General features: G+C 33.2%; 10 protein-coding genes across 12 annotated transcripts; 5 read left to right on the forward strand and 5 right to left on the reverse strand.

Moving 5' to 3' along the window:
• The first annotated feature begins 7,921 nt into the window (after positions 1 to 7,921).
• On the forward strand, positions 7,922 to 10,679 carry LOC126777704 (uncharacterized). The gene is made up of 4 exons (XM_050500857.1): positions 7,922 to 8,393; positions 8,657 to 8,685; positions 8,724 to 8,935; positions 10,345 to 10,679. The coding sequence occupies exons 1-4, from the start codon at positions 8,177 to 8,179 to the stop codon at positions 10,490 to 10,492; spliced, it is 606 nt and encodes a 201-aa protein (XP_050356814.1). The 5' UTR covers positions 7,922 to 8,176; the 3' UTR covers positions 10,493 to 10,679.
• Positions 10,680 to 12,269: 1,590 nt separating this feature from the next.
• On the forward strand, positions 12,270 to 422,464 carry LOC126777663 (UBX domain-containing protein 6). Of its 2 annotated transcripts, XR_007670074.1 has the most exons (10): positions 12,270 to 12,666; positions 12,918 to 13,252; positions 14,029 to 14,156; positions 15,237 to 15,378; positions 16,282 to 16,376; positions 18,007 to 18,160; positions 19,231 to 19,388; positions 20,215 to 20,344; positions 21,911 to 26,529; positions 422,452 to 422,464. XR_007670074.1 is itself a non-coding variant. In XM_050500784.1 (9 exons), the coding sequence occupies exons 2-9, from the start codon at positions 13,001 to 13,003 to the stop codon at positions 22,184 to 22,186; spliced, it is 1,335 nt and encodes a 444-aa protein (XP_050356741.1). In that variant the 5' UTR covers positions 12,270 to 12,666; positions 12,918 to 13,000; the 3' UTR covers positions 22,187 to 26,597. The 2 variants fall into 2 exon arrangements, 1 of the variants encoding a protein (XP_050356741.1); XM_050500784.1 differs by lacking the exon at positions 422,452 to 422,464 and having other exon boundaries at positions 21,911 to 26,597.
• On the reverse strand, positions 27,905 to 58,013 carry LOC126777617 (structural maintenance of chromosomes protein 4). The gene is made up of 24 exons (XM_050500699.1): positions 57,589 to 58,013; positions 57,092 to 57,283; positions 55,712 to 55,888; positions 55,211 to 55,315; positions 54,931 to 55,118; positions 53,804 to 53,944; positions 52,900 to 53,068; positions 52,252 to 52,364; positions 51,119 to 51,331; positions 50,102 to 50,224; positions 49,181 to 49,298; positions 47,922 to 48,124; positions 46,987 to 47,171; positions 46,312 to 46,435; positions 44,217 to 44,358; positions 43,061 to 43,189; positions 40,488 to 40,645; positions 39,209 to 39,347; positions 38,497 to 38,676; positions 37,662 to 37,844; positions 32,880 to 33,009; positions 31,331 to 31,448; positions 29,497 to 29,680; positions 27,905 to 28,932 (listed from the first exon to the last, which is right to left on the reverse strand). The coding sequence occupies exons 1-24, from the start codon at positions 57,874 to 57,876 to the stop codon at positions 28,771 to 28,773; spliced, it is 3,864 nt and encodes a 1,287-aa protein (XP_050356656.1). The 5' UTR covers positions 57,877 to 58,013; the 3' UTR covers positions 27,905 to 28,770.
• LOC126777689 (pre-mRNA-splicing factor 38) lies at positions 58,411 to 59,521 on the forward strand. The gene is made up of 2 exons (XM_050500827.1): positions 58,411 to 59,097; positions 59,302 to 59,521. Exons 1-2 carry the CDS (start codon positions 58,436 to 58,438, stop codon positions 59,495 to 59,497), a joined length of 858 nt encoding a protein of 285 aa, XP_050356784.1. The 5' UTR covers positions 58,411 to 58,435; the 3' UTR covers positions 59,498 to 59,521.
• Positions 62,428 to 67,209, reverse strand: LOC126777640 (protein SAND). The gene is made up of 6 exons (XM_050500753.1): positions 66,842 to 67,209; positions 66,395 to 66,549; positions 65,921 to 66,121; positions 64,469 to 64,888; positions 63,643 to 64,117; positions 62,428 to 62,836 (listed from the first exon to the last, which is right to left on the reverse strand). The coding sequence occupies exons 1-6, from the start codon at positions 67,121 to 67,123 to the stop codon at positions 62,696 to 62,698; spliced, it is 1,674 nt and encodes a 557-aa protein (XP_050356710.1). The 5' UTR covers positions 67,124 to 67,209; the 3' UTR covers positions 62,428 to 62,695.
• On the reverse strand, positions 76,820 to 82,609 carry LOC126777654 (acidic mammalian chitinase-like). Of its 2 annotated transcripts, XM_050500772.1 has the most exons (9): positions 82,474 to 82,609; positions 80,401 to 80,583; positions 80,188 to 80,288; positions 79,757 to 80,022; positions 79,282 to 79,442; positions 78,841 to 78,995; positions 77,917 to 78,182; positions 77,861 to 77,877; positions 76,820 to 77,772 (listed from the first exon to the last, which is right to left on the reverse strand). In XM_050500772.1, the coding sequence occupies exons 1-9, from the start codon at positions 82,538 to 82,540 to the stop codon at positions 77,579 to 77,581; spliced, it is 1,410 nt and encodes a 469-aa protein (XP_050356729.1). In that variant the 5' UTR covers positions 82,541 to 82,609; the 3' UTR covers positions 76,820 to 77,578. The 2 variants fall into 2 exon arrangements, with proteins under 2 accessions (XP_050356729.1, XP_050356728.1); XM_050500771.1 differs by having other exon boundaries at positions 77,861 to 78,182.
• Positions 126,547 to 131,987, reverse strand: LOC126777646 (chitinase-3-like protein 1). The gene is made up of 8 exons (XM_050500760.1): positions 131,821 to 131,987; positions 131,390 to 131,572; positions 130,829 to 130,929; positions 129,742 to 130,007; positions 128,305 to 128,465; positions 127,789 to 127,943; positions 126,875 to 127,301; positions 126,547 to 126,777 (listed from the first exon to the last, which is right to left on the reverse strand). The coding sequence occupies exons 1-8, from the start codon at positions 131,885 to 131,887 to the stop codon at positions 126,578 to 126,580; spliced, it is 1,560 nt and encodes a 519-aa protein (XP_050356717.1). The 5' UTR covers positions 131,888 to 131,987; the 3' UTR covers positions 126,547 to 126,577.
• Positions 157,525 to 168,844, forward strand: LOC126777636 (acetylcholine receptor subunit beta-like 2). Its single transcript, XM_050500746.1, has 12 exons — positions 157,525 to 157,712; positions 161,030 to 161,236; positions 161,700 to 161,831; positions 162,483 to 162,644; positions 162,943 to 163,133; positions 163,834 to 163,940; positions 164,178 to 164,309; positions 164,926 to 165,031; positions 165,135 to 165,330; positions 165,534 to 165,680; positions 168,301 to 168,461; positions 168,602 to 168,844. Exons 1-12 carry the CDS (start codon positions 157,625 to 157,627, stop codon positions 168,812 to 168,814), a joined length of 1,842 nt encoding a protein of 613 aa, XP_050356703.1. The 5' UTR covers positions 157,525 to 157,624; the 3' UTR covers positions 168,815 to 168,844.
• LOC126777448 (uncharacterized) lies at positions 214,559 to 221,292 on the forward strand. The gene is made up of 4 exons (XM_050500457.1): positions 214,559 to 214,775; positions 215,250 to 215,332; positions 220,059 to 220,215; positions 221,123 to 221,292. Exons 1-4 carry the CDS (start codon positions 214,559 to 214,561, stop codon positions 221,290 to 221,292), a joined length of 627 nt encoding a protein of 208 aa, XP_050356414.1.
• Positions 301,988 to 391,557, reverse strand: LOC126777687 (uncharacterized). The gene is made up of 7 exons (XM_050500825.1): positions 391,452 to 391,557; positions 318,490 to 318,698; positions 317,958 to 318,093; positions 308,208 to 308,341; positions 304,695 to 304,810; positions 302,810 to 302,913; positions 301,988 to 302,088 (listed from the first exon to the last, which is right to left on the reverse strand). The coding sequence occupies exons 1-7, from the start codon at positions 391,519 to 391,521 to the stop codon at positions 301,988 to 301,990; spliced, it is 870 nt and encodes a 289-aa protein (XP_050356782.1). The 5' UTR covers positions 391,522 to 391,557.
• Positions 422,465 to 477,592: the final 55,128 nt, after the last annotated feature.

The raw sequence follows: 477,592 nt of genomic DNA on the forward strand, positions 1-477,592 counted from the left end.
GAATATTCTAATCCAACACTACACATTTTATTGAAACGTTAAACAATTACGCGTATATTAATCTATTTCTAAAATACAAATAGTAAAAAATAATTTATTTAATTATGATAATATAAATTAATGATTTAAAAATAATCAAATACATTATTTGCAATTAATTTCAAGTATATTGTCATGTACGAGTACTTACGCCATTAAAAGTACATGCTCAGCTCTGTTGCATAATGTATGTATTAGCTAATAATAACTAACAAGAATATAAAATATGGTGTTTGCTACATTATAATAATATAAAGTTTAGCTTTATAATATATAATTACTAATTTTATGGTACGTGGTAAGAACACGTGAATCTTAACCGATGATCTTGGGTTCAAGCCCGGGCAAGCACCACTGAATTTTCATATGCTTAATTTGTGATTATAATTCATCTCGTGCTTTACGGTGAAGGAAAACATCGCGAGGAAACCTGCATGTGTCTAATTTCATTGAAATTCTGCCATATGTGTATTCCACGAACCCACACTGGAGCAGAGTGATGGAATAAGCTCCAAACCTTCTCCTCAAAAAAAAGGGAGAGGAGGCCTTTAGTCCAGCAGTGGGACATTCACAGGCTGTTACGGACTTATTTTATTTACTATTATGCTTATAATAAGGCGAACGCCATAGTTTTTACTACTACTTTAAATTCTGGGAAAAGTAATTATAATGTACAGCGTTTCAAGTTTATTATTTTACAAAATTATCTATTCTATTCTACTGGTGGTAGGGCTTTGTGCAAGCTCGTCTGGGTAGGTACCACCCACTCATCAGATATTCTACTGCAAAACAGCAGTAGTTGTCATTGTTGTGTTCCGGTTTGAAGGGTGAGTGAGCCAGTGTAATTACAGGCACAAGGGATATAACATCTTAGTTTCCAAGGTTGGTGGCGCATTGGCTATGTAAGCGATGTTTGAAATTTCTTACAATGCCACAGTTTGGTGACCACTTATCATCAGGTTGCACATGTGCTCATCCGCCTTCCTATTCTATATAAAAAAAAGATATTTAAATATATGATATTTTGAGCATCTGGATGAAATTTTATGCTCAGTTAATTCCATTCACATTTTACGAAGATTCGTCTCACTTTTACAGCCTCTAACTATCTATTTTATTGCCTACTCAACCTGCCAGTTCTAGTCTTTCTATTAGGAGTATATTTTTATCTAATGTATTCTTTCTTCAAACTTCTGTACACCTTTGGAGTAACTGGCGGAAGAGGTTGTATGTGCATATGGCAACAGAGTATACATATATAATCTATATATTTAAAATTGGAAATGAAAACAGATTTACATCATAATTTTTATGTATTTCATAATTTTTATAATATCGTCTACCGCTTTTATGATCGATATTATTGTTTAAGATGAGATTAGATTTAAAAGTATATTTCCTATGTCTTTATCTTATAGTTGCTCAGTGTTAAGGGCAGATAAAAATGTTCAGATCTTTTATCTATTGATAGAATTGAAGTGTCAACCACCTGCTGTGCGGTATGTAAATTCTAGATTTGTTAGGATTAAAAAAAAAAAAAGTGAAAGTTTAAAAAGTTAAACGACAAAAAGGACCTAATCAGTGAATTCAAAATATCTAATAAAACTGATATGATTTAAAATTAAATTTAAAATTATCATTATCTAAGACTGTCTACATTATCTTGTAATGTTTTTAAGTAGCATAGGAGGTCAGATGAACTTACTAACGACTGACTAAGCCAATGATAGATTGTGAATGGAATATAAAAAGACATTTTATATATTTTTAAATCAAACTTTATTTATTTTGTTTTTTTTTTTTTATATAAATAGGAAGAATAATAATATTAGCAGTAACAGACATTTCATTAACAATCAAACTAACGTTTGACAATTTTCTAAATCTGAAATTGGCTTGAGCGTATTTGTTAAATTCATTTTACAAAAAAGATACAATAATAACTGTTAAACAAATATAATGTAATAAAACTTCAGAATATCTATATATAATTTCTTCGTAAGCTTCACACATTTTGGCGAACAGAAAACAGAAGAAAAATGGCGGGAAACAGTTTTACTTTTTTTTTTTTTAAATGTCATCTATTTAATGGCATCAAAACAATCCAGACACAAACACTACAACCAAAGAGATTTTACTGCAGTCTTTTACTTATAAAATACGAAAAAACTTTTAGCGCGACCTTATATGTTTTAAAAATGTTTTTGAACTTAACTCTCAAGTCCAAACGTTTAAAATGCAGAGGATACTAAGCGATAGATTACTTCACCAGAAATAATCAACCCAATATTTATAATAAATGAAAACAGAATAATCACTCGCCCACGCTAATAAAAATTAAAATTTAATTTAATTTTAGTAATTATTATTTTATTACAACAATTATTTTATTACCAAACGTTCCTTTTTAAATATTTAGTGAGCAAGTGGCATAAGATCTTAGTCTCTATGGTCCAACACATTGGCGACCAATGAAATAATTGGTGACCACTTACGACGCCCACAACGGCTCATTGATAATGTAAGATATATTTTTAATTGACTGGTACCAGCGACTTTGTCCCCGTGAAAGTCGGTTTATTAGGATATTTTAAAAAAATTAAGACAGATTCATTTTCGTGTTCTATTCGATATCTTTTATCGCTTAAACTTGTTTTTTGAAAAATTAATTCAATGTACAGACACACAGTTTCTACTGTTTTATTATAAGTATAGATAATAAACGAAAAGAAAATATATAGAATTTACAAAATTCAAATCTAGCATTAAAAATAAATAATACATTCAGATTCTTGTAATAATAAAAGTAATTTGTTAATCGTTAAAGATGATTAAAAAAACACGAACAAATAATATATATATTTCTTATTGTTTCAGATTTGAAACAATAAGAAAGATTTTCAATTGTATAATAATTCTAATGGAGATAAAAAATTTATGAAAACAATCAAACAAAAAGCCGCCTTATGTTTTTTTTACTTTTTATATGAATCAGACTTGAGACAATACGATTCTTTAATTTTGACAATATCGATTTATCAATTTCTAATTGAAATTGATCATTTGATATTACTTGGTACTAACCTTATAAATTTTAGAGATTAGTTAAGCAATAATGTGTCTTCTTTTTTTAAATCAAATCAGAAAGAGACAAATATATGTTTATCAAAACACCTTAAAGGTAAGGTAAGGTAAGCCGTATATTTTTAATTTATTTTAAAAAAGAACAAAATGAAATTATGTTTTAGTTACGTTTTGTCCTTTCCCTTAATTAAGAAAGCCCTTATGTAAGACAAGTTAACGACGGCTCACGCTAACGTCAACTGACAAAGCAATGAATTATCTTATTGTCTCGCTCTTCTTATTGTTGAGTAAATATATGAATATATATATATATATATATATATATATATATATATATATAACTAATTAAAAGTCCAATTAAAGATAAGCTAGATGTCAGCGAGTCAGATTTCTCAATAAAAAACTAGTGACACTTCGAAATTTTCAATATAACTATTATATATCATATAATAAATAGTATAGTATATTTATTTATTAACTCTTTATCACTTTCTCTCTCTCTCCAGGTATCCTCTATAAAAAGAAACATATTTTTATTTTTTAGCAAGGAACATTAATCGGGTATTACACATTTTAAGTACCAAGCTTAATATCGAGGATTATGAGGAACTTGTAAATATAAATTAAAATGTTTAAAGTTTCCATATCAAAATAATATATTTAACGAGCGAAAGGCTAGCAACATTTATCCAAATGTAAAAAAAAAAAACTAGGCTAAAGTACAATACAAAATTGACATAGTGACCACGCTTAGCAATTTTCTTCTTCTTTATCTTTATCAACAATAATAATCTTAAGTGGGTACAGTGTTTACGCTTTATACATTTTAAGGGTTACTAGATACAAAAATTAAAAACAACTGAGTGTAAATTTCCGCTTGTCTGACTTCATGTCACTGTGCACGCAGATAGAAATACATTCGAATATGTTTTTAAAATGTTCATATTACAAATGAAAAGTCAGAAAAGCGTAAATACAATACCGTTTCAATATTTAAATTTTTTTTATTGTAAAATAGTAAGTAGGTACTATTTTATAGTCAAAAATAATCGTGAAAATTTTTTTTAAAAGGAAAAAGCGAACATATTTTCATAACTCTGAGATTAAAATAATCCCGGCAATGTCAGAAAACATTACAAATGTTTGCACACGTAGTTCATCAGTCCACTGTTAACACGCTTTGCACGTGAGCAAATCCTTTCCAATCTGGAACAATGTGACAATTATTTTAAAAAAGTTACTCAACTTTTTAAAGGTAACAATTTTTTTTTTGCAATGACATAGTATTTCCTCGTGAATTCCAATTGAAGATCATGGGTTTGAATTCGCACAAATGATTTTTCATGAACTTAATTTGTCCATGCCTTCTGTGTCTCATTAAATTTGTTTTAACGACATTTAAATGTGTCTGTATCCCAATGTACGTTTTAAGATTAAAGATCAGACTCTCTCATTCTAAGAAACGTTTTCTAAGAAGAGTTATGCAAATTGCTTCATCAGATCCCACTTTTACAGTGGCCAAAACAATATGCAGTATGATGTCTGTTTGTCAATATGTATCGTTATTATAAAACCTGTAAGATAAAATTTGATATGTAAGATAGCTTTAGATACGATGAGTTGGACATGCCGCAAGGATAAAAAACACCTTAAAAAAAACAACGTTTTACGCCGCCCACACAATATCGAACACTACTGTGTAGCGGAAACATTTTTATACATTAAGCTTAATCAAACCTAATTATTATCAAAAGGATGATGTCATCGCGATTTAGAATTTTCAATAGCGATATCTAACGACAAATAGAACCATTACTATTTTTAATGAAATTTCACATATGATTTTTGTATATTAAGTATGAGTTATACGTAAAAGCGTGGTCGTCATGGGACGTCCGGCTAGTGTGAAACATAAAAATATAATTGTAATTAAAGAAAACGAATAAATACATATTGGACTACTATAAATAAAAACTTAGTGTTTCATATATTTAATAGTATTTTATTATTATAATATTATATAACAACGAAGTATATAGCTTATAAAAAGGAGAGCGATGGCGGAGTGAGGGCACGGCATATGAGAGCGTCATGCCGTTTGCCGTCACGTCATACGAGTCTTCATAAAAAAAGTAAAAGTAGTACTAAAATATATAAATATAAAACGGAGAAACGGAATAATCTTTTAACAAATGCATTAAGATAATCCGCTTCTCAAGTACTAACTCAGTGAACAGATATCCTTAGAATTGAAATGAACTTGCTAAAATTTTGTCAGTGATATTAAATACACAAAAGATAGACAGAAGTTTATAATGAAGCTTCGTCGTTGAATGGTTGAACGACTCTTCGAGAATATTCAATACCCAGATGAATTGTAAGACATTTTTTATAGTGATTTCAAAACATCGTTATAAAAGCTTTATTAAAATATTTAAAAAGTATATATTACCTATTTTGTTTTAACAATATATTGGTATGTTAAGTCATCCATGAATGAGTGTGTATATTATACGTATATGTGTGTATATATAAATACGTAGGTATAAGGCTAAACAATATCCAAGTCAAAATAATACACTTTATTCAAGTAGTCTATCACAAGCCCTTTAGACTCGTCATTTTACCATTAAAATGTGAACCAACCAGCATTGAAGCAGTATGGTGAAAAAAGCTCCAAACCAACCAGCAGTGGGACATCTGTCAAGCTTTTACTTTACTTTATGTTAATGTAAAACTTACTTTTTAATAAACACAGACTCAAATTGTTACGGTATAAAACTATGCAATCTGAGCCTCTTCGAATTCCTTGGTTTGAAAATTCAAAATTAAAAAGAAAATATGTCAAATTAGCAGTATGGATTCGATCTGGACACTACCCATGCAACAAGTTTGCATATTTAATGAAAAAACTGATTTACCAAATTGCGATGTCTGTAATGTGTTAGAAGATGTGTATCATCTGATTATGGAATGTAGTAAGAATAAAGCACAAAGGGAGTCCCTAATGGCAACATACAATGTTAATTGTATGAATGGTGCTGCGCAAAGTATTCTCTGTTTTCCAAATTCGGAAGCTGCGGTAGCCATATATGATTTAATAGCTTCTGCTCGTTAGTGACTCTCTTTATACTTTAATGAATGATTTGGGTATTGCATAGATTAAGATATGATGACTAACATGTCCAAATGTCAAAATGACAAAAGTCTCAAAAAATGAAGATAAGAAAAAACCTAAATATATCTCATATCTCAATTTGCCGCCAAAATGTGTCAAGTTTACAATGATCGAATTAACACTTTCCTTCGTCATAGATAAACAGTAAATTATATTTAATAAAAAATAAAAAACAAATAAAATTCAAACAAAAATTTTATATCGGTAGTATTAACAGTAATGGTTTATGGCAAAATCGCGTGCTTCAATTCATCAGACCACAGATGCTTTTCAATATAAAAGATATATATTAATTTTTTAAATACACCGTACTAATGAACTTGTGCAACGGCATTACTAGAATCGTAGGTATTTTATTTAATCAAGGTCATTTCTATAAAACTAAGATTATTGTCATATAGAGATAACGTTTTAATAATAAGTAGGATTAAATTAGTCAATTGACATTTATTTCCTTACAAATTATTACTAACAGTCATTTTCAGTTCAAAATAATAAATAGCCTTTGATTTAAACTTGAATACTTTTGATTGAACCTTAACTTCATTGTATTGACCATAAAATATAGTTGTAAATATTAATTTTGTCGAAAGCTGTTTGTAATGAACTGTATCTATCAATATGTGTGTTGAAATTCGTTTCTGCTACTCTGAATTATACCCTTTCGAGAGATAACAGCTCAATGTACGTAAATATATTGAGTGTATTTTCTATACAATTTTACTAAAGATTATTTAAATTTTGAATGAAACCACTATTTTTCTTAGGTTGGTATCATTTATTAGGAATTATAAATATTATAAGGCTCAATATAATAAAAAAATATGTTCTCATATCGAATATTATGTAATCAGAAAAAATATAATAAAATTTAGAGGGTAGTTTTTAAACAAATCGCGTCAAAGTAGTTTACAAAGCGTTACTACTTATATTTATATTTTAAAAATAAAAGTTTCTTAAAGTCTTAAGAACTTTGCTCAGTGCCATTGAAATGTAATGCTCCAATAACTTTTAATCTAGCAAACTCATCTTTATTCCCAGAAGAACAAAAGCAAGACCTTATAAAAATATGTTCAAATAAAAATAATATTTCTAAGTATTTTGTTATCAATTAATACTTCCGGTCCTGCATATACGGCTAGTTCGGGTACATCTTGATGATTATGTATAAGTATAGATTAAAACTTCTGTTTAACAATTTAATTAGTAATTTCATAATCAAATAAATAGTTGATTCATATTTGTTTATACTTGGAACATTTTATTATATATTATTCTATTTATTAATGGCGCCTTCTGCTTGTCAGCTTCCGGCGCAATTAATAAATAGTGCTTATTGTTTATTTATATTTTCTCAAATTATGTCGATTAATCAACGCTGTAATAATTTTGTTTTATTATGTATAATGTAAGGATTAAGCTACTAGAATCTTATTTTACTGATCTGGCTAGGTTATCTGCTGCTTATCAACTTCCGGTGTAATATATTAATCTTTAATATTTAATGTTACATAACCCTGTATTATTAAATAATAGTTGTCCGTAAATAATCATTAGAATAATTAAGATAAACAATGTTTAATATTATCTTTTAAGTTTGTAAATTTAGTATTAAATTAGGTCAAGATGTTTTTGTATAAATACCGCCAGTTTAAATATATCGGGCATTGGTATTGTAACCGTTGTAACGAGCATTACAAGTGTTTTCTTATATAACGTCATTTTCACCGCCACCCTGGTAATCCACCTTCTATACTTCAGAAGTGGGATAATGTCTGGCCCATATATCGACGGACTTGGTACGAAGAAACGGAGACGCTGCGAGAACGCTGTACTCGACAGCGACGAATCATCAAGTTTTTTTTTCTTCATCCGATGACGAAGAGATCTTGGAGAAACACAGGCGATATAAGAAGCGGCGTGTCACCCAAACCGATGCGTAGGTTATTCCAACGTTCCGACCGGATGAAAAATCTAGCAACGTCAAGGGATGGTTGCATAAGATCGACCAATTGGGCGACGTGTACGGATGGGACAACAAAGATCGACAGTTCATCATGCAGATACGTCTTCGAGGGTCGGCTAGAGACTGGTATGACGATCTGGATGACTATGACCTCACATGGATGGAGTGGAAGGACGCTTTAGGGACCGCGTTCCCACGTTCTACTGACTTTGTGGATCTACTTGAATCTATGCTTGCTAGAAAGAAAACGAATACGGAAACTATGACAAAATATTTCCACGAGAAGGTTTCCTTATTAAAAAAAATGCAATATCATTGGCGAGTCTGCAATTTCGTGCATAATTCGTGGTCTACCCATGGAAATAAGAGCCAACGCGAAAGCTTTCCAATGCAGTACACCACAGCAACTATACTACGGGTATTTGTCGTCATTGGAAAACTACAGACAAATTGAAGCCAGCCATCCGCGACCGACTACCACGTGGCGAAGAGCGGACGCCGTTGCTACAATTGCAAGAGGGAGTGACTTTCAACCGAAGAAATGTTACGCCTGTCGAAGAGAAGGTCATGAAGCAAAGGACTGCAAGGTGCCACGCTGCGAGGTGTTCCATCGCCCGGGTCACACGTCTGCCAGCTGCTGGCATGCGGCCAGCTTTTCACACCAAAAAGTAAGTGATGTTTTATTTACAACATACAACATATACATAGATTTGTATAAAAAGGTAGTAGCAATTAATGGTTGTAGTCTCATCGCATACATAGATACGGGCAGCAAATTAAATATTCTCACTATGGCATATGCTGATAAGCTAAAATTAAAAATTCAGCCGTCCGTTGTTACAATGAGAGGTTTTGGAGGTGCACATTCGACCTCTTTGGGAACATCCCACGTGGATGTTCACATAGACAATGTTGTTCTAAGTGGATTCGTAGAATTAACCAATTACGATATAGCTGATATAGATTTAATAATCGGACAATCAATGATAAATCAACCTAATATCAGTTTAATTATATCACAAAATTCTGTTAAATTTATTGGTGGTAGTGATACTTTTAATAGTACTCTTAGTGATATAAAACTATGTGATACACACTTTATAACAAAATTTCCAGTGTATTTGAGACACAGTTGTATAATACCACAACAAAGTGCTGCTTTGGTGCAAGTTTATCTCGATACTAATAGTAATGAAACATATCTTGTGAGTTCTGTATATGTTGAGTTAGGCTGTATGTCCTATGTAATTTTAGGGGGACTTGTAAGGTCGAAAGATAGCTTTTTAAAAATAATTAATATCGGAAACGAAGTTATTGAATGGGAACCGAATAGACTAATAGCACGCGCGGAAATTGTTACTGATAAACATGACAGTTTACAAAGTTATGAGATTTATAGAACAAAACTTGTGCAGAACAAATATTGTATTGAGAAAAATAAACTGTTATACAAAATATTTATCCATTCTTTCTATCAATTATCCGATAAAAAAAAAATCGAACTACTTTAGGATAGAGGTTGTATAAATTACATTAAATAAAAGCCGGGTGCTGTGTAATAAAAAAAAAAAAGAGATATAGGATAAATTGAAGCTGTGTGATGTAGAACAAATAAAAGCTGTGTGATGTAGAACAAATAAAAGCTGTGTGATGTAGAACAAATAAAAGCTGTGTGATGTAGGACAAATAAAAGCTGTGTGATGTAGGACAAATAAAAGCTGTGTGATGTAGGACAAATAAAAGCTGTGTGATGTAGGACAAATAAAAGCTGTGTGATGTAGGACAAATAAAAGCTGTGTGATGTAGGACAAATAAAAGCTGTGTGATGTAGGACAAATAAAATCTGTGTGATGTAGGACAAATAAAAGCTGTGTGATGTAGGATAAATTGAAGCTGTGTGATGTAGATCAAATAAAAGCTGTGTGATGTAGATCAAATAAAAGCTGTGTGATATAGGATAAATAAAAACTGTGTGAAGGAGGACCAATAAAAGTTGTGTTATCTAGGATAAATAAAAGTTGTATACTTAAATTAGATAATACAAGATTTAATTACGGCTTAGACATCTCAACTTCAGGTGCCGTACAGCAGCGACAAACCAGGCGCCAATAGCAGCGCTGATCGCCGTGGGACACGGCATACACAGGATGGCCGAATGTTATCAATTAATACTTCCGGTCCTGCATATACGGCTAGTTCGGGTACATCTTGATGATTATTTATAAGTATAGATTAAAACTTCTGTTTAACAATTTAATTAGTAATTTCATAATCAAATAAATAGTTGATTCATATTTGTTTATACTTGGAACATTTTATTATATATTATTCTATTTATTAATGGCGCCTTCTGCTTGTCAGCTTCCGGCGCAATTAATAAATAGTGCTTATTGTTTATTTATATTTTCTCAAATTATGTCGATTAATCAACGCTGTAATAATTTTGTTTTATTATGTATAATGTAAGGATTAAGCTACTAGAATCTTATTTTACTGATCTGGCTAGGTTATCTGCTGCTTATCAACTTCCGGTGTAATATATTAATCTTTAATATTTAATGTTACATAACCCTGTATTATTAAATAATAGTTGTCCGTAAATAATCATTAGAATAATTAAGATAAACAATGTTTAATATTATCTTTTAAGTTTGTAAATTTAGTATTAAATTAGGTCAAGATGTTTTTGTATAAATACCGCCAGTTTAAATATATCGGGCATTGGTATTGTAACCGTTGTAACGAGCATTACAAGTGTTTTCTTATATAACGTATCGTCATTTTCGCCGCCACCCTGGTAATCCACCTTCTATAATTTACATAACCTTTAACCCAACAATTGGTCATTTCACAGATCTGGATACTATATATTTTAAAATCAAGTCTAGTCTAGTCTAGTCTCTATAATTAAAAATCTAGTAACTCTTTTGGGAATATTAACTATTGAGATAAATTGTAAAAGGACCGTTTGTAGGCATATATATCATGTATTAAAAAAAAGTTACTTCGCTTGAGTTGTATTTCTGTATTACAGAATACAATATTACCTATGATATATTAGAACCATATATTATTCAGTACCAAGTTTTTAAGTTAAAAAAGAAACACTTCGTGCTATATTTTATCATTATGTTCCGAAGAATTGTTAAACTTTTTTTTTATATAGAATAGGAAGGCAAACGAGCATACGGGCCACCTGATGGTAAGTAGTCACCAAACGCCCTTAGACATTGACATTGTAAGAAATGTCAACCATCGCTTACATAGCCAAGGCGCCACCAACCTTGGGGACTAAGATTTTATGTCCCTTGTGCCTGTAATTACACTGGCTCACTCACCCTTCAAACCGGAACACAACAATATCAAGTATTGAGGTAGAATATCTGATGAGTGATACTACCCAGGCGAGCTTGCACAAAGCCCTACCACCAGTGCTAGTGCTAACATAGTGCCAGTGTCATATTTCCGCCATAGCACATTTCGCCGCTGCAGTAAATTTCATCCACACCATGTCAATGGCATCACCTGTGTTCATCATGTATTTTTCAACAGTACTGTTCGCCACGAACGTGCAATTTATGAAATGATCTACCTCGTGAAGTTTTCCCGGAGCGCTATATGTATAATATAGGAGGTTTTAACATCGAGGATAAACTATCGAGTAACGAGGTGTCAATGACAGTGACCACTTACTATCAGGTGAATAGACTGCTATTAGTTTTCCCCCTATTATATTTAAAAAAAAAATACTTGCTTGTTAAAGAAAGATCATCATATGGTCCTAATATCTAGATCACTCATTCAGAATGACATTTTTTAAAAGGTACGTAATCAAAATGTAAAAATAACTATGAAAATTGATTGTCCCATACCTAAATAAATAACAGTGGTAACCAGTTTACTATAAATGTATAATTATAAGTTTTGTTATCTGTAAAATATGCCTATTAACTAATAACTGTAATAACAGTTGGCAACATTGATTGCCAATCATTGGTGCTGTCAAAAAATGCGTGACATATTATGCGATGTTGATTTTATTTTCTTAAATTTTGTTAAAACTCTTAAAAATTACATGTAATGTCTTTGTTTGATAACGCTGTTTTCAATTCGACCCTTTACGAAGCTCTGTATCTTCAGATCGAGGATACTTTGGGCTTCGCAAAAGACTTTTTTGAATCGTGCGTGTCATCTTTGCCGATCGAAAATTTACCGAAAACTTTCGTGAATTTCAGTGATTTATCATTTTACGAAGAAATAGCAGAGGTTTTTTATTTCAATGAATTTCAACTTTTGCTGCTAAAGACTTTTTTACTAATTTTATTATTCACTTTGTTATTAATATTTATTTCTTGGAGAGTGTATGGTAATCGTATTTCTGAGAGATTTATGAAACCAGGTAAGTCGCAATAGAATAGTAGGCTATATCTAGCTTGTGCATTTACACTTATGTATAATGACAAAGACAATTGCGTAATAAGTTTAAATTGTTGATTCATTCTATTCTTCAAATATTTAGAAGCCATGATCCATGTTAATTGTTTACGCTATTTATTTTCCATTTACATTGTTAACAAACTCTTATTAAATATTTTTATTAAAAAAATATATCCATTATGCCATTGAATCAATAAAAACTTACTTTAACAGCTACTTCAGCTACAATCGAGCAATTAAAAGAAAGTGTATCAAAGCTCAAACTACCTAAGGAACACACTCCTAGAATATAAACGATGGCAGAAAAAATTAAAAAGTTCTTTCAAAGGAAGAAAATTGATGCAAAGTTCAAATTAGCTGGTCCTGGCCACAAGCTAAGTGCATCAACAATTAGCAGCCAATCGTCAAATAACTCCAAGAGAGATTTGCCAGTGGTTAAGCGATCTGGCTTGTCGGAAGAGAGTAAAGTAGCAGCGGAAGCTGCACTATCTAGGCTACAGCAGACAAGAGAAAATCCAGCATTCAACACTTCATTGGCAGCTATAAAAGTAATTTTTTTAATTTTTATTTGCCCAAAATTTGTGTCAGATATTGGTAAAAAAATCATTTTCATTATTTTAATAAGTAGATTGTGAATGAACTGCTGGTTATTTAATATAAAAATCCATATTCCAACTCACACTAGATTCACTTTTAATAAATAGTTTTTTTGTTTTAATAATGGTATTTGAAATTAAACATTCAAAATACTACAAACTACAAGTACTACAAGTGTAACTAAGGTTCTTTTATTTATTGCTGGAAAAACGCGTTACGCGTTTCCCCTTCGGGAACAGTGGGGGTGGGGTATGTGGGGCTTGCCGGTGTCTAAGGCACCAAGTGCACCCCGAACATCGGAATACCCACTAAAAAACCAGCGGTACCCTTTCTGTCTTAAAGAGGAGAGCCACGGAATCACTTTCGCATGCTACCGTGACGCTCTAATCTAATGTAACTAAGGCCATTCATTAATAAAGCATATTATAATTGAATAAAGAAAAAAAAAATTAGTTATGTTTTTGCTATTAAATCTTGTGTAAGGTTTAAAATAATTGAGTCTAATTAACCTAGTACTAATTAGTCTAGTACTTATTAGCGTCAGATATGTCAGATACCAAGGGTTCAGATCCTTTGTGTGACTAATAAAATGTTAGAAACAAGCAAGTAAAACTGTTGGTGTAGCACGCTAATTCTCTTCAATTATTTCTTATTACCCTCCTATCAGAATCTGTATGTGCACATTGTTTAGTCCCCATTTAATGTTTATATATTCTTAATATTTGAGGCTCAAGTCAAGAAAGAGTTAGAAAATGAAAAGGCTTGTAATTCCCAAACTTCGGACGAGCCCAAAGTGAAAGCAGAATCTGAAAATGAAGCAACCCGAAACTTTGCAGCCTCCGGTGTTTATTTCAAGTAAGTAAAGATAAAGTTTCCACTTAGAATCTTAGAAAGTTTTTTCAATGAATATCTACGATCTATCTTAAGATGGTTATTAACAGACTTTTATTAGCCAATATCTAACTACTATGTCACTGTTTGATTTCTCCAATGTACGTTATATAGGTTGATAATTTGTGCGGAATCTTGAATAACAGATTTGTCATAGTCATTATCAAAATTAAAATCTTGTCAAAGGCGCTCATGATCTTAGGTACAATGCTGATAAAGAGTATCTTGACTGTGTTGTATTGTATATAAACATGATAACATTACCATTATATTACAGTAACAGCCTGTTAATGTCCCACTGCTGGGCTAAGGCCTCCTTTCCCTTTTGAGGAGAAGGTTTGGAGCTTATTCCACCACACTGCTCCAATGCGGGTTGGTAGAATACAATGGGTTGGCAGCATTTCAATGAAATCAGACACATGCAGGTTTCCCACGATGTTTTCCTTCACCGTATAGCACGAGATGAATTATAAACACAAATTATAAGCTCATGAAAATTCAGTGGTGCTTACCTGGGTTTGAACCCTCTATCATCGGTTAAGATTCACGCGTTCTAACCACTAGGCCATCTTGGCTCATGACCTTAGGTACGATGCTGATAAAGAGTATCTTGACTGTGTTGTATTGTATATAAACATGATAACATGACCATTATATATAATTAAAGTAAAAAATTGTTAAAAATTACAATACTGCCAATGTTTATAGATATTAGATATTTTAATTTCTAGAATTTTTTAAACAGAAGTTATAAAATACAAAAATAATATTTTTTTTTTAAAAAGTCAGGGCTTTAACCAGAGCCGTGCACTTTACTGACATTTTTTTGGAAACAAAATCGAGTTGGCACCTAACCACACGCAAAGTGGGAGCCCGTGATACTATGCACCTCCTCCCCCTCATCATCCCCTTTTGAGACAACTGCAATGCTTTATGTAACTATAGTTGAAATAGAGTAAGGTTTATAAAATGCAACATTGGTATATTAAAAAATAAAATAAAAATAAGATGTCATCAGTTTTTAATAAAAATATCTTGTTACAGATGTCCTCTAATAAGTAATGACATCCTACCCCGAGATGAATGGAAGAGAAACATCAAAACATTTCTGTATGAGCAATTAGAGGAAGAGAGAGGCCTGACAGCCTGTCTCATTATACAATCATGTAATAGTAACAGAGAAAAGGTAAATTGATTAAGAATCCTAGTTATGTAAAGTGTTATTTATGGTTAAGCTAATTACTAAATAATTATATATTGTAATAATTTTATTGAACTGTCTTTATATACATTTAATCTACATATTTTTTATTTTATTTTTATTATAATTGGGAAACATACATTACACACCACATTCATTATACAACAATTAACCTGTTCACACACCAATCAAGTTTCCACTTCATTCTAATTCTAAATAATAATTATCAAGATTCAAAAAGTTAAGAAACAGCAAAAATAATAATGTATATATTAGTTATGTTATTGCTATAATACACAAAAACCATGACTATATTGATAAATGCACGCTATCTTTCTTTTTAAATGTATAGAGCATACAAGAAAACATTTCCAAGTCATTAAACTTCTTATTGTTTTTCTTACGATAAAAAAAATCATTTTGAGCATAATTTGTTCGAGTAGAGGATAAGTGGAATAAGGCACTATTGCATGTATATATAAAAAAATAACTAACATATCAACACACAGCCTAAACTACTGGGACTAGTACCATGAAAATTTGAGTACGAGTTCCTTTTAAAGTGTGGTTAGCCCTAAGAAAAGATTTTTGAAAATTTAACACCTAGGATGAAGAATGATAAAGTAGATGATTTTTTTTTTTGTATGAAAATCGGTTGTCAAACGTGTTGTCATTTCATTGGATTTACTTTTTTTTTTTATACCGGCTAGGTTTGGTCAAGTATATTTCAAAAATTTATACATAGACAAAAATTAAAAATAAACCATGTCGAATGAAGTTATAATAATTATACAATTAAGTTAATATATCATTTATGATAATCAAATATGATCTTAATTAATAAGTATATTTAAAATGTATTATTATGACTGTCAACATTTTTTTTAGGTTGAAACCTGTGTTGAAACATTATGCAAGTACCTAGAGAATATTATAACATATCCAGAAGAGGAAAAGTATCAGAAGATTCGAATGTCTAACAGGTAAAACTCTAGAAGTATTTTGAAATTCTATTACTCTGTTTCTCTGAATATATATGTTACAAAAATCATGGATTCTATGATTACTAGATTTCGTGTAGGATCTGAGTGTATGTAATTTATTATATTAAATTAGTATTTTAAAAGAAAAAAAAAATAAGTACTGCGTTTCTTGTTGGTTCTTTTTGGAAGAATCCCACATTCCGACCGGTGGTAGCGCTCAGTTCTTAAGTACTTGTAAAAGTTTATTTAAATACAAAGAGATTTCCTCACAGTTTTTCTTAAAAAAAAATGATATTAACTTAAAAAGAGGCAGTTATTTTGAAATTACAGTATTTATCTTCAATTTTATTTCCGTAACAGACTGTGAATGTCCCACTGCTGGGCTAAAGCCTTTCTCCCTTTTTTGAGGAGAAGGTTGTATGGAGCTTATTCCACCCCGCTGCTCCAGTGCGGGTTGGTGAATTACACATGTGGCAGAATTTCAGTGAAATTAGTCACATGCAGGTTTCCTCAACATGTTTTCCTTCACCGTCAAACACGAGATGAATTATAAACACAAATTAAGCACATGAAAATTCAGTGGTGCTTGACCGGGCTTGAACCCACGATCATCGGTTAAGATTCACGCGTTCTTACCACTAGGCCATCTAGGCATATAATTTTATTTGTTTGTATAGATTGTCTATAGGTTCGTGATGATGCTAAAATGCACTTGCAGGAAATAATTCTAACACATTTCTATCCATTAACCTAGAGAGAAGAATAGTGGAATAGGCTCTAACTTTTTTTTTAATGGAAAATAATCCTTTAATCATGCATGTCCGGTTTGAAGGCTGTTTCTTTTACGTAACTGTTTTTTTTTTAATCTTATAATATAAAAATTGTGCTGTAAGTATATCTATTTAAAATTAATAGTCAGGACATCATAATATTGATAGCTGACATTTGCATTGTAATACAGGCAGTTTGGTCGTCAGGACGTCATAATATTGACAGCCGACATTTGCACTGTAATACAGGCAGTCTGGTCGTCAGGACGTCATAATATTGACAGCTGATAGTTGCACTGTAATATTGTCAGTCTGGTCGTTAGGACGTCATAATATTGACAGCTGACATTTGGACTGTAATATTGTCAGTCTGGTCGTTAGGACGTCATAATATTGACAGCTGACATTTGGACTGTAATATTGACAGACTGGTCGTTAGGATGTCATAATATTGACAGACTAGTCGTCAGAAAGTACATCTATATAAAATTAATAGAATTCGGCGATCTGACCGGTCATCATACATGGGCATATAAACATACTTTTACATGGGGAACTTTTGATACTACAGTCTCTGGCGTAACTCACAACTAAATGGCGAGAGACTGCAGGATATTAACTTCTACACCATTCAACCGATTGCTATGATAATATATTATATTGTACTTAATACCATACATACTTCAAAGGTCGTCCATGGACTGTCTTAGTTACAATAGTTGCATCAGATGCTTTTGCCCACTTGCGCCCTCTTACAGCCTTCTGCCCGTTTGCCAGCTATTCTCTGTACAAAAAATGTCTGTCTGATTTTGTTAGACATACTTATCTAATGTCAAACTTATTTTGTTTTTTTTTTTCAGAGTTTTCAATGAAAGAGTTCTGCCTATAGAAGGATCTATGGAGTTGCTGCTGGCGGCGGGCTTTGTTCAACAGAAACTGCCTAATGCGGACGGTGTCGACGAAGACTTCCTCGTTTTTGATAAAGAAAACGTTTCTTCCGTTGAGGGTTTGATTGTGAGTTATTTATGTATTAATTCTTACTTATTTCATAAACGCGAAATGTGAGATTATTTGTTTGTTGTACTTTCACCCTCGACCCGATGTGGGTCGCCGGTCCGAACGCTCACAGGTCCGCGAGCTCAGAAGTAACTTAACTTTTTTAAGAAAATTTAATTGTAAATTTTATTTACTTTAAATCAATTAAAGTTAAACAACTAAAGACCATATACAAATTCAAATAAATTATTATGATTTCAATGCATTCATTAATTTTTTTGTCGAGGTGCTTTGGTGGTGCAGACCAGCTATGTTGTATTCTGTCTATTGAAAATTGTATAGCTCGATCTTTAAACTTTTATAATCAAACACTTGAGGTACAGAATGCTCGGAGATAAAAACTTTATTATAAGTCACCGAATAAATTAAAGCAAAACCATAATTTTAATGTTATGCCTTAGTACATAAGCCTAACAGTTTGTAATCGATATATCAACTTATATTTTAAGTTTGTGAGTTTAAATAAATTATTATTTAATAATAATTTATTATAAATATCTTTTTTTTTTTTTTTATAGAATAGGAAGGTGGACGAGCATATGGGCCACCTGATGGTAAGTGGTCACCAAACGCCCTTAGACATTGGCATTGTAAGAAATGTCAACCATCGCTTATAGCCAATGCGCCACCAACCTTGGGAACTAAGATTTTATGTCCCTTGTGCCTGTAATTACACTGGCTCACTCACCCTTCAAACCGGAACACAACAATATCAAGTATTGCTGTTTTGCGGTAGAATATCTGATGAGTGGGTGGTACCTACGCAGACGGGCTTGCACAAAGCCCTACCACCAGTGAATCTTGTTAATATTAAATTGTTATTTTATTCAAATTATGTAAGACGTAATACTTTTGAAAATATAAGATATTTAACTAAAATGCACACAATATATAATACTGTTGGGTGACTACTTCATACTTAAGTGATTTAAAAAATAAAACGTAGCGATTTGCCACGGGCCTCAGATGGCATAGTAGGAAACTTCGTTCCAAGATAACGTAATTACACATAATTATAATCTGAACAGGCGTTAATCGAGGCGCTTCGCACAGCGGAACCGATACAACTAGAACTCGACAGAAATCTACAAGTATTGCTACCGTCGCAAGCCGCTAACAAAGTTCAACTGCCCCCATCATTTTACGCTCTCACCCCAGAGGAACTCAAGAGGGAACATCAACTGAGGTTCGTATGCATTTGTGTGTAATACTAATATTTTCAACCGTAACTGCTTTAGAACCAGTGGAGAGCGTTTTCTTTTATTGTATATTAAAGGAAGGTAATCATTTAAAAATTTTAATCCATAACAAGTAACAAGCTGTGACATATCACTGTTGGCAGTGTTACAGACTAGACGTTCCTTTTTTTTTAAAGATGGGTATTTTTTATGGTTTTGGTGGTCTGTTACAAAAAGTTTGGGTATCTCTGGTCTAGGTAAAGACAATCCCATATATATAGATGATACGATATGATACTGTAGTCGGGGTGTAGTTTTTAAAACATATTTTTGTCTATATTTAATATTGTATACTAAAAATATTCGACTATGTTAGGTATTTAACTAATTATTTATTATTGATAATAATAATAATGTCCTCCAGACCGATTTCGGCCACGGCGGCCAATCTCAAGAGAGATTAGCCAACTACGCAGGAGATATTATAGTGCTCAAGTGTGTGCGCAAACACAGGTGCACTCCCTATTCCCTAACTCTCATAATCCGATGGGACGGCAATCCGACACGACCGGAAATAGTTTAGGTACAGGACCAACGATTTTACTTGCTTATCGAGGCACGGGAGTGAACACACTTCCAACTTCCAAACTCCAGGCTGCTACTGAGAAGTTTCTTATAGAAAAACACTATAACTTTTTATTGGTCTGACCTGGGAATTGAACCCACGACCTCTGGGTCTGCGGCCTTACATCAAGCCACTAGACCAACGAGGCAATATTGAGTATTACTGATAAATGTAATTATTATTGATATAATTACGTATGTATGTACCAGGACCGAAGCAATTGAGAGGAGTCAGATGTTACGTACGAAGGCGATGAGGGAAAAGGACGAGTTACGGGAAATGAAGAAATATAAATTCGCAATCATAAGAATACGCTTCCCAGATGGCATTCTCTTGCAAGTAAGTTTTTTTGTTTCTTTTTATTGATCCTGAGACAGAGATTAATCAACTGCGCAGGACATATTATAGTGCAGAAGTATGTGCGCAAACACAAGTTCACTCTCTAAATCTGATGGGATGGCAAGCTGACATGACCAGTAAGACTTCGGACGCAGGATTAACAGCTTTACGTGCTTTCCGAGGCACTGGAGTGTACCTACTTCACATCCAAATTCCAGACTTCGGGCTGCTACTAAGAATTTTCGATAGAAGATCCCAATAACTTTTTAGTGGCCCGGCCTGGGGTTTGAACCTAGGACTTCTGGGTCTGGGGCCTTACATCTAGCAACTAGCAGTTTTTTATTATTACTATGGACAATGTACAATTCATAGCAAATAAATGTGAGAGTTTGTGCGGGGATATTTGCTAATTATTATTAATCTGCCTCGCTCGCACTCATTAATCTTATAAAACCTTAACGATGCGCGTAATAGTAGGGAGTCTGTCGAGGAATAAGCCAATATAAATATTATCTTATAAAATTTATTTATTGAAATGTAGAATGTGAATTATTAAAAATAGTTATTATCTTCCTCTCTAACAAAAAGTCTGCGCGTACGCAGATAGCAAACAGTCGATTAGACTTCTAATTGCTACTGATACTTATGGTCCGATGACTCAGTTTGTTATTGTTGTGTTCCGGTTTGAAGGGTGTGTGAGCCAGTGTAATTACAGGCACAAGGGATATAACATTTTAGTTCCCAAGGTTGGTGGCGCATTGGCTATGTAAGCGATGGTTGACATTTCTTACAATGTCTAAATTATTACATTGTCTAAGAGCGTTTGGTGACACTTACCATCAGGTGGCCCATTTGCTCGTCCGCCTTCCTATTCTATAAAAAAAAAAAGTTCAGACAACCGAGCACTGCAATAAATGATTAATGAGACCTGTATTAAGATATCACAATAATATAAAAAATTAAATATGAAACATATTAACATACTATGTATATAACTTAATATACATATATATATATTTACTCTGACGAGCCGGTTGGAGTGGTTGGTAGATACTTGCCTTTCAAGTCGAAGTTTGTGGTTTCGATTCCCACCCAGGACAGACACTTTGTGTGCATGAACATGTCTGTTTGTCCTGAGTCTGGGTGTAATTATCTATACAAGTATGTATTTACAAAAGAAAAGTAGTATATGTAGTATATCAGTTGTCTGATTACCATAGCCGTGTGTGAAAAATGTCCCAGGATATTATTATTATTACTTTTTACTTGGTGGGGTTTTGTGCAAGTATGTCTGAGTTAGGTACCACCTATTCATCAATTATTCAAGGTTGAATAAAACAGCAATTTTTATTATTGTTGTCTTTTAATTTGATGGGCGAGTGAGCCAGTATAACTAGGCACAAGGGACATATTAACTTCCAAGATTAGTGTCGCATTGACGATGGTTAATATTTCTTATCAATGTCTGGACGGTGGTGACCACTTAACATCAACCTATTTGTCAGTATATGTGAATTTATTTTATATATTTTGTTGTGGTAATAACGATGTAAAATTTGTCAACAGGGCACATTTTCAGTCTACGAACGTTACAATGAAATCCACGAATTCGTCCAAGATAATTTAGAGCACAGCGGTCTGCCCTTCGTCCTCAACACTCCGACCGGTCATAAACTTATCCAGGACGAAGATGCCAATAAGACCCTTATTGACCTTCGACTCGTACCGGCAACAGTGCTCACATTCGCCTGGCACTCGTCCATTATCGAAGAGATTAATAACAGTCCCAATAAAGACGTGTTTCTGAAACCAGAAGTCATGGTTTTAGTGCAGGAAATTTAAATAATGCGTTAGAAAACTATCGATAGTTATATAATAAAAATAAATGTAATTTATTAATATAAAAAAAAATTGTTTTAAGTATATCCTATAACATTTTTTTGAAGACAATATATAATACTTCGCACGCGGCTTAGATCGCGCGATAGGGGGAGGCAAGTTTTAGGTAAAATAGTAGCCTATGTCTTTCCTTCGGGTTCAAGCTTGTCTCATATCAAATTTTATCAAAATCGGCTCAGCGGTTTAGCCGTGAAAGCGTAACAGACACACTTCTTTCGCATTTATAATGGATACCACTACACATCTTTGACAAGCGTCTCTTTCATTTATCGTGAAACTGTTACGTCATAGTCACGTCATAGTTACGTCTACTTGTCATGTTAAATGTCTTTAATAATAAAAAAACCGCGACATCGATGGAGAACTACAATGAAAATATATTTAAAATCTGCCTAACTATGTCCAATCGAATATTTGAAATGAATATTTTTTTGCTTAATAATTATACTAAAATAATTATCTTTTTAATAAATCTCTAACATTGGCTATAACTAACACAGCCTGAGAAATATGAAATTTTGTTTTCATTTCAAGTATTAAATTGTTATTAATTTATTTATTTTTTTTAATTTTGTCCAAATTTTATATTATCTATGACGACATACTTAAATATATTTTTTTAATACAAATACCCAATTGAAGTATTACAGATGTGAAGTTCTTAAACAAATCTTATTTAATGTAGAACAAAGGCGATCAGTAATTGCATTTATATGTTTATTTAAACAATAATATTGAATTTATTTTTTATTTATTCAGAATTCAAATTTTTTATTAAATTATCTTATTCAATTATAAAACTATCGATAGTTTGAATATATGCACAACACTAGTTTTATTAAGTTTTTTTTTGTAATACATAATTTATGCTTATATAAGACTGTCTTACTTTTTTTTAAGTCGGTTCCACACATAGTAGCCAGGACAATAATATTTTTCTTTTATAATAACAAATACGTATTCGTCATATTATAATTTAAAATAAATGCTATTGACGTGAATATGTTCTAACTTTGAAGCTGCGTCTTTAGGGACAAATTTGAAAAGATCAGATACGAATTTGCTAATTGTACCCAAATATACTTTGAAAATCGCAGGCTAGACTTTAAAATCTGTATGTCTTTGATTCGTTATAAAGTAAAATGAAAATGCGTGCAAAATAGTATGAGTGACATTAGAGAAAACATTTTGCGTAAAGATCTTTGCTTAACCATACAATTTTATAATGAATAAAACATATGATTAAACACAGGAAAACCATAAATGAGTGACATTACAAAGCAAACGTGCTAATTTTTTTTTTTTTTTTTACAAACGACTTTCTGATGCAATTAATATTCCTTTAACGTCTTTCTGTTTCTACACGTATTCACGTCAAAAAACGACGTTTAAAAAAAAACAAAAAAAAAAAACAAATATGGATGCAATGTGATGACTTTAATAATATTAGCCAACAAATCATAACATACATTTAATATATGCCTCAACATGTTATTATATATCTAATTGAATTATGTGATAGAAAAAATGGTTAAGCTTAATACTTATATTAATATTTATATAATTTATTAATGTTATTTAGACAACAAAGTTGTCGATTTAACATAATATTTAAATAACACTTAGAATTGTAGCGAAAATATATTTAATGGTATAGTTATAATGGCAATTATTTCGAACATTTGTTTAGCGTTTATTATTAAAAATCTTACACTGCAATTCCTCAGCATAATATACTTCCTAATATCACTTCGCACGGTTTTTCAAAGTTGTTATAATTTGTATGTACAAGTTCCTTCTAAAAGTCTTTATATATATTTTTAATTAAATTAGTGTAAAGAATGGAAGAAAAAAATAATGAAAATGCATTTATTGGCCATACTCATCTTACAATTACCATAGAAAGCTTTTTTTATAAATCCTTATTAAATTATCGAAACCAAAAATCTTAATAAATTACCGAATTGTTTTTTATTTTTTTATGGTACTTTTTAGTTTTTATGAAGTACCGGCCGCTTCTCCCCCGACATGGAGGTTGGAGGTTGAAGGGGACCTTGTCCACTTTGTTATCTTCTTTATGTCATATTCTTTTCTATGTTGCTTTATTTCTTTCTATGCTGTTTTTCGCTATATAACTGCAGAATTCTAAAAATTTGTCTCGTTTTGTCTTATCCTCTAGTATATTTTTTAATTCGTTACTTTCTATTTTACTGTTAATTTGGACTTCTGTGTCCATTCTAGTTATTAGGTACTTAGGGCATTCGGTCAACAGGTGGATGATCGTTTCTTCCTTTTCGTCATCACATACACAGGATGGGCTGTCTTTGCACCTGAATCTGTGTAGGTTTTGACCGAATCCCCCGTGGCCTGTCATTATCTGCGTTAGTACAGGTGTCATCTTGATTTTCCTTATTATTCAGTAAGCTTTTATTGCATTTGGGAGGAAAATCTTAGTGACACCTGCTGTGTCCGCTTCTCGGTATCGGTAATCCCATTTATTTAAGAGTTTCTTTTCTAAGGGTTTGCTTTATATACGACAGTGGGCATTTGTCATAATTTGCGGCGGTCTTAGCTTTTAAAGCCGCTTCTTTCGCCAATTCGTATGCCCGTTCGTTTCCCCAAATTCCGACGTGCGCCTTTACCCAGAAGAATTCGACGGATGCGTTATTTTTCGCTAGGTCCCGTATATTTCTTTTTATATCCACTGCGATCTTGTTTGTAGTGGTTTGATCCTTTAAACTGTCTATTTCTTTTACTGTCTTTATATTTTTTATTTTTTCTACCTTTAAATTTGCTTCGAACATTTAAGATATGCAGTCCCATCTCCTCCATCATTCCCGAGAGTGCCTCTCCTCTATGATCTTCCCTGTCGCTTCCCCACCATGTGCTTCAGGCATACACATCTCCTACCAGCAGCACTGCGTTTACGCCCGTTTTTGCTACTGCTGCTCTTAATTGTTGGAGGTACGGATCAATCGGGCTCGTGTCTTCAAAGTAGATCGAAATCAGCCCTATTCTCCATTTCTGAGTACTGAGAACTGCGACTGCTATATTCTTAGTAGTTTATCCCGGATGACTGATTATGTCAATATCATTATCGAAGATCAAAATGGCCGACTTTACTGGTTTCGATCTACCTTGAGTGCACTGGATGATCCTATAACTTGATCTTGGAGCTACTTCCTCTCCTGATCCCACATACGGCTCTCTTACGAGAGCGATGGCTGCCTTCCTCTTTTCAGCCTCTACAACCAATTCCTGTAGGGCCAGCCTTTTCCTCTGGAGGTTCGCTTGCAGAAACAGCATCTTTTTTGGGCTGCCTTCCTCGCCTTAGCAGTACGCCACGCTCGACCTCGCCAACTTGTCCCATTTCAGACGCACTGGGCAGCCCTCGTTAAAACTATCATGGTCAGTACTTTTAAAATTTTCGCGCTAGCAGTTTATGCAGGTCGGCGGGCTTCCTATTAATCGATCCGGGCAGTCTTTACGGAGATGGGTCCTGCGCAGTGACTGCACAGGTCGACCTCCGTTTTGCAGTTTATTCGCCCGTGTCCAAACTCGAGGCACTTCGTGCATTGGATCAGCGGTGACCGGTCTTCCACCGGTACCCTTTGGAGGTCAATATGGAGTTTTCCTGCATCTATTAGTGCTCTCCAAAGGGCCGGTGGCACCTGCATCACCACGTGATTTTCGAGTTGGCTTCTAGCTCGCGTCCTGTATTTAAAAATATCCCTTTACTCCGATTCTGGTATGTGTTTTATTAATTTGCTATTTTGTGATTTAATGGAGCTTAGGATATCCTCGTCGCTATTATTAATAGAATTGAAATATTATATTGCTTCAATAAATTTGTCTTTAATACAACACTAACCTAAGCCAGTTGCGTTGTTTGTATAATTGCGTTGAGTATGGCTTAATAAAAATATTTAAATTGTGATAAAATTTGTCATGTATCTATTTTACTTTAACTCGTGATATAATTTTACATCTAGAATTTGTTCTTTAGTCCTATTTCGAACATACTAAGTTTTCTCGCCCACCGACCTCCGGATAAGATGCCATTTTGTCATTCGAATTAGACTTTTCTAGAATGTAGATTCCTACAAAAATTCACAGAAATGTTTCGATATATGTGCTTTTATAAACTTTGATTGGTTGTATGAAATATTTTTGTGTGTGAATTTTTACTTATTACAGTAAACGGCAGGAGGGAAAACGTTAGTATATAAGTTACATATAAAACTTCCAACTTTACGAATCCCTCTAATTTCTTTATGAAAACACGAGTCGATCATAATTTATTTTTGTTTTAAGGTTTTTTATACTGTATGTATATATGTGGTTCACTTATGTGAAATAAATTTAATTAATGTTGACAATGAATTTTATTTAACGATTTACCCAAAGCGCTATCTATCCACTTATCAGACTATGTATTTCTTTATCTGTGGCTTAAGGTCTTAGTGAGTTTTTTTTCATTGTGTTGGTATTGTATTAGTACCAGTTAGTATAAAGTATAAATGGAATAGAAATATTAGACCTTTATGTTGACATTTATTATGACCTTTTTTATTTCCTAAGGCGGCAGCATTGATAAGCTTCAGGTCCAGTTGGACAAACAGCGTTTCGAAGCTTCATCTTCCGTCTATAATCACCTTACACATTTCTCACATTTTCATATTATTTCTTGGTCTATTAGTTTCTGTCCACGATATCGTGGCCAGTGTTTTATGTTGTCATCGTTAGTATATATATACTAACGATGACAACATAAAAACTGATCCGTTCACAAATCTAAACGGAACGAAATGAACTTGTATTGTAATTTATTCGTAGATAATATATAATGTACCAGGACCGAAGCAATTGAGAGGAGTTAGATGTTACGTACGAAGGCGATGAGGGAAAAAGACGAGTTACGGGAAATGAAGAAATATAAATTCGCAATCATAAGAATACGCTTCCCTGATGGCATTCTCTTGCAAGTTAGTATTTTTTATTGATACTCCAGAGACAGAGATCGGCAAACTGTGCAGGACATGTAGTACACAAGTGTGTGCGCAAACACAGGTACACTCGCTACATACTCGAGTTCGGGCGCGGGATCAACAGATTTACGTGCTTTCCGAGGCACGGGAGTGTACCTACTCACTTCCAAATTCCGGGCTGTAACTAAGAATTTTCGTCAGAAAACCCAATAACTCTTTATTGGCCTGGGGCTTTGTATCTAGCCACTAGCAGTTTTTTTTATTATTACTAATACGGAAACGAAACGTTTCAAGTTAAATTCATAGCAAATAAGCTTGATATTGAATTAAAATGAATGTTAGAAATGTGAAAAATTGTGTGTCCGGATATTTGATACTTCTTATTAATGTATCTCGCTCGCACCTTTTTGTTGACGTTTATTGAGACCTTACACATTTCACATATAAAATGAAAGTATAAATACTGTCATAAGTATCTTAATTTGAAAATAAATTAATCGAATTAACGATTAAAGCTTGTATAACCAGGAAAGAATTTAAAATAAAGTTCATAATTATCAGTATAATTAATTTATTTACACATACTAAACACATTTCAAATATTAAACAAACAAAAACATATGCATTATAAAAATTACATTATTTTTATATTTATATTTTAATAATGGCAACATTTAAACTGATTCAAGCGCAAATATAAATGGAATGAAATGAACTTGTATTATAATTTATTTGGAGATAATATTAATAAATTAAACTGGACGATGCTATAGTTTGGCTAACTCTAGTTTTGAAATATTAGTCAGTCAGAATGAATTTAAAAACTGAATAATCATTTGTCAACGGTGCTATTGACGTAATCAGCGACCAATGAGCGCTCAGTATTTAGACAATTTAAGTTATGACTTTGTTTCATCATTTAAGTCTAGACGATGTTGATATCTGCCAAATTAAATACTAAAATCAGCAATTTGGAATAACCTAAATTATAATGAAATATAAAAAATGTTGCATGACATTTAATATATTTGGTTATCGGATTAAGTCATAAAGTTACTTCATAAACCAACTTAAAAAAAATTATGTTTAATTTATTATTTCGTTATTTTCTATAACGATATCTATAATATTTTCACTGCAGGTAATGTATGTATATACTATTAGGAAGGTTTTATTAGTACCATAAAATACCATTCTTATATATAGACTTTTAGTTTAAACAATTTTAATGTTTGAAAAAATAGCTTAATTAATAAAAGTAAATCATATTTGAGATTTATGACATGCCCGGTTACTATATTTAACAAATTTATATTTATATAATTTGATATCTTTAACCTATCCGTTAACATATTTTTATATGTTTTTACTACACATAACTCTTACGAAGCGTTTTTATTGGGATGCTATTTAGTAACGCTTGTAGACCATCCGTAAACGAAACGAATCGTTTCTCGACTATAGTAACCGGAGATTAGTTGGTAGCATTCACGAATACAGGATAATAACTTGAATAGTTAAGGAGTCATACATATATGTCTAAGCCATGACGTCAGTCGCCGTCTGTTCAGGGAATTTGTTTTCTATTGTGACTGACTTGGTGCAATCTTCAGTTTTGTAAATACCGACGAGGCGGTTGGAGACTTCGAACATGTTGTATCTTAATGATATTATTATAAACTGCGCGTTTTTCGTACGTTCCTGCAATGAAATATTTAAAAGATTATTTTTTTTTTCCTAACAAAATTATCAAGTAATAAGTATAATGCAATCACGACCGGTTTGAAAAGTGGGCGTGTGGGAAACGCGTAATGAGTTTTTCCAGCGTAAAAAAAAGGTATGTACTATATTTACAACCCACTTATATTTTACAACCAAAGAGCAATACTAATATAATATTGGGTTCCAACACGAAGGGTGAGTTAATCTTCAACGAAGAATAGCAACTGCACAGTATAATACTGCAAATCTATGTGGATAAATTCAGACTCAGATTCCTTAACTCTCATTACGACATGATACAACTTTTACGTTTCCAACGCACGAGAGTGTAACACTGCCAACAACCTCTGCGGTTATTGAAAATCTCCAAGTGAAAAACGTTCGACGACTCGACCAAAATTTCATTATCTTTTCAATTGACGTGAAAGCCAAAAAAAAACCCAACTCAATTTCGTATTTATAATATTAATAGAGATCTGCATAGACATGCAAAAGAATTCTGATAAGCAGACACCTTAGTAAATTATAATCATACAAAATTACCTTGATATAATTTGCAACAATCGAAACATTCTTAAAGTCCAAGGCGGCATCAATTTCGTCCATAACATATAAAGGTGTTGGTTTGTAATAATGTAACGCGAATACTAAAGCCAGTGACGATAAAGTCTTCTCGCCTCCAGACAAATTGGAGATGTTCTTCCACGACTTATTTGGTGGTCGTACACTGTAAAAAAAAACAATTAAAAATAAATCAATTTTACATAATCAAATATAAGAAACCGAGACGGCCCAGTGGTGACCGCGTGATTCTTAACCGACGATCGTGGGTTCAAACCCGGACAAGCACCACTGAATTTTCATGTGCTTAATTTGTTATTATACTTCATCTCGTGCTATACGGTGAAGGAAAACGTCGTGAGGAAACCTGCATGTGTCTAATTTCACAGAAATTCTGCCACATGTATATTCCACCAACCCGCATTGGAGCAGCGTGATGGAATAAGCTCCATATCTTCTCCTCAAAAAGGGAGAGGAGACCTTAGCCCAGCAGTGGGACATTTACAGGCTATTACTGTACTATAAATATAAATATAATGCGTTGATATTTTTTGAAACATTTATTGATGGCTTTGTGTAGACTCCTGCTTGGGGACCACTGGCTCATCAGTTATTCTTCCCCCAGAAAATCAGCATTTTGTATTGTTGTGATTCGGTTTGAAGGGTGAGTTATTATTGAATTTTACACATTAACGGTCTGTAGATATGTTTGTGACGTGTACACATTCTTGTCTCATAGCTACTCTGTAGTGAATGTATTTTCTATGTTTTGGCTACTCTATATTGCAACCTAAATAATGTAGTATTTAATATTGTGGCGTCCGCCACATATATAGCAACTCGGCAACAACATAAGACAAAAGACGACGTCACAACGGAAATAATAATAATAATAATATCCTGGGACATTTTTCACACACGGCCATCTGATCCCAAATTAAGCTTGTACAGAGCTTGTAGTATGGAAACTAGACAACTGATATACTACATATACTACTTTTTTTTTTGTTAATACATACTTATATAAATAATTACACCCAGACTCGGGACAAACAGACATGTTCATGCACACAAATGTCTATCCTGTGCGGGAATCGATCCCACAACCTTCGGCGTGAAAGGCAAGTATCTACCAACCACGCCAACTCGTCAGATAAGGAATGCTTTGTTCATCGCACTATTCGATCACCCGTTGAGTCGTCTATCCGATATATTATGTTGAGTAAAATGTGTCGCGTATGTTTGTATGTGCGTATGTACGGATGTATGTGCGTATATGCATGTATGTATATATGGACGCAACAATTCAGTAGAACGTTTGGATTTGAAAATCAATAAGCGCTTATCAATAAAAAAAAAAGGATTTAGTGTATCTCTGATGTATTTGAAATCCGAATAAAACAATACTAGTTTATAATAAGCTCTACTGGTGGTAGAGCTTTGTGCAAGCTCGTCTGGGTAGGTACCACCCACTCATCAGATATTCAACCGCAAAACAGCAGTACTTGTTATTTTTGTATTCCGGTTTGAAGGGTGAGTGAGCCAGTGTGTAATTACACTGGCTCACTCACCCTTCAAACCAGACACAAGATACATAACATCTTAGTTCCCAAGGTTGGTGGCTCATCGGCGATGTAAGCGATGGTTGACATTTCTTACAATGCCAATGTCTATGGGCGTTGGTGACCACTTACCATAAGGTGGCCCATATGCTCGTCCGCCTTTCTATTTTATATAAAAAAAATAATAATAATAAGCAATAATATAATAAACGCAAACGATACAAAAAAATTAATGAAAAGAAATAAAAAAATACCTGAATATAATTCCCTCTGTAAACGGATCCAATGAGTCGACCAGTTCCAGCTCAGCGTCACCTCCGAGCGTTATCATTTGGTACATTTCTTTCAATTTACTCGTTATCGTGTTGAAACCTAAAGTAAATAAAAAAAGAAAACGGTTTTCATTACAAAGACTTTTAAATAGTAACAATGTGTGTGACTGGTCGAAAATCGCCCAGATTTTTGGGCATATGTAACCGTACCGTACCGTAACAGCCTGTGTATGTCCCACTGCTGGGCTAAAGGCCTCCTCTCCTCTTTTTGAGGAGAAGGTTTGGAGCTTATTCCACCACGCTGCTCCAATGCGGGTTGGTAGAATTCACATGTGGCAGAACTTCAGTGAAATTAGTCACATGCAGGGTTCCTCAACATGTTTTCCTTCACCGTCAAACACGAGATGAATTATAAACACAAATTAAGCACATGAAAATTCAGTGGTGCTTGACCGGGTTTGAACCCACGATCATCGGTTAAGGTTCACGCGTTCTTACCACTGGGCCATCTCAGCAGTGCGACATTAACAGGCTGTTACTACGACGAGCCAAATTGTATTTTTTTTTTTAAATATAAAATAACTAAGGAGTTAATTAAACGTCTGAAAAGATTTGGATGCTCAGTTTAATTGATTATTGAAATACATGTTTCATACCGTATAAACTAACAAATGTTATTTCCCATGAATTTATTCGCTTAGTTATGTTTTCCAGTAATCCAACGACAAAATGCAACTGCATCGTTGCATTTTGTCGTTTGACTTTTAGGTTTTTATTGTAAATGTTCTTCGTGGTACTGGTTGCATAACTGGATAGCATTGGTCGAGAGCTTAAACAATTAATCTATATTATCCATTCATTGAGTTTGCGTAAATTTCTGAAATATTTACTGGTGGTAGAGCTTTGTGCAAGCTCGTCTGGGTAGGTACCACCCACTCATCAGATATTCTACCGCAAAGCAGCAGTACTTGGTATTGTTGTGTTCCGGTTTGAAGGGTGAGTGAGCCAGTGTAATTACAGGCACAAGGAACATAACATCTTAGTTCCAAAGGTTGGTGGCGCATTGGTGATGTAAGCGATAGTTAACGTTTCTTACAATGTCTATGGGCGTTGGTGACTACTTACCATCAGGTGGCCCATATGCTCGTCCGCCTTCTTATCTATAAAAAAAAATAATAAAGATGGCAAATCCATGCCTACTGGGAGCTTAACTGGCGTTCGCCACGTAAAATAATAGATTACGATGTAAAAGTCATATTGTAGCTAGTATTATATTCATTATAGAGTCGCGAAAAAATATATGAATGTTGTCGAACTTGCTGTCGGAACTTTGGAAGTAAAAATAAGTTGTTTATAAATAATTAAGTAAAATAGTGTTTTTATTATAAATAAAGATATATAAATATAGAACTATTCGTATTGCTATTAGAAAATCGCGTGTAATATGTAAATCTAACGTAACGTAACTGCTTTTGCTATTCGAATTACAGTATGTAGCTTCTGTTAATAGCGTGTACTCTCTCTAACTCACCGCACAGGAAATCAGTTGTCCGTTTTTTCTTTAGTTGATCGTACAAAGCTCTCATTTCGTTTCTTTTTGTCGTTATATCGTCCAGTTCAGCTGCTCGTCTGAGGTATAACTCCTCCTTAGCCCTGTAGTCCTGGTAAAAATATTTAACATATAATATAAATATACATACACACACATTTATTTATTTATTTATGGTCCACAAAACAGATTATAACTAAAGACACATTTAATATATAAGTAAACATTATAAGCAAGCTAAGTTATAACCCAACAACTATGTGAACACAGATTGTAGACGAAATATTTCACTTATAAAAATCAAATAACATCAGCACTTGAGAATACATTGTACACTTTACAAAAAACGTTTACAATAAATGAAAAGAAAAAATTATACAGAAAAATATGAACAAGTTATGACAATGAAAAATAAAATGAAATTATGAAATGTTGAAATGAGGAACTAAATAATGAATAAGAAAATAGATTTAATCACTATTATTAGTTGTTAATTGAAAATATTGAAACCAATTGTTTTCTAAATAGATTTAGGTTATTGTTGAAAATGTCAATACCATCATTTACGTCTTTTTCGAGAAAAATTTTGTTATATGCGCGACACATACGACCGATAGGAATATGATATGTTGTTATTGTATGCGTCCAGGGTAAATATTCTAGGGTGTCGGTATTTAAAGTTAGTGTTTATGTTGATGGATCTTAAAAGCAAGGGTGAATCAATAACACCGTGTATTATTTTATGCAAATATACTAAGTTATTGCAGTCACGACGCATTTCTAGTGTTTGCAATTTAAAATGACTAAGCCTGTCATTGTAGCATTCGAGTTTACGTCCATACTGATAGCGAAAACTGAGCAATCGTAAAAACCTTTTCTGTACGGCTTCTATCTTTTCACAGTGAGTGGCATAGTTAGGTGACCATATAATCGAGTTATATTCTAAAATACTGCGAACTATGGAACAGTAAAGATGTATAGTAGTTTTAGGCCTTTTAAAACTTTTAGTGCACCTGCTTATGAATCCACACAATCTGTTACTCTTGTTAATTATGTACTCGTAATGATCCCTAAAAGAGAGTTTTTCGTCAAATATTACTCCCAGGTCTTTTGCGGTGGATTTGCGTGACACATATATATATATAATATAATCAATTAAAAATTACACATCTTAAGCTTAATGTCACAGCTAAATAGAGAGAGAGACAGAAACTGAGCTGGTAGAAAGAGAAGACATGACAATATTTACTTTTCATCCCTGTCTATTATGATCTTTATATCAAATGATGATATATTCACTGCAACTACATACATAGAAGAAAGAGAATGTTAATTTTTGGAGACTTTAATTATGACTTATTGAAACCCAATGCTGCGGCTCGTAATTATCAGCTTACTTTAAGAGAGAATGCTATCCAAATTTTAAACAAAATCAATCGTGACTACTGCACTCGTGAGACTAATACAACAACAACTATATTGGATCACGTATGCTCCAGCGTTAAACAAAATGAATTCCACTTAGCAATCATAGATTCAGCAATGGCTTTTTGGCAACCACAAACAGATTTTCTTAGAAGTAATGTCAACAAGTACCAGTTAAACGAATACAATACAATGCAATTGACTACAATAGGTTTTTTATATCTTTTCAGGAGATGAGCAAAGACAACGTTAACAACACATACACAAGCTTGGAGAGGAAAATATTGACCTGTTTATCAAATAGTAAAGTTAAAAAAATCAAGGTATTAAACCCACCCAAACAGGATTGGATCAACCGGGATGTCATAGATGCAATAAATAAAAGAAATAAATTATGGCAGCTAAAAAATAAATCTGACCCCAGATATAAAACTATAAATGAAGATTTGGACAAGCAGAAGAAATTGGTTACCGAAATTATTCAAAATTCAACACACAATTATTACCTTAAAACCTTTAATACCTGCTTAAATAAACCTACCAAGATGTGGAATTTAATAAAAAGTCTGTCCATCAATAACATCAAAAGCGTTTTATCACCACTTAGACTCCAAATTGATTCCAACGTTATTGTTGATGAGATGGAAGTATGTGAACAGTTTAATTTGTATTTCTCTATGATTGGGTTAAATTTAGCGAATAAGATTATTTCACTATATCCTCTACACCACACTCCACATTTGGTTAAAAATGGAAATGAAATTTCAAAATTTGAACCCGTTACCATAAATGAAGTACAGAAAATAGTAAAGGATTTAAAAACAAACAGCAGTTCTGGCCTAGATGGAATAAGTATTAAATCTGTTAAGTCTATTGAGCTGCTGATGGCCGATGAACTATGTTGCTGCATAAATGAATGTTTTGAAAATGGCATTTTCCCAGATAATTTAAAGACAGCAAAGGTGACACCTATATATAAATCAGGAAGTAAATTAGATCCAGGTAACTACCGACCCATTTCTGTTCTACCTGTTCTTTCAAAAGTCTGTGAAAAGTCAATCTATAATCGTTTCATACATTTTTCGTTTATACATTTCTAACCCGTAATAAGATTTTATCTCAAAAGCAATATGGTTTTCGACGACACTCAAACACTCTTTCAGCCACAATTGACCTCATCACCCGAATTAAAACCAATATTGACAAAAAAAGATAGTATTAGGTGTTTTTATTGATCTCAGAAAAGCATTCGATACAGTGAGCCATGATATACCACTGCAGAAATTATCTAATACAGGCGTAACTGGAAAGGCCCTTGAGGTGTTAAAATCTTACTTAAATAATCGTCACCAAATGGTGAAAATAAATGACAAACAAAGTAGTCCAAGACCCATTCTGTACGGCGTACTTCAAGGTTCCATTTTGGGACCTCTACTATTCCTAATGTATATCAACGATATACAAGATATTGGGTTGAAAGGAGATTTGGCTCTCTACGCCGACGACTCGTCTTTTCTATTATGGTTCCTCTATTACTGACATTATCAACGACGTTCAGAACGACCTACATCTTCTTGATATATGGTTTAAACGTAATTTGCTAACTATTAATATAGAAAAAACAAATTATGTAATATTTACTGCAAAAACTGCTTTCTACTGGTGGTAGGGCTTTGTGCAAGCTCGACTGGGTAGGTACCACCCACTCATCAGATATTCTACCGCAAAACAGCAATACTTGATATTGTTGTGTTCCGGTTTGAAGGGCGAGTGAGCCAGTGTAAATACAGGCACAAGAGACATAAAATCTTAGTTCCCAAGGTTGGTGGCGCATTGGCTATAAGCGATGGTTGACATTTCTTACAATGCCAATGTCTAAGGGCGTTTGGTGACCACTTACCATCAGGTGGCCCATATGCTCGTCCACCTTCCTATTATATAAAAAAAAAAAAAAAAAAAAAAAACAAAAAAAAAACAAGAAGATAAAAGCCTACACTGAACCTACTATTAATTCCGAACAAATAAATAAAAAGACGTCGGAAAAATATCTTGGTTTGATACTCGATAATAAGCTGACATGGGAACCACACATCCAAAAAATCATATAAAAATTATCATCCTTGACCGGAGCTCTTCGTGGTGTAACGCGATGTTTACCGCGAAAAGTAAAATATCTGATATATAACTCATTGGTGAAACCACATATCGATTACTTAATTGAGATCTGGGGGACTGCGGCGAAAGTACACCTTAAGAAAATACAAACCGCTCAAAATAAATTGATTAAAGTGTTATTTAACTACAACTTCCTAACATCATCTGAAAATTTTTATAAAAATACTAAAATAGTAAATATCGCTCAAACATGCCTATAAAACGTGCATATTAGTACGAAAAATATTGAATAAAGAAATCCACACAAATTTAAATTTTAAATCAAAATCAGCTATACAAAGAATTCAATTGCGTAACGCAGATCATATTACCTTGCGCATCCCTAGAACTAATTACGGAAAAAAAAATATTACTTTCGAGGGAGCTAAGCTGTACAACGGGTTACCGAGAGACATTAAAGAGCCCACATCAATGGCAAGTTTCAAAAGACGTCTAAGATTTTATATAACAAACCACATAGTACAATAAATATATATAAATGATAAAACAATAATTCAAAAAACAAAAAAAAAATCTGTCTAAAAATTAAAAAAAAAGAAAATGAAAAAAAAGAAAAATATATATTAAAATAATAATAATAAAATAAAATGATGAACAGATTTCATTAAATATGCCGCATCCATACTTTTGTATTCCTGAAGTGACACGGCGGGCGATATGTTTAACAAGCTCGTCGATCGTCGATCGAGAAGAAAAAATTTTTGCATCTACCTTCTTTCTTATGAATTTTTGTAACACTGTACGCTTAGATTTTTATATTAGTTTGTAACTTTCTCATGTAAGTGAATTTCTGTAATTCTTTATGAGAAATAAATTCTTCTTTAAACTTAAACTTAAATGATATAGGATCATGGACATTTTAAACCGTATTACAACAATATAAAATCGAGTTACCTGTAAGTGGGTAGTCCCAACGTCAACAAATATGTCTAATTTCACTGAAATAACTCGATGCACATAACATTGAGACATATGCATCCACTAAACCGCATTAGAGCACTTTTCCTTAGAGGGAGAGAAGGCCTTAACCCAGCAGTGGGACATTCACAGGCAGTTATATACAATTACTTATTGATTGTCAAAAAACCTTCCACCCATTCAGAAAGAAACTCTCCAGACCTTTACACGTTTCTTTAAATATTTTTAATTTTTTTAAATATTTACCTGTATCGCTTGTATATTCGGTTTATTTTCACCAACTCTGGCCTTCTGCGCTGCCAGTCTATTTCTAAGTTCATCGACCTGAGCCTCTTCAAGTTCTTCAGCTGTATGACGGACTAACGGGGTCGGCCGCTCGATGCCCGGGACGCCATCGAGACCTGGATCTTCCAGTTTTAATGTTGTAAGCTGAAATTTAATAATTATTTTTGAATAATATATTGAGTGATGAGTATTTTTAGTAGGTAATAATAATGTCCTCCTGACCGATTTCTGCCACGGCGGCCAATCTCAAGATAGATTAGCCAACTGCGCAGGAGATATTATAGTGCACAAGTGTGTGCGCAAACACAGGTGCACTCTCTATTCCCTAACTCTCATAATCCGACGGGACGGCAATCCGACACGACCGGAAAGAGTTCAGGCGCAGGACCAACGGCTTTACGTGCTTTCCGAGGCACGGGAGTGTACACACTTCCAACTTCCAGACTCCGGGCTGCTACTGAGAATTTTCTTACAGAAAAACCCAATAACTTTTTATTGGCCCAACCTGGGAATTGAACCCAGGACCTCCCGATCTGCGGCCTTACATCAAGCCACTAGACCAACGAGGTATTTAGTTTTAGTAGGTAGCCGGCAAATGGCACACGGCAAAAGCCTCTTTGGCTCTTAAGAAAAAAAAAACAAATTTGATATTTTAAGGATCTAGAGTTAGATGAATATATATATATTATTAATATATTTTTTTTAAATCTTACCTCAATGCATAATAAAATTAAAAAAAAAGTTTTATACTTTAGTAGAAGGCAGCAGTACATTTCAAAGTATTAGCCAAACATACCTCCTTTTCCCACATAGGTATTTTCGTAGAACACTCTTGGACGGATTTCTCCATTTTGTTGACTGCATTATTTGCTTCAAGTCGCTCCGTTTTTGCCTTGGTCTCTTTGCTTTGTAGTTTAGCAATTTCTTGCCGGAGTCCAGAAAATTCGGCAGTACCTTCGTTGATCTGTTCCTCCAACTGTTAAAAAATATAGACAATAGATTATGACGTAAAATATTTTCTATCATGTTTATATATTTAAAATTCATTACAAGAAAGCAGACATGCAACTGATATGTTATGACTTGCAACCCCACCCGACGTTATACAGATAAAAGTAGTATAAAGTAACAGCCTATTAATATCCCACTGCTGGGCTAAGGCCTCCTCTCCCTGTTGAGGAGAAGGTTTGGAGCTTATTCCACCACGCTGCTCCAATGCGGGTTGGTAGAATACACATGTGGCATAATTTCCTGATGTTTTCCTTCACCGTTAAGCACGAGATGAATTATAAACAGAAATTAAGCACATGAAAATTCAGTAGTGCTTGCCCGGGTTTGAACCCACGATCATCGCTTACGATTCACGCGTTCTAACCACTAGGCCATCTCGGCTGTTATACAGATAAAACAAATATTTTATTAATTACAGATTAACAAGTAATTTATAAAAAAAAATCGAAAAAAGAACTTAATAACACACACGGGAGTTTTATATATACAAATAATACCTCTTCAAATTCCTTTTGCATTTTCGTGTTGTCTAAGCTAAGCTGTTTCTTCTGATTGTTTAAATTCTCCAACTTCTCTTCCGTCTCCTTAAGATCTGCTTCCATCTGATTGATTTTGTCCTTTGACTTTTTAGCATTTCTAGAAACATTCGTAAAATTAAATTGTAAAACATAAATTAATTTTATCTCTCATATATATACCGTAACAGCCTGTGAATGTCCCACTGCTGGGCTAAAGGCCTCCTCATATATATTATGTGAAATTCGTAGCAAGCCGAGCCAATTAATAATATAAATAGCTATAGTATATTCCATTGACAGGAGAAGTTAAGATGAACAAACCTTAAGTTTACATACTCCATGCGATTAATAGCCTCAACTATTTATGGACTTTCAATCAAAATGCATTTTTTTTACTCATCCATTATGTGACGTCAATTTAATTTATAGACTAGGTACACTATCATCCGCAGACATTGGCACTATTAGAAATATTAGCCATCCCTTACAACACCAATGCCCTACCTACTTCTGGAACTAAGATGTTATATCCTCTGTATGCAGTTACACTGGCTTATTAACCATTCAAACGAGCGCACAAGAATAATACGAATTACTATTTGCGGTAGATGTGTGATGAGTGGGTGGTACCTACCCAGATGGGCTTGCACAAAGCCCTACCACCGAGTAATGTTAGTTGAAGGTCAAAGCTATTTCAGCCATTGGAATATAAATATTAAACTCCTGTTTTTATATTAAGAAAAAGAAATGTAATTTTTTGTAGAATGCTATATATATCGCTCGAATTTAAATTGTAACATTCATTATTATCAAGACACGTTTATATAAAAAAATCATTTTAATAGTTTCACAATAGACAAGCCACTTTCGATTTTTATTTAAACTACTTAACTATATTAATAAAACATTAAGTCTCGCCTTATTGGATTGATCGGTTTATTAGCTTACCTTTTTTTTTATAGAATAGGAAAGCGGACGAGCATATGGGCCACCTGATGGTAAGTGGTCACCAACGCCCATAGACATTGGCATTGTGAGAAATGTCATCCATCGCTGACATAGCCAATGCGCCACTAACCTTGGGAACTAAGATTTTATGTCCCTTGTGCCTGTAATTACATTGGCTCACTCACCCTTCAAAACGGAACACAACAATATCAAGTACTGCTGTTTTGCGGTAGAACATCTGATGAGTGGGTGGTACCTACCCAGCCGAGCTTGCACAAAGCCGTACCACCAGTAATTATACTATACACACCTTATACTAGTGTTGATAGCGACTCGTAATTTTGTTATCTCTGTGTTTATTTTATCTATTTTATTTGTCAACTCATCCACATTCTTCTGTAAATCCCTCACTTTATTACCCGCTACCGCTGATATTTGGACGTCGACGCCTTTCACTTCCTTTTCTACCTAATTATCACACAAGATGTTTATTAATTAATTTATTTATAGTAGAACCAATAACAAAATTACATGTATTGTTATGTTATATATTAAAAGGCCTTTGTTTATTATGTTGAAGAAATTTTAATTACCGCTCAAATACAAAATAATTTTGAAAAATAACTTTTTAGATATCATGATATCGGCTTAGATGACAAAGATGTACGTATTATCCAGAATCTGTATTGGAACCAGAAGGCTACTGTACGAGTTGACAATGAGGAGACTGATGAGGTAGAAATAAAGAGAGGAGTCCGACAGGGCTGTATATTATCACCCACGCTATTTAATTTGTACTCGGAACAAATAATAGCAGAAGCAATTGAAGGCCAAGAATGTGAAATCAAAATAAATGGCCGGTATATTAACAACATCAGATACGCTGACGATACAGTCCTAATAGCATCATCTCCTGAAGAGCCGTGAGCAATTAATTATGAGCCGTGTTAATAAGCGCAGTGAAAACGCTGATCTGAGGATGAACCTATTAAAAACGAAGATCATGGTGTTATCTAAACATAGCTTCGATGACATTGTTATCATTGTAGCAGGCCAAAAAATTGAGAGGGTGCGCAAGTACAAATATCCGGGAACATGGCTTAATGACACCTGGAGCTGTGAAATAGCTCGAAGTGCCTTCTGCACTTTGAAAAAAGTACTCTACAATCGCAGACTTAAGATCCCTGTGCGCATACGACTCCTACATTGTTACATCTGGCCTATACTTCTTTACGGATGCGAGGCGTGGACAATTAAAGAAGACCTCAAAAAACGTATAGAAGCTTTCGAAATGTGGGCTTATAGACGTATGTTGGCCATTAGTTGGACTCAAAAGGTCTCGAACGAGGAAGTTCTGCGACGCGTCAACCAAAAACGGCAACTTTTGGAGACTGTCAAGGAGAGAAAAGTTGCATATCTCGGACACGTGCTTAGGCATGAAAGATATGAACTTTTTCAACTGATTATGATGGGAAAAGTTGCCGGAATGAGAGCTGTTGGGCGCAGAAAAAAGTCTTGGCTGTGCAACATCCGTGAATGGACGGGAATCGCGAGTACTGCCGAACTCTTTCGCCTCGCGAAGAACAAGAAGGAGTATTTAAAGCTGACTGCCAACCTTCACTAGTCGGAGTGGCACTCGAAGAAGAAGAAGAACTTTTTAGATACTATATGTTAATGATTTGGCCCAGTGGTAAGAAAGAACGCGTGAATCTTAACCGATGATCGTGGGTTCAAACTTGGGCAAGCACCACAGAATTTTCATGTGATTAATTTGTGTTTATAATTCATCTCGTGCTTGACGGTGAAGGAAAACATCGTGAAGAAACCTGCATGTGTCTAATTTCACTGAAATTCTGTCACATGTGTATTTCACCAACCCGCATTGGAGCAGCGTGGTGGAATAAGCTCCAAAAAATCAGACGCATTAGGGATAGCCGCCAACAAAATGTAACAAGACTTAGATTCGAATTAAAATTGTACATAGTCATCAGTAATCTTAAACTTTCAACTGTGCTTGAAGTATAAGCACAATAAAAAAAAATACACCAAAGACAAGGACTAAGCAGATGTGTTATTAAAAAAAAACTAAGCAAAATTTAAAAACAAAAACGTTTTCAATTAAGAAAAAAACGCAAATTCAAATTTGATCAAAAATGTAAACAAAAAATTAAACTACTACTAATGAAGTAAAAAAAAAATAAAGTATGTATGATCCACAAATGAAATTAATTGGACTATAAAAATTAATTGGAATATTCCAATCGAAGAAAGAGTAACATATTCCATAAGAAAGATTAATATATTCCATATGATTTGCTAATGGCTCTATATTTTAAGCCACAATTTTTATTTATTAATACACATTTTTTTTTACAGAATAGGAAGGCGGACGAGCATATGGGCCACTTTATGGTAAGTGGTCACCAACGCCCTTAGACATTGACATTGTAAGAAACGTCAACCATCGCTTACATAGCCAATGCGCCACCAACCTTGGGAACTAAGATTTTATGTCCCTTGTGCCTATAATTACACTGGCTCACTCACCCTTCAAACCGGAACACAACAATATCAAGTACTGCTGTTTTGCGGTAGAACATCTGATGAGTGAGTGGTACCTACCCAGACGAGCTTGCACATTATACATATATTTATTTATAATACAAAACTCTTCCACTTAACTTAAACTTGATAATTAATATAATAGATTTATTAATAATTTCGACCAGTGATACCAAATCAACGTCTAACTTGTTTATTGCTCGTTACTCTTCCTGCGTTTGTAATAGGCTATGCAGTCCTACATCTTATGAGATATCGCCTTGTCTATTATTCATGATATATATAAAATTTATCTGTCTGTGTATGAACAAAATAACTTACTTCTCCGGCATCACGTTTCGCGTTCTCCAACTTGACTTCAGCATTTTTTAAATTCTCTTCCAATTTAGCTGTTCGTCTCGGGTCTACTTTACTCGAGGCAACTTTAACTTCTTGCTGTTTTATTTGACTCTAAAAGAAAATATTAATTTAAAAAGTTATTATATTATATTATTAGAATAACTTTCATCGAACTTTAAAACAGAAATTATACAGATCCAAAAATAGACTAAGAGAGAGACCCTGAGAGGCGTTTACTTTATTTGAATTTCGGCCAGTTAAGCAATGCTGTTATCTTCTTCTTTCGAATGTGAAATAAATGATGAGAGAAAGAGAGGGACCAGTGTAAGCGCTAATCAAATTTCATAAGGCCGATTTTACACCAGGACATCAAAGAAGAAAAAGATAATTTAGAAAGACATAAATACTACATGGAGGCGAGCCTGCCTTTTTTTTCGCTGGAAAAATGCGTTTCCCCCTTTTAAAGTGGGGGGGGTATGTGGGAGTCGCCGGCGCCGAGCATGCGCCGGAATACCCGCTAAAAAACCAGCGGCACCCACACCGCCTTTTCGAGGGGCGTCACGGGATCGCTTGCGCATACTACCGTGGTGGCAAGCCTGCCTGGATAGTTATGATCCACTCAAAACTTATTCCACCGCCAAACAGCAATACTTATTACTGTAGTGAGCCGGTTTGATCATCCGGTCTGTGTGAATTAGTAATTACATACAAAAGGGACATAGCATCTTAGTTCTCAAGATTATTGGCGTGATGACGACACACGTGATGTTTACATATATATAAATAACTTCTTAAGGGTCGAATTATATAGATCTTAGCCCAATAGTGGAATATTTACGGAATTTATTATTAGATACTATTTGACGAGCTGGTTGGCGTGGTTGGTAGATACTTGCCTTTCACGTCGAAGGTTGTGGGTTCGATTACCACCCAGAACAGACATTTGTGTGCATGAACACGTATGTTTGTCCTGAGTCTGGGTGTAATTATCTATATAAGTATGTATTTACAAAAGAAAAGTAGTATATGTATTATATCAGTTGTCTGGTTTCCATAGCACAAGCTTTGTACGAGCTTAATTTGGGATCAGATAACCGTGTGTGAAAAATGTCCCAGGATATTATTATTATTATTATACCTTTAAAGCGGGAACTTGTTCTGTCAAACTCTTCAACTCTATATCCAATTTGTGTAGCGTTGTCTTCCCCTCACGCGTGCTTCTCTGGATAGATACGAGAGAATCTTCTAGATTTGTTTGTTCGGCGCGCAGTTCATTTAATCTATGACAAACAAAAAAACAATATTACATACGCATTATACTACTAAAGATTATAATATATTATAATTTTAATATCTTTGCATATTAGTTTTCCATTATTAAAGAATCGTTCCGGAAGATCAGGCTGGATTGAATTCCATGGAGTATTTAATCAAAATTAATCTTTTATACACAATAATAAAAGGGGCAATATATTTTGGCCGGGTTGCCAGTATTATTAATTAAATTAAAATAATTGAGTTTTTGGAGAAAAAAAAATGATTCACTATTTATTAAAATAAACTTTACTCTACTTTGTAACGTAGTTTTGACGTACGTTTCATGGTTGCTTTGCTTTAAAATAAATACGACAAATTTATTAAAATTATAACCTAAAAACATTAGTTGTCATGTGTCAATTGGCTTTGACAGGTGCAACTATAATTATGTTTATACCATATTTGAAAATTACCGCTAAATTTGACGTCTCGTCATAATGCAAATTTTTATGCATTATGCATTTTCGAACTAATTTTAATTTATCTTTGAGATACTCTTTGACATTTGTTTAAGACTTCACTTTCCTACCGGTCATTGGGTCGTAATTGTGACCTCAATTAGTTTTTGCAGTTTTTGTAACTTTTATTTTGTGTAAACTCATAATATTTTTTAAAAGTACTGTTTTCATGAACAATATTCCACATTTTGGTGAAATTAATTAAAACCCATATTGGATTGTTTAAATAATCGTGGATTAATCGTGATTATTCTGGTACACCTCGTGTGACATTGTGGGATTGGTGGGATTAAAAATTCGAATTCTTAACAATTCTTAAGAAATCTACCCTTGGAAAACTTATTTCAAGATGTCTTCATGATATTCTTTAGAAAGACTTTAAGGAGATTTAAACTTAATTAACTTTCGCCGCTGTAGTGGAACCGCGTGTGATGTATATAAACTGTAACTTAATATTTTATTTAAAAAAGTTGGCATTTGAAAAAATATTTACATATTGAAATTTTGTACTTAGTTTCGAAAATTAAACTTTAGTAATATTTATATTTATAACATTAATCTTGTCTTATTTAGATAACAACTTATTGTTTTTTTAAACTTATTTTGTAAAATTTCACTTTGGCACTTTTAAAGAATTAAAAAAAAAAGAAATTATTAGATGTAACTTAATTATATTAACTTTGAACGGATGTAATCATCCTGGCGCCCTAGCATTTTGCATTTTGGAATTAATAATTTAGAAAATAGATTTACTATCCATTTGGTAAATCTATATTGTAATAATATGGGTACTTTTTCTGACTTCCGGAGCACTATTCTTTTGAGGTTTGTTTAATTTAAATTTTTCCATCTCTACCGATTTTTATTTTTATTTGCCTCACTAGAATTTTAAATTTAACTTAACAATTTTACAACTACAACCCATAAAAAATTTAATATTACAACTTCACAGAAATATATATGGAGAACTTGAAAAGTGAATCTAGTGAAATTATTTTCCGTGCTGAACTCAATACAAACGGGCTCAGTAGCAATTAAGCATATCGATATTTTTTCTAATTTAGAATAAGTAGGTGGACTAGCACAAGGGCAAATTGGTAGGCGACCACCATTACCCTTAGACATTGGCACTAGGATATATTAATCAATTACAACGTCAATTACATCTTGTGTCAATTGTGCCCGTAGCTACAGTGGCTCACTCACCTTTTTCTTAACGCTGGAAAAACGCGGTACGCGTTTCCCCCACAGGAACAGTGTGGGGGGGGGGGTGTATGTGGGGCTCGCCGGTGTCCAAGGCGCCGAGTGCGCCCCAAACATCGGAATACCCACTAAAAAATCCTACCCTTTCCATCTTAACGAGGAGCGCCACGGGAATGGCTCACTCACCTGTCCAACCGCATCAAAACCGGAACACAACAGTAAGTATCGGCCCCACGCGGAGGCAGTGAGACGTACCTGTGGTCGAGGCGTTGCAGGCGCGCCTCCGAGTCTCGCAGCGCGTCGGGCCCGCCGTCCGGCGCGGGGGCCGCGCTCGCCATGCGCCCGCGCATCGCGCTGCGACCGCCGCCCGACATCGTGCCTGGACGCACAAGCATTTATACCGATAGGTTGCTGTACTGGTTCGAACCGGTTATGAGCATAAGTTATCGGGATTTGCAGCATTATAAACTAGCCACATTATTATTTTGTGAGGCATCGGTAATCATTCCGAGTAACCCGTGATATTTCTTTTTATAGAGTAGGAAGGCGGATGAGCATATGGGCCACCTGATTGTAAGTGGTCACCGAACGCCTTTAGACATTGGCATTGTAAGAAATGTCAACCATCGCTTGCATAGCCAATGCGCCACCAACCTTGGGAACTAAGATTTTATGTCCTTGTTTGTATGCCTAAATTGTGAGACTGTGACCCATTAAAACCAGATTTATTATCAATACATGCTCGACCAAATTATCTCTTTCTAAAATCATAATACCAATAAGATAAGCATGATAGTAATATGACACAAACATATCGTGATATGTCATTTAAAAAAGGAATATTGCCATATTAAAAAAAAAAAATTTAGAAACAAAAGATTTCTCTTGAAAGTATACGCCTATCTATTAATATGGTACCGTGTCACTCACCGGCAATTTCGATGACATCTCCCTGCAGAGACACGACTCGATATCTGGTCGCGCCGTAAGCGATCCGCGACGCTTGCTCCAAGTCCTTCGCGACAAGCGTTTCCCGTAACGCGTAGTAAAACGCCGGCAGCACTCTTTCATCTGTTACTTTCACCAGATCGAAGAGACGCGGTGCGTTTTCTGGACTGAAAAATATAATTTCATTGGATAAACTATAGTATGATATTTATTATTATTAATTATCTATATTTAAACATTTTAACTATGTTTAAACCGATACATTTTTTTGAAAGGAATTAATGTCTGCGCTATAAAATTTATCATATTATAAAGACAATTAAGACATGAATACAAATATGTTGTGGGTTTGTTTGATTTTTCTTAAGTAAACATAAAAAATACACTTCACTTATATACATCTACATACATAATACATCTTTCTAAAGCAATATTTGTATACTAACGTATATTAATATTTGTATTTAATGATTATTATTTAATGTTAGCTAAAAAAGCTGTTTAATACTTAGCTAATTTGTATCATAGCATGTATAATTCATATTATTATTTTATAATTAATATTATTCTTTATTTTTATTATTAATTTATTACTAATATAACCTTCTCCTCAAAAAGAGGAGAGGAGGCCTTTAGCCCAGCAGTGGGACATTCACAGGCTGTTACGGTACGGTTATGGTATGTATACATATAAAAACATTAAATATTTTAATTATATTATTTTAATATATATTTATAATTACGTATATATTAACGTATTATAATTTATATATAGCTGTTAATTTTTCTTGTGCCCGTTCGTTTACAATTCGTCTCCAGCAAAGATTGACTAGTGCTTCTTTCAACTTTGTATAATCCATAATTAATTTTGTTTTCGTGTAAATATCCTATTAATTAAAAATGTATTATGTACTTACTATTTCAGTTTATTTTGGTAATGTCTTATCAGATGAGTTTGTTTGTCGAGAGCGATGAACGTGGCTCGTCCAACGTCGTGCCGCTTGAGGAACTCCACGCAGGCCTGCGCCGTCTCCACCGTGTCCACCACGATGTTGTCCAGGGCTCCGCAGCACGTCGATATGGCCACGTCGTACTTGTTGTCTATGCCGCCGAGGTCGCCCTGAAATATTATATACAAATATAAATATACTTTATACGAGTTAGCTCTTACAATTACTGTTGAATTGCCATTTTATAAGTTTATATTAAACTAGAAAAATCTGGCTGACTTCTTTTTTTCTGTGTAAACACAAATTGCTTTTATGAGCCTAATAAAATAAAATTAAATAAAGAATTATTTGATATGATTTATCGTAGAATAAAAAGTAATAGTAAGTAGAAGTACTGTAATGCTTTTCAGCGGTAAGGTATAAAATTGAAGGTATTTATATAATGTCTACTTGCAGTGGTGATTAGGATCATGAATTGATTTGATAAAACCCCGAATTAGACATTACACGGAAATGATATACCACCTGGACCCGACACGAACCGATTGTGAAAGCCACTGGGTCAAAGCCCTTACACTGGCTTTACAAAGAAATGACGCGGCAACTAACTTTGCCGATGAGAATAAGTTCATCTAGACTCGCTTACGCCAATCAATGAACCCAAACACACTTACTTCTCCATTCCGCTTAAAACTCCATGAAAAAATATATATGTTAAATTGAATACCTTCCAATATTCTATCTACAACTTAAAATAATAAGCCGTTCCTAATTCACATAACATACAAACCACAATATCTGAAAAGTTAAGTAAATATCAAGATCTCGCCATAGAAATTAAAACGCAATGGAAAGCACAAACAGTACACATAGTCCCAATAGTCCTATCATCCACAGGTGTCGTGCCAAAATCCTTGACACAAAGTCTGAACACCTTACAAATGCCAACATATGTCCTCCATATACTTCAAAAAGCCGTAATCCTTAACACCTGCCGTATCACCCGAAAGTTTATATCATCATCCACTTTATCATCAACGTTTTTAATATAAGCAACACTCCTTAACGCTTGGCTGCAGCCCGCGTTTTAGGTTTAAACCCTTCGAAAGAAGAGAAACTTTAAAAGTTAAATAGAAATAATAATGAATATATATCTACAACATAAAAAAAATATATATAAAGTTTTATCATTTCTTTTATTTATAGAATACTCTTAAATGTCTCACCAGTCTTCCAAAAATACCGGGAAGTCGACCAGCGTTCTTCTCCTTGATGAGCGAGTCCAGCACCCGACCTCGTGATCTGTTAGCACTCATCGCTTGACGGGACTCTTCTAACTGTGCTCTATAAACAAAATATGGATAACTGTTTTTTTTTTGTAACAGCCTGTGAATGTCCCACTGCTGGGCTAAGGCCTCCTTTCCCTTTTGAGGAGAAGGTTTGGAGCTTATTCCACCACGCTGCTCCAATGCGGGTTGGTAGAATTCACATGTGGCATAATTTCAGTGAAATTAGACACATGCAGGTTTCCTCGCGATGTTTTCCTTCACCGTAAAGCACGAGATGAATTATAATCACAAATTAAGCACATGAAAATTCAGTGGTGCTTGCCCGGGTTTGAACCCACGATCATCGGTTAAGATTCACGCGTTCTTACCACTGGGACATCTCGGCTTTTTTTTTAACTGTAGACTCATAGAGGCATAAGTTCTCCATTCAAGGTCACACTACAGACCTAATGTTATCGTACTAAAGTAGGTTGCGGAGTGCGACCGGAAGCAGAGCGCTTCCACCAACTCGCCCCACCAGAAACAGTCGGGGAGTTGCAGACGGCACTATGGTAGGTGCGCATACCGCTCCCACCACCATAAGGCAGCCATGTCAGGACTTAGGCTGTTCTCATTTCCTTAAGACACCGGCAATGAAAGACTAACCCTCGGGGCGTCTCAGTATGTGTAAGCGACGCAGGATACCGCTGGTTTTTTTTATTTGGTTTTCTTTGGTTGTCATTCAAGCAATCAGTCAAATTACATAACTATGCAGATATAAATCCATCAATTATACGTAGTAAAATTTAATGTTTATTTTTCTTTCATTATTTTTGTTACTAACACTGGAATAAACTTTTTTTTTTATTATGATTTTACCTTAAAGTTCTAGCCTCACTGGAAATTTTAGCTTCTTCGCTCTTCGAAGCTTGAAGTTTTGATTGTATTTCTGTCAGCTGATTCTCTTGCATTGGTATCGTTGATGACAAGTCTTCTCTCAATCTAGGACAAAAATAATATTACAAAAATATTTTGTACAATCTTAATCTATTATTATTATAATAAGCGTAAATTGTTATGTATTTTAATCTATATCAATAAATAATATAAAACAAAGCTGCTATCTGCCTCTGTCTGTATGTCCTCTTCCTTCTTCTAAACCCGGTAGAAGATTTTGATACGGTTTTCACTAACAGAAAGAGCGTTAAACGAGGAAGGTTTTTATGTGTAATATGTAAATATTTTACAAATGGCTGAACTGTGACATTGTTTACCTTACAAGGCTAACATTGGCTGGTGGACAAAAATTGATCAATGTTTCATAATAAAATTACTTTATTTTAAACCATTTCAATATTATTTCTATTTGTCATTCATTAAATACTTATATATTTTTTTTTTTTATAGAATAGGAAGGCGGACGAGCATATGGGCCACCTGATGGTAAGTGGTCACCAACGCTCTTAGACATTAGCATTGTAAGAAATGTCAACCATCGCTTACATATCCAATGCGCCACCAACCTTGGGAACTAAGATTTTATGTCCCTTGTGCCTGTAATTACACTGGCTCACTCACCCTTCAAACCGGAACACAACAATATCAAGTATTGCTGTTTTGCGGTAGAATATCTGATGAGTGGGTGGTACCTACCCAGACGAGCTTGCACAAAGCCCTACCACCAGTGAACAAAGCCCTACCACCAGTAACAAAGCCCTACCACCAGTAAATATATATAATATTCAATTATATCGCGTCACATTAATTACAAAGTTGTGTATTTGTCTGTTGTCATTGGTTCGAATGGGCTAGAGTACCGTGTATATTAAATAAAGACAAAAATATAAACGAGAACTACTTAACAGTAAAAAAAATATATTAAAAAATAATAATTACGATCTCTTTTCTTCCAAATCTCTTTTTGCCTTCGCGTATGCTTCCTTGACTTTCTCGTACTTGTCAACTGCCTGCTGTTCCGTACTTAAATATATCTTTAGTTCGGAATCTGCTAATTTGTGTTCCTTATTCGCTTCATCCACTATCTTCTTCAGATCTATCAGCTTCGATTGCAGCCTATCCTTCTGTTCCTGTAGCCCTTGTGTTTTCGATCTGTGAAATTTATTATGAGTTGACTTAAAAAAGGAAAATTTCTTGTTTTTCAAAATATTCTTTTTTTGAATGTGTGCGAGTTTATAAGAAACTATACGACAACCATAAGCTTATGTGATGGTTTTTCGTTAATTAACGTGTTATTCTCTATACATGAGAATAGATTTCTACCTATAATAATTGTTTATAATGTTATTTTTTTTTTAACAAATTAAATAAAGTTTAAATCCTTAAACTTTATTTAATTATCCTTTTAATCGTGTTCCCCTCCTCTTACAACCCGGGTTCCTTCAAACGAGGCGTGAAGAGGCATCTTGTGAACCGGCAAGGCGGGGACGGCTAGTACAGAAAATTCTTCCCGACTGTACTGGCCGTCGTCGCGTTTGGACTCTACTACCACTTACCATCAGGTGGAGTAGAGTCATTTGCCATCCCGGGGCATATAAAAAAAATAAAAAAATCCTACAATTAGATTCTGATATATGGCATTACACTTGGTGGTTAAGCAGAGACTAATTTTAGTATACAGTTATAATACGCGCTATCAAAGTTGGCCTGGTTTAAGTTAGTACCTAATACCGTAGAGATCGGATATACACACATAGCTTATATTTATACTGTATGAATGCTATACTACATGCTTCCCGCATATGCGATCTCTATCCAGTAATCTCATTGCTATCCGGTGGAACAATGAAAGTGAGGGTAAGTGTGGTAAGTGGGTAAACAGCAAGTGTTTTGCAGAGAAACTGAGATTCAAAAATAAGTATTGTTAAAAACATGAAGTGAATGCTAGATATTAATCAAATCAATATATCCGCAAATTAAAAGGGCATAAATACATATGATTTAACGCGTATAATACGCCTTTGGAAACAAAGTAACTATATAATAATTCTAAAATTTTATCATAAACTCACCGAACACCAGCCATGACAGTTTGCAGTTCCTCATCAGCACTGACTTTACTTTCCTTATGTCTGTCCAATAGTTTTTCACAATCTTCAATTTCACGTTTATTTTTATCCGGTATCTGAAAAATTTTAAAGGAAATTAAATTGACTAACCAGTCGCAAAATACCTTACCCCGGGATGGATTTATTGAATTTACAGAGTCGGGAACTTATATACTATTTACTTCTCATGTTTAAAATCTTTTTAAATTTATTTATCAATTTGAATAACAAAAATAATAGTAGCAACTAAAAACCATTAAGGTTTGAGCCTGTGCTTATTTACAATAGAAGTTTATACATATTTCATTTTTGTGACTATTTATATATATATATTTACATAAATAGTTGCAAAAATGAAATCCCTGATTCCAATATAATGATCAAGTCTATTGTGAATACACATAACATTGTTGTAAATATATTGTGATGCAACTGAAGTATCACTTCTTTGTGAAAAACATCCCGAAGAGAGTCTTGACATTGAAAACTATAAAAAGTCCAAACGGCTTTCTTTTGTAAAATAGAGACAGTTTTAATATCTGTAGAGTTACCCCAAAGTAATATGCCATGAGCCATAATACTATGAATATTACAATCATAAGAAACACATACCAGTTCCAAATCGATCAACTTCCCCTTTTCCTGTTCAAGAAGCTGTTGTAGATTCTTCTTCTTCTTAGACGCCTGTGATATATCCGCTTGTACGGTGACCGTCTTCCGTTTACTGATCTGTAACTTTTCACCAATTTCGTCTTTCTTCTTTTGAAGATCATCGTATTTTCTATTGAAAATAAATTAAGTTAAAACTTTGTAAATCATTCATCTTTTTACTGGTGGTAGGGCTTTGTGCAAGCTCGTCTGGGTAGGTACCACCCACTCATCAGATATTCTACCGCAAAACAGCAATACTTGATATTGTTGTGTTCCGGTTTGAAGGGTGAGTGAGCCAGTGTAATTACAGGCACAAGGGACATAAAATCTTAGTTTCCAAGGTTGGTGGCGCATTGGCTATAAGCGATGGTTGACATTTCTTACAATACCAATGTCTAAGGGCGTTTGGTGCACTTACCATCAGGTGGCCCATATGCTCGTCCACCTTCCTATTCTATAAAAATAAAAAAAAATCTTGTCATATCTTATTATGCATAAGATGTTTTAAATGATTAGATTTAAGGACATTAACTTCTTAAAAAGGGTTTGATGAGTTTATTGGCCACGGCTGGACTAAGGCCTCCTCTCTTTTTGAGGTGCTATAGTTTATTTTAACACATTGCTCCAATGCCGTTTAGTCGACACATGGGGCAGATTTTTGTCCGACACATAGGTTTCCTCACAATGTTTTATTTAACAAAAATGATGGACATTAAAATTCAGTGGTTCCTGCACCCGGGGCTTCAATCCAAAATCTTGAACCCAGTTTTACATATTTATGATATATCTGCCATAGACCTATGATGATCACAGAGTAGTCTATTGTAAATCTATTATATGCAATAAATAAATAATATCAACTTACTGTGTACCATTTTTCAACTCTGTGGTTTTTGTATGCAATTCCTCTTTGAGATTAGTCAATTTCTCATCAATTTTAGCTAAAACATTCTTAAGCTCATCCAGTTCCTTCGTTTTATTCTCAATTATCTTATTTGTCTCATGTCTGTAATATTTTTTAATCTTATTAATATCTATTATTCTATGGTAGAAATGCTATGGTTAGAATAAAAAAAAAAAAAACATTATTATAACATTAATATAGAATAGATAGGTAGTATAAGGTAAAAAAAATCATTCGATAGTGCTGTTGAATGTGCATATTTTTATAGCATCCATCCTTCCTAATATTATAAATGTAAAAATTAGTTTGGTTGTTTAGTTATTCGATATGTTACACACCTGTGTTACTTTCACATTTATAATATTAATATGGTAAACTATAAATAGTGACTGCCTTGATGGTCTAGTGAAGTGTTTCCCAACCTTTTTTAGGCCATGCCCCACCTTAACATTTCCAAAAATTTTTATGCCCCGTACATAATTTTTAACCTTTAAAAATTGTTTTGTTTCCTTTAGAAATATAAATGGTAAGTTTTAGGTAGAAATCACTATGAAATTGTTATCAAAACATCATAAGTAAAATTTCAAAACATTAAAATTTTACTTACAATGTCATTAATGAAAGACTGAAATTCAAAATAATTTTAATATTGATTTTTCTATATTCATTTAGTGCGATTCTTGCGGTTGATGCTTGCTGCACAAAGATTTTATATTAGGTTCCAATTTACTTAGCTTTAATTTCAAGTCTCCACGTTGTGATATATCAAGTCGATTTTTTTTTTATCAGTAAATCACTGTAAATGATTTACGAAAGGGTTAAAGTCATGTCCAGTCTATTTTTAAATTGCCTATAAATATAATATAATAAACTATAAAATTGTCGTCCTGTGGGGCGTAGGTCCCACGTTGGGAAACACTGGTCTAGTAAAAAACTGCAGGCACAAAGGTCCTGAGTTCAAATCCCAATAAGAAGTTATTGAGTTTTTCTGTCGAAATTTCCAGTACCGAAATGCTGTGGGCGAAATCGGTCCGGAGGACATTATTTACAATTACTACTACCATAAAGTAGTAATATAGAAAACTTACATATATTTCTGTAGCAACGTATTTCTGGTCCTCAGTGCAACGTTGGTTAAATTCATCAGCTCCACCGCTTCTCGCATCGGTGTTTCCAATTTCTGTTTCTCTTGTTCAACAAGACGAACCCTATTGAGCTTTTCTTTACGCATTTCACTGTATTCCTCCACTTTTATAGATAACTTCTCAATTGGTTCCTGTTTAATGTTAATTTGTATGTAATAAGTAGATCATCTGTGTATATTTGAGTGTCAATAGCGCAATGGTTTACATTAAAATTTTCTGTTACCTTATATCGAGAAGTCCCAATAATGTCTTCTAAATATTCAAGCATACCAGATTCGTGTTCTGTTAGGCCTTTCGGCTTCATCATTGCTATTTGTTCCACTTCACCCTAAAAAAAAAGTTATTTAAACTATTATTACTTCCATTACATCTAAAATAAATGGTTTTATCGAACAATATTTATCTGCTTTGAAAACAAAACTAACTGCAAATAAAATTCGAGCCTTTTAGAAATTTTAACCCCAATTTTTTAATTTTTTGCTGCTTTTACAAGCATTTTTAAATTGCCAGCAGTACAGAATTTTACCAAAAAATGCCAGAACTCAGTTTTCATTAATATTATGTATTATATATTCATTAATTACTTATTTATATTTTATTGACCTGAGGTTATAATTTATTAATTGGCAAATATAAATTGGTCTGTGATAATACGTCTATAGATGTCACAATAATTAACTATAATGTCTATGTACTGGACATTTATAAAGCATCAAGAACTTACTTGCAAAATCAAAAAGCGATTATGATCTAAATCTATTCCGTGCGATCTTAGCATCTTAGCGACTTCTTTGAACTGTACTCGACGTTTATCTAAAGTGTAATATGAAGAGTTATCCTTGAATGCTGTCCGAGATACAACTATTTCACTATTAGGAACTACTGTGAACTCTTCTCCTTCCTGAAAGAAATCATAAACTATGAACACTAACATATAAATAAATAATGTTTGGTAAATTTTCACAGTATGTGCCTTATTTTGGGTTCCTTATTACATAGTTCGGGTTGGCTTTAGAAATTCGCATCTCCATTTTGGGTAGGAAATGTGGTGGAGACGTACGGGGGGGGAGGTGTACAACCCCCCTGTACCACTCCCCCCCCCGCGAAACTCATGGTTACCGAGATATTCATGATTGAAGTTTATTCACCTCTGATCATTTCCTATAATTTTAGACTAAAATGGTGTCAAATTAAAGGGGATGGGTAAGGAGGGGGTAACCTCTCTCCTCTTAATAATTGGCCGATTCTTGACAATTTTTAAGGTTCTAGAATACTTTTTTATGATGATTTTATTTTTAAAATATTGATTGTAGTTCTTTTATAATTTATTATTGTGTAATAATAAAATATTAATTAATTATTATTTTAGAAAAAAATTGTGCCACGGCAGCGGCTGGTGGGTGACAGAACCGAATCGGCCCATATTCACTAATCTAAGGCAGAGTAGGTATTAATGTCAATTAATAAGGGGGGGTTAACCTCCTTACCCTTCCCCCTTAATTCGACACTATTTAAAATTTTAGGAAATGGTAGTTTGGAGGTGACTAAACCTTTAATCATTAATATCTCGTTAACCATAGATTGTCATGTGAGGAGGAATGGTAAAGCAGGGGAGGTTTGTAAACCACCCCACCGTACCTCTCAACCCTACTTCCCACCCAAAATCGCGATGCGAATTGCTAAAGCGTTCCCCAAAGTTCATCTATAAAACTATAACTTTATTTAAAGTCTAGTCATAAACTAAATCCACAAGCTTATTAAATTGTATACACCTAAAGCTGAGTGAATTGTGACTATCATTTTCTGGGCGTAATAATGCACTACATGTCTACACTTTGCACTACACTTCACTAAACTTGCAATACACTTCTAGGTGTTTAATAACTATTTCATCTGCATTATTAAGGCGCTCATCATATTTTTGTAACTACCAAGTTCATTTTTGTAACTTGCAATATATTCAATAAATTCATGTAACTTATACAACTTAATTTCATGAATATATGCAAGCCTTAAAGTAAAATTTAGTAGAGACTATATTACACAAACTCGGTGATTAGTGTGATTTGATAAATAAATTAATTTAAATAGAATGTCATCATACCCCATCCACAATCCGGCAGAAATGAACAGCAACACATGCACTGGTTATGTTTGGGAATTTGCTAGATGAATGAATGAGGACAGATATCTTCTTGGATCTGATCTTAGTTGCTCGATAGCCAAATACAAACAACATAGAATCTATAACATTGCTTTTACCACTTCCATTTGGACCAATTATAGATGTGAAACTCTGTAAATTATAATATATTAGCTATTACAAAACCACTTCGTTTAGCGCAAATTGAAATATTCCTATATTTTCTATAGACTAACAAGAAGCTTCTATACCAATCTCTTTAGTTATTAGACCATGATTGTAGGGCAAACATCAAAAACTTATGTATCAAAAATACTTATAAAACAGTCTTATTATATTATTTAAGTTTCGGTAATTTAATTTATTAAATCTTGCTTAACAACTATTTCATGGACTCATTGTTTTAAAATTCATTATTATAATTATCTAATAACAACATTATATAAATAAAAAAGTACCTTGTGAAATGGGCCTAGAGTTTGCAAACCTGCGTAGCTTTTAAAATTTTCATTAACAATATGCGTAATAATTAATCTTGGTCCAGTTGTGTCGAATGTTAAAGCTGGTTTTGGCGCTGGAGGTATGTAGATATCACCTATACGCACTCCGCCTTCTTCATCATCAGATATATGATCTATTTCTCCAATTTCATCGTCATTATTACCGTTCTGTTGACTGGAAGTACTCGGATTATCATCAACTTCCATCGGTTCTTCTTCTCCTCTTTTCTTCTTTATTTTTTGCATTTCTTTAATTTATTAATAGTTCATAGAAACAACTTAAAACGTTGTTATTAATAATCGTAAGAGTTATACACTTAAATTATTCAAACAAAAATAAAAGCTTAAACACAACAAACGTTAACAGCGAAAACGCGGTTAAACATTTTTTAATTTTGTTGACATTTCAAAAATGACAGATTTATGATAATATAAAGTTGTTTGTTCAGAAATATAATATGTTATGTTCTTGTTATCGTTTAAAACTTTATTAATATTAGATTTCCTTATTTAATTAAAATTATATTTGTGACTTCATAAAAAATGATAATCTGACTTTTTTGATAATTGTTAATTATTCTTTCGTAACATTTTTATTCCCATGTCAATATATTTCTCTCTTAAAAATTTATCTGCTTTGCCCAATGACATTAGGCATGTAAAAAGAAAATTGGTTCTCATAATTGCGAAAACAGGATACAGAACGTAGACAGAGAAACTTCTGTCTACGGTACAGAAAAAGTAAGTCAATGTGAAATGTTATTGTCAGTTACTCAGTTGTCACTTGTCTGATTTGTCAAAAAAAATGGCGAATCGGACTGTAAAGGACGCGAAGTCTATCCGCGGTACTAATCCGCAATATTTAGTGGAAAAGATTATACGGTCGCGTATTTACGATTCAAAATATTGGAAAGAAGAATGTTTCGCTTTAACTGCAGAGCTATTAGTAGACAAAGCTATGGAATTACGTTATCTGGGAGGCGTGCACGGCGGCTTCATTTACCCAACACCGTTTTTATGTTTACTTTTAAAAATGCTACAAATACAACCTGAAAAAGATATTGTGGTTGAATTTATTAAAAACGAGGAGTTTAAATATGTACGCGCTTTAGGTGCCTTCTATATGAGACTTACTGGTACATCACTGGATTGTTATAAATATTTAGAGCCCCTATACAATGATAACAGAAAATTACGGCGACAAAATCGTGACGGACAATACGAGTTAATCCACATGGATGAGTATATCGATGAGTTGTTGCGTGAGGAACGTTTATGTGATGTTATTTTACCGCGAATTCAAAAAAGACACATACTTGAAGAAAATAATGAATTAGAGCCAAAAGTATCCGCTCTAGATGATGACTTGGACGAAGATGTGCCTTCAGATGAAGAAATTGTTGATACTGAGACCAAAGAAAATAGAAAGGAAAAAGATAGACGAGACAGAGATAGAAGACGAGACAGGTATTTATATTAAATAAAACTAATAAAGTTTATTGAAACTTAGCAGTGGTGAATTTTTTACATTCAGTAAATATTTTTTTCACTTATGAAGTATAAATATTTGTCAATATTACATTATTTCAAAAGTTGTAATTTGTCGTCTACGAGTGTTTTATTAATAGTAAGTTATAATCTCTTTGAGCTTCATTAAATTATTATTTGCAGATCTCGTGACCGTGAAAGACGTGATAAAGACCGTAAAAGAGAAAGATCAAGAAGTAGAGATCGTGACAGAAGATGGGAAAGGGAAAGAGAGAGGGAGCGAGATAGAGAACGAGTTCGTGATCGTGAAAGAGACAGAGAAAAGGAGAGAAGGGAACGGCATGAAGTCGATAGAAGAAGAGATAGAGGGCGCTATTAATGTAAGAATAAATAATTATGATAATGGTGATATTTTATTTTCGAAACCTAAATATTAAATTTTTTTAGGTAATTTCACATGCAAAGAAAATACATACATATGTGCATGTATAAATAATAATTAATGGGTATAAATAATACAAATAATTGCTAATAAAATTATATTAAATCAATATGAATGATATCATAGTATATTCTTTTAAATAACATTTTATATAAAATCTCAATTTTATATACATATATATTGTATTCACTCTATGTACAATTATTTACTTTACAATAATTTGAAGATGTTTATTATGCCTCAACATAATAATAATAATGTCCTCCAGGCCGATTACGGCCACGGCGGCTAATCTCAAGAGATATTAGCCAACTACGCAGGAGATATTGTAGTGCACAAGTGTGTGCGCAAACACAGGTGCACTTTCTATTCCTTATCTCTCATAATCCGATCGGACGGCAATCAAACACGACCGGAAAGAGTTCAGGCGCAGGACCAACGGCTTTACGTGCTTTCCTAGGCACGGGAGAGTTCACACTTCCAACTTCCAGACTCCGGCCTGCTACTGAGAATTTTCTGACAGAAAAACCCAATAACTTTTTATTGGCTCGACCTGGGAATTGAAACCAGGACCTCCGGGTCTGTTGCCTTATGTCAAGCCACTAGACCAACGAGGCAGCCTCAACAGTAATATAGGTTATAAGCAATGCGTAATAATATAAAAATATTTAAGATTACAATTAAAACAACACTTAATTGTTTTCATTTTATAACTTACATCTCAATGATAAAATTATTACTAAACCCAGCAGTATTTATCTAATATTTATTAAATTAAATTTTTAATAACTAACATTTCAGTGTACAGCGTGCATAATTTCAAATTTTTTATGATGAATTATCAATTTTACAACCATTTGTCTTGTAAAAAATATTATTAATAATTCCAGTACCTATTTATTATTACATAGCATTAAGTACTACTCTTATTGATTGACAAGCCAGAACACAACTGCAACAGAAAGAATGTCACCTTGTCATGTTGAATAATATCAATGTCCTTTTTGGCATAAAGTTACAAAACTTTATGCCAAAAAGGACATAATTTTTAATTTCATTTTATTTATTCATTTAAATGAACATTATTTTTAGAATCTCATAATTAAAAGAAGCATCATTTGTAATGTTAAGTTTATTAATTAAAATTTCTTATTAACATCCTTAATCATGTTGATAAAAATTAAACTAAAAAAAGGGTTTTATGCTTCTTAATTTATCTAAATTGGATTAATTTTTATGGTGTTAAAATACAATTGGTTCAAACTAAATATGGTATATCACAAAAATGAAGATATTAGTTGTTGCAATCATAACAGGAATAAAATTTACATGACAAATTTACCTGAGCATATACCATGAGCATATATATATAACCATAAGCGGACACTGTCAATTGCCACCTGATAGTAAGTGGTCAGCACCCCTAAAGCATTGGTGTATTAAGAAACATTCCATACATCGCCAATGCGCCACCAACCTTGGAAATTTAGATGTTATTTCCCTTGTAAAATTATTAATAAAACTTGAACTACATGTAGAATACCTTACAAATAACAATATAACCTAAATGAGCAAAAACGTATTACGGTGAATACTTTGTTCGTACATTTGCTTTAAAACTCACACATATAGTGTTGAAAATGTTCACAATTTTAAATACATCAATTCTTTGTTTAGATTAAATTTTTCAAATTACATGTATACCCTTGATACAATTTATTTGTATACATTTAATATAAAAATATTTTTGTTCCTATATATTATTATCTGGTGTTTTATATTTTATTTAATATTTACTAATCAGGTCATGTAATTTGTATTTATCTACATTGTCTTCAAGTTCATTTAAATACATTAGTTATATTTTAAATAAAATGTTATGTAAATAGCCTAACTTTAAAATATAATATACTTTTGGCATATTTTAATATTAGTATTATTAGGAAGATATTGTAACAATATGAGATGAATAAAGATTAATGAACAAGTTATATTTCGCACCCTCACATGAAACTCAGAGACATTACATAAAAAATATATAAAAGACATTACATTATTACATAATAAAGACATAGTCAATTGCAATGGCAGGAGTAAAGATAAATATTGCTACAGATTTAAAATAAACTAATATGGATACGTGAACAAATGGCGTTTTGTTAATGTTGACGAAGTTGTCATCGGAACTTCGAATTGAAAGAAATTATGTAAAATAGTATTGTAGTATAAATAAAATATATTCATCGAGAACTGTTCGTAGTGCATAATATAGCAAATAGCATGGAATATATAAAACTAAGATTTCCTTACCTTTACTCCTGACATTGGAATAAATAATAGGTATTTGTGTTTTTTTTTTTTTTTATAGAATAGGAAGGCGGACGAGCATATGGGCCACCTGATGGTAAGTGGTCACCAACGCTCTTAGACATTGGCATTGTAAGAAATGTCAACCATCGCTTACATATCCAATGCGCCACCAACCTTGGGAACTAAGATTTTATGTCCCTTGTGCCTGTAATTACACTGGCTCACTCACCCTTCAAACCGGAACACAACAATATCAAGTATTGCTGTTTTGCGGTAGAATATCTGATGAGTGGGTGGTACCTACCCAGACGAGCTTGCACAAAGCCCTACCACCATAACACGGCCACCTTTCGCAGGACATATACTTAACGGAAAAACTCTTATAAAACTTATTGGCTGTACACGTGTTATGTAGCTTCAATATTCCGTATATTTAATTAAGCTAGCCATTCGGTTAGACCAAACATGCAGTTACTGGATAATAAATTACTCTCATGATACAATACACTAAATAAATAAATATCTATGCTAAATTAATACAATTAAAAAGAACAACAATAAAAAAAAACATTTAATCGAAAATAAAAAATATGATACATTTATAATTCATGATTCAGGGGACAGATTAAATAAAATAATTGTAAAAAAAAAAACGTAGAGTATAAATTAATATTTTTTTTTATAATATCTAATTTACCTAGATCACAGGTGATGATGATTATAATATATTTATGTACTTCACTTTTATATATTTATTTAATTGTTCTCAGCACTGGAATTCCGACTCATAGAGTTCTTAATCATTCCACTAAGTGTAAGCCTGGGCTAGAATGTTGGTGCGTTCATTATGAATATTCGTTCCTCCTCCTTCTTTATCCAGTGTAGTAATCTGTCTACTGCTCTAATAGCATGGTCCTTCTCCATCAGTGGATCAAATGTTACGTACAATTCGAAGCCATTCGTGACCTGTATTTTTTAACAAAATAATGTTTTGCATAAATTATTGTACATAATATATCAAAATATGAGTCGCCAATTGGTGCATATATTGATCAAAACATAATTGAATACAATAAAAAACGAAATACTCATGTTTTTTTTATAGAATAGGAAGGCGACGAGCCTATGGGCCACCTGAAGGTAAGTGGTCACCAACGCCCATAGACATTGGCATGCAAGAAATGTTAACCATCGCGTACATCGCCAATGCGCCACCAACCTTGGGAACTAAGATGTTATGTCCCTTGTGCCTGTAATTACACTGGCTCACTCACCCTTCAAACCGGAACACAACAATACCAAGTACTGCTGTTTTGGTAGAATATCTGATGAGTGGGTGGTACCTACTCAGGCGAGCTTGCACAAAGCTCTACCACCAGCTCACGTGATCACCATTGCATTTACTGCAAGAGATATAAGCCCCACCACCTTCAATGGTATGATGAATTAATGATATCCAACATACATTTTACATACACTACTACACATGCTCACACTCTTCAAATCTAAACACGGCAATACAAATTATTTACATTTCACGGTACAATTTAATTAATGATTGAATTGTACACCTACAAAAATCTCTTTGACCGGGTAACTTTGTGTCTTTGGAGAAACGCAAACAATATCAGCAATTTTACTGCAAAATTATTAAAAAAAATACTGACTAATGAGATATAAAACATGGAACTTAATTCGAAAAACTTTAGATACAACGCCACTTAGAAACAATAATATTAATTAGTAAAATAATTTAATAAAAATCAACTTACCCATGCCAAAACCGTATCATGAGAATTCGATCTAAATATTAACTTTGCCGGTGTTGAAGAACAGTGGATCTGATTACAGAATTGTCTGTAATTCCTTATATAATCAATATCAGATAATTTTTCAATTTTTTTAACCGTTATGTCGCCACCTTCTTTATGCCTAAGTCTATAATCTTGTAACCTGTCTAGACTTATAGGATCTGATGTAAAAAGCTGGGCTGATGATTTGCATTTGTACATAAAATGCCTAATTTCTGGTATACCAATATGTTTAAGAGGGTTAGTTGTAGGTAGTTCCTTATTCCTGTTCAAGGCGTCATTTATTGCAACCAAACAGTTAGATCTCCTAAGTTTTTCTGCAATCGTATGCTTTGCTTGTGATAGCGGGAAGAAAGCATCCCTTTGCACAGTCAGAAGAAGAAGGCAAGCTTGGCAGTCTTCTGAAATGTATGATACGTGGCCATGAAGAAATCCTCTGAAAATCCCAAAAAAAAAAGAATCTTTGTTGTAAATGCTTGTTAACATAGAATTAAGATTTTAAGCTGCGATGCTTTGTATAGAATAAGTTTTTAGTAAAACTTATTATATTTTAAGTTATTAATACATTGTTGGATTACTCCAAGAACTCATAGCTGCAAATAACAGTAATCATTTAAATAAATTATTTATTGACACAAACATATTATTATTTCATCAAGATATATAACTATAAAGGAAAGATAGAAAAAATGATGCAAAGAAAAAATGAAAAAAGACACAAATCATATTAATGACTACAGCAGTAACAACAAAACAAATCTATCAAATATATTAGAACAATACTTACGTTGCATCAAATTTCGGCAAACAGATTGGCGTCCAACTCTCAGCCGTTTTAAAAGATTCCGAACTCCTCACCAGATTGAACAGTAAATGAATGTCTGATGGGTGTAATGTATACTTCTTCATTCGAACAAGAGTAATCAGCTGATTACCAGCAATAAGTATAGCAAAGACCAAATCCCTGATCTTGTTACAAGTTGAAATTATAGCATGAGTTATATTTTCTCTAGCTTTCTCTGGTAGTGGTAAGCATCTTACTGCTCCGAGTAAAAAAGCAGGATCCTTTTCCATAAATATTAACAAATGGTCTATGAGTCTTTCGGCTCCGGACAGAAGCCGTCGCAAGTCATAGTTACGACGCTGTTCGAATATTCTATTCAATTGGGTGAGTGTTAAGACTGATACAATTTGATTGAAGGCATATCTGTAAATGAATAGGACTTATAAAGAAACCAGATGTATGACAAACAAGACAAATAATAAAATGTTTTATTTTAGATTTTAGAATGGCCTGACACCTTAAGCTCACACACACACTGGTGGTAGGGCTTTGTTCAAGCCCGTCCGGGTATGTACCACTCAATTATCAGATATTCTACTGCAAAACAGCAGTACTTATAATTGTTGTGTTCCGGTTTGAAGGTTTTTTTTTTTTTTTATAGAAAAGGAAGGCGGACGAGCATATGGGCCACCTGATGGTAAGTGGTCACCAACGCTCTTAGACATTGGCATTGTAAGAAATGTCAACCATCGCTTACATATCCAATGCGCCACCAACCTTGGGAACTAAGATTTTATGTCCCTTGTGCCTGTAATTACACTGGCTCACTCACCCTTCAAACCGGAACACAACAATATCAAGTATTGCTGTTTTGCGGTAGAATATCTGATGAGTGGGTGGTACCTACCCAGACGAGCTTGCACAAAGCCCTACCACCAGTAAAGTTACAGGCACAAGGGACATAACATCTTAGTTCCCAAGGTTGGTGGCGCATATATATATATATATATATATAAAATAATAATAAAAAAATAAATAAAAAAAAAGTAAGTATTAATGTAGATGCCTATTCACTTTTCCCTAAATGGTACGAGGTTTATATAAATCGAGAAGCTCAGACACAAGACAAGTGTTTCATATCTTTACTCCTCACATCAGAAACAAGGAACAAAACAAATATTTTGGTCTAATTATGTCATGGTAAAGTAGGGATTTCCTATTTATTACTTAGATTTTTATTAAATACTTTTTTTAAATATATAAATATATCTTACTAGTACTTTACTTTTAAATATATCAAAGTTTTAACTATAATCAAGTAAGTTATACAAAATTTCAATTTAAATAGATTCAAATGATAATTTAATTAAAGATATAATAATTTATAATTGCAGCAATTTAAATATACAGTAACAAACCTTACTTAATTTACTATTTAGATAACTTAGGACTTACGTTAACTGCAAAACAAGTTGTGTTTCACTCTCATTAGACTTAGATACTGCAACCAATATTAGAGGACCCTTCACTAAGAAGACGGCTTTGCAGTCTTTTGTATTTATTGATCTTAATATATCCTGGTTTTGTTCTTCAACTACACTAACAAGAGCTTGAATAACTCCACATAGACCAGCTAGTTTATCCTCATTGCCATATCTGTAATTACAAAGTCAAAAAATCAAATACAAAATCCAATTAATATGAGACAGATAAGTCGAGTAAACATATTTATCAGAAGATATTGAGGGCATTATGTGAAAGATATGTGTTTGGTTTTGGTAGACATCTAAATAAAAAATATGTTAAGCTATTTGTATATGTAAATATAACTAAAATTGCAACAAATGATATTATGAAAAACACTTATTTTATGTCTTTTTGTCATATTTAGAAAAATGACTTTATAAACAGACTATATCATTTATATACCTTGAATAAATAGGTTTACCGGCAGAACTCAATATAAACACATGTTTCTCTTTGTTTACTAATTCCGGAGATTGTAGATAATCCTCCTTTTCATCTGATTCATCTCCATTTTCCTCAGTAAGGTTTGAGCTACTTGGTGATGCAGACATTGGCTCCTAAAAGTAAATGAATAAATACTAATCTGTCACATGCTTTTATTATAATTTTGTTATAGTACTTATGACAAATATTTTATAATATATTTATGAACAACTATGTTTGCTTTAGTAAAAAATAAATAAAATAAGTAAATAAAATAAATAAAATTTACATAACAAATATAAAATGATTTTATATAATTGGATTATTGAAATGAAAACTGTCCTTGACAATCATAGTTTTTAATAAAACTTAATAAGTTTAAATTAAAAAACTGAAATAAGTAAAAATTGCAATGACAATCCTTACATTTTTTCCTTGCAAATTTTCACTAGATTTTGTTTCTCTTAGGGAACTATCTTTCGAACTTTCGCCGATTTCGTTTTGAATCTCACTGATTGTACTTGATTTTGTGGTGAGTGATGTATTTCTTTCTTCGAGACTAGTACTAATTTCACAGACAAACTCATCGAAAGAGTCTGTAGGATTAAGAATACTTTCGCGACAGGCTCCAGGTTCCAGATCGTTCGGGACATTCTCAATTTGTGTGTGCACATTGACTGCGACATGATCTTTTGAAGTGGATGCCATTAAGCCAAAGTATTATTTCAAATTAAGAATATTTATTGTAAAACAAGTCCGCAATACTGCATCAATATTCTTTTCATGGATCATGACAGCAGTGACAGTTGTATGTCATATGAAACTGTCAAATGTGACGTTATGTCAGTTGTCACTGTTAATTTCTTTTTTGGTTTTACGGGACGTAAAAGGTGTTAGTTTATAAGTCAGTACCAATTTTTCATACCTCGGTTTCATTATTCAGAAAGACGTGAAATAGAGTGAAACAAAAAAAGCCAAATGGATTCGCTTATTGAGGGATGACCGGTGCCAGAATAGAGTAACTAAGGATAATTATGATTAGACATAGAATGAAAGATAAAATAAATAATTTAAAATATAATGATAAAGACAACCATATGATGATCTGTATCAGCAGTGCTATTCTGTAAAACTTACTTTGTAACTCAATGGCGAAATAAAAAAACGACTTACGGTGAACGGAATATTGATGCGTGTATCGTTTAAATGTTATTATTTTATAATAGCCATTGGCACATATCTATCTTTTAATATTATACTATCAATTTACAAAATAGAATGAAAACGTAAATTTATTATTTATTTACATTTTTTAAAAGGAGAATATTCTTTATATACCTATATTTTAATGTATATATTGTAGTTTAACAAAGAAAAAGATTGCAATTAGTAACTAAAAAAATAATTTATTCGAATTTACCGATGATTAAGGAATAATGATTTAATAGTTATTTTATCTTAAAACAGGATACAAAATAATAAATTGTTCTATTTTGTATATGACGCAAAAAAGTGTATATTTTTTTATTAATTTAAGGCAATGGATGAAATGTTTGAACTAAAAAATACGTTACAGTAGTTTCTTTGTAAGTTAGGTATGTATAAAATATTTATATTTGATGGAAAAATATTCGCATTCTGAACAGAAAATATTTATTCCCGACTATATTCCTATCCATAATATTAGGTATTTTGCAAAATGTTCACCAACTATCATATCAACCCAGTTAACAGTTTTTGCTTGAATAAGAGAACAAATAAACAATAGATACGTAGATATCTAATGTTTATTGTATATAATATATTTATTAGTGTCTAAAATATATTTGTGATTGTTCTTATGGTTGACTGGTAAACTGCCGGCATTAAATCCGCCTTTTACCAACTTCAATAATTTGGTCAATAAAGTTTTTCAAATAAATTATTAAATAATATAAATATATTATTGAGTTTTGATATTTCGAAAGTAATATTCTTATTACTTTTGTTTATAATATACGATTCACTTCAAAACATTTATCATATCATACCCCTATACACTGCGTATAAATGAGTAGATGTGTATATATATATAGGTCTGCTTTGTCTCGGCAGCACAAAGATGCGCCCTCGGCATAATCATTGTGACGGAACTAATCGAAGGGGCGAAAATTGGCGGGAAAACATTGACGGGGATAAATAATAATAGCTTAGGAATGAATTCAGTTTTAGCTTATAGTAAAGAAAAAATTATGAATGTTATTGTTTTAAATACTTGTATTATTTGTATAAAAATATTGAAATAAGAAGTTAGGATGGGCACCTAGTATTTTATAAAGATAGATTACTGAGGATACATCATTTTTTTAATTTTTTTTATATGATTTCTAGGCGGGCGAGCAAATGGCTCATTTGCTCTTGATGGTTACAGTAGGAAATGTTAACAAAAACAAAATTATTTACAACACATAAAAAAACGGTCAAGTGGTGATATTCAATATATGGTAATATTAAATCGCGCGATCACGTTCCGGCTTATTCAGAAACGCGAATCTAAAACAGGGTATGTTTTAGATCGAAGAGGCTGCGGGATCATGTAACTCAACCGCGATATATGGAGACGATTCTATATCCTCATCCTCACCCTCCCGGGGTGCTGTGCTCTCTTCGGGGTTCATATAATATAGTATAGTAAATAGTAACAGCCTGTAAATGTCCCACTGCTGGGCTAAGGCCTCCTCTCCCTATTTGAGGAGAAGGTTTGGAGCTTATTCCACCACGCTGTTTCGATGCGGGTTGGTAGAATACACATGTGGATTTCAATGAAATTAGACACATGCAGGTTTCCTCACGATGTTTTCCTTCGCCGTCGAGCATGAGATGAATTATAAACACAAATTAATCACATGAAAATTCAGTGGTACTTGTGGGTTTGAACCCACGATCATCGGTTAAGATTCACGCGTTCGAACCACTAGGCCATCTTGGCTTTTACCTTTAAACGAGCCTCACCTGACAGAAGGTGACTAAGAACGTCCATGGACATTTGTAACATTGGAGACTTTACAGGTGCCACCTGACTTCAAAGAGTGGTTGTGCGAGGTAAGAAATGCATTAAAAATCACGTTAATGTGGATTTCCTGACATCGAGGTTGTATAGATGGAATTTAGAATTCAGACGCGATGCCTAGTGGTTACATTCAACAACCGGGATAAAGATAAAAAAATCCCCGGAGCATTCTCCGTAATTCACTTTTTATTAGTGAAGTAAGAACAGCATTTTTCAATAATAAATTTACATAAACTTAATCCATGATTTCATTTAATTATACCATTATCAAACTTATTAATAATTTACTATTATTTACAATCGTAAATCATATCCGAGTTTATATTTATGTACAAAAGAGTAATAAAGTTCTACTAGAGCTAAAAAAGCGACTATTTATCCATAGACGAATAAATAAATCAATCATTCGGCGGCATCGTTCTTTTGTAATATCGATGTCATGTTATTGATACACGACAATGAAATTTATTGAATAACTTCTAAAATAACAAACGAAAATAATGTAAAATTGAATTGTTTTAGTGTGTTATTGAGTGTTTAAATGTGGCTATTAATAATTCGCATTTCAGTTAACAATATTTTTGATTTCGATAGCCAAATTATTGTACAATAGAGAATAGAAAGAATTTATTGTATATAATAATTTATTAATTTTATATGCGTCAGAGTAGGCGCAGAGGTCGATTAATTTATTTTTAGGTTTTAATATTATGTATTATCTTCCCATGGCTAGAAAAAGGGTCTATAAAATATATAAAACGTTTAATTTGAAGAACAAACAAACAAAGCAATATTCATGTATTCTGTGGGCCTTTGTAACTGTAAGCAGAACATCTCACCAAAATTTCATCACAATCTGATGAATAGTTTAGGAACACATAGAGGACAATCATACTCATTGTATGTTTTAAGACGATGTGAGTTTAAAAATATTTATAGCACATTTTATCTGAAGTGCTTGTGCAAAATTTAATTCCATAAATCATATCATTTTTAATTTTCAATAATATCTTTATATATTATTATCATAAAGCAATATATTAAAAAACAGGCAACACAAACGTCCAGTAATGCAATGCGATTCGTTCATATCGTAACAAATTGGTTTCGATTCGAGAGGGCGAAAATCGCTTCCCGCCATGCGTCTTCGAACCGACCGACTGGAAACTATAGATAACACTCCACACTTGTTAAGAACTTATGGCCTGTATTAAAGAGTGACTTTACGTCGTCTCCACACGTATAGCTTATATTTTTTAATCTTAAGCCATATTTTTATGAATATCAACGTTGCCTTTTAAATTATTATTGTAACAACACTAGGATATTGGGTGATGTTAAAATTATAATTATTATTTAATAATTTAAAAATTCAACTAATTTATTATATGATGAAAATAATTTGTTACAGATTTTAAATTATACAAACCTATTACTATCAACTTGATGTTTTTTTCAACGTTAGTCCTATTTTTAACAGAAAAACTATGAAACAATAAATGCTTAAACAAAAATAAATTTTAAATAAAGAATTTCGAAACTATTTAAAAATCTTGTTACTGACTATGTTTTGTCTATTTTAAATTATAGTAAAAAAATCTATATTGAATATTACTTCTTGAGCTCTAATGTGAAAGAGACTTTATAAAAAGCTTTACGTAAAAGATTTATCCTTTGCGCGATAATAAATGTCCAGTGCACTTTATCTTTGTCTTACCAAAAGACATTAATTTAAATATATTTTCTGTATAATTAATTATAAAACTAATATCCATCTATTGCGAAATATTTTTATTTTTTATTTTTGTAAATAAAACATTGAAACAAGGTTATTGTTGATACCATCAATTGTAGAAGATCCATCGATCCGGTCCGTGTTGCATAGCAATATCTGAATATCGTCTGCAATAACCCTCCCCATTTCCTTTGAAGGCAGTAACTTTGGCAGACTTTAGTTATGCGTTATTCGCAAGGCATTTGTTTTAGTGTGACTGACCGTTTGAAATAGCGTCTGGTCTAGACCCTATGAAACGCTGCGAGGTTGGACGTTTGTTAGTACCGCACGTGGCAGAGGCGTCCTGTAGCGCGAGAATTCGAATATAGGTTTATATAAGCTTGAAATGCTTTAATAAAGAGACTGGCTGACATTAATTTAATTCGGATCGAAGCTCTTTTGTGCCCGTACATATTATGCTATTGTCATACAAAATATTTGATCAAATCGGAAATTATCGTAATACATAAAATTATACTAGGTTACGCGCAGTGGCGTAGCTAGCTGGACAATGGCTCCGGTGCATAAGGAAATAATAGGGCCCTTATCCCCTCTTTCCGTGTAGCTTGAACTTATATTGGCCTTTAAAATTATAGATAGGAACAAGAATAGAAAACGGTGAGCTCAACTTATCCGTAGTAAGCTAAATTCATACGTCACCCTATGAGGGAAAGAATTTATGTGTTTAATAGAAGAAAATGGGAATAAATAAACAACGACGCACATGACAATACAGATTATTTATTATACAGATGAGATCAATAAAAGAAAAAAAAAACGATTTTTAACAGAATTCCCCGTCGACACAAGATATTTTTTCGTTTTTTCTTTTATGCTTCTCTATTTTCAAAGTTGAGGTTAGAGGGCCCCCTGAACTCCAAGGCCCCGGTGTACTGCACCACCTGGCCCTACGATAGCTACGCCACTAGTTACGCGGCGCACGCCAGTAAAGCTCCCAGTTGGAATATTTTTTTCCGACAACTCCAACAATTTAATTTGCAACCTAAAGGGTTATATATTAAACGTCGTGTACCACAATCTTCAGACAGCGATGCCAGTATTACTTATACGGAGATATCCTCTATATGTATGTATGATATATGTTCTTAATGACGTATGACACCTTCAATGCCTGATTATATCCCCGAGCAAGCCTTTAAAATGAAGCATGTGAACGGTATGTACTCGTAAGTGTAGTCTTGTTTTAATGTTTCAGCAGGAAATATGAAAATTTGTGGGTGCGTGTGAATTTGGTGCTTGGTCAACCGTTTCAATGCGTGCTCATACGACACAGATATTGAAATTATCTTTTATGGGTACATCGTAACGTATTTAAAAAGATGTAACAATATTTAAAATGAAATAGTTTTTGCAGTACATTTGTACTGTACCATTTCATTTGAAACGAAAAGTATGTTTCTTTAAAAATCACATTAACTAAAAGGTAAAAGTAAACGGTCCAAAACATATTAGAAATGTCGAAAAAATATTAATTAATTTCAACACGAATCAAAGGCAGACATTTTTTCCAGTCAAGGCATTTTTCTGTATAGATATCAAAACTTTGTTAATATAACTTAGATAATTAAATCTGTAACATTTAATTTCTTTGTACATAATGAAATGAATTAAAGATTTTTAATTGTTATTGTTGAAATCCGTAATTTTGTTGGCAAACATAAAAACGTTAATTAGAGTAACTTATAAAAGATACAAGTCAATAATCATTTGATCTTAAATTTATTAATCAACATGATAAATTAATTTTTGTTCTTCTTTAAAAAATAAAAATAAATGTGTGTTATTTAAGCGTTGCTAAGATCAAACAATCAGATTATGTCTGTGATGAAATTTTGGCTTGTTGTTGTTCCTGGTTTAAAAAAAACCAGGATTTTTTGTTTATATGTTTGTCATCCAGTATAAATTTTCTATGACCTTTATTCTACCCGTGTGAAGCCGGGACCGGTAGCCATTAAAATAATTTAATATTTTAATTCAGATTAAATGACTAATTAGGTTTATATTAAAACTTAAAAGTCCTTTTCAAATATTGCCGATGGCAATGGTGCCCCAGAAACCCTTCAGCTCGATATATTTAAACATCCACTGTGTTGTATTAAAATCTAGTGAAACAACATTATATCGTTTTTTTTATAATAATTATTTATACAAAAACCACGGTAGCATGCAATATTATTTTATGTAAAATCAAATTCGGTAAGTAAATTATTATCAATAATGGTTAAGCCTATAAAGAGACTTAATTTATTTTGGAGTAATTAAAATGATACAATTCTTAAGGCTTAAATAATTTTTGAATGCTTTTAATATATTTTAATATAAATTGTGTACATATATATTCAAAAGTATTTTTTGTTAAATCATATTAAGAAAACATGAATACTATGTTTTGAACCGGTCTTAGTTTCCAGTAGCAGGATTTTGGGAAAAAAGGCCTATTTGATAGGTTGATCTCTATTATAATCAGATTATGGCCAGCAAAAGCTCAGGACACGGCTTTAGGTACTCTTTGAGGCACAGGCTTAAACTATCGTCAACTTCTATCACTTTTAATGCGATTTTGTAAAAGATTCCCTTCATAACTCAACCTACTCATCATCATATTATTTTGATGGGTATATTGTTGAAATGTTACAATTATTATGGTCAGTATAACACATAATTTTCTGACATTTTACTACAGTTTTCTGCGGTGAGTTTCGAGTTTGTTCTTACATAATGGTTTTAATTAGATTTAAAAAAACATTCGAAAGAAACAAAAAGAATCACCATCACGAATCACATTTCAATCAGGAAAAACAACAACTTTGGCGAGAGGAAAAACATCAAGCCAATCAAAACCTTTAACACAGTCTTGTGGATGCGCGACAGAGAGTTCGTGTCTTTCTGATCTCATAACGAACAAATATCACGTGTCTCGAATTTGTCTTGACAACTTTTAAGGTATTTTACGCCTTCGTAATAGAACAGTCATTTGTAATGCTTTCTGTGTGAAGTTGAGAGGTTTTATAGTCCTTTGTGACTAGGTTACGTTAGTGTTCGTGTAATCCGATTTTTATCATCACGTTGAAACAATCGTCTATTGAAAGAGTGATTTTCATAAAACAACGATCACATAAAATATTCTATGTCTGACGCAGAAGACCTGTAGCTTTTGATAACTATAACGGGATGTCCGTTGGTGCAGATTGCAGACGGGCATTCTAGTCATGTAGTATTTTTGGGATAGCCACAAATGTTTGTTGATATATGATATATTTTATTTACTAGTGCTCACAACCTAAAATTGGCGCTGGAGATTGTTAGATGGTAAGACTGGCCGAAAACCATCTAGACATCAGACCATTCAAGGAAGCCTACTGGCACACATTAAACACAGGCAAATTAAAATAAATATATAAAGTAAAGATATACATTTTTTTTAAATTTACACGTACTAGTTGGAAATTTACAATGATAACAAAACGAATAGTTAATTATTTCGCAGAGGGTAGAATTCAGTGTTGCCAAGTGCAAGCTGCTTGTGACGTTTACATGATTAAGTGTACATCTGGCGACAACAGTCTGAAAGTAATGTAATTAAATTTTTATTTAAAATGACATTCTTGTTTAATTGTCTATGTGTCAAATAATTATATTTATCGTTAAATGTCGAACGAACTTGTTAGTTATATAGAAAAATATAGTTGAAACTTTTGAGATCATTAATGAATGGCAAAAATGGAATTATTATGAATTTTGAATTGTACCAGTAATAATAATATTCCAAACTAAGCAGAGCTTGTACTATGGAAACCAGACCACTGATATTATACTACATATACTACTTTTATTTTGTAAATACGTACTTATATAGATAATTACACCCAGAATCAGGACAAACAGACATGTTCATACACACAAACGTCTGTCCTGGGTGGGAATCGAACCCACAACCTTCGGCGTGAAAGGCACTTGCCTTTTCTACCAACCACACCAACCGGCCCGTCAAGTGACACAGTGAATGTTGTACCCCCTACATAACCATTGTGTGCATGGACTGACAGGTACTTGAACGTTTTTAAGCCTCCCATTATATAAACATATAATCAGATGGATCTTTGCAATTATACATAGACACTATGCTCATAATATTAGATATTGATCTTATTACTATATGTATAATATAATGAACTATAATGTATATCAATGAAGTGTCATTGATATTTGTAAATCATAATTGTTTTAGAATCTAAATATGGTTTTGCATAATACAATAATTAGCAATAAAATTTCACTAGATTTAATTGCTTAAAATATAACATGTTTTTTTCTTATAATATTAAATAAATATAGCTAGATTCTGAAATGATTAGTTGATCTGGCAAAATATTGAACGCTCTTTGGTCAGCTATTGCGTCATCAGTAAATGACTAATAATCAGCGTTTCAGAAACTGGTTGCTAGTGTCATCAGTGTCACCTCCAGGCAAGTTTAAGCTTTTTTATCATTCAAAGTATAGTAGAGTCGCGCCAGTAATAATAATATTTTTTTTTATTTACAGCCAAAATAAAAATCATATACACAGTTTGTTTGCAGTATTATCTAAATCTAGGGTTTTTAAATTACCAACACTGGTGGTGGTAATAAACACCTGATGGAACCACGAAGGGATCATCGAAAGCACTGATTAAACAGGTTTTGCATTAAAATTAATAAATATTTAAGTACTTTTAACAGCCTAAAATATGCTTGGAAAGTTTTTTTTTTTGGAAATTTTTAAAGAGTCTACCACGAGTCTATCGTAATTGTATTTTAAACTGTCAATTTTAAAAAATAATTTGGTGACATAATTCCACGCAGCAGTCATAATTTTTAATGGAAATTTTTACAAAGGAAAATAATATTTGTGTTTTAATAATGATGTGAAACAAAAGTTATTTAATTAAATTAAATGGTACGATCTGTTTCAGGGTGTTTAAAATTAATTCAATTTCTTATTGGAATTGTTGTTTTTGAAATATGGACAATTTTATGCACTTTTAGTGTTTATAGGATCGTGATACATGAGGTCATGCTTCGAATCTTGGGGAGGGTCATTTTATTTGGTTTTTGCATCAAGAAATTCTCAGTAAAACCTTAGGTTCCACCGGTACATATTGCGGCCAGCGTGCATTTTCCCCTAAATGTAAAGGAATATATATAATGTACTCATATTTGGGCACATATTTGTGTATTACAATACCTCCTATGTAACTACTGTCCTTCGACTTTCTTTCTTATCTTTCTTCCTGTTTGTTATCTCGTTACGACCAAAGCAGTGAACCCATCGTAATAAAATTTACAATTGATGTAACCGAGGACCTGGATACGTGCATGAACATACAAATTACGAGACTTACGGAAAAATATAGAATAGATCTACGTGAAAAATATATTTAACGCGGTTGGAGCCACAGTGTAAGGCTAAGTTCCAGAGTATCTACAAAATCGTTGGCGACAGTAGTCTATATATACTCATATGTATAATTTATGCCATACAGTTTTAATTATAAAATAGGAGATAAATTTCAAAACCTATGTAGTGCTAATCGATTTAATTTATACTGATAATCTTTTGGGTACATTATGGTGATAGTGTGTGACTAATACATAACATTTTCATACCACACTTACAAAATGTTACAAAATAATTGTACTAAGCTATATCACATTAAAAATAATCTAGATGTTCTACCGCATTTCTAGATAGATATTCTACCTCAAAACAGCAGTGCTTGTTATTGTTGTGTTCCGGTTTGAAGGGTGAGTGAGTCAGTATAATTACAGGCACAAGGGACATAACATCTAAGTTCCCAAGGTTGGTGGCGATGTAAGCGATGGTTAACATTTCTTACAATGCCACTGTCTACGGGCATTGGTGACCACTTACCATCAGGTGGCCTATATGCCCGTCCGCCAACCTATACTATAAACTAAATTAAATTAAAATTATGTTTGGCAAAAGGCTTTTATAGTTTACATTTAAGAAGATTTCAAGAAACGTAATCCTGCTGGTGTATTATATACCAATTATTTTCATGGTAATCGCTTGAATGGTATAGAAGTTGAAGTGCAGCACCAGATAACGAGATGTCACAAAATATATAATACAAAAACTTTTCCAATAAAAAAAAAACATATGTGCCAACTTCCATGATGATTGGCCAAACGCTTAATTAATCTCAAAAAGATATACCAACGTCCAATTTATATCGAGCATCTTAGCATTAGAATATAACTGATATGAAACTTCGAAAGGATAGTGATGAGCTTTTCAGACATATATGAAAAAATAAAATTTAAGCATAACAATTTGCTTGATCAGGATAATTGCAGAGTTGATTCTTCTGGTCCCAATGAAGGTTTCCCGGACAATGAAGGAGTTTTGGTACCAAATTGCCACTAGCGCTTTTGACGCAGTAGAAGTAAGACGAACATTCCTCGGGATTTGCGTAAAATCCCGTGTCCTTACAATGAAATTCTTCTATTGGATCTGAAAGATAATAAATACAATTTTACTTTTGTATAAAAATTAAAGTAAAAACCTTAGATAACAAAATTTAAATTCAGAATCATTATACCAATAGTTGGTGGTTTTGACGTAGAGGGACTTGATGTCGACGATCCTTGGGTAGGGGAAGATTCAATAGACCTTCCTAAAGCAATATTTACAGCTCTCGTCAAGGGATAATCGTCTGATTGACAAATCCCAAGAAAATCATCAGTTTCAATACTCCAGAGCATAATTCCAGCGATATTAAATTGTAAGGCATATTTTACTTTAGCTGTTAATGATTTTGCATCGTCATAAGAAATCCAGTTCTTTCCTTGCACTGCGTAAGGTACTTTAGAAGAATTATCGTATTTTATATCCCAAGCTTCTTTACGCAACTTCAAACATAACTGTAATTGAGAATAAAAAAAAAATACAGTCAAATTAAGGTTTCCTATAAACTTTTCTTACGCTTTAAAACTCTTAAGTGTCTTTGGTGTCAAAAACATAATTAATATTTTCTACTTTAAATTACATTAAAATAAAATTAATACAAATTGCTTATTTTATTTGTGTATAATATACATTACTTCTGGATAAAGTAGCTTTCTAAGGGTGAAGGAATTATTAAAAACGCAAATACATGCATAAATAATCATAATCCTTCAGACCGATTTCGGCCAATCTCAATAGAGAAAGAGAGAGATAGAGAATGTCAACTGTGCAGGACTTATTATAGTGCACAAGTGTGTGCGCAAAAACAGGTGCAATCTCTATTCCCTGACTCTCAGACCAGAAAGAATTCAGGTGTTTTACATGCTTTTCGAGACAGAAGTGAAATACACTTCCAACTTCCAGACTCCGGGCTGCTACTAAGAATTTTCGACAGAAAAACCCAATAACTTATTATTGGCCTAACCTAGGAATTTAACCCGGAATAGGTCTACGGCTTTACATCTAGCTACTAGACTAACGCGGCAGTCAACATACGTACATACACAATAAAATATTTATATGTCCTCTTTATAGTGTTTATAATGTATTAATAATAGTTTAATTATAACTTACTTCATTATATCCGATTAATCCATTCGTAGCGGTGTAAGGTCCCGAAATTCCAGGACCATTTGATGAAGCTCCAACTCCATTATTTTTTACATCCGATAATTTGAACGTATGACCAAAAAGTGGTAAGCCTAGGATAAGTTTTTCTGGTGGACAACCTGAGAAAATATTAGATGTACAGTGAGATTATGATGAGCATTAGTATAGTTTATGGTCTCATTCGTTTTCTGTAACATCTTAACTACGATTTAATTTTTTTATTAAAAACATTTGTATTTGGACTAAAATCTACTACTAAGTATCGTATTTAATTTCTTTGGTGACAAATTTTGACTTATTTGTTAAGTAATTGAAAACTCTTGACAGCATTTAAAGCTTCTATTGAAAGTCGTATTAAATATGATTTTCTTAATCCACCTTTACCGATGAAAATTAAGATAATACCTTGCTTAAGCCAATACTCCAAAACACCATCAACAGACTTCAGATTTTCCTTTGATATAACTACATTACTTTCGCGCTTGTGAAGAGGAGAATTGTGACCAGTAACTAGGTCAGAAGGTATGCTCATGTCGTATGACATTACATTTATTAAATCTAAATATCTGAAATAAGAAAGATGCGTTATTATTATAATAAAGAGTATTAGAACATAATCTTGAATTCATATTTTGTATAAGTTAAATAACTTGGAGCTATCCTGTAAGTACTCCTTTCTATCTCATTTGAAAAATAATTAAAGCCTGCAAGCCAGCCTGGTTAAACGCTCTTTTTGTCCTATGTCCTTTAAATGTTATAATTACTTTAATCAAATTCGCATACCACTTTCTTACATTCCGTGTTCTGACGTAATCGACGGGTCCTGTGGAGAATTTCGTGTTTGTTGTTACAGAAGAAATGAGTAAAAAATGTTACTTACTGACTAATCGCTGGAATATCATATGATAAAGATGCCATTGATTTTACAGAAGCAACAGCAGCGCTCAAGAGTAATCCATGCTTATCAAATTCTTCTCTCAATTCTTTTAAGAGCTGAGTGAAATTATCAATATCGTCTTGACCAAAGACAGAATCGCCACGGTTTGGATATTCCCAATCGATATCTAAGCCATCGAAGCCATATTTTTGAATAATTTGAATAGAGCTGGTGATGAAATTCTTTCGAATTTTGGGAGTTGCTGCCATCTAAATTATAAAATTGTTTATTTTATTGACGTCAATGAGATATGTACTATTTATTTTAAGGGTTATTTTGACTTTTTTATCAATAAATTAATAATTCTTGAAATTTTTTAATTCGAAGGTAAAAAAAGACGATCACAACTTAAAGTGCTGAAGCTTTTTACTTACAATGGAATATTTAGCTGATCCTTCGTTCCATCCTCCAACAGCTAATATCAACTTAACATTCGGATTTTGATCTTTAAGTGTAATGAATTTCCTTAAATTATCTGAAAAAAAATATTCTTTTACTTTTACTTGTGATATCAACGGAAAAAATTAGAACAACAACTATTAACGACAAAAATTGTTACAAGTTATATTTGGTATTTTTTTTCTCACCTTTACCCCAATCGTCAGGATAATCCAAGTAGGGGTCTAAAGATACAACAGTTCCTCTCTTATTTATTCCGAGAAATGTGTAAACGATATGCGTGCATAATTCTGTATTGATGTTATCCACGTCAAATTTTCCGAGGCCATTCCTATACGCTGCCCATGTTCCGTAATAGCAAACGACGTACTCTAGAAACGTAACAACAATTACATTCTTTATAAGGCTTTAATTATTTTAGTCATTCATACGATAATGAATATATTTTTACTTTGTTTTAATCTTATGTCAACTGATGTTCAAAAAAGCGTTTATTACTTAATCCAAAGAAGCAGTTTGTTAATTAAGCTGTCGATCTTCCGGCCGGGAAGGTGTTGTGCCAATTAATCTTTGTAATAATTGCTTGTTGTGCCTTCGAACGCTCTTTATATACTTATATGAAATGTATCTAATATTATCACCTAAATAAAAATATACTTCGTTCGACATTTCTGAAACGGGACGTTTAGGGTGGAAGAAATCGCACAGAGTAGCTAACAATAAGTTTATTAGCTGAAGTTAGCTAGTTAAGCTAAGTTATGTCAGCTTCGCATAGGTATAATAACTATTTACACAGGATGTTTATACTATTACTTATAAAATATTACTAAGGATTCTATACTTAAAGATACTCGATAATAATGTTTAAAGTTGATGATAAAACACCTTCGAGTTTGATCAACAATGCATACGATTACTACCAGAACAAATAACTTTACATAAATATATATATATATATATATATATATATATATATATATATATATATATATTTGACGAGCCGGTTGGCGTGGTTGGTAGACACTTGCCTTTCACGCCGAAGGTTGTGGGTTCGATTCCCACCCAAGACAGATATTTGTGTGCATGAACATGTCTGTTTGTCCTGAGTCTGGGTGTAATTATCTATATAAGTATGTATTTACAAAAGAAAAGTAGTATATGTAGTTTATCAGTTGTCTGGTTTCCATAGCACAAGCTTTGTACAAGCTTAATTTGGGATCAGATGGCCGTGTGTGAAAAATGTCCCAGGATATTATTATTATTATATTATCGCTGCTATGAATTTGATATTTGGTATAGTTTCAGAAGTCGCGATGAAGCTTATGGAAAGCGAGATACATCAGATATTATACAAAACTTAGTAAAAGATTTTGATTCAAACTTCTTATTTATGCCCATAATATAAAAGAATTTATGTTTGTAACATTAAGATAGTTCGCTGCTAGGAAACTATTGAACAATTCTGGAGTGCACCTGAACTAACAAGTTCTCCGGACTTACATGTATTAGATAAGAAATTTACGAGAAAATATTGTGAGATAAAACTAAACTAACGAACTGCTTTAAGTAATATGTGATAAATAATAAAAAAAAAATTAATGATAAGTTGAATCAAGGTTGTTAAATATTTCTAGTGCTTAATATAAGAAGTTAATGTAGTTATGCAGGCTGCAATACGCAAGGTGTTAGTAAATTTATTTTGATCCATTTATAAACCGTACCGATTTTTTAATTAAATGATAAGCAAAACTTATTTTTTTATAGTATAGGTAGGCGGACGAGCGTATGGGCCACCTGATGGTAAGTGGTCACCAATGCCCATAGACATTGGCATTGTAAGAAATTTTAACCATAGCTTACTTCGCTAATGCGCCACCGACCTTAGGAACTAAAATGTTATGTCCCTTGTGCCTGTAATTACATTGGTTCACTCATCCTTCAAACCGGAACACAACAATACCGAGTACTGCTGATTTGCGGTAGAATATCTGATGAATGGGTGGTACTAAATCGAACGAGCTTGCACAAAGCCCTACCACCAGTGAATATCTGATGACTGGGTAAATTAACAATATTATGAAGTTGGACGTTAAACTATTTGAACGTTATATACTGTAGATACATGTTAAAGCGGCGACAGCAGTTTGCTACTCACGATGTTTTCCTTCACCGCTGAGTACTAAATAAATTTAAAACACAAAGCATCAAACTCAGTGATACTTTGATCACTGTTTACATAAAATAAATAGTATTTTACTTACTCTCATTCGCTGTCACATTAGCAGTCAGTATGATTACACAAAACACGATTAGAATAAAACTATTCATTTTAAATATGATTTACATAGTTTTGCTACGAAATAAGTCTTAATAATATTGAACTTGCTTTATAAACAATATTTAATCAAAACAATTGAAATGTGAAGTGTTATTTAAAGTAGGATGATAGCAAAACTTGTATGTATCACTATTTTTTAACCTACTAAAACAAGAAGCGTTTCTCAATTCGATGCGTGTTTAACATTTTACTGAGTAATCCAACTTTGATGGTTCTTATTTATTACACAGCGTATTTTTTGAATTTGGAAAGTCCAAATTTAACAAAATAATATTCTCTATAGGTAAGAAAACAGATCATTGATTGTTTGTCTACTAATTTTTTACATGTTTGTCGATTATATCACGCATAACTCTGCATGGAATACCCAGCCAATTTAGACGATTCTTGTTTTATTAGATAAAGTATATTTCAAAGTATCTTATATCAGTTGGAAGACGTCCACTGCCGGACAAAGGCCTCCCCCAAGGATTTCCATTTTGGCCGGTCTTGCGCTGCCCGCATCCAACGGCTTCCTGAGAATCGTTCTAAGTCGTCGGTCCACTTTGTAGGGGGCCTGCCCACGCTGCATCTTCCAGTTCCTGATCGCCACTCGAGAACCTTTCTGCCCCAGCGGCCGGGCAAGCACCAATGTCTTTTCAAGTGTTTTCTAGTATCTAAAGGGGTTCCGTTGCAGTTTGCTAGTAATCAAAATGCAGATAGCTGTGCTGTTAGATTTAGTAGCTAGATTTAGTATAGTCCGGTGGTTTGCCAAATAATTAATTACAAATTAATCTATTACGATTTATTTTACTTCGGTGTAGGGCTTTATGCAAGCCCGTCTTGGTAGGTCCCGCCCAATTATCACTTATTCTACCGCTAAACAGTACTATTTAATATTATTAACCAAATAGTTTTAAATAAACTAAACTATCATAAGGGATTAAGTATTATACTGTACAGAACTTTGTAGTCCACTGGAAATCCATTTAGCCGCTGTCATACGTAGAAATAAACTGAAAATTCGGCTCAGCAGGACCAAAAGCGCATGTGGCTAGCAACGACATTTTTTCGACTTTTATTTGAGTCAGCCGTCCGGCCCGCTAAATTATTACCGCAATGTTTTCACAAATAAAACTATAAAAATACACTATATAAAGGCCTTATATGGCTTAAAAAATTCAATTTTCGCCAGTAAGGACGTCTCGTTTGGATTTGGCAAATCGATTTCGTGATGAAATGTTCGTTAAAATTTTATCATAGTTTCATTCATTTAAAGAAAATATTAGTGTATTTTTTTCAGATATAGAATGCATTTAACGCATCTTTATCGTGTGTTACTAAAATTTTCTCTACAAAAAGTACTATGTTATTTAAAAAATTAAAATGAATTTAATTGTTAATATGCGCCAGAACTCTTTCTGGTTGTGTCGAATTTGCCGTCCCATCGGTTATGAGAGTGAGGAAATAGGGAGTGCACTTGGCTAGTCTCCTTTGAGATTGAGGAGGACATCAGCAAAAAAAAGTGTTTATCTACTAAAGCCCAGATTCCCCAATAAAGTAGAACTTTTTTGTAAGAAAGAACTCCAAACTAATGCAGGACACGGTTGTAAAATGTCAGAAACTTATATGCGCCATTGACTAAAAATAATAATAGCATTTGGAGGATACATGTATCGAAATAGTGTTAAAAAACAAGATTTCCTTAGCCGACGAGCTGAAAATACAAACTCAAAAGATAAGACGTAGATTTTGAACCTTTAATTAAAATGTTTTATGCCAGCCGACGTACCGACTCGGCTCATAATAGCTAGTTGTTTTTAAACATCAATATCGAATGATTCAGTTACACTTGACTCCGATTTCTTATCTAATACATCCAATCCTTAAAGAACAATCAAGATAAAACGTTTCAATATAATAAAAAAAACTTAGAGGAGTTCTCCTTTTAGTATCCATGGACAAATGTATTGACCTAAATAATTTGTGTCAGCGTGAAATATGACCTAGAGAGGTCTTGATGCTTCTTAATGCTTAGGTATTGACATTTATGAGCTTAATTATATCATAGAAAAGATGCTAGGTCTCTCGGTAATTTGTATATTTTACTCAAATATCGTATGTTCACCTTCAGATTTCATTAACATAATTGATAGGAATGATAATTGTATTTCGAAGTTCATCTTATGACCTGACCTGATCGGACGTAACATCTCAGTTATTAAGGTAGGTGGAGCATTGGTCATGTAAGGGATGGTTAATATTTCTAACGGCGTTAATTTATTTGGGCGGTGGTGACCATTTACCATCAGGTAGTCCACTTGTACCTAATGGAGATATAAGGGAACATAGGAATAAGAAAAATCCATTTCGATCTTGAAGTATTGAATTGAAAAGAAATAGTGTAAACAGGGAACCTTTTAAAACTTTAAAGGTGTTAAGTAATGTATTCAGACGGAATCCTTAAAGGACGTTCTTGTTTGATAATAACTTTTAGCCACTCGCCGTTCCGGTTAGTATATTCAGTTCGGAACTAATTTAAGTTTAAGAATTAAATTCACGTCAGGTTTAGAAGATCTGGTTTAAGTTCCGGCTATGCTTAGGTGACAATGTGTAGATGTTTGGCGCACCTGTACCTGCTTAGTTATATATGCATTTTGAAGTTTTGCCGAGTTTCTATGTTAAACAAGCAAAAACCATCTGTTGTTCCTTGTCGATTACCGTATGTGTTTTTAGTAGCACTTACTTGCATCGTCTATAATATATATATAAATATCTCTAAGTTATAATAAAAAAAATAGGAATTTTCACCGCGACTTCTTTATCTTTACGCAAACCCGTATTGCGTTTTAAAACTAGATAAGATTTCGTTTGAATATTCTAAAAAAATTAAGAACGTGTTACAACCCAAGAAAAATTAATATCCTGAGATGATAAGAATCCTATATTCACTCGTGAATAGGAAAAAAATATATACTTTGCCGTATTAGTATCATTTTTACTTCTAGGCTTAAAACCACCTTTGACTGCTTCGTTGGTCTAGTGGCTAGATAGTAAAGCCGCAGATCCCGAGGTCCTAGGTTTAAATTCCAAGTCGAAGCGATAAAAAATTATTGGGTTTTAATTTTAAAGATTTTCAAAGCAGCCCGGAAGTTGGAAGTGTGTACTCGGGGAGAGTCTAGATAGAGAGTGCATCTATGTTTCACTTGTGCACTATAATATGTTGGTTGGCTTATCTCTCTTGGGATTGGCTGCCGTGGTCAAAATTGGCCAGGAGGACATCTTTTACACTACACGGGGTATATGAAGGCACTAATCCTTCTCCATATCCTTGCTTCTTTTCCAGTAAACATTTATTTTCAATTTTCCTTATATATTTTTTTCTATTTTGACACTGAATCTGCTACATCTTTCATTCATAAGACACATTACCGAACACTAAACCACTTGAATCCGCGACCTCCAACTCAGGTTCAGGCTATTTCTACTCTTATTCTGTCTGTTTGGTAGAAACTCGCCACAATATTAGTAATTTCTATAGTCGGTAAAGATACTTTTTGTCTCGTCATATATAAATGTATATTTTTTAGATTATAGTCAAAACACGAACAATATATTTAACGTTTGTTGGAACAACACTGAAAACGACGTCACTGGAAAACGAGTATGTTTGTTACATTTAAGTCAATATACAGTTCCAGACAGATTTTATCAGTCAATTGTACAGAATTCCATTCCGGGCACACTCGGACCGTTGCAACATTCATGTATTTAAAAGCTTTTAATTTGATTAAATTACAGGATTTATATTTACGCAAATTTAAAGAAACTAAATATTAGTGGCATTTATATTCTATGATAAAATATAAACTTAGTGGAATATATAATTTTGAGGCAAAATTTTTCTTTTCCTATCTTTCAAACTTTATTTACAAATGCTGTAATATTTTTCATCCGAGGAATTTAAAAGAGAACAAAAAAATTAATATTTATTTCTTATTTATATAAGGGTTTAATAAATTTGTACGGTGCGCCTATCTGATCTGGCTGATCCTACTCGGCGGAGACGACGCCGGCGTCGTCTCGGAAATCCCACAGCCCCAACGCCCCGGGCGTTGATCCTATCTTAAAAGATAGGACCTAACGCTGGGGCCATGAATGCGTGAGTGATTACCTTCGCCAACTGAGGAGAGCTCCGCCGAGCCACGAGCGGAGCACAGCACGGGAGAGGTCGCGGATGCATTATATCAACACGATCCCGCAGCGTCTCCGATCCGTGCCGAGAACGGCCGTCCCAATGGTTTTAATGGGTAAGAATCCTACATAACCCAGTTCCCCCCATGGAGGTTTCCACTGCGTGAAAAAAAGGACTTGATCGTGAATATGATGTGTATTTTATATACCACCAGATATTGATCAAGTTAAACGTATTGAGACAGTAACTACTTTTTTGTCATCCATGTTAATACACTTACCTGAAGATTACTTTATAATAGTGGGTGATTTTAATCTTCCCCACATTGACTGGGAGGGAACAGGGCCATTGCACTTTAATCGTGGATCATCATTGTTACAGACCGTATCAACTAATTTTATTGAAACCTGCAGCGGTTTTAACTTGACACAATTTAACAAAATATCAAATTGTAGTAACAACATTTTGGACTTAGTTTTTGGAAATACTTATCTAGATGTTCAAAGGTCGAATCAAAACTTAGTTGCTGAAGATAAATATCACCCCAGTCTCGAAATTGATGCCTCAGATTTTCTATTAAGAGAACTTAATGTACCTCCTTTAAGTAAATTAAATTTCCAAAAAGCGGATTTTAATGCTATTAATGATACTCTCATTAAGTTAGACTGGCAATCTATTCTAAACGGTAATTCTATTGATGACATAGTTAACAACTTCTATACCATTATTAACAAAATAATAGACGAACATGTACCAAATACCACAGGCAAATATCTTAACCACTACCCCATTTGGTATAGCAAATCCCTAAGACATATAATTCGAGACAAACTTAAAGCTCATGCACGTTGGAAATCATCTAAAAATCCACGTGATTATGATGAATTTTCGCTATTACGATTCAGACAAAAGAAAGCTCAAATTAAGTATTACAACCAATTTCAAACAAAAATGCAGGAGAACATTAAAAAGGATCCAACATGATTATGGTGGTACCAAAAATACTTTCGAAACTGTAAGAACGGCTATCCTAGCTCTCTTTCCTTAGGAGATCGTCAATTCAATAATCCTACAGAAATATGCACGGGATTCTGTGAGTTCTTCGAAAGTGTTTTCGCCAAGCGTAATGGAAATGCTTACAGCACACATATCCAAGAGCCTAATACAAATGATACTATTTGTAACCTCAACATTGACAAAGAATTAGTTTATAAAATACTTAAAGACCTGGATATAAAAAAGGAGCAGGAAGTGACAGAATCCCAGCCATATTCTACAGTAAATGTGCTAAAGCATTAGCAGAGCCACTGTCAATAATATATAATAAGTCTGTCAATGTATTTAGCGCTTTTCCAACGAAATGGAAGGAAACACTAATCATACCAATCCATAAATCAGGACCAAGGAATAAAATAGAAAATTATAGACCCATTTCCATATTAAATACAATAAGTAAAATCTTTGAAAGAATTGTTTATAAGGCGATCGTACCTATTATCCATAACTCAATACCCGTACAACAACATGGCTTTATGGAAAAACGATCAACTGTAACAAACTTATCACTATTTACTAATTTTGTTTACATGGCAATGGACAATAGAGAGCAAGTAGATGTAATATATACCGACTTTCAAAAGGCGTTTGACAGAGTAGACCATGATATACTTATGCAAAAGCTTCAAGAACTTGGAATCAAAGGTGACTTGCATAGGTGGTTTTGTTCCTATATATCAAAAAGGCAGCAAGCAGTTGTTATAGGTAGTGCTCGTAGTGACTTCATATACGCAACTTCAGGGGTCCCACAGGGATCACTATTAGGTCCGTTACTGTATAACGTATACTTGTATGATATATTTAATTGTTTTAAGCACTCCCGTTTTTTACTATTCGCAGATGATAAAAAAGTTTATAAAGTAATAAGTAGCACATCTGACTGCATTGAATTGCAACGTGACCTTGATAATCTTTCACATTACTACGAAAAAAATAAAATAACGATTAATATTAAAAAAAAACAGTAAAAATAACATTTTCTAGGAAGTATAAAAATATTGAATATAACTATAATATTGATAACAAGCCGATACAAGAAGTTAAATCAGTGCGTGACCTTGGAATTCAATTAGACTCTAAATTATTGATGGCAGAGCATACAGAACTCATTACTGATAAGGCATATAAGCAATTAGGCTATATTAAACGTATATGTCAATCTTTTAATAATATTGAATGCATAAAAATTTTATATTTTACTTATGTACGTTGTATTCTAGAATACGGTTGTAGTATATGGTCTCCGAATTATATAACTTACAAAGAAAAACTGGAGAGAATACAAAAAAAGTTCATAAAATTTTTTTGCTTCAAGGACTTTAAAGAATTTAACGATTATGTTGATATATGTAAACAATATAATATTGAAACATTAGAAACGAGACGACGACATTACGATATGTATATGCTACATGCAATAATAACCGGAGATATAGATTGCAACGATTTATTGAGCGTTTTGTATTTAAGAGTTCCTAATCGCCGCACACGACACACAGCACTATTCCACACGCCTGAGCTAAACACTAATTATGCACACAACTCTGTCCTTAATCGCATGGTCCACACATATAATTCAAAATACTCAGAAATAGATCTGTTCAGCATGTCAAAACTAGCTTTTAAAAAAGCTATAATTAAAAAAGATAAAAATTCATTATAACACACACACACACACACCACACACACACACTCACACTCACACACATACACGCACATATTGGATTCCCACCCGTAAACAGTTTTACTTTTACTACCGTCTTCTAGTTAATAATATGCTTAAGTTACCTGTGTAATCCTATTTTGGTTTTAATTATATGTTATATAATAGTCAATATATCAACTTATGTATAAAAACTGTTGGATTACCAAAAAAATAAATAAATAAATGTAACAAGGTTTAATTAATGAGAAAAAAGTGTACGTATAAAGTACGAGGAATCTCTTATAAGAGATCTCAGCCAAAAACCCTTGAGGATTTGAAGATGTTTACAAAAAAATGAATGAAAACATCAACAAAAATAAAAAAAATTCTCATTTTAAAGATTAAAATAGAATGAACTCAATACAATATGAAACATCAATAGATGAGATATTCGCAATCGACTAAAAGATGTAACTAAGACTGGACTTCTTTAAAAATCAATTTAAAAATTTATAATTGGGAGATTCTTTTACCCATTTAACATTATGAGAATCAGTTCTTGTTATAAAAGACGCGTGCCAATTTCAAACCGCCATTTTGTTGGTGGACACAAAGGTAGAATAAATAATTCATTATTGGCATGACTTGTGATTTGTTGACGTGTGTGACGTGTTTAATTGTGTTGTTAACATTTTTAAGATTTTTTTTTATTGAGTGACCATTTACATATTCTTTTATGATTTGGTGTTCGATTTTTTTTAAGGACCAATTTGAGGTTTTTATAAAATCAGTTTCACTTATACATCCTGTGTATATATTATATTTTATTATAGAATTGTGTGTTGTTTTATTCTATACTATTTAATAATAGTAATAATAAATAACTGTATTCACCAAAAAGAAACAAAGACAAAAAAATTAAGGTACAACATAAAAAAAGAGTTAACAATATCATAATTAGGTGAAAAGGTCGTAATCTCAGCTAGACTGCTTTTCAGTCTACGCCTTGTACATACGCTGCCAACACAAACGCTACATTTTCTTTTTTTTTTTTTTATATTCGCCGAGAGGGCAAATGACTCTACTCCACCTGATGGTAAGTGGTAGTAGAGTCCAAACGCGACGACGGCCAGTACAAACGGGAAAAACGTTCTACACTAGCCGCCTTCGCCTTGCCGGCCCGCAAGATGCCTCTTCACGCCTCGTTTGAAGGAACCCGGGTTGTAAGAGGAGGGGAACACGTGAGCTGGTAAGGAATTCCATTTTTTGGAAGTGCGACAAAGAAAGGAGTTGCCAAATTTCTTTGTTCGCGATGGAATTGATGTCACAGTTAGGCGGTGACATCGAGAACCAGCTCGCGTGGACTTAAGAAGGAAGGGGGAAGCAGGAATTAGAGAGAATAATTCCTCAGAGCACTCGCCGTGATACAGTCGATAGAAAGCGCTCAGTGCTGCTATCTCACGACGCAATTGTAAAGGTTCAAGGGTGTTTGTGACCTTTACGTCGCCAATAATGCGTACGGCACGTCGCTGCAAACGGTCCAAGGCCTCAAGTAGGTACTTAGCGGAGCCATCCCAAAGGTGCGAGCAATATTCCACGCAAGACCGTACCTGTGTTTTGTACAGCAGGCACAGTTGTTGTGGTGTGAAAAAGCGCCGCACCTTGTTCAGAACTCCGAGTTTCCGTGAAGCTGTTTTTATAACAGCCTCGATGTAATCCCTTGGACTAAGGTCGCAGCGAACGTCAATCCCCAGCATGGCGATTTTGCTTTGCATCACCAGCGGTGTACCACAGAGGGAGGGAAGAGGGGAAAATGTTGACTTTTTCGCCGTGAGAGCGCATACCTGTGTTTTCTTGGCATTAAACTCAACAAGATTCTCAGAGCCCCATTTGGCGATGAGCTCTAACGTCCTATCGAGTTCAATGACAAGATCCTTCCGCCTCTCCTCAATTTCCGCTCGCCCAGCCACTGCGCGTCCGTGGTATCCACCATGCACTGTACTATCGTCTGCATAGCAATGTATGTTCCCAAGAGAGAGCATATCATTGATATGCAAAAGAAAGAGTGTGGGAGATCCGCACGCACATCACGTTGCCTGATTTTAATGTCAGGCATCGTATGGCCACATGCAGGTATTGTAGGTGGCAGTGCACTACAATCATCGATGATGGAATTGTCGGCAAAGAGTTTAGCCAGGAGATCAGCTTGCTCTTGCGGACTGTGAGCTAGCGATCCGTCTGGATTTCTGAGCGGTTGCAGCGAAGGTTGGCAGAAATTGTTTTGCACAGACTTGGTCAGACGCCAGAAGCTACGGGAGCCCCTAGGATGCGAAACAAGGTCATGACCAATCTGTACAATGAGTTGTGCATCCGCTCTCGTGTATGCCTTTCTACAGGACTTGGAATTTTTATTAATGCTTTCAGTGAGTCAATGTTAGATGTCCCGCTAATGCAGCCGTTGATCCACTTGCGATATGCCGCCTGCTTAGATGATACAGCATCGGCACATTCACGAGTGAACCAACGGTTACGCGTACTCCTACTGACGAGATCTGAGCTAGGAATGTAGTATTCCATTCAGAGCATGATCTCGCCAGAAACAGCAGCGGCACTAGCTGTCGGGTCATTCCCACTGAAGCAACGTTCCTTCCAAGGGACCGACGCATAGTAATCGCGCATACCGTCCCAATCCGCCGACTTATAGTGCCAAACGCGACGTTTGCATACCGCTAGTGGCGGCAGCTTGGCCTGTGGCACTCTGGTAGAAATAAGGCTGTGATCCGAAGAGCCAAGAGGAGCCCGAACCACAACCTGATATTCCACCGGGTGAGAAGTCAGCAGAAGGTCCAGTAGAGAAGGTGCTTGCCCATCAATGTCTGGGATCCTGGTGGGCTGATCAACCAGTTGGGTCAAGTCATGTGTGAGAGCAAAAGCATGAGCAGTCCTTCCAGCATGGTCAGTTTTGAGGGATTTCAACCAGGATTCGTGGTGAGCATTAAAATCCCCCAAAAACACCAATTCCGCGTTAGGAAATTGCTCTTGCGCAACATCTGCCACCCGACTAAGATGGTCAAATAATCGGCTTGTCTCCAAGTCACCATTGTGGGATCTGTAGAGGCACACGTAGACTCGGCTCTGACGAACCAGGTCCACACGTACCACCAACATGGAGAAGGAGGGGTCCTCCAAGCAGCGCAGTCAGTGACAGCAAACATCCATCCTGACGAACAAGCATACTACGGCTTTCGCTTTGAAGGATTCAACCCCCGAACCCCCCCGGAAGTGGCCGCCGGTACCCCACCTACCGGTCACCAACCGGCACGACGGTCCACCCCGAGATTATGCGTGGCCTGGTGGGGCAGCCTCACGAGCTGGTTAGGCACGCTCGGGCCCCTGTACTATGCCACGGGCGGCCAGCGGAACAGCCGTTTCTTCGGGTCTCCCTGTCCGGCAGGTCAATACAGTTTCCCCCGGCATTGGTTCAACAGCCGTCTCCACTGAACCAACACCCATCGCAGCAATACTCGCTCGGGCACTGGCTGTACGCTGGCTGACCTCGAAACGCGGCTGCAAGCCACTTCACGAGTTTTTCACCATGCGTACGGTGGTAACAAGCCAGGCGGATGTTAGCATCCTACCACCAGAAACTCTTTTACCTTTTACTGCACATTCAGTGCAGTAAAAGGTAAAAGAGATAAAATTACTTAAATAATAAAAGTTAATACAATTTATAACACGCACAATAGGCTAAAATAAAAGAAAACATGCAAGCATTACTAAAACAGTGAGGTCTTTTTTTTTAATTTTAGAAAAAGTCTATTTAAGCTAATTTAAAAAATGAAAACAGAGCTATGGTAATATTTATATGATACAAGCGTTGATATAGCGACTACTGTGAGTGTTCAAGTAGAGTATCGAATTTGTTTCTTATAGAACAGTTCTATTGAACGTTGAAATTTTTTTGCGGTACAATTCTACTAACGAGAGGCTATTGCCATATTTGAATAGCGCTTGATTTTTTTTGTCTGACATCGCTTCAGATTGGTTTGAGAGTGCATTTAAATAATATTTGCTTATCAAATATTTTGTTACAGGAAAATTGGTTTGTTGCAGTGAATTGCTTTTGAATGGCCGAACAAATTTGAATGATCGAATCGATATATTTTTAAAGCGAATATAGAATATTTAGAATTTTGCCATATTTTTAAATTTGAAAAGAATTCCAATAAGCTATTCAAAATCGAGAGTTTATATAAATATTTGTTAGAAATGTCGTTCATATTGTTTTCGATGTTGAAATAGATTATAACAAAAGAGCTGACCACTCCGAGTTCGTACGGATTTATATTTAATTTTTATTTATTTTGTTTTTAATTAAAAAAAATCCTGAAACACGATAGCAGTACCACACAGCTTAGAAGAGTTCAGAGACACACATACAAACGTATTACATAAAAATAAAATTACAATTTACTTTATCTGATCCTTTTGACATAAACTAAAGAATTAAAACATGTCATCAATCTTCGTATCGTCCTCTTTAGTTGTATCTTATTACATCGTTCGACTAATGGCGCAACATGGCGCCGAAGGTTCGAATCCCAGAATTAGTATTTCCTGCGATGCCAAACATAATGAACTATTATTTAAGGCTTATTAAATCATGTCTGCAGCTTCAGGGTCTAAAGAGGAAGAGGAAGGGACAGATTATAGTACGAAATACGATTAGCAACATCAACAGCAAATTAACTATTAACGTGTGTTAAAATGTGAAATGATTTTGCAACAAAGCGTTTTTATCAAACGTAACATATTTTGCGTTACTTCAATCACACCGATAGTTTTACTTCATTACTATATAAAAATAAATTAAATAGTAAGTTAATAGCGTAATCAAACAAATTACGCACACTTTTATAAATAAAAAAATAACATATGAAAAGTTCAAATATTCCCGATTACGCCAAAGCTAAAAGGTTAAGTAAGGTATACGAAATGTTTGATTAAATAATAAAATGAAACACGTTTAATTACAAACGAAACCTTGCCGCTGCGAGCATTGATTAGCAAAACAATGCTCCTTGAATAATCATTGCTTTAATAAAGGCATAGAATACACAAATTTATTGTTCCGTTTGTTTTCTTTCGCTAACAATGTTATGTAAACAAAATATAATTTTATATGTAACTAGCCTAACCCGCGACTTCGCTTTCGTCGAATTCAGTTTCTGACGAAAATAATACCTATTTGAATAATACTTATAAAATATTTAAATTATTAGGCAGCTGTGGTTTTTTTTATTTCTGTAATTCGCAAATAGCTATATTAACTTAAAAGATTATTTTGAAATACCAGACGGACACTTCAATTTTATATGTTTGTGTATTTGTTTGAGATTAAAAGGCCTCTACATCGTATATCGGATTACCATGAAAATTGATACGTATGTTTATTATGTGTTTCTTAATGGAGAAAGTTTTTATAATACTACTTTGTGTAATCTCGTTACTAAAGGGCGCTGCAGCACACTCACTTTTGTACCGTTCAAGCGGTCGACAGGACAATCTGTAAACATTTGAGCACAGAGAACATTTTTACATAGTGTACAAAAATATTTAAAGATATATTGTATATGTCAAGATTTAGTCATATGTCATTAAAGGTTTAATACGGGTTATTATTCTATCCATAAATATGTAAACGTAAAAATGAGTTTTTTTTTAAACTGTTCATCAAATAATTCCTCGCCCCCTCGGGCGGGGTAGTATTTTGAAGAAGATTTTCTCAATAAAAAAAGGCTTACTCACCCTTCCAACCGGAACGCAACATTACTAAGTATTGCTGTTTAGTGGCATATCTGATGAGTGGGTGGTACCTACCCAGACGGGCATGGACAAAGCCCTATCACCTAGAAAGTAAAACCGTAAAAACTTGAATTCGTATAAAATATTATAAAACCAATTTATGAAAGCCTCTTATGGTTCCTTTGATTCGTAAGAGACCGTTTTCCACGTAATGAATACATAATTGTTCTTCGTGATGTTTTAATTTGTGTACCGGAGTGTGCTGTTTCGTTGGGTGATTTTCTCGTTCTAATCTCTTATGACAGAAAGATTTTGTTATACCAAATTTAACTTCCCCCTCTTTATTATACGTAGTTATTATGTAGCCCAAAAATACTAATTACTAAATTATAAGTATATATATATATAAAGTCAACTGGCATACATTCCGAGTTATATATAAGTCATCTGGACTTTACGACGTCAAATGTGAACCGAAGTTTATATTACAAATAGCTTTGCAGAGATAGATACATCAAAGGAATTTACAATTATTACATTTATGGAGATACAAATACTATAAACTCCGATGCTGCAGTCAAAACCACCATCAAAGAGTTTATTGATTCTCGCCCCCATGGTTTTTTTAGTAAAAGGATCAATGAACTACCTATGAGATGGCAAAAGTGCATAGATAACAACGGTGCATACTTTGATTAATTAAATATATTTTACAAAAAAAAAGACTTTATATTTCTCTCGAACAAAATGCCAATTTCATATGTAAGGACCTAATAAGAAATTCGAGCAAAGCATCGACGGACTAAGAAAAAAAATGGAATTCATTATGAAATTCGTTGGTTGTGTGCATTGAATAGAAATTTGCATGTTAAAAATAAGACTCAAGGGATACGCATCGGCATCAAAGAGTCGTGATTGGCTCGTTAACTGTTGAAAATTGTATCACACAGAAGTATTCAACAACTAGATGAGATAAAATAAAATGACGTTCGTATCACAGATTATACCGTCCGCCCCGACTTCGTCCGCGTTGAACAATTATCTAGCTTAATAGATACTTTATCGGATTTTTTTTTCGAACTTGAGTTACATTATTGCCATTTTCGTAGGGCGTATAATTAGAGATTAATTATTATTTAGGCAATAAACAACCTATGTTACTCGCTGCCAATGAAGCTTTCTGTGGGTGGAAAAATTTAGTAGTTTTTAAATTTGTCCATTACAAACAGACAAAAAATCAATTCTTATCTTTTTATAGCACTAGTATAGATGCATATATATGATACGACAACCAGTCTGTCGATATTACAGTGCAAATGTCGGCTGTCAATATTATGACGTCCTGATGACCAATCTGTCAATATTACAGTGCAGACGTCGGCTGTCAATATTATAACGTCCAGACGACCAGTCTGTCAATATTACAATGCAAATGTCAGCTGTCAATATTATGACGTCCTAACATTTCTTACAATGTCTATGGGCTTTGGTGACCACTTACCATCAGGTGTTTCATATGCTCGTCCACCTAGCTATACCATAAAAAACCAACGTTGGGAACTAAAATGTTATATCCCATGTGGCTATAGTTATACTGGCTTACTTATCCTTAAAGACTATTTGCCAGTCCGCTTCCCTGTTCATTAAAAAAGGGATATTTATTGCAGTTACTTCTATAGGATACAACTTTAAAAGTAAATACGCAAATGTAACTAAATATCTTGTTAGTATTACTGACTACTTTATAAGGATACCACGGTTGATGAAGTCCCGGGCTAGAGACATTAAATTCGGTTCTGTCAAGAAACTGTTAATTATATAAAGTTAGAATACATTTATATAAATATATACAATATTTAAGATTTAAATACATACAAAAGCAATATTTAAGAATAAGAAACAAACCATTTATATTATACTGTAAAATAATATTTCCTTTATTTCGAATAAATCGAATTCAAAATGAAATGTTGTAATGTTTCTAAACAATTACACCGTTAAGATATTTAAACCAATCATAGAATAAATAAAACTATAATTTGTCCAATCAAAATGTAAGCCACAGCTGATAGCCACGAATGATAAGTCATTGTTGTATTCTGCTAATAAACGTCTGCAGTGCCCGAGGGAAATCTAACGCCTTCCAACAAACGGATTTAATCTAAAGAAATAATGAAGTTTACCTGAAAGGTACGGTTCCATGGCCAAATACATTTATTGAATACTAATTGCTCTAGTTATATTGATAGCTGGAGTGAAATATAAACAGTGAAAACGAGTATTAATTACGAAATTGTTCGCGACAGCTTTTGTTTATAGACAGATCATATATATATATATATATATAATGTTTTAATAAAACGACGCGCATGATATCTGAAGTTCTTATTTCTAAAGATTTTTTTCTCATTTTAAAAAGATGTAATTTGTATTAGTTATTCGGAAAGTTATATTAGTTACAGATCGAGATGGCAGAGTGATGACATAATGAATGCATGTTCAAATGCATAAAGAAAAAGTGTCGCATTCCTAAAAATTATTGAGTAGGCTCTTTTCTAGGAGGTTTACAAGGAATTCCTTTTAAGAAATTGACCTGAAAATCTTAAAAAGATAGCATATTGTCATTTTGACACCTCTTATTTTTAAAAAAATCCCTTCCAGCACGTATATATCACATAAAATATCCAGTTTTTACCCAAACGGTGCGAATCCTCGACGGACATTTGGGCGGGAATCATCCGTGGATTAGATTCGATAATTCGAACGGTTGAAATTAACTGTTCTCGAAAATCGTTTTTACGTTTTGAATACTGAATACGAGTGTAGGACAAATTGCGCTGAATAATTGACGTGCATTTGTGTAACAAACTTTGTTATCGTCGTCTGTTTGAGTTATTATTCCTAGTAGAACGTGCGCGTAACGAATTGAATTAAAATCACCTATTTAAAGGGTTATTTTATTACTAATGGTATTCTGATAATAATAATTTCCAAATTTAAGTCTAGGGCGCGTTTTATTAAAAAGAAGCATGTTGTATTTGTTTTCAAGTTGACGTAATAAATCAAACATGATATAAAACAGGCTATAAAATTATGTTTATTACATAATTTTTAAGATACAACTTTGTCTGACAATGTAGTCGAGTTGAGACGGTCTGAGCACATTCTTATCTTTCATACTTATTAACTAAGGATTTATTTAAAAATTAAGAAAAATAACACATTTTTTTTAAAATATATAAGCTAGCGCTTGACTGTTATCACACCTGATGGAAAGTGATGATACAGTCTAAGATGGCGCGCTTGCCTAGAAGATGCCTATTCACTCTAGACTTGAAGGTACCCATATTGTAGGTGGTGGGAAAAACGTAGGTCGGGAGGGTATTCCAGATCTTAGCGGTGCGTATCAGAAACGAGGAAGCAAATCGTTTCGTACGTGTTTTAGATACATCAACTACGTACGGGTACAGATATTTACGGTGCCTCGCAGTTCTGTGGTAAAAAGGTGACGGAGGAACCAAATTAAATAGTTCCTGGGCACACTCTCCGAAATATATTCTGTAGAAAACCGAAAAACAGGCACATATCGTATCCTTTCTCCATCTTATAATAGAAAAATTACACATTCCTGTAACTTTATACTTAACTATCAGGCTGCGGCCCGTCCTGACTTCGACCGAGTTATCTTAGTGGATATTTTATAGGAAATTTTTTGATACCTTCGGTTACAATAATTTTTGATAATCTTTAATATTTTTGACGAATACATGCTATATACGCTGACGAATAAAGCTTTCTGCTGGTGAGAGAATTTTTAAAATTTATATCATATATAAATTTTACGTTATAAGTTGATAGAAAAACTTTTAAAGGTTTATTTTATTATTTATAGAGCATTTAAATACAAGCTTGTTTTAAAAAAGTTTTTTTTTTTTTTACTTTTAATTTAATTAATTTTCATTTTATCTTGCACATTAATAAAAATATTTTTTCTTTAGAATGTTTTGCAAGAGGTTTGATATAAATAACGGTACTAACCCATTCCATTGTTTACGCTAGGAGAGGGAACACGACAATGTATGAAGGCCCGAGAGACGTCGATATTAATAACAATAAGAACTCACCATCAGGGTTTTGATTAACCGCATTTTGTTCGTATACTGCCAAGGAATTGTTCGGATAAGTTTAAATAGATACGTCATGAGCTTACTTACGATTTAATAATGACCAGAGTCAGCTTTGCTTAATTGTCTATGATTGTAATTTTAGGCTGCCTCGTTGCTATAGTTGCGTGGGAGATCGCGAAATCCAGAGGTAAAACAAGAAGGAGTGAGTTATTACTTCAAAAAGTCTTATTAGCAATATGCAAGTTGCTTGTGTTAAGTGTTCCATGTATTTGAATAAGAAATACACACGAGTGAACTACATACGATACACGAGTGTGTGTACAATGTATATATAAACCGTCACCGCAAAGGGAAATGAGGCATTAGCCCAGCAGTAAGATGTTCACCTGTGTTACTTTAGAATAGACAAGAATTACATGTAAACATAATATTCATGTCTTCAATTAAAACAATTATATTATTTTGAAATTCAATTATTTGATGATAGTTTTATTTTACTATTACCGATTGAATAAATCAATATTGTTTTTAAAAATGTTCTGTTTTTGTAATAAAGATAAGCCGTGACATTTCTATTAATAATATATCTTTGCTTATACAGATATCATACATTCTACGTCTCATTCTCTTGTCTCTTATGAGACGAATATTAAGCTCAGAGGGATATTTACAACGAAGTAAAAATGTTTTGACGCCATTTTTATTGTGTTATCGTTGAATACGAATATAAAAGGCTAAATAGATGTGTTATGTATAAAACCGCTTTGTTGAAAAAACCCTTGAAATGATACAAAAATAAGATCATTTTGTTTTTAAGCAAATTGTATTGTGTAAATTGTTTTGTTCATTTTAAAATGTTTTCGATAACAGATGTGATGCTCATATATTAACATATCGGTTATTTACCTTTATATACATAAAAATGGGTGTTCATGTAACTGTTTGGGATAAATAGACATTAATCTACACAATTTTACTCATAGTAAGTAAGTAAGAATCTTTGAATGTCCCACTGCTGGGCTAAGGCCTTCTGTTCTTTCTGAGGAGAAGGTTTGGAGCTTATTCCACACGCTGCTCCAGTTAGAGTTGGAATACACATGTAGCAGAATTTCAGTGAAATTAGACACCTGCAGATTTCCTCACGATTTACCGTTAAGGACGGATGAATTATAAAAACAAATTAAGCACATAAAATTCAGTGGTGCTTGCCCGGTTTGAACCGACGATCATGGTTAAGATTCACGCGTTCTAACCACTAGGCCGTCTCTGCTTCCTTTTTACTCATGTCATGAAATTTTATTTACAAGTATTTTTTATGGGGTAGTTTTATTACATCTACTTGATAGTAGGGCTTTGTGCAAGCTCATCTGGATACCACCAGCAAATGACATATTGTAACGCCAAACAGAAATACTTAGTACTGTTGTGTTCCAGTTAGAAGGGTGAGTGAGTCAGTGTAACAAGAGGCTCAAGCGACATTACATCTTAGTTCCCAAGGTTGGTGGCTCATTAGGGTGTCCATCAGGTGGCGTATCTGCGCGTCCACCATTATTAGCCGTTAGATGGCGTTAGATGAAGTTACAGCACATTCAAACTTGACACTCAAGATTTATACAGCTTAACATCTGTTAGGTTATTTATATACACATACGATCGAGTAACTTAAGAAAGTTATATAGCAAAATTTCTTATCTTTTTAGCGATGTGATGAGGAAGTAATAGTTATATTAGCATTAGCATAGCATTTTTAACACCATTCCACGTTGTCATGATTTGTACAGTAGTTGTATTTAATTTTTATTTGTATACATTTAAGGATTTAATGTTAATAATTCTTATAATAATAATATCCTGGGACATTTTTCACACACGGCCATCTGATCCCAAATTAAGCTTGTACAAAGCTTGTGCTATGGAAACCAGACAACTGATATATTACATATACTACTTTTTTTTTTTATAAATACATACTTATATAGATAATCACACCCAGACTCAGGACAAACAGACGTGTTCATGCACACAAATGTCGGTCCTGGGTGGGAATCGAACCCACAACCTTCGGCGTGAAAGGCAAGTGTTCTACCAACCACGCCAACCGGCTCGTCATTGTGTCTTATGCATTGTAATTGATATAAATATATATAAGGAACGTTTTGTCTGTGAATATTGTTATATAAAAATAAATTATATAGTACTATTATAATTTTAAAACTTGAGTTTATTTAAAATTGTCGTTAAAATTAAAGTTTGTTTTGAAACAATTTTTACATATATTATATATTTACAAATTGTGATTAAGCCGTAATCGTGACCACACATTGTCGAGTCGCGAGCTAATTATATATAATTACGAACCTAATATTTAGTTCCAACCATATCACAAACTATTATTTAGGATGTGTTTTAGCTATTTAAATAGCTGCGCTAAAGCATAATGAAGCTGATAGTTATTATACTTATTTAGCTAATTGCCGTGTGGCTAATGTATATTTATTGTATAATAATATTTAGTATATTGGTATGTCTGTATATATTTCTTTTTTCAAAATTGCATTATAGATAAAATAAAGATTGTCTTATAAATATTCTTTGTATAATTTCATATATTGTATGTCTCCGAGTGTGGAAATTCCCTTTTTAAATAGTTATTTAAACAGGAAAGTATTACCACTACTCATATACATTGGCAATGTAAGAAATATCAACCATACCTTACGTCACCAATAAGCCACCAACCTTGGGATAGTTGCCATGATTAGTGCTTTAGTAGCTATTACGTTTCTTGTTCCCATCGTTGCACTCACTCACCCTTCAAACTGGAATACAAATATACTAAGTATTGCTGTTTTTTGGTAGTATACTTAATGAATGTTTCCTTGTGTGCGTGTGTGCGCGCGCGTGTTTGTGTGTGTGCGTGTGTGTGTGTGCGTCACTTATCAAAGCATATTAAGTCGTTAAATTCGTAAACATGATTATTATATTTAAAAAGTTCATAATTATAATAAGAGCGTGGTATAATGAATAATCGAATTATACCCTAATCTCATACATTACTTATTATAGTGTTTTATGAAAATAATTAGCCAATGGAATAGGAATAAGTGCTGAAAATACGAAACGTAAGAACAATATATCAAATGTAGTATTTCTACGATTTAATGGAAATTTATGAAGTACTTGCCTCCACTTGGATAGGTGAGAGGCACTGGTTTCAAAGCTTCTTAATAAATCCACTTGACTTTTTGAAGAATTTAATTACATCATGAATTTTAATTTGAATTAAAAAAAATGGCATCCTGTCAACAGATATTTCTTTGCAAATTCATATTGTTCCGATATCAAATATTTTGTATTAAAAAAATACATGCATGTCAAATTTTGTTAACTTGGTCATTACTAGAAATAATATTCGCAGGCTTGAAATAAAACTAAAGTCGAACTTACCAAATAAAACTATTCGTTTCTCTGTATTAAAAATATTTTATGTTATGGTAAGAGTAACAGCCTGTAAATACCCCACTGCTGGGCAAAGAACTCATCTTGAGGATGATGCTTGGAACTCATTCCACATCCAATAGGTATAGATTTTCGTAAGATACATGCAGGTTTCCTAACGTTTTCGTTGTTGACTTAGCAGCTAATTTGAAAAAAATAATATATATTAAAATTCAGTAGCGCTTTTCAGTATTTAAAATGCAATCATCGCTTGAGAATCACGTATTATGGGTACACAATTGGGCCATTACGGCTCATTGTCGTAATAGTTTTGATTAAATAATGTTTAATTGATTATTTTACACAATTTTGAATATAATAGTATAAATACTGTTAAGGATTAAATCATATTTGTTAAAACTTCTGAAGCACGTAACAAAATAAAAACAAACTCATAACTCTGAGCATGTTTGGAACTTGTAAACAAAATGTTAATTTCAATTATACAACTGCACTTTTCCCATGGAACTTATATTTTGCAATTTCACATCAAACGTGTTTATAAAGTTAAATGTTATCATTGAATTTTATTCACTAGTCTCTCTTTGGGAATCGTAGCGTGAAGTTTGAGAAACTCAGTTTTAGCTGCAGGAAGTTTAGAGCGACTCTAAGTTATTACCGCAGTCTTCGCCAAATGAGATAATCAGATATAACAATGTTACGCAAAGACATGGGATAGTACTAGCTTATTATATATGCACGTGCTGCTTGCGTGCTTTTTTAGGTTAGATAGGTGAACTGTCGAAGCGTCACGGTAGCACGTGAAAGCGACCCCGTGGCGCTCCTCGTTAGGACGGAAAGGGTACAGCTGGTTTTTTAGTGGGTATTCTGATGTTCGGGGCGCACTCGGTGCCTTGAATACTGGCGAGCCCCACATACCCCCCCACTGTTCCCGTGGGGGAAAAGCGTAAAGTGTTTTTCCAGCGTTAAAAAAAAAGGTGGACTGTCAAATGGGTCATCTTACGGTAAGTCACAACCGCCTATAGGAATTGGCTGTAAGAAATATTAATCATTCCTTACATCGCCAATGTAACCAATCTTTGGAACTACACTAGTTCACTCACTCTTCAAACCGGAATATAAAAATAGTAAATGTTACTGTTTTGCTGTGGAATAACAGATGAGTGGATGGTACCTGCCCAAAAGACTTTTACATATAACTACCAACAAGCAACCCACGTTTTTACACATACAATTGATATAGGCTTTTTTCGGTTTAATTTTATTTCGGTAATTAATGACTTAGATTGTAATAATTATATTAACATAGGCTTAACATACTTAAATTATAGATAATAGTTAGTCAGTGTTGCCAATTTAACTAATGTTGTTCGGTTTGAACGCACACACGCAAGACTGGTAATGTAATTGTATAATAAGTCATATTTTTGAATTTCGAAGCAAAGGAATAAAGTGCAAATGTTATGTTTGACGTCAAACAAAAATCTACAGTGGAGTTAAATCATTACAAAAAGATTTATTATTTAAAAACGAAATTGCTATCAATCTCCTTCATACCTTAATTATCATATATAGCACTCTCATTATATATTTTACATAATTAACAAGTGCTAACTACTATAATAAAAATAGATTAAATAAAATTCTTCGTTATATTTTAGTTGCTTGTCTGTATTTTAATTGCACGATTTGCATATAATTTGAATTTAAAAAGCTGTAAAAGTTAAATACGTAAGCAAAGTTCGCTAAGCGTTTTGAAATAACACGTGTTGTAATATTAGCATTGCTATCTACGGAGCACTGATAAGCTGCATTGTGCGAATTGGAGATTGGAACATATTTACATATTATATAATTTGACGTTCGCGTTAGTGAACTTAATGCTATATCCGTAATATATACAAGTAAAAACTTGAATATTTTGTTAATTACTATTGACGCTAATTAGGGTTGAAAACGACTTGTATGCCGTGACGATTAACGGAATAACGCTTTCTTATACCGTAATGCTCACTCTCTACCACCGCTCCTAATTCCCTTGTGTTTGTATGGCACGTATATTTTATTCCATAAAAAAATTAAACATAAAAAAATACAAGTCTCGCAACGCAGTATTTCCACAAGAAAAAGTTTAAAGATCTCAAGTTAAGCCAAGTCTGTTATTTTATTTAGTATCTATGTAAGCAGCTTCAAGAACTTTGTCATAAACTGTTTCCTAATTAGTTAACCAACATTTATAGTAAGTATATAAATATTGGACATATTTTTTTATAATAATAATAATGAATATAGATAACTGATATATGTACTTCATTGTTATACATTATTATAGTAAACTAACAGTAACAGCCTGTTAATGTCCCACTGCTGGGTTAAGGCCTCTTCTCCCTTTTAAGAAGAAGGTTTGGAGCTTATTCCACCACGCTGCTCCAATGCTGGTTGGTAGAATACACATGTGGCATAATTTCAATGAAATTTCATTGAAATAATGGAAAAAAATACTAGCAAGCGCTGAGCCCTGATCTCTTATATTTATTTTTCATTTTTCTTTATGACATACACTGAGCTCCGAGCAAACGTATCTAATAGTAAAAATGGGGTCAAAACGAGACGCCCAGCAAACAGGAAACATTAAAATTGATGGTTATTGAAACAATTTATAATAATTAAATAAAAATAATAAATTGATTAATATATATAAAAACTTAGTTTACTACTGAATTTTCATGGCCTTAATTTGTTATTATAATTCATCTCGTGCTTGACGGTGAAGGAAAACATCGTGAGGAAACCTGCATGTGTCGAATTTCAATGAAATTCTGCCACATGAGTATTCCACCAACACGCATTGGAGCAGCGTGGTTGAATAAGCTCCATACCTTCTCCTCAAAAATTGAGAGGAGGTCTTAGCCCAGCAGTGGGACATTTACAGGCTGTTATTGTTACTGTTATCGTGATATAGATGAACAAAAAAAAAGTTTAAATTTATTCAAGGGTTTGTGAAATACACCAAATTGTTTCATATAAAACATTTTAATAAGAAGGCCAATGGAGCTATTTTATTATATCGAATATAATTCAAATATAAGTCCAAAAATGGAATACATGCCATAAATTATTTTAACAAACAAGTTAGTTAAAATATCCTTTCTCATTATGTAGATTTGACTTTACATTAAACTGTTTTTGAATCCTGTAAAATAATACGGACTCCAAAGTTACTCCATCGTTTCACCTTGTCACACAAACTCTTCCAAAGTTTGAACATTTGCATGAATAATAACGGCGGAGTCGTTTCGTTTTAATATAAATTTCGGTGCCATTTCACTTCTGTAGGAGTTTCTTATTGTTTTTAATTTAATTTTTAATTCTATAAAAATATTAAAATAGCTTATTTTGAAGTTTAGAGATGGCAGATAAAATTTTAAGCGTCACGTTAAGGCACATTTATGTTATATGAGTAAGAAGAAAGAAAGATGTGACGTATAGAGAGAGAGAGAGAGAAAGTTATGTTAAAAAAGTTTCATTTCCATTAAGTGTACGGTGCTGGACGTACAATTTTTTATCAGTATTCATACTTAGCTATGTGAGAACTTACAAATGAGACATGTGGTAACTATAACTGCTTTTTGTAAGTGTGCAAGAGGTTTAGTAGATAAGGGAATATTGAGATAGATCAAAATGTTTTGGGGGCTGGATTGATGGCGATTGCTTACCACGCAATAGCTGTTGGCATTGAAATAGGATATGAATATTCTAATGTATGTAACGAACTGTAAAGTATCAGATGAAGATAGATATGGAAAGTTTGATTGAAATGCAAGATTGAAATTGATTTAGATGAAGGTTAATTAGCAAATGACTCCAAATTTAATTAAACCACCATTCACCACGGTAAAATGATGCCTGGGGTTTTATTATTACTATTTTTCCGAAAAGTATTGGTATGCTTACAATAATCAGCATTGCTTGAATCAGAATCAGAAAGCAATCAGATTCCTTGAAAATGTCAGTATTTGTTTTTTTACGCTTTTTTTTTATTTTAACTTCCGGTGACGAATGTATAAATAACATTATTCAAGTCTGCAAAAATAAACAACACAAAATTTGCTTGCACCGAAATATATGTATTCGTATTTATTTTTCAAGAGGCGACTGATTCACATAACTAGGGAGGCAGCCATTCTGGAGGTGTACAAATCAAATCAATCGGCCCGAGAGGCAAACATTTTCCAATATTTTCCCGGAATATCGGAATATATTGTGGTAGCATGTCGCTTCCTGTGTGAATTGTAAGATTTGACCAGATTTGGTAATACGAGGAGTGCATTGGAGGCATACGACATGTAGACCGTAATTTGTCGGTTTTATTGAGATTTTTAACGTCACTTTACTTTAAGAATGTGTTTCTTTGTCAATTACTATGTTATTATGGATTATTTTTATTGTTTATTTCTATATCTAAGTACTATTTCAGGTTATTTAGTGTGCTTGTAAGTAACTAAGTTTTTAATATAACATTAATATAATAATTGTTTGATTTTAATAAACACAAATAATATTCATGTGTATTGACTGGCCGGTTGGCGTAGTTGGTAGATACTTGCCTTTTACGTTGAAGATTGTGGGTTCGACTCCTACCCAGGACAGACATTTGTGAGCCTAAGTCTGGGTGTAATTATCTATATACGTATCTATTTACGAAAGAAAAGTAGTATATGTAAAATATCAGTTGTCTGGTTTCCATAGTACATACAAGCTCTGCTTAGTTTGGGATCAGATGGCAGTGTGTGAATAATGTCCCAGGATATTATTATTATGTGTTTTTTTAAATTAACAAAGCACAATGTAAAGTGCAATATTTACGTCTTAGTGTTACATTATATTTTTTTTCCTAAGGTGCATATTTCAAATTACTGAGAACAAAACTTTAACAACAAACCGCTCTGTACTGTTTTTATCCTGTTTTATCCGGTTCTATCTGGATTCGGTTATGTCCGCGCGACATGTGACACAATCGTTATTTTATTTGCGCCTGTCAGTTCGAACGCGGCAAACTGGAAATAGTCCATTCTATTTTAGTTTTATTTAGAGTATCGGAGGTTTAACGTTATTGAGATTTCTAGTTCATATTAAATACTATATTTTCAAAACAGATCTATAAAATTAATTTATCGTACTTTCGCTGAAGAAATTACATTTTAAATTTAAATTTTATTTTCTTATAAGATGATAGACTTAGCTATTAATAAGAGTAAGGGTTCAAACTCGGGAAGCACCAAATCGTTTATAGTTGCTTTATTTGTGTTTATAATTCATCTTGTGCTCGGTATCATCATTTTCATTAAACTGCACTGTTTTTAAATTTCGTCCAAGTTTCGTCCAAGCAAGTCAGAAGTTCTTTTTTTACTACAGTTGCCCAGATACATCGGCACTGTAAGGGATTTTAACTATTCCTTATATTAATGCGCTACCAATCTTAGGAAGTAAGATGTACTGCCGTTTGTGCCTGTAGTTACAAAGTATTGCTGTTTGTCGGTAGAATATGTGACGTGTGGTTCCTACCCAGACGGGCTTGCACAAAGCCCCAGCAACATTTTTTTTTATCTATGTAGGTACTAAACATCTATTTTAAACTTTGTTATAATATCTTATATTATCGTGCTCTCAGTTTAAAGATCAGTGAGCCTCTTTAATTTATATAAAGTCATAGATCCCATGGTTGACCGCACATTGACCTTGAAAGGAAAGGTATATATACACCTTACAGAGCCCTCTTGCCCGTCTACCTTTCTACTTTGAATTAAAAAAATAGTAGCATTATAAAAAAATAAGATACAGCTTGTATAGGTTTGACAAATATAATTATAAGTACGATTAGACAATGTACAGACAAGACAATGAATTAAATCTTCGCTCGCTCTTCTAAAATAACAATTAATCTCGAAGCATAATCCAATCTCGAATTCGATTATCTCTTGATAAAGTAATAGTTAATAATATATTCTCTGTATCATCCAATTACAACTAATCCTTCAATAAGTCGAGGGAGGAATCGTGTGTTATAATGAAAGTAGTACTTTGATATCTTATAAAATATAACTAGATTATTTTTTCTATGAAAATAAATAGCGTTCATTTTAATATAAATTATATTTAAAAAAAAACGTATAAAGCCTCTTTGCTCGGTATGAATGTAGACAGTATATTGTTTAGTGACACTGCAGCATAATATATCTCTCGTAAAATATTTGAGGGCCCTCAGGCAATCCGCTCGTCCTTCCTGCCAGAATAATAAGAGGGAACCAGATGTCTTATATATTCCAAGTCCTATTTTACGTTATTTGGACAGATTTTTATGTTTTAATAAATGAAAGATGACGGTGGTTGAATCGGCAAGGACCAGTGCCGATGATGGTCACAGAGAAAATATTGGAAAATTTTTTTTTTAATTATGATGACTTTTATATACACCAAATGAAGAATATAATTTAATCTGTGTTTACAACTAATTTAATAGCTGTGTAATAATAACATTTATTGTTAGTAAATCAAAAATAATATACCGTCATGAGACGGCGACGAAACGAAAAAATAAAAATTAAAGAAAACCAATACATGAATATGTAGATATAAAATATATTTCTCTTATTATTGAAATATTATATAGCAACGAGGTATATCTATACGGCATTATCTATAATATTAATGAGTTTTTATAAAAAAATGAGTGTATGCGATATACATGCTAGTCTCCAAAACTACTGAACTAATTTTCTTGGGGTTTTAACAGGTAGATTAAAATTAGCTTGGAGTAATATTTAGACTTTGTATCGTTGAAATCGGATGATAATGAAAAAAAGCTATCTTTATCTAAAGATAATTAAAATTCGTCGTACTTAATACAAATTACAGTGTAGTTACAGGCACAAGGGACATAAAATCTTAGTTCCCAAGGTTGATGGTACATTGGCTATAAGCGATGGTTGACATTTCTTACAATGCCAATGTCTAAGGGCGTTTGGTGACCACTTACCATCAGGTGGCCCATATGCTCGTCCACCTTCCTATTCTATAAAAAAAGAAAAAAGATACAGTAGTAGAAGCCGTGTGTCTGTACATTTAATAAATCTATCCAAAAACGATGAAAAAAAGTAACAAAACAAGAAAATCTAGTAGTTACATACGTGCCACACACACACATTCACTCTCACACATATACACAGACACAGCATACGGCAGTAAAGAACGGTGTCGTAGAGCGAGCATGACGGATTTATAAAATAAGTAGGTAGATAAGCAAACGGGCCATTTAATAGTAAGTAATTACTGCCCATATATAACCATAATAGACGAATACAGAAATATTAACCATTCCTTATATCGACAATACACCACCACCTTGGAAGCGAAGATTTTTAATATCTTTAACTACTGCCTCACACTCTTTCAACTGGAATATAACAATAAGCATTGTTTTTGGGTGGTAGAATATATGATGAGTGGGTTGTACTTACACAGACGGCCTTGCAGGAAGCCCTACCACGATTATTTTAAATATAAAACTATTATAGATGAAGTCAGCTAAACTAATGAAAATATCAAAGTAAATTATTCCGCCCGCAGTGTTCGATATAGGGACCTTACGTCTACTTGAACTACAAAAATAATATGTCAGACTGTGATGTAGATATATAAAAACATAACTGCCATCGCATCACAAATAGGATACTTGATTTCAAAGCTAATTAGAACTAGAATACATTTCTTACTAATTTGTGAATATTTTATAACACAAATTCGAGTTGTATACTCGAACGAGATTTTGTGTTGTTATACTGTGCTTACATTTTTCACAAATCGTTTTTGTGGGTAAAAAATTGATGATTTATTTCCAAAAAGTACCTGCTGTATGGAAGAAATTGGTTTGAATATTGTCAAAATTTGTATCTTAAAATGTGTGTAATGGTATTTGTGGATAAAATTACATTTCGCAGAGAAAAATCAATATTACCAAAATATTACAGAACATATTGAAGGATCAGACTAATACTAGTAAACAAGATTTTTTTATTTAAAAGATTTGAAAACATTGTGAAATGTAAATATTTATTTTGTTTCATTCATTTAAATTATTTGAAAAAAAATCATTCCTCTGAAAAAAAAATGAAACCCATAAATTTTTAATGTTTCGGAGTATATTTCATACACTGGTAACTCTACCCACACAACTAAACTCGTAAATATATATGTCTACCACTTGCACACGTAAACATTTCACTTGTTTATTCTACGAGCTTCACCTATATTATTCTTTGACCTTAATTTTGAACGTACCAACGTTCAATTTCTTAGAAAGTAATATTGTATCATAATATATTCAAATCATTATTAAACCTTTTTTTCAATTGAATATGATTTATAAAAACATGTTTTTACTTGATTTATTTCTTTAATCTATTCCACTATCTTATGTTCAATAGTCTATTCCAAAGGTAGGGCGAGTATAGATAAATAAATTAATTTGACCTTAAATTGGCATGACATCATTGGTTTTATTTAAAAGTAGTCTATGTATTTAAAAGGTAGTATTCATTACAGGTGCTTAAAGAGGCTTTTTTATTTTCTCGAATACAAAAGCTCTTTATTACATGATAGGAATTGTATAGGTTGACATTTTCAAAGTCAATATTTTTGGTAATTTCTGTATTTTTATTAAATGAAAATATAGTTAGGCTGTCTGGCGAATGGTACGGTACTACCACCAGACGGTAAGTGGTCACCACCGCCTATAGACGTTGGCGCTGTAATAAATATTGATCGATCCTGACATTGTCAATGCGCCACCATGGAGTTAAGCTGGTTTATCCATCCTTTAAACTAAAACACAAGAATATTAATTATTGCAGTTTGACAGTACATATTTTTATTTTATATTTATTCATTGATTGAAGGCCACATTGTCTGGCTTAAAACCTAAGAACTTTGCGGCCTTATAATCTAGAACTATAAAGCTGATTCCTTATATTTACACAATCATCTCATTCATTTCAAAATGTTTTTTTTATATTATAGGTAGGCGTACGAGCATATGGGCCACCTGATGGTAAGTAGTCACCAACGCCCATTATAAGAAATGTTAACCATCGCTTACATCGCCAGTGCGCGACCAACCTTGGAAATTAAATTGTTATGTTCCTTGTGCCTGTAATTACACTGGCTCACTCACCCTTCAAACCGGAACACAACAATTCCAAGTACTGCTGTTTTGCGGTAGAATATCTGATGAGTGGGCGGTACCTACCCAGACGAGCTTGCACAAAGCTCTACCACCAGTTAATGTGATTATTAATTATATCTCAAAATGATTCCTAAGGTCCGGTTCATAGCTTGTTTAGGTATTTCTGACGCTTCACACAAAGCGCTTGTATTGGTATCGTAAACAATTGATAAATGCTATCATTAATCACAGGTAGGTTTGTGCATGAATAGAAATTTCAATTTATACACGAATACGTTATAGCTCATACAACACCGAAATTTATTTCTAAACGTATATTATTATTGCGGTCCGGTATTGTGGTTCAATTACTATTCAAATACACTATTTATCTTTTCTATTGTAAATTTTACCTTTTATTGTCATATGTTTGTTGTGTTATTGTGAATTAGGGAAGCGTTAATGCAAGATAAATAATTTTATTAAATTGCATTCACATGTAAATTAGTAAAAAAGAGTAGCTACAATTTTAGATTTGACTGCCTCGTTGGTCTAGTGGCTTGATATAAGGCCGCAGACCCGGAGGTCCTGGGTTCAATTCTCAGGTCGGGCCAATAAAAAGTTATTGGGTTTTTCTGTCAGAAAATTCTCAGTAGCAGCCCGGAGTGTGGAAGTTGGAAGTGTGTACACTCCCGTGCCTCGGAAAACACGTAAAGCCGTTGGTCCTGCGCCTGAACTCTTTCCGGTCGTGTCGGATTGCCGTCCCATCGGATTATGAGAGTTAGGGAATAGAGAGTGCGCCTGTGTTTGCGCACACACTTGTGCATTATAATATCTCCTGCGTAGTTGGCTATATATCTCTCTTGAGATTGGCCGCCGTAGCCGAAATCGGTCTGGAGGACATTATTATTACATACTAAATTTCGAACTGTTGTTAGCTTAAGATGCTTAGATGCGTTTCATTTTCCTAATATCATCTGACCATCGGGCTTCTGACGGCGAACTGGTCGGAGATAGCGTTGCTGAGTGTTTCAGTATCAGTATTTTACGCCGGTTTGCCTTTAGAAACTCAATTCCCAGTCACACCTCCCAGTGATCCCTCCTGATAACTGCTGCTCACCAGCTTCTCTCTTCGTAGAAGGAGCTGGCTGGAGGAACAGGCCAACGTGACAGGAAGACTCACCAAGCCGACTAGCAAGCTTCGCGTTTTAAGGCTAAAAACCCCTCAAAATGAATAGCGCAACAGTATATATTTATATATAATAATTATTTTCAAATTGCTTTAATAAGACTTATTGTACAATATTTTGATTTTGAATATAAGAAATACAAATATGCGTTGTAAGTAAGTATAGGTATGTCTTTATATGTTAGTTAAGAGTAATGTCGTGTGTTAAAGGTTATATAAAGCGGACAGCGGTATATAAAGCTTAAGCTCAGTTAACAAGACGATAAAGAACTTTGATGAACTGAGATTCAGTATTCGTTTATTTTCATACAAGATTTATAAACAATAAATCGCTCAGCGTGCTATGGAGCGAGCTATGCTCGGAGTATCTTTGAAGGATAAGATCAGAAATGAGATTATCCGGAAAAAAACCGGAGTCACCGACATAGCTTGCAAAATTAGCAGGCTGAACTGGCAGTGGGCAGGTCACGTATGTCGTAGGACCGATGGCCGTTGGAGCAGACGAGTCCTAGAGTGGAGACCGCGAATCGGCAAGCGCAGCGTAGGGCGCCCTCCAGCCAGGTGGACCGACGACCTTAAGAAGGTGGCGGGCACCAACTGGATGCGGAAAGTGGAGGACAGGGAGCTTTGGCGCACCTTGGGAGAGGCCTATGTTCAGCAGTAGACAACGATTGGCTATTGATTTGATTGATTGATGTATAAACAAAATGATTGTTGGAAAAATATAAATATCGAGTTAATTGGCGGCAAAATTATGATAAAATTAAATATCTAATTTAGAGCATAATGATCTCAACAGTAACAATGGCAAATAAATGGACCTTGCAACCTGTCGTAGTCATATCTAAGATTCGTTTACCCGGTGGTAGGGCTTTGTGCAGGCCCGTCTGGATGGGTACCACCTACTCACCAGACATTCTGCCGCTATGCAATACTTAGTATTGTTGTGTTCCTGCTTGAAGGGTGGGTGAACCATTGTAACTACAGGCACAAGGGATATAACATCTCAATTCCCAAGGTTGGTGGCGCATTGGTGAGGTAGAAATAATAACCATTCTTTATCTAAGATATCTTATCTCACTAATACTAATACGTCACCAATGTATGGTGGTGACCAATTACCAGCACAGTACCAGTGTCCCATTTGCTCGTCGCGCAGCCTAGAACATAACAAATAAAAATCGTTTATTGCTATATATGACGCTTCAAGTGTACAGTCTTCAACATAACTTTGATTACAAAATATATATGGTACTTGTTATGAAACATAAAGGTGGAATGAAATAAATATCGCTTAGTGTATTTGAAGTGTATTTGAAGTTTATATAAGTTTATGGGACGGCTCTGCTAAGTACCAGCTTGAGGCTTTGGATTCAGTCCACTGAATCGATCGTCGTGCTAGAAAGCTCATTGGCGACCAGACACTGGTCACAAAACTCCAGACCTTGGAACACCGTCGTAAGGTTGCCTGTCTGTCAGTTTTCTACAGAATATATTTCGGAGAGTGTGCCCAGGAACTATTTAATTTGGTTCCTCCGTCACCTTTTTACCACAGAACTGCGAGGCATCGTAAAGATCTGTACCCGTACGTAGTTGATGTATCTAAAACACGTACGAAACGATTTGCTTCCTCGTTCCTGATACGCACCGCTAAGATCTGGAATACCCTCCAGACCGGACTTTTTTCCCACCACCTACAATATGGGTACCTTCAAGTCTAGAGTGAATAGGCATCTTCTAGGCAAGCGCGCTCTATCTTAGACTGTATCATCACTTTCCATCAGGTGTGATAACAATCAAGCGCTAGCTTATATACTTAAAAAAAAAAGGAGTATACAAAATAATTTTTAAGGAAGTAATTAAGAGACAATATTAAATACGTATTCAAATAGAATTAATAATATTTGAATATAACTAATGCACGTAAGTTGTCTTCTCCCTCATCTTATCGTCTCGATAGTGACAAGAGGGCTGGTTCATTTTTCGCTCAAAGGATCGAAATTTCGATTCAAAAGGGAAATGTTACTAGCATTCTTGCCAACATTTCACGCGGTATTTTCATCATTTGTACAGGCTTTATTTTTAAAAAAGTTATTCATATGTAAATAAATTTGTCACTTTAAAAAACTGTATTTATTTCAGTCCTGTATATAATAATATTTAAATGATAATATTATTTTATGAGTGTATTTTATTAAAGTTAAGTTGTTCTTTTGTTATTATTGTATTTATAATTAGTATAAAAGTTGTCTGAGAGAGAATACCTTCAGGGGCTGTGCTTTGTTCCAACTGTATAATTTTATCGTTCAATATTAAATGTAAATAAATCTAAAGTATATATGCCTTAAGACACGAATAGCGATTGATAATATCGTAACGTGCTAAATATAACAAACAAACAATAGAAAGAAAAAATTTAAAATGATAGTGAAAGACTTTTTGTTTTTTTTTTTCTTTTTTAATGTTTATTTTCTTTTTTGTCGATCCGTTTAGAAATAATGTCAGATCGAAATATTGCAAAATAACCAACTTCGAGATTCCCCATAGACAATTGGACTTGGAATCTCGTATTTTGCATGTCTATCAAAAAGTAAAAATACTGTCGCATATGAGCAGATTAATATTCTGCTCGACCCGTTTTTCGTTGTAGACACTCCTGATTCTTTACACAGAAATTGAAAAGCTGAAATACGAAATGTACCCGAATGTGCGGGAGATAAAAATAACGAGAAAGACAGTAAATATTAGTAAGTATAAACATTATTATTTAAATAAATAAAAATCATATAAAAAAATGTTATGTATTCAACTTTTTTTAAAAATAAAATTTAATGACATTTGAATCAAAATAAACCATAAAAAAAAATTTAATTCGAAAACTTTTTTTATTGGAAATGAATAGAACTTAAATTAAGTGTTGTCTTATTTAAAGGTTACTACGATGTTTGCATTTGAAAATCATACATACATATCTTAATTAATATAACTAACCAATATAAATAAACAATAATAAATAAATAACATCTTCTTTAGGTGTATGGCGTCATTTAAGCTCGAGAATTTTGATTAAAAATCCTTTCGCCAATTAGAATATATAGACAAATTAAATCTTCAATTATTGTATTTTATTTAGATCTGTGAATCCTTTTAGTAATGCGGTAAGTAATTAAGAGCGGAGGGCCAATTACGTACGAAAATTGCAGAGTTAATCCGGCGATTTACGACTTAAATACAACCGTTTGGGTGAGCTTAGTTTGTTTAACAGCTGCTTATAAGCTTATAAAATGTGACTAACTGCTAATAAAGTGGTTTTATGGTATCATATTTTTATAAGCTATTTAGTATTTTTATTTATGTATCTGTGTATAATATTTTTAATTGAGCAAATGGGTTAACTAATTGATGATAGATAGTTGAAGCATCCTTAATATAGCGCCGCTTTCCATGATATCATAAAAGCACTTTTATATCGTCAAGTTACAATATTAAATGAAAGGTAAAACTACCGCCGGTTCGGAATGTAGATTATAACTAGAAGAACCACCAAGAAACTCTGAAGTTACTCTTTTTTACCAATTTACAAATTATCATAATTGAAAATAATAAACTAATTACTTCCTTGCGTGAAATTAACAAATATTTATATTTTATTTAATATTTTAATATGATTTGACGGGCCGGTTGTCGTGGTTGGTAGATACTTTCACGCCGAAGGTTGTGGGTTCGATTCCCACCCAGGATAGATGTTTGTGTGCATGAACATGACTGTTTATTCTGAGCCTGGGTGTAATTATCTGTATAAATATATATTTACAAAAGAAAAGTATTATATGTAGTATATCAGTTGTCTGGTTTCCATAGTACAAGCTTAGTTTGGGATCAGATGGCCGTGTGTGAATAATGTCCCAGGATATTATTATTAGGATATAATTATATTTAAATTAATTAATAGGCCAATTAAAAGTCAAGATTTAAAATGTTACGTCTCTTGTGCTAGTCACTTAAGTAAAGTCATAAATGATTCATTCACTGCAGGATTCAAACTGGAACGCAGCAGTACAAATAATTGTTATTCGTTATGCACGTAACGACTGCTTCGAAGGTTTTTTTTTATAATATAGGTAGACCGATGGGAAGATGGGCCACCTGGTGGTATTTGGTCAAACCGGCCAGTTACATTGGCATACTCGAGCGTCAAACCGAAACACAAATATACTACATATTGTTATTTCGTGGCAAACGGGCTTGCTCAAAGCCCTACTTTAAATGAAATATGTGTACACATAACATGGTAATATAGCAGTTTAATTACATATATATATATATATATATAGGAACTAAACCCATAATTGGTAGGTAAATATTAAACTGCTATTGAAGTTTCATAACTCTATATCAAATTTTGATATCTATCTATTTAAATGGTCTGTGGTTTGAAATGTTACTTCCAATTATTAATTCATTCTATAAACATAAATTTGTTTAATCCTAAAATCATTAATTCGATTTGATAAAGAAAAACGAAAGGATTATGTTATTTAAATTATTAGGTCGGCTTGTTCCGGTTATAACCGGATATATCTTGGAAAGGATAAAATCCAATTACGATCCTCCAATTTATAAGAGGAAGCGAAATAATCGAAATAAAAATAATATATTCTGAAAAACCATAAATACAAATAAAAAACTTTATATATAAATATTTCCTGCTCGCGGCTTCGCCGGCTATGTTATTTTCTAACAACGTGTATGCAAGACTTTATGACGATTGGTTGAGTAATTAAGGCGTTAAAACGAAACAAACAACCTTGTAATATTAGTTAGGATGTATATTTAACAATTTTCATTTACCAGTAAATGAATAATTATTAATGAAGCATATTATTTAAAAAAAAAAAACAATTACTAGCGGAGCTGGTGGACGTTGTCCTGCCATAGAGACATTTCATTTGGTGACATATCGACAGCAGCCTGCTCTGCTGGTTGGACCCGGTAGATCCAATTATATTTTCAAACCATCTAGGAACCCATTGTAATATACAAACAAAATTTCATCCAAATCGGTCGAGGCCGTTTAGGAGGAGTTTGTGACAAGCACGCGTACAGAAGAATCTTATATATATAAATTATAAAAGATTTTCGTGCTCGTATTCTTTTGTTTTTTTTTTTTAAATAGGACATATAAATTTCACAAATTAATCACAAATCACAAATTAAGCACATGAAAATTCAGTGGTGCTTGCCCGGGTTTGAACCCACGATCATCGGTTAAGATTCACGCGTTCTTACCACAGGGCCATCTTGGCTTTTTTTTTGTGATTATAATTCATCTCGTGCTTTACGGTGAAGGAAAACATCGTGAGGAAACCTGCATGTGTCTAATTTCACTGAAATTCTGCCACATGTGAATTCTACCAACCCGCATTGGAGCAGCGTGGTGGAATAAGCTCCAAACCTTCTCCTCAAAAAGAGGAGAGGAGGCCTTTAGCCCAGCAGTGGGACATTCACAGGCTGTTACGGTTACGGATATAAATTTAATTGTATAGCTTACGCCCGCGACTTTAACGTGTGTAAGGGAGATGTAAGATATGCATCTTCTTTTCTGTACCCCTGACAACGTGTAAGTATGCAAAGTATAATGATGATGGGTTGAGTAACTGTTAAGACGTGAAGTGAACAGAGAAAAAAAAACTCACTTTCACATTTATAATAGTGGTAATTACTATTAATGATTGATAAAAAAAAATAACTTTTGAGTTTATTGCCAGTTCTTCTTTGTATAATCTCTCGGATCTTTAAACTATTTTGAACTTGTAAAATGGTGACGAAACTTGCTCGTAGGAGCTTATTTGTTTGAGTGTTTGATTTTGAGAATTCAAACCTATTTATAATATATAACCGTAAAATAAACTATAAAAGTGTGGATTTATTCAATAAATCAAGTTTAAGTATATAACAACAACGTTGCCTTCCAATGCAACAAAATCTATATACCCGTGCACTATTTACTTTAAAATACATAACGCGCTCTAATGGGTAATAGCCGGGCTTTCAAGCAATAATTACTCTTAAGCCGTCCGCTCACCCGCCAGATTCGCTCGTAAACCTAAAATTAAGTTGTTTGGACAGTTACTACTAGTCGTTCTCGAATTCACAGTTGAGATTTTTAACAAGTTACCTTTATGCGGAATCGATTAATAAATACACGTAGACGTAAAGTTTATTCATTGGTGAAGCTAATATTTTAATCTGTGTCTAATAGTCGTGCTGCTTTGCGAGAGCCTGAGAACATAGAACTTTATTTTGTAATCTGTAATGCTAATTGAAATACGCTAATGTAACGCTATTAATATAATAATAATAATTATTATAAATTTATTTATTCTCTCCCACAGACAATAATGTTTATATATTTTTAATATGCAATAATTTTATACAACTTTAGTAGAGGACTGATACGGCTTCAGTGTTTTGAAGAGCTAACATCTGTGTTCAGTGATGAAGCCCCATGTCTGCGGACTTTCGAACGCTGGTATTTAGAATTCCAGCGTGGACATACTAGTGTGTGACAAATCTCGCGAAGGACGCACAAAATCCGCCTTCACTGAAGATAACATCATTGCTGTGAAACAACTAATTCTCGAAGATCATCATGTGACGTATCGAAAGATAGAGGCTCTAATAGGCATCTCAGGGACAACCCTTCAGAAGATCTTGCATGAAGCGTTTGGTGTGAGAAAGCTAGTTTGCCGTTGGATACCGCATCTTCTTTCCGACGATCACAAGGAGGCCCGCGTCAGATGGTGTAAGAAAACTCTACAAAGATTCAACCGAGGGCAGTCAAATCAAGTCTACGACATCATCAGTGATGACGAATCTTGGATCTATGCCTACGACCCTGATTTCATACAACAATCTACAATCTGGGTCTTTCAAGACGAGCCAAAGCCGACTAAAGTTGTTAATTCTCGAAGCACTTCAAAGAAGATGGTGGCCACGTTCGTTGGAAAAACCAGCCATGTTGCGACTATTGCACTTGAAGATCGTAGAACGGTTAACGCAGAGTGGTATACCACAGTTTGTTTACCACAAGTCATCGCCAGACTTCGAAAATCTAACTCAAAGTGACGCGTCATCTTGCACCACGACAATGCAAGCTCACTCAGCGCTCGTCAAACGATTGAGTATTTGAAGCAGGAAAAAGTAGAAATTCTTGACCATCCTCCATACAGTCCTGATCTAAGCCCTAACTATTTCTTTATATTTCTTAAAATTAAGAAAAGTCTTCGTGGTCAAAGGTTCTAGTCCGGTGAAGAAGCAGTCGACGCTTTCAAATCAGCCATTTTGAATACCCCCACTTTAGAGTGGAATAAATGTTATGATAACTGGTTTGAGCGAATGGAAAAGTGTATTAAGCTACGTGGTGAATACTTAGAAAAACAATAATAAATATTATAAGGTTCTAGTTGTGTTTTTTTCTTCAAACGACAAAACTTAAAAGGCATGCCTCGTATATTGGTGTATAATCAAAGACTTAAGACGAATAATAACAATATTATATTTTTTACTGGTGGTAGGATTTCGTGCAAGCCCGTCTGGGTACCACCCATTCATTAGATATTCGACCGCAAAACAGCAGTACTTGTTATTGTTGTGTTCTGATTTGAAGGTAGTGTGAGCCAGTGTAATTACAGGCACAAGGGACATAACATCTTAGCTCCCAAGGTTAGTGGCGCATTGGCGATCTAAGCGATGGTTAACATTTCTTACAATACCAATGTCAATGGGCGTTGGTGACCACTTACCGTTAGGTGGCTCATATGCTCGCCTGCCAACCTATACTATAAAAAAAATCTCGATTCTATGTAATCATCCGAGTATGACCGATAGTAAGGGCATTAGGTGAGCTAGGCGAGCTAAAAGAACAAGTAATACATTAACTGAAGTGACGTCGCTATTGTCCCCCGCTGCAAGTTTCCGCCTGACCCGGTTGCTCATTCTATTTGTATGTTATTTTTGTCTTTCAATTGATATCGTTTGAACATTTTGTAGCTTTGTATTCGAACTTCTTCTAAGTGATAAGAAAGTTTTATAAATCACTTATTATTTTTGTCGTAAAACGTTTCAACTTTTAATCTGTGGGTTTCAACGCAAGTTTTTGTTTTGTATCTGGCATTTTGTTACACTTTAAAACGATTCGATTATAATAAAACTGTTTTGCATAGTAAGTTTAGAGGTTCTTTTAAAAGCGAAAGTAGAGATTAGCATTATTATGTATCATTTGTGGCAATCAAAACAAAATGAAAATTGTAGTTCTAAATTAAATTTTATGCTGTTTGCAGTTGAAACACAATATATGATGAAACAAAATGGATCTTGAAATAGAAGTGCATTTTTTTTTCTAAAACACATACCACCCCATCTTATTGCCTCCACTGGCGACAGCAGGACTGGTTCATTTTGCGCCGAAAATGCTGTTAGCATTCTACCGTTCCACGCGGTCATATTTAGTGCAGTGACTGTTTTTAAACTTGATTTGTATAAACATATAATAAATATGTGCTCAATTTAAATTGTTTTTATATAAATATCTCAAACTCAAAATGAAATGAACTAAAAAACCGATTTTGAACAGTTTAACCAATAAAAAGTCATTGAATAGTAATTATATATCCAAACATATTTTTTATCACAATTTAACAAGATTAGTTATGAAATCCATAGTTATTTATTCCCCTTATTATTCCGCTGAGGTTGCGGAAATGAACGAAAATAAGGAAAATCTTTAACAGCCTCAATAAGAACATTGACAAATGGCTGGTATTCTTTGTGATCTAAAGAAACTGCCGGTCGGATATCAACCGTAACAAAGCAGCGTAGACACATTTCCTAATTATTATTACAACTCTTAGAGTTTTTACTGTAATAAAGACAGTTTGAATATAATATATATATAAAGTAAATAATTTTATAAATTATGGCTACTTTTTTAAATCTGTTATTTTACAAAGTAATATATTAGAGTAAGCCCATATGGTCCAGTGATTAGAAGTGAAGATTGCATGTTCAAACTCGAGCAATCAGCATATTTTTGTATTTAATTGTAAAATTTACGACGAATATGTGAGCGATGGTTTAAATAATAGCTTGTAAAATTTGTTACCTTCTGTTTGAACCGGTGATAAAAATCACCTTTTTGTCATATATACTAATTGACAATAATATTGCTTTAAATTCTCAAAGTGTGCTTTAATATATGTATTCAGTAATTTAATATATAAACTCTGCACATAAACGTACCTTTGCAGTAATTTTAATTTAGAAACAGACTAAAAGAGACAATTTTCTTGTATCGTTTTATAAACTCGAATAACTTACCATATAAGAATAACTAATCTATGTTGTTAAGTAGCAGGAGTAATATAGACGTCACTGTATTAATGTTGTGAGTATCACAATTTGTTAATATTTTTTATTATTTTAATTCGCCTGCTTTCCTAAAATATAAATAAACATTAGATTAGAAGTTTTAGTATTAGTAATGAATATCAAAAAGTATATAATATCAAAAGAAGTCGGCTATGATGATTATATAGATGATATAACAAGCAACAGTAGCTAATACTAATAAGGTTGTATATGTTTGTTTTAGGCGGTGAGTATTATTTATGTTTAGGAAAAATCGATCAATTAGTCAGATCGAAATCATTGTAAAATAATAAAAACCCACGCGTAGTTTGCATTAGGGCTTTACAACGTTACACTTAAAAGCGTTAAATGTTACTTATGTCGTTGGAGAGTCACCTGTATAAAAATAGATTTACGCAAAAGTAAAATATACTTCTCAATATTTATTCAAACTTACATTAAAATAAACGTCGGTTTCTGTATTTCGTTCAATTTCAATAATTTCGTTTGTTCAAATTGTTATTTTCAGGGTTTTTGCATAGCAGGCATCTAAAAATGTGAAACCAAAGTTATTTTCATCGCTAAATATTACAAGATTCGTGAAATATAGATACCTATTAGTGTTTTTTGGGAACAAATTTTTATTTGTAAATATAAAACCTGCCCCCAAGATATTCGTCACCTCAAGAATTTCTGAAAGGTTTTTATAATGTTTTGCTGTTTTTTTTATTTATCTACTTATATACAGTGATTTTGAAATAAAACAAATGCACATATTTAGAATATTAAGTACTGTATATAACCCCTTATAGCGTAAACACCATGTTTATAATGATGGAAGTAGTTTATATGTAAATATAAATTAAATATGTTCATTCTCGTTAGAATATTAAGTTTCCTACATCAGCTTTAGATTGATATTAAATGACAGGATAACAGGTAACCCGACCCAGACAACCGACCTTTGAATTATCATTTATTAATTATGATGGAAAATTTGATTGTAATATTCATAAAATACATTTCGGAGAATGTGCTCAGGAATTACACGAACTGATTCCTCCCGCCCCCTTTTATTATCGAACGGCCAGACAAACGCGACCAAAACGCCATAGGTACAAAGTGGAAATTCCCCGCCTACGTACGGAGCGCTTTGAATCTACATTCATCATTCGCACTGCGAAACTATGGAATGCTTTGCCTGTCTTGTCTTGTCTTCAAATCCAGAGTAAACAGGTTTCTTATAGGCAAGCGTGCATGTAGCACGCTTGCCTATAAGAAAGCTTAGACCGTGTCGATGCTTAACATCAGGCAAGTCAACGGTCATACGCTGGCCTATTAATTGTAAAAAAAAATAGTAGTATCGGGAGTGGATTAGATTATCTTATCGCACGTGTCGAGGAATAAATACAAATAAACAAGTTTTACATTGAATTGACCTGATATCGTTGGTCGAGGTCTTGAACAATCTGAATTCGTGAAAAAATATCGTTTGAAATTCCAGCAAAACTTTTGATGGAACTTTAATAAATATAAAATAATAATAAATGTAATAGTGTTGCATTACAAATGTATTTTAATTGTGAAATCTTTGTAATGCATAATATGTCGCATGGATATATAAACTTAATGTTTGTTATCTGTACTCTTTCTGCCATTTGAAGTTTATATAATGGATTTTAATGTTGTCCTTCTTTAACCCTTATCAAAATTTGTTATCTCTTCCAGGGAGATAACAAATTTTGCCGTTCTCGCATGCTCTATAGTTTTCTTGTTTTATTATTGTGATATGACAAGCGTCAATTTAGCATTCGTTAATTTTCATGCAAGATAAATAATAATTTAGTTAATAATTAGTTTACGTACTAAATAGGTTTCTTGTCGGTCCTTTTTAGTTGGATCTATATCATCTATCTATTTATTACTACATATTTCGGAACCGATGGTAACTTTAGAGGCGTCGGCACTATGCGCACCTTTTGCACCTCCCCCCCCCCCGTAAAAGATGCCGGGTCTAGGTATAGGCGAACCTAGGCCCTTCAGCTCATATTCAGTTCCATTACTTTTCTTGCTCAATCATCTAGGCACTCACGTAAACAAATAATGATGAACCATTTTTTTATAGAATAGGTGGGTGGACTACCGCCCGGGACTTATAGGGAAGTGGACTGGCAAATAGGCTTTAAAGATAAGTGAGCCTGTATAACTATAGCCACAGGGGATATAACATTTTAGTTCCTAAAGTTGGTTTTTTTATGGTATAGGTAGGCGGATGAGCATATGGAATTGACATGGATATTGACATTGGCATTGTAAGAAATGTTAACCATCGCTTACATAGCTAATGCGCCAGCAACTTTGAAATCTAAGATGTTATGTCCCTCGTGCTTGCTACACTGTATCTGTATCACTCACCCTTACAACTGGAGTAAAACGAGACTAAGTACTGCTGTTTTGCGGTAGTACTCAGAAGAGTTTGCACAAAGCGTTACCACCGAGTAATATTCGATAATGTCGTCAGCTTGAGAGAATGTTTTAACTTCCAAATATACTTTATACATTAGAATTCTAAGAATTAGTGACAGAGTTACAATTATAAGAAAACTTTTGGGTTGACTTAAAAGTTATAACGAAAAACGACTCGACTGTTATTATTCATGCAAATAATCAAACTTATGAAGAATTTTTTTTTTTCAGCCTTTTGCCGTCCACTGCTGGACGAAAGCCTCCCCCATAGAACGCCAACCATCCCGATCTTGGGCAGTCCGCATCCATCCCGAACCTGCCACCTTTTTTAAATCGTCGGCCCATCTTGTCACAGGGCGTCCTACACTACGTTTGCATAAGCGTGGTCTCCACTCCAACACGTGTCGGCTCCATCGGCCATCAATGCGCCTGGAGACATGACCAGCCCACTTCCACTTCAGCGAGCTAATTCTAAGCGCGATGTCGGTGACTTTAGTTCTCTGGCGATGTCCTCATTTCGGATTCTATCTGCCAGAGAAACCCCAAGCATCGCGCGTTAAATTGCTCGCTGAGCGACCCTAAATTGGTGGACCAGTCCTACGGTAAGTGTCCACGTTTCGGCACCGTAAGTCATTACAGGTAGGACGCACTGATTGAAGATATCAATATCATGAATGAATTCACTTTTAAATAATTTTAAGCTTTATGTAATAGTTAATATGAGTACAGTAAATGGTCAAATCACACCGAGTTGGCTCTTACAGATACTTATAGAACATAATTTTACAAATTTGTAAATATATATTTATTTAGTTCCTAATATACGATTCAAATTGTACAGCTTATCTGTGCTCGGTAGATAGCTATGCTAATTTAACGACACGTGCTATTTCAAAACGCTTAGCTGACTTTGTCGTTAATTCGGAATTGTAATAGTTAATTTAGAATAAAACGCAGAGTTAGTGTGATAAAAGAACATTAGAATGAGTACGGAAAATAAATATCAAATGTTTTATTTATTTGAATCAAAAAATATCTACAATATATGAACATTATTCGTGTTCGAATTTCTTCCCAAATTGTTTAAATTTAAATGAAAAATGTGAAGTCTGACATAATTAGAATACAAAAAATAATAAAACGTAAATAAAATAGTTTTAAATTCTGTTATTAAAGGAATATTATTAACGAAACAACAACTAATTATAAAAATTGAGAACGTGAGCTCTAAAATAAAATGAACGAGTATTCAAAATATTTAAACCAAATAAAATCAAATAATCATCGTTTCTTATGACATTACTCTAATAATAAATACGAAAATATAATTATAAGCATTAGTACTACATAACATTCAGCTTGGTTCTCGATTCGTCTGTATAAAAGAATAGTCTTCTAAAATATATATAGGTATTTATCTTAGTAAACATAAATAAAAACGTTTCCGTTAAATTGGTAAACAACATTTATTTTTTAATTCAAATAAGATTACAATCAACTTCATTTGGATAATTGCAGTATTTGTTCTTCTGATCCCAGTAAAGATTCGCCGGACATTGAATAAGCATTGATTCGAAGTTATTGTAAAGACCTCCTATGCAGACATAGAATGATGTACAATCTTTTGGATTTTCATAATATCCTTCTTCTACACAAACAAACGTATTTTCAGTTGGATCTGAAAACATAAAATATTTAATAGAAAATCCTTTAAAAATAATATCGTAACTATATTTGAAAGCTAAATTCTATGTGTGGTAAAGCATAAAACGTACCTATAGTTGGAGCAGAAGTAGTGCTCATTGTAGTAGATCCTGATGAATTTGGAGGAAATGTAAGACTTGTAGTTGTAGATTCAGAAGTAGGTGCAACTGTAGTAGTTGTATACACAGGAGTAGTAGTAGCAGTAGTTGAAGTAGATTCAGTTGTTGTGGTTGTAGTTACGACAGTTTTTCCTAAAGCTCTGTTTATTGCTCTCAATAAAGGAAAATCTTCAGTATGGCAGATTCCATGAAAGTCATCAGTCTCAATACTCCATACCATTACACCACTAATGTTAAATTGTAAAGCATAGTCAACCTTCGTTACTAAAGAATTAGCATCGTCATAGGAAACCCAGTTTTGACCTTGCACTGCATATGGTACTTTCGCTAACTTATCATAACGTTGCTCCCAGGATTCTGTGCGAAGTTTTTGGCAAAACTGTGAATTATTAAATATAAAATTTATCATATAACTGCTAAAAGCACAATCTTATATAAAACCGTCCTGGCTTCGCGTGGGTAGAAAAAGGGTCTACAGAAAACGTATCTAATTTAGTACATATAACTCGATTTGTTTACGTTGCCCACGCCAGAAAATCTCCCAGCTGGCATGATTTTCACCGACAACTTCAACAATTATTGTCATATTTAAGCTCATTTACTTATCAGCTTACTTAATTATATACCTAAAACGGTCTCAGTATCACTCCGTCCATTGATGAAAATCGTATTAACATCTTTTCGGTAGTTTTTGAGATTATCGCGTTCAGACAGACAGACGCTGTGGATGGAATTTCTTTTATAGTATGTAGTAATTTTTACATTATTTATTAATGATTGTTTTTTTATTATTATTAAAATGAAATAGGTGGCAATTGAGATATTTCAGATATCAGTTTTTTAGGAATTAATAAAAATTAGTTCACTTCGTTATATCCAATTGTTCCACTAGTAGAAGTATAGGGTCCAGCTAGACCAGGGCCATTGGCAGAAGCACCGACTCCATTGTTATGAACATTTGCTAGTTGAAATGTGTGTCCATAAAATGGTAAGCCCAATACCAACTTCTCCGGTGGACAGCCTGTAAGATTGTGAATACTTAAAACGATTGTGCAAATAATTCTAGAGCATGACGTTTCAGGAGTAGAATAGAAAAGACAAACCAGTAAGTGTGATTGGAACCTGCTTAAAAGTTTCTCGAGTTCTTATTATACATAAATAAAACCTAACGCATGATGATGAAATATAGAATAAGCTCAATTTCAAGTACTTGGGTCAATGTTCTGACTGGAGCTGATTATATTTTACGCTTTTATATTCAGGGTTCATTTATAAAAGTCAATGATATACCACCATTTTATTTAAAAAATCGTAATATATTTTAAAAATAATGGAAATGTATGTTGTGCTAAATATTAAGCTTGCATATCCAATTTACTTACCTTGTCCAAGCCAATATTCCAAGGCAACGTCAACGGTGTTAAGTTGATCTCTGACAACATTTTCATCTCCTTCGCTTCTGTGAAGAGGAGCATTGTGACCAGTTTTTGGATCCCAAGCGCCATTCATATCATACGTCATCACGTTAACAAAGTCCAAGTATCTATAAAAATAAAATTTACATTATCTAATTTTTCGTACAGGTATAAAAAATAAGGTTTAGTGAAATGCATTATTTAATTATCTTTTCGTTTAGAAAGTTGAAATTATTAAGCTATTGTAAAATGTCTAAATTTGATCCAATCTTACGTATTAATGTCCCGGGAATTCAATAACGTATTACTTAGAATGTTTTCTGTGTTTGTATTTTGTATACATGTGTGTAATATGTATCCGTCATGAATATTTATTGTGTATCGTGTCGTCTCATGACGATATTAACTACAAATTATATACAAAACAACTTTTATTAATATTCAAATTTGCGTTTTTGTAAACTATTTAAAAACTTAATGTACCGGACTTAAAACTATGCAATTTATACCCTGGGACATTTTTTACTCACGGCCATCTGATCCCAAATTAAGCGTGTACAAGGTTTTTTCTGTGGTAACCAGACAACTGATATACTACATTGGTACTTTTTTTTGTAAATTCATACTTATATAGATAATTACACCCAAACTCAGGACAAACAGACATGTTCATGCACACAAATGTCTGTCCTGGGTGGGAATCGAACCCACAACCTTCAGCGAGAAAGGCAAGTATCTACCAACCACGCCAACCGGCTCGTCAAAATTTTAATTAAAAGTTAAATTTAAAGGAAATAAATTCATTTCAACTAAATCGAAATGGAATAAAAATATGCGCATATTTTCTAAAATAGCTACAATCAAATGTTTTCACATGAAAAAACTACACGCCACGAATTTAAAATATGTCAGGTAAATGGCGTTATCACGTCCAATTCAGTTGTGTAAAAAATTGATGATAATTTTAGAAAAGTTAATTTAAAATTTTGTAATTAGTTAGAAGTATTGAACGTAAATAATTGTGTAGTACAATTTTTAATATTTTGATGATGTTTATAAGAGTATTTGTCTATTGACTCCTTGCCTCGTTGGTCTATTAGTTGGCTTGTACGGTTGCAGATACCAAGGTCCTTGCTTAAATTCCCATTTATAAATTGTAAAATTAAAGTCAGACCAGTAAAAAAGTTATTTAAAATGTCTGTCAATAGCGGCCCAGAGTTGAGTAGTTGGTAGTGATTACATTTCCATGTCTCTGAATTCTTTGTCAAAATATAGGATTATGAAAATAAGAGTACTCTTGTGTTCGCACACGTACTCGTGTACTATAATATATCTAGTTTATAATTCTCGCTTGAGAATATTCTTAACATCGTCATAGTAAGTGAAACATTAAAAAAAACTTACTGTACAATAGAAGGTATATCATATGAAAGAGATGCGGACGCCTTAACAGATGAAACAGCTGCTGTCAATAAAAGCCCATACTTGTTGAATTCCTCACGAAGTTCTTTTAGAAGTTGAGTAAAGTTATTTATATCTGCTTGACCATTGATTGAATCACGTCTATTAGGGTACTCCCAATCGACATCTAAGCCATCGAAGCCATATTGAAGAACCATAGCCAAAGCACTACTGACAAAGTTCTTTCTGAACGTAGGATTTGCAGCCATCTAGTAAATAAAACGTTGCTGATTATTAAATCAACACTAATGAGGGATATAGTATTTTATTTTATTTTTTTATTTATTTATTAAATAACCAACAAATGACACACAAATACATGAAAACACACAGTTGACAAAATAAAGAAAGAAGTGGTACCTCAATTACATGTGATACCTACATGAGCAATAAGGCAACATACACATTAGGCACAAAAAGAAATTCAAATATAAGACAAATCAAAATTTACAAGTACAAAAAACAATTAACAAAATATTAAAAAAGGAAAATGAAAATAATATTAAGGAAAAAATTATAATCATAATATATATGTACATATATTTCAAAATAAAAAATCAAGCTGCTGGCATACTTGCCACCGAACCCCTTGGTAATGATTTGTACAGCAGCTACTTCTAATTTGTATGTAGTTATTAAAATCCTTAACGTAAATAATTATTTTTTTTATATTATTAAAATAGAATGAAAATGGAATTAGAGCAAAAAATCTAACAAAAAAGTATTTAAAATTAGTAAGCGAATATAGGTCGTATTACATGGAAGTTAGGATACATCAGCTTAAGCAGTTATTAGTAATAATATTTCAGTAGCTATATAAAGCGTTAAATGTTCCAATCTAAGGTCTTCTTTTAATGAGAAGGTTTTGGTTTTCCCCACGATGTTCACATGTGGGTTGGTGGAACCGACAATCTTTGGGTAAGATTCACATTAAAGCATCAATTTTGCAGTAAATTGTAATAAATCCCCTTATGATTCTAAGCTATATTGTAATATATATTCTATTATAGACTAGACTTTTTTTACTTACAACTGAATATTTGGCTGATGCTTCATTCCATCCTCCAACAGCTAATATGGTTTTTAATTTAGAGTTTTGAAGTTTAAGTGCATTAAATTTTCCAAAATTATCTAAAAAAAAATGCATATTTATTGTAAAGTATATATTATGTTTTATTGAAGATTCTAAATAAACAAAAACAGCTTTTCTTAAATGTGTATAAAATATTATAAATGAAAAGAATAAACTATAGTTTAATAAATTTTATAACTTCAGTCCCGTCTTCATTATATAAATTATTTCCTGTTCAACTTTGACATTTCTTAAAATGTATTCTTCTTCAAAATTATTTTTATGTGACTACAAAATCTTGTAAATATTATATATCTTTGTATGAATTAATATTGTTATTCATGTATAGGTTTAAAGACATTTATTTTCAATATGTATATATTGTGATTATTGAAAATATACGTTTTATTTAGGCTGTTGTTAATATATTTAATTATACTCACAACCATTCTCTCTCAGTATTTATTATTATTTACAACACAATAAAAGCTACAAATTAAATAATTACAAATGACACACCTCTTCCCCAATTATCAGGATAATCCAGAAACGTGTCTAGGGATATAACATTTCCTTGAGAATTGATTCCCACAAACGTGTACACAATATGCGTGCAAAGATCTATGTTGATGTTGCTGACGTCAAATTTGCCCAGGCCATTCCTGTATGTAGCCCATGTTCCATAGTAACATATAACGACCTCTGAAATATAAATATTTCGTTTGTTAAGTAATGATAATAAATTTCAAAGATATCATGTTATGTTTTAAATAGAAGCTTCAACATTTTATTTAGTTCTATTTTTAAAATTTTCTTTTCTTAAGTAAAATAGTAGATATAATAAAATAAATATATAATCCTTTTAATAAAATAAATAATCTTTTTTTTAAGTAAAATACAACTCCATAAAATATTCGGTCTTTTTAATATAAATATACAAAAGCACTTACTATCCGCGGCTGTTATATATTTATTTAAAAAACACGCGCACACCGAAAGTAAAAACAATTTATTCATTTTTTAATTAATTAATTTTCTAAGTTAAAGTTGAATTAATTTTGCACGTTATTTACTTGATTCGAAATAAAACACAATAACGATAGTAGTCATTATAAACAGTTTGTTATCTGTACTTTTTAATATGAAGAGCAATCCTTGAATGATAAGATTTTTAGTATCGTATCAGAAAGAAGTGTAAAACAATAACTGTGTCTTGTGGTTAATAAGGTTGGGACCTTACCTTACCTTACGAAGTCCTCAGTGCAAATGCCTGTAACTGTAGTAGAGAAGTTGGCGGTTTTTACGTTCCTATGCTATGCAAAGCGCATTAGTTATGTGCCTGAATCCAAAACTGGACGTGTCCGTTTACTTCGCCTTTATGAGAGTGAGGGATCTATGTTTGTGCATACAGTTGTGCATTATTATTTCCTGATAAAGGCACGTAGTAAGAATTTCACAAAGGAAACCCCAATAGCTGTATTTGCGCATACACTTGTGCATTATAATGTTTCTTAACAAACTCTTAAAGTGACTGAGTAAGAAATTCTCAAAAGAAGGTTCTGGTGTTAACCGGATTCAAACTTGAAAGCCCGATAAGATATTTCAATATGATGAGCTAGGTAAGTATATAGTAGTAAGACTAGGATTAAAATATTAAGTAAATAACAATATGTCTATTTATACAATCTTATGTTAATGTTTTCAACAAGCAATCAATCTTTTGTACAGATACCCTCGTGGCAATTAATATACTATCTTATTACAATGAGATAACAATCCGATATGAGCGGTTAGATCCGGCGCAGAACTAACATATACCATAACTGACATATATCTACTTTTCGGTAATCACGAATCGTCTTGTAGGGTAATCACGAATCGTCTTGCCCGAAAATTCGATGACTTCCAACCCGTGGAACAGGCTGGGTTTCGAAAAGGCTTCAGTACCGTAGACCACATACACACACTAAGGCAAATAATACAGAAGACCGAGGAATATAATCAGTCTCTATGCCTAGCGTTTGTGGACTACGAAAAAGCCTTCGATACCATCGAGACCTGGGCTGTTCTGGAATCCATGCAGAGATGCCTAATTGACTGTCGGTATGTCCAGGTGGTGAAGTGTTTGTACGAAGCCGCAACCATGACCATCCAAGTACAAGATCAGAGCACAAGACCAATCCAATGGCATCGCGGGGTAAGACAGGGAGATGTAATAACTCTTTACCAATGCATTGGAGGACGTCTTCAAGACGCTCGATTGGAACGGACGCGGCATTAATATAAATGGCCAACACATTACACATCTGCGATTTGCCGACGACATTGTCATCATGGCGGAGACTCTGCAGGATTTGGAAGAGATGCTAAACAGCCTGAGCGATTCTTCAAGACAAGTAGGTCTCGGGATGAACATTGAAAAGACCAAAATTATGGCAAACCGTCATGTATCCCCGAGACCAGTGGTCGTAAATGGCTCCCCACTTGAAGTTGTGCAGGAATATATCTACCTGGGCCAAACTATACAAATTGGCCGGCACAACTTTGAGAAGGAGGCTAAAAGAAGAATACGTTTGGGCTGGGCGGCATTCGGGAGGTTACGTCATATTTTTGAATCGTCGATCCCACAGTCGCTTAAGACCAGGGTCTTCAATCAGTGCGTCCTTCCTGTAATGACTTACGGTGCCGAAACGTGGACACTTACCGTAGGACTGGTCCACCAATTTAGGGTCGCTCAGCGAGCAATGGAACGCGCGATTTCGGATTCTATTCTATGCTCGGCGTTTCTCTGGCAGAGAAACGCCAAGCATAGAATAGAATCCGAAATGAGGACATTCGCCAGAGAACTAAAGTCACCGACATCGCGCTTAGAATTAGCTCGCTGAAGTGGAAGTGGGCTGGTCATGTCTCCAGGCGCATTGATGGCCGATGGAGCATACACGTGTTGGAGTGGAGACCACGCTTAGGCAAACGTAGTGTAGGACGCCCTGTGACAAGATGGGCCGACGATTTAAGAAAGGTGGCAGGTTCAGTTCAGGAAAAGGCTGAAAAAAAAAACCTACTTTTCAAGGCCCGAGAGTAATAATAACTCTCGGGCTTTGAAAATCTAACTATGAGGAATTAATGAATCTGTCTATATATGATTATAATTATAATAGTATTTAAAGCTGGATATATTTTAAACTATAAGTCAGTGTTGCGAACATCTATTGGCACCTCTTGGAAGTAAGACCAATTCGTATGTCGTGACGGCAAACGGTCTGACGCTCTCTAATGACGTCATGCGTCTTCACCACCGAAAATTTCTATTTCCTTGTGTGCGTGCCGTATATATGTTATTCTTTATCTTTCTGACTGACAATGGTTCCCTGGAAGCTTCGAAGACAGCCACTAGTGTGGAATGCTACAGGAGTGAACAAAGATGTATATTAACGTATATTCTATAAAACGTAAATATATCAATTCTTTTTCATTTATAATAAATTTGTATCAACTTGTTCTTGTATCTTGATGGCGTATCTTATCTTTATCATGTTTTAATGTGCCTGCATGATTATTACCTACGGCATTACAATTTAAGATTCAGGAATAAAAAAATATAAAAAAGATGTAATTGTTGAGTCCAGGTGATTCCTTCATTGATTTAAAATGTGATACAGTTGACTTCCCGGAATTGTGAATATAAGAATATATTTTCAATGCGAAGTCGAAAACTTGGTATTATAACAAAAAATAGATTCGCTCATATCATACTCGCTACCGAATATAAGAATTTTGGAATTGCAGTTTTGCATCATTACAAGTTTAAAGTGAATGTGCCAAGAGTCGTTTTTATTAACGACAGGACATTGTCGGCGCCGACCCAGTAGCAATGACATTTTATCTCGACTCTTGCAAAACATAACGCGATATAATGGAACCTTTGTTATTAATATTTCTATAAACATCCCACGAGGATTTAAAACGATCGATTGATGTTAAAATAAAAATACGGCCATCACGGGATGGCCGACAGACTTGAAACATCGAAATTAATAACAATTAAATATATTTATAATTAAAGAAAATTTATCAATAAATATTGAGTGAAATAAATATATGTTTTATTATAATAATATCTACAGAATATATACAAGACAAATAAATATTCCATACGTAGGCGACGTAGAGGGGACGTAATTGAGCGTCATATTGTTTGCGATCATTACAATAAAATACTTCTATAAATTAATCCAGAGATCTTATTACAATGAAATTATTTTATATAACAAGAACATACATTCAATTTGTATAAATGTATTAAATTAGTTAATTTGATTATAATATATGATTATTATAATTAAATGTTCCCGTTTCATTTAAGTAATGACGTTCGACGTCTGTTTCATGATTGTTGTAACTCTGATCTTCCAGAAACATCGAGTATTCGTCAATAAATAACTTAATTTAAAAGTGAAGTAAGACTCTAAATACCCCACGCTGGGCTCCTCTCTTTTTGATAAATTGGATGGTTTGGAGCTTATTCCACCATGCTGCTCCAATGGCAGAATAAACTAGATGAAATAGTAATTTTTATTAATAATATTATTATGTCCACAATTGTGTTGATTTCGTAAGGATTCAAGTAAGGTATGATTTTATTATATATAGTGATAAGAAAATGAAATAATTAGTAATGTGAAAATATTTTGTATCCGTAAAGAGCCAAGCGATTTATGTGTAGTTATCATACGCGAACTTGCTTTTTAATGCATTTTTCAAACGTATAAATTAATTTACGCTAATTTATTCATTTGTCTTGTTAATTAAGTGATTTTTTTTATTTATCTCGGACAGGGTTCTGATGATTTTGCGCATTTTTTTTATTTAGATTAGGTTTTGCTTTCTAATTTGTTCTATGTAGGTATTTTTCATTGATGCAATTTTTTATAAGGTCTTTTTTAATTATTCGAGCTGAGTGAAGCTCGGTCGCCCAGGTACTTTTAATAATGCGTGACAAGCAGGTTTAACTAAAATTATTTAGTGTTTCTAATTTTATTAAAACGGTTACCGTACACATACAAACATTTATAAAAAATACATTTAATGTTGCTATCGGATTTTTTTACTTAAGTATTTTTGTTATTTATAAATTTTACATACAAAAATATCGTGAATTATTTATTATTTTGGATGCGGTTTCTTTGTAAGCGCTCAGACCGATAATTTCTCTCCGACTATGTTGGTGTATAAAGTACAATAATTATTTATCAAGTAATTATCAATAAGGATACATAAATAAAATTATATGATTATTAAATGTATATATTTTTGATTGATGAAAAATTGTAATTACTAATTTTCTTGCCGGTTCTTTTCGGTAGAATCTGTTTCAAAATGGTGTTAAAAAATGACGATCAAAAGTGCTTAAGCCTATACGAATAAAGTATATTTTCTAATCTGATTTGAATTTATCATAGAGATATGAGTTTAACGACGGGATCGACGGCTGAGCGATACTACTGTCTCCATCTTGAGTAGGTGGTAAAGGGTCCATTGCTTAAAAGTAAAGCTGGGTAAACCGACAGTTTCGTTTCGGAGAAATGACCTAGTCCGCGTCCGAAATCGTAATGTGCCATTTCAATTCCTCACTTTCGAACACGACCCTGTCCACGTGCCGTCTGTACAATAACAAGTGACGTCACGGTTTTTACCCCTTCTCTGGTACTATGATACTCAAATCAGCAACTTAATATTAAACGAGATCGCTTTCCACGACAAGTATAATGTATAATAGTAATAAGAATATAATGAGACTATAACTATAACTAATTAAGTTATCAAATAAGTAAAAAGTATATATTTCCGTATTAAAAATGTAAATATAACAGCAATAGTATATTGATAGATTATCTTGACTTTAATGTTATAAACGTCACAATGTTTTAATCTAATCACGTAGTTCTTATATATTTTAAGAGGTTCCATTTGTATTACAAGTGGTTTAAGGAAAATTTTTGTGAAAGTAGATTATTAAAATAAACACTTATAATAAATTACAGATGAAATATTAATTATTTCGATTTCTTTAAAATCTAATTATTAATTAGAGGAAATGGTAATATATTAATTTGTAATTAATGTTTATCATAAAATATATATTAAATAAAAACATTAACACAATACTAAGATCGATTTTGATATATTTTTGTTAATTTACGTATTCCGCCATTTTGAATTTGAATTTATATGTCACCGCATCGCACGAAGCTAACGAACTCTTTGTATTTATTTAAATATGTTAAGTAGCTAAGGAGTTACAAGAGAACATTTGAATTTACAAATGACGGATAAATCAAAACCCTTTTCTCGTTTCGCCTAGAAAAAATAAATTACATTATTACGCTTGACTTGTAAATAATTATTATCTTTGTGGTTGACTAATTTGGTATTTCCTAGCAAAAAAAAACAAAGGAAATTACATTTCTATTAATATCATAATAAACTTTCAATTGATAAGAACATGTTAATGATTCGAGGCGCAATTGTCTTCGTCATTAAGTTAAGTTATTTATCAGATTGTATTCCGTCCAGCTATTTATCTATTACATATTTATTATTATTTAAATGACTCGAGATCGCAGTTTCGAATGTAGACAGACTATGCAAAAACCTGTATTAGACCAAATTATACCAAATGTATCCAATAAACCGTACTAAAGAGAGTGGTGCAGTGTGGTGATAATCGTGATGGTGTAAGCTCCAACCTCTCTTCTTAGGGTAGGATAATCAGAACTTTTATCATAACCTTTATTTTTTGATAACAACTAAGTTACTAAAGTCCTTGTTCAAAAGAAACCCAAAATGAAATACCTAAATCTAAATTCTTTTTAAAATCGTTTTTCCTAACTGTTTATCAATGCACAGGCTGACCTAAAACAGTCAAATTAAAATGTTTTTTTTTTTTAATTTTTTTTATTACGTAAGCATCCGCTAAAAATATTTTAATATAAATAATAGGATTAATAGGATTTATATGAATAATAGGAAATAGAATGGGGTAGTTTTGCATGAATTTTATTGTTGTACGAAGTCGGGACAGGCAGCTAGTGTTTAACACGAGTCATTATATTTGTGTGTTTTCTCTTTTAAAAATAACTAAAAATGTTGCCATTTTACGAAAAATACAAGGAGCGTTACAATTGTAACGTACTGTGGTAGTTTGATTAAAAACCGTAAATCGTCCGCCGGTACAATTTTAAAATAACAAGGCTACCGAAAAATTTACTATTGTATTAAGTTTCATTTGTATATACCTATATATATTTAAAAACGAGTAACTAATAAATTTTTTGCGGAGTCTAGAACTTATCGTGAGAATAACTTTGTTAACTGCTACTGAGATTCAGGATAATTTTTAAATTGTAATAACATCCGCTATGACTTGAGAAGCGAATTTGTTTTTTATTATACATCTCGCGAGGAGGTGAAAGATAAAGCACATACACACACTCATACAAACAAAATTCCACACACACAAACACTTCTATAAACTACCGTCATTCTATCAATTCCATTATGGAGTTATATAGTCAATCAATTGTACTTAAATTTGTCCTTATTTTGTTATTACATCAGAATATTGAACTCTCTTGCCTTAATAATAAATGCTAATCTACCCCGATATTTAAGATTAAAATAATTTCTAATAAGTTTCTCCCCTTAAGATCCTAAACACATCGAGGGGCTTTAATGTTACTTAATTTTCTATGTAGTAAAAAATATAGTTACAGCATATGAATACATTATACGTATTTATATGTAGAAACTATTTTTTTTTATTATCGTGTCTCAAGTTTAATAGATTTTCTTAAAACTGGAATCATCCAGTTAGATCTGGTCCGATTCCCTCGTGTACTGACCGGAGACGAGCGGAGCAGCCGGAGCGCGTAATGTCACATTACAATGCATTGGGTGTCACGCCAGGATTACGCGAATGTGTGTAATGGGGCGAAGACGCGTTGAGAATATAGGGGATGGGACCCAGTTTTATTGGCTAAGTTGGAAAAATACACGATTGAATGAACTTTGTTCTAATTGTTATGTTCAAATGTTATAAGGACAATTCAGTATGATGACGTTTTGAAAAATGTTTAAAAATACAACAAGAACAAAAACACATAGTGTCATAAGTAATAAAAACACAAATGTTTTATGATTGTGTGAGTGATGATTAATTTCATATGTTTAAAGTTTCTTCTTTTGATGTTTTTGTATTACTGGAAAGAAAATAATTGTTAATTAAATGTTTGAAACATTTTTAATTTTCAAGTATTACAAATAAATCGTTTTAATATATTGGGCTGTAAGATTTAGATTTACTCTTTAAAAAAAATAGACCTATAAAAAACATTATTTAAATTTCAAAGATTTCCTTTATGTATAAGTTAGTGAATATAATTTTATCAAGCTATATAACCAGCATCCTCATTTCGTCACCAGTTACGAGATTTAATTGATCATGATAACATTCTATGATCATATCTATTATATAGATTAATATGTCAAGTTTCAATCTGATCTGGTCAATTTAACATTAATTACATTAACTTCATTTCACTTCAATTACTGTTCAAATCTAAGCACTTCTGAATTTTCATGTTCTTAATATCTGTTTATAATTCATCTCGTACCATTTTTGAGATTTTCATCCAATTCAATTTATTCTAAATATTTATTCACCAACTTGCATTGGTTCGGCGAAAAAGTAAAGCTTTATTTCATGACCATATTTGATCTTTACGTCCATTTATTATTACATAACCAGTGCTCGCACAGTGGTTGTAATTGATCATCTTATTAATACTCTTGTTTCCCAAATTGTTTTATTGATAACACTTAAGGTCGTATTTGTAACTATAAAAAAATAAAATAGGACAATTAAAGTGAAAGTTTAAAATCTTTATTATATGTAAACGCTACTTGCTTATTCATTATCAGACAGAGGATCGCAGAGGAAGAATCGGATGACAGATAGAGGAGAAAAAGGTACTGAACTGTATTTCTTTACAAATTTATCTCATCCTCGTCACCAACAATTATTTTGGTAATATTTCAGAAAACGATTTAAACGCACTCTTAACGGGCCATATTGCGACTCATGCGCAGACACTATGATTTTTAGTAAATAAATAAATATAAGTTAATTATAATATTTATTGCATTATTTTAAACGTTTTAAATTGTTTTTTTTAAATCTGTTTTCGTAGAAATGTAGTGCAATTTTTAGTATTTTAATATTATAAAAATTATTGTTTATTTTATAATCTGTTATAAGTAATATAAAAAAATATATGTCTATTGTACCTTAAAAAGCATGTTGCGCAGTCTTGAAGAGTCGCGCACTTTATGTTAAGTCTGAATTTGTTTTTTATTATTACATGTGTAAGTGTTGTCTGCTCATAGTCCTTAATAAATAAATAAAATAAATAAATAAGTTACATAAAATTCATTCAATATAAAACTGATTTTAAAGACCGCGGAAATGATCCAAAAAACGGCTCCATTTCTTTGTTGAATTGAATAGTGCAAGCTCGTCTGGGTAGGTACCACCCACTCATCAGATATTCTACCGCAAAACAGCAGTACTTGGTATTGTTGTGTTCCGGTTTAAAGGGTGAGTGAGCCAGTGTAATTACAGGCACAAGTGACATATTATCTTAGTTCCCAAGGTTGGTGGCGCATTGGCAAGGTAAGCGATGGTTAACATTTCTTACAAGGCCAATGTCTATAGGCGTTGGTGACCACTTACCATCAGGTGGCCCATATGCTCGTGCGCCTTCTTATTCTATAAAAAAAAGACTTGAATGTGGTAACAAATCGTCAGCATTGTTACTTCTAGGTTAACGTTTAACAGCAAAAAGCTATTGTAAAACAAATCAAAGAATTTTAAACGGAAAACAGTTTCACCAAGCAAAGTATAACAAATAATACAGATCTCCCAGTCTCATTGTCAGAATAAAAAGCTTCGTATAATCCGAGAAAACGCGAACTTGATGAGAAACTGTAACAGACTGGTTCTCTCAAAAAATGTAGCCGTCAGAATTTGTGAAAGAGAATTTCGTAAGATTCGTATAATAAAGCGGGATATATAAAAAGTGTTATAATTTTTCATTCATATACAAACTATATGTTTGTTTATAAATATGATAAATAAGTGTGGAGTTATGTGGAGTTGTTTTCAAAACAGTTCAGTACTTTCTTCTTCTCTGTTTGCTAACCGATTTTCTTTTGTTGTTTTGCAACTATGATATTTTATTTATTGATAAAGAAACTTTTTCGTTATCAATAAATAAAATACAATGTAATATGTTCCCCTCAAAATTTAATAATATAATATATAGGTGGACAAACCGGTAATTGGCCGCCTGATGGTAAGTGGTCACCACCAATAAGCTTTGGCGCCGTTAGAAATATTAACTGTCAATACAAGGTATTGAAACACAATGATACTAAGTATTGCTGTTTTGTGATACAATATGTTTTGAATGAGTGGTAACTTTTTTTTTTTTTTTATAGAATAGGAAGGTGGACGAGCATATGGGCCACCTGATTGTAAGTGGTCACCAAACGCTCTTAGACATTGGCATTGTAAGAAATGTCAACCATCGCTTATAGCCAATGCGCCACCAACCTTGGGAACTAAGATTTTATGTCCCTTGTGCCTGTAATTACACTGGCTCACTCACCCTTCAAACCGGAACACAACAATATCAAGTATTGCTGTTTTGCGGTAGAATATCTGATGAGTGGGTGGTACCTACCCAGACGAGCTTGCACAAAACCCTACCACCAGTAAGTAACGAAAAAGTTTCTTTATCAATAAATAAAATACAATGTAATATGTTCCCCTCAAAATTTAATAATATAATATATAGGTGGACAAACCGGTAATTGGCCGCCTGATGGTAAGTGGTCACCACCAATAAGCTTTGGCGCCGTTAGAAATATTAACTGTCAATACAAGGTATTGAAACACAATGATACTAAGTATTGCTGTTTTGTGATACAATATGTTTTGAATGAGTGGTAACTTTTTTTTTTTTTTATAGAATAGGAAGGTGGACGAGCATATGGGCCACCTGATTGTAAGTGGTCACCAAACGCTCTTAGACATTGGCATTGTAAGAAATGTCAACCATCGCTTATAGCCAATGCGCCACCAACCTTGGGAACTAAGATTTTATGTCCCTTGTGCCTGTAATTACACTGGCTCACTCACCCTTCAAACCGGAACACAACAATATCAAGTATTGCTGTTTTGCGGTAGAATATCTGATGAGTGGGTGGTACCTACCCAGACGAGCTTGCACAAAACCCTACCACCAGTAAGTAACTTTTCGGATGTTCTTGATGCGAATATACTCTGTATATAATTTTCTGTTTATTTTCACATTATCAGTTGTCTGGTTTCCATAGTACAAGCTCTGCTTGGTTTGGGATCAGATGGCCGTGTGTAAATAATGTCCCAGGATATGATTATTATTATTATTTTTTCTATTATTACAGAATCACTTAATTATTTTAATCCAGATTCACTCGGAATGGATTTCTGGAGTCCTACTACCAGTTTAACTTTATTTCACAGCATTACTCGCATAAATTAATAGTGTCATGCAAATATTTGAATCTTCAATTTTAGATAAAGGGTTATTTGGCGGTAGAGTTTTGTGCAAACCAATCTAGGTAGGGACCACCTATCCCATATACTACCGTGAAACAGTAATACTTAGTATTGTTGTATTCAGATTTTAAGGTTGTTTGAGTCACTAAATTATATACACAAGGGAAGTAATGAAGGGGAATAATGCCAATGCGACACCGATCTTAGTTCCTAAGGTGGTGCATTGATGTAATTGATGGTTAACGTTTCTTACATTGTCAATGTATACGAGTGGTGGTGACCACTCACCATCAGTTCATTTGTCAATCTGCCTGCCTATTTTAAATAAAACGACAGAAAATTTAAGTTCTAAACATATTTTCGAACGAAAATTCAATTAAATTATAATGGTGTTTGTTCAAAATCTTTGGTCAGAAATATTTTTCTCGTTTCGGTTACAAAGTTGAAAACTCGTACGTTGGGTAGTATCAATGCGATATTTATTTTGAATATGTTATTTCCTTTCAGTATATTTGTTAACTGTGATGTATATGATGTTTGTAGATACTTAACTTAAAAGTAAAGAAATAACGTCAAATATATTTTCCTAAGTGAAAGACTTGTATTTAAACGCGGGTATTTATGAAAAAAGTGTTAACTTATTGTATTTTATATTATATGTAGACGTTTAGTTTCGTTAAATTATATATAAAGTTTAATGTTTTGCTTAGTAAATATATGATATGAGATTATATATTTTTTAATAGTTCAAATAATGTAGGATTTCGACTCAAATAATAATACATATTTTACAATCACTTTGAATTTAGTTTCGAATATAGATCACTCGCGGGCTCCCGTGGTTTGGCCTGCGTATGAGGAGAGACGGGTAGATGTTAGCTAAGCTATTACCTACCTACCTACCTACTTACCTATATATACCCCTGACAATGTGTATGTAAAATTTTATGATGATCGATTGAGAAGTAAAACGTGAAAGCGTAATAAACAAAACATTCGCATTTATAATATTAAATAATGAAATCGAAAAGAATTGGCTGATACTTATATAAAGTTATTCATTGTTTCTTACTGTCAATTATATAATAAAGAAATTATAAATATTTTTTTTTTCAATAATGCCCTAAGTTGTGTGTTATGCGATGCGTAAAATTATTCAAATTAAATCGAAATATACTTTATTTAAGTAGATCTTAACAAGCATTTCGAATCGTCATTGTAGTAACAATAACAGTAACAGCCTGTGAATGTCCCACTGCTGGGCCAAGGCCTTCTCTTCCTTTTTTAGGAAAAGGTTTTGGAGCTTATTCCACCACGCCGCTCCAATGCCGGTTGGTGGAATACACATGTTACAGAATTTCAGTGAAATTAAACACAAGGAAGTTTTTGTCACGATTGTTTTCCTTTACCGTCAAACGCGAGATGAATTATAATCACAAATTAAGCACATGAAAATTCAGTGGTGCTTACCCGGGTTTCAGCCCACGATCATCGGTTAAGATACACGCGTTCTTACCACTAGGCCATCTCGCTCAGTGTAGAGTATTAATGTATAATTAAATTTTATTATTTATGTTATTGAATTGTAATATCTTAAATTAAAATCGATTAATACCTAAGTACTTACTGGAGGCCTTGGATCGGTTACAGCGACGAGCAGTTCGCATTATTGGCGACTTTACGTTCTAAACAAGGTGCGGTGTTTTTTCACGCCACAACAACTGTGCCTGTTGTACAAAACACAGGTACGGTCTTGCGTGGAATATGGCTCGCACCTTTGGGATGGCTCCGCTATGTACCTACCGGAGGCCTTGTATCGGTTGCAGCGACGTGTGGTCCGCATTATTGGTGACGTAAAGGTCACAAACACCCTCAAGCCTTTACAATTGCGTCGAGAGATAGCAGCGCTTTCTATCGACTGTATCACGGCGAGTGCTCTGAGGAATTATTCTCTCTAATTTCTGCTTCCCCCTTCCTTCATAAGTCTACGCGTGCTGGGTCTCGATGTCATTGCCTGTGACATTAATTCTATCGCGCACAAAGAAATTTGGCAAGTCCTTCCTTTGTCGCACTTCCAAAAATGGAAATCTTTACAAGCTCACGTGTTCGCCTCCTTTTACAAATTTCCTTCAAACGAGACGTGAAGGATCATCTTGCGGGTCGGCAAGGTGGGGGCGGCTAGTGCAGAACATTCTTCCCGACTATACTGGCCGTCGTCGCGTTTGGACTCTACTACTACTTACCATCAGGTGGAGTAGAGTTATTTGCCCTCCCGGCAAATATAAAAAAAATACTAACATTGTAATTGATAAGAAAATTCGATTTATTATTTGGCAAGACAAGAAATATCTACAAAATTTTATAACGCGAGTAGAATCGAAAACCTTGCTGCAGCAAATGAATCTCTACGGAGTCGGAGAACCTTGTCTACAATTCGACTTTATGAGGTGCATTGTTAAGTTTGAATGTATAAATAATAAGTGTCAATTTTTATTTACTACTTATATTTTTTCAATATCTAAATTGATTAATAAGACATATTTTATTTAACAACATAAATAGTTTATATTTAAAAAAAATCGTAAAATATATCTTGTGTTGTCGAAAATTATTTCAGGACTTTCTTAGAACTTAGATTTATAAGAAATCAACGATATTTTAGTCAGGACGTCTTATCTTAACAAAGAGCAATAAAAACGGTGATAGAAATTCGACAAAAAGGTCTCAATATTAAAGTGTGAGTAGTATGGACCAAATTGATTTCAGTTATTTCGTTTTATTTTCGTTTAAAGATTTAACTGTTAGGACTTTCAGTCTTGTTATATGCTATTATAGTTTTTTTTTTTTAATTTATACAAAATATAATATTATTTAATTTGTGTGTATTTGATGTAAAATATATTTAAAAAAGGCTCTAAATCTATTTTATTTGACTTATTGGTCTAGTGGCTATCTCATAAAAATGCAAATCTAGAAAGTCAGGTTCAAGCCCAGGGTCAGGCCAAAAGCAAGGTTTTGTATCTAAACATTCAGTATGAAGCAGTTTGAAGCTTAAAAGTGGTAATAGATAGTGGTACTGAACTGGCGCACAAGCATTTGTTCTGTATTACCTTTAGTGCAGGGTTCTTTTGGAAATCATCATAATATTATTTGACATTGCAATCGATTCATGATAAAAAATTATGTAAGTTTAAATAAACATATTTAAAAGTTAGTCATGCTTTAATAAGTTTAATTGAAGATGACATTTCTTCCAAAATAAAAATAAGAGGCACACGTACCTTTATATAAGATCTATATTTAATATAATATGATGAAAAATAAAATTTTGTTCTTCCTAGACTACTGGTTTGGTTAGGCTTTGTGCAAGCTCGTCTGGGTATGTACCATCCATTCATCAGATATTCTACCGCAAAACCGCTGTACTTGGTATTTTTGTGCTCCGGTTTGAAGAGTGAGTGAGCCAGTGTAATTACAGACACAAAGGTCATAACATCTTAGGTAAGGTAAGATTGGTGGCACATTGGCGATGTAAGCGATGGTTAACATTTCTTGCCAATGTCTATAGGCGTTGGTGATCACTTATGCTCGTCCATCTAACTATTGTATATAAGACGTTTAATAATATCCTGGTACAATAATATCCTGGTACATAATTCACACACGGCCATCTGATCCCAAACTAAGCAGAGCTAGTACTATGGAAACCAGACAACTGATATACTACATTTACTACTTTTCTTTTGTAAATACATACTTATAGTATAGATAATTACACCCAGACTCGGGACTAACAGACATTTTCATGCACACAAAATGTCTGTCCTGGGTGAGAATCGAACCCACAACCGTCGGCATTAAAGGCAATCTACAAATCACGCCAACCGGCCCGTCAAGTATATGTAAAAAAGAACATTTATACAAATATGACATGATATTAAAAAGCTTTTAGAATGACTGGAAACGAAGGGTTTGAAGTTAGGTTTAATTATCAATTTTATTCATTTGCTTTTGAAAATTCAAATTTATTATAGTTGACCGCTGGAATTTTCCCGAATACTAGTAAAATACCAGGTGTAAATATCGTAAAGGAGTATACCTATCTAGGCTCCCAAATATAAAATGATGGAAAATGCCATGACACGCCTGAATGGAGTATGCAGGAATCGGGGTATCTTTAACAATACCAAAAGTCGCCTGGTACGTGCCTTAATCTTTCCGATATTCATGTACGGAAAGGATCGGTATATAATAATATAGAGTATTTAGATTTGGCTGTAGAATAATAATTTTTGAGTGGTACACATACAGACCAGCAAAAACGTCATCAATGATCAGTTTATACTATAATATTGTGTATTAATACATAAAGGCATCGTCTCAGAAGTTTTAATATTCATTTTGAGTATAGCTCAATCGTTAATGACATAATTTTTAATAACTTGAAAATTGAATTATGCATGAAAAACAAACAATGAAAAGAAATAAATTTACATAAATGTATCTCTATATTAAGCAGTAAAAGGCCTTGTAGAATTAATTTTATTTTGTTAACAAAATTGTAATTATTTTCGATATTTGCGGTTCAGTGATCAGTAACTCGAGCAAGCAAAAGTTTTTCATTACACTTTTGAAAATATAAAGTAAAGCTTTTAAATATCTTACTTTTGGGATTGTATTTATAATTCATACTGTGCTTCAAGTTATGCTGCAGCTTCAACATTAAAAATAATACGTGAGATTAATAAAAGAAAAAGAACGGGTTTTATTTCTGTAAAATGTTTTTTTTTTAATTAATATTATTTATTTATTAGTCCAAATTACAACTTTGCTTATTTCTAATAGATACAAGATAATGTCCTCCAGGCGGCCTATCTCAAGAGAGATTAGCCAACTACGCAGGAGCTATTATAGTGCATACACAACGCAAACACAGGTGCACTCTCTATTCCCTAACTTTCATAATCCGATGGGACGGCAATCCGACACGACCGGAAAGAGTTCAGGCGCAGGTTGAAACGGTTTTACGTGTTTTCCGAGGCACGGGACTGTACACACTTCCAACTTCCAGACTCTAGGCTGCTACTGAGAAATTTCTGACAGAAAAACCCAATAACTTTTTATTGGCCCGACCTGGGAATTGAACCCTGGACCTCCGGGTCTGCGGCCTTACATCAAGCCACTAGACCAACGAGGCAATAGATACAAGATATACAAGATTTATCCTAAGATCCGATCACTAATATCTCTGCAGTCTATAGAATTAAAAAAGTTTTGCAATAAATGACGCATCTGTATTTGCTCACACACATACTTGCTACGTATTTTTTTAAATATATAGGCTAGCGCTTAACTGTTATCACATCTGATGGAAAGTGATGATACAGTCTAAGGTAGAACACGCTTGCCTAGAAATTTGTATCTTCCATAAGTTGACCCCATTCTCTCATTATATTCTCCCTTTTCTTTTAATTATGTGATGCGAATAGCACAATTTTATAATTTTATTTAGACTGTTCCAGAGGTGGCAAATATAAATACTTTTATAGACGCAAACAGAATTGGATATATTTTATTCATTGTTCACGAGAACGTCGTAAAGTCCATGATAGATGCAGTAACCAAGGGAGATATTGCTTCCAATACTTAATAGAAAATACTCACTAGATTATATTTGAACATTCATTACAGCTTAAATTTAAGAAAGACATAAAGTTATAGAAAACTTATTCATTTCGATTTTTTGACGTTTATAATAGTGGTTTTTTCAAAAAAACTTTTGAATGTCGTACAGTAACCGTGAATGTCCGACTGTTGAACCTTAGTTCAAGGCCTCCTCTTCTTTTTTTGAGAAGGTTAGGAGCTTGCTCCAATTAGTGGAGTACACATGTGGTCGAATTTCAGTGAAATTAGGCACATGCAGGTTTGCTCACGATGTTTTTCTTAACCGAGAACTTACTTAAGCAAGAGACAAAAATTTAGCGAACACAAATAAAACACATGAAAATACAGTGGTGCTTGCCCGGATTTGACCCCACGATTATCGGTTAAGATTCAATGTTTGAAAAAAATCATAAGTATGTTTTTTATCAGTATAAGTCCTAATCTCAAAACCTGACTTCTTAAATGGAATTATGTTTTATCTACATAAAATTTTTACTATTACTTTTGGGTAATGGTCTGCCAGGTTTTACTGATATTTAAAATATAGATCTCTCACAACATAAATACCAAAAACACCAACTGCAAACGCATTAACATCCAGAATACGGTACATGAGGGCAATACTCAAGAGAAAATCTTCATGACTTATTTAATTGAACAGCCACATAAAAATCTCACTCTTAAATTGTAACTTCATTCGGCTGTACCTATCAGACATAACACCTTTCATTGAATTTCAACAATCAATTTTATTATTTCATTTGGCTTGGAATATTTGAAATAAAAAAACGATGTTTTAATTGAAATCTGTCTGGTTTTACAAGGTTCATTCTAACTTACATTTGCTTGATAACAATTTTCCAATTTATTTCGTAGTGAAAGGTATGAAATAAATCAATCTTATTTTTCTTTGTAGTGAAAATATTTCATTACGATTTTTTGTTTTATGGTTTAATTAACGGCTACAAATCATATTTTCGTTTAAATCGAGATGGGAATTGATTGAAGTTTGATACATCGAATTAAGTGTAAATAAAAAAAACAACCTGTAAACTTTATTTTCGACATTGACCTCCTCCAAATTGATCACCCCCAAAACGACCTATACGAGAACCCCTAAAGTTCAAAGCTTGTTCCCCAGGGTCATCCACTACTAGTTGGTGGATATTATAGTACGTGGTCGATACACTCATATCTTGATATATGCACGTTTTCTAACTATGTTTTTTCATTACCGCCGATCACAAGGTCAGATAAACTAATTTATAAACAAACTAAGAACACTGAAGCTTCCTTAGTTGAATTTTAACTCGCATTTTTTGTTACGATCTGGGTATCCCTGATCTCTTTAGCACATCTCATAGTTTTCAATTTTCATTAAGTATATCAAATAAATATATATTTTTTAAATATTTCCATTAAAGAAATGGCATAAAAAATTATCTAATATCTTGTTACAAATGTCTGTTTGTTGTTTGTGTGTTAAGTTAAACACTGATTTCTCTCTTTCTATTATTATTGATATGACATTTAAAGGAGAAAACAAAGTATTTTTTAATTATTAACCTCCTAAATAACTTTTACAGAAAAACTCGTATGATCTTAAACTAACGACGCGTTAAAATGTAGAAGGTGTCATCATTTCAGAACATCGAAGCTTAAAGTACCGTAGAATGATTAATGTCTTTAGAATTGATATTTAATTGCCAGTAAACATGTACAGAGAGCAGACACGCTTCGGCCATGTTTCGGGTTGATGACGTAATTATTACCTACACAAATGTAATACATACCTTAGAACTAAATTAGAAATGCCATTATGCATAATTGTTTAATTATAGCCGGAGCTTCTTAATCATATTATTCTATAAACATTTCCGAAAAACTAATAATAATAATTAACAAACAAGCAAGAAATATTAATGTTCGAATACTTATTAAATTGAAACAATTATATTATATACGTATATTTTACAACAGTCGATACTGGCTAGAAAATTCGTGTGTTTAATTTGTGGTATAATTTATCACGTGCTCAGAGGTGAAAGGAAACCTACGTGTCTCGAATATAAAAAGTTATCCTCAAAAAGGTGAAGAAGCTGTTGCCCAGCAGTGGGAGCCTGTCCCACATTACTACTTTTACTATGACGAACGTTAATCTTTCTTTCTCATCTGTCTAAAAGTTTTTACATTGGTAATTATGTTATACATGTTTTCTATCACGCTCGGTTTTCTTCTCTTAGTGTAGTAGGTGAGAGCCGTTACCTGGTCACACAAACGGCTAGGTGTTCGGGCGCTCGTTCTTTTCCCTTCGACTTATCAAAGTTATCTGGTTGCCGGCAGCCATTTTTTTGTTTTTTTTTAATCTCCACAGATTTATTGTCCGTGCATTTGTTGAATCTTCCTATCGATTTATTGTTTAGTATTTTGTGTGCCCGCATTTAATTTCTAGGTAGCACGATAAGCATTTTTTTTAATTTGCGAATTTTGAAGTGAAAATTTCTTTAGGCGCGTTGCGCTGGTTTATCGTAGGGGATAGATTCGTGGCTTTGCGTCACCGACATGCTAATGTTAATATAATGAAATTGTTGAAAGTACAAATAGTTTAAGTATTGTGAAAATTAATGAGGATAATAATAATTTAAATTTATGTAAATACTACCAGTATATACAAATAATATAAGTGTATTTTAATTATTATTTATTTAAATTCAGCTGTTTTAATATTTTGTACAGAGTTTGCATCATATTGTGTATTTTAATGAATAAAAAGCTATATAATAAAAAGGGATAGAATTTACTTGACGTGCCAACAAATGTGGAAATTGGACAAATATATTTAACAGTTTCAAGTTTTCACTTCTATCAGCAGTCCTTAAGTGACTGTTTTTTGTCTTTTTGAGGAATAAATGTCTATAAACCTATTATATAATATATTTAGCTCAACATTATAGTTTGCTATTTCTATGAAAATGAGATAATGTCCATTAACAATGTGATTGAGATGAAAATAAACACTACGATAGTTCTTTCGTAGTTTATCTTTTAAAGAGCTGTTACTCCTATATAGCTCGGACAAAAAAAAAACAATATAAAGATGATTTAATAATTATACACGGATGAGTATATGAAATACGTTTTCATGCACTAAAAAGTAATATAAATTTTATAACCGTAAAAACTCTACGCTCTGTAAAGATTAATTTTCACTGCTTACACCGCGAAAGCATGTTGTATAGCATTTAAGCATTTTATGACAATTATTTTTATAGCCAAATTAATATAAGCTTATTACCTACAGAGCTTAGAGGAAAACAGCTAATGTGTAATTATTCTATTTAAATAAATTATTACTTTAAAAAAAATTTGAGTCTTGCGACTGTCGTAAACGCAATTACTGGTGGTAGGGCTTCGTGCAAGCTCGTCTGGGTAGCTACCACCCACTCATCAGATATTCTACCACAAAACAGCAGTACTTGGTATTGTTGTGTTCCAGTTTGAAGGGTGAATGAGCCAGTGTAATTACAGGCACAAGGGACATAACATGTTAGTTCCCAAGGTTGGTGGCGCATTAGCGATGTAAGTGATGGTTAACGTTTCTTACAATGCCGATGTCTATGGGAATCGGTGACCACTTACCATCAGAAATCCCATATGTTCGTCCGCCTACTGTATAAAAAAATAGCTCGTAAATTTTAGCTGACATTAGTTTTTCTTGTTTGAGTGGGATGAAAAATACGTCTCGTCTACAATGTCAATACTTCATCGGTTGACGTGATGTTACGTGACAAAAGATAAAAATCATTTTTGCATTTTAAGATTCGAAATTGCGATTCAACGATGACATTCTGCCAGCATTCATTGCACTCAGTCATGACTTACGGAATAATTACTTTTATATTAATCTGTATATATTTATTTAAAGCTTTCGTCATATATAATTACTGTATATTATTTTATGTAATAATATATTTTTTGTATAATAGATACTTAATTTTTTACTAGCTGTTGGCTGTAATAGCCTTGTTTTTTTAATTTAAATTTATCTTCACATGAGTTTAACCCTGGCCATAAATACCTAGATTTTATTTACTTAATCTGTGTTTAAAATTTATTTAACGCTTACAAGAATAATAGTAATATTCATGATAAGAAATTAATAATATTTCTATTTACCTTCCAATTAATAATATGTATAATAATATTAATATCCTAGGACATTTTTCACACACGGCCATCTGATCCCAAATTAAGCTTGTACAGAGTTTGTACCATGAAAACCAGACAACTGATATACTATATATACTATTTTTCTTTTGTAAATACATACTTATATAGATATATAACACACAGACTCAGGAAAAACATGCTTGTTCATGCACATAAATATCTGTCCTGGGTGGGAATCGAACCCTCAGCCTTCGGCGTGAAAGGCAAGCATCTACCAACCACGCCAACCGGCTTAAGTGTTAAACTTGTGCCAGGAGGGGATGAAAATAGCTCACGGGGTCAGTATCAAACCTGCGACTTTTACATCACCAGGTTCTTGACATTTTTTTTACTTTTTTTTTAATTTTATAGATATTTTGTCCAAATGAAATAATGAAAACATTTACGTTTTATAAATAGAATCAAATGTCTAAGCTTCAAAGTCACATCTGCTCCGAAACTTTTTCCAACACCCAAGAGCTCTCTAACTAATCCAATCCTAATCCACATTTACATCGAAACAGTGTGATTTAGTATCGAATTACAATACTGACCGTTAAACTAAAGTTTAAGCTGAGCTAATTTACATTGACAACTGAAAACCTACTTAAATACTAATAACATAAAGTCTAGTTTTCGATAATGATGAAACATGTTTACAATTTCTGTTTGTGGATGCGGGCAGTTAGCACCAGCAAAAGTTAGAAACCTAAGTATTTCCAATGCAAATGGCGGAATTAAGCCGATCGGTGTTGGGATAGCCGTTACAGCCGATCGGTTGATTACGGCTATCTTGAAAGCTAAAGCGTGTTTAATCGCATTGTAGATTGTATTCGAAATAAGGTTGCTTAATTTTGTATTTAGACTTTTTACCTGTGGAATACTATTCCCTTTTTGCATGTTAAATATATTAAACTTTTGTTTCTTTAATTATATTTTCGTTACAATTTAATTCCAAATTACATATGAATAAAAATATATATATTTTGTATTATTTTATTTATTTATTTTGGGAAACATAAATACAGGCATAATATAATACATAAACATTTGATAACAAAACAAGTCTCACATAAGCTCACTTTTATATTGAAACATGGAGTGAACCTAATTAAATTATACGGTAGTTTTGTTATTATAATTCTTAATATTCATGAAAATATTTGTTTAATATTGTTAATGCTTACAATACATTAGGAATAATACCACGGGCATTACTTATTATATTTACATAGTATTTTTGTAATTACAACTCATCTTATGATATGAGACCATGACACTTCCTACTGAATTTAAAATGTGCAAGTCAAGTAAGCACCCGGTAAGTTAAAAATGAACGAAAATATATCATACGCTTTAAAGTATATCACATTTTTGTAGTTTTAGGTATGTGAATTATTTAAAGCACGTTAAAGCTATTTTAATATTTTCCTTTAAGAAAATTATTGATCTATCTAAGATAACATGATAGCATACAGTACAGTAACAGTAACAGCCTGTTAATGTTCCACTGCTGGACTAAGGCCTCCTCTCCCTTTTTGAGGAGAAGGTTTAGAGCTTATTCCACCACGCTGCTCCAATGCGGGTTGGTGTAATAAACATGTGAAATATATGATAATGATCATGTAATGTAAATACAGAAAAAATTAAAATTACCATTTTTCCTTTCAAGTTTTTTTATATACATACATATATGTTGGAGAAAGTGACTAAAGTGACTGAAGAGATTGAAGAGTGAATTGAGTTGATTGCTGGCTACATAACGCGCGTTACAGGTAGTTTATAATTTGAATAGTTTATTATATATTAAATATTTTTAAATTTTAATTTCATATTACTTGTTATAATTTATATAGTTTAAAATCTTAATCTATTCTATATTGTGACTTATGTCACGACAAATCAGAATGGTTAGCCTCGCGCGGGGTCGAGGCGCCAACTTTACGTGTTTTTGGTGGCAATTCTAAAAAGACGCGGTATCGGTGTGGATCATTTGGGTGATGGGATAATTGTTTTGAGTTGTTTTGGCTCGGTGTCGCGAACCCGCTGCTCGATTATATTAATTGTTTACTATTATTTATTTTATTACTATAATAAAGTGATAATTGTAAAATAAATTAAATTACCATATATACCAATTAGTGAACACTTTGCTTTGTTCTCGCTTATTTTTCAAATGACGCCCACTAAACATCTGAGAAGAAATCTACGGAATCAGGAGACAGGTTCTTTTTAAGTATATATAAAAAGGTTTTATTGCTTATTATTATTCAAAGACAAACTATTTTTATTGATAATCAAGTAAAATGCTAAGCCAAAAAGTTAAACTAAAATATGTATAATATTTTGGTTTAACTTTAATGAACAGAAATACTATGCAAAGAATCATGTAAATAACTATTTTTAAACATTTTTGAATCTGACGTATAAGTTAAAAAACTGTTGAATATTTTATGCCGACGATAGCAGGTAACAGATATTGAAAAATAAATTCAGGAACAATGTTACTAGAAGGTCATTTGCATTTTGCTAAAATCGTTTCAAATTGCGATGGAATCGAAAACCCGTTTGGAAATGTTCCAGACGTTATATTCTATCGCTTGAGGTATACTTCAATTAAAAAGCTTACATTTAAAAGGGAACGACGTCAATAAGTTTCTCGTAGTAAAACAACCTACAAAACGAATAGAGTTTGTATCACTTTGTGCTGATGAGGTACTGATGAGGTAATAATTTCAATTGATTTTAGTCCTTAAATATATCACAAACAAGGACGTATTTCGTTTAAGATGAGATTATTACTTGGCAATTGGATTATGTTTTTGCGTGCTTGAATAGACTTAGCTTGATGCTTTGGCATGTTTTGAAGTGAGGTCACAGGAAGAGATAGCCACACTACAAGTACACACGTGCCTGTACTAGAGCGCAACTGAATTCAGTTCTATTGTGACCAGTATATAAAATAATAACACGTTTAGTACATGACAGTATGAATTTATCGTTAGTTATTATTGAGCTTTTTAAATAAACTCGAATTCCAAACTCATCTGTCGCGGTGATGAAAAAACCGTATATATATTCTGAAAGAAATTTCGACGATATAATGTATGCTTTTAAACAGCGAGTGTATTTATACTATAAAATAGAAATACAAATAAGTTTGTTTGTTTAATTTCGGGTACGGAACAGTTCACTTTAAAGCGAGTCTAGCCACGCAACGCGGCTTGTTAATTTTCACTGCTTACAGAGCAAAAGAGCCAGAAACAAAAGAATTCGTAACTTATGTAAGCAAACACTGCATAATATTGTAGTTTAAATTTTATTTGCCCTTCGTTGCGCAAACAAAAGTTAAGTAGATGCAAATAAAGGAAATAAATTCGGATACTGCTACTCGTGTTCTATGCATAAAATATTTTATTTGAAACATTGAATTTGAAAAATATGATTTTTATAATAAATCGCTATCTGAGGATAAGATACGTACAATAAATTAAATATTTTTGCTACAATATGACATCGTACTGTTATTTATCACACGTCCGCCCCGATAACCACGACTACACTTCCTCTGGGATTTGCGTGCTTTGCAACGGTTATAACACTATGTTAATAATACATTGTTATTATTTTTTTAAAGTCTTGAACATCGACGTGTGGTTGCATCACTCTCAATCTTCTATCGGATACATTTCGGAGAATGTGCTCAGGAATTATATGAACTGATTCCTCCAGCCCCTTTTTACTATCGAACGGCCAGGCAAACGCGACAAAAGCGCCATAGGTACACAGTGGAAATTCCCCGCCTACGTACGAAGCGCTTTGAGTCTACATTCATCATTCGTACTGCGAAACTTTAGAATGCTTTGCCTGAGTCCGTATTTCCCGATAGGTACAATGTTGGTGTCTTCAAATCCAGAGTAAACAGGTTTCTTATAGGCAAGCGTGCTACATCTTAGATCGTGTCGATGCTTAACATCAGGCAAGTCAACGGTCAAACGCTAGCCTATTAATAGTAAAAAAAAAATAATATTAAATGATTTTTTTTTAAATATATTTTTAATGACACTATTATGTTAAGCTTTTAATTTCATTGATGCGATTCTTATACATATAACACAAACGAAACGTTTTTAATTCTGCCACGTGTATTTTGTTGCGCACGCTTTGTTTATTTTTTTCTTTAATTAATTAAACTCTGTACTTGTAAAGTGGAAATATTTGTAAATATGTTTTATTTTTATAAATATTAATTTATTTCTCTTATATTTTATACTATAACTACCTACAATATTTAACTTTTTCAGAAAAGTTAAGAGACAGAATACAAATAGCTTATACTCTGACTTAACACATAAATTACCTAGCACTCCTCTCACACGCAGGATAGCGTGGACTACTGAAGCGTAGCCACGGACTGAAGCTAATTACTTTTAATAATATTTTTTTACAATTCACACGTTTCTTAAGCCCTTCCTGTTGACTTTAGTGAAGAATCTGCATCAAGACAAGCAACTAGCTTATTTTTTCAAGCTTATTTCACATGACATCATGACGTCATAAAGTCAACGTCAAAAATCTTTATTCAATATAGAAGCGTTACACTTGCTTATTGATTGTCATAAATCTACCATCGGTTCGAAAATAAACACTTCAGACCTGAGAAGAACGGGCGAATGAAATTCAGCGGGTTTTTTTTATATCTCATTTCTTTACAGGAAGTGCAATACATATACAACACTAGCCAAATTATATATACCTTTTTTAATTTGAGATAACCTGGAGGCGATCGTTTCATTCCCAGGGTGTGCAATCATTTAAAAAGTCATCGGATGTGTATTATCCTTTAGCACACAAGCGTTCCTTAACGATTCTTTTAAATTTCACAATTGAATATTTTTGAACGTTTTCTGGGATCCTGTTGTAAAAGCGTATACATTGTCCAATAAAGGACTTACTAACCCTGGTAATAATGGTTGTAAGTTTATAGTTGTTCCTTTCCTTTATAGGTGTTAACACTAACATAACAAAACAAAACATAAAAAACAAAAACAAAGCGGCAAGTGTTACTACCGACGTAACGCACACGATGCATTCATGTGTGTCTGTATACTTCTGAACTAATAATTCTACTGGATCGTGGCTTTAATTACAGCCACCGCATTTGTAAGAGGAAAAATATATTTTCAATTAAAAAAGTGTTGCGTCCCTTATATGTCACAATGAAGTGGATTTCATTGTTGTGTTTAAAATTGTGGATTATTAAAAGTTCAGTTCAAACGGATTCAAATTTCACTTTTACGTATGATAGTGAGTATTACTATAATTAATTATCATGATTTGAATTGATTTTTTTATAATATCTATATTAAATATGGCGAAAAGTTAGTTTTTTTTATACTATAGGTAGGTAAACGGGTAAGTGGACACCACCACCCGTATACATTGGCGCCGCTAAAAATATTGACCACACAATGTCAATATGCCACCAATCTTGGTAACTAAGATGTTATGTCTCTTGTGCCTGTAGCTACACTGGTTCACTCTCAATATGTGATTAGTGGGTGGTACCCACCAAGTAGGCCTTGCAAAAGTCTTCCCACCAAGCTAGGTTTGTTTATTTGAACGTGCCAAACTCAGAATCTACTATTCCGATTACAAATGTTATTGTAACATCAGATATCCTATTAATTAAGACATGTTAAGGGCTATAACATCACACTACAATCCACGGATGTAGAGCTAACGCTTTATGCGGATAAATATGTGCGAAAAAATTAGTATGTCCGAAGTTTGTTCGAAGTTTTTTTTTAAATTATAAAATGATCTTTACTGGTATTAATTTATTTAATTATATAATACAGATTTGATTGATATATGTTATATATCAATCTGCCCGGAGTTCGTAAAGCCCTTTTTTTTGCTCCGAACTCTCGTTGGCTATATTGGATTGCCGACATTACTGTCGTAATTTAATGTTAAAGGGGGCAAACGGGCTGGAGGTTTATCTGATGGAAAGTGACTACCATCGCCCATAGGGAAAAGGTAGGATCTTTTCTTGAAGGTTTCAATGTCATTGGTTCGAAAAAAACACCGACGAAAGCTGGTTCCACAGAGTGCTCTCATACCTATGGGAATAGTGAAGTCGTATTTACGTAACATTTACTATTTAATTACTGAACAAGATAAGATTAAATCATTTTAAAATATTAATAAATTAAAATCAGTCTGATTTCACGAGGAATAATAAAATTACCATTAATAGTTAACGTCATTGCTTCACGTCTATTCGAATCGAACTTTTTCAAGTGGAAACTTCGAGACCGGTTCCAAGTTCGTAGTCTTCGAAATGAGCATTTAAATTTCGTGAAGCGATCGCTCAGATCATTTCAATTATTCAAAACGGCTTGATCAGTTTCAATGTATTCGATTTTATAAATCATTAAAACTTTTTCGTGAATTTTACAGACTTTAATTTTATTTATATAAATGAAAAAAACAAACCAGACCGAGGACGGAACACGTGAATCTTAACCGAATATTTCCGGTTCAAACTGGGAAAGCTTGACTGAATCACGTGCGTAATTTGTGTTTATTACGTACGTAATTCATCTCGTGCTCAGTGTTGAAGGGTCGTGAGAAAATTAGCATATGTCGAATGGAATTCCGCCATATTTGCACTAATCTGCATCGGAGCAGTGTAACGGAATAGGCTCCTAAAAATCCTTTTCAAATGCAAAATATGTATTCATTGCTCATTTAAAGACCTTATACAGTACAGTAACAGTAACAGCCTGTTAATGTCCCACTGCTGGGCTAAGACCTCCTCTCTCTTTTGAGGAGAATGTTTGGAGCTTATTCCACCACGCTGCTCCAATGCGGGTCAGTAGAATACACACGTGGCAGGATGTCAATGAAATTAGACACATGCAGGTTTCCTCACGATGTTTAACTTCACAGTCAAGTACGAGATGAATTATAAATACAAATTAAGCACATGAAAATTCAGTGGTGCTTGCCCGGGTTTGAACCCACGATCATCGGTTAAGATTCACGCGTTCTAACCACTAGGCCATCTCGGCTTATATTAAAGACCTTATTCGTAATTTTATTATTTGTAATATCAAAATAATTTTAACAACATTACACATACTAACATTTTACTATCTGTTAAAGATTCTTTATCTTTTAAATAGATTACTTTCGTGCACGCGGTCAGACTTATCTAATATACTTATCAAATGAATCGGGGAATCGTTAATTTGCGGCGAGTTACTAAACCATTATGCTACACGTTTATATTTTAACTTTTAAAACAGTATTGTTACTTAATGAAATAAAAATAATGAATAAGTGTAAAGCGTATTTATAGTGAGAAGTATTCATTTAGTAAAGTAAATACTTGATTTATTTAATTATAAACAATTTAAATTAAAAAAATAAACAATAATAAAATTAAGTAACAATACCACTGCTGAGGTAATCATTTTGAGAAGAAGTTTACTTTACCACACTGCTCCGAAGCGGGTAGGTGGATAAACGTGAACAGATTTACGGGTACGTCCGCCACAAGCATGTTTCCTAAAGATGTTTTCTTTCACCACCGCCTTCAACTCAGTGTCGGTTAAGATACACGTTGTCTAACCACTGGGTCATCACTGCTCTAAGCGACAATAATGATAGGACAATATTAGTCTGAGTACAGTGTAATATAACATTACAAGCATTTGCAATAATATTACAAATTATTATGGAAAAACTATTCAACGAATACGACACTTAGTAAACATAAATTAAAATAAAAAGCAAAAACGAAAATGTAATAAAATCAACAAGTTATATAAATTAAAAAGTGCTTCTAGTTCTGTTGCTTAGTTGTTTATATTCTTTAAAATTTTTGTAGAAGAAATTGATAACATGATAAATGGTAAAAGTTGATATCGTTATACTATAATTTGTATAAAAATTATCTTTTTATACGTTATTAAATATGGTTTAAAGTAACTATGTAAATAATATGTAGTGATTTTGTTTTTTAAAATAATTTAGTTCATTCAGATTTAACCACAAGTCCTCCTTAACTTCTCAGTAAGCTCACGAAATAAAATGTGTTAATTAATACTGAATTTTAACGATATGGAAATAGGTGTGTCACTATATACATATTTAAAAATAATAATATACATATTCATTATAATATCGATCATTTTGAAAGTATTCATTATTATAAGGAGAGGATAGCGAACGGCGCAGGACCATATTTTATTACACCAGTGTGTGCACAAACACAGATACACTCCTCTTTACTACTTTACTATAGACACGATTCCAAGGCGCAAAAGTGTACACACCGGCATCATCCTATTTCCGAGCTGCTACTGAGAATCTTAGACAGAAAAACTCAATAACATTTTAATGAACTAACCTAGGAGCTTGAACCCAGGACCTCGGGATCTGCGGCCTTATAACCACTAGACTAACGAGGCAGTCATTTAAGATTAATATAGACACGACAAGAAAAGTGACAATACGAATAGTGATAAATAGTTATCATTATTGATTTCAACAATTGCAATGTATTTTCTCCATTGTTGTGCTTTACTTAACTCATGTTATTTAAATTATAGTGGCAATGCAGTGCAAAGAGCATATCTGCCAACACGGCTACAACTACGAGATGTTCTACTTCGTGGACTACGCTGACCGGAAAGATATGCGTTCAGATCCTAGTATTGTATTCGAAATGCATATTGCGATACTAGCGGCTAGTAACGGGCATATTCTTTTGTCTACTGTCCCTAAACCTGATGCAACGGATCCTGTGTATGAGATCGGTAAGTCAGAAATGAAATTTCTTCTTTTATGATAATTATAACCAAGATAGAAAAAGAAACGGACCACTTGATTTGAGTACATACAATAATTTTACTCTAAAAATAATACATTATAAAAGTTATTCATCAAATTATATACTAATAATAGGTTCATGCATTATAAAACATCACATTTGGAAAAACAGAAGGATTTAAAACCTAAAAGCCTCAGCATCAGTTAAAATTATTTAAAGTGTCAGAGAATATCATATTGAAGTTAAATAAATTATAATATTTAAAACATACATAGTGAGGGCATAATTTATTTATTCATTGTTGAAAAATGTTCTATAATATATTTATGGTGTGATAGATTTTAGATTCTCTGTGATTTATCAACCACAAATCATGAGATCAACATCATTATGTCTTCTCATTCTAACACTCACTTACAAGCATATTTGTATTTGTTTTTATAATATAGTTGTCGGTGGTGGAGCAAATAAATTTACGGAGCTGAGAGGAAATTTGAAAAGAAATGCAAGAGCTTCCGCGAAGACTGTTGGCATTTTGTCTACAGTTAACTTCAGGGCGTTTTATATAAAAATAACGGAAGGTAACCTATATTCATTCATAGATGTACTCTAAACGAAATTGATTTGATAATGATTATTACCTTATCAATTTTGGTCACCGAGACCATACTCAAGAGAAACTGCGCAGTAGATATTGTAGTGCTTGAGAACTACTACATACACATACATTGATGTGTGTGTACCGTTCTGCACACAGGTGCAATCTCTATTTCCTCACTCTTAATCCAAAAGAACGGTGAGTCTGACAAGACTGGAAAAACTTAAGCATCAGTTTCAATACAATTTTGATATGTTAGAATATATTATAAATGTAAAGGTGAGTCTGTTAATGCGAAAGTAATGTCTGTCTATTAATCACGACTTAACATTACGAATGTCGTTTTTTTGACAAAGAGATAGTCTGGGATTTGTATAAGGACAAAGGCATTAGGCATATAAGTGCCAAGATTAACGACTCGCATGGAATTGTTCGCAACATCTAGATTTATAATAAAGTATAGATTATGTTCTATGTAAATGATATATAATTATTTGTTAAAGTTTTTACATATTATTTTTAACGAACTAAATTGACAAATGTTTTTTTTTATTTTAGTTAGTTTGTTTATTGTTCGTTTTTTTATTATGGTGTTAATTAGAATGGCACATGATTATTACAATTATTGTTATAGATGGTCTAATTGAATTTGGGCGAGAAGGTGAAATATTACCAATAATATCTTATCAAGATATGAACCCACTGACTGTTCGATACTTTAGTTTCGCTGCTTGGAACGGTGTTGAGGCTAAATTTCTTTTTGACTGCCCAATACCTTTGACCAATGGTTCTAGTGGTAACTATCAAATTATATTATTGTATCAGCTTTCTTTTAAATGCAAAGTAGTCAAGATGTTATGTCGGAGTTACGATTTAAATCGGTGATTATTATTGACATATTAATTGAATGCTTGGACTTTTTAATGGTCAAAATCAGGGTCAAAACCTCGGGATCTATGGCCCTATTAAGTCACAAGATAAACGAAGCAGTTATTAATATCACAAGTTATATAAGAATGTAATAAATGCAATTATGTAGTTTCATAAATTGAATACTAAAATTGCTTTCATTGATAAATTTGCATAATTTACAGTCACGCCCAGTTCTCAAGCAGTTGAACCAAAACTATCCAACTCGGATAGACTAATGCGAACTCTGCTATTAAACAAAGATCCATATCAACCGCCCAGACCAAAATTCACTGTAAACATTGGAGTAAAAGTAACAGGCATAACTTATGATGCATTTGAATCTAAATTGAGCACGGCTGTGTCTATCGTTCGGGTAAGTTAAAACGATAGATAGATATATTAAAATTACATTGATTTATACAAAACTAACAAGTTTTATAATAATACGTGAATATTTTTTTAATATATAGAAAAAACGAGAATTTTTTTACATAGAAATATTTTTTTTATGTTAAGCTTGCCGCTCTTTTATCAATAGTTTAAAGTGGGTGAAAGCGGGTGAAACTACAGAGCGCAGTTGCTTACGTATAATATATAATAGTATTGTATACTTACAGAGCCGAGATGCCACTGTGGTTAGAACGCGTGAATTTTAACCGATGATCGTGGGTTCAAACCCGGGCAAGCACCACTGAATTTTCATGTTCTTAATTTGTGTTTCTAATTCGTTTCATGCTTTACGGTGTAAGAAAACATCGTGAGGAAACCTGCATGTGTCTAATTTCATTGAAATTATGCCACATGTGTATTCTACCAATCCGCATTGGAGTAGCGTGATGGAATAAGCTCCAAACATTCTCCTCAAAATGAGAGGATTTCTTAGCCCAGCAGTGGGACATTAACAAGCTGTTACTGTACTGTATCTTTTGATATAAATTTTATGAATATTATAGTAGTAGTTTTTTTTTGTCAAGTATTAGGAAAAAAAGTCTTTCTATTTATTAGTATAAATTTAAAATTTGAATAACCCAGCTAGTAGCAATTTCATATAAAACAATGATATTCATTTTCAGAAATGGACGGATGACAGTATGGCTTGGAATCCAAGTAAATTCAACGGAACGACATATCTTACGTTTCGACAGGGGCAGATATGGACTCCTACTTTAACAGTTTTTAAGTAATATAACATATATCTTTATTATTATTCTGATAGGCTTTTTTATATATAGGGATTTGAAAAATCCCGTCTTAGTTAGTAGTTTGTGTTGTTGTGTTCGGTTTGGAATGTCTATTATGCCAGCGCATTGACGATAGAGTGTTTTTTTTAAGTTTCCACATTTACATATAATTTCTATCATGATGATTCAAAAGATATGAGCCTATTTCCATATTTTTTTTGTGTTTTACATTTCAGCTCTGATTCGATCAGCATGTTAGCTCCTAAAAACCAAGAATTGATAACTATGGTGAACAGCGGTGAAGCGACCCTCCATATGCAGACAACGATCCAGACTTGGTGTTTTGATTACGATAACACGATAACGAAGTTAATATTATTATTTATTAAAGTTTATTCTCATTCCTCGGGTTGGTAGATATATGTATATGTAAGAGCAGTGATTTTCCAGTGGTTTGAAGTCGTGTATCTTCACCAACGAATGCTAAATGATGTGCTTACTGTTATAAACATTTTCATTCATTACGTCCTCGGCGGTGAAGAAAAACATTTAGAGGAAGACAGCATGTGGCGAATTAAAATCTGCCACGTGTATCCACCAACCCTCATCACAACAGTGTTGTGAAGTCAGCTCCAAGCCTTCTCTTTATGAAGGAGAGGAGGCCTTCGCCCAGCTGTGGAACATTTACAGATTTTTACCTTGCATGTGATTTTTTTGACATATTCAAATTCACATAGGTTATTTTCATGTGATATTTTTCTTCAGCGCTTTTGGTTAAGACATGTTCTATCCACTTTTTTTATTGCTCCGGGGTTAAATGCTACGTACCTGACCTTTAATTTATGTAGATAGTAGGACAGAATTATCCTTAAGCGCGGAAAAATACTCTTTTCAATCCCACCCAGCGGAACTATTCATCGGTTACCGGCTCGCGTCATATAATACGCCTTAATAAATAGTTATACATGTATTTTTTTAATTTAGATGGCCACGTGATGAGTACTTGTGTACTATAGTTTTGGAACCTTGGGAACTTCATGATCAGATCGTTCTAAGGCAATTAGATCCTAACAGTGATGCGATGAAAGCGGTAAGGTTTCATTTAAAACATGTTAACGCATTTTTGTGTTAAATGTATATTGAACATTTGGGAAAGACATTAGGAAAAACAATGAAATAACAAAATTCCTCAGTTTACAGTGATTGATGAAGTTGTACAAAATGCTTGGGATGTAAATACTCACCAGTACGTTGTAAATTCATCATCTTGGAACCAAATTTATACCTTCGATGATAATACTACTCACCTCAATGACAGATACGTCATAAACGTCAGCTTGAAACGAAGAGCCACTGCATATAATATTGTTTTCTATACGCCTTTATTAGGTGAGTTATTGTAAAATAATTCCATACATTACTTGTTGACAACAAAGTATTTATTTTAATATTTTTTATAACGCACAATTAGATTTGTCATAAATCTATTTTTTAATTAAAATTAAAAGATATATGGATGATTATAAAATCGTTTTCTTTAGACATTAATAAAGGTATATCTGATCAAAATTATTTGTTGTATTTTTTTACAGTACTCATGACGTTTGTTTTATTATCATTCTGGAGCGAGCGATTAAATATGAAGAGGGTTTGGTTCTATGGATGTTGCACTGTTGTTATTTGCATGGGCTTATGCAACATTGATTTCTTGGTACCAAGCCACACTGTGCCTACTATTAGTAAGTACTTGTGTTTCAGTATTTGTCTGATTATTCTACTAGTTAATCCATATATTTTAATTTTGTTGAACTTCGACTGTTATTTTTTTATTAAAGTTAAATTTAAGTAACGGCCTGTAAATGTTTCACAGTTGGGCAAAGGTCAACCAAATCAAAGGGTGAGTGAACCGGTTAATTACAGGCACAAGGGACATAAAATCTTAGTTCCCAAGGCTGGTGGCGCATTGGTGATGTAAACGATGGTTAACATTTCATACAATGCCAATGTCTATGGGTGTTAGTGACTACTTACCATTAGGTGGCCCATATGCTCCGTCTTCCTATTCTATAAAAAAAAAATCCAATGTCCACCAAAGTTAATAGACATTTGTGCCAAAATAAATGATCACCATTTCTTACATCGCCAATGCCATCAACCGTGGATATTAAGATGTAATGTCGCTTGTGCCTGTTACACTGTCTCATACAACCTTCAAATCGCAACATTTTATTTATTTTTATTTTTTATTTTTATTTTTATTTATTTGGGAAACATACAGCATAATATAATACATAAAATTTAGTAACAAAATAAATTTCACTTAAGCCAACAAAGTTTCCACTTATACAAACAAACATGGAGTGAACCTAACGATAACAAGTTATTTAACAATTTATTAAGATATATGAATAAAGTATTAAAAATAATTTAAAACAGAAAAAAAAAACGATAAGTATATTACTGACAAATACAGTTTTTTAGAGCTTCTTTGAACTTAAATAAATTTTCGTTAAATATATCTATACTAGTGTAGCGTTTATTATGATTGTCACATGCTCTTACTAAAAAGCGATTTTTAGCATAGTTCGTTCTACACATTGGGACATAAAAGGTATGTTTTGAACGGGCAATGGAATGTGAGCACTTGATATAAATGTTGTTGACTAAGTACATTGAATCGACAAAATTATTTACAATTTTGTAAAGAAAAACCTGATCTTTGCATTCCCTGCGTTTCTCAAGCGACAAAATATTAAGCTTATTAATAGCATTGGACCCAAATTTACGCGTTAATCTTCTAATAAATTTATTCTGAACATTTTCGATAGCCATAACATACTTAGAGTATTGTGGATTCCAAACCGTTGAAGCGAATTCCAAATTAGATCTTACATACGAGTTATACAACACATTATATGTATTGATATGCTTAAAGTCTCTTCCCTGGCGAAATATGAAACCCATCATACTGTAAGCTTTTGCGATAATTTTATTCACATGCCTGTAAAATAATAAATTAGAATCTAGAAGCACTCCTAGGTCCCTAACCTCGGTTACCCTCTTAATTAAATGATTGGAAATTGTGTAATCAAATAAAATTGGATTTTTTTTTCTAGAAAATGTTATTACATTGCATTTTTCAAAGTTAAGATGTAGGCCATTAGATGAACAATATTGCACTAAAATATCCAAATCATATTGCAAGTTTTATGATTTTAAATAGTTTTGTATCATCGGCATATAGAAGTATTAAGGACTGACTACTATGCTTGTTTAAATAATCAACCTCGGGTTGATTCACTTCTACTTCAAAAACTGATTTAAAGTAGTTACTAAATAGATTAGAGATCGATGGGCCGTCGGAGCCAACCGTATTGTCATGAAACATGGTGTCAGGTATATTATTACTACCTTTCTTTGATTTTATAAATGACCAGAATTTCCGAGAACTGTGATGAATATTATCTTCAGCTCTAGCAATAAAGACATTATAACACTCTCTTTCCATCAATTTAGTTCTGTGTCGAAGGTCAGCAAATTTGTCATAGTCACTATTATGACCATAAATTTTCCATCGTTTATGCACTTGTAATTTCTTTTTAATCAATTTAATTAAAAAACTTGCTAAACCATACAGGATATTTATTGATATCGTATACTGTTTTAGCTGGTACAAAGCGATCCACAATATTATTAACTATTAAATAAAACTTATCTACTGCGTTAATTATATCACATGTTTCGAATTGTTCCAGCCAATCAATATTATTTAGCTCATTGTTAATTGCGTTGTAGTCAGCAACATGAAAGCGACGAACAATTCGAGGAGCATAACGTAAATTTGAATCATTCAACATAATATCCGTCAACACAGAGAGAGACGGATGATGTACGTCTTCAGGCAAAGATAATGGTGTTGTTCTATCGACCGAACAACTACAGTTAGACAGAACGAGATCCAATAGTCTATTATTACCATTAAAAATCCCATTATACTGACACCAGCCAGAGAAGCACATAAAAGCAAATAGTTGCATAATTAAATTATTTTCGGATGGGTTTTGGATAGCTAGCGTATTTTCAGAGTTATGTGACCACACAATATCTCCCATGTTGAAATCTCCTACAACAATATATTTATCAAAAGGGTTATTCAAATTTAAATCTGATAAGAACATTAATACTAAATATTGCTGTTTGGTGGCAGATTGTCCTTTCCTGATGGACTTGCGGAAAACCCTATCACCAAGTGAATATAGTTATAAATATAAAATAAATACATAAAACTATTTTGTTAATATTCAAGTGATCTAAACACTGGGATGTCTTGCCCCTTTTTAATCTAAGATATATTTTCAGTGATTTTATATGTTACTGTTTTGGGAGGGGTATTATTAGCACTGTTAGTGCACGTAGCGCTGATGACGTCATTAGCCAAACGACTATGTAAGACAACCTTTATCCAGAATAATTTGACCTCACAGTGGTTCAGAGCCTTATTCTGCTTGCCACCTTTAAAGGTACGAGTATATTAATATTATTTGAATTTATTAAAAATACAGCTTTCAAAATAAGAATTTATTATTTTTCTCATAGTACGGATATTAATAAAAATTAATACAGAATACTTACATAATCCTAACGAATATATTTTTCTTAGGTATGTCAAATATATGAAACTGTGGACGAATGTTATACTAGGCAAGATGATGACGACTCAGGTGTGGTAGCACCAAGAAACGGTAGCATAGAAGAGATGCAGAGTGACAATAAAGAATACAGCGAATCCATGGAGGTTGCAGAAGCTATAGACAAGTTGATGTTTTTTATATACTCTGTATCATTTGCTATAATGCTAGCGTTACACTTCTGAACATAAATCGAATATAATGTGTATGAGTAAGATGTTTTTTATTGTGAAGTCGTTAAAGCTACATTTATTAAAACTACGGTGAAAATAAGACAATCTATTTCAAAAGTATTTTTAGGTTGTGGAAAACTAAAATAATGTATTAAGTTGAAATATTTTTTGTTAGGCTGGTGCCGTGTAAATTAATAGAAAATATTTCACCCCTTTGAGTGGAAAAGTGTGGGATTCCCTTAATGATGCTTAATAAAAAAGTTAAAAACTAATTTACTATAAAATGTGAGAAAAGTAAATAAGTTTTGACATTAAAATCGTAAAAATTCTAATGGACGTACACTTTCAATAAAACTTGCTCAAATTAATACACGAGTAAGTAAGTAATAATTGATTTTTTGTAACATACAAATGTTTGTTATGGATAAACTCAAAAACTACTAATTTGATTTACCTTTACATACAGAAAGCTATCAGCTTATCGGTAAGATAGGCTTTATTTTATTTTCAAAGAAATTGAGGACCCCTGCCAAAATTGCAATACTACTACTAATTAGGTCACATACCTAAGGTATCAGAAATGTTCCTATAAAATATCCATTAACGATAAGGTAGATAATTATTCAACCCGAACAAAGTTAGGGCGGGTCGCTAGTCTGCAAATAATGAATAACACACATCGCGAAAGTTTCACGAAAACTGTAACACTTAAAATATTTATCATAGAATACAATAGAATATGCTTTATTGTACACCAAAAAAGTTACGGAACCATTTTAAACACAAACATAAAAAAACGAAAACTATTTTGTACAAAATGCGGTCTTATCGCTAAAAGAGCGATCTCTTCCAGACAACCTTTGGGTGAAGGACATGAAATAAATAAATAAAGCGGTAAGGAGGTGTACTGATCATTTCAGTTCATATTATAAGCTTATGCAAAGCCTTAATATCAGTTAATATGCAAAAGTTCTTTGATGTTTTATTATGGATGAATAAACTGATATAGCTAATTAATTTAATCACTACTTTGTTTTTCTCAGCCAAGATCTATCCAAGTGAATGGTCACTTTGAAGTTTCAATGACCTTTTGATCAAAGTAAAATTAAGTTTAACAATAGTCTCGATTTCTATTAGTCAGCAAAGGCTTAAATTGAAATTGATTTAACTGCCTCGTTGGTCTAGTGGCTACGTGTAAGGCCGTAGAACCGGAGGTCCTGGGTTTAAATCCTAGGTCAGGTAAATAAAGTTATTGGATTTTTCTGTCGAAAATTCTCAGTAGCAGCCCGGAGTCTGAAAAGTGGAAGTGTGTACACTCCCATGCCTCGGAAAGCACGTAAAGCCGTTAGTCCTGCGCCTGAACTCTTTCGTCGTGTCGGAACGACGTCCTATCAGATTATGAGAGTTAGGGAATAGAGAGTGCACCTGTGTTTGCGCACACACTTCTGCACTATAATATCTCCTGCGAAGTTGGCTAATCTCAAGAGAGATTAGCTAACACTAAACAGTATCATTATGTAATTATTATTTAATTTAAATAAATTAATTTGAAGAAACTAATGAAAGAATGAAATAAAACATCGTTTGAGAAATTCTGCCGCATTTGTATCCACTTACTAAAAGGTTGACACGATGGATAATAATAAACACTTGTTATTATATTAATAAACACAATAAGATTTATTTAAGACACATCAACAAAAATTGTTGATGTGTCTTAAATAAATCTTATAAAATTTACAAATTCAAAACTAAAATGACGTTAGAAATATTTCAACACAGTCACATCGCTATGTTAGTGTTCCGATCGAGCTTAAAGAGCAGTATCGGATCTAGTGTTTGACTTTGCATAGAGATAACTTGCGAAGTTAGTCGGACATCGACTTGGGAAACTTAAGTTGCTTGATATATTGCTTTATCGAGTGATATACTTTATCAGAAGCGGATATGTTTAGTTATCACTTCATTTATGTGATATCATAATATTTTATAGGGGAATACTACAGGTAATTTAGGATTTGGAGATCGTCATATACCAGACATATATTAATGAAGATATGATAAGAATAAAGCTTAAGTTAATTGCCTGAAGTTATATAAAGGGAAAATATGTAATTAACCGGGGGATGATAGTTAGTGGGTTGTTCTGTGTAGAACAACGACTTTACGTGTTATTCGGGGCTTGTAGCTTGGAGCTGATACTGGGAATTTCTTGAATCCAGGACTTCGTAACATACGCAACCTTATTAATTATCCACTAGACTAACGAGGCACTTAAGGATAAAGATACGTAAAAACATTTCAATATATCATTTCAAATATATTATAAATATTATAAAATATTTGAATAAAGCATCGCATCGCCATCTATTGGCTAGTATATAATAATACCCAAATTATTCTATCTCTTATTTCTACGTAACCTTCAATTTACATTGTTATTTACCGGATGACTTGCCCGAAGGGTGATCGGTCAAGTGGAACCCTTTCTCTTTTCTTTGTATCTTTGTCTTTGATATTACGTTCCTCGTGTACCGTGTTCGAGTAATAGATGAGGGTGCTTAAAAAATAATATTAATGAAATTTGACCACCCGTTTTATATAGACACTTGTAAAATGTATTTATAGATTGAGCATGACTTGTATAAAAACAAATTATGTACACTCCGGTACAGTCGCTTAGAGCCATCCTCATCGTCATAAGGTCATAAATATCGGAGGTTGCTTTATATGTTAATCCTGTAACATGACCGTTCAAGAGCTTATAAGCCTAATTAAACTATATATATATATATATATTTCGGAAGTATAAAATGATGCATTATATATATCGCTGGGTTTCTATAATGAACTTTGTGTAAGAACAAAGTCTGAGAGATTAACGTAATAGCATGTGAATGTCCCACAGCTGGATAAAGGCCTCCTCTCCTTTTTGAGGACAATATTTGGAGCATATTACACCACGCTGCTCTAATGTATTAGAATACACGTGGCAGAATTTTAGTGAGATTAAACATGCAGGTTTCGTCACGATGTTTTCCTTCACCGTCAAGCACGATATTAATTATAAGCACAAGTGTTGCTTGCCCAAATTTGAACTCACGACCATCGAATAAGATTCACGTTTTCTAACCAGGCCATTTCAGCTTTTGAGAGATTAATTGTCATTACTATCAGTAGCGAATATCTTTCTAAACTACAGAATAATTCGTACCGGAATTTCATTATTTTATATTTTCATATTTTTACATTCAACATAGGCAATATCAGATATATTATCGTAATATTATATATGTATTGCATTATTATATAATAATATTTATACTATTTTATGAGCGTATTTTATTTGAGTTATTAAAATACTTGAAGTACCACCTTCGTTTATTTTTGATTAGCCTAAATGTTCTATTGTAGAAAAGGTATTAAGCCTGCCGTTTTAGTGAACTAAACTATTTTGACCAATACAGTTTTTTTGATAAAAATAAATATAAATCGAAGACAGTAAACAATTCGAAACCTGAATAATAATAAACCACTAACGAAGGAATTTCGTGTTCATTCACAATCAATCATTTCTAATAATCCAAGACAAAACGAACTATAATGAATATGAGTTTTATATAGAATTAGCAAAATCCAGTATACGTCATATTTATATATATGTTACCTGCAATTTTAGGCCAAACTAGATTGTCCGGGACAAATCGGTTAATCCTACGCGTATCAGTATGTACTTGTTTAGCCCAGGACAATCTATTTCGAACTCAATATTTTAGGCTTAACTAGATTATCCTGGGCCTTTAAAATTGAATGAGATTTTTTTCCACCAAAGAGTATACACCACATACGGGTAGGCATGACGGCTTTTTTATGCTGTCATCGCCCCGCTGCCTATCCTGTAATACATATATATATATATTTATTATTATAATAGTTAGAAAAATACATTTATTTTATTAACGTAACAGAGTTTACGTTTATAAATTTTAATCCATATTTACTTATTAATTATCTTTATTTAAAAATTCTGTCCATAACACATCATCACATCATGTGAAGGTCAAGTATTTTATCAGCTACTAGGTGAATCTGCAGCTTCGTCCGATTATAATTCAGTCTGACACGAAAGTCGTTCAAAATATGCCAACGTGCCATTCGAATGCTTAGTTATTATTATTTCCTAATGCAAAAAATTCATATCTCCGTTCAGCCGTTTTTGGGAGATTGAGTTACATTTATAATATGAATAGGATTGCTTTGTAAGATGAAATCTTGTATGATTTTAGGTGGTGGTTCGAATTTTATTCATTCAATATCAATATGTTTGTTCCTCACGTATGCATTTAGAAAAATATCGTATACAGGATTGGTTTACTTTTTTCGATATCTTCCAAATAAATAAAGTATTTTGGGATCCTAAGCGTTGTACGAGAATTATACGAAAAGGGATGAAAACATACGTAAAGAAAATTTCCCGTCCCTTTTCATTATTGATGATATATTTCAGGTCAAGCAACTATGGGCGGATCTTTTTTTAAAAAAACAATTCGAGTCTAATAATCCCATTAACGTGAAATTTATGAGATTTTTTAAATTTATGAGAGTATTTATATAATTCAACTTGAATAAAGTATAAATAATTTGGAAGAGATTTAATAGCGCAAAATATTTATACATTAATACGTATAGAGTAAACTTTGTATCCATATATAAATTAAATATTATATATATATATAAGATGGGTTACAATAATATTATAATAAATTAAATAAAACACGCATATGACATACGTACTTTGCGTTCATACTACCAATGTAAACAGGTCACACATGTATAACTTAAAAACCAATAACGCGTTTTTGTAAATTTTGTTTTGTATCTAACAATGACAAAGTTTTGTCCAGCTAAGCCTCGATATAAATCGAAAACCATTGCATAGAAAAAAAAATTAAAAGTCATATTGTCCACTACTTTGTAACTGATGTCGTCACTTTTATCAGCAATGAATTAATGTCAATTGTAAAATTAATTTCAACCAATGAATGACTAATATAACTAAATACCTTAATAGAAAGCATAAAATTAAGTAAACGGGATGTTATTGATGTGTAAATATCTAAGCACTCTGTACACTAACTGAGACTTCAAGCGTCAGACGAGTAAGTGTAAGATTTCGAGCGTGAGATGACGTCACCGTAAGATTTCAAGCGTCAGATGACATCAGCGTAAGATTTTGAGTTCGTTTCACGGGTACATGAACTCACATGCTTACATATCAATTATTGTTTTAATATGAATCTATAAAGGTGAACACGGTAACAAATAATGTAATGAGAACGAAGCTCGCTTGACTCAAGTCGCGTAAGACAAAAGTCTTGTATCGAGTTACGGGTGCCTCGAGCTTCGTTGGATGTGCTCAGTGAGGCTTTGAAACTAACGATATTTTATTTCTTGTAATGTTTTCTTATTGGTTCATTAAATTGGTCATGTTCATTTTGATAACAAATCATTCTTATACGTTGGTCATTTTCAGCATAAGTAATTTATCTTTGAAGTGTTCAAAAATTACTGTAAGGAATTACGTAATTGACATTTACGAAGTTGACAATTTTTTTTTTACTATTTATTATAGTTTGTGACATTTCACGACCATGTCAGCTCTACAAGAAGACATGGCAAAGTGTACTCGACAATTATCGAAGTAATTTCAAAAATCGCTTGCCTCTAAATTATTCAATTAAATATGTTATTTTTGATCACGTGATCAAATCAAATCAAATCGTGATATCGAATTCATGTCATTTCCATACATTGTATCCTAGAGTTTTTTTACTTATGTAATTTCGATTATTGTCACTAGATGGTGCTGTTTTCATATCCTCCATACAAATTGCAGCTAATGTGAACGCTATCGAATACGAAAAAGAACTCGTATCCAGTACTTATCTATATATGAAATAGACAATTAGTTTGTAATCATGTATAGGAATGAAAACGCGTGTTTACGAGCCTCAATTTTATAAATTAGCGTATACCGAAAGTAACATCGCAGCTTGTCGTCGTAATGCCTTTGTGTGTCTCTCCTGCAGACGTTGATTGCAATGTCTTTGGTAATACTATTTCAGAATATATTTCTGTCTTTTCACCTTTCGCAATTTATTTCATCATATCTAATGTCTAATTTTGTTTAATGATTTTATCTTAAGTTGTGATAGATATATATGTAATGTTATAGGTGGAAGGGCAAATAGACCACCTGATGGTAAGTAACCTAACCAGGTTAGGCTTATGGGTGTCAAGATTAAAAATAAATATTAATATTTTGTTAATAAATAAATCAATAGCTAATACGCCACCAATTTTGAGAACTAAGATGATATTATATTCTTTGTGCACAATGCGGTTGTAGATGAAATGGTTAAAAATGTTATAAGATGAAATATTAAATGAAGTTTATATATTTTAAGCGATTAGTTTTATTTGTCCTTTGTTATATTACTTTTTTTGATAATTACTAAATGACAAATAAAAAATGTTAAAAGGATTACTTTAAGCGATAATGATATATACTAAAACTTGTTATATGGTATTAAAATAATTTTGAAACCGACAAAAATAGTATAACATTAGTCAATCAATACGTTACATGCAATACTGAATTTAAAATATATGATAATTATTAGTTATAAGCTTCAATATAGAATGTTATAATCGTCAACTTATAACATTTCTCGATTAAATTCGTAGTTTAATCGAATTTTCTTTATAGAGAATAACTTGTTTAAACTTCTGCAAGTGAATCTTTAGTTATGAAGGAGCCCGAATGTGAAACTAACGCTTAGCAATATGTTCGATAGTCTACTAACAGAACGAAATAAGTCACTAGTCGATTCGGACACATATAATTCACTACACAATACAGTCAGAAGGAGTAAACAGAACACTAAGATACATACAAAATCAGTCACGGTAATCAGAACATCACAGAAGGAATACTTGGAATCACATCCAAATATATTTGCATGGAAGAGAAAAACAATTATTTAAGGACAATCGTAATATCAGTTGAGGGTAGCGCAAGTAAACGGTCACTGCGCGCTACGACGATCGTGGACGGCGCGTAGGCACAAGCCATCGGTATTGCTTAATAACGCCGTTCACTTGCGTTTGCGTTGTAATTATTATTATATTAATTATTTTTAATACATTTTTTTTTATTTATTATGTTATGATGTTAAATTATTAGAAAGTGTATTATGTTATTTTTAATTAATATTAATGTTGTGTTTGTGTGTTCTCCACAAATCGTATTGTATTCTTCTATACTATGTAACGTTTCAATGTTACACGTTTCTTGAGTAAATTATATTTGAAAAACGATTTACGTGCTACAACAAGTTACTTTAACAAGATATGTGCTGCTATGTTCGTTATTAGTCTATGTAATCCTAATTATATTCAAAGGATTACTTTAATAATATCACAGTTGTTAACGATTATCAATCATGATGTAACGCGTTGAATTCTATATAGACAATAAATTATGTATTCATTTACAATAATACCATGATTATTGTTTGCGTCAAGTTGTTGGATTAAGCGGTTAATGTTCGTGCAATGCATTATAAGCCTCTCTACATTATCTATTTGCGGCAGAGCTTTGTGCTTGAGCTAGTAATTGTACCACAAAGCACAGAAAAAAATATACTTTATTAAAGTAGGTTTTCAGTTAATACATTTATATATTTTTATATAGAATGGGAAGGTGGACGAGCATATGAGCCACCTGATGGTAAGTGGTCACCAACGCCCATAGACATTGGCATTGTAAGGAATGTTAACCAACGCTTACGTCACCAATGCGCCACTAACCTTGGGAACTAAGTTGTTATGTCCCTTGTGCCTGTAATTACACTGGCTCACTCACCCTTCAAATCGGAACCGCGGTAATAAAAGTTACAGGATTATTAAATGTTAAACTACCACCGGCTCGGAATGTATATTCTACAGAGAAGAACCGGCAAGAAACTCAGTTATTCTTATCCATCAATACTTTACATTGCTTTGTTTTGTTATACCTTTATTATATATTTTATGAGTAAAGCCAGTGCGATTACAGGGATAGATTTTATGTTAAACAAATATGATCACTCACAATCAGATATTATTTTGCCTACCACATTTCTGCTACATATAAATAAACAAAATTCCATTTGATAAAACAAACTTATGCGATAGGTAGTAACACAAACTTATGCAGTAGTTTTAAATGTCGGGTGAATCTTAGTCTTGGGAAGGAATACAAAAAAGTTAAGGTGTTTTTATTTTGGAATGAATTGCATAGTGTTGAGGTAAATAAAATTCAATTTCAAACTAAACAATTAATATATATAACGTTCTTACCAACAGAAGTTCTATTTTACATAAAGCATTATTAAAAGGTTGAGTATTGTTTTAAAAATTAAGGTCTTTATGTGGTGTTAGGTAAAAATAATTGTAAAGATGAAGTGTTAGACTTTGTATGGCTAGTGAACTGGTGTAATTGAAGGCACAAACCGTATTAAATCTTACGGTTGAGGGCATTCTAACGATGTCAGAAATGGGTTATATTTGTTACATTGTCAGTGTCTATGGGCGAAGGTATCTATCAAATCCGTCAATTCCTTCCAATAATTATTTAAAAAAAATGAATAAAATATATTTATATTTCATAATATTAGTAATATGTAATAATAATTATCAAAAATTATTTTTTCTGTCGGTTCTTAGCTTTTTAATATTATCTATGAATTTAAAAAAACAACTGGTTGTAATGATATAAAGTAAATATTGTGTAAATTTTAGTATTAGCTTACTCAAGTAATCGACGTTTATTCTACTATTGTTGACGCAATAATTTCTTCGGTATTTCCGATTAAATTTATATATTTCTATAGAAAAATTGCATATTTGTTTTAAAATAGAACTAACGTTTCTACAGATTATTTGAGAACATTTACATTTAATTGCATTGTATTGTTATTAATAAGGATTTCAATCATATTGTTAGTAAGTCGACCGAACTTGACTTAATTTGTGTGACTAGTAATTTTTTTACAATACAACATTTCTAAAACATAAAAGCCCGTATTTTGCCTTCAGTGGTCACAAGAGGACTGGTTCATTTTTCACCTACAATCAGAATTGCGATTCAACGGGAAAATGTAAAAAGTTGAAAACACTTATATACATTAAAAGCAGCCTGTTAAAATCCCACAGCTCGTCAACTCTTTGTCGTTTCAGGAGAAGGCTTGGAGCTTATTCTACGACACTCCAATGAAGTTTAAAATGTGGGAGAATTTCATTAAAGCTATGTACGTTATCTCGTGTTGTTTTCTTTAACCACCGAGCAAGAGTTAGTGAAAACGTTGAAGAAAACTTACCGGCGCTTGCCTAGGTTTGATCCAAAAAATAGTGAGGCAGGTATCACCCTCCTGTCACTGACATTCCTTGGTGGCTATAGTCGGCGGAGATCTCTCGCTGAGCATGATTAACGCCATGCTTCACCCGACTTCAAGTGGGAGAAACGCGTAAATGCGTTTTTTTCAGCGACAAAAAAAAGATTTGATCCCACAATTATATTATTTATATTTTATTCTCCCAAATTGTTTTAAATTTATTTTTAAAATTTTCTTTTCTTTCATTATTATCTTAGATGCGTAGTGTCGTGGTTACCTATAAGTATGGCAATTTTTACCCTTAGACCTATTAATTCGTAATTATTAGTGTACGTCAATTTGGTAAAATAAATAAATAAATAAATAAGGAATCTTCTTTTACGATTTACGTATATATTTATCAACTGAGAAATCACGGCTCTTGAGTAATTTAATTAATGCAATTACATTAAAATGCATGAATTATCTTTGAAATATAAAAAAAATAATCATTCGCCGATTCTTGTTACTTAACACAAAATAGTAGCGGGTATAATTGAGTTGTTCTAGCATTTCGATAGACTCCTTTAATGCGGAGCGGTGATACATATTAATTTGCTTTGTTATTAATTAAGTTCAGAAATGGTTTCCCATAATTGACGCTTGGTGATGTTTGTATTTATAATTATTATTCAATTTTACGAGCGTACAAGGAGAGAATGTTATTTGATATTTGAATAACAAAGGGTGAAGCTTACGTGAAACGTTTGTGTTTTATCAACAAATAGTGAATACATGAAATTGCTTTTCGCTAAAGTTTTACGTTGTTGCATCGCTCCATACGATATTAGTTATAGACTCCTATTAATATATTACTCCCTAGTACCTTGTTAGTGATAACTTGTGGTTATAACAATTAATTTGTATTATGTGTTCCGGTTTAAAGTAGGCCAGTATAAGTACAGTACAAGTAAGGAGGGACATAACATCTTAGTTCCCAAGGTTGGTGGTTGGTTGGTGGATGTAAGGTCAAGGTTAATATTTCTTACAGTACCAATGTCCACCGGTAGCAGTTGGTTACTTACCATTACTTGGCCTATTAACTAGTCTGCTTACCTATGTAAAATTTTAATAAATTAGTCATAGACTCCAAGAAAGATATGATACCTTAATAGCTTATTAGTGGTAATTTGATGTTAATACGCACGTGAAGTTAGCAACTATAATAATTTAATCTTGATTTTTTTTTTTTTTTTATAGAATAGGAAGGCGGACGAGCATATGGGCCACCTGATGGTAAGTGGTCACCAACGCTCTTAGACATTGGCATTGTAAGAAATGTCAACCATCGCTTACATATCCAATGCGCCACCAACCTTGGGAACTAAGATTTTATGTCCCTTGTGCCTGTAATTACACTGGCTCACTCACCCTTCAAACCGGAACACAACAATATCAAGTATTGCTGTTTTGCGATTGTGGCTATTTTCGTACCAGATGTACTATTCGCTTTATAAATTGTTTGTACTTTTTCGTCCAAGAAAAAAGAGTCAGTTCAGTTTAACTAACAATCTTGTAATAGAACCAGATCAAATTACATCTCATATTGTGTTCTTTAATTCTTTGTTAACAAAATACATAATTTATTGAAATACTCTAATTTATTTCCAGAACAGATTTGTGAACTTTTTTTGATATTTATTTTTAATATAAATGGGATGCCTAATAATACCTAATAATAATTTGTGTTTATAATTCATCTCGAGCTTGACGGTGAAGGAAAACATCGTGAAGAAACGTGCATGTGTCTAATTTCACTGAAATTCTGCCACATGTGTATTCCACCAACATGCATCGAAGCAGCGTGGTGCAATAAGCGCCAAGACTTCTGCTCTACTACTCAAAAAAGGAGAGTGAGCCTTAGCCCAGCAATGAGACATTCACAGGCTGTTACTTACTTTTTTTTACTAGAAAACCTATATAAATATCAAAAGTATTATTCCTGTTTGTACTTACATAATACCCTTTTACAAGTCGAGCTTGCCCGATATTGAATCCGCAATATTCGGTTAAAATTCACGTGTTAACCACAACCTTGGCCTCACATTAAATATTATAATTTAATTGCCTTAGGCTTGATTACTTAGAATAAATAATAAAAACGTAACACAAGGTTGTTCTTTATAATTGGTAACAATGAGATGAGAAATGTAATTAGTATCGTGTCTCACGCCTATAATTGCACAAATTCAACTACCAGTTTCGCTGAAAACCGCAAATCAAATATTGGAATTGACCGGTGGAGTAACCGATGATACTAACCAGTGGACTTGCATTGAGACTGACCTCGAATAAACCACGATATAATTTTGATATTTTCCATTTATATCTTGTACGAATTCTGTTGAAATAAACTACGTTACAGGTAAGTCATAAAGCTAAAATATCAGAGAAGAGGAAGTCAGTTCCTATTCAAGATATATGAGATTCTCACTTACGTATTCTATTTCCGACGCGTGCGAGATATGTAGGCTGAATTATTACTGAATGATTTTTGAGCAAGTATCAGAAATGTTTGTGGCAAATCAAAGAGGAATCGTTGATGGTTGACTATTTTTTTATTTTATTTTGTTACTCTTGGAGGATATTACTGTTTGAGGTATCATAATTGTGGTTTTTTATGGAATTGGTAAACGAATTGTCAAATGGGACCAACCTTGGGAACTAAGATGTAGTCCTTTGTGCTTGAAGTTACACTGGCTCACTTTAATCGTAACGCAATAATACTAATTATTGCTGTTTAGCAGTAGTTTATCTAATGAGCGGGTGATACCTACTCAGACGGGCTTGCCCAAAGCCTTACCAAAAATTTTTGATTATTTTTTATGTTGTCATTAGTTATTGTATATATCAACGTCCCAACGTCCAAATTATTAAATTCATATCATGTCATTCATATACTATATACATAGTACGAAGATTCCAAATAATTCTTAAATTTAAAAAATCGAACCAATTTTTTAAGAGCCGTACATGAAAACGAAGCGTAAAACTATTTAAATTCCTCAGTTTAATTTTAAGACCGAATATTTTAGTAAAAGATAAGAATAGCGCCAGAATGCTTTCGAACAAAAATACAAATATACAAAGAATATTGTATTTCTTTAAAGTATTAACATCTTGATCATTTGCCAAGCTATCTGTGAATTCCGTTTTATCTCGACCCGTATAATTCATCTATGGTGTTTCCATTTACTTTCTATATGTATAATGCATTTATACGCACACATATAAGACACGTAATGGTTGGCTCACACCAATCCAAGTTAATGTTCTTTGTTTATTCTATAGCCTTTTGTCCGCCAGATTCCATTTCAAAAATCTCTTAATATTTCATTTTACTATTTTTGTTGTTTTAGTTAAACCTTTGAATGATATTGAATTTTTTTGCTTTGTGCAAATAAGATTCTCTAAAGATAGTTGACCGCTGTCAATGTTATAATTAATTGCTATAAAATTGAATTATATAAAGATACTTCAGTTCCGCCAAACATAGCTAAGCATAACTAATATAAAAAAATTGAAGAAAAAAAAGTCAAGAACCGAACCGAAGACTCCGAAAAAATTATATTTTCACTCGAGGTAGGGCTTTGTGTCAGCTCGTCTAGGTAAACAGCAGTACTTGATATTGTTGTGTACCAGTTTGAAGGGTGAGTGAGCCAGTGTAATAACAGGCACAAAGGACATAAAACGTATGTATACTATGTAAGCTATGGTTGACATCTCTTACAATGCCAATGTCTAAGGGCGTTGGTGACCACTTACCATCAGGTGGCCCATATGCTCGTCCGCTTTCCTATTCTATAAAGAAAAAAAAATAAGTAAAATGTCATATGAAGCAAATATTTTTTTTAACATTTTAGTCTTATTTTATATAAATATAATACGCAGATTATGCTAAGCTACGCTAAAATTAAGAATGTCTATTCATAGGACAATAGTATATATGCTGGTTTGTGCACCTTCATGTTTATTGGAATATATTTTGTCGGAGGTATTTTGGTTGAAATAATGCCGATCAACATTGAGTCGGTAATAATTCCCCAGTTAATTGATGAGTGCAGCTGCTATCAAAGCTATGCATGATTGAATTAAAGGGTTGCCAATGATTTTTAATCATTTTTAATTTAAAAATAAAGCAATCAAAATTGCGATACTTCCTCGATGCAAAGCAATATGTGAACAAAATAATATTATTTAATTTTCAAAAATGTTATAGATGTTTCTCTAAGGACACTACCAAATATGGCCAAGACATGCTTATGGCCCAAACTTGCCAGAAATACAGAAATTAATAAATTTATTGATATAATAAACATCATCGGCATATTCTGAAATAAATAATAAACAATAGTTGATCAGTACAGCGCCACACTTAATTTCAGGTAATTACAACAATGTCTTACAAGTTTCTCAAATTATTTTCAATGAAAAATGTCATGATAATAGTTTTCTGTCATGGAAGCTAATCCTAGAGCAGATTGGTTAATTACTCAGGACACATTATAGTGCCTTATAATAACCATTATAATAACTCCTCATCTCCAACTCGGGGATCTGGATTTGGACTCCGCGGCCTTATAGCTAACCACTAGACCAAGGAGGCAATATCTCAGATGAAAAGCATTTGCACGTTTTGTAGGTTTTTTACTGGTGATTAGGCTTTGTGCAAGCTCGTCCTGGTAGGTACCACCCACTTATCAGATATTCTGACGCAAAATAGCAGTACTTGATATTGTTCTGTTCCAGTTTGAAGGGTGAGTGATCCAGTGTAATTATAGGCATAAAGGACATAACATCTTAGTTCCCAAGGTTGGTGGCTACTTGACTATATATGAGATGGTAAACATTTCTTTCAATGCCAATGTCTATGGGCATTGGTGACCACTTACCATCACAAGGTGACCCGGTGATGTACTCGTCCGCCTACCTATTCTATAAAAAAGGTATCTTAGTAAAATCTTCCCCTAGATCATCCGATTACATGATAACACTGAATAAGCTCATTAATGTGAGCTTATATTCATTATTAATAGTTAGATAAACTAGATTGAAAGCTCGCGTTGCTTTTTGTTTCTACGTAGACACTTATATATGAAATACGAAATTCCATGGAAATACAGCTTGATGAAAGTACAAGGGGATCAAAGTACATTCAACATATAAAAATATTGGTTTGATTATTTATAGACTTCTAGTTTCAGACAAAAAAAAAACTAACATACTCTTCAGCTTTATTGTATTATTATATAGATGATAGATTTTTTAAATAAATATAACAAGTCACTTGTGTAAGTTTTCAATTAAATTAATCTCAGAAAGTCAACTATTCATCAAAATTAATATTACTTAGACTTGAAATTTGGGACAGGTTAATTGATAATTGTGCTCCAGTAGTGCCGAGCATTTCAAATAATTGTAAATACGGCAGTTCAGTTTGTATAGGGTTGATCTTTACGAGACTTTTGATTAAACTTCTTATCTATTTGTAATCATATCTGTATTAAATTTCATTATATATTATATTATATTATTCAACTATATATTTGTCTATCGAAGCCTAAATGCCTTGTTATCATATTTTTATTCAACTTAAACCCAAACTTCACTAATATTATTTCTATAAACGATTTATAGTAGTAAATGGTCACCACCGTCAAAGACATTGGAATTGTAAGAAATATTAACCATTCCTTACCTCTGCGCCACCAACCTTGTGAATTAAGATGTTATGTCCCTTATGCTATATTTACACTGACTCATTCACACTTCAAACCGGAATGCAACAATACTAAGTATTGCTGTTTAACGGTAGAATATAACTGATACGTGAGTGGTACCTACAAAGAAAGGCTTGCTCAAATCCCTACCACGATATATAGAATAAATGGAATATTTAGCTAAATATCGTAGACATCTCCAAATACATAATGGGTACATTAATATATATTGACCAAAGAATGTGATCATATCATTAAAATATTATTATTCCAAGTAAATATCAATTACTCTAAAGCAGTATGTATTTGCTTTTCATTAAATAAAGGTTCATTAATTTTCGTGTTACATTTTGCAAAATACAAGCGTATTCCACGGAGAATTTACCGAATCCAATATTTAATACCAGTATCGAGCAGCCCTGACCTCGCCGCAGTGACGCGACCGCAAGGAGTGTGGTTCGATTCCGCTCAACCAATTATTCCACGGAATAAATGCATCCGATTTACTTACGGTTCTTCACACGCTGCTGACCAATTTATTGATTTATTCGATTTTAATTGGTCCTGATACGAACGTTTTAAAATTTTTCGCTACTGTCAGTGCATTAAGTTAAACCTTATATTGTATTTTTATAGCAGAAAATAGCTAAGTCAGATTATATGGAAAAACGTCAATAACGGTAACAAGTAACACACTTTCCAATAAACATTGTAATGCGGTTGTATTGTCACAATACTTTGTCTTCTTCTGTCGAATGTAAGATTACTTGATGACAGAAAGAGATAAATAAATCGTTGTTAAATTAATATATTTATAATTAAAAAAATCACTTAAAATATTATATTTTTAAATAATTTATTATAATTATGATCTTGTAATGTACATTTGCAAAATTATATATTACACGAAATCAAAATTCGATATATTTTATTATATCGGTTGGCGTGGTTGGTAGATACTTGCCTTTCACGCCGAAGGTTGTGGGTTCGATTCCCACCCAGGACAGTCATTTGTGTGCATGAACATGTCTGTTTGTCCTGAGTCTGGGTGTAATTATCTATATAAGTATGTATTTACAAAAAGAAAAGTAGTATATGTAGTATACCAGTTGTCTGGTTTCCATAGCACAAGCTTTGTACAAGCTTAAATTTGGAATCAGATGGCCGTGTGTGAAAAATGTTTCAGGATATTATTATTATTATTATTTTTTAATTTTTAATGTATTTTTCCGTTCTTCTCAAACTATGAAGACTGAATTCTTATATATATATTTTTTCTTATTTGTTGTGTTCTGCTAACTATACTATAATCCCTAGAGTCTGTAATTACACTGAATCATTCACTCCTCAAGCTAGAGCACCAATATATAGAATTAATATTTATCGGTGAAATAACCCAGACATATTTCCCAGTAAATGAATACACATAATAAAATTGGAACGTAATGTCTAATGGTGACCTTTTTTTATCCTCTGAGTGTATTTTATCAATATTTACGAGCCCCCGTTGAAGGCTTCAACTAAAACTATAAAATAACAGTTAATCTTGTTAAGCAACGTTTTCAATTTACTTACTCTACATATATATTAGTAAATATAGTAATAATAAAATATTATATTGTTATAGGAAACTTAAAACAGTTTCGTTGGTCTAGTGACTAGCTTATAGTACTGTAGACCTTAAGGTCCTGGGTTCTAACCAAGCCAAAAAATCTATTATGTTTCTATGACAAGATATTTTCAATAAAAACGATTGGAGGATTATTACTTCCGTGCCTCGAAGAGCACATACTGCCGTTGGTCCTATGCCTGAACCTTCACCGAACGCGTCGGTAGTAAGTGTGTGTGAATAGGTGCACTTTTTCACTTTCTTCTACTCTAAAATCCGATAGAATTCGAATTTAATAATGATAAATATAAAATGCAAAAATGATCTGTAACTCAATGTAATAGATGCTGTTTTAATGAAGAACTGTTCAATAACTATTTAACTACTAGTAATGTAGCTTCATAGAGATATATGAACACAGTAACCTAACTGTCCCAGCGGAGATCATATGTCTTCACCTAAATCAGCTTGATAAATGAACTCTTATGTGTGAGAGATGGCAACAGCAGATCTATGAATCCCTTACGTATCACGTGCTAAAATGAACGCGGTTTTGAATTTTATCGAGAAATAATAATTATTTAACTGTTTTTGATATGAAACATCTGTTAGCGCACCCTGAGGGCAAGACCGACTCGTATGCCGTGACGGTTAACGGCATGACGCTATATTGTATTATATATATCTTGTGTAGAAAAGAAGGAGTTACCAATATTCATATTTACTCCTCTAATTAAGCGTAAAGTTTTTGTAAGGAAACGAGACAACAATAGCCCAAAGCCAATAGACTTTTACACGGCTAGGTGGCCCTTAAACCACTGCGCTATTGACGGTTACTATTTACTTAATTTTATATTATAGTAATCATACGTTCTAACTACCGAATACATCTTTTAAGCTAATTCGTTTCGAATAGTTCATGCATAACATATATAAATTATTCGTAAGTTATATTATACTTTACTGCGGTAGAAGTAAGAATGGATTGCTCAAGAGACTGACGTCTGTTGGCGGACGCTGCTTACACTGTACCGCGATTAAATGGATTGTTGCTTAATGTTTGTTTCGCTACATATATATATACACCCTTGGTTAATTGTATTATATACCTTTGACCTAAATAAAATACTTTAAATCCAGCATTTCTGTTTTTCTATTGCTGCTGGTTTTTTTTGTATAATTTATAAATAACAAGATTAAAATTAAAAACAAGAGCCCTCCTCATTTTGTTTTGATAATTTTAATGATGAATGATTTGTTTATACTTATTTAAAACTCTGATGTAATTAAATAAATTATATAACAAAATTAATGTGAATTGAACTTTCTTATTTTTTTATTTACTTCAATTTTCGTGTAGTATATGTATTAGCAGACTAAAGTTATGTCCGATATAATCGAACATTTATTTTAAATATTTCTGTTATTCATTATAAACAACCATAAAATCTATCTGAAGACCATTCTATGACTCATTCACGGTTCTGGTGACCCAATAACTTTCGTTTACCCAACTCAAAGACCGAGCTCCGCTATTTACAAAGACAATACCGCGAGCGTCTTGATACTTTGAATGTCACAAAAGTGTACATGAGCTTTTCTGAAATACTGTCTCGTTTGATTAGTGGCTTATAAGGCTGCGAATCTCTGTATCACCAAATGTTGTATTCAGATCCAGATTCACTTAAAAAAAGGTATTTTCTGACATGAATATTTTTCTAACAGTCATGACATCTCTATTGGTCTGTACATAGATCTCACGTTGTGTCTGATTGCTGTCAATTGCATTGTAAGAGATTAGAGAGTCTACTTTGTGCGCGCTCTAGTACTAGACTAGTATTACAGTTTGAGCATGCCCAAATTTGGTCAAAGGTTTTTTTTTTTATAGAATAGGAAGGTGGACGAGCATATGGGCCTCCTGATGGTAAATGTCAACCATCGCTTATAGCCAATGCGCCACCAACCTTGGGAACTAAGATTTTATGTCCCTTGTGCCTGTAATTACACTGGCTCACTCACCCTTCAAACCGGAACACAACAATATCAAGTATTGCTGTTTTGCGGTAGAATATCTGATGAGTGGGTGGTACCTACCCAGACGAGCTTGCATAAAACCTAACAACAATAAAATATTTGACTGTTTTTGTCGTATCATTTTAATAAGTGATAGAGATTAGATTAATATCGTAGTTCACAAGGTTAGTGGCGCAATTACGATGTAAGGGGACGGTTAATATTTCTTATGGTGCCAATATATATAGGCGGTGATAACTAACCATTAGGTGCCCCACTTTTCATTCTGCTTATCTATATTGAAAAAAAAAATTAATATATAAAAAAATATCGTGATGAAAAATTAATATAATTCCTGTCTATTTATGACAAATTGACTGCCTTGTCGGTCTAGTGGCTTACATCTGTAAGACCGCAGTTCCGGAGGTCCTGGGTTCAAATCCCAGGCCGGGTTAATAAAAAGTTATTGGGTTTTTCTTTTGAAAATTCTCAATAGCAGCCCGGAGTCTGGAAGGTGTGTACATTTCCGTGCCTTGAAAAGCAGATAAAACCGTTGGTTCTGCACCAAAACTCTTTCCGGTCGTGTCCGATTGAGATTAGATTTGCGTTATGAAAGTTAGGGAATAGAGAGTGTACCTGTTTTTGCGCACACACTTGTGCAAAATAATATGCCCTGGACAGTTAAGTCAATTCTTTCTTGAGATTGATCTCGATGGCCGAAATCAGTTCAGATGACATTATTATTATTATTATGACACAATATTTGTATTAACAACCAATTCAACAATAAGATTCAAATATTTTCTTCACTATTACTTAATATTTCCTTAACTTTACAATATTATAATCTGTTTTATAATAATAAATATTAGTTAAATATTAGTTATTTAGATATGTTATAATGTTACAGAATATTATTGGCACCGTTTTTAATTATTGTTATAACTTGATTTTGATTTATTACTGTAATTTAATTTTTTTTTTATTTTTACATAAAAAGCTCCTCATCGTATTAATATTATTGTAATAAGCAAGTTGTGTACATATGTTTAGGAATGTAATTTAGCTTAAAACTATGTAATTTTAATGTATATTTTGATTATTTGATATAAATTACTATTTAGTTCAAATAATCAATACAAAGTTACTTCTTTATGTATTTATATTGTTTTTTTTATTTTTTTATATTCGCCGGGAGGGCAAATGACTCTACTCCACCTGATGGTAAGTGGTAGTAGAGTTCAAACGCGACGACGGCCAGTACAGACGGGAAAAACGTTCTGCACTAGCCGCCTTCGCCTTGCTGGCCCGCAAGATGCCTCTTCACGCCTCGTTTGAAGGAACCCGGGTTGTAAGAGGAGGGGAACACGTGAGCTGGTACGGAATTCCATTTTTTGGAAGTGCGACAAAGAAAGGAGTTGCCAAATGTCTTTGGTATTAAATATTAATATATAAGAGTTAAGAATAAAAACTTAAGTGCTATAATAGGTTTTATATATTTATTTTGTTAACTTCATCTTGAAATAGAAATCCATTCCAAAGAAAGGTTGGTGACAGAATCGTCTTATTTAGCGAAGGCAATATATTTCAGTATGATTTATTTGATTTCTATGCTGATGGGAATTAAGTCGTAAATTGCTTGTATTTCTATTTGACGACGGACGTCGCCTGATACTAGTTAGTAGAAATACGAAGAAAGCGGTAAAGTAAAAACATACATTTTTCAAAACTTAACCGAATTTACAAATCAATCTCTTTTTTTTTAAATACTTACACACTTATTTTTAAAACATAAAATGTATTGAAGACATTCTTAATGTAATAAATAATCACATATAAACGTCGTTCAGCGGATGATTAGTTAAACAATGTCACAATGTCATGTCTTCTTCTTTCAAATGTTAAATCAAAATGTCAGAAAGGGAGAAATTAGTGTTTAATAATGTCTCTAAGTCACGTTTGTAAGGCCGTATCTGTCTATATGGATAACAATGATGTCGCTTCTTTTTGTTAAATCATTAATGATAGAAAAAGCGAAATCAGTGCTTAACAATAAACCGAACATATATATATATGTAACCTATATTATATATATATATGACTTATTATCGTTTTCGTAGAGTTTTTGCATTAAATTAAAACCCGTGTGTTTACACAACAGCGGTGTTCAGGAAATTGCTGTTTTATTTTGTTTGCCTTAACTACACCTGTCAGTGCATTTGTAAAGCGCCTTAAATTAAATTGAAAACGGAGTTAAATGAATAGACACCGTTATTGCTATTAAAAGATTTAATTTCGCTTCACCCTAAACTAAATATTTGCGGTGACTTAGTGCTAACGAATTTTACTTTTATTGTAACTGGACTATTTTTTGTTTTGGCTGTGTAAGTAAGAATTTTATGAGCATACAAAAAAAACTAATTTTATCCAGATGCTCAACACGAATATAATTATAGAAGAACAACTTATCCCTTCTTTCCATCTTCTTCGTGGTCTATTGTTGTCCATAATATATTTATGTAAATCTCTCATGTATCATGATACAAAATCTTACACTTTATTTTTGTCAGCGCATTGGTATACATGTAACTGTTGATGATGATGACTGATTTCAAATATCGCGGCATTCATCAAGGGAGACTAGAAAATCTCAAGACATATTACATGCACAAGTGTGGGCGCAAACAAATGCGCTTTATTTCTTCACTCTCATAATCCGATGGGAAGGCAAAAATGACACGAAAAGAGTTCAAGCACAGGACCATCGGTTTGACGTGCTTTCCGAGTTACGGAAGCGAAGGCACTGCCAACTTCCAGACTGCTATTTCGCCAAATTAGTTTTATTGGCTTGACTCAGGGTTTGAACCCGTCAGAGAGGCACGATAGCATGCGAAAGCGATCCCGTGGCGTTCCTCGTTAAGACGGAAAGGGTACCACTGTTTTTTAGTGGGTATTCCGATGTTCGGGGCGCACACTCACACATAACACTGTTCCTGTGGGGGAAAAGCGTAAAGCGTTTTTCCAGCGATAAAAAAGGGCTTGAACCCGTGACCTCTGGATATGAGGCCTGATAAACTAGCCACTCGGCTAACAAAGCAACTGTTAACAAGTAGCACATAGGCGCCCAGCTGTTGTGGTGTATAATAACTACTCCCAATTATATTTATCTTGGTGATTTATTTATCAATACCTTATTAGGTCTATGATTCATTATTAATAATTTCGTTAATTATCATATTATTAAATAACGTTGTAAACAAAAATTTAACTTTATTCGTTCGTAAGCTGACTTCTGATTAATTTTTGTATAAAGTGGGTCGGACGCGCCAAAAAAGCGCATTCGTTTTAAATAATTCCTGGCACAACGTTACGCTGTCTGAATATTATAAATTGAGTGTATTAATTATTGGACTGTTTTTCATTTCGTAAAACCCACAAGTGGTATAACTTCATACTCTTAACAAGTGACTGGAATTTGAAGTCAAAGTAATTAATTATTTACACAAAGTAACTACAGAAATTATTCCGAAAATTTAATCAAAGATAATACTTTTATACCTAAATTATTTAAAGAGGTTATTTAAAATTTATATGTATATATATGTATTTCTCATTGAGAAGTTACACTTTTCCCTAGGAGGGTGAGGGTTTCAAGCTGCTTGACGAAGTAAAGTAATATTTATAATGTTTTTGCATTTGGAAATAAGCCTTTTCACAATATGATCATCGAACCGCTTAAAATAGATATATTCACACATTTTTTTCTTATATGCACATATGAAAAAAAAGTGAGACAGTGTGAAATATAGACAGCATCAATTTACATCACATTACTTTTACTTGATGGTAGGGCTTCGTGCTTATCTGTGTAAGTACCACCCAGTCATCTGATATTCTATAGAATTGCTTCAAAGCAAAGCAGCAGTACTTGGTATGATTGAGTTCCAGTTTGAAGGGTGAGTGAGCCAGTGTTACTACAGGCACAAGTGACATTACATCTTATTTTTAAAAGGCGTTGTGACCATAAGGCTTACAATTTGTCCTTCCGTCTATTATTTCGAAAAAAAAATGGTATTAATGTTTTTTTTTTGGATTATAGTGTTTTTCTTTATAGAGCAAGATGATGTATAACAACTGCCAATTGTCTACCATGGGTGTTATTGGCCATCGTACTCATGTTCAAGATTATATAATCTCATTGTGTATATATATTATATGAAAATGTTTATCTAACTGTTCAATAAGTCCATTTTTTATTCTGGTGGTAGGATGTTAAACATCCGCCTGGCTTGTTACCACCGTACGCATGGTGAAAAACTCGTGAAGTGGCTTGCAGCCGCGTTTCGAGGTCAGCCAGCGTACAGCCAGTGCCAGAGCGAGTATTGCCGCGATGGGTGTTGGTCCAATGGAGACGACTGTTGAACCAATGCCGAGGGAAACTGTATTGACCTGCCGGACAGGGAGACCCGAAGAAACGGCTGTTCCGCTGGCCGTCCGTGGCATAGTACAGGGGCCCGAGCGTGCCTAACCAGCTCGCGAGGCTGCCCCACCAGGCCACGTATAATCTCGGGGTGGACCGTCGTGCCGGTTGGTGACCGGAAGGTGGGGTCCCGGCGGCCACTTCCGGGGGGGTTCGGGGGCCCTTCCGTCCGGCGGGTCAGTGTATTTTTTCTTTTGGCAACCACTTGGGGAAACACGCCTCCATACTTTGTCCATCCCTATCGTGGCAATACGTCGCTTGCTTCACGTCTCTTTTCCATTTTTTTTCCAAATGGTAGCGCAACAAAGCAGAAATAACGGTCGTACAGCGGTGCACACCCCCACCATACCCTCGCTGTTTGAGGTCGAGTTATCTAACATCCGTGGACTCCACGCTAACCTCAACGCTGTCCACCACCATCTCGAGACAGCACGGCCAGCAATGTTGTTTCTCACGGAGACACAAATACTCCGTCCTGCCGATACAAGCTACCTTAATTATCCCGGCTACACGCTTGAAGAATCCTTCAAAGCGAAAGCCGGAGTATGCTTGTTCGTCAGGACGGATGTTTGCTGTCACCGACTGCGCTGCTTGGAGGACCCCTCCTTCTCCATATTGGTGGTACGTGTGGACCTGGTTCGTTAGAGTCGAGTCTACGTGTGCCTCTACAGATCCCACAATGGTGACTTGGAGACAAGCCGATTATTTGACCATCTTAGTCGGGTGAGAGATGCTGCGCAAGAGCAATTTCCTAACGCGGAATTGGTGTTTTTGGGGGATTTTAATGCTCACCACGAATCCTGGTTGAAATCCCTCAAAACTGACCATGCTGGAAGGATTGCTCATGCTTTTGCTCTCACACATGACTTGACCCAACTGGTTGATCAGCCCACCAGGATCCCAGACATTGATGGGCAAGCACCTTCTCTACTGGACCTTCTGCTGACTTCTCACCCGGTGGAATATCAGGTTGTGGTTCGGGCTCCTCTTGGCTCTTCGGATCACAGCCTTATATCTACCAGAGTGGCACAGGCCAAGTTGCCGCCACTAGCGGTTTGCAAACGTCGCGTTTGGCACTATAAGTCGGCAGATTGGGGCGGTATGCGCGATTACTATGCGTGGGTCCCTTGGAAGGAAGTTGCTTCAGTGGAAATAACCCGACAGCTAGTGCCGCTGCTGTTGCTGATAAGATCATGTTGCGAATGGAATACTACATTCCTAGCTCAGATCTCGTCAGTAGGGGTACGCGTAACCGTTGGTTCACTCTTGAATGTACCGATGCTGTATCATCTAAGCAGGCGGCAAATCGCAAGTGGATCAACGGCTGCTTAGCGGGGCATCTAACATTGACTCACTTAAAGCAAACTACAATAAAAATTCCAAGTCCTGTAGAAAGGCATACACAAGAGCGGATGCACAGCGCATTGTACAGATGGTCATGATCTTGTTTCGCATCCTAGGGGCTCCCGTAGCTTCTGGCGTCTGACCAAGTCTGTGCAAAACAATTTCTGCCAACCTTCGCTGCCAACGCTCAGAAATCCGGATGGATCGCTAGCTCACAGTCCGCAAGAACAAGCTGATCTCCTGGCTAAACTCTTTGCCGATAATTCCGTTATCGATGATTGTAGTGCGCAGCCACCTACAATACCTTCATGTGGCCATACGATGCCTGACATCAAAATCAGGCAACGTGATGTGGCACTTGATGTACGGAAAGCTAGCCGTCCTAATGGAATACCAGCCATAGTGCTGAAGAAGTGCGCAGCGGAGCTGTCTCCTGTGTTAACGCGCCTGTTCCAACTTTCTCTCTCTTCGGGATGTGTGCCGGAGGCTTGGAGAAGTGCTAATGTGCAAGCGGTTCCCAAAAGAGGGGATCGGTCTGACCCGGCAATTTATCTTTGTAAGGTGATGGAACGGATTTTAAACAACCAACTGATCCATTACCTAGAAGATCACTGTCTAATTAATGATCGTCAGTACAGGTTTCGACCAAAACGGTCCACAGGTGATCTTCTAGCATACGTAACGCACCTCTGGGGTGAAGCTATCGACAAGCATGGAGAATCGTTGGCTGTCAGCCTCGATATCTCCAAGGCTTTCGACAGGGTCTGGCATAGAAGTCTTCTCTCCAAGCTGCCGGCATATGGTCTGCCTGCTCAGCTATGCACCTGGATTGCCAGCTTCCGACACAAGCGTAGCCTTCGTGTTTTAGTTGATGGTTGCGCTTCACAGTTCTATGTAGTAAATGCTGGGGTCCCCCAGGGATCTGTGCTATCTCCCACGCTCTTTCTTTTGCATATCAATGATATGCTCTCTCTTGGGAACATACATTGCTATGCAGACGATAGTACAGTGCATGGTGGATACCACGGACGCGCAGTGGCTGGGCGGGCGGAAACTGAGGAGAGGCGGGAGAATCTTGTCATTGAACTCGATAGGACGTTAGAGCTCATCGCCAAATGGGGCTCTGATAATCTTGTTGAGTTTAATGCCAAGAAAACACAGGTATGCGCTCTCATAGCGAAAAAGTCAGCATTTTCCCGTCTTCCCTCCCTCTGTGGTACTCCGCTGGTGATACAAAGCAAAATCGCCATGCTGGGGATTGACGTTCGCTGCGACCTTAGTCCAAGGGATTACATCGAGGCTGTTATTAAAACAGCTTCACGGAAAGTCGGAGTTCTGAACAAGGTGCGGCGTTTTTTCACGCCACAACAACTGTGCCTGCTGTACAAAACACAGGTACGGTCTTGCGTGGAATATTGCTCGCACCTTTGGGATGGCTCCGCTAAGTACCTACTGGAGGCCTTGGACCGGTTGCAGCGACGTGCCGTACGCATTATTGGCGACGTAAAGGTCACAAACACCTTTGAACCTTTACAATTACGTCGTGAGATAGCAGCACTGAGCGCTTTCTAACGACTGTATCACGGCGAGTGCTCTGAGGAATTATTCTCTCTAATTCCTGCTTCCCCCTTCCTTCTTAAGTCCACGCGAGCTGGTTCTCGATATCACCGCCTAACTGTGACATCAATTCCATCGCGAACAAAGAAATTTGGCAACTCCTTTCTTTGTCGCACTTCCAAAAAATGGAATTCCTTACCAGCTCACGTTTTCCCCTCCTATTACAACCCGGGTTCCTTCAAACGAGGCGTGAAGAGGCATCTTGCGGGCCGGCAAGGCGGGGACGGCTAGTACAGAACATTCTTCCCGTCTGTACTGGCCGTCGTCGCGTTTGGACTCTTCTACCACTTACCATCAGGTGGAGTAGAGTCATTTGCCCTCCCGGCAAATATATATAAAAAAAAAAAATGTAATTTAACATCGATATATTTTAATTTCTCTCCTGGGAAATAATCCATAGAAAATCAAAAACCCGTAATGAACTACAGTACAGTTCGTATAATACGATACTAAATTATAGCAGCGTGTGTCACTTCCTTAGCTATAATATTATTTGAAAATGTTAAAGCTTCATTAATTTTACATCGCACAATTTAGATCGCATTGTTAAAGTTTAATGGGATATTTTGTTATAAAACAATAGGATCGCCGTAATCTCATTAATATACAAAATACGTTGCATGTAAATATTGTCTCTGCGTTTATTACTTCAATTCGTGTTTTTGCTGCTGGATAAGAGGATTAGGCTTAACAATAAATTGCTTTCAATAACGTTATAAAACTTAATCGGAATTTTGATATTAATCACTGAAATATGAGTGTATGGCTTTTTATATCGCGATTTTTATCACACGACTATCGGGCGTCTGTATTTATATCGAACTAAAAACTATACAAGCAATAATTTAAAACCACAAAATGAGTTGTGAGTGCCGGCTTGATTTTATTTTTTAGAATTAATTAATGCTAACAAATAATTTGGCGGTTAATTTTAATTGCTTTTGAAGTCTAGAAACTTTATCGCGCTAGTATATATTTAGATAGTATTAATTTAGATGTCTATTTTTGTAGTATTCGAAAAAATTTAATTGAAATTGAATGTGCAAATATATTTGTTTGAAATGTTAAAAGCGTTCGCCATTGTAATCTGTTACGTAATGTAAAATTAATTTATAAATTATTTTACATTTAAAATAACCGGTATCATACAAAGTATTTACCATTTCTTTTTTTTATAGAATAGACAGGCGGACGATCACGTGGGCCACGTGGTAAGTGGTCACCAACGCCCATAGACATTGGCATTGTAAGAAATGTTAACTTACACCACCAATGCGCCACCAACCTTGGGAACTAAGATGTTATGTCCCTTGTGCCTTTAATTATACTGGCTCACTCACCCTCCAAATCGGAACACAACAATACCAAGTACTGCTGTTTTGCGGTAGAATGTCTAATGAGAGGGTGGCACCTACCCGGACGAGACTTGCACAGAGCTCTACCACCAGTAAACAGTTATACCGTCTATTGTAACTTCTTGCTGTATACTATAGACTGGCTTCATTCTCCTTCTCTCTCTATCTCTTTCTTCAAATAGTAACTGAGAGTTGGTTGTATCTCCATCCTTTTCATTCAGACAGGTTTTAACAGAGATGGACTTAATTAAAATCGAAATATGCCTGTTAAGAGTACTTAAATTCGTAATTTTAGAAGTTTATCAGCTCAAATAAATATAATGCTTTCAGTTGTAATGTGCATTGCAACGAAAATAATCAGTAATAAAACTCACCAATTATTGTTGTATTCCAATTTTAAAATGTAATATTTACATTTAAATATTCTTTTAAAAAACACATGTAATTATAGAAACATTCGTACTATTATAACGCAAAATTTTATTTCCTACATCATACACTTCTTTCTTCCACAGTGCTATATGAGCTATAAATGAAAAAAATAATACATTTTAAAAAGCAAAAACTTTTTAAAATTCGAATGCGATGCATTATGCAATTCCCGACTTACTAACTTCATAAATCCCGCTGTATAGTTAATAGTAGAGTGCCATTGCCAGTCCTATTTATGCCATTAAATTCCACAGAGCCAGCTCGTGACGCAATAATATTTGCATCCCCCTTACTTTTGTTGGCAAGTGAGATAATTTTGTAACGATATAACGTGTTTAACGAGACAGATTTATTGGGTTAACGTGGCGTTTGAATTTGTGTTCTTAACTCATTGCTCTTCCAACATATTTCGGAATATATGCGTATAACGAAATTGTTGCAGATTAAATATTTTTTAATTCCTTTGGAAACAATATTAGTAATACAGTGGTCATTCAGCGCTGTCATGAATAGTACAGGTTTGTCCTGAAATTTAATTAAAAAATATTTAGTAAATGGATGAAGGTTGCCGACTTATATATATTTCTATATATATTAGCATCGACTGTGTGAGAATTATTACATTTTTGTTAAAGTGATAAAAAGTGGCGAGGAATTACCAGAATGTAAATACTGCTTACACAAATAAGAATAAAAAAATATATACAACAATTATCTGTTAATGAGTTTATATGTGCGTAAATGTCAATTATAAGGAGAAGTAATTAAAACACAAAAATAAACTACTTCAATCAATCCTTTTTGCTTTTAAAAATTGTAATCATAAATAATATTCAAAATAAATATCATTAAAAAATAAAACAGATATAAAAGCGAGTGAACACATCCGATATATGAAGTAGATTTGCGCTTGCGCAGAAACTCGTGTCATTTATTATCTCCTGTGTAGCTGGCTTCCTGGCAGTCTCCTTTGAGGTTGGCAACTGTAGGTGGTATTGGTCAGGTACACATACTTAATATTTTTTAGTATTTATTTTGCTTAGTTAAAATTAAACTGACAAAGGGAATCTTTTCGTTTTAAACGGAGGATTAAAGTAATTTTGATACTCATAATTTTGATACTGAAAATTACTCAAAATCTAAGATTATATTTTTATATTGCTAGCACCACTTTTTCAGACAAAATCCATAACAACTCTTAGTACATATAAATTTATATTGAAAGTTTACAAAAAAATATTTATGTAGGTTTTTATGATGTTTTCCCTTTTCACTTGAAAGCAATAAAACAGAAGTGACGTGAAATTAATCTTAAAACTAATTTGATATGCGCATCTCGGAGCAGGCATCCCTTCTACTACAAAACGACCGCTATAAAAGATGGACATAAACAAAATTCTTGTATAGCATATACACTGTCATATAACTCGTCAATCAAAATATTGTAATGAAGGACATTTTAGTGGCGGTGGAGTATAATTTAAACAATTTACATTTCCAGTTAAACGATAACTGACCATATTAGACGCTTACCGCGGCGTCGATGATGACTTTATTTATCGTTTTTTTCATCTTTCTTGGTTTATAGGATGAAATTTAATAATTTATTTTTATATATTTTTTCTATTTATATATACAGATAGAAGAGAGCAAAACCTTTAAATGTCCAATTGCTAGGTAGATTCCCAAGAGAACAGAAGTTCTACCAAGGATGAGGTTGGAGCTAATTCTACAAAGCTGATCAAATGTGGGAAAGTTTTTAAACCGAAACAGGAAGGCATTCTCACGATTTTTCCCTTCATCGCCAAATACAAAATCAGTTACAAACACAAAAACAGACTTTCACTCGCAATATTCATGTCAAATAAACAAAAAAAAACTAGACTCATTTCCTCTCAATGTAAAGTTAATCACCATCCTTCACGTCATTGTGTATCATTTTAGCCACTCATAAAACACGCGATCCGAATTCATCCTCGGGTGAAATCACATAAAACGTATTATCAAGTGTATATACCACCGCTAGCATGATGTTAAGTCTCTTTATGGACTATAAACTTTCTTTTGGACGTCTACGTGTCTTGGACGAGTTAATTCCTAGCAAAGATAACCTTAATATGTTGATTCGCTAGCTTTATTAGTGTATTATAGTAGTAATGTATAAACAATGGTTTTGTTAATATATAATTTTTTTCTTTAATGGAATGTACGAGTACGGGTATGTTTTATATTAATTATATAATAATTTTAAAAAATCCGCTCTGTTTCTTTCACCGGTGCTTCTTCGGTTCTTCTCAGGTTGTTATTTTTTATTTTAATCATTACACTTACTTATCAATAAGTGTAAAGCCTACATTACTTTTTATATTTACTTGGTGATAGAGGTTTCGCAATTTCCTCTGGGTAAGTACCACCCACTTATGTGTGTGTGTAACGAAATTCCCGAAGGACATAATATCTAAGTTCCCAAGGTTGGTGACGCATTGGTGATGTAAGCTATGGTTAACATTTCTTTTAATGTCAATGATTATGAGCGTTGATGACCACTTGCCAGGTGGCATATGCTCGTACGCCTACCTATTCCATATAAAAAATGGTTTTTTAAGAGATGAGTTTTGGATGGGTTTCTTACAATGCCAATGTTTGTTTGTACCTACCTATTTTATAAAAAATGAATATGAGTTTGAAAATTTTGAATTACCATTATTTTAGGTTAAATTCTTCTTATCGCTGAAATCAAATATATCATATGTTACTTCTGGATAAAGTAGCGTAGTGATAGCTTGTGATTATATCGCACTGCTGAGCTAAGGCCTCCTCTCCTTTTTTGAGGAAAAGGTTTGGAGTTTATTCCACCATGCTGCTAGAATCACGTTGGTCAAATCAAAGTTTGTGGAATACACATGTGGCACAATAAAGTAGCGTACTAAAGGTGAAATAAATTAAATTCGGTTCAGTAGTTCCAGAGTTTATCTATTACAAGCAAACAATATGAGATAGTATAAACATAGATTTATAATGGATATATTTTGGATTTGTTATAAAATAACGAAAACAAAACATATCAATATGAATTTAATAGGTTGGCATAAATATACAAAGATCGAGGTTGAATTCAGGCAGTACTACTAAGAAGTTACAAACATTAATAATTGAAGTATTTTGAAACATTTTGTAAATCGCTTGTAATATAGCTAGTCTGATTTTTTTGCAATTCATGTACACTCTAGCAGATTACGATGCTGGGGCTTTTTCTGCGTCCGGGTCCTCTCTTTCTGACAACTTTTTCCATCAATATAAGCTGAAAAAGTTTATATCGTTGTTTTCTGAGCACGTATCTCTAGTTCGTCTAAACAAAACATTTCTACAACACACTTTAATTGAAAATTGGTTCTGAATTTTTTTTTGGTTTGTTTGATGAAATTTCAAATTGATTCATCAAAACATATATTTATTTAACAATTTAATATATTTATTACCTATGTGATATAAAACTATTTGAATTCAGGTTTTTTATTTTTTATTAAGCTTTAAAAATAAAGAGAAAAGGTACTAAAAGTAAAAATATCGAGTTTTTTATTAAAAGTTTTTATAAATACTACAAAACTGTTTGAAATTGGTGCCGAAGGCAGGTGCAGGATATATTTTAGTGCAAAAGAGTGTGCGCAATCACAAGTGCACTCTTATTATTTTGTAGGATAGGAAGCAGCCATTTACCAAATACCAAAAAAAATAGTAATAGTCTGTAAATGTCCCACTGCTGGACGAAGGCCTTCTCTTCTCCTCTTTTGAGGGGGAGGTTTGGAGCTTATTCCATAAAACAATATACCTGCTATACATAATATACCACACGGCTCCAGTGCAGTTTAGTGGAATTTCTGCCATATTTGTGACAGAATGTCATTGAAACTAGATACATGGAGGTTTCCCCTTCACCATTAAGTACGAGATGAGTTATAAACACAAATTAAGCACATGAAAATTCAGTGGCGCTTGTTCGGTTTGAACCCACGATCATCGGTTCACGCCTTCTAACCACTGCGCCATCTCGGCTTGGGGAAAAAAACACAGCAAGTAATACCTAAAATTAATAATGCAATAAATTCAATTATGTAAAGAATTTAATTAAGTATTAGCGGAACGAACATAGCTAGAGAGCAAAATAGCTTTTTTATTAATTTCTCAAGCGAAGCAAGTGATTGTGTCCGTCTTGCTTGTAGAGGAAGAGACTTTCAAAGGAATAGCTTGAACAGTAAAGGAGTTAATATGGTATGAAGTCGGTTGAAGAGACATTCGAAAAGTAAATTATCTTCAGACCAAAGAGCATGACTGTTGGATTAGCTTTATATGTAAAATATTATATTCAAAAGTAAAGATTTAATGTTTGAGTGATATTATGCAACATTGACTATAATAATTATAACATTTAAAGGATTACACGTCTCATAATATCGTGACGTATCACCATACGTCACATTTCATTTTCAGAAAAAAAAACACTGTTTTACCAATACTAATCAAGATCACAATTAAATAGAAACTTTATACTTTTATATATTATTATAGAAACTTTAAACTTTATAATTTAACACTGCAATAATATTTTATAAATTTGTTTATGTTAAATAGATTAAGAAATGTGTAGCTCAGTTATATCTTAGCAATGGACAATACCCGTTTAATCGGATCGTCTTGGCACCGAACCCAGTAACTTGTGGAAAGACTGCAGTGAAAATTCTAATCCCCAATCGCTCTAAAGTTTCTGCGGACATCGATAAATTTATGTTCCAACTTTAAGTTTAGGGTCTTCGATGCAGGTCAATACATGGTTACGACTTGAAGAATTTAATCCATGAATTGACTATAAACTTGTGTAAGTATAGTATAGTAAAGCCGAGATGGCCCTGTGGTAAGAACGCGTGAATCTTAACCGATGATCGTGGGTTCAAACCGGGGTAAGCACCACTGAATTTTCATGTGCTTAATTTGTGATTATAATTCATCTCGTGGTTTACGGTGAAGGAAAACATCGTGAGGAAACCTGCATGTGTCTAATTTCACTGAAGTTCTGCCACATGTGAATTCTACCAACCCGCATTGGAGCAGCGTGGTGGAATAAGCTCCAAACCTTCTCCTCAAAAAGAGGAGAGGAGGCCTTTAGCCCAGCAGTGGGACATTCACAGGCTGTTACGGTTACGGTTGTGTAAGTATAAAGGAATTAATTGATAGGCTGGTTGGCGTGGTTGGTAGATACATGCCTTTTACGCCGAAGGTTGTGGGTCCGGTTCCCACCCAGGCATTTGTCCTCAGTCTAGGTGTAATTATCTAATTAAGTATGTATTTACAAAAAGAAAAGTAGTATATAAGTTGTCTGATTTCCATAGTACGAGCTCTGCTTAGTTTGGGATCAGACATAACGAATGATGTGCGAATAAAGTCCCAGGATATTATTATTATTATTATTATAAAAAATACAAAAATATTGTTTGGAGTCTTATAGAATCGTTTTTACTATATGTTATCTTGTTCCTTTTTACATTTATACGAGTTTATATTAATACGTGATGGTATATCTTGGTTTTAATAGACTTCGATACCGTTTAACCGACGATCATGAAAATCGACACATGTCTATATTTGTATTTTTTTTTTTGTATTATAATTTGTATGTTTTCGTACTATCTATTTTATAATTGATCAGAGCACGCAATCTACTACACTGTCCGATCGTTTTATAGTTATTGTTTCCCCAATTTAGATAATTATAAGGAAATACTAAAAATTTATAGATTTAATTCAAACGTTATTTTTTATTCCTGAGATTGCGATTCACTCAGCTTTTATTATTTTTGTCTCTTGACAATATAATAATTCAGGGCAACGTAACGTAATGTAACGTAACGTTTGGAGTTTATAAAACAGTAACATTACAGTAACAGCCTGTGTATGTCTCATAGCTGGGCTAAGGCCTCCTCTCCTGTTTTTGAGGAGAAGGTTTTGGAGCTTATTCCACCACGCTGCTCCAATGCGCGTTTGTGGAATAAATATGGGGCAGAATTTTAGTGAAATAAGACACATGCAGGTTTCCTCACGATGTTTTTTCTTCACCGTCAAGCACGAGATGAATTATAAACACAAATTAAGCATATGAAAATTCAGGCCAATATTTTCATATGATGTAGGATATTTTTTTTATATAATGATAAAACATAATTACATTCACATTCTTTTATATACTAGCTAATATAATAAATTGTGAATGTGGTACAGGGAAGGACATAGGGTGTCTAACACCGGCCTATTCTCCTCATATACGGGCGAAGCCGTGGGCGGAATATTGTCAATAATAATAAATTTAAACTTATACAGAATAAGCATCCATACTAAATACCGTTAACATCTATTGAGAAACTTAATATTTTTTGGAACAGTAAACGCCTGTAGACGTCATATAAATTACTCAGTGATTGCGTAGACTACGTAGGGGACTACGTAATAAGCTACACTACGCAAAATCTACCGTTACCGTTGTTTAAATAATTAAAATGTGTGAGTTAAGGTGTGTGTTATTTTGCATTGATATCAGTTTAAATATAGAACGATAATAATACAGACGATGTTACAGAGATTGTTTCGATTAATTTGTATCGGACATTGATATAGGCAGGTCAAACAAAATGTTATTGCTGAGATAAAGTTATTTCTATGCTCCGCCAACTGGAATAAGATTGGAGATGTGTTTGACCAACAATACAAATATCACTCGCATTATTTATGTATTTCGAGCTATTTCTTTTTTTTTTTTGTATTGGAAATTAAAAAATTTTTTCGGGAAATAAAATTGTTCAAATTACAATTTATTATTTATTTAAATGAATTAGTTTCGGTCTATTAGTTTTATTTTGAAAAAAATGATGAGAGGGAGTTGGAAAATGAATCAATTTATATTATGATAAATACTGATAAAAGCTCTATGAAAACCCAAATAATATATTTAATTAATTTCGTATCCCTGACAACGTGTATGTGAGACGAGATGAGACGTGAAAGTGTAACAAACAAACGAATACACAAACTGACTTTCGTATTCATAATATTAGTAATTGTCGACCACTATTTCAGATACTTGAATAAAGAATATTTTGATTTTGGTTTTGAAAAACAATATGGTCGAATGAACAAGGTCACAATAACTGAAAAGTATACAGTCTGCCTAGCGTTGTCACTCGATAACCATCGTGACGTTTGGGATAGTGTCGGCTGCGCTCCTAACACAAGTTTTATTCTTAGCTGATAATATATTATATATTCAACATCAACGTTCTTTTTAGTATTAGAGCTTAATATTAATAATCCTATAATTAAATTACTTATTCAAATTGGAATTATTATCTAAACTAGCACAATTCAAAAGGACATCCTTATCTCAAAGAAGTACATTCTTAGTTAATCTCCCTAAATCATTAAAATATTCAGAACTTGTCTGAGAGATAGCTGAACGTTTTCCGGAAGTGTCGCCTTACTTAAGTGATTTAAGCATTCGGGGCTTATTACGCAGCACTTAAGGATCGGGTTTGAATATTTTTTTAATAAAAATATTAGATACATTTCATGATAATACATACAAAAAAATGCACAAAAATATAGATAGAACAAAGCGGTGAGCAATATCAGATATAATTTTAAAATCAGAACACAAAAGCAATGTTACCTTACATTGAACGGTGCGGTGCAGTGCGATGCTGTACGGTGTGGGTATAAACGCATTACTACGGCTTAGCTAAATATGTTTAAATATTTTTTAAATGAATTTAATGTAGTGTAAAATTAATTAAATGAAAATATTTTACATTAAGCCTATTATAAGTTAAAAGTGTATGTAGAAAATATTAATAAATAAGGCACATTTTTCTGTATAATATTACAAAGAAAATGAAAAAGCTTGGTCATTGATTTTCAACTTACGTGTAATAACACGTGTATGTGATTAATGGAAAAGAGTTACTACATTGTTTCTTGTCTGTTCTGTCAGTTGCGTTAAAACCAACTTTCTGAAAACTTGAATAAAATGTAGAATAATTTTTGTCTTTTCTAACCTAACAAGTATAAAAATAAATGAATATTATTGCTAAAGATACTCGTAGACACAACTAGTAATACACTAATATTATTAAAAAGTAAGATTTATTTGTTTTTCAGTCTCACGCCAAAAGTAATATTTCAATTGGTCTGAATCTTCTATATTATTATAGTTAATACTTTCAGAATGGCCATGGATTTAAAATATATAACTTATAAATGTTCGAACATCATGGTCAAAATTTAATATAAAACCGTAGCCAGCAATTTATCAGCTTTCTTTTGTTTTATAAGTGTGTGTCACATCTTGTAATTGAATTTTAAAACAGTATTACACAATGTTGCATTTGTGCTTGGGAGGTGGTAGACACTTTCAATCAGAAGAGCATCCGGCCGGTTTGCCTTAAAAAACTTGTAATTTTATTTATATTTTTTACTTGTTATTATTATTATTTTATAACCTCAAATAGTTCACGTATTGATAAACATTCGGATTGTCCGATAAAAAAAGAATTATTTTAAACCTCGCTAAAAGAAAAAGTTACAAAAGTACCGCCTGAATTGCGTAGATATATGCTGTGCAGTTTGTTGTCAATAACAAAAAAAACTTAAGTAGCACGTTTTACAAATTGTTTGTTTCGTTTCTTTCCACTTCATTTTGTAATTAACAAAGTAAAGTGTATTGATTTTTCTAACAGTATATATTTGTAATTCCATTTCTCGTAACAACAATACTAGTGGTTACTTAATACGGCTGCATTCTTTTTCTTCATCACTCGTGAATCAGCGAAGAAATACTGCTAGAATTTGAAGTAAAATAGTTACTTTATTTTTATATATTCAGCTAATGTCATATAGTTTTAACATTATTTATTAGACTATAAATTCCTACTTCGTTCAGTTGACGTTTATAGTTAGTGTTCGATTCTTAGATATTATAGCACGAGACAGCACGGCCAGCAATGTTGTTTCTCACGGAGACGCAAATACTCCGCCCTGCTGACACCAGCTACCTTAACTATCCCGGCTACATGCTTGAAGAATCTTTTAAAGCGAAAGCCGGAGTATGCTTGTTCGTCAGGGCGGATGTTTGTTGTCACCGATTGCGCTGCTTGGAGGACCCCTCCTTCTCCATGTTGGTGGTACGTGTGGACCTGGTTCGTCAGAGTCGAGTCTACGTGTGCCTCTACAGATCCCACAATGGTGACTTGGAGACAAGCCGATTATTCGACCATCTTAGTCGGGTGGCAGATGCTGCGCAAGAGCAGTTTCCTAACGCGGAATTGGTGTTTTTGGGGGATTTTAATGCTCACCATGAATCATGGTTGAAATCCCTCAAAACTGACCATGCTGGAAGAACTGCTCATGCTTTTGCTCTCACACACGACTTGACCCAACTGGTTGATCAGCCCACCAGGATCCCAGACATTGATGGGCAAGCGCCTTCTCTACTGGATCTTCTGCTGACTTCTCACCCGGTGGAATATCAGGTTGTGGTTCAAGCTCCACTTGGTTCTTCGGATCACGGCCTTATATCTACCAAAGTGCCACAGGCCAAGCTGCCGCCATCAGCGGTATGCAAACGTCGCGTTTGACACTATAAGTCGGCAGATTGGGACGGTATGCGCGATTACTATGCGTCGGTCCCTTGGAAGGAAGTTGCTTCAGTGGGAATAACCCGACAGCTAGTGCCGCTGCTGTTGCTGACGAGATCATGTTGCGAATGGAATACTACATTCCTAGCTCAGATCTCATCAATAGGGGTACGCGTAACCGTTGGTTCACGCGTGAATGTGCCGACGCTGTATCATCTAAGCAGGCGGCATATCGCGCGTGGATCAACGGCTGCATTAGCGGGGCATCTAACATTGACTCACTGAAAGCAAACTACAATAAAAATTCCAAGTCCTGTAGGAAGGCATACACGAGAGCGGATGCACAGCGCATTGTACAGATTGGTCATGACCTTATTTCGCATCCTAGGGGCTCCCGTAGCTTCTGGCGTCTGACCAAGTCTGTGCAAAACAATTTCTGCCAACCTTCGCTGCCACCGCTCAGAAATCCGGACGGATCGCTAGCTCACAGTCCGCAGGAGAAAGCCGACCTCCTGGCTAAACTCTTTGCCGACAACTCTGTGATCGATGATTGTAGTGCGCAGCCACCAACAATACCTTCATGTGGCCACACGATGCCTGACATCAAAATCAGGCAACGTGATGTGCGTGCGGAGCTGCAATCACTCGATATACGGAAAGCTAGCGGTCCCGATGGAATACCAGCCATTGTGCTGAAGAAGTGCGCGGCGGAGCTGTCTCCTGTGTTAACGCGCCTGTTCCAACTTTATCTCTCTTCGGGATGTGTGCCGGAGGCTTGGAGAAGAGCTAATGTGCAAGCGGTTCCCAAAAAAGGGGATCGGTCTGACCCGGCAAATTATCGGCCAATAGCTATCACCTCAGTACTTTGTAAGGTGATGGAACGGATTTTAAACAACCAACTGATCCATTACCTAGAAGATCACTGTCTAATTAATGATCGTCAGTACGGGTTTCGACAAAACGGTCCACTGGTGATCTTCTAGCGTACGTAACTCACCTCTGGGGTGAAGCTATCGACAAGCATGGAGAATCGTTGGCTGTCAGCCTCGATATCTCCAAGGCTTTCGACAGGGTCTGGCACAGAAGTCTTCTCTCCAAGCTACCGGCATATGGTCTGCCTACTCAGCTATGCACCTGGATTGCCAGCTTCCTACACAAGCGTAGCCTTCGTGTTTTAGTAGGTGGTTGCGCTTCACAATTCTATGTAGTGAATGCTGGCGTCCCCCAGGGATCTGTGCTATCTCCCACACTCTTTCTTTTGCATATCAATGATATGCTCTCTCTTGGGAACATACATTGCTATGCAGATGATAGTAGTGCAGTGCATGGTGGATACCACGGACGCGCAGTGGCTGGGCGGGCGGAAACTGAGGAGAGGCGGGAGAATCTTGTTATTGAACTCGATAGGACATTAGAGCTCATCGCCAAATGGGGTTCTGATAATCTTGTTGAGTTTAATGCCAAGAAAACACAGGTGTGCGCTCTCACAGAGAAAAAGTCACCATTTTACCCTCATCCCTCCCTCTGTGGCACACCGCTGATGATACAAAGCAAAATCGCCATGCTGGGGATGGACGTTCGCTGCGACCTTAGTCCAAGGGATTACATCGAGGCTATTATAAAAACAGCTTCACGAAAACTCGGAATTCTGAACAAGGTGCGGCGTTTTTTCACGCCACAACAACTGTGCCTGTTATACAAAACACAGGTACGGTCTTGCGTTGAATATTGCTCGCACCTTTGGGATGGCTCCGCTAAGTACCTAATGGAGGCCTTGGACCGGTTGCAGCGACGTGCAGTACGCATTATTGGTAACGTAAAGGTCACAAACACCCTTGAACCTTTACAATTGCTTCGCGAGATAGCAGCACTGAGCGCTTTCTATCGTCTGTATCACGGCGAGTGCTCTGAGGAATTATTCTCTCTAATTCCTGCTTCCCCCTTCCTTCTTAAGTCCACGCGAGCTGGTTCTCGATGTCACCGCCTAACTGTGACATCAATTCCATCGCGCACAAAGAAATTTGGCAACTCCTTTCTTTGTCGCACTACCAAAGAATGGAATTCCTTACCAGCTCACGTGTTCCCCTCCTCTTACAACCCGGGTTCCTTCAAACGAGGCGTGAAGAGGCATCTTGCGGGCCGGCAAGGCGGGGACGGCTAGTACAGAACATTCTTCCCGTCTGTACTGGCCGTCGTCGCGATTGGACTCTTCTACCACTTACCATCAGGTGGAGTAGAGTCATTTGCCATCCCGGGGCAAATAAAAAAAAAAATAGCATTGTTGTTAAGGTATAAAGCCTATTGCAATGGCAGAAGTACTAAATATAATCTAACTTTAGATTTACATAATCAATACGATTTGCTAACAGCTCTGCTAATTTATGCATTATAAACAGTTCTTGATTAATATATCTTTATTTATATTATAATATAATACCTTTACTTTTTAATATTTATATTATAATACTTTACTGCTTATTTCCTCCACTTTAATTAATTTACTCCCAAAGTTTCAGAACTTTTGGAGTGACAACTACGCTGACATTCGCCATTTAATCAATCAACAGCCAATCGTTGTCCACTGCTGAACATAGGCCTCTCCCAAGGTGCGCCAAAGCTCCCTGTCCTCCGCCTTCCGCATCCAGTTGGTGCCCGCCACCTTCTTGAGGTCGTCGGTCCACCTGGCTGGAGGGCGCCCTACGCTGCGCTTGCCGATTCGCGGTCTCCACTCTAGGACTCGTCTGCTCCAACGGCCATCGGTCCTACGACATACGTGACCAGCCCACTGCCACTTCAGCCTGCTAATTTTGCAAGCTATGTCGGTGACTCCGGTTCTTTTCCGGATAATCTCATTTCTGATCTTATCCTTCAAAGATACTCCGAGCATAGCTCGCTCCATAGCACGCTGAGCGACTTTGAATTTGTGGACTAGTCCCGCAGTTAGTGTCCACGTTTCGGCACCGTATGTCATGGCAGGTAAGACGCATTGGTTGAAGACTTTCGTCTTCAAACATTGCGGTATAGACGACTTGAGGACTTGACGAAGGTTGCCAAATGCTGCCCATCCCAAGCGAATTCTTCGATCGGCTTCCTTCTCGAAGTTGTTCCTACCGACTTGTATTATCTGTCCTAGGTAGGTATATTCACTAACAACTTCGAGAGGTTTCCCCTCGACGTATATCGGTCCCGGCACGACATGCCTATTGAACATGACCTTGGTCTTTTCCAAGTTCATACCGAGACCGACACACCGGGAAGACTCGCCTAGGCTACGCAGCATTTCGGTGAGTTGTTCCAGCGACTCTGCTATGATGACGATATCGTCGGCAAATCGAAGGTGTGAGATGTACTCGCCGTTTACATTGACTCCATACCTAGTCCAATCCAGCGTTTTGAAAACGTCTTCCAACGCGTTGGTGAACAGTTTCGGGGATATTACATCCCCCTGTCTCACCCCTCTGCGCAGTTGGATCGCCTTCGTCTTACAGTCCTGGATGTGGACAGTCATTGTAGCGGCGTTGTACAGACATCTCAGTACCTCGATATATCTCCAATCGATATGACATCTCTGCAATGAGTCGAGCACTGCCCAGGTTTCGATGGAGTCGAAGGCTTTCTCGTAGTCCACAAATGCCATACACAGCGGCTGATTGTACTCTTCGGTCTTCTGCACAATCTGCCGAACAGTATGGATGTGGTCCACGGTGCTGTAGCCTGATCGAAAGCCGGCTTGCTCTGGGGGCTGGAACTCGTCAAGTCGTCTGGCGAGACGGTTCGTGACGACTCTTGAGAACAGCTTATACACGTGACTCAGGAGGGAGATTGGTCTGTAGTTTTTCAAGAGGGTTTTATCACCTTTCTTGAAAAACAGTACCACCTCACTCCCGCTCCACGTTTCCGGGGTCTTGCCATGTTGGATGACGGAATTAAAGAGGCTTGCTAGCTCTTTCAGGACCGGAGTCCCGCCTGCCTTAAGCAACTCTGTTGTGATTCCGTCATCTCCCGGAGCTTTGTTGTTTTTAAGCTGTTCTAGAGCCGCCCTAATCTCTCCTTGGTCAACGACCGGGAGCTCCTCGGAGTAATGGCGCATAAGAGGGGCGCGCTGGTCATCAATACTGATTCCCACGGGTTTATCCGATCTTGAAGAGAACAACTGCCCATAAAACCTCTCTACTTCTCCGATAATCTCAGGCCTAGAGGTAACGACCCCACCATTTTCAGTTTTAAGTTTTGTCAGACGCGGCCTCCCAAACTTGCGAGCGAACACTTTCGATCCCCGATTTTGCTCAATCGCAGCCTTGATGGCACGGGTATTGGAGCGTCGGAGATCGCGTCGCGTCAGCGTTTTTATTGTTCGGTTTAAGGCCTTATCTGACAAAAACGATGGTAGTTCTCGTCGTTTTCTCATGAGCTCGAGTGTCTCAGCAGAGAGTTTTGGTGCGTTGTCTCTTCTCTGTGGCGGAAAACACTTGCGGGATGTGTTTTGCAGTATTTTGACCAGCGTGTCGGTTCTCTCATCAATGCTGCTTATGGTTTCCAACGCGGTGAATTGATTTTGAAGTTCCATTTGGAACTTTTCGGAGCCTTGAGCAGCTTGGAGCATGGTAGGTCGGAGAGTAGACCTCATCATTCTCGATCTTTCGGCTTTTAAGTTGATATTTAGAGTGCCTCGAACCAAGCGGTGATCACTTCCGGTATTAAACCTGTTGATCACTGAAACATCTCTAAATATGTGCCTTTTATTCGAAATGATAAAGTCTATCTCGTTCCTTGTCACGTTATCGGGGCTTCGCCAGGTCCACCTCCTCTGAGGCTTCTTTTGAAAGAAAGAATTCATCAAAAAAAGCCCCTGCGCTTCGAGAAAGTTTACCAGCATTTGCCCCCTGTGATTTCTGCAGCCCAAGCCGTAAGGTCCGACTTTCGATTCACCGCTATCTTGTACTCCCACTTTAGCATTAAAGTCTCCCATAACAACATTGTAGTGGGCCCTCGAGGTGTCGTTGAGGGCCTTTGCGATGTCCTCGTACATCGCTTCGACCACATCATCAGAGTATGTCGAAGTTGGCGCATATACCTGTACAACCTTCAGGGAGTACCTGTCGGAAAGTTTTAGGACAAGGTACGCTACCCGATTCGACACACTACTGATTTCCACAATGCTGCTAATGAGATCCTTTTTGACAAGAAAACCGACACCACCCTGGGAGAGGTTATCACCTTCGCGGAAGTAGAGTAAGTTACCGGACTCTAGAGTTATCGTGTCCTCCCCCTGTCTTCGGACTTCAGATAACCCCAGTATATGCCAGTTTATATGACTTAACTCTACTTCTAATTCGGCGAGGTGATGGTCCAGCCTCATCGAGCGTCCATTATACGTTGCCATTTTCAGTCGTTTTATACGGTAGCCTGCCGTGAACCGGTGATTCTTAGCACCCCCTGCCCTGCCGATACCGCGACCGCTACCTTGGTCGGGCCTAGCGGGCTTGCCGGTAACTGGGGGCCTTTTTTTGGGCGCATCTGCCATTAAGGGAGGGGTTTGCCCATACTCGCCGCGCTGGGCAGGCGTGTTGGCGAGCGCAGTAGGGGGTAAGATGTTTATGGGAGGGGGGACGCTGCTGCCCATCCCCCCTTTTCCCCGTCCCTCAGTCGCCTCTTACGACACCCACGGGATGAGATTGGGGGAGTACTATTCTAAGCCGGTACTCCACGGCAATCGCCATTTAATCACTAATCCATAATTAATTTTATAATTATAATTATCATCTTCTACTTTCGTCTTTATTTCTTACATAAAGCAATTCCTAATTAATTTCAAAGGATAAAATTTTAGATTTTTTTATTACTGTCATTGATGTCAAAAGTTAACAATTATGGCATTATCAGAAATCTGAATTAAATAGCGTTTAAGTCTGAGCTGATATTAATATTGAATCAATTCAATGAATATCAATCAATGAAATGAATACATACCTACTATATTCGTATATGTTAAAATAAATACCGTAATAAAACATCAGTGAAGCTTTAGTTTCGTGAAATTCGGTTAAAAATACAAACAAATATGAGGGAACAATTTATTTCAACTTGTTTTCAACTTGCCATGTAATAAATTGATAGCAATTTTATTCCAAACTTTGAAAACGTCATAGCGACTTAGACACGAGACTTAGTAACATTTAATTTTTACCAAAACAAGACGTGTCTGTGACGAAAGTTTTGAAGTGAGCTCTTAAATAATATCAATGGTTTTGTTTTTAAAGGTATTGGTAATAATATTGGAAAGCAAACTAATATTTACTTCGAAGTTAAACATAATGTGATTTTTTATTTCTCTCCTAATACAATTTACCTTTTCGTAAACTTGATTTAGTTAACTCGCCAGTGTCTCGTTTGTTTTTAAGATTAATTAAATAAGCACAGTTTTTTGGATCCATCGGGAGCTTAGTCAATTAAATTACGGAAATTTTTTTTATTAAATATATCTATTTACTTAATGTTTTGCTTTTCCTTGCTTGTGAATAGCATTGTAAGTTAAAGTTTATAGGTTAGGTAGGTATTTCGCTAGTTCATAAGAAGTGCTTATTTATAAATACATATTTACCTTTCAGTTATAAAAGGATCAATTTTCTGTAAAGGTATTTCTGAATAGATTAAGAGAATGCTGTTTTTCTCATGGCCAATTATATTTTGCCCTATATAATAAGTTCCGGTACAGCGAACACCAATACAAACTAATACCCCACGAAAATGAAACTAAAAATATTGTACGAATTTCATAAACGCAGACTTAAGATTGTGATTATGATTAGTGATTTCTTTAAGTTATACCCGGGTGAAACTGCGTACTTGAAATAATATATATATATACTTCGTTATATATATATTATTTATTATACTTCGTTATATATATATTATTTCTAGTTGAGAAACGCCATCGAGCTAATATCGTATCGAATAGTTTCCGAAGTTTTTTCCTTTATCTATCTCACTTTTGTACCTGTTTCAAATGTTGAAAAGGTTTTTTTTTATCCGATTCGAAACATCGACTTTCTCGGTTTGCAACAAAAAAACCGTCAACGATAAGCAAGGAACGTAATTAAACCGGTGTTTGCAAGTGCTTCGTCTGCGTTTTATCCGGTTTTCTTTATCCGTTATTCGTGCACTTGGTAATTAAAGCTTCAGCTTACTCAGATCTAAAAAGACTTCAGTTTTTCTTGACTAATGTTTTTCACTGTTTCAGTAAAAAGACGAAATAGTTAAAGGACGAAAAATTAATTGAATATTTTTTACGCAAAAGTATAATAAAATAAGATTTCCTTATTTGATATAAAAAAATAATAACTGTAAATACATTTTTTTCATTAATTTATCTTTCGTTTGTATAAAACTGGCCACTTTTAAATTAAATTAATTTTAAATTTTAAATTAAGATCTACCTTCAAAGGAGAGGTAATCAATATATCACCTTAGGATGATATATTATTTTGTTTTTGTTGCAAATAAAAGACTAGTTTTTACCCAAGGTTTAATCAAGACCTTGAAATTCTGTTTAAAGCATTAATAAATTTTGTTGTTTTAAATATGTCAAGACTAATATTATAAATTGTTTGCAAACGAGGCTTGGAGAGGCAGCTTGCCGGCGAGGGCTATTTGCCATATTAAGAAAATGTGACCGCTGAACTCCGAAGTATCATGGTTATAAAATAATTTATAATTAAAGAACAAAAATGTTGATCGTCGAAATGACTGTCGAAAGAAAGGGCAAAAAATAAAAATGCAATTTGCAGCCAAAGCCGAGAATATAATAAATAAAAGGGACACATGTTTCATAGCCCTACATATTTTTATTAAGTAAAAACATAAAAAGCTCTTATATTAATTGAATTTGCTTACAATAATATTGAGCAAACAATATCGATCATTTTAACGAAATTAATAAATAAACAATTTCGAAAACGTTAAAATTTTATCGTTCATTGAGTAACAATTCAGCTATCATTCCGGTACAATCATAAGTAGAAGAGGAAATTACAAAAATGTTACTCATAAACAAGAATTATCGAAACAATTTTATCGATGAAAAGCTCCAAGCTGCTCTCTTACCTCTTAACCTTTTTCAAAACATATTCTTCCAATCCAAATATACAATCAAAAATAATTTTGTATATCCCAAAAGTTATATGTATAATATTGTATCATTTATATTCATAGTTCTCCTTTTATATTGCCACTTTTTTCATATGAGAATTGAAGGTATATTTTCTAAGCATATTCCGAAAAACACCTTAAACTATGCGACTTTCTTAAGTTTTATTCTCTACTGTCTAGATAGCATTATTTTATTTGTCAACAATGTTTATTATAGTAAAAGTACTGTTAAATTTATTACAAATATTCAAAAAATTATTAAGGTTACCCGCGAAAATTCCTTTAACTTTGATAAATATTTGAAAAAATGGCAAAAAGGCAATTGGCATTACATTATGTATCTTCTTACGTTATACTTAATAATATCTGTCGTTTATTCTAGAATGTGCTACGTTCATTGGAAGTTCTTTAGTGTTTCTTATAGCGCATATATATTTATTTTAATTTTTTATGACGTCAGTATCTTATGTGCATTTAGATATATGATGTTAATTAGAATCTGTTTTAAATTGTGGGTTTATAATGTTTCACAAAATTCAATCGCACAATATCGTTTCGGTCGAAAAACAAGAAATCAAGATGTTTATTTCAAAAGAATGTTCGAGAACTATATTAACATTATAGAATCGTTTGATTTATTTAAAATAATTTTTCAGGTACCAGTGAGTATTGATTTATAGAACAATTAATTTATGAGACGTTTTAAATATAATAATAATATTAAAGGTTAAGTCATTATTTATTTCAGATATTACTGCAAATATCTATAACTTTAGGTCATAGCTTGAACTACGTACAAATGTTAATAGAAATGGGCAAGTTAAACATAATTGCGAACACATCAGTTAGTATTATTATATAATTGAAATTAATATTAAAATTTTATTTTACAATAATTAATAATAAAATTTTCAGAAGATAATAAATCTTACGGAGATTTATGTACTCGGATGGCTATTGAAAAACATTACCCTTCTTAGCATGTGCATTAAAGAGTGCGAATATTTCTATTCAAATATAATAGAGGCTGAGAGGCAGTGCATGTTACGTTCAGAAAATAATGAGTCTGAAGGTAATATTATTATTTTATGTATCTTTTGGTGTATCTTTCTATTATTTCATCTAAGTGAGTAGATTGACTAGAATAAAAAAACAAACTTTTCTATTTTATCTGGATGGTTAATGACAGGGATATATGTATTAACGCTATCGCTGGTTGTAGTTCAGGTTCTTGCGTAGTTTTTTCCCTTAACATCAGTTTCTCCATCCGTATCATAAATATTACCTCCAGTACAGTTGTCAAGTAGAAAATTATTGATATTAACCACATATCTATTTACAGGTACGAGGAAGTTATATAAAAATATTCGTCGATTAAACAGAGCCAAGTTCACCAAGATGACCGCCTGCCGAATCTTCACAGTGGACGCGGCGCTGCCCTTACGTTACATTGATATATTCGCTGTTTATACTATTGTTATTTTGCAATTTGCCTTTCCATAAAATCGTTTGATTAAAATCAATACTAAGGAGCATCTTAAGTATATATGTTACATATATTTACATTGTATTTAGTTATGTGACTTACGAAGTTAATTAAGATTTAATCATTTGTATGCAGTTGTAGTGTTATAGTTCTGTTGGATATTTTATTCTTAGTAGTGTATTGTTGGATTACGACTGTTTCTTCGCTACGTCTTTTTCTGTATCAACGACAGCGCGTTCGTAATAAAATATGATTAACATTGTAAGTGTCAAATTGTATCGGAATTATGTTATTATGAAATAAATAAATGTGTCTCTTTCTTGCTTAAAAGTAGACCTGTATTGATGATACAAAAAATCTTGGGATGAAATGCAGATACACAGTTTAGTAGTCTGGTATATCCAAAATAATAGTTACTCAGTGATCATCGTTCATTCAGAAGATTAAAAGCTTGATGTTAAATGGAAAGTGTCAAACCGAATTGTATGCCATGACGGTAAACGTCATGACGCCGTCGTAACTCTCCACCGTCGCGCTCTATATTCATGTGTGTGCGTTGCATCTCATTTTTAAAATAATTAAAGGAAATTGTAGGCTCTTACATTATATTTTATATATTCGCTTATTTGACAATTTTTTTTAAATTCTTAGTTGGTTTTCTTAAATCATGCTTTTTTATACTAATAACCATCAATTTCTATAATTTGAACTCTCAAATCTGCCAGGCGTCGTATGTGACTCACATTTTTTTTATTTTCTACATTCTATAAACTGAAAACTAAATGATACTCGTATTTTATCATACTCGTATAATATAACACTCATCAAATTTATGAATAAAATGAAGTAAATATTAATTTAAAACAAATAAATTGATAAAATTAATTTTTAATTATGTTTGTTATTCCATTTAGGAAACTGATTGCTTTATTACCCTTTGGTTGGAAAATTAAGCTAAAAGGGAAATTGTTTATTATTAATTGAATAAATAATGTGTAAAAATGTAGTTTTTTGTTTGAAAGACCTTGCGATGATATTATTTAGAATCAAATCACAAAGATCGCTGATCTTGACGATATAAGGTCAAACTAATTTAAATTTTTGTAATAGACAAACATGTTGCGTTAAAAATGTGTTTTTTTTTTAAGTTGCTGCGGGAAATACCATGTCTGTTAGTACTAGCTAAGTAATAAACTTAAAAGCTCTTATAGATAGGGAGTTGGCGAACAAAATTTCTACACGATTTGCTCATGTGGTAGACATTGTTAATGCCAACGCTCTTAACAACTGCCTCTGACGTTGAAATTTAAATTTCTTCTGAAAACGACTCTGAATTTAAGTTATTTTACGATTTGATAAAATGTATATAATGCACTCCTGGGTGCACTACGTTGTCTGATTATTGACATCGTTATGAAATGATCTGCCAGTATGTTGCATTTGCGTTGTCAATTTGCAGCACCTCGAAAATGTAGAAAATGTGTAATATATAATTTGTTCATGTCTAAATATATAAATATGAGGTTTGTATTACTTCCCAGCTTGTAAAAATCGATATCAGTGTGGAGCCATTAGCAAAGTTCATTACTCAACATGTCATTGGTGAGCACTGGAGACACATACAGCAAGGATATAAAGTTTTTCCATATTGCAATCCTAGATTTTCTTTAAATAATAAATAATATAGTAGTAGATATAATGTAGCAGTTCATTATTAAGCATACCTAAATATAAATATGCCAAATTTTAAGATATTTCTATATACAATTTTGAAGTTCAATCCAACTCTAGGAGGGATGTTTACAGTCATATAACTATTTTATATCCAGTGTTCCCTACCCCTACCACCACAACCACGATAGTTAGTATTGCTAACGTGCTGCAAAATCGCTAGGGGTATTTTCTGATTGATCTTCTGTATTAGGGTTTGCAGTAAATGAAATATTACTTCATTTTGAAGACTTCGAGACGCTTTACACTGATTTACTCACAATATTCTAAATAACATGCACAATACAAACTGAGATATTGTTGTGACTGAGGAATATAAATAAACAAGTCATAAGTTTATAAAAGTACCCTCTTATACTATTATTAACATTATTTGGATTACAGCGGTCAAATGACTTTCGCCATCTTTGTAGGTTTATAAGTGTTTTAAAGTGTAAACAAATTAAATACTAGTTTTGTTCAGGTATTTAAATGCGTCTGTTCAAAATAATAAATGTCACAAATTACCGGAAAATTTGATTAAAAGTTTTAAAATAAGTAAACTTTTAAATTATAAAACCGGTCAAATGAATGCTCTCGTCTTTCTAGTGTTAAGTAAGAAAATCTACCTCAAAATAATCAATTAAACTAATTGATTTTAAATAGAAAGTCGAGAGGAGCGATTTAAAAACAAATTTCAAATATTCGCGATTTTATAATTTCTTCTAAGTATAAACAGCTCAAAATCAGTGATAGAAATGTCTGTCAATATTTTTTAATTACGTAAGTAAACGGAGACGCTTAGCTCGTCCCCAGATGCAAATAATTTAGAATTTATTTTTACTTTGAAGCGCAATAATTTAGAAACACACTGTCATTTAACTTTAATGTAATGGACTATATAGTTTTGTATTGATCTGAACTTCAACCATTATCGATATGAAACCTTAACAAATCATATACCGAAGCGTTCATCAGCTTCCTAGCTATAACATTAATCGCCCGTGTTTACAAATATTAAACAAATTATATTGATCATGCTTTTAAGGAAATTGACTAATATATTTAACATTACACGAACATTAGAGTTAACGGGCTAGCACTGAGTCATAATTCAGCTTTCATTACGGTTCTCGTATAATGAAATAAACGAAGATAAAAATTTTGCAAAAATGACTTCAATTAGAATAAATGAAAATAATTTTATCGATAAAAAACTCCAAGCCGCTATCTTTCCGATTAATCTATTTCAAAATATATTTTTTCAATCTAATTATTCAATTAAAAACAATTTCGTTTATCCCAAAGGCTATATTTATATAACCTTTTCATTTATATTCACAGTTATATATTTATATATCCACTATTTACATATGCAATTTGATGGCTTGTCTAATATTGCACCATTAAAAACTTTATATTATTCAATGTTGTTAAATTTTTATCTTTATTGCTTCGATAGTATTATATTATTTATCAATAATGTTTATAATAATAAATATACTTTTCAAATGATAATAAATTTGCAAAAAGTTATTAATTTAACGAGAGAAAATACCCATAGTCTTAATAATTATTTAAAAAAATGGCGAAAAGAAAATTGGTACTGTATAATTTGGTATTGTATATCGTATACCTTGATGGTTTTCATTAATACTCAAATGTTTTATAATAAGTGGTCGTTTACCAATCTGTTTCATGAACTCTATCTTTTACTTTTTATTATTTATGATATTAATATGCTATGTGCGTTTCGATATATGAAATTAATTGGGATGTGTTTAAAGGTATGGGTTCTTAACATTCCAAATTTTTCAAAGAATGGAACTCATTATGTTTATAGAAATATTAAAAGAGCTAAGGCTAATAATTTAAAAAAAAAGCTCGATCTATATATTACTATAGAAGAATCATTTGATTTACTTAAAACTATTTTTCAGGTACCAGTGAGTATTGATTTATAGAAAAATTAAATTGTAAAGTAATTTAAATTAAAAAATTATTAAAAAGACATTTTTTTATTTCAGATATTACTGCAAATATTTTATACATTTACTCATAGTTTGATTTACGTCCAATTGTTTATAGAAATGGGCAAACTAAAAGTTATTGTGAATACATCTGTAGGTATCTTAGTTCTTTTTTTTAAATGAGTATTTAAAGTTTATTATACAATATATAATCATTTTCAGAGTACAGGAATTCTCCTAGAGATATACGTCTTAGGGTGGATGGTTAAAAACCTTTTACTTCTCAGTTTATGCGTTAAGGAATGCGAAGATTTCTATACCAATGTAATAGAGGCCGAAGTACAGTGCATGTTACATTCCGAAAATAATGAGTGCGAAGGTATATATTTATATATATCTATTAATTGATAAGTCTGTGAACATTGACGGGTCATAGAAATACATCGAATTATTTTTAAGAAATACTAATATATTATGTCCTTCTGACCGATTTCGGTAACGGCAGCCAATCTCAAGAGAGATAAGCCACCTGCGAGGGATACATTATAGTGCACAAGTGTGTGAGCAAACAGATGCAATGTCTATTTCCTCACTCTCATAATCCAATGGGACGAAAATTCGACACGACCGGAGATAGTTCAGGCGCAGGACCAACGGAATAGCGTGCTTATCGAGGCATGGGATTGTACATCACGACTACGGGCTGCTACTGAGAATTTTTGTCAGAAAAATAACTTTTTTGTTGTACCGACTTGGGATTTAAACCCAGAACCTTGGGATCTGCGACCTTATCTAGCCACTAGAGATTGGCCGAAATCGGTCAGGAGGCCGTCATGTATTATTTCTTTCAAATGCTATTAAAATAGGACCTTTTGGAATAAAACCGTATTTCATTAACTGAAACTTGAAAATAAAGCAATAATATCGATTAGTACTTATGAGAGTCAAACGTTGTAATATTTAAAAAAGAAAAATACTTGAATGATAGTAGAGCATTAGATAATTATTATTATTACTTATTTTAAATATGTTGTTATCTGGCACAATTATTATAACGATAAAGTAATTAATTTAATACACTCACTTAACTTTTAAACCGAAACACAACAAAACAATACACGAACAATGTATTGTTATTTCATGATTGAACAGCTAATGAGTATCTTCCCAGATAGGCTTACCGATAATGTTAGCTTTAAAAAAATACAGTTACTAGTTTATAACGTATTATATTATTATATAGGATCAACATTATTTCATCTTAATAATCATGTATCTATTTACAGGTATGAAGACGTTATATAAAAATGTTCGTAGATTAAACAGAGCCAAGTACAGCAAGATGACAGCTTGTCGAATCTTCACAGTGGACGCGGTCCTGCCCTTACGTTGCATTGATATATTCGCTGTTTACACTATTGTCCTATTGCAATTTGCCTTTCAATCAAATAAATAATAGTTATTACAAATCATACACAATAAATTAATCTATATGCCTTACATAGCATGTTGTGTTTAAATATTTATTATCAATATACTTATTATAAGTGTTCAGAATTCACATTACTTTTAGTTTAAAGATTATAAAATTAATTAAAGATGTAATTTTATGGAAAATATTTATCGTTTAATTGTTTAACTGTTTTATTACATAATATGCAAAAATATGAATATGTTCTTATTTTTCAGGATGTATAGTCATTTATTGATAATATGCATTGAGTAATTACCGGGTTTTTTAATGATAACGTAAAAAGAGCTTGATTAAACTAACTATGAAACAAGAAAATGCAACATTATTAAACAAGTTAGAAAACTGTTGTAATTTTATACTAAGTAAAAGTTATTAATACTTAAAAATTATAACATATTTACACGTAAGCATTTCATAACATTTAATTTAAAATACATTTAATTTATACTGGTGGTAGAGCTTTGTGCAAGCTCGTCTGGGTAGGTACCACTCACTCATCAGATATTCTACCGCAAAACAGCAGTATTTGGTATTTTTGTGTTCCGATTTGAAGGGTGAGTGAGTCAGTGTAATTACAGGCACAAGGAACATAACATCTAAGTTCTCAAGGTTGGTGGCGCATTGGTGATGTAAGCGATGGTTAACATTTTTTACAATGCCAATATCTATTCCTATTCTATAAAAAAAAGCAATACATGGAAAATATTTACGATTGATCATTTAAAGTAATTAAAAAGTTTAAAAGTAATAATGCAGTAACACACAAAGAAATGTAATTCGATTTTAACTTTTTAAGAGAAATCTTTATCATTCTTATCAAAGAATGACACGTACTTCTTTTATCTATAACTGAAAACCAAACGTGATTAATTATATTATTTCTTGTTGCAAATTCGCGAATAAATTCTTTGCCAAATGAAATTAGGACGATGATGAGTTGAATATTTAAATGATAATTGAATGATAAAATTAATTTATTGGTGCAAACGATTGGTTTATTAAGTCATTTATCAAATTGATAAATCCGTTCTAGTGAATACTGGAATGAAAAACATCAGGGAATTTTTTGAGGATTTGTTTAATTTATTGTAATTTAACGTAGTCATAAAGAGATGAGTATTTAGCCCAGCAGTGAGACATTTACATGCTATCTCGGTACAATTTACATTCCGATGGTATGGATAGGTAGATGTTGGCAGTGAAAAGTACTAACCAATAGGCCTACTTGAATGAAGATTATTTTTGTTTTTGATTTAAAAAATTTGTGAGCATTCCACACAGTGGGAACAGGCCTCGGCTCCTTTCGAAGAAACCATTTATACGTTAGACGCTTTTCTCAAACCGCTGATAGAAATATTAGTTGTTATTGCACGCTCTTTAAAACTTTTAGCCTCCGACGTTTCTTGTTTTGGCAAAAATGTAACTTATAACTCAGAAGTCACGTAGCTAGGTCGTTATGGCGATAAAGTAGTACAAAATCGCTAACAATTTGTTACGGAAACGGGAAATGTTGAAAACAAAAAATAATTCCTGCATTTTGCATCATGAATATACACAAATTTTATTTCTTATTTTAATGATATAAATATAGTGATGATCATATATACATATATATATAATGATATGTATATTATATAAATGATATATATAAATTAAGAATATTTTTGAAAATATCGAGCAAATAATATATCGTATAAAATGAGTGAAGGTAAATACATTATACTCAATATTGACTATTCTTAACATGGATCATTGAAATAACCTAGCTTGTTATTAAAGGTCGGTAGGGTCGAGCAAATGGACCAGGAACATTGGTGGCACCATCAGATGATAATAAATAGGTACTACCGCATATAATATCGCCAATACATCACCAACCTTGGGATCTAAATGCCCCTTATGCCTGAAGTTTAACTGCGCAACAGTACTAAGTATTGCTATTTGGCGGTAGAATATGTGATGATTGCGCTGCAGCTACACAGACAAAGCCCTACCACCAATTAGAATACCCAGTAAATAATTATTATTTTTATTTATTATATTAACTATTTCAGACAGCATATACAAAAACTATACAATAAATAAACTTAAAACAAAATGTAAATTAAACTTAAGGAGACATCAAAAAATCATAAATAAATTATTATTGTGAAATTTATGTTTAAAAATGGAATGATAAGTGAAAAGGAAAAATTATGTTTGCAAATCACTGTCCATGATGACGGAACCGGTTTAAAATTAAGAAATTGAATAATTTCCTTGAAGACTAATTTAAATAGTAGGAAACTTAGGTAAGAACTTGAAAGACTGCTTGAGAGAATAAGTAAACCGCAGCGTCAATTACAAAGTGCAAATACTAGATAAAGAACACGGAAAACCATTGAAGAGCTTACAAATAATGGTGTAATTAATATACTTAATGTAGGAAACATTCCAATCTATCCATTAACAGCTCCTAGTTGCAGAAAAGTTGATCTTTGAATAACTGATAGTCATCATATATTTTTAACCATTTACAGCTATCGTATTTACGAAATTATATTATTTATAACTTGAAATAGCAAAAAAGGAGATTTTTATAAAAATTTTGGGCAGACAAGCCATTGGTCTTGGCCTTACTAATATGTGGGATCTAATACATTTTGTTCTAGCAACTACGCTGTCTCACTCACTCTTAATATTGAAACATAGAAATGCAAAGTATTGAGAGAGAACAAATCATGAAATTAACTTTATGCAATATTTTTTAATATCCAGACGGTTGTAAAACGTATAATGAATACACAAAGTGTTTATAATGAAATAACTTAATTGCATCTATTTTTGTTAATATTATGATGGTAGTATAAGTCAGTAGCGAGAGCTACCATGAAAGCTTTCAAGATATTATTATTCCTTGAAATTAATTACAGCTTCCTTATATTTTTAATTAAAACTTCTATTTAAAAATGTCCGTAGACGAATATAAAATGTACAGCAATGGTCTGTCAACGATTTGCATAATATTTGCTTGGAAATAATCACAAGATGACAGTCTCGGTCATTTGAGGAACGGACAAAAGAATTTTGAGATGCGAATTTAAAATGGGAGATTTGTTTAAATTTTAAATGCAAACCGTTATTTACTATTTCCTCTTGGGCTTTATGTAAATGAATAGTTTAAAGGACCGTGAGCGCTGCGAATTTTTCAACTTTTAAAACAGTAGGAGTTTGCACACTAATAGTCTTATTATTAAAATCAGTTTCGAGTGTAATGTGATCGGAGTAACGTTTTAAAATAAAAAAAAGAGTTTCGAAAATGCAGCTCTAGAAATAAAAAAAATACGTTGTTTAATAATCGAGAATTTTATTGGCTGAATAAAAGGAATATTTTTGAAAGTTGGAATGTTGGGTAAACGTACAAAGTATGACTTCCGTAATTGCAACGTAATATAACGCTATAATGTTGACGCATTACGCCTAGTTCATAAATGTTGTATCATTTTTTTAATGCTATGTACTGAGAATTTCAATCAATTACTACAACAGAAAAATGGTCTATTACAAGTACACATCGTGAGACTAAGTCAGATTGTAATATATAATATTAGATGTGATACGGATTATTACTAAATATTACTGAAGAATATCTGTCATTTTTTATATCTTGATCAATAATAATCTATATTTTTAATCTGGCAACAAGAACATTGACAGATACTCTTTATGGCGGGAAACTGCTATCAGTTTGAATTCTTTTTACGAGCATTGCGGATTGCGTGTTGAGATCTAGTTCTTACAACATTTAGACACGTGAGATCTAGTTCTTACAACATATAAACACATACTTATATATATACCTTCTTACTAATGAGTATGTCGATAAATTAATTACAGTTGCTTCCTACGACTTGTGGCGTATTAGCGATGAAAGTAATCGTTAATATTTCTTATATTATCATCAATATCATAAGGCGTTGTTATTTAAACTGTTTGCCGTTTTGTGCCTACTTACTTTAAGTATAAAAATACTACGTCATCAGATTCATTTACAAATACTTAAGTTAACATCAGTTTCATATTTCAAATGAATATTTACATAAATAAAAATTACATAGTATTTTCTTATTTTTAAAATTTCACTAAGGTTTTAAAAACGCCGCAAAGTAAAAAATGCCGTGGAATTAATTTGGATTAAGCCGTAAGTCCTGTGTGTCGTGCCTTTTTCGTTAGTCTGGTTTAAAATTAATTTCATTCTAATTTAACTCGCAAGATGGAACTGGATGGTTTTATTTAATGTATAATAATGAGTTTATATTATTTAATTATTAAAAACAAACAAAATTGGAGTTTTTTAACAACTATATATTCCGACTAGTTTTTTTTTCGAATTAACTCTTTGCTGTGGGCCTAACTTGCCTCAACAGCGTCACCGCGTGAGACTTCTGACTGTATTGTGTTGCATTGCTTGAGTTATATCAATTAGTAAGCATCAATACCCTAATGTACTGATTTCTTTAATCAATTCTTAATTATATACCATAGTTATGGAATGCTCTTCCACTGAAAATAGAAAAATACAAGTGCTTGATAAAAATAAAATAAAAAATCGGAATAAAAATTAAGACGAATTTATTTATTCGTATCATATATTAGTAATTTATTTTCTTAAAATATTTGTTAGTGTGCTACTATACTACAAATTTGGTATTGTATAAATATTAGTTGGTAGATATTTACATGTATATTTATGACCACACCACCTATCTAGATTATCTATTTCAAATACTCAGAATAATATTTAAAAGAGATAGCTAATTAATCCTAAGGTCGCTCCGTATGCAACTCAACAATTTATAAGTCATAATAATTTTTATATATTGTAACTTTATGGTAATTTATAAAATAAATTAATAAATAAACTCTCAACATTATATTTGTTAACGTATAATGTGTTATTTTATATGTTTGTCTTTACATGCGCAAAAATTCCAAGATACCATTAAATTAAACTCAGAAATAACAGTTTAAGGTAATGTATGATACTTTAATCTTTTTTGATGCAATTTAGAAAAAAAGAGATTGAAACATTTCTACAGTCAGCTGTGTAAATGGCTGTATTTGGAAATGCTTAATAAGCTAATTATAACACGGTCAAAGTCAAAGACAAGATATAAACGTATATTCTTAGTATACTGGCTAATTTTCCATTAAAACGAGCACATTTTTTCACCAACTATTGCCAACTAATGCCTACCATTACCGACGTAAAATAACAGAAGCAAACTCAACAGTCAACAAACGCTCAATCATGTTATACGTTCATATATATCGGTATAATGATTGGTAACCATCAATATCACTAATTGGGCGTATAATTTATGCGCTAACCAATGAGTAATAGTCCAATGCGGCCGACCAACGTCTTGCGGGCAGCCTTCAATCTTTGGTTTTGTTTTTAAATTACCATCAAAAGTCATATACAATAATTCATTTAAAAAAATCAAGATATGTTATTAGGTATCCTTTTTCATTTCTGATAGCGTGAATACAAAAATTTAATCATTATCGGTTGAGTAGTTTAGACATGAATGCGTATCATAAACACTCTCTTTCGCATTTATAATATGATTAAGGATTATTTAATTGTGCTTTTAATTCACACCACTTACTATCAGGTGTCCCCTGTACCTATAATATATTGATAATAGAATAACATTGTAGTTTGTTAAATATTTATGTTTTATTGCATAAATTTCAAATAAGCGAGGGAGTGTTATTTTATACAATATCTAGTTTCTTATATATTTTATCAATAAATAGTAATCAAAGTAAACAAAATCTCTGTGTGTATAACAATGGTACTATTTTATGTAAGGTCGTAGGGTAAGTACAACCCCCTCATTATTCCGCCAAACAGGAATATTTAGTCTTGTTGTGGTCTAGATTAAAGGGCGAGTGAGCCAGTGTAATTACATCCTCGATCCCAATGTTGCACATCGGCGATATACGGAATGCTTAGTATTTCTTACAGTACGAATGCCTATTTGCCCGTCCACCTAACTTTTTCATAAAAATAAGTTATTTTTTTTGTTAAAGTGATATTTTTTGCAACAATAATAGAAACAACTAATACGTACTCGTGTCTTTGACCATTCTATTGTGACCTATATTCCCATGAGGATATCTAATCACCGTCAGCCATCAATGTAACTAATTGAAGGTATAATTTATGCGTCCGCCATTGACTAATTGTCAGCTTTAGTCGACGATCTTGTGGGTAACGAAATTCCATACCACCTTTGACGTAACCGACTGTATTTATATTCATTTTAATTGAAATTGTTCATAATTAATCAAAACCGTCATTTTGTCTAAATTTATTGTAAAATTTATAAAAATTTGGTATCCTTTGTATGCAGGTGATTATTATACAATTAATGAGTTTATGTACTAGTTCTCACCCGCGGATTCACCAAATTATTTTACTGTACTCCTGACGTGTATGCAAAACTTTATGATAACGGGTTTTAAAAAACACTCTTCTCCTGACCATACCTTTGTTATTTCTTTTGATAAGTGTACACAATAAAAAATGAAGAAAAAACCCGCTGAGTTTCTCCTGCTGGCTTTTCTCTAGTCTGGATATTTTCTTTTCCTATCAAGTGGTATTTAATTATTTCTATTGAATAAAAACATTGAATAAACAAATTTGAATCTTATACAAACATAATCCTTCTATGTTAGCTACATGCCGTGCTCGGTTGCAAAAAATATTGAAAGTTAAACGGTATATATTATAAATTGACCAAATAAATTTTGACGAAAATATATTCAGTTAGATCAGTAAAAATAAGCGGTCCAGCAATGGGAAGCCGTTAGAACTCCTAAAATGGGTCACCGTAGACTGCAAAAACAGTGTAGCAAACAGTCTTCTAAGCTTTTATAATTTTATTATTCTATACCTGATATTATATTCTCTCGAGAAACAAAATACGACTTGACTATTATAGCGATTGCTACACCGTAGCTGCAGTTGTAGACGATATCGCGTAGCAGCGTTTTTAGCGAAGAATACTTTGCTGAATAATAGCTTTGGTGTTTATCTGCTTATATATTCAGTAAATGTTCAAGTGCTAAGTTATTATACTAAATGATATTGAGATCGATAACTTTTTTTAAAACAATACAATCTCAGGTTACATTTAACAATTAGTTTCGATATAATAATATATATGTAATAATTTCAGCTGAATAAAATTTAGATGAATCATATTTAAAAAAATATTAAGGCTCCAAATACACTCCATGTTTATTTACAAGTTATTTGGAATATAATTAACTAATTTTATAAAACTAGTACTATTATAAAACTAGTGGCCTGCCCCATCTTCGCACGGAATAACAAACTATATTTTTTACGCCAATAATGACTTTTAAAGAAAAAAATATAACTTGGGTTACGTTATTGCTATTTTCGTAGGAATCTGTAATTTTTTTTGAAAAATATAGCCTATTTTACTCGTCGATAATGTAGCCTGCTATAGATAAAAGAAATGTTAAAATCAGTTAACGAGATTTTGAGTTTATTGATTATAATAATAATATCCTGGCACATTATTCACAAACGGCCATCTGATCACAAATTAAGCAGAGCTTGTACTATGGATACCAGACAACTGATATAATACATATAATACTTTTCTTATGTAAATACATACTTATATAGATACACCCAGACTAAGGACAAACAGACATGTCCATGCACAAAAATGTCTGGCCTGGGTGGATATCGAACCCACATATATATATTGTTTTATAATCACAATTTATATCAAAAATTAAGTATAACAAAGATATTGCTTTATTATACACCACACAATCTAAGTTGTATTTTCTTTATAGTTCTGCAGTCAATCCTTTTGAAAACATTTAGTACATAAAACGCTATTATAAAATATACATTGTAACTATAATTGCGCTGTATAAGCAGTTAATTGCACGGATAATCAAACTTGCACCACTCCTTCAGTGTTGGAAACTTTGTAAATGAAACGATATACCCGACACTACCGTCTTAAATCAATTAGACTGCAATGTACTGGCGTATTTTTGTTTGTTTTTATATCAAGAATAAGTTTTGGTTTGTTACGTCGGATTTGGGATGGCCGAATGAAAAAAATACTTGTATTTATTTGAGTTACGAGTTTTTAATTTTTCATGTGTTATATTTATATTTATGCCTTTTAGCGTTAGAAATTATTGAGAGGAAACCTGTTATTGCTTTTCATTATAAAGATTATTATTATGATTATTATATATGTCCATTTTGGAGTTGATTTGTTCAATGCATTAGGCTTGTTAACGATATTTACATTTTATATCTCTTTGAGGACATGACAGGAGAGGAGAATGTCTCCTACATTTGACTAACTATAAGACGTTTTCAGACTGTTACTTTTTTCTTAAAATCAATATGAATATAAATAAAAAAGCTTCATGATATAGAGGCTTTTAAGAGATTTAACTGTGGTCTGCTATATTTTTTTTTGTCATCCGCATCCAAGAAATGGTTTAAGCTTAATTTAATGGAAAAAAGAATTAGCAATTCGTATATTTGATATTAAAAAATAGCATCACTGTTACATTAAATTCTACATTTAAAAAAAGTACTTATTGTAATATAAATAATTATCTAAATTAAGTGTATTAAAATAAATTAAGCATAGTACGTACGCTACTGATTTATACTTTCAGAAATAAATATCGTGTCAATTTTTAGTTTATAAGATAAACACGAATCACCCGAACAAACTTTGTATTTTACGGGGTTGAGTTTACAGCACTGCAGTTGAAAACTCCATAAGTCAATAACTCGCATTGGCTTCCAACTGAAAAACTTTTAACTCGATAAATAAGATACATTGCTTTATGTTGCTGTTTTTTTTTTAATACTCGATCATGTCCGCTTCGTTATTGTTCTTCTTGGATACAATGAGTTAATCAGAGTGTTCAGTTTAATTACTTGTCTATATATTATTTAAACATATTTGAATGTAGTCACATTATATAGAATATTTAAAGCTATTATTTGTCCATTTATAAATAATGTATTTTCAAATGTATAAAATAGTATTGTACTGTATATATATTTGTATATATTTTGATTTAATACTCCTAATAATAATGTATGTGATTATTGAAGAGCCTTGACGAGCTTGACGAACAGGTTGGCGTGGTTGGTAGACACTTGCCTTTCACGCCGAAGGTTGTGGGTTCGATTCCCACCCAGGACAGACATTTGTGTGCATGAACATGTCTGTTTGTCCTGAGTCTGGGTGTTATTATCTATATAAGTATGTATTTACAAAAAAAAAGTAGTATATGTAGTATATCAGTTGTCTGGTTTCCATAGCACAAGCTTTGTACAAGCTTAATTTGGGATCAAATGGCCGTGTGTGAAAAATGTCCCAGGATATTATTATTATTATTATTATTATTATATGCATATTATTGGGATGTTAAGAAATGTGTAGTTTATTGTTATACCTTTTTTTATAGCATACGTGGGCGGACGAGCATATGGGCCACCTGATGGTAAGTGGTCACCAACACCCATTACGCTTACATTACCAATGCTCCACCAACCTTGGGAACTAAGATATTATGTCCCTTGTGCCTGTAATTACACTGTCTCACTCACCTCTCAAACCGGAATACAACAATACCTTAATAAATAGTTCTGCTGTTTTGCGGTAGAATATCTGATGAATGGGTGGTACCTACCCGGACGAGCTTGCACAAAACCCTACCACCAAGTTGACCTTAATATAAATGTTTTTTATGTTGTAGTTGTTATCAATTTTCTCATATACAAACTCACTTATATGTTATTTTGCAAATAATTTTTCAGCAAAGGCTGTCTGTGAGAGATCGCTATAAGCGATAAGACCGCTTTTGCGCATTTGATGTTTAATTCATTGTTTTCTATTTCTGTTAAATCATCTGTTATTTGTATGTTGTGCAATAAATTATTAAATAAATACTTTATTAAATTTATCAATTAATGTTTAACAATATTAAATTATCATTATACTTAATGATGTGTAATACATAAAATAAAGATAAAATTGTGGTTATGTAAAAATATTTATTGAGGGCTTTGAGTTTTGCCAAATGAGCTCAGATTATTTCGTCATGTGGCATAAAATAGCATTAATCCATGTCAAAGCCAGTATCAGAGTTATTTAAAATGCCCTCTATAGATTTAATGCTTTTGACAAATATTACTTGTTCTAATAGTAAGTTTGCTTGGTGAACCGGTCACCACTCAAATCATATATTTTATTATTCCCATATAAATTCAATAAAATCTGACAATGGATTACATTAGAGACAAACCCTTAAACCGTTTTCCGGTTTGAAGGGTGAGTGAGCCAGTGTAATTACAGGCACAAGGGACATAAAATCTTAGGTCCCAAGGTTGGTGGCGCATTGGCGATGTAAGCGATGGTTAACATTTCTTACAGTGCCAATGTTTAAGGGCGTTGGTGACCATTTACCATCAGGTGGCCCATATGCTCGTCCGTCTTCCTATTCTATAAAAAAAGCGTTTTCGATAATTATTTTTGTAATAAAATTAAGGATATATAGTTTCATATAAATTTGTACAAGATATAATGATGGGAATTGGGACCCACAAAGTTTTTTAGTTAAATTTATTTTATGTTGCGACGTTTAATTACTTGGGATGAAATCGTATGTAACTATTTCTCGAAATAGCGACGTGATTCTTTGATGCAAAAATTGCAAACCAACTTCGTTTTCTTGCTAATCTGCTTGTACAGGGATTTAAAATGTGTATAAAGTTATTTCGACGTCGTAACTTAAAAGTACGCCGCTCTCAAAATATGCAAAATATATTTTACACTAAATAACGTGCATAAAAACTCAGCCAACGACCAGAATAAAGTTTTGCTTAAAAATAAGAATTTTTCATTATATTCTAATAAAGAGCGGTGTAAATATGTGATTAAGGGAATTGTTTCGTCGTTTTTGTCACGGGGTTCACATTGCTTAGATATTTCTTGTACAATTTTGAGTACACAAAGTCCTATTCTACCACACCACATTCCCCACCAACAACTTTTGACTTTAACTTTTGACTATTAGTTATGTTTACACACTCGTCTAGGAAATAACATAAAAACTTATTTTTGCTCAAAAAGCCGTAAGCCACGTTGATCTTATATCTGAACTCTTTTCAGTCATGTCGGATTTGCCATTGGATTACGAGAGTGAGGATAAATAGTATTGTTTTTGAATAACTACATTTGCACTATTATTTTTCCGGCGCAAATGACGGTCAAGGAGTATACCATCACCAATGTGCAGGGTTCTTTACGATGTTTTACTTCACCGTAAAGCACGGCATGAATTATAAAAACAAATTAAACACATGAAATTTCAGTGGTGTTTGCCCACGGTCATTGGTTAAGATTCACGCGATCAAACCACTGGGCCATCTCTACTTATAAGCTGATTTACCAATAAATTATGTTTTTGGGTGATTACTTTAGCTTTTAATTTTTAATTATTATCTATAAACATTTTAATTTTGTATAAAATGTTCAGTAAAAAATTTTGTGATTGTGTTATAGTTTCAGCTGCTTTCATTTTAAAAGCGCCCGGGCTGATATTTATAAAAACTACAGCAATATGAATGTTTCACATAAATCGGATTAGTAGTTTCTGAATAAACAATCAAACCAATCATTCATTTCAAATTTCGTCTAAATAATCAAAATTATGATTTGCCGAGAAATGCTGCTAATAATCATCCCACAATTGCTCGTGATATTTATACAGAAGCTATTTTTTAATTTAATTTGCATTAATGAAAATAATTCTTATGTTAACATTTCCTTAATACTTATAATTTTAATAAAATATTTACATTTATTTAAATTTTGTTTGATCACACACACATAAAACACAAATTAACTACTAAGTTACACTAAATAAGCTCTCTGAGTGAAGCTAATAAGCTCTTATTCATTGTGTATTTCCGGCAAAACTGGTATGTTAGGCGGAAACTACGATCATATTCGGAAATCGCGTTATAGATCAAAACAGAACAGCAAATTTTCGCATTAATTTTTTTTAAACTGAATTCTATAAAATGAAAATAAAAATAAGCTTTTGTTAACTGGGGCTTTATTTGCCGTATACATTTAATCAGGGGCTTTGTGGTTGTTTTTATTTGAAAATATATAATATGCTTATCATTAAAATGTATTTGTTGTAAAAACATTATATTTATATTAAAAAAGGAATGTTAAAATAAATAAAAATGTTTAACTATTGTAATCGAAAATAACGCAAGGCGATAATTGTTAATTAAAATATTTAAAAAAAGGCTGTTTTCATAAAATGAATATTGGAAACAGTTATACGTGGTTTTCCTATCATATTTTCTTTCACCACCGAGCACGATATTAATTAAACAGTCCGAAATCTATGGTCACGTTTTCAGGGGCATCTCTAGTTTGATTAATAGTTATTTAAGAGATGAGATCAAAGACATAAATAATTTATATTCTTATTAATTTAAAATACTTTACTTATTAGTAAGCCCCTCTGGGTAGATACCGCTCATTACATATTCTACCGTCAAACAGCAATACGTAGTATTGTTATTCTCTGATTGGAAGGGTGACAGAGCCAATGGAACTACAAACACAAGAGACATAACATATTAGTTTCCAAGGTTGGTAAGGCATTGGTGATTTAAGGTGATTATTTCATACGGCGCCAATGTCTATGGACGGTGATGACCACTTACTACCAAACCCATCAGCCTATATACAGTAATAGCCTTGAATGTCCTACTGCTGGGCTAAGGCCTCCTTTCCTTTTATGAGGAGAAGGTTATATAGGTGGGAATCTTAACCACCTATATAATAAAGAAAAAAAATAAGCAATTACAAGGATATTATTTTTTATCCTATTGATAGAAAATGTACATGAACAGTGACAAATTGGTAGCTACTGGTCGAATATTTGATACAGTTGGTTGTTGTTCTAAAAAAATATCCTAAACATTGGAATGATTTTATTCCATTAGTTAAATCTGTATTTATCTTAATAACAGAAGGAAGCTCGTCTCAAACCAACGAGTTGAAAAAACACTAAATTCCAATCGCTCCGATTTCGCGCCCATTCATTATGACTGAACTCGAAAAATGTTTTAAATTTTCCCTTTTAAATACTTTCAGACTTTTATTCGGCACTTAATTTAAGTTGGAGCTCTTCGTTTGCTTTAAACTGCTATAATTTTACGTGGAATTTTGTTATAGTTTTATATTATATGAGTATTATTCTATACCGCTTATAAAATCTAAAACTTGGAATTCAATTTAAATAAGTATTTCATTAAAATGAAGCAAATATGTATTAACTTTGAAGATATTTATAAGTTCTGTGCGGTGTAAGTTCTGAATATATGTTTTCATAATACTTAAGTACGAGAGTAAACTTTTAAATACTTTTAACTATGATTTTCAAAGTTAAAGCTATTATTCTTATAATTCATGTTTTAAATGAAGATAGAAGAAATAGCTTTAAAATCAGTACATAACTGTAATGGAACTAAAGAATAACTAAGTATTTCAATAAAAAAAAATTCGTAGGCAGTTTTTATGTAACATTTGGATTTTTATGTTTATTTCAAATGCACCGGTTGAACAATTCCTATTCCTACAATGATTGACTGTTTGACAATCAGCTGATATACCGATAAATACTACCCTTGAATATACGAAGTGAGGAGCGTGAGAGGAAATCTTTTGATTGGTTAACCTACACACAAAATAAGAACCTTAGTTGTTATTATTTGTAGTTTATTTATTTAAATTATCATATTTGTTCATTCGTATAAAGTTACAGATGTTAATTAGAATTTTTAAATGTAACAATTATTTATATAAATTTATTGAAATTGCTGAGCTACCTTTGAAGCTCAGCGTTTATACACTAAATTCGACAAGCTGCAACGTCAGATATATTTTTTTAAATCAGAAATTTAAAATGAAGAGATTGCTGAAGGACCATATAATTATTAAATAAAAGCTAATTTTCTGTTACCCAAAACGTGTTATCGGAGAACAAAATAAAGTAAAAACAATGGTAAAAGCCAATGACTTCGGCGGTGGCCCACCTCCTCCTGAGTCTTACTGTACTCGTAATTACTTCGTCTTTCACTGAACAAAACAAGCCAAAACGAAATTGGATCGGTAAAGAACGTCCAATACGCGGTTATTTGTACCTTCAGGGCGAGACCCTGAAATCCTAAACAGTATCTCGAGGAGATCACAAGACACTCGCTCTAGGCAATAAATCAAAAAGAAATCTTTCCAATCTAAGAGAGTATATATCAGAGAAAGGGTTCAAACCTTGGATATTAAACATTGGAAATGGTGTCAAAACATAAAGTTTTATTTATACAATAAAGCTGGAGTTAGTATGCGCTTTAAGCAGTGTGATTTAAATTATTTTATTTGATAAAAAATAAATGTATTTATTAATGTAATTCTAGATTCCTGGTTTTTGGCCAGCCTGTCTGTGATAGTGACACCTCAATTATGGATCGCCATTCTAAAATTATAGTCTGAAATCTTCTTCTCTCTCTTCTATCTTCGTAGTCGCCATTGCTTTATTCATTCATTCATTTTTAAATTTAAATTTATAACTTATCATCGGAAAATGTTTGAACTTTATTTCTCACAAGAAAAAATAATCAAAAAGGTGATAAAAATGTTATTCTAAACAACACACATGGAACTTCTAAAATATTAACTTATCTATAGTTAAAACAATCCACGAGTGTATCGAGCGTAGTAATAATTTTGAAACCAGAATCTTATCGCCGCTAAAGGTAGTTTTAGAACAGGTTTCTTATGTAATTTATGGACACCATTCGTAAAGTAAATCTTTTCGACGCGTCTCTCTGCCCTGGCAAATTATAATATATAGGGAGGCTTAATATTGAGTGATTTTATGTAACCAAAAAGGAATATAAAGTTTAATTGACTAAGGAATTTTAAATTATCAAAATATTTGACAGATTTTGGCAACGGTGACCTCTCTTGACGTAGGCGATATTAAAGTGCAAAAGTATGTGCACAAACACAGGTGCATTTGAATAACCAGATGGGACCGCAACCTGACACGACTGAAGAGTCATGGCGCAGGAGGCATGGGTTGTTAGCACTGACCAATTTCAAACACCGGAAAACTGCTAAGTATTTTTGAGAGAAAAGCGCAATTACTTTTTAATAGCGTAAATTGAACCTAGATCCTCAAGATCTTAGCCTCATGATGTACTCCCCACTAGACCAATAAGGCGGTTGTCATATATTTCTGTATATTTCATTTTACAATATGTATTATTATACATAGAGGATTATAAATAACTTTATTCGCATAGTAATGGTACTTTAAATAATAATTAACCGCTCTAGTTAATGATCTCTCTATTTTTAAGCAGCTTACCTTCAAGCTTATGTTTTAATCCAGGATGAGAGATGCGTTCATTCGATTACTAGTTTATATAAAATATATAAACCAGAAATATCACCAAAATGAAGCAATGAAAATTCGTCAGAAAAACACATTTAATTTTTACAGTTCTCAGTGTATCAAATAAAAATACTGTTGTATTTTATTTTATCTGAAAAGATTGGAAAATATAATTGAAGCAGCAACTCATTAGTAGCACATAATTGATTGTTTGAGTAAAAAAATATTTAGCATTTTTTATTAAAAGATATACACACACAAATATTTGTGCAAGTGCTATTAAACTGATACCATTAACCGACACTTGGTGAAATATAGCTCTTTAGAATAACATTTCCAGTTTGCAACGCGTTATTGCGGAGCTCCAGCACCACAAGATGGATACCACACATGAATAATGCACATTTAATATTTCGAATTTCGAACACGTGTATGGAATTTCTTGAATTGAAAGAGGATTTTCTTGAACTCTAGAACCGGATGTTAGATAGCTCAAGTTTGTTTACGATCTAAATATAAGAATTGCAGACGAAAATGATTTCGTATGAACATACCTATAAAACATTTATCGACCTGAAATAAATGAACAAACGGGTTAAACGGTTTGGATATAAGCATTACACATATCACAATTCTTATAATCCTAGATTGAAAAATTTTGATTGTACTAAAAAGTATTAATACTATTTTACTTAATGATATACAATTTTGAAATATATTTTTAAAGAGACAAAAGTTGTATTCAAAAATCATTCAGTACGCATGACAAAACAAATCTTAAAATTCACGTTACGATAACAGTAAAGAAATGCAGATATAATATTGTATCACAATTTTGACGACATGTTATCTTTAAAGAATCATTGGTTTTTAACTAATATCAAAACTTTTAAGTCGCTATATTTAAATTTATTTTAAAATAACCTTGCGCGTTAGGCTTTCTGAATATGTCCATCAATATCCAAATATCCTTAGAAGATTATAATTTTTTTTCTATTAATGACGCAAAAGTGTTAAAACCATTTGGAGAAGTTACAGAAGTTGGAGAAGCTTTTTAAAAAATTATAATTTCATTTATTATTGTAAGAATTGGCAAACTAAATCTCGTCTACAGCTACTAAATAAAAAAACAAAAAAGAAAATCGATTGATAAAAATAGGAACAAAATATAGCAAGGAAGATAGATACAGAAACGTATAAATATAAATTTGATTCTAAATACGAATCATGAAAAGATTGTGACGAGTCGCGTACTATTGAGCATGAAATCCTATTGTTGGTTCCACGCGCGTAAACACCCTTTGACACGTTGAAAGGACCTTTCGTTTGTTTTCAACGAAAACAACACGGTGCCATTTATATATAACAGGAGTCTGAAAGCATCGGCACTGTAACAGAAATGAAAAATCACATATACACAGAAATCAAATTATAACAAAATGTGTCAGATAAACATTTATAAAATTAAAATCAAGTAATATTTTGATCAAGTTGGCTCGGTTAGGCGCGTTTAAATCATCATTTTAGTATAATATATATTACCGAGGAGAATAGTTACTCTTTACCACAAATTAAATAAGAGGTCTATTTTTTTTTATAGAATAGGAAGGTGGACGAGCATATGGGCCACCTGATGGTAAGTGGTCACCAAACGCCCTTAGACATTGGCATTGTAAGAAATGTCAACCATCGCTTATAGCCAATGCGCCACCAACCTTGGAAACTAAGATTTTATGTCCCTTGTGCCTGTAATTACACTGGCGCACTCACCCTTCAAACCGGAACACAACAATATCAAGTATTGCTGTTTTGCGGTAGAATATCTGATGAGTGGGTGGTACCTACCCAGACGAGCTTGCACAAAGCCCTACCACCAGTTTTCTTTCTAAATATTAGAAAATACAAGTTAATTTATATGTCCAGTCTAAAATCGCTTTGTGCAAGCTCGTCTGGGTACCACTCACTCATCAGATATCATACATTCTAACGCAAAACAGCAGCACTTGGTATTGTTGCGTTCTCGTTTGAAGGGTGAGTGAGCCAGTGTAATTACAGGCACACAGGACATAACATCTTAGTTCCCAAGGTTTGTGGCGCACTGGCGATGTAAGGGATGGTAAACATTTCTTACAATGCCAATATCTATGATCAGCCAGGCAAGCGCGACCAAAGCGCCATAGGTACACAGTGGAAATTCCCCGCCTACGTACGAAGCGCTTTGAATCCACATTCATCATTCGCACTGCGAAACTATGGAATGTTTGCCAGAGTGCGTATTTCCTGATAGGTACAATGTTAGTGTCTTCAAATCCAGAGTTAACAGGTTTCTTATAGGCAGCGTGCTACATCCTACCTAACCGTTTCGATGCTTAACATCAGCGAAAAAGCGCTCGTCCGCCTACCTATAATATTAAAAATAATAATAAAAAAACAACAAATATTGATGTTACGTATTTTTTTTTGTTATCTATATAATCTTGTATTGACTATTTTGGCTTATTAATTAATTATTTTAAATATAAGACTTAAATTTATTATTTGAGAGTTAAAAACTCACGGCCTTACTTATGCACGTTGATTAGTGGGCATTTAGTTAAACATTGATTTGTTTGATTTGTTGGTTGTTAATGAAATCTTTTTAAGACTAGGTAGTTCAAAATTTTAATTACGATTTTTCGAAAACGTTTCTTTGATGTCTTTGGCCAATAAAAGTCCTGATTAGATTTGGATTCGGAATTGAATTAATTATACAAGTACGTTGTCTGCTTATGAATATACACAATATCTCTATTTAAATTTTCGTTATTTATTTGTTTATTCCATTAACTATAGGTACTGTTCTTTATTTATAATACAAAGTAATTAATTTGATGAAATAATTTATAAGGAACTTTCAATTATTAATACTTATTCAACATACAACTTAATTACCCTTACATTTTGATACTTAAAGTAAACTTGGAAGAAAACAGCTTTAATTGAGAAGAACCAGCGTCAAGAACTCAATCTTTTTTTTCATTATTGTTCTTTTTCCTTAATTTAAATATAGTAAAGAAATAGCGAGGAGGCGATCGTTTCATGCCCAATGTTCTCTAATTATTTACGCAATTATCTCTTGCACACAAACAATTGAATTATTTCACTGACTTAAAGTAACACTGCTGGGGTAAGGCCTTTGTTTTGAGGAGAACGGTTGGAGCTTAAACCACCACTCTGCTCAATGCGGGTAGGTAAGTAGGTAGATAATACACATGTGGCAGGATTTCTGTGAAATTAGACACATGCAGGTTTCTTCACAGGACCTTTTCAACGATCACCGTCAAGCACGAGATGAATATAACTACAAATTAAGCACATGAAAATTTAGTGTTGCTTGCCCGGATTTGAACCCCCAATCATCGGTTAAGATTCACGCGTTCTAACCACTTACCATCTCAGCTTTCACTGACTTACTCAGCATTAATATAAATAAAATGTAAATAAAAGATACAATTAAATGAAAATTGAGATATATAGAACAAGATCTAATTATAATTGGTTTGAATAACATTATTAATTAATCACAAAGCACCTGGTGTTCTATTGATCTTAGTGTATTCAATAGTTTGAGTAAATATAACAGCAGATATGTAACGGCCTATTTGCCTCTGCAAACTTTCAACTCTCTAGTTGAAAGGCATATCAATAATATATAAATAACGGCAATTATAAACATTAACACAGTTAAAACCCGAAAATATTAAGGTCCTCCAGACCGTTTTCGGCCACGGCGGCCAATCTCAAGAGAGATTAGCCAACTGCGCAGGATATATTATAGTGCACAAGTGTGTGCACAAACACAGGTGCACTCTCTATTCCCTAACTTTCATAGTCCGATGGGACGGCAATCCGACACGACCGGAAAGAGTTCAGGTGCAGGACCAACAGCTTCACGTGCTCTCCGAGGCAAGGGAGAGTACACGCTTCCAACTTCCAAACCCTGGGCTGCTATTGCGAATTTTGTGACAGAAAAACCCAATAACTTATTATTGACCCAACCTGGGAATCGAACACAGGACCTCCGGGTTCGGGGCCTTATATCTAGCCACCAACGAGGCAGTCAAGTCAAACCCGAAAATATTACCTTGAAGGTCCTTAATTAATAAGTTTTCGAGCTTATTCCACCGTATTAATCTAGTGCGGGTTGGTGATTTGCAAATGGAACCGAGTTTCATCCGATAAGTATAAGTTGTTATGCTTAACTCCGAGCACAAGATGAATTACTCGTATTGGCTCAAATGAATCGCGAGACAACTTGGTGGTACTTGTGGCTTTACTCGCTACTCATGTTTAACATATAAGCAAAAAATTATATTTATTATATGTCAACATTATTTCATGTTTCATTTATCTTAATCATTTTTTAATTTTAGATTCTATTTTTAAGTTTTTTTTTATAGAATATGAATTCTAAAAAAGAAGCCTAGAGAGTTATCATAAGTACTTATTATGAATATTTCTCGTAATTCAATTAGTAACTTTCTTATAATTCAGAACGGCTATATGTCTAAAGTTTTTCAATAACGATCCAAAGGTAAATAGTTAGGGAGATCGCAATTCAAGCACGTTCAATTTCACCTACCAATGGAGACTGCGCACATATGCGACTAATTAAAGCTTTATAACATTGCTATGAAAAAAATGTAAATAAATATACTATATGTATTTAGTACTACTAACATGATTTGCTTTACTTGCAGAGTAATGAGCTGAGATTTGGCTGATAGAAAACTCGTAGACGACAGTCTAAAAATACTAAAAAAAGCTGTTTAAGTATAATATAATTCACAATACAATGTCAAAAATATATATCCTCATCTGTTATTTGATGATGACAAAGCTTAAATGTTAGATAATATGTACATTGATAAATCGCAAATGGGTTGGCTTCGATGGGTTGGATTCGAAAAAAAAAACAATTTTATATAACTTCAGAGTATGCGAAGACTCTGTAGGCTTTCGTTTCAGGAAATGGGGATTCGTTTAATTATTTCTGCAAATGTGAAAACTTGGAACGGCTTAACCCTTGTCGATTAGCAGGAAGTTGGAGATGGCTCGTGTTCTTCCCGCTTTTATTGCTTTAGAAGTTGCTTAATTTTTGCCTTGAAAATAAGTTCCTTTTAGATGCAAAGTGAGGAAATTGTTCTTTCATTAGAGGTAGAACGCTTAATTTGAATTGTTCCAGTATAAGAACATTAAATGGTGTGTGTTTGAGCTAACAAATATAAAAAAATATTAAATTGAACAAATATCAAATATAAAAATCAAATATAAATATCAAATATAAAAAAAAATGTTAATTTCGCTTTAATATTATTAGTGAATAGAAAATAAGATTATATAATAAAATATATTTGCATTTATTTGTATGTCAAATCTGCGTACATTAGACATTATAAACTATACATTTACTTTTGATTTTCAAAATGCAGTATTATTATTTTTAACATTATCTAAAGATAAACATAAACATAGTTACGTCCTTATCCCAGCTTTGTCACATACTGGTCATCAATTTTACTTTTTAAAATATTCTAGCTCTTGTGTTTATTCTTAGGATATTTCATCTATATATATTATTTAGTTATTAAAAATATATAAACAGTAGTTACCCAACTACTACCATATACATACCCATGAATTGTCTTAATGTATACATTGCCAGTGAAGTGTATAAGACATACATCATTTTTAATATATTTTTTTTTTTTTTTTTTTATAGAAAAGGAAGGCGGACGAGCATATGGGCCACCTGATGGTAAGTGGTCACCAACGCTCTTAGACATTGGCATTGTAAGAAATGTCAACCATCGCTTACATATCCAATGCGCCACCAACCTTGGGAACTAAGATTTTATGTCCCTTGTGCCTGTAATTACACTGGCTCACTCACCCTTCAAACCGGAACACAACAATATCCAGTATTGCTGTTTTGCGGTAGAATATCTGATGAGTGGGTGGTACCTACCCAGACGAGCTTGCACAAAGCCCTACCACCAGTATATATATGTAATGACTTCGTTAGTTAAAGTTACGTAGTTTGTGCTACCTCTAAAATTAGTTGCATATCCTGAAAAAAACCGAGTAATTACAAAATAATTTTAACATATTTGACGACCAACATGTCATTATACAATATATCACACCGTTTACGGTTTAATGGTCGTACAATTCATCCGTAACGCGTGTCTCACGTGATATGAGGCGATTTAGTTACCAAACTCGTAATGTTCCATATTTAACGTGAATGAATATTTAAGGTAACATGCCGTCATAAGCAAAAGCGATAACCACTAGAGTTCATCATATATTTGAGAGATTTATGTGAATTAATTCAAAATAAATATTGTCATAAAATAGTTGTCATCTTTATATTTAATCGAAAAAAAAATCGAAACGATATTTTCTTTTATTTATTAAAACGTAACAAGCTGCTGTCATACTAACTTTTTAATCGAGTAAATGGAACAAATGAATACAAAGTGTGTTAAATACAAAAATAGATGCAAAATTGATAGGCATTACAAATTAACTTAAGTTTTGATATAGCGATTGGAGCTGACAAGTCCTATATTTGAAAACGGAAAGTGGATCGATGACTGGAAGGTGATAGGACTCGACTTGATTCGGCAGGCGAAAAACCGCATCTTGGGAGAAGCATCTTCCCATCACACCTATCATGCATATGCCTATCCAGTAGTTGATTGATGGATGGCGTTACTCCTTTTGATTTTTGCTATTTAGTTATATTAAACAATACTTCTTCCTGAATGTTTAATGTTTGTATTTTTATTTGTTGCAAAATTATAGTGTCGTTCAAATCTACTGCGTCTAAGACCTTTCCGCCATTGAGGTGCTGAGGTTTTCGTAGATAAGTGAAAAGCCGTGTAAGTCGAAGTTTCCGAGTGTATATGAGTGCGTTTATTCGAATGTTAGTTGTTTTGTGATAATTATAAACTGTATTTAGGAAGTTTTCAAACTTTGCGAAAGTTTTCGCTTAAATGCTTAATAGAAGAAAGGTGAAACCATAGCGCAATTGTGAATAATTACGAATGTTATTTTAATTTGATTATTTTGAAGAAAATTTTGAGTGTCATCTATCTAAATGGAAAACTAACCGAAAAACATGACTTGTGTCAAAATCATATACTTTTCTGGGATCAATGTTCGACACATATCGTTTGATTTTAATTGGTCTTGTATTGTTACAAGTAATATTATAATTTATTACACGTATCAAAGCTAGACATACAAATACTAGGAATTGTATATAATTAAAATGATTTTGGATTATCATATCGCTATATTATTAGCATGTAACCTCACCTCAAATTTTGTTACACTGCTCCATTATAGTGAACAGATATTATTACTATACCTCGATTGTTATAACATTAAAGTGTAACCAATAAACGTATATTTTGCTGCACGCCAATAATCATTTAATTTGTAGTGGAACAATTGCAAATTATAAAAATAGAGAACAGACTTACCGTTTACTTTTCTAAGCAATTAGACTATAGCTTATCTGTCTGCACTATATATTCTAGTCTAGAAAATTCTAGAATATTACAGTAATTACTATTGTCGTCACGTTGACATAATGGCTGACCAAATCTATTTAATTGACCAAATGTTGACCATTTCGCAGCTACTTTATTTTTCTTTTGTTCATCTAGTATTTAGGAAACATTCTATGTAATTTAGCTTATTTACTATTATTGTTATTTTCTTTTTTTATATTATCTTTTTCTTATATTATTATATTATTATTTATCTTGCATGAAAATAATAATCAATATCAACTCCATGTCTTTTTTGTTTTTATCATAATTCTTTATTAAGTAATAAGTAAGTTATCACTTTACTTACTCGGTGGTAGAGCTTCGTTCAAGTCCGTCTGGCTGGTAGTGCCTTACCAACCTCTCATCACCTATTTTACTGCCAAGCAATAATGAGTATTGTTATGTTCCGATTTGAAGGGTAAGTGAGCAATTGTAAGTAAAGGCAGAAGGGACATAACATCTTAGTCCCCAATGTTCGTTACGCATTGGCGATGTACGGGATAATTAATATTTCTTACAACACCAATGCTTACGAGTGCTTAACATCTTCTTACTAATACAATAAAAAAATGATATGAGATTTTTTTTATATATAATAGTTAGGCGGACGAGCATATGGGCCACCTGATGGTAAGTGGTCACCAACACCCATAGACATTGGCAGTGTAAGAAATGTTAACTATCACTTTCATTGCTAATGCGCCACCAACCTTGGGAACCAAGATGTTATGTCCCTTGTGCCTGTAATTACACTGGTTCACTCACCCTTCAAACTGGAACACAACAATACCAAGTACTGCTGTTTTGCAGTAGAATATCTGATGAGTGAGTCTGATCTGAGTACCACCCAGGTACGTACCCAGACGAAATTGGTCAAAGCATTATCACCAGTAAAATTATTGTCATAAAATTTATTACCATACCAAGTTATAAATTGCGGCAGAATCTTTTTTTTTTATTGTTATAGGTAAGCAAATGAGTCACCTTATATACCTTATTACCTATCTTATTAAAGAATCATTGATTTTTCCACCATTATAGTTTTTACGTAGCAGTGGAAAACTTACGAAGCCAAACTTAACTTATTTTATTAATTTATGAATACACGAACTAACACAAATACAATTACTTATTAATATGAAATATGAATTGTAACAAAGCGCTTTAATTATTAATGATGATTTGTATATTCAATGTTTAAACTATCAAATTCATTTGTTGTACGCAATTAGCACGAGTAGTTATTTTGTAACACGAGTTTGGATATGTTTAAAACAAAAACAACGACAACAATTAATAAATATTTAGCTGTTTAATTTAAACTAATGCAAATTGCCGGCGACCAAAAACAAAGCGCTTATGTTATGTAGATTATGATTGTTAATTGCTAACCGCATGTCATGAATCTGGTTATTCATCCATAACTTCGCTTGCAGCTATTTAAAAAAATGTCAACGTGTCAGATATAATCCATCGATAATGGATATTGAAGGAATTTATAATTAAATAAAACTAAAAACAAAAATATGGGATAATATTAGTAAAAACACAGAGCTTCATTACTGAAATAAATATATTTTTCTTATTATTATAAAAATACATAGCAAAGAAGTGTATAGACCACGCGCCACGCACACACAAGGGAGTGTACACGTATGAGCGTCTCATTTTTTACCGTATGGCAAGCAGTGTTGCCAACTTGAAGGTTTTCCCCCTAAATTTGGGGTCATTTCAGATGAAATGAAATGGGATATTTTCAGGTGCAACATTTTTAGGGGTTTTTCAGGGGGAACATTTTTTCAGAGAAATTCTCTCTGGGGATTAACTCTTCAGTTTCATTTAATCGGGTTAGTTTCAAGCTTACTACTGCTGCTTGCAGTACTTGCTTTACTTTTTTTAACATCATATTATAAATGTATTTTGTATTTGTTTCAATTTATTGGTCAGGGTTAACGGGGGGATTTTGAGATGGTGTTAGGGGAGAATGCTTCTATGAGGTTGGCAACATTGATGGCAAGTCGGTCTTACCCTTAAAGTTGTCCACTAGATGTTTCACATAAAACAATGGTGTAAATAATTATGTATTGTTATATAAATTTACACGTGGCATTAACCGTATCTAATATAGATTTATCTATTTTTTAAGATGGTATGAAAAGGTTTCACTATAATATCAATTTTGATAATCCTTACTCATCAATACATCTGTAATTACAGGCACAAGGGACAAAACATCTTAGTACCCAAGGTTGGTGGAGATGTAAGTGATGGTTAATATTTCTTACAATGTTAATGTCTATGGGCGTTGGTGACCACTTACCATCAGGTGGCCTATATGCTCGTCCGCCTACCTACTCTATAAAAAAGTGCAAAATATAACATTATTTTCTGACAAATTAAAATTTGTTTTATGCGTATACGTACCCTGAACATATAATAAAAAGACGGGGGTGATATATAATTATGTTAAGATAAATTTACGAGTTAAATTGGTGAAATAAAAAATCAGAAATATAATAATAGTCAATTGAACATCTTGTCACAATGATCTTGAACAAAGTCTTAGGAGAAGTAGAATAAAATGAGTGACACGCCTATAACCTGACAAACTTGCACAAAGTCTAAATATATCAAGTAGATTCATACCGTAACATATGTTATTTATACTAAATAAAACATCAATTAATGTTGTCATGGTTTCATTGGATGGTAATTAAGTGGCATTTAATATATTGACTAAGCAAACGAGCAAAATACATAGTAATTTATTTATTATCTAAATCATACAATGATTAAAATTTCAAAGTTGTATTTGCATAATACTAAAAACTTGCCTTAGAATGGGTACAATATATATTTTTTCAGTATTGGGGCTTCGTTTTTCATCGCATAGGTTTGCTTTAAATAACCATTTATCCATATTCCTATTATTCGTACCTTTGGTGTACTTTAGAAGAGCCTTTAGTGTACAGATAGTGTTTATTTAGCCGAATTTCGGAATGAAAATCTGACCCATATTTCGACCAAGTGAAGTAAAAATGCTGGAAAAAAAATCCAAATATTTACAATAAATTAACAAGAGAGAAAGAATTTTTCTATTAATCGATGCTTATATGCAATTAATAATTAAAATACAATCTAACTACGGGCGGTTAATTCCACACGTGCATACATAAAAGACACAGAATTTATCCTTACAGAACTAAGAAAAATATCACAATTATAAGGTCATACTTATTTCGAAATCGGTTAAATTTTATATGTTAAAAATTATATATTTTTTAGACTCACAAAATTGTTTATAATATGTTAGTATACGTATGAAATTGCATTAATCGTTAAAAATTTTACTCTCACATCAATAAAGTAACTACAAAATTCACTCTTCTAGTTCACTTGAAACGATAGCAACCCTTATAAAATGTGTATTTAATTTCATGTACCGGCAAATAGGCTTAAACATGAGCTGGTTGAGTGAGCTGTAGTACTCGTGCGCTCTGAAACTGAATCCCTAATACTTATGTATGGCATATTTTACCTCGAACTATACAAACAGGCTTTGCTTACTGAGTGGAGAGATCAGAATTTGAAAATATCAAATTACTAAAAATGTTTACAAAAAATCATTTGTTGGTCTAATTCGCTTTTTTGTATACGTCTACCTAAATTATTATTTAAAAGCTAAGAAATATACATTTTTTTCATTTAGTACCCCAAAACAGTCGTCTAAAATTATTGCTTCGTTAACGTTTAAAGCCGAGAGCCGAGATGGCCCAGTGGCAAGAATGCGTGAATCTTAACCGATGATCGTGGGTTCAAACCCGGGCAAACACCACTAAATTTTCATGTGCTTAATTTGTGATTATAATTCATCTCGTGTTATACGGTGAAGGAAATAATCGTGAGGAAACCTGCATGTGTCTAATTTCACTGAAATTCTGGCACTTGTGTATTCCACCAAACCGCATTGGGGCAGCGTGTTGGAATAAGCTCCATACCTTCTCCTCAAAAAGGGAGAGAAGGCCTTAGCCCAGCAGTGGGACATTCAGATTGTTACTGTACTGTTACTGTAACATTTAAAACTGAGTAAGGTACTTATTACAATAAAAGTCACCATTTACAATCAGATGACCAGTTAGCCATCTGTCTTTTATAGCTGAAAATGTGTCCTTGATTTATATTGAGTTTCACAGCTTTTAGGAAATAGGCCTGCTTTTAGGAAATGTTATATATACACATTTTCGCGTAATTTGAAACTGAACAATGATTTTCAACATCATCTAATATTTTCGTACACAGCATTCAATCAATGTAGACATAACGATGGGAATCAATCATCTATTCGTTACTGGTGAAAAGTTCAGCGACGCTAAGCTGTAGTTCCTAACAGTACTATTAACAGAGTGGATTATTTTTCCATTCCAACTGTTAGTCGATTGGTTCAAGATTATGCTATTTTTAATTTATTTGTATATTTTTTACAATATTGTATGTTTTTAAAATATACAATAAATATTTAAATTGCGTTGTGATAAGACATATTTGATATTATCATAAAACTGGATAATTTGTGTATTTAAGCCGAATAATATAAATTTAATATTTTGCTATTATTATGTAGTATATTATAATACTTTTTTTTTGCTTTTACCCGCTTACTAAGAAATATTTTTAGATATATGATTTCACACTAATCGTAAGCAGTGAAGCGAAGCCATAAATAAGTAAATAGATTTCATTATGTTATAATCAACGTGAAATTAAGTAGAAATAATCCAAATTTTACATAGTTAAAACAGTAAGACAGAATTAGTACTATATAATATGAGATTCTACCAACCCGCACTGGAGCAGCGTGGTGGAATAAGCTCCAAACCTTCTCCTCAAAAAAAAAAAAAAGGGAGAGGAGGCCTTAGCCCAGCAGTGGGACATTTACAGGCTGTTACTGTACTGTAAATATGAGATATTTCTATGAGTTCGGCTGCCTTACCTTTACAGTTTATATAACTTATGTTAATGAGGTTGCAGGGTTAATGTGGACCTTCATTATAATAATTTCCACTTATAAGGGCGATTTAGAGGACAGTTTTCAAGGTTCAAATGTGGATAGCCTTCTGGGTAATATAGACAGACATTTAAATTCAAAATTCTTAGCCTTGTAATAGTAATACGAGCAGTGTTCTAATTATATTTATTTAAATTATTATTATCAATAAAAGCCGAGTTGGCCTTGTGGTTAAAACGCGTGAACCTTAACCGATGATCGTGGGTTCAAACCCGGGCAAGCACCACTGAATTTTCTTGTGCTTAATTTGTGATTATAATTCATCTCGTGCTTGATGGTGAAGGAAAACATCGTGAGGAAACCTGCATGTGTCTAATTTCATTGAAATTATGCCACATGTGTATTCTACCAACCCGTATTGGAGTGGTGAAATAAGCTCCAAACCTTCTTCTCAAAAAGGGAAAGGAGGCCTTAGCCCAGCAGTGGGACATTAACAGGCTGTTACTGTTACTGTTATTAATATCAAAAGTATTACGCAACCATGTAACTGTATGTATTTATTTATTTATTTATTTATTTTATTAAGGACCATCTGCAGTCACAACACTTACACATGTAATAATAAAAACACATTCAAACTTACATAAAATGTGCGACTTCAAGAGCGCCACAACGTGCACTTTAAGGTACCATATACATTTTTTTTATTACTTCTAACAGATTATAACATAAGCAATATTTTTTATAAAACTGAAATACTAAAAATTGTTAACCATATTTCTATAGTTTTTTTTTTTTTAAATAAATAAATAATAATAATTAATAACATTGAAAATACAGCTGTAAATGTTATAATTAACGAGTGCACTCATTTCATTTATCACATTAATAACATATAACAAAATAATTTAAATAAGAAAAATTTTAAAATTTATATTGAATAAAAATAATTAGAATTCTAATAATAACTCCAGTTTTTTTTTGGATTTATTAATGGAGTCCACAACAGGTTCATTTTGTCCTAGTTTAGTTTTAGATGGTCTAATGTAAAATACACTTATTGGACAACGTGGACATACTTTCCTAGGCACATTGAAATTTATTCCCCTGAGAATTTGAGAGAAGAGAAGAGAATTCTACGACTTGAAAGGCTGTACATGTTATGAAATGTTAATTGATCTTTATAGTTATAATTTTGTTTCGAACCTTCACCTGAAAAATTTAAATGACGCAAAAATGTATGTATGTATGTATGATGTTCTTTATTTCTTTCCGTTACCGCGCTTCCCTTCGTTGGTATGAAGTTAAATCGAGTACAATAACACTATAGACTCACGTTATAATATAATTTTATTTACTATTATGTTTTATTTACGATGAATACAACACTTAATACTGACTAATGAATTTTTGAAGAATAGTAAAATTTGCGAACTCGTATATTGCAACTTTTTCAATGGACACTTTCCATTATGCATGCGTGATTCGAGTGGTAGGTAATAATTAAATATGTTAGTAGTCTATGGATGCTATTAGCATATATCTTAATATTTAATGGTTGGTGGTTCGCGTTTTAGTGGTTGTATAACTTCTGAATAAATAATACGACTATGGTCGTATTTACAATATGATATGCTTAATGGCATTAAAATAATAATATTAGTAAGCTATGATTAAATTTTTGTTAGTTATATGTTTAGTACTTCGTTTGTATTTACTATCGTACCTTAGCTTCGAATTTTTACATTGTTATTTTTTAAACAATAACTAAGAATACGTTCCAAGAATTCACTAACACGCAATGAACAAACGAATTTTTGCCATACAATAACTTGCAACTCTTGGCTTATATTATTGTGAAATCTTAACAATACCAAATATTTACAATCTTTGCTTCCTTTTTATTTCATACACTTGCACTATTCCGATATTTGTATATGAATTGCAAACATTTCCAAAACCAATGAAAACATCCTCGTAAAGTGCTATAGGAATGTATTAACGCGTTTCTGTCCGTATGAAACAAAATAACGCTTTATGTGGATTGGCCCCACGCCAGGAGCGTGAGCCTTGTATCAGGGAAAATCGCACTTACATACAAAACCTGTCCCAATTATAAGTTCAAGCGGAACACCATTAATAGCATCGGTGTTTTTGTTTAGCGATATATGTATGATCGATTATTTCGAGGTAAAGAGGGCTTAGATTTCGAAAGTGGGAAGTTTTGGGGCTTGAACTAAGCATTTTTTTGAGTTGAGATTCGACTTACTGAGGTTCTACTTTATTTATTTTTAGAAATAGGCCACTGGAAGTAATTATAATTGTAAAATACTGGCACTACAACAAATATAAAATACTCCTTACAACGTTAATGCGCGTTAATGGCTCAAGATGTTATTGCATATAAGAGATTTATATGTTTCTTACTCACCCTTCAAGTGGGAACAGAATATTGATGTATTCCAGTAGCATAATTTATAATTGAGCGTTATATACCAGCACTCGCCTGTAATACAATACCAGCGGATAAATATTACGTATATATATAGTCTATTATTTAGATTTTAGTCAATTCGAGCGTAAGTAGCAACTTACTCGTAGAAAATGGAAATTAAAATATATATATATGTACATATATTTAAATTACATGAATCACAATAATTAAGAGATAAAAAAAATGTTCATTGTATAAAAAACTGTTAAAAAATAAACGTTATTAATATATATATATTTTTTAAATGATTTAATCGCAAGCGCATATGACTGAAACCAAACTCCAAAACTAACGCAGTCCTAATTTGAGAGCTTGCTAGTCAGAAATTTATTTTTTCGTCCGCCTTGTACTGTAAATGTTACAAAAGTATGTTTTGTACGTAAAAACAAGTATGGAGAAAAGTGGTTTAGAATTAAAAAATGATGATTTCCTTGTTTTTTTTTTCGATATAGGAATGCAATGGCACAAAAAATTGATAAATTATTCATTTAAAAATATTGATGTTATTCCAACTGATCCCTTTAGAATTTAAGAATTTGTCAATAAATATGCTAAACAGGAAATTTTAAGAAGAAATATCAATATGGATTGAACATGTAAGGGCCGCGAGTTTAAACATAAGCCAGCACCACTAATTTTTCAAGTGCTTAATTTGTATTTATAATTCACATGCTCGGCGGTGAAGGAAAACATAGCAAGGCATATGTCGTTAGATATTATGCTACATAAATATTCAACCCTCACTACAGTATAGTGGAATAAGATCCAAAAACATTTTCCTCAAGAGAAGAGAATATTAGGACTTGTCCATCAGTGGGATATCTACAGGATGGTTTAATTTTTTATACGTTAAATATTTTTGTAGATCTATCTAATACCTACAAGGTGGTAGGGCTTTGTATTACCCCATCTGAGGTAACGGCTCATAAGTTTTTCTACCGCTAAGCAGTAGTACTTAGTATTTGAGTGAGATTACAGGCACAAAGGAAAATGGCGCTGCAAGATATATTGACCACCTTACATCGACAATGCGTCACCAACCTTAGAAACTAAGATAGTAGTAGTTATACTGCCTCACTCAACTTGAAATTGAAAAATAATATTTCTTATAACAATATTTTTTTAAAAACAAGCTGTAAATATCTACGCCATAAATGTTTGAAGCAGTGGGAACATAAAATTGTTTTCAAACTAAAACCGATATACTTTCTACAAATTTAGTTTGGCTTTGTTACAAAATATTACAATCGTTTCAAGAGGATCTAACTGTAATTTCATCTTAATGGATTTTGCGAAAATATTTTGTTATATGTGCAATATATGCGAATAATATATACGGATCATCGAGCTATGATGATCTCACGTTTTACGAATATTAAGAAATACTTAAAGATGCTTTAATTTTATATATCTTATATATATGGTAAAAAGGTCAAAATTAAAATGTCATTCAGTTAGAACAAATTGTTAAACAAAAAAAAATATTCGAAGAAAATAATTGGCTAAAACGAATAATATATAATTGTATTATCACGTGCACCAAATAAAAGTATGTGCAAAGTTTCAGCTGACCCACACGTACTAGGTGAAGTTAAATAAAAGCTTGTTAAGAAATGAATCTGTTCACTAATCTATTTAAGTTAAAACTTTTGTAAAATCTTATTAGTATTAGCGTAAAAGTTTCTGGCATAGCACTATCAATGTGAAATGGTATGTTCGTATCGGATTATAATAGCTTGCATAACATTTGAAGAAGCAAAAATGCTGGGTATAGCTATATAGCTATACCCAGTGGGCCATATGGACCACAGAAAGTGGTCCATATGGACCACATGTTCATTTTGAAGGGATACTAACTATATATAATATAATATAATACATTAATGTGTGGAAAAATACAACTACTCTTATAATCCAATGGAATGGGAAATCCAATAAGACCGGAAATCATTCCGACGCATACTGAAGGCGCGGGAGTGTGAGCACTTTGGGCTGATTCAGAGAATTTGTATTCAGAACCATTATCTAGTATCTGATGTTTGTTTGTCCTTATGAGCTAGTTATTAGACCAACGAGAGTCAAACTGTGAGTCGTTGGTATAAGTGTATTGTATAAGTATATGTGTTATTATATGACAATATTATTGTAAATATATGAGAATGATAGTTATTCGGCCTACTTATAAAACATGTTTAGCGAGTTATCGTTAAACGTTTTTTTCTTCTTTTGAATGTCAAAACAATAATGATTGTCATAAACATGAATATATTTGGTCGTGAGTAGCTATTTGGCCCACCACAATTTCACTAAAGCGGCCACGGCGTGAGCCAGGTCCAGACAGGAACAGTACAGCAGTAGTAATCAATGTGGGAAGATCCGAGATGACTTCAAGGGGGTATTACCGAGGTATACCCGTTTGAGGGTATGCCTCTTCTAGTAAGCTGAGCACTGGAATAAAGAAAAGATAGGAACAGCATTGACCAGGTATGAAACAATGGGGAGATCTGCGATCACAATTATCAAGGCACAATTTGAGCCCTGGAGCCTTGAGCCTTATTCCAGGAATAAGTTGTACTACTTAGTAATAAGTCTACTTCTTGAACGGTCTCCAGGAATTGTAAAAAGCGTAAAAAAATAAGATAAAATTACAATTATTTAGTAATCTTGTTATTTGATGTTTTCCATCATTGGCATAAGCTCAGATATAGTACGTTGCAAGCTTTTAGCGGATTCAGTCTTTTTCAATCTATCCGGATTTCAGTTTTCTATCTAACTACCAAAGAAAGTAATTGGAAATTTTGCAGATATTCAGCTTAAAATGCTTTTTCTGAAAATCATGTTCTTGTGTTCAATAACGGTCTTAGTATCGCCTCATTGTTTTCCCTCTTTATCTCTCATAAAAGAGGGATATAAAAAGAATGTTTCAACTAACAATAAAATTACACTCTAAATTTAGCAAAAAAATGTAACTAATTTAATATATTTATAAATATGTAATATACATAATTTACAGATAGACATCAATATTTTTTTATAGAATAGGAAGGTGGACGAGCATATGGGCCACCTGATGGTAAGTGGTCACCAACGCCCATTGACATTGGCATGTAAGAAATGTTAGCCATCGCTTACATCACCAATACGCCACCAACCTTGGGAACTAAGATGATATGTCCCTTGTCCCTGTAATTACACTGGCTCACTTACCCTTCAAACCGGAACACAACAATACCAAGTACTGCTATATATATATATATATAATTTTATTGTATCATAGATATATAATCAAGATCTCGACCAATGATATCGCGTCATTTCATTTTATCTATAGTAGTAACAGCCTGTAAATGTCCCACTGCTGGGCTAAGGCCTCCTCTCCCTATTTGAGGAGAAGGTTTGGAGCTTATTCCACCACGCTGCTCCAATGCGGGTTGGTGGAATACACATGTGGCAGAATTTCGATGAAATTAGACACATGCAGGTTTCCTCACGATGTTTTCCTTCACCGAAAAGCACGAGATGAATTATAAACAGAAATTAAGCACATGAAAATTCAGAGGTGCTTGCCCGGGTTTGAACCCACGTTCATCGGTTAAGATTCACGCGTTCTTACCACTGGGCCATCTCGACGTATATCTGTGTTAAAACGTAGATACGACATGAGATGATTTCACTTTGACCATTTTATATATATTTATAACTTATTTAAAGCAAAGCTAATTCAATGAATTATTTACTCTTATTAATGTCACGAATAATGAAATCATAAAATATATATAACGTACATAACATTATTTAATAGATAGTACTGTATATTTTGAATCGTCGATCCCACAGTCGCTTAAGACCAGGGTCTTCAATCAGTGCGTCCTACCTGTAATGACTTACGGTGCCGAAACGTGGACACTTACCGTAGGACTGGTCCACAAATTTAGGGTCGCTCAGCGAGCAATGGAACGTGCGATGCTTGGGGTTTCTCTGGCAGATAGAATCCAAAATGAGGACATTCGCCATAGAACTAAAGTCACCGACATCGCGCTTAGAATTAGCTCGCTGTAGTAGAAGTGGGCTGGTCATGTCTCCAGGCGCATTGATGGCCGATGGAGCCGCCACGTGTTGGAGTGGAGACCACGCTTAGGCAAACGTAGTGTAGGACGCCCTGTGACAAGATGGGCCGACGATTTAAAAAAGGTGGCAGGTTCGGGATGGATGCGGACTGCCCAAGATCGGGATGGTTGGCGTTCTATGGGGGAGGCTTTCGTCCAGCAGTGGACGGCAAAAGGCTGAAAAAAAAACTGTAATTGATTCAAAAAATATAGAACTAAAGTCACCGACATCGCGCTTAGAATTAGCTCGCTGTAGTGGACGTGGGCTGGTCATGTCTCCAGGCGCATTGATGGCCGATGGAGCCGACACGTGTTGGAGTGGAGACCACGCTTAGGCAAACGTAGTGTAGGACGCCCTGTGACAAGATGGGCCGACGATTTAAAAAAGGTGGCAGGTTCGGGATGGATGCGGACTGCCCAAGATCGGGATGGTTGGCGTTCTATGGGGGAGGCTTTCATCCAGCAGTGGACGGCAAATGGCTGAAAAAAAAACTGTAATTGATTCAAAAAATATTTATTTAAAAACTTACATTATCAACTAATAGACAGCGATGGATGATGTTTTCATAAAGGCCCGCAACGCACCTGCCACCCGCCGGTGTTGCAGGTGTCCATGGGCAGTGGTAGTCACTTTCCATCAGGTGTGCCTCCTGCCGTTTGCCAACCTCTAACATAAGAAAAAAAACTTGTTTCTCGGTCTATTTTGTACTCATTATTTGTATACGTATATTTTTAACTATCATTAATAATTATGGCTTAAGAAATTATTTCTCAAAAAAATCTCTTTAAATATTTGAGAAAACAAGATTAACATACTTAAATATTATATATACAACACATAATTAATCTCTTCATTCAAATTTTTTTTTTATAGGATAGGAAGGTGGACGAGCATATGGGCCACCTGATGGTAAGTGGTCACCAAACGCCCTTAGATATTGGCATTGTAAGAAATGTCAACCATCGCTTATAGCCAATGCGCCACCAACCTTGGGAACTAAGATTTTATGTCCCTTGTGCCTGTAATTACACTGGCTCACTCACCCTTCAAACCGAACACAACAATATCAAGTACTGCTGTTTTGCGGTAGAATATCTGATGAGTGGGTGGTACCTACCCAGACGAGATTGCACAAAGCCCTACCACCAGTAAATTAATGATTTGAGTATGTATGCAAGATGCAATATCACGTATCGTCTGTGTTAAATAGATAACAATTAATCTTATTGTCTTTAGCTAATTTACAAGATATATATTTTTTAAAAAGAATACTATAATTAAATGTAGAATAAACCAATGGGATGTAAGGGAGCACAACTGTATCTAGCTGTTCCCAGCCAACCTCACCTGCACGTGGTGCATCCTGCCGATTAACAAACGAGGCTCTGGCGACCGACTAATGGCAGGATAACCATTCTATTAAGGCGTAGCTAAATACTGCAGACCGGTGATGGGCAGCAGCGTCATCTGTACGACGAGCTATGCTCTGCGATCACCAACTCACCCAGCGTTGTGATTACGGGCAAAACCTTTTTATGGCACACACCTATACGCAACGGCCCCTAGTTCCCAGTAGCCCCGCTGTTCCTGGCCAAGGCGTTGGTCATGGTAAGGGCGGGGCAGGGGGTGTTAAGAATCCCCGGGTTACGGTAGGCCGCCAACACCGACTGACCCTGGCTACGTATAACGGACGCACGCTACGGCTCGACGAACACCTGGCACAGCTCGAAGAAGAGCTGAAAAACATAGGGTGGCATATTTTGGGGCTACGTGAAATCCGAAGAAAGGGAGAGGATACATAGCCTTAGAATCCGGCCATCTTATGTACTTCAGAGAGGGAGACCAACCATCATAAGGTGGCGTCGGGTTCTTGATCCACAAGGCTCTCTCTGACAACATCTTAGAAATCTCCAGTGTGTCGGCAAGGGTAGCGTATCTTGTGAACAGACTCACCAAGAGGTATAGCCTCAAGGTTATCCAAGTATACGCACCGACTTCGACACACTCGGATGATGAAGTGGAAGAAATGTACGAAGACATTTCTAAGGCATTGCACACCACCCAAAAGGCCCACTTCAATTTTGTCATGGGGGACTTCAACGCTAAAAGTGGGAGTACATACTAGCAACGAATCGGTAGTAGGACAACACGGATTTGGAAGCAGGAATCATAGGGGGCAAATGCTCGTCAACTTTTTGGAGAAAGAGGGTCTGTTTTTGATGAACTCTTTCTTTAAGAAACAGCCTCAACGGAAGTGGACGTGGCGAAGCCCAGACGCTATGATTAGAAACGAGATTGACTTTATTATGACGGACAAGAGGCGAATATTTAGAGATGTCTCTGTGATCACAAGGTTCAATACCGGAAGTGATCACCGACTTGTACGAGGCACTCTAAATATTGACTACAAGCTCGAGCGCGCCCGTCTAATGAGGTCTACACTCCGACCAAAATTGCTCCAAGCCGTGGAGTCTAGTATATTTCAGTTAAAACTGGAAAACCGATTCGCTGCCTTGGAAACCAACACTGATGTTGACATCAACCAAGAACTCGACCAAGTGGTGGGTATCCTTAGGGACGAGGGGACGAAATTATATCCAGCGCAAAACACCGGCAAGAGGTCCAAACTTTCGGAAAGGTCTCTAGAGCTAATGCGAAAACGACGTGAAAACCCTACAGTCACTTCGTCAGATCTTAATAAAAAAAATTCAAAGCTAGTAAGACGCGACCTCCGAAACTCCAATAAACGCTCTAAAAAAGAAGCGATTGAGCAAAATCCAGCCATCTGACGAAGCTGACCACTTCAAAGGGAAAAGTCGTCGCCTCTAAGCTCGAGATTCTTAGGAAAGTTCAGGACTTCTAAGGTAAATTATATACATCAGTATCGCCTCGTCCTCAACCCGACCTTGGGTATCCTAGAGCCACTTTAGCCCCCTTCACAGAAGAGTTGCCAGAAGTAATCCAAGACGAAATCGTGATGGCTTTGGGGCAACTTAAAAATGGAAAAGCCCCCGGGGAAGACGGAATTACGACGGAGCTACTAAAGGCAGCTGGAAAATCTTTACTAGCGCAGCTTCAACGAATATTTAATTCTGTCATATTCTCGGGGAGAACTCCAAAGGCATGGAGCAAGAGTGTTGTCGTAATGTTCTTCAAAAAGGGAGACAAAACCTTTTTGAAGAACTACAGACCTATTTCCCTCTTGAGCCATGTCTATAAGCTGTTTTCTAGGGTCATCACGAATCGTCTCGCGCGTAGACTTGACGAGTTTCAGCCCCCGGAACAGGCCGGATTTCGAAGAGGGTATGGAACCATAGACCACATTTACACAGTGCGGCAGATTATACAGAAGACCGAAGAGTATAATCAGTCCCTGTGCTTAGCATTTGTGGACTATGAGAAGGCTTTTGACTCTATTGAGACCTGGTCTGTTCTGGAGTCCTTACAACGGTACCAAATCGATTGGCGATACATCCAAGTGTTGAAAAGCCTGCATGACGCTGCTGTTATGACCGTCAAAGTACAGAATCAGCACTGACCCTATCCTCTTGCATCGAGGAGTGAGACAAGAGGATGTCATTTCACCGAAATTGTTCACTAATGCATTAGAGGATATGTTCAAGACGCTGCACTGGGAAGGGCGGGTCATAAACATAAACGGCGAGTACCGTTCGCACTTGAGATTTGCAGACGATATGGTCATCGTGGCAGAAACCGTGCAGGACATTCAATATATGCTGAGCAGCCTGGTTAATTCTTCTGCTCGAATTGGTCTCCGGATGAACTTGGAGAAAACCAAGATAATGTTCAATGAACACGTCAGTCCGGAACCAATAGCTCTTAACGGAGTTGCTCTCGAAGTTGTTCAGAAATATGTGTACCTTGGGCAAACTTTGCAGTTGGGTCGAAACAACTTCGAGGGGGAAGCACGAAGAAGAGTACAGCTGGGCTGGGCAGCGTATAGAAAACTCGGTCAAGTCTTTTCGTCACGAATACCGCAATGCTTGAAGACAAAAGTCTTCAACGAGTGCGTCTTACCGGTTATGACCTACGGAGCCGAGACGTGGACACTGACAGTGCGTTTGGTCCACCATTTTAAGGTCGCTCAGCGAGCTATGGAGAGGGCTATGCTAGGAGTTTCTTTGAAGGATCGAATCCCAAATGAGGTGATCCGACAGAGAACCAAGGTTATCGACATAGCCCAAAGGATTAGTAAACTGAAGTGGCAGTGGGCAGGATACATATGTCGCAGAACCAACGACCGTTGGAGTAGACGCGTTCTGGAGTGGAGACCACGCCTTGGCAAACGTAGCGTAGGACGCCCTCCAGCTAGGTGAAGTGACGATGACGAGTGGTTGGAGATTAAGAGCTGAAAATCGAGCTCAGTGGCGTGACATTGGACAGACCTATGTCCAGCAGTGGACGCGAAAAGGGTGATGATGATGATGATGAAATGTAGAATAAAAGTGGCTAATAGATTTAAATGAAACTTTTAAAAACAATATCACAACAAATGCAAGTACTTGAAGGCCTTGAAAACTTTTAAGAGATGGTGTTTTAATTTTTTTTTTGTATAAAGTAACAGACTGAATATCCTTAATACTATTAGGTAATTTATTGAAAGCCGAGATGGCCTAGTGGTAAGAATGCGTGAATCTTAACCGATGATCGTGGGTGTAAGCCCGGGCAAGCACCACTGAATTTTCATGTGCTTAATTTGTGTTTATAATTCATCCCGTGCTTAACGGTGAAGGAAAACATCGTGAGAAAACCTGCATGTGTCTAATTTCATTGAAATTCTGCCACATGTATATTCTACCAACCCGCATTGGAGCAGCGTGGTGGAATAAGCTTTTCTTCAAAAGGGGGAGGAGGCCTTAGCCCAGCAGTGGGGCATTAACAGGCTGTTACTGTACTGTAATTTATTGTATAACCGTGCACCTTTGTATAATTTTTTTTTTACTTAATATTATTCATCCGTTTAGTTATCCATTTCTGTGTTTGTCTTATTTTTGTAAACGATAGTTTTGTGTTAATGTTTTTGTTCTTTTGCACTAATAGACACGTGTTTTTATTTATATAATATATATGGGACACTGTCATCAACCTAGTTACTTTGTACACTTTTTCAGTAGGAAATAATATAATAGTAGGAAATAATATAATTATAGTGAAAAAGTAGTTTTATGATTTTATATGTATTTTTTTTAAGTTAGTACTTGCAGAAGTTTCTCAAATTTCAATAATTATTTATATATTATGGAAAATATCACGAATTACTTTTACATAGATATGTTCGTTTAGAAATTAGTAATTAATTTTGAAAAGCAAAGCATATAATACTAAGTGATGCTGTTTTTTTTATAAACAAGATACTACTACCTTTAATATCAATTACTAAGTAAAAGTATTTATTCGAAGCCTTGAGCTTAATTAGACCAAAAATCCGCAAACACTGACAAATTGGCAAGTTGGCGAACAAACAAAACGTGAGAGGAAATCTTGTAGAGACATTGTCGCTTACCGGTCACTAATGTTTGTTCTTGAAGCATGCTCTGAATATTTAATATATAAAATCAAGTAAATATAAAAAACACTTAACCTACCTCACAACTTGATGTTATATATAACGAGTTATATAATACTAGCAAGCCCAAGGAGACGTTATCCCGCCTATTTATCTATCAGTAATGCTTTTAATAGCGATCGATAGAACGGGATAAAAGTTAATGAACTTGCTTTACACGTTACCGCGTGTCTAGATGTGATGTAATGTCATCTAGTGGTATCTGACAACAAAGTGGATAGTATAAATATTATTAATAGTGAGACTAAAAAATTGGTGAAACGGACTAAATTGGTACAAACGGCTGCGGTATTTAAATAATCGAACAATATTTTCAAAATTCGAATATCTTTTTAAAAGACTACATTACGTGCTAGAAGCTTATGAACGTAGGTAAGAATAGGTACGACTAATATTAAACCATGCTACAATCTTTACATTCAAAAATCTTGTAAAATATTGCAACAAATCACAAAATCCAATTCACAAGCACACTTGTGCACTATAATGTCAAATCTCACATCATATAAGACAGTGGTTTATTTGGTTAAAAACTACCTTCAATAAAATAAATAAAAACTAAAAACAATTTATCACATAAAATAACAAGACTTAATGATTAATTCTAAGTGTTTGAAAGTTATACCACAGTTTTCCACTTCAGAAAATTGAAACGTAAAGCGTATTTTCTCAGTATATTTGAAAATATATTCGGGCTCATATTGAAATAAAAGAACAAAATTCATGTACGTTCGTTTGATATTCTTTGAACTTTCAAATTAGGAATTGGGGTGATATTTCTTGTTACGGAAATTAAATTATTTATTATTATTTATTAGGTTAATCTTCAAGTACCCATAACTTGAAGATTGAGATATTTTAAATTAAGCTATTTAATTTTGACTATTATAAAAAATATAGGTTTGCTTAAGACTTAAATGCCTTATTGTTTGAGCGAATTATTTTTTACTAGTGCCTACCACTAGTTTGTGCAAACTCGTCTGAGTAGGTACCACCCACTCATCAGATATTCTACCGCAAAACAGCAGTACTTGGTATTGTTGTATTCCGGTTTGAAGGGTGAGTGAGCCAGTGTAATTACGGGCACAAGGGACATAAAATCTTAGTTCCCAAGGTTGATGGCGCATTGGATATGTAAGCGATGGTTGACATTTCTTACAATGCCAATGTCTAAGGGCGTTGGTGACCACTTACCATCAGGTGGTCCATATGCTCGTCCGCCTTACTATTCTATAAAAAAAATATTAAATTAATTTTAGCAATAGTAAAATTTCAAGTTCAAACATAAAAGTTCGTATATTTATTTTTAAAACGAAATGGTTCTGACGTAAAATGATGTCGTGTACTGTGTATATGGAGGTGTTTGATATCACACCAGCAGCTTTTCGCAGAAATTTTACTTAACAACCATGAATTATCAGATATTGCTACTCTCCTGAATTCCACAGTAAAATTTTTGTAAGATAGTTTTAAGCTTGAATTTTATTTATATTTTTCACGTACATATAAAAAGAGCTAATATTTAAATTATTTGGATCAAGGGTAAGGGCAATAGCTGCACGCTAGCTTCACCTACTTGAAATTATTGGAAATGCATAAATTGAGAATATTAATTTTCTCGCCATCGCTGGTTTATACTCGTATATTTTTATTGGCAAAAAAATGTTGGAATCAAGATCAAGATTGTACACGCATTTGGTTTCATGGGGAAATTTGGATACTTTCAGATAATGATTTTTTTTTCCTTACCAGTTATAAGCAGTTCCTGATAAGATTACAATATTAATTATTCCAAGATGAGTATATTATTCTTTTTTATGGCTCGGCTCTTCCTTGATCAACCATTTTTTTAAGTTGGATGGATTTATATTAAATCAGCTTAAAACAAAATTACACCTAAAAATAACCGTTAAAAGAAACTCAAAGGATTTTTTTACGATCACGAAATCAACGATAATGTCATTTTATTCGTACTTACATACATATATAAAGACGTTTCCTAATCTTAAATATTTATGACAAAAGTCTTTGTTACAAACCACTTAAGCAATTAACAAAAACAGATACAATATTGTAAAATTGTTGGTATAAAAAGTCACAAAAGTTCCAAACATAGGAATCACCAATAATTCAACATTATTCGTCAGATTTATAGGAGTAATCCAGTTTCGAAATTAAACAAAACAATATTCGCAGGAAAATCATTAGAACACTTTCAATCAACAGCCAATCGTTGTCCACTGCTGAACATAGGCCTCTCCCAAGGTGCGCCAAAGCTCCCTGTCCTCCGCCTTCCGCATCCAGTTGGTGCCCGCCACCTTCTTAAGGTCGTCGGTCCACCTGGCTGGAGGGCGCCCTACGCTGCGCTTGCCGATTCGCGGTCTCCACTCTAGGACTCGTCTGCTCCAACGGCCATCGGTCCTACGACATACGTGACCAGCCCACTGCCACTTCAGCCTGCTAATTTTGCAAGCTATGTCGGTGACTCCGGTTCTTTTCCGGATAATCTCATTTCTGATCTTATCCTTCAAAGATACTCCGAGCATAGCTCGCTCCATAGCACGCTGAGCGACTTTGAATTTGTGGACTAGTCCCGCAGTTAGTGTCCACGTTTCGGCACCGTATGTCATGGCAGGTAAGACGCATTGGTTGAAGACTTTCGTCTTCAAACATTGCGGTATAGACGACTTGAGGACTTGACGAAGGTTGCCAAATGCTGCCCATCCCAAGCGAATTCTTCGATCGGCTTCCTTCTCGAAGTTGTTCCTACCGATTTGTATAATCTGTCCTAGGTAGGTATATTCACTAACAACTTCGAGAGGTTTGCCCTCGACGTATATCGGTCCCGGCACGACATGCCTATTGAACATGACCTTGGTCTTGTCCAAGTTCATGCCGAGACCGACACACCGGGAAGACTCGCCTAGGCTACGCAGCATTTCGGTGAGTTGTTCCAGCGACTCTGCTATGATGACGATATCGTCGGCAAATCGAAGGTGTGAGATGTACTCGCCGTTTACATTGACTCCATACCTAGTCCAATCCAGCGTTTTGAAAACGTCTTCCAACGCGTTGGTGAACAGTTTCGGGGATATTACATCCCCCTGTCTCACCCCTCTGCGCAATTGGATCGCCTTCGTCTTACAGTCCTGGATGTGGACAGTCATTGTAGCGGCGTTGTACAGACATCTCAGTACCTCGATATATCTCCAATCGATATGACATCTCTGCAATGAGTCGAGCACTGCCCAGGTTTCGATGGAGTCGAAGGCTTTCTCGTAGTCCACAAATGCCATACACAGCGGCTGATTGTACTCTTCGGTCTTCTGCACAATCTGCCGAACAGTATGGATGTGGTCCACGGTGCTGTAGCCTGATCGAAAGCCGGCTTGCTCTGGGGGCTGGAACTCGTCAAGTCGTCTGGCGAGACGGTTCGTGACGACTCTTGAGAACAGCTTATACACGTGACTCAGGAGGGAGATTGGTCTGTAGTTTTTCAAGAGGGTTTTATCACCTTTCTTGAAAAACAGTACCACCTCACTCCCGCTCCACGTTTCCGGGGTCTTGCCATGTTGGATGACGGAATTAAAGAGGCTTGCTAGCTCTTTCAGGACCGGAGTCCCGCCTGCCTTAAGCAACTCTGTTGTGATTCCGTCATCTCCCGGAGATTTGTTGTTTTTAAGCTGTTCTAGAGCCGCCCTAATCTCTCCTTGGTCAACGACCGGGAGCTCCTCGGAGTAATGGCGCATAAGAGGGGCGCGCTGGTCATCAATACTGATTCCCATGGGTTTATCCGATCTTGAAGAGAACAACTGCCCATAAAACCTCTCTACTTCTCCGATAATCTCAGGCCTAGAGGTAACGACCCCACCATTTTCAGTTTTAAGTTTTGTCAGACGCGGCCTCCCAAACTTGCGAGCGAACACTTTCGATCCCCGATTTTGCTCAATCGCAGCCTTGATGGCACGGGTATTGGAGCGTCGGAGATCGCGTCGCGTCAGCGTTTTTATTGTTCGGTTTAAGGCCTTATCTGACAAAAACGATGGTAGTTCTCGTCGTTTTCTCATGAGCTCGAGTGTCTCAGCAGAGAGTTTTGGTGCGTTGTCTCTTCTCTGTGGCGGAAAACACTTGCGGGATGTGTTTTGCAGTATTTTGACCAGCGTGTCGGTTCTCTCATCAATGCTGCTTATGGTTTCCAACGCGGTGAATTGATTTTGAAGTTCCATTTGGAACTTTTCGGAGCCTTGAGCAGCTTGGAGCATGGTAGGTCGGAGAGTAGACCTCATCATTCTCGATCTTTCGGCTTTTAAGTTGATATTTAGAGTGCCTCGAACCAAGCGGTGATCACTTCCGGTATTAAACCTGTTGATCACTGAAACATCTCTAAATATGTGCCTTTTATTCGAGATGATAAAGTCTATCTCGTTCCTTGTCACGTTATCGGGGCTTCGCCAGGTCCACCTCCTCTGAGGCTTCTTTTGAAAGAAAGAATTCATCAAAAAAAGCCCCTGCGCTTCGAGGAAGTTTACCAGCATTTGCCCCCTGTGATTTCTGCAGCCCAAGCCATAAGGTCCGACTTTCGATTCACCGCTATCTTGTACTCCCACTTTAGCATTAAAGTCTCCCATAACAACATTGTAGTGGGCCCTCGAGGTGTCGTTGAGGGCCTTTGCGATGTCCTCGTACATCGCTTCGACCACATCATCAGAGTATGTCGAAGTTGGCGCATATACCTGTACAACCTTCAGGGAGTACCTGTCGGAAAGTTTTAGGACAAGGTACGCTACCCGGTTCGACACACTACTGATTTCCACAATGCTGCTAATGAGATCCTTTTTGACTAGAAAACCGACACCACCCTGGGAGAGGTTATCACCTTCGCGGAAGTAGAGTAAGTTACCGGACTCTAGAGTTATCGTGTCCTCCCCCTGTCTTCGGACTTCAGATAACCCCAGTATATGCCAGTTTATATGACTTAACTCTACTTCTAATTCGGCGAGGTGATGGTCCAGCCTCATCGAGCGTCCATTATACGTTGCCATTTTCAGTCGTTTTATACGGTAGCCTGCCGTGAACCGGTGATTCTTAGCACCCCCTGCCCTGCCGATACCGCGACCGCTACCTTGGTCGGGCCTAGCGGGCTTGCCGGTAACTGGGGGCCTTTTTTTGGGCGCATCTGCCATTTAGGGAGGTGGTTTGCCCATACTCGCCGCGCTGGGCAGGCGTGTTGGCGAGCGCAGTAGGGGGTAAGATGTTTATGGGAGGGGACTTTAAGAACACTTTAAATCTTTCAATTTAGATGCATCCAACATTGCGTTCAATTGCATTAAGGCAGTGACCAGAACATAAATTGTATCACTCGATCTCTAGACCGAGATTTATCTGGTACATTCTATGTGGCCGCACAATACAACGTCTTGAATAAAATTGAAATCTATTTTACTCTTACACAAGTTCGTGCTTTGTGCTATATTTTTATTATCTTGATAATATTGCTTCAGTGGTAGAAGGAATTGGGTTTCTATGATTGCATGGCTATCAAAGTCGACTTCAAGATTGTATCTGCGCCCATTGTGTTGGATTAGTTTTGGTAAGTTAATGTCACGACTTTGAAACTATTGGTGTTGACTGCTTATATAAAATGTTTACGTTAAATATGATTAATTAAAAAAAAAAAGAGTTATTGTAATGGAGTAAAAATTAATATAATATTGAATCTATGTACTGTAATAAGAAGATTTTGAAGTTTTGGATATATATTAAACAGATTTAAGCGTATCAAAATAATTTGTATTTAATCACATCTGATGGTTAAACCAAGATGCTCCAGTGGCAAACACGCGAATCTTTGTCGAAGGTTGTAGGTTCAAGCCCGTGTCATTTTTATGCCTTATTTATGTTTGTGTTCGTAAAGCATTTCGTACTCGGCGGTAAAAGAAAACGAGTAAATGTTGGATGATATTCTACCTCATATGATTCACATGCATGCAAGTTGCATTGAAGTAGCATAATTGATCTAGCACCAAACCTTGGAGGGCGAAATCACCTTCACCCCCTGAGGAGCGTTCGTCCGAGCCACGAGCGGAGCACAGCACGGAAGAGGCCGCGGATGCGTAATATCAACACGAGCCTCCCTCCCTCCCTCTGTGGTACTCCGCTGGTGATACAAAGCAAAATCACCATACTGGGAATGGACTTTCGCTGTGACCTTAGTCCAAGGGATAACATCGAGGCTGTTATAAAAACAGCTTCATGAGTTCTGAACAAGATGCGGCGTTTTTTCACGCCACAATAACTGTGACTGTTTTACAAAACACAGGTACGGTCTTGCGTTGAATATTGCTCGCACCTTTGGGATAGCTCCGCTAAGTACTACTGGAGGCATTGGATCGGTTGCAGTGACGTGCGATCCACATTATTGGCGACGTAAAGGTTACAAACACCCTCGAGCCTTTACAATTGCGTCGAGAGATAGCAGCGCTGAGCGCATTCTATCGACTGTATCACGGCGAGTGCTCTGAGGAATTATTCTCTCTAATTCCTGCTTCCCCCTTCTTTCATAAGTCTACGCGTGCTGGGTCTCGATGTCACCGCCTTACTGTGACATCAATTCCATCGCGCACAAAGAAATTTGGCAACTCCTTTCTTTGTCGCACTACCAAAAAATGGAATTCCTTACCAGCTTACGTGTTCCCCTCCTCTTACAACCTGGGTTCCTTCAAACGAGGCCTGGAGAGGCATCTTGCGGGGCGGCTAGTGCAGAACATCCTTCCCGACTGTACTGGCCGTCGTCGCGCTTGGACTCTACTACCACTTACCATCAGGTGGAATATAGTCATTTGCCCTCCCGGCGCATATAAAAAAACGACCCCGCAGCCTCTCTGGGAAGAAAAATTTTTTTGCCATTTACTGGCTATAACATTACATTACAGTACATATTATACTTAATGGTTTCGATTACACTACTATAATTGACATTAATGAATTAGTTTTATGATTGAAATTGTTCGATGAAATAAACTGCATATTATTTTAACATAATTAGTTGAAAATGCGACAGGCTTGTTAAATGTTAGTTTGCAGTGTAAATATCAAACCAGCTTAAGGGCATGAATTAATTTTGGTTGCACCAATGTATGCTTAACTCGGTAGGTATACTGAATGTTATACATTTTACCTAGAATAGTTCATTGCAATATTAAATACAAACGCGGGTAGGAATTATTGCTTTGACAACGTGAAACAATGCTTAATATCCTATATACATCTAAACGTATAATAAATGTGTATAAAATATTAAATTGATTTATCTAAAACTAGTGTAATCTTTTTTATTTTTCGTTTGTCTGTCTTATTGAGAAAGGTTATTTATTTGTTTAATTTTTGGGAAACAAACACTTAAACCAATCATAATTCCACTAATATCTAATACATTTTAATAAGAAGGTAAAAATAAATATGAAAATAGAAATGATTGAAATCGGAACTTTAAAAAATTATATACAAAATCAAACTTTTGATTACGCAATTGGCGTAATAAAAAAAAAAACAATGATTACGCAACACAAATTTACATTCAATGATTCAGTAATTCATTTTGTATTGTTATAGATATATAGTCTATATCATGACTGTCTCGTTGGTCTAGTGGCTTGATTTAAGGCCGTAGACCCGGAGGTCCTGGGTTCAATTCCCAGGTCAGGTCAATAAAAAGTTGAAAGGGAATAGAGAGTGCTGTGTTTGTGCACACACTTGTGCACTATAATATCTCCTGCGTAGTTGGCTAACCTCTCTTGAGATTGGCCTCCGTAGCCGAAATCGGTCTGGAGTATATCATGTTACGAACCATGGTGGTAAGTAGTAGCAAATAACGCGGGTAAAAGAATGAACTAGCTAAAAATATATAACCATCAATTTAAGTAAAGTCAGGTAGCAAATGTTTATCAGACTTCCTTCTCTCAATGAAAAGGGTAACTTAATAATAACTAAAAGTCAATCATACGAAAAATAAAATATAAAAAGGAAACAAGACCGAATCGAATCTCTCATCTCGCATCGCCAGTAACGCGAACGTAACGGCCGCAAAACCATTTTAATCCGAAAATCCCAAACGGCACGTTTCGAACCTATACATGGAATATAGAATTTTTTATTGCTTCCCTATAACGTACCAAACTTTGAAGGTTTTTGATATACAATGACATAATATTATTTATATTTTTATAAAGTGTTTTTTTAGTAAACTTAAGGTATATATTCAAAGTTTGTCGAACGATTTATATATCCTTTTTACGCATGTTAAATTAGCCTATAAGTGAGGTATGCAATTTTTATATTTAATTTATTTAAGATCGTAGTCTAGAATAAGAAACAAAATTGTTTACAGCTTTGGCTTCCCATTTAATATAAATAAAATAAAATAAAAATATCCATTAAAATATAATTACATATATTAAAATATCACCTATTTTATAACTTTAGGCACAAATTTAGATATTTTGTTTTTAAGATTCCTGATGAATATTATTCCCGTAAGTATAATCTCATTATGTATAAAATGGCATGACATTTCACATTAGGTAAAAAAAAACTTTTATTTTCTTTGGCAGTATGATTGTGTTGGGTAGCTATTAGAATATAAATAGTAATAGAGAAAAAATACTTTTAATATATTCGCATTCAGAATTATATTAAAGTTATGTTTTAACAGCAATACTTAAAATTCTTGTGTTCCAGTTTGAAGGGTGGGTGAACCAGTGTAACTACAAATACAAGGGACATATATACCTTCTAGTTCCCAAAATTGTTTGCGCATTTGCGATGTAAGGGATGGTTAATATTTTTTATAATGCCAATGTATATGTGTAGTGGTGACCAGAAGAATACATGTGATATTATATTGCACACGGAAAGTTTTATAAGAATTTTGTTAGCAGTCCGTCAACAAGTTGCACGTGTAAAAAATTTAAACACCGCGCTGTTTTGGTTTTACGGATATTTTCAACATTTATCATGGTAGGGCTTTGTGAAAGCTCGTCTGGGTAGGTACCACCCACTCATCAGATATTCTACCGCAAAACAGCAATACTTGATATTGTTGTGTTCCGGTTTGAAGGGTGAGTGAGCCAGTGTAATAACAGGCACAAGGGACATAAAATCTTAGTTCCCAAGGTTGGTGGCGCATTGGATATGTAAGCGATGGTTGGCATTTCTTACAATGCCAATGTCTAAGAGCGTTGGTGACCACTTACCATCAGGTGGCCCATATGCTCGTCCGCCTTCCTATTCTATAAAAAAAAAAATATAAGTCAGTTTCAAGAAAAACATGCAAAATAATGTGACAAGTATATTTACGGCATTCGTTATGTACGAAAGCCGAATTCATGAAAAATAATTAACGTGACATCACATGACTTTTTTACGTAAAAAATTCTTAGCAGTTGTGAAATTAGCCAAACTTGATCATCAAACTGCTAACGAAATGATTACAGGATCTCTTATAAAACTGTATGTACTGACATACAAGGAATAGTATATACATATAGTTTAAGCATATTATATAATACCTTATGTCCTTGTAAAGATGTAAACATCCCACGTCGCTTAATCCCACCGATTAAATAATTCAAAACGAAGGTTGCGCATACATAAGATAGTACTCAAGCGTTTATGAGCCATCTGCTTAATTTATAACCTCAGTCTTTGCATAGGTTAAGTTTTATAGTTTGTGGAAACTGTCGTGGAAAATTTTTGTTCAGCTTATTTTTATTTTATCTCATATTTTAAACAATAACGGATCGTAGTACATAATATAATTTTATATTGTGCTCACATATTATTTCATTGTCATTACGTCTTGTCTCATTTTTGATCTTTTATTAGTTTTACACAATAAAAGTTAGGTTTACCAATTTTAATTTACAAATTCAGACGAAACACTATATTTGCAGACTTTAACAGTTCACTACAGAATACGATAAAATAGTAACAAAACAGCGAATTTGTGGTACCTTAGAGACCTGCTAGTCTTAACCAAGCAACCATTCTTTCAATATACGAGTACATTGCACATCTGTATTTATATAAAGTTAATGAAAGGTAAAGGTAAGGTAAGGTGCCTCTAGAGTTTAGTTTAAAGGTTGATACCTCCGAGGCTTTGATTTCAAATCCCGTTCGTACTAAAAAAAAGTTTTTGGGGCTTTTTCTTAAGCAATTCTTAGTAACAGAGCGGAGTTAGAAAGTTGGAAGTGTTACCAACACGTAACTTGGGAGCACGAACCATTGGTTCCGAGTTAAAATTGTTTTGTAGAAAAGCAAACGAGGTCCGTTTTTCGGACGTAAAAATAAAGTGGTAGCCTGTATTGGCCCACTGCTGCTCTAAAGTCTGCTTTCCTTTTAAATAAAATGAGCTTATACCACCCCACTACAGCAAATTGGTGGATACACACGTGACAGCTCATGTTATGCTGGCACATGCACGTTTTAGTGGTATAATAATCCCATATTATTACTCGTATTTATGAGTATGTAAAAGAGCCGAATCTATCATAGAGATAATATGACATTTTTAACTAATGATTTTATCATGTCGTATTTTATTTTGTTTTCAATTAGCCCACACTAATATAATATCTTATTGTAATTATAACCGAACGCGCTTCTTTTATGATAGCAACAATATTGTAACAAAATGTAAGTATAAAAATGAAGCGACATTTGATAGCAAAAAATAAGGACTTCAGCCCTGGAAGGGTCATTACTAAGGGCTTCCGAGCGTAAAATGAAGCAATAAAGGGAGTAGAATGAAGAATATCCAAGATTACATGTTTACTTTTAAAAGGTTGTTCTAATTTTGTTCTATAATTATATTTTTACGGTTAATAAAATGAAAGAATTTTTACCGACGCTAGTAAATCTCGTACTGTTTGTGCTTCAGATATATAAATTTGAAATGCGTTAAAGCCATAAAATCTGAACCTTTTAAAATATATACCATTATACTATAAAGTAAGAGATTCTTTGCACGTTATTGAGTTAATAGATAATAAAAATATTGTGTTTTGATTTTGATAAGACAAATTTTTTTCTTAAAAGTCCTACCTGTTTTTGTATCAGTGATCAATGTCAGATTGTGTATTCTGTGTAAATACTTAACGTTTAGTCACCAAACTTTATTAAATGCTAATGAGCATCCTTTCAGATAAAAAAAAAATGAACAAAATTTGCAAAATTTTTAAATAGTAATATTGGTGATGGTTAATAAATAAATAATTATATATTGTTCTTATGTGTATTTCAATTAAGTCTACGAAACAAAATTGTATATATAAATGAAATTATTTAGTATTTTAAACTTTGACCATGAAATCTTTCTGTTTTATTTGCTTACTTAGAGCTGAGTATCTTTATTTTAAACCACTAAATTAATCGATTATGATTCATCAAATGAAGATGCAATCCATTGTTAACATTTATTCCCCAATGCGACCCATAAAATATATTCTTATGGAAGTTATTATCTCCTTAAAAGAATAAAAAAAATCACCACTCAAAATCGATAAAGCTATATCTATCTCTTTCTAGTGTATAATTTTAATGTAATATGAAAAGGATAACGTCATTTCTAGTAACTTGTTTCGTTCATTTGATGTCGTATACGATCCACAATATAGATAACGAATATTCAGCGGCATCGCCAACGTTGGAAGCCGTTAAAATCTTTCCTCGTCAATTTTACGGCTTTTACTCAATCCGTATTTTGAAAAGATAGCACTTCAATATAGGAATGACGTTAAGTTTATTACGCCCAAGCCACTGTATACTACAGTTATGATCGTAAAATATTTTCTAACGTTTTAATATTTGCATTTATTGAAACGAGCATCGCTATTTGAAATCGTTGTATGCGTTTTGTGCAAATATATTCAATACTAGTTTGTGCTCCGAGATCCACCAACCCGAACTGGAGCAGCGTAAGCTCCAAACCTTCTCATCAAAAAGGGAGAGGAGGTCTTTAGCCCAGCAGTGGGACATTCACAGGCTGTTACGGTAGTTTGTGCTCGCGACTTCGTTCACGTGACTATCGACTTTATTTGCTTGAAAACGCATTTTCATGTTTTTTTACTCTTTTTTCATCTCCCACACTCGGTTTTTGATACATTTATTCAAGTCACGTTTATAGTCAGTATACAGAGAGACGCTTTTTACTGCTTTATTATATGTATAGAAGACGAATTAAATCTTTAAACGACTTTTTCACTGGCATCCGTTTTTAATGAAACAAAGCCTAAATGTTGCTCCAACTTGAGCTTAATCTACCTGTTAAAACCACAAGATATTCCTTTCAGTGGTGTTGGAGATTAGCATGTATATACAGACAAACAGACACCAATCTTAAAAATTGCATTTTCATGTTTCTCATGGTCATCTTTTTCATCGCCCATACTCATTTTTTAATAAAAACATATAGATATACAGTTTCTGCTGCCGTATTTTATATTTAGATTTATAAAATACAAAATTAAAAGGGTATCTAAGGTAGTTAAATAAATTGAATGTAAATAAAAGCTTAGTACCTCAGTTTTCATGCTTATTGTGACTGCGACGGAATTTCGACCTCCTCAGCTGATCATAGGCTAAATGATTCATAACTATGATGGATAGCATGATGTTTAGAAGAACTAAACAAGGGTATCAAAATACGTACTAAAAAGTCAACCAAATGTTCGCGGAACCGTCCGTTCAGTGACCGTCGTGTGTTGCGAGAACAGTTTGTTAGATGGGATTGAATAAAATGTTAAAAATGATGGATTGTAAGTCTTAACACCGAAAGCCGACCAGTCTAAGATTTTTGGACTATCTGTAGTTATGTCACAGATAATTAATTAGAAGCCAATGAATATAGGTACATTCCATAGCTGCGTATTAAGCAATATAGAATTAATTATTAGGATACTGTTAACTAATAACAATATATAACCAATAATGGAATTGTTTGTTTATGTACAAATATAATAAACATATATATGTATATATATATATATATATGTTTTTGATTAAAAAAACACATTTTCGTTTCAACTAACAAATGTAATATTTTCTTGGTTCTCGGAAATAAAATTTTCGTTCAAAATTATTTCAGTGAAAATTCGTTCTTGCAGTTGAACATAATTACGATTTATACGTAAGTTATAATTAAACCATTTTAAAATGTATCAGGATATTGCCTTTTTTTCCAAGAAAATTCAAATAATTATAATGTATTGGTTTATAAAACTGTTTTTATAATTATAAGCTAAGCAAACGATTAATAGACATCGTAGTAATTATGAGGAAATAAGTCTTGATAGTTTGTTTGGGTTTTCTATCTATATGAATCTTTCGTTATAGTTTAGAATATAAATAAGCTACGTTGTAAAAATTTTATGTTATTTTCAGTTGTTATAATTTAATAGGTGGTACGTTAATACTTCTTACTTCACCAAAGTCTATGGGCAGTTCATCAGGTTTGCCCATCCGCCAAACTATGACGTAAAAAAAATGTAGTTTTTGAGATGTTGTATTAAAAATTGACAGTTCTTGAGATTTTCAAGCGAACTTTGTCCACAGTATGATAGATAAGCGACAACTATAAAAAATATTTTTAAATCTACAAAATACTATCAGATATCATCGACCACATATATGGGTCTATCTTTTTTGTTTAAAGAAACGGGAAAATTAATCTTTATTGAATTAAGTAACATGTAATGGAAGCTTTTTCTTTTAAACATAATTGCCGTCTTACATAGAAATAACAAAATACTTGAATTTACTCATAAACAAAAGTTGGCTTCGATTTACTAATGAAGATGTACAATAGTTAGTTGTACAGGCGAAAGAATCGCTTGCTTCAATTCTTATAGCATTGTAAAATATATTTATTTATCATTGTTTTGAAACGATATTAAGTTAAAACTCAAATGTTGTCTGTACAAAGTAAGGTCGGGTAACTATTATGAATACAAAAATATTCATATTATAGTAAGACCGTTATCATCTGAGTCGTCCCGTCATAAGCGTAATAAGTAGCAATAGGAATGTGCGAACGACTTGCGTAATGTCGAGACTTGCTACCTGCTTACGTAATAAATCTTCGGGTAAGCAACAGTGACATAGAAGACTCAATAATATAATAAACTAGCTTGGGCAGATTGAAGAGCTTTAATGTCAACAATAAAAAAAATAAGAATAGAGAAAAAATATTTGAGAAATATATATTTATCCTCAAATTTGTTTGTTTGCCTCAAATTTTTGAATTTGTCGAATTTCCGCCACTAATACGATACTATTTTCATTTGTTCGCCTTTCTAATATCGTATCGACAATCGTGATAACTCTATTTTATAATAACATCTTATGTAACTTACAAAAATCTGGAAATTAGGAAAAAACATACAAACAAAAAATATCCTCTTGATATTAGTATGATTACGGATAATGGCGAACCTTTGCCTGTGAAGCAATGTTCACTAATTTGTAATATAACAAGAAATGTCAATTTGTCAAAGCATCGAACCGTATATTATTGCGAGTGACTAAGCCGACGGGTAGGAAAGTATGATCAACGAATTAATTACTATTTATATTTTTGGATAAACTTGTTTATTTTAATATGAAATTGTAATAAAACTTGTTAATATTCATTTTATATATATATTGAGTAGAATTTTCATATTTTTGTCTGATGTATGATTTTATTTCAATAAAATTAAGTATTCTTATTTGATAAATTTTAATCGTATATGAAAACTTCATTTCTGAAGGTAAGCCGTTAGCGTTTTGAAAGTTATCTATTGCCAGGTGAAACAGACGGAAACGGAGGATAGTTGTTATTCAGAGGAAGAAATGGAGGCGATAAAATTATAAATACAAAGTGATTTTGTATATTTTTTTTGTGTCTTACTCTTTTATGTTTTAACAACTGCTCAACCGATGGTCATGAAACTTTACATACATGTTATCAGGAATACTTAGCTTAAAAAACAAGCTCTAATGAATAGAACATTAAAAAATATATATTTAATATTGCATATATTATCGCGTGAAGTAACTATGTCAAAGTACATTTTCAGCAAGTTTCCTTTTTTTTATGTTTTGAAAAGATTTTCAGTTTCACGAAAACAATTTTATATTTTTGTTTCTGGATTGGTGCCAAGTAAGTGAGGTTTGTAAAAGGCCTGAAAGTTACGTAAATACTTTATATGTATTTGTTCCCAGAGTGGAGAATCCATATTGCTTGGGTCTTAGACCAGCCATGTTGAAGTGAAAGACATGGTAGTCAACATAGAAGAATTAAATAGTACACTCAATCATCCTTATATTTTTGATAAGTACGAAGCTGGTGAGTTACATGGTCGAAAGTAAAGCAAGTCATATTATGAAATAGATACTTAAAATACAATCAAAATAATAACGATATAAAAGTATGGTGCTAAATTATTCTCAGAATAATTTGTAGGTACAAATACAATTTCATTTTATAAATTTACGTTTAATTATTCCTTAACATATATATCATACGATTAATATAATAAATGTGGAGTAACATTCGAAATCCTATTTTACGATTAGTCAAAATATAAAACGAGTGATATGATATTTGAAAACTCACGATATTTTTAACCGTACGAAATATTTACAACGATTGTAAATTTAAAAGCACTTAGTTTGCAAATTGTAAGATTTTAACTGCAACGAAACAACCCAGATGTAGAAATATTTATTAATAATTGGTTTATATATATCACGGTAAAATATAAATTATTCATTATTATCATTATAACTATAATTTGTATATTAAAAAAATATAGTATTAGGTCCTTACATATTAAATTAGCGTTTTGTCGTACTGACCACTTTGATCTGAAACATCTCCTCTTTGGTTAAGAATTCCAAATTCAAATTTATAAATTAATTTAGCTGGTACATTTGAGTTTTGAAAAGAGTCATTCATTTGTTTTTTCCTCATTATTTTTTTCTTTAGCGTCGATTATTACCGCACAATGGAAAACATGAAATATCGTATAATATATATATTTACGAGTACGAGTTCTACCGTGGCACCAGTGCTGCAGAAACAGCTCGAAGGATTAATGGTGTTTACGGCACTGGTGTCGCAAAAGAAAGCACGGTACGTTTTTTGGTTCAACGTATTTGTTCTGGAAATTTCGTCCTTCACAACCAACCCCGTGGACAGCCGCAGACCAAAGTGGAAAATGAAGAATTAAAGGCTATTATGGAAGCGGATCCATCACAAAGCGCTTCATAGATAGCTGCAGGCTTCGAGGTAAGTGATAAACCTGTATTAATCCACTTGAAGCAAATCTGGAAAGTAAAAAAACTTGAACGGGGGGTACCTCATGAATTGAGTGAATCGAACTTGCAAACACGCGTCGACTGCTGTGTTACTTAGTTCAACCGACACAATAATGAAGGGATTTTAAATCGAATTATTACTTGTGGTAAAAAGTGGATACTGTACGATAATCGGAAGCGCTCGTCGCAATGGCTGAACCCTGAAGACCAAGCCAAATCCTGCCCGAAATGAAAATTGACTCAGAAAAAGTTACTTGTGAGTGTTTGGTGAACTAGCACCGGCGTCGTTCACTACAGCTTTCTAAAATCTGGCCAAACGATTACGGCAGATATCTATTGTCAAAAACTGCAAACCATGAAGGAGGAACTAGCGCTCTAGGCCACTGCTGCTTCACGACAACGCAAGACCACACACTGCACACCAAACAACCACTAAGTTTAATGAGCTACAATTGGAATGTCTGCGACATCCACCGTACTCCCCGGACCTTGCTCCAACAAATTACTATTTTTTCCGGAATTTGGACAACTTCTTACAAGGAAATAAATTCAACTCCGATGCGGCAGTCCAAACCGCCTTCAAAGAGTTTATTGATTTTCGCCCCCATGCTTTTTTTAGTAAAGGGATCAATAAACTACCTATGAGATGACAAAAGTACATATATAACAACGGTGCATACTTTGATCAATTAAATATATTTTACAAAAAAAATTGATTTATATTCCATCCAAAACGCCAATTTCATATGTTACCTTACCTTACTATAACTTATACATTTATTGCGAAACATGCTGAGCGCTAAAAATGAGACTATTTATATGACATATTATGTGGATATTATAAGCAATGATATCATTGTTTACAACTAACATTATAGGTAATTTAAATAATCTTTTATAATATTGAAGATTTTTACGCTTCATTAATTTTTTTTTACTATTTCGACATGCTTTACATTAGCTTAATAGTATGTTCAGTGTGTAAATAAATCTAGAAAGTTGAGTATAATCTACTTTAAACAAATATATGAGATTTGGATATGTAGTTGATTAGATGGTGGAGGTGGATAAAAAAATCCTTCATATTCCGGGAAGCTACTGAGTTTTTTTTGAAAGCTCCTGTAACTTTTTAATTAGTACGGGCTTAGTAACCAAAACATTAAAATTTACAGTCTTTAAGCTATAGATTTACAAGGTAGTTCATAATGTGATTCTTGTAATATTATTTTATTAATAATAATCTTTTTTAAGTTTATTTTTAATTATAAAATAACGAATAATATAGACAAAGATTCAACTTTTAGAGATTTCTTTGTATTAATTAATTATTGTTATTTTAAGCATTTTATTAATTACAGTGGTCCATTATCGTTTTCTTTTATTAAATATCAGAATTTCATAATTCATTATATGAAAATTGAACAATCTCCATCATATATTCCATCATTTATTTCACTTAGTTAATAGAATCTTGATATATTTGACGTGAAATATAGATATTTAGCATCGAATGACAGCTATCAGGGGTATAAATGATCGCTATTACGGGGCTGGCGCGTTTGAGAAATAACCCTTTGGATGCAGCTGCAAGCATTGAGCTGGTAAATGTAGGTTGGGGCACCAAAGCACGATATAATGGCCAACTACGTTATTTCATAACAAAAGTAATTAATGTTTTGATATGATTTAAATTTATTTCTTTTAATCAATTGTCTAGTTAAAATAACTGATTGTAGAGTGTCCAAAAACGTCTACTAGAAAGCAGTGGTTCGGTGCATGATGGAGGTTTATTTTATAACGTAAACATCCACTAAGAAAGGAAAAGGGCCCTCCCATTTAGCTAACTATGTATGCATGTAGCTTTATATAAATTGTCCACGTACGAAGTTGGGTCTTGCAGTCTTAATTTCGGTGTACAAAATATACATAAAAGACAGTAAATCAAATAAAAAACACTACATTTATTATGTAAAATAAGAAATAAAATCCTACAATTATCGTTCGCCAAACGTACTATCCGTGTGTCTCTTTTAAGCTATTACGCTCCGCTCGGATGGTGTTTAGAATTGTTGCTAATGTAAAACAACATTTTATTCTTTTGTTTTTATTCTCAAAACGATATGCATTTATTTTTAAAGAATGTTGTATTACGACGTAAGTAATTAGCCTGTTTTTTACAAATTCGATTATTATGACAGTAGGTAGTTTTATTATCAATAGTTCCAGCAGAATACAATGAAGAAACTCCTTTCCTATGTCAGCTATTGCAGCTGAAATGAGTATCAAAAGATTTTTGTGAGCGTTCATTAACTTAGCACTCCTAATATGGTGACTCCAGCAACCCATAAAAGAATCCCCAAGAAATTTCAAGATTTCTTGCAGTACAGTTCTGATAATTTATTATACTGTTAAATTAGAAAGGCAAGTGAATGATCAATCAAATTAATAAAAACAGTGAAAAAGTTAAAACTTTTAAAATTATAGTTGTAACAATTGAAAACGTTTTGTAGTCCCGTTAAATACGCTTCTGTTGAGAAATATCGGGGAATTTTAGGTGAGAACCAACACAATACAAACAGTGCGAACGTGCCTTTTAGTTCTACTAAGGGTGTTTTAAGGAAAAATAACAGAACCGTAGGCTACGTGTCAGATAATGACAACGAATTTGAATCTTTATTCTTAAGGTAATAAGGTCCATATAGTTAGCGGTGTAAATGAGAAGCAGTATGTACAATCGTCGAAAAGGGCACTCAGGCAAGTTTATACCGAATCTGACCCAAATTTTTACTTGTTTGCTGTTTTTAAGTTTATTGCGTAAGGTTATCTTTGTGTATCGTTTTAAATTACACTATAAATTTTATTTATTGTTTACGAATAAATTAATGTTTCTTAATTTGTGATTTATTTTCAATTAAATTATTAAATCAAAAAAATTATTAACAGTAACAGCCTGTTAATGTCTCACTGCTGGGATAAGGCCTCCTCTCCATTTTGAGGAGAAGGTTTGGAGCTTATTCCACCACGCTGCTCCAATGCGGGTTGGTAGAATACACATGTGGCAGAATTTCAATGAAATTAGACACATGCAGGTTTCCTTACGATATTTTCCTTCACCGTCAAGCACGAGATGAATAATAAACACAAATTAAGCACATGAAAATTCAGTGGTGCTTACCCGGATTTGAACCCACGATCATCGGTTAAGATTCACACGTTCCACCACTAGGCCATCTCGGCTTTAGAACTAAGATTAATCGTTAGTTATGTGTTTCTACTAGCAATATATTTAAATATAAAGCAGAAATTTATTGATAGCAGAAAATCAAACAAATGAATAGATCTGTTAATTTAAATTTTCTTTAAAGCATTGGCACTGTGGTTATATTTATTACCTTCCAATGATCTGCCAATCACGGGATCTAAGCTATTAGGTCCCTTGTTCCTATAATTGCACAGGCTCAATCACCGTACGTATTAGAACAGTACAAAGCGTTGTGTACTCTTTGACGGTAGAATTACTAATGAATGATTGATGTCCATCTAAATTGGTTTTCGTAAGGGTATTAACACCTGTACATATTTAAAATATTTTATACAATTAGGATCCATTTATAGAAATAAATTTTATTGTGTCAAACACAAAAAACACGGATTAATTTAAAACACTTACAAGATCTGCAAGCGAATTTACATAATGCGTTTTCATTTTAATATTCATCGCCGCTCCGTGACTTTTTTAACTGAATTTGCTAGTGGGAAAAATTCGTTCAATCTGCAAATACTTGTCTTAATCATATACTTTCATATACTTTACTGAAAATAATAAAACTTTATTTAGCCACTTTAGTCATATATAACTTGTAAACTCATTATTCAATTCATCAATCATAACAAAATAACTCTGGATATAAGGGGAGCCAACAACAACCTAGGCTCTCTACCGTCAACCTCACCTGCTCGTGGTACATCCTGCTAATCAACGAACGAGGCTCTGGCGACCGAAATCGTGGCGGTATAACTACACAAATGCTGGAATCCGAAAATGCAAATCCTGATAGCGGGCAGCAGCGCTATTAGTGAAAGATTTCCAGCCACTGCGGTCACCAACCTGACAAGACGAACATCTGACAGAATTGGAAGTAGAGTTAAGTCGTATTAACTGGGATATAGTAGGTCTATCAGAAATCCGAAGACAGGGCGAGGACACGATGACGCTAGATGCCGGTCACTTACTCTACTTCCGAGAAGGACATCAACCATCCCAAGGTGGCGTCGGCTTTTTGATCCACAAGTCACTCAGAAGCAATGTCGTGGAGATTGGCAGTGTGTCGGCGAGGGTGGCATACCTTGTCTTAAAGATAACCGAGAGGTATGCCTCGAAGGTTATACAAGTGTATGTCCCAACGTCTACATACACTGACGAAGAGGTCGAAGCCATGTACGAAGACATAATGAAAGCTATGTCTCGTACCAATACCTTCTACACAATTGTTATGGGTGACTTCAATGCCAAAGTGGGAGTGCAAGAATATAGTGAATCGAGGGTAGGAAAATTCGGCTATGGGCGCAGAAATCATCGGGGGCAAATGCTGGTAAACTTTCTCGAGGCTCAGGGATTATTTCTGATGAATTCATTTTTCCAGAAAAACCCCAAAAGGAAGTGGACCTGGCGAAGCCCCGATAACATAGCGATGAATGAGATCGACTTCATTTTATCCAATAAGCGCCAAATATTCAGGGATGTCTCCGTAATCAACAGGGTATCACTGGAAGTGATCACCGCCTGGTAAGAGGCACCCTGAATATTAACACTAAAATAGAACGATCGTGGTTAATGAAGTCGACTCTTAGACCAACTCTGCTTCAGATCGAAACTGGTTGCAAAACCTTCCAGCTGGAACTACAAAACCGATTTGCCATGTTGGAAACCAGGCAGGGCATTGACGACGCCACCAATAGTCTGGTGCGTGTCATCCGCGAGGTAGGCCAAAATTACTTTCGACAAAAGAGTAATGGACGTAAGTCGAAGCTCTCAGGCGAAACTCTGAATAAGATGACGAGGAGACGAGAACAGCAGAACATGACGCCATCTGAGTATCAGGCACTTAACAGGAAGGTTAAAAAACTAATAAGGCGTGACACAAGACGAGCGAATACCCGGAATATTGAAGATGCTATAGCACTCAGTAGGGGCTCAAAGGTTCTTGCAAAGTCACATACCTCCTGTTGTCACCTGACAAAACTCAGAACCATACAAGGCACAACCGTCACCTCAAAACCAGAAATTCTAGCTGAAGTCGAAAAGTACTATGGCGATTTATACTCATCACGAGTACCTCCACCTGAGTCCCACAGTGCGGATGACCCACGAGCCAGACTAACACGCCAAATATATCAGACGATCTTCCCGACATCGATTTGGGCGAGATTATAATTTCTCTCGGGCAACTTGGAAACAACAAGGCTCCAGGAGATGACGAAATTACCTCAGAGCTTCTCAAAGCAGGAGGCACACCAGTTATGAGAGAGCTGGCTAACATCTTTAATTCCGTCCTCCACAATGGAACACCGAAGACATGGAGCAGAAGTGTGGTGGTGCTGTTTTTCAAGAAGGGCGATAAAGCTCTTCTGAAAAATTCCCGCCCCATTTCACTTTTAAGTCATGTTTACAAATTTTTTTTGAGGGTAATCACGAATCGTCTTACCTAAAAATTCGATGACTTCCAACCCGTGGAACAGGCTGGGTTTCGAAAAGCCTTCAGTACCGTAGACCACATACACACACTAAGGCAAATAATATAGAAGACCGAGGAATATAATCAGCCTCTATGCCTAGCGTTTGTGGACTACTAAAAAGCCTTCGATATCATCGAGACCTGGGCTGTTCTGGAATCCATGCAGAGATGCCTAATTGACTGTCGGTATGTCCAGGTGGTGAAGTGTTTGTACGAAGCCGCAACCATGACCGTCCAAGTACAAGATCAGAGCACAAGACCAATCCAATTGCATCGCGGGGTAAGACAGGGAGATGTAATCTCACCGAAACTCTCTAATGCATTGGGCATTGGAGGACGTCTTCAAGACGCTCGATTGGAACGGACGCGGCATTAATATAAATGGCCAACACATTACACATCTGCGATTTGCCGATGACATTGTCATCATGGCGGAGACTGCGGGATTTGGAAGAGATGCTAAACAGCCTGAGCGATTCTTCAAGACAAGTAGGTCTCGGGATGAATATAGAAAAGACCAAAATTATGGCAAACCGACATGTATCCCCGAGACCAGTGGTCGTAAATGGCTCTCCACTTAAAGTTGTGCAGGAATATATCTACCTGGGCCAAACTATACAACTTGGCCAGCACAACTTTGAGAAGGAGGCTAAAAGAAGAATACGTTTGGGCTGGGCGGCATTCGGGAGGTTACGTCATATTTTTGAATCGTTGATCTCACAGTCGCTTAAGACCAGGGTCTTCAATCAGTGCGTCCTACCTGTAATGACTTACGGTGCCGAAACGTGGACACTTACCGTAGGACTGGTCCACAAATTTAGGGTCGCTCAGCGAGCCATGGAACGCGCGATGCTTGGGGTTTCTCTGGCAGATAGAATCCGAAATGAGGACATTCGCCAGAGAACTAAAGTCACCGACATCACGCGTAGAATTAGCTCGCTGAAGTGGAAGTGGGCTGGTCATGTCACCAGGCGCATTGATGGCCGATGGAGCCGACACGTGTTAGAGTGGAGACCACGCTTAGGCAAACGTAGTGTAGGACGCCCTATGACAAGATGGGCCGATAATTTAAAAAAGGTGGCAGGTTCGGGATGGATGCGGACTGCCCAAGATCGGGATGGTTGGCGTTCTATGGGGGAGGCTTTCGTCCAGCAGTGGACGGCAAAAGGCTGAAAAAAAAACAAAATAACTCAAGGGTATCTTTATGAACATTGAGGATCAAGCTGGATTTTCGTAGAAAATAATATGTATAATTATAATTCTTCAATGTTATACCCAAAACCGGAGCGAACTTTTAGTACGTTAAATAAGATAAATGGTGCAGTATTACTTTCAAAGTCTAAATCGATTGATCACGAATATAAAGAATTTAGTTCAAGGGCACACATTCACCCAGTGTCAACAGAAGTTAACTGACCGCCAAAATTTTCTGTGAATTCCAAAACTTAGGAAAGCCACTAAAATATTCTATTTCGGAGCAACGGTTAAAGGAGTCTTGAATTATTTGCATAGTCGGTCACTTTTAGTAATCAAGTTTAATAATGTGTTAGTTGGGAGCAGTTTTAGGTACCCAAATAATATTAAACTCTTAATTGCGACGCATAATATGAACAACAGTGATATTCTGTAAGAACTATTTTTCTATCTTACTTGTGAAATTTTGAAAACTAATTTTCGATTATCTAGCTACTTTTTAGTGTACTCCGACCCCAAGACAAAGTCATAAAGCTGACTCCAACCGAGTTTACACACGCACATGTACACACGCACATGTACACACACACGCATACGCCCACATTACACGCTTACACTGATAAATAATTAGTAGCATACTTCTCTTTTGTTTTTGTATATAATATTAGCAGAATTTTCAGTTTGTTCTTATAGATTAGCTCTACTGGTTGTAACTGATTTTATTTTTATAAATGTTGTGTAAATAAAATCAACGCCAACAATTTTCGAAAATGATAAGCCCATCTAATAATGTTTTAATACACAGTTCTAAGTTATAATAATTTCATTTCAATGGAATGAAATAAGAAAAAAAATGCGTATTGTAGGAACCTATACAAATACGTTCATTGTCAACAGAGTTCTTTTATTATTTATTACAGGTATAAATGGCTATGTTCATACACAGAATTCGTGAAATAATTGAATACATTTTCTCATACGGTTCCTTAAACAAGATGTACAGCAGCTGGGAAGAGCGAGTGAATTAAGGTTTGTCTATTAAACTATTTGCTTTTCGTTACAGTATTATTAACTTCTCACTTCAAATTTTTAATGAGATTTGATGCTATTATTTTTAATTTATTCATTTATTGATAAAAACTACAGCGTTACAGAACATGATTGACTTACCTTAATTCATTCATACAGAGTTTGAAGTTAGGCTGTATTTAAACTCTTGTTTGTGTATCCAATACACTTTGCACGCAGATGCAACGACTATTAGTATTGGTCGAAAACTTACTCCGGAAATATCTGGTTTCCGACTTTTTAGATTATGAGAATTTAACTGGTGGTAGGGCTTTGTGCAAGCTCGTCTGGGTACGACCCACTCATCAGATAATCTACAACAAAACAGTAGTACTTGGTATTGTCGTGTTCCGATTTAAAGGGTGAGTGAAGCAGTGTAATTACAGGCAGATGGGACATAACCTACCTATTGTATAAAAAAGAATAGAAAGTGCACGAGTTTAAAAAATGTACTTGACTTGCCTCATTGATCACCAATTTAAGTAATGTTAATAATATATAAATGTAGTATCAATTGATATTAACAATTCAGTTTCACGAGTAGTTCAGTTTGTAACGAGTTACATAATTTTCTGTAATAAAAAAGTCTGTCTTTATAAGAGAAGATCATTTATTAAATATAACAGATTTTATGATTTTAACTAATACTAAATACATAAATAAATCATGAATGAGAAATATTTAGTCATTAGTAAAACCGTATCAAAATTCATTGCGTAGTTTAGAAGGAGATACAGACAAAAGAAGTAGCAACTTTGTTTTATGCTATTTATATATATTTGTTTTTTTATAATTTTTGTACTCGTATGTTTGTCCTCTATGAGTTACGTTTTAAAATTTGTGACTTCTTATGTGTACGCGAGGGTTTCCGGCCCCTAAAACATGATTTTTACTGTACGTTTCCTTAAAAATAAACGTTTTATGTATGTCCTGAGTCTATTCAAATAAGGGACGGGTAGCTAGTACCTACGTCATAAAATTATTATGCAATTAATACGGATTAAAAAGTAAAATATGTGAAGAGGTAAATGAAGAAGAATTTTTATTACTTGCAACATTAACACAAAGTAATTGGAAGACGTTAATACTAAAGAACTAAATAACGAATGTTTGCTCTGTACAGTTTCCGTATTAATTCCACTATTATTTTCAACAAAGTGACTGGCTTGGGTAATTAAAATAAACTTGCTGTTGGTAAAGTTTCAGAGATAGTAGGTGTACAATGAAAACTTACGTCCGGATCTTCAAGTGTTTTTGATTCAGCTGGATAATTATCTGGAAAAGTTTTCATTTGTTTCTTGTTAATATTTGTTTTAGGTTTCATGGTTGAAGTTGATACCTGATTGTATGTGAAACGTTATTCAGCTCGTCCACCTTCCTAAATTAAGAGAAGGAAAAAATCAAAAAATTAGTGTAATTGCATATCTCTGCTACAATAAATATTACATCATCTATTATCTTGTTCTTTTGAAATATATTTAATATAAAATCTTATATTCGAATCATATATTTAAATTTAATTTCATGAGCAATTTTCGTTTAGAACAAATGGTTACGATTACTAAAAATTAATAGCGTGCTATAAATAAATTAACCTAAATTTATCTTTGCAGTCTTTAATTTGTCCATAAAAAAGAAACGGAAATATGATATACAAATGTCTATTATATTATAATTTTATAATATAATATTAGTCTGTGTATCTATGGGATTATTTATTATAATTATTATTATTTTGTCCTTTTATATTGCTGTGATTTGAAAAATGTCGTTATTTAAATTAAACATTTGTTTTTGAGCTGATTCCGATACAACGTATGTTCGCCGATTATTCGAAAGCGGCTGGACCGAATTGGATCATTAAAAGTTTGTTCTATTGAGATAGGTTCCTAGTTAGTTCCATATACTTCATAAGAAGTTTTATAAAGTTTTCAGAAAATAATGTGAAAACACATTAGTTAGATCGTCGTTAGTGTACCTACCTGATGATAAGTGGTCACCAACGCCGATAGACATTGGCATTGTAAGAAATGTTAACCATCGCTTACATCACCAATGTGCCACCAACCCTGGCAACTAAAAATGTTATGTCCCTTGTGCCTGTAATTATATATACATAATTAACAATATTATGTTTCAAAAAGCAGTTCAGAAAAAAAAACGGTATTTTGACAGTTTGACAGTGTTTCGACCGAATCCAAGGTTCGCAGTAGTTTTAAGTAAAGTTATTAAAATATCCATTTTCGACTATGACACATTATATTTACAGACTAATAAAATTAATTACTATTACAAGATACTATTTAAAGGAATAAGTTATAAGGAATTTAGCGCTAACTTTGATAGCTGTAGCAATAAAAACTAATTAGGTTTAGGGAATATCTCGGTGCAAAATACAAGAGGAAGTTTAATTAAATAATTGTTTTTTTTTTAATCGGTGGCCAGTTATTTCGAGGTTTACATTCGCAACATATGTATTTATTGTAGAAGTATTAGTAATAATGTGATAATATAATCGGACAATATACGAGACGAACTTAAATTATTATTTTAATTATTCAATTACATATTATCGATTAAAAAAAATCAGAGGTTATAAATCCGGCTTCATATTTTATTTCAATATCTTCACCGACTTGATAGGTCTTTTCATGGAATAAATAGTACGCTAGCATTCAAGTATATTATACCACTTAAGGTTATTTGATAGAAAAAAAAACTTGTGCGATCGGGGGATCGCCGTCAGGAACAAAGTTTTTTGCCTTTCAAAATGTGTCTCAAAATTTAGATTTTTATTGTTTATTTTTATCCTTTATTTAGTTCTCTCACTAATTTTTTATTTATTAAATAAATGGTATAAAATCCTTATTTTACCCGTATGAAGAGACGAGCAGCTACCTTATATATATTTGTGTAATTTTGACACCACTCCCTACCTAAATAACTATCAACTTGGTTTCCGAGTAATCTTCATTAATTTAATCATAAGACAAATTGCAAAAGGGAAAATAAAGTTGTTTCGTATTCTCATGCTACAAAAAGATATATATATAATATATATTCAAAGTTTCATTTTGCTGTGCTGTAGTTAACACTCGAATCATAATATATACATATATATATATATATATATATATATATATATATATATATATTATTGAATGAAATTTAATAATTGAATGTATATAATATGTAAATACTTGTATTAAGTTATATAATTTATAAACTTACTGCTTTATGTTTTCATTTTTTACATTTGCTGGAGTTTGAGTTTCTCGACTTTCAATCATAAATATGCAATGGAGATACCATATAAATTCCGAGAAAATTAAAACATAAAAAATATAACAAGAAATATTTTAAATAATATATATATTAAATATATATATATATATATTCATTATTGTGGTTGTATTTCGTTGAACGTAATGGCGGAAATCACCATCTATCGGCAATAGCTATCAAATAGTAATATTTTTGTTTTAATTTGTCATTAATTGTTTGTTTTAATATTTATATTTTATTTTAATAAATGCTAAAATACACAAAATCTACATTCTAACTGTTATTGCAAAATATACGACCATTATTTGTCAAGCTTTTATTATAATATTTAATTTAAAGTAGATTGTTTTGATAATTTGAATCTTTTAAAGAAATTGGATGTTTAAATTATTGTTCAAATATTGAATTTACTGCAATAATATACAAAATAAAATCAGTTTTAATTTATGTCATTTTTCTGAATGAAATTTATAAAAAAATATTTTATGCAATAAGTAAAACTGAATCATATTTGTATCTGCTAGCAGCGACACCTGTGCACGGATTATGTTAGAATAATAGTTTGCTGATATTATTTCTTATGTTTATTATTTATATAATTTAATCGAATTTGCTCATATTTCATTATTTAACTTAATTAAAAAAAGCAATCCCCATTTTTAGGAATTTACTAATATTTTTATATTATTTTAATTATTTTCCCCTCCAATTGAACAAAGTTTATGATGGAAATTGTGACAATAGCCTAAAGTTCGAACTTGGGACTTGCGTTCAGCTCGTAAGCCGTAGCACTGCGCGCTTATATGGTACATTTATATTTTGTTTTTGTTACAAAACGTTAGGTAATTATTTTAAATATAATTAATTATTTTGATTGAGGCTGCTTATATTTTAGTATTTAACTTAATTTATTAATTAATTTTAATTGTAATTACAAAATGGTAGGCGCACTACCATTTGGTGTATCACACAGTATCGAACGCCCAACGCATCGCATTTTGTAGCATTTAGAAGGCACAGTATGAACGCTATTTCGTTATGCCACATGACCTTGGGTCACTGCCATTTCACTCTTTTTTTTTTGTTTCGCTGGAAAAACGCGTTTACGCGTTTCCACCACTTGAAGTGGGGGGGGGTATGTGGGACTCGCCGGCGCCGAGCATGCGCTGGAATACCCACTAAAAAACCAGCAGTACCCACACCGCCTTTTCGAGACGCCCCTCGAAACGGGATCGCTCGCGAGAAGTGTCGCTGCCGTCCATGACACGGACGCTTGGACGGTGATAGACGCCACTCGAGGGGGACCCCGACGTGGACCGTGGAATAGGAGGGCCTCTGTTTTTGTGACAGAGACCCTCAAGCCCAGCATCCCAATCCGGTCCATTGTGAGCGACACTCCGACCTCGGCCAGGCGGGCCGCATCCTGAAAGGTCCGCCCCGTCGCCGTGATGTGGGTGTCATCCGCGTAGAACAGCACCCTCATCCCGGGAAGGATAGGGGCCCTCAGGAGCCAATCGGATTCGACGTTCCACAGGATTGAGCCGAGTACCAACCCCTGTGGAACGCCGCAGCCTACCCAACGCCGGACAAGTCGCCCATCACCCCCCTCCCAGAGGACTACTCGGTCCCGGAGGTATGCCCCCAACAGCCTTCTGAGATAGAAAGGCACCCCATGGTATCGGAGTGACTCCTTTATAGTCTCGAAAGGAAGACTGTTGAAAGCGTTCGCTACGTCCAGCGATACCTTCAGGACTTCATCCCCTCGGGCCACCGCCTCCGTGGTCCAGGTCTTAGGGCGTCCAGGGCGTCAATGGTTGATCGACTCTCCCTGAACCTGTACTGAGCCTCTAAAAGACCCGGTCCCACCTCGTTGAGGTGCTGAATAAGACGGGCAGCGAGGATCTTCTCGAAGAGCTTGCCCGTCTCATTCAGCAGCACAATTGGCCCGAAGGAGAATCGAGTGGACGCCCCTCCTTCGGCAACAGAACCAACTTTCCCTTCTTTCACAGCTTCGGAAACTGACCACTGGAAAGACATTCATCAAACAGTTCCCGAAGCCTCCCACCTAGATGTTCCAGGGCGTCACGCAGAACACGCCATGGAACCGCGTCCGGACCCGGCACTGTGGTTCTGGCCCTCAATCGATCGAGGGCCATCTCCATCTCTCGCTCCGTAACGTGTGATGGAGCTGCACTGTCATCTGTTACAGAGCGAGGGGGCATAATTGGTAGGACGTGTTCGCGTGGTTGGGGAAATAATTCACCAACCAGTCGCAGGAGGAGATCCGGCGGCAACGTTTCCGTCACAGGGGCACGGTGTGTGAGGAACTTTCCTCACACACCACGGTACGGGCGTCCCCACGGGTCCCTGATCAGGCCCACCAGAAGCTCCTCCCTTGCTCTCTCCTTAGCTTGACTTATCACCTGCTGCAACTCCTTTTTCAGCTGGTGATAAGTGGCCCACAGCCGTCCCTCCAAGTCCGCGTCGACTGTGCTTTTGGTAACTCCAACACTCTGGCCCCTGTTGCCGAGCGACGGACCTTAAGTCCGCTACAGATCCAGAGGTCCTGGAGCTTGTCACCGCTGAGACAACTGGAGCGGAGATTTCGGCCGGCGGGGAAGCTTTCTTCCCTATCTTTCCTCTCTTGGCCACGGTGGACCAAGACGTCTCTTGAGCCTCCCGTGGTTGAAACTCCGGCGTGGTTGGGATATTGGATGGGCCAGCTATCGGTGTTGCCGGTGCGACAGAGGCAGCTGGCTTGGATGGAGTCACGCGCTTGGGTACGGACGCAGCATTTTTCGGTGGGTTGGTGCAGTTTCCTGCATCGCATCCCGCCTTTTATCCGCAGCTAGCGGGGGACGGTGTATCTTCGCAGGAAGGAGGCGCTCCCCAATTCCCGCCTACTTGGCGTTTATCATCACGCCGACTGACGAGACAATTGAGGCCCTGAATTCTTCCAAAGCCTTTGAATCTTGCAAGGGGCTAGTGCCCGACCCGTTCGCCGCTGCTACCGAGGTACGCATCTCGGTGAACTCGCGGCGATGCACCTTAAGCTCGGTTTTTAAATCGTCAATTTCCTTTCGGAGGCGACTATTATCCGCACGGAGCCTACGGGTCTCCTCCGCTTCAGTCCTTGACGCCAGAGCGTCGACGATACTCTGAAGCGAAGCCGCAGCTCCTCGGCACCCAATTTTAGGGGATCCTCTGTACGGACATCCAAGGAAGAGGATTCGTCAGAGTCCAGCACGACTTCGGGCACATTTTTACGGAAAGCCCGACTTCTTAAGGAGCGCTCGAACGCCTCCTCCCTGGCTTCGGCGGCTTTTGCCTTAAGCTCAGCTTTAGCCCGAGTTAGGGCTACTGGTGGTAGGGCTTTGTGCAAGCTCGTCTGGGTAGGTACCACCCACTCATCAGATATTCTACCGCAAAACAGCAATACTTGATATTGTTGTGTTCCGGTTTGAAGGGTGAGTGAGCCAGTGTAATTACAGGCACAAGGGACATAAAATCTTAGTTCCCAAGGTTGGTGGCGCATTGGATATGTAAGCGATGGTTGACATTTCTTACAATGCCAATGTCCAAGAGCGTTGGTGACCACTTACAAAAAAAAAGTTCAAGGCAGTTCCGCGTCCCTTCGAAGTGGGCCCTCCCTCTTTCTCAGTATCAGAGCCAGAGTCGAAAATGCCTAAGCCCACGCGTGGGCGCTTCCGACCAGCAAAGGCATCTGAGGACAACTCTGTGTCCATAGTCAATACAAAAAACAAAAAAAAAACTAAATAAAGACCTATACCAAACAACGAAACCAATTCTTAAACAAAACAAAAGTCCATATTCAAGCCAAAATTCAATAATATAACGCGTCAGAAAATCAGAAATAAATAAACCAAAGTGGGTAGTCGTGAAACATTCGAAAAGCGTAGATAAGAAGCGTATGCACACAACCTCACTCGACGACGGCCGAACCGTCAATCGCCATTTCACTCTACTGTAGCCACGTAAAAGAACTTCATTCCAAAAAATCCACGCATAAATGTAGAATGAGTCACTCAACGCAAAAAGAACAAAATGTAAATATATTCTAATTTAAAAATTCTAACTATTCGATCCTATCAACTTCAGAAATCTAGTGAATTTACCTTATCCAAGTATAATCTTTAAAATCTATTCTTACGTGTGATATAACCCCCCCCCCCCTCCTCCGAAGGCCGTGTACGTGTCTGGAGGTTTCCACTGCGTGAAAAAAAAAGATTGACAACTGACTCTGTGGATGACCATAAGCATTTTGTATATACTAGCAAAAGCTGGAAATTTTAATCGTACTTATATTCACCAATTGTAAATATCGATCGGATGAATTTATTTTTTATGATTCAATTTTAGAATCCCTTAACAACCACCTATTTACCAGGGCCACGGTTACTATAATTAAAGTAGTATCTCGTTATTCAAACCTCTAAACTTTTCGAGTTATAACTTCCTAATCGGTAATATATTTGATAAATGTTGGTTTATGTGACAAATAAATTAATATAGATTTATTATATACAGTTTAATATCTCGTTTTAATAAATTAAGTTTGCTCGAAACATATTTTCATTTGAATTTGTAGATGATTTAGAGAAACCATTTACGAAAGCGGGAAGGATTAATTCGCCATTGCCAGAGCTTTGTATATATTTTAGTTCTGTTGTATTTAGTTTAGAACAAAAGTAGATCAACTGGGGATACGCTGTAGGGAACATTTGACTATTTATTCCAGTAGATGTTTTGAGTACTAAACTCGAAACCACTTTTAGTTGAAGTTTTAGCTATTTTAATTTCTATGGGCTTAGTACAAAAAAAAACAAACTATGTCCGTTGGTAAATAATTTTTTTTTAGATATACGTTACAGTCGGAACATAATAATACTTTAAAAAAAAAAAAACTTCCTTGTTGGTCTAGTAGCTTGCTTGGACGGTTGTGTATACGGAAGTCCCGTGGTTAAATCCCGATTCAGCTTTTCAATGCAAACTTTCACACACATTCACATTTTTCAGTCTGAAAGTCAAGGAAGTGTTGCATTACACATGTTGAATAATAAGTAAAGTACTAATAAATTTAATATAAAAAATAAGCTACTTCTATTAATACGACGATACTGATTTAAAAATAAATATATTTAACAATGGCTAACGTTTTTTCCATTGTGCAATATATTCTATTTGCACGAGAATAGAAATAGTCGTAGCAGTAAATAGCAAGATCTCGCTTTAAAAGAAGGACTTGAAACCTTATTCTACAGCTTCAATGTAGGTTGGTAAACATTTCTCAGAATTTCATTGAACGTAAGTATCCTCACGATGTTTGACATCACGCCTCATCTGGCAAGGTGAAAAGGTAAACAGGTATATAAGCAGACAGACATAACTGCAACAATAAAGTTCATATTATTATTATTACTAATGCAAATTATGCTATTTTCTATAAACTCACGACTAAAAAGAAATTCATCATCGATTAAACGATGTCTTTATGCTTCATATATAATTTAAACATACCCTAGACTACGCTTTATCATTAAAATTACCAAATAAATCCATATTATGGTTATTAATTATTAAGGCTCCAGAAAACTGTACAATTATTTGATTAATTCAATAATTCTGTTAAAAGAGCCTACACGGCTCAGAGTTTAGAGTGCCCGAATCTTTAATTAAAATTTTCATCATTCAATTAAAATGTGACAAAAATATCATAAGGATATGCGCATGTGTTGGGTAAAATTCTGACACACATGTATTCACTAATCTACGTTAGACAAGCGTTTTGGGCCTTTTCCTTAAATAGAGAGGACTGTAGCCCAGAAGAGTGACGATTGCAGGTTGTTACCACATTATTTATCTATTTACCTAAATGAGAAATGTGAAACCTTATACTACAGCAAATAAAAACATTACATGGATTAATAAGATAACTAGTGCAATTATAAACGATGCCATAAAAGAAGCCGTAACAACGCATTAATGTTGAACTAGTATATCCTTAATAACGTGGATATTAAGGCCATTATATGGCTAATCCAACATCAAAATTGCTAAATGGTAAGGTTTCCACTTGACGCAAATACTGGGCAAACAACAATAAATCCTGGTTGCCAACCCGGATGTGCTATCTCGCTACAACGCAACAATGAAAACAGAACTACAAATTCTGCGAACTTCGTAATTTAAACTGCGTGAGACATTATGAAGAATTATAAGTGTAAATGAGAACACATCAATTGAAACGTAATTTATATTCATTTAATTAAAAATGATGAAGCCTATTAATTTATATTTTTCAAATAATTAATATTTAAAAGTTTTTGTTGTATTCGATTGTATTTTTTGTATATTTGTAGACATACAATTGTGCCAATGTAGTATATTTATTTATTGCAATGTGTTATTTATGTGTTATTTCGTAATTTTCATTATTATTCATTTAATTGTATTCGTTTATTTATTAGAAGGTATCAAAGATAAACGGATTTAAGAAATTAAGAAAAACAAAGACTATTTCCTCAAAAATATTTAATTTACAAGCAGTCTCTGAATTACTTTACGCAGTGTATATTAGTCTTGTTTAATTCGAAATAAAACACGTTCCGTTTATACAGCTTTTAATTAAATTTTTATCCAAGTCGACTTACGTAAAATACAGCTAAAATGAATTCCCCTCAGCAAGATAATCCTCAAGTGGAGTGTGGGGCTTAAAAAAAATCGACAACGGATTTATAGGTTCAACCCTCCAGTTAGCTAGTAAACAATCGATGAATTATTATCATTCGGTAGCAGGCTTCAGGCCAATTCACTCAGCGAGTTGAATACAAAGGAAAATATTCACCTGCTATTATTGCTGGCACGAGTTATGAATAATTCAAAATGTGAGCGCTCTGATTTGTGCGATGTTTCGATGCTTTTGCATATATATTTTATTTTTTTATTTTTAGTTGCCGGTATGCGTGGGCGTTGACGAATTAATGAAAGGTAAAGTCTCATTATGCTCTATATATTTGCATTGATTTATTTCAAGCTTACAGGTATTTTTAACGAATATCTAAATGAATTAAATATGTTATCGGATATGATGTCCTCCTAAGCGATTTTGACCACTGCAGCCGATCTCAAGATAGATTGCACATTATGCACAAGTGTGTGCGCAAAAACAGGTGCACTCACATAATCCGATGGGATGAGAATCCTACATGACCAGAAAGAGTTTAGGCGAAGGACCACAAGCATCCAATATCCAGACTTTGAGCTGCTACTGAGTATTTTTTTACAGATCATCCTAATAATTTTGTATCACCTGACCTGGGGTTTGAACTGAGGACCTCGGGATCTGCGACCTTTTATAAAGCCATTTGATCAACGAGGCAATCAGTTGCGGATTTAAACGTTCATTAGTAAATATTAACATACATTAGGCTTTATATATCTAATGTATAATCCAAATAAATATTATTTATTATGACATAAATTGTAAAATACATATCTACCTGATTTGATTCGTTTTAAAATCGGTTTTATTATCGTATTTGCTTTTTTCAGATACTTGGTTCAGATTCTGATTATTCCATTATCCAAAAAACAGGATGTATATTTTTTAAATTTTATTTGTATTCATCGGCAATCAGATTAAAAAATAAATAAATTCATTGTATAAGATCATTGTTAAAAACAACTTATTATATATTAAAATTTCGTGTATATTTTGGTGACCGTTGAGGAGTTCTTTCATGTAAAATGCAACAACTGTGCAAATTAACAAATAAAAGCTTGTAAAAAGTTCCGCAGGTAAAATGCATTTTGGAATGAGTTACGTTTGTGTATTAAAATTAAGAAACAAAAAAGAACAAATTCCTACGTCCCATGACATGTATATTATTTATAATAGCTTACAAAATTACTCCAAGTTTCTTCGTCTTCGTGACACAGTATCATCGAGTTCAGACGTATAACGTGATATGTGGATGTTATGTTTGTTTTCAAGTTTGAAATCCGTTATGGACGTGGACATTGACGAATGGTTGTGGGACAAAAAGGCTTATGTCATGTACTTTATACCAGTAGTGAGAGTACGGTCTGACGTGCATACTAGTTTACAACACAGGAATAGGTACCATATTGTATGGTAACGGATATATAGCAGCGACCATTCGTAGCCTTTGTAAAATAGCACGTCACGTACGTTTAAAAGGCAATGCTATTTTTTTTTGGCCTGCGAAAACTAAAAACTTTTTTGTTTTTAGGTTTATTTTAGGAACGGAAATTAATTTTGATATGTCACTTGTCATTCAATCTACAATTTTGATAAGAAAATAAAAAAATCTACTCGTTATAACTACTTCGTTGGTGAAGTAACTTAATTAAGCCTGGATGTATTTATGTTACGAGTTCCAATATCAGGTCTAGCGAATATATTATTGATTTTTTTCTTTTAAGAATTTAACTTTCATAGATATAATATATAAATATTAATTGTCACTTCGCAAAGTGAGAGAATTAGGGCATCTGTTTTTCATTACATGCGCACTATTACTTGTGCACTATGAATACCTCCTGCACAGATTATGTCGCGTTGAGACTGAGTTGACGTGAGTCATTTTTTTTTTATTTACAAAAATGCAAACGTCAGAATTGGACACAATACTTATTATTATTATATATTAAGGGATCATCAATATAAAAATTAATGATTTTTGCCTATTTTTTTGTTGGTGCTATGATGCCTCTTATATTGCGTCGCGTTAATTAACATGATATCACCATTTAAAATTAAAAGCGCTTCAATACGGATATATATATTAATAAAATCATACAAAGGCTATTTTTGCATTTAATTCGACAAAGTAAAGAAGGTACTGAAGTACAGTGAAATAAAACTTTTTTAGCGTGAAACTCCTTTGCATTTGATAGGTTTTAAAAAAAGAAACAAATCAATTTATTATTACATCGTTTATTTTACATCACTTACAAACTAACATTCCATATTCTAAAACAATTTCATATTTTTACAATAACTTAAAAATATTATTGGCTATATATAATTAATTCAATTTAATTTTAAAAACTTACATTCAGAAAAACCACACGTATTGTCTAATATCGGTTTCAAAAACATAAGTTATTTTTCTCCTTTTAATAAGCAGCCCAATTGTTTGCTTTTCCTAGAATAAAAATTTGATAAAATTTTGAAACACTATATAATAAGAGAATGAAAAACTAATTAAATGTCTGATAAATGGTAATATATATAAAACAATTGTAAAAACACGTGTTGGTGTCCTTCGACATCTTTACAAATAACAAAGAATATTATGGAATTTTGGAATTATGAAATATATAATATATTTATCTATAAGTTATAGAAAACAAAGTTGAAATTTTGCACTAGGAATGAAGAATGTCCGAACAAAAAGATAAATAACAAATAAAATAATCGAATCGTTATAATCTAATCGTCGTTAGCTTGAAAAAAGACACATTTAGAAAAATCCGTAACGTATAAAAACTATTCCAGTAAAATGAAAAAAGACGACAGTTTATTAGATTTTCAGTAAGCAGATATTTTTTTGATAAAAACATATTTTTCACTTAAATTTCAATCAGTTATCTATGTTTAATCTGACAAATTTTGCAAGCAATATTACTCGTAGGCTGTGTAGTCATGTTTTAGGACATAAATTACAATATATTATTTTTTAATACATTTTTATATAAGACTCAGTTCAGTTTTGAATTAAAATCGATTTCCTGCTTCTCGGAATATCGTGTGATAAGGGTGACTTTTACGTCCTATGATTACATAAGTTTTTGGAGTTGAATTTTTTGACGGGCCATCATGGATCAGTCCGCTTCAGCACATACGCGACGCATCCGAGGAAGTGGCCAGTGGACCACAGGTCGTGGGGAGCTGAATATTTGGCATCCCACTAAATTTTTCACCCTTGTCACATGCACGAATTATTGCGACTAACCTTAAGGACGCCAATATTTGTACATAATACAGGTTCTGCAGCAGTCAAAAAATATTTTTGTTGTTATTGTTATTTTCGAAAATAACAATTAATTATGCTTAAAATAAAAACTAAATAATTCCAACCATAAAACAGTTATCTCATTTTTTTATTAAAATTTCATGAGGCACTTTATATACAAAATTTAAAATAAATAATATTTTCCTAAGATCATGTCTTCTAAATACAATCAAATTCATTTATTTACAAGCTTAATACAATTAATAATTTATATTAAATTTAATGAATTAATTAATTATTTCAATGCACCATCATATTCTTAATTAAGAAAGTTAATTTTATTTCGTTAGCAGTTCATTTTATTTCAACACAAGTTAAGCAGTTAACTTTATTTCAAAACAAAATAAAATTTATGTAATTTCCATAGTTGGCTGTACAAGAAAACTACATTCATCTTAATTTTACAAATTTACGTACTAATTATAAACACAGCCTCATTACCTACTTATCGCTACATAGTATAAAAGATTGCGCTTATGCGCGTTACTTCCGTCTATTTAAAGATTATATTTAATTCAGAGTTTTGGTAATAATAGCCTGTGAATGTCCCACTACTAGGCTAATGCCTCCTCTCCTTTTTTGAGGAGAATATTTGGAGCTTATTTCCACCACGCTGCTCCAACGCAGTTTGGTGGAATACGCATGTGGTAGAATTTCAGAATTTTGTAGTAATCTGTTAGTTTTTAATTATATGTCGATGTATTAATAGGTCATATTAGTCACATTATCTTGCCAAGCCATATCCTTACAAGAATTAAAACGCAACTTTTCTTTTTGCAACAACTGATAAAAGGGTCTTTAAAAACAATATTTACTTTATTTATGTACGTAAAAGTTCAGCGACTCAGTGAACACTCTTAACTAAATGTACAGTCCGTCTAGATTTAACGTAAAAGATTAAACTACAAGAAATGGCTCAATCTTATATTGCCTTTGCCTACAAACAGCAGTGATCACTTACCAGCATGATGAGTTTTTATTTAATCTGTATTCTGAATTTAAAAAAAAACTGAAGCGTTTTCTGTTGAAAGATATTTCCTTTTAATCAGTAGTTACATAAAAGAACTAAGAAAAATTCCACAGGGCGTCCAGACAATGTATTCCCGTTGAGTGGGTAGCTTGATGCGAGGGGAGAGATCGCTTTGCGAGATTATTATGATTAATTAAAATGTTTTCTATATTGTTATTACTGTATTAAAGACGTTTTAATATTCTTAATTCAAACCATCTGACATCAGAGGCTTTCGCGTGGAACAGCTTAAATTTCAATGATGACGTCACGCTTGAGAAAGTAAAAAGCAACAAATTAAATGGCATGATATGAAACAGGTATAGATATTTTCATAAAAATATTTCAATCCATTAAAATTATAATTTAAAAAATCCAAGTACCTTCTGTGAGTAAAATTTTAGTTCAATTTAGAATCGATACTGTAGCAATTAACAAAGTTCGATGTCTAAATTATTTAACTCCACTAGTTTACGGAGGAGGTTGTGTTTCCTAAAATAAAACATTACAGAATTTCGTATATTGCTTGAAAAGAGCGAAGTTTTCATCAGCAAAGTAATATTTTCACATTAAAAGGGGTACAAAAAAGTTGCAACCAAAGTGGTTTTACTAGAAAATATTGACTGTCAATTTAATGTGTTATGTCTAAGCTACGGGATTAATTTTAATGTATTTCGGAATTGTAAGAAAACCAAAAAATTATTATAATCCTGATCCACATTTAAATTTCTCTGAAAGTTTACCCATACGACCTATTTTACAATTAAAATTATGTTTCCACTAACATTAATAGGAATTTAACGTTAATCATTGCTTATATACGGTATATTCATAAATTATTTACAGAATAACAATGATAATCAACTTTATATACAACGTAAATTAATACTACAATATATAATCAGTCTATTTTAATATTAATTAATTACAACTGCTAATTAATTCAATTATGAAATCATTCAAGCTCTTTTACCAATTCAATCAATTGGAAAGTTTGTTAATTATAACATCAAATTTAAAAAAAATATATTGCTATCACGGGCCACTCAGCTGATGTGAAACATTGGAATTAAGAATTATTAAAAATAATTAATAATTAAAGAAAACCAATAAATAAGGAGTAAAATAAAAAAAAAACATATAGTTTCGTTACTAAAATATGTGTCATATTATAATCTATATTAGCAATGAAGAATACGCACCTCGCACAAAAAAAGGAGTAGAGATCGGCGGCAGAAAGGGAGTATAACGGCAGAAGAGAGCGTCATGTCGTTCACAATAACGAACGAGATCGACAATCGAACTTACCCCCAAGGCGCGTCTATATAATGTTTCACATTGAAATCATACTAAATTTGTTTAGAAATTATATTATCTGGTACATTATTGGTGAGTAATGACCTGTTTCTTAAAGTACATTTACAATTATAATCCCTAAAAATATTATTGACTAATTAAATTAAATATCCTACATAATCAACATTGAAAAGAGTCGTATTGTCCTTAATATTAACAAAACAACATTCGAAAACCCTGACGTACTACAATTTTATTTACTATTTACTTTTAAAATACAATACCTCATAAGCTTAATCTAATTTAAAAAAAAAACAGCTATCTTATTGATGTCTCAGTGTAATTTTCTAATAAAAATTGTACAAAGAAATATATTAAAAGAATAAGAATTGTCGGCAAACACGTTTTTGTTGCAGCTCCTGGAAAAGACAAAATAACATGTTAAAATAATCGTTTATTACATATTGTAATTTTCTGACTAACTAGCCAATATATGAAGACAAGATTTTAACCCAAGAGCATATAATCAGATTTGGCGAAGCGCCACTAACTTTTAACGAGCTCATTGCGTAGTCATTTGGTGCTTGAAGGTGACTAGCCTGCATGAGTCTGATGAAATTTTGTCACATATTCACACATATATTGCAACAGCATGGTAGCTGATTACGCCCGAAAAACCTTATTTTTTGAGAAAAAGAGGCCCAGCTATGCAATCGATTCTGAATTGGCAGACTTTTTTAATCTGTGATTATGGTACAGGTAGTATAAAGTTTAAATCGAAAGGCAAATTTTGTTGTGATTACCCACGGTTCATTTCGTATCTTACTTGTTATATATTCAATACCGACGCATATTGATGTAAGTTTACATTAAATGCTCTAATAATTAGTTTATTCTAGGTCACATATTACTTTCTGACATTTCAAGATCGTTTCAAGTTTGTTCTTACAGAATTTATCTACTGTTAACATAAGATCAATTTACAGTTTCACAAAATATCAGCAAAATTGGCTTAATACTTCACTCAATAGTATTACTGTCAGCTCACATCAGATTATATTAACTCAAATTCGAAATGAATTTTTATTCGAAAGTACTCTACGTAATCGCTTACTATGCAATACGGGGTTTAAATAATACCTGTAAAACTCCGGCCTAAAGCGGAAGCTGGATTCGTATTTCGTTCACGAAGAACTATTGTGTGGCTTGTTGCTTTCCAAACGTCGAATATAGACGCTTCACATCTGCAACAATTCCAAATATTACTTTAAAAACTACTATAAGGTTTCACATATGCTATCATTATGTTCAAAATTGTACTGTTATTTCAAATGGTAAATAAATAAATAAAAAAAAAAATGCAACAATGGAATGGATGTAAATTTTATTAAAATGTTATTCTTTTTTTAAATAATTTTATAAGATATCCTGAAAACTGCTATGTTCGTCTAGTGTCTAGCTTATAGAGCTGTGGATAGATCCCTAGATTCTGGGTTCAATTCAAGAGTTGTTACTAAAACGTGATAGGGTTTTCTGTAAAGTAATTCTCAGTAGAATCCCAGGGTTAGCAGTAGTTATAATCCCGTGCCTTAGATAGCACGGAAAGACCTGACACTTCACACACACACATTGAATTATTGCACTTGTGCATTAGAAAATCTTAAGTGCTGTTGGTCAGTCCGCTACAAACGGTCGCGGTCTCCGAAATTGATTAGGAGGACATCAAATATTATGATATCAAAATGAATTGCCAAATCATTTAATTATGAATTAATTAAATGATTTTCGATCGAATTAATTTTCGATTTTTGGAATTTGAATTACACATTCTTTGGATTTCAATAAATATTATACATACATATTTTCAATTTGAAGTCGTAATAGTAAATAAATATATCATATCCTGTATAAATAAAATGAAAATTTATTGCGCCCTCATAGGCATATATTTAGTTCCCATATAAGATATTCAGATGACTCAAATCTCATTTTCTATTTACAATTCACATAAAGTGCCTTTTACATAACGATGTTCGTGTTATCCCAAAAAGGTGCTGAGAGAGAATAGACAGGATAAAATAAGACTAAATTTTGGGACACAAACAAAGTTAGATAACCTTTTTTACATACAGCCGGTTGATTTACAGCTAAGATAAACATAAGATTATCTTCAAAGTCTAGGACAAAAATAGCTAAAGAAAAAATTTGATCAAATAGTCTAAAGATAATACCCAAAATAGTGATTTCGTCGAATATAGAGAATCATGTTTTATAACAGTTCCTTCTATGATACGTATTTACGACTTCCCACAACCATGTATTTAAGTCCTTAAGTCTATAATATATAGACAAAATGTGGTCTATATTCAAATAATATATTTGAAATCTGGAAGTTTCTTTTATGTATAAGATTTATTCAAGGTAAAGAGCTACAAGCGCCTTTGTACATATTCTAATGGTTTTACTCCACTGTTACCTATTGAAAAGTAAATATATAACTTTGAAAGGAAATAAGAATATTTATAATTGAAAAATACAACTAATTACAATTATGTTTTATTATTATTTATCCACATTATTTATCACGAAAACTATTTTTTTAAATAGATTTAATTGTTAAAATAATCACTACAACTATATAATAATCACTACAATTAGATGCTAATAACACCACGTTCCAGATTATATATACGATATGGAAGCAAGATTCGTTATCAATGAAATCTGCAATATTTAATTAGCAACTTCATTAATAAATAAAGTACAAAAAATCATTAGCATACAGATCAATGATCTCCGTTTGTTAACTATTAGGGATAATAATTATTATTATTGACATACAGAAAGATAAGTTGATATTCTTGCATTGTAAATAATATTATACGGGTTCAAATGAAAAACTACAAAAAATTTTTTCAAGCCAGTTGAATATTTACTTATCGTTAGACATAATAATCACAAACAATTTAAAATAAGACACATTTTATCTAGGAAAATAAGACACAATTAAGAAGAAATTTTATACCGTATCATAAGCGTTGGTACTGGAGATAAGACTGCTGCTTCTAATTCTAAAGTGGACAAGCTCGAGGCATAGCCATTGCTGAAGTTCAATACGTGATTCGCTGTAAAGCTAGGAACCTGTAACAATGGAAACTATTGTTAAAGAACTGTATACACGGCTTACAAACCGGTTCAGTAATGCCAAGTAATTATTGGTTTTCTATTTTTAAATTTATCTTTAAAATCTGTAAAATTGTTGCAACTACTGAGGTTTTAATCACTGACGTTTTAAATACATTTTTAAGTGAGTAATTACATGAAAATTAATTATCATTTATATTTTTGGACGTACTCCTAAAGTGTATCTAGTCGTATGTACTGTTATTTGCCATTCTCAAGTGTTTTGAGCTTGAACACTTTTACAAGCGGTTGTCTGTTAGACATTGTTTATAACTATATCACCTCCTTAGTGAATGTTGATTTTAGTTATGTTATTGTGTATTTTTTCCGTAGGTATTATAAGGTTTTTATCTTTTTTAGCATAAAATAAAACCAATAATTACTCCAAAACTGCATTTAAAATTATCCTTGAAAAGAAACAACTGTAATGAAATTCATTCTTAAATCTAAAAATTTTATACCTTTAACAAGAAAAATCATATTTAATCTTAAACGAAGTTTGGTAAGTTTGAACAAAGTTATTGCTTTGTATTATAAAAGTTCACCAAAAATAGCCAAGTTTGTTTGACTAGTGAGGGTAAGCTGGTGAAATAATTTGATTCAGTATCTTAAAATTTTCTCGTACAATATTTTTAATAAATTCATTCCATACCGAGATGTTTTTTATAAGATATTGAATACTCTAAATAAAATTTAATTTCCAGAAGCGTCTTAGAACTAAAGTTACTTCGATTTTGTTTACAAAATTATTTTATAACATTAAATTATTATATAATTTATTAAATTATTATATAACACGGAATTTTAAGGTTGAATCTTTTACCTTTGACGAGCTGGTTGGCGTAGTTGGTAGATACTTGCCTTTTACGCCGAAGGTTGTGGGTTCGATTCCCACCCAAGACAGACATTTGTGTGCATGAACATGTCTGTTTGTCCTGAGTCTGGGTGTAATTATCTATATGAGTTTGTATTTACAAAAGAAAAGTAGTATATGTAGTATATCAGTTGTCTGGTTTCCATAGCACAAGCTTTGTATAAGCTTAATTTGGGATCAGATGGCCGTGTGTGAAAAATGTCCCAGGATATTATTACCTTTATATTTCCGTATAGTATTTTTAATAGGTATTTATCTGCGAATTATTGAATATACTAAATATGATTTAGAATAATCTACAATTAATTAATTACAATTAGTTTTTTTTTTTTGAAATACTGTAAAAACTCATAACGCGTTTCCCCCACGCAACAGTGGTAGTATTTAAAAAAAAAAATGTGAGGCTTGCCGTTGTCCGAGGTGCCGAGTGCGCCCCGAACATCGGAATACCCACTAAAAAACCAGCGGTACCCTTTCCGTCTTAACGAGGAGGGCCACGGGATCGCTTGCGCATGCTACCGTGACACTCTGACAGACGGCCTGCCTGTGCAGGCCTCCATTCTCTAGGAGGATTACCAGGGTAATTAGAAACCCCGAGTCTCAGCGAAGCCTATTGCGGCGGAGGGAGAAGGTGCGCATAGTGTCTCTTTCTTCTCCCCGGTCTTCTTCGGCAGAGCAGGTCTGCAGCGGCGTCCTCTTCCCGCTCTCGCTCCGCGGCCTCGTTTTGTGACATCATACTTACACAGAAGGAGACCATTTCCGATCAGCACACCTCGCTTCCGAGCATCACGTTGTTGATGCTCGGATGCTAAGGGTTCTCCGCCGACAACTGCCGCCAGGGAATGCCTATGGGGCAGGATATGTTGCGTCGTGACAATTGGCGCACAACACTCGTGGTAGGAAGGTGACACTTCCCGCCGCGTTACCTTGTGCAGGTACTTATCGAACCAGCCGTGTCCGGTAAGAACCTGCGTCAACCTGAACGAGAGCGTGCCTCGTTTTATTTTGACTCAGTGACTAAAGTGGGGACATACCGCCTCCAATGTCACCTGGCCCGGCCAGGAAGTTTGGCCTTCACCCATTAAAAATCTTAATATGGAATATCTTAGCAGATCTTTTCTTCGTTGTATTCAAGACAATACTAATAAGATATATGTTGCTATTCTTAAAAGGAACTAAAATATAAGATTAGATAATTATATTATGATATAGAATAGATTTTCATACTACGTTAAGATGAACGCAAAAACAAGTTCATTGTAGTTCATCTTTCCACCCACGAGTACATTTCAGAATTTGACAAATTGCTTTTAACCGCGGATCGGTTTAATGGGATCCGTTGATCAAATTGACCGTTGCTACGAACCAGAATTATGGGTTACATTGGCCAGATTCGATGTGACAGTTCTAGATCGCCACAATTTATCATTTATATATTTTTATTACTTCTAGCTACGATTTCGTCCGATTGATATGTAAGCGTTTATGAAACATTAAATTTCAAATGTATAAAAACATCTTCAGTTACACGAGTTGATAAACTTGTTTATAGAGATGACAACATTTTATATGAATAAAATATAGATATTCAAAATGTCATGACCGACGAGTAACGAATTGAAAAGTGACGTATATTTTTTTTTATTTTTAAACGATCAAGCTGTTTGACATTGTTATTGCTATACAAATGGTAAGTTCGACAAGCGACTTTAATAATTTTCTGCTATTTTATTTTATTCCTTGGCGATTTGTAATAATATTTAGATTTTTTTTTATAGAATAGGAAGGTGGACGAGCATGGTGCAGGCAGGTGGATGATGGTAAGTGGTCACCAAACGCCCTTAGACATTGGCATTGTAAGAAATGTCAACCATCGCTTATAGCCAATGCGCCACCAACCTTGGGAACTAAGATTTTATGTCCCTTGTGCCTGTAATTACACTGGCTCACTCACCCTTCAAACCGGAACACAACAATATCAAGTATTACTGTTTTTCGGTAGAATATCTGATGAGTGGGTGGTACCTACCCAGACGAGCTTGCACAAAGCCCTACCACCAGTAAAATATTACAGTAAAATATATAGATATTGTTAATAATGGATTTGACAGTCGATTCTAGTTAATCAGATGCAACGAAAACGTCGTGAACTACCCGAACTAATTATAGCAATAAAATAGATTTTATAAAAGCCTATACATTTTCGTTGATTTAATTCCAAATTTAGTTTTAATTTTTTGTTGGGCAGCAAATGTTGATCAAATTAAATCGAACCGTGTAAATCCGCTATTCAAATATCGAATATTTTTCGAAGCTCGCTTAAAAAAACATTATGCAGCCAATTATAATTATAAACAGATTTTTTTTAAATTACATTATTTATATTTGTTTTTTTTTTATATAGTAATATATTTAAATGTAATCGTATAATTTTTACTATAAATAACGGTTACTAAACTAAAATAAAAAAGCGTAACTTACCTTTTGTTCATTGACGTACCACGTGATATTGGCAGCTGGTAATGAAGGTGGTGATGTGCAATTCGCCCTAATATGATCACCACCTATGTACGTCATCCTATCTGATGTAACATTTGGACTCAGCAAGGGTGGTTCTGTGAAAATATACAACAATTAATATGCAATATCATTTCAAATAACTAGGCTAATGTTTATTCATTCACTATTATATTAAAAATAGTATTAAATTGTTTTGAAGAAGAAATTAAAGAAGATATAATCCCAGGTAAGGACCTTAATCCCTTGAGCTATAGTCATCCATTTCCTAACACAAACTTTAGGATTAATTGGAGGGGTAAATGGGTATGTTAGTAATTCCAAAAAATGTACGCTTGTGATGATTATTCGTGAAAAAAATAGAAATAAAACTTTTCTTCTCTTAGATGGTGTGTCTTACGTGTAGTCTTAAAAGGAAAAAAATACATAATATATACTTATAATAAAGAGTTAAGGTATGTTTGTTTTTGTCTGTTTCACGCAAAAACTACTAGTCCGATTGACGTCGAAGTTTCATGAAGAGTTAAAGTTCGGACAAAGGCTATATGTAGTAAATATTTTTAACGTTGTCATAAAATTGTTGGTTAGAGCGTCTTCCAAGTATTGCTTGGAAGACGCTCTAACCAACATTTAATTTTAATTGTAATTTTAATTGTAATTTTTAATTGTAATTTTTATGATTCTAATTTTAATTTTAATTATTAATGAATGTTCTGTAATTATAAATATGTAATCTGTAGACAGTTATGGGCCTCGATGCCTGAATAATAAAGTTATTATTATTATTATTATTGCGCAAACTAAAGTTTGCTACACCTATTCAAAATCTCTGTTTGTAACATTTGTAGATTTTCAAATTATCCTCAGAAATAAATAACAAAGAATATTTTTATGATATGCGATCAATCAGGGAGGTTCGTGATGATTAGTCTTCGCAATGCTTGATAATAATTTTAATATACAACGAATGACGAGTGTACGTTTTATTATAATATTAGATGATGCTCGCGACTTCATCAGCGTGAAAGGTTTTATTACGACATAAAAAATATGCGTTAGTTTTTTCTGTTACCCTGTTTTCAACACTGTATTATATAGTTTCTACTGCTGTATTATGTGTATAGAAGACGAACATGATATCATCGTTAAAAAACGATCCGATTTCAAAGGGACAAAGCCTAAATGTTACTCCAGGTTGCTGCGGTTTTATAAAGGTAAATTAAGCTCAGTTAACTTAATCTACCTGTTAAACCCGCAAGAAAATCTATTCAGTAGTTTCGAAGTTTAGTGTACTAAATATAGACAGACAGACAAATTGATAAAAAAATGCATTTTCGTGCCCTTTTTCTCTTTTTTCACCCCATACTCGTTTTTTGATAAATTTATTCAATGAACACACGAACACACGTTTTCCACTTATTTATTATATGTAGAAATTTATTTTAAAAATTCCATATTTATATATTCCATATTTGATTTTGAAGTATTTACACTCCAGTGCCTTGAAAAGGACGTAAAGTCATTCGTCTGGTGGCTGAACTGTTTCCGTTTGATGATAGGATAAGGGGAAGTGGATCCGTGCTTAGTCTCTCTTGAGAATGGCTTCAGTGGCTGAAATCAGTCAGACCGATATAAAAATACAATTATTAATAATTTTTTCCTGAAAAATTGGAAGGTGATGAAAAAAGTGTAGTGGTAAATAGACCACCTGGTGGTAAGTATTCATAACCGCTTATAGACATTGGAGTTGTTTGAAATATCAACCATTCCTTACAGTGCCACCACAAACCATGGAAACTAAGAGGTCTTTTAGTTAGTTAATATAACTAAAATCACAATACGTCAAGGCACATTCATCCTAACACAACAATAATAAGTATTGCTGTTTTACGGTAGAATATGTAAAGTTGTATCTACTCAGACAGGCTTGCTCGAAATGCTGCCATAAAGAATGAACAATAAGACGTACTAATAGTCTGTAAATATCCATCTACTGGGTAAAAGAAGGCCAACTCTCCTCTTGAGGATAAAGGTTATTCCACCACGCACTTCGAATGCAAGATGGTAAATACACATGTTGCAGAATTTCATCTAAATCATGCCATGTTTTCCTTCACCGCCAAGCAAGAGATGAAATTTAAACATAAAATAAGGACATGAAACTTTAGTGGCGCTTTCCTGGACTTGAAACCATTATTTTCGGTTAAGATTAACTTGCTATAGCCACAAGACTCGGCTCAGCATATAAAGATATAATAAACAAAATTACTATACTTAAAATGTTTGTTTTATAATATTTATTTTTACTTGTAATAAACAGCGCTACAGAAGTGGTTGTACAGTAAGTTATTTATTACTAAAGTAGCCACAAAGGATTACAATTTTATAATATGAATAATTTTATATATATTTTTTTGTTTTATATTTTATCATATAATTTTATAATGTATTTGATATTTTCAAAATCAACAAATATAAACAACCACAATTTCTGTAATTTATTCAATGTTGTTAATGAAATACTGAAAATTATGTGATGTTTTTAAATAGTGCTTATACAATGACAACCATTTTTAAGCTCATTATCGTTCGTGTCAAAATTGTTCATATAGCATGTTAATCATGAAATCTGTTTCAATGTTAACTTTCGAATGATTTATTTATAAGAGCTTGTTTTGCTGTGTACATTTTTTTTTCAAATATATTATGGACTGGGAACATTTTTGAATAAGAAATTTTATTTTATTGCAGTGATCTGATTCATATCTTAAGTTGGTAGGTTAGGTATATAATTTATATTTTTTCATAAACGTTTACACATCTTTAATTATATTTATTATAATAATCCATGATATTTATAACATTTTAAGCATTAATTTTGTTTTATATTAAGATTCTTAAGGTTTTTTTCTTAAATAAACAGATTATAACAGTTAATATATTTTATGTACCTTTTTATTGTTTAGTTTGGCTGTTTATGTTATATTCAGGTTTTTATTTCCAGACAACGAAGTTGTAATGACTCCTTGGCTTGGCTTGGCTGTTTTAAATTTATAATTACAAAACAAAACAATTTCTACAAAACAATAGAGATCATGAAGCGAAGCGAATTTTCAAACCTAGTTGTTTCTTTGGGTGAATAACCCTAGCCTTTATTTTGTCTTTATTTCACGGTAAAATTCTACCTAGCGTCAATGAAAGGCGAATGAACTTTGCCCTTTTCCAATTTGTAAATGTACAAATGAAATTTACCTAAGAATGTATGCTGTGTGATACTTTAAGTCAGCCTAATATAAATATGGCTGGTTTTTATAACAATTAAAAAATGCACATCAATTTATTTTTTTCGAATAAAAAGTAAAAATTTTTTTTTGAAACTAAGCTGTTCGTCACAATGCGCTATGTAAAAGTTTAATGGCTTTCACGGAGAAGAAGAGTATAAAGTAAGTAATGATACGTCAGAAAGTATGCGGGAAATGTGATGTCGGAAACTTTTTAATAACACGAGTCACGTGTATGAAACCTCCTTTCTGTATAGGACAAGATCCGGCATCTGATTCTTGCAGATATCCATTTTTTAATTAAATTAATTCTAATGTCAATGTGATTAAATCAACCGGTTAATTTTAAAGGTATTTTAATATATTTATATAGATAATTGTTATGTAAAATGTTATTTTTGTAATAAATGTTAATAACCACAAATTCACGCGTTCTTACCACGGGGCCATCTCAGCTTCTTAACCGATGATCGTGGGTTCAAACCCGGGCTAGCACCACTGAAATTTCATGTGCTTAATTTGTGATTATAATTTGTCTCGTGCTTGTCGGTGTAGAAAAACATCGTGAGAAAACCTGCATGCGTCTAATTTCACTGAAATTCTGCCACATGTGTATTCCACCAGCCCGCATTGGAGCAGCGCTTCAATGCGGGCTGGTGGAATTTCTGTTTGGTGGAATAAGCTCCAAAACCTTCTCCTCAAAAAGGGAGAGGAGGCCTTAGCCCAGCGGTGGGACATTGACAGGCTGTTACTGAACCACCGATATTTTTATCCACGTAAACTATTCGTTACTTGAAAATAATCCATGAGGCTTGAACAAGTTCATTTTTGTTTTTTATTACAATTATAAAAAAAAAACGTGAGAAAGTATTGCATAAAAAATCTTAAAACATCTCTTTACAGAGTTTGCACTACTTACACTCACTTAAAAGTAATCATTGATATAAAATAGGTAGGTGGACGGGTTACCTCCTGATGGTAACCGTCCATCAATATTTCTTACATCATCTTTAGGAACTAAATTGATAAATATGTCCCTTGCGCCTGTAGTAATATTGACTCACTCACTTCAAATTGGAAAACAAGAATTTTAAGTATTACTTTCACAAAGCCCCAACACCATATAAGTATACCCGGTAGCAATGGCTTACATTTTAATTTCAGTTTAAAGATCTTTATTATTACTCAAAGAACATACAGTTCACGTAAAGAGCAACTTAAGAAATTTCACACAGTAAAAAGGGTAGACAATCTTTAATAAAAAAATTGTCAGAAAATGTAATGTTATAAAAAATACGGTACAAATCAATGACCAGAAAAAGAAATGGAGATTCTAGAAATTAACAATAAAAAGAAGAAAAATTATAGAATAAAAAAATAGATTTTTATTCTTTTATAATGTATTTGGTGTTGTATGTGTGTTTGTGAGTGTTTTATGTATGTACGTGTAGATTTATTCGTGTAGATTCGTGTGTGTGTGTGTGCGCGTGCACATGTGTGTGTGTGTGTGTGTGTAATGTGTATGTTTTTTGTAATGTGAGTTACAATCGTAAATATTTTTAGAAATAAAACTTTTTAACTTTGATTTAAAGGCAGGCGTGCTCGAACAATTTTTATATCAGCAGGCAAATTATTGAATAAAGTTCCTCCGTCGAAAAGAATGTTTCTTTTGCCAAATTTTGTGCGGGGTCTAGGCTGTCTGATTCTGTTTGTGTTCCTTAATCTGTGCGTGTACATTCTTTATGTAAACGGTATTTCGGTATGAATATCCCCGGATAATTTTCTTTTAATTAAGACGCATATGTTATGTGTGTATGTTTGTTTCAGGTTAAAAATTTCAGTTTTTTGGTATAATACGGGATTGTGTGTCAGTTTGTCGTAGTTGAATAATACTTTAATTAACTTGTTTTGGGCGATCTGTAAAACTTTAAGGTTAGTTTTCAGGGCCCAGCCCCAAATTTCAATTAAGTAATCTAGCTTACATTTCACTAATGCGTTAAATATAATTAATCGTATCTTATGTGGGACACAATGAGCCATTCTACGTAATACACCAGCCTATGAAATTAATTTATTTTTATTATTCTCTATATGAGGTTCCCAACTAAGTGTCTCATCATTTTTCAGTACGTTATTGTTTATTATTAAGGGTGGATAATCTAAAATAAAATCTTTGTTTTTTGCGCTAAATATTATATACGACGTTTTTTGAGCATTAATTGTAAGAAGATTACATTGACACCAGTTATTATATTTGATAAGATCAGTGTTTGCTTGGTCTATAAATTAATTTATATTTCTACCAAAGAGACATCTATCATCGGCGTACAAGATAGGATGACCGGTTAATCCAATTTTGGTAACATTATTAACATAGGTTATGAGTAATTTGTAAGAGTAATTTGAACTCAGTTTCATCAAAAAACATGTTATTACAGAAATCAGCTGCCGGATCTTAGACTATTAAAAGGTTTTATGAAAAGCGCACGAATTTTAAAATTAGAACAAAAAACCTAAAAACAAAAACCTCATGTTCGGAGATTGAAATCGAACTGGCCCGTTTGTTTTTGCCGAACGCCTCGACAAAATGCCAGCTGCGTTGTGAATATGCAATATTTCAGCAATCCTAATAAAGGATTCCTCGGCAAGGGTAGAAATTTCGGGAAATAGGCAGATGGTTTCAACGCGGTTGATAGAGTAAGCATCTCTAATACCAGGCTTATCCGTTTATATGTGATAAAAATTCGAGTACTAAATTGGGAATGTATAAGGATTTAAAATTATATTTAATATTTTGCATTGAACGTCTAACTGAAAATTAATATTTTTATGTGTGCCTGTAAGTGTTCCATTGCTGAGCTTAGCCTCCGCTGTTTGAGGAGAAGGTTTGGATCTTATTCTATCACGCCGCTTTAATGTTGGTTGGTGGAATATACATTCTATTATTTGTTTATTTGGCAACACCAACAAGTAGTACAATAAATATATACAATAAGGCAAAAGTCTTCATAATTATTTAGGTTTAGATCAATTGCCTATGATTTATTATTGATATATATTTCTTGTAATTGGATATTAATGTGGTATATCGATATGGCCTAGTGGTAAGAACGCGTGAATCTTAACCGATGATGTGGGTTCAAACCCGGGCAAGCACCTCTGAATTTTCATGTGCTTAATTTATGTTTATAATTCATCTCGTGCTTTTGGGCGCAGGAAAACATTGTGAGGAAACCTGCATATGTCTAATTTCATCGAAATTAAAGTTCCTGTCTTTTTACTTTTATATACAATATTTTTATAACCCCCTCAAAAAGAGGAGAAGAGGCCTTTAGTCCAGCAGTAGGACATTGACAGGCTGTTACGGATACAACATTTGCTTGTATATAAATTATTAAAAATCACAACGCGCTGATAGTCGCAATTGTTTTATTATAAAAACCTTAAAAATAAATATAATAATGGATATTACAATATTATATTATATACATAATGTTGTAATTTCTGCAAAATATAGTCACAGAGGAATATCTAGTTCGTGTATTTATTATCGGTGGAAACTTAGCTGATGTGTGTATTATTTTATATTATAAATATTTAGTTTTAGTATTATCACATCGTGTGTTTCCCTAAAAATAAATAAATAAAGTCTAACCGGATCAGAATTTTGAAGTATTACAAGGAAATGTGTCATCGCAATAATGTATCCTGATTATAATCTAATTGATTTACAAGTATGGGGTTTTATAATATTTACTATCGTATTATTGTTATTTCTCATTTAATAAAATCTTGTTTGTTTTTATTTAACTCATGACATCTATTTATATCATCTTTCTAATTTTATATTTTACAGGGGACGTTAAATAAAACTTCCCCTGTTGAAAACTGTATGTGTTGTGGGTGTATTGAATTTTAAGCTACACAAGCGGTTGAGCTGAAATTCGCACACACGAATACTTTTGTGTATGCTGGAAACACAAACATACAAAATGTGTGCTACGAGAGATGCCATACGGGTCCGAGACGTGGCTCTTTAGTTTGCAGCGGCCTCAGTCACAAGCTTGACGTTGATCAACGTGCTTTGAAAGGATAGTTCTAGGTCTATCGTAATTACAAAATCCATAGATGAGTAATGGTAACCAGCAATGTTCGCAGAGTTAGCAAGTTAAAGTAGCGATTGGCCATTGATAATCGATAAGGAAGAATAGTTCTTGAACAGAATACATGTTTAGGAAAAAGTTGCACAAAACTTATTCTTTCATTGAAATAAGTTAATTTTTTTTTAAATAAAATCTTTGAATCTTTTTGATAATTTTTTTTTCTTAGATAAAATTCGATATATAAGTTGATTTTATTTTTATTTTCATCATTAATCGGAATCATTAATAATTTCTTGTGTTACAAACGTACTTCCAATATATTTTCTAATATAGCAATTATAATCATTACTGTGTTCATTTTCAATTCCTCTCTTCCACCAACCAAGAGATAATACTACAAATCAGATGTAAATTTTTTAACAAGCAATAGTCATTTACAAGGCTGGAAAGGCGTATTACATAATTGTTTATTAATAAGTTCCATTTCATACAAAAGATTCCAATTTAGAACGGTCTTTTGCAATCATTCTAACGATTTTATCAACATTTAACCTTTGAGATAAATGATACATTTAATTTATTTTTAAATAAATAAACCTAGAGTGGAAATGAGGCGTATAATTTAATATAAATTTAAAATAATTATCTTTCTTAAATTGCTATTAAGCGATATATTAAGATATCAAGGGCTATTAAAATGCGGCTAGCTGTCTCAACGTTCTAAGAGCGCTAATTTACACTCGCATGATGGTTTTGGTTATAGTTATAGTTTTATTAATTAGTTATATAAATTATTTGAGTACTTAAGTTTTTGTTTTGTTTAACTTTAATTTTAATTAACTTAAAAAAAGGAAAGATGTTGTAGTTGAGTCTATACCTGGCTGGTGATAAAGAAATTAAGTTAGTTGCCAAAGTTGTTGTCTATAATTTACAACATAACCTTTCAATGTCAATCTTCCTTTCTATACTAAATAGCAAGTTTTACTCAATTATTTCATAGTTAAAATTGAATCATCATTGAAAAATTCTAAGCAACGAAAAAGCCAACTTGTATAACTTCTCAGTCCATTTGAACTGTATAACTAAAACATTCGAGCAATTTCGATTTGAATTGACGTTAAAACAATAAACGAAAAAGATTTGTTCCGTTATTAAAAATTCAATTTAGCAAATCCTTCAGCAGACCGACTTTATTCGTAATTCTTGTTGAAATATAGTTTTAGATTTAGAAAATGTAAAAAGTAAAAATATCAGTAGTTATAAAAATAGAAGGTGGTTTATAACTGCGACTAGAAATAAACTGAAGAGAGCTTTACTAATTCAATCCTTGGGCTCTTCATTGGATTTCTCGCATCCGTTCTTTTTCTGTTGATTTAAATGTTTTTCACGACGTTGCTGGGAAATCGTGTTAGTAGATGAGGAAAACTTTTTCTCGTAAAAAGAAGAAAATTGAATATTTTATTATTAACAGGATTTTTTTTTATTAATTTGCGTAGTTTTCGAATATTCAGGCGTCTTATGAGGTATAGTCTTTCGATAAGGATAGTAGGTAGATAGGATTAGTATATATAACTTATTCAGATATTACCTTACTCATATATTCTAAAGTACTGAATTTACTCTTGATCAGATTTCATCTATACATATAATAAAGCAGTAAAAAACATTGAATAAATTCGCGGATAAGGTCACAAGCACCAGCTAGTAGTACTATAAACGGAAAAAAGATATTTTTTTAAATAGTGGGAAATGAAAAAAATTACGGATATAAATAAAAAATTGTTATAAAAGATGACATCTTTAAAGTATTAAATATATTTATTTTCATTTTCTTAAACTACCACGTTCTCTTAATCACGTATTTTGGTTAAAAAATATTTTGATGTAGGAGTAATTGCAGAACTCTCGATATAATTTAAGATTTGGAGTGCGTCTTTTATATAATCCACGGGAAAAACATATCATTAATTTTCAACTGATTACAAAACTGATAAAATTTGCGTCAAATAATCTTCATCAATATTGTCATCAACATTACTTAGCGTCGTCTTAGGGTGTTGGCATTTTCAGTAAGACTTTCAATAGAAGCTCTCGTGTAATGTAATATGAAAGCAAAATGCGTGGCGCGGTAAGTGTATCGTATCTTAGAGGACGTATTGAGCGTATATAAGGAATATGATAAAAGAAAACATATATCAAGTTGCAGCGACAAGTTTCAACGACTTAAAGTAGCTTATTATGCGGAAAATTTGATTTATTCGAGATTACGTAATCGCAGTGAAATACTAACTCATTTCCATTTTAAAAGAAATATAATTTCATATACAAACCGACTACCACCATTTCCGCAGACTTGATATCCGTATGGAATAGCGGTGCATCAGCTGATACTTCACATTGATATTCCCCAGTTAGTGTGCGGTCGACTTCTGTTAGAACTACTCTATTCTGATCGGATGCTGCAACCTGGTTAAATAAATACACAGTATCTTTAGTTGTAGCTATTATACTAAAGCAAATTTTCTTAACAAGTTTCTACTAAAACGAGATATTGGTTTTGTAATAATATAAGGGTTCCAAGATCATTGAACTTGTAATAAATAATATTGATTGTATTGTGTGCCTGTAATTTTAATGGCTTATATACTATAGTAGGTATTAATCGTGTAAAAACTAAGACTCCATTTAATTTGAAAAGTTTTCTTATAAAGTAAGTTGAATGGAAAAGTAGTCGGATACTGTTCATTAATACTATTAAAAATACTCCGAGTCAAATTCAATTCAACTAATTAAATTGAATCGTTCTTAAGAATTTCTACTGAAATTTTCTGACATATTGATTATCGATTCCAATATACTTACGTCGACTTTGATTTCTGCAACGGGAAAGACTTTAGTCGCCGGCGATTCCTTTGGTACGTATCGGTAGAATTCGATCATATTTCTGTACCACCGAATTGAGTAAAGTTGAGCGCCTTCCAACTCGTAAGTACACATTAGTGCCGCATCCCGACCAGTGAGAACAGCTTTTGGTACGTGAATTTGAAGAGACTTGAGCGTGTTGACTGTACCTGTGAACAAACAAACTACCAATAACAAAGTTCGATTCAATAATCCATTGGGATTGAACCCGGATTGAAGTATTTACTTACAAACGATATGTGTATATAAATTTATATAATTTAAATGAAATGATTATAATTCATCTCGTGCTATACGATGAAGAAAAACATCGCGAAGAAACCTGCCTGTATCTAATTTCACCGAAATTCTACCACATGTGTATTCCACCAACCCGCATTGGAGCAGCGTGGTAGAATAAGCTCCATACCTTCTCCTTAAAAAGGGAGAGAAGACCTTAGCCCAGCAGTGGGTCACTTACGTTATGTTTTAAATTCAATCACTGCAAGTAATATTATTTATGCTTTACTATGTATGTTAACTTTCTTTTATTTTATTAGATTTTTCATAGGAATATTTTTTAAATATCTATACGTAAACAAATCCAGTTTTATATCCATTTCCGCGAAAACATTGCCTTTGTTTTACATACGAGTCGCTGATGGTATAAAAAGTGAATCCGATTAACAGAAATACAAAGATCTCATTGGCAGAGCCATAATCCACGTCATCCGCAAAAAAAAGCAGATAACAAACCGAAACAGTACACAGCATAATCGGCTGTATTGTGTTTCAGTAAACATCAAAATCGCATTACAATTTTGATGGTTGTTAAGTTCGGCTTTTTGACATAAGATTTTACGATATCAGCCACAGTATATTTCTGCCTTACCTTTGTCGAAGGTGAAGAAAGTAAATATCCAGTTTATGGCGGCTCGTTAGAAGTTCGGTCATAACGTTAAACGACAGGCGCGCTGTTATCGCTGCTTTTGCTCAAATCTTGAAGTTAATACTTCTTCGGTTTATGATTGCCTGGTACTACTTTGATATAAGTACTTTGATATCAATCGAAGTTTATTTTATTTAATTTAAATATGCGCAAAAATACTACAATTTTATATTATCGGTCTACAACCATCAACTTACATATTATAATTTTATTTTCCTGTAGTCAATTTAAGATAATAATAATATTTCTGTTGGAGGCTTAAGTGCTATCACACAGTGCGTTTAATTAAATAATCATTTGATTACACATATTTAAAAAAAATTATGATTTATTTTTAAATTGAAATAAAATTGCTTTATTATTTTTTTATTAATTTTAATTCAGAATTGTAGACAAATTAAAAAAAAAATTAAAAGGACGTTTTTTTTTTGTTATACTTATCTGAAAAAAACTACTTGTCATAAAATATGTTTTGTAGTATAAATATATGTATTACCCTATACTTTTAATATAAGTTTAAATATATTTATACATTTAAATATAATTTACGAATATAACAAAGTTATACAATTCCGTGATAATGCACTACAGAATAATATCTTCCGATTCAGCTTTATTCTTCTAAAAGTTAAGACTCGTTCAAAATGTCCGACGCATCATTGAACACGATTGATATTGCTTTTTGTTCAAATGCAGAATATAAAAAGAAAATTCCCATTTTTAAGAAGAAAAGAGGTTCTTATTTTTCATGATATTTTAGTGAATATATAAAAGTAATGTTTAACTTAACTATAATTATTTAAGTCAATGTTTGTATACCAATTTTAAATTATTTATTGCTGGCAACATAAAAAGGATGACAAGCTAACAAATTTATTTTTGCCTCTTAACAAATTTAAGGCTATGTTTAAAAAACTTGGTTTTTTATTTCAATATTTCTTAAACTTATTTAGTCAAAATAAATAAACAAATAATAAAGTTAATTGGAATATCCTTTTGCAAATAGTGTATTTTATAACAGCTATGGCTATCCAATCTTGTAAGAATTAATTATTTTATACCGATAATGGCCCATGCCAGTTCACTCCGAGGTGTGACAAGCACAAGACATCTTTATAGAAATTAAAAATATCGGTGATAACGAAACCAACTAGTATTTGATAATTTTTATGTATGCCATTTTTCAAACGCGAATAAAGCGTTTTACACAGTGGAAATTCTCCGCCTACGTACGAAGCGCTTTGAATCTACATTCATCTGAAGCGAAACTGTGGAATGCTTTGACTGAGTTTGTATTTTTTGATAGGTAAAACGTTGGTCTTGGTTGGCCTTCAAAAGTTGGTTTCTTCTAGGCAAGCGTGCTACATTCTAGATGGTGTCGATGACATCAGGCTTGTCAACGGTTAAACGCTGGCCTATTAATTGATGATTAATTTTATTATTCAGTATAAACGTGTAATTACTGAGTTTCCTGACTAGAAGACATTCCGAATTCGTAATAACAATAAGTTGATTACATTTTATATAATTGAAAAGTTCAAGAATTCTTGAACAGTAGTTATTTCGATTTCGATATAATTATCTCGCAAAACGACACATTTATTTCAAAATATTTTTGAAATAAATATGTCGTTTCTATTGTATTTATTTTATGATATGATGATATGTAAAAAATCTTAATCAGGTCGGTTGATTAATTTGATTCTTTGAAGTAAAAGATTATATTGACTATATTATGTATGGTCACATTGGAAAAGTCAGTCAATGTCCAATTCACAATGACCTATCACTATCAAACTATCATATGATGACCTATCATATGTTTCATCACAATAGTTTATCGTTTTGTGGTCATATAATAGCGAGTTGGCAATATTTGGGTGGTTTAAAAAACAATTTCGAAATTGAACATATATGCAGAACTGTATCCCAGACCAAATTCTTATTTTTATTTTGAGAATTTCAAAGCTTACATAAAAATATAGCTCCTATTATTCAATCTAGCAGCGTTTAATGTATTCAATTTCCTTATGTGATTCAACAAAGAAGCGCTTTTTTATAACGCAAATTCACATAATTCTCTGAGGATAATTAATATGCCAACGCGAGAAATGGTTGAGTTTTATAAAGATAAAACGGGCGATATTTTATTTTAAAATGGACGAAAGGGTTAACTTAGGTTTTTCATCTATTAAACAAAGTTAATTTAGATTTATGTTGCGGGGCTGTTAGATACACGTATTTGTACAAGTTATAATTTTTGGTGGGACATTTATCACGTTTAATATTAGCTTAACACGTGAAAATTTTGGTCTGAAATAATATTACATAACGGCATTAGAGACCTAAGTCTAATAAATTAAATTAATTATATTATTAAACGAAAGCTTATGAGATTAATATCAGTACGTTATGCCAGATGCCACTACAAATAAGTCGTAGACTTACAATTACTTTAAAAACCTACAAAAATGTTTTGTAATTAGTAAGATATATTATCTGGCTGGCCTTTATAGTCAATCAATCAATCAATCAACAGCCAATCATTGTCCACTGCTGAACATAGGCCTCTCCCAAGGTGCGCCAAAGCTCCCTGTCCTCCGCCTTCCGCATCCAGTTGGTGCCCGCCACCTTCTTAAGGTCGTCGGTCCACCTGGCTGGAGGGCGCCCTACGCTGCGCTTTATAGTATGGCCTTTATAGTAAGAAGTAAAAATAAAGTGAAAATTAGATAAATGACACTTCATATTTCTAGAAATTGATTCGAGTATATAGACCGTATATAAAACATACTTAAACGTATATTATACGTAATATACCTAACTTAAAGCCTGTAATGTCAGAAAAAATTAAATTCAGTGCACGCAAATAACCAACATGTTTAAAAAATATTTTTACAAATATTTCATATATATTTTTTGTGACGGAATATTCTATCCTGTTATCTGTTTTTATGTTATTTATTAGCTTATACTATACAGGCTTGTGAGAACAAAATTTAATGTAAACCATTTAAAATACCCATAATTTTCAACGTCGCGTTTTATTCGACGTATTGCGGCGAACAGCACAGCAAACAAAGAGATAAAAGCTTTTTAAATCTCCAAATTTACGGTTTGTTTGTACAAACGGAATACTATTTGGAGTATCTAGGATCTGCAATATTATTTTAATAGGCGATAGGACGTGTTTATGCGAACGCACGTTTTGAATCGTTGAATTTCGCTAAAAAACGTGTGAGATTATGTCAGGGGCAGAGCGATGGATAGACGTTGACATTTTAAGTGATAGAGTGTGTTCCACTACCACACTTGGGATAAAACACTCAATGTTTAATACCTATAATAATACCTTTGCATTATTTGACATCACAGTTATCCGTCGCGTAGAGGTTCTAAAAACGTAATAGTGATATAATTTTTTGTGCGAATATAAAATTGATACCACATCATCGTGTGAATGAATTATTTTATCAGTATCTTATATATCATAAACCGGTCATATCAAAACCATGACGAGCCGGTTGGCGTGGTTGGTAGAACACTTGCTTTTCACGCCGAAGGTTGTGGGTTCGATTCCCACCCAGGACAGACATTTGTGTGCATGAACATGTCTGTTTGTCCTGAGTCTGGGTGTAATTATCTATATAAGTATGTATTTACAAAAGAAAAGTAGTATATTTAGTATATCAGTTGTCTGGTTTCCATAGCACAAGCTTTGTACAAGCTTAATTTGGGATCAGATGGCCGTGTGTGAAAAATGTCCCAGGATATTATTATTATATTATTATAAAAATTAATTATTATGTATAGATAAATGTCCTTAAACATTAGATTTTGTTATATGAAAAGAAAGGTATATTTATTATTTATAAATATATTTATAAGAAATCAACAGACGGATTGTTAGAACACGTGAATTCCAGAGTAAAAAATCGTATAAGCGATGATATCGAATCATTATTTTTTTTAAAATATCTTTGTTCCTTCTAACTGAAGAATAGTCATTTTATATTTACATAAAATAATGCAGTAGTATAGACTTATTCTATATGTTTAAGAACGCCGCTTTGTTCTCTTTTAATCGCACGCATTTTTTTGCATAAAAGTAAATAAATTGCCCTTTACACCACTTACTATACTATAGTTTTGTGAAAAGCGTGACAGTTAACATATCGTACTGAGAAAAATAAAGGTGAGTTGAATTCGCATTGTTTTATAAGCTATTAAATTTTACTGAAAAACGCCTCTGCTGCTGATAAACCTCAGAACTTATTAACAGAATTAATTAGTTTTAAACATGTTTTAGTATAAATGAGTTATCAATGTACAATCATTTAAAATCATTGAATAAAAAATATATATTATTAATGCGATAAATCGAATGACGTACGAGTAAGGCCATCTCGTATGCCGTGACGACAAACGACAAGACGATTTCGTATGCCGTCACGCCCCATCTCCACTACCACTCTATATTTCCTTTGCGTGTGGTTCGTATATTATTACTTCGTTGCTATATATTCTTATAATACTGTAACTTTAATAGCCTGTGAATGTCCCACTGCTGGGCTAAAGGCCTCCTCTCTCCTTTTTTGAGGAGAAGGTTTGGAGCTTACTCCACCGCGCTGCTCCAATGCGGATTGGTGGAATACAAATGTAGCAGAATTTCAATGAAAGTAGACACATGCAGGTTTCCTCACGATGTTTTCCTTCACCGTAAAGCACGAGATGAATTATAATCACAAATTAAGCACATGAAAATTCAGTGGTGCTTGGCGGGGTTTGAACCCACGATCATCGAATTCACGCGTTCTTACCACTGGGCCATCTCGGCTATATTCTTATAATAAGAAAATTATATTTACTTTATTAACGATATTCTCTGTTTTTATTCATTTTAATCTATATTTATATATCAGTTTGCTTAATCATATTAAATTATTTCAATAACCATCAATTTCGATGTTTTACATTCGTCCCGTGACAGCCAAATTTTTGTAAGTGATATCAGTTAGAACTCAGTTTTAAACGAATATCCAATGAAATGACCCTGGAGCTTAACCCTATTCACTTTAAACGCAAAGAAGAAAATCATTAGCAAACATAAAAATTTTAAACTCAGATTTTCCTCTGTCATAGTTATGTATGTTTATTTATAAAAATTAAGAAATATTTAAATCTAATCTATAGAGAGACATAGAAATTTTAACATTACTGACTGCCAAACTTTTTGCTGTTGATGATATCTTGAAACAAAAGTATACCGTCCAATAACCTTATAATGGCCCGGCTCGGAACTCGAAACCGCATCGCGAAAGACCGCATGATCTATAGCCTTACTAGCTAGCCACTAGACTAACGAGACAAAGGCGGGCTTATACAATCGTTCATGCCAGTCTTACACAGTTTGCGTAAGTGGTTGACGTTTATGGTTACCGTTCCGCTCCTTGTGGTTGTGGCGTAAAGTTACACGGTGTAAACTTTCTAAATAAACAGGTTATTTGACGCAAAACAACTTGCACAAGAATGGTACTTTAACCCTGAAGAGAATATTTTTTCAGATTTATAACGTAAATATACATTATAAATATAAGAGAGTACGTTGGCTATGACAATCTGAAAACAGTCATAATTTATAAGACCATGTAAAAGTCTCATAACTAAGCTAGGGAATGGTTTTAAAGAGGACCGAAAAACATGCAACACGTGCAGGTTGCTTCATATCTTCATATCGCTGTTACATGAGATGATTTATAATCACAATTTAATCATATGAGTTATATACAGTACAGTACAGTAACAGCCTGTAAATGTCCCACTGCTGGGCTAAGGCCTCCTCTCCCTTTTTGAGGAGAAGGTTTGGAGCTTATTCCACCACGCTGCTCCAGTGCGGGTTGGTGGAATACACATGTGGCAGAATTTCGAAGAAATTAGACACATGCAGGTTTCCTCACGATGTTTTCCTTCACCGAAAAGCACGAGATGAATTATAAACAGAAATTAAGCACATGTAAATTCAGAGGTGCTTGCCCGGGTTTGAACCCACGTTCATCGGTTAAGATTCACGCGTTCTTACCACTGGGCCATCTCGACTTTTTATGAGTTATATAATCAGTCGGGATTTTATACTTCGGTTAAGACCTACGTGTCCTGTTTAGTAGGTTATCTCGGATATTGGCTATTTTCTTATACACAGTCCAACATCCCATAGGTTACTATGAGATGTTGGACGTAGGCTAAGAAACAATTTTATATACCTTCAAAAATATTTGAAAACTAGATGATGTCCACGACTTTGTCCGCGTGAAAATCGGTTATGAAAAATATTAAAAAAAACTCTTATTCTGTTACATCGCTAACACAAGTTTTTGATAAATATATTTAATATATACTCAAATAATCAGACAAAATAATTTTACCCGTAGGTATTGCAAGAATTACATTTTCTAATTCAATCGTGAGCACAGTTCGTAGTTACAAAAGCCTTTAAGCTCGGTTCAAGACTATTCAATCTTCACACTTGACCTCACTACGATTTTATAAACAGATATCTCGTTGGGTCAAACTTACGAATAGATAACAGTTTTCTATATTTCACAGTGATGGGTAAAACTTCCTCTTATCGGCGTCAGTTTGAAAAACTGTTGTGTTTTGGCATACGATAGTAGTATCGACATCATACTGTTGAACACGTTCCAGATATACACTTTTAGTTCTATGTTACGTTACTGATATTGCCAAAACATATTTTAGTTCCGTTGCGTTTTTATTTTATTTCAAATACAGTTTTTGAAAATAGAATTCGTACGTGTCATTCGTTTTGTTTGTTAAATTTATACGAGGGGTGATAAAAAATTGTTTTCGTATGTTTATTTATATTATGATTTAATAATATTTACATTCCGAGGTCATTCATAAATACTTATTTATTAGTTAGAAAATATACGATGACATTGTACACCAACTTATTTTTTAACACATAATTTAAAATTTACTTTGTATATATATTTGCAAGTACTCTGGTTTTACAAGTAAAAGCTACTATAAAAAAAATTAAAAAAGGTCAGATTTCTTAACGATACATTTGAGGATTGTTACCTTTTTTTATTTACATACGTTTTTGCGTTGAGAAGAAAAAGAAAAACACACCAATGAATATTCTAATTGTCTTGTAATTTGGAAAAACGATAATGAAAGTCATATTTAACAAAAAAAAAAAATTTAATACTTATGGAAAATTTGAGTAAATTACAGCAAAATTATTGAACAATATTTATGAAAGTTACTTTAGATATTTTTTTAATATTACACAAGCTTTTCTATTTGTATTTGTGTCCGCGAGACATTCATCCATGACAGCGCGTCAATTTGTACTGTCTACAGTGCCAATGCTGCAAAGTTCAGCTAGAACTTGATATATAGTACTATGTGATGCATTGTATATTATATCGTGTATTTTTATTCCTTGCATATAAAAATCAACATACACTTATTTTACATTTTTACAGATATAATCTATCAACTCAGAAATCCGGACGGATCGCTAGCTCACAGTCCGCAAGAGCAAGCTGATCTCCTGGCTAAACTCTTTGCCGACAATTCCGTCATCGATGATTGTAGTGCACTGCCACCTACAATACCTGCATGTGGCCATACGATGCCTGACATTAAAATCAGGCAACGTGATGTGCGTGCGGAGCTGCAATCACTTGATGTACGGAAAGCTAGCGGTCCCGATGGAATACCAGCCATAGTGCTGAAGAAGTGCGCAGCGGAGCTGTCTCCTGTGTTAACGCGCCTGTTCCAACTTTCTCTCTCTTCGGGAAGTGTGCCGGAGGCTTGGAGAAGAGCGAATGTGCAAGCGGTTCCCAAAAAAAGGGGATCGGTCTGACCCGGCAAATTATCGGCCAATAGCTATCACCTCAGTACTTTGTAAGGTGATGGAACGGATTTTAAACAACCAACTGATCCATTACCTAGAAGATCACTGTCTAATTAATGATCGTCAGTACGGGTTTCGACCAAAACGGTCCACAGGTGATCTTCTAGCGTACGTAACACACCTCTGGGGTGAAGCTATCGACAAGCATGGAGAATCGTTGGCTGTCAGCCTCGATATCTCCAAGGCTTTCGACAGGGTCTGGCACAGAAGTCTTCTCTCCAAGCTACCGGCATATGGTCTGCCTGCTCAGCTATGCACCTGGATTGCCAGCTTCCTACACAAGCGTAGCCTTCGTGTTTTAGTAGATGGTTGCGCTTCACAATTCTATGTAGTGAATGCTGGGGTCCCCCAGGGATCTGTGCTATCTCCCACACTCTTTCTTTTGCATATCAATGATATGCTCTCCCTTGGGAACATACATTGTTATGCAGATGATAGTACAGTGCATGTTGGATACCACGGACGCGCAGTGGCTGGGCGGGCGGAAACTGAGGAGAGGCGGGAGAATCTTGTCATTGAACTCGATAGGACGTTAGATCTCATCGCCAAATGGGGCTCTGATAATCTTGTTGAGTTTAATGCCAAGAAAACACAGGTATGCGCTCTCACGGCGAAAAAGTCAACATTTTCCCCTCTTCCCTCCCTCTGTGGTACTCCGCTGGTGATGCAAAGCAAAATCGCCATGCTGGGGATTGACGTTCGCTGCGACCTTAGTCCAAGGGATTACATCGAGGCTGTTATAAAAACAGCTTCACGGAAACTCGGAGTTCTGAACAAGGTGCGGCGCTTTTTCACGCCACAACAACTGTGCCTGCTGTATAAAACACAGGTACGGTCTTGCGTGGAATATTGCTCGCACCTTTGGGATGGCTCCGCTAAGTACCTACTTGAGGCCTTGGACCGGTTACAGCGACGTGCCGTACGCATTATTGGCGACGTAAAGGTCACAAACACCCTTGAACCTTTACAATTGCGTCGTGAGATAGCAGCACTGAGCGCTTTCTATCGACTGTATCACGGCGAGTGCTCTGAGGAATTATTCTCTCTAATTCCTGCTTCCCCCTTCCTTCTTAAGTCCACGCGAGCTGGTTCTCGATGTCACCGCCTAACTGTGACATCAATTCCATCGCGAACAAAGAAATTTGGCAACTCCTTTCTTTGTCGCACTTCCAAAAAATGGAATTCCTTACCAGCTCACGTATTCCCCTCCTCTTACAACCCGGGTTCCTTCAAACGAGGCGTGAAGAGGCATCTTGCGGGCCGGCAAGGCGAAGGCGGCTAGTGCAGAACGTTTTTCCCGTCTGTACTGGCCGTCGTCGCTTTTGGACTCTACTACCACTTACCATCAGGTGGAGTAGAGTCATTTGCCCTCCCGGCGATATAAAAAAAAAAAAAATCTTAGAATTATGAGCAGTGTCTAAAACAAATTAATTAATTACATCGCTGATTATTAAATTCCATATTAATTCAAAAAATTAAGTAACTCAAATATAGAAAAAAAAACAAGTATATTGTAAACAAAAACCAGTAAAAAAATACTTAAATACATAGAGGAAATAAGCGAAATACTCTCAGCAAGCAAACATCACTCAACTCAACCGCCCGTAACCAATGTGTTAATACGTGGACAGAAATAAATCGACACTATTTTACAACTGTACTCGCTGATCCGTTAACAGATATCTGGAGTGAAAAACAAAATGACATCACCAATATCCAAGTTCAGCAGATAATCTAGTGCAATAAAATAAAAGTATTTATTAAAATATGTCTACTTTATTGCGAAAAAAAAAAATATTAACAAGTTATCAGCTAATAAATGTCTGAAAACTGAGCATAGGTATCCGTTACTTTTGAGGAGAAGGTTTTGAGCTTCGTCTCGGAATTATACTTGTCAGCACTTACTATCAGGTGGTTACTACACTACCTTGTTCGCTTACCAATTAGATAAAAATATAAATAAATAAAAAAATAGCTGACTGACTATTAACGTGCAGCTTCAGTAAATTCGTTAGCCAAAGAATTACGAAAAGGCACGATAAAGATTTGCAACAGACAGAAGTTAAAACCCTAAAAAACTAAGCAACGCATCTGCCTGCCTTCACCTTCAGTAAAGAAGAAATTGCCGAAAATTATGTTAAAACATATAGATGGAAAGCAATATTCCTCGCCGTTTAATATCATTAAGGAATGTTGGTTAATGTATTCGTACATGACTCAAGTAGTGCTTTGCGAGACGCCCAGTCATGTATATTAACGTTCTTCATATATTTCTTCATTATAAATATATAAACATCTTGTGTGAATGGGATGTAATGTCTCAACAAATATTTATTTTGAAGCTTATATCAGAAAGGCCAATTGCATCAGCAATTTGGAACTCCATATTGGTTATGGATTTCAATGTATCTAAGGTTATCTATTAGACTTTTTGAAAATAACATAGGGCATAAAGCTAAACTATGTTTTGATATTTTATGATTGTATAATGATATTACCGTATTATTTCTGAAATGTTATTGTTGATAAAAAATTCGATTAAGCTAAGGGTAATAATTATTCATTTATTAAACTGTGCGAGACTAGAGATACTACAAAAAACGTTTTAATGGGTTAAAAATAACTTTTATTTCGATGTATACTTTACGAATCATTTTCGTTTTCGTTTTTTATTATACCGCATTGTGACTGCATCGTTTTGAAATGGAATGCGTTGTAAAATTTTGATGATGATGGGCACATCTTTCACTTTAATTTTAAAGGAATTTTATTAATCTCATTACAATTCTTTAAATCATATTGCAAATTTTTAAGAACTATATTTTAACTATCTAAACAACCTCACATTACACAAAAATAAAAATAATACGTGACGATAGATAACTGTCATAATATTGACAATACTAACGTTTTCTGGAGTAATTTTTGTTTAGGCGCAATTAGAGTAACGTTACAAAATTAAATTCAAATTCCATATTTTTTGGTTTAAATATTATCTTATATAATTTGGTTTAAATATTATATTATATATATGTTGTTATTCATTACTTATTTTATATTAAAATATGTAGGCAAAGGGATCATCTGATAGTGGTTACCGCTGCCCAAAAACATTGGGAATGTAATAAATATTAGTCATCCGTTTCATTGTCAATGCGCAACATACTGTGGAAACTAAGATGATGTCCCTTGAGCCTGTTACACTGACTTTTACTCTCACTCACTTACGCTTTAAATTGAAACACAACAATATATGGTATTGCTGTTAGGTAGGTTATGTGATAAATGGGTGGTACACAGACGGGTTTGTACAAAGATCCTATAACAAGAGAACCTCTTAAAGTCAGTTAACCTATTTAGGCGTCTTACTTACTACAAAAATTAAAAAAAAAACCTACGTCTGTGATTTATATACAACCCAAAAAAGAAATAATTTTACTGTCAACTAATAATAATATACTCAAGCTTTTATCTTATCAAAGTTGAGTGCTCAAATTACTGGCAGCATGTCCACTTTATACAGCCAAGTTCAGATGTTGGAGATAGCTTGCCAGAACTTGAGTCTCCTGTTGATTCAATAAAGATTTAATGTTATCAATATGTGATATAATTTGGAAAATGATTAAGTTACAAGATGAGCCGGTTGGCGTGGTTGGTAGATACTTGCCTTTCACGCCGAAGATGGTGGGTTTGATTCCCACACAGGACATACATTTGTGTGCATGAACATATCTGTTTGTCCTGAGTCTGGGTGTAATTATCTTATATTAGTAAGCATTTACAAAAGAAAAGTAGTATATGTGGTATATCAGTTGTCTGGTTTCCTTAGTACAAGCTCTGCCTAATTTAGGATCAGATGGCCATGTGTGAATAATGTCCCAGGATATTATTATTTTTATTTGCAATTTCAAAAGTCATTCATTAGTGATTCACATATTAGCATGATGTTTAATTTAGTTTTTTATGAACATTTAGCTTTCGCCCTTTGCTTCGTTCACGTTTGTTTGGAGTTAGGGATCAGGCGTAGCTATTGTGTTAAGTCACAGTAAATCTCAAAGTTAAATAAAGGTAAAAAAGTCACTATCTCTATTCCAAATTTATTCAAATATCGGTGGAACATATTTACGTGATTGTAAAACAAATAATCCAAAAAAACTGTTCTTGACATTATATTGACAAAACTCGTTGACAGTTTTTCTTTGATTTCAAATAACTGCCAATTATTTTATTAATACACGTTTTCTGTCATGCCAAATATACTGTTAGAGCCATTAAATAGTCAAACATTTCATAACTTGCAAAAAAAAATAATTAATCTCTGGAAAATTCGTATCATATATCGTCCATGCACTTGATAGGGTAGAGGCGTCATATCAATTTCAGGATTTTTTTCCCTGTCGTTTTATCGTTCCGTTATGAGAAACAAAAAACAGAATACAGTATTTGAAGCGTTTTGAAAAACTACCCAATCCATATACACACAGTATTTTTTAAATGAGACAAGTCAAAAGTGATTCATTTTAGGAAGTTGTTCAAAATGTCTTTCAGTTTTACGTGACATACCACTAGACAATAAACTAGCATGCAAAAACCAGAATAAAATAGTATTTTACTTAACTATATACCTATTAAAATTTATACTAAACAATCTATACATTCAAAATTATAGAAGTAATCAAACACAATATATAAATACCAAGTTGTTAGTTTTATTCAAAACTCGTAACGTTGAAAGAGTTTTAGTGCGATAGACGTGAAATTGGTTTTCCGTTTTCAACGTTTACCGTCCATTTCATTCCGATAGCAGAGTGTCAGCACGTTGTTAAGTGGAAGGATGATGGTTTTGGTGAGATAAATTCCTTATTTTCTGTTTTTGATTTTCTTTTGAAGGCAATATATTATTAATACTCAATGAGCTAATAATTACTCGTTTCTTTCATTTTAAATACGATTATTGACAACATTGGCATTTTTTGCCATTTAATTGGCTCGAACTGTAGTTTGCCAATAGTCAATAGACCAATGAGGCAGTATAATTAGAGTTAAATACATTGTAAAGTGAAATAAAATGGTTAAATGAAACAAGCTTTTATTAATAAGCAAATAACCGTCTATCAACGCCGATACATGTTGTTGTTTCGCGCCACTAATATGACGATCTCCTGGAACAAATAGCTTCTTATATAATATTTGGAGTTAGTGTTCAACCACAGGTTTCATTAAATTTCTGTTTCGTTGTTATCAAGTAATGTGTAGCTTATGAGAATATTAATAACTATCTTATCTGTTGTGCGGTTGCCTTAAAAGCTTACAAGTTTCAAATATTAATACCAGCGGTCATAGATAAGGCTTTATACCGATTGTATTTATTGTATACAAAAAACGAAAATTATGAAAATATCATTAATTTTCATTTGGGCACATGATCAACGGTTGATGAATGTAAAAGGTGTAGACATATTATGCGATTTGTAAATGCAATATTTGATTAATATTACGTGTTCCAGTTTCTGGGCCATTTCGGCTTTACTTAATCATACATATCTCGTTTGTATATAAAGAGAAAAACCTAAAATTTTTATATAAATGTTTAACGAAATGTGCGAAATAATAATAATATGACCAATTTATAATGTCTGAAACCACTCTCTCCCGTTTTGCGTTCGAGCTTTCCTTTAATCATAATTACACTTTCACTTCGTCAGCTGTAATTCACACATTCACTCATTTCCAATGACATGTAGGCTTCTCTATCTTCTGGATTAATTAAAGCGTTTGTAAAGCGCTTGATGAATTAGTCAGTGTCATCATAATATATGTAAAATACATAAATACTATAAGAAAATAATTTTTACACAAGTTTTAAAATACGAAATTTCGTGTGTGTGCTATTAACCGTTAAGGAGTTGGCTCGTTGGGAGCCAACCGTTAAGTGCAGCAGTCATGTCATGGTAAAAGTTTCAACGGGCGATCATAATTTAATATTAATACAAAATTTATCGTCTATGTTGTTGATTGTTGAAGAGTTCGATTATTTGTAGCCAGTCATGGGTGTACAATGAAGCCATGATTATCTATTCCATTGCCATCAAATCTAACATCACGTAAAATTTTAACTGCAGAGAATAAGAAGATGGTTCCAACTCGGACTGCAAGATTTAACCTAAACAAACTAACAAACGAAAGGACTTTAATCAAATTGAATCAATTAAAATCGATTTCTCTACATTCTCCTTCAGAAATTCTAATCATTTTAAGTGTACGAAAAAAAACGCCAAAAATACCTTAGTACTTGAAAAATATTTTCGAACTCGATAAATGTCATAAAAAGGAGAAAAACAAACGACTTGGTCATAAAAGAAAAAGGTCATTTAAAAAAAAAGATTTATATCAGAATAGATATAACAGCTATTTGTATTATGAAAACCTTGTCAGTTCACGTGATGATTAATGACCGCTTTCAACTTTTGTCGCTTTGAGGGATCAGTTTTTAATGCTCCTTAGAACTTGCTGAAACACTCTTACTTAAAGTTATTACAATGTGTATTTAGGATAAATTTTACATAAAGCTGATATAGATTTGGATTAAAAAATTGAAATCGATTTTTTGTTAAAGTGCTTATATTCAAAAGACAAATTTCACAGTACTACTTATTATTAATATTCATAATTAAAAGTGATATGAATTTATAACCAATCAATTTCTTTTGTCTTATGTCAATGGCGAGTATATAATATGCTATGGAAATACTAATAATAAACATTCCATTAAATTAGTAAATTTATTGATGATTTTAATTGCACCTGCGTATTCGTATACGCCCACGGATGACCAAGTTATAACGAATCAGTAACGACTCTTATTGTCGCATCCGCCAGAAAATCCGTGTTATAATTAAAAATGATATTGCAATACAACTAAATATAATAAACTAAACAAGGCTTAATATACTCTTTATAGCTACGCCCTATACAAAGTACGTAAGAAGCTAAATTGTAGGACAGATAACTTTTTTCCATGTTACCATGGTAACGGAACCCTACTATCAGCGTGACCTGGTAACTAACTTTTCCAAATGATTCAGAATTCATTTGGAAATTGGCTTTTTAACCTAACATTTTATAGTAGTTGTTTAATTTTTGTCGTGAATTATTTTAAAAGAAAAACAATCGATGTGTAAGAACAATATAGTTTGTATGTTTAATAACAGCCTTTTTTTTCACGCGGTGGAAACCTTCATAAAACATTAACAGCCTTAATTAACGAGACAAGGCATTTGACTTTAGCTATCAGTGTCATTTTTTCATAAACATTATTTCTTGTTATATAGAGGAAAGTATAATAACAAATATTTGACCTAAATTATACTATTTATATTGTGACTATTTTTTAGGGACCCCTTGTAACGGCAGATATATATTTTAATAATATTATTATAATTGTATTAGATAAATGTAAAATATTTAGTACTACAATAATTCCGCTGGGGTTAGGGGGGTACTCCGTACCCCGAGAACCCCCTAGAAATGGAGGCCCGCTTGAGCGGACCAACCGTCGTTGCGTCACGGTAGGATGCGCAAGCGATCCCGTGACGCCCCTTCGACAAGACGGAGTGGGTACCGCTGGTTTTTTAGTGGGTATTCCGGCGCCTTCAGTGCCGACGAGTCCCACATACCCCGCCCCCCCTTCATGTGGGGGAAACGCGTAAATGCGTTTTTCCAGCGAAAAATAAATAAATAAATAAAGTACTACAATTACTACTAACACGAACGAACGGAAATGATGTTTGTCTGTCTGTGATCTGATGTTTATCCTATTTTATATATTTTATTTAACTGGTACCTTAATAATTGACATTAAATCCGTTTTCGAGACGGTGATTAAAGTCAGTTTAACTAATTTTACTTTAATCTGAACGCTCATTGGTCACCTATTACGCAATCGTATGCCCCGACCAATAACAATTAAGGCCAAATTAGTTATATTATTTTTGATTAGCGCTTAAGGAACTGGAGGTAATTCAGCCATATTATAATGTTGTTTCACGTAAAATATTTAACCAATGTATGACTCTGTTTGACCTACCTGGGTAAATACCAACAACTCATTGATTGTTGTGCCGCTAAACATCAACAATCTGTGTGGCTTTAATTCGGTTTATCAGGTGAATCAATCAATCAATCAATCAACAGCCAATCGTTGTCCACTGCTGAACATAGGCCTCTCCCAAGGTGCGCCAAAGCTCTCTGTCCTCCGCCTTCCGCATCCAGTTGGTGCCCGCCACCTTCTTAAGGTCGTCGGTCCACCTGGCTGGAGGGCGCCCTACGCTGCGCTTGCCGATTCGCGGTCTCCACTCTAGGACTCGTCTGCTCCAACGGCCATCGGTCCTACGACATACGTGACCAGCCCACTGCCACTTCAGCCTGCTAATTTTGCAAGCTATGTCGGTGACTCCGGTTCTTTTCCGGATAATCTCATTTCTGATCTTATCCTTCAAAGATACTCCGAGCATAGCTCGCTCCATAGCACGCTGAGCGACTTTGAATTTGTGGACTAGTCCCGCAGTTAGTGTCCACGTTTCGGCACCGTATGTCATGGCAGGTAAGACGCATTGGTTGAAGACTTTCGTCTTCAAACATTGCGGTATAGACGACTTGAGGACTTGACGAAGGTTGCCAAATGCTGCCCATCCCAAGCGAATTCTTCGATCGGCTTCCTTCTCGAAGTTGTTCCTACCGACTTGTATTATCTGTCCTAGGTAGGTATATTCACTAACAACTTCGAGAGGTTTCCCCTCGACGTATATCGGTCCCGGCACGACATGCCTATTGAACATGACCTTGGTCTTGTCCAAGTTCATACCGAGACCGACACACCGGGAAGACTCGCCTAGGCTACGCAGCATTTCGGTGAGTTGTTCCAGCGACTCTGCTATGATGACGATATCGTCGGCAAATCGAAGGTGTGAGATGTACTCGCCGTTTACATTGACTCCATACATAGTCCAATCCAGCGTTTTGAAAACGTCTTCCAACGCGTTGGTGAACAGTTTCGGGGATATTACATCCCCCTGTCTCACCCCTCTGCGCAGTTGGATCGCCTTCGTCTTACAGTCCTGGATGTGGACAGTCATTGTAGCGGCGTTGTACAGACATCTCAGTACCTCGATATATCTCCAATCGATATGACATCTCTGCAATGAGTCGAGCACTGCCCAGGTTTCGATGGAGTCGAAGGCTTTCTCGTAGTCCACGAATGCCATACACAGCGGCTGATTGTACTCTTCGGTCTTCTGCACAATCTGCCGAACAGTATGGATGTGGTCCACGGTGCTGTAGCCTGATCGAAAGCCGGCTTGCTCTGGGGGCTGGAACTCGTCAAGTCGTCTGGCGAGACGGTTCGTGACGACTCTTGAGAACAGCTTATACACGTGACTCAGGAGGGAGATTGGTCTGTAGTTTTTCAAGAGGGTTTTATCACCTTTCTTGAAAAACAGTACCACCTCACTCCCGCTCCACGTTTCCGGGGTCTTGCCATGTTGGATGACGGAATTAAAGAGGCTTGCTAGCTCTTTCAGGACCGGAGTCCCGCCTGCCTTAAGCAACTCTGTTGTGATTCCGTCATCTCCCGGAGCTTTGTTGTTTTTAAGCTGTTCTAGAGCCGCCCTAATCTCTCCTTGGTCAACGACCGGGAGCTCCTCGGAGTAATGGCGCATAAGAGGGGCGCGCTGGTCATCAATACTGATTCCCACGGGTTTATCCGATCTTGAAGAGAACAACTGCCCATAAAACCTCTCTACTTCTCCGACAATCTCAGGCCTAGAGGTAACGACCCCACCATTTTCAGTTTTAAGTTTTGTCAGACGCGGCCTCCCAAACTTGCGAGCGAACACTTTCGATCCCCGATTTTGCTCAATCGCAGCCTTGATGGCACGGGTATTGGAGCGTCGGAGATCGCGTCGCGTCAGCGTTTTTATTGTTCGGTTTAAGGCCTTATCTGACAAAAACGATGGTAGTTCTCGTCGTTTTCTCATGAGCTCGAGTGTCTCAGCAGAGAGTTTTGGTGCGTTGTCTCTTCTCTGTGGCGGAAAACACTTGCGGGATGTGTTTTGCAGTATTTTGACCAGCGTGTCGGTTCTCTCATCAATGCTGCTTATGGTTTCCAACGCGGTGAATTGATTTTGAAGTTCCATTTGGAACTTTTCGGAGCCTTGAGCAGCTTGGAGCATGGTAGGTCGGAGAGTAGACCTCATCATTCTCGATCTTTCGGCTTTTAAGTTGATATTTAGAGTGCCTCGAACCAAGCGGTGATCACTTCCGGTATTAAACCTGTTGATCACTGAAACATCTCTAAATATGTGCCTTTTATTCGAAATGATAAAGTCTATCTCGTTCCTTGTCACGTTATCGGGGCTTCGCCAGGTCCACCTCCTCTGAGGCTTTTTTTGAAAGAAAGAATTCATCAAAAAAAGCCCCTGCGCTTCGAGAAAGTTTACCAGCAGTTGCCCCCTGTGATTTCTGCAGCCCAAGCCGTAAGGTCCGACTTTCGATTCACCGCTATCTTGTACTCCCACTTTAGCATTAAAGTCTCCCATAACAACATTGTAGTGGGCCCTCGAGGTGTCGTTGAGGGCCTTTGCGATGTCCTCGTACATCGCTTCGACCACATCATCAGAGTATGTCGAGTAGCCAGACTGTTTTATAATGAGATATCCATTATTTAATTTTTAATGTAATAATATCCTAGGACATTATTTATACACGGCCATCTGATCCCAAGCTAAGCCGAATTTGTACTATGGAATCCAGACAACTGATATACTATAAATACTATTTTTCTCTTGTAAATACATACTTATATAGATAATTACACCTAGACTCACGACAAACATACATGTTCATGCACACAAATGTATGTCCTGGGTGGGAATCGAACCCACAACCTTCAGCGTGAAAGGCAAGTATTTACCAACCACGCCAACCGGCCCGTCAGACATCAAACATAAACGCAACTATACATATTAATCACCGTTTCATAGCATAAATATATTCTAGAATTTATCATAAGTTATACATAATACAAGCAAAATCTTGTACATGGATTTTTTGTCTCTTACAGGATATAACAACCAATAACTTTGTTATAATTGAATATTAGTCATAAATGATAACATATTAATAAAATATTAAGGTGTAGCCTTCTCGAACGCCTATCAGACGTGGAAGATCGAGAATGATGCGTTTTGAAAGTTAAGTTATTGTATCAACTAATAAATACTTATGTACGTAAAATAAATATACAATTACAAGTGTTGTTATTCATTTACTATATTTCACCAAATCAAAAATAGATTAGATTTTGATTTGTTATTTGGATAAGTATAGAAGGCCAATTTATCTCCCTTCCACTTCAACAGCTCAAATTCACCAAAAATGATTCGCTCCATTAGCCCCCATCGTTTACGCGACATCGAAAAATTTTGTTAAGAGTAATTTACTACAGCTAACATAAATACTTGTGTTTATACGTAATATTTCGTTTCTTACGCGATCATTATGCAAGATGCGTAAAAACTGTATAATATTGTATTTTAACCGAAGATTACTGGGTGATTGATTTTTATGACATTGATTAATTATTTAATGATGGTGTCTGATTTTACTGTCTCTGAATTCTGAACTTGCTAAAGATAAGGCCCAGTTCACCGTAATGTATATTAAAATTGTTTATTTTGAGGGCTTTTGAATATTATATAAAATATTTCAGATCATTTATTTAAAAAAAACGGTAATAATACTTCAAAATTTTGCGTAGAAATGTAACCACATTAGCGACCCAAAATATGCGGATCGCAAACTTTTCATCCATTGTATTCCGAAACCTCCTAACTCCAAACAACAGTTAATCACTTAAGTTTCTGATACAGTCTTACCTTCAACGGAAGTTCAAAAACATTTTCGTCCATTGCTATATATTTTGGCTGAATATTTATTAACACGAAATTATTTGTTATTTCTCTTTCTATTATTTAATTTATTGTTTTAAGGATTGAAATTTGAGACTGGAGGTTTGTGATTCTAGTATGATTGGTGATCGAGCCAAAAAAGAAAGAAAAGAAGAAGTAGTAGTATACAACGAACCGTACAAGGAACATAGTTTCTTCTACACTTGAAAAACTGTAAATTATGTCTCATACCATTCATACCATTGATGAATCCTAAAATTGTGAAATTAAGTAAGATCCTTTTTCAGGCCGCTTGCCTACGTACCGTAAAATATATTATGGTATTGAGGATGTTCATATAAAATGAAAACTAAGCTAAGGCAGTAAGATTCATATATGTAGGTATATTAATAAATACAACACACATACACACGTACTTAGCTTATTGTTCTTAATATTACCGTACCGTACTGTAGTAAGGTAAAAACAATCTTAGGATCAAATTTTACTTTGAACATTCTGATAATAGCTAAGAATTAAATTTCTCAAGTAATAAAGCGCTGAGTAACAAAGGAACATGTCGCGGGTCGAGTTTCGCGCACGCTCGAGGCTATGGTTTTTATTATTCAAAAGATTTGCTCTCGACGTTTTGATGAATGTTGTAAAGAAGTTCAAATTTTATTCCTCGCCTAAACGAATGGGTGTTGTAAAATTTACGATTCGACCGCGGTTTCAAATTACATCATCGGATTTTGCTATTCGTAAGTATAATTTTTTCGTCGATAATTTTTTTATAAAGATAGTACTTTTTTAAAATCGTTATGAATCTTAAGTATACAGTACCGTCTACGTTTACAGATAACATAAGTCACAATAATTGAAAAAAAATTTAGACAAAAAAAAATGTCAATCTTTTTAAAAAAAAAAAAGTAGACGGACGAGCTGATGGGTAACCTGATGGTAAGTGATCACCTCTGCCCATAAACATTGGCGGCGTAAGAAAAAATTATTATACCTTACGTCGTAAATGCGCCACCAACTAAGATGTCGTGTTTCTTTTGCCTGTAGCTACACAGGTGCTATCGCCCTTCAAACCGGAACACAACAATACTAATTAATGCTGTTTGGCGATAGAATATGTGATGAGTGAGCGGTATCTATCCCAGTCAGGTTTGCACAAACCCAATCACCGAGTAAGAATGTAAAAAATGATCTTCGTCTAGAAGACTACCGTCGTGTACCACTTGGCTGCGATATACAAGTTTATTAATGTCATAACACTTATGGCTATGTTAGTTTCCACCTTCAGCTTCGTCCGCGTATCTGGGGAGAGTTACAAACTCTATGAATTACTGCTTGGTACACCTGACAATATGAATATACAAAGTAACAATTTAGCTTCTTTTTTAATATTCATTACAGATACAACAAGGAGGAATTTATACTTTTTGCAATTAATTGTAATCAAAAATCTCGATAACGATTGGAAAGTAATCCGCTCAAGGCGAGGTTCATCAGTCAACCGTAATCCGTACGTTTCTTGATATTATTATTATATAATTATAAGAAAAGAAAAGAAAATTGGTATTTTTGTTTATAAATACATGCCAGTATACTGCATTACTATACATATAACTATTAATAAAATGAATCGCATAGGATTATAAGGATAAATAGACGAAATTTGCAGTATCGTAAGTTTACTGGCCAGTCTGTATTAATCTCTTAGCAGCCGAAGTCCTGTAGTAATCCAGTCTAAATATGCTTATGGGTCACAAGTTCAAGGTCACGGCAAGGTCAACTGTGCCTCAATCGAATAGCAACAGTAAAGTATCGAGTCCGATCTCGACACAGACTGGGTGGTATGGTAAATTTTGTTACCAAATCTGAGCTGAGTTATTCGCGTGCGGGGATGTTTTGTATGTGAAGTAACCTATAAAAACTTTAAGAAAGGACCATTAGTATATCTACGACAATATCAAATTTACATAATTAATATTCCCGATAAGGTACTTCCTATGGTGTGAACACTTTCACATAATTCTAGTCCCAATTCACTGACACATTGTCTGGTCCCCAAGCATTAGAGGTTTTACTCGGCCCCTTTTGTTCCCTTAATTGCGACTGTTAAGTATCTCATTCAAGCCGCATGAACGTTGAATGGACTTTTCGGCTTTTGTATTTGGCTGTTTATTTAGACATCATTAATTTACTATTTGATATTCTAAATAATTTTGTTTGCGACATTTTTTATGCAATGGATTTTATTGCTATTTTTATGACGAGAAACCGAATGGTTTATTATATAAACCAAAATGAACCAACAGCAAATTGATTCATTGAATGATTTTATAAAAATGTGTTTTTTTTCAACGCTAAATACACATATATTAGAAGTTAAATTACATTATTGATGTAATCTGTGCTCGCTTGAATATTATATATAATTCAAAATCTGAAATCCAATTAAATACATTTTTTTATCTAATTCTGTCAATATATAATTTATATTAGTTTTAGATTTTTTTTATAATCAATTTTATTTAATTAACAACAATAGTCAACAAAATATTATATTAACTTCGCAAACGATTTTATAAAATAATAAATTGCAACACTGACTATTTATTATTATAAGCAGTACTTCGTCAAATATAATTATGAAACTACTAAAAGACAGAATGGAGATGGCCCAGTGGTAAAAACGCGTGAATCTTAACCGATGATCGTGGGTTCAAGCCCGGGCAAGCGCCACTGAATTTTCATGTGCTTAATTTGTGATTATAATTTATCTCGTGCTTTACGGTGAAAAAATATCGTAAGGAAACCTGCGTTTGTCTAATTTCACTGAAATTCTGCCACATGTGTATTCCACCAACCCGCATTAGAGCAGCGTGGTGGAATAAGCTCCAAACCTTCTCCTCAAAAAGAGGAGAGGAGGCCTTTAGCCCAGCAGTGGGACATTCACAGGCTGTTACGGCCTAAAAGACAGAATACAATGTAAAAATCGTCAATAGTAGTTATTGGGAGCAATATTCAACGATATTTCGAAGTGAATCAATTGTTTCCGATAAAGGAATTATTCATTACGTTTCAGGTGAAAATATTATTTATTCAAGTGTGAATTTGGTTATTTATAATTGATTGAAAATTAAAAACCGCGTCTTTTTTTAACAATCAAAATAAATTTATATGTTTATTTATTATTTATATATTTATTTTAATAAGAAATCACAATATATTTCGAAAGATTCATGAAGTAGTCTATATAAGATATGTAATTTATAAAGAATTACCAAGGGATTGTGTTTATAATTCATCTCGTGCTTGACGGTGAAGAAAACATCGTGCGGAAACCTGCATGTGTCTAATTTCATTGAAACTATGCCATATGTGTATTCTACCAATCCGCATTGGAGCAGCGTGTTGGAATAAGCTCCAAACCTTCTCCTCAAAAAGGGAGAGGGGGTCTTTGCCCAGCTATGGGACATTAACAGGTTGTTACTGTACCAAGGGATTCTTCCCTGTGAAAATACTTCTGAATTTATATTTATTTATTTTATTCATTATATATTGTGCACTGTACCCGTAGATATTAAGGACTGTAATTGATTGTTAAAAAAATATGTAATTAATATAGAAATCGATTGGCCACGCTAAAATCGATTGCTCACAATTAATTTTTACATTAAGAATAAACGTCCCATTAAAGTCCCCTCGTTTTGATAAGTTCCTTTTTGCACTTACATGTCTAAGTCTAACTTAGGCTTATACTCCCCCATTAATAGATTAGTCAGACAGTATAATTCATTACACAACACGTGTACGTTGTTGGCTCATAACAACTGATCTGTGTTTTAAAATTTGTGTTTATTTTTTTTATTATATCGTTTCTAGTAGTATTGTAATATTAATACCACTTATATTTCATTTTTTACTTCGAAATTGTGTTAAATTTATTTTTTGTTTATTTTTTTTTCATTATTGTTTTAGATGCGTAGTGTCATTTTGCATGTCGTACCTATAAGTATGGCAACTTACCCACCCTTAGACTTATTATTTTTTAAACTTTTAACATGCAATTATTACTGTATATCATGTTGGTTATTCTAAATAAATAAATAGTGTTTTGAATATCTTAGCAACATTTAATGAATATAAATATTGTCAAATTTAATTTGATAAATATCTTTTAGTAATATATTCACACTACGAAACAAGGTAAGTAATAAGTTCATTTCTTTTATAAACTGTCGGTATAGTTTAAAAAAGAAATGAACCTCATGCGAAATGAGGTTCATTTCTGGTAGGTAGCTTGCATTAAAATAAAATTGTATCATTAATCCATGCATATGATTCAGAATAATTATTTAGAACTTGAATTTCAAAATTGGATGCGAAAATATCGACACAAGAAAACCTAACATTATGATAAATTTAGAATGATATGGTTTATTTCGAAGTTTTAACTGATTCAGTGAATCGTAAAGTAGATTCCGAACATTGTAAAGTAAGGAGTGTTAACAAACAAGTAACTGTGGAAGTTTGTTGTATCGAAGGACGCAATAAATCCAAGTAAATGTGGAGTTTTACTTGGATACATTGAAAGAGTTACTAAGGTATTTGCCAATTGCGTACAAAACGAAACGAAATTTATTGATGAATTTGTTACTGATCTGTTTATTACTTTTGTCAGAATAATTTCGTACTTTTTATAATAAAATTATCCAATACAGACAATAAATTTCAGTGTTAATAAATAATATTGTTTGATGTTTCAAAAATTTTCATGTGCTTAATTTGTGATTATAATTCATCTCGTGCTTGACGGTGAAGGAAAACATCGTGAGGAAACCTGCATGTGTCTAATTTCATTGAAATTATGTCACATGTGTATTCTACCAACCCGCATTAGAGCAGCGTGGTGGAATAAGCTCTAAACCTTCTCCTCAAAAAGGGACAGGAGGCCTTAGCCCAGCAGTGGGACATTAACAGGCTGTTACTGTACTGTACTGATGTTTCAAAGAGCTGAGGAGCTCATTGTATGTAGCTTGGCATCGCTGTCGTTACATAGCAGTTGTTTTGTCTACCTCGGGGGTCTAGTTGCTAGTATTGAATTCCAAGGTGCTAGTTTCACATCTCGAGCCATTAAATGGGATTTTCTTAAAAGCTATTCTTAGAGCCGAGAAGGATGGATGGCTTAAACACGTGAATTTTAACCGTAAATTGCGGGCCCGACCCCGGGAAGAACGAAAATGAAATGTCATTGTAATATATTTTAAAACCGGACTTGCGTTATATGTTCGATATCATATTACTTTTTGACATTCCGAGATCGTGGTCTGCAGTAAGTTTCGAGTTTGTTCTTGATAATAGATGTTGATAAAACAAAATTATCGAAGTTAAATATAATTATAAGTTTTTTTCCCCTAAAACATAGTTACTTGGTGGTAGGATTTGGGACGGGCTTGCACAAAAGCCTGTCTGGATAGGTTAGATGAATGGGAACTCATTACATATTCTACCGCCAAACAGCAATATTTAGTTTTGTTGTATTCTGTTTTGTAGAGCGATAGGGACATGACACTTAGTTCTCAAGGTTGGTGACGCATTGACGACGTAAGGGATGGTTGATACTTTTAAAAGTGCCAATGTCTATAGATGGTAGTGACCACTTACTATCACGTGCCTATGTTTTGCAGTTGAAAATGATATATTTATTATACACTGTTTTTATTATCATGTTGTAATAGTTATATAAGATTTATTTTTGGATAATATTCAAATTACAATTATTTCATTTTTAAGTATATTAATAAAGTTCATCATGAAAGATGTAGTCGAAAATGTTAAAATAAATACGGATTTATTTATTTTTATGGACGTTATGTTTTATATTTCCAATAACTCACATTTTTTATTTGTTTTATTTCGTTACTTTTAAGCTGAATACAATTTCTGTAGCGGTATATATGAATATGATTTTTTTTAAATACGAAGCGTTTTATCCTTTTTAGACAAAGGTTTTATTTTTTGAATTTTCTGCTCCACACATCTTTAAATGAATTTGAAAAAAAAATAGCATAAGTTTCTTATATTTCATTTGATTCAATAAAAACTCATAATTATTTAGTAATAATTTAAAACAATAATTGTCTGAAATCTTAAATATTAATTAAAAGGTTCTTAATTATTTCACATGAAATATATTAGGTCCGTATATATGAAATTGGCGTTAGTACGGGAGGATATACAGTCAATTTTATTTTCGTAAAATATATTTATTTAATCAAAGTATGCACCGTTGTTATCTATGCACTTTGGCCATCTCATAGGTAGTTCATTGATCCCTTTACTAAAAAAACCATGGGGGCGAGAATCAATAAACTCTTTGAAGGCGGTTTGGACTGCCGCATCGGAGTTGAATTTTTTTCCTTGTAAGAATTTGTCCAAATTCCGGAAAAAATGGTAATCTGTTGGAGCAAGGCCCGGGGAGTACGGCAGATGTCGCAGACATTCCAATTACTGGTGGTAGAGCTTTGTGCAAGCTCGTCTGGGTAGGTACCACCCACTCATCAGATATTCTACCGCAAAACAGCAGTACTTATTATTGTTGTGTTCCGGTTTGAAGGGTGAGTGAGCCAGTGTAATTACAGGCACAAGGGACATAAAATCTTAGTTCCCAAGGTTGGTGGCGCATTGGCTATGTAAGCGATGGTTGAAATTTCTTACAATGCCAAAGTCTAAGGGCGTTTGGTGACCACTTACCATCAGGTGGCCCATATGCTCGTCCGTCTTCCTATTTTATAAAAAAAAAAAATTTTAGCTCATCTAACTTAGTGGTTATTTATTTTGCAGTGTGTGGTCTTGCGTTGTCGTGAAGCAGCAGTGGCCTGGAGCGATTGACCAATCTCGGTTGTTTAACAGCTAGTTCTTCCTTCATTGTTTGCAGTTGCTGACAATAGATATTTGCCGTAATCGTTTGGCCAGATTTTAGAAAGCTGTAGTGAATGACACCGGCGCTAGTCCACCAAACACTCACAAGTAACTTTTTCTGAGTCATTTTCGTTTAGGGCAGGATTTGGCTGGGTCTCCAGGGTTCAGCCATTGCGAAGAGCGCTTTCGATTATCGTACAGTATCCACTTTTCATCACAAGTAATGATTCGATTTAAAATCTCTTCATTATTGTGTCGGTTGAGCAAAGTAGCACAGCAGTCGACGCGTGTTTGCAAGTTTGATTCACTCAATTCATGAGGTATCCATCGCTAAATGAATTTATAAATTTGAATTTGGAATTCTTAACCAAAGAGGAAATATTTCAGATCAAAGTGGTCAGTACGACAAAACGCTAATTTCATATGTAAAGACCTAATATGTATTTCTTTAAAAAACAAATACATAAAAAGGAAAGTTTAAAGTAATGCACCTCGTTTGAGAAATGTTGGAAAATTCTTGAGCCAAAAACTGTCACGTTAATTTACTGTAAGAGCAATTTGAAATCAAGATAAGTGCTGTGAGTTTTTCTATAAATATTTAATTCCTTTGCGGTTACTTCTACTATTCTTTTGTTCATATTAACATAGCATATTATTTTGTAAAACTTTTTTGAACATAATTTTACTTTTTCAATTTCGATAATTACTATTTTATTTAAGTACTTCGTTATTTTATGTTATTAATCAACATCATCGCGAGGAGACTTGCTTGTTTTGAAAAGATGTATATCACGTGAAATTTTATCTATTAAATTGCAGTGGACAACAATTGGAATCACACATCTAGTAGAAAACTGCTTTTTAGTTATTTTATAAAGTTATCATACTAATATTATAAAGACTAAATAAAATTTAATTGAAAAAATCCTGATTATGATTTTTGTAACAATTTTTATGTTTAAAAATGGGGAAAATATAAAAACATGTAAGTTTGGATTAATTCACATAAAGTTAATCCTAATGGTAAATAACATGTTAATTTTAAAAGTTTCATGAAGAAAAGTACTGGCATTTACACTTTTTAAGTTTTCAGTTCAGAAATATTGATGATAATAATGTCCTCCAGACCGATTTCGGCCACGGCAGCTAATCTCAATCTCAGCTAAAATCGGTCAAGAGGACATTACTTCACGCACGAAACAACTAATCCTCATCAGATAAACGATAAGTAAGCACGTAAAATACGAACAAATAATAGTATTTTTACACGAAAAAAATGTTTTGTTTCTATCAATCTATCATAAATAGCAATAAAATATGTTTGAAGTTAATTTTAACCTGTTCTTGTGTTCCTTTAAATATTATCTTTGGGTGTAGTTTAACGCAATAATTTGCCATCCTTAATGTAAATGGAGCGAGAACACTGACCTGTTTTTCATAACCATATGCTAACATACAAAAATATTAGGGTCAGTACACAATAAGCAAAAAGAAAACATTTAGCAGAATCCTTTACACGAACAATTGTTAAAAATATATATACAAAACCAATTCATGGCTGCGGTGTTACCGCGTTTTTTCGCAAGTGTTAAATATAAAAAAATTTAACCTATGTATATACCTTTGTATTCAAGCTTGCTTAATACCAAATTTAATTAATATAGGTTCAATTACTGGCTTAGCCGTGAGCGTAAGCGTAACAGACAGACAGCATTTATATTATTAGCATAGATTACGCATTTTCCATATTTTTGACCGAAAAGGTTCAGGGGTTATATACGTGAATCTTAGTTGTTTTGGGAGTACAGAAGCTTGTGTTGTATGAAAAACAACATACGTAAAAACAATTATAATAATCGGCAACAAAATTGGTAATAAATTAATTTAGTCTCTAATTATTTGTAGAGGTTGAATTGTACGTTAATCTTTTGGATTCTGCGACCTTATAGGTCGAATCGCTCAAACATTTTATGCGATCAGTTCTTCAAGATTTAATTATATTTTAATATTATCATTGCTATTTTATTCTATCACGTTGATCGATTGGTAAACTTATACGAGGTCACAAATCGGTCCTAGGTTCAAACACCAGGTCGAGCCAATAAAATATTAGTTATTGGCCTTTCTGTTCTTAGTAGCAGCTCAGAATCTGAAAGTTGGCAGTGCTTACAGTCTCGTGCCACAGAAAGAATGGAAACCCAATTGGTCCAAAGTCTGAACTCTCTCCAGTCCCTAACTGATTGCTGTCCTATCAGGTTATAAGAGTGTATTTGTATTCGCGTAATGATGGCTCGATTCAATCAGCAGGACATCACCACTGCTTCCAATAATGCATGCTTTTATACTAATTTAAGCATGAATTTTACTACGACTCATCATTTACTAACAAACTTAACTACCTAGGAAAATGAAGGATGTTGTTTTAAGTGTAATTTCATTAAACAATACTCTCAAGGTAGGTTCTCGAGTGGCGACCACGAACCGGAAGACGCAGCGTGGGCAGACCCCCTACAAGGTGGACCGACGACATAGAACGAGTCGCGGGAAGCCGTTGGATGCGGGCAGCGCAAGGCCCGCCAACGTGGAAATCCTTGGGGGAGGCCTTTGTCCAACAGTGGACGTCTTCCGGCTGATATGATGATGATGATGATGAATACTCTCATCAGTACAAGTAGTTGCATGCATCAGTAGTAGCAGTTCTGTAAAAATTATCATTTTTTATGTTGACGTAAGAAATATTTACGATCCCTTACATCGTCAATGTTACACTTGTTCTTTCGCCCTTCAAACCGGAACACGACAATACTAAGTATTGCTGTTTAGCGTTAGAATATCTGATGCAAGCAGGCAGGCTTGCAATAAAATAATTAACAAAAATAAAATATATTGTTATATAGGATATGAAATATACATAATTAATATTTATTTATTTATTTTGGCAAACAAACAGTATAATGTAGTACATAAACATTTGATAACATAATAAGTCTCACATAAGCCAACAAAATTTTCCACTTTTACATTGAAACATGGAGTGAACCTAACAAGAAGTTATTTAACAAGTAATTAAAATATATTAAGTAAAGCATTAACAAGTAATTTGAAAAACAGAACAACAAAAAAAGACAAATACAGTTTTTTAAGGCTTCTAAGAACTTAAATAAATTTACGTTAAAGATATCTATTGTGTGATATATTAGTGTAACGTTTATTATAATTGTCAGATGCTCTTATCAAAAAGCAATTTTAGATCTTTCTACACACAGGGACATGAAAGGTATGTTTTGAACGGACACTGGAATGTAGACACTTGATATAAATGTTGTCTATATACATTGAATCGACAAAATTATTTACAATTTTGTAAAGAAAAACCTGATCTTTGCATTCCCTGCTGGAGAAATCCAGTAACAAATTTACGCGTTAATCTTCTAATAAATTTATTATGTACATTTTCGATAGCCAAACCGTTGAAGCGAATTCCAAATTAAAACTTACATACGAGTTATACAAGACATTACATGCATTAATATTATATTCAATAATAAAAGTTGATGCAAATTACGAAAATATTATTTTTGAACTAAATTTAATGAAACAACGAATGAAGGGTCTGTTAATCAAAATTAATGGTTTGATTCTTTGCAAAGTTAAAACATTTGTAAAGTTATTCGTCGCTTTATTCATTTATTCATAGTACATATCTTGGGTTAACTGTAACGATAACGAAAAAAATGCATTCGGAATTCTAATTATGATCTAATTTATGAATGAATTGATTTTGCAACTAAATAAATGATTTTGACTCGCATTTCGTGAGGATGTATTAGTACAGAAACTGAATTGGTATGTAGTGGTTACCAGCTTTGTGAACTACACATAAAGCTCTGGCTTAGAACAATTTATTTGAAAATGTTCGGAAAAACAATTAAGCTTGTACAGTCACAATCAATTCGAATCAGCCAATACGTAAAGGCAGGATACAGTCGTCCACAAAAGTGAATTTAGGCTTCGGGCTTCGATTAAACGGTGATGAATATGCAAAGTGACATACGTGCTACGCTGAATTTACATGGCGCAAAACGGTAATCCCGAAAAGGAATTTTGACAGCATTTCGTGACATTTTATATATTTACCTTGGTTTATTTTATGGAATATTTCGCAACGGTTCAAAGAGCTGTAAAATTTTAAACACTGATCGAGATTTTATTTAAAAATTCTACCACTCTGACACTAATCAAAATATATGCAAAGGTGTTAATTATACTAATGTAAAATAAAAAATGATAATATTTAGCGATAAAATTCAATGTTTTTATATTTGTTTTTTTTTTTTATAATATAAATCTGGAAAGCAAATGACTCTACTCCACCTGATGGTAAGTGGTAGTGAAGTCCAAATGCGACTGGTGGTCCAATGTAATTGGTGGTGATGGTTGTATAAGCATTTGCATATTCTAATTTTAAACAAATTACAACTTTTAACGTCAAAGAAGAGAAAATAACACAGACAATATTTCCCTTAATATTGAAATAAAAATACACCCATTTATAATATAATTTTGTAGATAAAGATACATTAAAAAGCACTTAACAGTAAAGGAATATTTACCATCCTTCATTTATTTATTCTACTATTAGTTGTTCTCCCCACTCGAGAACGGAATTGCAATGTGTCAAAGAAACGCACGCTTCGGTTATGTAAACATTACATATCACAAACTCTGGAACTAATGGAGTAATTGTTTCATTGAAAGTAATATATTGCACAATGGTTAGGTTTTGTCCAAGCCTACTTGGATACCAACAACTTGTTAGTAATTTAAGTACTAAGCATCGATACCATTCTATATGGTCCATAACATGCCCCATAGAATAACAAGAACAAAAAAAATAAGTATTATTTGCTGGTAGAATATGTCATCATTGATGAATAGATGGCCTGCTTCAATGTGTATATGTATTGACGTAATTGATGTGTCAACTTTCATAATGATTGGCCAAACGACGTTGGCGATTTGAACTCAAACAGCCTACATCTATCTTATATATAAGATTTGTAAATTAAAAAGATTATTTATATATTTTAAATTATGTCTACATGCTAAATAGCATGAGAGAATACATAATGTTATGTATCAAAATGTTTTGTAACACCCCACTCCATAAGTCTCCGAGTTAACCTATGTGCTTTCATCCGAAGTAGGTTAAAAGCTAGTGCATAACGTGGCTTGATACTATACGTAATGTGCTCCGAATCCAGGCTTATTATATAAATATACCACAATACAATACCAAAGTGAAATTCCACCTTTATGTTAAATACATTTTGAACTATATAACAGCATTTCAAAGCGAGGGTAGTTCGAGATTGTTGTTTCATTTGACATTTCGTTATTCGATTAACCAATGCTCATTTTAACATACAAATATTACTTGAAACTGGATTTTATTGCTAAAAAATATATTTTAATAAGCTATTTTTTTGATTATTAAACTTTCATATGAAGTACTCATAGAGCTTTTTAGTAGTCACGGAATATTTGTACTTCATAATGGTTGCTTTATCGTCGATTTTCATTTAAAAATTAAATGTTATGTATATTGCTAATTTATAATTTGATTAAATATCTCAATGTTTGTACAGTTTATAACTATTAGATCAAGTAGGTAGAAAACTTCAAATGTATTAAATATACCACTATTTTGGCTTTATTTATACAACTTCTACAAACTGAAAGCTCAGATATCATTACTTTTGTCATCTATTCCCAATTTGTATGAGATCTTATATTCTTATGAGAATATGACTCATAGTTAACCTATTCTTTAAGTCTTCGTATCCTAATAGGATTTTCAGATGTACCATAAAGGTAAAAAGGAAATATGGAAAGATTGTACTCAAGGGACTTAGCAACGACCTTTATATTTTTACTGTCAGAATTCATAGTATATATTTGTGTCACTGAAGATTGTATTTATTATATTGAACAATATCAAAGTGAAATTGGCTATTTTTGTAAGAAAGAAGATGAGAAAATGGGTTACCGAAAAATAAGTGGTCACCTGCGCCCGTAGAAATTGGCATTAGAAAAAGTGTAGACTTCATACTCCAGCAATACGCCGACAATAATTAGTCGTGTGCGTCACTTTGGCTAATTGAACTAACATTACTAATAATAAAAGAATACTCATAGCTTGGTGCTTGCTGCTCTAAAATCTTTTCTCCTTTTGAGGAGAGGGTGTGTAAGTTACTCCATCAAGCCTGTTATTCTCAGTTAGTCAGTATCAGTTAATATTCAGGTTCTAAGTACCTGAAATATTTGCAAAATTATTTGATACATTGATAAAATTAAAGGTAAAGATTGTTTGACTATGTTATTACGTAATATTGAATATGATAAGTATCATAATCAATTATGAAAAAATAAATCCTGTAATAAGACATAGGAATTAATTATTATCTTAAATAAGGACTAAGTGTGAACGGGGCTTCCGTTACTGTTTATCCCGGATTACAAGAACCCATAAAACACACAAAGCCGTTGTCAAGACTCCATAAACAAGTCCCGTTCTTTCGTGTATTGCGAGTATTTGAGTAAATAAAAATAATTCCTGTAAAAATAATTGCATATTTTCACCTACATTTGGTTAATAAGATTTTATTATTCCTTAAAATCTTGTATTTCAAATCTGAAAAAGTGTTGTTGGTCTAAATATATATTATATGTAATTATTTGAATGTAACAAAGAAATGAATGTATATATTTTTGGTCATTATATTCTATTAAGTATAAAAATACTAACAAACTAAAAACTTGACTATAAATCTTAGATATATCTATCGCCTTTAATTAATCTTTTTGTCGAGAATTTAGTTAGATTAAGTAACATTTTGTATAAATATTTCAGGCCATATTTTTTTTTGTTATCAGACAAAAGTCTTATATTATAAATCTAATATTAAAACTCGAGAACATTATGTAATACCATTTTTTTATATAGAAATGGAAGGCGGATGAGCACATGGGCCACCTGATGGTACGTGGTCACCAACGCCCCTAGACATTGGCATTGTAAGAAATGTTAACCATTGTTTACATTATCAATGTGCCACCAACCTTGGGAACTAAGATTTTATGTCCCTTGTGCCTGTAATTACACTGGCTCATTCACCCTTTAAACCAGAACACAACAATACCAAGTACTGCTGTTTTGCGGTAGAATATCTGATGATTAGGTGGTACCTACCCAGACGAGCTTGCACAAAGCTCTACCACCAGTAATTGGAATGTCTGCGACATATAAAAATAAACAAGATTTTTGCTTTGCATATTTGTCCTTCAATATAAACATTTTATGTAGATACTTATTCAATTCGGATTATAAATACACATAATTTCACTACACACTTTAACAAAAGTTGTAAACATATAAACTTGAATTCAAGTTCTTTAACTATAAACAGTTTCAACTTCATCTAAGGAGTTTGATTTTTTTTAATTTTTGATTTTTTAAAAAAACGTGCATGGAATGCATTATATATATATTGAATAAATAAGAATATGTCTTCTAATAGTAAATTGTCACTGCCGTAAACTTTGGTACTGCAAGAAATATAAACTATTCCACACATTACCAACTCGGAAACTAAGATGTCAAGATGTTATGTGCCTTGTGCCTGTAATTCGACAGGCTCTCTTACCGTTCAAGCTGGAACACAACATTAAGTTTTGCAGTTTGGAATTTGGATATTTAAGAGGTTATGGGTGGGTGGTACTTACCTAAGCGGGCTTGCACAAAGGCTTACACTAAGTAAAACTAATGAAAACCTCCATTCATAACAATAGTTTTAACTATAACAAATATTTAGTACTTTAAATATGAATATAAATATCTCACTACTTTTATAACCAATATTCAATTCGTAATGACTATCTTAATTTAAAAGTATGCCATTATTACTCCCCAAACACATATTCGACTATCGTATGAATAAGTATCCTTTAACAAATTGCCGAAGTTGCCAAAGTGTGCCAATTCGTGGCCGCAAGTGTAGGAAGTTCTCTCATATTTAATTTGGCACAGAGCTCGCCCGCTGAGATTATTGTTACAATGTTTTAGTATCTTACTTATCTTCGCTAATTCTTGCTTCTAACAAATTAACTGATCTTTTAGTAGCTTGTTATTTTGATGGAAACTATGAAATATTTTGAATTGTTGCTGTTTTTTCAGTTAATATAAATGAAAAAATAGGTATCTCGGATTCTTTTGTAAAAAAAAAATTTTCTGATCTGTTTAAGACTACTTGAAACTGAATCCTTCTTATAGGGATCTTGTATAAAGGGTATCCATAAACCAATGGATGCAGTGCGTTTCGGCGAAGGGTTTTGTATATATCGCAGGTATATTGTCAAAACCTAATTAATACAGTTAAGTAGTTTAGCCAAAGTAATTAAGCCAAATATTACAGTTTCACTATTATTGATATTATTGATATAGTTAAATGGTAGATTTTCAATCGACTTCATTTCTTATAATTTAACGGCTGGTTTTAGTGACATTGTAATGTCATGGGGACACTATAGTTATATTATAATAAATCTGGCTATATTATGAGTGAATATAACATAAACATATATAAGTAGCTGCGCTTAGCAGTGTCACCTGCTTTAAATTTAGACTATTGACCTGACAATCGTGAATCTCATATTCTTGTTTACAAAAAGGCGCAAACAAATTAAAACTAATTTGCTTAAAATTTGTTTTAAATTTACTTTACTGTAACATATATAAGTTAAAGTTATGGTGCATGATAAGAAATAGAGCTAAATTGCTATTTCGGTATTAAAATCGTAACATTTTCTATTTAGATTACTATCTTAATATTATCATTGTAAGCCAACTTGTTAGGTTTCTATTTACATTAAAATACATATGTATACAAAACCAGAGCTTATATATTACGAAAACAAATGGAAAATCTAAAATGGAACAAAGAACACTAAAATATATATTCAACAACAGCGTTGGACCATGTAAGTTGAATTGTTTATTTACTTCAGACTTTTTTTTTGTTAACAGTGTAAATGTATGGACATTACACGAGAAATATTTGGCCGAGTTTCAAGTGGGTAGTTTAAGATTTTTTCGGTCTAATTTGTAGCAGCCATGAATTTAATCCCAGTGGTATCTTGCGAGCAATCTGCACTAATAGGTGAAGTTAGTTTGCTGTTGGGTTCGAACGAAGCTTAGTGGCTTATCGACGATCGAGAGCGTGTTGTAAAAGTATTTCCTAATAAATCATTTTTGACCAAATCCAGATTATTTTAATGAGACTATAAATATGCCTAAAGGTATTTGTTTCGTTTTAGCGAAAACAAAGGTTTTTACTTACAGTCATAAATCATTAGTTACAAATTGTAACAAATATTTGTTAATGAGGATTTTTTATTGAAATATTTTCGGGTAGTTCTCAAAGTATTTTTGTAGGTATATTTGCATTACATTTTTATTATGTAAATTAATATTGTTTCGATTATGAATATAAACAAGCGGTTGTCATCCGCATTTGAGATGGGGGATGTTCAAGTTAGGTAACTGGGACAGAAAATCCGCCAAGAGTATATCACGGATTTATATGGATTGCCATTTAAATGGCCGCCATTATCGTCCGACATGTTGATTTGATTAAATCAGTCAGTGCGCACGTCCGGCGCTGGTGTCGTGAAAGAAAGAGACCAAGTGTGTCACTCGACAAACGATCACACGCACTACTGACAGATACTAATAAAATAAAGTCATGTCGTATACCTGCTTAATTGATTATCTCTAACAAGTATATAAAAATGTTATTTAAAAAAAGATAGACAAACTCATATTATTAATAAACAATTTTATGCAAATCGAGCCTAATGAAACAAACAAATATAAAACGAAAAGGTAAAAACAATTAATTTTCCATTAAACATTTTTAAAAAAAAAACATTAACAAAAGATGTATTTTCATAATAAAGTAATTACTTTCCTCAATTATTTTTAGTTAATAAGAAAAATTCTTTAACAAAATACAAGGAAGGAAGGAAATAATTACCTAGAGATTAAATTTGTAACAAAATTCGTATTCAATTAACGAATCAATCATTAAGACAATAATAATGAAATGACGCTATTTTGTTTTAAGCTCACCACCTGTCCCGGCTTCACATTTTTTTATAGAATAGGAAGGCGGACGAGCATATGGGACACCTGATGGTAAGTGGTTACCAACGCCCATAGACAATGACATTGTAAGAAATGTTAACCATCGTTTACAGTCCCTTGTGCCTGTAATTACACTTGCTCACTTACCCTTCAAACCGGAACACAACAATACCAAGTAATGCTGTTTTGCGGTAGAATATCTGATGAGTGGGTGGTACCTACCCAGACGAGCTTGCACAAAGCTCTACCACCAGTGAAATTGGTATAAATAAAACGTTTTTTTAAACATATAAAGATACAAAATTTCTTGTTCTTTTTACCAAAATTTCATTACAATCAAATTAATAGTTTAGACGTACAAACATAAACATGCATATTTTGATGATTAAGAAGTAGAATATTGTCAAATTAAAAAGTACCTCATACTTTAACTTGATCGTATAAAACTAGGTACTTCAATATGGTAGTTTTCATCGGCGGCTCAAATATTGTTAGGATACCTTTGTCAGATAAAATTTATACTACATGTATGTATGCCCACAAACTCGCATTGAAGCAGCGTGGCGGATTAAGGTCCAAAAATATATGTTTTACTTCATTACAATTTATCATTACAATTTATCATTAAAAATCCAAAAACTTTTATATATTTTTAGAAAAGAAAAACCAATGAGCAATCACTTCATAATCCGCCATTTTGTTTTTTCCCAAGGTCATAAATTATATAGATATATAAATATCACGCACATATTCAAGAAGAGAGGAGATTTTGGTAATGCAATGAGAAATCATTTGGACTATCTAATTGAAGTTTGGGATTCGGCAATCAAAACCAATCTACAAAAATTACAAATAACACAAAATAAATTCATAAAGATTTTATTTAAATACAGCTACTTAAGACCTACTATTAAAATTTATAAGGATACAAAACTAATGAACCTAACTCAAATCTATAGATGTAGCACCTGCATTCATATTAGAAAAATCCTTACAAAAGATATACACTCTCAAATTACTTTCACGGAAAAAAAATATATTCATAAGCGAATGATTAGAAATGCTAATAACATATGTTTAGGCCCATCAAGGACAAACTACGGCAAGAAAAGTATTTTGTTTGAGAAGGTTTGGAGCTTATTCCACCACGCAGCTCCGATACGGGTTGGTAGAATACACATGTGGCAGAATTCCAGTGAAATTAGACACAGGCAGGTTTCCTCACGATGTTTTCCTTCACCGTTAAGCACGAGATGAATTATAACCACAAATTAAGCACATGAAAATTCAGTGGTGCTTGCCCGGGTTTGAACCTACGATCATCGGTTAAGATTCACGCGTCCTTACCACTGGGCCATCTCGGCCATTATTATTATATTATTAGGTTATTGTAACATTCATTGTTTTACTGTGTACGCCTGTTCGATTTAAAAAAAATGATTCTTATTGCTCTGTAATTTTCTCTTTAAGTGATTTGAATGTAAATCTTTTGAAAAAATAAATGTCTTTAACCGTAAATATACTGACTGTTGAATCCATAGTCAAGTAGCGCATAATAAAATCTAATCAGAAAATTATATACATTATATTTAGCATACTTAACTTGAAATCATGAAATAACACAAATAAAAATTTAATTTCCGTAACCTACTAAAATTTATCGTATTTTATATAGCCCTTCGGTTTTCGGAACGTGGGAATGGAAAAATCCATGTCAGCATTTCATAATATCGCGTTAATCGCTTACAAATTACACAAGTATACTCGAATTGACGTTAAAATCCCGATAATGAAAGTCACTGAACTTCAACAAGGACCACGATTATTGCTGTTTCTGATTTTTAAATAAAATTGAAATATATTAAAAAAAAACTTATTCTAACATAATATTACTTTAGACAACGATTGAAACTTTTTTTGTGTAATTATATTTTTAATCCCTATCAGAAAATTGAATCGCAATTTCAAGCAGATTAAAATCGAATTAATGAATATGTCAATAACATTCAGTGGATCGGAACAGCTCAAGGTTATTTTTTTTTAATCACTACGCGGGCCTGCGAGATAGTAAATGGTACCACGCTACCACGCTACAATGCGGGTTGGAGGATATTGATACAAATGTGTAAGATTTACATCCAACACTTACAGTTATTTCGTTACGATATTTTTTTCACCGACGATCATGATCACCGACGAGTATGAGATCAGTTATAAACACAAATTAAGCACATGAAACTTTAGTAGTGCTTGCTCTGGCTTGCGTCCACAGTCTAATGTGTTCTAGCTACTGAACCATTTCGACTCTAAATTAATAGTTTTAATAGTTAAAGATACGGGAGAATGTAGATAAATTATTTATTTATTTACCCCAGAGGCACAGTCTAGCGGTGCAGAAGCAATAGTGTCACCGTCTTGGGTACAATCATCATCATCATCATCATATCAGCCGAAAGACGTCCACTGCTGGACAAAGGCCTCCCCCAAGGATTTCCACGGATTCTTGCGCTGCCCGCATCCAACGGCTTCCCGCGACTCGTTCTAAGTCGTCGGTCCACCTTGTAGGGGGCCTGCCCACGCTGCGTCTTCCGGGTCGTGGTCGCCACTCGAGAACCTTTCTGCCCCAGCGGCCGTCGGTTTTGCGAGCAATGTGCCACGCCCACTGCCACTTCAATTTAGCAATTCTTCGGGCTATGTCGGTTACTTTTTTTTTTTTTTTTTTATAGAAAAGGAAGGCGGACGAGCATATGGGCCACCTGATGGTAAGTGGTCACCAACGCTCTTAGACATTGGCATTGTAAGAAATGTCAACCATCGCTTACATATCCAATGCGCCACCAACCTTGGGAACTAAGATTTTATGTCCCTTGTGCCTGTAATTACACTGGCTCACTCACCCTTCAAACCGGAACACAACAATATCAAGTATTGCTGTTTTGCGGTAGAATATCTAAAACTTTGGTTCGCTTGCGGATTTCATAATTTCTGATTCGATCTCGCAGAGAAACTTCGGAGTTTCTATGCTCTATATTATATTTATGCTCGGCACAGCCCTCTCCATTGCCCTTTGAGTGACCTTGAGCCTTCTTATGAGGCCCATTGTGAGCGACCACGTCTCTGATCCATAAGTCATCATTGGGTACAATGCTACAGGACAATCTTTTAGGTGTTTTTTTTAAATTAGTAAGTTAGTTTGTTTTTTTTTTAGTTTTTGTTTTTTTAGTTAACTAAAATAAATTAATTATATACTTGTTTTCATAAAAAGCCATCTGTAATTAATTATTATTTGAAATTATAAAGATAATTAAAAATAATAATATGAAAGAACAAAATAAATAATACGATATATTTTGATGTACATAAATATTTTAATTGAATACGCTAACATTATAAATAGAGAGCGAGATAGCTTCACACTGAAGTAATTGAAAGTTAATATATATGGTGGTAATTTGTGGTAATCTAAACCGATGGCCATGAAGTTCTTCTACTCAGTGCTGGATTTAGGGGTTATTTTGAAAAATTATGGGCCATCCGGAGCTACAGTCCCGGGGTATACAGTAGACAACGGAGATTTATTTTCAACGAGTGAGCAACTTTCATTTAAAACGTATGTAGATTGTAGATAGTACAAGTAGATATAGTATGATCCAATGATCCACAATAAATTATCGAAACGCCCGCTTAAAAATGTTTATTTTAATTGTAATAGAATTATGATGTTCAATTCTTTTGTTGCTCCAGGGCCTCCAAGCCTCTATATAGGTCCTGCTACCGCTGGTTGTGCAATATAGATAAAATCGTTTAAATACCTTTGTTTTTATTTATTTATATGTTTCTTAGTTTTTAATGATATAATATGTTGTAATTATTAGTGCAACAAAAACCACAAACAAAATAGTAATTCGTAACTATAAATATAAAAATCTATTTGTGTTGAAACTGATTATATACTATAATATTGATTTTTTTTTATTAATTAAATAAATATTAAATGGTCATCACCACCCATAGATATTGGCACTTCAAGAATTATTATTATACATCCTTTACTTTGAGATAAAGGAGATGTAGTGTGTAAGTTTGTATTAGGTGTAACTTAGTATATATATGGAGCTGTAAGATTACATAATTAACGACTTCATAATTAAACAAACAGTATCATTTCAACATTCGTGTGTTTCAATACTCGCTTCCCTAAATAACGACCCTGTCAAGATTCGAACCTGGAATCTTCTGATCCGCAGAGATAAGAGGCAAATAAAGCCTTACTACTAAGTTAATATTTACTTACAGTGTATACAATAATATAAAAAATGTATACGTCAAATACATTGAAGCTTAGCTAAGTGTGCAAAATTCGTGTAAACTTTGTAAGCCTTAGAAGTCAAATTTAAAGAAAAATCCCAATGAGAAAATTAAAAAAGAACTTAACTTAAATATAATTTTTTTCAAGCACAAATACCGGTTATTAACTCTCCACAAGAAAAATAACATGCAGCATTTAAAAAAACGCAAAACAAAAATCATTTAATACCTACAAACGCATTAACATTTCATTCCGTTAGCAGTGCATCAAAGGCGCAGCAACTGCATTTCATTTCTGCTGCAACCAATAAAGTGAAGCCTTTTCGAATGGAGATATTACAGTAATGGATTTCTAGCGAGATTCAAAAAAAAACAGTTCATCGGAAAAGGTGAATGGAATTAAAGTCAAAGCTCAATAAGTCCGGGTTCATCTTTATTATTGATTGCTCTTTAGAGACCGCTCAATCGAAGTACCACATTTGAAATAAATTAAAAAAATATTCAGTTTCTGTATTAGTTTTTTTATATAAACTCTAGTGCATAATTTATTCTTAATAACTTTTGATTAATAAATTTAACACATTTCTGACAGTCTCCAAGCATCTTTAGGAGCGAAGGTTCTTAGGTCACGAATTATAATCCGAACAAATAAAGTAGCAGAACAGCGTCATTTTTCATGTGTGTAATTTATTTATACTTGTATTATACGAGACATCTTGTGGTCGACTGTAAATAGAACGTTTAGCTTTCATTTACATAACGCAATATTATGTATGTTTCTATGTACGATCGAATTTTTTCAATAGTTTTTAGATAATTTAATTTTATAAACGGTAATTCTACCAAGTGATCTATTGCCTTCTTGGTCCATAATTTTTCCCCAACATTAATTAAGAAAATTAAACTATGCTTAATTATTAACGGCCTTATTAATAAACGTTGCATGACGTGTGATTAGTTAATCAATGCTGTTCTTCTTTCGAATGTCAATTTAATAATAATATAAAGGGACCAATAAATGTTCAACTAGCCAGCCACTAAGCAATAATTATAAGTAAGGCCGTTAATTAACAACAATTGTCTTATATCCAACATCTAATAAACACTCACTAAAGTATTCCACTTGTTACAAAGAGAAGCTGATTAAATAGCTAAATCAACCGCATCAATTATATAGAACACTATTTAGGCAGAAACAGACTGCGTTAAAATGCAAATCAGGTTTCAGACCTATTGTATGCAATGAACGTATATCTCTCATAATACTATTGTAGTTACGGTAGTGGTTCTTGATCGGACTGGAGCGGATACTATATCATATTATTTCGTTTCAATAAATATATTATTGTTAAAAAAGGAATACGAATATAAACCAAGTTATAATATCGTTTGGTGTATAAGGTAATAGCCTGTAAATGTTTCAGTGCTGGGCTAAAGCCTCGTCTCCCTTTTGAGGAGAAGTTATGGTGCTCATCGAAGCAGAATTTTCTTGAAATTAAACACATGCAGGTTTCCTTCCAGTGTTTCTTTCAACTTCGAGCACGAAATAAATTAAAAACGTAAATTCAATGGTGCTTGCGCGGGTTAGGACACGTAATCATAAATTAAGATTCACGCGTTCTAACCACACCAGAGATGGGAATCTCGGCTGAATCTGGTGTATAGTTTAAAGCATACAAACGCATTTTTCTATTATAAAACGCACTTTTTTATTTAAGCATTTTATTTTAGGAGGGCAGTTTTTAAATTGGTATAACTGAAGGTAAGTCAGCTTTGCCCATAGACGTTGATACCGTTAGAAATAAAAATCACTGCAGCCTGTTCCCAGCAGCAGATCGACACCCGGTGCGGCAGCCGCCAGCGTTAAGCGACGCCGCCCAGCCCCACTGCTGGCCCGCGCTATTGTCGCCGACTCGCCACCATACGCGCGCCACCACCGCGCTCAGAACACGTGCTTAGTTTAGTTCTGTTAGTATGATTTTAGTTTACGCTGTCGTAGACTGCCGATCTCGCGGCCAGCCACATTGGAAGCCAAACAGCCGCGGGCAGTTTACGTACAGTATTAACCTAACCATAACTTTATTATACTATTAAAAAAATAATAATTATTTAACTTATTATATTATACACTAGGCTATATGCTTTATTAAACACGTTTGCTAATAAAACTATCCTGAAAAATCACTGTACCTATCGCTGAGAAATTACCAAACGGTTTATACAGAGATAGATATATTTATCAGATAAGAAGACTCTTTCCACGTTACTTGAAACGAAAATAAGTACTGTTAGATATTTTTCTCAATTCTATCAAAAAACAAAGTTATAAAAAACAATAAAACCTATTACAATAAGACTGTCTTATTAAAAATTCTGTAACAACTCTATGAAATTTCAATATAAATCTTATTGAAATACGAGCGTTAAAAATAGTATGCTTTCTTTTTATACAAAAGACAAAGTTATTTTATTAAGCTTTTAATAAAAATAATTTCTTTGAACTATGAGTAGTGTTCATAGCAGCTTATTATACTAAGACTAGTCCTTCTTCCAACTTTACTACTAAATATACTGTATACTGTATTATTTTCAATCAATTAATCATCAGTGTGCTTAAATAAATAAAACCTGAACTAAGCACTCATAATTTCTACGCACCCGGTCCTCAATTTGAGGAGTCCACAAATCGGACTAAGACTAATCAATGTGCAGTTTCGCGCAATCACTTGCGTTCTGAAGCATCATCATGTAAAGTTTAGCGATTTTCATTCAGCGCTTCTTGAGATGTGGGCTGGCAAATATAACAGCTTCGAAAATGCGTGGCAATATTTTAATACCTCTCCAACAGCTTTATCTATTAAGATGTTTAATGCCAAGAATTTGATGTTTATATAACAATTTTTTTTTGCTTAATATTAATTTTATTAGTCATATTAACAAAATTGCAAATCAGAATTTAAGTTTCATTATTCGATTAATATAGTATGAAAATTTTCATGCAGACCGGCTCTCAAGAGCCACTTCAGCAGAATCAACATAATCCGTCGAGAAAAATTACCAAACGCTCTTCGCTCATACTCCATATCCTCACCATATTTTCCGCATATAAATTAACTCATAACTCAGCGGAATATTCAGGTCAAGCTACGCTAAATCATTTGTATACGAGGTGAAGACTCGAGTTATTTCTGTCAACTACCCTTATTTAAATTATTATCATACCATAAATGTACAGAATCGTATCCTAAATACTTGGAATAGAACATCAAAATATAAAAAAAAATATAAGAATTTCAAAATTGTATTTTATAAGCTTTTTATTTTAAATTTTAAAGTAACCTTTTTCAATATATTACATTTACAAACTTATGCTCTTGATCAAATCAGCAATCATCAGTCAGCAAATGTTGAAATTATTAAATTAGTACTATAATTATTATAATGCATCTTAATCAACTTGATTTCCAGTAAATATTGAAAAGTACGAGATCAATATTTTATCTTTACGTAGTTCTTAAAACTCTAGTTTGAAATTTATTAATCTCTTATTAAAAATACAATTCATTAATAAATTAATTACTATACATAACTGTTAAGAAAGAGAGAGAGAGAGAGAGAGAGAAAAGGAGATAATTTCAAAGAAAATAAGAATACATTGTTGTTACAAAGCTATACATATAATATAACTTCTTATGTATGGCCATTCCAAGAAATATATTACAATTACATTAAATAAGTCATTATAATAAAAATGTAATTCGAGGAGCAAAAGACTATCTCATCCTGTAGATTATAGGAATCAACTATTCGATTTTTAAAGCACAAACATTTGAGTGAAGAAAAAACATTCGACAAGAAAAACTAGGGACAGCCAAGCGTTCTTCTGGAAAAGGCTATCAAATTTTATTTTAACTGACCACATATAAATGCATAATATTCTTAAGTGAATTTTAATGATAACGTTGATAATATAATAAGCAAGCTTAAAGTTAAAACGTCTTTATTTTAAATCAGAATTTACACAACAAAAAGACAAAACATTAATTATAATAAAACTCAAGTCAAATATGTACAAAAAATAAATATAATTTTACGAGTAAAAGCAAATAAAAAACATATGTATGTTTAAATTAATATTTACCAGTTCATATTTCATGAAATAGCCTCGGTATAATGGATTGATGTTAAAACATACTCGAATAGACAAACAGACCATTACTAAATTGAGACGAGTTAAGCTGTCCCCACTTTAAACGAAGTTACGAGGCTCCAGCGGGCAATTAATTTTGTTTCACGTTCTGTTTTAGATGTTAATATCTCGTTTGAGATTGTGGATAGTATTCTGTTATGACTTGGCCCGACTTGAGTACATTAGTTGTGTAATAAAAAAATACTTAAGTCACTGAATTTAACTACAATTGTTAACATTCGAATTTTAAAATTTTGGAATAATACAAAATTTTTAAGTTGAGATTTCCAGTTCTAAATTCATAGTTTATTTAGAACGAAGTTCAAAAATAAAGCCGCATCTAAGTGAACTCAAGTGAACATGTCACTGAAAATAGAATTGAAATCGACGAGCTTAAGAACCGGAATGAATCCTTAAACTCAATCCGAATAATCACCGTTCTTTTGGATAGAATCGAATAAATTCAAGGGTTAACGTTCGTTCAAGATAGCCTTTTAAACGTCCAGCGTAGTCCGCACTTTGTAGATTGTTACCCGCAGTTTTCTCAAGTGGGGTTCAGACCTCATTATTTTTTGAGCAAAGCATTTGCAACACAGCGCTTTCGTTGCTTGAAAGTGGGCGAGTTCTTTTTGACGCCAAGCCTTCAATTGTGGTAAAGACTGAAATAAAATTATGCCAAACGTTTTCACCTCTACATAATTATTTAGACTGTGAACTTATGTTGTTATAATTATTAACAATAGTTTGTTCATTATCTATAAACTTGCTAAATATGAAACAAAGTATGTGCTTTTTCTAGTATGCGATGAATAGTATTACGTTTATCTTTGGCTATTTAACTTATATAAATAACTCATGACTTCAAAATTTATATTAGACATGACCACGCAATCAATTTTAATTATTCTTTATCTTTCCAGATAATGTATCATGAGTTTCTTTATAGATTGAATAGCGGAGATTCCAATCAGGCCACTATCTTTGTACAGGCGAACAAAAGAATAAAAATCTCTGCAGACGAGAAAAATGATACCGATAAAAGATGCAATTCATATTTAAAAGAAACGCTTCGGGGTTAAATCGTTGGTGAAGTTATTTAGCGGAGTAAAAACCTCTATAAAACAATAGGCTAAAGGGAAGCATTCACCTAAAAAATTTAATATAAAATTACTTTTAAATATTTTTGAATGTTTTGGCTAACTGGCAAATAGCAGATACAGTTGAAAAAAAGAAGCCCATTACATATAAAACTAGCGTATAAACTATCACTTTGAAAACATTTTTTTGTGTATTTTGTTCTTCAAACGTTTTCAAATTTAGAACGCGTGGATAATCACGTCCAACATCGCATTTTCGTTTTTTATTATTTATTTTAGTTACTTAAAAATATTCTTAATAATGATACTTTTGAGGAGTAGTGCTAAATGCCAAAGCTCTTAAAATATTATAAACAGCGTTTATTTGAATCAATATAAAGGATATACAGACCTTTTCAAATTTGGCTCCAAAATTAAAACAAATGTTTTATAAATACAGTAAGTTATTGCATCAATTGATTCGAATCTATATTAAGTCACATAGTATAAAAGAGCATTTTAAGATTAACAAAAGATAACGGCAAAAATTTCTAGGTAAGACATGTATTTTTATAGACTTGAAATGCACAATAAATACTAACAATCGTTCACACAATTCGGTTTACACTCCACGGTTCTACGTGTATAAGTTGTTGGTCCGGAACTATGTCGGTTGTATCTACACTTACATTCTCTGAACAAACCAATCGTATAATCGTAACAAGAATTGAAAATGACTTCTATAATTGACGTATATTGAGTGAAGACCAATTTGTTGTACAAAGTACAAGTCATTATGTTACTTTAAATGAACTTGTTTCTTACTTATGTTATACTTTCTTTAAATTTTTATTGTTTGTTGTACTTATTACTTATCACTAATCCAATTAAAATCACTTTTAATACAACAATGCGCGTCATATTTTATACGTCGTGATATTTAAATTAAAACTATATCATGGGTAGTAAAAATTAGATCGAAAAAACACAATTTCACCTAAATAACTTCGAGTTATAATCTCAAAGTGCGTCATTTTTTAGAGTTTAGATTATGAACAAAACGTTGAGGGGTCGTGCCTTGGAATTAATGAGGCTATTTGTCTGCGGGCACAGTAACGGCATCGCGGTATTCAAATTGAAAGGAATTCAATTTATTGGTAGCTTTAAGATGCCAAAGGTTACTGAGCTGAAGTTTATTATACAGCTTTTTAAATATGGATGACACTAAAAAACTCTTTGATGATTGATTCATTTTGATGTCTATTATCATTATACAAACATTTTTTTTATTGATAACTTTTATTGATACAATTTTCCTCTTCATAATAGTAAGTTTTTTTCAGGAATGAATTGAGAATCCTAGTGATACGAAATCCTTACAGATTACTTGCAGCTTAAAAATAGAACAAGTTAAATAGTTCGTGTATATGAGTCAACACGTTTGAAAAAAAAATTGTCATTTCGAGCGCTATTTGGCGACCACTAGCAATAGTTTTAATAATTTCAACCAGGTTAGGTTATGGCGAGATGGCCCAATGGTAAGAACGCGTGAATCTTAACCGATGATCATGGGTTCAAACCCGGGCAAGCACCACTGAATTTTCATGTGCTTAATTTGTGGTTATAATTCATCTCGTGCTTAACGGTGAAGGAAAACATCGTGAGGAAACCTGCATGTGTCTAATTTCACTGAAATTCTGTCACATGTGTATTCTACCAACCCGCATTGGAGCAGCGTGGTGGAATAAGCTCCAAGCCTTCTTTTCAAAAAGAGGAGAGGAGGCCCAGCAGTGGGACATTCACAGGCTGTTACGTTGCGGTACGGTAGGTTAGGTTAGTGCAAGTATGTGCAAACACAAGTGTACTCTCTATCTCCTTCTCTCATAATTTGATGATAGTGATAATACAGCATGACCAGCATGAGTTCAGAGAGAGACAGGACCAACCTTAAGAGGTTTTCTTTTATTTAAGTATAGATACCGAACTAAATAAATTTAATAAAAGTCAAGCATATAATATATTATTATCTAGCCAATATACGGTGTCAGTATTAAATATATTGTAGTAACCTTATGAAGGCATAACACGAAAACTCAAAAAATATAAAAACAACTTTCGTACCAGATAATTAATATTAGCTAAAGACATTCAAGGCATGAAAAATGAGCTGCGAACGAATCGAGTAAACAAAGTGCCGCCGTACAAATTACTCGAAATTGCAATTCAATCGTTTTCACTTTACAAAGCGGCGAGGGAACACTAATGTGTTTTACAACCACGAAACGAAGCATTTAACCTTGTCTTTTATTTCATCTTTCTTCGAGGATAAAAGAGATAGAACATTTAATGAAAATCTCGTTGACTATCGGTAACCGTAAGGGCAGTGGTGGTCAGAAATTGGTATTATTAATACTTCCGAAGTTTATGATTAGGATTCGATCGTAAACTGCAACTGTGGCTGTTACCACTCGATTCTATTAGCTAACTGTTACTAACTTGCTCTGTTCGGGAATATTCTCGTTGAATCTTATACACATAAATTTGACAACGCTTGTACCATGCATTGAGATATTGTAATGTTAAAGTATGAGTTTTCGCTTTAATGAACGCGTCTACAAATATTATTTCACATTGCATTTTTTTATTGTGTTGTATGTTTTATTTATTTATTTGGCTTTATGCAAGTCCTGTGTATGTAACACCCACTCATCATATATTCTACCGCCAAGTAGCAATATTTTGTATTGTTCTGTTTGGTTTCAAGGGTGAGTGAGCCAGTATAACTACAGTATATAATATATTAGTTTCCAAATTTGGTGGCACATTCGAATCCTAAGCAATGGTTAATATGTCTTACAGCTTCAATATCAAAACGGTAGCGATCATTTACCAATTGCTCGTCCGTCTACCTATATAATATACATATAAAAAATATATAAAACAATTACTATCGTGCTAAGCAACATCTTCGTCGATACCCTTATATATCTATGTATTTTTTTTCTTAGAAATAAAAGTATTTTTTATTCAGTTAGGCACATTTAAATCGTCATATTACAGGGTGAAATTAATTTAAAATTATTATCGGTTCGGATGTAGTTCCGTGAAAACCTGACACAAATCTAAGTATTTACTCTTTTCAATCAATTAAATCACAAGGGTATTATTATAATTAAAATATTATTTATCCTGCAAGAAAGCAGTACTTGGTATTCCGGTTTGAAGAAAGAGTAAGCCAGTCAGTGTAATTACAGGCACAAGGGACATCTTAGTTTCCAAGGTTGGTGACTCTGGTGATGTAAGCGATGGTTAATATTTTTTACATTGCCAATGTCTATGAGCGTTGGTGACCAATTCCCATCAGGTGGCCCATATGCTTGTCCGCCTACCTATACTATAAAAAAAAGATGTTTTAAATGTAAATGCATAAGAAATAAAAGGCGCTGGACGTTCAATATGTCCCATTAACATAGTACGAGAAGATCATTGGCATAATACTGATTTTATTACTCCTTTTTTTTATTAAACTTAATTATCTTATGATATTAAAAACTTAATTAACCAATTTCAAGGGGCACTAATTAAGGTACTGCTTGATAAGGACTAGTAGCTACTACAATGTTAAATTGCTAAGCATGTAGCACAAATATATTTCAATAGCAAAAGAGTCGTTTCCTAGCAAATAATTAATTAATTTTAGAATTCTTTGAACTACGAACGTTTGTACTGAATCTTTACAGACAACGTACCGGTCGCTCAAGGCGAGTAGACGTAGCACTTCAGAGAATTGGACACAATTTAATTGGATGCCATAACTATGGAGATCCAGTCTATGTATGGTAAATAATATTTTCTCTAAAGTCGCAAAAAAAAAAAAAAAAAAAAAAAAAAAAAAAAAAAAAAAAAAAAAAAAAAAAAAAAAAAAAAAAAAAAACACAAGCGATCACTTGGTAGAAGGGCTCAACACATATTCTGTTGTCAAAAATCAAATACTTGATATTGTTATGTTCTTATTTAAAAGATGAGTAAGCCAGTGTAACTACAGAAACAAGTAATATCGTAGTAAAAATATATATAGTATAAAGTATAAAGTAAATAAATATATAGTATAAAAAGTAAAATATATAGTATAAAGTAAACATCGTAGTTTTGAGATTTGTATAATGTTTAATATTTTATCTCTAGAGGGAGTGGTAACCTTTTACTTTCAGGTGACCAGTATGCCGACGTATTAGAAATTTAACTACATAATGGTAGGAGGTTACCTTTGTAGTCAGAATTAGCTTTATACGATGAGCTGTTTTACATTATCGAATCAGGTATTGTAAAACAGATCACCGTGCACCAAAATTATTATCAAAGTTTAATTTTATATTCATTGCGTGCACGTATGTTTACCGCTATAAAGTAGCTTTCCAACATTTTATATATTTCAAACGAATAGCTTTGTTCACGGTTTACATTTTGTACACATTGTATTGAAATTTAATACGTGTCGAGACAATTTTTTTAATAAACATCGAGACAAATGAACTTATTTATTTAATTTAGATTTATATTTAAAATAGAAGTTGATTAATTGTTAATATCTTTTCTATTTGTTATAAATATTATAATTTTTAAAATTATTATTTTTGTCAACTCGAAATGTTGATATATTTTACAACACCTATAATTAAGGATACACTTGATTTGTATAACGTCATATTTAAAGACTCAATTGTATTTATTATTGTACTTCTTGTTGGTGTTGATAATATAATATTATAAATAAATAATAAAAAATAGATATGACTATAGACTTTAACAACTTATCACTGATCACCATGAAATTTGACACTTATATGTATTCAAATATGTCGATTCTATTTATGTAAATTAAAATAAGTTATCCTATTCATTATAGATTCATAATTAATAGGCAGTTGACCGAACAAGCCCAGTGGTTAGATTGCGTGAATATAAACCGCTGATTGCGGGTTCAAATTCACTGAATTTTCATGTATTTAATTGGTGTTTATAATTCATGACACACATGAGGTTATATATATGAAATATATAAAACATCATATAAAATGTTGGAAAGCTACTTCATAACGGTAAACATACATGTGGTGGGGGGGTATGTGGGACTCGCCGGCGCTCTCGCCGCCTTTTACTTAGGTTATCAGTATTGTGTATTTGTTTAATTGATTTATATTTATAAATATAAAATAATAGTTGCACATTGTTTCACCCGCGTTAAATTTATAGAATGCTTATCTGTTTGACATTTATGATAACTGCGACACTCCAAAGCACTAAGTTATAAAAACCCTATAAGCTTCCTCGTGACACGAACTAGTTAATATAGAAAGAATTATTCTAAATAGAATGGTAGTTTCCGAGTTTCTAAGATTATATATTTAAACTATAGCTACGTAAACATACACCTGCATATGTCTAATTTCATTAAAATTATGTCACATGTGTATTCTACCAACCCGCATTGGAGCAGCGTTATGGAATAAGCTCTAAACCTTCTCCTCAAAATGGGAGAGGAGGCCTTAGCCCAGCAGTGAGACATTAACAGGCTGTTACTGTACATAAATAAACAACAAAAGATATTTAACTCAAAACCTTCATACTTTTGAATATGATTTTGAAAAAAATGAACTTTTGAAAAATATGCTGGGCTCTGCTTAAAAAAAGTAAACGGGTTAAAAACAATACTGAATAGTGACCAAAGAGCCCTGAATCTGTCGACAAAATATCGCAGGATATTTCTGTCAAAGCATAAATCCCGTCGTTGTTAGATTAGCTTAGCGGTACATTTGTGGGACCATTATTCTTTTAAGTTGACTACGGGTTACAGTTGACGATAAATAATACACGTTTTATGGCAGTTTTTATTATTATTGGATTGCGTTTGAGGACCCCATTTGATGTAAGCCATTTTTCTCTGTGATAGAACGCGGCGTAATGAAAAAGTTGTTTGTGAGTCATTTTATACCGAGTTTAAGAAGCGTAATCGTTTTATGAATGAATTTAAATCTGTATTTGCATTTTCTTTAGTATTTTTATTTGAATTTCGATATTTAATATTACGAAAGAAAATAATTAAAATGCATGTGAATGAGGTTATAATCATATTATCCAAATTCTATCCAAATCTGTTTAAGTATGTTTGCGTAATTTAAAACAAACATACAAACTTTTTTATAAAATTAACAGGTTATTGCTTGGAGCATTTTTTTTAAAATACTTCATTTATTATTATAATTATCATCTGTCATTTTCTTATAAAATAGGAAGGCGGACGGTCAAATGGGTTTACTGATGGTAAATGGTCACCATCGACCATAGACATTGGCGCTATAAGAAAAATTAATCATTCATTAAACCTTGGGAACTAAAATGTAATGTCCCTTATGCCTGTAGTTACACTAGCCCACCTACTTTCAAACCAAAATACAAATAAAGTATTGCTGTTTGGCAGTTGAATATGTGATAAATGGGTGGTAACTACCATGACGGGCTTACGAAAAGCCCTATCACCAATGTTCTATGCACTGGACCTGCTTGGCTCTGTAATTAAAAATAATGTTATTAATTTATAATAATAATATCCTGGGACATTTTTCACACACGGCCATCTGATTCCAAATTAAGCTTGTACAAAGCTTGTGCTATGGAAACCGGACAACTGATATACTACATATACTACTTTTGTTTTGTAAATACATAGTTATATGGATAATTACACACAGATATGTTCATGCACATAAATGTCTGTCCTGGGTGGGAATCGAATCCACAACCATCGGCGTGAAAGACAAGTATCTACCAACAACGCCAACCGGCTCGTCGTACAAGTAATTCTGAATATAACAACATAAACTAATTGAAAATAAAACGTATATCTAATCGACAAAAATACCTTTATTACTTAAGAGATATAGCTTGTGATGCCTTATCAATAACTTCGTTCTTACGAAAATAACATTAATGTCTGTAAGTACGTAACATAAAATATGATCGATGAATAATACCAAGTTCTTAGGTATGATACCTTTATATTTTACCTTTACATAAACGAAAACTTTGTTGTAATGTTAGGCATTCCTGTTCATCTTCGAGCAATATTATTAAATTCGAACAGATAATTTATTTGCTAGGAAATTACATTGTTTTTTTATTAGGATGCTTTTGTGGGTGGAAATAAAATAAAATTTATTATTATTATTAAGTGAGGTTAAATAATTAAAAGCCGAGATGGCCCTGTGGTAAGAACGCATGAATCTTAACCGATGATTGTGGGTTCAAACCCGGGCAAGCACCACTGAATTTTCATGTGCTTAATTTGTGATTATAATACATCTCGTGCTTTACGGTGAAGGAAAGCATCGTGAGGAAACCTGCATGTGTCTAATTTCACTAAAATTCAAAAAGAGGAGAGGAGGCCTTTAGCCTTGCAGTGGGACATTCACAGGCTGTTACGGTTACGGTACGGTTAAAGAATTTCAGAATTTCACTTAAATTCTGCCACATGTGAATTCTACCAACCCGCATTGGAGCAGCGTGGTAGAATAAGCTCCAAACCTTCTCCTCAAAAAGAGGAGAGGAGGCCTTTAGTCCTTAAAACTGTATTGATGAGTTAAGTTGATCGTTGATTTTAATATTAAGCAATGTTATAACGTATTTATCAACTAAATATATTGATGTGTATGTTTTGTTTAATTAAAATAAAAGAACTACTTTTTATACCGTTAATGGGTCAGCTACCTCTGGAGTAACATAACATCGTGATACTCTATAACATCGTGAAGATGTTATAGAGTAAAATTGTTGTTTGTTACAAGTATTGTGCGTATATGGTACCCTACCAGATAGACCTGCACAAAACCCTACCAAGTTAAAAATATGTATTTAATAAATTCTTTATTATCTTAGAATGAAAATGTCTGTCAGAACTATTAACGAATTTATTTATATATTTTTAACATAACTAATACGATAGATAGCATTTCTAAAATATCATCTTCTAAGGAAAGTGAATAATACATATTCCCACGAACTAATATAAAATAAAAGTTTTCCTCATACATACAAAGTACATCAACAACCTCTTTGTTCTAATATTTATAATCATTAATAAGATAAAAGTGAACTGTGTTAAACTACCGGGGTAATTGTGAAAGACATAAAAATATATTCAAATTCCAATGTCAAGATTGTTGACACTCATAAATCAGTTGAATAGAGTTTACTGGTGGTAGGGCTTTGTGCAAGCTCGTCTGGGTAGGTACCACCCACTCATCAGATATTCTACCGCAAAACAGCAATACTTGATATTGTTGTGTTCCGGTTTGAAGGGTGAGTGAGCCAGTGTAATTACAGGCACAAGGGACATAAAATCTTAGTTCCCAAGGTTGGTGGCGCATTGGATATGTAAGCGATGGTTGACTTTCTTACAATGCTAATGTCTAAGAGCGTTGGTGACCACTTACCATCAGGTGGCCCATATGCTCGTCCGCCTTCCTATTCTATAAAAAAAAAAAAATATATCAATTGAGGCCATGTAATTTTTCTACTTAATATATTCTCTACTTATAACAAAACTTATGAATTGAAGAAACTATATATAATAAATAATAAAAGCGATACTATTAAAATTAAAGCCGACATACTTGCGTTATATACGTTTTAGAGGAAGTTTAATACTTGTTAATGTTAATTTTATTTAAATATATTTAGTGGCCTTAGGAATACCCTAAACTACAAACAGTGTAAATCATAAAGGCTTTTATCGGTAAATTGAGATTGACAAATGACGTGGCGATGAAAAGATTTATCGCATAAAATGTTGCAAATAAAACGTTTTTCAAGTCAAGAAATACACGCAAATAGATGAGTCTTGGTGACGTACGGAGGAAAAGGATGTAATAAAAAAAAAACTTCAACTGCTTGATAGATTATTTAAAATTTCCGTAAAATTTGCATTTTTCTAAATTTAATACGTTACTTTAGAAAACAAAAGTTTTTTTTTGGAGATAGCCGATTATTAAGCACTTGATCGTTATATCGGTTTTATTGCCTAAAACTGAATCAACTTCAAAGGTATGTTTTCATGTTAAGAGATATAAAATACATTTGTTTTTCTTAATCTTAAAGTTGACTGGAATACATTACTATAATATATATATAAACAGAATGAAGTTATTCTATTAAAAGCTTTAATTGGTGTTATAAATGATAATCATGACCTCTGGTCGACCCTGCTAACGGCTACCATTCTCATGGGAGACTAATCAACTACGCGGGACATATTATAATATGTCTCGCGTAGTTGATTAATGCACAATGGTTAGTGCTAACAAAAGTGAATTTTTCAATTTTTATAATTCGATGGGACAGTAAAATAGATACCACCAGATATAATATTGCCCAGCAGTGGGACATTTACAGGCTGTTACGATGTATATTTTAATTATTATTGTTTTTAATTTTTCTTTTTCCTGTCTTTTTCCTTTAAAGGGCTGAGAGCCTTTTTACTTAGTATATGTAATACGAAATTATATAAATAATTATTAAATAAATGAAGATTTTTTTCCATAAGAAAAATAGCATGCAAATTCAACCTTGTCAACGTTTTAGTCCAAAATAGTTTCAAATATCTCATCCTTTTCGACTGTATGTATAACCGTCTGTCTCTTGATTGATTGAAGTACGCCGCAACGCCTTTAACGGGTATATAAAGAAAAGTCATAATTTATGAGTTTTATGAAAAAGGCATCGTTCACTTGTATCCTACTATCGATCCCTTCGATTGATAAATAATATATTATACGAAATATTACACACACACTATTCAAAATATTCCAACTAAAATATTCTCAAATAGCTGAAATTATAATACACATGTGTAATTGTACTCAACTTAGTGGTAGGTTTCCTTGGTGCAAGCCCGTCTGGGTATGTACCATCCACTCATCATAAATTAGTACCTATTGTTGTGGTCCAGTTTAAAGGATGAGTGAGCCAGGAACAGGTACACGTATGTAAGGATTGCTAATACTAATAAAATTTAATAAAAAAAATCTAATACACTTCTACAAGTACTTATGAATCATGAATCAATTTTTACTAGTGGTAAGGCTTTGTGCAAGCTCGTCTGAGTAGGAACCACCCACTCATCAGATATTCTACCGCAAAACAACAATACCTGGTATTGTAGTGTTCTGGTTTAAAAAGTGAGTGAGCCAGTGTAATTACATTCACATGGGACAGAACATCTTAGATCCCAAGGTTGTTGGCGCATTGGCGATGTAAGCGATTGTTAACATTTTTTACATTGCCAATGTATATGAGCGTTGATGATTACTTACCATCAGGTGGCCCATATCCTCGTCCACCTACTTATTCTTTAAAAATAAATATATGTTTTAGCTTGACATTCTATGCTAATAGAAAAGTGTAGCATGCGATACAAATATCAGTTTAAGGAACTCATTTGTTAAATTTGACTTAATCGGTCAACGATATGAATAAGAAATATAAGCGAGTTCTTTCAAAAAGAGGATAAAGTATAATAATAATAATAATATTATGGGACATTTTTCACACACGGCCATCTGATCCCAAATTAAGCTTGTACAAAGCTTGTACTATGGAAACCAGACAACTGATATACTACATATACTACTTTTCTTTTGTAAATACATACTTATATAGATAATTACACCCAGACTCAGGACAAACAGACATGTTCATGCACACAAATGTGCTGGGTGGGAATCGAACCCACAACCTTCGGCGTGAAAGGCAAGTATCTACCAACCACGCCAACCGGCTCATCAAGTATGAAAGAAAACTCGTAAATATATCATAAAAAAAATCACCCAAAGTACTCACGTAACTAAGCTGTTATAAAATCAGTACCGTGACAGTATTAGCATATTTTACTTATATTATTACATAGAATCCATGATGTTATCTAAATTGTAATCTGCTTGAAAGAATATTATTTAACAGACATTAACTAAAAAGTAAATTAAAGTGTACAAAGGCGGGCTTATCCTAATTTGGAATCTTTTCCAGTCATCCTTTGAAAAAAGAAAAAATTATCAAATAAAAAAATACTCCACTGTTGTTGTATGTGATGAAAATTATGAAACAAGTTTCAGCTAAAATACCTTGAAATCGTTAGCCACAAGATCAAAGAGAAGTAATTATTGTGCTCATACAATTAAAAAAAAAACAAAGTACATAAGCACAGGAATTTGTATATTCATTTTATTTTCACAATCTTTTTAATTTCATTTAGGTAAAAGTAGTCGACGACGGTATACAATTATTACAATGACAATATATTTCATAATAAAGGCTCGATAAATTAAAAACAGAAATGAAAATAACCACAGCTAACAAGTAAGGTAAACCAATAAATAATTAATTAAAATATAAATTAACAATAACTGGTACTTTATTTCAAATAATATAATAACAAAATGAACATAAAACACTACGTAAGCCGATTATCCAAAGTATTACGAATCCATTAGTTGAACATTAAATAAATTTGTTACATTAACTTAAATACCGTGAGCTTATGGTCCATTCGAACATATGTCTTATCGAAATTCATTGGTTTTAATCGGCAAAAGTGCTCCTAACATTGAAATAACAATTGCTAACATGCGTAACATAGTATGGTGAAGTGCAGCAGAATAACTGGTTTAACACCATCCAGACAAGCTAAGGAATCCAGAATCCAACGAAGACTACTGGCACTAGACAACAAGAAACACAACTAGCACATATTCCGAGTAACTAAGGAAGTCAACCGGTTCCGAAAGCATTTGATGAAAATTTAGTATAGTCTATCATTACTACCGGTCTTTTTCTAAAATTATTTTCAAAATGTAAAGACATATCAGTCAGGTGGTAAATTGTCAAGGTGACCATTTACCACAGGTAATGTCAAGAAAATACCTTATAACACCATCAAGGCACCGCCAACTATATAATCTGTGATGTCCCTTATGCAATTAGCTCAATTCATATATAATAAATAACAGCTTCCAAGTCACGTTTGTCTCGTTAATTTTCGAAATTTAAAGCGGATGAAACTGTGAAGTATAAATAATTATATAATAACGATATATACAAAACCCTTTACCGAAACGTGCTGCATCTTTTGGTATAAGCTTTATGTATATAATGTATATTGATTTAATAGTTTTACCGGTTGGGCATTACAAAAAAAAAAACTCCTCATTTATGAGTATAGAAGATAAACAGACCGAGTAACTCACACACCAAACATTTTTCATCTAATAAAATCCCATTCTATCTAGTTGACGTAACAATTTAGTATTCGTTGACTAAGGTTGTACGGATAAATTATTAGGGTACGATAAATGTAGGGATGATGTAGGATTAGATAAACGTTTAATTTAGTAACATTATACATATGAATCGTTTGTCATGTTAATGTATTTTAATATATATAACTAATTTGCCTTATTAATAGTTTGTACTCATATTATAGTAGACGGTACGCAGACCGACATTATAAAAAAAAAAAAAAACTTATCAATCTATAAATGCAATCATAATGACGCTTGATTGGTGATGTTAACATGCACGCAACTGAATTTTATCAGATCTAATAATTATTATGTGTTAACAACAAACTCATGGTCAGTTGTGAAATATTTTTTGTTTTCAGGTATCTAACCTAGATTATCCTATATAACCTACATTATTCCTAGATACCCCTCTATTTATTAATTTAAAACAGTTTCGTACAGCGAGTTATTTTCGCATTGTAATTGCCCGTATCCTTACCTACTTACCGCAGAAACCGATCGTTAAATGTCAGAAAGTGATATGCAACATTGATTGTAATATTTAAAAGATAAACGTATCACAATGGCGACTTTCTTTTTGTGTTATAGGTTGGCGGACGGGCAAATAGGCCACCTGATGTTAAGTGGTCACCACATCTCCCTTGTGTCCGTTGAAAACCATTTTATTTGGTGGTAGAGCTTTGCGCAAGCCCGTCTGGGTAGATAGCACTTACTCATTACATAATCTACCACCAAACAGCAATATTTAGGAAGGTTGTGGAAGGTAAATTAACCAATGTAATTACAGACGAAAGTGATATATCTTAGTTAAGTTTAGGGCGCATTGGCGATATAAGGGGATGTTAATAATTTTGCGGTCCCAATGTCTATTGGCGGTGGCCAAGAGTGACCATTTTCCATCAAGTGGCCCATTTGCCTGTCCGACTACCTAATTTTAATTTTAAAAATATTAATTTATAAATAATCTACCTGACACTTAACAACGATCATTTAAGGGCGAAAATTTGCATTGTTATTGTATGATAATGCAGAGATAAATTGCAGCCGATGAAATAAGGTACAATGTATGTTTCCTAAATTTAAATAAGACAAATTAACAATTTAAAAAAAAGCATAAATTGAAGTCCATTTAAATTTATCTGAGAGTTCTGGAAAATCATTGACATAAGATAATAAAAGCATAATCTAATCGCAGCCAATTACCCCAAATAAAAGGTCGTCCGTGACAAAAATACTTGAACAACTGCAAAAGTAGCTCCGCTGGCAGCGAAACTTTTAAAGAGGCAAATTGGTACTCCAACTACTTTCTTGTTTAATAATATTAAGCCTTAAACAGTCCATAAAATTAGGACAGCTTATTTTGTACGGAACATTGTCGTAAACAACCGAGAAGGGATCTTTGGTTGATTACAAAATTATCTCATTCATAAACGTTTAATCTCGAGTAGAATTTGTCGGACTTAATCTGTAGTAAATATTTTTTTGTATTTTAAATTTACTAAGTAAACATCCGATATTGCTGGGCAAGGTCTTCCGATCTTATTATTAGAGATGTATTTTGATGTATAAGCACCTATTAAGCAAGTTCAAATTCAGAGGTTCTTGCCTAGATTTATCAAATCAAAACAATCAATATTATCAAAATCTTTTTAACCAAGTGTCCAAAATTGAAGTACGAAATATAAATACTCCCGTTGGTAGACGCTTCGGTACATTTAAAGAGCACTTTATTTATAATAAAGTTGTCAGTTTATGTGATGTCAAAAAATGTAGTATAAGCGAAGCAAAACGAAAAATATCTGATGGGTTAAATTCCATTACATAACATGGTTGAACTTATGTTGGTGCTATTGACCTGACTGCTACACTAAATAAACTCCACTCAAAATTAGTACCTACATATATTTACTACAAATAATATTTATTGTTATTTAAACTGCATTTAGAATATATTACTGTACGTTTTATTCTATAGAATTTGGTACCCGCAGAACAGGAATTCATTTTTGATTAATATCATTCTAAATTTAAATTTCATAAAATATAAAGAACAAAAGGGATTCAAACAGAATTGAAGAGAAATTTGGAATAAAAAAATACTAAACTTATATATATAGTACAAAATTAGTTTTTATATATTATTTTATTATAATTATATAGTGTTTCCCAGTACACAGTTATGACGCAACTATGACTCCTTATATAGGCCCTTTAGGCTTATGGTCCATACAGGCGTAACGAAAAACTCAGCTCCATTTACAGTTTATAGGAGTTTTACGATAGAAGCAGCTTTTCGTGTAGTATGTAATATATAATACAGTTCGGTTTTTGTTAAGGATCAAAAATGGTCCACATTTTTATAAAATATTTTATGAAACGAATTTAGTTGTAGGATATGTTCGTATTGGCGACGTAATTAATATATTTAATGTGAGATGCGATTTAAAAACTATAGAATATAGAATGGAATGGCTTCACGAGATTACAGGCGCATATTACCGTGACGCTCTAACATGGTATTAATGAAGACGGGCTTAAACAAAAGCCAATAAATGAGGACGATCAGTAAACATATGTAGGTATATATTTAGTAAATTATCATTTTGTCATCGCATATAACTGACATACCTACTTCTCACTTTTCTATATTCATCATCTATGTGCGGCTGTCACCAATTAATACTTGATAAGAACTTCTACGTGTAGCTGCTGGTTGTTTATTCTACCGGATAGAATCGACAAGAAACTTAGACGTCCCTAAGGATGGAGTAGCATGTTCCAATAACTATAAAAACTATGTACAAGACGCTCTTTGCCTTAATATAAAATCTATGGAGAACAAGGTGTATACTTATTACTGCATATGATATAATTTAATGACTGAATGACCTCGTTGGTCTATTGGCTTGATGTAAGACCGTAGACTTGGAGGTCGTGGGTTCAATTCCCTGGTCATGCCAATAAAAAGTTATTGAGTTTTTCTGTCAGAAAATTCTCAGTAGTAGCCTGAAAACTGGAAGTTGGGAGTGTGTACACTCCCGTGCCTTGGAAAGTACGTAAAGCCGTTGGTCCTGCACCTGAACTCTTTCCGGTCGTGTCGGATTGCCTCATCGGATTAAGAGAGTTAGGGAATAGAAAGTGCACCTGTGTTTGCACACAAACTTGTGCACTATAATATCTCCTGCGTAGTTGGCTAATCTCTCTTGAGATTGGCCGCCGTGGCCGAAATCGGTCTGGAGGATATTATTCAAATTCAGAGGTTCTTGTCTTGATTTATTTATATTATAATTTAGTTAATCAATTTGATTCTAAATATGTATTCGGTCTTATGCATTCTTCATTTGAGCAAAATTAATTTATTTTCACGAAACTCCTTTTCTGAATTTTATTCTCTTAGCACACTTCATTTCGAAATAACAAGCCTGGAAGCCGTCGGAAGCCGTCGAAATACTCACGCTATTTATCAAATTTGTAAATTCTGTAAATTTTGGTACCGGATCGTAATACCAATAACGTGTTATTTGGGTTTAATTTTATTTATTTCTCTAAGCATCGCTTCAAAATTGTAACACGCGAAGTGGAATAAAAAAAATCTATTGCCGAGGATGATTCATTGTTGTCTAGCCATTTAATTCCATTTATAATTTTATCTTGATAATATTTCAAGTATCGAATCGCTTCAATTGCTAGCAAAATATTTTTATAGAAAGAAGTTTGATTGTAAATCAGCCTCCTTCACGGCCATTCTATTATAAGTGTCTTAATCACAAAAGAAGCTTAAAATAATAAATTAAATTTCATATAAATTGAAATAAGAACTTTTATTTCAATACAAAAACGTCATTGGCGATAATTTAATTATTTTTTCACACTTATAATCTTTTTTGACAGAAATCAAACACGATCAAGGTTATCAGGCACTAAACGACTTGTTGTTATATTGCTATTATCAGAAAACCTGCTAGAAGCAGAAAAATCTCGAAATAACCAGTTTTTTTTAACCGTGAATTCAAACTCGGGACCTCTTATTACATAACCGTAAATGCTAAAACTTACACTAATAAGGCAGCTCTTATATACACATCATCATCATCACAGATCTTGTAAGAACTTAATTAAAATATGTGTTATTTTGAAGGAATGAAAGGAATCTTTTTATAGCCATATAGTAAACAAATAATGACAATTTAAATTTTAGGGTATAACATTTCGCTACAAGGAATCAGAAAATATACATATGGTTACAATATGTGTGTAGTGCTGTTTATAGCTATAATGAAACTACTAATAAAATACTATCACACTTAATTGTATTAAGCAGGTAAATAAAAGACTAGCTTTAACGACTCCCATTCAGAATTTATGAAGGCCTTCAGAATTTAGTGCTTTATTATTAGAACAATAAAAAGAGAAATAAGAAAAATGTCTACGCAGTTAACAGAAAATAATAAAAGCAAAGCTGTTTTTATTTCATTGTGAAGATTTCTTTTATAATATAAGAGTGCTTGGTTACTTCAAATACTTAAATACCTGTTGAGTTTTTATAAAAAATTGTTAGACTATTTTTTACACACTGTTATTGATATTGAAAAATTTAGTTTTATTACATTTTCTAAGCATTGGTAATTCGCAAGAACTTTTTTTAGCCCAGTGGTTAGGAGACGAGAACCTTAACCGATTATGTTCAAACTCGAGCAAACACTACTATGCAATATTTCATGTGCTTAATTTGTGTTTATTAAGAAAAATATCTCGTGATCGGTGGAGAAGGAAAACATCGAGTGGAAACTCCCATTGACGCAGCATGGCACCAAACTTTCTCCCCAAAAAGGAGAACAACTTAGCCCAGCAGTGGGATATTCACAGGCTGTTGCTATCAGTCGTAAAAACCTTTGGTTATAATATGTCACTCAGACTACACCGGCTATATCAAATAAACTATATCGATAAGATGTTGATGTTCTTTAGACTGAAGTCGGCTACTCCTGATATTCTCAAGGAACATTTCTCCAACTATAGATATTTTAAGTTCAAGAAAGATTTTGTAACATGTGTATTCCCCAACTCAAATTAAAGCAGCGCAGTGGCATATACTTCAAACCATCTCCTGGAAGGGTGCGAAGACCTTTGTCTGCTTCTTTGAAATTGTTGATTATATAACAAAGAGGCCGAACTACTTTCGCATATATATATTTATGTTTTATATACAGTAATATGAAGTTTACATAATTATATTTCATTTTATTGATAAACATCTACAAGGATTTTATATAATGCTGATACCCACAGTATATACAGATTGCGTTACAGTGTCTGACATTAGTAGAAAATATATAAGCGTTGCCTACAAATGCCTTCACTTGTCTTATTAAGTTGAAAGCTCGGTTCGTAAATACAGCAAAAAATATTCTTTCGACTATAAAATTCATATTCCCTTGGGACATTTTTTTCATAACACTCAAACGTTTTATTTTATGTGAAATATTACATAAAAATAATAACAGAGTTGATGATACGATATAAAATAAAATATTAAATTTAATTTAATACAATTGATAAAAATATAATTATCAATGCATAGAGAGCAACAAAAATTATTGAGGTATTAGTAGACTATATATAATATTTTTAATAAGTTTACTTCATTAAAGTATAAAACAATCTAATATAAAAAAATCTCGTGTCACGGTGTTTGTGGTCGAACTTCTTCGAAACGACTCGACCGATATTTATGAAATTTGTTATGTATATTTGGGAGGTATGAGAATCGGTCGTTAAGTATATTTCATACCACTTAAGGGTGTCCCTATCCACATTTTATTTCCTATATTTGTCATTTTTTTTATTTTGTATTTTATTTAGATTAAGCGTCAAAAGATACATGTCATGTCATGTTCTAACCCATCATCCCATTTTGTAATCACGAATTTAGTATTTTTGTATGAGAGTATCAAAATAATTACTTATAGTGAACCTCATTGAACTTTCGTCTACGACATTCACGAGAAGCATCGCGTCATTTTGACATTTAAAAATTTGCAAAATATTTAATGATTTATTTAATTGATAAGAAATATAAACGTGTTTTATGATATTGAAAAGGTTGGTAAAATACTAAAAGATCAAATACATTATCGGTATACCGTTTTTATCAGTAAATACAACAATTTGATCTATTTGTGTGTGTGTGTGTGTGTGTTACAGTGAAAATGCCAGCAAGACGCATGGGGGCCCATTTGGGCCGTCAAACTAATAAAGCATCAAGCATGCGTAATAATAGAGTAGAAGGAACAGACGAACAAATCCAACAAAATAACGGAAATGAGCGTGTGATCATATCACCATTGAATGGTTTGCTCATCGGCACGTATCCAGTAGCAAGGCTGTTCCTGAAGTCTATTCGAAAAAATATCACAAAGGACTTCGTTCCTCCCCGGGTCTCTTCTTCCCCAATCGTACATTGTTTTTTTGTTATCATTTTAATTTACACCTGACTTAAATCGTGTCTTCATCGCAATTTTATGGAGGAAAGTCAAGAAACCGAAATTGTCGCAAGTGTAAATAATGCAATCTTGAAAAATAAGTTAATAAATCATGTAAATTAATTCAAGTATACATTCAATATACACATGATTCGAGTGTTTACTATTGACATATAACCAGAGAAATGATAGTATAATCATATGCTCAGCGTCAAAAAAACTATCGAAAGAAAAAAAACGAAACCAATGACCATTGTTTATCAAGCAATTATAACAATATTTAATTTATAGTAGATTCTGTTTTTATTGCTCGACTTTCAAAGACATTTTTGATGTTTAATTTATTGTTAAAGGGCTTAAATTACTTTGAGAATATTTAAAATAAAATTCTTTAGAAATAATAACGTCATCATCATTCTGAATCAAATTTAATTATTTAACGCAAAAAGTAAAACTTAATTTCATTTGAATTCTGTTAGCAGCGCCACCTTTGAATAGACTTTGTTTGTTTATATAGTTTGTGTGAAATAAATCATCTCGAGTTGTGTAAAATATTAAGCTATATTTCAAAAAATATTTAGCAGTAATTCAATTTGTATGTTTTAATAGAAACTGTTAGTTGCTAATAATTGAATCGATTTAAAGGCAATAAAAAGACGCGGTTGCCTCAATGGAATTATAAAAGGATTAATTTAAATTAATATCTTAGGAGTCACGGCAAAATTAACTTTCTCGCGCAAGAAGAAAAATTATGGTGATGGCCAACGATGCGACAGCGAAATAGCCAGCGCAAAGATTATGTTTCATTTATATGTAATAGTTTATCCCATATTATACCGCCAAACAGCAATATTTAGTATTGTTGTGTTCCGGCTTAAAGGGCGCCAGTGTAACTACAGTCACAAGGGACAATTTAGTTCCCAAGGTTGATGGCGTATTCGCGATGTATGGCTAATATTTTTATAGTGCCAATGTATATGGGTGGAGGTGACCATTTACCAATAATAAAAATAAAACAAATAACCACCACCACCACCTTTTTCAAAAGTTCTGTCTCATAATTTGGGATGAGACGAGACATAACCTAAGAAAACAATAATAAATAAACGCATAAAAAATTTCGCAGGGTGATGCTTTATGTATATATGTATAATGACAATCAATAAGTCGCAAGGCCAAACGATGTCCGTTTGTGTCACACGGATATGTGGAATGTTCTCGGGTGGGCAAACCATCGAGTTTATTTGTGTTGGCTAAAGACGGATTGACAAAAAATATCGTACACTCAATTGCTCTTCGAAATTAATTAACTGCTTTAAAATAAAAATATATTATTTTTTTCATTTTACATTTAAATTTTAATCAAACAATGAATATGTCCATTACATTAATGAAATACATTGAATTGAGAAAATGAATGTTTGGTGTTTTTTTGTTTTTACCAGCGGCTATCGTCTACAACGCTCCTTTCCTTTTTCTGTCATAGATCCCATCCCAACACACTTACAATAAATTCGTTACTTTTAATTTAAAATTCAAACTATTCAGTAAATATAATTTATATGACAGAACAACATTACCGGGTCAGCGAGTTATTATATAAATCTATAACTGTGCCTTTTATTTTATATGCTTTTATACTTTTCATAAGTATATAGTTAATATGTAATAAATTTGTTAGTGTAGTTACTTAAGAAAAAGGGCATGTACAACAGCGGAAGTACAAAAAATCTTTCATCTTCAAAGTTTACAAGTCTGATTCAAAGACAGAAATGTTACTTTTAATGTATAAAAAAAATTGTCTATCTGTGATTTCAAAATAACTGCCTTTTTTAAGTTAATATTTTTTTTCAGACAGACAGATCGCTGCTATCTAGTAATTCAAATATTTATAATATACTTGGCAATATGGAAGAAGGGTTTTTAGTAACAGACAGAATTCCACACCAGCTAAGATGGAGTCTTAGCACTGAAGCCAGTATTTATAGGCGAAGGTAACTTAAAACAGAAGATTATTTCATTCAATACTGTAATATGACGATTGAAAAGTTTCATTATCAGCCTACTTAAGAATATTTTGGTTTAATTTAAATCAAATCAATAATCACATGTCTTAAAATAAAATAAATGTATAAATGTAGCACTGCTTTTATTTAAAGGGACTATGTGCATAAATAAGAGCAAGGAAATTCATAAGAGAGACACAACAAAATATCCTCATACTCTAATGAGATATCAGATCTTGTGGTTCACTAACAATGTATGCCTTTGAGTATTCCAGTGGAACTTTTTGGTTAAATTATTTTGGAAGGCCTCGAATTTTCGGACCGGAGGGTTGGCACGTGGTGCATTCGAAATATGAAGCGCTTTTTGCTTTTAACGCTTTTGTGTTGGCCTCTGGCTATACTTGTGAAGTTTGTGCGTTAAAATGCTCTTTTTCATTTTTGATTTCGCTGCATATTTTGCTTTAAATGCAAATGCGATCTGGAATTTTATCATGTTTTAATACTGGTATGAATAATTTGGAATCAAATTTACTATTAACTATATAACTTACTTACTATTAACTTTTATTTAAATGGTTATTGTACCATCAACAACTATTGATGGTACAATACAGACAAACTTTTAAATAATAAACTTTATTCAAATTATTTTAGGTTTTTTTCGACAGACAATAAATTTTTTTTATACATAAAATTACTTTGTTATATGTTTAGAATTTCACCCTGAGCTTAACATTATAATATGCTGTGTATATTTGGGATATTATAAGATAGTATATGAAAAAATATAACAATAGTAGATTTAATCATTGTAATAATATATATGTTCTCTAAACTATAACGTATATAATGTATACAAAACGTAATAATATAATGTAAATTAAATTATTACGTTTTGTATCATTTTTCCAGGTGCCCACGGAAATATGTGCAACAATCGGCAATGTTTATATCGTAGAACAGCAGTACTTGGTATTGTTGTGTTTCAGTTTGAAGGGTGAGTGAGCCTATGTAATTACAGGCACAAGGGATATAACATCTTAGTTCCCAAGGTTGTTCAATGCCAATGTCTATGGGCGTTGGTGACCACTTACTATCAGATGGCACATATGCTCGTCCGCCTACCTATCCTATAAAATAAAAGAGAAAAAAAAGTTAAGTCACAATAACAACTTTTTTTAATTTATTAATATAAATTTAGCTTAAGTAATGATGGGATATTTTTAATTCCACTGTAAGAAAAATATGTATATAATATTTAATCTGTATTATATTCTGAATATAATAAGAGCTTTACACGGCATAAAATTCCTTCCAAACCCTCGTGAATTCAATATTCAAAGCGGGTAGAAGTAGGACGATTAAGTCACGCATCATAGGTGCTTTGCACACTAAAAGTGGTACACGAGTACTCGTTGCTCTGACAATAAGAAAAGTATATAAACATTTCGGTTTATATTTTCCGTGATGAATTGAAATTTGTATGCCTTTTTTTCACTGAAACTTTTTTAGGCAATGTAAATATAATAAAAATAAGGGTCTTTCAGGGTTGAATTTGAGGTCAACTAGTTTATTTGTTACTTGGGAGTGAAACGTTTCTCACTAATGCTATTTTATTAAATAATCGGTGTTCGGTATAGTTGAAGTTTTTAAATGAAAATGTATAAACAGAAAAATCTAACATAAAAAATCCCTCTTACTAGATTTAATAAGAATCGGCTATATAATAGTTTTAAGTGTAAAGCAATCTACTAGCAATATATGGCACTATCTGATACTTGAAAGCTAATGACATTTCATGAATGGCGTAAGGACTTATGCCACTGAAAAACGTATAAAATATAATACTCGAATGTTATAAATTTATGTGAGCAGTGGAACTTATAGACTTGTTCTGTTTTAACTTATGATCGTTCGATTACTAATAATAATAATAATGTCCTCCAGAACGATTTCGGGCACGGCGACCAAAGTAAAGGGACGATAATCTGACACGACCGGAAAGACTTCAGAAGCAGGCCCAACGGCTTTATGTGCTTTTCGAGTAACGGGAATGTACACACTTCCAACTTCCAGACTCTGAGCTGCTACTGAGAATTTTCTGAAGGAAAAACCCAATAACTTTTTATTGGCCCGACCTGGGAATCGAACCCAGACCCTCCAGGTCTGTGGCCTTACAACTAGCCACTAGACAAACGAGGCAGTTCGTTACATTACTAAAGGGTTATCTAACCATAGAAATAGAAAATAAAAAAGTGTTAGCTATTTTTGTATATAAACAAAAGTAGCTTCGAACGCATTAATATTGGGTCTACCAATCTTCGTAGACTGCATATTTTTCAGAAAAGTTAAAGACATAATATTAAATCAGAGTCGTTTTACATTGCATTGCCATGAAGTGATTAAAATGTAATCCCATTATCACTTTTTGTCTTATTATTCTAAATTGTCTTAAATATCATTCACTTAGTCGAAAATTCTAATTATTCGATTTCAATTCGAGAATAATATGTAATATGTTTCGATATATTTTCTAAGAAATCGAATTACGGTTATGCTATTACGAAGAACTGAACATTCATAAGTTAGGGCTTCGACTGTACGTCGTATTTTACTGGAAATGCTTGATGTAATCAAATCAATAGATATTTAAGCCGCAAAAGCTCAACACAAATACGCGAGTTATGTGGAAGTCAGAGGTTTAATTCTAAACCCTTGTGCTACTATCCAGCTTTTGGGATATAAATTGTACTGTTTCTTAAGCACAAGCTTTTTGCTTAACCGGGGTAAACAGTAGGAATATTAGTATTTTTTTATAAAAATATAAAAATCAATGTGAAAAAAACATTTATCAGAACAATTTTTATTTAGAAATAAAAAATGATATTTATACTATATTGTTTATTTGCAATATTTGGTGAAGTTAAATAAACGCTTAAAACATACGAGTATATCATCGTTAAAAATTAAGTACATAGTTTTTTAGTTTTTTGATATTATTTCTTATTAGCTTAGTAAGTATTAAAATCAACATCGTTGTAATGCAATATAAACACGTGGAAATAGAGAACCGAATCTTGATATTGTTACAGCAACATATAACTATCAAGGAGTAGTTATTCGTGAACATATTCCAAGAGCTGTTGTGAAATTTCACTAACAAGTTGATACTGCAAAATGAGAACAAACATTCTGAAATACACCACACACGTACTATATACAACTATACTATTATATAAAACTGTTTTTGTTTTTTGTTGTACTAAACAAACTTAAGTGCTTAGTGTAATATATAGTTTAAGGTTACATATGCAATAAAATCCCGGGTCAATAAAAAGTTATTGAGTTTTGCTTTTAAAGTAGCCATCCCGGAGTTTGAAAGTAGTCTGTTTACACTCCTTTGCCTCGGAAAGTATGTGAAGCCGTTGATTCTGCGACTAAACTCATAACTGAAGACGGGTATTCGTGCAATTTATAACCTGGGCCCAAAGATTCACTAATATGTAAAGAAATTAAAATAATGACTGTCGCTTCTCAACATATATTTCATAAAAACATAAAAGATTTTCCCAGAAATTGTGACGTGCATACTTTTAACACCAGGAAAAAAGTATAAGCTTACAACCACTATTACCAGATTATACAGGGTTAGTAAGTCTTTTATGTGACAATGTATACGCTTTTACAACAGGATCGTTCAAACGTTCAAAAACATTCAATTGTTAAATTTAAAAGAATTGTTAAGGAACGCTTGTGTGCATTGGTTGTGTACTAACTACTTTTTAAATGATTGCACGCCTTGGGAATGAAACGATTGCCACCAGGTTTTTTCAAATGAATAAAAAAAATATTATTCTGCTATTGTTGTATATTACTTGTAATTGTAAATAATGAGATATAATAAAAATCCCGTTGAGTTTATTTCACCGGTTATTCTCAGGTCTGAGGTGTTTATCTCCGAACCGGTGGTAGTTTTTTAACATAAGTAAGTGTAACGCTTCTATATTAAATAGAGACTTTTGGCTTTTACTATCGTTACGTATTGCCACCCTCCTGGTTAATGAGTAAGATAATACAGAGTGAAATTTTGAGCGCAGAGTTTGCGCACCTACTTGAGTACATTCACACGTCCCGCGTAGTTGGCTTTTTTATATTATAGTTAGGTTGACTAAGAAATAATAAGAATAAGGTCCAAACCTTCTCCTCAAAAAGGGAGAGGAGGCCTTAGCCCAGCAGTGGGACATTCACAGGCTGTTACTTTAGATTGACTGGTAAGTGGTTATCATCGCCCATAGACTTTGGAGCCGTAAGAAATATTAAATATTCCTTACATTACCAATGCGGCACCAACCTTGGAAACTAAGATGTTATGTTCCTTCTGCGTGACGGGCTTGCACAAAGCCCACCAAGTGAACATTATATGTCAACGACTGATAAAATCATACCCGAGTTTTAAATTTGAAAATATCATTATATTTTTTTTTTTAATTATGGCATCTATATATTAGTTATAGTAATATGAATATAACTTACCTATAAACTGCAAAGATATACAGGTCATGCAGATAACGAGAGCTTGAAGTAGAACTGTCATTTTGAACATTTTTCTATTTACACTTCTCACTTTTGATACAACAATACTCACTGTTTAATTTATCACTTTACTAACATTATTTACTAATTTATCGATGCTTATATCATAATTATTTAAATCGAATTTATCTAATGGTTTTCTTTTAATTTTCTTTTTTCTATTAACATTTTATTCATGAAATTCTTATTCTTTCTTGCCGTATCTGATTGCATCCTCGCCAAGATTCCATTTTTAAATTAAACGATATCGGTTTCTATTTTGGACCTGAAACAAAATAAAATATATTTAATGCAAGAAATCTAAATTAATAATTATTAAAAAAATCTTATGAAATATAAATAATGAATTTGATAGCCTTATAATGTATATATTTTTATATAGAATACGGACGGAAATATTAACCATCTCTTACATCGTTAATGCCTCAACAACCTTGTCAATTGAGATGTTATGTAACTTGTAGTTACACAGGCTCACTCATCATTTAAACTGGAACACAACAATACTAAGTACTGTTTTCATATATTTTGATATTTTATGGCTCCGATTCATTATTTTTATTAATCCTATTAATGCTATATATGTCGATATTAATTGATCTATTCACAATATGTAACCTTATAAATCTTACTTGGTTTATTTAGGCTTGAAATTTAATTCGTTTAAAATCCGCAAATTCTATCACAGTCATATCAATTATTATTATGTAATTTATTAATTTTATAAACAGAATAAAATCTTTAAAATAAAATACAACGAACAAATTGAATATAAAATATTTAATGGTTAAAATAATGAGTTTGAATACGATTCTTAATCTGTTATACAAAACGGTACTCTGGAATTCTTCCAAATTCACTAGAATAGTAAAATGTTTGTTTTGATGTACTGTAACGATGTACACGTTTGCTATCTCCGCAATCGCGCGAAATGTTTTGCCTTTCTATTATAAAAATAAACACAGTGTATTTCCTGTTAAATCTTTTGTTATGTTTAAATATAAAAATTTAGAACGAAAACTTTTATTCTATATTATGTATTATAATACTTTATATTATATATATATATTTATAATATAAGTAGGTGGACGGCCACTTGGAACGCCTGATGGTTAGTTGTTGCCACCGCTCATAGAGATTGGCGCGCGTAAGAAATATTAACCATTGCTTACATCACCAATGTAAGGTTGGTGGCACTTTGGGAATTAAGATGTTATGTCCTTTCCGCCTGTAGTCACCCTGGCTCACTTACCCTTCCAATTAAAACACAACAATAATGAATATTGCTGTGTGGTGGTAGAATATTTTATGATTGGGTGGTATCTAACCAGACGGGTTTGCACAAAGCTCTACCACCAGTAAACTTCTGCTTTAAATCAATTATAATGTATAATAATTTATATTAATATGTGTACCAAGAAGATAAAATTCACGCTTGTCACGTCAATAGACTAAATTTAAAACAGGTGTTACTGCAATGCGCAGATACTTAAAAAATAATTTTAAGTACTAAAACCTCCTCCTCCAAAACGCTCTACAAGTTTTATATATTATAGTAGTTTTTCAGGTGGCATTAAAGAACTTGTTCCCTAGATCCAAAGGGTGTACTTTATTTTGACCAAAAATGTCCTTAACCTATACTAAACAGATAGGAAATCTTGTCATCGCGATGTAGAAATATGACAATTATTTTATATCGCCATCTATAGTACACAACGGTGGAATTACGATGTACTTAAAAAGTAGTATAGTCATAACAAAACAAACATTTCTTAATTTATTAGTATAGTTTTCATTTTAGTATAATTTATCATTTCGGCTATCATTCTTTTTGTATTTTAAACAGGTGTCCAGCCTAGTTTCAGTGGTTTGGCAGTGGCTTACGAAAACTCGTTAAAAACTTTGACTACCAAATTAAGAGAGTTCTATACAGAAAGATTTTTATTAAAACTTTCAAATGCCGTTCTTACTCGATTTAAGTTATTTGAATTTGTACATTTGATTTTAAAGTACACTTCTAAAGTAATGCACAAAGAGTGAACGATAGCATCGAATTTTTCTACATTTAAAATTTTTAAACATGCTTCTTGAAACTCATGAAGTCTTTTAAAATTTGTTGTCAAGCTTAGAGTTATAACTGCACACAAGTAAGTTGTTTTTTTTATTTATATAGCGCAGCGCAATTGAATTAGTTGATTTATTGATGGTTTTACTTATTTTTTATTCAAGTATTTCATTTTTATATCAGAAATTATAACCAGTTATTACTTTTTAAATAACATGTAGTTTGTGTTATAAATAACATGTAGTTTGTGTCACACTTTTACTTCCTTAAATACTTTTCAAATTTACATTATTGAAAATTTTAAAAGATAAATCGAAATTCTCCTTTTTTGTAATATTAATAATAAGAAAGTCAATTAAATTTAACTCAAATATACTACTTGTAATAGCAACTAAAAGCAGTACCGAAGCATAACTAACGAGGTATTTCAAGGACCATCTAGTTTTGACATATTAAACTTGAGAGCTCAGACCGTAAAATAAAAAGTTTATATTCAAGAAGGGTATTTATCGTTATAAATAACATGTATTTTTCTAAATAAAAAAAGTATTTCGAAATCTGAATGTAAAATAAATTCTTAAGAATATATATAAAAGGTAATGTTAAAACCTTTGGTTTGCTCTAGTAACCAACTTCCTTCCTTGGTCCTTGGATCAATCCTAGGTGGCGGCAATAAGTTATATTTTCTTGTCGCAAAACTTGCGAAAATATCCCCGTTGTCAAGGCATTTGCAGTTATATTTGTCTTACCCGTTCTAAGGTCGTGTTGGATTGCCATCATATCGGAACAAAGTAAGAGAAAAGAGAGTGCACGTGTAATCGAAAATCAGAGCGCAGTAATCGAAATTTGTACATTATTTATTTTAACTACACACGAACTAAGCATACAAATTAATTTACACCATAATTTATCTTTAATATTTATATGTATAACAAGTTAATTTGTCTTCCTATATGTGGTGTTCCTATAGTCGCATATGTTGGTGCAATTCTAAAACATTGTAGCTGAACAGTTAAAAGCTGAGCGCGGTAATGAGTGCCGAATAATGGAACCAGTCAGAGTTAACGTATCACAAATGGATGTTACAAACACTCGAGTGGAACGATACGATTGTTTCGAATGAACTTTGATTTCATCGATTCATTACTAAGTAAGCTTTATAGCTGTGCGTATAATTTGTGTGAGATTAATATTATAATCAATCGGAATATACTTTTTCCATATCAATGAGTATGCGTATCCTATGTCTATAAGTGGTTACCACTTACGTACAAGTCAGTACCTGCGTATATTAAATTAAAAACCTCATTAATTCCCGTTAAAATCTATTTCAGAAATTAGTCAAGCTTTTCATACAAATTATCGGTTGCTTGTTAATTTATGAAATTATTGTTTCAAATGAATTTATCAAGAGATATAGTTGTTGGATCGAATTTGAATTAAATTTTAACGATACGTCCTGATTAGATATTAAGTCATGAATTTAAATTAGTACTTAATTGGGTTCCAATTGAACTTTATTTATTAATTGCATTATTAATGTTATAATTTTAATATATTGATTATTACTAGCCGATGTTGGATTTAGTTTCGTTATATATTAAAGAACAATTAACAGACATTATTCGTAAAACATTAATAAAAATATTTAGTCTTTTTTTACATAAGTGCTTTCTTTGCTAATGCGCTGAATCATCACTATTTAGATACATTTATTTTAATATTTGAAATTTTGTATTAAAGAAAAAAATTATAAATTATTAGCAGTCATATAACCATAAAGTAATATGAGCTTTCTAGGTCAATAGGGTTTTATAAATAATCCATAGAGGATAGGTTATTTATTGCTAACCTAGATTTTTTTTATTGTTTAAAATCATTTTCTTTTTAACATAGTGATTTGTCTTACGTATAAGTTAAACAATATGATGATATTTTTCTGATCGATTTCTACCATATTTAACTGCGCTGTATATATTATATTTCGTGCTCAAGTGTGTGCGCAAGCACAATTGCAATTAATGTTCCAATAACCTCATAATCAAATGACATATTAAGATCTGATTTGAAGAGATAAAATTCAGAAGTAAGACCAGCGACCAGATTTCTGAGACACAGGAGTATAAACTCAACCTTTTTTTTTTATATGTCCGGGATGGCAAATGACTCTACTCCACCTGATGGTAAGTGGTAGTAGAGTCCAAACGCGACGACGGTCAGTACAGTCGGGAAGAATGTTCTGTACTAGCCGTCACCGCCTTGCCGGCCCGCAAGATGCCTCTTCACGCCTCGTTTGAAGGAACCCGGGTTGTAAGAGGAGGGGAACACGTGAGCTGCTAAGGAATTCCATTTTTTGGTAGTGCGACAAAGAAAGGAGTTGCCAAATTTCTTTGTGCGCGATGGAATTGATGTCACAGTTAGGTGGTGACATCGAGAACCAGCTCGCGTGGACTTAAGAAGGAAGGGGGAAGCAGGAATGAACCTTCCAGATTCCGAACTACTGCTGAGAGTTTCTAGAGAGAAAAACCCAATTAACTTTTCATTAGCTCTCGAGATTAACGGCTTTGAAGCTAGCATTATATAGTAAGCAATAATATATTCATATGAATATATTACACTTTGGTAATACATTTAAACATGTCACATGAAACTTTCCCAAGGTTGGTGGCGTATTGACGATGTAAGCGATGGTTAACATTTCTTACAATGGCAATGTCTATGGGCGTTGTTGACAAATTACCATCAGGTGGCCCATATGCTAGTCCGCCTACCTACACTATAAAACATAGTAACACTAATACTAAATTTGTGATAAACGGGTTATTGATTTGTTTCTGTAACAAATATGACATAGTGTATAATTTATAAACTCGACCTTACGGAATCAAGTCACCGTAAAGTTCATACAATTAAAATCACCATTTAATCATTGATATCGTCAATTTGTCTGTAAGTATCATTGAAATTAGAACTGAATAATGGATATAGAGGGCTGATGCTTCGCTAATGGACGTCAGACTATCGCGAGTGTATCTTCCGTTTGTTCGATTGTATCAATGAATAACACTTCGATTATTTTTCTTGTTTCACATAATTAAATTTGTTTTTTATTGGATTCTTTTATTTATTTAATCTTAAGTAAATAATAATGACCAAGCATTAGCAAAACCAGAGCTTATCAAGCAGAGACTTATCAACCCCATGAATAGCCATATTCCAATTTTGGGAGAACAAAGTTATTTGATTGTATTGATACAACTAATCACAGCCTATACTTTCGCATGCTTCTCCTCTCATAAAACTATTTTGGATTTGAAATAATTAAAATAAACTTAATGTATTAAAAAAAGTTTAACTTAAACGTTTTAAACATCACAATAGTAATGAAAGTTTATAAAAAATGCTTCAAAAGTCACTCCTGAAACTTGTTACAAAGTTACACCGTTTCTGAGTTACGAGTCGATTCAGTTAAAGAAGTGAAGATTTTTTATTTAAAACTTTCATAGTTCGCACCCGCTTTCAGTCGGTTGAACATTCACAATTGGTTTTAGAATACATTCGTCGAATAAACTATTTTCTAAGATTTTTTTGTTAGTTAAGAACTGATTTGCTGACTTCAAATAGTAATTTCTATTTAAACCCAAAAGTATATTAAAATATAACCAGCTGAATTAAATTGTTATATTTTCTTTCAAATATGAAATATTATTATACATTGAATTTTATAATGTAATATGCGTCGTAACTATCAAATACGACTCATGACCACCTACTGCACGCGTAAGCACTTAAACAAGCAAGTATCACTGAATTTGCATGTGCTTAATTTGTGTTTATGGTCCATTGACGAAATCTGCATTTATCTGATAAAATACTGCCTACTGAAAAATTATGTCATACATTACAGAAAAATGGTGGTAATGCTCGAGCCTCCTTTAAAATAAGCTGACCAACGTCAGCTAAGTGACATTTGCAGACTGTTGCTTTATTTCAAAATATATATATGGCTGATGCTTCCTAAATGTAATGTAAAAGATTAATTACTAAGTTTATAACTGATTCGTGTCTAGACTACAGTCTAGACACGAATCAGTCTAGGAAGCTACAGCTTCCGAACATATTTTTTCCCGATATTGTTTAACCGGTACTCAATGTATTTCTAAGAAAAATATATATAAGCAAAAACAATATATTTCAGTATGAAATTCATAATAAATAAAATGTTGATCAAGAAACATTATAAGCAAAGCATTATTATATTGCAATTATGTAGCACAAATTACTTCAGCGGCGAAAATAATGTATACGTAATTATTATTCAAACCCACGTAACCATTGTGAATTTTAATAGGAACATTTAATTCTTTACAAATTATAATAATTTCTAAGAGCTGAATAGATCGTATGAAATGATACATTGTGCAAATCACACATTATAAAATACATAATCCAATATTTTTCAGGTGTTATATGACCATGATTAGTTTTAACAGATACATATACTAATTAGTTCTCTACATATGATTCAAACTATATACACAATAAATGCACAATCTTTCACACAAGCTTTGAGCAGAGCAGAGCAAATCCCTAGAAATGTTAATTCCTGAGCAGTTTTCGTATTTGTACAAAATTATCTAAATCACTTTGAACTATCACTTGCCAAAACATCGATATTCAAATTAGACATGATCATAGTTGGCAGTAATCATTGAAACAGCACAAAACGATAGTTTAGCGATCGTAATAGTACTTTAAATATCTTTGAATGTAGAGGGTTATCAGGCCGACCGTAATTCGATTTCGCGGCACGTGCATATGCATCTGTATTTAGATATACGAGTAATATTTATTTGATATTCTACCGTAAATCCGATAGCTATATAACAAATTCAATTTCTATATGCATTCAATAACGATTTCAGGTGCATTCTCAACTAAATTTGATAGTAATTCGATAATTGTTCTCTCTATAATCAAACTAACAACTACAATGAATCGAACTAACTACACTGTAAAACTGATTTATTTTAAACGAGAAACTACGCGAATTTCGTCCCGTTTCTTCTTAATAGAGGTTGCTTTCCAAAACGTTGGTAGTGTTAAAATATGGACGGTTAAAAAACGCTTTATTATAAAGTATATTTGAATATAATAATAATAATATCCTGGGAAATTTTTCACACACGGCCATCTGATCCCAAATTAATCTTGTACAGAGCTTGTACTATAGAAACGAGACAGTTTATATACTACATATGCTATTTTTTCTTTTGTAAATACATACTTATATAGATAATTACACCCACATTCAGGAAAAACAGACATGTTCATGCAGACAAATAACTGTCCTGGGTGGGAATCGAACCCACAACCTGTGGCGTGAAAGGCAAGCATCCACCAACCACGCCAACCGGCTCGTCGAATTTGAATAAAATTCATTTTATTTGATTAGTATTTATTTATATAATTTAAATACAGTATCTGGGCTACCAAGCTTCACTCGACTCTAATAATTGGTTACCATTTTTATTTTTTAATAATTGCTATTTTTCAAGAAACTCACCTATACACAAAAACTTAAAAAACACATTTTGAGCCGAAGCTTCAGAGACTTTTCCGAGATACGCAAGTATACGTGTATGTACATATTTGACGTAAGTATATAAATCGCTCATTTAATGTAACAAGGCTTAGAACTAAATAATGCATTTAGTCCATTTTAATATGTAGTGTTGTCATACAAATTTAAAAAACGAACATTTCAATGGACGGTAAATGATATATTTTCATTTATATATTGATTATTTCAATGTTTATTTCAAATATATATGGACTTGTCCATTTTACCTCTAACGATTAATGTGAGGAGCATACAGTTATTGTGTATTATTTTGTGGTCTTGTGCTGCATGAAAACAAATTAATTTAGCGTTACTAAAACAGCAATGTATGAAACGAAAATAGCGTATCCGACCGCGGTCTTAGATAAAGCCAGATGTGTTCCGCACATAGCAATTACATAAGAGATACATGGAGAGTACGGTCAAAGTAATAGCGGACGATAAATTACGGAATTAAATTGCAGCTAGGTTGTTACATCATTTGAATATGGCTTATTTGATTTCGTGCCAATTTGATTTGTTTACCAATTATATAGTAAAATTCTAATACAAATGAGTCTTATTTATCTATTACACTTTTGAGTGAACAAAGTTCTGAATTGAATGAAGTTAATTTGTAACTGATGTTTTTTTTTAATTCTGTACAATTACTGAACGAACAATTGCTAACGAATTTAAAAAATAGTTATTAAAAAATAAATAAAAAACGCTATCACTCAGGCTGATTTATTTAAATTTAAGCTTCATATTAAGTATATGGCAACAACTTTGTGATAAGGCGCGGTATCCACCTTACCCAGAAGCTTCTCACTCCCCTCTCATTATTACGGAGATTCCAGGTAAACGATCCTTAAAGTGCCTTATCATTATGCATTAAGATTCGAATTATTAGTATAAAAATTATAACAGATTTTCTCATAATATTACATTACTTGAATAATATATGAACAAAATTTGAATAAATGAAATAAATGTGAATTGACTTTAAGGATTTATTGTCTCTGTTATGTAATGCAAGATGTTTCTGGTTTTGTTTTAAACATATTTAAACTTTTTCTCAATGAAATAAAATAATAGACTGTAAATTGACCACCGCTGGACTAGGACTTCATCATCCTCAAAGGAGAAGTTAAGCTTGAGTTTTGTCACTTTTTAAATCTCGTCGGTTTGGCAAAAACCCTTCTTTAATAAAGAAAGATTAAGTGCTTATTCCACCACGTCGTTCCAATGCGGATTTTCATTCTTTTTTTTTATAGAATAGGAAGGCGGACGAGCATATGGGCCACCTGATGGTAAGTGATCACCAAACGCCCTTAGACATTGGCATTGTAAGAAAAGTCAACCATCGCTTACATAGCCAATGCGCCACCAACCTTGGGAACTAAGATTTTATGTCCCTTGTGCCTGTAATTACACTGGCTCACTCACCCTTCAAACCGGAACACAACAATATCAAGTATTGCTGTTTTGCGGTAGAAAATCTGATGAGTGGGTGGTACCTACCCAGGCGAACTTGCACAAAGCCCTACCACCAGTAAACACACGACACTGAGCACGAGGTGAATTATAAACAGCGTAGCTTGCACGAGTTTAAGCCTGCGGTCTTCTTCAATTCTTTGATTTCATTCACCGTCTATTTTGGACAAACTTCCGGAATAATTATGTAATTATGAATTCACCTTACCAAGTTCCACTAGACTCCATCCATCGAATTTCCATTTGGTATTTCGATAAACTCAAAGATATTCGCTTTTACCATGATTGATGAGGACAACTGTCATTTGAACATGCTTCTATCATGATGTATAAATCATTCTATGACTTCGTTGGTGCGAACATTTGATTTACAGTTTTTTAAGCAACCCCTATAAACTGTATCAACTCCTATGCTTTTTATACCTTTGGGCTTTTTATTAGGGTTTTATTGCTAAATTTAAAAAAAAATGAAATTGTAATAATAATCTTTTGTATACAAACGCAAAGTTATATAATCTTACTCACAATTAATGAATTAAATTATATCACACATTACCAATGAAATGATAAAGAAATAGTAAGGAGGTTCCTTACTATTTCTTTATTGTGTTTAAAATTCTAAGCAATTGTCAAATTAGACGAAAGAGCCGCTAAGTTTCTTTTACTGGTTTTGCCAGGTCGGAGTACATTACATTAGAGTACAGAATATTTTAACTAAAATTTAGTTAAAATTTAGGTTAGTTAAAAATATTCCAGAAATTTAAATATTAATAAAATTATATGTTAAAAGACGTACTAAAATAATTATCTCGTATTCGAGATTTTTTAAAATCATTCATGCCCTTTCATAAGGAAGTTTTGATGCGTCGTTCCCTTCATATCCTCTTGAAAATAATTCAGTTTTAAAGTCCTCCACAATTTTTATTGGACTTTCAAAAGTATGAATGGTATTAAGCGTACCCTCAAGAAGCCTTTTATAGAACGAATTTCACCTCATTTCCTCAACGAATGAATAGGAATGACGGACTTTTTTAACTACCCACAAAGCTGGATGCTACTTTTCAAACAAAATACTCTCAACCATAACGCTCAGTATTAACATTTCATATTTGATTCACAGTGAAATATTTGTAGTCAAAGCTGGGACTAGGACTTTTTGGTACTTAAATTCAGTTGAAGAGAATATTTTACACACAGTTTTAAGAGCAGGTTCTAAATAGGCATGCATTTCTAATATAACAAACGAAGAGCTCAACTAACGTATGAGGTGAAAGGCTTCAACTTTGTAAAGTATCATTCCAATTACAATATTAATCATTATTATTATAAAGTGTCAAACAAATAATATACTCGTAACTACGTGAGCCTGGCGTTTGGATATGTCTTGGGTAATTTTATTTGTGATATTGGTAATACTCTTCGAAATACTTAGGAATTTAGGAACATTTAATGTTTGTTTTATATTATGACATTTATTTCTAAATTTAAAATTTCGTTTTCTTTATTTTTAAGACGAATGATTTTTCTAGCACTACCAAATTAAAAAAAAAACTTACATAGATATTGTGGAATATAATAATTATACCTAAAAAAACTCTTCTGCTTTTAGGAATAGCATAAGATGTAGATATAGCATTGACTAGACTGTGTATTTATAAACCGCTGTTGTAAAGTTTCAGCTGGACCAGTAAATTGTAGAAGTAGTAAATAGTAGTGTTTATTTTTTTGTGATTTTGTATATGAGTCTTGTTACTTGAATAAACAAATTATTATTATTATAAGGTTAATTATAATTATAAATGAAACACGTGAAAATTCACAGATTTAAACCATAGTCTTCGCTTTAAAAACCCCTTGGTTTCGGTTAAGATTCACATATTCCAAACAATCTCTAGTCCATCTCAGCTATGCTTACTCAACTACATACATAATAAAATTGCAATCTTACGTTTATGCAATAAATTAATTGGTAAATATATTGACAGACTATTTGGCATTAGAACTTTTACTGTAAGAACAAACTCGTAACTTTACAAAACATGAACATTTCATGTCAGAAAGTGATATGAGACATTGATTATAAAAATTATAACATTTAAAGGATACAGGCATCAAAATAGCATATCAGCCTAAAAAAGTCACGAATGTGATATGGAGTGCTTTCTTACTGGTGGTAGAGCTTTGTGCAAGCTCGTCTGGGTAGGTACCACCCACTCATCAGATATTCTACCGCTAAAAAGCAGTACTTGGTATCGTTGTGTTCCGGTTTGAAGGGTGAGTGAGCCAGTGTAATTACAGGCACAAGGGACATAACATCTTAGTTCCCAAGGTTGGTGGCGCATTGGTGATGTAAGCGATGGTTAACATTTCTTACAACGCCATTGTCTATGGGCGTCGGTGACCACTTACCATCAGGTGGCCCATATGCTCGTCCGCGTTCCTATTCTAAAAAAAACTGTAGTATTTATATTTACCCAAATCGTTAAGTTAGTTTTAGTTCGTATATACTTAGATTCTAGTACTAGGCAAACGTCTCTTTTCTTTGTAACGAGCTAAATCTGTTTTTTTTTTTTTTTTGTTTTTTTTCGTCAATTAGTTTTTTTTATATTTAAGTTAGTTGTGAATTTTTTATTATAAAAGCGATCACCTTGCTTAAGGAAGGATGAATATACTGCGGAATTCCGAACTTCGCAGTATTTTTGTAGACCAATATATATATTATTCTCAATAATACGTATTGGATGGTTGTTAATTATAAATACACGGTTACTAATGCGATCTTTTCATGAAAATGCTATTCATTAATTTAAAAATCCTTACATTCATATATTTCTTCTCTGACATAAGTTTCTCGGAGATAACACATTTCTTTAGGTCGAATCTTGTATTCAAGTTAGCCTAAGACCACGAACATGGGTTTCTTTTTAATTAATTTTATGTATATTTTTTTATACTTTAGTTAGCATTATGTGCATTTTTTATATTTCATGTAGTTATTTCAGTATGTATATTTTGTAGTTATATCATTATATCCTAGAGATAAAAGAACATTTACAATCTTAAAAAAAAACAAATCGATATAATATAAATACGTACATTCTGGGTACTATGTTTTTTTCATCAATCAAATAACAATACTATAACACAAATAATTTATTTTTCAAATATATTAGGCCCTTCCCACGTTCAAATTTATAAATTCATTTAGCTGGTACATTTGAGTTTTGAAAACAGTCATACATTTGTTTTTTTCTCATTATTTTTTTCTTTGGCGTCGCTTATTACCGCACAATGGAAAACATAAAATATCGGTTTATTTACGAGTACGAGTTCTACCGTGGCACCAGTGCAGTGGCAGTGGAAATGCTCGTCGCAATGGCTGAACCCTGGAGACCCAGCCATATCCTGCGCTAAACGAAAATTGACTCAGAAAAAGTTACTTGTGAGTGTTTGGTGGACTAGCGCCGGTGTCGTTCACTACAGTTTTCTAAAATCTGGCCAAACGATTACGGCAGATATCTTTTGTCAGCAACTGCAAACCATGAAGGAAGAACTAGCTGCTAAACAACCGAGAATGGTCTATCGCTCTAGGCCACTGCTGCTTCACGACAACGCAAGACCATACACTGCACAACAAACAACCACTTCGTTAGCTGAGCTACAGCTAACGAAGCTATTGATTCTCGCCCCCATGGTTTTTTTAGTAAAGGGATCAATGAGGGATCAATGACTATAAGATGGCAAAAGTGCATAGATAAAAACGGTACATACTTTTATTAATTAAATATATTTTTCAAAAAAAAATGCTATATATTTCTCCCGTACGAAACGCCAATTTCATATGTAAGGACCTAATACTAATGTTATATATTTTTTGAATATCCATACTTACATTTGACAATTAAGCGGGAATTTTTAAAAAAATATTCCTATCTTGAGTGTTGGCTAATGTGCTTGAGTTTCTCAAAATGCAGCTCTCCACAACAAGCACACAGATCCTCAGACTCCAGCACAAGATTGATGCGACTAAACGCAATAAGCCTGTATCACCTGGCACCAACATAACCAAAAAAGTTGCCAAAGTTTTGAGTCGATATGAAATGTCTGTATCTCGTGTAGTTCAAAGCAGTGATAGCACTTCTGATTAAAGGAGAAGAAACAAAATTCAAAATAGTTACGACAAAATAAGAGCCCACATTCAGTTCTAACAACTAACAAATATATAATATAAGAGAGTTCATACATACGAGATAAGTATAGAGCTGAAATTTCAGAAACTAAAGTATCAAAATTGGAACTGGGAGTTCAGACACAGATATATAACACAATGATGAACGCATACCTAATACGAAGGCTCATACATAATTATAAAACTAATGATTATATTATTTTATTTTTAATTTTATTTCATCACAATAATTAATGTATATATTTTCCATGAACAGCACTTTTAAACCTTAATAGTCATGACTTTATGAAATTTTATGTAAGTTTAAATTGTTTGCAGTAACGATATTTCAAGTATGAATTTTTCCCAAGCGTTTTACTTGCAAAGTGAATTACTAGAGAAATGAGTTTACCGAGTTCACGCAGGCAGGAAATAATACTTTCATTTAAATGAAAACTACGTGTATATGTATGTATTTCCACGAAAAAAGTACAGCCGTGATCAAAATAAATTGAATAATGATAATAAAAAATCCTCAATGAAGAAATGCCACCAACTTCCTTGCAAGCCTTTTACGCATTATTTGAAAAAAAAAAAATTTTTTTATGTTGTATTTAGAAGTGTCCATTGAATACTTAATTCATAAGAAATACCCTTACCCCTAAGAGTAAGAAGGTCTTAGCTGCGGTTTATTTCTCTTAATATTATAATATTATAAGTAAATATTTTGTACATTATACAAATTATTTTTTAACATTTTGGTATGACATAATTAAAACAATATGCGGAGTTGGCGATTATCAGCCTTACTTAGAAACGATTATTCAAACAATGGTGTATCTTCTTCTTTTGAATGTCAAATCAATAATGACAAAAAGAGCAAATTCAGTGTTATACTACGTTTACAAGTAGGGCCAAAACTAATTTTAAATCGTTTCGTCTTCTGAAATGTATATATTAAATGCAATTTATATATAACTATTATAGGTTGTTAAATAAATCACTTTAAATTGATTGTATAATCTTATTTACCTATCGCATTATATTATTTAAGTAACAAAGGTTGTTTTTTAAAAATGATAGAAATATAGTAATATTGAATCAATCAACATAGCAAATTGATATTCAAGTTTCCAAGACTGCAACGAGAAATTGCCATTATTAAAATAAAAAGTTTTTCAAAGACTTCAAAAGCGAAATTGTAAATTTAAAACGTGACCAGCGCCGCCTTTTCAGTCGAAACAAATTCTTTCATAAATTAAGTTGTCGCGAATGTTTTGTAATGAAAATTTCTTTTTAAATTAAACTTCAAGGAAGCTGTAGGTATTAGTTGAGCTATTAATTACTAGTGTTCCAAATCAATAGTCTCTGATAGTCTCCTTGACGATGATTGAATTGTTAAAATTAATAAGCCATTTCAATTATGAAGTCGAAACAGCTTAAGTTTGGCGAAGGAATGTTACGAAACTTTGTCAATGATGATCGCTCTGATAAATTTCTAAAATAATCAGTTTTGTGACCAATTTAAGGTATATATTGTACATGTGTGGGTTTTAGTACTTTATAATATGTATACATACTTGTATTACGAAAGTTAAGGGTATTCCAGTTTGAACACTTTTTTTAACGGTTAATTGTATTGTTGAAGCTGAAGTTATATTCGTGTATTATCGTGTCACGTGTTGTTTAAATTCGTATTGTATATTGTTGGATGGAATTCGAACAATTTTGTTTCTTGAAGGAGGTTTTCAATTCGGTTAAATGTTTACCTCAGAACTCCGTGATCTAATAACCGATTTGGATTTTTTTTTGCTTGGGAAAATTTATTGAGTTTAAAAAAAAATCATTCCTAAGAGTAATAAAATTGTAAATAAATTTTTTTAGGGCTCGTAATTTATAAGTCGGTTTTGTTTTTTAAACAGATAATAATTTTTATGTTAAAGCATTTTTTGTGTGATACAAAATTATATGTAAACTTAAAACAACGGAAAATAAACAACTTTTGTATATTCCACTACTGGACAAGGGCCTCGAAGTCTGTGGAAATACTTGTGGCAGAATTTCTTATGACAATTACAGGTTTCCTCACGTTTTTCTTTCACCGCCGAGCACGAGTCGAAATAAAAATATTATAAAAATTAACCACGTGATAACCCAGTGCTGATTGCCCGGGATCGTACTTGTGATCTTTGTTTAAGATCCACGATAATCACGTGTTCCATCTACTAATTTATTTATTTTTTTATTTTTTTATTCTCTCCCACAGACAATAATGTTTACATATATAATATATTTATAATATATATAAATACAGTTATATGTGGGATACAGGAGCCCAAACTAGGTTGCCCTGTGCTAAGGGTACTAATACCTTAACTCCATCATTTTAACTGTAAAGATAACAATTTATTGTGCAAGTAGTTAATTAATCTATTGTTCATTATATAATAATAATAATAATAAATAACTTTATTCACCAAAAAAGAAACAAAGACAATAAAATTAAGGTACAAAACCATAAAAAAAAGAGTTAACAATATCATAATTTGGTGAAAAGGTCGTAGTCTCAGCTAGGCTGCTTTTCAGTCTATGCCTTGTACATATGCTGCAAATACAAACGCTACATTCAGTGCAGTAAAAGTTTATGCATATCATATAGTATATCCATGCGAATTTAAATCAATGTTTATGTCACCAGTTACAAATACGTATTCATATTTTGGTGTTAAAAATGATAGATTGTCATCTAGCGTAGATAAAAATGAGCTAAAACTAAATTTGGGAGGTCGGTAGATGACTCCTACAGCAATTATGCATCTTTTAATTTTAATTTCAAACCACTCTTGCTCAAGTGCCGAAGAATCTACTGGCAATACTTTTACTCTCAAATTTGAACGTATATATGTGCCTACTCCTCCTCCTCTAGATTGCGAACCTGATCGTGGTTGAAGCACCGTAGCAAAATGGAATTATATCCAACGATGGGATATTTATAGGCTAATACTAAAAAGCTAATATATTCCGAAAGTTACGGATACATCCGATTTCTTATATTAAGTCGACAATAAATATAAGAAATTATTACTATTAAATACAGTAATAATAGAAATATGAATAAATTATAAAAAATATTTTTATACTGTGCTCATTAACACTTTTTTTAATTAAAAGTACTTACATACTTTTCCGTAACTTAAAGAAATCTCTTACTGGGATTAACTCGCGTTTGTTAAAGTTATCCATTTGTTATGTAGTTTGTACAAAGGAACAAATAGGATGGCAGTTTATATCGTATAGGATTCTTAATAAATCCACGTATGCCAGTATTAGTTAAGAAAGCCTACAATGAGAACCTCCATATTTAGTCAGATCCCGAGTTTTATCACAACGGTCTCGGGCCAAAGACGTCTTGATTTAGCTACAATCCTAGTTAAGGAAATTTTTAATGAACCATCTGACAAATGTATGTATATTTTCCTTTTTCTTTTCATGGTTTTAATCACCACGAGAACACATAATCATACCGTTAAACCGTAATAGGTTATATTATTTATTACATCGACAATTCGAAAGGGTTTTAATGAAATTGAAAAAAGATAAAACTCTGAACGGTTTTAAATGAAACAAAATCCCTAAACAAAGATATCTCTTGTCGTTCTATATTGCACTGGATAAAAAATTCAACTCACGACGACAAGCTTAAAGTGTTTTTTGTTCATGTGGTATAATCGGAGCCTAAGTAAATATTGGAAGGCCAATTTTCGGATGAACACACTGAGTAATCTCTTCGTATGGAATTCAGGTCTTCATTTGTTTTTCGCGATGAACCATCTAATCTATCTGACTGGATAGACCATTAGGTCGGCATTTTCCAGGATCGTAACTTGGAAGTCTTATTTGGGTTTGAAGTATAATTTATTGTCTTCAATTCCATCTGTAAAGGAGGAAAGGTTAAGCAATAAATTGGGCGCAGCTGTGTTACGGACATAAGCACGGAATTAGGTAACAAAGGAGCCGATTTGCGAGCGTTTCTCAGCGATTTGTTATGGCTACAAAAATTCGGTTATTGCGCGGTATTTACCATTGAATTCCCGTTTGGTCTTGATTTATATCAATTGTGTCCATTGTTGTTTCTTTTAATACAAAGGAAACGTGTTAGAGAAAAGGAAATGAAAAGAATTATCGAACGGTATGGTTACACTAGTTATTTTAATCTTTGACAAATTTTTTGAAGCGTTAATGTTCTGAACATTGTCTTCGTCTATCGCATTTAGTATAAAGTATTTAGTTAATAAAATATAACATACAATGATAATTCCAGTATGTCATAAACCTTGTATCAGATATAAACCATGCTCCAAAAATTGTTGCCAAAATTTCACATTTGCAACACGCCCGTACAGATTAAAGATAACTATGCTCGTAATTTAAGGGTGACCAGTATAGAGCTTATGGTTCTGAATACATTAGTTGTTTTCTAACTTATATGGTCATTTGAATTCATGCTAGTAGTTACGCTTTAGAAATATACTGTGTGACTACGTTATTGTTGTTTGGGGAAACATTTCATACTGAAATTAGAGATAGAAACTGTTTTACTGAAAACAATAAGTGCGTTGTTTTCAGTAAAACAGCTTCTATTTCTATAGATAGAAGATAATATTAGTAAAAATATCTATCAATACATCTTATTTTTTATTGAAAAATAGAAAAAAAAATGGGAATCATTATCATCGACAGAACATCGAGCATCTAATTCAATGCCATTAATAAATAAAAAAATATTTACGAATACAAAAATACAAACAAATTTAATAATAATAAAAAACCCAAAAATAAATATTACACTTTTTAAGTCGCTTTAAATTCTGAAACATTTTGTATAGTACACTCTAAGCATAAGTGTAGTTCTACAATTGACCTATTTTTTACTCTTACACGGGTCCTAATGAAGTTTGCTTTGTGAGAGACGGAGATTTGCTGTGCTCTCATTGCTGAATACGTCTCAGAAAATAATTTGAAAATATATCAAATGTTAGTAATATCTCATAGAAATAAAATATCTCAAAAAGTAAAATTATTGAGCAAAGACGTACTTTTATTCGAACACGTCGTTCCAGATCGGGTTGGTATTATATAATAATATACATGTGGCAGAATTTTAATCCAATACGTGACATCCATGTACCATCCATGTACCGAGGTGAAAAAAGAACGATTGTGGTCACAAGCCCTTCATCATCATCATCTCTTGCTCAGGTGGTGCTCGTTACGTACGATAATGATCATATACTTAATTATGCTGGTCCATTATAATAATCAATAAGCAAATGTAACGCTTGAATAATTGAATTAAGATTTTCATTTTGAAGTACTTTGTCTAACGAGGTTAGTGACCTCATGACCTATGTGGTAGAAAATAAATTATTAAAAATGATGTAGCATTCACAAGCATATTGTACCGACATTTAACAAAATGTCGTCATTTAAACGTAATTCTATCTACTAAAATAACCTTTTTTTTTCTCGCAGTGGAAACCTCCAGAAAGGTACCCAGGTAAGGGTCCTATGGGGGTGGAACCGGGTTATGTGGGATTCTTACCCACTAAAACCACTGCGATGGCCGTCCTCAACACGGATCGGAGAGGCTGCGGGATCGTGTTGATATAACGCATCCGCGGCCTCTCCCGTGCTTTGCTCCACTCGGCTCGGCGGAGCTCTCCTCAGGGGGCGAATTTCGCCCCCCGCACTCCTCGCTACTACTAAAATAACCTGCATGAACATTTATACATTGTATTACCTGCAATGAATGCTATGATATCTCTTGATTATGAATGATTCTTGTTATTTTATGTAAGTTGAAATTATTTTAGTAAATGCAAATGAATTTCATAATTTACATTTAGAATTAAAAAGTAAATGAGTTTTACTGTGTGTTAAAAATAAATAAGTAATTTGCATAAAAATAATTATTTTTTTTACAATGAAGAGTTAAGCTAGCTTTACATGTGAAAACAGTAAAAATATATTATTATAAAAACGGAATCATAAAGTAAGGGTAACCACAGAATGAGGACAATTTAAAAAAGAAAATAATTGAAACCCATTTAAAAAAACATTTATCCATTTGTACATTATCGAAAACTCCCCACAAAGTATAAAACCAACATATCATTTACTATTATTAAAACACAGTAACATATTTTTAATCCCAATTTCTAAAAACTATTGACTGATAATATTATGTTATACTTACTTTATATTATTGAACATACTTTATATTAATGAATTTAAGTTTACTGCCCATTATATTATTTTATTGTCTTAATTTTAATTTATTAATTACCTTGGTTTAGTAATCTGAATTTGAAATTGAATTTAATTAATTATTATATAAGCAACTGGCTGTACTTTTATAATTTTTTATGAGCATGCCGTGTACACACGTTTTGGATTGTAATTTTCATTAAAATTGTAGTTTCCTATTTTTTCCGTATGCCCTGATTACATTCTGTTTTGTGTAAAAAAATAAATAAAGCACAAATAACTTTTCGTTATATTTTTTGTTCATTAATTATTAAAAAGGAATCCATAAATCAAAAAACTTGCTTGAGATTTAAACACGTGGCCTTGATCCACGTGTACAGTCACTTCTAAAGAAATAATTCTTGGAACTTTTGAAAACAGAGACGCCGAAAATTTTCAATAAGTCAAATTTGAAGGCTATTTATAATGTATGTCTCAAGAAACCCGGCAACTTATATTCTTACATTTCCCGTTACTTTTGTTAATTTATCGACTCGTGCTACGTTGAAATTAGATTTCCTTTGGGATACCTCGACTTACATAATGAGAAGATTGGCTTGAATCAGTAATTCATAATTGCCTTTGTCCGAACTTAAGCTGGGGTTCGTGAAATTATTCGTATAGTACATTTACGAAATACTAAATATTTAAATATTTAACAAATATTCAATAAAAAATTCTGTATTTCGAAAATGTTAATTAGTATATAAGTTAATTAATTTATTTAATCTTTTTACAATATATTAAACTTAAAGCTTAAAGCAATTATACATAAATCATAGATGGTAATTAGCATATTGAGTTTTTTTTTAACTAAACAACTACTAATTGAAATTACATAAAGCTATACCATAAGATGCGGCGCGTTTCGGAAAGGATTTTAGCATATAATATTTTCGCAAAGTAGCAGCGCTTCGCAATTTTAACCGCTTTAAATTTACCATTGATGTGACAATTATGATTTCATGTTCTTGTAATATAATAAAAATAAGGTATCATTTTCTTTGCCAGGTACTGACTCTTGTTACCTTATAAAACTATTTTTTACACATTTATCATTACATTCTACACAAATTCTATCAGTTTTTCCATACATTGTTTCCTGAAATGTTTACTACAAGGTTAATACTTGTATATTGTATTGTTATCGTCCAGAAATTTTAAATCATACGAAATTATAAGGATATACGTATATTTTAATTTCGACAAAATTAATAGTAAAAAACGATACTCTTATTTATAGTTTCAAATATTTTATACGATTACAAAGATGCCGATCTTTGTAATAGTACCACGCTGCTCCAATGCGGATTGGTAGGATACACATGTGGCAGAATTTCAATGAAATCAGACACATGCAGGTCTCCTCCCGATGTTTTCCTACACCGTCAAGCACGAGATGAATTATAAACACAAATTAAGCACATGAAAATTCAGTGGTGCTTGCCCGGGTTTGAACCCACGATTATCGGTTAAGATTCACGCGTTCTAACCACTAGACCATCTCTGCTTATATTACTGTATTTATTTATGTTTGTATCATTAATTACGAAAATATATATAAGTAACATGATAAGATGAGACATGCGCGATTTTGTTATATTTTGTAACAGACGTATCAATTTTTATTTGTAGAATATAAACTTGTATTATATTTTGTGATGAAAGCTATCTATGTCATGAAATACAATAGTAAGAATTTATTTATACAAAAGATTTCGTCTCACAATAGTCGATTCCCATTTCTGTTTTATGTGTTCCATTAGCATATTATACTCCATAAAACTCAACGAATATAATAATTTATTATGAGACATTTTATCTTGTATATAGTTTTTTTGCAAACATGATTCGTTTTGTCAAATATTGTAAGCTATTTATAAGTTTAAATCATACAATTCAAGATTATCCCGGAAGGTTTTGTTGGTGATATTAATTTTAATTTATTAGTTGCCTTGTTATACGAACTTTTTAATATAATTATATAGGATTGGGTCTAAATAAAACTTACTCTTGTGGACTTTTAACCAGTTTTTATAAATTTTAAACAGCTACACCTCTTGATACACATTATATCTTATGGCGGCGTCGTTCGAGAGAAAGAGAGCTAGCCTCCATCCCTTTCAGTCAATATGCTCCGTTCAGAAATCATACTATGAACAATGGCCGAGATGGCCTAGTGGTAAGAACGCGTGAATCTTAACCGATGATCGTGGGTTCAAACCCGGGCAAGCACCACTGAATTTTCATGTGCTTAATTTGTGTTTATAATTCATCTCGTGCTTAACGGTGAAGGAAAACATCGTGAGGAAACCTGCATGTGTCTAATTTCAATGAAATTCTGCCACATGTGAATTCTACCAAACCCGCATTGGAGCAGCGGGGTGGAATAAGCTCCAAACCTTCTCCTCAAAAGGGAGAGGAGGCCTTAGCCCAGCAGTGGGACATTAACAGGCTGTTACTGTGTTACTGTGGGTCTAAATAAAACTCACTCTTGTGGACTTTTAACCAGTTTTTATAAATTTTAAATAGCTACACCTCTTGATACACATTATATCTTATGGCAGCGTCGTTCGAGAGAAAGAGAGCTAGCCTCCATCCCTTTCAGTCAATATGCTCCGTTCAGAAATCGTACTATGAACAAATATAAATAAAAGCTTACTTCCGGCTTCAAAAAACTCTTAACTTAGGCTTAAATCTTTAATATTTTTTTACATTTTAATAAAATTATTCATATCGTTATCATAAAAAAAATCTGGACCCAACCCAACAATATAAAATAGCAACCAGGGCCTACTATCAATTCCTTCTATTATGGGATCGTCAATATGTCATTCGACTAATGCGTTCAAACGGTTTGTTTTCGTACCGACTTTATTCCATACTAGTGCCCCACTCTTTTATAGCTACTAAGTTTTATAATAATACATTATATAATATTATATTCTACTAGTGGTAGAGCTTTGTGCAAGCTCGTCTGGGTAGGTACCACCCACTCATCAGATATTCTACCGCAAAACCGCAGTACTTGTTGTGTTCCGGTTTGAAGGATGAGTGAGCCAGTGTATTTACAGGCACAAGGGACATAATATCTTAGTTCCCAAGGTTGGTGGTGCATTGGTGATGTAAGCGATGGTTAACATTTCTGACACGTCAATGTCTATGGGCGTTGATGACCACTTACCATCAGGAGGCCCAAATGATCGTCCGCCTTCCTATTCTATATAAAAAAAGTATTATATTCACTGATGTAAGATCTATCAGACGATATCTTGTTTATGTATTTTGCAATTACCAAGACGATCGTTTCAACGGTACAGAAGTCGACGTGTTTCATCGCCTTCTAGCAGCAAGTTACAACAAAGTAGTATATTATAATAGTAAATAGTATGAAACATATTTATAGAAATATTATATAGTGCTTGGTCAATCAGTTTTAAGAATATTATTATCAATCAGATATAAATAAATATTTTCAATTTAATTAATTCTAGTAAAACACTTTGCCAGCGTGGAATACAATTTGTGACGAAAATCCGCTATTGAGGAATGATCACTTATCATCAGGTCGCCCGTATGCCTTACCGCCAACATTTATTACGAGTATATATAAAAATAGAAAGATACTAATTTAATTATTTTAAGCTTCTATTGATTTTGTAATATTTAATGCGTGTTAATAATGTGTAACATGATCACCTCATTATAATATTTATAACCGACCACCAAATACCATTATTCTTAAAATAAAACCTTAACAACATGTGAGTATGTGACTTTTGGCAATAGTAAGGGAATAAAATTTATATCATATTTGGGCAGAGAAATGCCCAAATCATCGTCATATTTTAATATAGCTTCATAAAATATGTATGTCATGGAGAACTGGACAAACAAAATCAGAACTGTTTCGTATAAAGCCAGTCAGAAATTCATTGGTTATTTGGCTTTATGGAACATCAGTACGGATCATTTAGTTAAGTGGGTAGGACATGTTTTCTTCAGTGTCACGGTATTCTCTTTCGACTTTCTCTTTATATATTTCTTTTATTCATACGATTGTTATCAAATACAATTCACTACATTAGCAAACGACATTTTAATTCCGGGAACGTTATACGTTTCTTTATATTATTGGTATAAGAATTTATCATAATATAAATTTAGAAAACTGTCATCGTTTCATATGGTTCGTATTTTTTCATAAAGAAAAGTTTCTACCAAAGAGTTTTTATTTTGTTTAAATGATGATGACATCATCATCCTAACCGATTTTGGCCACGGCGTTCAATCTCAAGAGAGGTTAGCCAACTGTACAAGACATTAAATTGCACAAGTGTCCGCGCAAATACAGGTGCACTCTTCTATTCCCTCACTCCCATAATCTGATGGCTCTCCGTCATCAACGAAGTAATATCAGGCGGAGGATCAACGACTTGCATGCTTTTCGGGAGTGCACACACTTCCAACTTCCTGACGATGAGAGTTCTCCTCAGCCCATAAACAATAAAGCTGAAGAATAATTACGCAAGGAATGTGCTACTAAAATTTATAATAAGTTTTATCTGTCCATACTACAGATATTAATTTAGCAAAAAAAGTTTACTTTCATTAAAAATATATTTTAAATAGAATGAGAGAGAGAGTTGTCGTACATCCCTCCAAATTTTATAAATAAAGAAAGTAAAATTGTTATTTCAAAAATGAAGAATATCTTTGAACGTTCTTTAATAGTGGGTATAATATGATGTGAATTGTTTCCATACCTTTGGTCGCTGCTATAGCTTTCAACATGTCCTTTCAATTGAATAAAAGAAAATCATATTATGACTCTGTTAAATATATGTGCAAGTACGTAAAAAGAATAGAAAAGTTTTATAAATAAAGAAAATGCAACTTCACTGTATGATGTCATTCTTTCAAAATTTCATTAACATTAATAGAATGTATGTTTAATGTTTATTTATCTTTATTTTATATATGTATATAATTCTTCTGTACGTTTGTATATCACTTAAGTCTTCCTAAACGACTGGACCGATTAAGATTAATTATTTTGTGTTTGTTTGAGTTGAGGCCTGGATTGAGATGAGCCCATTCGACCCGGTGGTCCTGCGGCACGGACGCTGCTAACGGATCCCAGTTTTTTTTCTTTTTGGCTTAATATAAAATATTTATTGATGGCATTAAAAAGGAAAATGTCCTATTACCTGAATAGAAAACTTTTTTACATTTTTTTAAAACAAACGTATTCTGAATATATAATCCAATTTCATTTGATTTTTTTATCGAGTAAAGCGAGTTTCAGCAAGACTACGGCTCAAATTATCATAGACCGGGCTTGCAGACGCGTTCAGCCATAATGATGGGATTATGTACAATAATTATATTATTATAAGCACTTACGTCACACGAAGTAATAAAACATTTAAAGATATTTTTAGACATGATGCTAGTTAAGTCCAATTCCTATACTCACCATATTATGTTTGTATAAAGTTAATTAGTGTATACGGAAAAATTGAGCCTATATAGCTGAGTGGTTACAAAACGTTAATTGTAATTGGCGATATGGGGAGATTCGAATCCAGGCAAGTACTTTTGAGTTTACATTTGCTAAATTGGTGTTTCCATTTCGTCTCCTATTTAGGGATAGCAGAAATCATAATAAGTAAGCCCGGGTTTGCCGGATAAAATTGTGTCAAATGAGGTGCAACCACTAACCCGCTTTAGATTAGCCTGATGGAATAATCTTCAAGTCCGTGCCACTTTAAACTTAAGCATTTATTGACTACAACTACCTTAGAACCGAGTTGGTCAAAAAGTTAGAAGGCCTGAATCTTAAGTTTGTGGGTTTAATCCATATTTGAATAGCGTGGTGGAATCAGCTCCCATTATTATCCTGAAACGGAGAGGAGCCGTAATTTCAGTAGTGGGATTTAACAAGACAATCCTTACTACTTTTACTTTATTTTTAATATCCATTGAAAACAAACCATTAACAAATTACAAACCGTTTTTTATTCAATTAGTTCATAAAACATTGTCATTCAATTACTTAGATTTAAAACGGACTAAGAAACAAGTAAAGTTTAAAAGGGCTTCACCGCTACTGAGAAATCCTTTATCGTTAAAAGCAGTGAGAAACTTAGTTACTATTTAGTTTACTTTACATTTTTTTTTTTTTTTTATAGAATAGGAAGGAGGACGAGCATATGGGCCACCTGATGGTAAGTGGTCACCAAACGCCCTTAGACATTGGCATTGTAAGAAATGTCAACCATCGCTTATAGCCAATGCGCCACCAACCTTGGGAACTAAGATTTTATGTCCCTTGTGCCTGTAATTACACTGGCTCACTCACCCTTCAAACCGGAACACAACAATATCAAGTATTGCTGTTTTGCGGTAGAATATCTGATGAGTGGGTGGTACCTACCCAGACGGGCTTGCACAAAGCCCTACCACCAGTAGAGCCCTACCACATTAATTGATTATTTTCTTTTAACAAATATACTTGGTAGTATGCCTGTGTTTTGTGCTTTAATTTAGTGTATTCAGTATTCAATTTGCTAGCCTTGTACGATCTCTACATTAATCTACATGAGAAAAAGATTTGGCACTCATGGTCTACCTAACTATACCTAACCTCAATTTTCTTTAGGCATGCTTTGTTAAATGTTTTTCCGTCACTTTTTTATATAATAACAATAAGAAAAATATTAACGACGCTTTATATTATATATACGCCAGGAACGATGCACCACCTTGAGTATTAAAATTGTATATCTCTTGTGCCTGTAGTTACACTGATTAATTCACCCTTCAAACCGAAATAGAACAATATTAAGTACCACTGTTTAGCGGTAGAATATATGATGGTGGGTAGTACTTACTCAGACGGGCAGCACAAAGTGATAGCAATCAAATAATTATGGTTATCTAAAGCAACATTCTAGTCGAAGAGTAAAAGAACTTTATTCAATATAAAAGCGTTATACTAGCTTATTGATTGGCGAAAGAAGCTTAATTTTTTTTTTTTTTTGGTATCGATAATTTTGCTTATGATAAAATTAATAATATTATATTTTTACTTGAAATTAATTAACACTTATAAGTTTTAATAGGTGCAATTCTACTCTGTCGCTACCACATGGAATCGAAATATTTAAAAAAACAATAGTATTCTATTTTTGAAGATAATTTTCATCTACTTTCACCTGATGTTAACTTTTTCAACTTACATGAAACAATCGTTGATAACGAGTACTTACTCGTAGTTGAAATCGTAAATCTCCGTGTTAGGTACACATAACACGTCTAGAACCGATCCAATCAATATGTTAACAAGAGTCGTATGCGGCGTGCATATGTCATTTGTCCACGCTCCAATTCCTTGTGAATACCGTTAAGGCTTTCAAATGTATTCTATGATAATTTATCTATCCATTTATCTATGTATATAAAGAATATATGAGAAAGAAACATTTAAAAAAATAATATAAACATTAATGAGTTTAATTAGTAATAAATCATATTATATTAATATAAAAAATTTAAAATATAAAAGTAATAAACCAAAATATATAGTAAGTAAATTTGTTTTTTATTTTTTTTATTTTAAGCGAATGTTTAAACAAACACACACAGCGAGAATATGGTTCCACGTACAATAAACGTAAGCGATCAGATATAATCTAAGGTTATTTATGTAATGATTTTATTAAACTAAATTTGTAATATTGGAAAATTATAGTGGAGACACTCAATGGTAAAAACAAATCCAATATCCGCGTAGTACGGTTTATTATAGTAACGTAACTTAAGGTTCCAAATACAAGTAGGCGAGTACACCTCTAAATACGACGCTAACAAACTATCCCACCATGTGGAAGTAGTCTTACCTAAAACAAATAAATTTCCTTAGCATTCAAATAATGTTCCAGCAGGTATGGAAGCACTACAATACAACTACCAAAATAACACTTCGTAAGCGTTATTCAAAATACAAATATCGCCATTTAGTAACAAAAGTATTAACTCATCTACAAGGAACAATTGATGAATTTGAAAGTAGTAACAGCCTGTTAATGTCCCACTGCTGGGCTAAGGCCTCCTCTCCATTTTGAGGAGAAGGTTTGGAGCTTATTCCACCACGCTGCTCCAATGCGGGTTGGTAGAATACACATGTGGCATAATTTCAATGAAATTAGACATGGAGGTTTTCTCACGATGCTTTCCTTCACCGTCAAGCACGAGATGAATTATAAACACAAATTAAGCACATGAAAATTCAGTGGTGCTTGCCCGGGTTTGTATCCACGATCATCGGTTAAGATTCTCGCGTTCTAACCACTAGGCCACCTCGGCTTTTGAGTTTGAAGTGACTCTAAACTCTAGCAATAATCATTGTTACAAATTAAAATAAATACGAACTTAACGTTTTATTATTATTATTATTTAGTTTGTTTTTCATAATATTTAAGAATATTTAAGATCAGTTGATCTTGTTTATTGTAGAGCGAAACTCCATGTTAGTTCCATAACTTTAAAGGGGTTCTCCAGCTGAATATGTTGTTACCCAAGTTGAAAACACACACACACACACACATATATAATAAAATATTATATTATTCAATTTCAATATAATATACCTCCTGTAAACTTATAATGTTCCCAACATTTTAAGATAAATAAAATTTTGTATCGCATTAAAAAAAAAAATTACGTCAATAAGTGTACATGTTCATAATTAAGATTACTGAGTACTCTAGTAGATTTACATACAAATAAATAAATAAGATTATATAGATATTATATGAAAATAATGCCTGCAAACACAATCTTTTATTTTGATGAAGATGCTGGAGCTTATTTCACCATTAAAATAATTTGAATAATATGATATTTTATAATATACAAGAAGTTGAAAGGAAGCAAGTATAAAAATTCATGACATGACTTTTCCTCAAATATCACGTTAATTAAAAGTAATTTCAAAGCTTTATTCATATGTTACATGTGAAATGTGGAATTGAAAATATGTTATATAAAATTGTTCGGTCTCATATATTTGACGAGCCGGTTGGCGTGGTTGGTAGACACTTGCCTTTCACGCCGAAGGTTGTGGGTTCAATTCCCACCCAGGACAGACATTTGTGTGCATGGACATGTCTTTTTGTCCTGAGTCTGGGTGTTATTATCTATATAAGTATGTATTTACAAAAGAAAAGTAGTATATGTAGTATATCAGTTGTCTGGTTTCCATAGCACAAGCTTTGTACAAGCTTAATTTGGGATCAGATGGCCGTGTGTGAAAAATGTCCCAGGATATTATTATTATATATACAAACATATCTATAAAGTATATTTAAAGAAATAATCAATTAACTTGATTGACGTGAAAATAAAATTTGGAGTTTTAATCAAAGCGTGATCCATTATATCTGTCATCAAGTTATATATCTTAAAGATATTAAAAGTTATAAATGCCTATTAAGTGCCCAAGGGTTTTGAGATTGCAATAAATGGGTAAAGGTTAAAATCCATCACAGAGCTATATAATTTAAGCTTTGATCTTGGCTAGAATAGCCAACTTTTTGATCCAGGCTTATTTGCCAGCTATTTTTGGCGAGTGCCTTGAGTAATTTGGCTTATGAAAATAACTAATAGAGGAAATGGATGCATTGTGTATCATTTTTTATAAATGAGATATTTTAACGCAAACGTTATTTTTTCAAATCGGACTGGTAGACCTTGGACTAACACGTTCAAACAATCAAGCTAACTTCAGCTGTATAATATTAGTATAGATTAAACAAAGTACATTTGATAAGCGCTTTAGTGCTGAAAGTGCTAAAGTAAAAAACGTGGCTGGGACGCACGGTGGACGAAACATCAACAAGATAATTATTGAAATATATTATAATTAGAAAAAGAATATTATAACAATATATAGACTTCATTATATAGAATACGCGCAATGCTCACATTAAGAAGAGAACGGCGGTGGAAAGGGCGATGGTGACATAAGAAAGCGTCATCCCATTTAACTTCATGTCATACGAGTCGGTCATACCCTCGAAGAAACAAAAGATGTTATCAATAAAAATGTATTTCCTATATTCCAGTGTGCAGTCAGACTAAACTGAAATGAAGTTAGTTCTTCAGAGCAGCCCCGCACGTATTTATCAGACCTCTGTCTCACTATCGCAAATTTAAAGCGATTAATATTATAGAATACCGTTTAGAGCGCATTTGATTTTAAGGTGTTAAATTTAAAGAAAATATTAAAATGTCAAATGTATATTTATACAACCCTATACCAATAGGTGGCGCTTTTTAAGCAATTAAGGTATCGTACGAGCGCGTAAAGCTAGCAAAATTATAGATTTCACCCGAGTCTCTAACATGCGCCTCTCGTGACACGATTATATTTCTATGTTTTTTCTATCAAAAACGACCGACAGTATTTTTTTTTTATCTGTCTTTTAAATATTTTACTAATCATTCTTAAAAACATGGTATAATTTTTATAACAATAATATGATATTTAAGTCGAAGCGCTATCAATTTTTTTCCCATTATCGTCTAGTCGCAACTGCGCACTAGTGATTGATTTAACAAACAAATAAATATATGCTCGAAGTATGGGTGACATGCGACAGGAGATGTTGTTTGCGAAAATAAAATATAGTAACCGCAAAAAGCTTTTTATTGGTATGAAATAAAAGAAATGGTTTTATAAAAAATCCCGAGAGACAGTCCTCGATTACTTGTAAATATAATTATCCAGTTTTTTTCTCAATAACTTACATCAATAATCTCGGATATTTGCTGATTTTTTTTATTCATTTATCTGTCTGATCTGATACAACCCTTGATAATATAATAAATGAGTGAATGAATAAATGAGTACTCATTTATACAATATTTTATTTTTTATTGTGAACTACATTTATTCATAGAAAATCAAATAAAATTTTACTAATTTTATTTTATTACCCCTGTCGCGTTACGTTTTTTATATGTTTGCTAATAGGATGTTATAAAATCGTCTAAAATAAATTATTTAAACTGATTGAAATTAGTAGTCTTTGTTTCATTTATCTTCTTAATCTCGATTTCTTCGTGCGTAAGCACATAAATGTTATAGAATAATAACATTAACTAAAATTGCTTATAATTTTTGATACAAAATTAATTTATTTACAATATATAATATACAAATTATTTACAATACAATATTTTATAGTGAATATTAATAATTTTTAATTACTTATAAAAATAGTCTCTTTTTTAGAAATCTAAAAAACAATGGCAAAACTTAACAACCAAGTATCTTGCAAGATGTCATTTACAATGAAACTTGCCCTATTGAGATCCTTAGCACGTACTGCACTTGAGACTTCAAAGAATATATTAAGTAGAAAAAGTATTAGTGTCTGAGAAAGAGGAACGAAAATATATTGAAGTGGCAAAATATATTTACTGTACAAATATATATATATATTTTTTGTTATTAAATTAATACCTTCAAGGAAATGTTGATGATTAAATCAAAATGAACTTTATTTAATTAAGCCAGCATTATTTTATTTTCATGCAAGTAACTGAAAATTAATTGTATTTCAATCATAGATTTATATAATTTAATTAAGCGAAAGAAATTAGCACGAGTTCATATTCTTATCAAGAGAATCTACATTCAGAATTAGAGGAAAATAATAACCCTTGAGTCATATTCAGGTCTTATCAGACGTTAAATCTAAATCTATTTTATATTATGAGATTTTTTTTATTAGACTTTTTTATGTATTTTAATTTATGAGATTCATAAGTAACAGCCTGTGAATGTCCCACAGCTAGACTGAGGCTTCCTCTCTTTTTTGAGGAAAAGGTTTGGAGCTTATACCACCACGCTGCTCCCGTGAGAATGGAATACACATGTGGCAGAATTTCGGTGAAATTACACACATACATGTTTCCTCACGATGTTTTCCTTCACCGTCAAGCAAGAGATGAATTATAAACACAAATTAAGAACCTGGAAATTCAGTGGTGCCTGCCCGGGTTTGAATCCACGTTCATCGGTTAAGATTCACGCGTTCTAACCACTAGGCCATTTCTGTTTTCTGCTTCTGCATGAGATTAATTACTACTTGAAAAAAAATAAAAAAGTATAAAATATGAAGTTTAGTATTTGATCACTATAAAGACCTTGTAAAGTATCTATAAGTACACATACTGCCTTAAAAACACCGAGAAAATATTATAAAAAGACCAAACAGTTTTTTTGTAGATTTTTTTTTATAGAATAGGAAGGTGGACGAGCATATCAACGTGGCCCATAGGCCACCTGATGGTAAGTGGTCACCAAACGCCCTTAGACATTGGCATTGTAAGAAATGTCAACCATCGCTTATAGCCAATGCGCCACCAACCTTGGGAACTAAGATTTTCTGTCCCTTGTGCCTGTAATTACACTGGCTCACTCCACTCACCCTTCAAACCGGAACACAACAATATCAAGTATTGCTGTTTTGCGGTAGAATATCTGATGAGTGGGTGGTACCTACCCAGACGAGCTTGCACAAAGCCCTACCACCAGTAAAAATGAAAACAGTTTGAATATCTGTTGCGAAACTCCAAAGAAATATGACGTCAGACATAATGTAATAAAAATAAACGAATTTTACTAATCGAGCAGTATCAACATCAGTTAGTTGTCTAACTTTAACCACGTCTGCAACGGCACTGAGTCTTACTACTACGATAAATGAGGATTCCTCAGAAGTTTCGAGTCTAAAGTGATTCCCTAAAACACTGTAGTATCGGCTACATTAAGATCACTATCGCTTAACGTTAGCTTAATATTTTATTACATTAGGTAAAATAAGTACTTTTTTTGTTATTTAAAATTAATATTTTTCTTGTAAGCTGAAATATTACATTTCAGTTTATTGAGAGGATTTCGTGTAAGCCCGTCTGGGTTACCACCGATTGATCACATATTAAACCAAACAGCAATGCTTGGTATTGTTGTGCTGAGCCGGTGTAACTACAAATTCAAGAGATATAACATTTATATCCCAACGTATTTTACCGTGCCAATGCATGTGTGCTGTGATTAATTATGATAAGTTAGCCAATCTGACTTTTTTTAATTGAAAATAATAAAAAAATGTATACATCAAAAAATAACAAATATATTATAGCGCTGTAAAGCCCTGTTATATTGCTTAGTGTTTAGATACAGGGCTGGCTTAAATTGCTTTCTAGTACAACACTGCTAACTCTCAAAGTCTATAGTTTTCTGTCGCTCAATAACTTTTTATTGGCTTGACTAGGCATTTGAACTTGAACTTACCGACCGAACACCCAGAAGTCTTATTACTCAGGAAATAGACCAATGTTTACATATTAACTTAATATCAATAAACAAATCATATAAAATATTATTAAACCTAAAAGTGTACACTATGAGACGATAATATTATGAAGAATTTGACGAAAATATTATGCTAGGTATTTTATCCAGGAACCCTTTCATATGAGAAAAACACGCGTGTCAGGTGAACAAAAAACCTTTTAAATGAGCCGTGAGGAGTCCGTGGGTGGAGTAATGTGTCCCCACCTGTTTACGACTTACGTAATAAAATATAGTTTGTAACGCTTAACCACAAATAGTAGAGCTGTTATAATTACAACATAAGAATTGAATAATTAAGATATTTTGAGTTACTTGTAACATACCAACAATGTCCCGCTACTGGACAAAGCCACCTCACCTCACTTTAAGCTTGTCGCAGAGTATCACGCGATTGGAGCAGACTTCCTTGTAATATTTTTCATTACCTAATAATTAATTATATCAATTTTTACAAGTGAAGATACTGTACTGTGTACTTTTTTTATATCCGATCAACGCTATTTTGTTGTTCGCGATTTTTATCCACTAGATCTTGATTCACATAGTATTTGTATGATATAAATCTTTGCTCATCTTACTAGTATTATAAACATGAAAGTTTTTGGGGATGGATATATCTTTATTTCTCTTTCACGCCAAAACTACTAAGCGGCTTTGGATGAAATTTGGAATACTAATAAATCGCCAATACTAATATTATATATAATAATAATAGATAGCCTGACTTAACAAATAAGTGTGAGATAGGAAGGAAGCTAGTACCAAATGTTTGTAAAGTAAATATAGTTGATTTACCCTTTTTTCAGTACAGGGAACATTTATAAAAGATACCGAACATGTGGGGCTAGAACCAGATCATGTGGCATACTTATCTAACCCTTAACAAAAACCCTTGCAATAGCTGTCCTCGACATAGATCGGGAAGGCTCAGGACTTGTGGAGCGGAAAAGAGTGTTCTCGGCTCTCCACTCCTTCAGGAGGATACAGAGAATGTCTCCCACATTGCAAACTTTTTGTTAGTTGTTTAAATTATTTTAAACAGTTAACAAAGATGGTCGACATTTGTATAGACTCGAACTCTCAATACTATGCACTAATTAAAAACATAGATCATAAGTCATGCTCTACTTTACGCGCTTAATTTATATTTTTAATACTTATCTCATGCACGTTGGTGAAGCAAAACATTTGTCAGTGATCATTTAGATGTGCACCCGTGACCTTGGTTTGGAGCAGCTTTTTGAAACAAACTCCAAGCCTCCTCCTCATGAAGAGACAGCCATTATCCAGCCATTAGATATTTATGGGTTATTTATTTTCAAATAACATAATATAATACAAATAATGATCTTATATACAACTAGCTTGTCTGGCATTTACTTTATTTATATTCAATGATTATTTTTTAATGTTTATATTTTTTAAAGTATATTTCCAAGTTTCATTAATTAGGAATATAAGTTCATTGTCTTTGGAACTCTATGCTATTTAATATGAGACGAAAGATGTATGCTTTACATAATCCTTACTAATATTAGAAATGCGAAAGTAAGTTTGTTCATTTGTTTGTGTGTATGTTTTTTTTTAAATTTTCTATTCTTTTAATAATTTGAATATATATATATATATATTTCTTTGTATTTTTTATATACTTTAGATAAGCTAAAAACTAACCTCAGCTTTCTGTGTAGATAACGTTTTTCTAGAAACAACCACTTGGTAAATTTTTCTTCACTAAATATAAAGAAAGAAAATCAACCAACCTTGTAAACAATCTCATTTAAAATCAACATGAATTCCAAACATACATTCGTAACAGTTCTTATCCCAGGCCCAATCAGAAAGCGCCGCAAACCGCAGTTGTAAAACCAAAAATCGGATTAAATTCCATAGGGCCTTAAAAAAGTCGCAGTCATGACAAAAGTAATTAGAAATGTTAGTTTCAGCCGAGAGAGGCACGTTCGCTCATTAATATGCTAATACCGTACCAGGCATCGAATACCAAATTGTTAACGAAAAGAACCCTAGAGCGTAAATGGCTACATTCCCTGATCCATATAATGACTCGGTTAATTAATTTTGTGGATTCATCCCTGTATCTTATTTTTTTCGGATTAAAAGGGATTGATATACGCTTTAATGGGAAATGCGGTTTTGATATAAATGGTCTGTTCCGGATGAATAACTTTGGGTTCGCGTTCAAAATTAAACAATGTCTTGTGTGTTTTTTGTTAAATTAAAATTATTTTAATCAAATGTTTTAATAAGAGCTAAGGTTGTCAAATGCCTAGAACATGTAAATCTTAACCGAAATTTGTGGTTTAAAATCTGGGCAGGCACCACTGAATTTTCATGTGTCCAATATTTTGTGTTAGAGACACGGTGAAGGAAAAACGAAACCTGAACGTGTGTCATAAAAATTATTCTCAGTTTACTTCTTAAATTAGCAAATTAATAACTTAGATCATTGATAGTTAAATTATTCAATAAAATAAAAAAACTCGAAGCAGTATTCTTGCAACGAAATGAAAGCTCTTTTTTAAAACGTAATACAATAAATATAGAGTTTCAATTTTATTGGTTGTAGATTTCGCTTCTTTCAATAATAAAAATTTATATTTTAATTTATTACTTGAATCGTGTAAAGTCATTATACGCTTTATATATGAAACGATTTGCGTATCGCTTAATGCGATAAAAAACTCCAGTTTTTAAATATTTTTTGAATATTTTATATTTGCATAAAACATTTCTGACTTTTCTGAAATTTATTGGTTAACTAGCTTCCGAATGAGGCTTCACCGGCGTAAAAAAGAGGCAGTGAAGGTGATATATACCCTATATCTTTTTCTGTACTCTCAACAACGTGTATCCAAAATTCCATGGTGATTTGTTAAGAAGTTAAAACATGAAAGCGTACAAACAAACAAATATATTTAATATCGCATTTATAGTTGAAATAAATACAATCAAACAACAAAAATTTAACGTATCAAATGTATGTCATTTTAATTGGGATAAGTAAATAAAAGATATATAACGTTTTACTTACAGTAACTCAAGAGTACTAACTATCCAATTGGGGTTTATTTAAAGTTGTCAAAAAATACCTAAATGATAACCCAAGTCTGTAAATTCGTACGAAGCCCTCTTTTCTCCGATTCGTTTTTATTTAATAAAAATAAGCTTGAGCTTTATGTGAAATATAGTATATTATTATAAAATATAAAAATATAGCCGAACAAAGCTGCGGGCAGTGAAGTCAATGTATAAAAGTCCGCCTGCAAAATCAACACACATTTTTATGACACGATAATAATTAACTTCATAAAATACATGTATCTGAGCCACATCAAGTTGATGTCACGTTTCCCAATTACGAGTAAAGTGTAATAAAAGGATATCGTTGGATTTTCACATAAAAATTTAAATAAAATGTGCATTATCGTCCGCTGCGATCAGCTATTCGATGCTACGTATATATTTTTCAGAACAAATGACAACCGCTTTACGTTGAATAAATAATACAGTCGAAGTTATTAATTCGAATTTCAAATCAATTAAATTGCTTTTGTTATTTATATTTTATTGTTTTATTTGCTTTAAGTTTTCTTTTAAATAGCTAAAAAAATAAAAAAAACATCCAACGTATGTTGATTTATTGGTAATGGCTTCTAAATAATAACAAGGACATATTTTTTTCTATTTAAAATACGATGAATTGTAGAAAGGTAAATAGCAAGGCCAGCTGTGAGTTAGATCAAACTAATTAAAGAAATAAATTATCATATACAACCTCCGTGTTACCACTAAAATCATTATTTGATAACATTCTTGAAATTTTGTATTTTTTTTTATTTTTTTTTATTTTATAGAATAGGAAGGCGGACGAGCATATGGGCCACCTGATGGTAAGTGGTCACCAACGCTCTTAGACATTGGCATTGTAAGAAATGTCAACCATCGCTTACATATCCAATGCGCCACCAACCTTGGGAACTAAGATTTTATGTCCCTTGTGCCTGTAATTACACTGGCTCACTCCCCACACCCTTCAAACCGGAACACAACAATATCAAGTATTGCTGTTTTGCGGTAGAATATCTGATGAGTGGGTGGTACCTACCCAGACGAGTATTCTTGTAATCCCTATAAATTATTAGTTTTTAATACCGTATAAGCGAAACGATAACGCGACTAAGACTAAGACTGTATCCGCTTATGGATTATACTTTAAATCATCAGATTAACACACGCTTTGTAGGAAACTATGTTTTATTTATACGACAAAAAATTATGTATCATATATTTGCATAGTAATATCACATCAATAAACTTTTAAGCCATTTTTATATTGCTAAAAAATCATATACTTTTTTCTTAACTTAGGCCTAGTAATCTTGCATTTTCTTATATTAGTATAGTTGAATTTGTTACTGCTTGTATATAATTGTACATATCGTTGTGCAAAATTTTATTAATAATAACAATTATTTAATAACTTTTATTTACAGTACAGTACAGTAACAGCCTGTAAATGTCCCACTGCTGGGCTAAGGCCTCCTCTCCCTTTTTGAGGAGAAGGTTTGGAGCTTATTCCACCACGCTGCTCCAGTGCGGGTTGGTGGAATACACATGTGGCAGAATTTCGATGAAATTAGACACATGCAGGTTTCCTCACGATGTTTTCCTTCACCGAAAAGCACGAGATGAATTATAAACAGAAATTAAGCACTTGTAAATTCAGAGGTGCTTGCCCGGGTTTGAACCCACGTTCATCGGTTAAGATTCACGCGTTCTTACCACTGGGCCATCTCGATTTTTTAACTTTTATTTAAATATATCAAATTCTTAACGTTGTCATGCATCTACATATACGAAGCAGCATGTTTCGTAAATAAATTCAAAAACAATTACTTTGAGACTAATCAGAATATTGTATCATTTATTACGCGATATCTAATGAAATTGTATACGTCACCGTGTAAAACAGCTCTCTGCTCAAATAGTTGTGACCAAATGGTAGTGAAAATTTATAATAAGTTGCCTTCTGACCTTAAGGATCTGCCAGTCATGTATTTTTTTCTTAAATCTTTAATAAAGATTTAAGAAAAAAATACATGACTGGTTGGTTGACAAATGTTTGCACACGGTAAAAGAATTCCTGCAATATGCATTTATTTATTTATTTCATAAATATTTTTTAAATGAAGAATTAAAATGTAATAATAGTAATAATTTAAGCTAAAATATTTGCATGTCATGAATATAGTGACTAAACATGTATATTATGTTTAAAGCAAATAAATGGAATTGAATTGAATTATAAAATCTTTAAATATATTATAGTAATTGTTTCATTTATTCCATTCAAATAAATGTTACATTATAAGACACAAATATCGTATCTTTCTTACGTCAAGTGTTAGTTATCGTTAGCTGCGCCACTGAACTGTCACGTTCTCTCCGGTTATGTCTGATTTACTACCTCATCGGATTATAAAGAAAGAAAGAGAAAACAGTGACAGCACAAGTGCAGTGATGCACTTGTGTATAATAATAATAACAATAAATAACTTTTTTCACCAAAAAAAAAACAAAGACAAAAAAAAATTAAGGTACAAAACCATAAAAAAAGAGTTAACAATATCATATTTCATAATTTGGTGAAAAGGTCGTAGTCTCAGCTAGGCTGCTTTTCAGTCTACGCCTTGTACATATGCTGCCAACACAAACGCTACATTCAGTGCAGTAAAAGGTAAAAAAAGATAAAATTACTTAAATAATAAAAGTTAATACAATTTTACAACACGCCCAATAGGCTAAAATAAAAAATAAATAAAAAACATGCAAGCATTACTAAAACAGTGAGGTTTTTTTTGTTAAATAAAAGAAAAAGGAAAATATTTCATATTGAATAAAAAAATGAAAATAAAATAATAATAATAATATTTAAAATATTTAAACAAATAGAGATATATGTTTTAATAAATTACAATCAAAGTAACAATTAAATATTGAAGTTTAGTTACACACATTTGTCCAGACACATTGCGTCTTTTGCATAGATAGAAGCCATTGCTTGCATTGTGCCTTAAACTTATTTTGAGATGTACTGTTCTTAATCAGAGGTGGGATATCGTTCCAACACTTAGAAGCAGCGAAACGAAAGCTACTTCGAAATGCTTGCAAATGTGGTCTAGGCAGTACTAGTCGCGGAACTCGGCTCAATCTACAATTGGATTCATTTGTTTCAGACCATTTATACGTATACGCACATACTTGTGTTCAGATTGTGCTGTGAGCCGTGGCTAGTCTTTTGTTTTCTCGCTGAAAAAACGCGTTTATTGGTTTCCCATACGTGAAGAGAAGGAACTCACCGGCGATGGGCGCGCCAAAATATTTCCATAACGTACATAATTCCAAAACGACTATTAATATTCAAATAAAATTAATCCCCTGAACATCCTGCCTTATTACGAATATTTTAATAAATCACTTGGGATTAAAGCCACAAGAAAGTTTCTTAAACGTTGGAAATGAAGTTATAACATCAGATAATTACGGTACTTACATATTTTATCTGAAGGAACCAATATTTCTGGTAAGATTAAAATTTATTCTAGACTAGCATTTCCCCGCGACTTTATTCATGTATTTTTATGTGTATTTATATGCCTTTAACATTATTTAGGCTCCAGGCTACCTCTCTATAAAATTTCATAACATTCGTATCTGTGGTTGTCGTGATAACATAACAAAGGAAAAACAGAAGTACTTTCGCATTGATAATATAGATAACTGATTGCATCTGCATCCCCATGTTTGACGTGCTAGTTGTAGATGGTTTCCTTTTGCGAGGGTAGCATGTCGCAGAAAAAAGCCGTGGAGCGGCAGGCTGCGTGAGCAAAGTGACTCCGCTGATCCGATCCGTCGAAGAAGACAAGGAAGAAGTCATTGACGCTATGCGCATCATCTCCACCCGCTGTAAGCATGCTGGGACTAAGTGGGTCCCCTGTATCTTGGAGGAGGTTTTTATTCTACAAATTTCTAGAATGTTCGCTACTGCCGTGTATCAGTTACTATATTAAAGCATCATCTGACGACCTTTTAAAACAACATTCTTGCGCAACATCACAATAATTTACGATAAAAAATATGATATTCTTTTACTTATAAAATATAATAATATGTGTATTCTTCTTAAAAGATGATAAGTGACTATTCCTAGAAGGTATATCCAAAAACGTATCAAAAGATGGGTGTCTTCATACAATACAGCAGGTTCAAAAATACCTGAACAAAAATTTCTCTTAAAAGAAAATGATTCGTATAATTTTTCTTCCATTTTACTCGCAGCCCTGTTATAAATCTCGCTTGTATTAGCCGTGGAAAACTGATGCTGGTACTGTAATCACATTTTTAACCGACTTCGCTGGAAGTGTCATAATAATTTATGTTTTTTTTTCGTTTGAGAATTATTGGATTATTATATCTGCTCTTCTACGATTTAGGTGATAAAGAAGTGATAAATATATCTGATTAAACAAATTAAATGTTGATTAATCTATATTGTTCTTTTTCCAATAGTATTATTAACTTTTAGTGAAGTCTTAATCTAGTTCAACCTATTACATAACTTAAAATCAGGAATATATATATATATATATATATATATATATATATATATATATATATATATATTCCTGATTTTATTTATTTATTATTATAAAATATAAGCGATGGTTGACATTTCTTACAATGCCAATGTCTAAGGGTGTTGGTGACCACGTACCATCAGGTGGCCTATATGCTCGTCCGCCTTCCTATTAGTACGGTACGGTACGTGGTCACCAACACCCTTAGACATTGGCATTGTAAGAAATGTCAACCATCGCTTACATAGCCATTGCGCCACCAACCTTGGGTACTAAGATTTTATGTCCCTTGTGCCTGTAATGGACTCTATACACACAATAATATAATACACATACACTGGCGTTACTCACTCTTCAAACCGGAACACAACAATAACAAGTACTGCTGTGTTTCGGTAGAATATCTGATGAGTAGGTGGTACCTAACAAACTATATATATATATATATATTAACTAATTATTATTTTTAATTATCCTAGTATGTGAGACTTTATGAGTAATTTTCATTTCACACAATCAATGTTACTTATAAAGCACGTCGAAAAGACCTCACTCTCACTGAATTTTACTGTGCAGCCTATGATGTCCCATTGCTGGACTAAGGTCCCCTCAACTTTTTTGAGGAAAAGGTTTGGAGCTTAGTACACGCTGCTCCAATGCGGCTTGGTGGAATACACATGTAGTAGAATTTCAGCGAAATTAGACACATGCACACCTCACGATGTTTTCCTTCACCACCAAGCACGAAACGAATAATACACACAAATTAAACACATGAAAATTCAGTGGTGTTGCCCTCGATTGAACCCACGATCATCGGTTTTTACGAGATTTACGCGTTTTACCCGCTGGGACATCTGGGCTGTTATAATACTCGGGTCGTAGAAAAACTGACAAATATGAAACTATTTCTTTACATAAATGTTGCCACTTAAAAAATTACCATTATTTCTTAATCTCAATTTTTAAATATACCTTACTTTTTAATTGTAATTTCTAACATCATGAAATGTAGATATGATATATTGTACCTTCGCTAGTACTCAGGTCTTAAAATTTTTAACTCATTTTTCGTCTCCTGCACATATTCTATGAAGTTACTTGGAAGGTATTTGTTCAAATGTGTAAAAGTTATTGCCTAATATGGTATTATTATTGAACACCACGGACATTTCAATATTTTTTACGCCTGCATAACTCTATTCATGAATATACTTTTGGAAGCTTATATTTGTGGGTGTCTATAAAGTATATTTAAAAGGACATTGTCACGAGTCTACAGAACTAACAGGTAAAAAACCATTGGAGTGCTTTGATCATTGTCAACCCGTTACCATATTTTTTATCGCACTGAAAGTGCCTGATATTTTTTTGTAAATACATATTTACAAATACATTATATAACAAGCATCATATCTGGTTTTCAAAATAGAATTTATAATAAGTGTTTTTTTATATCTATCAAATTTCAAGAAAATAAGATTATATGGTTTTGGATGATGTTAATTGCGTGATAAGTGTTTTACTTGATTCTTTGATAAATAATTAAATATAAGAACATTTTGTTCAGTATAATCTCCCTTAAATAGATTCCATTTAGTATTCGTATCTGTAAAGCTTATTTGTCATTATTGAATAAATAAATCATTAAATTATATGCGACTCATAGAAGATTAACAAAGCGTCTTGTGACGTCAGAATTAGTACAGAAAAATAAATAGGTAATGTTTCTATCTGCTAAATATTGTAGGAAATGATTCTAAGAAATATAACTTGGAACATGAAATATTACTTTCTTTAGATTTGCAAGTCATGCTAGGACAATTACATTAGTTCATGTATTATATGGGTCAAGGAATGAAATTGTTATTTAAGTACATCATAGAAATATAAGTAGAAATTACATTTAGTGATTCATACAAAAACGCTTTTATTTATGATACATATTTAATTTAGATTACTTTCAGCTATAACGCGCTTTGTAATATATTAGCTGTACCTAGCAATTTCACTCGCTTTAAGCATTAAGGAGCCGAATATTTAAATCGTGTATTCGACCATTTCCATATATTTAAGATAACCGTGGCCGAAAAACCTAAATGAATTACCCAATGCGAAGGAATTCCGGGTAGGAGACCAAAAAAAAAACTTATAATAGAATTTTTAAGAAATGTTTAAAAGTTTTTATGCATTTTTTCTCTGGCAATCTTTAGACGACAAAATGCGCGTCCACAAAAATTAAGTTCTAGAGCACATACAAACAGTTATTTAAAACAGAAATGAATAAAATAACGGTCCCCAACTGGATTCAGTATTAATGCTTATAATTATAACAAAAAATAGTGAAAAATAACAAGATTCGAGAAAATATTGTTAAAGTGCAAAAATTGAAGGCAAATAAATAGTAGTGTTATTAGTGTAACATGTATATATATATATTATTTCTTAAGATACGTTTTGACTTGCAAGTTGATTAGTGTTTAAGAACAACAATATCATTTGTTTTTTTTTAATGTTTTTATGTTATTTTAGTTTTTAGTTTTTATATATAAAAGTAAACAGTTACTTTTATAACTTTTATTTTGTAAACAATTATTTTTGCACTGTTTGTTATATACTTTGGTTTCTTTCACGCAGCTGGTGGATGTCGGGCACAGTTACAGTAAACAAGAAATACTAGTTATTAAGTAAGCTTTAAAATTATTTATTTTTTATTAATTTTAATTTATATTATTTATTAATTATTTTTATTAATTTTTAATTTATATTATTTATTTTTAATTATATAATATAATGTCCTCAAATTATAGTATACTAAGTAGTGCATTTCTGTCGGTGTCTTCAGGTGATGAGTCATTGAGTGACTTAAGTCTTCAAAGTGCAAATTCTTCCCTTCCACTTAACGCCAATCTCAATTCTCTCTTCTCTGACTGTGTGAAAAATTTCAACGTAGTTCACATAAATGCCCAAAGTATTCCGGCTCATTATCCTGACATGCTTGCGTCTTTTGAGTCCCGTAATATTCACGCCATTTTAGTATCGGAATCATGGCTCAAGCCCTGTTTGCCGTCTACATCGTATTCTTTGCCAGGATTCCATCTCATTCGTAATGATCGTAACAACAGGACTGGTGGTGGTGTGGCGATCTATCTTAGATCCTACATTCCTTTTAAAATTGTAAGTTCGTCGTGTCAGCCACCTCCTGTTGATTCTGCTGAACACTTACTGGTTGAAGTTTCTCTAAAACAGACAAAAATTTTGCTTGGCGTGTTTTATTGTCCCTCTCTAAAACGAATTTCTTTTTCTCTTTTGAAGCCCTTGTAGAAACGTTTGTCCCAAATTATAGTCACACCATATTAATGAGCGACTTCAATACATGTCTACTGAAGGATGACAATAGGGCTAATAGGCTTGTATCTATACGTGAAGCGTGTAATATGCATATTCTACCCCTTATGGCGACCCACAGATCTCCAAATTCCACCCCTTTTCTTCTTGACCTTATAATTGTGTCTTCTCCTGATCTCGTTTCCAAGCACGGTCAGTGTCCTGCCGATGCTTTTTTCGTACCAAGATTTAATTTTTCTTTCGTATAAATTGCGCCCTCCCAAAGTTAAACCTAAGATACTTCTGCGGCGTAATTTTGCTGGAATGGATGGCGAACAACTTTGTGCTGATGCCCGCAATATTGACTGGTCAGCAGTGGAGTCGGCGTCTTGTATTGAACATAAGGTTGATGTTTTTTTTTCGTTGCTCACTCAACTTTATTACGTTCATGCTCCGATTCACCCAGTCAAATTGAAACACCTGCTCCCTGGCTAACTAAAGACATCAAAAATAGTATACATAAGAAAAAAGGTGCTAAAACAAAATATAAATTAAATAACTCTGAAGAAAATCGAAGGAAGTATCATAAAGTTAAGAATCACTGCAATACATTATGTAGGGATGCACAACGACGCTATATTCATACATCAGTCGAGAACGGCGACTCTCACAGATTTTGGAAATTTCTTGAAACTGTTGGAGTTGGTAAATCTTCTCAGAACTCATCTGTTCTTAATTACAGAACTCTTAAATCAGTATTTTTCTGCTCCACCGAACTCATTTGATAGTTCAACTAAATCACGTACTTTTCACTCACTTTCTACGACTTCGACTCCTCTTTATCCTCCGTTCGCGTTAAGTCAGTTTACTGTGTGTGATGTTAAGAAAAACATTCTGTCCGTCTCATCCAATGGCATCGGAAGCAATAATGTGAGTCGTACTATCATCATTCCTCTTCTTGATATTATCGCTCCCGTGATCACACATATTCTAAATGAATGTGTCTCTTGCTGTATATTTCCTGAAGCTTGGAAGAGCGCTAATGTTATACCTCTTCCAAAGAAAGCTAATCCTGTTTCCTTTTCTGATTTTCGTCCTATCTCTATTTTACCTTTCCTTTCGAAAGTTCTTGAAAAACTAATTCACTTTCAATTAAATCTCTTTCCTAAACAAGAACAATTTGCTCAATCCCTGCCAATCTGGCTTTCGCCCTGGACATAGTACGGTTACTGCCCTTATAAAAGTTACTGATGACATTCTGGTATGGACAATAAGCAACTCACCATTATGACTTTGTTGGATTTCAGCAATGCTTTTAATAGTATTGATTTTGATGTCCTACTTAGTCTGCTGCGTTCTCTTAACGTATCTCCTGCAGTCATTGACTTGTTTAACCGTAACCTTCATGGTCGTCGGCAGCGTATTCGCACTGATGATACTTACTCATCATGGCGCGATATTTCTGCTGGCGTACCGCAGGGTGGCGTGTTGTCTCCGTTACTCTTCTCTATTTTCATCTCTCTCAACTCTCTCTCTCTACCACATGTATGAAAACGATGTCCAGATTTACACCCAGTCGACTTTGGAGAATCTTCCGTTGGCTATTGCAAGGATGAATAACGACTTCAATACCATTCTTCAGTGGAGTAAATCTTTTGGTCTTAATGTTAATCCTAGCAAATCTCAAGCCATAATAATTGGCAGCCGGAAACAATTATTAAAAGTTGACTGGTCTTCCTTGCCATCAATAATGTTTGACAATATTGTCATCCCTTATAATAATAATAATAATAATAATAATAATAACCCCACCGACGTATCTTTACGTTGCCGACGTGGTGGGACTTGTGCGCTTCAATGATTCTTAGGGCTATGCCAATAGAGCTACTCATGTTGGATTGGCCTAAGATGAGAAGACATACCAAGAGAGATACAACCCAAGCCAAGGTGGAACAGCGTACGCCGAGGGCTCCATGGCTAAGGGGGTGCTTAGTCGTTAGTATGCGAACTTTAGAGACAAGGGGACCTCTAATTTAATTTACCCTTATCACAGTGAATGCAGGGCTCTGCTGTGATTGACTTTTATGTCCCTAGCTACTCGTGGGAATAATATGATAACTAGGTCTAAAACTAAAAAATATATACAGGCGAACGTGCCATCGTTAGAAAAAGAGTCCACGCAGACTTCTAATTCATCCTCCAAATCTTTATTCCCATCAATACCATCTTAAAACATCCCTTAACACACTAACAGGAAAACGTATGAAATGGACAAATGAATGCAATGAAGCAATTATTAGGATTTATTTCAAAATAACACAATTAGAGACTTATAGAAAACGTTTGTATGAAGAGTTTATAAACTTATACCCAGAGTTTACACACATTACAGAGCAAAGATTAGCGGATCAACGAAGGGCAATAATAAATAATAAATATATTAAACAAGATAGATTAACACTGATTAAACAACAAGTAGCAGATGAATTACATTATACACACACACTAACGGAAGACACAGATAATGAACATTTACAAACAACAAAACAAAGTAATATTACACACTATTATGCATTCAAATCTAATTCAGAAACAAACTCACAAGCTAGGAAAATGCAAAACACTACAGTTACATGCACTGATTCCGTTACATCAACCTCTATCGATGAACAAAACATAGAAAGTATCACCCACGATCATGATATGACCTTAGAAGTAAACACTGAAATAGAGAACACATTCGTTCATGCTCTAGAACATTTTTGTGATACTGAACCAACTAGCAGACCATACATTCCTAAACAAAGGACTTCTAAAAAGTTTTCATTAATAATGAAATACATAGATACGATGATACTGACAAAATTTGTAAACACTGATACTGATTTTATCACTCTACAGACAATAATTTACTGTGCAGCATGGACAGCAGCTAAATGTAATAGGGCAAGAATGACATTCTTAACACAAAACAACCATCAAAACAAATCATACAGAAAACCTAGCTGGCAAAGAAGATTAGAAAATAAAATAAGGAAGTTGCGAGTCAATATAGGCAGGTTAACACAATTTATTAGAGGAAATAGAAACCGAAAAGTAGTAGCTGCAGTAGAACTCATAAAGACACAATATCAATCACACGCACAATATGAAAATACAAACACGCATATAGAACACTTCTTAGATACCTTAAAACAGAAACTCAATGCAGCAGCTAGTAGACTTAAGAGATATTTGACGTGTACTGACCGTAAAATAGAAAACAAAACATTTGCTAACAATGAAAAAATCTTCTATAGAAATTTATTATCTAACTGCAAAGATAATGAGCAAAATCTAGAAATACCTCCCCCTGAAATATTTCGACAATTCTGGGCTAAGACATGGGAAAACCCCATAGAACATAATGAACATGCAGACTGGGTTAACGAAATAACTACACATATTCCAGAGATGGAGTTCAACTTCATACCAATAGAAACATTTATAGATGTTATCAAACGAATGCACAATTGGAAATCCCCAGGTTCAGACAATATTCACAACTATTGGTACAAGAAATTTAGTAGCACACACTCATACATACATAAGTACTTAAATACATTCATTCAATCACCACATTTACTACCGAAATATATAACTCATGGAATCACATACTTAGTACCTAAAGATAAACATGATAACACTAATCCAGATAAATACCGACCAATAACTTGCTTACAAACCATATATAAAATTTTATCAGCTTGCATAAGTGAAGAAATATACAAACATTTAACTAAACATAATATATTAGCCGAACAGCAAAAGGGGTGTAGAAAAAATAGCCAAGGTTGTAAGGAGCAGCTTACTTTTGATGCAATCATTTTAAATAGTGCGGTAAAATCAAAAACAGATATCCATACTATGTTTATTGATTATCAAAAAGCCTTTAATTCAGTCCCGCATAGCTGGTTATTGTATGTCTTAAAATTGTATAAAATAAACCCAACCCTCATATCATTTCTTAAAAATTCGATGCAAAACTGGCAAACTGTATTAAAAATAAAACAATCGTCCATGAAATCTCTAACTACTGAACCAATCCGTATCCAACGAGGAATTTTTCAAGGAGACGCTCTGAGCCCCTGAGCTCTGGTTTTGCTTGGCCTTAAATCCTCTTTCACTCTTGTTAAATAAAACCAATACAGGATTCACACTTTGCGGTAATAACACCCAATATAATTTATCACACCTCATGGACGATATAAAACTCTACTCCACTGACAAAAACACGCTGCTTGAGTTAGCAAGCATTACGTAACAGTTCTCAAAAGATATTCATATAAAATTCGGAGTTGACAAGTGCAAAATTCTGTCAATCTCGAAAGGAAAAATCCTTAATAATAGCTACACACTCGAAACTGGTGAACAAATTGAACCAATGGATGAATTAAGCACATACACACATACCTTGGTTTTAAACAATCTAGGCAAATACTACAAACTACGACAAAACAAGAACTGCTTACAAAATTCTCGCACCGATTAAATCTCGTATTAAAGACACACCTTAACTCTAAAAACACAATAAAAGCTATTAACACATTTGCCATACCCTTACTTACGTACTCTTTCGGAATAATACAATGGTCAAAAAGTGACATAAAAAAATTGCAGCGAACTATAAGCACTCACTTCACTAAACATAGGAAACATCATCCAAAATCTTGTATTCAAAGGCTCACACTACCACGCAAAGAAGGAGGAAGGGGAATAATAGACATACACAATTTACACAATAAGCAGATACTCTCACTCAGAGCGTACTTCCATGATAAATCCGAACACTCACCTCTACATAGACACGCAACAGAAATAGACAAAAAGCTTACACCGTTAAACCTACATGACAAAAACACTCAAGTAAACGAACATATCATAAGTACACAACAACAAATGTTGGCATGGGCTGAAAAAACACGGCATGGGAGGCACCGAGCATATTTGAACCAACCCCACGTCGACAAAGAGAAGTTGAACGAATGGCTCAAACGAGGTGAACTGTTTTCTGAGACCGAAGGTTTTATGCTCGCCATTCAAGACCAAATAATAGCAACTCGTAACTATAGGAAGTACATAATGAAGGATAATAATCAACCTACTGACTTATTTAGACAATGTAACGCAGCCTCTGAAACTATTCAGTACATAACGGGGGCTTGCAAATCTCTCGCACAGACCGATCATAAGCATCGACATGATCAAGTGGCTGCAATCATACACCAACATTTAGCATACAAATATAAGCTTATAACAGAAATGAATCCATATTACAAATATAAACCGAAAAGTGTATTAGACACTAGAAACCACAAAATCTACTGGGATAGAACAATAATAACTGACAAAACTATCTGTTATAATAGACCAGATATTACCGTTCATGATAAAATCAATAGAATCGTTTATCTTATCGATATAGCCGTTCCTAATTCACAATACATACAAACCACAATATCTGAAAAGTTAAGTAAATATCAAGATCTCGCCATAGAAATTAAAACGCAATGGAAAGCACAAACAGTACACATAGTCCCAATAGTCCTATCATCCACAGGTATCGTGCCAAAATCCTTGACACAAAGTCTGAACACCTTACAAATGCCAGCGTATATCCTCCATATACTTCAAAAAGCCATAATCCTTAACACCTGCCATATCACCCGAAAGTTTATATCATCGTCCACTTTATCATCAACGTTTTTAATATAAGCAACACTCCTTAACGCTTGGCTGCAGCCCGCGTTTTAGGTTTAAACCCTTCGAAAGAAGAGAAACTTTAAAAGTTAAATAGAAATAATAATAATAATAATAATTTATTTATTTATTTAAGTAACAAGAGTCATATACAAAATTACAAAAAATAAAATAAACACTACTATCTACTACTTATATAATTTACTGGTCCAGCCGAAACTTTACAACAGTGGTTTATAAATATACAGTCTAGTCTGTTAGCTACCATGATTAGAATTTTGTTTGAGCTGGCCCGGACCCTATGAACCAAGGATGCACACTTTTTTCGCATTAATGCGTAAAAACAGTCAATATTCCATTCAGCAAACCCATCAGCAATCTAAAGGCATTATTGTACTGGACACGAAGAGCATTGTATGATTTTAATGTATAATTAGCCCACAAACTACAAGTATAAAAAGAGGTACAGTAAGCGCAGAATAATGTTTTTTTTAACGGCCCTTGAAGCACGCCCAAATCTTCTGACAATCATTTTAGCTTTTATTGACAATGCTCTCCTGACCCTTTCAATGTCATTATCATCCTTGAGACATGGTGGTTAGTATATGTCCAAGGTATTTAAATTGGAAAACTTGAGTCAAGCTCAGATTAGATTTTTTTACCGAAGGTATTATTTTTGGACATTTATTACCACTTTCAAATACTATTATCATGCTGTTTTTACATTATATATAAGTCCATGTGTTTTGGCATAGCCTTCACAAGTTACTAATAGTTTTCTTAGACCACAAACTGATGCGCTAAGCAAAACCATATCATCAGCGTTACTGATATTATTGACGTTAACTCCAACAATATGGCAACCAACATGCTGGTTACTGAGTATATCAATGAGCTCGTTAATATAAAGATTGAAGAGCGTAGGTGAGCTTAGCCCTCCTTGCCTTATCCCACATTCCAAACTATATGATCGAGATAGCGCTTTTTTTTTTATAGAATAGGAAGGCGGACGAGCATATGCTCGGGCCATCTGATGGTAAGTGGTCACCAACGCTCTTAGACATTGGCATTGTAAGAAATGTCAATGAAATTGTTTTATATTATATATGTATGTATTATTATTATTATGTATAATATGTGTATTTTATATTTACATTTAATAATTGGTTTTGTTTTTATTAAATATTAATATTATTTTATTCATACCACCACCTACCCCATATCCTATCTGTAATTACTTACACTGGGTTACCTGGAAGAGATCGCTGAGTAGCGATAAGGTCGCCATAATTGTACATTTATTTAGGCAATATACATGTTTTGTATTTTTCTCTTTGTGGTGTGATGTACAATAAAGTATTAAAGTAAAGTAAAGTAAAGTAGTATTTATTTATTAATATTTCATTTATTGCCATTTAAAAAGAAGCTTAAAACAAAATATTTATTTGAATTTAGAATTCAGTTAATGGAATAAATTAGTACTCAAAAACTGTTTAAGCGTTTCAAACATATACCGTCTCTATTCAATAAAAAAAACATAAAAACAAATTGAGTTTCAAAAAATGACGTAATGCCGCACGTACGAGTACGTACTTGTATTGCAAAAGAGCGGTTTTAAATTTAAAAATATTTCAAAGCAAATTAGAATATTTATAATATTATTTGAAAAAAAAACTTTATGAATTTTCTTACAGCGGTAAGAAGGCTCCATATCAAAGATCTGAGTCTGGTACGCCATTTTTTAAAATATGCCTACTCTTGTCTGTCTGTATAAAAATATCTTATGTTATATTTTTTTAAAGGCTACCATTTTTATTTACTTGGCAGAAACATATCATAATAAACACCTCTATCTATACTGATAAAGGGTTTGATAATAATTTAACTCACCCGATTTGTCTCATTATGGATCGAAAACGTTTTATTATGTTATTAAAAATCACATTCTAATATAAACATTCACGGTTAAAAAATACCGCAAAAATTTAACATGGGTTATTCAAAATCAAATTATCAATACTTTGTATTGCTGTGGCTATAAATGTGAGTGACACATTGTAATTACAAGCACGAGGTATAAAATTTTTTAATATAATGAGGTCGTACATTTACAGTGTACATTAATAATAATAATAGGATTAAAATATTTAAGATGTCTTAAATGTTCTTTTTGGCCCTAAAATAATGTCTTAAATCGATTAAATTTAAAAGATAAAATAACTATCACGTTTGAATGAAGTTTTGAAAGGTTTTTGTTACAGACGAACATATTCGGAAACCAAATATAGCTAAAATTATTAGTCCCATTTGCTTTAAACAAATAAATATTGTGAAGGCAAAAAATTTGATTATTCACTAGAATTGTGAAATTATTTCATCATTTTTTCCAACAATTTATTTTGAACAACCTCTCAGACACCGGTCGAAAAAATTATCATAATTAAACTTAATAAAGGGAGATTAATTACTCTCAACGGTCGTATTGCTAGGCATATTCATTACACTGAACATATTTTTATAATATGGCTTAATTAGCTCACGTACCTATAATACTTGTCTACTGGGAGAAATGAACGTTATCGACTATTTGAAAATTCATCTTCGTAACAGCCTGTGAATGTCCCATTGCTGGGCTAAGGCCTCCTCTCCCTTTTTGAGAAGGTTTGGAGCTTATTCCATCACGCTACTCCAGTGCGGGTTGGTGGAATACACTTGTGGCATAATTTCAGTGAAATTAGACACACAGAGGTTTACTCACGATGTTTTCCTTCACCGCAATGCACGAGACGATTTATAATCACAAATTAAGCACATGAAAATTCAGTGGTGCTTGCCCGGGTTTGAACCCACGTTCATCGGTTAAGATTCACGCGTTCTTACCACTGGGCCATCTCGGCTATAACTGATGATGGCTGGCTGAAAATCCATGAAAACAAATTTTAATCATTTTGATCGTGCTCGTGACTTTGTTAAGGTGAAACTTTGTTAAATATAGTATAAGTATTTTTTTATTTAATGTTGACTTTTTTACTTTACTCTTTTTTATTGAGTACGGTAGATGTTTGAAACGCTTAAACAAATTTTTGAGTGCTAATTTCTTTCGTAAACGGAATTCGAAATTCAAATAAAATTATTTTTTATTAAACTTTTTACGCCTAGTTCTATTTTAATCGAATTCGAAGGCAATAAAATTTCGAACAAACATCTGATTTTTCATGTAATTTTTTTTTGTTTGTAATTATTTAGGTATTCATTGGTTAAGAGAAACATATTTTAATGTTCACATCTTTTATACACTAGATCATCTAGGCTCATTGATGTTTGATTATCTAGGCCTGTACTTGATCCTACCACTGGGTGAATTTTAGGTTAAAAAAGTATATATTATAAAGTAAAGTATATAACACACTCTTAATATTATATCATATTAAATATATATAGATTTATCAGAATCAAAGTTCAAAAGGGATAGACCGCTACTTGGAAAAGCTCTACCAATAATACCATTGACAAACTAAGTTAGTCACATGTTCCTTTGAATTTGTTCCTTTTCATTTGACAGTAAAGTTGTATAGTATTAATAAAGTGATCGATTAAAATCAGTGTGTGTGTTAATTACGAAATAGCTCGAACGAATAACAAATGTTTTCTTTTAAAAATTAATTTTGACCAAAGACAATATTCCATTCGTGCTATCTGTGGGTTATTCGTGACTAAAGTTTTATACTAATGTCATTTTAATAAAACAATGTCAGTCAAAGAAATTTATTTCATCGTATGTAACTAAAAGAAATGTAAATGGAAAGTCACTTTGTGGTAGGGCTTCGTGCAAGCCCGTATGGGTAGGTACCACACAATCATCAATTATTTTATCGTTAAACAGCATTACTTAGTATTGTTGTATTCCAGTTTGAAGGTTAAGTGAACTAGTCTACAGGCACAAGGGACATAACATCTTATTTCTCGAGGATTGTCATATTTTTTACAGCGCCAATGTCTATTAGCGTTGGTGATCACTCACCATCAGGTAGTATAAGCCTAGTAAAAATAGAAGATCGGCCTAGCATCTAACACGTAACGTGCGATTTATATGGAATAAAAACAGTGACAGTAATTGAAATTCCATCGAAAACGCAGTTAACATCAACGCTATCGAATAAGAAAAACTCGCGTAGAAGCGCGAAAACAATCGCTTTTATTCTATACCTAGGGAATATTTAAACAAAGTATTAAACTCATATAAAAACTGTTAAAATAATTTGATGCCACCGACTTCTAAGTAAAAATAAAAAATTTCAAATCACTTACTAGAAATAAAATTCTACTTTCAACAAAGAAGACAACTTTTTCACAAACTCTTCGCCGCTATGAATAAGAACCGCTGCATTATCGAAATTCGCCTTTTTCCTCACTTTCAAACTATGGAATATGCAAGGCTTTTGAATATTTATAAAATTTCGAAATGTTATTGTAGAACGAAAAATCGTAGATTTAAGTTTTCTTGATTCATTTTGTATTTTTTTTTCATTGCTATAAATTGGAATTGACTGCTATCAGCAGGGTCAGTATAATTATGAGCTAGAATAACTACGAAACCCTTTCATTTCTTAATAAGTAGCTCACTGTTGAACTAAGGCCTCACTTTATTTTTAGAAGAAGGCTTGTATCTAATATCATCATCACGCTGCTCCGATGGGGTCTCCGACACATGCTTTGCTATTTTGTTTATCTTATATCTATTATATCTTTACTGGCGAGCTCGAGATCAATAATAAAAACACGTAATATGCTCTTGAAAATCCAGTGGTGCTGGTCCAAGTTTAAACATGCAATCTTATATTAGACTCATTATCTTGTTTTTGTTAACATTGGGTGAGTTTTATGTTTAAAAAGTAATTTATAAATATTCAGTTTCTAGGTATTTTTTACGTACATTCTTCAGAAGGGATGTGTATTATATATTTCTTTGGCATATTGTTTTACAATAATTTAATAAGCGTATGATTTAATAGAGAAGTCAAGATGGCCCAGTGGTTAGAACGCGTGAATCTTAACCGTTGATCGTGGGTTCAAACCCGGGCAAAACCACTGATTTTTCATGTGCTTAAGTTGTGTTTATAATTCATCTCGTGCTTGACGGTGAAGGAAAACATCGTGCCGAAACCTGCATGTATCTAATTTACTGAAAATCTGTCACATATAAGATGGAATAAGATCCAAACCTTCTGAAAGTAGGACATTCACAGGCTGTTATGATGTAATATCGTACAAAAACCAAAAGCTTAAGCTGGTAAAAAACTAAATAGATTAGAATACAATGAAGGAGTCATCCGCCATCACTCGAAGTAGCAATACATACATTATATTTTTATATTTATCATGTGCAAAAGAAATGTGTAATAAATTGTTATCAAATAAAACCATGTTTTTTAAGTTTTGGGTTTGAGTTTTCGTGTGAATATAACCGAAGTTCAATATTTATTTTATTTAAGAGTTATCACGTTCACTAAAATCTGTGTCACTTTAATATTAAAAAAGGTAGATTTAGGCTATACGGGAAAACATGCAACGCTGCGGCAGTGCGAGTGTCCTACACATAGTATCACGGTACCAGCCCAAAGTTGCATTTTGTAAATAAATATTATGCTATAAAATAGAAATTGTTTGTGAATTACTGATTAATTTAGTGCAAGATGTATGAGATTTGTAGGATAAGACTACTGAAATCTATAAAGAGAAACAGTTCCAAGTCCATTAATAATATAATATGATAAGTCCTTACAATTTCTAGTTAATAAAATCCAGCACCGATGGATCATCGTCGCGGCGCCGGTGAGGTTCCGGTGGGGCTCATATGAGATTTTTACTCGTCAACACTAACTTGGAGTCAGGTGCCGGTACGGTTCGGGCGTCATGTATATCAGTTCTCCCGATGTGATTTCATTTATTTGGTCCGGATTCAAGCATAACCTAATACTCTGATGGAGCTCTAGCGCCGGTTCTTCCTGGATCTGAAGTATATTTTTCAGTATGAGTAAGTAGGTTTTTAACGGTAAACAGGCTATTAAGTTTCTGGCAAAATAAGAATAGGGCTAATCCATCTCCTCCAATGGATGTCGTAGAAGGCGACTAAGGGAAGAAAGACCTAGTCCACACTCCACCAAGCACCTTTACGTACTCAAACTTGTTTCATATCAAATTTATCAAAATATTTTTAGTGGGTTAGCTGTCACAGCCTAACAGACAGTCAGTTGTTTCCGCATTTATAATATTAGTATAGACATATAAAAATTTACTCAAAATATAATAAAAACTCAGGTCGAGTTTATTTTTATATCAAAATTGCTTAGCTATAATATTGCGACCAAGTTCAACTTACTTTTTACTGTATTTAAGCACAGCAAAACGCACAACAAAGAAATACGAAATCAGACACAACGAAAAGATTGAAGATACAAAACAAAACTTAAGCGAACTGATTCCTAAGCTGATAAATTCGCATTGAGAGACACTTTTTTATCCTTTTGCTATTTTATTCGTATTTATTCAGTAATTCTGTTGCCTACTTTTATCTCATACAAGCTCTACCGGTCTCGACGACATCCGTGAAAAGTTAAAAAAAGAGATTGTGTGTTTTCAGCGCGACACGTTTTCCTAATCCCAAAAAACGTATGTATATTTATAAGTATGTTCATTTATCTTATTGCATTTAAAATGGAATTTTGAACGTGAAGTTATAGTAGTGCCATTTAAATATTGCGTAATATCTATTTTACATTATGAACATTACTCCAACGTTTTAAGTTTATTTTTTGTTTTACTGTAGTATAAGTAGTAACTTTTTTAATTTTACAGTAAACAGTAAACTAGCTTGGTTATGAATTATAATATAATAAAATATAATATCTACAGGGTTATAATACAATAACGGTCATTATTTTATTATCATTTTTATAGATGTTTTTGATGGTAACACTTATTTAAATGAAACAAACATCGCGAGTATAAAATACCATTTTTATCCATCTGCATGCCGATCTGCATTTTTATGAAATTTGATTATATTTGACACATGACTTTAAATTAACATTTTATAATACGTACTAGAGATATCAGACAATAATTCTTTTTTTTTTATTATTATATCATTATGCAGATGGCAGATTGGCCACCTGATTGGTTCATTCATCTACATTGGCGCTGTAAGAAATGTTAACCGTTCCTTACATTGCCACTGCACCACTGACCTCGGAAACTAAGATGTTATCTCCCTTTTGCCTTTAGTTATACTGACTCACTCACGGTTCAAACCGAAACAAAACAATACAAATTATTGCTCTTTGACGGGAGAATATCTGATGAGTTAGTTTTACCTACCCAGCAGGCTTATTTTCCGCTGGAAAAACGCGTTTACTCGTTTCCCCCACTTGAAAAGGGGGGGGGGGGTATGTGGGACTCGCCGGCGCTAAGCATGCACTGGAATACCCACTTAAAACCAGCGGTACCTACTCCGCCTTTTCGAGGGGCGTCACGGAAACGGACCCAGCAAGCTTGCACACAGCCCTACCACCAAGTAAAGTGTATATATTAATTGCGAATTCACAAGTACTGGTTATATAAGCTATGTTAAGCATCAGGCTACTATCATTCACGGTGATCAGCTTATTCTACACATTTACTGCTATCCTATCAAAACTCGTTCGTATCTCTGTCATGACATGTAAATCGACTTAAGGTGATACGCTATTTTGATTTGTGTATCCTTCAAATCGTAATTATAACAGACAATGTCACATATCACCTTCTGTAATTCCACAATCGTGAACTGCTGTAAGATTCGAGTTATTCTAACAGTAGTACTCCATTGTTCTTCAAAAGAATAATGCGAATAGCCGCAATGAATGGATAAAGGAAAAGTATTTTGCGTCGCACTGAAGGTTGAGTTTAAAATTTAAACTTTGTACAAACGCAACGCGCGTTTCAGATAAAAAGTTTCAATTAAATTATTTAATTGAATAAAAAAGGAATTAAAAAACCTTAAATAAGATTGTATTTAAGTAAAAAGATCGTTTGTATGTGTGAATTTATTAGTCTAAATAGCATAGCAAGTGCTCGGTTATATCTAATATCATATTGAATTATGGATGTTGCTATTCCGCCGTACCTTAGAGAATACGTCAAATTGTCAGTCCCTATTATTGTTACACCTAAAACTGTTTACCAAGTTTAAACTTAGTGGAATATTTATTCTACGCCAGTGTGTAAATAGGTCATTTGTATGAAAAGATGATACTCATTTTATGCAAATATTTGTAACTTGTAGTAATAGAGTGTAAATGGCCCGTTCTAAGGGCTCATTGAGAAGAAGGTTTAAAGCTTCTATCCACCTCACTGCTCCATACGGGTTGGTGGATACGTATGTCACTTAATGTCATTGAAATTTGACACATATAGGTTTCATTACGATGTTTTGCTTTACCGCCGAGCACGAGACGAATTATAAACACAAATTAAGCCAATGAAAATTCAGCGATGCTTGCCTGGATTAGATCCCGCAATCATCAGTGTTAGCCTCTAAACGATCCCAGCTCTTGTGACTTGTGGTAATAAAATTATAAATGTGTAAATAAGGAACACTATTATATTATGTACGTATATTAGTCTATTTCAAGTAAAATGTTTAAGGTCTAAGGTGTTTATTTTCTAAGATTTTTTCTAAATATTTTCTATCATCAGATAGAATTACTAAGAATCCATTATAATAGAAAATATATCGTCTTCTATATTAAATAAGGCTTTTACTTTCTTACGCACATACAATTAGGTTTAGTTGACTTAAATTAATGTAGAAAAGAAAATGAACTATAATATATAACGATGGGAAACATGATACAACACGAACAAAATATTTTTGATTGAAGACCTAGTCGAGAAGACCGGGTCGTAATCGGATAAGTCGTATGTAACTTACCAGTTCGTTACAAAGCTTCATTAGGAACTATGGCTAGTTATAATTAAAGTAAATGGAACAAACTACAACTATGTTTCACTTTAACACATTTCATGACAATAAAGATAGAATAATTTATCCCAAATACTTGCATTAGATAAAATGTTTAATTCCTTTCAAAAAAATATTGCTTTTTACCAAACAATCATTAAATAACAACAAACATTACTGTCATACTGAATATCTATCAAAAATAATTAATCAGCAATTATTTCAATTGTGTTCATTTTGTAAGATAAATGGAAAATATTATACATTAGATACAGAAATAAACAGTTCCTAACATAAAATGGCCAGCAGCCAAGCAAAGACCTCGTCTCTTCTCGAGGATTTTTGCTTGAGACTTAGTACACCACGCCACTGTGCGGATTGGTGGAGGAACATATAACAGAATTGCATCGGACACAAGTACAAAGATGTCCTTATAATATTTTTTTAAATATATTACACAATAACAACCATATGCTATCAGCAGTACTAGAATGGATTTGAATCCGCATGCTTTGATAAAGATCTACGTGTGCTCCACTGGGCCATTTCGTCTTATATCATTAAATGTATTATAATTAAAAAAATACTGACCATCAACGTATGAAAATGTTATAGAGTAATATAAGTTGTATATAATTGTTTATTTTCAAACGTTAATAGATAGTATTGTTATGTACTGTCGATTTATCGAGAAAGGCGGCTATTGACATATAAGTTTCCGGTTTCATGTTTCAAAGAAAACAAAAGGCCACTCCATCCTGATATTGTATTCTCTTAAACGATTTGTTATAAATAATAAAGAAAACGTTTATCTTTATATATAGTGATTCAATATTAACACTTAATAATAATATTATAAAAAGAACATTCATTTTTATTTTTATAATAATATTTATATTTATAAATAAACTTAGACTAGTCTTCTTTATTTGAATTTAGGTCAAATGAAAAAAAACAAGATCTTTATTCATGGTTATATTTAAACATACGATACATTTTCGAAGTCATCATTTATAATAAAAATATTAAATCCCATGAAGTCATAACAATGAAATTTTTCACTGTATTACATAAGCATTCTCAACCTATTTTATTCTTAAAATTTTTAGTATTCTTTAGTGCAGTCGCTAAGCATATTAATGTAGCAGCGACGTAGCAACACCGCTACGAGCTACGCTCACGTAGCGTTACACAATTCGTAGACGTTTCTTTGAAACTGAGAAGAAAAAGGTTTTACTAATGCCACTTTGAGATAAGTGTTGAATAAAATTAACATTAATAAAATAACATAAAATTAACAATAATTAAGATTTTTTTTATTGTTTTAAATATATCATTAATATAGTTGCTTTACTTTTTTATAGAAATTGTATTACTAAACTTATATTAAAAATACAGAAACAAAATCAAAAAATATCTTATATGGAAAAATATGTACAAAAGTGATCATATTTCCTTTTAAATGAAAATAAAATTACAAAAAGTAGATGCGGTTTCTGTTATCCCATCTTATATTTTTAAGTAAATCGTATAATAATAAATATGTTTATACATACATATAATACGTAGTACGCTTAATAATATAGATAACGGTATATTTTAATCTCTCTCGAATTCTTTTCCCCAATGATACTTCTTCATAAATTATAATAACATAAAATGTAACCTCAATAATAGCATCAAGGTATCAAGTTTTTATTCCAAAAGTTTATTCACCAGTTAAAAATAACTTACCGAAATCACATCCTTCAAACTATAATGTCACATTAACTCTCACATCACATACATTTTACATTAACTGAAATATAGAAAGCGTTTTCTATGTAAATAATCCACGATAATGAATCAATTAAAAGTACATTCACGTATTCCTTATCGGAGTAACAGACACAGTCCCGATATAACACGTCTGAACTCTACGACGACCGACGTCAAACTGAGTCAGTCAGCAAAATGTTTCGGTTCTTGCATTCATGTATTCTTTATGCGCTCGATTTACTTTTTTTAAATTACTAGTTTGATAAGATTTGTAATAATACAGCTTAAGAATTATGAAGGTTGGGTGCAAATTGAGGTGCATGCACGCTAGTTATTAATGATATAATATAACAATAAATATTCTTTATATTATAATAAGGTACAGTTGAATATAACAGAAACATAATGCAATCCGCAGTATGTTTATAAGCTATTTGACAAGAAATTATTTCGCCATAAGCTGTCATGTACATATATTTTTAATTTAGTTATATAATATAATTTAATTGAATTAAATGTGTTTTTGTCGTTTTAGCTGATACTCTAGTAAAATTTGTTGAATCATTTATCCCGCTAATAAAGTTACACGGATTCCCTCATATGAAATATGATAGTTCCTTAATACTTCGCAAGTTTTTTGGCTTCTCCTTTCTGCAAATGATTGAGTTACAAATTCTTTTATGAGCCACTTTTAACGGACATTTTTTTTCTCGAAATAATAATTTCAAACCATTAGAATAGAATAGAAGTTAATAGTGTTAAGTTAGCTAGTACAAATAGATCAATTATTACATGAATATGAGTAAAATTGTTTTGGCCTAAATAACATAAATTGAATGCATAGCTGATGTAATTAACTATACTAATAGGATCTATAGTATATTGGAATCAATTTGCGATAATTAATCTCTTTAAGGATGTATTTATTAGATATAAATATAAATTAAAAAGAAAATTCATAGAACCAATGCATAGATTGTCCGAATTCATAACGAAATAGAAAATAAGAACATTCATGTGTATATATTTTGCAGTAGCTTATTTTATTCGCCCTGTAAAAAATCAGCAACTTCATATGTCTTTCACTCAAATGTTAGGCCATTAAAATTATATGGGGCTTTTTTTGGCAAGAAATTCTCAGTATTAGACTGAAGTTTTGACGTAATTATAATAATAATATTCTGAGACATTATTCACACACGGCCATCTGATCCCAAATTAAGCAGAGCTTATACTATAAAAACCAGACAACTGATATACTAACTTTCTTTTGTAAATACCTACTTACATAGATAATTACGCCCAGACTCAGGACAAACAGGCATGTTCATGCACACAAAGGTCTGTCCTGAGTGGGAATAGAACCCACAACTTTCGGCGTGAAAGGCAAGTATCTACTAACCACGTCAACCGGCCGTAATTAATACTCTCATGCATCGGAAAGTACGTAAAACAATTGGACGTGTGCTTGAACGCTCGTCAGTCGGGTCATATTGTGATACTATTGGATTATGAGTGAGTGAGTGAGGGAATAGAGCATACGCATGTATTGGTGCTCATACTTATTCACTATAGTATCGCCAGCACCAATGGCTAGTTTCGTCATAGTAGCTGGTAGTTCAATATCACAGCTGGGAAAAGGAGGTAGAGCTCTGCACAAGCTCGTATGGATACCCACTCATCAGATATTCTACCGCAAAACTGCAGTACTTGGTATTGTTGTATTCCGGTTTGAAGGGTGAGCAAGCCAGTGTTATTACAGGCACAAGGGACATAACATCTTATTTCCCAAGATTGGTGGCGCATTAGTGATGTAAGCGATGTTTAACATATCTTACAATGCCAATATCTATGGGCGTTGGTGATCACTTACCATCAGGTGGCCCATATGCTCGTCCGCCTTCCTATTCTATAAAAAAAAGATTAGCCATTTCTCGAAGGATAAGCTTGCAGCTATACAATTCCAACACGCTGTTCCAGTGCTAATAGATACACGAACGACAACATTTCAACCCACACGTGAAGAATACCCCACGATATTGCACTTCACCGACAAAATATATAGAATATAATTCAACATGAGATGTATTATAAAGACTGCCTGACTGCCTCGTTGGTCTAGTGGCTTGATGTATGCCCACTGACCCGGAGTCCTGGGTTCGATTCCCAGATCGGGCCAATAAAAAGTTATTGGGTTTTTTTGTCAGAAAATTCTCAGTAGCAACCCAGGCTTTGGAAGTTGGAGATGTGTATACTTCCGTGCCTCGGAAAGCACGTAAAGCCGTTGGTCCTGCGCCTAAACTCTTTCCGGCGCTTCAGCGGTTTGAACGAAATACAGGACGTTTTATGTCACTCGTAAAATACAACGTTAGCTTCAGTCGAGTACGCTTCGTAATCATCTTTATCTGTAGTATTTTCTTGTGGCGTAAAAGAATAGTTTTACAGGATTTAAAGTACATCTCTCAATCCGTTGATACTTATTATTGACCTTTACAATGTGACGGAAACGTAAAAATGATCGTAAAATACAATACTTTTACGTTAGCTGTCTCTACAAACGATGAGCAATAGTATGGGTTATAAAATTTATCTTTCACTTTCAGACGACGGATTTAAGTCGATTGAATATTTAAGTTTTAATGTCTATCGTAAATTCAAGAAATCAAAATTTTACACTCAAAGTAGATGAAGAAAGTAAACTAAATTTACAACCTTTTATATACTAAGTTTGAGTTAGAGCTTATATACTAAGTTATTTTTTGGAAAAAAATATGTTTTCGAACTTATTCCACCGCGCCATTTTCTACTGGACAATATACATAGATACAAGTGTAGTATATATATATATATATATATATATATATATATATATACCTCGTTAGTCTAGTGGCTTGATGTAAGGCCGCAGACCCAGAGGTCCTGGGTTCAATTTCCAGGTTGGGCCAATAAAAAGTTATTGGGTTTTTCTGACAGAAAATTGTCAGTTGCCCGGAGTCTGAAAGTTGGAACTTCATTTATTTATTATAAACACAAATTAAACAAAAGAGGGATTTTCTCTTCCATGCTTATCCAGGCTTGCTTCGCGAACTTCAGCAAAGATTTTTTTGTCTACTGAGCCATAACGGCTTTCATTTTCAGTTTTGGGCATCGTACTCGTGAGAGTATTTAAATCTACTAAAGTAGCTTAATTAGTAAGTATTGATAATAATACTTTCGTTATTAGAATTGTCTAGTGTCAATACATCAATCTACTCGTATATAGAAGCGTTCCGTTCACTTTTGTTTGATATAAATAAACTTTAATGTAATAAGTGAATCCTGTGTACATGCATTTTGTTTCTACACTAATATAAACTAGATCTTTTATGACATGTAATTCGATTCTACCTTTACCCAGACTAAAATTACTGGCGACGGAAAATCTATTTATTCCTGATACTGAACCGTTGTCAAAGTGTGTTTTTAGCTAGTGTAGCTAACAGTGTGACGAATTCTTTAGCCTTAGCAGATACTTTTTTTTATAGAATGGGTAGGCAGACGAGCAAATGAGGCACCTAATGATAAGTGGTCACCACTACCCATAGACATTGGCATTTAAATAAATGTTAACCATTGCTTAAATCGCCAATGCGCCACCAACCTTGGGAACTAAGGATTTGCGTCCCTTGTACATGTTTCATCAATATCAGAAAAAATAACCAAAAAATAAATATCATTTAAGTATCATTTTATTTTATCGGATTTGATTGATTGCATTTGATCGACGGAAGTTGAAGAATGAAGATTCATAATTTATGATTATTCGTTTTCAAGCTGTTGTATTTTTATATAAACAGAAAAACAGGAATAAGAAAATTAAAAAATTATGTCAGTCTAAGTACTTTAGTTTTCATAGTAAAACGGGTTAGGAAATTAAATAAGTTGGTTAAGCAATTAATTTATGTATTACATTCAAAAATATATAAAAAACTTACTCACACTGAAGTTTTTACAAATAAATAAATCAAATCATCTATTTATTTTATTTTCCATTTTTCTTTTATTTATTTAATAGGAACGCTAACAATATGCATATTAAATAGTGGCATACATAACATTCACAGAGAAAAAATCAACTTCTGATATGTATATCGATTATAAGTGTACACAACATTCCCAAAGTATTCAATAAGTTCTTTTGGTTACTAATACGTATAGTATTACAGAATTTGATAATATTAGTGAAAATCATTACGTTTATACTTTCCTTGGTCGTTGCGTTCTGTGCAAGCCCGTCTAACTAGGTTACACACCCACATATTCTACCTCTTCTAAAAAAGCTAAAAAAGCCGAGATGGCCCTGTGGTAAGAACGCGTGAATCTTAACCGATGATCGTGGGTTCAAACCCGGGCAAGCACCACTGAATTTTCATGTGCTTAATTTGTGATTATAATTCATCTCGTGCTTTACGGTGAAGGAAAACATCGTGAGGAAACCTGCATGTGTCTAATTTCACTGAAATTCTGCCACATGTGAATTCTACCAACCCGCATTGGAGCAGCGTGGTGGAATAAGCTCCAAACCTTCTCCTCAAAAAGAGGAGAGGAGGCCTTTAGCCCAGCAGTGGGACATTCACAGGCTGTTACGGATACGGATTACGGATATTCTACCTCCAAAAAGCAGTACTTGGTATAGTAATTGTGTTCCGTTTGGACGGGTGAGTGAGCTAACTACAGGCACTAGGGGCATAACATTTTAGTTCCCAAGATTGGAGGGGGTGATGTAAGGGATGATTAATATTTTTTAAAGTGCCAATGCCTATGGGAACTTGGGATCTGGTGATAATTTATCATCAGTTGACCCATCTGCCTTAAGCCTAATGATATTGAAAAATAAAATGTTTCACTGTCTATTATCTTTAATAAATTGTTAATTTATAGTAATTTTAACTTTATAGAGACCGATGTACAGCAAACCCACAATGTTATGCTCCTTAAATTAATAAATAGGCTTTTATTTGCGACTCTTATTACGCGTCAAAATGTCATTAAATATGGTATTAACAGCAAAAGCGGAAATAACCTATTTTCAGTCAATTTTACAACAAAATACTTTTTTAAAGAAGGATTAATGGATTCATAGATAGATAAACCAACCAAACAGACAAATTAAAAAACACATGAGCAGAAAGACAGACGGATTGTGTATAGATTATCTGATACATTTAAACGTGAAATGTAACTTCGTCTTGACTACAGACATAAGCAGATATTCAATAAATGCAAGCAACGCATTCAATAAATTTGTGTACGTATTATCACCGATGGTTCCACAGACCCGTCGGAATAGAATATGCTGCCCACTCCTGATTTATATAACCATTTTTTAACGCTGGTAAAACGCATTACGCGTTTCCCCCACGGGAACAGTGGGGGGTATCTGGGGCTCGCCAGTGTCCGAGGCGCCGAGTGCGCCCCGAACACCCACTAAAAAACCAGCGGTACCCTTTCCATTTTAACAAGGTGTGGGATTGCTTGCACATCCTACCTTGACAAAAATCTGATTTATGTAACCATCACTTGGATCTTGGATCAATGGACAGTAATAATCACATGTGCAGTATTCTGACTTAAAAAGTGATTGCAAAATTATGCATATATGAAACATATTTTCTGGACTTCAAAATAGTGTAATTTCTATTTTAAAAACAGATAACAGTATCCAAAGGTTACTTAATAGTTCCAAGTACTTAAAATAGAACACTAAGTTGCGATGTTTATGTCTCTATCAGAACATCTTTGTAATGTTATAAATTACTACGTTTCTATTTTCAGAAGCTGTACTATATAGACTTCGTATCTCATTTGTTAAATGTTGAAAACTAACTATTCAATGTTCTAATTATTAAAATCAATGACACGTATCACTTTCTGAAATTTCACAACCGTGTTCTGCAATTTGATTCGAGTTTATTCTTTAGCGAGATGGCCCAGTGGTAAGAACGCGTGAATCTTAACCGATGATCGTAGGTTCAAACCCGGGCAAGCACCACTGAATATTCATGTGCTTAATTTGTGTTTATAATTCATCTCGTGCTTGACGGTGAAGGAAAACATCGTGAGGAAACCTGCATGTGTCTAATTTCATTGAAATTCTGCCACATGTGTATTCTACCAACCCGCATTGGAGCAGCGTGGTGGAATAAGCTCCAAACCTTCTCCTCAAAATGGAGAGGAGGCCTTAGCCCAGCAGTGGGACATTAACAGGCTGTTACTGTACTGTTACTGTTACTGTTATTCTTTAGGATAGCAGTACTTATAACCTACTAGCTCATTTGTCTTCCTAAATTAAGTTAGAAGTCTGCACAACGTATTCAGTAAGCATGTTTGAAATATGCTTTATCATGTCGTATAGAATCACGCTACTGGGATATGAGGAATTTTATAGGCTTGCAAATCAATCAAATGATAATTATCAGTGAATCATAATCCACACTGGATATATGTCTCTCCCAAGGAAACTCCTGATTTTACGCCTTTCGCATCCAGTTGGGTCCAGCACCCGTCTTCAGGTGACCGGTCCACCTGGATGAAGGGTGCCCTACGCTGCGTTTGCCGATTCATACACTCGAACGGTTCTTAAAACGTTATAACTCAATGCAGACACCAAATTTTGAATTTTTTCTAACAAAATAACACTAGCGACCTATTTTCTCATTAACAATAATTAATTAGAAAAGTTAGCAAAGAGGTGAATATCAACTAGGTTAGATCTAATTACGTTAAAAAATGTAAAGTATTAAGAAACCCAAAAATACTTCAAAATAAAATAAAGATAGAGAAAAGGAAATTTAACAAAATTACGGCTTTTGTGATCGCAGAGATAAGTAACTTCAGTACTAAGTAAAGGGCAAACTTTTGTCAAAGATACAATAATATTTCTTTACTGGCAATAAAACGTTACAAGATGATTTAATTCTTCCGAAAATATAAACTTGAATTAAATTTCAGGTTCTTATTATATTCTAAGTTCTTTAGCGTTTTCCTAGATTTAGCACTGTTTCTTTTTGCATATTCATAATTAAAAAATCTTATTTCTTTTCACTTTAATCGTTTTTTTGTACCGCTTAAGTATGTGCAAGAAAAGTCTATGTATATTTCGAAGTACGAAATATTATAACAATAATATTCTATTTCAATATAAATTCCAATTTCTTTCTTTTCTTTCTTTAAGCCCTGGACCTCGGAATCTCTAGCCATATAAGCAGGTCACTAATGACGAGGCAGCACACACATGAAAGCAGAGCTACGTCATAATGTCAAATTCGTCGACACTGCTCATTGAATCGCAAAATTTTGCGACGTGCATTACGTCGATCGTTCCGAATATAAGACGTCACCGTTTTTGACAACTATTTTGCTTACCCTACAAAGCATGGAATAAACACGTTTCGAATTGCACGCTTTTCATGACGTTTTATTAGCCTTTATATTATAATAGTTCCATGTCACATGTACAAAAACAGGCTTCCATGTGTAATTCCTTGTAAGTAGGCTGAATCTCCCAATCTTTTCTATGTCAAATCTGTGTAACTACATACTTTGTTTAAACTTTTTTTTTTACCCATTACTAACATAAATACGAAAACGTGTTTGTGATAGCGGCCATTTTGTTTTTTGCTAACAGCATTTAATCGTTGGTTAATACGTGTCAGATTTTCATCAGACACATTGAGGTTTCTTTTCCTTCATTGCTGAGTACGAGATGAATTATAAATAAAAATTAAGCAAAAATTCATTACTTGCCCAGACTTGAACCCGTAAACTTCGATTGAGGTAACATGATATAACCCGTCAGCCATACTAGCATAGCAAAACAGACAAAATCTAGTATTTATTTATTTAAATAAAAAAACTTTAATTACATTCATGAAAAACTTTACAAAAAGCTTTTCGTCTGAAGTTATCAAAACTTAAAATAACTTAAGCCATTAACAACGAATAGATTACTATTAATTATAATATTAATCTACAGTTAAAACTATTAACTTTACTAACGAGATTAAACTCGTTTCTGTACAATAAGTAACTCTTCAAAACGCTTTGGCGATATAACTTCATTAAATATTAAAATAAATTAGGTGCTATTGAAAATATTAAAAAAAAGCAAGAAGTTATATTTTTTAAGTTCATTTTTACTGGTGGTAGGGCTTTGTGCAAGCTCGTCTGGGTAGGTGCCACCCACTCATCAAATATTCTACCGCAAAACAGCAGTACTTGGTATTGTTGTGCTCCGGTTTGAAGGGTGAGTGAGCTAGTGTAATTACATGCACAAGGGACATAAAAGTTAAAGTCCCAATGTTGGTGGCGCATTGGCTATATAAGCGATGGTTGACATTTCTTACAATGCCAATGTCTAAGGGCGTTGGTGACCATTTACCATTAGGTGGCCCATATGCTAGTCCGTCTTCCTATTCTATAAAAAAAAAATTGAGACAGTGAACACTAATCGTTCAGGAAGATATCATCAATGTCTTCCAGAACGATTTCGACCAAGGCGGTCGATCTCAAGAGAGATTAGCCAACAGCGCAGGACATTAATTTGCACAAATGTGTGCGCAAACACAGGTGCGCTCTCTATAATGATCTGATACAACCGGAAAAAAATCAGGCGCATGAACAACGGCTTTACGTGCTTGCAACTCGAGATCTGCCTTACATCTAGCCACAAGACAACGAGGTATTCAGCTTCAGTACTTTATTGAGCTATTGCGTCTAGAATGCTGTCCCTGAAAGTGTTAATTGATGCACTTTTTATTGTCTTAAGCATAACGTGATTGCCCATAATTGAATTAGCACTACATATGTATTAACATACACATCATATAAGCCACGACTACAATGTACTTTATTGATAGTACAAATAAAGAAGATAAATAAAATAAGAGAAAAATTTGCCTTTTATATTCAAATATATAAAACCACTGTGACCATATTTAAATATCAAAATTAATTATTTTTAATATTAATACCGAAAAATCGATATATCACAGTAACGTAATACCAATTCGGGTACTTAGGAACAAGCACTACAAACAATTGTTACGACCTAAAGCCTATTTCTGATGAAAACGTCCGCAATATTGTATCGACAAGTAGGCCCAATCGAATTACCCCATTATACGTCACAACTAACATAAAACCGAACAGCCATGTTAAAAAGTGCTTGTATGTTATACTCACACATACAAAAATATGTATTAATATTGACTGTTGTTAATTGGTAGAAAGAGGCATATTATCAGTGAGAATAGACACTATTGTAATGTTTATTACAGTATATTACTTGAAGAAGTAAACTAATGAATTATGTGCCTTAACTAAGTGAAATTTATGTATTATGTGTATTTGTTGCATAGACTATAACTAATAATCATGTATAAACATTGTTTTTTATAAGTCATATATAAAATAATTTAACATTAATCATGAGAATACTGTTTTTAGGTTGTAACAATGTTCCCAGACATGAACCAATCAAACTCAATTGCGAGGGCGTGTTGAACGACAAAAAAAAATAAACTGCGCAAAACTAATTGCGAACCGAAGCCGAGTTACAAATTGATACATTGAACTGGTTTCTTAGTAAAACTGTTTTAATTTATCATTATTTATGTCAACCATCTAATTGGATAATGATTTGTTAATAACAAATGAGTAGCCAAAATTCAACCCACGAAAGAGATTTATTTAGATTTTTTTTTTTTGTATTCTTATTTCCAAATTTAAAATAAAAAGAAAATTGGTTAAGAAATACAGTTAAAAAATGTGTTAAATGGCTTTCATTTCAATTCATTAGAATTGTTCAAACTGACAGCTTCCATGTCTAATGATATATATATATATATATATGGATCACCAAGGTAGATTTAAGTGTATAATTCATTATGGTTTTGTGTTAATTGACTTAAATATAACGATGATTGTTAAAGATGTCGGAAACATTATACCGACTGGAAGCTGTCATGCACCGCGTAAATCAATTATTATATTTAAGTATTAAAATACAAACTTTTACTGCAGACACTTATTCCCGTGCAAAGCTGGGACATTAGCTGGGCTGTCTGCTAATTTAAAAAAAAAATATGATAAAATATTTATTTATAACTTAAAAAAAAATATTCAATTAGTAAAGAATTATTTTTACGCATTTAATGTTGCAACTACATCGCGCCAGAATTCTCAAATTACACTTTGCACTTACGTATATTAAAAAATACTATAAAATATTGTTTTCGACATTTATAGTAGTTTCTTGATACATGAAACAATTAAAATAATTGAAAAAAAATAATCTTTTGTTTTTTTATTATTACAAAATAAAATATTGGTTTTTTTAATATGTACTAAATATAACAAAATTGCCATGTTCTTGGCAAGTTAGATATTTTTATGATTACTTGGCAGCCTTTAGGAATGTTTTGGTGACAGCAAAAGGCTACATAAATGGATAATAAAAATGAATTACTTAGTTTTCGCTGGATAACTTCATTATGATGACTTTAAAGTTACTTTCTAAAGACCGACGTTGATGGATAGTGTACAAACGGGGCGATAGGTATCATAAAGGTGCCTTCATAATGTGTAAATTTAATGTAAGACATTGTTAAAAGTTTTCGAAAAAAATAATAATCTCAAATTGATTATATTATTATTTGCTAATAAACTCCGACAAACTGACAGAGTATTGTGAAAAATGAAACCAACATCTGGCTTGAGCATTTTAGGACTCGCCATACCGCCCCGTGACGCTGTATAGGCCATTGAAGCCAATACCTATGTACAGTGTATACCACAGTTCGAAAAATAGGTGCATACGAATTTAAAACAAAAATGAAGATTAATGTTAAATTTCCATATCAAATTAAGAGTATTATTACTGACTACGTATAATACATTACGCGCGTTCTGTGTACTCGATTATGGCAGAAAACAATATTGTTAAATAAATTTTCAATGTTTAATAATTATAAATAATAAGCGTCCAGCACTATTAATTAATTATTATAGAAGAAATCAGTTAAATATATAATATACTTTATAAACCTTGGCTTACCAAGGTAAAATTTGTGTCGACAATAAGTCGCGTAATTATTAGAATAATTTGAACACGCCCTTATCAAATTTGCTCCAATTCCCTTGTTTTATGAAATATGGAAACCTCTATTGACACTGATGGTAATTTATTGAAATGTCATGTACAGGGGGCGATGTGGTTCTTACTCAATGTCACCACTAATCGCCAACTGGTTATATTGAACAGAAGAATTTACAGCGAAATACATAACATTTAATACTCTGTATTTTTTAGAGATTACTAAGCCTTTAACCCTTTTATATTTATTTATATATTTTGTGAACAAACTGTGCTATTACTATGAATTAAAATAGGAATTGTTAATAAAACCTAACGAAGTTTCCAATGTTATATTAATACAAATATTTAAGAAGAGAGAAAGAAATAGAGAGGGAGAAAAACAATAAGATTTTATTCAATTAATTAAAACATTTTCAATACAATTTATAAAACTATATAAATAATAAAATCAATCACAGCTAGCATTCATTAAAATTTTCATGACATTAAACTTATGTATTTATATATAACTTTTACCATTTATTTTATTCTTATTACGTCTTTTTAAATTTTATTAGATTTTTTTAAGTTAATTGTTTTTTATGAGTTTTAAGTACAGTACAGTAACAGCCTGTTAAAGTCCCACTGCTGGGCTAAGGCTCCCTTTTGAAGGTTCCCTTGAGAAGGTTTGGAGCTTATGCCAAAAAAAAAGCCGAGATGGCCTAGTGGTTAGAACACGTGAATCTTAACCGATGATCGTGGGTTCAAACCCGGGCAAGCACCACTGATATTTTATGTGCTTAATTTATATTTATAATTCATCTCGTGCTTGACGGTGAAGGACAAGACCATGAAGAAACCAGCATGAGTCTGATTTCATTGAAATTCGTCCACTTGTGTATTCTACCAACCTGCATTGGAGCAGCGTGGTGGAGCTTAGAGTAAAATAGCTATATATATATTTTTTTCAACCTTTTGCCGTCCACTGCTGGACAAAAACCTTCTCCATAGAACGCCACCCATCCCGATCTTGGGCAGTCCGCATCTATCCAACCTGACACCTTTTTTAAATCGTCGGTCTATCTTGTCACAGGGCGTCCTACACTACGTTTGCCTAAAATAGCTATATACTCAAATTCAACATTTCATTTTTGTTATCGTATGTGTTGAGATTTATTAAATTTCACTTGATTAAAATCCCACTACTGGGTTTCATCTGCTTTCCTAAGTACAAAGATTAATGGTTTAAGCCAGCACTGCGCTAATGCGAGCGCTAAGCATTCGCTTCATCGTTAAACACAAGATGTATTGTACATATAAGTTAAGCTTTAAGCCAGAACACAACAATACTAAATATTGTTATTTTGCGGTATGGTACGGATGACTTGATGCGGTAGAATATCTGGAGCACGAAGCCCTTTCACCAGGGCCTAGTAAAACTATACGTTTCATATACAAGCATATAAATATTAAATAGTGTTATTCGAGAAGAATTTTATTTAATTAGACTAACAAAGAAAATTAGAATAAATATCGGTGGGCTGGTTGACGTGGTTGGTAGATACTTGCCTTTCACGCCGAAGATTGTGGGTTCGATTCCCACCCAGGTCAGACTTTTGTGTGCATGAACATGTCTGTTTGTCCTGAATATGGGTGTAATTATCTATATAAGTATGTATTTATAAAAAAAGGAAAAATAGTATATGCAGTATATCAGTTGTCTGGTTTCCATAGTACAAGCTCTGTTTAATTTGGTCTCAGAATATTATTATAATATCAATACACTGTTGTAATTTCTATCCCTCGAATAACTTTACGTTAACAAAATCATCTTTTAAAACTTTTAATAATGAAATTAGTGTTTTATAAAATGTTAGGCGCTTGTTTTGTATTATTAGTATTTAATTTTTAAAAATCCAATATATTTGATGCATAATATGCTTTAATGAAAAATAAACATGCATGTATAACGATTGAACTTTAGTACGATCAATATTGCCAAAGTGAGAGTTTCAATGTTTTTTACACCACCGCCTATAAAAAGGCTTTAGAGCTTAAGATGAAATTTGGAATAGGCTAACAGCTGACCCCTGCCTACTCTTCCTCACACGCGGACTAAAACTAATAGCAAATAAAAATGATTCAGGAGAATAATTACATAGCAATGTTTCAAATACAAATCCTCGAACGAGTGTTGCGTACACAAGTTTCTGTTTAAAAATGTAATAATTAACTTAGTTTGTTCAGAAGCTTTGAGTTTTGTTTTTATTATTAGAAATGAGGCCCGTCATTATAACCATTTCGAAAATAATAAATAGATTTTTTTCCTTAAATCGAACAAATTTTTATCACTTATACACATGTGCATCCGTGAAAACACATATAGGCTTAACCCGCACACATGCAAGTGTCTCCGTAGACACATCGTATATACGACAAATGACAATTATTTATTGTATCAACTCCAACCAACATAAGTAAATTACCTCTTGGACCACACGCTAATAAAAGGACAGAGGGTCCAGGATAATAAATAATGTGTCATTTAATTATAAGAGCAAACGACCTCGCTAATCAGGTTACGTCTTAATATCTCATTACCCTGCATTACTGTGAGGAGAAATAACAGACATAATAAATCGCTTATTTCGTTTCTTACCGTTGCCCACTCGTAATTTCAAATTAGCTATAAATTGAATACTGTTAATGAACACTAATTTCTCTCTCTGTAATTATTGATTTGTCATTTAATAGAAGAAGGCAGTATTATTCAACTCCGTTCGACCCGGAACCAATAAAAAAGGTTTACAGAAAAAGCTGATTATAAATACTTTTTAATAACAATAATTCAGAAAAAATGCTGACCTGCGCTAGGAGGGAATCGTATCTCGGTAAGAGTTGGCTACATTCTTATTTAATAATTTACGCTATCGCCTTTTTTTTATAGAATAGGAAGGCGGACGAGCATATGGGCCACCTGATGGTAAGTGGTCATTAACGCCCATAGACATGTGCATTGTAAGAAATGTTAACCATCGCTTACATCGCCAAGATACGTACTTAGCCTTACCACTAATAAGATTATTCCAATCATTAAATTGGCTAATAGGTAATTAGAATATCAATCATTAAAGAAATATGTAAGTATATTATGACAATATTATTTTGGATGTGAATAGATAAACGATAATGGCTTAAGGCCATAAAAATAGTTTGGAAATAAGGAGTTACTGGATGCTTTTGGGATATTGTGATTTACTATATTGCAAGTCTTCGATTGCTTGGAAAATTAAACAGATTTTAGTCTTATTCTCAGTTTTGTTTTATTGATAATACTAAAGGTCATCAATACCTACCTAACACGAAAAAAATGGTAAAAAAAGAGAATTAAAAAAGCACTGAAAAATATATTATTAAAAAGTAAATCAAATACGAAACCAATCTTCTTACAAGATTTCTATATTCTAACCTTATTTTCGAAATTAGCGAAATACTGAAATCAGAATGACTTTCAAATTGACTCGGTCTAAGAATCCAATTTTCTTAAAGCCATGAGCTGACCTGTCAAAGAAACTAATATGGGGTCAACAGTTCCAATATAATTGGATTGCTTTGTTATATGCCGTTGTGAACGTCTAAAGTGACTCTTGCGGTCGAACACGTAACTTGAAGATGTTTGCATTTTTTACCTTCTTGCTCAAAAGCTTAGGGATATTCATTTTAAATAGCAAAGAGGTTTTGTTCAGTTCAAAAGTTTTTCAGTTTGTTAAAATGAAATAACATCACCGTAAGTTATTAAAGTAGATAAATTTTCACGTGCTTTTATTCAACTTACAATGTTTGTTACTTAGTTTAGATCAAATCTTGCAAGCTGAATTAGGACCACTTCCCCTTACCCTGCAAGATGAAATTTTAGATGTTCCGTTGTACATTTTTATGGCAAGTCTGACCTAATTCTGCTATGATTGGCTCTAGAAAAAGGAGCTCCTAAACGGTTAACAATACAAACACCATTTTTTGTATAAATATTTAATTATATATCTAATTTTAAGAAATAAAATAAGGAATTTTAAAGATTAGCTCTCAACGGCCGAAGTCTTTAAAGGTTAAGGTACAGTACCAGCACAGTGGCTCCTGACGAGCAAGACAGGTTACATTATACAATTTTGTATGATATAAAAGAATATAGCGATTTATCCTATCAATTTTTTTAAATAGAAAATTCACAAGTTTTACACACACATATATAACTACATTATTAATTTTATTAATGTCAAAGTTTATTTTCTCCTTTTTAAATATGTTAAAAAAGTGCTTCGTTTAAAAAAAAATTAAAAAATATGAAGCTATCGTTGGTATGGATCTACGGAAAATTAGCAAGAAACTGAGAATACAATTTCTTACAAATTACAGATAATTTTAATTACAATTTCAATTAATAACAGCATCTATTAGTTACCTAAAGACATCAAAGAATTGAATTTAAACCCAATGATATTGTTGTTCAAACGCGTCTGTCCAATTTTGGCTTCTACTACTTAAAGCTATCGCTTTGTGTAACTTCACTTAATTAATCATCATAATTGAAAGAAACACTTGCATTAATATTATTTAAAATTCTATTTTAAATATTATCTAATAATTTCGAATAGTTCTTATTTAAGGAATAAAAAAGAGAGTGTTCAATTAGAAATGTAATATTCTAAAAAAAAAACTAAATCACATACTATTTTAATATTTACTTTCACCACGACATCTAATTTTAAATAAAGATTTAACCTTATACATAAGTCTGTTACAAGGTCTGAAATATTTAAAGGCGTAAAGGAAAAACGGAAAAAAAAATCGTGGTGTACGTGTTTTCCCTAAATTTATGTCGTTCTCATCAAAATTCGGAAGAATAAAACACCCTGGAGCGGTTCATAATTTATTTTCCTCGGGAACCCCTTTTTTTGCTCTCGAACGAAGAATAGGTCGGGCCACATATTAAAAGCTATATTTATCCAAGATAATGGTACTTAAAAGAACCTAAAGCTATCGAAATGTGCTCAAGAATATAGTGATGTTAATAACATATTTTTCATAACACTTTGTTGAAATATATGTACTTGAACATTATTATGAGTAACTAAGGGTACTAGCGCTATTTGTTATGAATATACAAAATGAGATAATATTATAATATAAGAAATACATTTTCGTGATAGACACAAAGACAATCTCGGGATTGTTACGCAAAACTATAACATAAAATGTAAAAAAATAATGTTTTTTTTCTAAAGGATAAATTAATAAGTCTAAGAAATTATTAGTGTTTTCGTTGATACTAAGCCTAGGTGGTAGATCAATGCTTTTTCGTGATTTCAGATATCAGTCATGATAGTGTAAGCACTAATGGAACTACTACTTCCACTCTCTTCTTCCGAAATCCGGGCTGCTCTTGAGAATTTTTCTTTTCTTTTTTTTTTATATTCGCCGGGAGGGCAAATGACTCTACTCCACCTGATGGTAAGTGGTAGCAGAGTCCAAACGCGACGACGGCCAGTACAGACGGGAAATACGTTCTGCACTAGCCGCCTTCGCCTTGCCGGCCCGCAAGATGCCTCTTCACGCCTCGTTTGAAGGAACCCGGGTTGTAAGAGGAGGGGAACACGTGAGCTGGTAAGGAATTCCATTTTTTGGAAGTGCGACAAAGAAAGGAGTTGCCAATTTCTTTGTTCGCGATGGAATTGATGTCACAGTTAGGCGGTGACATCGAGAACCAGCTCGCGTGGACTTAAGAAGGAAGGGGGAAGCAGGAATTCGCTTGAAATATCAAATCTCTTTACCCAACTCGGTATGATGAACCTGAACAACAGTATCTGCTGCTTTAAGAGCAATCCATTAGAAAAATGAGGCACTAATGTGATGAGTGGATAGAATTCATATAAATCTTAACCGATGCTTATTAATTTTAACCCAGGCAAGCGCCACTGAATTTTCATATGCTTCATTTGTGTTTATAATTCATCTCGTGCTTGGTGGTGAGGAAACTTGCACGTGTGGAATGAAAATCAACCTCATGTGTATCCACCAACCCGCACTGGAGTAGCGTATTGGAATAAACTCCAGACCTCCTCAAAATGGTGAGGAGGAATTAAAATAATTAATTCAATCAACAAAAATGTACGTTCAAATAGTTCCGAGCTCTAAACTAATGAGTGGGATTAAGATTAAAACTAAAACGAAGATTCAACTTATCGAACCGAATTCACATTGCAACATTACGCTTCGTAAGTTTCTCAAATTGCCGCCATTAAAATGAGCTTTAAAATAATCCTTCGAGCAGTTCCAAAGAAATACTGCCATGCGAATGCTCTTTCGTCTCAGCACAGATGTGACCTCCTCTAAACTTCGCTTCGGAGACACTTGGTGCATTTCTTCTATTTCCAGCGTATCGTTAAAAAACTTATACATATTATATTTAATACAAATAAAATAATTAAAATCGAGAAGGTCAACGATAAAGAAAATAAATCGAATTTTTTCAATTAAATAAATTGTCGCAATTTTATATGAGGCTACTTTCTTCTTATTTAGTGTAAGGTTTTTAAAATAAAATTGTCGCATATAATATTTCAGTAGAAATCGTGTTTAAAATGTAATTTTTTTTTAAAAAAAAAACGTCTGGGCGAACAAAAAATGTAAGAAAACACGAAAATGATTTTTTTATTTTTATATATATTTTTTTTATAGAATAGGAAGGTGGACTAGCATATGGGCCACCTGATGGTAAGTGGTCACCAAACGCCCTTAGACATTGGCATTGTAAGAAATGTCAACCATCGCTTATAGCCAATGCGCCACCAACCTTGGGAACTAAGATTTTATATCCCTTGTGAAATATATATGTATGTACACACTAATTTCCGAAAGTACGTAACGTACTTACTTGCGGTTTTAGCAAATAGATTAAGCTCAGCTTAGAACAAATATTGAGGCTGTTTTATTTACATCGAAGTACAGTGAAAAAAGTTATCGTTATTTAAAGATAATCTTAAATTCATCTTCTATAATGAAGCAGTAAAATCCAGTAACACTATACAGTGAATAAATATATCGAAAAAACGACTGTGGACGAGAAAAAAGCGTAAAAGAATACGTAAATGCATTTAAATATATCGTAATAAAATCGACATTTACGCGAACGAAGTCGCGGGCACCAGCTTTACTTACATAACATAATATATGACTTTATTTTCCTTTTACGCATTGCACTGGATGATATTTCGCTAGCATAGTCTCGATTGTGTTGATATTTTTATAACTAGTTTAAACTGATGGTTCCAGAACTAAAGCACGTGAATCTTAACCGAAGATCCGTCTCAAACCCGGATAAGCAACATCGAGTTTTATTGCGCTTAATTTGTGTTTCCACCGATGGGTCTTTTAGAAGTTTCTTTGTTAAAAAGTCTCTGTACAAACATGTCAGGGTAAGTACCACTGACTCGTGATTATTCTATCGATCAATATCAATACTTCTTATTGCTATACCTGTTCTAGATTAGTTATTATCCGTATATTTAATCAGTATAATATGTAATTATAGGCTTAAAGGAAAAAGCAAATTAGTGGTGCATTGAAGGAGTTAGAAATGATTTATATTCATATTTCTTGGAAAGAGGACCATTCCATGACCAAATTATTAGTTAACCTATTTACTAGTCTACCTTCGTCTTAATAATAACAAAAAAGAAACATTCGTTTTTTAAAATACCATCAACTACAATAGTTCGTATAGACAATGACGTAATGGAATACTTTTTCGGGTCTTGTCTCTGTAATCGACAATATAGTACCGCTGTATTATTTAAAACTTTTAAAAATCGACAATGTAGTACCGCTGTATTATTTAAAACAAAAGATTCATGTCAAATTTAACATCAGTTTTATGCGGAGACAGTTATTAATACTCAAGTTCTAAAGCTATATAAAACTGGAGATAATAATTTTTCAACGCGAAAGAATTTTTAAAAGTTTTCAAATAATATTTTAAGCGATTCAAGTTTGAGCTTCGTTTATTATCATATAATATTTTTCTCTTCAATTCATTTTGATGTACGCTCTAAACCATGTTTTTTTTACAAACATTTTTAATACATATAAATAATCCTTAATGACTAAGCTGCAAGAAATTTACTGGACGTTAATATAAATTATAAATTCTTAGTACATTTAATGTTTTTTTAAGCATAACAAATCTCATTATGAGTGAGAAAATTCTCTTCAAGATAACCCATTTGGAGAGAGTGAGTATATTATACGGATGTACCAAAGATATAGCGCCTGATTCCCTTGAGCCACACCTGTGTCGTGTACAGCCATACAGTTTCCTCATTCGATTATAACCCTTATTCTCAACGGCTCACGAAACAGGTAAGCTTATTTAGTTCTGCATAAACCTGTTAAGCGATTTCATTCTGTTTATACATACAAAGCACGCGTCAATATAAATGAAGCCGGAACAGTTTATAATGTTGATTCTGTTTCAGGTGAAATGTGTTTTTCAACTATTCTAAGATCTTATGACTATAAAGTAAAATGTACATTTCATTGTTCTTAATTTAAATATCTAATTTATTTACTTATAAACATTCAGATTATATTAAATTATGAATAACTAGCACATACCCGGTATTATAAGTTACAAAGTTGTTATATTTTCATTTTGAAATAGATAGTGCAGACTAGGAATTGGTCACCGTCCATAGACATTGACACCGTAAGAAATGGTCACAAAGCCTTGCATTGCCGATTTACCATCTATGTTGGGAACTAAGATTTTAAGATTTCGTATCTGTACTTACACACTCTTCAAACCGAAATATAAAAAATACTGTTTGGCGTTAGAATATCTGCATAAAGGTCAACCACCAAGTATATACTTTTTTGTAATCAATTATCGAATACTACTCACGCACCAACTATAATACTTTGAACTTACGTGCCAATAACAATGATACGCCAATGAATAGAATATAAATCATAAAGTATTCATGTTAAGAAATTATTTCGTTTGTTTCGCACTTAAATTACCATAGACTATTTTAAATTATTTTAAAATATTAATATTATTATTTTAAATAATAAAATGTTCTTTAATAACACTCTTTATTTATAATGTTCTTATTATATTATTGGCTATTCCTGTTTGTAAAAAAACCTAAGATAAATTTATTATCATGTTTGCACTTATAAATTTGATGATTAGTTAAACAATGTTGTCTCCTTCTTTCGAATGTCAAACCAATAATGACAGAAAGAGCGAAATCACGGCTTTACTTATAGAGTAAGGTCTCGAGACCTTACTTTTTCTGATGGACAAAATATGTACAATAGAGTAGTATTAGTGTGTACAGTTAATGTATGCATACCCGCTAGCTTGGGCTGACAGGCAATTCGCAGGTACCATGTGTTACAAGTATCAAGTAAGTCAACTAAAAAATTAATTAAGATCTGGGGGACCTGGGATCTTGGACTATTATAAACGTTGCTTAGTGGCTTTTTAGCTCACACTTATTATAACACTGATAGCAACCCCCACATTTTATTTTCTTATATTACATAGCAATTCACCAATACATAAATTTTAAAGCCATTTTTAACTGACCTTTTTTTTTTTTTTATAGAATAGGAAGGCGGACGAGCATATGGGCCACCTGATGGTAAGTGGTCACCAACGCTCTTAGACATTGGCATTGTAAGAAATGTCAACCATCGCTTACATATCCAATGCGCCACCAACCTTGGGAACTAAGATTTTATGTCCCTTGTGCCTGTAATTACACTGGCTCACTCACCCTTCAAACCGGAACACAACAATATCAAGTATTGCTGTTTTGCGGTAGAATATCTGATGAGTGGGTGGTACCTACCCAGACGAGCTTGCACAAAGCCCTACCACCAGTAAACTATATAGTATTAACTATATAGTATTAATAATAAGGCAGACCTAATTATGGTACATAAATATATATTTTTATTTGTTATTTTTCCTTGATCTTTTGGAAAGGTTATATAGGCTATAAAACATTGCCATAATCCTGTTAGAAACAGAAGGAGAGCCAATTTTGTACGGATATAACAACAAGCATTACTGGTTAAAAGAAATTGTATATAAATGGTATACGAAACCATACAAATACATTAATATTATGTAACTAGTCGATAATAATGGATACTACAACTCTATTAAGCTGTTTTATGATGTGTTATATATATATATATAAAAGCCGAGATGGCCTAGTGGTTAGAACGTGTGAATCTTAACCGATGATCGTGGGTTCAAACCCGGGCAAGCAACACTGAATTTTTATGTGCTTAATTTGTGATTATAATTCATCTCGTGCTTGACGGTGAAGGAGAACATCGTGAGGAAACCTGCATGTGTCTAATTTCATTGAAATTGTCACATGTGTATTCAACCAACCCGCATTGGAGCAGCGTGGTGGAATAAGCTCTAAACCTTCTCCTCAAAAACGGAGATGAGGCCTTAGCCCAGCAGTGGGACATTAACAGGCTGTTACTGTACTGTATATATATATGTCTCAGAACAATAATTATATTCTTTTATCAAACCTGTGTCAGGTAGCTTAAATATATGCGAGATCTTACTAGGAAAAACCGTTAACATTTTGTAATGTGTTAACATTAAAGCGCTATTGAATTGCAAATATTTTTTTTTCTTTCTATTTTCTTATCTCGCTAAAAACACATATATTTCGTATCACAGAATGATCAAATTAAGAGTACTTAGCCGATGCAAAATCCGTTTACATTTAATTCAAAAATTTATTAAAGTATTGTTTTTCGAACCCATAAAAAGATAACACCAAATAAAATTTAAATACTAAATAAGTAGCAGAATTTGTTGAATAAATATAGTTTTAGTGAACTCTCGTTGAGTCTACGAATTGTATGATACAACTAAAATTGAGATTTTCCAAAAGTTTCAAATTATACTCAGATAGAACTTGAAGTATTCGCCAGAGCGTTGAAAGCAGCATCTGCATCCGCATGCACACAATATGCTAAGTATTTCTATATATTCTATATATTTATATATATATATTGCAAAATAGTTGTTAGATTCACCAAAATTAGATACTACAATAGTATTTATCACATACCACGTGTTTACATTTATACATTATCTGAGTGCCTCGATTCAATACTGCGTTGAACTAATCTAAAGAAGAAATTTAGCATTTCTTGCACCTCCGGTCGAATCGGATTGCCATTTAAAATAATACATGAAATATTTAATATTTATTATTAACACACTGCAATCTAAACACATTGGAAAGACAGTTTTTTTAGACATGACACTGCGCGCGAAACAAAACGTATACATTTTTTTTAAAAGCAAGCGTGCGTCATATTATATTAACGCTCTGTTACTCTTTCTGCCAAAAAGGCATGTCACGTAAAGCGTCATACTTGTTTATCAAAACGAAATTATAGTCACCGTGAGACCGTTTAAGTTACAAAGCAACCAAATATCTCTTTGTTGTATTTAGATGTAACATAACATTCAATTTCGCACATTATTACTTAAAAATAATTCTATTATAACTTTGCTTTGTCATGGAATCGCGTCCAATAGAAATATGGTAACTAAAGTTCACAAATCCTTATCATAAATTCAATAAAAATACCTCAATAACTGAAAGTGCTTGTTACTTTACACGACAAACATTAATACTGTATCTTTTACAATTCAAGCACTACCAATAAAATATTATTCAAATTATTTTATTATACGTCTAATAATACAAGGCTCTTAATATCACTATTTTCCAAAAATATTAAGTTAAATATATAAATAAAACACCGGTTAGAATATATTTTTCACAAATAAAATTACAAAACTTGAAAATTATATATATATATATATTATTAAATTTATCTATACTGATCATAATTATTTAAAAATGTTTTAATAATTATATTTAATTTATTCTGATAAAAATATCAACCATTGCGACAAGATCAGCCGAGCGATGAAAGTCACAAGTTTTATTATAACATCTGATGAAATTGTTTTAACTAGTTAGTGCATTATTATTGATATGCATAAATGTAAAAAGGTACTTAGTTGGAATCCGTAATTTCAATAGCAATATCATTTATATTTTTTAAATGTTTATAACTATTCGTCAAGTTATTTCGTTTTATTTCTTCAGAACAAGTAATGATATTAAATATATTTTTTTAAATTAGTAGCAATTGATAAAATATATTTAGTCTACCAAATTAATACCCACGATACCAAACTAAATTCGAATAAATTCTAACATTCCATGAATATGCAAGACTTCGCATGGAACATTTGAAAACTCTTGAAATAAACTCGGAGTTAAGTTGAAGCGCTCGAGCGGATAACAGCGCCATCTGCAACCGTACAGACTGCATTCCTATATAATTGTGTCTACGAAGATGTTTCTTATATTCTATATTTAAATAAATGAAATACAGTTGTGTAGTGTTCGTGTTTTATAGTTACAAACGATACTGGAAAATGATTGGTAACGCAATTAAATCAACTCCAGCTGACTTGAAAGTTAAAGAATATGTACATTCAATTTATTTTTTATAACAAATTTTGCCAAGCCCTTTATTTCATTCAGCTTTAGAATCGGATTAAATTATAATAACCAGAATGTGTATAGGACTCGCATCCACTTAATGTAATAAAATCCACTTAATGTAGTAAAAATAAATAACTAAAACTGATAAAAATAAAAGTAAATGACTTGATTTGACTGTTTTACATCTTTTAGCTTCAAATAATATTAACTCAAGATGAAAGAAAGCCGCTACTGTGCAAGGTCTACTGGGCACCACCCACTCATCAGATATCTACCATACCATCTACTACCATATTGCAAAACTTAGTATTGTTGTGTTTCGGTTAAATAGGTGAATGAGCCAGTGTAACTACAGGCACAAGGGACATAACATCTTAGTCCCCAAGGTTGGTGGTGCATTGGTGATGTGGAATATTTAAAATTAATTAAGGTATTTTTTCCTAGAAATTGATAAATGTTAATAAACTTTATAAATATTGTTATATTGTTGTGGCCAATTATGACCATACATGTTAAAAAGTGATTTAAATAATAATTATAAAGTGTCTTTGATCAGACATCTTTGACCGGTTAACAATAATAATAAATAATGTGTGATATATTTATATTTCTTTTCAATTTTTTTAATTCAATGCAATCTAATATATTTTAATTTAGTTTTTTTTGAAATGCAAATAAATTATTTATAAATAACAAAAATGAATTACTTTCTCGCGGAGAAACCTCTCAGACGAAATTGAAATTTTACAGCGGAATAGAAGATGCAGAAAAGATTTCGTATGAGTTACTCAAAAATAAACTTCAAAAAATATTAAGAAATTAAAAGTACTTTTGTGTCACATTAACCGAAGCCGCGTCGAGAAACATCTTGGAAACAAAGAAAGCATTAAAAGGATTGTCGCGCACTCTCATAATGTCAGCCAAAAACAAAATACAAATAATTCAGAGCGAGTCTCGTATGCAAAATATTCAAGTTCGTTTAAAGAAGGCGTTAACCCGGGGTCGGAAACAATAAACAAACTTCCTTGGTTCGTGATATTCCTTTGTGGAATAAGACGGATGCTTTTGGCCTCAAGTCTTTTCAACGTTTGCTTTTACTCTGGTTTATCACAGACATATTCTAGATGGAATGATATTTACTTGGATTCCGTCATGAAAATAGTTTTATATACTGCTTCAGATTTTTTTTATTTGCTTAATACTATTTTGCACTACGGGATTTGAATAATACTAACTAACTAACACGTATATTTTTACACACACGTTTATAAAATCATGTATATTTTTGTGCCTGCTTACAAATATTATCGGAGATCAAGTACCATTCGTGGCATAACTTTACTATCGACTTGGATTTGACTATTGAATTAATAGCAACCAGCCATTCTATTGTTTTCATTAAAATACGCCTTCGGCGGTTAATCTCAAGAGTCAAATTAAATTAAAGTGCACTAGAGTGTGTACAATCACAGGTGCACCCTCAATTCCCTTACTCTCATAATCCGATGGAAATATCCAGGCGCAGAACCAACAGGCTTAACGTGCTTTCTAAGGCAAGAGAGCCAGTAGGCCAACGAGGCACTCAATGAGCTATATACACTCAAGGATTAAAGTAGCCCAATCCGAAAATTAGTAGAGAAAGATTTTATATGTAGAAACAAAAGGGAGTGTGGCCTAAGATGCAAATACATCATTTGCGTGATAATTAAATAAATAGTCGATTACTTTCACTTTTGACTGTTTCATAATAGTGAACGTTTTAAATATCACTTCAAACCGGTCA

Source organism: Nymphalis io, chromosome 23 (genome assembly GCF_905147045.1).
Source record: "Nymphalis io chromosome 23, ilAglIoxx1.1, whole genome shotgun sequence".
NCBI classification, from domain to species: Eukaryota; Metazoa; Arthropoda; class Insecta; order Lepidoptera; family Nymphalidae; genus Nymphalis; species Nymphalis io.

What these genes read in the sequence shown, in the direction of transcription:
- LOC126777640 (XM_050500753.1), bottom strand. Translation starts at nt 67,123, where the DNA reads ATGGCATCCACTTCAAAAGATCATGTCGCAGTCAATGTGCACACACAA. An exon ending in GGTAAACCTATTTATTCAAG is followed by an intron (nt 66,122 to 66,394) that starts GTATATAAATGA and finishes TTGTAATTACAG; the next exon opens with ATATGGCAATGAGGATAAAC. An exon ending in CAACTTGTTTTGCAGTTAAC is followed by an intron (nt 64,889 to 65,920) that starts GTAAGTCCTAAG and finishes ATTCATTTACAG; the next exon opens with ATATGCCTTCAATCAAATTG.
- LOC126777646 (XM_050500760.1), bottom strand. Translation starts at nt 131,887, where the DNA reads ATGAATAAATTGTTTTTACTTTCGGTGTGCGCGTGTTTTTTAAATAAA. An exon ending in TCCTGATAATTGGGGAAGAG is followed by an intron (nt 130,930 to 131,389) that starts GTGTGTCATTTG and finishes ATTTTTTTTTAG; the next exon opens with ATAATTTTGGAAAATTTAAT. An exon ending in GAACAATTGGATATAACGAA is followed by an intron (nt 127,302 to 127,788) that starts GTGAACTAATTT and finishes AATAATTCACAG; the next exon opens with TTTTGCCAAAAACTTCGCAC.
- LOC126777687 (XM_050500825.1), bottom strand. Translation starts at nt 391,521, where the DNA reads ATGTTCAAAATGACAGTTCTACTTCAAGCTCTCGTTATCTGCATGACC. An exon ending in TATATCTTTGCAGTTTATAG is followed by an intron (nt 318,699 to 391,451) that starts GTAAGTTATATT and finishes GTTTGTTCACAG; the next exon opens with GTACAGTCAACACGCTCAAG. An exon ending in TTTAGGCCGGAGTTTTACAG is followed by an intron (nt 302,089 to 302,809) that starts GTATTATTTAAA and finishes TGTCTTTTCCAG; the next exon opens with GAGCTGCAACAAAAACGTGT.
- LOC126777704 (XM_050500857.1), top strand. Translation starts at nt 8,177, where the DNA reads ATGACGAAGAGATCTTGGAGAAACACAGGCGATATAAGAAGCGGCGTG. An exon ending in CGAGGGTCGGCTAGAGACTG is followed by an intron (nt 8,394 to 8,656) that starts GTATGACGATCT and finishes AAAGCTTTCCAA; the next exon opens with TGCAGTACACCACAGCAACT. An exon ending in CCAGCTTTTCACACCAAAAA is followed by an intron (nt 8,936 to 10,344) that starts GTAAGTGATGTT and finishes TCTCAACTTCAG; the next exon opens with GTGCCGTACAGCAGCGACAA.
- LOC126777689 (XM_050500827.1), top strand. Translation starts at nt 58,436, where the DNA reads ATGGCGAATCGGACTGTAAAGGACGCGAAGTCTATCCGCGGTACTAAT. An exon ending in AGAGATAGAAGACGAGACAG is followed by an intron (nt 59,098 to 59,301) that starts GTATTTATATTA and finishes TATTATTTGCAG; the next exon opens with ATCTCGTGACCGTGAAAGAC.
- LOC126777617 (XM_050500699.1), bottom strand. Translation starts at nt 57,876, where the DNA reads ATGCAAAAAATAAAGAAGAAAAGAGGAGAAGAAGAACCGATGGAAGTT. An exon ending in GAGTTGAAAAATGGTACACA is followed by an intron (nt 53,069 to 53,803) that starts GTAAGTTGATAT and finishes TATTTTCAATAG; the next exon opens with AAAATACGATGATCTTCAAA. An exon ending in TTGTTGCAAATTATATCAAG is followed by an intron (nt 28,933 to 29,496) that starts GTAATTTTGTAT and finishes ATTTCATTGCAG; the next exon opens with GAACGTACGAAAAACGCGCA.
- LOC126777663 (XM_050500784.1), top strand. Translation starts at nt 13,001, where the DNA reads ATGGCAGAAAAAATTAAAAAGTTCTTTCAAAGGAAGAAAATTGATGCA. An exon ending in GCCTCCGGTGTTTATTTCAA is followed by an intron (nt 14,157 to 15,236) that starts GTAAGTAAAGAT and finishes ATCTTGTTACAG; the next exon opens with ATGTCCTCTAATAAGTAATG. An exon ending in CTTCCGTTGAGGGTTTGATT is followed by an intron (nt 18,161 to 19,230) that starts GTGAGTTATTTA and finishes TAATCTGAACAG; the next exon opens with GCGTTAATCGAGGCGCTTCG.
- LOC126777654 (XM_050500771.1), bottom strand. Translation starts at nt 82,540, where the DNA reads ATGAATAGTTTTATTCTAATCGTGTTTTGTGTAATCATACTGACTGCT. An exon ending in GATCAGCTAAATATTCCATT is followed by an intron (nt 80,023 to 80,187) that starts GTAAGTAAAAAG and finishes TTTATAATTTAG; the next exon opens with ATGGCAGCAACTCCCAAAAT. An exon ending in GTCAAAACCACCAACTATTG is followed by an intron (nt 77,773 to 77,860) that starts GTATAATGATTC and finishes ATTATCTTTCAG; the next exon opens with ATCCAATAGAAGAATTTCAT.
- LOC126777448 (XM_050500457.1), top strand. Translation starts at nt 214,559, where the DNA reads ATGTTACTCATAAACAAGAATTATCGAAACAATTTTATCGATGAAAAG. An exon ending in TTTTCATATGAGAATTGAAG is followed by an intron (nt 214,776 to 215,249) that starts GTATATTTTCTA and finishes CAAGAAATCAAG; the next exon opens with ATGTTTATTTCAAAAGAATG. An exon ending in AAATAATTTTTCAGGTACCA is followed by an intron (nt 215,333 to 220,058) that starts GTGAGTATTGAT and finishes AATCATTTTCAG; the next exon opens with AGTACAGGAATTCTCCTAGA.
- LOC126777636 (XM_050500746.1), top strand. Translation starts at nt 157,625, where the DNA reads ATGAAGTGGATTTCATTGTTGTGTTTAAAATTGTGGATTATTAAAAGT. An exon ending in CCACACTGTGCCTACTATTA is followed by an intron (nt 165,681 to 168,300) that starts GTAAGTACTTGT and finishes ATATATTTTCAG; the next exon opens with TGATTTTATATGTTACTGTT. An exon ending in TCTGCTTGCCACCTTTAAAG is followed by an intron (nt 168,462 to 168,601) that starts GTACGAGTATAT and finishes TATTTTTCTTAG; the next exon opens with GTATGTCAAATATATGAAAC.